This window comes from Schistocerca piceifrons, chromosome 5 (assembly GCF_021461385.2).
Source record: "Schistocerca piceifrons isolate TAMUIC-IGC-003096 chromosome 5, iqSchPice1.1, whole genome shotgun sequence".
In the NCBI taxonomy this organism is placed as follows: Eukaryota; Metazoa; Arthropoda; class Insecta; order Orthoptera; family Acrididae; genus Schistocerca; species Schistocerca piceifrons.
Genome location: NC_060142.1, coordinates 431007704 through 431559535, shown reverse-complemented (window position 1 = coordinate 431559535; position 551832 = coordinate 431007704). Strand labels below are relative to the sequence as shown.

Here is a 551832-nt window from a genome sequence, read left to right as displayed (position 1 = left end):
TTAACTTGTCGTGTACATTGGCCGTTACAGTTCTTTAGTACCTTGTCTCACTGGTTCAATTAGCATGTCTGTGCTCTTCAGATATACTTTATCGCTCTGTAGATCAGATAACCGACATAAAATATCCAGTCCTGAAAACTTAGTACTTTTTGCAATATAATCTTCAAGTCAAACCGAAGTTCCTCCTCTCATCTCCTGGAAAAGTACCGGAATGTCACTTTCCATAACGTGATATAAGCGGCGGTAGAAAGAAGCAAGTTAATCCCGTGTCGGCAATTTCACGGCCGTCGGGTCACATTCTTACGCAGGTTGCAGGTCTCTTTATGGGCTTTTCTCCACTACATCTGTAACAAAAAAACGCTTTTGGTTGTAACTGTATTTATTGTGCTATAGGAATTTCGACTTATCTGCGTCACACCGCACAGCAATACTCCAGAATAGGGCGGACAAGCGGGGTGTAAGCAGTCTCTTTACTAGACCTGTTGCCCCTTCTAAGTGTTCTGCCAATGAATCGCAGTTTTTTGTTTGCTCTACCCACAACATTATGTATGTGATCGTTCCAAATTAGGTTATTTGTAATAGTAATCCCTAAGTATTTATGTGCTATTGTTAAGTATGAGATTGAATGTCAAAATAAAACTTGTGCGAACAAGTTAAAGACCAGACTGAAAAAGGCTCCTCTCAAAGCACAAATGGTGAATGTGTCCTGTGCAGAGCTGGGGATATAAGAGAACGGAACTAACTTTCCGACTTATCTGGCAACTTCAGAGACATTTAAATCAAAATATCGTGACATATTCGCGCTTTTAATCCACCGCTAGAAATTCTATCCACCAAATAATCTCATGTAGTATTGCGAATATGTTCTTCAGTCAGGTGGTATTATATACTGTTTATAATGGGACAGGATGAGGGACTTCAGCCTATAAATTGCAAGATGCATGTGTGCCAACAGCTTGCAGCTAAGAGAGAGCTCACGGTGCTGGAGAGGTAATGTTAACTTGCAAGACAGCACAAATAAGTTAAAATGTTTTGTTTTAAATGTCATTGAAGTTGCCGGATAAGTCGAAAAGCTAGTTCTCTCCTTTTACACCCCTAACTATATCCAGAACATATTCGCCTTTTTGTGCTTTGATAGGAGCATTTTTCATTTTGGTTCCCAAGTTTTACTCAACCATAATTTTGACAGTGGACCGCCGTAGTTTGGCAACCAGTGTAGATTTTTGTTGACTCGGTTGACGACTGGTTAGATATGGGTTTTTATTGTTTGTCGTGCCAGGTTGCTTATATCTTGGCAACGGCTATAGCTTTCACAAAACAACAGAACCACCATGAACTACAATTATTTCTCTACCATATTACAAAATTTCATCCGATTCGCGTAAGTCTGTGGCGTGTGCAAGAAGCTGACAAAACACGTGTTTTTTGCATGTAAAATAGGAATGAGGCCAGATTTCTTACAGCAAGTTTTAAATTTTATCGTAAGAAGGCATTTTTATTTATTTGAATCACTTTAAACCTTTTCCGCTCATTCAGTTCACGTAAGAACGAATTTTACATGCTACATTTAGATTGAGCTTATACTACCGATATCGACAACGGACAAAGATTATTGTATAAAAAAAATTTGTTTTGACTTTATATATATATCTATGTTCGTGCAAAGTTTGAACCGATTCGTACAATTTTGAAGTAAAGAAGTGGCGCAACTCAGAAACTTCTCAGAAAAAAGTGTTTGATGCAGAAAAGCTCCAAACGAAGCAAGATTTTTTCAAACGGTTAAAACTTATCTTAGACCAAGGTCCGAGACACCGTTGGACCAGATTTGAACCATCATGCCGCTCGAGTCCGGAGTTATTTAAGGGTGACTATTCACAAACGGCGCACATAAAAATGGTGCCATTATCTGATCATTAATTTCAGCTCAATCAAAATGTTTTGCAAAAGTAATTAATCGATGTAACATAGCTATACTAAGACAAACGTTGGAAAAATGGCAGCTGGTTCGGGCTAAACCAAAAATTTATTACCTCGTGCTCCTAGCTCAAATAGAAACAGAGCACCAAGACACCAAGACACCCCCCCATCCACCCTCCACCCACAAACCACTATTCTGCGTGCGACATTTCATGCATATATTTTTACGATGAGAACCATCTTGCAAGCCGGTGTCACTCTATATGATAATAGTCAACGGCTGTTATCAATGACACGAGAAACATGATACATTCACTCTTGTTATTTACACGCAGGTTGAAACGAACTTGAGTTTAAACTTAGTCGTGCCGATAATACACTGTAAAGATATTTTCTCTGCCACGTGGCTCTTGAAATAAAGAAATTTTGACACTGCATCTGCCATTAAAGAGACAGGCATATTCATGGCACGAGAATTACATCGCGCTTTACAGGGCGCACTGTTCCGCGAACATTTGGTCTTAATACTTCCGTACACCGGAAGCCAATCTACTGGGAATCTTCTAGAAAGCTCTCGAAGCTCATGTAGGTCTTCCGGTCACTCTGTGACTTCGTGTCCCTTTCTCCTGCGAGAGTGTCCCTCTTACGTCGACGGACTGCTAAGGCTGAATACAAAATTGGCTCCTCGCTCTCTGCTTTGCGTCAGTTGCATATTGCTTGACGCTAAGTCACACACTACTCTCATCGAACACATAAATATGATTACATAAACGGAATTCCTAATATTTTTTGTCCTGTCCAACTCTGAAGGGCACTCTGTTGATTTTAATTGGTTGCTCAGAACACTTTATCCCATTTAAAAAATTTATAATAAAAAACTTAGCCTGTGTTGCTTGTATCTGTGCGCATGTACCGGGCGAAGTCGCAGTTAGCGATCTACTTTGTCTGTACTGTGGGTAATTCTTGTTTTACGTGAGCGTTTACTGTTGCCTTTGGTTACAAAGGCCAGTGAATAAACAAGAACAAAAAGGGACACGCGTGTTCCTGCGAGAGACCCCGAGAGACACTTAGAGACTCGTCTGACAGGTTTGCTATTACGAGCCAGCCCCTGACTTCCAGCACGACGTCCGGTAGCCTCCGGCCAGAGTACCCACAGCGGAGCCGCTAAATCTCCAAGAAAATGTCTGTCTGTTGTGATAAAGCCACTTATAATTTGACACACACGGCAGATTGTACCCTACATTATATTAACACCGAACAAGGCGACTCAGCAGTTGCGTAACACAGTCTCGATTTCGAGCATTTTATATGTAACAATTACCTCTTTTCCCGCGGCCTCAATCTTTTCGTATTGCCACACATACACGCACACACACACACACACACACACACACACACACACACACACAGAGAGAGAGAGAGAGAGAGAGAGAGAGATTCGTTCATATACAGTGCGGATCACCTAAAACTTGCACCGCAAATATTGCGGAAACCGAAAATGCTAGTGATGTGTTGTTTTCACAAGAAGGTTTGGTATCAGGGACTCGTATTGTTAACCGATAAACAGATTGTAATAATACACTACTGGCCATTAAAATTGCTACACCACGAAGATGACGTGCTACAGACGCGAAATTTAACCGACAGGAAGAAGATGCTGTGATATGCAAATGATTAGCTTTTCAGGGCATTCACACAAGGTTGGCGCCGGTCGCACCTACAACGTGTTGATATGAGGAAAGTTTCCAACCGATTTCTCATACTCAAACAGCATTTCACCGGCGTTGCCTGGTGAAAAGTTGTTGTGACACCTCGTGTAAGGAGGAGAATTGCGTACCATCACGTTTCCGACTTTGATAAAGATCGGATTGTAGCCTATCGCGATTGCAGTTTATCGTAACGCGACACTGCTGCTCGCGTTGGTCGAGATCCAATGCCTTTTACCAGAATGTGGAATCGGTGGGTTAAGGAGGGTAATACGGAACGACGTGCTGGATCCCAGCGGCCTCGTATCACTAGCAGTCGAGATGACAGGCATCTTATCCGCATGGCTGTAACGGATCGTGCAGCCACGTCTAGATCCCTGAGTCAACAGATGGGGACGTTTGCAAGACAACAACCATCTGCACGAACAGTTCGACTACGTTTGCAGCATCATGGGATATCAGCTTGGAGACCACGGCTGCGGTTACCCTTGACGCTGTATCACCGACAGGAGCGCCTGCGATGGTGCACTCAACGAAGAACGTGGGTGCACTAATGGCAAAACGTCATTTTTTCGGATAAATCCAGGCTCTGTTTACAGCATCATGATGGTCGCATCCGTGTTTGGCGACATCGCGGTGAACGCAGATTGGAAGCGTGTATTCGTCATCGCCATACTGGCGTATCATCCGGCCTGATGGTATGGGGTGCCATTGGTTACACGTCTCGGTCACCCCTTGTTCGCAGACGGCACTTTGAACAGTGGACGTTACATTTCAGAAGTGTTACGTCCCGTGGCTCTACCCTTCATTCGATCCCAGCGAAACCCTACATTTCAGCTGGATAATGCACGACCGCATGTTGCAGGTCCTGTACGGGCCTTTCTGGATACAGAAAATGTTCGACTGCTGCCCTGGCCCACACATTCTCCAGATCTCTCAACAATTGAAAACGTCTGGTCAATGGTGGCCGAGCAACTGGCTCGTGACAATACGGCAGTCACTACTTTTGATGAACTGTGGTATCGTGTTGAAGCTGCATGGGCAGCTATACCTGTTCACGCCATTCAAGCTCTGTTTGACTCTATCCCCAGGCGTATCAAGGCCGTTATTACGGCCAGAAATGGTTGTTCTGGGTATTGATTTCTCAGGATCTATGCACCCAAATTGCGTGAAAATGTAATCACATGTCAATTCGAGTATAATATATTTGTCCAATGAATACCCATTTATCATCTGCATTTCTTATTGGTATAGCAATTTTAATGGTCAGTAGTGTACTTAGAAAGTGTATTTTTTATGTAAACATACACTTTTTTAAATCGAACGATGCGTATTGACATTAACAAACTACAAGTAGGGTAAATTGTATTAGTTGCAGGATTATAGTGCGAATCGTTCATGAGATATCGTAGTTTGAAAAGTTTCCGTTCGACCTGCGTAATTGCTAGTTACAGCATAGTTATGTTTCTTACTATGTGTTTGTGTGTTCCTTGAGTGAATCTCGCCTTGCTAGTCAGTTAGTGTGTGACAGTCCTAGCAACAGGTCGTGAATGGAAGATGGGATTTGCCAATGTATAAAAAGCCCAATTGCTCAAGACGTATAGAGAATGCACTTAGTTACTGTACGGTGTATGCTGCAAGATATCCCAACAGACTTCAACCGTCTCGACAATTATTTATCAACCTCTTTCAACAGTTACGTGTAGTGTAACACCTAGACAGCATAACAGAAGAGGCAGGAATTAATGTTCTTGCTGCTGTTGCAGCTGATCCTCATGTAGCTTCCTCGCAATCGCACGAAGAAGTGTCATGATTCAAGCAAGTGTCCTGCATATTCTCCATCGACAGAAGTTCCTTCCCTATCACATCTCTCTCATCAAGAGATGCATGGAAACGATTATGAGAATCGTGTTAACTTCTGTTCATGAACATTAACACAGGATACTCCAGTTGTATCATGTATCTTATTCAGTAATGAAGCCACATTTACCAACCATGGCTGGGTAAACAACCGAAACGTGCACTGTCGGTCTGTGGACAATTCCCATTGGCTTCGTCAGGTGGAACATCAGCATCCATGGAGTGTAAACGGGTGGTGTGGGATAGTGAACCAACAGCCCATAGGCCCGCGTTTCGTGGACGGAATACCGAACGCGCGAAGTATCGCAGCTTCCTAACACACCATCTTCCACGAATTCCTCTGGTGGCTAGGAGGAACCTGTGGTACCAACATGATGGCTGTCCAGCCCAAAGAGCACGAAGTACTACAGCATGTCTTCACGAATTGTTTCCAAATTGTTGGACTGGAAGCAGAGGACCTGTACCTTGGCCGATCCATTCCCCGGATTTGACGTTTGTAGGCTTTTTTCTGTGGAGAAAGCTGAAAGATGCCGTCTGCAAGGACATACCAACTACACCAGATTATATGCAACGACTTATTTCTGCAGCCTGGTCCGACATCTCCGCTGAAATGTAGTGAGTAGCTGTCATTTCACACCAAACAGAAAGTGTGTATTGCCACTGCCGGTGGTAATTTTGAACACAACCTGTGATAGTCAATTGTCTCGTTACTGGCAGAAGCCATATGACTAATGTATGCAATCGTGTTGTTCTTTATTAAGTTCTGCCACATGTATCGTACGTGTCGCTGTGGGAACTTTTCAAAATACGATATCTCGTAAACGACTCGCAATAGAATTCAGCAACAAACACCTCATATCTTCTAATTTACGCTACTTTTAGTTTCTTAATGCCAATAGGCACTGTTCGATTTAGAAAGTTTATGTTTGCACAGAAAATAATCTTTCTAAGTTTTATTGAGAGGCAGCCGGTGTTCCCAAGCAGTTGTAGGTGCTACAGTCTGGAACGGCAGATGCGACAGTTCATCGTCCTGTTCAAAAAACCGGTACTGCATGATGCGAGCTGCATAAACAGGAGCCCTGTAGTCTTGGGACACAGCATGGCCATTGCGAAACAAACATTGTACCATGGGATGGACCTGATTTGCTAAACTGGTCACATAATTCGTTTCCAGTAATGCGACCCTGTAGAGTAACCATGAGGTCCATATAATATGGCTTCCCAAAACCATCAACGAACCGCCAGCATGTCTCACTCTAGGAACGTAAAGTTGGACAGAAGTTGGAAACAATGCCCAACAAGATTTATCCGACCGGATGACTTTCATCCATTGCTCCATAGTCCAGATTTTATGGCTTCACCACCTTTACCTGCTAGGGGATTTTGCATCACTGATGAGTGTTTTTGGAATTTCAACTTGCCCAGCAATTTGCAGCTTCTGGAGTGCTCTTCGTGTTGTTTTGGTGCTCTCAGAGTTCGCGAATGCCATCTGTCAGCATGACTCACCATACACGTTCGTCCGCGTTGTGTTTCAGAAACTGATGCTTTTTCCCCGTATGTGGTATGTAAGTTCGATTCGGTGTCTCTTGAAAGACCAAACACTTCGGCTACCTTCGTTACGGCAGCACCTACCATAGGAGAACCTACATTTTGCCCATGTTCAAATTCACTTAGTCCTCTGACCACGACAGGCACTTGCTAGGTATGGAGGATTTTGCACAAGTGCCGTTCGTGGCCAAATACGACCGTGCCATTCGCAGGCTTGGGTAGCTACTTCTTTTACGTTCAAGAACGCATTTCTCGCTGTGTTCCAATATTTTCCAATTTTAACAATAACGTCAATATGAACAAAGAAAAGCAAACGTAAGTATATAAATAAAAGAAAAGCCCTTGAACACATGCGAAATTTTCCAGAATTAACCTTCATCATGCTAGCTCTGACACAAAATGAAGAAACACCAGCTCATATAGATAAAAGAATAGTTTAATAAGCAAATAACTAATACGCAAAACTACAGTAAACGTAACAACTAAAACAGACTTTTAGGACAAAACATGTAACAACGAGTCACCGAACAATGCAATGGTGAAAGCAAAAATTTTGAGATGTCACCAAACGACTGTAGTAACCAGCCACTGCAGGCAGCAGTGGATTTATAAATATTAGATATAAGGACACAGAAACATAACAAAACGCAATGTATCCCTCTCACCAAAACAAAATATACAATAAATTATGACATAAAACAAATACATATAATAAAAAAGTATATGTAAAACTCCTTCGCTGCATAGAACATAAAAACACTCTGAAGCATCCCGGCCATTTCACCTCAGGTACGGGAGTGAAAAAAATTTAAAAAAAGGGCCTTGACTGCCAACTTTAGGTAGCACCTGATGAAGGCAATGAGTCACGTTCTCGAAATATTGTAGAAGGACGACACTAATGTGTGGCGGAACACCTAAACCTGAAGATGTCAACAGATTGCCGGGGAAAGCCTGAAAAATTAAATCTGATTTTTGTTGTTTGATGTATCAACCACATCTCGAGACTGTCCACTGTTGCGAGGCAATAATTTGGTCAGAATGTTTCGAGACCACAGATTACACTTCACACAGATATAGTTAACGTCTTCTCTGGAATCCAATGGTGTAAATCCGTAGAAAAACAGTTTCCCCAGAATTCAGATGAAAGTGCTGGGCGAAAATTGCTACAGATGCAGATGAAATATGTTTAGAAACATCTTTGACGCATATTAAATATACAGGGTGAATCTAAAGTGCTGTTGATGTGCCGTTTTCACAGAATGGATTGATTGTCAGGGTGCCGTATTGTTAGCCAATCAAGAGATCTTAATAATAAATGGTTCAAATAGCTCTGAGCACTATGGGACTTAACATCTGAGGTCATAAGTCCCCTAAAACTTAGAACTACTTAAACCTAACTAACCTAAGGACATCAGACACATCCATGCCCGAGGCAGGATTCGAACCTGAGACCGCCGGCTGGAGTGGCCGCGCGGTTCTAGGCGCTACCGTCTGGAGCCGAGCGACCACTCCGGTCGCAGGTTCGAATACTGCCTCGGGCATGGATGTGTGTGATGTTCTTAGGTTAGTTAAGTTTAATTAGTTCTAAGTTCTAGGCGACTGATGACCTCAGAAATTAAGTCGCATAGTGCTCAGAACCATTTGAACCATTTGAACCGAACCTGTGACCATAGCGGTCGCTCGGTTCCAGACTGTAGCACCTAGAACTGCTTGGGAACACCGGCTGCCTCTCAATAATTATTAGAAAGATTATTTTCTAATTTCAAGGGAAGGGTGCTGGATGGCTATCCACCTCCATCTTCCTACCTGAACTTGACACTGATTTGAAAGGAGTATGATATACGAATCTGTTGCAAACCATACTACGAGAGCAATATTTATCCATTCCGAGACGACTCTAAGCTCTTTTGAATGCCAACGGTTTACCTAAACCGTATTAGACACGCTAATGTATTTTTTTGTTGTTTCCATGTTTTTGTCCATAAACTGAACGTGGCCGAATAATTTTGGAAGTGGGCCATTAGTTGAGTGATTCGTCATGAAGTCTGCTTGTAAGGCGGGGATTAATTGTCTGATTTCTACTTTTTTTCCTTAATCTAGCGGTTATTACACGCTCATATGACTTTCCGCTGGCGATTAGCAGCGTTATAGGTCTGTACCAGTTTGCTTTAATTTTTGGTTTTTCTGGTTGTGCCCATTATTATTGTTGGTGTCATTTGTTTTCCGCGGATTATAAGGTGGTATTTCTCCCAGATGGTTCTCCGGACTGGGTGACCAGATGGGGTGTTTGGGGAGGAGCTTTTGATAATGTAAAGGTTATTGATAGATGATCACTGGCCACTGAATCTCTTACTTCATGCTGAATCGTACTGTCTTACGAACCGTTGCTCAACAGCACGTATCTGTTACTCCCACCACACGTGTGACGCAGTGTGTGATTTATATTGTCTTGTTTTTATGACCGTTCCCGTCGATAAATAAGAATTTTAGTTGGGTGACGGTTTACAGTCACAGCATGAGCAGATGTTAACTGCATGCTGTATCCTTAGACAATAACAGAGGAACGTTTACTGCATTCTCTACGTCGTTCAAATGTTCAAATGTGTGTGAATTCTTAAGGGACCAAACTGCTGAGGTCATCGGTCCCTAAACCTGCACACTACTTAACCTAACTTAAACTAATTTAAGGTAAGGACAACACACACACCCATGCCCGAGGGAGGACTCGAACCTCCGACGGGGGCAGCCGCTTAAGTCGTTCTTAATAGCAAAGAGCTTGTAGTAGAAGAGGAATGGCGAAGATGAACAAGTGCTCATAGCTCTTATGGTACGGATTTTAGAACCCACCTATCAAAATATAGATTTTTTTGTAACACCCTGTATACTCTATGAAGTATACGGCATATATAAAGGTTTCGTCCCGTTCCATTTATGGATTGAACGTTGGAAGCATGACTCGCTTTATGCCTCTGTGTGAGCTGTCATCTGCTTAACTTCACGTGTGCAGTCCCTGCAGCACAGAAAAGTAGTAGCGTGAACGGTAAGCCTATTCGTACGTTTTGTCCTCAAACGCAGTTCGTAAAATTTTCCAAGCAGGTTATCTGGAGCGTCAAGCATCTTTCTTCAGGTGTCAGACAGATAAAATTCTTCACTACGTCTTTGACACCCTCTCGCCAGTCAAGTGTGGTTGTAACCATTCACACGGCTCTTGTTCGTATATGCTCGATTTCCCATGTCAGTCGATCTGATACGGGTCCCATGCACTTGAGCTGTATGTGGGCAGTACAAGTGTTTTGCACAATCTTTTTTGTAGACTTGCTGCAGTTTATCGTACCTTACCAATGAATCTTAGCCTATCATTTCCTTTACTTTATAAATGACCACACACGTCGTTCCCCTTCTTACTTATACACAGTGTTACTTTCAGATATTTGCATGACATGACTGACCATAGCTGAAGACTCATTAATTCAATCATCGAAAAATATGAGGTTCCATGCAGCTTTTTAAATAGATTACAACACTAGAACGTGCTATAGCAATAAACACTTTCGATCATATTTGGAAAGTATTAAATCTTGACCAAAACAGACTTCTTTTCCAGAGGGCTGCCACAACGAAAAGGATTGTTTTTATTAACTTTCTGCAAGTTCGGAAGTTGAGAGGGACAGAGATTCAGTATTGTGCGCATCAAACAACGATAAACCTTCTTGACTTCTCCAAAAACTACCCCAGTTGCTCAATATCTCTGCTGGCAACTAACTCCCAGTGTATCGAACGGTGCCTCACTTTAATATTAAATGACCTTCCAAAATTGATGAAATGAATTACTTTCGGTCCTCAAATCAATCATCAAATAACGACGGCAGTCTAAAAAAATCGTACACATCTTTATCAGCTTCCGACGTATCAACGTTCTTGATTGAAAAACTCTACAACTTTCACAGATATCGATGTATATTTTCGTATCAGAAATCATACACTAACACAGTTTTTTTTAGTATCAAGTTTAAAAAAGACCTGATCTTCAACTTGGTATGTTACCATTTCCAACGTGGCTACCCAGTATTACGAAAACATTTAAACAATTATTTTCCGTCTTTAATATAAGTCAAACGCATTGACACTCGCCGACAGGACATTCTCTCGCCCGACTTCATTCGTGTGGAGCGCAAGAGCGGCCATCACATGGTTCGAAGATGCCTCCGACTCCAAAATGGTTCAAATGGCCCTGAGCACTATGGGAATTAACTTCTGAGGTTATCAGTCCCCTAGAACTTAGAACTACTTAAACCTAACCAACCTAAGGACGTGACACACATCCATGCCCGAGGCAGGATTCGAACCTGCGACCGTAGCGGTCGCACGGTTCCACACTATATCGCCTAGAACCACTCGGTCACTCCAGCCGGCTTTCCGACTGCAAGTTATGGCACCTTTTCTCGTCATTGAACAGTATACATAAAGAACGTTCAACGTACAGTTCAAATATTTTTAGTTGCAACAACAACATTTAACACTAATGCTATTAAACATGTCATCATAATGGTATAATATTGACTCACCTACCAAATGAGCCGTAGTACATGGTGCAGCTGTCTGGACCTTCTTGTCACAACAAAAATATCACACTTTTACGTTTGTTGTAAGTGCACAACTTTGCGTTTCTCCACTTCAAGGGCAAGTTACCAGACTTTGTATCACGCTGATATATTCTCAAACTCTAACTAGTTTTTACTTCACAGATACTTGAATCCTCTACAATAAACCTGAGAGGGTAACTAACTAACGGCATTAACAGCAACGGCCTATTGCACTCACCAAGGCAGACTAGTTATTTATTCAGTGTCAGTAGATGAATCTATCCCCAGGATAAATTACTGCACCATCCCCATCAGGAAATTTTCGATCCAGCTGCAAACTAGGTTTGATATCCCTTAATAACCAACTTTCTTTAACATATGTCGATGTGACAATGAATGAAAAGCTTTTAGAAAGCCTACAAACGCCGAATCGAACTGGTTTCCCCTACATCAACCACTGAGGATATCATGTGCGACGATCATGAGTTGATCTCCGCACTACATCATTTCCAGGGTCCGTACGTATTTCCGCAGAGAAGGTAATTTTGTTTAGGGCAGGCCAAAATGTTTGAATTCCGAATATGTTCTAGTAGTACGAATAAATGATGAGCCAAGACATAATGAGCACTTGCTTAATAGCTTGGTCCATCTTTGGAACTCAACACAACAGTGATCTTGAGTGCTATGGATTGGGAAGTCCTTGGTAGGTTTCGATAGGTATGAGACATCAGATGTCTACCCACAGGTAATATGGGGGAGGGAAAGGATCCACCTTGGCACAACAAACATATTAGGAAGTTGCTGAGAAAACAGAGAATTTTGTACAGTCGTTTTAAACGTAGTCACTGCCCCTCTGACAAACAGAAATTATGCGAATTGAAAGCAGCTATCAAAAGGTCAATGAGAGATTCTTTCAACGAATTTGAAAGCAATATTTTATCTGCAGATTCCAAAAATAAACCCAAAAAAATTTGGTTGTACGTAAAATCTATGAACGCTACAAATAATTCAATAGCTTCTCTTGCTGACAGTACGGGTAATGTACCTGATGATGATAAACAGAAGGGCGAAATTTTAAACCTAGCTTTCAAAAACTCGTTTACGGTAGAGGACTTCTGCACCATTCCCCCTTTCAATTATCGAACAAACGCAAGGATGGCTGACATAGTGTTTAGTGTATCTATGACTCTAGAACAGTTAAGATCCTTAGACGGCAGGAAGGCATCTGGCCCAGACGGTATCTTCTTAAGATTTTGTGTTGACTATGCTACAAATATAGCACCATTCTTATCCATCATCTATCAGAGATAAATGGAACAGTGGAAAGTTCCACGGGATTGGAGGAAGGCCCAGGTCATAGCAATGTATAAAAAGGATAGAAAATCGGATGCAGAGAATTACCGGGCAATTTCACTGACATCGATTTGTTGTAGAATCATGGAACATATTTTGTGTTCAGACGTAATGACCTTTCTAGACTCTGAGAAGCTCATCTGCAGAAACTAGCACGGTTTTAGGAAACAGCGCCCATGCGAGACACATCTTAGAGTATTGTTCGTCTTTATGGGACTCTTACCGGTTGGATCTGATTCAAGAGATCCTGTGCCCAAAACACAACAGAGTTTACATAGTCTCCCGTCATTAACATGCTGTGCAGACAAAATTGCGAGAGAATTCTGAAACAGAGGTTTATTAAGTTTGTTAACTGAGGATCTGAGGGAAAGTACGGTGAGTAGCTTATGAAAAAGCACATCCTCGGTACGAAAAAAACCTATAATGCCTTCACTTATGTTCCAAAACCCGTAGCGTTTCTCGTTTCACCGGCTATCGATGGCCCTTCAAAATTACATTCTTTCATCGAAAAAGTCTGTAGTTAGTGGAATAACATGGTAGATAATGCAGGTATATATAACAAAGATATAGCACAATACTCCTCTTTGTGTGCTATCATTTACCAAAATCTCATTTCGGTATCTCAAACCGTTTAGGAAATATGAGTAATGTTGTAGATATTTCGCTCTGGCTTTATCGCTGACGTAGCGCGATCGCAAGTGGGTGTGCTACGTCAGATAAATTTTCTCGAGATTGGTGATAGATAGATGTCTCTACCCAAAGAAAAATTCAATACGTTAGCTAAATTTCATACGCAACATCGTACTATGTAATATGTACCAAACGCAAAATCATAGAGACCTCTAATTTTCGTTTCAAAGTTTTCCGAATTTCGCGCGGTGTCTTACTTGGACATAAATGTCACAATAACTAGGACCATTAACGAAATAATGGGCACGTCATAATGAATCTGACCTATCAAGTAAAGCGAAAGTGAATGTTTTTTACCGACTACTTCCTGTAAAATCGTTTGAGAAAGATTGCAGGTGGTGCGCCTCGATTCTGTCATCGCTGACTGGCCGAAAGGTGGAAACACTTGTCGACCCCCCCCCCCCCCCTTCTGAACAAACGAGTGAACTTGCCCAACGCTTTGGACGAAAACTGGTCACTGTGCACCGGCCACCGTATCCTGCACGGCCTCAAAAATTGTTCAAATGGCTCTGAGCACTATGGGACTTAACATCTGAGGTCATCAGTCCCCTAGAACTTAGAACTACTTAAACCTAACTAAACTAAGGACATCACACACATCCATGCCCGAGGCAGTATTCGAACCTGCGACCGTAACTGTCGCGTGGTTCCAGACTGAAGCGCCTAGAACCGCTCGGCCACTGCGGCCGGCTCCTGTGCTGCCTATACGTGGTTTATGCGACCACGTGAAACATTTCCACTGACGGACTGCCCAAGCTCGGCAACCCCGTAGCCACTACTCACGGCAGAGTTTGTGACATTTGCACAGAGTGACGCTTGCATGGAGATGGAATGTGTTGACATTACCACAGAGCCCAAGAGACTTTAAGTACTAGTGCCTCGAACAGGCTGTTCTGCCTGTCAGTTGCTGCCTCTACATACAACTGGGAAAGTCCACTTCATGCTCTAAGAGCCCTGTCCACGCGCTAGTTTATTGACGGACTAGAAAGACTGTAGTGCGTGGCTTTCTTCCAGAGTTTAGTACTGTAGTCCATCTTCGACTGGTAAGTAGTGTTGCGGGTTCTTATTGTTCTCGTGATGGAGTTCGCCGAGACCACCAGAGGGAAGGCCCGCCCGGTTAGCCGAGCGGTCTAACGCAGGCTTTCCGGAGTAGGAAGGAGCGCCTGGTCCCCGGCACGAATCCGCCCGGCGGACTTGTGTCGCGGTCCGGTGAGCCGGCCAGTCTGTGGATGGCTTTTAGGCGGTTTTCCATCTGACTCAGTGAATGCAGACTGGTTCCCCTTATTCCATCTCAGCTACACCATGTTGGCGATTGCTGCGCAAACAAGTTCTCCACGTACTCGGACACCACCATTACTCTACCATGCAAACATAGGGGTTACATTCGTCTGCTGTGAGACATTCCCTCGTGGGGTCCACTGGGGACGAACCGCGCAATAACCTTGGGTTCGGTGTGGGGCGGCGGAGGGGTGAAGTGGACTGTGGTAGTCGTCGTGGGGTTGTGGACCACTGCAGCTGCGGCGGGGACGGAGCCTCTCCGTCTTTTCTAGGTCCCCGATTAACATACAATACGATACAATACCAGAAGGAAGCCTATATTGATTCACAGCCGGCCATCAGTATTTTGTGGACTACACCAACAAAGAAGATGTAACATATTACTGTTACGAGTAAGTGCAAAGGAGGACTATCCAGTAAATAAGCCCTGTTGGCTCTTGTAAACTTCGCGGTCGCAAAAGGCTGGTTGCGTTATTCACCAACTGAAAAAAAACAACAAAATTTTAGGCGAAGGTATCCGTGTTTGTATTTCAGATAAAGCAGTAAATGAAGTGCCAAAATTTTCTATTAGTGCAAGAAGGCGTGTGAAAGAGATAGATACTACGATTTCATCAATTTACGCTGAAGAAGGAGGACTGTTATTCAGTTGAGGCTACGAGTTAGGAACGTCGTTATCGGCACATAGAAGTGCGAAACAGTCGCCTCATCGCATTAGATGAAAATATATGGGACCTACACGAGATGCTATCGATGCTGGAGGAATATTCTTTCAAGAAAATAATTTACTTTGGAACGATGGCAGCAAAACTTTACAAATGAAACCAGAGGACCGTATGGCACAATATTGAGGTTTGCCAGAGAAAATGTGGATTGATGTTTATTAAGAGGTAAATCCTTCTTCGTGGACGGAACGTTCAAGAGTCAGAGCAAGCAGTTTGGACAGTTGTTTATACTTCACGTTGCTCTTACGAGTGTTTGGGAGGGAACAAATCCGAGAAACATATATTTGTTTTTTTGAAGCTGTTAAATTCAGTGTGCCTGGATGGAACGCTGCTACTGTCTAATCACCAACAAGTTTGTTTCTAGAAAGAGAGATTGCGGGTTACAGCTCTCACTTTAAACAGAGTTTGCGGAAACAGGAAACAAGTTCGATGTTGAGCCCTTCTTGCTGCCTATAAGGAAAATGATAAGATTCTCTTTTACAAGTCTTCAGGTCTAGAACATCTTCCTCTAGAAACGCTGGATTACCGTCCGGCGGTGTATTTTGGAGAGCAGGCCTAAAATCCAAAAGCTTGAGGACTTCTACGACTATTTTGTGTAGCACTATCTCGATAACAAGCACATGACAAGAAATATGTGGAACTCCAGCTGAAGCCGTCATCGCACTAGCAACGTCTCGGAAGAATGGAACCCAAGAAAACACAAATTAATATCGAAAGTTCATCAAAATGTTTACTCTTTAGTACAAAATCTTCAAGAGGACGCAGGGTACCAGACCTACCACATTGACGGATTAATTTTAAGAGTCGGTGGGAAAACAAGAAAGAAGTCAGCAGTTCAATATGACAAGAGTACTGCAAAGGCTTTAAAAGCACTCATTATTGACAATAACATAAGATCGTTTCTAACTTGTGTGCTGTATGCACATAAATTGCGGTAACCGAAAAATATGTCCAGTCACCGAAAATTATATATATACAGTATATAAGAACTTCATTCACGTTATACCAATTGCCTATATTGTAAATAGAGTGAGTATGTAATTAAATTTAATGGGGGACGAAAAGAGATTATCTCCTCTTGGTATTCCCTGGGAACTATGCAAAGTCGACTCAGTAGTTTGCAATTTGGAAAATACTTTATTTTATCCATGTTAGATTATAAAACTGTTCATGTAATGGGAAATCCCGAAAGCAACAATTTATGCAAAACTGATGTCCCCGTATGTAAATGTCCACATGTAACCGCTATCATGTATTAAAATTAATTTGTAGAAATATGAGTCGTCGACTACAGTACTCACCTGTTACTACCTGAAGAGTGCAAACGTCATTCCATGCAAGTATTGCTCCGTCCAAGTGTTCCATAGTCCCAATTGCAGTTGTAATTGATGGTGTCGTTGGGTCCACAGGGGAACACGTAGGGGTCATCTGCTTCGGAGCTTCATATTCAACACTGTGCGTTGAACGGTACTTGTGCCTACACCAGCATTGTACTCTGTGGTTAGATCTGGCACAGATCTCCTTAAATCTGCCACAGATCACCTGTTTTACGGACTGAGCAAGCCTCCGACCTCTGCGTTCTCTGACGAGGGATGGACGTCAGACACCTCGTTTCCTGCTGTGGTTTCACCTTCCTTCCTCCACTTTCCATAGATGCTCACGACAATTGCGCTCCAACAGCTGATCAGCTTTGCGTCTTTTGAGGTGTTCGTTCCCAGGCGCCGTGCCACAGTACAGTAAGGTCACAAAATACATGGGACACCTCCAAATATCACGTCGGACCTTCTTTTGCCTGGCGTAGTGTAGCAACTCGACGTGCCATGGACTCAACAAGTAGGTGGAAGTCTCCTGCAAAAATATTCCATGCTGCCTCTATAGTAGAGATGGGTCGTTCGGGAACTAACGGGTCTAAAGGAACTGTTCACCAAGGTGAACGGAACGCGCGAGGAACGAATTCTAAGGAACGATCTTTCATAGTTTACTTCGGTCGCGGCTTTCTAATTATAGTTCCCGGGAACGCGAAACGGTCAGTCTCGTTCCCGCAACAGCACTTCGGCCGGTCTCGTTCCAGCCTCGGTCCCGTTCCTGTCTGTCTCGGTCTCGCTCGGCCGGACTCTTCCTTCTTCGCGTGGTCACTCGCCGCAGCTCAACTGCCGACTGCTCATAGTTAGTTCGGTATCGAGTTGTTGTTGTTCGTTTCGTTCGCTTCGTACGCCCATTCTAGATCTGTTTCAAACCTTTTTTGAACTTCGAACACCTGCTTCTTTTCGTATTCTATTCAGCGTCCACGACCGGTAATTAAAATGTATTTTATAATTACGTAAACTACACAAAAATTACGGGGTATGTAATACATACAAATTTTTCGGGCAACAAAACGGCGTATCAGCTTTCTTCACTATTTCGATAAACAGCAGAAGAAAGACTTGTAAAAAGGCAAGATTTTTGTTATTACACATGTAAAGGACATCGGCACGGCACACACGAGTGACCATTTTCCGTCTTTTTTTGATCCAAGGTAAAAGACCATGTTCATTGTTATGCAAGGCAGATCGACTTACAACCGAATGAAGTCCGCGCTTCGTAATCGAGTGTATGGTGTTACGTTTTGTAAAGTGAATATGATAACACCTACAATATTGTTTCAGTGGTACAGGGTGGCGCACGAAAAATCGGCCTCGAGTACTAGACTGCTCATTGTCGCTTACCAATCGTCATCTCTTCAAAAAAATGGCTCTGAGCACTATGGGACTTAACATCCTTGGTCATCAGTCCCCTAGAACTTAGAACTACTTAAACCTAACTAACCTAAGGACATCACATACATCCATGCCCGAGGCAGGATTCGAACCTGCGACCGTAGCAGTCGCGCGGTTCCGGACTGAGCGCCTAGAACCGCTAGACCACCGCGGCCGGCGTCATCTCTTGTTTCGAAGTTGTTTGCATTGTTGTTGTTGTTGTGGTCTTCAGTCCTGAGACTGGTTTGATGCAGCTCTCCATGCTACTCTATCCTGTGCAAGCTTTTTCATCTCCCAGTACCTACTGCAACCTACATCCTTCTGAATCTGCTTAGTGTATTCATCTCTTGGTCTCCCTCTACGATTTTTACCCTCCACGCTGCCCTCCAATACTAAATTGGTGATCCCTTGATGCCTCAGAACATGTCCTACCAACCGATCCCTTCTTCTGGTCAAGTTGTGCCACAAACTTCTCTTCTCCCCAATCCTATTCAATACTTCCTCATTAGTTATGTGATCTACCCATCTAATCTTCAGCATTCTTCTGTAGCACCACATTTCGAAAGCTTCTATTCTCTTCTTGTCCAAACGATTTATCGTCCATGTTTCACTTCCATACATGGCTACACTCCATACGAATACTTTCAGAAATGACTTCCTGACACTTAAATCAATACTCGATGTTAACAAATTTCTCTTCTTCAGAAACGCTTTCCTTGCCATTGCCAGCCTACATTTTATATCCTCTCTACTTCGACCATCATCAGTTATTTTGCTCCCCAAATAGCAAAACTCCTTTACTACTTTAAGTGCCTCATTTCCTAATCTAATTCCCTCAGCATCACCCGACTTAAATAGACTACATTCCATTATCCTTGTTTTGCTTTTGTTGATGTTCATCTTATATCCTCCTTTCAAGACACTGTCCATTCCATTCAACTGCTCTTCCAAGTCCTTTGCTGTCTCTGACAGAATTACAATGTCATCGGCGAACCTCAAAGTTTTTATTTCTTCTCCATGAATTTTAATACCTACTCCGAATTTTTCTTTTGTTTCCTTTACTGCTTGCTCAATATACAGATTGAACAACATCGGGGAGAGGCTACAACCCTGTCTTACTCCCTTCCCAACCACTGCTTCCCTTTCATGTCCCTCGACTCTTATAACTGCCATCTGGTTTCTGTACAAATTGTAAATAGCCTTTCGCTCCCTGTATTTTACCCCTGCCACCTTTAGAATTTGAAAGAGAATATTCCAGTCAACATTGTCAAAAGCTTTCTCTAAGTCTACAAATGCTAGAAACGTAGGTTTGCCTTTCCTTAATCTTTCTTCTAAGATAAGTCGTAAGGTCAGTATTGCCTCACGTGTTCCAGTGTTTCTACGGAATCCAAACTGATCTTCCCCGAGGTTGGCTTCTACTAGTTTTTCCATTCGTCTGTAAAGAATTCGTGTTAGTATTTTGCAGCTGTGACTTATTAAGCTGATAGTTCGGTAATTTTCACATCTGTCAACACCTGCTTTCTTTGGGATTGGAATTATTATATTCTTCTTGAAGTCTGAGGGTATTTCGCCTGTTTCATACATCTTGCTCACCAGATGGTAGAGTTTTGTCAGGACTGGCTCTCCCACGGCCGTCAGTAGTTCCAATGGAATATTGTCTACTCCGGGGGCCTTGTTTCGACTCAGGTCTTTCAGTGCTCTGTCAAACTCTTCACGCAGTATCATATCTCCCATTTCATCTTCATCTACATCCTCTTCCATTTCCATAATATTGTTCTCAAGTACATCGCCCTTGTATAGACCCTCTATATACTCCTTCCACCTTTCTGCTTTCCCTTCTTTGTTTAGAACTGGGTTTCCATCTGAGCTCTTGATATTCATACAAGTTGTTCTCTTATCTCCAAAGGTCTCTTTAATTTTCCTGTAGGCGGTATCTATCTTACCCCTAGTGAGATAGGCTTCTACATCCTTACATTTGTCCTCTAGCCATCCCTGCTTAGCCATTTTGCACTTCCTGTCGATCTTATTTTTGAGACGTTTGTATTCCTTTTTGCCTGTTTCACTTACTGCATTTTTATATTTTCTCCTTTCATCAATTAAATTCAATATTTCTTCTGTTACCCAAGGATTTCTACTAGCCCTCGTCTTTTTACCTACTTGATCCTCTGCTGCCTTCACTACTTCATCCCTCAAAGCTACCCATTCTTCTTCTACTGTATTTATTTCCCCCATTCCTGTCAATTGCTCCCTTATGCTCTCCCTAAATCTCTGTACAATCTCTGGTTCTTTTAGTTTATCCAGGTCCCATCTCCTTAAATTCCCACCTTTTTGCAGTTTCTTCAGTTTTAATCTACAGGTCATAACCAATAGATTGTGGTCAGAGTCCACATCTGCCCCTGGAAATGTCTTACAATTTAAAACCTGGTTCCTAAATCTCTGTCTTACCATTATATAATCTATCTGATACCTTTTAGTATCTCCAGGGTTCTTCCATGTATACAACCTTCTTTCATGATTCTTAAACCAAGTGTTAGTTATGATTATGTTGTGCTCTGTGCAAAATTCTACCAGGCGGCTTCCTCTTTCATTTCTGTCCCCCAATCCATATTCACCTACTATGTTTCCTTCTCTCCCTTTTCCTACACTCGAATTCCAGTCACCCATGACTATTAAATTTTCGTCTCCCTTCACAATCTGAATAATTTCTTTTATTTCATCATACATTTCTTCAATTTCTTCGTCATCTGCAGAGCTAGTTGGCATATAAACTTGTACTACTGTAGTAGGCGTGGGCTTCGTATCTATCTTGGCCACAATAATGCGTTCACTATGCTGTTTGTAGTAGCTTACCCGCATTCCTATTTTCCTATTCATTATTAAACCTACTCCTGCATTACCCCTATTTGATTTAGTGTTTATAACCCTGTAGTCACCTGACCAGAAGTCTTGTTCCTCCTGCCACCGAACTTCACTAATTCCCACTATATCTAACTTCAACCTATCCATTTCCCTTTTTAAATTTTCTAACCTCCCTGCCCGATTAAGGGATCTGACATTCCACGCTCCGATCCGTAGAACGCTAGTTTTCTTTCTCCTGATAACGACATCCTCTTGAGTAGTCCCCGCCCGGAGATCCGAATGGGGGACTATTTTACCTCCGGAATATTTTACCCAAGAGGACGCCATCATCATGTAATCATACAGTAAAGCTGCATGCCCTCGGGAAAAATTACGGCTGTAGTTTCCCCTTGCTTTCAGCCGTTCGCAGTACCAGCACAGCAAGGCCGTTTTGGTTATTGTTACAAGGCCAGATCAGTCAATCATCCAGACTGTTGCCCTTGCAACTACTGAAAAGGCTGCTGCCCCTCTTCAGGAACCACACGTTTGTCTGGCCTCTCAACAGATACCCCTCCGTTGTGGTTGCACCTACGGTACGGCTATCTGTATCGCTGAGGCACGCAAGCCTCCCCACCAACGGCAAGGTCCATGGTTCATTGGGGGGGGTTGTTTGCATTAGCTTGTTATTTCTTCACTTCCTAATTATTACATGCTTATCTATTTTGCTCGTAGCGGTCAACAAATCGTGCGTAATAGGCGAGCTGTCTGTACTCGGGGCCGGTTTCTCGTGCGCCACCTTATATTATTCCAGTGCGATCAGCCACATAACACTACAGTTGGCTAAACGAGATGTTTTGCAGAATCACGAAAATTACAAGTGGGCGAGCATTCTGTTACGAATAAAATTTCTGTACTTCAGAGGGGAGGGAAGTGCCCCCTCTTGGCGCCTTCCATCCTTCACTCACCTATGCTACTAATTTTCAATTATTCATAAGAACCATATACCAAGCACAATGAACGGTGAACAAGTAAAAATGAACGGTTACCAAAAAAGAGCGATCACCAGTGAACTAGTTTCCAAGGATGAACTGCTTTGCCCATCTCTACTCTATAGCCGTCGACAATTGTGAAAGTGTGCCGGAGCAGTATTTTGTGCACGATATGACCTCACGATTATGTCCTATAAATGTTCGATAAGATTCATGTCAGGCAATCTGAGTGTCCAAATCATTCGCTAGAATCGTCCAGAATGTTCTTTAAACAAATCGCGGGAACTATGGACCAGTGACATGGTGCACTTTCATCTATAAAAATTCCATCATTGTCAGGAACATGAAGTTCATGAAACGCTTTTTGATTCAGTTGGACCAGAGAACCCAGTCCTTTCCATGCAAACACAGCCCACAGCATTATGGAGCCACCACCAATTTGCGCAGTGCACTTGTGTTCATGGCTTCATGAAGTTTACGCCACGTTCGAGCCCTACAACGTGCTCTTAATAGCGGAAATCGGGACTTATATGACAAGGCCAAGGGTTTCCAGTCGTCTAGGATCCAACTGCTATGATCGCAAGCCTAAGAGGCGATGTTGTGCTGATGGAAAACTCACTCGCGCCGGTCTTCTCCTGCCATGTGCCACTAACGCCGAATTTCGCAGCTCTATCCTAACAGATTCGTTCGTCGTACGTCCCCCATTGATTTTTGCACTTATTTCTCGTAGTATTGCTTTTCTGTTAGCACTGATATCTCTACCCAAACGCCACTGCTCCCTGTTTTTAAGTGAAGGACGTCAACCACTGCGTTGTCCGTGATGAGAGGTAATTTGGTATTCTCGGCGCATTCTTGACACTATGGATTTCCGAATAATAAATTCCATAACGATTTCCAAATAACATTCCGCGTTCAAAGTCTGTCAGTTCCTTTCCTGCGACCATAATCACATCGGAAACCATTTCACATAAATCGCCTGAGTACAAATGGCAGCTCCTCCAAGGCATTTTTCTTCTCTACTTTGTGTACCCGAAACTACTGCCATCTGTATATGTGCATATCGCTGTCCTGTGACTTTTGTCACGTCATTGTAATCTGTTCTTTATTCAAAGTCGCTTATGCCAGTTGATTTCTCCATTTTCGAGCAGAATCGTCGTTAGAATGACTCCCCATTCGTCTCTGTTCCACTTAAACACTTTCATTACCACGTCACGTGCCCGTAACACCACCAGGATGCATTCTGTTTCGCGGTGTGCATTTTTAACATTTTGTGTGTATTGATTTATATAAGACAGTCGTTCTGTGAATCACACCCTTCTACTTGCTCGTTGATGAATGTGACCTGTGTTTTTTTCCCAGTTACTGGGAACTTATTCTACTCAAAGGATTTGCGGTAAATTATGGCCACAAAGAGAACTAATTCAGTCAAAAATTCTGTAAAGAACTTGACGAGAAACCCATAGCCGTGGGGTCTTATTGAAATTTTATAGTAAGAGCTTCTTTTCAGTGATACTGGTACTGATTATAATATCAGTCATCTTTACAGCGGTACGGTTGTTGAATGATGGCAACGTTCGTTTATTTTATTTTGTTAAGAAACGTTTTAAGAGAACTCCTCGACATTTCTGTCCACGTCTTAATATTTTCTATTTCGTACCCTGTCTCTCCTGAAAGGGGACCCTGTGAGTGCGAGGTCACAAGTTCAGTCTTTAGTCAGGCTCATTTGTTGTGTTAACAATTACGACCGGAAAAATATTAGTTGCTAATGACTCGCCATTTGGATCAGCTGAGCGACAGAAAATGAGTGTTCAGGAGGTGCAGAGATCAACCTTCTATGCGGTGTATGTATTACACTTCTACATCTACATCTACATCTACATGGATACTCTGCAAATTACATTTAACTGCTTGGCAGAGGGTTCATCGAACCACCTTCACAATTCTCTATTATTCCAATCTCGTATAGTGCGCGGAAAGAACGAACACCTATATCTTTCCGTATGGGCTCTGATTTCCCTTATTTTATCTTGGTGATCGTTTCTCCCTATGTAGGTCGGTGTCAACAAAATAGTTTCGCATTCGGAGGAGAAATTGGTGATAGGAATTTCGTGAGAAGATTCCGTTGCAACGAAAAACGCCTTTCTTTTGATGTCCAGCCCAAATCCTGAATCATTTCTTTGAAACTCTCTCCCATATTTCACAATAATACAAAACGTGCTGCCCTTCTTTGAACTTTTCCGATGTACTCCGTCAGTCCTATATGGTAAGGACCCCACTCCGCGCAGCAGTATTCTAAAAGAGGTCGGACAAGCGTAGTGTAGGCAGTCTCCTTAGTAGATCTGTTACATTTTCTAAGTGTCCTGCCAATAAAACGCAGTCTTTGGATAGCCTTCTCAACAACATTTTCTATGTGTTCCTTCCAATTTAAGTTGTTCGTTATTGTAATACCTAGGTATTTAGTTGAATTTACGGCTTTAGATTAGACTAATTTATCGTGTAACCGAAGTTTAACGAATTCCTTTTATGACTCATGTGGATGACCACACGCCGGCTGCGGTGGTCTCGCGGTTCTAGGCGCGCAGTCCGGAACCGTGCGACTGCTACGGTCGCCGGTTCGAATCCTGCCTCGGGCATGGATGTGTGTGATGTCCTTAGGTTAGTTAGGTTTAAGTAGTTCTAAGTTCTGGGGGACTGATGACCACAGCTGTTAAATCCTATAGTGCTCAGAGCCATTTAAACTATTTGGATGACCACACACTTTTAGATATTTAGGGTCAACTACCAATTTTCGCACCATTCAGATATCTTTTCTAAATCGTTTGCCAATTTGTTTTGATATTCTGATGACTTTATTAGTCGATAATCGACAGCGTCATCTGCAAACAACCTAAGACAGCTGCTCAGATTGTCTCTCAAACCGTTTATATAGATAAGGAAGAGCAAAGGGCCTATAACACTACCTTGAGGAACGCCAGAAATCATTCTGTTTTACTCGATGACTTTCCGTCAGTTACTACGAACTGTGACCTCTCTGACAGGAAATCACAAATATGGTCACATAACACTTCATGTAATTGACATCTTCGATATTCAAGAAATATTCGAAACAAACCATTAACTTGTACCATGAGCACCGACTGAAAAATGGCGCGCCACAGTGATCACGAACGTTCGCACCATCAAGATTGAAGGCGAACTCCTTGGGAGTTACAAACAGTGCAGGACTTTCAGTTAGGTATTCTCTCTTAAGGAGTGCATACAGAATAATATTGGTGTACCCGCCAGGGTAGCTGAGCGCGCTAACGCGACGCTTCCGGGACTCGGGTAGGCGCATCGGCTCCAGATCGAATCCGCCCGACGGACTAACGACGAAGGCCGGTGTGCCGGCCAGCCTGGATGTGGTTTTTAGGCGGTTTACCACATTCCGCTAGGTGAATACCGGGCTGGTACCCACGCTCCACTTCAGTCACACGTGTCGCACGTACGCACTATTTCACGATTCACATTAGATGCAGACAGTTGAGGTGCACTGATTCCGTCCTGGGTGGTACGGGGTGGCGGCAGGAAGGGCATCTGGCAATGCCTAACACCAACATTGCCACATCCGTTGTAACAACGCCGTCCCTGCGATGACTGCGGGACTATGGTGTAAGCGAAAGAAAGAAAGATAGAATATTACTGGTGTGATGGGAGTGATCAGAACTGATAGAATGTGATGGCATGCAGCCGGATGCGGAACAGTATGTTGTGGAGCTTATCAAGAAAGTAACTATCTTTTAAGGCGTAACTGCAGGTAGAGCGATAATATGTTTTACACGCACGGAAAAAGCAAACATGTAGAGGCTGAATTTGCCCAGTTGTTTCAGATGGTATGAACTGCAACATCACACATTTTTCAGGAGGGATAGTTTGCTGTAAGGGACCAGGAATCAAGCAAAAGCAAGTTATCTTGACTGGCTATTGGCAAAAAGCTGTGCTGATGCCATAGTCGTAGTTCTCTTATGCCCATTTCCCCACTCTTTCTTGCTCTGACGTAAATATCCCCTACGACCCTTGCGAGATCATACACACGAGAAAGAATCGTAGGGGACAGAGCACCTCCAACTTCTAACAGTACAATAAAAGACTTTCCAGGCAAATAATCATCCAGATTAACAGTCGGCATAATTGTATACGAATGCACTAATGCATTGAAATTAGTTGATCTTGATACATCTTTCTTGGCACCTCTGATTTCCACGGTTTCTTTCATATGCACTTCCTCTTCATATCCCGATTGGCCGAAGCTGAAAACAAATACCTTACTGAACGATGGGATAAATTTGTTTATCTCATCTATAATTTTCTGGTCGATTCAACAGTATGGTGTGCATCTTCAAGCGGACGCTTTGTTTAAAATTCGTTATCTTACGTCTTCTAATTCTGTATCACTCTTTGAAGTTATGCAACCATCCACTGCTTTCCATGACATCACTGTAATCAATCTAGCGCTGAATTTGATGTGCGTAACGTAGTAGGTTTTTATCTAACGTAGTAGGTCTTTATCAATCTCCGTAGTAGGTCTGTTACATTTTCTAAGTGTCCTTCCAATAAAACGCAGCCTTTGGTTAGCCTTCCTCACAACACTTTCTACGTGTTCTTTCCAATTTAAGTTGTTCGTAATTGTAATACGTAGGTATTTAGTTGAATTTACGGCTTTTAGATTAGATTGATTTATCTTGTAACCGAAGTTTAACGAGTTCCTTTTCGCATTCATGTGGATGACCTCAAACTTTTCGTTATTTAGGTTCAACTGCCACTTCTCGTACCATTCAGGTATTTTTTCTAAATCATTTTGCGGTTTGTTTTGATTTTCTGATGATTTTATTAGTCTATAAACGACAGCGTCATCTGCAGACAACCGAAGACGGCTGCTCAGATTGTCTCCCAAATCGTTTACGTAGATAAGGAACAGCAAAGGGTTCAAATGGCTCTGAGCCCTATGGGACTTAGAATCTGAGGTCATCAGTCCCCTGGAACTTATAACTACTTAAACCTAACTAACCTAAGGACATCACACACATCCATGCCCGAGGCAGGATTAGAACCTGCGACCGTAGCAGTCGCGCGGTTGACAGCAAAGGGCCCATAACACTACCTCGGGGAACGTCAGAAATCACTTCTGTTTTACTCGATGACTTTCCGTCAATTACTACGAACTGTGACCTCCCTGACAGAAAATCGCAAATCCAGTCACATAACTGAGACGATATTCCATAAGCTCGCAATTTTACTACCAGCCGCATCTGTGGTACAGTGTCAAAAGCCTTCCGGAGATCCAGGAATACGGAATCGATCTGAAATTCCTTGTCAATAGCACTCAGCACTTCATATGAATGAAGAGCTAGTTGTGTTTCACAGGAAAGATATTTTCTAAACCCATGTTGACTGTGTGTCAATAAACCGTTTCCTTCGAGGTACTTCATAATGTTCGAACACAATAAATGTTCTAAAATCCTGCTGCATACCGACGTTAACGATATGGGCCTGTAATTTAGTGGATTACTTCTACTACCTTTCTTGATTATTGGTGTGACCTGTCCAACTTTCCAGTCTTTGGGTACGGATATTTCGTCGAGCGAACGGTTGTATATGATTGTTAAGTATGGAGCTAACGCATCGGCATACTCCGAAAGGAACATAATTGGTATACAGTCTGGACCAGAAGACTTGTATTTATTAAGTCATTGAGTTGCTTCACTACTCCTAGGACATTTACTTCTTCGTTACTAATGTTGGCAGCTGTTCTCGATTCGAATTCTGGAATATTTACTTCGTCTTCTTTTGTGAAGGCATTTCGGAAGGCTGTGTTTAGTAAATCTGCTTTGGCAGCACTGCCTTCGACAGTATCTCCATTGTTATCGCGCAGAGAAGGCATTGATTGTTTCTTGCCGGTAATATACTTCACATAGGACTAGGATCTCTTTCGATTTTCTGCCAGGTTTCGAGACAAAGTTTCGTTGTGGAAACTGTTATAGGCGTCTCGCATTGAACTCCGCGGTAAGTTTCGAGCTTCTGTAAAGGATCGCCAATCATGAGTATTTTGTGCCTGTTTAAATTTGGCATGTTTGATTCGTTGTTTCTGCACCTGAGATTCGTCAAAACAATACTAGAAAGGCTGGCCGTTTCTATACTCCCAGCCAGCTGTAAGAAGGAACCGAGGAGAACCTCAGAACCTAGGCGACAAAAATCGTTTGTTCCCAGGCGAGCAACAGTCAGCAGATGGTTAAGCCCTGTGCCGTGGGTAGCTGCTGGTATGGCCTCTTTAAAACGTTGAACGCACACTTAGTTCTCAACCTCATCACTGGCCGCCATTTCTCGTAGAAGTTCCAGTGTTCACCGTACGTCTGAATTACCTGACATCCAATAGATCGCTTCACTCTGCACTTGCTTCTACCTCACAGGTGATGTACAGGACTTTTCAGCAGTAGAAATGTAACTTTCAGACAGTTCCTCTTATTTTTGGTAAAGAGGGATGAGTTCTGCAATCTGCCGTCATCCCGTGCACAGTTTCCCCCATACAGTGTATGTGGACCTTCCACTAACACGACACTCACAGTCAAGTACACGGGCATATTACAGACTAGTCTGGTCTGGAGCGGAAGCAAGATCTGGGGAAGTGGGTGAGCACACTGTTACGCAATATTTAAGTTTAAGTAGCACTCCAGTGTTTGTAATCTGATTTGAGTCATTGTCACCGGAGCCTCTCATAAAATAAGTCGCATTACGCCGAAAGTTGTTACGTTTCTACTAACTGCAATGTAGTTTGAATATTGTGAAGAATGGACGGAAATATTTTTCTATAAGTTCACCATATTCGCTAAAAATCGAAAATGTTTGTGAAATGTAAACTTCCAAAGCCGGAGAAGTCACAATTAACAAAATGTTACGGGCTGTTATGCCGTGGTCGTATGGATTTCGCAGTTAAACCCAATGTTTCGTCGCTATCGTTTGGTTTAAATCTGAAATGCATTCGACCACCAAAATATTTCTTCACGGTGCTTACGTGTACGCGAAGATGAATTATTATCAAGATATTTGTGACTGTCAAACTGAGTAACTTCAGTTATATCACTAAACTGAATTGTGTTCCTTGTGCCTAAACGTGTATACTGACAATACGGCTCCAGTACTTATAACTTTTATTTCACTGTTAGGTTGAAAAACTGTTTTGAACATACTCGAACATACACGGGTATTTTTGGTTCTTTTACTTATCGCGGTACTTCATACAAATAAATGTCTATTAAATACTGCAATATCATTTACTTTGTTGAATATTGTGGGCTAGCAAGAGACTTTGAAATAACCCAGTACCACGATAACATACGTACGGACCTCGGCTATTCCGAAAGTACGTATGGAATAATATTTTAAACACGACGCGCGACTCACCGCCATCTAATGGATAGTTCGCGTGAGCGCTGCCATTTTGAAAAGAAAATGTGCGTGCTTTTACGCAACCTGTAATAATTAAATTGGTTCTCAGGGGGTGTTGGTCATTATGTACCAAGCTCGATAAAGTAACTGAGATACTGTTACGCTCGTTGACTGGAATATTTTTCATTATTTATTATTCGTTATTTGCAAGGCAAAACTGGACAGAATCTCATTTGCCGATAAGCGGCCAAACTTAAAACATACTGAACTCATTCAGTATTCTAAATATTAAAAAATGAAACTGATTTTTACTCTTTTAACTCTAAAACCATTGGAAGGTCAAAATAGAAAATCCCTCACATTTACATTTAATATTATGACATTAATTCCTCATCATAAAATACCGTCAGCGTAATGGCCGACCAAATGCTGCTAGGGGAGATGAGCTCCATGCTACACGAAGTTCTGAAAATAAATTTGTTAATTATAATTAATGATTACTATCATGAGAGGTGCCCACTAAATCAATAATACACACTTTCTCATAACAATTATAAGTATATTTTGCTAAATTACAACCAAACTTACATTAAATAGCAGACTGCTATACAATGGCGGTCTTCCGATAGACGAAAAAAATTGGAGAGAGAGTTTAATAAAATAATAGTCTCTGGTCATGTCCATTTTCATTACACAGAGACTACAGACAAAAAATGTTCTTTGTTAATCACATCACTGTTTGTGAGCTTTGGAGGTAATAATTACACTTTTTAATATTTATTATACATCGCTCACACGTACGCAGTCTTTAAATAATTTATAGTTCAAACGTCACACAACCAAAAACTCTTCTCTTTTTTAAAATGTCAATTTATGTGACGTACCGTCACAATCATTCAGTAACTGGTTCTGGCCATGCTCGTACGATTAATAGGTCTCAAGTGTAAAGTTCAGTTAGTAATTTTCATTGAAAGATTTTCAGAATACATGCGAAGTATTTTCGAATTGGTGGTACGTAATTGGAATTCGCCTTGGTACCTACGTAGTCAATACTTTCAGGCACCATGTGTTGCAATGTGGTCAGTGAAGGGTTGCAGACTGCGTCCCGTCAAAAGGTGACTGATATAAACTGTGTCGTGCTGTGGTTGGATGTTAGTGAATATACAAATGCGCTACGCACCTTTTATTTCGTAATGCGCAACGTACACGTCGTATAGGCAACGCGGACGAAATCATAACAGAAGCAATACCCGTATAATACCATAAAGTACTAGAGGCGCTGACGTGGTGAACGTCTTTTTGAACGTGTGTTTTTCTGAAACGAAGTACCGGTAAAGATTTCATTCTCTAGGACCAATACCCTTTAATTAACATTTATCGTAAATAAAAACGAACTTAAATCGTTAGAAGTTATGTGGTATCGTGATAAAGTACCGACCACTACACACAGGGTGTCCCAAGACGAATGGTCAGTAATCAGAGATAGGACAGAAACGTTCGTTTGAAGCAAAAAAGTGCTTATGGATTTATCCCCTATTGCGAACGGTTTCCGCGACAGAATACATTTAATGTACAATTGTTTTTGAGCAAGAGCGGCGCACGTGTGTGTCTCACGAACCCAGTCTCTTTGACATTTTGTTCTACATCAACCTATCTCATTCCCTTCAATCTCTTTTGTGCTTTTGTTTATGGACTCAGGTGAAGCCCGAAGTGTACAGATGAAAGGTGAAAACGCGAGATGCATAGCTGGGTCGCATCATGGACTGTGCTGCCCTCATTAGAGAATGTGCAGGGCTCTCAGACAAGCAACATAACATGTTCTTGTAAGAGTGCACAAATGCACTGTAGTTGACGGTGGGATATTCGAACATTTATTTTGAACTGTGCAACAGTTGCCATGCCATGTGTACGATACTACTTAGAGGTGAATGTGTTAAAAATGAGTATTTTTCAGTCGATTCTTAGTAAAACGCATGTTGTAATGTTTTCTGACTGTTGTACATGCGTATTGAGTAGCACAGAAAATACCCTAAAAAAAGAAGGCGATTCATCACGAAGGAATTAGCCGAATGGGCAGAAATCGGTACATGTTATATACATGTACAGACAAACAAATGATTACAGTTTCAGAAAAATTGGATGACTGATTCAAGAAAAATAGTTTCACAAACTGAGCAAGTTAGTTACGCGTTGGTTCACCTCTTGCCCATATGCAAGCAGTTGTTCAGCTCCACACTGATCGACAGAGTTGTTATATGTCCCCACGAATACAAATCGTCCCAAATTCTGTCCAGTTGGCGCGTTAGATCGTCAAAAGTCCGGGGTATTGGAGGACCCTTTACATGATGCACCAGCGTTCTCAGGTGGCGAGAGATCCGGCGACTTTGCTGTCCAAGGTAGGGTTTGGCAAGCACGAAGACAAGGAGTGGAAGCACTTGCCGTGTGCGGACGGGTATTATCTTGCTGAAATATAAGCGCAGGCTGGCTTTCGTTGAAGGGAAACCAAAACGAGGCGTAAAATATCGCCGACGTACCGCTGTGCCATAAGTGTGCCACGGATCACAACCGAAGCGGTTCCTGACATTAAAAGAAACTAAACTATGACTCCTAGTTATGAGACCGTATGGCGAGCGACAGTCAGTTTGTTAACCATCGCTGTTCGCGGCGTCACCAGACGCGTCTTTGCTTCTACTTGGAGCTAAGTTCCAAACAGGACTGATCACTGAAGACAACTGTGCTCCAAATAACGACTACTCCTGCCGGAGCACCATTTATACGCGGAGCACGGCTACTTTCGACTTCCGCGAACTTTAGCAAAATTGATACTGACAAGTGATCAAGCATTTATGTACGTTGGAGTGTTTTCCTTTGTTGTTACTTGAATCGTCAGTTGCCCTGCATTACGAGTGCGTGATGTTTCTACACAACAAACGGAATGCAGTACTGATGACGGAATTGACATCGTCATTCTGGTACATCAGCATGGCGGACAACTGGACTTCCATGTTAAGTGCCGCTTTGTAATATGCAACGTTTACGTGACTAACTGCCTCTCATGAAAATAGATCACAGTCGTTAACCGAACGGGAACTACAATCTTGCTACATGATTTCATTGGCCTTCTCTTCTCATCAGCTACTGATCAAGTATTTCACTTGTGTTTGCAAATTGTACGTAAGCCTTTCTTGGTAATGCAAGTACATTTTACAGAAGTAATGGTGGTTGTCATTCGCGTTACACGTATTGTGAACCTGCTGTATAAACTGATGGATGCAACTCGACATGTATGTTGTTCTTTTCATGTGTTACTAGTATATTATCAGCGTTAAGCAGTGCTCCCTTTTATGCTACTGACATTGTCTGCAGCCATTTATTTTCTGTGCTTTACATGTAACAACACCGTGTGTCACTAAGGCGTGGATGTGTATTCTGTGAAGCGAGTCACCTATTCAATATCTTTAGTTCATGCTCCATTTTAAGGTGCGTAATAGTATCAAGCAGCGTCAGAAATTCGACAGTGCTGTCACATTGTAAGCAGGATATAGGCTTTGTCCAATTGAAAGTCCTGAAGATATTTTGTCGAATTTGTGTCACCACTACAGACATTATAAGTCTCGTGATAGTGGCTTTAACAATGCGAAACTAAGTATATCCTGATTTGGAGGACATTCATGGTACTTGAAGAAGATCAGGAAACAGTAGATTCACGTATTACTGAACGCTATATCTCTGCCAGTACAAGGGTCCCATGGGAGAATCTTCCCACATTCCGATAATGAATCGTCAAACTAAGATACGCAGAATTCAAGAGAAAGACAATAAACTAGGCATGCTACTTGCATGAATAATCGAAAGTTCTGAAAGTGTCAAAGAGATTTCGGAGAGTATCAAACAGCTTACTGAGAGATTTTTACAATATCCGTGAGTATATTTTTGAGTTTGTGGTACGTATCGCAACTCGACTTGCTAGCTATGTACTTAGTCCTTCCAGGTACAATATGTTGCGGTGAGGACATTGACAGGTTGCAGTCTATTTATCGATGCAAGTGACTGATTTGTATCAACTGTGTCTTGCTGTGGTGCATATGCAAAAGCTCCATGCACGGTTTCTTTCGTAATGCACCATGGACAGGTGCTGGGAACGCTATAAAATTTCATAATAAATGCAATACCAAAATATCCGCTAAAGTATGAGAGGAACTTTCATGCGGACGGTATTTGAGGTAATGTGGTTATCACGTTTGTATGACGGGTGCTTAAAATTAAAGTGCAGCTACTCAAGGAGATCCAGTGTGGGCTGTAGATATCGTATGGCAGAGAAGCTTGGTAAGTATGATAATGCGTTAGTGCGAAATGATTTACACTAGGAAACAAATTAGCTGCAGCTGTGGCGTTCAAGTGCAAATCTGGCGATGTAAAATATTTGTATGACGGCCATTTGACAAGCCATAACGTGAGTGAACACTATGGCTATCGAGAAGAGAGAACGAGCTCTGTCAATAAAAATGTTTTATGCGAACGGTAGCAACTTCAGTGCTGCATTGCGAGAGTATCGCTGGCTGAAAGGTCTTAAGAGTGGCCCGATATTGTTAAATGGGGTAAAGAAGACGATAACTTAATTCGTAAACACGGGTGAGCTTCGTGTGGCACCTGGAAGCAGTGCTATTCCCGTGTAAGTTCTTGACGAGATTGCTGTTGCTGTAATTGACCATGCGGAAGAGTCAAGAAAATTGTCCATTCCATGCCCAACATAACGGAAAGTTATGTGGTCTTTCTTATAGTGGACCCGTATAAGGGCCAAACGATATTGTAACTGAAACCTCTAAATCCGCAGCAACTTCCTGAATTTGCTATCCTGTTTCTGGCACGGATGGAAGTTAATGACATGGACCGGGCACCATTCTATGGAGTGATGAGGCTACAGGTTGACAGACTACAGGGCAGAGACGATACAGAGAACTTCCGGATCTGGGGTGCTGTTAAACCGCGTGTTGTACACAAAGAGCAATTGCGCTCGTTCTATACGACTTGTGATGTGGGTTAAAAAGTATCTTCCTCTTCAAAGAGAATACGCCCAGAGAACCTGTCAGGTTTCCTGCGACGTCTGCTCGTTATCGATACCTCGTGTGATACCTGCTTTGGAAGAGAGAAATTGTTTGGAAACTACCATTTTCATGCAAGAAGGAGCAACACTTCCTGACGCTCGCCCAGTGGAAGATCTGCTTAATGCAGCCTTCCAGGAACGGGTTATTTCCAGAGGTTTCCCAGATTCATGGCCTGCAAGATCATCTGGTCTTAAACCATGTCGCTTTCGGCTTTGGGGATATCTAAAAGAACGCGTTTACTAGGTACACGTTCGACCTCTGTTCTGAAGGCCAGTATCCAGGAACACGTTGCTCAGGTTCCACCGGAACTGCTGCGAGCAGCTGATGATCACTTGGTTTTGCGGATGCAGCACTTCGTCGACGTCTTCACTGCTCATACTGAACAAATTGTGTAAGCGGCGGTTAATAATAAAAATCTCCTTTACACCTTTCTCACTTGTCTGACCGTTTCTGTCAATGTCCCTTTCCTAATCCATTACATACGGAAATATTTCTATACGTCTCTCTCGCATTCACAGCTACAGATTTGCACCTGGTGGCTAAAATTAGAACCAGTTTTTCTCCAGCATCAACGCATTACAATATCTACCAAGTTCTGCTGCCATACGATTATTACAGCCCACACTAAACCTCTGTGCCGGCCGCTGTGGCCGAGCGGTTCTAGACGCTTCAGTCTGAAACCGCTCTGCTGCTACGGTCGCAGGTTCGAATCCTGCCTCGGGCATGGATATGTGTGATGTCTTTAGGTTAGTTGGGTTAAGTAGTTTTAAGTCTAAGGAACTGATGACCTCAGATGTTAAGCCACATAGTGCTCAGAGCCATTTGAACCATTTTTTGAACTAGACCTCTGTGAGTAGCTGCACTATAAATAAAACTACAAGGTGTATAGGCCAGCTCACTCACTTATCAGAGCTTGCGGCCGCTTAGCCTCCCTCCCTTCCCTCCTCGTCCCCTCCTCTCTCCCCTGTGAAAACAATCTCTGTAACTTGTTTCCTCTATTAGCCGTCTTCTACATGGTAGTCTAAATTGAGCATTTGTACACAACATGATCTTCCAGGACAGAAAACAGCTTGTTAGGGTATAATTACCTCATCAGTTGATGCTGAGTTTCAGTTGAGTACCACCTGTTGCTGAACTTTATATAAGGTCAGCGGAGAAAATATTAGTGGCGCTAATAGAACGTAACACCACCTGCAACCATGATAATGGCCTCAATTCGACAAGTTTCTTCGGTTATGCACAATTCAGCTGAAGCCAGTCATTATGTTTAGATGCCGTGGAGCTATAGCATTTAGGAGGTTTTTACTGCTACTTTTCATCTACTATTCCAATTATCCTTACACATTTTATATGAGATTCAGGTTATTTAACGGGACAATCTAAATGTTATAGGTTGCCTGTACGTTCGCCAAACCAAGAACGTTAGCGTAAAGCCCTGTAAACACAGTCATTGTTATCTTGGAAGACGGAAGTATTCACAGTATACTCTTCGTTAAGATTTAGAACGACAACTCTTGATCACGAAGAATGTTATTAAACATCTTGATTCATGTTCTCGGTAAACTGAACGAGAGGGCCCAACTGATATCAAGAAAAGCACCTCATGAACATCACAGAACACCTCTGACTTAGAATACACCGTCTACACATTGCTTTGTTCGTTTATTGCTGCACTCGATGCCTTGCATCATTTGAAGAGAGGGAAATGACGGCCCGTTAAACAACATTACACGCAGTCAGCAACTTCCAGTTTCTGTGTGGTTTATCCGTGAAAGATGGACAGTTTTATGGCCGCTTTGAGCTGTGGCCTTTAGCGATGCATTGGTGAATCGTTTCTTTGTGACATTCCGTCACATCGATTAAAGTCGCTGAACTGATTCTGTACAACTGACAGTCACAAACACACCGTTTCTCACAGCTCACAGAGGAAATACCACTGGATCTGCCGGGGTACTTATAAGATCCTACACAGAATATGCGAAAGAACTTAACCCTTTTCTAGCAGTAGTGTACCATAGGTCTCCTGAAGATCAAAATGGTCCTAATGATTGGAAAAAAGCATAAACCATTCCCGTTCCCAAGAAGGATTGTCGAACAGACGCATAAACCTTTACGCCTAAATCTCTGACGTCGGTCTGTTGTAAAATTTAAGAACTTGTTTTATACTCGCGTATTATGACACTCCTGGTGACCGAAAATCGCCTCTGTAGGAACCAACATGGGTTCCGAAAACAACCCAGCTCACTATGTTGGTCCATGAGGCCCAGAAAGCAGTAGATACAGGCGCCCAGGTGGACGTCATGTTCCTTGATCCCGGAAGGCATTCGATAAAGGTTGCGCACTGCCGCCTAATGAACAAAATATGAGCATACGGAATATCAGGCAAGCTCTGTGACTGGACTGAAGTAAACAGAACACAGCATGTCATTCAGAACGGAGAGAAGTCTTCAGACATAAAAGTAACCTCGGGCATACCCCAGGGGACTGTTGTAGGACCATTACTTTCACAATACATATAAATGATCCAGTAGATAGTGCCGGAAGGTCCATGAGGTTTTTAGCGGATGCTGCTGTTATATACAGGGAAGGGGCGACTCTAGAAAATTGCAGCGAGGGGCAGAAAGACCTGCAGAAGTCTGAGGCTCTTTGCAGGGAGTGGCAACTGGCCGTCAACATAAACAAATGTAAAGAACTGCGAATACGTTGACGGAAGACTCTTTACTTAGAGTTACAGAATTGCAGAACACTCACTGGAAGCAGTTACTTACAAAAATACCTAGAAGTATGTGTATGAGGGATTTGAAGTGGAACGGGCACATAATATTAATAGCGCGCAGAGCACATGCAAGACAGATTCACTGGACGAATCACCAGGAAATGTATTCCATTAAGAAAGGAAATAGCTTACAAAACACTTGTTCCACCATTACTTATATGTTGCTTGTCAATATGGGAACCGTACTAGATAGTATTGTTAGACGAAACAGAGAAGATCTAAAGAAAAGCATCACGTTTCGCTACAGGTTTATTTAGTTCCGATAGCATGCGTTCCTAGAAGAGTCAACCAGCATATCGCTTCCTCCGATGTATATCTTGAGATTAGACCATCAAGATAAAATCGACAGGTTCTAGTCCTCAGGGAGGCAAAGTTTTCTCCACCATACACCGTAAAGTGGGTTGCGGAGTGTAGATGCAGATTTTTCACATGACCGTCTGATACCAATTCCACACCGTCTACAGCACTCCAGAGTGACTGGTGTGCTCTTTGAACGTTGAGACTAATATTTTATCAAATGAAATGAGAAATTCAAAACACCTTCAGATGTCTATAATTTGAATGTAATTTGTTTATGCGACCTGTTTCGGCGTTTCACTACGCCATCTTCAGGCTCCCTGACTAACGTGTAGGAGGAATTCAACCTCATGTGCAACAGAAATAGGGGCCAGCGTGAGTATCTGGTATCCTTAGACTTCTAGTTTTAACAACGCGATCCCTTCGTTCGCGTGTTGAAGAACGATCATCAACTGATACCTTCGTTCCACTATTGAATATCGTTCTTCAGCTTATGAACGAAGGGACTGCATTTTTGACATTAGAACTCTACGGATAACAGTAACTTAATTTCGACTGCACATGAGGTTGCGTAGTGAAACACCGAAACAGGTTGGATAAATAAATTACATTCAAAATACGAACGGCTGTAGGTATTTTAAATTTCACATTTTATACTGAACAGCCGAAGTCTCTCAGCCATCTTGGACTTTACAGAAATATTTCGTCAAGTGAGCTTCTATCTCAAATTGATACGAAATAAGAAGAGCCATACACAAACACCGGCGGGCAAAATCGAAAGTTACGATGTCTATGCGAACTTCAGTCGCACAAGAAGTTCGGATTGTGAATCTGTTCGTCGAACATGTATCAGAAATTCAGGGAGTCAGCCTTACAGGACTACACCCGTCCTTTTAAAAGTTACGCTTACCAAAACCGTTTTACAAATATTTAGTGTTTTTGTGCATTGTTAGGAATCTCTGAGTTATGGACAGAGATTTGGCAATGTTATACTGTTCACTGGGACATAGTGCAGGATATTTTGTAAAGGACACATAGCCCTGACACAGATCCGAGCCAATTTGATTATTTGGTCGGTATCATCAGACGTTAAGTAGACAGAAGACACAGAGATTAAAATCTGTACTCTTAGTCACGTCAGGACTGGAATATCCGGACTGGAGTTACCAGCAACTCGCCTTAGCAGGCACAGCTAAAAGCTGCATTTACATAAGACGTGAATGCAAATACGGAGGCTTAACGCGGTGAACCTGTCATAAGGTGAAAAATACAAGTTGACGGGGAATTATTCAACGTGAACAGCAATATCGCAGATGTTACTTTCTCTGAAAATGCAGCAGAACGTGGATCAGTCAGGAGGCGGGTTGCTGTCTATGCTGTCGGCCTTTTGCTTTCGCCGCTACCGCGTAATAAAAGGAGCAAACTTGCTTGTCTGACCGCAAAAATTGCCATTATTGCATCAGACATTGTTAACTGGGTACAGTTCCTCGTGTATTTGTTAAATACACAGACAAGTTGTACGATCACAGTTACGCAGTGCGAAGGAGAGTCTAGTAGCACTGTGCAGCGTTGTCCTCTGATCATTGCACTGTTGATTCCACTCACTATTCTACAATAATGTTTCTCATTTTCTCCGTCCATCTTCGAAAATAACTTGGGAATTTTCTATGTGTCCATTTTAGAGAACTTGAAATCTGTATGTTTTGCGCTTCTCATTTAGTTGTCTGATGTGCCGATGGCATATTGTATAAATTTCCAGACATGATACAGCATTGTGTGTTGAAATCATCCGCCCCATGTGAAGGGTGAATAACTTGGACAGCGCATATCCTATTTAATGGTTACAAGAAAGAAATCTCTGTTATGACTGTAGGAGATGCTAAGACAAGGTAGGCTAATTAATTGAAGAAATAGACTGAACAACTTATCAGCGCATATATGAATTACTCCTATCTATTATAGCAGTTGATCTATGGCAAAAGGAAGCCCAGGTAAGGAAGTTACCTTGTTCTGTTCTCTAAACCCGTCCTCCATCATCACTAGCGTGTTTATAGGGGACTGTTCCTATTGGACACAGACTGCTCCCCTAAATCAAAGCTGCCACATTGATGGGATCATAACATTCCTAATGATATACTTACATACGACAGATTCAAGCAGATGACCTATCCTGTGATTCTCTCGAAGTCTACAAGAAGGCATCCTCAAATTGCCATAGTCACATTGCCACTCCAAGGCATCTCACAAAGCAATTTAAGGGCGATTTGGGTATTCTGTGGCCTGTACATTGGTTTTGCACAATTGTTCAGTAATTGTTTACGTCACACAGAATTTAAAGATGTTTGCTGTGATGTGTTCACCACATACGTATTTTTTGACATGCTACAGTCTGCATATACTTCTAGTGGTATAACCACACAAATGCTGGATTCTACATTATTTCGATATCATACTAAGGATCATCGCGAACTGAGTTCAGGAAAACCATACCCTCTTCGGGTCACCGACATCGTCACGTTCCCATGATCTAGACGAGCGATAATGTGGTCACAGATAGTTTGTTGGCGATGACGTATGGCTCGTGTATGGAGAGACTGGGCTCAGAGCGACGTGATTCAGGTATCTGATTTACAGGCGAGTACTATTACTGAATACCGCAGAATAACAGACGCACTTGTCGAGCAACCGATCATATTCTGAGAGTCGGTCTTCTCAATAAAATACTGCAATTATTTGTAGGGTGAAGTATAATGAGACCCGCTGTTCTACAAGGAAGTTTTCTCATAAAGACGTTCTAATAGGGATGAATTGTCCCTGTCTGTGCAGTTATTCATTTATCCATATTTGCGTATACTGACTTCCTTTGAGAGTAAGAAAATGTTGAAGCATAATGATTATACGCTCTACATCTCTTGTGTTGGAGGAATCTATGTCAACGTGAGACAGTAGTGTAGTGGAGTGTCACGTATAGCAGATAGTGTTATTAGCAGTAACAAGGCCGATAGTTCGTGTTCTGGGTAATACAGGATTTTTGTATTAGATTTTACGTAACACTACTAATGAATTGTTTTACGTTACTTGAACGTGTAGGAAGAACGCTTTATATCGTGCGACTAAATAAAATGTTATGTGATTAGGGCATCCCGTCGGGTAGACCGTTGGCCGGGTGCAAGTCTTTCGATTTGACGCCTCTTCGGCAACTTGCGCGTCGATAGGGATGAAATGATGATGATTAGGACAACGCAACACCCAGTCCCTGAGCGCAGAAAATCTCCGACCCATCCGGGAATCGAACCTGGGCCCTTATGATTGACAGTCTGTCGCTCTAACCACTTAGCTACCGGGGGGCGGACCATGCGACTCATTTAAATGAAACAAACGACTTTTTTTTACAAGTATGAACATAATGTAATTGTTAATGCATTTGTTTCTCATACTCATAATTTAAGATGATTGTATCCAAACCAGTAACATAAAGCCAGTAATTTTGCAAGTATTGTCTTGAACAACAGCGATTACACTTTTATAAATACTTTTATTAGACAAAAATCGCTATTACTGAATGTATATTACATTAATGTAGTTCTGATACAATACTGTACAGAGTCTGCTGAAAAATATTCGGATACCTTTATGTAATGCGGAAGTGATCACTAGATGTTACGAAAGGCAGATCCACCAGTATAAAAGGACGTGAGGAGTATTGCGTTGACAGTAGTGGACCAGTAACAGGAGCGCAGGTCGGTCGGCAGAACTCAGTAACTTCGAATGTGGGCTAGTTATTGGATGTTAATCGAGTAACAGATCCATCAGGGAAATTTCAACCTCTCTAATGCTGCCCAAGTCGGCTGTTGATGATGCAATGGTCAAGTGGATACGAGAAGGAACAACCACGGCTAAATCAAGACTATGCCAAGCTCAGGTACTAACAGACAGAGATAGTCCATCATCCCGGAGGGTGGTTTTAATACACTGAAGAACCAAAGAAACTGGTACACCTGCTTAATATCGTGTAGGGCTCCAGAGAGCACGCGGAAGTGCCGCAACACAACTTAGTATGGACTTGACTAATATCTGAAGTAGTGCTGCAGGGAACTGACACCATGACTCCTGCAGGGCTGTCCATAAATTCGTAGGAATATTAGGAGGTGGAGATCTCTTCTGAACAGCGCGCTGCAAGGCATTCCAGATATGCTCAATAATGTTCATCTCTGGGAAGCTTGGTGGCTAGCGGAAGTGCTTAAACTCGGAAGAGTGTTCCCGGAGCCACTCTGTAGCAATTCTGGATGTGTGGGGTGTCGCATTGTCCTGCTGGAATTGCCCAAGTCCGTCGGAATGCACAATGAACACGAACGGATGAAGGTCATCAGACATGATGCGTCACCTGTCAAGAGTCGTATCTAGACGTATCATGTCACTCCAACTGCACACGCCCCACACCATTACAGAGCCTCCACCAGCGTGAACAGTCCCCTACTGACATGCGGGGTCCATGGATTAATGAGGTTATCTCCATAACCGTGCATGTCCATCCGCTCGATTCAATTTGAAACGAGACTCGTCCGATCAGTTAACATGTTTCCAAACATCAACATTGCAGTGTGGGTGTTGACGCGCCCAGGTGAGGCGTAAAGCTTTGTACCGTGCAGTCATCAAGGGTACACTAGTGAACCTTCGGCACTGAAAGACCGTATCGATGATGTTTCGTTGAATCGTTCGCACGCTGACTCTTGTTGAAGGCCCAGCATTGAAATCTGCAGCAATTTGCGGAAGGCTTGCACATCTGTCACTTTGAACGATTCTCTTCAGTCGTCCTTGGTTCCGTTCTTGCAGGATCTTTTTACAGCCGCAGCGATGTCGAAAATTTGATGTTTTAGCGAATTCCTGATATTCACGGTACATTCGTAAAATGGTCGTACGGGATAATGGCCATTTCACCTCTATCTCGGAGACGTTGTGTCCCACCGCTCGTGTGCCAATTGTAGCACCACGTTCAAACTCGCTTAAGTCTTGATAACCTGACACTGTAGCAGCAGTAACCGATTTAACAAGTGCAACTAACACTTGTGGTCTTATATAGGCGTTGCCGACCGCAGCGCCGTATCCTGGCTGTTTACATATCTCTGTATTTGAATGCGCGTGCCCTATACCAGTTTCTTTGGTGCTTCAGTGTACATCGTATGAAAAGGGAGGAAACAGTAACTCGTCTTTCAAAGCACTACCATTAGTCCAGACAGCACTGTGTGTAAGGAGTTAAAAAGAATGGGGTACAGTCGTCGAGCAACTCATACGCTACACATTTCTGTGGTCAGTGCTATGCGACGCTTGAGGCGGTATAATGAACGGCACCGTTCTACAGTGAGTGAGTAGAAAAGAGTGACTTAGAGTGATGAATTATACAGTATCCTTTGGCAATCTGTTGTAAGGCTTTGAGTTTGGCGAATGCCTTGAGAACGTCACTGGCCATCCTGTTTGGAGGCAGCAGTGAAGTACTAGGGGGTAGTGTTACGGTATAGAGATGGTTTCCGTGGTTGCAGGGTGGTACCCTTATTGTGCTGAGAAAAAAAAGCTGTGTGCGGAAGGGCATGGACACACTTCATAGCAATGAGTATAGAGTACAGCAGAGAAACAGTTGGGAGACGATGACTGTACGAGCATGACAATGCACCCAGTCATACAGCAGCAGTGAGTACAATAACGTTCCTGAAATGGCCTTGCCTACCCAGAGTTCCAAGCTGAACACAGTGGAGCACCATTGGGGTGAGTTAGAACGTCTACTTTACTCCAGACCCTAGCATCCGACGTCCTACCTTATTTGGCTTCAGCTGTCGAGGAAGAATGAACTGCCATTCCCCCACAGACTTTCAGACACCTCATTGAAAGTGTCCCCAGATGAGCTCGTGCCGTCATAAGGACAAAGGACATGTTAAATGTCCACTAACAGATGTCTGTATACTTTTCATCAGAAAGTGTATGAATTCAGCGAATGTGATCTAGGTTGTTTTTATAAATGTCTTCAGTTTTTTAGTTCAGTTCATTCATTTCAATTACTATAATGATAAAATACTATCATGATCAAACTATGACGTGGACAGTAGTACGAGATTTCCAATTATGTCTTCTATACGTTGTAGTAATCAGGATATACACTCTAAAGCTATCTCACATGAGTAGACTGTTGTGACATCGTCTTTTTCCAGGGAAGACCATCGAGTGCCCCAGTGACAAGGTAGAATAATCGGTAATCCGGACTCGTAATTGACACACTGTATACTTTATTGTGAATAACGTCATTCGGCGTTTGTAGTGATAATTTACGTTTAAACACCCACCTTATGATACGTATATGAGTTAAATATGGCTAGCTCGTCTTTCTGTTACCCCTGTGGAGAAAGATCGTTGGTTTTACCTTTTCAAGCTAACAATAAGTCCAGAAATAAAATGTAACAAGATATTGTAACATTACAGAAATTGAAATTTGACGCGAAGTTCCTCTCCTTTTTTTTTTTATTAAGAACACGACAACACATGCATTTAATCAACACCTCTATAGAAGAGAATAGTCTATTTCCGCGATTATTAAGCAAATCGACGTGTTCTGAAGCCCGAAATCTGCGTTTTTAGAATTTATCCAGCGACCTGTTTTGGCTTCGATCGGAAAGCACTAAGTATCTGCTATACGACTTGTCAGCCTTAGAAGTAAGAAATTGTACACACAAACCTTCCTCGTGAATCAGTATGTCTGTTAGTGAAACCACATCAAAATTCCTATAGTAGCTCTTGAGATTAGCCTTCGCATTTATACAGAAAAACGTGGTATCGGATTTTTATTTAGTAATATGTATGGATTACTAGAGATTAAATGTGGTGTTACATGGCTGATAGTTCACCATGTGTACATTCAACAGCTGTTTACAGGTGCAGTTCAACAAATTACATTGCAATAAAATTGCAATATGAAATACGTAATGAATACAGTAGAACAGATGGGTAAATTAATGATGGCTTCTGGGAGTAGTTGACATGGATTAACAATAACTATGAACTACATTTTATCTGTATGTATTATCTAAATAGCAAATCGAATAGAATACATCATATTTGATTTTGGACTTTTGTTCTTAATCCTAGGTTACTAAACCCTCGTAAAATTTACAATTGCAGCTGTTACCAATTTGTGATCCCCGCCAACCTGATATTGTCAGCATAAGGTGTAAAAAAGGACATTTTGTACTTATTTTGTATGATATGTCATTGGAGATTTAATAATTGCAACTTACTGGTGCACAAACTGTAAATTACTTCCTCTGATAAAATTTGGAGTAATTAAAGTTTTCCCGCTTTAGTGTTCTAGGGTTAATCACTGTTACTCTAGTAAATAGTTAATAAATTGTGAAGTAATGTTGTCTTCTTCGTGACAGAGTGATTGAGTTTCCACTACTCGAATCACCAGAGTTCTTCTGCAGTTGTTGATTTAATGTTTATGTAAAAAAAGAAAAAAGGCTCTCCATCGGCTTGTTCCGTTGTAGTTTCAGTGACACGACCGATTTTGACTCAATTGTAAGTCCGCCTCAAGATCACTTATTAAAACTTGTACGTTCGGACGGTTTGCGCTGTGAGTAAAAGTAGGCATAATTTTTGCTGCAGTTGACAGCGACGCATACTCGTGCTTACAGGATTTATCATATGACCGTATTGTCCTTTGCATAAGCGCTCGTCGCACTTGAAATGACTCGTAGTTGAGCTGCCACCGGTTCTGCGAAGAAAATTACAACGTTATAGGCAACCGGAGCGGCTGATTTCAACAAAGAAACATAAATTAACTTTCATTGTATAACATAGGTCACCGAATTGGAGAGTAATACGAGAACTTACGTAATGTCTATGAGCAGTATGAAGGATAGTAAGTGACTGACGGCAACTAAACTTCGCTCGTTCAAAGGGTCAAATTTCACTCCGAAGCAACGCTAGTCATTCTAGATCAGATGTCGAAAACACAAATGGATTACATGAAACCTCACTATGAACAACGTGGTAAATTACGGTCAACGTATACAGCACGAAGATGGTTCGGCCATTACTAATATTAATGACATTCATACGTTTTTTTAGTAACGAAACGTACGCATTCAACGATTTAGGGAGTTATAAAAATATAAGAAAGCGAACGAAACAAAGATAATGCTGTAATAGTACTGACAGAGAAGAGTATTGAATAAGAAACGGAATAACTTGGGCAATACACGTAACTTCTACTAAATAAGCTTTTCATTAAACTCCGCAACGGCTGCTTGCAGTTTCTTACCGAAATTACTTGCTGGTAAAAATTAATTCACATCACTTGGAAGACTGTAAGCGTAGATATGACCGGCATTAAAAAAAAAGCATGTCATTTGTTACATAACGCTTGTGAGAACAGGAAGACGATGAGATAATGACTTCAATTTGTCCTCGAATGGTATGTAGAGCAACGTACCAACAAAAAACATTTAAGACTGCTGAAAAAGGCGTACATATAGGCCCGGTTGCATTCATCTACATATACATACAGCTCACACTTAAGTCTTTGGTAATGTGTTCGTGGAACCGCTTTCAAACCGTTGCTCGACAGTTCCACTCTCGAATAGCACGTGAGAAAAATTAACATCTAAATATTTCTGAGCGAATTCAGAATTCTCTTGTTTTTGTTACGAGGTTCATTTCCTCTTGTGTGCATGGGAGTCAACAAAATACTTTTTTTCATTCTGAGAAGAGAGAGGGTGATTGAAATTCCATTGAACGATCCCTTTGCAACGAAAACACCTTTGTTTAATGATTGACACTCCAGCTTGCTTATCATATCCCCGACGCTTTTTCTCGTATTTCGTGATAATGCAAAGCGAGTTGACCTTCTTTCAACATTTACTATGTCGTATGTCAAATATTTCTAGTAATGATCCCATATTGTGCAATAATACTCCACAACAGGTAAGCAATATGTGTTACATTTTCTAAGTGTTATGTCAATAAAACATAATCTTTGGTTCGCATACCCCATAACATTTTCTATTTGATGTTGACAATTTAACTTGTTTGTAAACGAAATACCTAATTTTAAAAGATGCATAACACTGTGATGCCTGTAATAACATTATTTTTTTGTTTTGCTACCGGTTTCGGTCCTGACCCGTCATCAACGGCAGGAAAATTATTACAGATATATCACATATCATAGGTGTTTTAATATAAGCTGCCACAGAAAATCATAACTGCCAAGAAACATCATAAATTGTGATAAGCCAGTCAAAAAATATTTTATGACGGAATCCCAGCTACAACAAGTGTATTCAGTGAGCAAGGCATACGGTATGTTGCTGAACTTTCAAAGAACGAAGATAATATCAGCACTTGATAATGGCCTAAGGCCGAAATTGCAATAGTGTAATAAAAACTTATAACAGTCACTGGCGTAAAGATGGTGTCCTCCAAAGAATTTTTCAGTCGTTACATTACGCCTCCATCTATATCCGTTCAAGTTCGCTTGAGCGAACAACAGTAGAAACGACTCACGCCCGGTACTCACAGCTTTACTTCTGCCAGTATCTCGTCTCCTACCTTCCAAACTTTACAGAAGCTCTCCTGCGAACCTTGCAGAACTAGCACTGCTGAAAGAAAGGATACTGCGGAGACATGGCTTAGCCACAGCCTGGGGGATGTTTCCAGAATGAGATTTTCACTCTGCAGCGGAGTGTGCGCTGATACGAAACTTCCTGGCAGATTAAAACTGTGTGCCCGACCGAAACTCGAACTCGGGACCTTTGCCTTTCGCGGGCAAGTGCTCTACATGGTAGAGTTTCATATCAGCGCACACTCCGCTGAAGAGTGAAAATCTCATTCTGGGAACAGTAGAAACCATCCAGCACCGTGGTGCTCAAAAAATGTGGGGAAGGGAACACCTGTAATAGACGTATGTATGGAAAAATGAAATCTCGTAGGAGGCAGGCGACCATGGTTATTTGATAATGTAGTGCTGTACTGGAGCTGAATAAGTCGCTTCAGAAAAATCATACAGCCGGTACAAAATGACTATTTACTCCAGTTAATCACTTGACGCGTTTCGCATCTTTTCTGTCATTGGTTACACAAGTGTACAGAGGTTCACAGGATAACAACAGCGACACATAGTGACTTGGAAGCAATGAGGCCTTGGTAGGTCGCTGGAGGGAGATGGCACCACATCTGCTCACTCATGTCAGCTAATTCCCGTAAATTCCGGGGAGGGGGTGACCAGCTCTGACGCCGGATTCAGTCACATCCAAGAGGTGTTCGGTCGGGTTCAGGTCCGGTGAGTTGAGGGGCCAGCACATCAGCTGTAACTCGCCACTATGTCCCTTGAACGACTCCATCAGACTCCTGGCCTTGTGACGTGGCACATTATATTGTCGAAAAATGCCACTGCCTTCGGTAAACATGATCGTCATGAAGGGGTGTAGGTGATCTGCAACCAGCGTACGATACTCCTTGGCCGTCATGGTGCATTGGACGGGCTCCACTGGATTCACGGATGCCCACGTTAATGTTTCCCAGAGCATAATCGAGCCGCCGTCAGCTTGTCTCCGTCCCGCAGTACCACTGTCAGGGAGCTGTCCCCCTCCTGGAGGACTGCGGATTCGGCCTCCCATCGGCATGATGAAGAAGGTATCGGGATTCATCAGACCATGCAACGCTCTGCCACTATGCCAACCTCCAGTAGCGACGGTCATGTGCCCATTTCAGTCGCAGTTGCCGTTGTTGTGCTGTTAACATTGGCACATGCATGTGTCGTCGGCTGCGGAGGCCCATCGTTGGGAGTGTTCGGTGCACTGTGTGTTCAGCCAGGGTAAGTATTAAAGTCAGATGCTAGTTCCGCTATAGTTCGCCGCTGTCGTGATTTACCAGTCTGCCCAGTCTACGTCCGACATGTGTAATGAGGGCTGGCTGCCCAACCCCACGACGTCTGGACGTGGTTTCACCTTGGTTTCGGCGCTTGTTGAAGACACTCATCACAGCACTCCTCGAATGCCCGACAAGTCGTACAATTTTCGAGATGCTCGTGCCGAGCCTCAGGACCATCACAAAATTCCTTCGGTCATACTTAGATAGATCCCGCGCTATCCCCATTCCATACGCTGCCATCGCCTGGACAGGTTTATGTCGATAGTAGGTCAGTGCTCATAATGTTCTGGCTGACCAATGGATACCCATATGAAACAAAGTGTCAGCGCTCGTATCCTGTGACCCTCAGTTCCCTTGGATATCTGATGTTGAAAAAAAATCCGAAAAGCGTCCGTTAAGCAATCAGAATAATAAAATTAGTTTTACAATGAAATCACTACTACAGGCGTTGATATACGTTAACGGGGACAGTCGAAAATGTTTACCCGGCCGGGACTCGAATCCGGGATCTCCTGCTTGCATGACAGACGCTCTATCCATCTGTGCCACCAAGGACAGATAGAACAGTGCGACTGCAGGGGCTTAATCTCCGGCACGCCTCCCGCGAGACCCATATTCCCAACTTATTGTCCCACACTATATTTATAGTACCCCTGCCCATTATACTCATCACTCGCGGCTTTTTCCCTATTCCCGCAAGACTTCGGGCACTGTTTGTGCATCCGCACAGAAGAAGATGGTCAAATGGCCGGTGAGCTTAACTATATACATATGAAGATGGTGTCTGTTCTTTTTATGATCGTCATAAAAGAGTGAGGAGGCGACCATCTACTAATCCACTTATCGAGTACCATATAAGCATATGACATACACAAGTAGGAGGAAAGGCTAAAAGCAACTATACGGGTCAGTAGGCATAGTCAGCACTTACTTGCATTCCTGCCGTGAACATCATTGCTGCTGAATCATTGTCATTGTTGCTCTCCGATGGTCAACCAATTCTTTTTCTGATAGCAAGTGTAAAGGTGTCGGTATGGATGAAGTAAACAGGTGTCGAGGTGGATGGAATAAGCGATTGCTTCTCTGCTGGAAGCGGGTGGAAAGGCAGACAATGAAGATAGCCAGATATGAAACTTCTCGGAAGGCAACCCGGTGGCGTGCAACCTTGGTTCTCAGCACTTTCCAGCAGCCAGCTATTATGGTGTCAGAATGGCGTGACAGGATCCCGGCGTCGGCTGGCAGGAACGAGGCAAGGTCAGTAGCATAGCCAGTGAACGACAGCTGCGTTGCCCAGGTTGACAAAACCTGGAGCGTTGGCTGGAGAGTGGCGCTGCGTCTATCGGGCCTCAGTGACACAGACAAGGTGGACCTCTGTTCGTACCTTGGTTGTTGAGGCTGCGGCAGGATCACCAGCAGGCGGCCTCGTGGAAATGCCAGCGAAGTAAAGCGACCTGATGTTTAGGAATTGTGCAACATAGTGTGCGTGTTCCTACGTGTGAAAGGTGATTTCTATTCAAATTTCGCGCCAGTCACATAAGAGTGGCGCTAGCAGTGCCATTGTGAGGATGCAAATCAGCTTTTCTTTATACACGCTGTAGTGGTCGTGAGTGTTAGTTACCTTTGAGGCTGGACACGGTGAGTTGACGTTACTCAAGAAAGCCTTTACAGCGACAAACAAGCCGCTATCATTACCTCACTGAGTCTGAAAGAGATCGTGTAATAGGGTTACGAGAAGCAGGATGTTTCTTCTGCGGTACTGCAGAAAGATTGCTGGCAGCAGTGGTCATAGGAAGGTAAGGTCTCAAGAAGACTAGGCTCCGGACGGCCACGTGACACTAGCGAGAGGGAAGATCATTGTGTTCGGCGTATGGCTCTGTCACATCGTACAGCATATGCAGCAACAATTTCAGCAGCAGTTGCCACCATAGTGACATAATGAACTGTTACAAATAGGTTACATCAAGGACAGCTGCGAGCCAGACGCCCTGTATCGGGCATTCACTGAATCCAAGCCACCACCATGTGCGACTTCAGAGGTGTCAAGCGGGAGCTCGTGGAGGACAGGGTGGAGGTTTGTTAGCCGGCCGGGTGGCCGAGCGGTTCTAGGCGCTACAGTCTGGAACCGCGCGACCGCAACGGTCGCCGGTTCGAGTCCTGCCTCAGGCATGGATGTGTGTGATGTCCTTAGGTTAGTTAGGTTTAAGTAGTTCTAAGTTCTAGGGGACTGACTACCTCAGAAGTTAAGGCCCATAGTGCTCAGAGCCATCTGAACCATTTGGAGGTTTGTTGGGTTTCCTGAGTCGGTTCTACTTCGGCTCCTGTAATGGCCGTGTGTTGGTTATAAGGAGGCCAGTTGAGGACCTGGAACCAATCTATCTGCTGTTAGTCACACTGGACTTACACATGAAGTTATGGACTGGGATGCGATTTCGTATGACGGCAAGAGCACTTCCCTTGCTATCCTACGCCGTCTGATTACCACTTTGTACGTCAGTTTGCTGTTTCGCCTTGTTGTGCTGCCATTTATGAACGGCATTGCCGGGGGTGTTTTATAGCAGGATAACCCTCGTCCACGCAGCGCTGTTGTAACCCAACATGCTCTACAGAGTGTCGACATGTTGAACTGGCCTGCTCGTTCACCATATCCGTCTCCAGTGGAGCACATATGGGACGTAATCGAACGACAACTCCAGCGTCATCCACAAACAGCATTAACCGTCCCTGTGCTGACCGACCAAGTGCAAGAGACATGGAATTCCATCAAACAAATTCACATCAGAAGCCTGTACAACACAAGGCATGCACAGTTGCGTGCTTGCATTCAACATTCTGGCGGTTACACCGGCTAATAATGTACCAGCATTTCACATTTGCAAGGGCTTACCTCACGCTTACGTTGACATGTGATCTTGCAATGGTAATCCCTTAAATATGTTTCCTAGAGAAATGTATTCCCAAAATTTCAATACTCTAAAATAATTATTTCTTGGTGTTGCGATTTCTTTTTCGTCGGTGTATATGGCCTTAACGGGGTTTGCTAATGCGGAGGACATGTATTGCCGCATACTTCAAAGCTGTCGAAACTTCCTGAAGGCCGGTCATTGACTGGAGAACTGGGTCACCATCGAGGACGCTCCGTGTATGACGTAATGCTGTGTGAGCTGACTGCGATTCGCGTAATATACTCGGCCCGCACCTCCCGTCTTGGCCCTTGATACTAAATAAGCAGGCAGTCTCAACGTTCAGCAGGGATGTATATCACATTTTGGGCCAGAATCATGTAATCATGGCGGGGCGCTGTGGCCGATCGGTTATAGGCGCTTCAGTCCGTAACCGAGCTGTTGCTATGAACGCAGGTTCAAATCCTGCCTCTGGCATCGATGTATGTGATGGCCTTAGGTTAAGTTACGTTTAAGCGGCTCTAAGTCTAGGGGACTGATGACCTCAGATGTTGAGTCCCATAGTGCTCAGAGCCATGTACGGATGCGACATGTTGTTCATTACTGTCGAGGGTAATTTGTGAGGCGAGCAAGTTAGAGACATGATCGTTCAGCCTATTGTCCAATCCTACTAGCAAGCTTTCGCTATGGGTTTCTCTTTCACGATGACAATGCACAAATGCGCAGCACCCACCTCGTGTACACGTTCCTCGAGAGGTAGAAATTAACGGAATTGAAAGGCCTGCGATATCAGCTGACATGAACTTGATTAGGACCGATTAAAACATGCAGAGCGTTGTTGCAGGAACCCACTTCACACAATGGATGACCTGAGGAGTAGTGATACGACAACCGACTGGTTTTAACAACCAATTCGCTGGTCCACTGTTTTTTTCGTTCAGTCGGTTTTTCTGTCGAAAGAAACAACGAAATAGCACTAACCTTTGTTTCATTGTCAGTTGTATAAATATTCCGTTGAGCCTCGCGGTTTCATTGGCTTCACTTAAAGTGAGGCAACCGATTGACACTTGACAGATGGGCAGTTATATAACTGTTTACACTCAGTCTTCGTGTTTGAATGATTTAGTTTACCGACTTTCTCAGCCTTTTCGATTTATGAACCATGAATAGTGTTGTCAACGTTTTTAGAGACACGAGACGTTTCTTATTTCAAGGAGAGTTGAATAAAAAGCACATTTCACAATTATGTTTGTTTATAAAGTTCTGTTTTTATCTGCTTAAGTGCCAATTTTTAGTGCTTCTAGCAATAAATATGAATTTTTGGTTAGTTTAAAAGGATTAATAACTGGTGCTAATGTATGAATCGATGTTCAAATATATGAACAATTATTTTATATTTAAATTTATTGAACCTTGTTAAGTAAGCTTCCTAGTAAAGTTGAGCTGAGTGCCGAGCCATTGCTGTTACAAAACAAAAAAATTGATAACTTAATACCTATTTCGGCAACTGTACGCAAACGACCACCCCTACGTAGCAAAGGATACATTCGTTGTATACCAGCGAATTTTTTTTTTAATGGGTAAAGTAAACCTGTAAAGTAGAAGAGAATGTTGAGGATCCTGAAATAGAGGTGAAGTCTACCTTTAACAGCAATTTACTTAGTCTTAAGTTCCACCAAGGTTGATCAAAAATTAGTCAAGAACGAGGAGAAATGAATTATGAAATTACGTTAACAAAAGTGATGCTACCGTTGTGGGAGGTACCAAACGATAGGAAGACTGTGCGATGAATGAAGAACCGAGGTATCGTTATCCACGCAGCTCACAAATATAAGATTAGATGAATAAAATACTAATTACGAATAAATGAGCAACTTAGGTTTGCGTGCCTGTATCATTCGAGAAATGGTCTGCTCAGATTATGGTTAGCACTATCACAGATTCCTAAAACATACTTCTCTTCAATATCAGCAAAGTGTGCCAACGGCCTTAGATGGTACTCAGCTGCCAACACGCCCGACGGCCTGTCCCATAATGCTAAAATGTTCCGTCCTCTTCCCCAGCTTCGAGCCTTTCAATAATTCAAGGTGGTAGGGACGACTCCGAGACATAGCCAAAGTGACAGACAAGAAATGTAACAAACGTCCCACTTTTTAAGCACGAGATCCACGTTTGACCGTCATGATGTTGGCACTGGGCAGAAACAGTGTTACGTTGTTTGGTTGGCCACTGCATGACATACCCCAACTGACACGATGCAGTCTTATTTGAAAAATCAAACTTTTAGAGCAAAACGAAACCAGCTTTCCCACACTAGCTGAGTGGCACTGTGGGTTACGAGCGTTTGAAATTAGTGCAGAAAAGCAGAAGTATCGTGCTCAAATTATCCTGAGGGGATGACAGGACGAACTAGGTGTTCACTGTTCACTATGTGGGCAGGTGCCAGCCATTTTCACATAAATGCCGCAGAGTGGGCCATAGCCTAGCTTCCATGAAGGTTACTCAACGTCCCAGTAAGGTATACTTGACGTAGATTCACAGACTGCCATCTGTGGACAAAGAAAATTCCAGACCATAGCGAAACCTACCTCAACTGACGTGAAGCTTGCTTTCCAAGTAAATATTTCCAGTGACCACAAATGTAACAGCAAAATAGTGGCCAAAAAATAAATCGGTATTGCATAGTGGTATGTGACAGTAGTGTAACAAACTCTACCTCTCTTCTCCTGCTTGTCTGGAGCCATTGCCATTAATTTTATTTCAGTGATGTGAACAGAAAGCGTACAGGATGAGTTAGCATCCCCTGCCGATAGGTTTTATGCAACCTACAGCACCTTCAAAAACCACACAACGTACACTCCTGGAAACTGAAATAAGAACACCGTGAATTCATTGTCCCAGGAAGGGGAAACTTTATTGACACATTCCTGGGGTCAGATACATCACATGATCACACTGACAGAACCACAGGCACATAGACACAGGCAACAGAGCATGCACAATGTCGGCACTAGTACAGTGTATATCCACCTTTCGCAGCAATGCAGGCTGCTATTCTCCCATGGAGACGATCTTAGAGATGCTGGATGTAGTCCTGTGGAACGGCTTGCCATGCCATTTCCACCTGGCGCCTCAGTTGGACCAGCGTTCGTGCTGGACGTGCAGACCGCGTGAGACGACGCTTCATCCAGTCCCAAACATGCTCAATGGGGGACAGATCCGGAGATCTTGCTGGCCAGGGTAGTTGACTTACACCTTCTAGAGCACGTTGGGTGGCACGGGATACATGCGGACGTGCATTGTCCTGTTGGAACAGCAAGTTCCCTTGCCGGTCTAGGAATGGTAGAACGATGGGTTCGATGACGGTTTGGATGTACCGTGCACTATTCAGTGTCCCCTCGACGATCACCAGTGGTGTACGGCCAGTGTAGGAGATCGCTCCCCACACCATGATGCCGGGTGTTGGCCCTGTGTGCCTCGGTCGTATGCAGTCCTGATTGTGGCGCTCACCTGCACGGCGCCAAACACGCATACGACCATCATTGGCACCAAGGCAGAAGCGACTCTCATCGCTGAAGACGACACGTCTCCATTCGTCCCTCCATTCACGCCTGTCGTGACACCACTGGAGGCGGGCTGCGCGATGTTGGGGCGTGAGCGGAAGACGGCCTAACGGTGTGCGGGACCGTAGCCCAGCTTCATGGAGACGGTTGCGAATGGTCCTCGCCGATACCCCAGGAGCAACAGTGTCCCTAATTTGCTGGGAAGTGGCGGTGCGGTCCCCTACGGCACTGCGTAGGATCCTACGGTCTTGGCGTGCATCCGTGCGTCGCTGCGGTCCGGTCCCAGGTCGACGGACACGTGCACCTTCCGCCGACCACTGGCGACAACATCGATGTACTGTGGAGACCTCACGCCCCACGTGTTGAGCAATTCGGCGGTACGTCCACCCGGCCTCCCGCATGCCCACTATACGCCCTCGCTCAAAGTCCGTCAACTGCACATACGGTTCACGTCCACGCTGTCGCGGCATGCTACCAGTGTTAAAGACTGCGATGGAGCTCCGTATGCCACGGCAAACTGGCTGACACTGACGGCGGCGGTGCACAAATGCTGCACAGCTAGCGCCATTCGACGGCCAACACCGCGGTTCCTGGTGTGTCCGCTGTGCCGTGCGTGTGATCATTGCTTGTACAGCCCTCTCGCCGTGTCCGGAGCAAGTATGGTGGGTCTGACATACCGGTGTCAATGTGTTCTTTTTTCCATTTCCAGGAGTGTATTTTCATATTTTCGCACTCGCTACTTGCTAACTATTAGTCCTATAGAAAAAACAACAGGACCCTTTGTAGAAAATTTAATGTGGTTAAATTTTGTTCTGGCACTTTTTCATTGGAGGCTACAGTTTATTCAAGAAAAAACATGTTTGAATGTCACTCTTGTATATTTTTCTTGAATAATTCGAAATATACATCCTCTAGCGAGAATGTATCCTAGTACAAAACTTAGCTACATTAAATGTATGGTCCTGCTCATAATTTGTGTGGGACTAACAGTTTGTGTGTAATGAGCAGGAGAATATGAAAATCTTTCATGTGGTATTTGAAGGTGTTGCTGGTTGATTAAAAGTTGTGGGCAGGGGAAGCTGTGTCACCCTGTATAAGATACAATTTTTTAAATAGTTTGTTGACATAATCATTCACTTTTTAAGCATAAACTGTCACTTGTCAGAAGGATTTTCTGTGAGAAGTATTTGTGACCTTTCATTACTTTCCTTTGAGTTTCTCTAACTAATGTAGTTTCATATTACAAATCATTCTTGTAGATACTGTATACTGCACCGAATTCGAGGATCATATTTTATCCACCCATATGATTCCATGCATCCCCGCAGCACTGAGAATTTTGGTGTCCTAATACGGACACAAAGTTTAGTATTAGGAAAACCCCTATTCATAAACATGGACGAAAAACTGAACTAAAAGTTACTGCGTGGCTCTCAAAAGCAAATATCAGATTGAGAATAACAGTGACGAAGACATAACAGATTGCAGTCAACAATAATGGCCAAACGATTGAATGTTTCCACTTAAAACTGCATGTGTCGGGCTGCATCGATTGTTTTCATTCGGTTGCTCTTACAGGCTGGTTTCACTCAAAAGATGGAATCAATAGCCCTATCGATACGTAAAGCTACGACCCACTAAATCGATTGTTTTCTTTTGGTTGCTCCCAGAGACTCGTTTCATTCAAAAGAATGAATAAAAATTAAATCCATACATAAAACTAGAACCGGATTAGCCGAACGTTTCCCAACAACCGACTAATTCAAATGTTTTCTTACGGTTGTTACCATCACTACTCAGGAGCGCCGCGCTTGGGGAGTGGGATAGGACTAAGCTGCAACGTCTTGGCCACCACCAGAGAAAGAAATTCTTAAATGATAAAATATATGATAACATTAAAATAGAGTTCTAGAACTCACTTCTCTACAGTAAAGTAGTGGTCCTATCCTAAAATTAGGAACCGTGAGTTGCTCGACATCCGAAACAGAATGTAGAAAAATTGTCAACGACACGTAGAACATACAACAGAAAGATACATTAGGTGACTCAGAAGGAGGATTATTTACAGCGACAAGGAGAAACATTATTGACAGCGAAATTGAAAATGAAGTGGACTAGGAACTCATACAGATATGAGTAAACGGTGTTGGTGGACTTAGAATAATAGCTGAATATTTCTACTAGTGTCCAGATTCAGAAACACTGGTGTACAATGATTCATATACAGTTTAAACTCTATAGGATATACTGTGACCATGGGTGTCCGCAGAAATTTATCCAAGGAGGGAGGAAGAACAAGATTATTAAATCATCATTTTTGATATAAATGAGTTCGTCACTTTCGATATGTGTCATGCCAAAAGAACAAATTTTTATAGGTGACACAAAAAATATATTACTTTCCAGAATTGATAGTTAATCACTGATTATGAGTTTAGAAGGATACAAGGTGACCAAGACAAAATTCCTAGTCTGTGGGATGAATGGCTGCTTTCTCTAAATGTATGTTAATGCAGATGAGTAGAAAAAACAATCCCGTAACTTACAAATTTGACATTAAGTAGTAGGCTGCTTGACGTAGTCACATCTCGTAGGCAAAAGTTTGGAAAATGGTATGCAATGGAACGAGGACATCAGGACAGTAGTTGGGGAGCCGAATGGTCGACTATGCTTTAATGGGAGAATTTTAGAAAATTATGGCTCCTTTATAGAGGAGACGTACATAACAATAATACGGCCCGTTGTTCAGTACTGTTTGGATGTCTGGGATTCCACCCCCCCGCCCCCATGTCGGATTAAAGGATGACATTGAAGCATTTCGTAAGTGTGGAGCTAGATTTGTTACCAGTGCGTTCCATCAACGGAGATATTTCGTGAACTCCAATGTGAATTGCTGGAGGGAAGACAAAACAGTATTCAGAAGGTTTAGAGAACGATTATTTGAAAGTGACTGGTGAACGATTAGACTGCCGCCAAACATACATTTCGCGTAAGGACCAAGAACACAAGATGATAGAAATTACGGCGTACAGTCACTTTTACCTCGCTGTATTTGCGAGTGGAACAGGAAAGGAAAGACTAGTAGTGCGACAAGGTACCCAGCGATACGCGCCATACTGAGGCTTGCCTAATAGGTTCGAAGTGAAAAAAATCCGGAATATTCGTAATTTCGCGCCGATTGTGTGTTGGAGCGAAATGCAGTTGGCATCCCTGCACATGCCTCTGCTTAGTGTGTAACTTACGGAAGTTTCATTGCGTATGCCTGTTAGTTATTGTTCAGTGCTGTACTGAGTAGAAAGATGTGTCGCACGGTTTGCGAGGATCGAGATGGCAGAATTAGAGGAGCAACAACGTCTGCATTAAATTTTGCCTGAAAGTCAAGAAAACCTTTACAGATACACACCAAATGGTGCAGGAAACCTACGGTGATGAGAGAACTCGTTGTTACGAATGGTTCGCATTGTTTAAAAATAAAAATGGCCCTACGGAAGTTCAAGATGATCTTTGTTCAGGACGCCCTTCGACATCTACCGACCGCCCTCGTGTCAGGAACGTCAGCGAAATTATGCGTGCCAATCGAAGACGACTGTCCGAGAGACTGCGGAAGTATGTAATGTTTCAATTGGATTATGTTACGAAATCTTGACACAACATCTTGGATTGCATCCTGTTACCGCCAAGTTCGTCCCTCGTCTAGATCAGAAAGATCTTCACCTCGCAATCTGTGAAGAGCTTTTGGATCGCGCGAATGAGAAAGAAATGTTCCTTAAGAAAATCATAATTGGTGATGAGACGTGACCGACGGTTATGATGTTGAGACCAAAGTTCAGTCTTCACAGTGGGTCGGGGAAGGTCCTCCAACACCAAAAAATGCTTGTCTGGTCAGGTCAGGTCAAACGTCAAAGCCGATCTGATAGTTTTCTTCGACTTTTGAGGATCAGTTCATCATGATTTTGTACCACAGGGCCAAAATACTAATCGATGGCACTATCGGGACGTGTTGCGCAGTCTGAGAGAAAATGTGAGAAAGAAACGGCGTGAAATGTAGCGAGAGTCAAGATAACGCAGCGGCACATTCATCCCTGTTGGTGCGTGACTATTGCACAAGAAACGAAATCACTGTGCTGCCTCTTCCTCCGTACTCTCCAGACCTGGTCCCTGCGAACTTTTTTTAAGTTTCAAAGTTCAAAACCCCGTTGAAAGGACGAATATTTGTAATGATAGACAAGATAAAAGAAAATTCGCAACGGCGCTTCGCGCGATCCAGCAAGAGACGTACCAAGACTTCTTCCGGAATTGGAAACGGCGTTGGGAGCGGTGTATCAATTGTGGTGGAGACCATGCACGATAAGTAAAATTTAAACGTAGAAAATTTTTTGGACAAAGTTCCAGAAATTTTTAAACTGACCTCGTACTTAGATGTAGGTGCAGAATATACGTTATAGGTACTGTGTACTGCAAATTCCAAGGGGGTGGAGGGGCAAAGTACCCCTTCAAAAATGGCTCTGAGCACTATGGGACTTAACTTCTTTGGACATCAGTCCCCTAGAACTTAGAACTACTTAAACCTAACTAACCTAAGGACATCACACACATCAATGCCCGAGGCAGGTTTCGAACCTGCGACCGTTGCAGTCGCGCGGTTCCAGGCTGTAGCGCCTATAACCGCTCGGCCACTGCTGCCGGCCAAAGTACTCCCTCTTCAGGTCCCCCTCATCCATAACTGAGAGCGCCTATCACTGTGGCCATACGGTACTAGTACTGAGTGACTTTAATTTGCCCAATAGAAACTGGAATAATTACTCAAACATTGTCCGTGATGTGACTTTTCATGCTTTGACTTTTCATGTTTTTCGTTATCCGTGATGTCGCGAGGTATGGCTGAAGGTATTCTCTGACTGCTTGTGTGGCAAACTACACTGCTGGCCACCGTAAATGCAACACCCTGAAGGAAGCATCCGAATCAAGTGAAATTTACACCATGAGTTTGCAGCGATGAGATATGCAACTGATTAGAATTTCAGCGCAGACGCACATCACGCGCGCCTGTGGCGCCACCTCATAGCGCCATTTAAGGCTTGGCGATTTCGACGAGTGTACGTTCGGCACGTGTGTTTACCTTGTGGTTGTTTCACAAGACGATCAGTTATGCCTCGTAGACAACAGTGAACATCTTTTGATCAAGTATCCGAGTTCGACAGAGGAAGGATAGTGGCTTACCGAGATTGTGGATTATCATACAGAGAAATCGCTAGTCGTGTTGGACGAAACCAAACAACTGTAATGCGGATATGTGACCGTTGGATGCAGGAGGGTACGACGGACCGACGTGGTCGATCGCATTCACCTCGGTGCACCACTGCACATGCTGATAGGCAAATTGTACGCATGGCAGTGACGGATCGCTCAGTGACATCCCGAAACATAGCACAGCACATTGCGTCTGTAACGCATCATCCAGTGTCTGCGCGTACCATTCGACGCCGTTTACAGCAGACTGGTCTGTCCGCAAGACGTCCATTGCTTCGTCTACCATTGACGCAGAACCACAGACGTCTCCGTCGCCAATGGTGTGATGACAGACGGATGTGGACGGCAGAATGGAATGACGTGGTCTTTACTGACGAGGTACGCTTCTGTCTGCAGCACCACGATGGTCAGATTCGAGCGTGGAGACACCGTGGAGAGAGGATGCTGGACAGCTGCATTATGCACCGCCACACTGGTCTTGCAACGGGTATTATGGTATGGGGCGGTATTGGATATTACTCTCGCACGCCTCTAGTACGCATTGCCGTTACTTTAAATAGCCGGCGCTACATATCCGAGGTGCTGGAGCCAGTTGTCCTTCCTTACCTTCAGGGCTCGGCCACAGCCATATTTCAACAGGATAATGCGCGACCACACGCGGCACGCATTGTCCAAAGGTTCTTCGTCAATAACCAGATTGAATTGCTTCCCTGGCTGGCTCGCTCTCCGGATCTTTCGCCGATAGAAAACATGTGGTCCATGGTTGCTCAACTAGTGACCCAGATTACATCCCCAGCTGCCACACCAGATGATCTTTGGCAACGTGTGGAAGCTGCTTGGGCTGCTGTACCCCAGAAACACATCCAACGTCTCTTTGACTCAATGCCGAGACGTGTGGCAGCGGTGATCTCCAACAATGGCGGCTACTCTGGCTACTGATTCTGGCAGTAACCACATGTCATAGACGTCTGTAAACGTAATCATTTGATACTTGGTCAACATGTTATCTACAAAATAAATTTTGTTGTGGTACCTCTTGTCTTTCTTGGTGTTGCATTTACGGTGGCCAGCAGTGTACATGCCATGGGAATGTTTCTTACCTCCTGACAACGAATAGACGCGATCTTACTGACAGTGTCTTCAAAGAGACAGCACAAATAATTTACTTGCTAGGGCTGAGTGATATTGAGAAATGATTGTTGGTAAACGGAAGAAAGAGGGAAGCAGGTCAAGTCGAGCTGGCCGAGCTGTTACACCAGGAGCTACCTGATGACTGAGCGAGTACTGTCGTTGAGAAGGCAAGATGGCTACCTCACTTTGTCGTCTAGCACAGGGACCATTGGCGAAACAGCTCTCACACTGGAGAAGAGCAGAGGCATCACAGCTTGGGTTTCCTGATTAATTCACGCCCAAGCCATAGTTCTGTTGTGATTTATATGGTAGAAACGTGCGCTTTAGCAAACCAAGGATGGGCCAGAGACATGTTACGTTAATAATTTCCTGTCGGAGGTATTCCTCCGTGCCGGCGACCTGAACTGAGGGGGGACCTATGACAATCCATGGTTCATGAGACTGAAAGTCTATGCGTCTGTATGAATCTACAAGCCTACACTTCTACATCTACATCCACATTTATACTCCGCAAACCACCCAGCGGTGTGTGGCGGAGGGCACTTTACGTGCCATTGTCATTACCTCCCTTTCCTCTTCCAGTCGCGGATGGTTCGCGGGAAGAACGACTGCCGGAAAGCCTCCGTGAGCGCTCGAATCTCTCTAATTTTACATTCGTTATCTCCTCGGGAGGTATAAGTAGGGGGGAAGCAATATATTCGATACCTCATCCAGGAACGCACCCTCGCGAAACCTGGACAGCAAGCTACACCACGATGCAGAGCGCCACTCTTGAAGAGTCTGCCACTTGAGTTTGCTAAACATCTCCGTAACGCTATCACGCTTACCAAATAACCCTGTGACGAAACGCGCCGCTCTTCTTTGGATCTTCTCTATCTCCTCTGTCAACCCGACCTGATACGGATCCGACACTGATGAGCAATACTCAAGTACAGGCCGAATGAGCGTTTTGTAAGCCACCTCCTTTGTTGATGGACTACATTTTCTAAGGACTCTCCCGGTGAATCTCAGCCTGGTACCCGCCTTACCAACAATTAATTTTATATGATCATTCCACTTCAAATTGTTCCGTACGTATACTCCTAGATATTTTACGGAAGTAACTGCTACCAGTGTTTGTTCTGCTATCATATAATCATACAGTAAATTATCCTTCTTTCTATGTATTCGCAATATATATTACATTTGTCTATGTTAAGGGTTAGCCGGCCGCGGTGGCCGAGCGGTTCTAGGCGCTTCATTCTGGAACCGCACGACTGCTACGGTCGCAGGTTCGAATCCTGCCTCGGGCATGGATGTGTGTGATGTCCTTAGGTTAGTTAGGTTTAAGTAGTTCTAAGTTCTAGGGGACTGATGACCTCAGATGTTAAGTCCCATAGTGCTCAGAGCCATTTGAACCATTGCGGTAGACTCTAGTTGGCTCTTATACCGGCCCCGTTCAGGAACTCAAGTTCGCGTTCTTCACGCTATATTTGTCCCTTCTAATCTGTAGACGTGTCCAGTGATGATGTATCTCGAATGAATGCCTTGATGCATGAACGAACCAAATATTCTTTCCTGTAGTGGAAATTTCAAAGAATTTATCTCTGTCGAAATTTGAAGACTTTATCTCTGTCTCTTGTTGTTGGTTAGACCTGTAACCCATTTTGCTGGTTTTTGCAGTGTAGTCCCCAAGAATCTGACGATGTATGGGCCACAGGAACAGATATTCGCCTCCGTTACCCCGCCAGGAATTCCTACATATCAGAATAGAAAGAATGCAACACAAGAAACAAGAAAAGTATTCAGTGAAGCTATGAAATTAATGTCGTCCTCCGTGTGCCTGCACAAACTAGAATTTTCCTATACATTTGTTCTGTTAATGTGTACTTAATTTCGTCTGTGTTAGACGATTCTTTCACGGATGTGGTACTAAACGGAAAGAGATTAGAATTTAAAATAGTATTTAGTCCTCTATCATAAATATGATGGAGACGTTTCCAAAAACTAGTAAAAGTTAGAATTTAATTAGTGATTCACTACGTTATTTTATAAAATATAGTTACTATTTAACAGCCTTGTATCAGTTTATATAATGTACGACGGCTGTTTGGAAAGTAAGGTCCGATCGGGCGCGATATGGAAACCACAGTGAATATCTGCTGAAGCTTTGCACAGATGCGTTGGGGAGCGCATTTAGTATGCCCGCCGATCGCGTCACGCCATTCTTTCCAGATCTGAGTTCACACCGAACACATATTGATGCCTGTAAAATAGTGCCTCCTGCCAAGTAAGAAGGCCTGCTGTGAGATTTCGCCTGATGTCATGCTATCGGCATAACGTGACTGTCATGCATTTCCTTTGTTATGACAATTCTCTGCCGCACTCTGCAGGGCCAATGAAGATGCTCCTGCAGAGATTTCGATGGGTAGTGTTTGATCACCCACAATACTGCCCACAACTGGCTCCCTCTGAGTTTCATCTCTCCTCAAGTGAACCGTTGGCTAAGAAGACAGCATTTTGGTACAGACAACGAGCTGTAGACCAGCGTAGAGAATTGGCGGGAAGCACAGGCTGCTGCCTTCTATGAGGAGTGTATAGGAAAGTTGATACAACGCTGCGACAAATGTCTAAGACGGAGAAACGACTGTTTAGAGAAGTAGCTGGAAGGTGAAGCTAACTGGTTGTTGCACAGAGAGATGTTGCAGTGTCACAAGCCGCTAACATCTCAAGCGATTTCGAAGACTCGTGGAATGATTAACGATCCTTGTGACATATATTTCTATGATGAGAGTGAGTAGCAGAGAAAGTGGTCAGGTATATGGCTTAGCTGTTAAGTGAAACATGTTTCTCAAAGAATGTTTCAACTTGAATTCTTAACTGTGCTGGCTAAGTTTACTCTGCAAACAGTACCTCTTCTGTAAATCACTTTTCATACCCAAGATAAAAAATAATATGTGCAAAAATATTAAAAATTACTTAGTGATACGTAAATGAAATTATGTTAGACTGTAGCCTTCAAATTGAAGTTAAGATTGAATGACAACTAATGGCCAATGGATTCACGTTGTTAACGAGCTGCGAAATAAGAAAGGCAGCGAAGAAATAATTCTGGTACAGGTAAAAAAACATAAAGTATTACTGGTTACAAAGGGAAAACTGGTTTGTTAACTTAACGTGAAACATAATTCTATGAAAGAGGAGTAAAGCTGTTCGTATCACTGGGGGGGAGAGGATAAAAAAATCGTCATAAGGTCGTAACCAGGGACATAAGAGTTGTGTGCTCGTGACTGTCAGTTCATTTCCACTGTGAAGCAAGTGTTGTCCTTTATGTCCAGCTCATGTAATGAGGCTTGCATCAACTGGCTTAAGTGTGATGAATTGCACTGCAGTAGACAAGATGCTGAATGCATTGCCAACAAATAATAGCACGCAACATGTTGTCTGTAGCCATTTAGTTGCCTCTCAGAAGCTGCTCTGGTAGTTAACAAGCTAATTACGTGCGCTGCTGTGCTAATAAACTGTATCATACGCTACAGTAACGATATAGGAACTACTCAAATAATTGTTAAACGAAACTGACGTAAGATGAATAAAAAACTGTAGAAAGAAGTTTAGTCGTGGAATTCATTGACGCAGAAAATAGAAATTTTTGACGAAAAATACAGTCCTAAAAGTGAGCCCAGAGGTAATAATGTCTAGACATCATCTTTTTAATAATTAACAGTAGAACCTGAGTTGAAATTCGGTGCCTCTGTACATTTCGATACAGTCAGCACGTATTTGTTACTATAATGCTAGTGACATAAAACAGTTGTTTCAACACTATAGATCTATAAGAAAAAGAAATTTGCAGTTTCGGAGTCTACAAGAAAGAAATCTGAGAATTAGTTTACCCTTTATAGCAACAAGTTGAGTCCTATATAATTTCAACCATAAAGAGCCTGAGGCACATGAACAGGATATAGTTAATAGTATCATTGTAATCTCGACATGAAAAATGGATGTTTTCGTTTTTAACACATAAACGATTCCGCCAAACTAAAATACACCCACCTTCTTGCACTTACGAACTTTTGGCACAAAATATGTGAATGTACTATAATACTACTGCGTCGAATCTCTCTGAGGAATGAGCGGGATCATGCCCAACATTCTAATCCGAGTAGGTGTGGTAATATTATCTTACCAGGGATGCTTAATCTGGCTGTCGATGTCTATCAGCAGATTCCTTACTATAAAGGTGTGCACCATCCATTTTATCTTCATACCGCCTATGGTAGTGCGAAGCGGATAAAAGATCTTCCCCCAATATCACGCTTGTTACCCATTGCAGGTTACGGCCCATGGGCTTACCTCATGGTTCGTTTTCTAAAACAGCTCAGTTTTGTCTTCGGATATTGATCAGTTTGCCACAGTTGCTCGCGACCAGCAGTTCCTTCGGACATTGGGCCCAAATATAATGTCCCGAGATCTTCGGCCACTTAACAGCTTCTGCGCTGTTTGGCACATTGCAAATGCTTTCTCTTGTGTGATTTTTAATATTTCTTGTATTATTATAGAAAAAAGTTTGTGGCGACGTCATTTATCCACTGCGCCAAAAACAGCGGGTGAAAGCTGCAGTTGATAGATATTTATCTTTGCCGTAGTCGGCTTGGTTACGAGTTGTTTATTCTTATTAGTTTTTGAACTGTGCTTGGGAAATAAAATGTTTTCTCATCTCATGAAAAAGCTGTTACTTCATAAAATATAAAGGCTCCCATAGTGGTGACCCCGAAAAATCGTAGCAGAAGCATAAAGAAAATATGTATACCGACGAGAATAATGAATTCAGAGACAAAAGCATGGGGCAGTGGAATCAAGATTGAAGACTACAGTCTGTTCGACCAAGGATCGCGGTCCACGCCCTTTGATTCGCCACAAAACGGAACGACAGATGTTAACGCAAAAGGTGGGAGTACCTACGCGCGACACGGAAATGTTAAGCTTTCCGCGTTCTGGCCGACGCGCCCCCAGCTTTGGTTTACGCAGGCTGAATGCATATTTCGGCAGCGTGGGGTGTCTAACAACATTGACAAATTTAATATAGTGGTTTCACATCTAAATTTAGAAGTAATAGAGCAAGTAGAAGAAACCTTGTCTCAACAAAATTACTTTGTGCTAAAGGAAGCTCTCATACAGCATTATACGTTGTCACCAGATTTGCGACTACAAAAAAATTTCGCATACGAAGATTTGGGCGACAAGACTCCGTCACAAGTACTTAAAGCCTTACGTACATTAGCCGGCCCGGAACTCCTACCTGAAGAGTCTTTACGTCTAATATGGCTTCGTAAACTTCCTGCCAACATCCGTGCCGTCATTGCAGCAGAAACAGCTTACCATTGCAAGTCTTAGCAAAATGGCAGACACCATCACCTTAACCGAAGTTTCTGCGTGTTCCGAATTCAACTACAGCCAGGATAGAGGCCCAAGAACGTGTAGTGTGATGGAATCTGACGTCAGTGAGCCAGGAACATGCAATAATACTTCCCAACAGCAGTGCTCATCGACCGAACCCACCGTACAGCAACTGGCAGCACAAGTGGCAAAACTCAACGTGCAAGTAACTTCACATCACCAGCAGCTACGAAGTCGCAGTTGGAAAAGACGAAGAAATGCTATCCAACAGGATTTGACAGATCAATAGTGCTGGTACCACAGACGCTTCGGTAACACTGCCCGTCAATATATTCAACCCTGCAGCTACCCAAACTTATAAGGCGGGCGTTAAAGGGCGCTAACTTTCGTCAACAACAACATAGGCGCCCGAGTCATAGCGTGATTCAAAGAGGTGAAAACTCCACGGTATCTGCAGTCAACCAATCACACCGATTGTTCGTGTTGGACCTCTCTTCAGGTGAGAAGTTTCTGATTGACACAGGTTCAGAAGTCAGTGTTTATCCAAGAAAGAGAGGTGATATACTCACGACAACAACGCAACATGTGCTGACTGCGGCAAACAATTCCAGAATATCTACCTATGGTGAGAAACAGTAGGCATTATATCTGAATTCCAACTTCCATCCAAAATGGACTTTTGTGGTTGCTGATGTGCCGAGTCCTATAATTGGAGCGGACTTTTTACGGAACTACTGACTTATGCCCGACCTGGTTAACCGTCGTTTGGTGACAGTTCCCACAGAAGGGATATTGCCTACTGCGTCTTCCGCGTCGGTTCAAGTGCAGTGTGATGTTCCCGTGTCTTTCCGCACGAAGATTTCCGGCTCCACTACCGCGTCATCCGCGTCGGGATATTGTGATACGATTTCGTACCTGCAACTAAGCGGGGCGCACACGTGTGCGTCACGCAAGAAGACACCCGACAGTCGTAACGATTCGTATACTGTAGGCAATATCAGAGCACTGTCGGAGGAATCACTTTTTCGTAAACTGCTTCAAGACTTTCCAGCACTTACCGAAACCGTCAACGCAACCAGGAAATGCAGATACAATACTCAACACCACATCAGCACGACACAAGGTCAACCCGTTGCCTTCCGCCCGCGGCGTCTGCCTCCAGAGAAGCTGCTCGCGGCGCGAGCTGAGTTCGACAGACTTCTAAAAACAGGTACTGTAAGTAGGTCTGACAGTTCATGGGCATCTCCAATTCACATGGTCCGTAAAAAAGACAATTCATGGAGAGTATGTGGAGACTACAGAGCGCTCAATGCCCGCACAATTCCCGAACCCCCCCCCCCCCCCCCCCCCGCGCTACCCAGTACCCGATGTGACTGATTTTAACAGTACGATTAGCAATGCCAAAATATTTAGCGTGATTGATTGCGCCAAAGCATTTTCCCAGATTCCCATGGCTCCATCTGACATTAAAAAAACAGCAGTTATCACACCATTCGGTTTATTTGAGAACAATTTTATGCCATTTGGCCTCAGAAACGCTGCCCAAATATGGCAAAGATTCATGCATGAGGTGCTTCGAGAATTACCATTCGTATTTTGTTATATGGACGAGATTTTAGTATTCTCTGGTTCTGTATATCAGCATGTCGAACATCTGCGGCAGCTTTTCCGCCGTCTGACAGAGTATGGCATAATTACTAACGAAACAAAGTGCACGTTTGGAAAACGCGAGGTTAAGTTCCTGGGATATTTGGTTTCAGCAGCAGGCCTGTCACCTTTGCCTGAGCGGGTTGAAGCAGTAAAACAGATGCCCCTTCCCACAACTTACAGAGGACTTCGCAGATTTTTAGGCATGCTCAACTATTACAGACGTCACTTACCTAAATTAGCTGCCGCCCAAGAGCCACTCAATACGTTACTTGCAGGTAAAAATACAACAGGAAATCGTAAAATTCCATGGAGTCCAGATGCTGAAGCAGCTTTCCATGACTTAAAGAAATGTCTTTCGCGGGCAACACTACTGGGACTTCCAAGATTGAGTGCTCCTTTAGCGCTCATGGTTGATGCGAGTCAAACAGCAGTGGGTGCAGCGCTACAGCAAGAAGTTGATGGCAGATGGCAGCCGCTCGCATTTTTCTCTAAAATCCTGACTCGACAGCAGCAAAAATGGAGTGCTATTGATCGTGAGTTGCTTGCTATTTACTTAGCCATAAAGCATTTTCGCACGTCTGTCGAAGGGAGGCACTTTGGAATTTTTACCGATCACAAGCCGTTAGTAGCTATATTTCAACGAGACACAGAGCTCAATTCACCAAGTCAGTGCAGGCAAGGCGAGTACATTGCACAGTTCACAACTGACGTGCGTCACATTTCAGGAAAAGACAATCTGGTCGCAGATTGCCTGTCTAGGAATTGTGCCAGTTTAAATTCAATTCGTTGGACCGAGTTAGCGTCTAAACAAAGAGAAGGTCCTTTCTTGCGCCGCCTAATAGAGGAACAGAGAACTGCGCTGCAGCTCAGATGTGTGTCTGTCCCAAATGTTCCAGACGGAATTTGGTGTGATGTAGCAAAAGAAAAGGCGCGACCTTACATACCAGAACAATATCGTCGCGAGATTTATAGTGCACTACATAATCTATCACATCCAGGAGTACAAGCTACAGCCAAGTTAGTTTCCTCCAAAGTAGTGTGGCCTGGAATACAAAAAGATTGTCGTGCATGGGCGCGTGCATGCCTAACATGCCAGCGTAATAAAATCAGCAGACATGCCTTTGCACCTATTGCTGACTTCCCGACGCCATCTGCAAGATTTTCACATATACATGTGGACGTTGTTGGTCCGCTATCATGCTCTTCAGAACAACGCTATTTGCTCACAATCATTGATCGTTTTACCAGGTGGCCAGAAGTAGTTGTAATACAAGACATTTCTGCGGAGTCGGTTGCAAAAGCACTGTTGCATTCATGGTTCTCCAGGTTTGGCGTTCCGCAAAACATAACAACAGATCGCGGAAGGCAGTTTGAAAGCCAACTTTTCAATGAACTTTTACTACTGTGCGGGTGCAACCACCTACGCACCACAAGCTATCATCCATCTAGTAATGGAATGATGGAACGACTACACCGCACGCTCGAAGCTGCATTAATGTGTAGTTCCACTTCATGGCCTGAAGCACTACCGCTGGTCCTACTCGGATTGAGAACGGCCGTAAAGGAGGACTTACAATGCTCTTCCGCAGAATTGGTTTATGGCGAGCAATTGAGGGTTCCTGGAGAATTTATCGTTCCAGCATCTACACAGCCGTTCGCCCCTGAGCTACGCACGCAATTCGCGAGACAACTCAGAATGAGAAACATCAAACCCACTAACCCTGTCAGACATGGAGACCGGAGAGTGTTTGTACATAAAGACCTGCAAGCAACGTCCCACGTGTGGCTTAGGGATGATACGGTGCGCCCGCCGCTTGTTTCGCCTTACTCTGGACCATACAGGGTAATCACAAGAGGAAGCCACAGCTTCACAATCTATAAGGATGGTAAAGAAGAGACAGTCTCAATTGAGCGGCTTAAACCTGCTTACACCGAAGAGGGTGCACTCCTCCCTCGGTCTGCAAAATCACCCTCAAACGTGGAGGCCAAAGAACCAGCAGATAGTCTCGCCGAGCCCTCGGTTTCAGAAGAGGACAACGAAGCAGCAAGTGCAGAACAGGAGCAGCCATTGCCTGCACCAGATGTTTTCACGAGAGCTGGTAGAAAAATCAATTGCAAGTTTCCCCACATACCTGGTGCACCCAGTTTCAAAAGGAGGGGGGCTGATGTGGCGACGTCATTTATCCACTGCGCCAAAAACAGCGGGTGAAAGCTGCAGCTGATAGATATTTATCTTTGCCGTAGTCGGCTTGGTTACGAGTTGTTTATTCTTACTAGTTTTTGATCTGTGGTTGGGAAATAAAATGTTTTCTCATCTCATGAAAAAGCTGTTACTTCATAAAATATAAAGGCTCCCATAAGTTTATTCCATGATTTGAAGTTTATTCCATGATTTGATATTGTTTATGATACATTTTTGTCGTTATTAATGGTCGAGACTATCAAAAGAGCAAATTATTGACCTGCTGTTCAAAACGTGTGTATTTGTAAGTGTAGGGGTCGGCGGAAGATAGTGGAGAACTACAAGAGCGTCATATTTCCTGCCATTTACTCCCGGATGCGTCCTCTGTGACTCTGTGTGGAAGCGTTTTAGTTCCTGAAAGGTGCGTAGATTACGTAGCAAGCCCCGCGGAAACTTTGACGGTGAATAAGGAGTGTATATGTGTTGATAATAATACTTCTGATTTTACTATAATTCTTTATTTTCTTCCTTTAATCCTTACGCGTTTCGGCATTAAGCTATTTTCAGAGGACTTAAATGAAAATGCGTAGCAGACAATGAGAACGGTAAAAGCAACAGACTTGAGTAAAATACACTGAGGGAAAAAAATCGCAGCACAAAGAAGGAGTTGTGCTACATAGTTGGTAGGCGTGTTTGTACATCTGAAAAAAATGAGGTCTGTACAGATATCACGCCAGTCGCTTATCAATGGCGCTAGTAGCGCCACTGTGAGAATGAAAATCAGATTTGCGTTACATACGCGACGAAACGGTCGTGAGCGTTAGTGACGTTTGCATTTGGACGTGGTGAGTTGATGTTAGTCAAGAATGGCTGCAAGGCGATAAAAACGCCATCACCAGTACCTCACTGAGTTTGAACGAGGTCATGCATAGGGCTGCGAGAAGTTGGATGTTCAATCTGCGATATTGCAGAAAGACTGTTAGGAATGTAGCCAGTGTACAAGACTGCTGGCAGCGGTGGACACAGGTATGTACAGGCGCAAGAAGACCAGGCTCCGGACGCCCTCATGTCACTACCGAAAGGGAAGACCATCGTGTTCGGCAGATGGCTCTGGCGCATCGTATTGATGTGCAGCAACAATCTGAACGGCATTCGGCACCAAAGTGACGCAAAGAATAGTTACTTCAGGGTCAGCTCCGAGCCAGACGCCCTTTAGAGTGCATTCCGCTGACCCCAAACCACTGCCATCTGCAACATCAATGGTGTCAAGCGAGAGCTCATTGGAGAACAGGGTTGACGTTTCTTGTGTTTTCTGATGAAAGCTGGCTCTGCCTCGGTGCCAGTGATGGCCATGTGTTTGTTAGAAGGCGGCCAGTTGAGGAACTGCACTTGTCTGCACTGTCTGTGTGCTAGATGCACTGGACCTGCACTTGGAGTAAAGGTCTGGGGTACAATTTCGTATGACAGCAGGAACACGCTTGTAGTTATCACACCCACCTTCATTGAAATTGCGTGACAATCTGGTCATTCGACCAGACATACTACCATTCACGAACAGCTGTTCAACGGATGTTATCCAACTAGACAACACTTGCCCTCGTACCGCTGTTGTAGCCCAACATGCTCTACAGAGTGTTGATATCTTGCCTTGACTTGCTAGATCACCAGATCTGTCTCCAATTGAGCATATATAGGACATCACTGGATGAAAACTCCAGAGTCATGCGCAACCGGGGTAACCATTCCTTTATTCACTGAGCAAGTGCAACAGGCGTGGTACACCATCTGTCATCCACGCCTGTGCAACACAATCCATGCACATTTTCATTCTCGCATTCAACATTTTGGCGGTGACAACGGTTATTAATGTACCAGTGTTTCACATTTGCAATGCCTTATCTCACGCATAAATTAATCTGTGATTTTGTATTGCAGATCACTTTAGTATTGTAAGGTGGCAGAATAAATGAAGGTCAGATTCGCACCTTACATGAGAGCTTTATACATCGCGATGGGAAGATGAATATGACACCTAACTTTATCGGCGCTTATGAGCAAATTTGCCTATCAGTATGTAATGCAAAACAGGGATGACACTCAATCGAAAGTAATTAACACACCGTTCCTATATAATGCATGTCTATAAGCAGTAGGTGCAAAAAGCAGCGAGAGGCTTTTTAGTTTGGAATTTCAGAGGGGTAAGCAGAAGTAATGCCACACTACAGGGGGTACCACGGAAACCACTTAAAGGGGAGTCCCAAGCAGAAAGTCAACGACCGACCAGGTGACTCAGATGGGGGGAGCGAGTATAATGGCCCATCTGAGGGAGCACAGGAAAGAAAGCTTTTAAAAACTGTGTTTCGGAATTCCAAAAGGATGCGAACAAAAGCAGTGACGCATTTTCGATCATGTGTCCAGCGAGTGCTACACATGTGAGAGAATCAATGTACGCACTTAGGCATCTGGAATGGGCACAAAACGTTCGATTGCCAGAAACGTGCTAGTAAGAAGAAAAGAGCCAAAGTTTCGACGCAATTTAATGGTAGAGAGAGTTTCCACAAAATAAGAGGAATGCTCCTATTGGTCGAAAAGAGCCCTGACGTGAAGAATGAAAGAACCCAGGTGGGGAGACAGTTCGGCTATGAGTAAAACAAGACGGAAATTTCTGGGGACTCTTCCGTGAACTAGCGTCAAGTGGAGAACGGAGCGCATAACGCTCTGTAAGACGCAGAGGAGTCATTTGTGTGAAAACTGCGTTCACAGCGGCTGACATACAGCCAGAAATTTGCTGTAGCATCGATTAGCTCCAACTGTGGGGAAACGAACCAGCCAATTAGTTAATAGTTCTTGCGAGAACTGAGAGGGCATTATAATGTGTACACTGCTCCAGCCATGCACGTGTATATCGCCACTTTCTAAGACTAGGGATGAGTACATGTTTTCTCGCATAAAGAGAAACCTATGGAAAGTTTCTGGTGGGAAATTCAGCAAAGGTTTAATTAGTTTTATAGGAATTTCAGCGGAAGAGAGTGGCCTAGCAGACGACAGCTCATTGCAGCTTAAGGTAAATACCGTGTGCAGAGGAGTAAAACGTTTGGTTCACCAGCTTCCGTCCACTGTAAACTCGAGCGACATTGGATAATCTTTTGCTCAATTTGTTGCATCATTAATACCATCCACTGTAGTCTTGATTGTCATCCTGAAAAGAGTACTGAACTTTGAACCGAAATCAGGCGATTTTCGTAGTATTGACCGACATCATAACGTAATTGTAGGAAAAATTTTGTAAAGAAACTTCTAGTTAAACTTTAATATTGTCATGTTTAGGAAAATTTAACCTTCTGAGAGTTAATATTTAATATTGTTATGTTTAGAATTATTTCACTTTTGAATGTTGCTGTGATGTGTTATCCTGACAACTCTATTTTTGTTGTCTCATTGAAAACTATGTAGAAGCATGTATTTTTGTGCTAACATTGCGACATTAAACAAGTCAATACCGCTTACGCAGTTGTATTCAATCCTAGAATAAGTAAACCAAAAAATATTGCTCCTTACAGAATGTTACCTTGACAAATGTATCCCCAAAATATCATTATTCTACATTAATTATTTTTTGGTGTTGCGATTTTTTTTCCTTGTCAATGTATGAAAAAGGATACGCTCAAAAAGATATGAACAACAGGAGACTCGGCTGGTGGCCACCGACTGCAAAACCTAGTGTTTTGGCCAGGTGGTCCAGTGACCCAGCAATGCGGCAAACGGCGGTTTTGCCAGAGTCAAATCCTGGACCGCTGGCTGCAGAGCAGAGCTAAGTGGGAGAACTCAGGTGGCAGCTGGTACCCTTGCAGACGGTCTCGTGGAAATGGTGGCAGACTTCGACCACCTGATGGCTAAGCCGTCAGGTAGTAGTCGTTCTTTCACCGCCTGGCTGCAACGTAGAGAACTGCGTCAGGTGCACAACGACAAACTCGTGGCGGACACTGATACCTGGTAGGCGTTGATGCATGACTCTACGATGCTTATGACGTGTTTGAGCGGCGCAGGTGTATATAAATGGCCAAAGTGCACTTGTCAATGCAGAAATCTAATACTGCCATGTATTTCAGTGTTGTCGAATTTCCTTTAGTGCACTCTTTGGCCGGAGAACTGCATCGCTTCGACGAAGCAGGGGGTATGACGAAAAGCTGCGTTGGCTGGCTGTGACCCACGCTAGTGATACAGCACTGACCTCTTGATTTCGTCCATGTCGTTACATTTAATTAATATGTGTTCAGTTATCAGCACATAGATATGGTTTACCTTTCATACATATTGCCTAGACAAAATCCAGTTCTAAATTAATATTCCCAAGATGAAATACTATTGTTTGATACACATCATTATAACATGCCATTCGATTTCTTACTTTTAGTAGCATGTTAATTTTTTGTGTATATGTTTCTAGCACTATCTTCTTCATATCAGTGCTATAAAGTCGTATAACCATGACTCACATCTCTACAGAACTGACATACTACGAGGAACTCTCATTTAGAAATATGAATCAATAAATCGGACAGTAAACGGGATTATAACCTAAATTGACGATACCGTAATATCACATGGCTCGTTGAACACTTGAACACTTTCAACGTCCATTGAGTAAGAAGAAACCACTTCAGTTGAAGACCACACTGTAGCAACCGCACGTTGAGAACCGGTATGTCCCGAAAATGTTGGATGTGTATCTGTGAGTGTGTTCGTATGACAGGTTTTGTACTGGTCAGTATCATCGGCTTATATTTGGAATTATAAATAAACAGTCATATTATGTAATATTTTTCATTTAATTTATTCTTTGGTAAGAAGACAAAGAAATAATCTGAAAACATGGACCTTTACTTCTAGAAGAGACAGTAAACGTTAAGGTTCAAAAGATAAGTGTATTCATGAGTATAGTGGATTTGTCGATCAACATTGTCTACTAAAATAAGTGAAGTACCCAGAAGCTTTGAGAGGATGTCTGATTTTATATCGGTGATTACAATATCCAGTCAACTTTACAAAGAACTTGGCAGTATGAGCCCAATTATGAGTATGACGTAGCATTCACTCTGGCGTGTATGCATGCACATATTCCGTCGAGGAAGATATCATAAAGCTGTTGTATCCTTTCCTGAGGCCATCTGGAGTATATCTGCTGGTACTGGCCCTTCACGTCCTGGACGTTGGGACGAAGTTGACAACCTCGCTAGTCCCAAATGTGCTCCATTGGGCAGAGATATTGGGATTTTGATGGCTACAGAAGTACGTCAACATCACTAGACATTTCATCGAAACACATGCCACCTGTGGACGTGCGTTGTAGTGCTGAAAACTGGCTCCATGATGACCTGAAGTCATACGCAGTGGCTCCCCATACCATGACACCGGGAATTAAACGGCGGTGCCTCTCCAAAGCACTGGAAAATTTGGACCTCTTTCCAGGTCACGACCGTACTTGCCTAAGATGATCATCTGGGGGAGTGCAGAGCCAGTTTCATCCCTGGACACAAGGGGAGGCCATTCGTCAGCAGTCCATGCTTCTTGATTACCGGACCACTCCAAATGGAGCTGTTTGTAGTGTTAACGGCAAAGTGTGCATGGGAAGATAGTTTCCTAATCTAGCCGCTGCTACTCTCCAACCAATTATACTAGCTGACACAGAATGTTTCAGGGTTTCGTTACTTGTTGCGGGTGGCAGGCGCAGATGTGAGTAGATAAAACATGGTTGGTGCACAATACGGCTATCTTACCAAGGGGCGGTCGGACCTGGTTGACCGAAACCCTGATGACGAGTATATCCACCTTGAAGTTCCCACGCAGTCCATTATCGGACACTGTCTCATCCAAGTGTCCACCAAACCTGGATAGAGCTCAATTAGTTCAGCTGGATGCCCACGATGAGGCCCCTTTCAAATTCTGTCAAGTACTAAGAACGCTGTCTGATGCTGCTAACAACCCTTCTATATCCTACCAGGCCTAGTGACAACACTAAATGATGGCCACCGTACCTGTCAGAGAGAATTGCAACTCTAATTTACACACCTGCCGATGATGTGTACGTGTACAAAGATACATTGCCGTCCGCTCATGTCTTCTAGATGGTCAATTTTTTCTCAGGCAGTGCACGTATTTGCAGTCATTGGAGCTCGAAATACGTGCCAGCCAGGTAGATGGTATCGACTGTTGTCACTCATTGCGGAGAGCGGCTATTTCAGACGACGTCCGACAGCTTGCGCGCCATTAAGAACTTGAGTTGGAGCGAAGAGTTCCTCAAAAGAGGTTTTTGCTAGCTTAAGTGCCGCCGAAAGGTCCAAAATCGAGGAGTTCCGTACGACTGCTGTCCGACTTGATGCAGACTGAGGCCTTTAAGATCAATGACATGGACGCTGTGCGATAGCATCGGCAGATTCTACGATTGTTTCAACTCAAGGTGGGCGGCCAGTATGTGCAGGTTTCTCATATTACGTTCATACAAAAAACTCATGTATATGCTAAAAGGGAAACGAAGTGACTTCAACGAAGCAATTAGTTTTCGTGACCGACTCAGTCTGCTCGGAGGCAACCATAACAGGAAAAGTGATCGCTGCTCATCAAGTGATGTTGCTCGAAACACGTTGCTATTCTGGGTGCACTTCTCAGATGTTATATTAAACAGAACTAATGATTTTTATGATGTGAAGCCCTTGTACAATTGTAAATGATATCTGTACGGTGATCATGCAGTACCAATTGTTTTAATGTGTGATTTATTTAATTTAAAAATGCAACATATTTGCGGAAGACTTGATCTCATTATCAGTTTCTTAAAAGAACTATGCTATTAGGCACAGTGAAAGATATGTAAGCCAGACGGTGTGGCCGAGCGGTTCTAGGCCCTTTAGTCTGGAACCGCGCGACCGCTACGGTCACAGGTTCGAATCCTGTCTCGGGCATGGATGTGTGTGATGTCCTTAGGTTAGTTAGGTTTAAGTGGTTCTAAGTTCTAGGGGACTGATGACCTCAGATGTTAAGTCCCATAGTGCTCAGAGCCATTTTGAACCAAAGATATGTAAACAACAGACGTGCATTGCCAAAGATGTAATACTATTATACCAGGTGGTTATAATAAAAAGGGCAGGTACTCACTAAGCTCCGGTGTGGGCTGTCATTATCGTAAGGCACCGAAACTTTGTAGATGTGGTAATGCATTAATGCAGAACCCATATACGAAGGAAAAAAATTAGTTTAAATTTTCGCCATCAGGTGCCATTTGGCGCTCTACAGCACCTCATCGATGTTTCCTGTGTTCATATTGACCGAATTGTGTCATTGGTGGTTGATAATATAATCAACATTATGCCATTTCATTTGTTGAACCTTTCCTGCCCACGTCCCATCCCTAATACATTGCATATGGAAACATTTCTATACGTCTTTTTTGCATTCACAGCGCCAGATTTACGTCTGGTGACTGAAGTTGGACTATTTCTTTTCCAGCGTAAATCGGTTCCGCATTAACATATTGCAATATCTACTAAATTTCGCTGCCATAGGATAATTACAGCCCACACTAGACATCTTTGGTCGCTGCACTTGAATTATTAGCACCCTTTACACACATGGTATCACGTTCGTAATTACTGGCGGCGTTTAACAAGTGCTCTGTAAACTAACAGAGATTGTGTTAAACGCTACCAGCAATCAAGATTTTTGGCATAATTGGAAGTTTTTCCCAGAGCTTTGTGAGAATGTTATACACCACCAGTAATTACGAATGTCTTACAGTGAAGCGCATAATGGAGAGTCTTAAATATCTGACAATGCATGTTTCCTGCTTGATGATTTTTGACTGTGCCTAATGGTGTAAAACTTTTAAGAACTTGATAATGGGGTAATGTCTGATCGAACCATGTTGTGTTATTACATAAGTCGTGGATTTAGACAACTGGTGTGTTATGATCTCCATAACGCCGCTGAGGGGTTCCGCTGAACAGTGACCTAACAAATCTAATACCTCTTTTTGGTGTTTTGTTGCTATTTCTGCTCTGTGTGTGTCTACAACAACGTTAATTGCTGCTGATATCTCTCATAAATGGTTTAAAATGTTTTCATCCTTTATTGATGGTCCGCAGCTCGTGGTCTAGTGGCTAGCGTTGCTGCCTCTGGCTCACGGAGTCCCGGGCTCGATTCCCGGCCGGGTTGGGGATTTTCTCTGCCCGGGGCTCGGCGTTTATGTTGTCCTCATGATTTCATCTTCATCATCATTCGAGATAGTGGCTAGATTGGACTGTGAAAACAAGTGGTCTGCGTAAAAATTTGGGCTTTGTATGGGCGCCGATGACCGCACAGTTGAGAGCCCCACAAACCTAACACCATCATCATCTAAGGAATAACACTGCCTATTTTTGTTTTCGTATTTCACCAGAGTGCTAATGGCACAAAGTTCCGCATTCGGAGCTTCTTCTTTTAGCATATTACTCTAATTGAAGCATAACAAACGCCCTTCTCCAACCAGCGGCACTCTAGTTATGTCCCACAATTATCCTCCTCATGATGTAACGACCACATTTCTATTCACCTGCCGCAAATTAATCTTGAACATATTCAGAGCCACAATGAGGTAATCTGTTTTACCAATAGTCCGCAGCTCGTGGTCGTGCGGTGGCGTTCTCGCTTCCCGCGCCCGGGTTCCCGGGTTCGATTCCCTGCGCGGTCAGGGATTTTCTCTCCCTCGTGATGACTGGGAGTTGTGTGATGTCCTTAGGTTGGTTAGGTTTAAGTAGTTCTAAGTTCTAGGGGACTGATGACCATAGCTGTTAAGTCTCATAGTGCTCAGAGCCATTTGAACTATTTTTTTTTTTGTTTTACCAATATTTGTAATTTGACGCCGTTTAATGTTTGTTTCCAACAACACCGAATTAAAAAAAGAAAAAGAAAAACTGGTTCGACTGTAGAGCAGTTACATCCATCTGCCAGTAACCATTCTTCCCACCGGTCTTCCCCCTCGCCCTCAGCCCTCTTCATTCGTGCTCAGAACCGGGAGGCTCATCCTGGCTGACATTGTGATAGCTGGACTCTGTAGCTGGCTGCATTGTCTGTACTGAACCTTCATTCCCTTGCAGGAATATAAATTAAGCAAATCTTCTGTTAACTGTGATTAACTTGTTGGCTAATCATTTCTGGTCTTGTCCATCTTTCCTATGATGACAGTTGCCACACCAATCTGCAGCCCAGTGAGCCGTGGAAGGCTAGCGTTGATGCCGCTTGTTCTTTGGCACTTTGTCACAATCGAGTGGGGTCTTATTTCTCCCTGAGTTACTACCATAACGAGTTGCTGACTTGTCTCCGTCAGTGGCAGCTGCAGAGCTTATCGATACTAGTATACTAGTACTGCTGTACCTTCTTTGGTGTGACCGCTATATTTCCATGTGGTGGTGTGTGTGGCAGTCAGTCGGTTGGGACAGAGCAGCGAGGAAGTCTCCGTGGCGCGAGGTCAGGCCGGGACCACTCTCAGCGTGCATGCACGGTGGGATTGTGGGGAGCTACCGGCGAGAGCCACAAAGCACGTTTTCCACTGAACATGGCCACTGAAGTTGAATGATCAATTAACCTGTTATGAAACCTCAACTGCTGTGACATCTCTTCCTTCATTGTCAGTTGCTGCTTCCTGCGCCGTTCCGGCTAGCAGCAACGTATGGTGTGTTGGAGTCGGCGAAATTTTGCAGCCGTCTTCCTGTATGGTCTTTAACTATTAAATTGGTTGTTACTTATCAGTGAATTCCACCAGCGGTGTTTTCTGCCTTGTGGCCGTTAACGCCCCAGTTACCTGCCCTGGTCGTTAGCGTAGTTTTCCGGCAGTGTGCTTTTCCTCGCTGTGTTAATGCTGTCTGGCATGGCGGTTCGACAGCGTCTAATTGTTTGTTCATATTTTTTTCTTACAGTGGTTATTGTGCTTTGGCTGTTTTTAGACACCAGTTTTGACGACGTAGTGCTGCTGGTATCTTCATCCTCGGCTGATACGAGGTGCGGCTAGAAAAAAACCGGACTGATGCTGGAAAAAACATTTACTTACAATTATTTACAATTTCATGTTATCTCCTTCGATGTACTCTCCTCCTCGGTCTCTACACCGCTCCATACGAATTTTCCACTGTTCATAGCAATGCTGCAGATCATTTTCGGTAAGTCCATACATTACTTCCGTCGCTTTTTCTTTTACTGCTTCAACAGTCTCAAATCTAGTTCCTTTCAAAGCTGACTTGACTTTAGGGAAAAGAAAAAAGTCACAGGGGGCCAAATCAGGTGAGTAGGGTGGATGATCTAAGATGGGAATGTTGTGTTTTGCCAAAAACATCTTCACTGACAACGCACTGTGAGCTGGGGCATTGTCTTGGTGAAGGATCCATGACTTTTTTCTCCACAAATCGTTCCGTTTTCTCCGTACTCGCTCACGTAGGGTAGCCAGGACAGCTAATATAGTAATGCTGATTCACTGTTTGTCCCTCTGGTACCCAATCAATGTGCACAATCCCTTTGATGTCAAAAAAAACAATCATCATTGCCTTGAATTTCAATTTTGACATTCGTGCTTTTTTTTGTCGTGGAGAACCATGAGCTTTCCAATGCATCGATTGGCGTTTAGTTTCGGGATCGTAAGTAAAAAACCACGATTCATCGCAAGTAATAACATTTTGTAAGAAGGTGGGATCACTTTCAATGTTTTCCAGGATGTCAGAGCAAATCATTCTTCGGCGTTCCTTCTGTTCAATTGTGAGACACTTTGGAACCGTTTTTGAACACACTTTGTTCATGTTGAAACTTTCATGAAGAATCTGCCTAACACTTTCCTTGTCAACTCCTGTTAAACGGCGATCTTGTCGAACAAGTTTACCGATTTTTTCAATGTTTGCATCAGTTTTTGCTGACAATGGTCTGCCACTGCGAGTGTCATCACTGGTGTCTTCGCGGCCATCTTTAAATCGTTTGAACCACTCAAACACTCGCGATAAACAATCATCGCCGTACACTTGTTGTAACATTACAAACGTTTCACTTGCAGATTTTCCTAGTTTGAAACAAAATTTGATGTTAACACGCTGTTCTTTCTGTACACTCAACATTTTCCGACGCACAGACAAAACGTCAACTACGTAAAACAGACGCCACGGGCAGACTGAGTGCAGGAGGCAGATGAAACTTGAGCAGTAGGCGGAGCGAGAGTCACGTGACAGTCCATGCGACTTTCAGCCTTATTGCATTCGTTTTATTGTTTCACCAGTACTAGTCCGGTTTTTTTCTAGCCACACCTCGTACTTCCCATTGCCGGCCGGTGTGGCCGTGCGGTTCTAAGCGCGTCAGTTTGGAACCGCGTGACCGCTACGGTCATGGATGCGTGTGATGTCCTTAGGTTAGTTAGGTTTAAGCAGTTCTAAGTTCTAGGGGACTGATGACCTCAATAGTTAAGTCCCATAGTGCTCAGAGCCATTTGAACCATTTGAACTTCCCATTGTCGTGACGTTGGTCCGGCGGAAGGGAATTGATTAGGTTGTTAGTCGCTCCTTCAGCCGTCCCTGGATTGGGTTGCCATCCGATTATTTAACCTTGCTCTTGGCTGCCTGTCTCACCTCACCTTACATTAGAGCTACCTCCTCAGGCGAGCTCTTGGAACACTTCTGAGCACCACTGTTCTGTTGGTTTTAGATTGTGATTTTAATTTTAGTCTGAAATACTGTGCGAGGCCTTCAGCCGTCTGTTAATTTAGTTTGTTTTAATTTTAAAATAAGGCCTTCAGCTGACATAAATCAAAATTTGAAGATTGATTTGTTTAAGAGCTTAATTTTGAAAGTTTGTTCTATCTGAAATTCTTTTTATCCAGGCCTTAAGCCCTGAGTTGTTCAATGTCCAGTGTGTGGCCGTCAGTGGAGCTTGTACGTGAAATATTTTTAAGATAAAGCCTTCAGCCACCTTAATTTAAAATTTGAAGATTCATTTGTTTAAAACGAATATTTTTTGAAATTGGCTCTATCTCAAATTTTTGTTGGCAGGCCGTAAGCCCTGAGTTGTTCATTGTCTTGTGTGTAGCCTTTAGCCGAGTATTTACGTGAAATATTTTTTAAGTAAGGCCTTCAGCCGCGTGTATTTTTTAAAGCAACTTTTTTATAATTTATGTTCAGGCCTTCGCCGCGCGGGATTAGCCGAGCGGTCTTAGGCACTGCAGTCATGGAATGTGCGGCTGGTCCCGGCGGAGGTTCGAGTCCTCCCTCGGACGGGGGTGTCTGTGTTTGTCCTTAGGATAATTTAGGTCAAGTACTGTGTAAGCTTAGGGACTGATGACCTTAGCAGTTAAGTCCCATAAGATTTCACAAACATTTGAACATTTGTTCAGGCCTTCAGCCATTCTTGTTTTTGGTGTGGTTTTGGCCCTTCACCCCCTGATGTATCTCAAGTTTTCTTAACTAGGTCTTCAGCCATATTGTTTTATTTTGATCCTTTTAAGGCAATGTGTAATTAAGTGGTTCTTAGGAAAATAAAAGTTTGTTTGTTTTGTGCAACTGACAGTAACTGATTACAGCCCCTTCCACAACCATAATCTGATCCGCTCTGTCCTGCGAAACCAGATTTCACCCAGCTCTCCTTACCGCTGTGTGCGAAGTCGTACACAGTAAGTTTGTTATTAAAACTTCACAAAATGGCAAAAGAGAAACAACTGAAATACAGTACCGGGTACATGTGACTGGCTGGTCGTTAAACTGAAACTGGTTGAGTCACCCACTCTGTAACAAAATAATTGCTCGAAGTGAAAGGTCTGTATGACTATATACAAAAAAATAGAATTAGAAATGCGTTTACAGTCTCAGTTCTTCATATATGTCCGACGCATTGTGTGCAAAATAGTAGAAAGAAACAAGTTGTAGGGCAAATATTGTACACTTCATTTTCCCTAATAGGGCAACGCGTGTGGACTGTGTCTCCTGTTACGATTCTTGGGTGTCGGTCTGGCCAGAGCAGACGGCCTCGAGTAACTGGGAGAGAACTCAAGGCAGAACAGAAGGACGCCGTGCTAAAGCCAGACCTATCTGCTGCTTGCATTGCCAGGTGACTAGGCGGGCGGTTCAGGCGCAGCGATTGGAGGAGACGGTTTTCCTCGTTCGTGCGTGCCTCCTGGCTGGTACCTGGCGCTGGAACTGGAACCGGAACCAGCTTTTACGTTTTGGGAGTCAGTAGTCAGCAACCCACGTGATTTCACGTGCTTTGTTTACTGCCGCAGTTACGTAAGGCCTCCACACTTGCTGGGAGCCAGCAGTGTGGAATACTGTTGCAGTCACGTGCGGCGTGTCGAATAAGTGAAAGCTTTGCAAACCATGTCATATTATCAGTTACATACAATTCACTTCAGTACAGTTTTAATTTTTTATGCGCGTGGTGTTCATCACTAACCCGAAACTTTAGAGGAAGCATTTATACAATTTTAGGTACAATGTCTGTAGGAAGAAGATCGACTGCTCATAATAAAAGGTTTAGTTACAAAAATCGAAGATCGAGTACACGGTCCATTCGACAAACAATCAGAAAAGTGGTATAAAAATAAAAAACCTTGACTTTCTTCTTTTGGGTTGTGTGCTATAACTATTGTCAGATGAGGCTGGCACGCCTGTCTCGCGAACAGGATGCTGGGAATCAGTGAAACATGATGGAGGCGCCGTTGCGCAGGTTTGCACCAACGCGGGGCAGCAGTGTATCATTAGATTTCTGTTAGCTGAAGGGTTGAAACCAATTGCAAATCAACGGTGAATGGCAGTGCAGCGTGGTGAAAGTTGTTTGCGTGGAACACACGTGTACGAATAAGTGTATAAGACCAAATGGGGTGGAACAAGTGTTATAGCTTCTGTCTGTGCAGTCATGGAGAACAACACTGTCATAGTTAATGAGTTGATACAGGAAAACAGGCATATTACGCTGAGTGATACTGCAGAAACTATGAACCTGAGTGTCAGATCAGGCCACCGTACAGTTCATGACGTGCTGATGTTCGAGAAAATGTGTACGAGATGGGTTCCAAAACATTTGATATCAGAAATGAAAGAAAGATGCATCGAAGTGCTCAGTTAAACCTGACGTCCGTTTGCTTGCCCCACTCTCCGTATGCCCCTAATCTGGCTCCATCAGATTATCACATTTTTAACCCCCTGAAAGAAGCCCTTAATGGCTCAAGGTTCGCTGTTGAAGTCCAGACAGCAGCGCGTAACAGGTTACGCATACGCCCCCGAGACGTGGAACTGAAAAGCTTGTCCAGTGCTGGTATTAAGGTAGAAGTTGAGGGGGATTACGAGGAGAAACAATTAAGTCAGGTTACCTTCCATTTGGAAAGCGGTTGCTCTCAGTGACTGTTACATTGACTTGTAAAGTATAGATTGCAGCAGTCAGCCGTCCTTGCTTAAATTTTATTATGCAGATCTAGATTTCAGCTAGAAGCTATCCATTTTCAATGCACTATTATTTTCGCCGAAAGCATGTAAGTCCCTGTTGATCGGCCTTCACTCACAGTTCATTGAATACTACTGTTTGCGGAAGGCAGACTTCGCAATATGTACATTCACTTACGAAATTTGTCATTAATAACCCATCCCAATTCAAAAATAACAGCGAAGCACATAGTCACAACGCTTGAACAAATAATGATCTTCACTCAACTGTGTGTAGCTACATACTTCGCTGCTATTTTTTAATTGGAATGAGTTATTAATGATAAATTTAATAAGTGAATGTATGTATTGCGAGCCTGCCTTCCGCAAACAGTAGTATTCACGGAACTGTAGGTGAAGCACGATCAACAGAAACTTACATGCTCTGAGCGAAAATAATAGTGCATTGAGAATGGCTAGCTTCTAGCTGAAATCTAAATTTGCATAATAATTTTTAAACAAGGACGACTGATTGTGGCAATCTATAATTTACAAAACAATTAAGTGTTGTATTCCATTCTTGTAAAAGAACCTTTAAAAAGTGTTTAAAAAGTGTCCTGTGTTTTATCGAATTATCCTTGTATTTCTGAAGCTCTGCACCTAACGTCCTACCAGTCGAACATTATGAGCAAAGCCCCTCCCTCCCAGGGTTTTATGTGAACCACAAGAGAAGACAGTTTCATTGAATTTAATCAGTTGCAAGTGTTAAGAAATTGCAAAATGGGCTATTTCGAATCAAAGCTGCCAGTCGTTTTGTTTAGCTTTACAAATATATGATAAAGTGAAACGTCATTATTTTACAGCAGAAAGTCATCTGCAAGTAAATGCTGCAGGTACGGACATAGGTAGCGGCAGCGTTCGATCCACCAGTCGTCAATCGTCGAATCGTATCCTGGTGACAGAAGAAATTTTCATTACCACAATGCTGACTGTGTGCCATCAAAAACCTCCAAACAGTTTCTCACGGGTTGGGAGTGCATGAATTTGTAGATGGCGATTCGTCTCTTGTATGGGTTCACTAAGCTTGCTGTGTTTCTTGCTGCTAATATCGAGAAGTGAGCTATGTGCAAACACTAAGTTTTGTTCACTACTTTTCTTTCCAGTGCATTATCGTGCAAAATAAATATAATACTACACTGTTTTAGAAACACTCATCACAGACGTAGTCATCAGTAACTCACACAAATATTAGTCCACAAGGACATTTCGCAATAATAATAATAATAATAATAATGAGAACACAGTGGCCGGCCGGAGTAGCCGAGCGATTCTAGGCGCTGCAGACTGAAACCGCGCGACCACTACGGTCGCAGGTTCGAATCCTGCCTCGGGCGTGGATGTGTGTGATGTCCTTAGGTTAGTTAGGTTTAACTAGTTCTAAGTTCTAGGGGACTGATGACCTCAGCAGTTAAGTCCCATAGTGCTCAGAGACATTTGAACCATTTTTGAGAACACAGTGGGAAATCACCTCCTAGACTAGGTCAGCAATGTGGTTTTTTGTTGGTAAAGAAACACACCGAGCGAGGTGGCGCAGTGGTTAGCACACTGGACTCGCATTCGGGAGGACGACGGTTCAATCCCGTCTCCGGCCATCCTGATTTAGGTTTTCCGTGATTTCCCTAAATCGCTTCAGGCAAATGCCGGGATGGTTCCTCTAAAAGGGCACGGCCGATTTCCTTCTCCATCCTTCCCTCACCCGAGCTTGCGCTCCATCTCTAATGACCTCGTTGTCGACGGGACGTTAAACACTAATATCCTCCTCCTCCTGGTAAAGAAACACGCGGGAATAATAAAGTGAACCAAGTGTATTACACTGTGAGTCACTTTTTATATTTGGAGCAGAATACCTCGACTTAATACTGATTGATCTACTATAAGAAACATCTTTGGAGCCGAGGGAAAAACGATTAGTTGATCGCAAATGTATTTGTCGAACAAACATTTTGCATCTTTATGTACTATGGGACATCCGAAAACATCGGATAAAGAGAATGGAATATGAGAGGCGAAAGGCTTGTACACCGTAAAGCCGCATTAATGTGATCACCACCTATTTTCGACATCAACGTGCAGTAACACTTACAGACGGGGGTGGCAGCACTAGAAGTTGAGGATATATAATTCGCGTCGGGAGGATGCGGGGAACAGTGCAGTCACTGTCGTAATGCGGAAGTGCAGTGATTTATCTGACGTCTAAAATCTACATCTATCTACATCTACATCCATACTCCGCAAGCCAGCTGACGGTGTGTGGCGGAGGGTACTTTGAGTATCTCTATCGGTTCTTCCTGGCGTGGCGTGATCATTGGCGTTCGGTACAAGGGCGGAAGCATTTCTGCAACTGGTGAATTTGTAAACTGTTCGTGTGCCGCCGTAGCTTAAATATACCGTGCATGATTAAATCTGCCCCGAGGCAACTATGGTGCACCACGGGCTATATATGACAGGAGTAAACGACGGCTGCGAAGATTTGTACGAGCGAATAGAAGTGCAAGTGTTGAACAAATGCCCACCCAGATGAACCAAGGGGCTACCAACAGTGCCTCTTGAGTGACCGTTCAGCTGACGTTGCCGCTTTTATGCGCTCCGCAGCAAGCGTATGGTTCATTCATCCATGCTGAACGCTGTTCATCCTCAATGAAGGCTGGTATTTGCACGTCATTACCACAACTGGGGGTTCCACTGGACGGTGACAGGTAGCCTTTTCAGACGAATCCCATTTAAGGACCAGTGGACTGAACCGGAGGTGGGAGCGTTATCGTTTGGGGAATGTTATTATGGTATTCTCTTGGTGATGCCATCATTCTGGAAGGCACAGTGAATCAACACAAGTATGCATCTATCATTGGAGGCTATGTTCACCTCTGCGTGAACGTCATTTTTGCTTGGCGGCATGTTGCACTCTACGAGCAGGTCAATGAAACATGTCACACAGCTCGCCACCAAACTCTCCGGATTTAAACCCAACCGAGAATCTGTGGGATCACTGCAGTCGGGCTGTTCGCTCCATGGATTCTCAGTCGAGAAGTGTAGCGCAGATGCCCACGGCACTGGAGGCGTCATGGCTCGACATACCTGTCGATAAGTTGTGAACCTTAATCGCTATCTGTGCGTCTCGCAGCGGTTCACAATGCAAAAGGAGGCTACCCAGGCTATTGACAGGTTGTCACATTAATGCGACTGGACAATGTAAAATTTTATGCCAGAGTAAGAGAACGTTTTGCCGTTTGTCTTAAATATCACAGGAGGTGAAAATATAGGAAGTTTACCTATAGCGTACACTAAGTTTCAGTAACAAAAAATTTACAAACACTAAGTTTTGCGGTTAACTTATACTTTGCTGTATCCTTTTTCCCTAGTGAGCTGGCCCAGCAAGCTTTGTAGGAAAACGTCCCATACGCTAAGAAAACAGGAGAAGCTGAAATTACTGTGCTGATAAACCTCTACGTTATTTGATTTTCAAATAGCTGAGCACAACTGAACGTGCACAGATATTACTCTCTTTACGTATTCTGATCAACACTAAACTGACAATCAATATTTTAAGCGCAACGCAATCTGACTTTCAATAATTGCAAAAAAAAAGAATGGCCCTGACTAACAATAACCTATACCTTTCATGAATCACTTACCTCACAAAAATCTTCGTTACTCGAACTACTGCAATACAGCGGGCGCCACTACTGCCAGCTAAATAAAAGATTCTAACTACTGAAGGCGCTAACTACTGATAGGCATAGTTAGCAAATGAAAGATTTTGATAGAAAACAAACAATGTATTTACCTTAATAGTGTTCAAAAGTCATAATATATGTATATCAGTTTATGACATCCAGTCTTACAAATTTACTGTCTCTGATGCACACACGTCCAGATCATCCGCTCTCAAAACTCCGCCATCTCTCTCCCCACATCCACCACTGTTGGCGGCTCACCTCCAACTGCGCAACGCTACGCGCTGTTCACATCCAACTGCCGAACACTACAATAGTGAATATTTCAACAATGCCAACCAGCCACAGACTGCACAAAGCACAGCCAGTGATTTTCATACAGAGCGCTACTTGGTGTTACCAACATAAAAACCTAAACAGCCTACTTACAAGGGGCGCTGAGAGAGTTATACTGTAAGGATGGCAACGTTCGTGTGTAAGTACAAGTCTGCATGTATGTATACCTTATCTCTCCAAATACTATTGCTTTATACAAGAAATACACTCACCATTTACGCCATATTGATGAAAAAGTGTATACATTTTTCACGTCTTAGTCAACCCAAAAATTAAAGTTTTTGGAAGTTTGTTTAGCGGAAGAAAAAGAGAAATAATCTTTCTGTCAGTATGTTTACTTAACCCAATCACCAGTATTCTATTTATTTCACTCTTAGAAGATTTTCATCCTCTGGAAAGAAGAAAAAATAGTATTAAATATATCTCCATGTTTTCTATTTAATATACTTCATCCGAATCATGAATTTTATCTTCTTCCCATAATTAATCGTTTCACTTATTGGTATGACAGCTGTGAAAACTAGAACACAAGAGTATTCAGTACCACCATGTGAGCAAGTTTGAAAGGGGATAACAGTTGTTCTCCGAGAAACGGATTTTTCACGCCATTTTCAAGGGCAGTGATGTATGTAAGAAATTAATACGCAGAAAAACTGATGTACAGGTACTGAACTACAAAATGGGTCCATATCATAGTACAGAGCCGTCTGAAACTTGGGGTCGATTCCAAAGCACTGCAACTGATGTGATACTTTTGAAACAGACGTTTCTATTGCATCTGTCGTTTGGCAAATGGGCCACTTATGCCACAGACTTGGATTCCACTGCTAGTTCAGTACATGCATTTCAGAACACAATAAGTCTGCGTTTTCTACGCCATTCAAATATTCAAAGCTAACATCAAACTGATAATTGTTGTAAAAATAATGGACATCTTGTGAACCTACTGTTATTTAAGACATGTAACTTTCTTATTGCAGAGCTCCAAAGAAATGTCAGAAGTTGGCGACGAACCAAAACCACAGTCGGTTCATATATGGTTCTGAGCAGTATGGGATTTAACATCTGAGGTCATCGGTCCCCTAGAACTTAGAACTACTTAACCCTAACTAACCTAAGGACATTACGCACATCCATTCTCGACGCAGGATTCGAACCTGCGACCGTAGCGGTCGCGCGGTTCCAGACTGAAGCGCCTAGAACCGCTCGGCCACACCGGCCGGCCACAGTCAGTTCTTCCTTTACCATAACTCTGCGGTGTCCTCCAGATTTTGACGATATCAGCTTGTCGTGGCTTTAGTTATACGTTCTTTCGTGCCCTCACTCTTAAGTTCTTGGTAAAATACTACACACTGTCTACAGAAACTGCAACATATTACTAACGCAAACGCAATATTGAATTTCGAGTGCCAGGGAAAACTGCTCTGTTTCAGAGCTGACTACAGCTTTTCAAACGTTGATATCCTACTGTCAACACATACTAGTTCTTTTTCTTTAATAAAACATTTAACACTTTAGGGACGCGAGGCCCGTATACTTGGCCCGACGCGGAAGTCGCTATGGGACTCGAGGCCCGTATACGTGGCCCGATTGTCGCATCACACACCCAGCGCTGTATCTTGGGAGAGGAGAGACACCAAAAAGTCATGTGCAGCTTCGAAAGAGTCTCTTCAAGGAGCTTGTGGGCGACGTCAGGGCTCAACCAAGCCCATCGAGGAAGAGGCCACGCTCTGAGCATGGTGACCTACACAGGATGGACGGCCTGTACCATGCTGTCGCAAGAATGGGCACCGGAAAGCAGGGTGACTGTGTCGTTTGCAGTGATCGCTCCAATCCTGGAGGGCGAAAACGGTCCACCTTTTTTTGCGAAACTTGTCCGTCCAGACCTTCTCTTCATGTGACTGAGTGCTTCAGCAGGTATCACAGAGTAGCAAAGTGCCGAAAGCACTTGTAAAATATGATTGCCTATTGAAAAATCGATATGCCAAAGTTGTAAAGTTTGTTTTAAGCAAATGTTATGAAATTTTGTAATTTATTGACATAATCAAATTTTTCATCCCTCAAAATGAGCTTTTTATTTTTCTCCCCACAGACGTCCCATAAGACATAAAATTTTATTTTATATGTCGTTTTAAAGCTAAAACATTAAATAATAAGATACAACTAATTTTAATATGTCTAATTCAATGCATCACCTCTCAACTAAAAACAGTAAAAAATCTAATTTTTCATTTTTTCCCATTTTAACACAACCGCCAAGTCAAAGAGTGCGCGATATGGAATAATGAAAATAGTATGCTAGTAAAGAGCGTATTTTAAGCTTCAATTACAAAAAAAATTACCGATCAGTCTAAAACTGTGGATTTTATACGTGACGCCGGCCGGTGTGGCCGAGAGGTTGTAGGCGCTTCAGTCTGGAACCGCGCTACCACTATGGTCGCAGGTTCGAATCCTGTCTCGGGCATGGATGTGTGTGATGTCCTTAGGTTAGTTGGGTTTAAGTATTTTTTAAGTTTTAGGGGACTGATGACCTCAGATCTGAAGTCCCATAGTGCTCAGAGCCATTTGATCCATTTTTAGAAGCAATGAAAGAAACCTAAGGGAAATGAAAATCGCAAAGCGCCGCCGAATTGCTCCACTGTGGGGAAACGCGCTCCGTCCCGAAAGGGTTAAATTCGGAAAATTATATGACTAACTAGACAAATTTGTGACAATATCGTCATAATTCACTAAATGTGTATTGTCTTGAAATAGCCACAATTCGTTTTATTTTCAATGCAATTTTCTTTATTCCCCTTGTAGTAAAACTGCTTGTAGGGAAAGTTAACTCTTATTTTACAAATTCGGACTTCTGCAAAGTAAAAAATTCATTATATTTATGCACACTTTTGGTACTGTTAACATGTCATCTACAGAGACAGTTATTGACCAAAGCTCAGAAAAATACGTATTGAGTTAGCTATTCAAGCCGATTGGTACTACAAACTACTAGTAATACAAACTACTAGTAATATTTTCCTCCAAATTGTCTCTAGAGTTTTAACGAAATAGCATCTGTCATTTAACATTACATAAATTCCACCGCTAAAATTTTATGAGCATTCTCACATTCCTGTGACTATACAAGGTGTATCATTGTTAATGATGCAAACAAATGAGTTGAAATTACACGATACTAGAAGCAAGAAGTCTCAGTAAACATAGGTCCGTAACCGAACGTTTGCAAGACCTCGCGGTTACCACTCACCTCGTTCTTTGTAAAAGTCGTCTCAGTCACGGATAGTTTGCAACATTGTACAACAATAAGAAAAGCCACTGGAGATGCATTAGTAGAAGTGCAGGTGATTTGTACGATCACAGCAACAGTTAATGACTGTTCTCACACACACTGGACTCGCATTCGGCAGGACGATGGTTCAATCCCGCGTCCGGCCATCCTGATTTAGGTTTCCCGTGATTTCCCTAAATCGGTCCAGGCAAATGCTGGGATGGTTCCTTCGAGAGGTCACGGCCGACTTCCTTCCCCATCCGTCCCTAATCCGATGGGACCGATGACCTCGCTGTCTGGTCTCCTCCTACAAACAAACCAACCAAACCCAACTGTTCTCACAGTTAAAGGAGTTGTGCAAAGTGTCGGGTTTTAACCCATATGCAGGCCTGTACCCGTCTAAGCAATGAGTTTCGGATCTTTTCACACACACCTGGATCATTTAGAAATTCTTGACAAGCACTGACAAGTCTCTGCTCCAATTCGTCATCTGTGGTAACCAGAGTAGCGTACACTACACCCTTAAGGTGGTCACAAACAGAGAAATCCATGGCGATCAGATCGGATGATCTTGGGGGCCACAGTACCGGTCCTCCTTGCCCAGTGAGACGGAGTCTCACTGTAACAGCAAAATGTGCCTATGCTTCATCATGCATGAGCTTCAACCTTGTTCTAAGGGGACAGCCTCAAGCAATCTTGCAAGATGATACCGCTGATAACGAATGTAATTCCGTCCAATGAGTCTGTTTGGTAAGATGTACGACCACCTAGTTCCCACAACCACACACTCAATGAGAAACGTCGCTGATGTAGAGACTCATGAACAGCAAGTGGGTTGAAGACTAGATGACTCCAAACGTGAGAATTGTGATGATTAAATACACCGTCATGAGTGAGCCCTGGTTAATCTGCCAATAAGTTGTTATTGTGAAACATAGTGCTGCCTACAGCTTGTTACTTCATCCTTTGACAGAAAGTTAGTCTAGGACCAAAGTCGATCTCATTAAGACAGTGAACTCGCTGGAGGTGGTATGGGTTTATTGCATTGCGATGCATTATTCTGCAAACACTACTGTGGCTCATTCCAGGAATTTGTGTGCCAGGTCTTCTTATTGAAACTGCAGGACAGTGGTCAAGCACAAGTGAAATTCGTTCAGGCCTGTCCGCTCCCGCAGCTTGTGCAAAGCTCTCAGTTTCCCGGGGGCGTTGACGCAAACTTGTAAGCGTTCGACGATCGGGGCGCCTTCAGGTCTTCGTGCAAGCGTGCAGCCTCCTGTCCCTTTCCGTTAGCCTGCCAAACATGAAATCCAAATCCGCGTACCCCTCGTTACTGTAATTTTGCATGTTACCACCAACACTAGTACAACACAACTCACGCTCGGCAAACCAACTGATGTGAGTGGCACTGTCGTTGTTTACTGTACTGTCGTATCCATTCTGTTTACAACTCCACGTCTCACAGATGTAAGCGAAGAGCACACCACGTACCGACATGTGGTGTTCACGCAGAACAACGTCAGTAGTGACTGGTAACCACAAAGTCGCAATCATATCGCAAACAGTTCGTTGCGGATCTATGTCTACTGCGTGTCGTGTACTTTCTATTCTACCTGTCTACACCGGTAATGGAGGAGGAGATTAGTGTTTAACGTCCCGTCGACAACGAGGTCAGTAGAGACGGAGCGCAAGCTCGGGTGAGGGGAGGATGGGGAAGGAAATCGGCCGTGCCCTTTCGAAGGAACCATCCCGGCATTTGCCTGAAGCGATTTAGGGAAATCACGGAAAGCCTAAATCAGGATGGCCGGAGACGGGATTGGACCGTCGTCCTCCCGAATGCGAGTCCAGTGTGCTAACCACTGCGCCACCTCGCTCGGTATATACCGGTAATTGTGATACACCTTATATACTTCTTTTTGAAAAATAATGCTTACAGCTTCACATCAGTATGAACAGGAGCATTTCCTCATTCTTGTTCACAGGTAGAGTTCATCACTAGTGGCGCTTCGCAAAGCCATTTTACATTACTAGAGGATGTGGTACATATATAGAATACCATTTTGTTTTCGTTCATAAGTATCTCAGTTGTTCACATTATTTTTTTATTTTTTTCTCTCCGTCTTCAGGCCACGAGTGGCCTACCGGGGCCATCCGACCGCCGCGTCATTCTCCGAGGAGGATGCAGTTAGGAGGGGCGTGGGGTCAGCACATTGCTCTCCCAGTCTTTATGATGGTATTCTTGACCGAAGCCGCTACTGTTCGGTCGAGTAGCTCCTCAATTGGCATCAAGAGGCTGAGTGCACCCCGAAAAATGGCAACAGCGCATGGCGGCTAGATGGTCATCCATCCAAGAGCCAGCCACGCCCAACAGCGCTTAACTTCGGCGAGCTCACGGGCACCGGTGTATCCACTGCGGCAAGGCTGTTGCCAGTTGCTCCCATTAGGCAAACAAAATATCTTTACGCATGCTTTCGTATATATTTGAATACTTCCTGTGTTTTCGTATGCATACTACGATAGTAACATTTCTAAATTGAGCTTAACACGAAAATCTAATAATTCATTGTCAAAGAAAACACTATCAAACATAATAACACAATAGGAAAACACACGAAACATGCCATTTTCATGTATTAAATTCCTTACTCTAAGGAATTTCTCTTGTAAAAGTCACAAGCACAAAGTCGTTTATCGTAACCTGCACATTCAGTGTGCGCCCTCGTTTCACACGTTAGAAAACGTCACCCGTTCTTCCCCTGCCTTGTCACCCGAAAGTTTACCTGAGCAAAAGAGACAGTTGCCATCTCCATTAGTGGTCACACTGTTGCTCAGAGAGCTACTGAGGGTGAACGAATCATCTTTCACACTAAAAACATCATCCTCAGAGTCAGATGATTTTTGGTTCCTATGGCCTCTGCTTCTTTGTCTCCGTTATATTTGTTGCTGTTGTCAATACTTCACAAGATCCCTTATATGGAGACAGGGTTAGGACTGCTGAAGGACTTACTTTTCTTCCTCTTGTGTCTGGCCTCTTCTTTATTTCTTTAACGGATGAAATTTGCCAGGGCGTAATTTCAGATATGCAGCAAACGTTCCTTCCTCGATTTCAACAGAAAGAGGGTAAGGTGCTACTGTCGTAACTTGCATAGTTTTTATGAGTGAGTTTTCGCAGAAAAGAATGAAGGTAAAAACATAGTGCCATAATATTTTGTGGAATGATAGATGTTTTGTTATCGTTATTATTATTTATCTGTATTATTTTTTTGCCAAACTCCTGATCTTTGTTATCTAAGTAACCCTTAAGCGTAAAGAACGTCTTGCTAACAAGTACTATTCAACTACCTTTCAAACAAGTTTGTTTTAGCAGTCTCTTTAATCTTTTTTAGCAGATTATCAAATCGTGTTATTCTTTGGCAGAAAGTACTGTGTCATGTTTTACGTTCATTCTTTCCTGGTAAATATAAGTTCACTGTAGGTCTGTTTCCATGGTCGTGGACAGAGCAGTAATTATCAACGTTACTTTTGAAGTGGCCAACTGACTGCTAAATGTACTCACATGGTGTTTTGAACAAATCGGTACATGAGCTCGAGTACTATTTTCGGTCATTATTCTTGAGGCCCTTTTCCGGATTTTCTCCATTTGTTCGCCAGAAAAGAAGGCCATAGCGAAGTATTGTGTGTACGTTTGAACAGCATGTAACTAAAACACACAGGCTTTTATATACTAATGACAAAACTCTAAGGGCACAAGGTGTTGACATTCTATTTTTATCATTGTGTGTTCACAACACTTCATCTGAGAATCAATGTTTATTCCTAGTAATTCTGCATCTTTTACACCATCTATAGCGGTGCCATGTACATTTAATTTAACAATGTGACTTTCGCCTCTCCAAACTGAAATTCATGGAATTAGTTTTCTTTCTGTTTAATGTCATTTTATTGCTTATTGGCCAATCGTAAACTTCCTTGAGGGTTTGATTTGCTTCTGGAACAAGGAGTTCCCATGTTTTCCATAGTCACTTTAATATTGCTCTCATCAGCAAAGAGAATCTTTTCCCTATGGCTACCGTTTCTGGGACTGTCATTGATGTATGTCTGGTACAGTACTAGCTCTAATGTGCTAACCTGCACTCTTGTGTATTAATGAATGTTGACTATGATAAGTGTTTTATTAAAAGTTTAGACGTCGAAATGGCAGATACTGAGATAACCGATCGCAGAATTGAAAAGCAGCTACTATCGCTTAGTAGTGGAAAGGCCTCAGGACCCGGTGAGATACCTGTAAGATTCTATAAAGATTACGCGTAAGAACTTGCTCCCTTTCTAGCACTATTTTATCGTAGATCGCCTGAGCAACGAACGGTGCATAAAGACTGGAAAAAGCGCAGGTCATTCCCGTTTTTAAGACATTCTGTAAGACAGATCCACACAATTATAGACCTACATCGTTGACGTCAGTTTGTTATAGAATTATGGAACATGTTTTATGCTCAAGAATTATGAAGTTTTTGGAAAATGAGCAGTTCCTCTATAAAAATCAACATATATTCCGCAAACAGAGATCCTGCGAAACTCAGCTCTCTCTGTTCCTCCATGAGATCCACGGCGCAGTGACAATCAGCGCTCGGGTTGATGCCGTGTTCCTTGATTTCAGTAGGACATTTGACACCGTCCCGCCTTGACGTTTAATGAAAAAAGTATGAGATTACGGAGTATCGGAGCAGACCTGCCACTGGATTCAAGACTTTCTTGCAGATAGAACTCAGCACGTGGCTCTTAACGGAACTAAATCGACAGGTAATATTCGGAGTACCACAGGGAAGTGTGGTAGGATCGTTGCTGTTCACAATATATATAAATGATCTAGTAGAAAGCCTCGGATGCTCTTTAAGGCTATTCACAGATGGAAATGCCGTGTTACTGGGCCTCCCGTTGGGTAGACCATTCGCCTGGTGCAAGTCTTTCTAGTTCACGCCACTTCGGCGACTTTTGCGCCGATGGGGATGAAATGATGGTGATAAGGACAACACAACACCCAGTCCCTGAGTGGAGAAAATCTCCGACCCAGCCGGCAATCGAACCCGGGCAGTTAGGTATGACATTCCGTCGTGCTGACCACTCAGCTACCAAGGGCGGACATTCGCAGATGATGCAGTTGTTTATACCAAAGTAGCAACGCCAGAGGGAAGTAAGAATTTGCAGAACGACCTGCAGAGAATTAATAAATGATGCACACTCTGGCAGTTGACCCTGAACGTAAATAAACGTTACGTATGCGCATACATAGGAAAAGCAATCCACTACTGTACAGCTACACTATTGATGACAAACAGCTGGAGACAGCATCTGCTGTAAAATAACTAAGAATAACTATACAGTGCAATCCTAAGTGGAATGACCATATAAAAGAGATAGTGGAAAAAGTAGACACGACTCAGATTCATCGGAAGAATCTTAAGGAAATGTAACTCATCCACGAAAGAAGTGCATTATAAGGCGCTTGTTCTCCCGATTCTTGAGTATTGTTCATCTATCTGGAATCTCTATAAGGTAGGACTGATAGAGGAGATAGAAAAGATCCAACGAAGAGCAGCGCGTTTCGTAACAGGATCGTTTATCTGGCGAGAGAGCGTTACGGAGATGCTAAATAAACTCCACTGGCAGACGTTACAAGAGAGGTGTTGTACATCACGGAGAGACTTACTATTGAAACTTCGGGGCAGCACTTTTCAAGAGGAGTCAGGCAACATAATACTTCCACCCACATACATCTCGCGTATTGACCACGAGGAGAAAATTCGAGAAATTAGAGCCAATGCAGAGGCTTACCGACAATCATTCTTCCCATGCACTATTAGTGAGCGGAACATGGTTGGAGGGATCAGATAGTGGTACCGAAAGTACCCTTCGCATTACACCATTAGGTGGCTTTCGGAGATTGATGTAGATGTTGATTTATTTGATGTATATGTCCTTCATACCCTATTTGCTAGTACGATCGGACCTAGTCATTAGCTATCCCCTGTATTCCAAATGCTTCCAGTTTTTTTAGCAGAATAGTAAGCAAAACAGTATGTAGAGCCTAAGAAAGATCTAAAAATATATATGTGGCACACTCATCTCTGTTCTATATTAATATGTTTCATAGACAGCAGTATTATACAATTTAGACATAACAACATAGCAGTATTGTGATTACCCATTAATACGGTATAAGAGAAAGGGCCTAGACTTTGACACAGTGTTTATCGACGGAAATCCAGGAGAGCAGATGTATTTCACTGCTTTACTTATAACCTGGGTAAGACTATAGTAATGACTGTAAGTATTCTGCTACGGATGTGGCACTGTTTTACTTTTTACATGCAGGGAAACTTATTAATTTTTTGACAAATCCTGAAGAGAATGATGCGGGAATAATCTGACTGTCCAAATGGTTCAAATGGCTCTGTGCACTATGGAACTTAACATCTGAGGTCATCAGTCCCCTAGAACTTAGAACTACGTAAACCAAACTAACCCAAGGACATCACACACATCCATGACCGAGGCAGGATTCGAACCTGCGACCGTAGCAGTCGCGCGGTTCCGGACTGAAGCGCCTAGAACTGCTCGTCCACCGCGGTCGGCAATCTGACTGTCGCTTTGTTCATAGAAGAGTACGAAGAGAAATCTAAATGAAGATACATTATCATCCAGAACAGGTATTTTTAGTGTTTGTGATTTGGCATTTTAAGCAGATAATGACGTACGTCTACTGCTCAAGTACTTGACTTACTTTGTAACATAGTGTTACAGAGTAAAAATTTGCTCTAAAGAAGAATCGCTTACAATGTGTAAGCAATACGTTGGTTTCAAAATAAAATTTTGAAAGTCACGAATTTCAGGCGTTCTTACTGAGGAAGGTTAGTAGGTCAGGAAGTAACCTCAGGAAGCACCCACTAGATAACTCATACGTACATTATCCTCAACTCTAAAGCTTTTTCTAATTTTGCAGCTTATAATTCAGAATGATGGAATAATGAAGAATGTAAGTTGTTGATTTCAACGAGGAATCACACTATATGTTTGTAAGTTTCGTTGACGAAATCTGTCTTCTGATTTAGTTTGGTAAAATTAAAATATCCTCTGATTGTATCGCAATAAATTATGGAAATCGCTCATCTGACAGTTGTGATGAAGCGGTATTTCCATCCTGGTGCTTGGTTATGTGACGCCTGTACCAGAGTGGAAAAACGCCTTACAGAAACCTGTTCCGCGCGGTATTATGCCGGAGCGCATCGGATGTTGACTCTGATTGGCTGGCACTAGAAGGAGCTGCCGTTTTCCTGGTAGACAGGCCTTCAACTGAGACTCGTGGAACAAGTGTCAGCGTAACGTATCCGCAGCAGTTGCAGGGGTTATTTCGTACGAATACAAGGACTAATAAGGAAACACTAAATCCAGTATTTTTCTTGCGTTTTCAGCGTGATGATGTTGTAAAATGTAAAACCTATGTTTCCTTCCAAAACAGATCTAGTCACACTTGTCCTGTGAAACACATTCTGTCCTTCGAAAGACACTTCTGTATAGTAATTGCTGCGAGTGTAACTTGGATTATGTAGTTGAACGATGTAAAAGGGAATCAACTAATATTTCGCAAACGCTTCGGAATATTGAAACAAGACATAGATAAAAGAAGGAAGGAAGATTAAGATATTACAGCCCGTCGATAATAAGGCCATTAGAGATGGACCAAGTATTCATGAAAAATCTGGAAGGAAATTGGCCATGTTTCTTTTTTCTTTCAGAGGCGCCACATCGGCATTTTCCTGAAGCAATTTTTGGAAACCATAAAGGTTTTAGACCAATATGCAAGTTGAGATGTATTCTGCTGTATCAGCAATGCTAGGGTATTACATAACAGTTATGCTCAGCCCAGTCACATTTATGTGACCACCTATCAGAAGCCTGAATAACCACCTTTTGCAATGTTTTCGGAGCCACTGAGGTTCCGTTAGGCACCGACATTGATATCTACATCTACATTTATACTCCGCAAGCCACCCACGGTGCGTGGTGGAGGGCACTTTACGTGCCACTGTCATTACCTCCCTTTCCTGTTCCAGTCGCTTATGATTCGCGGGAAGAACGACTGCCGGAAAGCCTCCGTGCGCGCTCCAATCTCTCTAATTTTAAATTCGTGATCTCCTCGGGAGATATAAGTAGGGGGAAGCAATATATTCGATACCTCATCTAGAAACGCACCCTCTCGAAACCTGGACAGCAAGCTACACCGCGATGCAGAGCGCCTCTCTTGGAGAGTCTGCCACTTGAGTTTGCTAAACATCTCCGTAACACTATCACGCTTACCAAATAACCCTGTGACGAAACGCACGGCTCTTCTTTGGATCTCCTCTGTCAACCCGACCTGATACGGATCCCACACTGATGAGCAATACTCAAGTATAGGTCGAACGGGTGTTATGTAAGCCTCCTCCTTTGTTGATGGACTACATTTTCTAACGACTCTCCCAATGAATCTCAACCTGGTACCCGCCTTACCAACATTTAATTTTATATGATCATTCTACTTCAAATCGTTCCGCACGCATACCCCCAGATATTTTACAGAAGTAACTGCTACCAGTGTTTGTTCTGCTATCATATAATCATACAATAAAGGATCCTTCTTTCTATGTATTCGCAATACATTACATTTGTCTATGTTAAGGGTCAGTTGCCACTCCCTGCACCTAGTGCATATCCGCTGCAGATCTTCCTGCATTTCGCTGCAATTTTCTAATGCTGCAACTTCTCTGTATACTACAGCATCATCCGCAAAAAGCCGCATGGAACTTCCGACACTATCTACTAGGTCATTTATATATATTGGGAAAAGCAATGGTCCCATAACACTCCCCTGTGGCATGCCAGAGGGTTCCTTTAACGTCTGTAGACGTCTCTCCATTGAGAACAGCATGCTGTGTTCTGTTTGCTAAAAACTCTTCAATCCAGCCACACAGCTGGTCTGATATTCCGTAGGCTCTTACTTTGTTTATCAGGCGACAGTGCGGAACTGTATCGAACGCCTTCCGGAAGTCAAGGAAAATGGCATCTACCTGGGAGCCTGTATCTAATATTTTCTGGGTCTCATGAACAAATAAAGCGAGTTGGGTCTCACACGATCGCTGTTTCCGGAATCCATGTTGATACCTACAGAGTAGATTCTGGGTTTCCAGAAACGACATGATACGCGAGCAAAAAATCATGTTCTAAAATTGTACAACAGATCGACGTCAGAGATACAGGTCTATAGTTTTGCGCATCTGCTCGACGACCCTTCTTGAAGACTGGGACTACCTATGCTCTTTTCCAACCATTTGGAACCTTCCGTTCCTCTAGAGACTTGCGGTACACGGCTGTTAGAAAGGGGGCGAGCTCTTTCGCCTACTCTGTGTAGAATCGAATTGGTATCCCGTCAGGTCTAGTGGACTTTTCTCTGTTGAGTGATTTCAGTTGCTTTTCTATTCCTTGGACACTTATTTCGATGTCAGCCATTTTTTCGTTCGTGTGAGGATTTAGAGAAGGAACTGCAGTACGGTCTTCCTCTGTGAAACAGCTTTGGAAATAGGTGTTTATTATTTCAGCTTTACGCGAAACAATGACGACCCCAGCGCCGTGGCCAGTGCACCAGGTTTTTCGGTTGAAGATCTGTGGCGCGAACGACCCGATCGAGGTAGTCCCACAAATTCTAGATTGGGTTTCAATTCGGGGAATTAGGTGGCTAAGGGAGTACGGTAAACTGAGCCTGGTACTCTTCGAAGTACGCGCGTACACTGCGAGCAGTGTGACACGTTGCATTGGCCTACTGGTAGATGCCATCGTGGCGAAGAAACACAAACTTCGTGTAGGAATGGACATTGTTCTCAAGGATAGCTGCATACTTGTGTTGATCCATTGTGCCTTACAGAATAACGGAATTGCCCAGGGAATGCCATGAAACATTCTCCCTCCTCTTGATGGACCCTTCCGACGATCGTTGCAGGGTGTTTGCTTTCAGACGTTTCACGCCGTACACGCCAATGGTCATCTGTCCGATGGAGCTTAACACGTGATTCATCTGAAAACGCCGCATGTCGCCATTCGGTGAACGTCTAGTTGTGGTATTGGAGTAGACATTCCGATGAACAGCATTCAGCGTGGGTGCCCGAACGAGGCACCTACTGCGGAGGCCCATACGCATTAACATTCACTGAACGGTCGTTGAGAAGAGCAGTTGGCAGCCTTTTGCTGCCTCGGCGTCAGGATGGATAGTGCCAATTTGCCATGCACGATACAGTGGGACCAAGGCGGCACGCGAACAGCTTACAAACTTAGCTATTTGGAAATGCCTCCACCTTTGACCTGAAACCTAGTGATCGTGCCCATTCGGATGTCAGATAAATCGCTCCGCATCCGCATTACATGAACGACTGCACTGTTTTTCATGTCCATCGACTCGACTTATTTACCTTCCGGTGCTAGTGCGGCCACCTGCCGCCTATGAATGATTGCCGGCTGGAGTGGCCGGGCAGTTCTAGGCGCTACAGTCTGGAACCGCGCGACCGCTAAGGTCGCAGGTTCGATTCCTGCCTCGGGCTTGGATGTGTGTGATGTCCTCACGTTAGTTAGGTTTAAGTAGTTCTAAGTTCTAGGGGACTGATGACCTCAGCAGTTATGTCTCATAGTGCTCAGAGCCATTTGAAGCATTTTTTTATGAATGATTATTGCACGTTGACGTCGAACACAGTCGGTCGCCATGTTAATATGACTGGACCATGTACTTCAAAGGAGACTTATTACCTTCTCAAAGTCTTTCGAAAGTCCTTAAGATGATGGGAGTCAGTAGTGTCTTGATAGCACACCGACGTGCCCGTCCCCGGTAGCTGAATGGTAGCCGGCAGGGTAGCTCAGCGTGTTCGGTCAGAGAGCTGTTTGGTCTCTGAAAATAAAAAAAAACTGAGTCAATGGACCAACAAACGAACTTCAATGGTGTCGTGTGACGTCCGCTACGACCAAATACAACAAACAGTAACGAACAAAAACTAAAAAAAAAAAAAAAAATTGTCAGCGCGACAGGATGTCTATCCTAAGGGCCTGGGGTCCGGGTTCGATACCCCGCTGGGGTGGAGATTTTCTCCGCTCAGGGCCTGGCTGTCGTGTTGTCCTTCATCCCCCTGACGTGCAAGTCGCCTTAGTGGCGTCAAATCGGAATACTTGTACACGGCGAACGGTCGACCCGGCGGGAGGCCCTAGTCACACGACATTTTAGCACACCGGCGTAAACAGAACTTGTTACACCATGAATAGCTGTACGGAAAGCAACCAAACTGATACTGCAGTATTTCCATATCTGGGAGATATGTTGATTAAAATTTTATCCTCATGTGAGCGCCGTTTCTGCATATAATGGCTGACCGGTGTGGCCAAGCGGTTCCAGGCGCTACAGTCTGGAACCGCGTGGCCACTACGGTCGCAGGTTCGAATCCTGCCTTGGGCATGGATATGTGTGATGTCCTTAGGTTAGTTAGGTTTAAGTAGTTCAAAGTTCTAGGGGACTGATGACCTTAGAAGTTAAGTCCCATAGTGCTCAAAGCCATTTGAACCATTTTTTTGCAAATAATGAATAGTGTGAATACATGACGGCTGCGGTATGTAATTAATGTAACTGGGACTTTTGAGGTAGGGATTGCCGTGCAGCATGTCCACAGAACGAGCGGTGCAGTTCATTGTCATCATTCAGGCTTCGAGGAAGCTCGTATCATTGACATGAGTGACAGCTGACTGTAGTGAAAAGACGGCAGAATGAATAGTGACGAATGGACGCAGGTCAACAATGTTGCGAGAGAGCTAGGCATGGGCTCTGCCATAAGGGCTACACAACGAGAAAATCACAAGATTGCGGGATGGGCTCTGGCGGATGACAATGACTGAAATCCGAGGAAAGTTTACAGGCAGAATATCATCACAAATAATGGGGAACATATTAATGGAAACTAGACTGAGATGGGTTTCTATGTATCGTTTTCTGCTGACACCATACTAGAGACAACGGAGACTTGCACAGTGCAGAGACCGAGTCGACAGGGACAGTGGGTCGCATTCCAGTGTTCAGCGACGAGTCTCGCTTCTGTCTATGGCGGTCAGATCGACGTCAACGTGTCTGCAGACGACACGGTGAAAGTTCAATGGTAGAAGCTACTTCAGAGGTGTGTACCTATCTAATTTCTGGAATCATCGTGCCTGGAGCTACTGGATTTCATAACAGGACTGATTTTGTCATTGGTGGATGGAGGCTGAATGCACACCAGTAAGCGATAAGAATGATAAACCCTATTGTCTTACTCTTCATGAGCAGAGTACCAAACAGCGTATCCAGCAGGATAATGCAAAACCCCACATTGCAGTTCAAACCACAAACGCCCTGAGTAATGTACAGATCCTCTTGTGGCTTGTCTGGTTCCGTGATTTGTCATCCACAGAGCATGTCTGGGTCAAAAAGCTCTGAGCACTATGGGACTTAACATCTAAGGTCATCAGTCCCCTAGAACTTTGAACTACTTAAACCTAACTAACCTAAGGACAACACACACATCCATGCCCGAGGCAGGATTCGAACCTACGACCGTAGCAGTCACGCGGTTCCGGACTGAAACGCCTAGAACCGCTCGGCCACAGTGGACGGCTAGCATGTCTGGGATGTGATGACAAGACATATACTTTCATAACAGATTCCAGCCAGTAAACTTCAAGAACTGCCTAAGCATGTTTTCCAGATGTCACAGGATGACGTGGGGCTGTTTGCTTCATGGTACAACGAACAAAAAGGTGTATTCGTGCCGGTAGGGGCACACTTAGTACTGGTACTCAGGACGAATATCAATTAGGAATATAATGTTTCATCATTTAACAGCTGCTTCTGGTAAACATCTGTACAAAATTTGATAAATATCTGATTAGTGCTTCTTGGTGAGACACTTTCCATTACTGTTAGTGCAGAAATTCGCTATGTAACTCTGTAACAAAGTTAAATATGGCATCAAATAGCTCAAACAGCGGAAATCTCCATCCGTTCCCTGATGCATACGTGATAAAGTACGTAAGTTCGCTCCCATGGCTATATTCAACTCATATTGTTAATTTTACTTCTTTTCGTTAGCGTTGTAACAGGTTGAGGAAGTACGTGAACAGGTGACTGAAACTTTTTAGGTCTGAACAGAATGGCATTGCACAAACACATGGAAGTATTAACAAAAGCCAGCTGCTAGGCGTAAACATTACGACACACTACATCACCAAGAGTGTAAGATCAACGTATCTGTCTGTGAGTGCCAGTAAGCTCACTGGAAAAGGTATAGACGAGTGTAGAACAATTTGCCTCCATTACTCTTATAACATTATGTAAGAAGCGCTAAGGAGGACGTAATAACATCCATCAGTCATTTGACAAAGCATTTAAGACCCTGAAACAAAGCGAATGTAGCAGAATGGAAGACCGCTGACAAATCGTAAAGAGCAGAACTGATTCAGTCATGACAGATGGCACCATAAATAAAACAGCTCGCTAGGCTAGTCAGTCAGTCAGTGGGATCTATGTGGGATCTGTAGTTTATAAAGGATTAAGAACGCCCGCTTCCTTAGCGTGTTAGACCTTCACGGCTCTCAGTGGACCGCCCACCATTCTGCTCACATACATATGTCTGGAATGTTTTCTTTCACCTAATTCGTTTTTTGTGCCATTTTGTGCGATGATTCCGTCGAGAAATCTATGAATACATAGCGTATAAATCGGCTTCTGGTGCCACAACTTTTTCTACTACGATCGCCCATAGCAACTTCCTGTCGGCAATATAAACGTCTTCCAAAATCCAAAAATCTGCTACAGTAAAATAACTGATAAAAAACAAAGCACTGTGCAATGTACATTGGCGAGGCACAGTCGCAACTCCTGAAATCGTCGGCTGTGGCCTCTGGCCTATCGAAAATGCACCGAAGTCCTGGGACCGAATATGAAGTACGAAAATCCACTGGTTTATATCAGACACGAAACGACCCGTCCTCCGTGCATTTTTGGCTTACATGAGAAACTAGATCCGACATCTACATCTACATCGTTAGTCTGCAATTCACACGTAAGTGCCTGGCAGAGGGTTCATCGAAAAATTTTCATACTACTCCTCTACCATTCCACTCTCGAACGAGGCGCGGGAAAAAGGAACACCTAAATCAGTACGTTCGAGTCTGATTTCTCTTATTTTATTACACTACTGGCCATTAAAATTGCTACACCAAGAAGAAATGCAGATGATAAACGAGTATACATTGGACAAATATATTATACTAGATCTGACATGTGATTACATTTTCACTCAATTTGGGTGCATAGATCCTCAGAAATCAGTACCCAGAACAACCACCTCTGGCCGTAATAACGGCCTTGATACGGCTGTGCATTGAGTCAAACAGAGCTTGGATGGCGTGTGCAGGTCCAGCTGCCCATGCAGCTTGAACACTACACCACAGTTCATCAAGAGTAGTGACTGGCGTATTGTGACGAGCCAGTTGCTCGGCCACCACTGACCAGACGTTTTCAGTTGGTGAGAGATCTGGTGAATGTGCTGGCCAGGGCAGCAGTCGAACATTTTCTGTATCCCGTACAGGACCTGCAACATGCGGTCGTATATTATCTTGCTGAAATGTAGGGTTTCTCAGGGGACTGAAGGGTAGAGCCACGGGTCGTAAATACATCTGAAATGTAACGTTCACTGTTCAAAGTGTTGTCAATGCGAACAAGAGGTGACCGAGACGTGTAACCAATGGCACCCCATACCATTACGCCGGGTGATACGCCAGTATGGCGATGAGGAATACACGCTTCCAATGTGCGTTCACCGCGATGTCGCCAAACATGGATGCGACTATCATGATGCTGTAAACAGAGCCTGGATTCATCCGAATAAATTACGTTTTGCTATTCGTGCACCCAGGTTCGTCGTTGTGAACACCATCGCAGGCGCTCCTGTCTGTGATGCAGCGTCAAGGGTAACCGCAGCCGTGGTCTCCGACCTGATAGTCCATGCTGCTGAAAACGTCGTCGAACTGTTCGTGCAGATGGTTGTTGTCTTGCAAATGTCCCCATCTGTTGACTCAGAGATCGAGACGAGGCTGCACGATCCGTTACAGCGATGAGGATAAGATGCCTGTCATCTCAACTGCTAGTGATACGAGGCCGTTGGAATCCAGCACGGCCTTCCGTATTACCCTCCTGAAACCACCGATTCCATATTCTGCTAACTGTCATTCGATCTCGACCAACGCGGGCAGCAATGTCGCGATACGATAAACGGCAATCGCGATAGGCTACAATCCGACCTTTGTCAAAGTCGGAAACGTGATGGTACGCATTTCTCCTCCTTACACGACGCAACACAACAACGTTTCACCAGGCAGCGCCGGTCAACTGCTGTTTGTGTATGAGAAATCGGTTTGAAACTTTTCTCATGTCAGCACGTTGTAGGTGTCGCCACTGGCACCACCCTTTGTGAATGCTCTGAAAAGCTAATCATTTGCATATCACAGCATCTTCTTCCTGTCGGTTAAATTTCGCGTCTGTAGCACGCCATCTTCGTGGTGTAGCAATTTTAATGGCCAGTAGTGTATGATGATCATTTCTCCCTACGTAGGTGGGTGTCAACAAAATATTTTGGCATTCGGAAGACAAAGTTGGTGATAGAAATTTTGTAAATAGATCTCGCCGCAAAGAAAACCTCCTTTGTTTCAGTGACTGCTACCCCAACTGGCGTATCATATCAGTGACACCCTCACCCCTATTGCTCGATAATACGAAACGAGCTGCCATTCTTTACACTTTTTCGAAGTCCTCCGCCAATCCTACTCGGTAAGGTTCCCATACCGCGCAGCAATATTCCAGCAGAGGACGGACAAGTGTAATGTAGGCTGTGTCTTTAGTGTGTTTGTCACATCTTCCAAGTGTTCTGCCAACAAAGCCCAGTCTTTGTTTCGCCTTGTCCACAATATTATCTATGTGGTATTTCCAATTTAAGTTGCTCGTAATTGTACAGTGACAACCGGAAAAATCAGTGGAAAACGGCATACGGGAAATCGGCAGGCTGGATCCGTCAAATATATCTGAGGCAACTGAATAGTTTAACCATACTTTCACTCAACGATAGCACCTACGCTGTCCAGTCACATTAATGTGACAAACTGTCAGAAGCCTGAATAACCAACTTTTGCAGGGAGGGCCGCTGCTAGACGTGCTGGAAGAGAGCCAGTGAGGTTCTGGAAGGTACCCACAGGGATGTGGAGTCTTACCGACTCCAATGCCGTCGCCAACTGCGTTAGGTTTCTCGGCTGAGGACCCTTGCCGCGTACCGCCCGATCTAGGTGGTCCCACAGTTTCTAGATTGGGTTTCAATCGGGTGGGTTTGTTGGCCAGGGGAGTACGGTAAACTCATCCTGCTGCTCTTCCAGCCACGCACGTACTCTGCGAGCTGTGTGGCACGTTGCATTGCCCTGCTGGCAGATGTCATCGTGCCGAGGAACAACAAACTAAATGTAGGGATGAACATGGTCCGCAAGGTAGAAGTACACTCGCGTTGATTCATCGTGTCTTCCAGAATGATGAGATCACTCAGGGAATGATACGAAATCATTCCCCAGACCACAACTATCCTTCATCTAGCCTTGACCCTCCTGATGGCTACCGAAGTATGTTTGCTTTCAGATGTGCCAATTCGTACACGCCAACAGCCATCTGTCTGAAGGAGCATAAAACGTTATTCATCTGAGAAGGCCACCTGTCGCCTTTCAGTGGACGTCCAGTTCCGGTACTGGCGTGCAAACTCCAGCCTTCGTCGCCGATGAACGTCAGTCTGCGTGGGTGCATGCGTGAACGTGGCACCCGCTGCGGCTGCTCATACGCAACTACGTTTACTGAACAGTCGTTGAAGAGACATTGTTGGTAGCCCCTTAGTTTATCTTGGCAGACAGCTGCCAACAGTTGCGCTTCTACTCACTCGTACTCATATTCAGAGCAGTAGTTCACTCCTGTCATTATGGACCGTGGTGCGCTACCATTGTCTCGGAGCCGGTTTTGGAAAGCGCCATTTACCCATGTTCGGCATACAGGATGTTTGTAAATGAATATCGTGGTTTTAACGCTTTATAATATTTATTGTATTAAACTTACAGTTATAAATGATATGTCAAATGAAAGAGCAACTCAAGCAGTTTTACCAAAAATCTTATAAATGTTCAGCTGCTACGGTCGCAGGTTCGAATCCTGCCTCGGGCATGGATGTGTGTAATGTCCTTAGGTTACTTAGGTTTAATTAGTTCTAAGTCTAGGGGACTGACGACCTCAGATGTTATGGCCCATAGTGCTTAGAGCCATTTGAACCATGCTGTTTTAGATGACAGGTAAATCCCCTAGTTTCCGCGTAACGACAACAACTGCAGTGTTTCCACGTGTCCCCGACACGCATTATATGCTCTCCGCGGCTAGCGCTTTCACCTGCCGTCTGTGAGTCGTTATTGCGCTTTGGTGCTCACATTAAAGTGACGCGACCTTGTAAAATGGTTATAGTATTTTCTAATAACAATAAACGCTCATTAATTGCAAACACAGGTAGTTAGCAAAACTCTCCAGATCAAATATCTCTTTTTAGTGTAGATTTGAATTAATATTATATCGAATGTTATGTATAATACTATAGAAATCCATATCAGAAGATGTGTTCAATATTTGATGGTCTAATGGGTTTGTTTTATATGTAGGAAAGGCACAAGTCGAATACATGGGCACGGGTTTGGATACGTCTTTTTGTCATTTAAAATACACTGCTGGCCATTAAAATTGCTACACCACGAAGGTGACGTGCTACAGACGCGAAATTTAACCGACAGGAAGAAGATGCTGTGATATGCAAATGATTAGCTTTTCAGTGCATTCACACAAGGTTAGTGCCGGTCGGGACACCTACAACGTGCTCACATGAGAAAAGTTTCCAACCGATTTCTCATACACAAACAGCAGTTGGCCTGCGATGCCTGGTGAAACGTTGTTGTGATGCCTGGTGTAAGGAGGAGAAATTCGTACCATCAAGTTTCACACTTTGATAAAGGTCGGATTGTAACCTATCGCGATTGCTGTTTATCGTATCGCGACACTGCTGCTCGCGTTGGTCGAGATCCAATGACTGTTAGCAGAATATGGAATCGGTGGATTCAGCAGGGTAATACGGAACGCAGTGCTGGAACCAAACGGACTCGTATCACTAGCAGTCGAGATGACAGGCATCTTATGCGCATGGCTGTAACGGATCGTGCTGCCACGTCTGGATCCCTGAGTCAACAGATGGGGACGTTTGCAAGACAACAACCATCTGCACGAACAGTTCGACGACGTTTGCAGCAGCATGGACTATCAGCTCGGAGACCATGGCTGCGGTTACCCTTGACGCTGCATCACAGACAGGAGCGAATGCAATGGTGTACTCAACGACGAACCTGGGTGCACAAATGGCGAAACGTAATTTTTTCGGATGAATCCAGGTTCTGTTTACAGCATCATGATGGTCGCATCCGTGTTTGGCGACATTGCGGTGGAAGCGTGTATTCGCCATCGCCATACTGGCGTATCACCCTGCGTGACGGTATGGGGTGCCATTGGTTACACATCTCGCTCACCTCCTGTTCGCATTGACGGCACATTGACGTTACATTTAAGATGTGTTACGACCCGTGGCTCTACCCTTAATTCGATCCCTGCGAAACCCTACATTTCAGCAGGATAATGCACGACCACATATTGCAGGTCGTGTACGGGCCTTTCTGGAAACAGAAAATGTTCGACTGCTGCCCTTGCCAGCACATTCTCCAGATCTCTCACCAACTGAAAACGTCTGGTCAATGGTGGCCGAGCAACTGGCTCGTCACAATACGCCGGTCACTACTCTTGATGAACTGTGGTATCGTGATGAAGCTGCATGAGTAGCTGTACCTGTACCCGCCATCCAGCCTCTGTTTGACTCAATGCCCAGGCGTATCAAGGCCGTTATTACGGCCAGGGGTGGTTGTTCTGGGTACTGATTTCTCAGGATCTATGCAACCAAATCGTGTAAAAATGTAATCACATGTCAGTTCTAGTATAATATATTTGTCCAATGAATACCCGTTTATCATCTGCATTTCTTCTTGGTGTAGCAATTTTAACGGCCAGTAGTGTAGTTTCAGCGTTTCGTTAGGTTTCTCGCCCCAATTAGCTTCGTATCTGTATTGCACTGAAAATACGGCACAACAATGGAACTGAAGTCGATGTGTGCTGTGTGTGTTGCTTCCATTCGCTACGGTAAAAAAATCGCCCTTCTTGCCTCTTTTCATTCAAGATTCCATTCACTATTATTCGTTTCTGTCTAGGGTCTTCTTCTTCAGCGGTTTTAATAAAAAAAAAAATGGCTCTGAGCACTATGGGACTTTACTGCTCAGGTCATCAGTCCCCTAGAACTTAGAACTACTTAAACCTAACTAACCTAAGGAAATCACACACATCCACGCCCGAGACAGGATTCGAACCTTCGACCGTAGTGGTCGCGCGGTGCCCGACTGTAGCACCTAGAACCGCTCGGCCACTCCAACCGGCTTTTAATTATACTTTAGCATTGATGCACTATCGATGAGTTTACTGAAAAAGACTTAGCCGATATGCACCTCGTGTATGAGCTTGCTGAATGCAACCGAAGAGCGGCACAAGTATGCTAAACTGAACTGCTTCCGCACTTACAACAACCACATTACAATAGTTTTGCGTCCTTGTGTTCTTGCATTACGCTGTTTTGCGCGTTGTACGGTTCGTTTAGTGCATATCGTAGGCTTGTTAACTATGTTGAAGTTATTCTCACGTTACTAAGGTAATTGTCTTAACAAACCGAATAAATAATAATTACGTTATTACTCTGCAACGAGCCATAGGATACCGTGAGTCCTTTATACAAAAATGCTCAGAACGCATCCGTGAACAACGTGTGAAAGTATGTTTTCTGGTTCACGCTATATAGTTCCACACTATGAAAAGGAACGTGATCACAGTGTACTGGTTATGAAGGCAAGAGAAAGGTTTTCTCGGAGAGAGTGAGAGGGCGGTGTTATTGCCTAGACCTAGTAGTAGAACTAGTTTGGCAGCCTTCAATGAAATTGCTATGAGCTGGTGCACTTAGCGGTCTCCACAAGGCCAGCGCCAGCAGATATTCGTTTCCATTCCATCAAGGGCGGTTAGTGGGTTTCTTTCGTACGTTACCTGTTTTATCTGTTTCGTGGGTATATAGTAGTGCTTATAGTAAGTATTTCTGACTCTAGTTAGAGTAAACTAATTACTAACCATCCTGTACGACATTTTGCAAGACATATGACGGTGCTGTAGCAACGTGAAGAGTCAAGCTGATATCATTTGAGAAAAAAAGAAAATATTTTGACACCCAAGAGCATAGAGAAGTTTAGTAGTCACAGGGAGAAGAAGAAATATTGGAAAAATGAAGGTGAATTTGGATCACTTGTGGATTTTCGATGCCAGTGACGTGTCTCGGAGAAGACTTAATCGTTCCGAAGCCGCGAGGAAACTGAATAACTCAAGAAAAAGTCACAACACCAGGGTGATAATTGAAATAAGTCCTTTTAATAGGCGAACCACGGTGGAAACACAGAAACGGGAACATTGCCTGACAGACAGGAAATAAACTTCAAAGAAAAACAGGGTTTTCCATGAATGAAGTGACTTTTAGAAGATTGCTGATAATTTGTTTCCTCATAGGAGTTACCTGAATTTCACATAAAGATTTGGCATTAATTTCGTCTGCGTAATCCAGAAAGATTTTCGGATTTCATGGCTCAAAATTTTCCGTTTTATTCCACACGATTATCAACGATTCAGCAATTGTCACCAAAGTATATTTTTTGATGCTGTAAGTTCAGTTCTATCTTGAAATTCCAGCTCTTCTCTGTCACATACAGTTGGTAGCATATATCGAAGGAACTGACGTAGTTGCTAAGGCACTGAACGCACTTTCAAGAGGTGCGCGGCCCTGATTTAACAACAGTCATCCTGATTTACTTCCTCTACACCGGTAAAAGCGAATGCTGGGTTAATTTTTTGAAATATCCGTAACTAACTTCGAGGTCCACCCTTGCCCTGACAGAGTTAGTGCTAAGTCTTTATTACCATCCGGATTGAATTCTGTACTCTCCAACATGGCACAAACAGAATGTCTCTGGAGTTTGAAACGTAAGAGGGAAATACTGGCAGGCTCTGAACGTGCCTGGTTCGCCATCAGTCGCTAGAGTCCGGATTAGATTTCAAACCCAGAGCACATTTTAATCCGTTAGGCTCTTCCTTATCCCTTTTTTCAGGGCGGAGCTGTACATTACACTAGGGTGACAAAGGTCATGGAATAGCGATATGCACATATACAGAAGTTGGCAGTACTGCGTCTACAAGATATGAAAGGGCAGCGTGTTGGCGGAGCTGTCATTTTTACTCAAGTGATTCATCTGAAAATGTTTCCGACATTATTATGGCCGCACGACGCGAATTACCAGACTTTGAACGCGGAATGGTAACTGGAATTAGACGCGTGGCACATTCCATTTCGGAAATCGTTAAGGAATTCAATATTCCGATGTCCACAGTGTCAAGAACGTGGTGAGAATACTAAATATCAGACATTACCTCTCACCATGGACAACGCGGTGGTCGACATCTTTAACTTAACGACCGAAGACAGCGACATTTGCGTAGAGTTGTCAGTCCTAACAGACAAGCAGCAGTGCGTGAAATAACCGCAGAAATCGATGTGGGGTGTACGACGAACGTATCCGTTAGGACAGTGCAGCGAAATTTGGCATTAATGGTCTATGGCAGCAAATGACCGACGCGAGTGCCTTTGCTAACAGCGCATCACTTTCAGTGCCTCTCTTGGGCTCGTGACCACATCTGTTGGACCCTACACGACTGGAAAACCGGTCCTGATTTGATGAGGCCCGATTTCAGTTGGTAAGAGCTGAAGACAGGATTCGAGTGTGGCACAGACCTCTCAAAGTCATGGAACCAAGTTGTCAAAAGGCACTGTACAAGCTGGGGGTGACTCCATAATGGTGTGCGCTGTGTTTATATGGAATGGACTGGGCCCTCTGGTCCTACTGAACCGATCATTCACTGAAACTGGTTATGTTCGGCTATTTGGAGACCAACTGCAGTCATCCATGGACTTCATATTCCTGAACAACGATGAAAGAGTTCAGATGTTCCCAATCGGTTTGAAGAACATTTTGGACAATGCGAGCGAATGATCTGACCACCCAGATCGCCCGACATGAATACCATCGGACATTTACGGGGCATAATCGAGAGGTCAGTTTGCACTGGCAGCGCTTTCGCATTCATCGATGGCTGTTGAGGCAGCGTGGCTCAACATTTCTGCAGGGGATTTCCAACGTTTTGTTGAGTCCATTCCACGTTTACCTGCTGCACTACGCAGGGCTAAGGCAGGCCCGACACGATATTAGGAGGCATCCAAAGAGTTCTGTCACCTCATGTGTGTGGATAACACAGACTAGCTTCTGATTTAGTACACTAATTTTAGCGTTGGATTGGATTGTTTGGGGGGAAGAGACCAAACAGCGAGGTCATCGGTCTCATCGGATCAGGGAAGGACGGTGAAGGAAGTCGGCCGTGCCCTTTCAAAGGAACCATCCAGGCATTTGCCTGGAGCGATGTAGGGAAATCACGGAAAACCTGAATCAGGATGGCCGGACGCGGGATTGAACCGTCGTCCTCTCGAAGGCGAATCCAGTGTGCTAACCACTGCGCCACCTCGCTCGGTACAAATTTTAGGGCAAGATTTTTATCTTCTCATCATCATCTGACTGGTAACGCAGTTGTTATTTGATATCGGCAATATCAGTCTCCAAATGTATCATGAACCACCTGACAGTATACTTCATAGTCACTTGCTTCACTATACGAGGTGTCCCTCACAAAAGTTATCAGGCGCATTTTTTCTGGTGTTTCAGCAGATATTTGCAATTTCGATTTTGCATTGTGTAGATGGAGGGAGTCCAAACTGCTCATTACGTCTTTCATTCAAATACCAGTATCTACGAACAGCATCGGTTTTTTTCCTGTTACAAAAAAATAAATAAATAAATAAATAAAAAAAGAAACCGTATTTAAAGTGGAATTTTACGTGCCCTTGCCATAGAGCGATTCCCAGATTTGTCGACTGCTATACTTGTTTTATCGATATCTAAAACAGGGACAGTAAAAAACTTGAACAAACAGGATTCAAGCAGCGACTCAATTGCACTGCGTGCCTGGCGGTAGCAGTTACTGCGGGCCAGGCCAGTGCTGTCGCTGCTGGTGTATCGATAATCCTTCGAATTTTACTGTCCATGTTAATACATACAGATAAAACGAATATCTAACAAGGCTAATTTAGGACCGCCCTACGGAATGGGCATTTAAACTTCCATTTTACAGATAAGTTTGTTTGTAATGGGAAACAAACCGTCGCTTTCTGTCGACGCTGGGTGTCGCATGAAAGATGTGATGACCAGTATTTGTTTGGGTTGGCTCCAGTTACGCAGTGTAGATACGAAATTGGAAATATGTGCAGAAACGCCAAATAAAGTGCACCTGACTACTATCAGGAAAGACACAACGTTTGTGGTTACGGTAAAGTCGATGGTCTGAGATTAATTGACAGACTCCTTAGTTATGTCCAATTTCTCCAAACGGCTTGTCCATGTCATTTAGATGCCGAACGTCACATGGTTTGTGACATGTATTTCCCTTTTCCAGACGAGCTCTTGCTTCCGAGTATTTAAGCAGTCTCAGATACAGTACTGATAAATTTTGCAACCACTCTAACTGTTGTCTGATATTCAGGTAGGTACACTTTTTTTTACTTTCAACGTGTACTTTCATACTTACGTGTTTAAGATCATTTACTTTCGATGACGACGGTGTATCATCAGCTTAGTGCAATTTTTCGTGTAAAATATAATAAACAGTTCAGATGTTAAGTCTCATAGTGCTTAGAGCCAATAAACAGTTGCCACTCGGAGTGGTCGTGCGGTTTGAGGCGCCATGTCACGGATTGCGCGGCCCCTCCTGCCGGAGATTCGAGTCCTCCCTCGGGAATGGGTGTGTGTGTTCTTAGCACAAGTTAGTTTAAGTAGCGTGTAAGTCTAGGGACCGATGACCTCAGCAGTTTGGTCCCGTAGAAATTCGCACATATTTGAACATTTTAATAAACATTTGTCATCATTACTCCTTTGTAAACTCCTAAGAACGATAGAGATGAGGTACCATTTACTCGAGAAACTTTTTGGACGTTGAATTATTCATTTCCCCATACTGTGCTGTTACCCTCCACCTTTCATCGTCTCAAAGGACAAATACATTTTTACAGCACTAGCTTCGGGGTCGGGTGCCTATCACACAGTCGTGCTTTAGCTACACGAACTTTGCAGACAAGTGTGGACATTAATCCCTAACATTAATTATCTACATCCGTATTCTCAAAGCGGAGATTACTTTTCCCCACTTCGCTATTCCATTCACAGATGGTACATGGCAAGACACACTGTGGGCAAATCTTCATATGAGCTCTAATTTCTCCGATTTTCTAGTCGTGGCCATTTCGTGGAACGTGTAGGAGGGGAAGTAATAAGTTACTTCTTGGAACACATGCTCTCGGAATTTCAACAGAAAAACTCTCCGTGCACAACGCCTCTCTTGTAGAGTCTACCACTGGAGTTTGTTGAATATCTCCAAAAAAACAGCGCTCTCGCACTAAAAAAAAAAAACAAATAATCCAGTGACGAAATATGCCGCTCTTCTTTAGACCTGTAACTTGTCAATTAAAGTATCCGGTAGGGGTGCTATGCAGATGAGCAATAGGCCTACTAGAGTTTTGTAACTCACTTCTTCGTGGCTGAATTACATTTCCTTAAGTTTCTTCCAGTAAATCTGAACCTGACATTTGCTTTTGAAGTTTTTTTTTTTCTTTTTTGCCTACATTCCAATTTAGGTCACTCCGTTTTCCCTGATTTTTCGCCAATAGTAAAACTGACAGTAATCGATCTCTTCGTCTATTTATACCCAATACATTATATTCGCAAATCCCTGCACTAATCGTCGACTCTTTGCAAGCTTTCCTACATTTTGCTGCAGGATTATACCGTCACAACATTCCTGTAGGTGACGGTATCGTCTGCTTCAGACAGCCACTACATCATTTATATATGTTGTAGATAGTAGCTGATGTATCACACTCCGGAGACACACTACACAAATTACCATCACATGCGTCGCCGCATCAACAATTACTTTTCGACTTCTGTCTGACTACCGTCTGTTACGAATACCTCAGCCTAGTTACAAACACGGCCTGATGCTCGGTAAGCACGTATTTGGATCATTAAATGACAGTGTGGCACTGTATCGGATGTCTTTCAAGGGTCAAGGGGCACAGTATTAACCTGGGCGCGTTGTCTACAGTTATCTGTCTCTCATCGATGTACTGAGCGAATGAATTCTGCTAGATCTCTGTTCGCTGAATCAGTTTTGTTTTATTGTAGAGCAGAATGTATGAGACTGGCGATATGTCATCAGACATTCGGAAAAACGTCTTCCACAGTGTTCCCAACACTGCAAGAGCCGACAAGTGTGAGAGTTACAGCATAGCCACCTTAACAGCTCCTGCACCCAAGTTTCTGACAAAAATAATGTACACAAAAATGGAGAAGAAAATTGAGGATGTGTTAGACGACCATCTGTTTGGCTTTAGGAAAGGTAAAGGCAGCAGAGAGGGAGTTCTGATGTTGCGGTTGATAATTGATGCTAGACTGAAGAAAAATAAAGACTCTTTCATAGGATTTTTGGACCTGGAAAGAGCGTTCAACAGTGCCAAGCGGTGCATGATGTTTGAAATTCTGAGAAAAGTAGGGGTAAGCTATAGGGAAAGACGGATAATATACAGAAACGAACGATAAGAGTTGAAGATCAGGTACGAAGTGCTCGGTTTAAAAACGGTGTAAGAAAGGAATGTAGTGTTTCGCCCCTTCTGTTTAACGTGTACATCGAAAACACAATAATGGAAATAAAAGAAAGATTCAAGAGTGGAATTAAAATTGAAGGTCAAAGGATATAAATGATGACACACTGATGACATTGCTATCCTCAGTGAAAGTGAAGAAAATTACAGGATCTACTGAATAGAATAAACAGTTTAATTAATACAGAATATGGATTGAGAGAAAATCGAAGAAAAACGAAAGCAATGAAAACAGCGAAAAAACATCAGGATTTCTGATCACGAAGTAGATGAAGTTAAGAAAATTGCAGGATCTACTGAATAGAATGAACAGTTTAATGAATATTGAATATGGATTGAGAGTAAATCTAAGAAAGAAGAAAGTAATGAGAACAGAGAGAAAGCATCAGGATTGCTGGTCACGAAGGTCATGAAGTTAGGAAATTCTGCCCCTAGGCAGCAAAATAACCCATAACGGACGGAGCAAGGAGGACACCAACAGCAGACAAGTACTGCAAAAAATGGCGTTCTTGGTCAGGAGAAGTCTACTAGTATCAAACAAAGGCATGAATTTCGGGAAGAAATTTCAGAGAATCTACGTTTGGTACACAGCGTTGTATGGTAGTGAAACATGGACTTTGCGAAAACCGGAGCAGAAGATAATTGAAGCATTTGATAAGTGGTGCTACAGAAGAATGTTGAAAATTAGGTGGTCTGATAAGGTAGGGAATAATGAGGTTCTCTGCAGAATCGGTGAGGAAAGGAACATACGGAAAACATTGGCAAGAAGAAGAGACAGAATGGTAGGACATCTGTTAAGACATCACGGGATGACTTCCATGGTACTAGAGAGAGCTGTAGAGGGTAAAAACTATAGAGAAAGACAAGAACTGGGAGATATCCATCAAATAATTGAGGACGTGGGTTGCCAAGTGCTACTCTGAGGTGAAGAGGATGGCACACGAGAGAAATTCGTGACGGACCGTATCAAGCGAGTCAGAAGACTGATGAATCGAAAAGAGCATACGGGCGCTAAAGACTACACTGTTGAGCGCCCATAACACCATATCCATCCATCCGAAAAGAGATAGAGCAGATTTTACTTCTAAAAAAAATCATACAGCGTAAGCGTTAAGCATTCCACATTTCTACAATATATCGAGGTCAGCGATGTAAGCATATAATTATATGCGTCTGTCTGGCGAGCGTTCTTAAAAACGGGAATACTAAGTTAATATTTTCTCTAATCAGCAACGATGACAGTTTTCCTCCTAGAGTAACGTGACTGATCTTTCTCCGATTATTACGTTTAAATCAACAATAACCTTCTGAACGGGCTCTAACCCAAAATATAGTTGCTCTGATTCGCATTTCCGTTTCAGCAGCATTACCATGTCGCCTCTTGAAGAGCCTTTCTGAATAATAGTTCCGGAATACTCAGCGGGTATAGTTACAGGTCACATTGTGATGTCAACCATAGCAGGAAGAAAAGTAACAAAGGAAATAAAAAGTCAAAACTAGGCTGCATATTTCAATGGCAAAGAACGTGGTATTATTGTAGTATTTGCCGTCATTCGTCCGCAGTTGCTACTTCAGTTATGTTTATCACGCATTTGAGAATAAATCCTTCTTTTGAAGAAACGTTTACTTTGTTTGTAATCAAACATATTTCATCTATTCATACGATCTGTCATCAGTGGTCTGGAATATAAGGAAAATTATTTAAGCATATATATTTGCTTAAGAGATTTTCAGTGTTTCTCAACAGCAAATTTAATTTATATAACTACTGCAATTAGAGGGTAGTGATTTGTGACTTACTTTCATTTTCCTATTCTTTTCATGAGTCCCTTGGTTCTTCTGTGGCAGTTCAGATTTCAAATTCATAATACATAGCAACGTCACACATAACCCTTCCTCTAACACACTACATACAACCTTATTCGTTTGCTGTGGTGTTGACGGAGGGGTCGTAGGTGATATATAGGCTGACAGCGGAGTAGATTTTATGATGGGGAAGAAGCATTTTATGCGTGTCTGTACGTTTAAATTTTATAATTTTTTTTTTATTTTTAAAATAAAAACGAGTTATTCATGGTAGTCACAGCATATCAAATACGGAGACATTTGAGAAAGGATGGATACCATTAACTCACCGTTTACTTCATTACCATAATCGTGTATTTCATACCCTCCCTGCCCCCACTCACGGACTCACAAAAACAAAGACAGATCTAAACATTTAGGTACCATGACATATACAAATATCGAATAATGGCCGGTGAATTAAATGCTAATTTGTCATCATTAACGAAAACTGGACTACATGTTCTAATGGCCGATATTTTGAAGGATAGACAAATGAATCTTAAAATACGATGGCTGAAACGGTTTTATTGTTGGAGTTTTATGTGATTCAGAGTCTCCCATGACACATTTCTTTGTTTCCTGTCTCCCCTATAAAACCACGCATCTCACCATTCGTCGCTGAGTAACTCCCACTTTAGAAAGGTGATTGCATTAAAAGTCCATGGCTCACGGTCACAGTCAAAACTGATAATGATCACTCATTCTAAAGTTTCTCTTTCATACACATCGGAAGCTTTATTTTGAAAGCATGACTTAGCATACAGAAAACACTTCATGTAATTTTTTCTCTAGTTGTACAGTCGTTGAATTCAATTACTCTAAATACCAAAAACTTCCCAACTAATTCTGTTACTTCTTTGTACTTCTCCTTTGTGACATACATTTTGAACATAGTTTTAGTCTCATTTTGATTCTACATGCCAACGTGCTCCATTTTCTTCCATTATTTACTTATTTACCACTAGAGGCAAAATATTAGAATGACGCCAATAATACACAGATATATGAGGTATTTTCCATTAATTTATCTTATGCCTGTTTTCTTACATTGCTATTGTTTTTATTATTTTTGTTGGGGTCTTTAGTCCGAAGATTGGTTTGGTGCAACTTATCACTCTAGTCTATCATGTGCAAGCCTCTTCATCTTCTCACAAATATTGCAACCTAAATCCATTTGAATCTGCTTACTGTATTCATCACTTAGCTCTATTTACAATTTTTATCTCTCGAACTTCCCCTTTTTATCAAATTGACGATTCGTTGATGCCCCATGATTTGTCGTATCGTTCAATCCCTTCTTCTAATCATGTTGTACAAACAATGCTCTTTTTTGCCGCTTTGATTCAGTGTTATCAGAGTTACCCATCTAATTTCTGACTTTTGTCCTATCACTGTATTTGCTAAGCTACTATTTTTTTCTTGTCTAAACTCCTTATTGTCCACATTTTACTTCCATAAAAGGCTACACTACTGACAAAGGCCTTCAGAAAAGATATCTTTACAGGTAAATTTATTTTCGATATTAAGACATTTCTATTTTTCAGAAATGTTTTCCTCGCTACTGCTAATACGCATTTTATGCCCTCTCCATTTTGGCCATCATAAATCATTTTACTGCTCAAATAGTAAAGCTGACATACTACTTTTTGTGTCCCATTTTCTAATATGGTTTAGCGATTTAAAACCGCCATCCAACCTGCTGAGGATAGATTTGATGATATGGTATCTTTTTTTGTGACTCCTGTTCCGTTCATGACTTTCTCATTATCTTGATGGAGTCTTCTGGAAACGTTAGCTTTAACGTATATATTACCCAGTATACTAAGGTACGTTAAATAAGTGCCTTGTTCGTAAGCCTATGTGCATAGTCTTTGTTGAAAGTGAATCAAAAGGTTTCTGGAAATCTATTAATTCCAGACAAAATGTTAATTTATTCTCATTGCCTGTTGTGTAATTTTATTCATGAAATTGAAATGCCCCACTGCACTAACTATGCCATTAAAGCTAGTTTGTTCCTTTCTTGATTAAAATCCAATGCTTTTTCAGTGTGATTCACGGTGATTTTAGTGAATGTCTGGTACATTTTGGAGAGGCTCCTGATAGATTGTTTTTATATTTTGTTTGTTGCCCTTTAAATGAGTTATAGCTGTCAAAGCATTGTTCCAATTTTAGTGGAACTGTTTTCTTTAGCAGAAAGTCTGTGAAAAACTGGGAGATTATCTCTGTATTACTTTTCCTTCCACCTGTGTCGAAACGCCATCAGCATCCGCTGGCGACTTCCTTTACTTTGTGCCTTGAATGGTCCTGTGCACGTTATATAGAATGATTTTCGGAATTTTATTATTACGATGTTAAGTAGCAATCATTCTAACTCATCACATGAATTATAAAAAATTACAAGAATTCTAGTTGTGGTTATAGGGAAGAGTGTTGTCCACTGGGGGTAGTGTAACTATCAACGCATTGTTTCCTGGGCGTTGGTTCAGTATAGCGACTGATTTACGAAGAACATAGAGGAATGCACACTAGAAACAGCTGTAAGCAGTCTGACGTTTCTATTGTTTTTGTAATTATGAGACAAGAGTTTGTGTTTTGTTCAGAGTTTATGCTATATATTTAACTGCTGTATAAAATTTTAATGGTATTTGGAAGATATTATTAATTTTTCATTTAGAGAGTTTTATGGTGGGTAAAATACTGTACATTTTTAAAACAAATTACACAACGTGTAGACGTTTGAGCCATACTTCCTCAGGGGTGCACTGTCTTGTACCATGAAACGAAAGGTCTTTTACTATGGAACACGAGATATTTGCAAAAGAACTGAGTATCTTAAGTATCTTAATAATTTCCCCTGTTTTGAAAATGGAAATTTCAGTCAATTGCCAGTAGCTTCTATTTCAGAATATTTTTATCTTGTAACTGTTCTTTTTATAATACTTATTCTTAACTTGATTCCGCTCACTGATTATTGGTGTCTGGAAGTGTAATAGTGTAATCGTAGACTATTAAATGTAGTGTCATCTCGATTGCAGCACTCTTAAGCTTGAGTAGGATATTTGTTCCCAGGTATATAGTCATGTTGTACCTTGGAACAGTTTTTCACATTTGAAAAAATTTTGCATGTTCGTTATCTCAGAAAAACCTGCTGCACACGTAAGGTGAAATATGAAAACACATTAAATTCATGTTACAGGGACAAGAGTCTAAAAAGTATTCCAAGCTACAACACTTTCCCTACAATTTTCTCTCTACTGTTGCTTACTGTGCCATTTTAAATCTTAAATGATGAATATTAGCTCTGACTCGGCCACGGTAGTTACGTTGTTCTTTCCTGTCACTTCGCAGGATGAACCTAATCAGTAGGTACACGTTTCTTAAACTTTACAATAATTATTCGCGTTTATCACAAGAATGACATATCAAACAGTTCTAGAAAATTATCTTTTCCTCTATGAAACTTAAACATATTTACTCGCCTTTCATGGGCAATACTCTTACCGTCTTAGCTTCCCAGGCATGACTCATGATCCCAGCTTCTCTTCTGTCACTGCCTCTTCCCTGTTCTCAAACTCCACTGAAGCTCTCCTGCATACTCTTCTTGACTAGCACTCCCAGAAGACAGAATATCGTGGACATATGACTTAGCCAAGTGTTGAAAATATCAATGTTGTACTGACTTAATTGAAACTTATTGTGTAGGTTGAAGGTGGAGGATGGAGAAAGGGAAGGGAGGGAACTAATTATGTCAGTTGTATCGGGACTTTATGTGGAATCAACGGCAATGACTGAAAATATATGCCATGTCGGGACTCGAACCCGGCATCTCCTGTTCGCTAGATAGGTGTTTTAACTACAGCGCCATCCACACACAGCAATCATAGCACATGCGCGGCCTGTCTAGGCATGCTCCCCAGCTGAGACACATTGACACCTAGCGCCACCTATCAGCGGTCCCACATAAATAATTAAAACTACGTCGAATCGAGACATACTTGAAGATGGTATCAGTTATTTCAGACATGTCCGAAAGAACAGATACCATCTTTATACATAGTTAAGGCTAACCGACCATTGACCTTCTTCTTCTGAGCGGATGCACACGTATTGCCCGAACTCTTATGGGACTCGGTAAGATTGTCTACCGCGAGTAATGCGGATGGGCACTACGAATGTAGTGTGTGAACATTAAGCTGAGAATATGGATCTCACGGGGAGTGTGCAAGGGATAAGTCCGTGCAGTCGCAATATCCTCTGTGCCCTCAGTGGCTCCGATGGCTAGAACGTCTGCCATGTAAACAGGAGATCCCGGGTTCGAGTCCCAGTCGGGGCACACATTTTCGACTATCCCCGTTGATGTATATCAACGCCTGTCGACAGCGTAGGGTCTTGATTTAATTACCATTTGAATCTAGACATTCCAGTCAGTAGGAGCATTCTACATTCAAGTTCTGGTTCAGGGCACAATTTTAATCTGTCGGGATGCTTCAGAACAGCACACATTCCACTACAGAGTGTAAGTTTATTTCTAAACTCATAGTTAATCACCATGTGCAATAATCTATCGTGAGCCACATAATAACGGGGCATGATGTATTTGCTCCCCTGCATTGTAGCGGTCTGGCGTACTGTACTATGACACCACCTTCAATAGTGTTGCATTTGCGTTGATAGTTATACTGACAGCAGTGTTACATGATGGTAACTTCAGTCCTCAAAATAAACCGTGTGCGGGAACCTGTGGGATGGGATTTCCCAGTACCGTAGAAAGCGTGGCGTCAAGAATTCTTGTTCAACAAAACAGTCTTCATTACAAAACACTTTCATGCAGTACGTCGACGGTTGCAACCTGGCGCTAACCATTGCTAATGGCTGTTAGCGAGTCCGTTGAGGCAGCAGAATGTTGAGATCGTGTAACATCATATGGAAGGGTGCGACCTTGCTGAGACAAAATGGCTGTCGTCTTTGCAGCAGGCACGGTTGGATGGATGTGTGGCGAATACTGGACGTGGCCTATGTAAGATGACGGGGACGCGCATTCGTTTCGGATCCAGCTCAGGACTTTCGGAGACTGGTTAATGTGTCAGGGGGTAGCACCCAGTGGGTGGCGACCCCTCAGTAGTACTGCCTCGAAGCCCGAAACCATCACAGCTAGATGACGGCTGGTAGACCAGCGGCTTCGCCTAGTTGTTGAGGCTGCTCGATGAGGCTGTGGCTGTACGGCTACATATCCGGATGATGACCACAGAGACGGCACTGGACGAGCGCACGAAGCTGATGACAGCTACTGGGAGAGTGGGGAACATTTACACGCGTTCCCGCTGGATATATTATTGCAAGAGGTGGCGTCCCATCACACAGACTGCTGCAGAAGCACAGCGTCGTACTACAGCATGTAGCAGTCTAGTTCACTGCACTACAGAATGGTACAGCAACTTACGTAAGCATCCAGCTGCAGAGTTTGGTGTTATGAATGACAACTGGCTTTAAACGTAGAAAAATGTAAGTGAATACGGATGAGTAGGAAAAAAAAGCCCTTAATGTTCGGATACAGCGTTAGTAGTGCTCTGCGTGACACACAAATGCCAGTTAAATGTGTGGGCGTAACGTTACAAAGCGACATGAAATTGAGCAAGCATATAAGGATTGTAGTAGGAAGGCGAATGGTAGACTTCGGTTTATTGGTAGAAGTTTAGAAAAGTGTGGTACGTATATAGAGGAGATCGCTTAGAGGACGCTAGTGCGGCCTATTCTTGAGTGCCGATTGAGTGGTAGGGATCCGCACCAGGATTAAAGGTAGACATCGAAGCAATTCGGCGGCACACTGCCAGTAGGTTCGAACAACATGCAAACGTTACAGAGATAATACGGGAACTCAAATAGGAATCCATGGAAGAAAGGCGACGTTCTTTTAGAGGAAAATTTAGAAAAGCGGCATTTGAAGCTAATTGCAGCACGGATCTACTACAGCCAACATACACTACTTGCCATTAAAATTGCTACACCACGAAGATAACGTGCTACAGACGCGAAATTTCATCGACACGAAGAAGATGCTGTGATATGTAAATGATTAGCTTTTCAGAGCATTCACACAAAGTTGGCGCCGGTGGTGACACCTACAACGTGCTGACATGAGGAAAGTTTCCAACCGATTTCTCATACACAAACAGCAGTTGACCTGCGATGCCTGGTGAGACGTTGTTGTGATGCCTCGTCTAAGGAGGAGAAATTCGTACCATCAGGTTTCCGACTTTGATAAAGGTCGGATTGTAGCCTATCGCGATTGCGGTTTATCGTATCGCGACATTGCTGCCCGCGTTGGTCGAGATCCAATGACTGTTAGCAGAATATGGAATCGGTGGGTTCAGGAGGGTAATACGGAACGCCGTGCTGGATTCCAACGGCCTCGTATCACTAGCAGTCGAGCTGACAGGCATCTTATCCGCATGGCTGTAACGGATCGTGCAGCCTCGTCTCGATCCCTGAGTCAACAGATGGGGACGTTTGCAAGACAACAACCATTTGCACGAACAGTTCGACGACGTTTGCAGCAGCATGGACTATCAGCTCGGAGACCATGGCTGCGGTTACCCTTGACGCTGCGTCACAGACAGGAGCACCTGCAATGGTGTACTCAACGACGAACCTGGGTGCACGAATGGCAAAACGTCAATTTTTCGGATGAATCCAGGTTCTGTTTACAGCATCGTGATGGTCGCATTCGTGTTTGCAACATCGCGGTGAACGCACATTGGAGGCGTGTATTCGTCATCGCCATACTGGCGTATCATCCGGCGTGATGGTATGGGGTGTCATTGGTTCCACGTTCGCATTGGCGGTACTTTGAACAGTGGACGTTACATTTCAGATGTGTTACGACCCGTGGCTCTACCCTTCAGTCTGATCCCTTACATTTCAGCAAGATAATGTACGACCGCATGTTGCAGGTCCTGTACGGGATACAGAAGATGTTCGACTGCTGCCCTGGCCGGCACATTCTCCAGATCTCTCACCAACTGAAAACGTCTGGTCAATGGTGGCCGAGCAACTGGCTCGTCACAATACGCCAGTCACTACTCTTGATGAACTGTGGTATCGTGTTGAAGCTGCATGGGCAACTGTACCTCCACACGGCATCCAAGATCTGTTTGACTCAATGCACAGGCGTATCAAGGCCGTTATTACGGCCTGAGGAGGTTTTTCTCGGTACTGATTTCTCAGGATCTATGGACCCAAATTGCGTGAAAATGTAATCACATGTCAGTTCTAGTACAATATATTTGTCCAACGAATACCCGTTTATCATCTGCATTTCTTCTTGGTGTAGCATTTTTAATGGCCAGTAGTTTAAGTTTCGGGTAAGGACCACGAAGATACGATACTATAAGATAAGGTAAATTAAGGCTAATGCGGAGGCATACAGATAGTCGTTTTTCCCTCGCTCTATCTGAGAGTGGAACAGCAAAGGAAACGACTACTGGTGGTACAGGGAACCCTTTGCCACGCACCGTGCGTTGCTTTGTGGGGTATCGTATGTATTTAGATGTAGATTATGTAGGTGGTTGGTCAGCCCGTCTCTTGGCGTGTTACGAGGGGCTGCCTCAGGCCGATGATGCAACAGCGCGCAGTGTCAATTAGCTGGACTGTTTAACGCAATCACATGATATAAGTTACAACCGTTTCTGTGGCATCAATTATTTTAATACAACCTTGTATTTAAAAAGAGGCATCCCTAACTAAACCGTTCGTACAGAAATATAATTTGTTTCAATTCTGAGACTGAAGCTCTAGAATTAAGCTTATTATAGTGCTTCTCAGTCGCTATTCTATAAAACTATAAGCAAAAAGCATCAACACCATGGATGTTATGTGTCGGAATCAGCCAGCAAAAACAATGAATTTCTTGGAATGACTAGGTAATCGTAGTGGAGCTTACGTTCAGCCACCAGTCAGAGTTTACATGCTTGTCACATGCGCCTAGATCCATTATTAGCATGATAGGGAAGCGCAAACTTCAAGGAAGCGTATCTCTCTGGTAGGCCTAAGAAAATTCTTCAGAATGACCATTGAAGTCTAGAGTGTACTGTACGAATTAGCAGCCGGTAATCCTGGGTGGAATCTCAGGTATAGACATCAATGGCAGACTAGTTCGTCGAGAGACTATATCAATCGGTATTTTATAACCTGCTGTTGTCCAACAAATCGTCATCAACATGGGATAATGCGACATCGCTAAGGGGCGCGTAGGAACAGTATATATGTTCTGCTGAGCAGCTAGAAACGTTTAATGTAATCACGGTAGATGGTAACCCACTCAAACCAACATGATTGTACCTGTCAGACTCCTGGTAAATAATACTTATTGTTATGTCTTATGTAAATAGTTAACTCGGTAGAGGCGATGTGACAATGTGGGGATGCTTGTGCTGGATTATTGTTTTCTTAAGATGGTTAAATGAATGCAGCTTTTTATAAAACCATAAAGTCATCCAAGTTTGGAATCAGATTTACTACGTATCAAGTGAATATGTAGGACAAGAAATGAGTGTTAGCCGTACCCATTTGAGGAATTGTTCCACATTCATCACCACTACATGTATTTAATGTAGAATTACCTGATAAAACGCCAATTTCTGAGCCTCTAAAATCTCCTTGTAGCTCGGATACTGTTTAATGAACAGGAGGTGCCCAAAATAATCATAGACGGCATTCATCTGCCATGCCGCTCAAGAGTACAGGTTATCAGATTGCGAGGACTACAGTGCAGAAGGAAAGTGTAAACCGAGACTCTGCTAGAACTGGGCATACAGAACAAAATACTACGCTCCACGACACACACGCACCGCGGACTTACACAGTGAATTCCGCGTCTAGACCCTCATTCAGGTATTCAAGAAACTCCCCACCCGGTCGTACAAGAAATCGAAACAATATAATAACCTCTTCATCGTAAATCGGGGAACTACGGCCATAACTGCAGATGAAAGCATAAAAGCCCCCCCCCCCCAAAAAAAAACACTTTTCCTTAGGGGCGATTAACCACCCACGACCTACTTAAGCTAGACGCACACACAGCATAATATTTGTGGACCCTGTACCAGCTCAAATATGCGTGGGAATCCTGTTTCATCCATACAGCGCACAAACCGGTGGTAACAGGAAAGCCAAACACACCTAAAGGCAAACAAAACCTACATAATTTTCTACTCTGAGAGGCCGATTTCATGATCAAATTGATCACGCTGATGACAGCTTGGGAACGTTACAGGTACGCTGACGCTGAAACTGGTCCAGTAGACATAGTCGGTGCCCAAATAAAATTGTAGCCTAGCCTCTAATAACATTTCCTGGCATCCATGCGTGACTGCCGCTACTGGCTGTGTAAACCCGCCAGTACCTCAACTAACCGCCCACACTGTCGCAGAGGTTCTTTCTTCCCACGGCACTTTCCTCCTCTGCCCTAAAAGCGCTACTCTTCAATCGCTTTCTGTTCATTATCTACTAAGTAGAACCGTTTTATTGGGCGATCGCACCCAGACGTACGGAAACATCATCGCCCTGCATTCCGTGACTGCTCGGTAGAATTACTGATCTTTCTTAGAGCTAACAACATAAGGTTTTGTAACTCTCATCAAGCAAGTTGCTGTATTTCTCGTCAAAATTTTTATTACTAAAAGGAACCGATTCATTAAGCGAAGCAGTACATCAGCTGCAGCTTTCGCCTGCCCATTGCAGTTTTAGACGTTTTTGGCTTCTGGAATCCGAAAGTTCAATGCAGGAATGGGACGAAAGAAGGAAGAATTTGTGTTCAGTGTCCCGTCGACAACGAAGCCGTTAGCGTCAGAGTTCACAAGATTGAACGATGACGGGAGAGGATGTTGGCCCTGTCCTTTTCGAGCGAATCTTCGTGGTAGCTTCCGGCAGTAGTTTAGGAAAAATCCAGAAATGTAAATGGGATTTGGAAGCGTTCCTCCTGATAAACAGAGTGATAACGACTGCGTTACCTGACTTGGTGAGGCAATGGGGAATGTGCCACCAATTCAGTCCGCCGCAGATATAGCTAACAAAATGGTCACGATTCACATGGATCCATACACGTTGCACCGCTGTAGCGTCGAACTAAATCTGTGCTGTAATCTATGTAATATTTTACGGTCATTAATCCAAGATGGTGCTCAATGAGCCGTTTTGTGCCTGCGTGGTCTATTTCCTGTGCACGACCCTGCCCCACGCACTAGTTATACACACGCAACACTATGAAGGCAGTATGCCACGTACAATCCAAAATGCTGTTGTGTAACAGAGCTGCATTCTGATGTATGCCCAAACTGAACTCACTCACTCAGGGATACGAACCTCGCTTAGATCTACGATGGGGCTCTTCACTATCTTAACATGACAGTCACTTACCCAGTCACGCACGAGAGATCTCTGCTGTCCTTTGCGTGAGGTATCTCTGTGGAATCTTAATTGCTTTCTGTTGGCACACTGTTCAACGCAGATTTCGAATTAGCAGTAACTGGACCACTCCTTTGGGCAACTGCAGTTTTAACGAACTTCCGAGCAATATACGAGGACGAGTCAATAAATAAATCGCAAACTGGGATAGATACAACAGAGATGCGTGTACCAGCCTATTTTCCATTTCAACATCCTGATTTAGGTTTTCCGTGATTTCCCTAAATACACTACTGGCCATTAAAATTGCTACACCACGAAGATGACGGCCTACAGACGCGAAATTTCACCGACAGGAAGAAGATGCTGTGATATGCAAATGATTAGCTTTTCAGAGCATTCACACACCTACAACCTGCTGACATGAGGCAAGTTTCCAATCGATTTCTCATACACGAACAGCAATTGACCGATGCCTGGTGAAACGTTATTGTGATGCCTCCTGTAAGAAGGAGAAAATCATACCATCACGTTTCGGACTTTGAGAAAGGTCGGATGGTATCCTTTCGCGATTGCGGTTTATCGTATCGCGACATTGCTGCTCGCGTTTGTCGAGATCCAATGGCCGTTAGCAGAATATGGAATCGGTGAGTTCAAGAGGCTGATACGGAACGCCGTACTGGATCTCAACGGTCTCGTATCACTAGAAGTCGAGATGACAGGCATCTTATCCGCATGGCTGTAACGGATCGTGCAGTCACGTCTCGATCCCTGAGTCAACAGATGGGGACGTTTGCAAGACAACAAGCATCTGCACGAACAGTTCGACGTCGTTTGCAGCAGCCTGGACTATCAGCTCGGAGACCATGGCTGCGGTTACCCCTGACGCTGCATCACAGACAGGAGCGCCTGCGATGGTGTACTCAACGACGAACCTGTGATGAATCCAGGTTCTGTTTCCAGCATCATGATGGTCGCTTCCGTGTTTGGCAACATCGCGGTGAACGCACATTGGAAGCGTGTATTCGTCATCGCCATATTGGCGTATCACCCGGCTTGATGGTATGCGGTGCCACTGGTTACACGTCTCAGTCACCTCTTATTCACATGGACGGACGCATGCACGTTACATTTCAGATGTGTTACGACCCGTGGCTCTACCCTTAATTCGATCCCTGCGAAACCCTATATTTCAGCAGAATAATGCACGACTGCATGTTGCAGGTCCTGTACGGGCCTTTCTGGATATTAAAAATGTTCGACTGCTGCCCTTTCGAGCACATTCTCCAGATCTCTCACCAATTGAAAATGTCTGGTCAATGGTGGCCGAGAAACTGACTCTTCACAATACGCCAGTCACTACTCTTGATGAACTGTGGTATTGTGTTGAAGCTCAATGGGTAGCTGTACATGTACACGCCATCCAAGCTCTGTTTGACTTAATGCCCTGGCGTATCAAGGCCGTTATTACGGCCAGAGGTGGTTGTTCTGGGTACTGATTTCTTAGGATCTATGCACCCAAATGGCTTGAAAATGTAATCACATGTCTGTTCTATTATAATATATTTGTCCAATGAATACCCGTTTATCATCTGCATTTCTTCTTGGTGTAGCAATTTTAATGGCCAGTAGTGTAGCTTCAGGCAGGTGCCAGGATGGTTCATTTGAGGCAGCACGGACGACTTCCTTCCCAATCCTTTCACAATCAGATGATATCGATGACCTCGCTGTTTTGCCCCCTCCCCCAAATCAACCAACCAGCCAACCATTTCAACATACTCTCCTGATAATCTGAAACACTTATCCCCTAGCCCGACAAAGCATTAAAAGCCTGCAGTATAGAATTCTTGTGGCAGGTTTCGCATCTAACGAGTGACCTCGCTGGTCACAACAAGTTTATTTGTTTCTTTCACTTGCTTCAACCCAAAAGACCGTCTGACTTCGGTGTAGAGAATACCACTAGGCGGGGAAACAATTTGCCTTCACTGAATAACCAGTAGCGCTAGGACGCTCCTTGCTTGTGACGTTTTCTTGTCCTTTGCTCAGTTTCTGTTACCTGTTGACCAAAAATTTCCATGAACTACAGTTGTAACCATATGCTAGACTAATTTCGCCATGTACGTACTCTGAGGCCCGTTCCTCCTTTCCCAAAAATCGCATTATTCTAGTCGAGTGCACACTCATAGCACATCTGTCATCTTGATCTGGCTGCTGATCATTAATCATTGGCCGCGGAATATTGTGTATCGACTACCTTCAGCGTGACATATGCTGCCACCGTATAGATAAGTAACGGTGCAAATTTTAAAGTGACACACGGCGTTCTGGCGTTTGCACTTATTTGTGGACTCACCTTCTTACATATTCCGGAAAATGTAACAAAAACAGAACGAAAATCGAGATTCTGTAATTAAGTCCTAACGTATTTTTCATTGTATGCCGTTCATGTACGCAATGGAACGTTTTATACAAAATTAGTTTTATGAAGAATACTTGCCACGCCATTTTTCCCATGAGCAACTCAACAACTCCATCATTTTGTACAGCGTGCCGGTATACTCATATGTTTAACGACCTTGTATTATCAGCTCGAGCAAACCACTCAATGTTTAAGAATAATCAATTGTTTTTATGGAATAAACTTTAACATACGGTCTTAGAGATAGAAGGAGTAGGCTGTGGAGACGACAAAAAGAGGGAGATAATTAGTAAAATAAGACACTAATGTGATAGAGAATCGCTTGTATCAGTTCCGCCTAGTACTGACATCAGGTTACGAATGTAATGGTAGAACGCTTATCCCTTTATCCCTCCTCAAGGAGTACCACCACTAGAAAGCGTGAAAGTTGAGCCAGAGACACGGTCATTGGCACCTGCACACATCACCAAATGACACTTGCTGTACCGCAAATACTGCACCGGCGCGTGATCTGCAGTGCACTGCCCGACACTGACGATTCGGCTATACTAATAGCCGACGGACGATTATCCTGGTAACTGTCGGCTATCAGCTGTGTCGACAAGGCTTCTTGAATGTGTAGGGCCATAGCAATGAGAAGACTGTGCGACGGGAGGAAATGACTGAACGTGCGATACAGGCGGTTTGACTCACTAAAATCTGCACTGGAAATTGGTAGCTTCCCGCATTACATTCTGCGATAGATGTGAAACACAAGGTCTGCAACTTCAAATAGCTTACCTGAAATGCTTCCCTAGTTTTCGAATATCAGTCAGGTTTGTGACTCGTTTCTGAATTTCATAAGCAAGACTATTGCATTTAACTGCAATACTTATCGTAGCGCTACACGTTTCGGCAGCCTGATGCCATCATCAGATGCTCAAACATGAGTCTCTAATTTCCTCCAGGTGACCATTTCCCCCCCCCCCCCCCCACATTTTTTCGGTATAAAAGAATGAAACTAATGGGAGTTACAAGAAGTGTATCGGAAACAGTTTCATTAAACAGTTTTTGTTTATGTGTGTTCTGATTCTTTCTTGTTTGAGTATAAGCGAGTACTTAGTCTACATCTTCCAAGCTTGTGCTGACTGAACGTTGTAGTTACCAGAAGCAGCCCTTCGTCTTGACACAGTTTCAGGAAAAACAATAAAAGAAACAGAACCTCTTCAAAGAGCTGCGATCAACCATCAAGCATACAGTCTAAACTTGATTTTAATGATCGAAGTAACCTCTGTATTTCTCTTACTTTAAAATTAACTAATTGTTCTCAACTGCACGTTGTCAACTTCCCGCTCAATCTGTCTTATGGTAGGTACTTCATTTTCATTTTCATTGTATTTCAAACTTCCAAATGACGTGTTATTTTAGAGTATCTGTATCTCCACTGTAGTTGTGTTTTCTTCTCCTTAACTCTTCAGACAAACTTTGTCCATTATTTACTAACAACCACAGACAATTCATTAGCTACAAATTTGAATTAAGTCGTAGCTCAATTTAAACCTATAATTTAGTTTTATTATTCTAATCATAATATTACCATCCTTTATATGTATACTCCGTTAGATTTAATACCGTCTACTTTGTCAGGGTTGAACAAAAGCACAATATGTGATTGTACATTCCTTCCGACGTTGATCGTCAATGTACTTGAATCCAAAATCTATCATTTTGTAAATCTACTTTTTATACGCTTACACGGTATGGATTATTAGATATATTACATGCAAGGAAACTTCTTTAAAAATCATTCATCTCATTCAATGATATTTCGTAATCATTATTCTCTTAACCATCAAATCTCACAAATATTCTTTTGGTGTTCGTTATTGTACTGTTTTACAAAACTAAAAAACCAACTTTGTATACGTCTCCAATCTTGAAAGGAAATCAGTTACTGCATTATCGTATTTATTTGTTTCGTTTAAAAAATACACACTTCAAACTATGTTTCCAGCTATTAATGAAACGATGTTGTTTTATGATCTGACCAGTATCTTTAGAATTTCGAAGTCATTACGAAATATAATGTTGTTGTTTATAATAATGAGCGTTAGCCAATACATTTGTCCCTCCAGTAACACGTAATTTTCTTTTTAAGTTGTGTTTTTCTCTTGAATCTTAATGGAAGCAGTTGTTAGGACTTAGATCACTAAATTTTTCAAGCATTTTAACTACAAACGTGAATTAATCCAATGATATTTTCAGAACTGTGACATAAAAAAGTCCTCAATAAAGACCTAAAAGAAATGGCAAGAAGAAGAAGGCCTGTGTTGCGAAATACGTGCAGTTCTATTGTTTTTCATCGTCGTATTTTCCTCTGTGTCTGGAGCGTGGACATCAAAATAGCGCTGTTTGTTTGTGATTTCCATTTAAGGCACTATTCTTAGATTAGATTTACTTTCATTCAAATTGATCTGTAGTGAGGAGGTGTTCCAGGATGTAGAACATGTCAGAAAAACAATAATACATGGCAAATATTTACAACTGAAACAAATAAGCTAATGTACCCTCCACAGGTCCCAAGGGGAATGATCGTCCTTTTTTTTTAATGAACGCTATACGAAAGGATCGTTTTACAACATTCATTTACTGAGATCGCATTATCTTATCTAGATCTTGCAACGTAATGACTTTAAAATATTTTTTCATCATAAGTGCTGGCACCATGTAAGAGTATAGGCGTATGTATGTTTGTCTGTGAATGTGTGAGTGTTTTTATTCTTACTTCAGCTCGCCGAAGGATAACTCCGAAAGCTAGAAAGTTTCCTACTTTTGTGTGTGCCTATCGGCAACTCAACACTTCTTGTCTTTGGTGAGTACACTGTACGAGAAAATTAGTGTTTTGTATGGCTAGTTAGTGGTTGACAAACAAAAAAATAACTGTTTTAAAATCTCTAATTTTGATCCCCAGGCAGTTTTCTTATTTCATCAGAGATTCACGGCTTTTTGAGAAGAAATACTATACTTCGAGAACCTGGAGAAGATCATACAGTAATCTCAGCACAGGACAGAAAGCAAAAGAATAATAATATACTATATCAATAGCGGATTATCTGGAGCAAAGTTCAAGATGTATGTGGATTCATATTACAAACGATAATCTGAAAGTAAGAGCGTGTACTTTCAGCCTCCATATAATGAAGAGAAGACCATTTTCTATAGTAGTCACCTACCTTCACTTCTTGGCTGTTCTTGCGTTTTATATTTGCAGATGTATGTCATAGATGCCAATCAAGTCTTCTAATAATTTGCAGTGTCTTTAGATTCTCAAGAATATCCCAACAATGCCATGTTTTGTTGCCCTCGCAACTGATTTTTTACGATCGATGAAACGGAGTCACAGCATCTTATCAATCCTGTTATAGCAATATCGACTTGTAAAGATAAATTATCTCACAGCTGATTCTCAACCTCGGATTTTATTCACCATTTAGCTGTGTTTCTGATATTTATTTCTAAATTCATGAACTTTCTGTTTCTTCTTTCCTTTTTCATAATTTTGTTCTAAAAATACTGCTTTTCTTAACAAGTCAGATAATCTGTTTTCTTTATATTTATGCCAGATTTAGGAATAAGTATGTCTCTCAGTCAGTTCAACAAAGTATCCAAATGTTCCCCAGAGTAAAATCCAATAACACTCTCGTCCGCATAATTAGTCTCATTTCACAATTTCTCACTTAGCTTATATTTATTTATATTTAATACTGTAAAGAAAATGTCTGAAAATACAGCAGTTCTTCTTAATCGAATGTTTTGTTAACTGTGATGTCGAAATCATTTAACGGATGTAGTTTTTTTCTGGGAGATGCTATCCCTGTAAGTCCTTGTGTTTGACTATCACGGCACGTGATGTTAGTGATGGCTTTGTGGCAGCCTAGATCTTTCTAATAAGCAGCAAGTGAGCTGAAAAGTATGAAAATTTATTTTCCTGTGATCTCATTACACTTGTCTTATTATAAGCATTAGTTTCATATCATGTCTTGCTCCTGTTTCGCTTATGTTGCACGTCTTTAACGTGGCTGGACAACACCTTCTTCTGAAAGTGAATTCATTTACTTTGTGAGGAGTTTTTAGATGACTGATATTATCTGATACCTCATTTATCCGTTATCTTACAGAATTCGAATGTTTTACTTGTTATAATGTTTTTCTTTTTATTTCTCGATTGTTGTTGGATCGTTATGCGATGTTCATTAGTCTACATCGGAGCAATTTTTGTTTCATTCCTTGAGACTTATTGATTCACTGTTGTCGATCATCAAACGGTATTTTTTTATGTAACAAAGTTGTGATATTTCCGTCGTATAGCTATTTTTATTTATAGTCACCATCTAGTTGCCAATTTTCTGAGAAGAAACATTCAGAAATACTTTCTTTCGTTTCTTTTCCTTTCACGACGGTGAATTACAAATTTGTATAATGCGGTACTTCTACGTCTCAGAGTGTTATATTTGATATACCGTGTACCCGTCACAAATTGGGGAACACTGCCATATTTTATGAATGCCTTTGCCTGTATTATATAAAAAAATTGACACAGTCTTACTTGTTTTAAGGTCATCCGATGCTGTTGTATGTGATACACCATCACAGCCAACTGGTTTTGCTGAATGACACACAGTATATTTACTGGTGACTTCTGATCTCGTAGTGTGATGGATGACACGGTCGTGCATTTCGATTCTTTCTTAGCCGGCACAGTAATGACCTCAGTGACAACTGTGCCGTAGTGGCGGAGCACTGATCCACTGAAGAGCACACATCGGAATTCCTGAGAACTCAGGTAAGGCACACTTTTAAAGGAGAAGACGCAGAAATAAATTTTGAACGGCGTCGGAGCTTTGCCGAGCACTAGGAAATTACACGTCCGCATCAATATCGGATAGGTGGAGCTTAGAAGTGCACAAAAATCTTAAGTAGCAGCCGAGGACCGCCGGAGAATCGTCGGAACTGTTGCGAAAGTTCATTCGAAGCAAGTTCCGAACTGCTGTGCACGAGGCACAGACCTCTACTGGTCATCTCCGTCGATGGAGACTGGAGTAGCAGCTTCCCCCCACCTGTGGCGGCTGGACTTCGTGGTTGGCTGGCGGGCAGCGTCACTCGAGGAGGAAGGGGCAGCTACAGTACTGTAAAACCCCTCAGAACTGCTGCAGCCGGACCACATGCTGAATGTCGTGAGCGAGCAGCGTTGGCAGCAACAAGACGCTTTTAGCAAAGTTGCTGTCTTTCCACAGGTACGTTACCAAGCAGATCTGCCGTTTTACATGTGCATATCGAGAGAACATTACTTTATTCTGCTTCTAAGAAGAATACTAAATTTCCTGACATCGGAAATTCTGTTTTAGAGCCTGCTATATTTGAATATCATCTCGAAACAAATGCCTCCTGTTTCTAGACATACCCAACTAAACTGTAGTTCACACTTAAGTGCCTGGAAGATGGTTCATAGAACCACCTTCAGACTATTTCTCTACCGTTGCATTCCCGAACAGCGTGAGAAGAAAACCAACACTTAATCCTTAAGCACCATTTATTATCCCACGCGTCACTCCGTCACTCCTTTACTTACAATTCCATTCCTATTGCAACCTTGCCACTCCACTTCTGAATAATACACTACTGGACATTAAAATTGCTACACCACGAAGGTGACGTGCTACAGACGCAAAATTTAACCGACAGGCAGAAGATGCTGTGATATGCAAGTTATTAGCTTTTCAGAGCATTCACACAAGGTTGGCGCCGGGGGCGACACCTACAACATGAGGCAAGTTTCCAACCGATTTCTCAAACACAAACAGCAGTTGACCGGCTTTGCCTGGTGAAACGTTGTTGTGATGCCTCGTGTAAGGAGGAGAAATACGTAGCATCACGTTTCCAACTTTGGTAAAGGTAGCCTTTCGCGATTGCGGTTTATCGTATCGCGACATTTCTGCTCGCGTTGGTCGAGATCCAGTGACTGTTAGCAGAATATGGAATCGGTGGGTTCAGGAGGGTAATACGGAACGCCGTGCTGGATCCCAACGGCCTCGTATCACTAGCAGTCGAGATGAGAGGCATCTTCTCCGCATGGCTGTAATAGATCGTGCAGCCACGTCCCGATCCCTGAGTCAACAGATGGAGACGTTTGCAAGACAACAACCATCTACACGAACAGTTCGACGACGTTTGCAGCTGCATAGACTATCAGCTTGGAGACCATGGCTGCGGTTACCCTTTACGCTGCATCACAGACTGGAGCGCCTGCGATGGTGTACTCAACGACGAACCTGGGTGCACAAATGACAAAACGTCATTTTTTCGGATGAATCCAGGTTCTGTTTACAGCATCATGTGGATCGGATCCGTGTTTGGCAACATCGCGGTGAACGCACATTGGAGGCGTGTATTCGTCATCGCCATACTGGCGTATCACCCGGCGTGATGGTATGGGATGCCATTGGTTACACGTCTCGGTCACCTCTCCTTCTCATTGACGGCACTTTGAACAGTGGACGTTACATTTCAGATGTGTTACGACCCGTGTCTCTACCCTTCATTCGATCCCTGCGAAACCTTACATTTCAGTAGGATAATGCACGACCGCATGTTGCAAGTCCTGTACGGGCCTTTCTGGATACAGAAAATGTTCGACTGCTGCCTTGGCCAGCACATTCTCCAGATCTCTCACCAATTGGAAACGTGTGGTCTATGGTGGCCGAGCAACTGGCTCGTCACAATACGCCAGTAACTACTCTTGATGAACTGTGGTATCGTGTTAAAGCTGCTTGGGCAGCTGTACCTGTACACGCCTTCCAAGCTCTGTCTGACTCAATGCCCAGGCGTATCAAGGCCGTTATTGCGGCCAGAGGTGGTTGTTCTGGTTTCTGATTTTTCAGGATCTATGCACCCAAACTGCGTGAAAATGTAATCACATGTCAGTTCTAGTATAAGATATTTGTCCAATGAATACCCGTTTATCATCTGCATTTCTTCTTGGTGTATCAATTTTAATGGCCAGTAGTGTAGTAGTACCTGTTGTTCTTTTGCATTGTGCAGGTGCGTGCTAACCAGCGATCATTATTTCTGTGGGTACATACCTGCAGGAGTCGAAATCTACCCCATGTAGCTATAAACGTCACATTTCTTATTTGTCACGATATTTTCTTGTTTTGTTTTAGACAAAGTAGAGTGAAGTGTGAACAGTGATCAAATCTGGAGTTATTGTTAGGTAATGAAGATTCATACTCTTCGGATATGCCAGATTCTTTCCAAGATAAAGACGAGTTTAGCGACAATGAAACAGAAATATCTGATCATGGAACTGAAAGTGAAGCAGAGGACGATGAAGAGGCAGAAGAAAACACTGTCCACGAAGAAAACCGACATATATTAAGCCGATCTAGCTATTGTTATGAAAAATAAACCGTTGTAAATGGAATGGTGGAGATGTTATAAACCATCTCGGCTTACCATCGATAAAGCAAATATCAAGGAGAGGAAAACGAATTCCAAACAATTTTCTAGGTCCTTCTAACTGTAATGGACAAAATGTTATACAAAAGTTTCGAAAATGAAGACGTGGGTCGACGAATATCCAGTGCAATTCCAAGGAAGACCGAATCAGCCAATGAAGTCGAAGGTGGCCCGATGCAGCATATGTCCACGGCTTAAAGACACAAAAACCACCAAAACATATTCTAAATGTCAAAAATATTGTAAGTTGCAGTTCATTGACCAAAAAGTTGGTCTTGACTGTGACAAATCAAAATAAATGCCATCATTTAGAACAGAATACTTTCAGTTGTTTTACAGTTAAAACAATTGAAAGTATCCTGTTCTAAATGATGATGATGCGTTCATGTAGCTACTGCCAATTTTTTAATTGAAGTTATTCTTTTGAAACTTCCTGGCAGATTATTGTTTGTTTTCTATTTCATAGTTTACTTCTCTGACCATTATTTGATCTCAAAACATGTCCCTGAAAATTTTCTTTGTTTCTAAGTTATCCGGAAATCTCTGATTAAGAGGGCAATGTTAATGTAAGAGACTTAACTGTTTGTACAATCATGTTTCCTTATTTAATAAAGGTTGACTTTACATAAAAATAAGCCTTTCTTTTATTGGTTCTTTACAATAGTTTAGAGGAACACATAAATAAAGAAGTTTCAGATGTTTTTAGTGTTTGGGATAGAAAACTACTCCATAAAGTTGCTAACTTCAACCTAAATAGCGAGAAGTATTTAAGGGTTAAATCAATCCATGCGAGCTCTGATTTCTATTCTTTTATTACGGTAATCATTTCCCCCTACGTAGACGGGCGTTAACAAAACATTTTTGCATTTGTAGGAGAAAGTTGGTAACTAAAATTTCGTGAAAAGGTCCAGCGGCAACGAAAGAGCCCTTGTTTTAATAATCGCCGTGCCAGATCGCATATCATAACCTTGACACCCTCTCTCATATTTCGCTATAAGACAAAACGAGCTGTCCTTCTTTGAACTTTTCCGATGTCCTTCTATCTGGTAATGATACATAACGCGCATCAGTACCTCAGAAGAGGAGGAGCAAGCGTAGTGCAAACAATGTCTTTAGTGATCTCTTCCATCTTCTAAGTATTCAGCCAAGAAAACACAGTCTTTGGTTCACCTTCCCCACAAAAGCCTTTCCGACAACATTTTCTGCCTGATGAATCTATTTTAAGTTGCTCGTAATTTTTATTTCTAAGTGTTTAGGTGAATTGACAGCCTTTAGATCTGTGTGATTTATCGTTAAAACGAAATTTAACAGATCCCTTTTACTACTCTGTTGTGTCTAGACAAGACAGCCTAGACACAGAGGAAGCCGAAAGGCACGCGCTTAAACTCACGCAGGCTGGCGTGAGGTCTGAAACAGGATACGTAATGAATGCTATAAAGAAAAGTACGATGCTATAAAGAAAAGTACGTAGCTTCTGGAATACTTAACTTTTATCCACATTTGTAGAACATCGCTCTTGATGATACATTAATAGAATCTCAATATCAATTGAATACGGCGCCTTGCTAGGTCGTAGCAAATGTAGCTGAAGGCTATGCTAACTATCGTCTCGGGAAATGAGAGCGTATTTGTCAGTGAACCGTTCCTTGCAAAGTCGGCTGTACAACTGAGACGAGTGCTAGTAAGTCTCTCTAGACCTGCCGTGTGGTGGCGCTCGGTCTGCTATCACTGACAGTGGCGACACGCGGGTCCGACGTATACTAATGGACCGCGGCCGATTTAAAGGCTGCCACCTAGCAAGTGTGGTGTCTGGCGGTGACACCACATACTCATGTGAATGACGTCACACTTTTCATTATTGTAAACTGTCACTTTCCACACCATCATGTCTACATTACGCTTCAATTGGTTTTAATCTTCTGATGGCTTTATTAAACGATAAATGACAGCATCATCTACAGACAACCTAAGAGGACTGCTCAGGTGGTCTCCTAAATCATTTATAAAGATTAAGAACGGCAAAGGGCCTCTAACTCTTCCCCAGAGAACGCCAAATATCACTTGTATTTTACTCGACTACTTGCTGTCAGTCAAAGGATACTGTGGCCTTTCTGACAGGAAATCGCGAATCCGTCCCACAACTACGACGGTACTCCACTGGCAGTCAGTTTGATTAGAAGCCGCTTGCGAGGAATGGTGCCAAAAGTCGTCTGGGAATCTATAAATCTGGGAATATTAAATCATTTAGATAGTCCCCGTTGAAAGCACTCATTATTTCGTCTGAATAAAGAGCCAACTGCGTTTCACAAGAGCGTTATTTTCCTAACTAATACATCGTTTCCTTCGAACGAACACAGCATACTGTATGTTGAAAAAAAATTGGTTCAAATGGCTTTGAGCGCTATGAGATTCAACTTCTGAGATTATCAGTCCCCTAGAACTTAGAACTACTTAAACCTAACTAACCTAAGGACATCACACACATCGATGCCCGAGGCAAGATTCGAACCTGCGACCGTAGCGGTCTCGCGGTTCCAGACTGTAGCGCGTAGAACCGCTCTGGCACCCCGGCCGGCAATGTTCCAAAATCCTGCGGAAAGTCGACGTCGGTGATGGGGGTTCTTTAATTCATCGCATTATTTCTATTTCAGAGTAGTCATATGATCGTAACTTTCCAGTCTTTAGGGTCGGATCTTAGGTCGGATCTTACGTCGAGCGAGCGCTTGTATATGACGCCTAAGTATGGGGCTAGTCAGCATAGTCTGGAAGGAAACTAGTTCGTAGGCAGTCTGGACCGAAAGACTTGCCTATATTAAGTGATTTAAGTTGCTTCGCTACACTGAGGTTAGCGACTTCTAAGTAGGCTACGTTTGCTGCTGTTCTTGATTGAAATATTGGACTTTATTTTCGTGTAACCTATAGTAGATGTAGAGTGCGCAATAACACATTTTAATAGAGCAAGAATTCACCTGCTCGCTGTCATTCTACCATTCAGTCACCACCATTTGTTATGCACTTTTACCCAATGATGAACAAGTGCCTGCAAACCGCGCTCGCAAAAGTCTGAACCAGCAGACCCTAGCAGCTGTCTTTGACATCAGCTGTGATAGTATTGTCAGTGTAATCCATCTTCCATTGATGCTAAATCAACACCGTACAGTGGATGACGTAGTACAGTCCAGCCAATTATGGCAACGAGTTACATGGTGGCAAAACTGCAGTGGGGCTTGGCGTTATCATGCTGCAAACGTAAATTTTCGTTGTTCTCTGGCCTGGCTGGAAGTTCAAGCTTTCAACTTATAGTCATCTTGTAGCGTTCCGAATAGACAGATGTTTTAGGCTCCAAAGACATCTAAAGCAACGACACTTTGCATACCACAGAAAAATGTGCAAATTATTCTGCCTAAAGATATCTGTGTCTTCCACTTCTTCTTCGTTGTAGGGTTCACAGTTCCCACTACACGAACTGTCTTGTACATTCCAGCTCGTAATGGTGACACCACACCTCATCCGGTGACCACAGTGCTCAGAAATTTATCACTCGCAGCCTATTTTTTCCCATCCTCATGTAAGCTTCTGTAGGACCCATCTCGCACACATTTTGCGATAATCAGGTTTGCGTAGCATCTTGTCTACAGCTCATAACTGACACTGAACTGGGCACACAATTTCTTGGTCCTAATCCGTCGATAATCGCGGATGAGGTGGGCTAGACATTGTTTATTACGAGGGACCTCGATGAGACACGCTAATTCAGGACCATTAACATGTTTTGGTTCGGACACTAAAATTCAGCGCAGTAAATAGGAAGAATAGACGCTTGTAAACAAACAACCACCGTCGGAACAGGACTCGAAGATCCGTGAATCAATCGTCCTGCAACAGCTCTTGGTGGCCAGGCGACCAAGAGATGTTGCAGGACGATTGATTCACGGATCCAGCTATATAGCTGCTTCCGTGTATAGCGATTTTACGACTACGACGAGTGGGGCCTGAAGATGGCATCAATGTAATGCCGAAACTGGTAGCACATAGAAGTTCATAAAATAAAATAAATTTCTACAATACATACGGCTATTGGTAAATTATTGCATCAAGAAGTTCATGCCAGCCGTCGTCCCACGATCCATAATGGATCAACGAAGATTAAAGAACTCTCTTGGTTTGTCACCACCCAATCGCTTGACCGCTTGATCAATTTCACTTCCATTTCATTTTCATTACAGCCGTAACTACGTTTACCACTCCATTAGATTTCATGGTCCATTGAATTATTTGTTAATTCTAGCAATGAACCATTCCAGGCTTGCCGATCTACCCTTAGTTTTCTAATGGTATCAGCATTCCCCATAACATTTCGATGGAAACAAACACTGGCTGTTAAGTTACCTTCTCATCTGATAACACTATACAATTTACCATAGCAATTCAGATCTTAGTTAGTCTTCTCTTTACTTATTTTTCGTTTCAGTTGTTGTCTACAAGGTCGCAAATGCAAAAATCAGCTGGATCTGAGACGTCATTATTAATTTGTTGCATCTGCTCTTGCATAATTTGTTTACTCGCTTTTTTAAGGGTTTCGTACATAACTTTGTCTTTCATACTGTGAAAAACCATTTTTCTCAGGAACTGGTAGACGGATCAAGCTGAAACTTATGTCACGTACTAGAGTCTGAGGTTCCTTGGAGGTGTATAATGTTGAGCTTCTAAGTCAATGTGACCAAATGATATGGCAATTTATATCAGATATTTTAATACTCATTCAACAAAGCCAATATGGTACTTCCAGATGGACTAGAATCATGAAATTTGATAAAAAGCAAGATTTCAAAGCACAAGTTTACAAATACGAATAAGTACGCTAGTCTTCTGTTGCACAAATTTTACTACAAAATTATGAGAGCGTATCTAAGTTAAATAAATGTGTCAAACATAAGGAATGGGAAGTGAATGAAAGAAGGAATAGTGAGTAGCGACTGTACATGTTGCTGTAAAATAGTTGGGACCGATTACAGGTCTGCTTTATTAAGTCATAAGTAGGTATGATACGAACAGGTAAGTCCACTGCTGTGTAAAAATTAAAGGACAAAAGTAACTTTCGCATGACGTCTCACTGCCGAGTAGGAAAGCTCGATGAAATCCGAAAACAAAGGAAGTAGGTTACAGTACAATTGTTCACCAACTGCTTGAATACTGCTCACCGTTGTGGGATCCGTACCAGATAGGATTGATAGAAGAGATAGAGAAGATCCAACGGAGAGCAGCGCGCTTCGTCACAGGATCATTTAGTAAACGTAAAAGCGTTACGGAGATGATCGATAAACTCCAGTGGAAGACTGTGCGTGAGAGACCCTCAGAAGCTCGGTACGGGCTTGTGTTGAAGTTTCGAGAACATATCTTCACCGAGGAGTCAAGCAGTATATTCCTCCCTCATACGTATATCTCGCGAAAAGACCATGGGGATAAAATCAGAGAGATTAGAGCCCACACAGAGGTATACCGACAATCTTTCTTTCCACGAACAATACGAGACTGGAATAGAAGGGAGAACCGATAGAGGTACTCAAGGTACCCTCCGCCACACACCGTCAGGTGGCTTGCGGAGTGTGGATGTAGCTGTAGATGTAGAACTTGGACCATACATAACTGCTACAGAATACTGCAGAAAGTAACTTAAAGAAATACGCAGCAGTCGAGCAGAAATGACTTTCATTGAAAGGCAATGAGGACATTTAAGTCACCACGATTTATGATGGTATCCTGGAAATCACAAAAGGCGGGACACGGTTCTTTATGAGTGGTGTGATCACCACGGGCAGAAATGCATGCTATGCAAAGGGCTCACACGCTAGCCACGTAGTTGGTGAGGATTTCCTGTACCAGGGCGTCCATTCTTCATTCTTACACCAGCGCAGCTGACAACTGCTCGATGGTCGTTGGTTCATGTGGAAGGGCTTCAACAAGTCTCCTCAACGAATGGCACATGAGCTCGACGGGATTTAAGGCGGGGCCCGGGTAAGCCAGTAAGCCAGTCCATTCGCCGATACCCTCCCGGCACAAGAGCTCCTGCCCATGTTCCCACCTCTCGGCATGTGGGGGGGGGGGGGTACATAATGCACCCAGGAACATTGTCTAAGGTGACTGTTTTGGGGGCAAGGTGTTATGGTGCGGGGAGGCGTAGTATTATGTGGACGCACTGACCTACAAATCTTTGAACATGGTGAATCTATCGGTAAACGTTATTGTAACACTGTGATCCTTCCCCATGTGCCTCTTCTCAGGGCTGCACTAGCCTGCAACTTCATTTTTATGAATTACAATGCGCGATTGCATCAAAGATTCGTGGGGGATGCGGACAGTCAGTCTTGTGAAGTACCTTTGAACATATTTCGAGAAAACTACAAGATGTACAACTTTGCTTCCGTCGGTTGCCGATAGATGGCGACAACGGTAAGTAGCGGTCGAAAGAAACAGATCGCAGACGTCAGGCAGTTAGCTTGCACCACGCTCAACATAACTTCATTCAAACATTAGTCGATTTGTGTCTGCATCATAAAGTTCTTCTTGATTGAAAATGTCTGTTTACGAGCCTAATTCTCGACATTTGCAGTAGGTGTTACTGTTTTGTTTCTATATACAGAAAACAGCGGCTGAGTCTCATCGAATGCTCTCAAGTACGTATGTTAAGCACGCTATTAGTGAAAGGACATGTCGTGAGTGGTTTCAACGCTTCAAGAACGATGATTTTAACGTCGTAGACCGGCATAGTGGTGAAAGAGAGAATGTTTTCAAAGATTCAGAATTGGAGACATTGCTGAGTGAAGACTAGCGTGGAACTCAAGAAGAATTGGCACGATTAGTGGGAGGCAAAGCATCTCAAGGCTATGGGCATCATTCAGAAAGAAGGAACTTGGGTCCCGTGTGAGCTGAAACCAAGAGACGTTGAACGGCGTTTGTGTGTTTGTTAACAGTTGCTTCAGAGGCAAAAACGGAAGGGATTTCTGCATCGCATTGTGACGGGGGACGAAAAATGGATTCATTATGATAACCCTAAACGCAAAAGATCATGGGGATATCCCGGTCATGCTTCCTCGTCGATGGCCAAACCAAATATTCTCGGCTCCAAAACCATGCTCTGCATTTGGTGGGACCAGATCGGTGTCGTGTACTATGAGGTGTTAAAACCAAGTGAAACAATCACAGGTGCTCGTTATCGAACGTAGTTAATGCGTTTGAGCAGAGAATTAAAAGACAAACGGCCGCAATACAGCGAGGGGTACGATAAAGTGATTTTGGAACACGATAACGCTCGACCGCACGTTGCAAAAGAGGTCAAAACGTACTTGGAAGCGTTAAAATGCGAAGTCCTGAACCGCGCGACTGCTACAGTCGCAGGCTCGAATTCTGCCTCGTGCATGGATGTGTGTGATGCCCTTAGGTTAGTTAGCTTTAAGTAGTTCTAAGTTCTAGGGGACTGATGAACTCAGATGTTAAGTCCCATAGTGCTCAAAGCCATTTGAATCATTTTTTTGCGAAGTCCTACCACACCCGCCGTATTCTCCAGACAGTGATCTCTCTATCACCTGTTTAGATAAATGGCGCATGGCCTGGAAGACCAACACTTCCGATCTCATGAAGAATTCACAGATTGGATCGATTCGTGGATCGCTTCAAAAGATAAACAATTTTTTTTGACGCGGGATTCGTACACTGTCCGAAAGATGGGAGAAAGTAGTGGCCAGCGATGGAAAATACTTTGAATGATACATGTGTAACCAATTTGTTTCATTAAAGTCTCAAATGTTGGGGAAAAAACGACGGAAGGAAAGTTGTACACCTTGTATGTTGGACAGATACTTATACAACCCGCACGCAACGGAAATACTTTTTAGATCTTTTTTATACAAACAGGCTTGAGCTTATAGACGGTGTCAGTATAGAGACAGGGAATAGTGATTACGACGTCATCACAGCGACGATGCTTACTTAAGTGTACAAACGGATCAAGAGCCTCGGAGAGTGTTTTTGCCAGAAAGAGCAGATAAGCTGTTTTTAGCAGCCCACTTAGACAATGAATGGACATCACTTCGTTCCAGTATGTAGGACATAGAGAAATTATGGGGAAGTCTAAACGGACTATAAGTCGCACGTGGAGAGGTATGTGCCAAATAAGTGGATTAAGAACGGAAAAGACTCACTACGATTTAACAACAAAATTCGGAAAATGCTGACAACGCGAAGACTGTTTCGTTCTTCTTTGTAAAGAAACCCTACAAATGACGATGGGCAGAAGTAGTAGATATTCGTGCATCAGTAAAACGATCGACCCCAAAGCGTATAATAACTACCAACGTCATACCTTAGCAGAAGATATGGCCCAGAACCCGAGAAAATTCAAGTCCTACGTAAAATCGTTAAGCGCGTCGAAGGTTTATTACCAGTCACTTGTTGGCCAGTCTGGTGTAGTAGTAGAAGATAGAAAAAATGAAAGCTCAAGATTTAAATATCGCGTTTAAGAAATGGTTCACGTAGGAACATCGCACAAACACTCCGTCGTTTGACAACTGCAAGGGTTCCCGTATGGAGGACGTGATAATAGGTGACCCCGGCGTAGAGAAGCAACTGAAAGAGTTGAAAACAAATAAGTTTCCCGTCCTAGATGGAATCACACTTCGGTTTCACGTGAATCTCTTGCCCAGCACAATGTCCCAAGCGACTGGAAAAAAGCGCAGGTGACTGCTGTACGTAAGAAGGGAAACAGAACGGAGCAGCAAAATTACAAGTCTTACGGAATGTAACGAGGATAGAAGGATTGTAGTAGGGAAGGCAGATGATCAACTTCGGTTTATTGGGAGAGTTTTGGGACAGTGCGGATCTTATGTGAAGGAAGCCGTGTGTATAACACCAGTGCGACCCATTCTTGAGTACTGCTCGTATGTTTGTGATCCCCACCAAGTCGGATGAGAGAAAGACGTTGAAGCAGTTTAGAGCCGGGGTATTAGACTTGTTACCGGCAGGTTCGATCAACATGCAAGTCTCATTAAGATGCTTTGGAAACTCAAATGGAAGCCGTGGAGGGAAGGCGACACTTTTTTCGAGCAACGCTACTGAGAAAATTTAGAGAACCGGCTTTTGAAACTGACTGCAGGAAGATTCTACTGCCACCAACGTGCATTTCTAGTAACGGCCATTAAGATAAGGTAAGAAAAATTAGGGCTCGTAAGGAGGTACACAGCCAGTCGTTTTCCCCGTACTCTTTGCGAGTGGAACAGGAAAGGAAATTATTCTTAGTGGTTGAAGTGTGGGGCAGCTCTCGGAACGAGAGTATATTCGGCAAATGGAGTGGCCTTATCCGTTTCCCCGAATAAATCCCGTCGAGCACGTGCGTGATTCGTTGGGAAGACGTATTGCACCAAGTCCACAAGCATCAAGGACTATCAAGTATTTGTGAACCGCGCTCGTGGAGGAATGGAGTGCCATAAAGCGCGAACTTTTTACCATCCTTGTGGCCAGCATAGGAGCATCGTACGCAGCATGCACTGCCATCACACACCATATTAAGACCAGGTCCCGCCTTTTGTAACGTCCAGGGTATCATCATAAATCGCGGCGACTTCAGAACTGTAATTACAATAGTGTTCGTCTGCCTGAGTAGCATTACCTATATTTTCAAAGACATTGATAGAAAAGTAATTATGAAGCAGTTTTTTAAAATCAAGGACTGTCTTTACTGTATACAACGTATCGTTTAAAGGTACTACAGTGCTGTACTACATGCAGCCGTACAGCGTGTAGAATAATAACTGCAGTGAGACACAACAGAATGTGAATTTATATAACACACGACAAGTTTCGGCCATTTGTCCATCTTCTGGTAGTTGATATCAATTTACATGTTGAAGATCACTCTTTAATTGAAAAAATGAACAAATAATGTAATTATGACTTATGTTGGAGATCACTCTTTAATTGAAAAAAAAAAAACCAAATAAGTAATGTAATTATGACTAAACCGACACAACTGAAACAATTGGAAGTGTCTAACTGACATTTGTTGAAAAATATTATAGTATTTACCTTTTGCTGAAGTATGCATCCACGATATGGATACTACAGCAACAGGTAAGTACTATAATTTTTTCAAGACATGTAAATTTGCCACTTTCAATTACTTCGGTTGTGTCTACTAAGTCATTATCACATTATCTGTTTTTTATTTAGACAGTGTCTCCATCACTGAATATGAAAACATGTAAGTGAATGAAAACCACTTGAAAGCGGGAGTGTGTTGAATAAATTCATCTTCTGTTGTGACTGGTAGCAGTTACTATTCTCCAGCATATAAAGGAACAATCACTAAGTACAACAGCATCCATTATGGATAAATACACATGTACCTGAATTGTAATGAAGAAAATGTTAACTGCGTTTACTATTCTGCTAGCTTACATTCTTCACAGGAGGTTGCGTTCCTAACTTCTTTTCTTTGGAGTGCATTATACTGACAAAAACATTCTATTGAAGACGTCTGATTCAACGAGAGATGTGCATTTTCCTTGTTTTTCCATTTATTTACTGTCAGTTCCAGTAAGAACAAAAGTTTACGATTTACCAGGTAACCTCATTGTGTGCTAATACAGGAGCGCCAAAGCCAGTTACGTGTTATGCATTTAATAACGCAGTGTTTACGTGAATGGTACTCTGTGACACGTTTCTGAGGAGCTCTAGGGAGAGAAAGTGTATTATTGAATAAAAGATGCAGGGCGATATTTAAAAAAAGATATACTGCTGCTCATATTTTCGTAACAAGCAAAACTACAAGAAACGCAACCACTCTGGCTAACGTTCCCTGGTAATTAAACAACATCTGAATTATACATTTTTCATTTCGTTTGTAGGCAAAATGATGCCCACCGAAAAATAGCTTATGTCAACTGGCGGCTTAAAAGTTCATGTAGGCGAGTGTAGGGGTTATAAAGAGCTTGTAATTAACATAATGCCCTCATTGTGAACAGAGCCTACATTTCTAACAGTAACTTATGCACATATAGACGATCTGCATTTGGCACGAATCCTTGTAGAGCCGTTGTGGGCGTGTATCTATGGCGGCTTACAAACTTGACTTCAGATCCCTTAGGTATGGAAAACGGTGTTGGTTTGTGACTAAAATGATGCGGTTGAACTGAGACAATAACTTAAACCTTAGAACAGTATCCCTCTTCGCAGTTAATGAAGTTTATCAAACTAATAAGTTCGAATAAAATCAATCAATATTAGTTTTTCACAGGAGAACTTGGAACCACAATGGTACGCCCTCCGACCTTGAGTGCAACTAGAATACCATCGATGCACGCTAGTGAAAAAGATCAACGAACTATTAACACTCGTAAAGGACCCGTGACTATGGACGATAGGTTACTATCGTCATTAGAAAATGGCTCTGAGCACTATGGAACTTAACATCTATGGTCATCAGTCCCCTACTATCGTCATTAGAAACTAAGAGTGGGCAACATTACAGGTTTCGTTTAAGGATACTCCTGCTTCACCCCTTCATAATTAACTACCAACAGTTCTACCAGGAATATTTCTGTCACACAACACGTCTGTGATTGTCGAGTGATTTATCGAAACTAGGAACAAGAGTTATAGTCTGTTCTTGCTCTCTCTTGTAATTCTTCGTGGTCTTGCCCTTGTGAATCGAAATACTGACACATTCTCTTCAAAGGAATGACATTTGGACCGTCGGAGAGGATAAAACTTGGCCTTAGTTGTGTGAGAGAGATGAAAGTGACCATTGAGAGATAGAATTTTGCTGTTGAATATATTCAAACAGGATGCGTCTAACGCGTATTTCGGGGAAACATATAGTCAGACGTAAGGTACTTCATGAAAATAGAAGAACAATGCCCAAGGACCTAATAAGGAACTACCAAAGGCTACACTTGCTCTAAGAAATATCACACGGTTTCTCTACGTTAGCAAAAACAAGCTAATAGTTGTTACTTCCAAGGAAAATAGTTTGTATGGCAGCCGCCAATACGAGGGAAGAAAGAAGAAGCGTTACTTTTCAAACTGAGTCCAGCCGCTCGCCACGTGATGTTTTGTTAGAACGAGTTATGTGCGACATGAGTGAGAGAGAGTCCGGCTTCCAAAAATGAAAATCGATGGATACTCCATCAATCTGGCGGCTGCTACTTGCAAGTCTTCCGTTGGCAAATGCTTAGTTGAAATGACGTTTATTTTATTTTGTTCCTCAACTCGTGAGAGCTGTCCGGGCTATTTTAGGGCTCTGTTATTTTCAGACGGTGCTTTCTTATACATTCATTGGATTTAACTGCAGATCGTTCCTTACTTACCAACGACTAATAGATGCATAAAGCGGTGACTACTACAGACGTAAAAGGTTTCACTGGAGGCTATACCTTATGCCGATGAGATCGCTTTGCTCGCTGAATGTATCTAGCAGCAACTGAATGTAAAGATAGAAATATGCATCCACAACATGTAGTGCTGTTATACAAAATTCTTGATTGAGCAGCACATTCCGATCATTAGAAAAGGCCTATTCGAATACTAAATGGCCACAATGACGTGATTACATCAACAGCAGCTGCTCAAATGGGGGGCTCCTTGTCTACACGGACACGTCATCAGATGTGTGCTAAAATAACGGTGCCAAATTTCTTCATGTTCTCAGAGTTGATCTGTTGAGGTGGTCATTTTCGATTTCGAAACAGTTATATATTACAATAAGGAGACTAAAACAAAAGAAATCTAGACCATCCGATGTAGTAAGATAAACATGAAAAAATAAAAGTAAAATACGTTTATATTTTTACATGAAATATTCACAATATAATGTTTTACTTTGCTACAGACACAAATGCATTAGTCAAAATACCTCTCTATATACATAAATAAATAATATAACTTTTTACATACCTAACCAACAAACATTTTACAATTGTTTCAACATTTTTTTTCTTTCCGCATAGTTTCGCTAAATTTAAAATTCTGTACTGCAGCAAAATTTGTGATTCGCTTGGTAACAATACACATCAGACTGGATGAAGAAGTTAAAAATAAAATGGCCCCAGTGTCAGAAACACACGAGTAGAGAAAGGCTGTGAATATAAAAATGAAAACCTTGTAATGCTTAACACTTATTAAGTTATTTACAAGTGCTATATTCTATGATATACGTGCAACACTTTGCGACTATAGTAGCTCCTGTTTCGCACCTTCACGGTGCCACTGGCGCTACAGTAATTTACAAAACAACATTACCATTTAAACTTTTATCCACTATGGCTGTGGACTGTCATTTTGACGGATGAAGGTCTCCTGAAATAACTGCAACCAATCGCCTTTTGTGATGCTTCAAGTCCTGTTTATCATAACTGGTTTCGTATCACCTAGTGACTCATCATCAGATGGTATACATTTTTTCATTGGGAGGCGATGTGAAATTGCTCATGGTAAATAAAAACTGAAGCATGACAAAAAGAGACTGGTTACATTTATATCTGGAAACCAACGTTACAATTACGTAGTACGTCAATGGCTTCTGTATCAGGATGTCGCATTTTACAGCGCTAGTCTGAGATCGTAAGTGTGTTCACTTCACCCTTGGCACTGCAGCACCCTATAGCGAATGTAGGGTACTGTGGTGAAAACTAATCCGGACGTAAGCTCGATTTATGTATAAGCAGGTTATGTATATGTGACTCCTCCACTGATATCGTCTGGAATACGAGTAGCATTAATACTGTTAACCGAAATTTTGGCGACACCATGATTATACGAAACGTTAGTCACCAAGAGGCCTTCAGCCTGTTCCTGGTAACGGTTTTCGCCGAACATTATTAACTGGTTCAAGTCCTCCAATCGCAGCGTGATCAGCCCCTGGGCTCGTAGCGGAGGTTGAAGCCGTTCTTGGGCGTGATGACCATACCCATCTTGAGATCCTCAAGGTCTTCGCGGGTGGCAGTCGTGGTCACTCTGAAGGCAGGCAGCACCTTTGACAGGACGGCTCGCATCTGCATCTGCGCATACTTGCTGCCGATGCAAGAACGGGGTCCACCGCCGAACGGCAGGTATGCGAAAGGGTGACGCTCCTTGCACGCCTCCGGAAGAAACCTGCAGGCAATAATGTGACTCTAGAATATAGATGCCACTAATGTTGTAGCATTACAGGATCTGGACTCTTTTATCAATGACAGCGAAAGACTTAAGAAAAATAATGTGTCAGTTTGAGAAATATATCATTGCACTGAGCTCAATAAACGACAGGACTATTGTCAAGTGGGCTACATATAGCTCTTCGGACATGGACATGCCTCTATGAATAAAAGCTGAAATTTAAAACAGAAATACCAGTTTCATTTATCTGTATCAGGAATGGAAATCCAAAGAAGTTGTTTCAGTATACAAAGAAAAGTAAGAGAGGTTATCAAAGTGAAAACCTATTCATAAAAGATAAAAATAAAAATATGCTAACACAGCTGGAAGATATCCTCGAAAGATGGAAAGAGTATTTGTCAGAAATGTTAAATTCCACTGATCCGCACATAACTTCCAATTACGCAATGTCTGAGAGTGACAGAATTAATAATGACGAATGTAGAATCACAGAACCGGAAGTGATCCACACCATCCAAAAGCAGAAAAACAATAAGGCAGCAAGCGAGAACCAGATATCAGCAGAGATTTTAAAAGAAGGCAGAAGCAAACTACACAAAGAAATTTATAACCTTATCACAATGATATGGAAAACTGAAACACTGCTTCAAGATTGTAAAACTGCAATAATTTGTCCCCCACACAAGAAAGGAAACAGAATGGCATGTGGAAATTACAGAGGAATCAACTTACTAAACATAACCTACAAAATCCTGTCAATGATCATTCTGGAAAAACTAAAACATTACGCAGAAAACATTAATCAAGATTACCAGGCTCGATTTCGAACAAACCGTTCCACAACTGACAATTTGTTTACTATACGATAGATGTTAGAGAAATACTGGGAATTCAACAAAAACATCCACTGTCTTTTCATTGAATTCCAGTGAGCCTATGACATCATCCACAGAAGTAGCCTCTACATCACGTTACGAGAATTTAGTATACCCAGTAAAATCATTAGGATGGTACAACTGTGCATGGATGGCTCCCAGGCAGCAGTGAAGTTCAGAGGATCCATATCCCCCGCCTTTCCAATTAAAACAGGCTTACGGTAAGGAGATGCTCTTTCATGTGTCCTCTTCAACCTTGTATTAGAGAAAGTGGTTCGGGAGAGTAATTTAGACCTCTACAATGATCTTCGATTCGAGCACAGTCAAACAAAACTCCAGGCTTATGCAGATGATATACTGTGCTGACCAAAAATGGGGGTTTTGATTAACCAGGAGAAAACATAATGGAAATAGGTCGAGTCATAAACCCAAATCCCTACTTTGAAATTGACCAACATTCTAAATTCAGAAAAGTTCTTTAGTTTAAATACCTTGGATCACGTTTCAACAGTAAAAATATCATAACAATGGATATAAGCGAAAGGGAAATGTCTGTACTCATTAAGCAACCCACTGAAAAGTAAAGCTTTGTCAATAACCACAAAGATGAAGATATACAACACTATCATCTGTCCCATAGTACTGTACGGTTCAAAAGCTGGACGCTTACAAAGAATGAAAGAGAAAAACTGAATGTTTTCGAAAGAAAAGTAATGAGACAAAACGGGGGATCTGTGTTGGAGAATGGCGTATGGAGAATTCGAAAGAACAGCTAATGAAGCAACCCACTATCATCCAGAAATTAAAAAGTAGGAGACTGCAATGGGCTGGACATGTGGCTATAATGGAAAACAGCAGAATCACGAAGAAAGCATTTGAAGGAACTCTCCAAGCAACAAGACCTTTGGGCCGACCTCGTACAAGGTGGAAAGATGATACAGAGAAGGGCATCGCAGCATTAGGAATCTCCGCAGGGTGGAGAGATACTGCGAGAGATAGAAGGCGGTGGAAGCAGGTAGTTGATGCAGCGCGTGGTCTACAGGGCCTGTGATTGCTGAGGAGAAGAAGAAAAAGATACTAATAATAAAACTGTAAAATCGACGTATCTGTCTGTACGTCTGTCTGATCATGCTGATCTCCAAAACTGCTAAATGAATTTTCATGCGATTTTCGCAGATAACTTGAGCGTAGGTCGGGACGACATAAAGACTTCATTTAATCGCAGTCGGATCACGGAAAAAAGATTTTGTCATTTGAACTTTTGTCTGAAACCGTAGCGTCTGTCTTTTTGTCTGTTTGAACACACTAATCTGCAAAACCACTAGACGAATTCTTGTGATATTTCCAGAGGTAACTTGACCATTGCTTGGGGTAAAGTATGGGTTTCATTGCATAAAAATTGGATCACGAAAAAAAAGATATCTTAAATTAAAGTTTGATCTAAAATGGTTTGCTCAGTTCAGCAGTTAAAATGTTTAATCATCACGACATAATACACCAAAAGAATCGACATCTGGCGCTATTAGTTTCGCAGTACACCAAAAAAACGAATAGACGGAGCTCTTAATTTTTTTTTTTAACTAAGTGACACACATTACCAGAAGTTTACGTCAGTGACAGAATTAAGCGTCGCAAGCTTATCGTTATGAATACAAACACTGAATTCACTTGGATATGATATACGGATTTACTGATTTCGCTTTGAGTATTAAAAACTTAACGACATTGATTTGTTCGCTTAGATATGTTTTATTTACATTATTTGCAGAGAAAAATCAATTTATTAAGTTTGCTTTGTGGTTTATGTGCCTATCCATTACATATTTATTTCGTTTTGATTACAAATAAATGTACTTTGAAAACGGTTAAGTCTGAAGGGCTCAGATGCTGAGGGCTACGCGGTCTTAGGAATCCAAGGAAGATTGTGAGGTGAGACTTAGTGTGGCTCGGGACCTAAAATGGCTCTGAGCACTGTGGGACTTAACATCTGAGGTCATCAGTTCCCTAGAACTTAGAACTACTTAAACCTAACTAACCTAAGGACATCACACACATCCATGCCCGCAGCACGATTCGAACCTGCGACCGTAGCAGTCGCGCGGTTCCGGACTGAGCGCCTAGAACCGCTAGACCACCGCGGCCGGCGTGGCTCGGGACCAGCAGGCTTCAACACGCTCTCTGGAAACTCATCATCATTTCATCCCTATCCTGAGCGCAGGTCGCCCAATGTGGCGTCGAATGTAATAAGACCTGCACCAAGGCGGCCGGACCTGCCCCGTAACGGCCTCCCGGCAAATGACGCCAAACGCTCATTTGCGTTTTTCCAGTACCAAATTTAAACGTCCAGTCTCTCATTAAACTTAGAAAGATAAAAACAGTAACCTATTTCTTAGGTAAAAAGAGCATCATGATTACAGACGTACAGGAAAACCGGTAAGCGGACAAGGAACTTTTGAATCAAATGATAACAGAATCTGTACGACCAATTTAAACAGCAGGATATTAAATGATTTAATAATTTCTAATAAAATAACTGACTCAGTCCCAATGACGGAAGAACATTTTCTTCAACATGCAAATCCACAAACAACGTCAAAAATCACCTAAAATTGACCTATTCTTAACGAACTGTTTTTCGACCTAAAAGCAAATCAAAATGTAAATAACTTAATTACAGACCACTGATGATGCTTTACTTCAATAAAGCGAAACGCGTCTGGTGAAAAAATCACGCATTTTCGTAGTTGCAGCGACAGAACAAAAATACCCTCAAAAAAGTGCATACCATTTTATAATGTTCATGCTGCAAGTAACGATAAAAACCAGACATAATGTAGACTAATATTCGGTGGAAATGGATAAATAAATGGGTAAAATACCGCCTAAGCACACTATCATGGCATTTGGCGACTTCATCGCATAAATTGAAAAGAGGAAAAATACAGGTAAGTAGTTGGCATATGTTCTGCACACATATGTACCCACAGAAATGGGTAAATACTGAGAGAATTATGTGCTAATCACAACATAGTGCAAAACTCCTCATCATTGAGGAAGCTAACGACATAGGTGTCACCGAATCCAATATGTTGGAAAAAAAACGAGACCATATAGCAATAAGCAGAAGGTTATCAAAACAAATAATAAATGTTATAGTAAGATAGCCCGAAAATCAGACCACTAATTCCTATAGCTAAATTTAAGAGTAGGTATGAAATAATCAAATGATACAGAATTTTGTCGTGGTTGTTAAATTCGGATTTTTTTTCTTTAATAGGTAGAAGTACCAAGGTTTCTGTACCCACATCTTAGTACACAAATGAGTAACCGTGTCTTTTATTAATGATGTACAAAAGGGAGATTGTCAATAGCGCATTGGTCCGTAGTTTTGCGTAGGATTGCTATGTCAGAGCAGATATTATTTTGTGTTGTATCGTTATTTGCTTGAGGTACTCCTCGGCAGTTACGGATCACTAGTAGACGCTTTTCTGATAAGAGGTCGGCCGCTGTGGCCAAGCGGTTCTAGGCGCTTTAGTCCGGAACCGCGCTGCTGCTACGGTCGCAAGTTCGAATCCTGCCTCGGGCATGGATGTGTGTGATGTCCTTAGGTTCGTTAGGTTTCAGTAGTTCTAAGTCTAGGGGACTGATGACCTCAGATGTTAAGTCCCATAGTGCTTAGAGCCATTTGAACATCACTGATAACAAATTGAGAATCTGTTACTTTTGTTAGAATTGTACTGAGATAGCCACACTGAAAATACACTTTTAAAAGCTCATGCAAGAAACACAAATTGTTACACAATTCAGTAGACATTCACTGGATGTAGTTGTTAGGAAAAGATAATTAACTGATTAATATACTGCAACAGAGTAATTTGAAGAATAATTATCTTCATGATTTTGCCAACCAGAAGAACTCTCACATGGCGACCCTGGTGTTAAATACCAATCTACTGTTACGACGACGCTGGATGCGAAAACTAAGAAAGAAGTGGTTTATAAACAGAAGAATAAAACGTTGTTTTCATCTGGAATTCAATCATGCAGCAGGATTTCCTGAAGAATGCTTTGTATGTTACTTGTTATACACCATTAAAGAATAGTTTATTACTTCCAAGTGAAACATGTGTATACAGATCACTGATAGGAGACTCCATCATCACGAGTAACACAGCTGTAAAGCAGTGAACGATGCTAGGCAACTATACAAAATAAAATTAACTACGAACTTTATTAAAATTCAACCGAAAAATACAAACAAAGAATAAACTTAGAGTAAAAGTGAATTAACAGATTAATTGACATTTGATTTGAAAAACTATAAGTGATGCTAATTACATACATTTTACACCACGCAAATCTACTAGATGATAAATGCGCTGTTATACATTATCAATCGACTTGTAGCACCAAATGTCAATTACAACGATGATTTTGAAAACAATGAAACAATTATATGAGTACATAGTTTTCAGGTAGAATTGAATAAAAGAGGCGAAAAAAGCCAACAGCAGAAGATTCACGTGCATTACACATTTATCGAATGTAAATTGAATTTGCGAGACAATTAGTTCGAACAAAAGGACGACGGAATACGCAGTAGCCAGTCTATCAAATTTAACGGGGTTTGGTAGCCTGCAGTTCGCAGTAGTAAACTGCTTCCATTCAATGCGGCCAGATGGCACAGCCATCAGTCGTCACCCAGAAACTACACTACGAGCAACGAATGGGCAACTGGTCGGCAAACAGCAACGGCAGGTAGAGGCGAGTCGGCAGCGCAGACGATGTGCAGCTACTCAGCCGGTGGCAGATATCAGTTCGCAATAGACTTTCCGACAGGGCCCTTTTTATTAATTTCTGGCGGGTTCTGGTCCTCTACAACACAACTCTCAACTGTTTTGTTAACTGTAGTTCATTTTTTCAGTTACTGGAGTGGAATGGTTTTCTAAATACCCAGTTATGACATTAGTATATCAAGTAGGTTTGTTAAAGAGTATGTTGTTGTAGTAGCTCCTTACTTAACAAGCATGTACAGCCGCTGGCTCGACGAAAGGTCCGTAACCAGAGACTGGAATGTTGCACGGATCACACCAGTACTCAAGAGAGGCTATAGGAGTTATCCACTAAATTACAGGCCCATGTTCAAAAATGGTTCAAATGGCTCTGAGCACTACGGAACTTAACTGCTGTGATGATCAGTCCCCTAGAACGTAGGACTACTTAGACGTAACTAACCTAAAAACATAACACACATCCATGCTCGAGGCAGGATTCGAACCTGCGACCGTAGCGGTCGCGCAGCTCCAGACTGTCAGGCCCATGTCTTCAACGTCGATATGCAGCAGGATTTAGATACATATAGTGTGTTCGAACATACTAAAGTACCTGGAAGATATCGCTCTATTGACACACAGTCAGCACGGATTTGGAAAGCAACGTTCTTGTGAAACACAGCCATTACTCACACAAAATGTTGAGTGCTATCGATGACGGATTTCGAACTGATTGCGTATTTCTAGATTTGACACCAAACCCCACAACTGGCTTGTAATTAAAACGCATGCTTACGGAATATCGTCTCAGTTATATGATTGCATTCGTCATTTCCTATCAGAGAGGTCACGGTTCATAGTAACTGTCAGAAAGTCATCGAGTAAAACAGAAGTAACCTCTGGTCTTCTCCAAGGTAATGTTATAGGCCCTCTACTACTCCCTGTTTATGTAAAAGATTTGGGAGACAATCTGAGCAGCCGCAGCGTTAGGTTGTTTGCAGATGACACCGTCGTTTATCGTCTAGTAAAGTCATCAGAAGATCAAAACAAATTGCAAAACTATGTAGAAAGGTCATCTGTATGATGCGATGATTGGCAATTGACCCTACATAATGACAAGTGTGAGGTCGTCCACATAAGTGCTAAACGGAATCCGTTAAACGTCGGTTACGCGATAAATCAGTTAAATCTAAAGGCCGCAAGTTCAACTAAATACTTAGGAATTATAATTACGAACAACTTAAATCGGAAAGAACACACAGAAAATGTTCTACATCTAAATTCATACTCCGCAAACCACCCAACGGTGTGTGGCGGAGGGCACTTTACGTGCCACTGTCATTACCTCCCTTTCCTGTTCCAGTCGCGTATGGTTCGCAGGAAGAACGACTGCCGGAAAGCCTACGTGCGCGCTCGAGTCTCTCTAATATCTCTCTTATTTTACATTCGTGATCTCCTCGGGAGGTATAACTAGGGGGAAGCAATATATTCGATACCTCATCCAGAAACGGACCCTCTCTAAACCTGGACAGCAAGCTACACCGCAATGCAGAGCGCCTCTCTTGCAGAGTCTGCAGCTTGAGTTTGCTAAACATCTCCGTAACGCTATCACGCTTATTAAATAACCCTTTGACGAAACGCGCCGCTCTTCTTTGGATCTTCTCTATCTCGTCTGTCAACCCGACCTGTTACGGATCCCACACTGATGAGCAATAATCAAGATTAGGTCGAACGAGTGTTTTGTAAGCCACCTCCTTTGTTGACGGATAACATTTTCTAAGGATTCTCCCAATAAATCTCAACATGGCACCCGCCTTACCAACAATTAATTTTATATGATCATTCTACTTCAAATCCTTCCGTACGCATACTCCCAGATATTTTACAGAAGTAACTGCTATCAGTGTTGGTTCCGCTATCATATAATCATACAATAAAGGATCCTTTTTTCTATGTATTCGCAGTACACTACATTTGTCTATGTTAAGCGTCAGTTGCCACCCCCTGCACCAAGTGCTATCCGCTGAAGATCTTCCTGCATTTCGCTGCAATTTTCTAATGATGCAACTTCTGTGTATAGTACAGGATCATCCGCGAAAAGCCGCATGGAACTTCCGACACTATCTACTAGGTCATTTATATATATTGTGAAAAGCAATGGTCCCATAACACTCCCCTGTGGTACGCCAGAGGTTACTTTAACATCTGTAGACGTCTCTCCATTGAGAACAACATGCTGTGTTCTGTTTGCTAAAAACTCTTCAATCCAGCCACACAGCTGGTCTGATATTCCGTAGGCTCTTACTTTGTTTATCAGGCGACAGTGCGGAACTGTATCGAACGCCTTCCGGAAGTCAAGGAAAATTGCATCTACCTGGGAGCCTGTATCTAATATTTTCTGGGTCTCATGAACAAATAAAGCGAGTTGGGTCTCACAAGATCTCTGTTTCCGGAATCCATGCTGATTCCTACAGAGTAGATTCTGGGTTTCCAGAAATGACATGATACGCGAGCAAAAAACATGTTCTAAAATTCTACAGCAGATCGATGTCAGAGATATAGGCCTTCTTGAAAATTGGAACTACCTGTGCTCTTTTCCAATCATTTGGAACCTTCCGTTCCTCTAGAGACTTGCGGTACACGGCTGTTAGGAGGAGGGCAAGTTCTTTCGCGTACTCTGTGTAGAACCGAATTGGTATCCCGTCAGGTCCATGGACTTTCCTCTGTTGAGTGATTTCAGTTGCTTTTCTATTCCTTGGACACTTATTTCGATGTCAGCCATTTAGCCGGCCGGTGTGACCGTGCAGTTCTAGGCGCTTCAGTCTGGAACCGCGTGACCGCTACGGTCGCAGGTTCGAATCCTGCCTCGGGCATGGATGTGTGTGATATCCTTAGGTTAGTTAGGTTTACGTAGTTCTAAGTTCTAGGGGACTGACGACCACAGATGTTAAGTCCCATAGTGCGCAGAGCCATTTGAACCATTTGTTAGCCATTTTTTCGTTCGTGCGAGGATTTAGAGAAGGAACTGCAGTGTGGTTTCCTCCGTGAAATCTCTTTGGAAAAAGGTGTTTAGTATTTTAGCTTTACGCGTGTCATCCTCTGTTTCAAAGCCATTATCATCGCGGAGTGTCTGGATATGCTGTTTCGATCCAATTATTGATTTAACGTAAGACCAGAACTTCCTAGGATTTTCTGTCAAGTCGGTACATAGAATCATAATAAAATAACGGAAATCAAAGCTAGGACGGAAAGATATGTGTTTGTTTTCCCAGATGTTGTTCGGGAGAGATATAATAGAGAATATTGTGAAGGTAGCTTGATGGACTCTCTGTCAGACACTTAAAGTGATTTGCAGAGTATCCATGTAGACGTAGATAAGTATCTGACAAACAAAATTCAGTTTCGAAATAAGGCTACGTGAAGAAAATTATTGCGTTACTGATGGATTTAAAAATTATATTACTAACATCTTACAACAGCAATACCGTTATTTCCGCATTATTTTTTGTTACAAAATTGACACAGTGGCTGTAATTGGGGAAATTATTACTTTAGAGACAACTAGTACATGACTGGAAAGAAGTCAACAGAAATTAAAGCAATATTGAATGTCAAACTTTCTCAAATTAATAATACAGAAGAATTAGAAGATCTTTAAGAATAGATATATGAAAGGTTGGAAAACAAAATATAACATTTGCATACTGTTCAGTACGTACAGGATAATTTGGTGAATAGTGTACAAGCAAAAATGTTGGAAACATTGGTAATCCAGTGTACTTCACTGGAATTACAGATTAATTACGGACTAATAATTATCTAAACTTTGAACATGCAAGATGTGACTTTAAGAATAGATATAAGGAAGGCTGGAAAGCAAAATATAACATTTGCATACTGTTCAGTACGTACAGGATAATTTGGTGAATAGTGTACAAGCAAAAATGTTGGAAACATTGGTAATCCAGTGTACTTCACTGGAATTACAGATTAATTATGGACTAATAATTATCTAAACTTTGAACATGCAAGATGTGATATAAGTAAAGAATTAGAATATTTAATAGCCAAATATAAGTCGGATTGACTTCCCTGCTTTATATGGTGAAGGGTTAAAACACAGATTTTCAATTTTTAGTCCAACAGGAGAAAAAGAGCTAGTATTGTTTCTGAAACCATTTATGCACATGTAACTCGATGTTTGGAGGACCAAAACAAAATCGATTTTGTTGTAAGCCATGTAGAAGAGGTTGCAGCACAAGAGAGTATTTCATAATGACAAGATTCTGAGACAGCATTTAAGTCCAAGTACTGGACTAAAGATAAATAAAAGAAGTCGCATTTAGATTTATTTAGTTCAAAATCTTGCAATAATAACTGGAAAGGGTGTAGATGTCTTATTGAATGGCATGTCAATAAATGACACTATTTAGATGATCCTTTGAGAGAACCATTTATAGAAGTGCTTATTACTACGTTACCAAGGAGGGTTAAAGTTATACTGCTTGGTAAGGACTAGGTAAAGGTTTCAACATTGTTAGAATGCACTGGTCTACAAATCTCAGCTTTGTGAAATTTTCGAGCACCAATATAGGTTATCCTTATGTATTTCGACCTGCTGAACACGAATCTGAAATTGGTTCTTCCTCAGCACCTACAGTTTTTTGTATGAATTGTACTAGTCACTATTTAATTGTACTCGTTTCTGTGTTGCTTAAACAATATTATTTCGTCTCTTAATGCTAATTTATCTACACAAAGAACATGAAGTGCTAATGAAATGTGTTTTCATGCACACCTAATTTATTTTTGGACACTGTCTGCACCTCTTATCTGTGGCACTACTGTCTTGCAGTAGTGTCCAACAGTAGTTAGCCATCATACATGTTGCACATTGCCCCTGACAGCGCTGCTCCAATGCAGATACGGTCTGATGAAATCTTTTCCCATGAGACTTGTCCAAGAGCACCAGCTGGAAATAAATCCATGTGTGAGTAAGGAACGTGCAGTTTTATCGACATGTTACAACAGAGATTACAGTAAACTGTGGTAGTTCGTTGACTAACACAACACTATTGTCTGCTCTCTTGTGTCTAAAGAAGTCAGAATACAGTTTTTTGAAAGAATTCTCGCTGCCCAGTTCAAGAGGGCTCAAAGCTGTGACAAAATCATGATCGTTAAGAAACTGTCTAATTTGTGGGCAAACACGCCTGCTTTCACTTTGGCTTCATTCAACGCAGGGAATTTCTAACGTAAGTACATAAAACCAGATCCACCTTTGTCCATTGCAACAACGAATGACTTCGTAAGTGCCAGATTTATGTGAAGTGATGGTATCAAAATGTCTTTCAAATTCAACAACGCAATGTTTGCTACATTCTTCCAACTAGGTTTCATTTACGTACAGGCAGACCAAACCCGACTGTCGTAATGACGCTTCCTATCACAGATATCACATTCACATAGAAAACAGCAATGTTTTCTATATCCAGATTGTAAGCGTGTAAGTATGCCAATTACTCTGAAGTCAACGCAGATTGCCACCTGAGGCTGTTATATTGAATTTTTTCAACAAAAATTTCATACTGCTGTATGTTTCCTTTAAAATAGTGGCATAAGCTACAGGAATAGGAGGATATACATCGATATTGTGAAAGAGTACCACTTTGAGGCTAGTTTCAGTTCCACCGACGAATTGTCCTCCTTCCGCTGATGTATGTTTCATTCCCATACCATTGAGCAGACCATTCACGTCATTGCAGCAACATAGTGAGTCCCCCATATCAAAGAATGGCGCGAAGGCAGGCTGACGATGTCGAAAGAAATGAATCTTTGTCTAGTAAATTCCAATGTTTCAGAGGCGAAACTAAGCGTTCAGGTCCCTAAATAGATCATTCAAATCATTTTGAGTCAGGAGATGTGACATAATTTCTTCGTAATCGACTTGATGGAGGGATAGTTGATCGTCTTTCTATCCTTGCCCTTTACCCCTTCTATTTTTACCGTACAAAAATAGCAATCATCTACATCATTGGTCGGTTCCCTCTATTTCATTGAAACAGCAAAAGGTACTGCAACATTACCCTTCTTCTTCACTCAACCATTAAGAAGAGACGAACAGTTCACACAGACAATATGTGGTAGCCATTTTCGGTCCTGATCATCTAGCTTGCACCCGAAATAAAGTCATATCTTCACTACAGGTGTCACATGTCGTGTGCATGATTTAACAGTGCACTCGTAGTGAAAGTTATTTGGGTGATTTAAACATACCCGTGACACTAATACAAATGCACCCTAAAACAGAACTAGATACTCAGCACAAGGTATGTTTGGATCCCATTACTCACTCTCGTGAATGTACAGCCAAACAAAGGAAGCATTTCCTCATAATTGATAAGAACATGATTTTCAGTAGCAACAGTTAACGAGTCACACGCGCTTTTGCCACATTGTGAAAAATTAATTATAAGAAAACTTTCCGGTAGTCGCTTTATGAGGGTTGCCTTAATAGGTTGCATTTCTTAAGAAATCTACTTATTTGCTTTTTATATCCATTCTTATGTAATGAAGTATTTTTAAAACTGGTGGTGCTACAAAACGCAAATAAGATTTTCATGTTTGGGGGGAGGAGGGGGGTGAAAATACGTAGGAAACACCTGTTTCAATGCAAGGAAATTGTTCATTGCTGACCAGTGTTATCTTGAAGAGACTGACACATTGGAGAAATTATCCGACAAATGGCAAAAGGTAATAGTTGACACAATAAAAGGTCAGATGAAACAAATCAGGATAGATATCATGATACAGAAAGAGCAAAACATGGTCATGGATATAACAACACATGATGAACGAGAATATAACACACAAGATAAGAACATTCAAAAAAGTTATTTTACAACAGCATTAACGACAAAGAGAGATACTCCATAATTTCTAGGGTACAGCTTGGTCCACAGAAGTAGATATAAAAGAGCTGTGTAATACTGAACCTATCTAATTAAGGAGGAAGGATAATTCTAACTAACTAATAGCTACTGGATAGGGAAGAAATAACTAACTCAGATGATAAAACACATGAGCATTTAGATCTCGATGGTCATTTTAATGTAAGGGAAGCAACAGTAGATGCAATGTACCACTAGTAGTTCATTGCAAGATACTACCGTGAATGAAGAAGAACTGTTAGAAAAGAAATTATTGAAAATAGAAGATAATTTGGATCAAGTTATACTTAAGAAGGTGCAGACTGTTACAGGAATTAGAAACGACACGGAACCATCAGAAGATTTACAAGTTATTGTGGAATCTTAGTTTCTCAAAGTGTTCAAATAACTGATGGAAATGCAGCACGATGACGTTGTCGACATCCGTCGACATTTCGACAGGTGCCTACACTGTCATTTTGATGGCAAAACTGTAGAAAGTAAACGCTGCGGAAGGTGGTTTTAAACTCACTTGCACAGCACTTACTTGGTGCAATTTTGCTTTGAAATGATAAGGTGTGCACCTGTTGAAATATCGGTGGTTGTCGATGATGTCACCCAACTGTATTCCCGAAAATTATTTGTATATTGTGGAATCCTCGGTTAGTGAATCGAGTACACGTAATGCAGATTTCGTAGATGGTAACCCACTATCTGTAATTAATACTGGTTTGTTTATAGGTTCAATTGCTACTGACAAATTGTTATTGTCTGTTCCTTCTGAGAAATTACTGTCACCAGTTACTACTTAGCACTTTCTACCTTCTGTTATTATTTATCAAGTGGCATTAAATTTCTCTATTGCAATCTTATAATCAGTGACTTCAGTTCTTACTGATAATTTCTCTTTGCCCTTTATAACTAATAACTTACTGACTGCTATAACTAGGCTAATTCCTATGCTGCTTTATTATAAACAAGTTACTAACGAAGATTTTTTACCTTCTGCTATTACTACTACCTTATGTTACTTACTCGTATGTAAACTGAAGTTTGAATCTTATTACATATCTCTAAGGGTAAGAGATCTACCCCATGTGATCTACATATTACTTCTACTTCAACTTTGATTACGTCAGACTATGAAGTGAGTATGCAGTTAAAGAATTTGTACTTTGGACACAAGAAGTGTGTATGCCACATAGAGAATCATTATTACTTTAAGATTATGTTCAGTATTATAAGGAAACCACACAGAAGATTTTGCATTTTCATATAAAGTGAAATTATTTACTACAAGTGCACATTATATTATGTATTTAATCATACCAGAGGCTCTTTGGAGCTTCTAGGTTGTGGAGCAAGGTGGTCCACTGGCTCCTAGCTAGAGAGAATGACAAGCATTCTCACTGACTTCTTGCATTTGTGCAGTGTACACACACATACCAAGGTGAATTATTACACTAAATGAACACCGATATTGACACCAGATATTAATGAAAGTGAAATATAAATACTTATAAAGGCAATCATAAGAAAGTGGTATCAAGTGAACAATGTTCTGAAAATTTTAAAATTTAGAATACTGCAGTATTTCTAAGATGTTCAAACACTTGTTGCTCGTTTGAGGGAATAAACATTTGCCATTGCAATGATTTAAGGAAACATTTTTAAGACCTTTCATAGATAACAATGTATTTTATTTAACTGAGAGAGACTGTAACACAGTAAGAACAGTCAGTTAAACAATCATAGTGGGAAGAATGTAAATGTTAATAACAGGGAAGTGGGAGTATTTTTATGTATATATGAACTGATATATAACTATTAATGACACTGAATAGTGGTATGACGAACTTTTGGGCCCTGGCTAGGGGGAGAATTTATGTTTAATGTCTCAGATTAAATAATGTGAACATTCATGAGGAGTCATAGGATTAATTGATGTTGTGGTCATGGAACCATTTACTTTTACCCTTGAAGGAATGAGCATATATGTGGTGTACATTGCAGTTATGTGAAAGATTGTGGAGTCGTGTAGATTCTACCAAATTTGCTGTGGTCTTACTTCCCTTTGTTACCTGTGCAGGGAAGAAGGGAAGAAGACCTACTCATTGGTAATTACTGTGGTCTTTAAAAATTTTGTGCCCTGTGCATAGAAACTGTTTCTTTTCCTGTCACAGAGAAATTCCAGTTATCAGTTTAGCATTTGTTGGAAAAGAGGAGACCACTAGAAAATGTTGATGCTTATAGTAGTTGAAATGTTAGAAGAAACAGGACAGTGTTCCACTATGAGGGACATGCTATAATTAAAAGTATCAATCCTGTAACAAGTTTATGTAATATTATTATCTAAATTAATAATTATCTGCCTAAGGACAAATGATGAACGAAAAAAGTATCGAACATAAGTTATTGTATTTTTATGATGGATTTTATATATTTAATTTACTATATGACAAAATCTGGAGGGGTTTGTATCGTTTCATACAGGATAGCAGTAATATTAAGTTGTGTGGGTTTGTACAAAGAAATTTTATAGTGTATCGAATTAATTAAACGCTGTGATTGGGTTTTCACAAAATATTTTTAGAGGAGGTTAACTTAGCTTAGTTTAACAGGAATGTAATTCTAGGGGAAGGAGCAGAAAAAAGGTTACAGGAGAAGGAATGATAGAGGAGAAAGACTAATTGAGTTCTGTAATAAATTTGGGTTGGTAATAGCGAATACTCTCTACAGGAATCACAAGAGGAGGAGGTATACCTGGAAGTGGCTGGGTGATATGGGATCATTTCAATTAGATTACATCATGGTCAGACAGAGATTCTGAAAACAGATACTGGATTGTAAGGGACGCAAGAGCTGATATACACTCAGAACACAATTTAGTAGTGACGAAGAGTAAGCTCAAGTTTAAGAGATTAGTCAAGAAGAATCAATACGCAATGAAGTGGGACACGGAGGTACTAAGAAATGACGAGATACGCTTGAAGTTCTCGAAGGCTATAGATACAGAAATAAGGAATAGCTCAGCACGCAGTATAGTTGAAGAGGAATGGTCATTTCTAAAAGGATCTTTCACAGATGTTGAAAAGAGAAACATAGGTACAAAGAAGGTTGGTTGGTTGGTTGGTTTTTGGGGGAGGAGACCAGACAGCGTGGTCATCGGTCTCATCGGATTAGGGGCGGATGGGGAAGGAAATCGGCCGTGCCCTTTGAAAGGAACCATCCCGGCATTTGCCTGGAGCGATTTAGGGAAATCACGGAAAACCTAAATCAGGATAGCCGGACGCGGGATTGAACCGTCGTCCTCTCGAATGTGAGTCCAGTGTGCTAACCACTGCGCCACCTCGCTCGGTACAAAGAAGGTAACTGCGAAGAAACTATGGATAACAAAAGAAATGATCGATGAAAGAAGGAAGTACAAAAATGATCAGGAAAATTCAGAAATACAAGTCGCTGAGGAATAGAATAAATAGGAAATGCACAGGAGTTAAGATGAAATGGCTGCACGAAAAATGTGAAGATATCGAAAAGAAATTATTGTTGGATGGACTGACTCAACACATAGGAAAGTAAAAACAATAGTCGGTGAATTTAAATGCAAGGGTCGTATCACTAAGTGTGCAACGGGAATTTAACTGTTAAATGCAGAGGAGAGAGCTGATAGGTGGAAAGAGTACGTTGAAGGCCTCTATGAGGGGGAAGATTTGTCTGATGCGATAGAAGAAGAAACAGGCATCGATTTAGAAGAGATAGGGGATCCAGTATTAGGATCAGAATTTAAGAGGGCTTTAGAGGACTTACGATCAAATAAGGTAGAAGGGACTGGCAAGATTCCATCAGAATTTCTTAAATCACTGGGGGAAGTGGCAACAAAACAACTAATCACGTTGGTGTGTAGAATGTATGAGAATGGTGACATACCATCTGACTTTCGGAAAAATATCATCCACACAATTCCGAAGACGGCAAGGGCTGACAAGAATTATCGCACATTCAGCTAAAAATCTCAGTCATCCAAGTTGCTGACAAAAATAATCTACGAAAGAATGGAAAAGAAAACTGAAGATATGTTAGATAACTATCGGTCGGTTTTGAGCTAGGAAAGGTAGAGGCACCAGAGAGGCAATTCTGAAGTTTCGGCTGATAATCGAATCAAGACTAAAGAAAAAAATCAGGACATGTTCACAGGATTTGTCGACCTGGAAAAAGCGTTTGACATGTAAAATGGTGCAAGAGGTTCGAAGTTCTGAAAAAACAAACAAACAAGGATTGACTATATGGAGAGACATGTAGTATACAATATGCACAAGAGCGAAGAGAGAATAATAAGTGTGGACGACCAAGAACGAAGTCCTTGGAGTAAAAAGATGTTGGACAGGGATATAGTCTTTCGCCCCTGCTATTCAAACTGTAAATCGAAGAAGCCATGATGGAAATAAAAGAAAGGTTCAGGAGTGGATTAAAATTCAACGTGAAAGGATATCAGTGATATGATTCGCTGATGACATTGCTGTCCCGAGTGAAAATCAAGAATTACATGCTCTGCTAAATGGGATGAACAAGAGAAGTCTACTAGTATCAGACATAGTCCTTAATTTGAAGAAGAAATTTCTGACAATAGCACAGCGTTGTATGGCAAGGAAACATGGATTTTGGGAAAATCGGAACAGAAGAGAATCGAAGCATTTGAGATGTGGTACTGCAGATGAATATTGAAAATGAGGTGGACTGATAAGGTAAGGAATGAAGAGGTCCTGAGCAAAATCGAAGAGGAAAGAAATATGTGGAAAACACTAACAAGGAGAAGACATCAGGGAACGACTTGCATAGTACTACAGGGAACTGTAGAGGGCAAAAACTGCAAAAGAAGATAGAGATTGGAATACTTCCAGCGAAAGATTGAGGACGTAGGTTGTAAGTGCTACCCTGGGATGATTAGGTTGGCACAGCAGAGGAATTCGTGGTGGGCCCCATCAAACCAGTCAGAAGACGGATGACTCAAAAAGTTACAGGAACATACTTAATCAGCTGTATGCGATGGCATGGGTGAGGGTATAGAACTTTTGTGTAATTAAATTCGGTATTTTTCCCTTAAATGTCAGAAGTACGAAGTTTTCTGTTCTATTATCGTCGTATATAAATGAGTAATCTCGTCTTTTATTAATGTTTTAGGAAAGCTTACGTCTCACAGTCAACACAATCCATATTTTTGCATAATACACTCCTGGAAATTGAAATAAGAACACCGTGAATTCATTGTCCCAAGAAGGGGAAACTTTATTGACACATTCCTGGGGTCAGATACATCACATGATCACACTGACAGAACCACAGGCACATAGACACAGGCAACAGAGCATGCACAATGTCGGCACTAGTACAGTGTATATCCACCTTTCACAGCAATGCAGGCTGCTATTCTCCCATGGAGACGATCGTAGAGATGCTGGATGTAGTCCTGTGGAACGGCTTGCCATGCCATTTCCACCTGGCGCCTCAGTTGGACCAGCGTTCGTGCTGGACGTGCAGACCGCGTGAGACGACGCTTCATCCAGTCCCAAACATGCTCAATGGGGGACAGATCCGGAGATCTTGCTGGCCAGGGTAGTTGACTTACACCTTCTACAGCACGTTGGGTTGCACGGGATACATGCGGACGTGCAATGTCCTGTTGGAACAGCAAGTTCCCTTGCCGGTCTAGGAATGGTAGAACGATGGGTTCGATGACGGTTTGGATGTACCGTGCACTATTCAGTGTCCCCTCGACGATCACCAGTGGTGTACGGCCAGTGTATGAGATCGCTCCCCACACCATGATGCCGGGTGTTGGCCCTGTGTGCCTCGGTCGTATGCAGTCCTGATTGTGGCGCTCACCTGCACGGCGCCAAACACGCATACGACCATCATTGGCACCAAGGCAGAACCGACTCTCATCGCTGAAGACGACACGTCTCCATTCGTCCCTCCATTCACGCATGTCGCGACACCACTGGAGGCGGGCTGCACGATGTTGGGGCGTGAGCGGAAGACGGCCTAACGGTGTGTGGGACCGTAGCCCAGCTGCATGGAGACGGTTGCGAATGGTCCTCGCCGATACCCCAGGAGCAACAGTGTCCCTAATTTGCTGGGAAGTGGCGGTGCGGTCCCCTACGGCACTGCGTAGGATCCTACGGTCTTGGCGTGCATCCGTGCGTCGCTGCGGTCCGGTCCCAGGTCGACGGGCACGTGCACCTTCCGCCGACCACTGGCGACAACATCGATGTACTGTGGAGACCTCACGCCCCACGTGTTGAGCAATTCGGCGGTACGTCCACCCGGCCTCCCGCATGCCCACTATACGCCCTCGCTCAAAGTCCGTCAACTGCACATACGGTTCACGTCCACGCTGTCGCGGCATGCTACCAGTGTTAAAGACTGCGATGGAGCTCCGTATGCCACGGCAAACTGGCTGACACTGACGGTGGCGGTGCACAAATGCTGCGCAGTTAGCGCCATTCGACGGCCAACACCGCGGTTCCTGGTGTGTCCGCTGTGCCGTGCGGGTGATCATTGCTTGTACAGCCCTCTCGCAGTGTCCGGAGCAAGTATGGTGGGTCTGACACACCGGTGTCAATGTGTTCTTTTTTCCATTTCCAGGAGTGTATATGCTATATCAGTGAAAATTTAGTTTGTGATGTATTGTTATTTGTTTGAGATGCTCCTTGGGCGGCGTGTGGTAGTTGGCGTTCGCTAGCAGACGCTTTTATGTCACAGCAAGTACGTCATGCTGTTTTCAACTTTGCGCAGACGATGAAGCAGACCCTCAAGGATGAGGAGATCGGGAAGCGCCATAGAAGATGGTACTTAAAAGAATGATGTACTCTTAAAAAATTGAGAAACTGCTTGAGTTTTTAGAGTTGTAATGAGGTATCCAAACAGACAGTACGCTTGTAAAAGCTCATGCGATATGATAATAGTTAACATATTGTAATGGATTTTACTTAAAGAACAATAATTTTTACGATGTTACCACTCAGAAGAACCCTTAAGAGACAAACAAAGCTCCAGGACCTGTAAACATGGAACTATCTTAAAACGGAATCATCAAAGAAGCAAAAAAAAAAAAAAAAAAAAAAGCACCAACCACTAAACGGAAAAAAAAACAAACATGTAGAATGATTAGTTCGACAAGGTTCTACACTAAATGCGAAGACATGGTAAAACTGGAACGCAAGTAAAAGTCAGAAAAACAGAAACAACCTCCTAGAAAGAAGAACGTAAACTGCTAGAACTATTAAAAGAAAGAGAAAGTTATCCATCTGCAATAAGCCACATCAACTCAATCGAGATTTTAGCCAACTTTAAAGCTTTGAAACTCAAAATCAAATCAGGCGGCTCCATCTAAGCTGGAATACTATGATATAATAGCAAACGTTTTTGGCAGTTTGCATAACTGTCATGAAACTGAATAAAAAATTATCTTTAGTACAAGTTTTAGTGGAAACGACAACTTGACAGCCAAAGCTGAGAAAAAATGTAAAGTAACTATATGATCTTTTAGAAAGAATAAGGGGTGCAGTGATGATGGTATTAAGGCAGAATTATGGTAAGCCCTCTGACATCATTCTTGAACTTAAAACCATAGAAGATAAAATCTGGCAGAAAAAGAAATATCAGAGAACTGGAAAGAGGATATTATAGATCCTCTGCATAAGAAATGCCCAAAAAATCACACAATTACACTCCTGGAAATTGAAATAAGAACACCGTGAATTCATTGTCCCAGGAAGGGGAAACTTTATTGACACATTCCTGGGGTCAGATACATCACATGATCACACTGACAGAACCACAGGCACATAGACACAGGCAACAGAGCATGCACAATGTCGGCACTAGTACAGTGTATATCCACACTTCGCAGCAATGCAGGCTGCTATTCTCCCATGGAGACGATCGTAGAGATGCTGGATGTAGTCCTGTGGAACGGCTTGCCATGCCATTTCCACCTGGCGCCTCAGTTGGACCAGCGTTCGTGCTGGACGTGCAGACCGCGTGAGACGACGCTTCATCCAGTCCCAAACATGCTCAATGGGGGACAGATCCGGAGATCTTGCTGGCCAGGGTAGTTGACTTACACCTTCTAGAGCACGTTGGGTGGCACGGGATACATGCGGACGTGCATTGTCCTGTTGGAACAGCAAGTTCCCTTGCCGGTCTAGGAATGGTAGAACGATGGGTTCGATGACGGTTTGGATGTACCGTGCACTATTCAGTGTCCCCTCGACGATCACCAGTGGTGTACGGCCAGTGTAGGAGATCGCTCCCCACACCATGATGCCGGGTGTTGGCCCTGTGTGCCTCGGTCGTATGCAGTCCTGATTGTGGCGCTCACCTGCACGGCGCCAAACACGCATACGACCATCATTGGCACCAAGGCAGAACCGACTCTCATCGCTGAAGACGACACGTCTCCATTCGTCCCTCCATTCACGCCTGCCGCGACACCACTGGAGGCGGGCTGCACGATGTTGGGGCGTGAGCGGAAGACGGCCTAAAGGTGTGCGGGACCGTAGCCCAGCTTCATGGAGACGGTTGCGAATGGTCCTCGCCGATACCCCAGGAGCAACAGTGTCCCTAATTTGCTGGGAAGTGGCGGTGCGGTCCCCTACGGCACTGCGTAGGATCCTACGGTCTTGGCGTGCATCCGTGCGTCACTGCGGTCCGGTCCCAGGTCGACGGGCACGTGCACCTTCCGCCGACCACTGGCGACAACATCGATGTACTGTGGAGACCTCACGCCCCACGTGTTGAGCAATTCGGCGGTACGTCCACCCGGCCTCCCGCATGCCGACTATACGCCCTCGCTCAAAGTCCGTCAACTGCACATACGGTTCACGTCTACGCTGTCGCGGCATGCTACCAGTGTTAAAGACTGCGATGGAGCTCCGTATGCCACGGCAAACTGGCTGACACTGACGGCGGCGGTGCACAAATGCTGCGCAGCTAGCGCCATTCGACGGCCAACACCGCGGTTCCTGGTGTGTCCGCTGTGGCGTGCGTGTGATCATTGCTTGTACAGACCTCTCGCAGTGTCCGGAGCAAGTATGGTGGGTCTGACACGCCGGTGTCAATGTGTTCTTTTTTCCATTTCCAGGAGTGTAGTTATAGAGGTATATCACTATCACCAGTGACATACAAACTTTTAACTAAGCTCTAATCAATCGTGTAGACTCCCAACTTATACACAGATAGGGACATACAAAGGTGGATTTCAAAAGATTAGATCAGACCGTGAAGAGATCTGGAATCTAAAAAATGTTCTGCAAATGAGACAACTGAGAACCAAAGATGCAATAGTTACATTTTTTACACATCAAGAAAGCATATGATTCCACTGACAGAAGGTCCTTCGTCACTATTATGAATGAACTGGTTTCGATCTAAAAGCTAAAAACATTATCCAAGACACATTAACATACACTTTTTAAGGTCTGGTTCTGTGGAGAATTCTCAAAAACCTTTGAGATAAAAACATGAGTCAGGCAGAGAAATGGAATGTAACCTTTACTTTTCAACTGCGTCCTGGAAAACGTTATTGGAAAACCTAAAAAATAGCATCTATGTGGACTGCATAGCATTCACATATGACACTGCTGTGATAAAAGACATCCCAGAAAATAAAAACATCCAGGGAAAACCCTAGATGCGCAAGCAGGTAAAATCGATTTACAAATTTCCTTCCCAAAGACAGAATTAGTAACATACGTTAAAAATTAACATTGAAATTATACATAAATCGAACCAAAATTTAAAAAATCAGCTCATTCAAATATTAATGGGGGTGGATAAGCTTAAACAATAATAAGAAAGTCATCTTAGTTCATAGAGAAAATAAGATGAACACTGCATTCCACAACACAACTAACATATTCAAGAAAAAGGCTTCATCTTGGGACACCAAACTTGAGTATTACAATACAGAATTGAGGTCTGAGGCTCTATATGGCGCGAAAACACTAAAACTAGTGGGGAAACGGGGTGTAAACAACTTTATGAAAATGTGATCGAACAGTTTGAAGAGTGTGTGCGGTAGGAATCGAGAAACTGATTTAATGTGCTGTGTAAAGGGGCTACTCGAATAAATAATTGAATAAAATTAGAGAACATTATTCCCACAGTGGTGTATCCATCTGTTTTTCTGCTGTCTGAACTGGGCTACGAAGTACTGTTCCACACAATGTTTCAAGAGGGAGATTTACAAGTATGTAAGAATTACACAGCTCCATCAGCTTGGAGAGTGAATAACAGTGGAGTGGATGTTTACGATTACGACAGGCAGAGCAGTTAAGAAAATCGATTTTGAAATACGCCAATGTCCCTTTACCATAAAAGGAGCCGTTGTAAATAGAGACATTTAGTAATTTTGAACGAAGTTTCTGTACTTGAGCGAATTTGGAGGTTCACTAAAAGAAATACATCAGGATTTAACATTGTTCGGATATGTGAATTTAATTGTTTCTTTATATCGAAACTGAAGCAAAACATTTTTATGACAACAGTTTTCGATAACATATTATTAACATGTATTCAGTTACTGCAGGAATTTTTGGTCTAACTTGTGATGGGTTTTATATCATAGATGAATGAGTCCAATTTAAATTACAAGGCTGCTTTTTAATGGTAGGCAAAGTTCTTTCATTAGAAATTATGTTAGTTTTTCCCTTATAGAGTACACATTTAGTTCGTATAACAAACTTTTTTGGCCAATAAAACTATATCACTGATTATAGAATGTTATTTTGGTACAGTTTATTTAATCAGTTTAGTAGTTTTCATTGAATGAACTCAGGAAGTAATAAATTGGTACAGCAATTAAAAGTTGTTGCATATCATCTTAATGCCAACACGAATGATACTGGCATGGTTCCTCTGAAATATCGTTACTGCAATTCAGAAACACAGACTTATAGAGCTGTCATTTCGTACAATTTGGTGTAGGGCAACTGAAAAGAGAAAAATCCAATTGATTTCACAAAACAAGTGAACTGCCATAAAACGTTTACAGAAGGCTGAATCCTTCGTTTCCAGTACTTGCAGTAGTCTTCCAATCATTTGTTATGAGTCGAACAAAGTTGCAATTGGTACTTACAGTGTTACAGGGTCCACGTGTATGAAGAGTCGTATTCTAACAGAAACCCGACGAAACTTACATTCAAAAAACGAAGGACGGACGATACTCTGCTGGGTAAATTTCCGATAGGTAAAATAAAGTACGTGCAGAGATCCGGAAACTTATTTTTAAAATGCGATGTCAGTGTTTTCATGGGCATAAACAAATGAAAGTAATTTTAAAATTTATTTAATTGTTATGGGGAGTATCTGATGAGGTTTAATATATCAAGTAGAGTGGCGCTATCGTTAAGAGAGCAAGTTCGTATCCGGAACAAATGTGACGTAAATTCCCGTCCAAGGTTACTAATTAAGATCACTCCTGCCTTCCCTAAATACGTTGGTGCGAGTGCCAGGTAGATTCCTGAGATACTGGACAAATTCTTTACTCGTCCATTGTTCTCCATTTGAGAGAGTGTGAGATTTCTAATTATCTTGTTGTTAAAGAGGTAAAGCTTCCTGTTAACAAAACTTGGTTATGGTGTGACGTAACAGACGATTTCGGCCACTACATAAAAAATGCTTGAATATCTTCGTCCCTTTCCGTATCGATCTTTTTACTTATTTTGACTTTATCAGCTTTCTCCTGTGCTTCATGTGTTCGTACTTGGTTTATCTTCCAAAATCATCTCTAGCTTTACTGGTATGTATTGGAAGTTAGCACAAACATTATCCGCAATGACATTATAGGTTTCGTTGGGGGATTCATCAACTAATTCTGCAAAGCTTCATAGAACACCACTCGCGCTACTTTTGACATTTATTTATCAAAGTCTTTTGAAGCAGTTGATGTACGTCAGTCGGACCAGGAGGTCAAAATACCTCAATTCTAAGAACTACTTTCGTTTACAAGACGTCGTTTTATTCACTATTAAGAAATTAACACATAACTATCAACTTTTTAAAAGTATTAAGTAACTAAAATATCGATAAAGATGAATCAATAACGTTCGTAAAGCTTTGCCCAAACAAAGTAAAATTTCAGTTTCGTAATCCTCTGATCAAACGGAGTCGTTTGATGTACATCGTAATACCATTTTGTTTGAAATTTTTTAGTGTTTTTCTAGTGATTTCTGGTTTTTTTTAGCCCTTCTGAACCCTTTCGGCCAGGATCTACGACAACATTCTAAAAACAATTTCCATGCGGCCATCAACATAGCTTAAATATACACCATAATTAACTGGTCTCATAAAACGCTTCGTAATTTTGGTGTAAGGCTTGTCTGATGCCTCGCGAATAACTGTCGTAGTCTACGTCGGCAGCATACAGTGTCAACGTATGCGAACACAAAGGCGAAATCAGAAGCGCCAGCTGACGCCGAGGACAAATCCGTATGGAACTCCCCTGCACCCCACAAGGTTCATTTCTATCCTTAGAAATCACTGAGCCTATAGGCCGGCCGGCGCCGACGGACACAGCGCCTGTTCTAGCCACTTTGAGGTTTACAGAAACACGTCTGCATCAGACCTGCTGTGATCACGTGGCTGCTGAGTTGCAATCGTTCGAAATCTTTCCTCAGCGTGACTCCTGTGAGAAATTCTTCGCTGTGGTAGTAGCAACGCTCATCGAGCCTCACGAACGATGTACATGAGAAAACTGTTACTGTTCTTTATACAAAAGAAGGCAAGCAGTCCTCTCTCGCAACCACACACAAAGGGAGACGAGCACACTTCAACTAGTTTCGCGATGCTTTCGGAAACCTGTCACATGTGACTGGCCCACTGCCCCCACCACACCGGAAAGTTGTGAATGGAGATCCTAGACTATGAAACCCATGTTTTCTTGAACAGTTGGTGTCTCGGCGTCAGTCATAAGGGCGCCGCACCCGTAACTGTCGATCTCCGACAAAGAGCCCCCGCCTCGCCTCTGCACAGTTACCAATGGAAGCAACTTTTCCTTTCGGTCTTGAATCTTTTTCTGCAGTTCCTCTGCACCTTCTGTATACTTTTTGTATACTTGCTCAAGGATAGGGAATGAACTTCTATTAAATTTTAGTGTTGGATGCTTTGGATTTATTTTCTCTGAAACTGACATTGATAGCCCAGTCCAATACATGGTTCCTACTGTAGGACACTTAGCCATCTCCGTTTTCAACTTTCACCTTGCAGGAGATGGTTGTTGACCGCTCGCACTCCCTAAAGATGGCGCACAGACCACACCGTCACAACATAACGTCACAAGCCACTGGAATCAAACAGCAGCATTTGCTTAAGGGGGCACGTTTCTGCAGTAGCACTTATATTGTTGGTTGTAGTGTTATTGTAGTTAGAGTCTTGGCGACCGCCTTATTGGAGGACAAATATTCATACGCTTCCAACATGGCGGTGCTTTCTTTTTTGCCTAAGGTAAAGATCCCAACACTGAATCACTGAGGCAGCAGGATACTTTAGTGCTTCGATCTCGTATTAATGTTTATGTACAGAACAGTTGTAAAGCGACGTTATAGTCATTCACAAAGTTCGAAGATCGCCTCAAATATATGCGTGAAGCAGTGGACCTGAAACACGGAATAACAAACGGCTACAAGATAAGTATATCCACGAGAGTTGTGGATTCTAGAATGTATATGACTAGAAGGGGCTTGAATTAACGCCACTTACAATAAAAAATACGTAAAATCGAGTGCAGTAGTGCAGTCGTTAGACGGGCAAATGGTAATTTGTGAATACCGATGAGATTCTGAAGTGGATGTACTGTTGCGGAGTACAGTTTCCACATAGTAACCGAGGCGATTTTTTTTAATGACAGTAACTGTTTGCCTACAGAGTTAGTAACTTTTTCAGCTTTTTAGAAGTAATTAGAAGCACTGGAGAATCAATAGCATTTATTTGTTACTTAGTGTACCACCTCTGCCTACATCATCCCCATCGTCATCATCATCATCATCATCACCATCACCATCACCACCACCACCACCATCACCATCACCACCCCCCCATCATCATCATTAAGAGCCACTGGATATACATCACTGGATAACGAGCTACACTTTGTATTACAAAAAAATAGCTCTGTGCACTATGGGACTTACATCTGATGTGATCAGTCCCCTAGAACTTAGAACTACTTAAATCTAAATAACCTAAGGACAACACACACATCCATGCCCGAGGCAGGATTCGAACCTGCGACCGTAGTGGTCGCGCGGTTCCAGACTGAAGCGTCTAGAACCGCTCGGACACACCAGCCGGCTGTGTATTACAACCTCGTCTCTTGGAATTCAGCAAAGAACAGGATACCGCCAGTCGAAGTAAGTACCTGAAGATGTTCAAGAAACCACATTTTTTGCGCTCTCTGGGGATAACCAAACACCGCCAGATGCTCGTTCGGGTTAGTGAACGCACCGATGACTATTCAGCGCCCACTACACGGGTTGCTATGAGATCTAAACCCAAGACAGCTCGATGTTTATTTGGGTGCTGTATTTTGTTTTCTTTATAGGGATATAAAGCAGGGAGTCCAAATGGAATTACTGACACCCTGTCGCCCACCCCTCTGGGACTGCGTCTATGATCAACACTAGTGAGTCCTACGTCCTCCACCTCTTCGTTTTGAATATTTGTGTAATTTTTATTTCTCAGTTGTAGTGCCAACTTTCATCTTGCCAGATAAACTGTGATATAGATGTAGCATATGTTTCTACTTTATTTTTTCATGCTTTTTGTCTTTTCAGGAATTTCTCTTCCAAATTTCTGTCTAGTTTTTCTTACAATCTCTAAGATCGCCCCTTCCCATTCTTGTGGTATGCTTTTGTACCTGTTGTTTGGTCTCCTGTATATTGCACAACAGATCACGTATGGAGATGCCTTTGATGGCTTATCAGATCAGTCCTGGCATTAAACATGCAACCACATAGATTAGACATAACGGAGGTTGGAAGGCTTGGCTGGTCCTGGCGAAGTTTGCATCTCTGACATTTTCGTTTTCCTGCCTACGAAGCCCCTCTGCAAAATATAAGACAGCAGCGGACGTAGTTGGGCGCCAGCGATTGCTATCTTCTGCTGTTGCGCACCAATTACTCGGGTCAGTGTTAAGCCACTTTACGTTCTTCATGCAGTTGTGCTTACAGCGCTTCAGAGGTGCAGTACGGAGCCTTCTACCTATGTTCACTTCTCTGTACAATATATGTCGAGACAGCATGCTGTTTCTCATCTGCTGACATGAATATCCATCTTAGATGGTAACCAATGACGGTGGCTTCTGTTCTGTACATGTTTAGCTCCTCAAGAACAGTAGTATTTGGTACGAAGTCGTCCGATTTGATGTTCATAATGTATCTAAGCTAAAACGTATTAGTTTCTTACGATTACGGCAATACAGAGTCTAGTTTCGCAAGCATAGAGCAGGGAGAAACAACAACTGCTCGATACACTGTCAGTTTGGTGCATTGTGTCAGAATTTGTACAGAAACATTCAATGTAGGCGGCATCCAAAACAACATGTACGGCATGAATCTTGTTCTCCACGACATTTTCCTGTGAGTAATTAGTTGATAGTATAGTTCCTAGATAGAGCAAGTGATCTACTTGTTCCAACAGTGTGCTGGAAATCCAAAAAGGCAGTTACGGGAGCTGGATGTGCAAGTACTTCAACTTTTTGGATGTTGATCATCGGGCCGAACCTTTTATATGCAGTCCGAAGACGTGGCTGGAATGTGTGAGCTGGAAAAGCACTGTAGTCTGCATAATACAGTTCAGTTACCTGAGTGAGACTTGTGAATCTCTTAGAATGCAGTCTGGACTGATGAAATAGCTCTCCGGCAAATCTATGTTTCAGTTCTTCCGCATTTTTTACAAACTATGTCTTATAGGTACAGAGCAAAATACGTTTGCGCGAGGACACGGCCTTTTTTGAGTCCATTAGTAATAGGTAATTTTTCCGATGTTTCATTCTGGTACAGCATTTGCCCAGTCATGTATTTACGAAACGCTAGAATCAGTCGAACAAAGTGTTCAGGAGAGTCCAGCGTTTTAAGACCTTCGATATAGTTTCTCTGAACACTGTATTAGAGACATTTTTCTAGGTCATTTCACACAGTTAGTAAAGGCTTATGTTGCTCCTTGCACTTATCCTGCAATTGTAGTGCACAGAAGATCATATCAGTAGTTCCTCTGAAGTGTATGGTCACAAATATGTCATCAGAATGAATTAAAAACAAATGTTTACAGACTTTGTGATATGTTGTGTAATTCCGTAACTGATTTGACCATTTAGTTTCAAAATTCGATGCACATATTTTTCAAAAGTACTCTATCAAGCAGTTAGTCTTATACTTTTCTAATAAGGGTTTTGCTTTCTTAAAACGTTTAGGCCGCGCAGGGTAGCCACCCGGTCGAGAGCGCCTTGCAACGATCCGCACGGCCTCCCCCGTCGGAGATTCGAGGCCTCCCTCGGGCATGGATGCGTGTGTTATCCTTAGCTTAAGTCAGTTTAAGTTAGATTAAGTAGTGCATAAGCTTAGAGACCGATGACCTCAGCAGTTTGGTCCCATAAGACCCTATCACACATTTCCAGTTTCCAAAACATTTAGTTCCTTGTGGATTCTGAAACGACAGTGGGATAGTGCGAAGCTAACTATGCAATTCAGGCCTTGGTTGCAAACTTCTGTGGTATAAAATTATTAGAGTAAGAGTTACGTTAAATCATTTTCCTTTTACACCGACGTCAACTTGCATTCTCTAGCAGCTTGTCTGGTTCTTATTATGGTGAACACGGTTTATAACTTTCCCGGTGGTTAACTTCGTTGTGTTGTACGTTGTAATCTTGGTGCAAGAAGATTTGCTATACGACCAGTCCTTTCAACCTCTTCAGTGGCTGTAACTGATAGTGCTGTCATTTCTGCTCCTCGTGTTACTGTCTGGTGTAAAGCTGGTTTCACGGGGCCGGACATGCATGTTTTAGACTTAAATTTAGATGTGGTGCAACTCAGAGTCAGTTAAAAGGTACAACTGGTTTTCGCAATTATTATGTTCGTTTTGAGAACTGTTCTCTTTTAGTTTTTTTTGTAGTTCATAAAAGACTTCTGTAATGCTTTTCCGGCTTGTGCTTCGTCTATGCGGACTATTTAATCTGGGTAACTTATGAAATAGGTTGAATAAATTTTGCTCCCTTTCTCTGTGTGTTAACGGGAGCTGTCATCCTTTCTTGGCTCTGTAAGTTAAGATACTGTAGACTCCACGTATTCTTAATACTAAGAAGCTGGTGGGTGCATCCCGTTTCTTGCTACTGCCTTGCCCTGCAAGTTATTTCGGTTTAATGACCTTCTTAAGGAACTTGACACCTTATTTAACTCAAAACATTAGTTCCAACGGTTCGTTGAGAGCCGGTGCGTTTGTTATTTAGCTTTTGTCTCTAGAGTTTTGATGTAAAGTAATTCAGGCCGAAGCCTCTATTTCAAGTGTGAATGTAACTGTGTTCATTGAAATTACTTGGGTCTGAAATGCATTAATTCTAATGGTTGGTTGGGTGCCGGTGTATCTGTTATTTATCTTCTATCTGTAGAGTTTTGTTTTAAGTTAACTCAGATCGAGGCCTCTATCTCAAATGCTAGCGCATCTGTGTTCATTAAAATTGTTGGGGTTTGAAATCAGTTTTTACTGTGAATTTTATGCATGTGAAACTTGTTAAGTAATTTGAAGCAAGCGTTGTAACCCTTGTTGATCGCACGTACGTACTCCAAATTTTTTACTCAGTTAATCTTTGTGCACATTTAAGCTGCCTACTGAACTGGCTGATAATTGATGAAGGTGTGTAGCTTGCTCGCCGTTTGAGCTCTTGTGTGTAGTAAAAGAATATTTTGGGGTTAATTACAATCAAACATAATTTATGTGTTTTTAAAAGAAATACTCTTGTGATGAATTAGAATGTGTAAAGTTTTAATATGATGTGTTGTTACTGTATGCATTTCAAGGCTGTCTTACGTCGTGTGTTTTAGAAAGAGATGGTGTTTGTGATACTTGACCATTCTAGGATATGAAGCATCTCGATTAACCAGCGATGTCGGAGTTGAAACTTATTCTTTTAGGAACTTCAGATGACTTTTTTTATTGCACTCTTAATTTCTACATTACCAAGGAACTTAGTGATTATGATGACGTGTATTTAAAATCATTTGTGTTATGAATGACGTTCAAGCCCTGTTTGCACAATTCTTCCATACCTTACGCAACCAAGCGGTATGCCGCATTTCAACTAGTAACTCTGTCTCGGTTATGTACAGTTTACAGTGTTACGACATTCATACCGTGTCATTGTAAACCAGCGGTGTGCGTCTTTAATTACTAAAGGAAGATCTAAGCAACTGCCTAGTCTTGTAAAGAAAAAACATCACCAATGGAGGCCGAGGACTTCGGTGTCGGTATTGATAGAAGAAAGTGGAAGGTCGATTGCAGGTTCAGTGCGGCTTTTATCTCGCGGACGGGTTGGGTCCGGAGGGAGGTGGGACGGGGGACTGTATCCAAAGGGGTAAGGACCAGCAATGATCAAGAGCATGGCAGTGTAGAAGGCAATGGAAACCACTGCATTAAAATAACATAGCACGTAATGATTGTCCCATATAATCTAGGGTTAACGGCTTTGACTAGTGCTCCAAACGTGCTGGATCCCCGGTTCGCACTTAGCCACTACTCAAATTTTGACTAAAAATCATCAGCAATGGTGGTTGAAGAATTCCGTCATAAGAAGTCACCCTCGGTCTGCCAACGGCCCGGCCTTGTCCAAGGGAGCGAATAGCGGACAGACTTTCAGGGCGCTCCCTTGCTCTTGAGGTGGGAAACTGTCCCTAAAAGCGTAAGAATCGCCAATTATTAATGGCATGAGAATGCAGAAGGCAATGGAAACCACTGCATTAAAGACACATAATTTGTATCCGTAGGGGATGTGGCCTGTAATTGAAAAAGTGTCGTGATGATCTCTCCATTGGCAAAGTATTACGGACTAGTCCGCCATTCGAATCTCCGGAAGGACTGCCTAGGGGGAGGTGACAATGAGAAAAAGATTGAATGACGAATGGAAGGATAATGTTTTACGAGTCGGATCTGAAAAGTGAAATGCAGAGACCGAATCTAGATGTAGTGGGGGTCAGTGAAGTGAAATGGAAAGAAGGATTCCTGGTCAGAGGAGTGTAGGATAATCTTAACAGCAGCGGAAAATAGTATCAAGGGAGTAGGACTAATAATGAATAGAAAGGTAGGGCAGAGAGTGAGATACTGTGAACAGGTCAGTGATAGCGTCGTACTCATCAGAACTGACAGAATTCCACCCCCAACAACAATAGTTCAGACCAAGCTTGGTGGCGTAGTGGTTACCACACTAGACGCGCATTCGGTAGGACGACGGTTCAAATCCGCGTCGGCCATCCTGACTTAGTTTTTCTGTGATTTCCATAAAATGTTTTAGGCAAATTCCGAGATGGTCACTTTGAAAGGGCACGGCCGACTTCCTTCCCCATCCTTCCATAATCCGATGTGTCCGATGACCTTGCTGTTTGGTCCCTTCCCCAAAATCAATCAGGCTACCAACAACGGTTCAGATATACGTGCTGGCATCGCAAACACAAGATGAAGAGGTAGAGAAAGTATATGAAAATACTGAACGGGTAATTCAGTACGTGAAAGGAGATGAAAATATATTAGCCACGGGGGATTAAAATGCGGTAGGGAAAGGAGTAGAAGAAATGGTTATAAGTCAATGTGTGCTTGGTATTAGGAATGAGAGAGGAGAAAGAACAACTGAGTTCTGCAATAAATTTCAGCAAGAATCACAAGAGAAGGAGTCGTACTTGGAAAACGCAAGATTCCTGAGAATTGTGGTGGAACAAGGCAGAAGGGTGGATGACATTCCCACAAAATTTCTACAATCCCTGGAGGAAAAAGCAAGCAAGTCAATATTCAAGTTAATGGTAGAATCTACGAGACTGGAGATAAACCATCTTACTATCGGAGAATATCACACACACAATCCCACAGAAAAAATAGGCTTAGAAGCGCATGCATCAAAATTGTTGACCAGAATACTATACTGAACAATGGAGAAGAATAGCTGAGGATCGGTCTGATGACGAACAGTCTGGTTTTAGGAAAGGTAAAAGGAGCAGGAATACAGTGCTGACGCCATACTGGATTATGGAATGAAGACACTATCATAGGATTTTTGAGCTACAGAAGATGTTCAATAACGTGAAGTTCGGCGAGTGGTTTTGAAATTTTTAGTAGGATAAGTATATGCCAAAGACTAAGATAAGTATAATGAAACAGTTTTCAGGAACCAAAAGAGAACAATTAAAGATCAAACGAGAAATGCTCTGTTGGCAAAGGACATAAGGTGGCGGTGCGATCATTATTCTCTACTGTTTCGTTACTATATGGAAGATGTAGTGAAGAAAATAAAAGAAATGTTCAGAAGTGAGATAAATAATTCAGTATGCAAGATTCTCTAACTAAGTAGTTATCTTCAGCGAAACGAAGAAAAATTACAGTATTTTTTAAATGGAAAGTAAACGAAAGAAAGACGAAAGTGTTAGGAAGTAGGAAAAATGAGATCTGTAGCAGACTTAATATCAACGCTGGTCACCACTTAATAGTTGAAGTAAAAGTATTTTGCTACGTTGTAGCAAAATAACGCGTGGCAGACGAAGCAAGGAGGACTTAAGAAATAGTCGGTACAGGTAAAGACGGCAGTCCTCGCAAAATGAAGTTCGCTAATATTAAACACAGGCCTTAATATGGTAAAGACGAATTTCCACACTACATTAATAAAATCATTACTTAAATACTCCATGATTATGAGTTGGTCAGTTAGATGACACATTAAACTACGGTACAGTATAGTAACCTACCAATCTCCAAAAATGACTACAGAAAAAGATAGATATTTTGAAAGAAACTACAACAACATCAGAAATAAGCAACCAAAGAACCAAGTTGGCATCAACAACGTCCAAGTGTCAGTATAGGTAAAGCTATAAAATGACGGTATAAATATATGTATATGTTACGTCGAAGTTGTAAAAGGCCGAGGTGAAAACCGTATATTGGCATACTTATGCAATATGCACAAAATGAATGTCTAAGAACGTGTCAGAGGACGAAATGTAGAAAACCATCCAGGTGTCAGAAGACCAAACGTAGAACACCACCCATGTCATACCAAACACGAAATATATATAACCTAAGATAATTTTCCGGATGAACAATATATACGCATCTACATGCAAGCTACGCTTGCAAAGCACAGCATCAACAAAACCTAAATATAGATAAAGCCATCAAAATGACAAAATGACTATATGTATGTCAAAGTTACAAAACGCAAATATGCAGATTGTAGAGGGGCGTACTTACGTCATCTGCATAAAATGGATCTCCAAAACGTGCCAAAAGTCCAAATGTAGAAAACCACCTATTACGTAAGTGAAATGACGAAGTCCCACAGTCTATCAATCAAAAGGATGACAGAAAAACGTCTTACGACCGAGTGTGTTGGGCACGACCACGGCTTCAGCAAATATAAATACGAAAACCTAACTCTCAACCGTTTTCTAGAAAACCGTGTTTGAAAATTTTTGGCGTGCTTATATACTTAGTATGGGTGTCACAGTCCAAGGAGTCTTCAGCCGAGCGGGTAAGCCCTTAGTTTCATAAGCGTGTGGTCTCTGGATCGAATCTCGCTGCCAGTCATTCCTTTTCTTTCGTCTTCTGCGTTCCTATGTAATTCTAACAACAGATATGTGTGGTACGCCACGAAATTGTGAGATGACCGAGAACCATTTGTGAGTGAAAACTAAGTCTGTTTTTGCAATGGACACATTGAAAACACGCACATGCAAAAATTTGGCTATTGTTCTCACTTCACCCACCGGAGTAATAGGTTGTGTTAGTTCAGCCTCTTACCATAGCGCCGCCTGGCTTCATAGTCACCGTTCAGAGGCGTGTGAGCCCTCTTGCTCATCGCATCGCTGTTTATTATCTGGTGTCTGGTGTTTGCGCAACTCTACCTCACGTGGCATTGTCTCATGCTGTGATGTCTAATATACTGCCCATGTCTATTCTATGTGCAGTTATTGTCGGCTTCAGTTTTGATAAATCCACGCAGTGTATACACCTCGGTTGTTTGGAGATACAGGACCGTTTGGTGGACAAGATCAAGATTACTACATACTTAAAAAATGTTTCTTTTTTTTACAAAAATAGAAGAAAAGCGAGTAAGCACTTAATTTCATAAGTGCGAGGTCTCTGGATCGGACTCGCTATCAGAACGTCCTTCCTCGTCATTCTTCTTTCCCGTTCCCACGTAATTCTAACAACATATGTGCATGATACGCCACGAAACTGTGTGTGGACCAGGACCTATTTATGAATGCAAGCCAAGGTTTCGTTTTTTTTCAATAGACACACTGAAACCGCGCAATGCCACAATTCATCATTATTACATGTGCTGTATGTTATAGTCATTTTTGTTTTCCATATTTTTATGATCATTGTCATTCTCATTCGTGCGGTGCTCATTAGTATACTCATTATACGAGGGCTGTACTGATTTAACTGAATTTTCTTGTGCGTCGTCAGCTGTGGATTTTTTGAATACCAAGTACGTATATAAGCAAGCCTAAAATTTTCAACGACTGCTTTTCGAAATAGGTTGAAAGTTGCGTTTTCCTATTTATGCATGATGGATCAAGTCCTAGTCTGCTTTAGACATTCTGTCAACTTGAATCCAATCTGTGACGGGAAGTTCGTATGGTCTCCTTGTGAGTGCAGCCAGGAATGCTCAACCTTGCCAAGTCATCGGTCCCGGTCACGGCCAAGCAACGTCAGGGATGACGCAAAGGGTTTACACGGATCGCTGAGTGAGACACAGCGGAATCCCGCCCAGAGGTGTACACTTTCCGTTTTTAACCTGCCCACGTTTGCCTGTTAGCCAGGTAGGCAAGCTGCTGCTTGTCAGCAGAACGGGCAGGCTGCTTTATTCCCATCCAAGTCAAGCTTCGCCCTACCCAAGCAGGCTTGTCTGCCTGTCCGACTTTCCGCTGCGCTGCAATACGTAGCAATTTATTCTGTATGCTTTCATTGTAGTGGTATGAGTAAGGTTCGGAAGCTGATGAAAAGTTTTTTTTAATTAATTTTTTATTTTTTTACCGCGTATCACAAGACGAAGAGGCTCAATGAAACATATGTTCACTTTCGGTCATTTTTGGCCAGAAAATTTTGGTTTTACTTGTCCTTTTTTTCCTTTTCAGCGTGTTTCGGGCTTATTGATCTATTTCGATATGAACGCTTTTCTCTGCAGCTTCAATGTCTTTCAAATAGTTCTGGCTATTCTCAATGGGAACCACCGTCAGGTCACCTATTTTGCATGTTTTCTGTGGTAAGCAGAACAATCTCTGAAAGTCGATATGTTTTGCACTTAGAGCCTGAAGATGTGTATTGTGGTATAATGCTTATTATAGTGAGGTTCTGAAAGTCTAGTTTCTGTAACCTAAGTGTGTTTCAGGCAAATATGGCCTCAGATATACTAATTTAAATTACGTTTTCTAAAATGTATATAGCGGGTTCCATGAATACATTCCAATGCAAGTGGCCAGAATAGTTCATCCAAAATTCCCCAAATACATTTTATCAACACGAAGGTCAGTTTTCCTATGACGTTAATCTAGAAAGTGCATGGCTGGAAGAAGAAACTTTTCTTTCATACTAAACTTCCTTCGCACTACGTTGCATACCACGGGAATGTTGGTTTTAAAATCCACTGAGCTTTTTTTCCTGGTTCAATTAATGTTTGCCCTAAATTTAGAAAGCGTATATACTTATAAATGGCCTCATGTTCTTAGCACACGTTTCCACACACTCGTCAGCCACCTAATTCTTTGTCTTCTTTCAAAACATTTGTGGGATGAGGAAACCGTTGGTCAAATTTGCAGACTGTCACAACGTACTCGAGGTTCCCGAACGAGTGTTTAGCAACTTTTTACACAATCTGCATTGGTCGACACCTGTAGACTTTTTGAAACTGCCCCATAAACACACAAAAAGTTTTACATTACCCAATTCTTAATTTCTCCTCAAAATGGCTCTGAGCACTATGGGATTTAACTTCTGAGGTCATCAGTCCCCTAGAACTTAGAACTATTTAAACCTAACTAACCTGAGGACGTCATACACATCCATGCCCGAGGCAGGATTCGAACCTGCGACCGTAGCGGTAGCACGGTTGCAGACTAAAGTGCCTAGAACCGCTCGGCCACTTCGGCCGGGTAATTTCTCCTCAGTCGCATTTAAGTTTGGTTTGTTCATTTTTCCCAATATTATGAGAAATGAGTTGCAGTGAAACTACCTACGAAGACGTATACGTGACTGTTCTGTAGTCACGCTGAATTGATAGTGCAACCTGTTAGCAGACGTAACAGGTTGAACCAGTCCCGTGATGCTTGCCAGGCTTACGGAAACCCTGTTTGCCTGCTTTAACCTCTGCGTTTCAGCACACATTTACTCTTGTCTCCGTTGCGGCAGGTTACGCTGCTTTAATGGTTGTGGCGGAGACTGGAGCAGGCAGGCTGAAAGGAGAAATTTTACACCTCTGGTCCCGTCCAGCCGTGTCGTGTGACATGCGCAGACGTCCAGGGACTGGCGGCTGGCCGGTTGCTGGCCAGCTACGACTGATTCTGGCAAGCGTCCCAGTGGCTCAGTGAGTAAGAGGGCCTCGCTTCGGCACTCGGTCTGTCAGGCTACTGGTCGCTGGTCGACCCCCATCGCACGCAGTTTTGTCAGGACGACGGCAGAGCGGCGGCAACCTCCCGGTGGAGACCAACAATGATGGCTAACTAGTCGAAAACTCACTGCTTTGATTCACGCCCAGCCTGACCGGACGCCGGCATGTATTTGCTCCAAAAGGTGTTTGTTGTGGCGCTGTAGGGAATAAGTCACGTATGCCGCATGCCAGTATCCCGCGTTATGGTAAGCGGCCAAATATTGAACGGCAGCACTGTGTCGGAGCATTGCTGTAAGTGGACCGCTTTATGTTGTCGATTCCACCTCCATACGCTCGTATCGTTACAGACTTCCGCAAGGCGTTCGATACAGTTCCCCACAGTCGTTTCATGAACAAAGTAACAGAATACGGACTATCGGACCAATTGTGTGATCGGATTGAAGAGTTTCTAGATAACAGACCGCAGCGTGTCATTCTCAATGGAGAGAAGTCTTCCGAAGTAAGAGTGATTTCAGGTGTGCCGCAGGGGAGTGTCGTAGGACTGTTGCTATTCACAATATATATAAATGACCTTGTGGATAACATCGGAAATTCACTGAGGCATTTGCGGATGATGCTGTAGTATATCGAGAGGTTATAACAATGGAAAATTGTTTTGAAATGCAGGAGGATCTGCTACGAATTGACTCATGGTGCAGGGAATGGCAATTGAAACTCAATGTAGACAAGTGTAATGTGCTGGAATACATAGAAAGAAAGATCCTTTATCATTTAGCTACAATAAAGCAGGTCAGCAACTGGAAGCAGTTAATTCCATAAATTATCTGGGAGTAGGCATAAGAGATCAGACGGAAACCCAGTTCTAAGCAAAGAGGGGAAAGCAGAAAGGTGGAAAGAGTATATAGAGGGTCTATACAAGGGCGATGTACTTGAGGACAATATTATGGAAATGGAAGAGGATGTAGATGAAGATGAAATGGGAGATACGATACTGCGTGAAGAGTTTGACAAAGCACTGAAAGACCTGAGTCGAATCAAGACCCCGGGAGTAGACAACATTCCATTAGAACTACTGACGGCCTTGGGAGAGCCAGTTCTGACAAAACTCTACCATCTGGTGAGCAAGATGTACGAGACAGGCGAAATACCCTCAGACTTCAAGAAGAATATAATAATTCCGATCCCAAAGAAAGCAGGTGTTGACAGATGTGAAAATTACCGAACTATCAGTTTAATAAGCCACAGCTGCAAAATACAAACGCGAATTATTTATAGACGAATGGAAAAACTGGTAGAAGCCGACCTCGGGGAAGATCAGTTTGAATTCCATAGAAATGTTGGAACACGTGAGGAAATACTGACCTTACCACTTACCTTAGAAGAAAGATCAAGGAAAGACAAACCTACGTTTCTAGCATTTGTAGACTTGGAGAAAGCTTTTGACAATGTTGACTGGAATACTCTCTTTCAATTCTAAAGGTGGCAGGGGTAAAATGCAGGGAGCGAAAGGCTATTTACAATTTGAACAGAAATCAGATGGCAGTCATAAGAGTCGAGGGCCATGAAAGGGAAGCAGTGGTTGGGAAGGGAGTGAGACAGGGTTGTAGCATCTCCCCGATGTTATTCAATCTGTATATTGAGCAAGCAGTAAAGGAAACAAAAGAAAAATTTGGAGTAGGTATTAAAATTCAGGGAGAAGAAATAAAAAACTTTGAAGTTCGCCGATGATATTGTAATTCTGTCAGAGACAGCAAAGGACTTGGAAGAGCAGTTGAACGGAATGGACAGTGTCTTGAAAGGAGGATATAAGATGAACATCAACAAAAGCAAAACGAGGATAATGGAATGTAGTCGAATTAAGTCTGGTGATGCTGAGGGAATTAGATTAGGAAATGAGACACTTATAGTAGTAAAGGAGTTTTGCTATTTGGGGAGCAAAATAACTGATGATGGTCGAAGTAGAGAGGATATAAAATGTAGACTGGCAATGGCAAGGAAAGCGTTTCTGAAGAAGAGAAATTTGTTAACATCGAGTATAGATTTAAGTGTCAGGAAGTGGTTTCTGAAAGTATTTGTATGGAGTGTAGCCATGCATGGAAGTGAAACAATGACAATAAATAGTTTGGACAAGAAGAGAATAGAAACTTTCGAAATGTGGTGCTACAGAAGAATGTTGAAGATTAGGTGAGTAGATCACGTAACTAATGAGGGGGTATTGAATAGGATTGGGGAGAAGTTTGTGGCACAACATGACTAGAAGAAGGGATCGGTTGGTAGGACATGTCCTGAGGCATCAAGGGATCACAAATTTAGCATTGGAGGGCAGCGTGGAGGGTAAATATCGTAGAGGGGGACCAAGAGATGAATACACTAAGCAGATTCAGAAGGATGTAGGTTGCAGTAGGTACTGGGAGATGAAGGAGCTTGCACAGGATAGATTAGCATGGAGAGCTGCATCAAACCAGTCTCAGGACTGAAGACCACAACAACAACAACAACAACAACAGGCATCAGGAGTGATTTAAAATGGAATGACCATATAAAATTAGCCGGCCGCTGTAGTCTAGCGGTTCAGGCGCTCAGTCCGGGACCGCGCGACTACTACGGTCCCAGGTTCGAATCCTGCCTCGGGCATGTATGTGTGTAATGTCCTTAGGTTAGTTAGGTTTAAGTAGTTCTAAGTTCTAGGGGACTGATGACCACAGATGTTAAGTCCCATAGTGCTCAGAACCATTTGAACCATATAAAATTAATCGTCGGTAAAGCAGATGCCAGACTGAGTTTCATTGGAAGAATCGTAAGGAAATGCAGTCCGAAAACAAAGGAAGTAGGTTACGATAGACTTGTTCACCCACTGCTTGAATACTGCTCACCGGTGTGGGATCCGTACCAGATATGGCTGACAGAAGAGATAGAGAAGATCCAACGGAGAGCAGCGCGCTTCGTTAATGGATCATTTAGCAATCTCGAAAGCGTTATGGAGATGGTAGATAAACTCCAGTGGAAGATTCTGCAGGAGAGACGCTCAGTAGCTCGGTACGGGTTTTGTTGAAGTTTCGAGAACATTCCTTCACCGAGGAGTCAAGCAGTCTATTGCTCCCTCCTACGCATATCTCGCGAATAGATCGTGAGGATAAAATCAGAGACATTAGAGACCACACAGAGGCATATCGAAAATCTTACTTTCCGCGATCAATACGGGACTGGAACAGAAGGGAGAACCGATAGAGGTACTAAAGGTACCCTCCGCCACATAGCGTCAGGTGGCTTGGGGGGTATGGATGTAGATGTAGATGTAGATGATGGGACATCAGCAAATAACTACCATGAGACTAGAGGCATCAGTAGACGGAAAAATTGTAGAGGAAGACAGAGATCTGAATGCACAAAACAAGTAAATAACGTTGGGTGCAAGTTCAACTGTATACAGGTTGACGCAGGAAATGATATTAGGGCCGGGCACATCCAACCAGTCATTTAAAATGTACAGAGACAGTGTTTCAAGAGAGCCCTCCCTAATGCAAGCGCCACCGCTCACAGGCGCCGCCTGGGATACCTGCCCGCTTGACAGGCCTGTGATATCGCGTGGCCTCAGTTGTAGACGGTCCTTAAAGTGTGCACCTTGTACCTCCTATCAGAAACAACATCAGAATCTTGGTGCCATAGAAAAGACAAACAAAGGCTGTAGCAGTTCATCATGCAGTCTGCATGCCTTGCTGTGCAAGTAAGAAGAAATTAAAATTCGATGCTAGTGCATGGCATTTAAGGAAAACCGTCACACACAGGTCGTTATTTATACTGGGGGATCCCGTGACAATGTGATTCATCTTCAGGTATGATGGAGAAAGATAAAGGTATCAATCCGATATAAGGGCTTCTGGTCCGGAAATGACGGAATGGAAAATTATAAGCGAAAATCGTTCTCCGGCATGGAATACAAATAACGGTACTGTTGTTGCTTAGACTGCAGGTTAGGTAACTTTCAGAGGTTGCTCGATGGACCAAAACAAGAAAAAAATGTTCAGTAAACACGGGTACTAAAATGCATGCTTTAAGAACTATGATCAGTTGTTCAGTAGAAGACATGTGTTTCACAGTACCGAAGATGAGAGCCCGTGTTTACTAGAGGCTTTTTCTTGGATTGTTTCATACTATTGCGTTTGAAAGTTGCGTAGCTTACAGACTTAGCAACTGCAGTACTCGTACACGTATTCCACTGTCAGAGGTATCAGAATGACTGCTGCTTACACTTTTCGAATCGATGATTTCTGGACCAATGACACTTACCCTAAATTGATTCATTTCCCCTTCTCCATCATCGCTGAAATCTTGTATCATCATCAGGGAATCACACTGTTTATGAAATGTGATGTCTACCCATCGAAATTTTCTGTTTTGGTTTCTTCAAAAATTTATTGCTTGAAACAGATTCTCTTACGAAACTTTCGTTGTAGCTTCTTACATCCTTTGAAGACATTGAGGAAACATTTCGTTTAATTCAGAATATTCTATCACATTCCTATTATTGTTTATTTGAAACTCTAGCCCTCATTTCTATAATAAACTTTTTCCATTACTACAATGCTTATTTTTTTTAAAATTCACGCATTCCGTTCATAAAACGCACAGTATAGTGTAACACATTTGATTATCACCCGAAAACGTATCAAGCAAAACCTTCTTTCATCGACTGTTCGCTACCAATACTGAAGTCAGTGTTTAACACTGAAGAAATGAATGTTTACATCAACGGTCAAACGTTGGCTGTTGTGTATTGAATGACTCTGTGGACAGCTTAGGAACTGCTGTTTGCAGCACGAACTCCAGTTTCCGAATTTCACAACTGCTGATCTGCAGAAATGCTGGAAGCAAATTTTTTTTTTCTACCTCAGTTTAATTTACTTCAGTTACGTAAAATTACCACGTACAAAGGTGTTAGGCCATTCTCTGCCTGACCTGACCTTCGATCTAGTGTAGTAAGAAATGTGATTCATCCGACCAGACGCCACGGTTGGTTCGATGTCGATGATTCTGAGCCCACTGAAGTCGCGAATGGCAACGTCTTTGGCTCAATAAGTGAACACCCCGGGATCATCTGCTGTGGAGTCCAATGCTGAGCAATGTGAGTGAATGGTGTGCTTTGTCTCAGATCTGTAACACATCGCCGTTCATCCTGCTATACAAGCTACCAAACCTTCGACCTCGGAATTTTGTGATGAGGTGTGGATATTCAACCCTTAGCCTCCTATTTGTGATTTCACGTTTCATCAACCACTTTCCATAGACATTCACGATAGTAGCACGCGAACAACACCAGCTTCGCCGCCGTTCCCGAGATGCTCACGGTATTTTCTTTCGCCGTTGTCCGTGGATTTCCCATTTGCGGGACATATCGTCGGTATAATATGCTCCCCATTCGTCTTTGTTCCGGTTAAATTCACTCCTTACGGCGTTACGTGCCAGCAATGTCATGAGACTACATTCAGTCGGACTGTGGGGAATGGTCGTAACTGGAGTCCAGATTACCACGCACATGCATGTTGCATGCATGTTTGCATGTTTTGACTATTGCGGGATAAACACCTGTTTCGAAGATATTATTATTGTAACTGCAAAAATTTAGACGTTTATAACGAGTGCTGTATAATTTTTCTGGTCTCAGTGCGTACATTGCAATAATTTTCATAACAGCACATCCTATTGATTTTTTCCATATTAATTACGCCATAAGTGCAGAGCATGAGTAATTTTGCGAATTATCTACAGTCTGTGAACCCTATAATGAGCTCAAGGGCCCTATTTCAGCTCGGTAGATGTCGGTAGAATGTACTTCGAGCCAGAAAATTTAAACGAAACAAAATTGCCAAGTGCGAGTAACACTCGCGCACTGAGGGTCCCGTACAAAATAAATTACACAGATCAAAAAAAGTTTTGCATCACCCCGATTCCCATAACTCCTGAAGATAGGCATTGACTGTGGATATTGTATCACAGACACAGTTCCTTTGACTGTTCAGAGATGTAAACAACCATGCATGAGCAGCGCCTATTAAACGGAGGGGGTCCGACAGTCGATCGGTTCCAGTCATTCCACCAGGAGGGACGTACACGGATCGTGTTGTCTGTAGTTCAGCCATGCTTAGACGGTCAATACCGCGGTTTGATCACGTCCGCTTTGTTACTTCGTGCCAGGAAGGGCTCTCAACAAGGGACGTGTCCAGGCCTCTCGGAGTGAACCAAAGCGTTGTTGTTCGGACATGGAGGAGATACAGAGAGGCAGGAACTGTCGATGACATGCCTCGCTCAGGCCGCCCAACAGCTACTACTGCAGTGGATGACCGCTACCTACGGATTATGGCTCGGAGCAACCCTGGCATCAACGTGACCATGTTGAATAATGCTTTTCGTGCAGCCTCAGGACGTCGTGTTACGACTCAAACTGTGCGCAATAGGCTGCATGATGTGCAACTTCACTCCCGACGTCCATGGCAAGGTCCATCTTTCCAACCACGACACCATGCAGCGCGGTACAGAAGGGATCAACAACATGCCGAATGGACCGCTCAGGATTGGCATCACGTTCTCTTCACCGATGAGTGTCGTATATGCCTTCGACCAGACAATCTTATGAGACGTGTTTTGAGGCAACCCGGTCAGGCTGAACGCCTTAGACACACTGTCCAGAGAGTGGAGCAAGGTGGAGGTTCCCTGCTGTTTTGGGGTGGCATTATGTGGGGCCGACGTACGCGCTGGTGGTCATGGAAGGCACCGTAACGGCTGTACGATAGGTGAATGCCATCCTCCGATCGATAGTGCAACCATCTCGGCAGATTAATGGCGAGGCATTCGTCTTCATGGACGACAATTCACGCCCCCATCGTTCACATCTTGTGTGATTCCTTCAGGATATCGACGTCGCTCGACTAGAGTAGCCAGCATGGTCTCCAGACATGAACCCTATCGAGATTGAAAAGGATTGTTTATGGACGACGTGACCAACAAGCCATTTTGAGGGATCTACGCCGAATCGCTGTTGAGAAGTCGGACAGTTTGGACCAACAATACCTTGATGAACTTTTGGTTGGTATGCCATGACGAACACAGGCATGCATCTATGCAAGAGGACGTGCTACCGGTATGTACAGCAATCTGGACCACTACCTCTGAAGGTCTCGCTGTATGGTGGTACAACATGTAATGTGTAGTTTTCATAAGCTATAAAAAGGGCAGAAATGATGGTTACGTTGATCTCTATTCCAATTTTCTGTACAGTTCGGGAACTTTCGGAACCGAGGTGATGTAAAATTCTTTTTGATATGTGTATGTATGTATATAGTTCATTCATCCTGGGAATCGAGAATCTCAAAGATTTTTGCCAGTTACCGACATAGCTACTGGCAAGATAAAGGTCCCATGAATTCGCAAACCCTGTTAATATGTTTACAGTAATTCCTCACTTTGTCCTGGACATCCAAAAGAAGGGCACTTCAGTTTGACGTAGAGAGAGAAGATTTAATAAAACACTTTTTGTTTACTTACTACAACCTACGTTTTACGTTTGCATGCAGCAATGTTCCTTTAGTATGCTTTTAACGGATATACAATATGTTCAAATAACAAAAGATATTTTTATGTCTTTTCGTTAGAATTTTAAGAAGTTTTAGATTTTTACTTAACTTGTGCTGTGACGCCTTTCTTCTTTCCGAATTTAGTGATTCTAGGTCAATGTGTGAGTTTACGAGTACCGAAAGTATGTGACATATATGAAGGAATCTTTTGATTGTATTGACTCAGAAGCTTGAAGTTTTTACACCAGTAAGAGACCATAGACTTTAGTGTATGACATAAATTTGAACTTGATACGCGAACCTATTCCAGAAAAATGAGTCTTAAAAAGACGGTCGAGAAAGACAGACGGATAAAAAATTACAAAAAGTATTTTTTATTATTATATCATTATAAATTAACAGTTTTGGGATTTTTCTTTACCTGTACCGTGAAACGTTGTTTCTCGCCAAATTTCATGATTGTAGGTGAACGGGAAGCGCATTAGAGGTTCTAATAGGTGAGTTTTAAAGTATTAAAATATTTGTAATAAACGGCCTTATCTTTTGACTGCATTGTCTTAGAAGCTTAAAATTTTTGCACCGCCAAGGGACCGCAGACTTTAGTATGTCATACAAATTTGAACGTGATTCGACAGACTGATGTAGAGTAATAAGGCCTTAACTAACGGACAGACAGACAGACAGAAGAAAATAACAAAAAATATTTTCTAGTGTTACATAATTAAAATTAGCATTTTTCGGATACTTTGTTTTACTTGTACTGTGGAACCTTGCTTCGTACAAAATTTCAAGATACTAGGTGAGCGGGAAGCACCCTATAGATTTCGATGAATGATATTTCGAGTATCAAAATATGTGACATGAATGGCCGTGGCTTTTTATTGCAGTGTTTAAGCGCTTTATACGTATTACACCTCCAGTGGACTATAGAACGTAATATGTGTCATAAATCTGAACTAGATACGTCTCCCCGTTCCCGAGAAAAAGGGTTCTTAACAGTGGGACAGGCAGACAGACGGACAGCAAAACTATAATAAAAGGGTTTTGTTTTTACTGATTGGGACACGGAAATCTAACACGGGTTGCCTTCTCGTTAAGTGATGCTGCTGCGTGTATCATGAAGGTCGGTAAAGTAATTAAAATATTTCATCCTTACCTAAAGCAGGTTACATTTTTCGCCTACGTGGTACATCGTGTACCTGAAAGAGTACGTCTCAAATATGACAATGTGAATACAGTGACATCCTCCACAAATAGACGCACAAAATACAGAGGTTTTATAATAATTCTGACAGAATTAATTAAGTGATATGCTCACTTTTTCCCTAGGTAGGTGTACTTGAAAGTACCTGTCCGCGTTGCCCTATTTAGATACATACTTCCAGTTTTAGCTTTGCCATCACAACCTGGATATACGCTGCCATCTTTTACTGTGATGATTTTGATGAAGTTGGTAAGAGGACGTATAGTCCCTTAAACTGATTTAAGTTAATACCCATCTGCTTCATTCTACTGAAAAGCCTTTAGTGGCTGCTTATTATTGTTTCATCATGTTTTTTGTTTTGGGTCATACACACTTTGGAAGCCACTATTACAGCTTGCATTAAAGACGAAGAAGTAGCATTCAGGGAATCAGATTTGAAGCAAGACCTGCTTTACATAAAATCAAATTCTGTTTATTTCCTGGGGCAATAATGAAGTTGGAAGCCGGATGTAACTGGTGAAATCTCTGATAGTTATTGAAAAGACTGGGAAATCTTTGCAATCAGCGTATCGAGAGTTGTGTGTGACAGCAAAAGATAAGATCAACAAAATTATCGTATTAAATCCTGTATCTTAGTTTATGAAGGTGATAAAAAAATATTTTGTGATGAAAATGTAAAAGACTTTCAGCTCGATTTGACTTTGTCCGAAATTTCTTCTCTTATGGGTATGCACCTGTCACTTCTCATGACGTAGAAAGAACACTTTCGTGTACAGTTATATTCTGGATGGAAAACGTGTAATGACCGAATCATGAAAGGTTGACAAAAAAGAGAAAAAATCTCTAAATATTAATATTGGATGTAAGCCCGGTATCAACGCGGGATTAGCCGAGTGATCTAGGGCGGTACCGTCATACACTGTGCGGCTGGTCCCGGCGGAGGTTCGAGTCCTCCCCAGGGCATGGGTGTGTGTGTTCGTCCTTAGGATAATTTAGGTTAAGTAGTGTGTAAGCTTAGGGACTGATGACCTAAGCAGTTAAGTCCCATAAGATTTCACACACATCTGAACATTTTTTGTAAGCCCTGTAACTTAGGCAAAAGCGTACAGTCCAAACAGCCGTCGTCAGTCCATTAAGAAGTCATACGCATTGAGAAAGGCTGATTTCTCACTGATTGTAAGTCCGAGGTAAAAGATGAAAGTTATGTCCCATCTGTAAGCAAACAGCCCCAAATGCCGTATGTAGAAGCCCTCAGACGCCAAGCAAGGAGAGATCGAGACTTCAACAGTTCAACGATCAGAAGAGTTTCAGCCTACAGCGGATCCCATGCGAGTGAGTATTATCTTCAGTACAGCTTACACTCTAAGAAGAACTTGCAAAGCTTGTCAGTTGTGAAAAACATTCTTGGACTTCCTGCCGCATCAGTTCAGGGTAAAATATCGATTTCCACAATCGTCATCGTCAGGAGCAACGGATGATAATGGTCGTGGAAATCTTCGATAGCGGAAGTTTTACCACGAACTGACGCGGCAAGCAGTCCGAGAATGTTTTATACAACAACACCGTCGCGAAAGACTTCGTTCTCAAATTTTATCTGTACTTATCTCTAGACTGTAGTTATTGATTTCCATCGTACGTTTGCGTACCTGTGTACGTCACTGTCATTGTGAACAGTACTTGAAACCTACGGGTTCAACTACAACAATAGAACCTGGCACTTCCTTGATTTTTGGGAATTAGTACCCTACGTCACTGTGTGCCACGCGAATCTTAACAAAGTCGAAGGGGACGGACGCCATTTGCGCTGATAATTGATTGGAGAATCTAGTAAGCCTCGTCTATGTTTTACATTTACAGTAGCTATAAAATAATGTATGTGTTCTTCTGTATGGTCATTGCAAACACATGAAGAAGCAATGAAAAGCAGACGTGTAAAGCAACCGGAGTCTCATTTCACCATCATCACTGTATCTACTTCCTCATCCTAACATCCAGGTCTTTCTGTGTTGTCTCCAATCGCAAAGACCTGAAAAATCTCAGCTTGACCGCTTCGCCGTTTCGTTCCTGTACACTGCTGCTCGTGTACCAAGAAAAAGATGACCAAATACTCCGCGTCACCTGTGATATAAGTAAGTATTTTGCGATCCAAGTCATATTAGTCTTTTTAAGAAATTGTTGTGTAATGTTTTCGAAGGAAATAGAAATAGATGTACACTGACGGGGAAAAAATCGCAACACCAAGAAGGAGTTGAGCGACATAAACTAAAGTTGGTAGGCGTGTGTCCAAATCTGAAAGATGACGTCTGTTCAAATTTCACGCCAGTCGTATACGAGTGGCCGGTATGAGGATGCAAATCCGGTTTTCTTTAAATACGTGCTATAATTGTCGTAAGAGTTCATTACCATTGAGATAGGATGTGTTGAGTTGATCAAGAATGCCTGTGGGCGCACGGTCGCAAGAATACCAGGTTTCGGACGGCCACGTGGCACTACTGAGAGTGAAGACGATATTGTTCGGTGTATCACGCTGGCGCATCGCACAGCATCAGCAGCAGCAGTTTGAGCATTAATTGTCACCACAGTGACACAACGAACTGTTACAAATCGGTTACTTCAAGGACAGCTGCGAGCCAGACGCCCTATAGCGTGCATTCCACTGATCCCAAACCACCGCCAATTGCGACATCCGTGGTATGGAGCGAGAGCTCATTCGAGGGCAGGGAGGAGTTCTGTTATGTTTTCTGGTGGAAGCTGGTTCTAACTCGATGGGAATGATGGCCCTGTGTTGGTTAGAAGAAGGCCAGTTGAGGACCTGCATCCAACCTGTCTGCCTGCTAGACTCTCTGGACATATAACTGGAGTCATGGTCCGGGGTGCGATTTTGTGTGGCAGCAGGAGCACTCTCGTGGTTATCCCACGCACCCCCACTGCAGATTTGTAAGTCAGATTGGTGATTCGACCTGTTCTGCTGACATTCACGAACAGAATTCCAGGTGGTGCTTTCCAACAGGATAACGCTCGCCCACATACTACTGTTATAACCCATGAAAGGAGGGTATAAGATGAACATCAACAAAAGCAAAACGAGGATAATGGAATGTAGTCGAATTAAGTCTGGTGATGCTGAGGGAATTAGATTAGGAAATGAGACACTTAAAGTAGTAAAGGAGTTTTGCTATTTGGCGAGCAAAATAACTGATGATGGTCGAAGTAGAGAAAATGTAGACTGGCAATGGCAAGGAAAGCGTTTCTGAAGAAGAGAAATTCGTTAACATCGAGTATAGATTTTAAGTGTCAGGAAGTCGTTTCTGAAAGTATTTGTATGGAGTGTAGCCATGTATGGAAGTGAACATGGACAATAAATAGTTTGGACAAGAAGAGAAGAGAAGCTTTCGAAATGTGGTGCTACAGAAGAATGTTGAAGATTAGGTGGGTAGATCACGTAACTAATGAGGAGGTATTGAATAGGATTGGGGAGAAGTTTGTGGCACAACTTGACAAGAAGAAGGGATCGGTTGGTAGGACATGTCCTGAGGCTTCAAGGGATCACAAATGTAGCATTGGAGGGCAGCGTGGAGCGTAAAAATGGTAGAGGAAGACCAAGAGATGAATACACCAAGCAGATTCAGAAGGATGTAGGTTGCAGTAGGTACTGGGAGATGAAGGAGCTTGCACAGGATAGATTAGCATGGAGAGCTACATCAAACCAGTCTCAGGACTGAAGACCACAACAACAACAACCCAAGATGCTCTACAGAGTGTCGAGAAGTTGCCTTGGACTGCCCGGTCATCAAATGGTTCAAATGGCTCTGAGCACTATGAGACGTAACATCTTAGGTCATCAGTCCCCTAGAACTTAGAACTACTTAAGCGTAACAAACCTAAGGACATCACACACATCCATGCCCGAGGCAGAATTCGAACATGCGACCGTAGCAGTCGCGCGTTTCCAGACTGTAGCGCCTAGAACCGCTCGGCCACCGAGGCTGGCGTTCATCAAATCTGCCTCCAATGGAGCACATATGGGACATCATCGAACGACAACTTCAATGTCATCCGCAAATAGCATTAACCGTTCCTGTATTGACCGACCAAGTGCTACAGGCATGAAGCTCCATCCCACAAACTGACATGCGGCACATGTACAACTGAACGCATGCACGTTTGCGTGCTTGCTTCCAACATTAGCAATGACCTACCTCGTACTTACGATCTTGCAATGTTGATCACTTAAATATGTTACTTAAACAAATGTATTCCCGAAATTTTATTTCTTTACATTAAGGAAAGTCCACTGGACCTGACGGGATACCAATTCGATTCTACACAGAGTACGCGAAAGAACTTGCCCCCTTCTAACAGCCGTGTAACGCAAGTCTCTAGAGGAACGGAAGGTTCCAAATGATTGGAAAAGAGAACAGGTACTCCCAATCTTCAAGAAGGGTCGTCGAGCAGATGCGCAAAACTATAGACCTATATCTCTGACGTCGATCTGTTGTAGAATTTTAGAACATGTTTTTTGCTCGCGTATCATGTCGTTTCTGGAAACCCAGAATGTAATCTGTAGGAATCAACATGGGTTCCGGAAACAGCGATCGTGTGAGACCCAACTCGCTTTTTGTTCATGAGGCCTAGAAAATATTAGATACAGGCTCCCAGGTGGATGCCATTTTCCTTGACTTCCGGAAGGCGTTCGATACAGTTCCGCACTGTCGCCTGATAAACAAAGTAAGAGCCTACGGAATATCAGACCAGCTGTGTGGCCGGATTGAAGAGTTTTTAGCAAACAGAACACAACATGTTGTTCTCAATGGATTGACGTCTACAGACGTTAAAGTAACCTCTGGTTTGCCACAGGGGAGTGTTATGGGGCCATTGCTTTTCACAATATATATAAATGACCTAGTAGATAATGTCGGAAGTTCCATGCGGCTTTTCGCGGATGATGCTGTAGTATACAGAGAAGTTGCAGCATTAGAAAATTGCAGCGATATGCAGGAAGATCTGCAGCGGATAGGCACTTGGTGCAGGGAGTGGCAACTGACCCGTAACATAGACAAATGTATTGCGAATACATAGAAAGAAGGATCGTTTATTGTATGATTATATGATAGCGGAACAAACACTGTCAGCTGTTACTTCTGTAAAATATCTGGGAGCATGCGTGCGGAACGATTTGAAGTGGAATGATCATATAAAATTAATTGTTGGTAAGGCGGGTACCAGGTTGAGATTCATTTGGAGAGTCCTTAGAAAATGTAGTCCATCAACAAAGGAGGTGGCTTACAAAACACTCGTTCGACCTATGCTTGAGTATTGCTCATCAATGAGGGATCCGTGCCAGGTCGAGTTGACGGAGGAGATAGAGAAGATCCAAAGAAGAGCTGCGCGTTTCGTCACAGGGTTATTTGGTAAGCGTGATAGCGTTACGGAGATGTTTAGCATGGAGGACTCTGCAAGAGAGGCGCTCTGCATCGCGGTGTAGCTTGCTGTCCAGGTTTCTACATGAGGTATCGAATATATTGCTTCCCCCTGCATATACCTCCCGAGGAGATCACGAGTGTAAAATTAGAGAGATTCGAGCGCGCACGGAGGCTTTCCGGCAGTCGATCTTCACGCGAACCATACGCGACTGGAACAGGAGAGGCAGGTAATGAATGTGGCGCGTTAAGTGCCCTCCGCCACACACCGCTGGATGGCTTGCGGAGTACAAATGTAGATGTAGATTTATTTTTTTTTGCCGTACGACTTTTTTTCCAACTATATAGAACTGAATTTTAATATCGCATATTTTTGTTGTTTTACTACCTAATATTATGAGATTAACAATATGACACTACATGAATGAATGCACGTTTAAAGGTATAATGCTACATGAAAATTCGGGTTCTAATCATAGCGTTTCGGTTCAACAGTGTACGTGAAGCGCGTCTTTTAACCATCGTGGTATTATTGGATGAAAGAAAGATCACCTGTCGGGCCGGAAGGCGTGCGGCTCGTCCCAGATGGCGGGGTCCCTGTGCAGGAAGAGCGCGCAGACGACGGCGGAGCTGCCCGCGGGCAGCACCAGCGGGCCGTGGTCGTCGGTGGCCGGCAGCTGCACATCCGCTGTCAGCTCGCGCGACAGCAGCGGACTGGGCGGGAACAGCCGCAGCGTCTCGCGCACCACGCGCTCCTGCAGCGCCTCATCCCACGCCGCCTCCTCCTGGATCTGGTGGCAGCGCATAGTATTAATACAGAGGTCCCTCAGGGCGGCATAGTAGGACCAATACTGTTCCTGACATACAGGCTGTGTACAAAAATATGATGTATGTATTCACCAAAAACATATTAAATCAGCATCCAGGTGCCTCAGATTCTATACATGTAGGTCCTGTATGGTTTGCAAAGGAATCTTACGCCAGTCTTCCTCCGAAATAGCAGCAAGTTCAGGTAAGGATGACAGAGGTGATGCACAACGACCATGCACCATTCTCTCCAAAGTTCACCACAAACGATTGAGATCTGCTCCCAGAGAAGATGCGAAAATTTACCTACGAGTTCACAAAGCTCTCGTGGAGGATCGACATGCGTCGGCAGGGATTCTGTCGTCTGGGAACACGTCACCACCAACGGCGAACAAACAGCGTACCATGGGATGGGCCTGATGAACCAAAACGGTCATAGAATTCTTAGCAGAAAGGCGACCTTGCTGGGTGACGGTGGGGCCCGTCGAATACTACAATATGGCTGTCCAAATCATCAACGAACCGCCGCCGTGTTTCACTCTTTCGAGACGTAAACTCGGCCAGAAATTGGAAACAAATGTGAAACAAGACTAATTCGACTAAATGACTTTCTTCTATTGCTCCTTACTCCAGGTTTTAAGACTTCTGCACCTGTGACTTAGTGGATGATGTTTTCCCGCTTTACCACGATATGCCACAAATCTTCGATATAGTGCCCTTGAAACATTAAACACTTCTGCTATCTTCGTTATGGAAGCAACCACCATACGAGTGCCAACGATTTGCTCATGTTCAAAGCACTTAGCTCTGATACAATGCACTCACAACTATATAGAACAACGTTCTGAGCACGACTGACCCTTACAACAGTACTGAGGACACTTATACGAATTGTTCACCGTTAAATGCAACGGGACAACCTTCAGACTTCGCTAGCATATGCATTTATGTTGAAGCACACATTTCTCGCGCTGTTTCCCTAATTTTGTACAACTCTTGTACATCAATGACTTTCCCAATAGTGTTAATCATGGGAAAAAATCTCTTTGCAAATCACAGCAGTATTATAGTCACTGAGTGAACAAGTGAATTCCTTGTAGAAGAAGCTAATGAAACCTTCACGGTTATAGTCGGTCAATAAGCAATAAAAGGAGACTAAAAGAAAAGTTCCAGAATTTTCAGTTCGAAGAGAGAAAATGACACTGTTGAATGAAATGTATATGGCATTTCTATAGACTGCATAACAAATGGAAAATTGCTAGAGTTGACTGTCGATTCTCAGTTGAAGTTGTTTGGATACACGAAGATACTTGCAAACAATATCATCAACATGTTACTCTTTCAAAGTCCTATCAACAGCGTGTAACAACCAGCATCATTAGCTACATAATCTTCGTATGTACACTCAGTTCTTAGCTGTGGAATTCTTTTCTGGAGAACAAATGCATAAACTGGAATACAGTTTTCAGAGTGGACGAAAGGGCCGTAACAATAATAACCAAAAATACAATCGAACTGACTATAAAGTTATATAAAGTGCTGAAAATTTCAACTACACCATGCGAGTATATTTACCAAGTAAACATAAAAAATAACATTAATAATTACTGTACAAACAGCTGTGTCTATGTCCCTGCAACAAGATTTAGACTGAATTCACATTTACCAAGATAGAATAAACATAAAACTCAAAACAGCACTTTCTACGAAGACATAAAACTGTTCAGTAAATTGCGTAAGGAGATTAATGAGATTAGTAAACGAAACGTGTTTAAAAATGATATTAAAAAGCACCTATTAAGCAATACATTCTATGCAGTGAAGGATTACCTAGATAAGATGGAGTATAGGTTTGGTATAAAAATATAACACAAATAAATAATAATAATGAAAAACAAGCTGCGACGTAGTAGTGAATTGAACAGTGATCCGAATATAGAATAAATTTCCTTTACTTCACGTCTATGGTCACAAATTTTTTATCATGACCCACTATGGGTCCAGTATATTAGGACATGTTTTTATAAAACAGATCTGAAGATGGTCATTATAGATCGAAACCGGTAGTCTGATGACAAAAAAATACCACAGACGTAAAGTAAAGGAAATTTATAATAATGAAACATTTGTTATATAGCAGAAAATTTCCACACTATTATTTCCTTCTTTATTTTTTTCTGGAATAACGTATTTCAAGAACTTTGCAAGGAATAGTAATACGTTATCCTCTTTCTGAGGTTGACATCTCAAACATAATAGATGGTCGCTGACTCAGATTTTTAGGCTAATAAATGGGAAGTTGGGGCACATAAAAAGGAAATCAACATTGTCTCAATGCTATTGACGTCAGTTGATACTGTGTGCCCCGGCCGGTGTGGCCGAGCGGTTCTAGGTGTTTCAGTCCGGAACCACGCGACCGCTATGGTCGCAGGTTCCAATCCTGCCAATGGCATGGATGTGTGTGCTGTCCTTAGGTTAGTTAGGTTTAAGTAGATCTGAGTTCTAGGGGACTGATGACCGTAGATGTTAAGTCCCATAGTACTCAGAGCTATTTGATACTGTGTGTAGTGTAAAATTATGAAACAATGCGTTTATAGTGTGTATAGTAAGCGTGCAGTGACTGGGAGTGAGAAAAGAATGATCAATGTAGCATCAGCCTCTTAAATTACTAAATAACGTCTTTGTAAGACATTATTGTAGCATAGGGATGAACCTAACGATGTAGCACTGTTCTGAACAGATTGTCCTTATAATCGGATGGGTGTAGCACCAGCCTTCATCCAGTCTTTCTGATTTAGGTTAACCGTGGTTTCCCTAAATTTTTTCATCAAAGGCCTTGACGGTTTCTACTCTAAGGCAACGGTTGACTACCTGCCACAAACTGGTCAAGCTAGATATGTAAATATATAAATACCTATGTATAGGAATTATACTACTTTTGTTGTCCAATATAGTTGTAAAAGTGATTTACACATGAATGAAGATACCACTACTCCTACATACAGTATTTTATAACAGTGCCTGCCAGTGGCAGGGGAAGGATGGACGATTTATAGATGATGCATACCCACCATTGTTTGCTTTCCTGTATTTTGTCTATGGTTATATTTTGGGTACATTATGAATTAACCAGTATGCTCATAACACACTCTGTAATGAATATGAATATCGCGAACTAGTACAACGCAAACGTTTCACCGTAGACAGAACGCAAGTTCAAGATACAGGTGAATGAATGACATTAGCTGCCAGAGGGAGTTGCTTTAAATCAATGGCGAAAGTTCACAATTTGTGCCAGACTGGGATTCAAAACCAGATCTCCTGTTTACTAGGCACATCACTGCACCATCTGGATACAATAGTATTTGCAACTACACGGACTACCCTAGCACGCCTCCTGTCAGACACAAATTCTCAACTTATCCACACAATACTGATTAGTGTCCCTTGCCCATTATCTTCATTACTCGCGGCATTTCGCCAATTCCCGTAAGAGTTCGCGCGTGATGCGCATCGGCACAGAAGTCATCAATTGGTCGTCATCGCCTTGATTATACGTATGGCATCTGTTCTTTCGAATATGTCCGAAAAAAAACAGATATCACATACAGAACGCAAGTTGCCTCATCAACATCATCAGATTCGAAAAGAGGTCATCTCTAGTTCATTCAGACTCTGTTACTGACAACGGCCTATGGCTGAAGAATGGTATAATGGTAGTGTTTCAATCTGGGGCCAACTGCTACACGGCAACTGCCAGACGCCATGCTTCAGTCCACTGTGTAATAAAACAGTTTTTTGTGTCTTCTGAAAAATGTACTTTCTCAAATGTGATCCCTTTTTCAACTCACCGATTCATTTGCGTGTTGTAGTAAGGTATCAAGAAAGAAGCCGTTTCATTATTCATTGTTCTCATGCTTTGTTATAAGATGCAAAGAAACGTTACAATCCACAGAGAGACTGGAAGTAGGAGGATGGCTGGAAGTGCTGACAAAAATGAAAAACCAAAGTCTGTGTGACAATCAAGTACTAGTGATAGCTTGTTTTCTTCATCAGATCAAGAGAGTGAATGTATAATATGTAGTGATTCTATTAGAATATGAGGAAGTCAGGTGGATACTGTTGGCATCAGCAGTGATGCTATAATTCACGAGACCAGTAATGCTGGTGTTGGAACACAAGCAAGTTGCTCCGTATTGTTTACTCCACTAGCACTTGTGAACCTGAAGTTCCCACTGAAACTCTGTTACCTGTGTTACTAGTTGTATTCAAGCTGAACATTAGAATGTAATCCAAGTTCTACAAGTTAGTTCTGATCAGGACATAAATATGATTTTATTTCCACTCTCAGTTCAGATAAACAAACGAGGAGGGACTAGTACAAAGAACAAAAGGCTATCACAGATAGCTTAAGTGAATAAGTGGCGTGCAGGGGGCAAGTACATCAGAATTAAAAGAACAAATGCAAAATTTGGAAGATAAATTTCAATCTGTTGGGAAATATATTTTGGGTAAATTAAAGAAGCTCACAAATAAAATGAGGGGAGAGCTACAATTTGATTACGATGGGATACCCATTACTGTTAAGAACAAACTTGATGTTGTAGGGTAAAGACAGTTTAAGTTAAGGGAAGCAACGGAGGATCAGAATAAGTCATTGGACAGGGATTTAAATTGTTTATGAGAGTAACAGGCGAAAGGCATGACAGAAATTTCAAATAGGTTGGTTCAAATTAAGGAACAGGTAGCTAGTCATGAAACTATTTTACTCAGCCTTGTCGAAGCCTTAAAACTGTATGACAAAACGGAAATTTCAGGGAATAGGGAAGGGGTGCCGAAGGGTTTTACCAAGATTAATGAACATGGACTGCTGTAGTGCAGAGGTCTGTTAATGTTGACTGGAGTTCAGTGCTACCTGGTGCTGGTGATTCTGAGCCAGTTAGATCACTTCCATGCATTAAAGACGTACAGAATGAAAGAAATAGGAGGAGACAGCAATTAGGCCTTGATACAGAACAAAGAGTTTCTAAGACATAAAAACAACTTTTTGACAGTCTCAAGGAATAACTGCTATGTCAGAAAACAGGTGTCCAATGAAGACTATGACAGGTCAAGAAGATGAGCCTAAACCAGAATATAATTATGACACAAAACAGACTCATCATACTAGGAAACAATTTAGACGGGAAATGATGAATGGAGAAGAAATGCCCAGGATTCATTACAACCATTTACTATCAGTACACCAACCGAAGTCTTTCATTTTGTTCTTCCTCCCATTTGGCCTATTGGTCACAAAATTTAACTTCTTAGTGGATATTTAAAGAGTGGTCCTTCTTTGTCCGTGCACATTGGCTAGAAAATGAGATTTGTGTGTAGCATTTGATACTTATTCTTGTGTGTGTATTGGTCTGAAGGAAATCAAGGCCACGTCAAACATGGAGTACTCATGATGCAAAACTTGTCATTCTCATTTTATGAACCCAACACGTTTATTTCAAAATAAGCTTTTTAAAAATCAATTTCTATATAAACCATATAATCCCACTCAGTTGATTCAAATATGATTAATGAAGTTCTCTCATGACTGTAGCTAATTACTCTTGCAAGACATCGCAATAATGATCTCAAGGCATTTAAGAGTTTAGTGCAAGGGCTTGAGAATGGTATTGGGAAGTTATCCAACTGGAGCAGAGAAACAAATCTATTTCAATATCCAAATCCCAAACCGCAGCAGAATCATAATTATGAACATGAGCCTATTGATTCTCACAGAAATAGGCATGAAAATTGCAGTTGGAGGCAGTGAGGAATTTTCTGATCGAGGCAACAACGATAATGTTAGAAGAGGAAGAGGTTACTGGAACCAGAGGAAGTTTGGTAACAGTCATGGTAGTCACAAGAATGATAATGATACTATAGCCGCAGAAGTGTTAAATAATGGATCTGATCAGTTAAATATGCTAAGTTTTGGAGATGTGACGGAAGTATTGTCAAATGAGAAACAAGAAACTTTGAAGTAAGTGGTAAATCATTGGAAAAAGTGTAGAGGTGTAAACGCAAGGAGTGTTGAATTAAAAGTGAAGGACACAAGTTTTCAGCGAACGAAAGCAATCCTGAAACTGGAATTTGCGTCTGTACACCGAACAGTGTTGAACTTGAGTTAGAAGAAATTGAGTTTGATGAACAGAAAATCTGTGATTAAATTGTTATGTTATCAACCTGCAGTGAGTTGAAAGAACTCAAACAGCTGTCTAAAGTTTCTCAACCTAGCTGAGTTGTCACCTGTTCCAGAGTTTCTTAGAAGTGAGAATAATCCTCAAGCAGTTGTACTCGTGAAATGTTAAAAGGGTGTATGCTCTTTGCAAGAAATAGAAAATAAGGTTCGTTGCGTTGAGGAGGCAGATGAAACAGTTACGGAAGACTTACTAAGTGTCCAGAATGAGATTTTCACTCTGCGGTGGAGTGTGCGCTGATATGAAACTTCCTGGCAGATTAAAACTGTGTGCCGGACCGAGACGCGAACTCGGGAGTTCGAGACTTGGTCCGGCACACAGTTTTAATCTGGCAGGAAGTTTCACTTATTAAGTGTGTTGCGATCGCTACGGTCGCAGGTTCGAATCCCGCCTGGGGCGAGGATGTGTGTGATGTCCTTATGTTAGTTAGGTTTAATTAGTTCTATGTTCTAGGCGACTGATGACCTCAAAGTTAAGTCGGATAGTGCTTAGAGCCATTTGAACCATTTTGTGTTGCGATGTCATTCTTCAGTATTTTCGGAACATGTGGGTACTATTAAATGTTTTTCTTGTCAGTTTAAAGTCAAGGAGCATAGAAAATACTTTGGTAAGCCTTGTGCAATACCATCAATTTACAATGACGGAGTGGAAGCAGAAACTTAGATGATATTACAAGAGGCTGTCATAAAAGTGGCTGTTAGTTCGTATAACAATCCAGTATTGGTGGTATCAAACAAAGGTGATTCTTAGGTTTGCACTGGACTTTGAAAATATTAATACTACTTTATTTTTAAGTCATCAGTCTTCTAACTGATTTGATGTGGCCTGTAACGAATTACTCTCCTGTGTCAACCTCTTAATGTCAAAGTAGCACTTGCAACCTATGTCCTCCATTATTTGCTGGATGTATTCCAATCTTTGTCTTGATCTACAGTGTTTACTGTCTACAACTCCCTCCAGTACCATGAAAGATTTTCCCTGAGGACTTAACAGTTGTCTTACCATCATGTCCCTTCTTGTCGGTGTTTTCCATATATTCCTTTACTCGCTGATTCTGTGGAGAACCTTATCGTTCCTTGCCTTATCAGTCCATCTAATTTTCAACATCCTTCCGTATCACTACATCTTAGACACTTCGATCTTCTTCCATTCCGGTTTTCCCACAGCCTATGTTCCACTACAATGCTTTTCTCCAAACGTATATTCTCAGAATTTTCTTGCTCAAATTAAGGCTATGCTTGATACTAGTTCATTTCTCTTGGTCAGGAATGTGTTAATCTATTTTTATGTCCTGCTTGCTCCGTCTGTCATGAATTATTTTACTGCCTGTGTAACACAACATCATAACTTCATCTACTTGGTGATCACCAGTCCTGGTGTTAAGTTTCTCATTTCTACCACTTCTCATTATTTTTGTCTGTCTTCGATTTACTGTACTCATTAGGCTGTTCATTTCATTCAACAGATCCTGCAGTTTCTTAACTACCGCTTGCTAATACTTAATACTAACGTACACCAAACTGGTAGAACTTTAATGTTATATAAAAATTTACAGAAACTTCTGTCACCCACTAACGTTAAAGAAAATTACTGGCAGATTGAATGACACACAGTAACAATGAAAACAGCGTATAATTTGGCACTAGTACCGTGAAGAATACTGCCTTATCGTTGTATTGCTGTTGTTTGGCTAACCTCTGGGTGGAGGGCGAGCAGTTGGAGCGCGAAGCAGATGGCGGTGGCCGTGGTGTCCTGCCCGGCCAGCAGCAGCGTGGCGATCTCCTCCCGCAGCAGGCGCCGGTCTTGCGTCAGCTCCAGCAGCGCCTCCAGCGCCGAGCCCGGCAACCTGCGCAGCGCACCAACGGGCGTCGTGCTACAATAACACTGCGGCGAGTCGGCTCCAATACGGAGACACACTAGCAATTCGAAATATCGACATGAGTCAAGCGGGAGTAATCCGTACTACTATATAAAGACAAATCGTGGTTTAACCCTGTATACCAAAAACCTCGAGAAGTATTTGAGTGATTCACTTGAAATTTTTGCACGATGCACTAATAAACATTCGGACGGACTTAAGTCATATTTTTTATATATATAATAGAGAAGCGTTATTAGAAAAATCTCTCAAATGCGTGCTTGACCATCAGCTGCTTTAATTTTATATATTATTGACCGGGTGTTGATAGTCAACTTCCGAAAGTCTCGAATCTTTTTCACCAGTTTATATCACATTTTTACACTGTACTCCGCTAAACTTTCAGAAGGAAATAGGTTATATATTTTAATACATACAACGCAAGAATATATATGAAAGGGATATGTTCTTAGCAAATATGCTGAAAGGTTGTTGAGCGATTTGCTTCAAATATTTAGACGAGACGCAAGAAACTTTCAGGCGACTATAGACTACACATTTTTTTAACGCCATTGTACATCTTTCCTGTTTAAATCGATTGTGAGGAAGAAAATGTTATGCTGTACTGTGAAAATGTGCAGTTTAGTTTTCTTTCTTGCAACTGGATTTAACTATGATAGCTGGACATGCAAAATACTAGACAAATTGTTTCGCCCATACTCAATCTTCTCTTTCTAGACAATTTTAAGCAAAAACTGTGTAAATAACAGTGAGCTGCTTTGTTTTCTTCCTTGCTGTCGGTTCTACAGAAAACAGGAAAGTTGTATTTATCGGCTTATGAATAGAATACTCGTAAGGAACCTGAATCCTTCGAAACCTTGTAATCGTACCCACTGGCAGATTAAAACATTGTGGAATACTGTCTTTTAAGCTACTATCCTCACAAAACAGTGTAGTAAAATGATCCTATGGCACTGAGGGCCGGGAGTTCCCACATTTGGCCTCCGGTCTTTTCAGCTGAAGCCACATTGGGCTACTTATGTCCCGATGTTGATGATACGTTGATGAGGACTAGGCCACACCGAATCCTAGGCGGAGAAAATCTCCGACCCGGCTGGAAATCAAACCTGGTCCCTCAGCATGGCAGGGAGACGCGGTTACAACTCAGCTAAGACCAGACCACTGTCCTCAAAGATCCAGCAGCCGTCCTCTCTCATACCCCGTGTACCGATCAACCCCGCTGATTTACCCATCCATCTTAGTCGACATCAATCCCAAATCGCCCTTTCATTTGCAATACCTGCGAACAACGTCCAAATTCAGAGTGAGGGGAAAGAGGAGATGGACTTAGGGGGGAGGGGAGGAAACGGTTAGAGAAAGGGTAGAGGAGGTGATGCCCAGGGAAAGGGATGAGAAAGGAGTTTAGGATGCGTATCCAATTCCTGTACATACACTGAAGGGCCAAAGAAACCGGTACACCTACTTAATATCATGCAAGGCCCCCGTGAGCACGCAGAAGTGCCGCAGCACGACTTGGCATGGACTTGGCTAATGTCTGAGGTAATGCTGGAGGGAACTGACACCATGAATCCTGCAGGGCTGTCCATAAATCTGTAAGAGTAGGAAGGGATGGTGACCTCTCCTGAACAGCACGCTGCAAGGGATCCGACATGTGCTTAATAATGGTCATGTCTGAAGAGTTTGGTAGCAACCGGAAGTGTTTAAAATCGGAAGAATGTTCGTGGAGACACTCTGTAGCAATTCTGGATCTGTGCGGTATCGCATTGTTCTGCTGGAGTTGCTCAAATCCGTCGGAATGCACAATGGACATGAATGGATGCAGGTGATCAGACAGGACACTTACGTACGTGTCACCTGTCAGAGTCTGTCTAGACGTATCAGGCCTCCCATATGGCTCCAGGTTCACATATCATTCCAACTGCACACGCGCCACACCATTATAGAGTCTCCACCGCTTGAACAGTCCGCTGCTGGCATGCAGGGTCCATAGAGTCATGAGTTTGTATAGTTACCCATACACGTCCATCCGCTCGGTACAATTTTAAACGAGACTCGTCCGACCAGGCAACATGTTTCCAGTCATCAACAGTCAAATGTACGTGTTGGCGGGCACAGGTGAGGCGTAAAACTTTATGTCGTGTAGTCATCAAAGATACACGAGGGGGCCTTCGGCTCCGAAAGCTCATGTCACTGATGTTTCGTTGAATTTTTCGAATGCTAATACTTGTTGATGGCCCAGCATTGAAATCTGCAACACGTTGAAAGATCCTCTTCGGTCGTCGTTGGTCCCATTCTTGCAGTTTCTTTTTTCGGATGCAACTACGTCGGAGATCTGATGTTTTACCGGAGTCCTGATATTGACGGTACACTCATGAAATGCTCGTACGGGAAAATCCCCACTTCATCGCTGCCTCGGAGATGCTGTGTCCCATCGTTTCTGCACCGACTATAAAATCACGTTTAGAGTCACTTAAACCTTAAAAGCCTGCCATTCTAGCAGCAGTAACCGATCTAATAACTGCGCCAGACACTCGTTGTCTTCTATGGGCGTTACCCTCCGCAGTGCCATATTCTACCTGTTTAAATATCTCTGTATTTGAATACGCATACCTGTACTAGTTGCTTCACTAGTAAAAGTTGAAAAGGAAGCAAAAAAGGCAGGTTCTTGTGAAGAAAGGTATCAAGAAGGTTGTAGCTCGTCACCACTATTACTACGATGAAGGTAGTACAAGAAAACTCCGTAACAAGAAGAAAAATTTGCAGATGATAAGAATCACAGATAACGTAGTCGTTTTGGCGTAAAGAAACGCTTAGAAGTTCTGTTGAAAGAAGACAGTATAATATATGTTACAAAATTTTGTTTAGCAAAAAACAAGTGACGTAATGACTTATACAGAATGTACACGATAGCTTTTTACAACGTACAACAGTGATGTGGGAGAAGCTGTGACAAACAGCTTGATATAAGACACTAGCCGGGACACAACCTCTAATCGGCCTACAGAAGCCACCTGTGCTACAGCACATGCGCTTTTTGCGATATTTTCTACGTCCCCTCGCTCTCTGACGCCTACGGCTTAGTCAGCTATTTCATTAACGTTGTTAATTAAAACCCTGGGAGTAATAAAAGAAAAGAGAGTTTTGTACATGTTATGCGTAAAGTATTTTACAGTTACAATGAGATCAAAACAAACCATACGAGCACAGTAGTTCAGTAATGAGAAAGAGAGACAAACAAAAATATCTAATTTTTAATTTTAAGCTGGTAGCATTCAGAACATTTTGAAGTAAAATCAACACAGGTGTCAGTTTTACTTTTGTAACTGCAAGAACGATGAGTCTTTGAGAATCAAGGAATGATTTTACCCAAAATCTCGCGCAGTGCGCAGGCTCTATAGCTTACGTAACTTTTATGGGTCAATTTGAAGCTCTTTCCCGGTTTGATGGAACCCAAGATACCCACATGATATTCGTCTCGTCTTCAGGTACACTACTGTGATACGTTATAAACAGTTATCGTTTACACCCTGCAAATGTGAACTGAAAGCTACCGACAAAGATGTGTTCCTTAAGAAATAATCTTGATATCACCATATCTTTATAAAGTGATCCAGAGAAATCACAAAAAAACTAAATCTTGAAAATTATACGGGGATTTGAATCTTTCTTCTTCCCGATATGGAAATGATACAGATGTGTAGGATGCTGAGAAGCGTAACATCAAAACTGTAGACGAAATGAGAGCATTCTGCTAAATAATAAGCAAGATTACAAGTAAGGGAAGGCAACAGAATAGGGTTGATGCAAGTGTAAGAAAAATTCTTTTACTAAAGTAGCTAACGGTATTAATTATTGACGTGCAAAAGAGGTAGACGTTTATGAAACAGTACATGTAGAGCACAATCAGGCCCATACGAAAGTGGTAAACAGACAGTGGGAAAATTATGAAAGGTGAAAGATCTTGGGATCTCATGCGCGGTTGTTGATACGTGTTGTGGGCCCAGACTTCGTATATATGAAAGATAATGCTTGACCTTATGCAACACAGGTGACTGCTCGCTCTCTCTATTTGAATCGCATCGAGCATGTCTGGGATGCACTAGGGAGACGGGTTGCATCGCGTCAGCATCCTCCAACCACTCTCCAAGTCTTCTGAGCAGCTCTGCAAGAAAAACGTCAACATGAGATTGATGACATCATTCACAGCATGTCCCGCCGTTGTCAGGCCTGTATTGACGCCAGAGGTGGTCACACCCCATACTGAGTACATTAACTACTTCTCAGAATGCGAGTGCAAAACCGTTAAGTTGGAATAAAACGAAGAACATTTTTATCTACCGTTATGCATGTTACAGTTGATTACTTTGTATATTCTTTACATTGTTTCTACTTTACTATTACCTGTTTATACTGTTTTGTGGCAAAATAAACGGCACCTTGCAAAATTTCCGTTTGTTGCTTTAATTTTGGACTCCGGTGTACATGTATATATTTCAGTACAGTCTGTTCAGTCTCACGCTTTATTCACTTATTGTACAGTAGTAGGCAAATGAAAAGTGTTTAATTCGAGTTCCATGACGAAAATAGGTTTATAGTAACATTCAAGGAATGCTAATCGTTTACTCTCTTTTTGAAAACAGACTACGATACTCTATTTCCAAAATTATGAATTTTGTCCGCTGGTACGCTGGGATAGCTGAGTCCGCTAAAACGCCCTCTTCAAGAAAAACTGGATGTGCGGTGTCCCCGGATCAAATTCGCCCAGCGGATTAAAAATGAGGGATGGACGTGCCGACCAGCCTGGATGTGGGTTTCAGATGGTTTTACACATCTGACGGGGTAGACACGATGCTACTATCCACGTCCTGCCTCCATACAAGACACAGAAGCACTCGGAAAATTTTCTCACACTTGAAAATGAAAGCTACACGCAGACAGATAGAGGGAAGTAGTGGCGTCAGGAATTCTACTCAACGACACACTTCCACTAATGTTGTCAAGTCTGAAATAACATATCGACCACGTGGAGACACCGGAAAAGGCTAGGAAGAGGTATTACTGTAATCCACTGAAGTCAATATTACATTACATAGGAGTCACTGTGACATTAGAACGTTATTAACTGCTGAAGGTAACTACATGAAACGTTAAATAAAACCAACGATTATATGACTGTATCACATTACACACTGAAAAGAAAAATTGTAAGCTGTCTCATGTGAGCATCACACTTTAACACGATGAAATTTCTTTAAATCCAAATGAGGTCCTATTACAGATAGAAACCACATTACAGGCACTTTTAATGTCTCATTCTGCCAATAATGAATAACTTATGTTTAACCAATTTCTGTCAAAGAGCTGCTAAGACCGATTTTAATACAACAGAATAAAAATTTATGGAGTTTTCAACTGTATCAATTCTGTTAAAACAATTTTTCTAGGAGATATGATGAGATTAATAAAATTGCTCATCAGTGATGAAACCAAGTCTCCAAAAACTTTCAAGGATGTTATGTATAATGTATAAACAGAGCAAAAAAAAGTCTCACTAATAAATAGTTTGTATTTCAAAATGGGCAGACAACTAACATGTCAAAATTATCTTGACAAGTGACACACAGAAATAAACTTGAACTATTTCTGTGTTTTCCTCTGTGCTACTGACACTATTACCTATATCATAGATTTCTGCAGTAGTGCCAGGATTTAACTGGGGCAGTACTCCTGGAGTCTCCTTTGTAAAGGAACAATTAAATTTCTATTTTTAAAATTTTTGCTTGATATTGTCATATTTAGTCACTTATATCCTCTCTCTAAGTGAAATACTCTGTTGGTGTTACCTTCTCCAGTCGTTACTAAAAGTATATTTTCTACTTTACCTGACATACGTAATTTATCCCTTCGTAATAATTTTTGCTTCAATATTCTCCCATTCAACATATTTTTATTGCAATCATGCAATGAGACAGAGAATTAGACTCAGTTTTAGTTCTTTAGATATTGTAAGTGCTGCTCTAGAACAAATAAATAAATACAAGCAATGCTGTGTTTCAGTTTTAAAATCCAGTTTTGCTAGTGTGAATATTTTAGATTAATCTACATCTGTTTTATGTGTTATACTTCTGCTTTTATTCCAGCTTCTAGTAATATGCACTTCAATTTTAGATCTATATTTTGTTTTAATTATTATCACGTGAATTATTGGCAGTTTTTTGACAAATGATTCACAGTAAATGATAGTACCTTCCTAATAATTTTACAGTATATGAAATTATCAACGAATACCATTTACTATATTTAAATCACCCCACTTGCTCTCTTTATTTAAACAGGTAGTCATGTTCTTTTACAAACATGAAGTAATGTTGTACTTTCTGTGCTATGGCAATAAATCAGACCTTTTTAATGTTATTGATAATATTTGTTACGTTATTACAATCTTTGCAGTCCCTGGTAATGTTTCTCCTCTGGTCATCTTACACCTTTGTATTAATTAGTTATCCATATGTCAACACATGCGCAACTTTCTCTTTACACTTTCTCATGAGAATGAGCCATTAATCCTACATAAGATTATATACTTCATCTGGTCACTCAAAATTAAAACTGTTCTGCACCACTTACGGCCTTTATTTATTTATTTCTTTATTTTCGTTTCACTTTTCCCACTATCTGTGGTTCACGTCCTATAGTTGTTTATTTCAACGCCAACTTATTTCTGTACTGTAGTCTACAGTTTTAAACCAGTAGTTTCTTTGCGCAAAGAAGGCTACGTTCATTTTGTCCCTCTTGTGTGATTACTGTTTAATAACAGAATTCTTGCACTCCATTAGAGGATATTTAAAATTTTGTATATTTACAAAATATTTTTCCCATTACAGCATTACAAAGCAACAATAGGAAATTTTCTTGCACACAAACGCACTAATAAGAATGGAGAAAGGCTTGTCAACTTCTGAAGACAACTCGATTTAAGACTAAGTCAATCTTCTTCAGAAAATTACTAAGAAGCAAGAAGACCTGAACTCCTAATGCACATTTAGGATCATATCATCTGAATCAAGTGGCAGTAACCAAAAAAAAGGGTAATCACGAACGTACGAGTCAGAAGAGGAGTAAGTAATGATTCGGGTCATTTGTTTAAGAGAAACAAAAACCAAATTTCGATCTAAGAAATCAACCCCAAAATTAAAAAAGTCCACACAATTGATACAAAATTCTGTCAGACAGTAGAAAGGAAGTCGTTATCATGCTTCACACAGTAGAAGACGGGCACTAGGATAAGATCAGAGACACAATGATAGAAACGGGGAGAGAACTAGAACAACCATGAAGAAGAAGGAAACATAAAAGGTGAAACGAGATACGTGACGAAAAAATAAAGCATAAACTAACAGCTTGGTTGAAATGGACCTTCTCCAAAAAGAGAAAAAACTGGAACACATTTACGGAGATCAGAAAACAGAAATCAAACATTTTGTGAACAGAGAAACAGAAGTATGACAAAAAACGATTAGAGGAAATAGATACAGATTTCAGACAGAACAACGCTAGAGGTTTGTACAAAGTTTTCGAAGAAGTAATTACGGAGCAGGAACCGGTGAGCCTTCACTTCAAAGAGTCAACAGGCCAACTGATTGTCAACAAGAAAGAAAAATGGTGCAGATGGCAGTCTCCTAGAACTTAGAACGACTTCAACCTAACTAACCAAGGACATCACACACATCCATGCCCGAGGCAGGATTCGAACCTGCCACCGTAGCGGTCGCGCGGTTCCAGACTGAAGCGCCTAGAACCGCTCGGCCACTCCGGCCAACCAACAAGACAGACAACTGTGAGTTACTAGAAACATGCCCTAAAAATATTCTAACCTGCAAGGAACCAACACAGCGACTAATTTTCAGACGGCCCAAAAGTAAAACCACTCTTCAGGATAACCGTCAATGCATCAAATTGAACTGTACAATGGCCAGATGAAAAACAACAGAGCGCCAGGTGAAGACGGGGTAATAGCTGAGATGTTTGGACTGGGAGGTAACCGGGCAGCTGAAACCAATTATGAGGGTATTATAGGCTGCTGGGATAAAGGAAGTTTACTGGACAACAAGAAACAAGCCACACTCTATCCGCTACATGAGAAGGGAGAGAGGACAGCTACCAATAATTACCGAGGCATTTCTGTACTTGCAGTAAGCTACAGAATTATATCCGAATCTCTACTGAATGAGATGGAAGACCTAGCAGAACACACAGTTGGCGAGTACTAACCATGATTAAGAAAAAGAGATCGACCCAGACCAAACTTTTAACCTGAAAACAATCCTCAGGTTCAGAACAACGTAGGACCTTAATACTGTCGTTACATTCACTGATTTCAAAAAAGTCTACGATTTGTTGACAGACAGACAGTATTCCTAACACTGGAAGAAGCAGGTATCGAGAAATTAGTCGGACAGACACACACAGACACAAGGGCAAAAGTTAAATTCCTAGGAGAACTTTCTGAAACCTTATTTCTGAAACCTTCAGAACTAACACAAGTGTTTGGTGCAACTATGGGATGTCACCTATTCTCTTTTACGTGGTCTTAGACAAGGTAATAAGAGATTTGGATAGAGAACCACAACAGAAAAACATTGAAGAAATCCGTCCAGAAAAAGGAAGAAGAAGATCTGAGGTGAAAGTCTCGCTTTTGCCGATGACATTAGAAAAATTTCTAAGGACAAAAATGATGAAAACATAATGATACAAACACTTCACAAAACTGCAGTTAAAACCCAAATATCGTATAGGAAAACGAAATACACTGAACATAAACAAGGAGAAAAATTCGTAAAAACGCAATATGGAAACAAGTTTAGGTATTTGGGAGAGTGGATACAAACAATTGTATTAGATAACACTACAAGTAAAGAAAGTTCTATGAATGCAATTAGGATAACAACTCCTCCAAAACTGATATAATAAAGTATCTAAGTATCATTCCACGCAAAAATTAAACACTACACAACAGTAATTATACAGGAAGAATACACTGATCTGAGTGTCTAACACTGAATAAAACAAATGAGAAGAAAGGGAATACTCGGAACAAAATTTAGACCACAAAAGAACAAAGAAGAAGAGAAATGCAGATTTATCCATGAACATAAAAGCAGTGAGAAATACAATAAGGCAGAGAAGATTAAATGGCTCTGAGCACTATGGGACTTAACTTCTAAGGTCATCAGTCCCCTAGAACTTAGAACTACTTAAACCTAACTAACCTAAGGACATCACACACATCCATGCCCGAGGCAGGATTCGAACCTGCGACCGTAGCGGTCGCGCGGTTCCAGACTGTAGCACCTAGAACCGCTTGGCCACTGCGGCCGGCCAGAGAAGATTAAAGTTTTACGGACGTATTTACAGTATACACGACAATGTGCTAACTAAAAATCTGATTTTTCATTTCTAAAATAAAAGAAAACACTAAGGGATGACTGGAAAAGGCATGAAAGTGTTTGAGGAAACTTAAAGTTACAGAAGACAGCATGAAGGGAAAATTTCAGGCTACTGATCAGTAATGTAAAATTTCCTATCCAACAACAAAAAGCACGATCCAAGAAGGAGATGCCAGACGAACAGAGGCAGGCCATCAGACAACGCCTGAATAAGTTCTGGGAAGATGTGAAGAAAACGATACTACTGTAGTCTTAGGCTCTAAGCGGTGTACAGTACATCAGCGCACCTGATGATGGTAACGTTGTCAATTGCCGAAATATTGTGTCCTATGCACACTTGTTCACCCATGATTTATTTTGTTAATGTTTGGATCACTTGTTGGCTTCTGTGATAGGGAATTTGTGAACTGTTAACAAATAATCTGAAACAACCAATTAAATGTTGTGCTATATATGCGTGCGTTAAGATTATTCCTGAAGTCAGATTGCGTTGTAAAATTACCTTATGGGTCAGCATGCTTTGAGAAGAAGGAGCAGTTCTTCCTTTGTATGTTCCAAGTTTCATTGACTACATTATTTGGTGGTGACACATTATGCGGAAGCCACTTTCGTTCAAAGATGGTTCAAATGGCTCTAAGAACTCTAGGACTTAACATATGAGGTCATCAGCCCCATAGACTTAGAACTATGTAAAACTAATCCATGCGCGAGGCAGGATTAGAACCTGCGACCGTAGCAGCAGCGCGATTCCGGACTGAAGCGACTAGAACCTCTCGGCCCTAGAAGCCGGCCCACTTTCGTTCTTAAGTTTTGCACACCAGTGTTGTGTGGCCTTCTAATACTACATTCTCTTTTCATTGTGCACAACCACGCAGTGCGTCCGAATTTCCTTAGCGCTTTCCTCTTCTTTGACTACCAGTATCTCGTTACTCCTTAAATGTATTTCTTATGTTATGTAAATTGTTGGTGGCGGGGGGGGGGGGGGGGGGGGGGGAGGGAGGGGGGGGGAGTTGAGAAAGAAAAGAAAAGGGAAGGAGCTAGAGATGTCTGTTGCATCGCGACTTGGTGCTGAATCAGATAATATGTTAGAGACAGAGATTCGAATCCATGATTTCCCGCTTACTGTGCAGTTGCGATAACTGCGCCATACGGAAACAGGGTTCATAGAAATTGCGCGGACTATCTTCGCGCGCCTCCCGGCCGACCACAGTCCCACCCAGCGCCACCTGTTCACGGTGCCTGTCCGTGTCCTCTATGCTCGCTGCTTTCAGATTCCCACAGGAGGTCGAACGTAATTGTGCATCCACACTGAAAGTGGTCGATTCATTGCACATCGAAGCGCATGAGTTACATGAATGCGTGTTGTATGTTCTTTCAGACTCCTATAACTGATTCGCCTCGATAGGCTAAAGATCCGTGACCTTCAGTGCGGATGCACTTTTATGTTCGATCTCTGTGGGAATCTCATAGCAACGAGCATGGAGGACATGGACAGGTATCGTGAATAGATAGCGCTAGGTGGGAATGTGGGACGGCCGGGAGGCGCGCGGAGATACTTAATGCAAGAGCGATAAACGCTCTATTCGATTGACGCAGTGATTGAGGCAACTACACTACTGGCCATTAAAATTACTACATCACGAAGATGACGTGCTACAGACGCGAAATTTAACCGACAGGAAAAAGATGCTGTGATACGCAAATGATTAGCTTTTCAGAGCACTCACACAAGGTTGGCGCCGGTGGCGACACCTACAACGTGCTGACATCAGGAAAGTTTCCAACCGATTTCTCATACACAAACAGTAGTCGACCGGGGTTGCCTGGTGAAACGTTGTTGTGATCCCTCGTATAAGGAGGGGAAATGATTACCATCACGTTTCCGACTTTGATAAAGGTCGGATTGTAGCCTATCGCGATTGCGAGTTATCGTATCGCGACATTGCTGCTCGCGTTGGTCGAGATCCAAAGACTGTTAGCAGAATATGGAATCGATGGGTTCAGGAGGGTGATACGGAACGCCGTGTTGGATGCCAACGGCCTCGTATCACTAGAAGTCGAGATGACAGGCATCTAATCCGCATGGCTGTAACGGATCGTGCAGCCACGTCTCGACCTGAGTCAACAGATAGGGACGTTTACGAGACAACAACCATATGCAAGAACAGTTCGACGACGTTTGCAGCAGTATGGACTATCAGCTCGGAGACCATAGCTGCGGATACCCTTGACGCTGCATCACAGACAGGAGCACCTGCGATAGTGCACTCAACGACGAACCTGGGTGCACGAACGGCAAAACGTCATTTTTTCGGATGAATCCAGGTCCTGTTTACAGCATCATGATGGTCGCATCCGTGTTTGGCGACATCGCGGTGAACGCACATTGGAAGCGTGTATTCGTCATCGCCATACTGGCTCATCACCCGGCGTGATGGTATGAGGTGCCGTTCGTTACACGTCTCGGTCACCTCTTGTTCGCATTGACGGCGCTTTGAACAGTGGACGTTACGTTTCAGATGTGTTACGACCCGTGGCTCTACCATTAATTCAATCCCTGCGAAACCCTACATTTCAGCAGGATAATACACGACCGCATGTTGCAGGTCCTGTACAGGCCTTTCTGGATACAGAAAGTGTTCGACTGCTGCCCTGGACAGCACATTCTCCAGATCTCTCGCCAACTGAAAACGTCTGGTCAATGGTGGCCGAGCAGCTGGCTCGTCACAACACGCCAGTCACTATTCTTGATGCACTGTGGTATCGTGTTGAAGCTACATGGGCAGCTATACCTGTACACGCCATCCAAGCTCTGTTTGACTCAATTCCGTTTGACTCAAGGCCGTTATTAAGGCCAGTGGTGGTTGTTCTGGGTAATGATTTCTCAGGATCTATGCACCCAAATTGCGTGAAAATGTAATCACATGTCGGTTCTAGTATCATATATTTATCCAATGAATACCCGTTTATCATCCGCATTTCTTCTTGGTGTAGCAATTTTAATGGCCAGTAGTGTACATAGTGAACAGGTGATCCCGGATTCGAGTACCAGTCCACCACAGATTTTGCCTCATAGCTGCTGATTTCGTTATAAGTCCAGATGAAATTGACATCAATAGGTCCCTCGATTTCTCTCTCTCCCCCCCCCCCCCCCCCCCCCCCCCCTCAGACCATCAAATTACAAGTATATCACACGTGCGGATTTCGTGCTGAGGCTGTTCTTTCGGACATACCAGAAAGAACAAACAGCACGTGTCCATATAATCAACATATTTCTGTTTACGATCTTCTGTAGATGCAGAGTGGTGTCGGCTGGACTTCTCAGCAAATATTTGTTTAAGAATTAGGGTTCAGCTTCTTTTTATTTCCATCGATTTTGTTAAATAGGAGTTTCATTTATGGCTTCATTAACATCTGTTAGGCATTTATGGGTTTTCATTGATATGATTAAGTTCAGCATGATCTTTATAAGTCTGCTGTACTCCATTCTGAATAGATGATCGAGAAACTACAATCGCCGTTAGCTGACTGTATGTGCGATTTCTTATGTAACTCGACAGATCTCCACTTCTTTTTCAATCAAACTACATTTTCGCATTTTGTTTGTTATTTGAATATTTTTGTTTGAGCTTTAACACTAGCTCTGTTTGTCTGTAATTTGGCTGCACATTACAGAACGTGACTGCAAGTAGAAATGCAATTTAATAAAAACCCGTATAAATTTTGCCGTGTTGTAAGTGTGAAAACCTGAGTTATTATCAACTTAAATAATTTTCCCATGCACATTTAAAGATGTTGTTGTGGTCTTCAGTCCTGAGACTGGTTTGATGCAGCTCTCCATGCTACTCTATCCTGTGCAAGCTTCTTCATCTCCCAGTACCTACTGCACCCTACATCCTTCTGAATCTGCTTAGTGTACTCACCTCTTGGTCTCCCTCTGCGATTTATACACTCCACGCTGCCCTCCAGTACTAAATTGGTGATCCCTTGATGCCTCAGAACATGTCCTAACAACCGATCCCTTCTTCTAGTCAAGCTGTGCCACAAACTCCTCTTCTCCCCAATTCTGTTCAATACCTCCTCATTAGTTATGTGATATACCCATCTAATCTTCTACATTCTTTTGTAGCACCACATTTCGAAAGCTTCTATTGTCGTTTTGTCTAAACTATTTATCGTCCATGTTTCACTTCCATACATGGCTACACTCCATACAAATACTTTCAGAAACGACTTCCTAACACTTAAATCAATACTCGATGTTAACAAACTTCTCTTCTTTATAAACGCTTTCCTTGCCATTGCCAGTCTACATTTTATATCCTCTCTACTTCGACGATCACCAGTTATTTTGCTCCCCAAATAGCAAAACTCCTTTACTACTTTAAGTGTCTCACTTCCAAATCTAATTCCCTCAACATCACCCGACTAAACTCGAACACATTCCATTATCCTTGTTTTCCTTTTGTTGATGTTCATCTTATACGTTCCTTTCAAGACACTGTCCATTCCGTTCAACTGATCTTCCAAATCCTTTGCTGTTTCTGACAGAATTACAATGTCATCGGCGAACCTCAAAGTTTTTATTTCTTCTCCATGGATTTTAATACCTACTCCGATTTTTCCTTTTGTTTCCTTCACTCCTTGCTCAATATACAGATTGAATAGCATCGGGGAGAGGCTACAAACCTGTCTCACTCCCTTCCCAACCACTGCTTCCCTTTCATGTCCCTCGACTTTTATAACTGCCATCTGGTTTCTGTACAAATTGTAAATAGCTTTTCGCTCCCTGTATTTTACCCCTGCCACCTTCAGAATTTGATAGAGACTATTCCAGTCAACATTGTCAAAAGCTTTCTCTAAGTCTACAAATGACGTAGGTTTGCCTTTCCTTAATCTTTCTTCTAAGATAAGTCGTAGGATCAGTATTGTCTAACGTGTCCCAACATTTCCACGTAATCCAAACTGATCTTCCCCGAGGTCGGCTTCTACCAGTTTTTCCATTCGTCTGTAAAGGATTCGTGTTAGTAATTTGCAGCTGTGGCGTATTAAACTGATTGTTCGATAATTTTCACATCTGTCAGCACCTGCTTTCTTTGGGATTCGAATTATTGTATTCTTCTTGAAGTCTGTGGGTATTTCGCCTTTCTCATACATCTTGCTCACCAGGTGATAGAGTTTTGTCAGGGCTGGCTCTCCTAAGGCTATCAGTAGTTCTAAGGGAATGTTGTCTACTCCCGGGGCCTTGTTTCGACTTAGCTGTTTCAGTTCTCTGCCAAACTCTTCACGCAGTATCATATCTCCCATTTCATCTTCATCTACATCCTCTTCCATTTCCATGCTATTGTCCTCAAGAACATCGCCCCTGTATAGACCCTCTATATAGTCCTTCCACCTTTCTGCTTTCCCTTCTTTGCTTAGAACTGGGTTTCCATCTGAGCTCTTGATATTCACGCAAGTGGTTCTCTTTTCTCCAAAGGTCTCTTTAATTTTCCTGTAGGCAGTATCTGTCTTACCCCTCGTGACATAAGCCTCTGCATCCTTACATTTGTCCTCTAGCCATCCCTGCTTAGCTATTTTGCACTTCCTGTCGATCTCATTTTTGAGACGTTTGTATTCCTTTTTGCCTGCCTCACTTACTGAATTTTTGTATTTTCTCCTTTCATCAATTAAATTCAGTATCTCTTCTGTTACCCAAGGATCTCTACTATCCCTCGTCTTTTTACCTACTTGATCCTCTGCTGTCTTCACTGTTTCATTCCTCAAAGCTACCCATTCTTCTTCTACTGTATTTCTTTCCCCCATTCCTGTCAATTGTTCCCTTATGCTCTCCCTGAAACTCTGTACAACCTCTGGTTTTTTTCAGTTTATCCAGGTGCCATCTCCTTAAATTCCCACCTTTTTGCAGTTTCTTCAGTTTTAATCTACAGTTCATAACCAATAGATTGTGGTCAGAGTCCACTTCTGCCCCTGGAAATGTCTTACAATTTAAAACCTGGTTCCTAAATCTCTAACACCGAGGTAAACGTAGTGAGACAAGAGTTCAGTGAAGTCAATGAAGGCCCTCTTTAGGGCTACAAAGCAGTACTTTCTCGTTATCGGTGTCGTAAGTAACATGAGAAAGTTGATGAAAATGAGAGTAATTGTTCTCCTACCCACTCGTAGCCATACTGAATCATGGAGTGGCAAGCAGGCGTCAATTATTCTCTATGTAAAAGATCCAACGCATAAAAGCCTTTGGAATGCCGCGGAACTCTACAGTGCATTCCACGGAAAATCCGTTCAAATTACCCTTATAATATTAAAGTACTTGAAAACTAATTGAAAGGCAAATGTCAGTGCGAACCAGCCACTATACATCCTATCGAACTGCGAGGTGCTGGTAATATAATCATTTGAATTATACTGTTAACGACATACCTTAGCCCATGAGTAGCAAGAAGAAATTGGAAACGAAGGTGTATTGTATAGGACAAGCAAGGATAAAACTCTACGGCGTACCCTCATTTGAATACAACGAAGGGTAGTAGACCATATTCTCTATCGTTAGAGGATAAGTTAATTTGGTATTGGAAGTTACCAATGAGTGACCAAATTTTAGAAGAGGATCTAGAAAACTTAATAAGCTGGAAGAGCAACGATTACAGAAACTAAGGTACTGAACTAGGAAATAGGTAAATGCCTTGTAAATTAACACTTTTGTAGTCTGTTGAAATAATTAACAAGAAAAATTCTTTAGAAGAAAATTTAGAACTTGTCGTACGGCTGAGAAAGCTGTCACTACCGACAAAGCCTTATGTCAGGTGAAGATAAGTGACTGACAGAATCTATTGTTGTCTTACTGAAGATTTTTACCTGCAATTTTTTGTAAGAGCTCTTGAAAGACACGTTTGTCTGCAGTGGAGAAGCAAATTACATCGGTTGACCGTCTCTGCCAACTACACTGCCACAGAGATTATCAGACAAAGCAGAGACTAGTAGCCACGTACGCGTGAATATTATTTGGTTAAGATGGAACCCACAATTTATGTAGTAGCAGCGCCCTGAGGTACCTACCTTCCTCCTGTGCTAGCTTCAGAGTCGCAGCTTTCACTTTCTTCTGATGGTAGTTTCTTCATTTTCTCCACAGAGTGGTCGATGAACTGATGCATGGAATTTGCCAGTTTCGCTTGTTCCCTACCAAGGCTTGATAACTTGAATATTGGTGTCACGAGCAGAAATGGGTTCATAACCTGCAACAAAAAACCATTTACAGTATAGGAATCCGCGTATTATAGCGTTTGCTACTTACTTTACAGCACTTGGAACTAGGACGAGCCCAAAATGTACCTAAAAAAGCAACAGTGGCAACATCAAGAATAGCTTTGTTCCATAATAAAGCAGTTATATTATACATCTGGCTGGTCAAGAAAATTTTTCGAAAGAAGAGAAGAGACTTATAGCCAAAGCTGTGAACTTTTGAACCAACTTGAATGGTGAAATACAAATCGAATAATTAATGAAGTTTTTCAGGGTACTGACTGACTGTCTGTCTCCTACCTATTAGCCGTGCTTATCCATGATACCAAACAACTAAAATAGTATTGGTGGTGAATTTATACTGAAAGGGCAAAATAAGTATAGCATTTTTACGAAATTACATAGTAAACGTAAGACAAATGGCTCAAATGGCTCTGAGCACTATGGGACTTAACTTCTGAGGTCATCAGTCCCCTACAACTTAGAAATACTTAAACCTAACTAACCTAAGGACATCAAACACATCCACGCCCGAGGCAGGATTCGAACCTGCGACAGAAGCGGTCGCGCGGTACCAGACAAAACTTAAGACATTCACAAAGTTTACTTTCAAGTGAAAAGTAACATTTTAATGACTGCTTCTCCTGGGTGGCTCGCTGGCGGAAGGTAGTCACACCGACGGCAGGAATCATTGTTTGTCAGGTGACTTAGGGTAGGTAGCGGAGTTATCCACTACGGAAAAGCTCCGCTGACGTGCTGTCTCTGTCGAGACAACTGATAGTTGCATCTGCTAAACTGCAGTGATGCATATGCAGCTTCGGGCTCTAACGTTGCTGCCACAGCTCCTTATATTAGGCCCTAATCAGCAATGGAGCACTGTGGAATTTCCACACGTTGCGTCAAATATGACATGGAGTCGTTGATAATAATCATCGCCACGAACAACGCAGACTTCAAGCTCTATCAGTCATCTAAGATTAGTCGGTCACCCACTCTTCGTAAACAAGCATACGAGGCAGTCTTGAGAAAGTAATAGGTAATAGACTACTGTCTGTCACTGCTACTAAAATGTACCCGAAAAATGCAAAGAACTTTCAACCTATTAAAAAGTGTTATGCTACGCGTAGTATGTAGTGTAAAAGCCTAACGAACAAGTGTTAAAGGAAATTCAGAGACTATAGGTGAAATCAATGTCTATGGAAAGTCCGTATTCATTTTTATTAAAGAATGAAATGAACTTTCAGGGAAACAGTGACTTCCCCTTCCTGTGAATTACTTTTGTTTTCGCCTTCGGTACAGTCAGAGGTAATGTTGCCGATACCCATGATTTGTACTTTTATGAAATAATAATACTTCCATTCTTAAATATCATGTGCCAGCCACTTATTGCAGACAACCCTTTGATATCGCAATACTGAATAGGTCAATGAATTTGAGTGTTACAGGTGGATGTATAGGGAAATTGTGCTCACGTTTTTAGAAGGCAAAGGGACTGATAGTTCACTCACCACGACGTTTATGTATTTTATTGCCCATAAATGGGCCTACATAACTATTTCTACAAAGTCCGATAGATATTCTTTACCGCCTTTTACGTGGCAATCACAGTAAGTGTTCTACGGTCAAGGAGCCTTCAAACAATGACGATTATCAGTAACCATGAGGGCCTGATACATAGAAGGAATATGAAAGTCGATGGTGCAGAAATCTAAATTAAGAGAGACTGAATATTTTAATGTGTGTGCGTGTGTATGTGTGTGTGTGTGTGTGTGTGTGTGTGTGTTTGTGTGTGTGTGTGTGTGTGTGTGTGTGTGTGTGTGTGTTAAAGTGTTAACCAAATCATGCCATCCTATTTATAATGTGTCTTTGCAGAGCCAAAGTCATATTCATCCATTACGCATTTCTTATACAATTAAGTACTTCTCTCTCTTTTATATACCTCCACGAAAAGAAAAACAGTACACTATACGTAAATACACGCAAAGTTCTTAGTAATTCTTCTTTTCCATCTTGTCATTAGTCGTCCTATATTTCTTTTTTGATGTGGTTTATAATCATTGGTAATCTCCTGTTCTTCAACACGATTACATTTTCTTAATTTGAAGAATGTTTATTTTCCCATTTATTTCAGATATTTCTAATTCTGTTTGTAGCTATTGATCAGAGATTTCGAAGTCTCTTCCTCTAGAAGCAATTGGTCTTCTGTCTTAATAAAAAATTTATAAGATATATCTTGTTGATATATCATGTGGTAGTAATGAAGCACATTGAAAATTATTTTGTCGCTATACTGGCCATAAAATTCACACCATTCATAAGGTTACATTAGCAGTTATCGTGTTGAAGAGCTTGTGAAAAGTTTTCTTGTCTTGACTTGTTGCAGTTCTTGTACATACTCTACAAATTAAAGTTTCTTCGTTATATTTATAACGTTGTCTCTTTTAGTTGTTTCAGTGCTGTCGTGTTACCTGTGCAACTCCTTCTCTTATCTTGGGCACAGTTATCATACCAAGTTCATTGCCTCTAACTCTGAGTAAACTGTGTAACCAATATGTAACATACCAATCCTTCTACAACTGCGAAAAAGACCGATTTTCTGTTCAAATGTTTACAGTACCAAACAATGGTTCCATTCAAATTCAATATATTTTTTCCTTCTGCATGCATTTACGAATCTACCGAATCTCTGTAGAACTGTAAATAGCTCGTATTCTAACATTTCCCCATTTACGTATTGACTTATTGTAGCTTTAGTGTACCAATTGTTTCAAATTTGTCTTCATTCCCGTGATTAATACTTTTACTACTGTTATTTCTTCTTTCAAGCCTGTGTCTGTAAATTCTTAATCTCCTTTAGGTAATACTTCAGAGTATGACTGAAGTCATTGATACTCATGCATCACTTTTACAGCTGCTAGGTGTTCAATTTGGCTATTTCGATGTATTACGATTCTATGTACTGTGCCTTGTAGATCACAAACATCCACTTCTGTATTCTATGTATGCCTTGTTTCTGTGCCTTTACGATTATTTAACATTTTGGGGTAACTGTCGAAAATCAATTGTATGAACTATAGCAGGGGCTTAAAATGATTTCACTGCCATCTCGTTCACCATTCCTATAGGTAGTAGATTCGGTTCCGTAACTGCTGGTCGAGCGCATACCGAATTTCTGACAATAGTCAAAACTGCAAGTCTTCTCTCATTCCTAATCAACACTATCTGACCAAAAGTATCCGGACACCCCAATATAATGAACAATTGTTAACTAGGCAGTATAAAAGGAGGCGGGGAGTATTGCATAGTCGGTACAGAGGCGGTAACAATGGAATGGGTCGGTCAAGAGAGTGGTCACTGGATTTTCACTGAGTAACAAATCCATCAGGAGCATTATAGTCCCGCTAAATGTGCCCATTTCGGCTGTTGGTGAAGTGTTTGTGAATTAGAGAAGCAAAGGAACAACCACAACTATAGTAGAACCGCTCTAATCCGACCTTGGATGGTCCGTCACTCCGGTTAGTCCGACCACGCTCAGGCTAGCGAGCCTGTGCCGACTTATCACTGACTGGACGCCTGTCGGGCCATTGTTGCGGTGTCTATCGCTGCGCATATTGTTATACTGTACGTTATTGTGGAGTTTTATCCTTTCTTGGGATTAAAAATCGTCGTTGTTTGATTTATTCCGTGTTATTCCTGTAGATTCATTGTGTGTACAGTTGTCTGTTTTTCAACATGTCTGGATTCAAACGTAAACACGTAACTCTTTCACTAAATGAAAAATTATCAGTGCTACAAAGACTGGACGAAGGAGAATCGCTCCAAAAAATTGCAAAGGAACTGAATGTAGGTGTTACGACGATTAAGGATTGGAGGAAGAATAGGAAAGACATTGAATCCTATACAGTTACGATTGATGGTGAAAACACTCTGAAGAATCACAAAACATTAAAAAAGCCTAAACTTGAACTGCTTGATAACGCATTGTGGATGATGTTTTGTCAAGAAAGAAGGAAAGGAACTCCAACATCCAGGCCAATTCCCAAAGAAAAAGCGATAGTTTTGCACAAAAAACTGGAAGCCGAAGGTAAATTTGCTGCCAGTGAAGGCTGGATTGATCGATGGAAAACTCGTCATGGTGTTCGATTTGTTTCTATTCCCGGTGAAAAACTATCTGCAGATGCCGCAGCTGTTAAGGAGTTATCTGTTAAGTTTCAAGGAATTGTAGAAGAAAATGAACTGTTACCCTGCCAAGTGTATAACATCGACGAGACAGGGCTAAACTTTAAAATGTTGCCAACAAAAACGCTCGCAGCTTCAAATGAATGCGTGGTAGGAACGAAACATAAAAGACAGAATAACAGTTATTCCTTATCGCAACGCAGATGGTACCCACAAGCTCCCCTTGTTTGTCATTGGCAAATCTAAGAAGCCAAGGGAATTCAAAAATATAAACTTATCATCCTTGCCGGTTTATTACCGCAATCAAAGATCTGCTTCGATGAACTGCAACCTTTTTAAATCCTGGTTTTTCGACGAGTTTGAGCCATCAGTCGAAAAAGACTTGAAGCAAAAATTTTGCCTGCTCGTGCTCTACTGCTGTTGGATAACGCATCATCATATCCATCTGAGGAAGATCAGGTGAAAGGGGACATAAAAGCTCTCTTTCTGCCTCCTAATGTGACCTCACTCATCCAACCAATGGATCAGGGCGTTATCGAATAGCTAAAAAGGCGATATCGCAGAAAGTATATCAGCTCAATCTTGGAAATATCTGAAGAAAGTCATAACTTATTTGAGGCAATGAAATCCCTGAACATCAAAGATGCTATGTACACAGTCGCTGCAGCATGGGATGAACTGAAACCTGACACACTGCGGAAATCGTGGCGTAAGCTTTGGCCACAAGTTATGACTGAAAATGAGCATACCGAAGATGAGCAAAACAACGACGCACTGGAAATCGTTAAAGATCTACAGGCTCTGGAGGCGAACGTCCCTGCCAATGAAATTGAAGAGTGGATCAACGAATGTGACAAAGACTGTGACACTTTTGAAGAGCTCAATGACGATCATATTGTTGCCGCTGTTAGCCAGGAAACTGTGAATGAGGACTCGGACGGCGAAGACTAACCCCTCACCCGAATTTCACACAACGATGCCAAAAAACGCTTTTGACACCGCCCTTCAAAACATCGAGCAGAATCAAACTTCAACTCCAATAGACGTTTTGTGGATAAAAAAAATGGAGGGACGCTGCAGCTAAATCTAGAATAACATCTGCTAAACAAAAATGAATCACTGACTTTTTTTCCAAGTAATTTAAAAACAATACATACAGTATAATCATTTCATAGATTATACATACAGTAGTTTATTTCTTTGTAAAAAAATTCTTTTTATATACGGTGCTATAAATATTTTTAGTTTACAGTATATATAGTTGATACGTTATTAAGTACAGTACAATACTGTAATTCGTTTGTCGTTTTTCGTTTTAAAACCAATACTTATTGTAGTGTGTGTAGACGTTTTTTAATTAATACACTACTGGACATTAAAACTGATACACCAAGAAGAAATGCAGATGATAAACGGGTATTAAAAAAAATAAAAATAATGGTTCAATTGGCTCTGAGCACTATGGAACTAAACATCTTAGGTCGTCAGTCCCCTATAACTTAGAACTACTTAAACTAACTAACCTAAGGACATCACACACATCCATGCCCGAGGCAAGATTCGAACCTGCGACCGTAGCAGTCCCGCGGTTCCGGATTGCAGCGCCTAGAACCGCACGGCCACCGAGAGCGGCGGGTATTCATTGGACGAATATATTATACTAGAACTGACATGTGATTACATTTTCACGTAATTTAGGTGCATAGATCCTGAGAAATCAGTACCCAGAACAACCACCACTGGCCGTAATAACGGCCTTGATACGCCTGGGCATTGAGTCAAACAGAGCTTGGATGGCGTGTACAGGTACAGTTGCCCATGCAGCTTCAACACGATACCACAGTTTATCAAGAGCAGTGACTGGCGTATTGTGACGAGCCAGTTGTTCGGCCACCATTGACAAGACGTTTCCAATTGGTGACAGATCTGGAAAATGTGCTGGCCAGGGCAGCGGTCGAACATTTTCTGTATCCAGAAAGGCCCGTACAGGACCTGCACATGCGGTCGTGCATTATCCTGCTGAAATGTAGGGTTTCGCAGGGGTCGAGATCCAATGACTGTGAGCAGAATATTGAATCGGTGGGTTTAGGAAGGTACTACGGAACGCCGTGCTGGATCCCAACGGCCTCGTATCACTAGCAGTCGAGATGACAGGCATCTCATCCGCATGACTGTAACGGATCGTGCAGCCACGTCTCGGTCCCTGAGTCAACAGATGGCGACGTTTGCAAGACAATAACCATCTGCACGAATAGTTCGACGACGTTTGCAGCAGCGTAGACTATCCGCTCGGAGACCATGGCTGCGGTTACACTTGACGCTGCACCACAGATAGGAGAGCCTGCGATGGTGTACTCAACGACGAATCTGGGTGCACGAATGGCAAAACGTAATTTTTTCGGATGAATCCAGGTTCTGTTTACAGCATCATGAAGGTCGCATCCGTGTTTAGCGAGATGGTGGTGACGCACATTTGGAAGCGTGTATTCGTCGTATCACCCGGCGTGATGGTATGGGGTGCCATTGGTTACACGTCTCGGTCACCTCTTGTTCGTATTGACGGCACTTTGAACAGTGGACGTTACATTTCAGATGTGTTACGACCCGTGGCTCTACTCTTTATTCGATCCCTGTGAAACCCTACATTTCAGCAGGATAATACACAACCGCATGTTGCAGGTCCTGTACGGGCGTTTCTGGACGCAGAAAATGTTCGACTGCTGCCCTGGCCAGCTCATTCTCCAACTCATTCTCACCAACTGAAAACGTCTGGTCAATGGTGGCCGAGCAACTGGCTCGTCACAATACGCCAGTCACTACTCTTGATGAACTGTGGTGTGTTGAAGATGCATGGGCAGCTGTACCTGTACACGCCATCCAAGCTCTGTTTGACTCAATGCCCAGTCGTATCAAGGCCGTTATTACGGCCTGAGGTGGTTGTTCTGGGTACTGATTTCTCAGGATCTATGCACCAAAATTGCGTGAAAATGTAATCACATGTCAGTTCTAGTATAATATATTTATCCAATGAATACCCGTTTATCGTCTGCATTTCTTTTTGGTGTAACAATTTTAATGGCCAGTAGTGTAGCTTGTTGAAAGGTAAGATGATGTCGAAAAATACTAAGAATGCGAACTCTAGGTCTGTCGTACAGTCCGGCGTATCGTTCTTCACTTTGTTTCAAGTATCTACCGACTGAAGACTGAGCACCGGTAGCGTCTCAGGCGGGTAGCGAAGCTTGACGGAGAACCTTCCACGATTTTAACAGCTATATCATAATGTTCTTGCTTCCCTATCACTACATATCCAACGTGCAGTATTACAATTATGCGAATGATTATCTGGAGATGCTGAATGACCAGTTACATAGCAAGACTCTAATTTGAGGAGCGTTTCAATAAGTAACGTAACACTTTTTTTCTGAAAGCGGATTGATTCTATTCAGGATTCCAATAAGCCATATTATTCCCCGCTCTTCTGGCTACAAAAATCCAATTCTTCGATACAATTTTTCTTTAACGCGAAGGGCTTATGCCACCTTACTGAGATTGCCTGTATGGCCGCACGGTTGTGTCCGCCCGGTACCACTTTACGTGTGTACGTCACAGCCAGCGACTTACTGCATCAATAACCTCCCATCATCAGCCTCGTAACGCGCATGTCATTCCGCACAGATAGTCCTTCGTGGCTATTTGTGGTGTTTTGTAAGCGGCGAGAAACCCAACTGGCAAACACCTCTGAGTACCCCAACTGGTGGACGAGTATGTCAACACTACCAAAAGGGACGTTCAGTTGTGACGCAAGGTGTTTGACTGTGATTCGTCGACCACCTAGAATCCTAGAATGAGTGTGCGCACGTTCCAACATTTCAGGAGCCACAGCTGTGTGCCGCTGACCGGCACACTGGAGATCGGACAGGTTTGCGCGACCTTGTTGCGATGGTGACGGGCGCCTCGCCCAACCACTCACCAGTGCTCTTGTTCACTGCCAGGTCTCCTTAGACATTCGATGCTTTGGTTTTCCACCAAAAGAAACTCAATGCGCCAACTAACGCAGCTTCATGAATCTATAGCTGCTGAACGAGGAATATTCCAAGATGTCCCACAGCAAGTTCTGCATTTTTTCAACCAAAACTGACCGAGAAAAAAATGTCTTGCATCACATATTGAACGCGCTTCGTACAAGACTGTATTGGATGTGGAAACAGACTGTAATATGGATGTTGATACTGAAAAGCTATTCACGATACTAAAACACAAATTTCGTCTCGAGCCTGATATCAACCATCCAATGAATAATTGCTATGAACGATAGAATACATCTTCTAGAATGGATCGTTTACTGTGCTGCGAATTGTGCCCTATTTTGAAAGTAACTGGCAGATTAAAACTCTGTACCTGACTTGGACTCAAAATCGCAACCTCGCCTATGCCCCATCATGCAGGGGAACATAAGCGTCAACATAAACACCACTCGGGGATTAGGTATTAGGCTGACTGCTGACTACATGGCGGTACGTGGAGTAATGTATGGTAGTGCGACATGTGATCAGCCTGTCCCAACCGCTCCAACACTATTGCTAGTACGTGAACCCCGGCAATTCCGCTGCTTCTTTATTCAAACAGCCCCTCATTTAGCCTCACAAGCTAGACACCGTTACAGACAAACCGTTCCTCAGAAAACCCCTAAAGAGGTACCGGGAACCAAACCCGAATCCTTCCACACAGAAGGCAGTGACGCCAACCACTTTTCCTTTTTTGCTTCTTAGTTTTTCGTCATTTTCCATCATTAGGTCTGTTCGGCTGCTGTGTGAAACATCTTCAAGTACAACTTCACTCAGTTTTTTATTACGGAGTATAGCCAGAGACCTGAGTGAACATACTGAACCACCGAGCTGCCAACCATTCGACTGTGGACGTAGCTGCAACTTAACATCTGAGGAATATGAAATGTAGGAGAGAGGTACTGGTGGAGTGAAGTTATGACGCTGGATCGTGAGTCCTGCCTCGATAACTCATTCGGCTGTGGAGGTAGTTGCAACACAACATCTGCGAAGTATGTTGTTGTTGTGGTCTTCAGTCCAGAGACTGGTTTGATGCAGCTCTCCATGCTACTCTATCCTGTGCAAGCTTCTTCATCTCCCATTACCTACTGCAACCTACATCCTTCTGAATCTGTTTAGTGTATTCATCTCTTGGTCTCACTCTACGATTTTTACCCTCCCCGCTGCCTTCCGATACTAAATTGGTGATTCCTTGATGCCTCAGAATATGTCCTACCAACCAATCCTTTCTAGTCAAGTTGTGCCACAAATTTCTCTTCTCCCCAATTCTATTCAATAACTCCTCATTATTTATGTGATCTACCCATCTAATTTTCAGCATTCTTCTGTAGCACCACATCTCGAAAACTTCTATTCTCTTCTTGTCCAAACTATTTATCGTCCATGTTTCACATCCATACAAGGCTACACTTGTAACACCTTAACTCTAATACTCCATTGATTTATTTTGCTTTTGTTTCATTTAATGTTACATCGTTGAGCTTCTGTAAATGTTGTTTGATTGAATCGATAACACAAAATGGTATACTCCTTTCTTTGTAAAAACTTTGATATCATGGTTTGATTCTATGAAATGTAGTATATCTGTCATTTAAATGCTTTGTCTCAATTGGAGGGAGACAAAACTTACTGTATACGTTTGAAATTTGGGTGAATATTTTTGTTTAGAACTACTTATATGTGCAAATGATATATTTTGTTTAAAATGATTGTTTGCTGTTATGTAAACTGCTGACCTTCACTTAGAATTCTTAGTTATCTTGTGTGTAAGAGATAGTGTGATTCCCTTCAGGAACGGAACTCAGTAGCCGCGCAAATTGTGGTTGACCTAGGTAGAAAAGGTGGAACAAGAGTAAGTCGGGGACGAGCTACCAAACTGTGCACTGCCCGAGAGAGGCTTTTCCTGCCGCTTACCAACGCCTCGGATGGATGGGTAAATAGCTGGAAGTACTCTGGAATTGATGTCTATCATCACCACCAAGAAATGACTGAGTCCAGCAATTCTACCTGCAAATCCACCTACCAACATGCAGTTGCTACCACATTGCGCAATCACTGTAATGGTGCACTATAGTAATGTACAGTGAAGGATGAGCTCATTGGATGTTTTAGTGTGCACAAATATAACGTAACTTATAACTGAATTCATGTACCTACCTTGATTTTTTCCCTATCACGACACCTCTCAGGTTCCTCTCCATTTGGACTATGATTACCGAGTGTCCTAGTTTGTGGAAAAAATGAAAGCCTCAAAGCCAAATAGTTAATTAAATAATTTTGTTTGATCTTTGGTAAGAAGGGAGTTCAGATTTACTGTGGATTTTGTGAAATTGCGGCAGGTAGTAAATGTAGTTTTGTGAAAGCCTCCCAGTGATGGAAACAGTCCAATTTAAAGTTCTGTTGAGTTTCAAAGTCACCTATTTAATCAATTCCTTGAAAGTAGAAGACTGTGGAAATAAAGACAATTTGCTGTTTCTTTTAAAGATCAAAAGTTCTTAAAACTGAGGCTTATAAAGTTTTTCTTGGTTAATGATCATAGTGCTGCCTGTAGTAAATTTTAAAAGGTGAGTCAGTTTCTTGCAAAGTTGTCAACATTGTGTCTCACTGTAGTAAAAGAGAAAAACTGCAATAAAGGAAAGTTACATACTCAGGCTTACTAAGTACTTGTTTCTTTTGTGTAATAAAAGTGCATATTAATGTTGTAACAGGATTCACAGTTTGTATATTGTGCTCATACTGCATAACGATTAATAGAAAGACAACTATTTATGAAAAAAATAATTTCTTTATTCAAGAGACAGTGAGAAGTAACCTGTTAGTGAATTCCAATCAACTTTCATTTTAAATAGTAAAGTAACCTGTGACCAGTTCATAATTTTGCAGTGAACTACATTTATAATTTTATGTCAACTAGGAAAGTGTTTGAAAAATAATACTTAACATATGTCCAATTTATGATTCTGTAGTGAATATTATTAGAAATGTTATAAAGACCATTCAGTTTGAGTAAGCCCTGAAAGTGATAGTGTGTTTCGTTATCTGTTATATTTTGCAAATAGTTTGTTCCGCTCTGTCAGCTTCCAATCTTACTGTGAACATATGCAGGTGTCAGAGTTCATTGCACTCGCGTGTGGCAAAATATACGTTGTGTTTGTCCGTTACTCATACCAAATTTCTTAACCAAGAATGTTAATCATTCTCTTGCCTAATTAGGCTGGCAACCGTTTTCTTTATTCTTTAAGCAGTGTAGCTAGGTAAAATATTGTTTGTTACTGCTTAAATATTTACGTAATTCTGACTTTCACTTCCGATAAGCCACCTCCGTTAGGTACAACACGGTCAACATAACAAAATTCCTCTCAGAGGATAACACTGCTCTGTTGCTTTATACCATAATTGCTTTAACATGATAGTTCTATTTCACGACCTGCACCCAACTTTTAGGTTATGGTATAGCAGTAGCAGACAGGAGTGTTATACACCCCATACAAATACTTTCAGAAACGACTTCCTGACACTTAAATCTATACTCGATGTTAACAAATTCCTCATCTTCATAAACGCTTTCCTTGCCATTGTCAGTCTGCATTTTAAATCCTCTCTACTTCGACCATCAACTGTTGCTTTCCTCCCCAAATAGCAAAACTCATTTACTACCCTAAGCATCTCGTTTCCTAATCTAATTTCCACGGCATCACCCGATTTAATTCTACTACTTTCCATTATCCTCCTTTTGGTTTTATTGATGTTCATCTTACATCCTCCTTTCAAGACACTGTCCATTCGGTTTAGCTGCCCTTCCAGATCCTTTGCTGTCTCTGATAGAATCACAATGTCATCGGCTATCCTCAAGGTTTTTATTTCTTCACCATGGATTTTAATTCCTTCTCCGAATTTTTCTTTTGCTTCCTTTACTGCTTGCTCAGTGTATAACACTGGCTACAACCCTGTCTCACTCCCTTCCCAACCACTGCTTCCCTTTCATGTCCCTCGACTCTTATAACTGCCATCTGGTTTCTGTACAAATTGTAAATAGCCTTTAGCTCCCTGTATTTGACCCCTGCCACCTTCAGAATTTGAAAGAGAGTATTCCAGTCAACATTGTGAAAAGCTTTATCTAAGTCTACAAATGCTAGAAACGTAGGTTTACCTTTCCTTAATCAATTTTCTAAGGTAAGTCGTAGGGTCAGTATTGCCTCACGTGTTCCTACATTTCTACGGAATCCAAACTGATCTTCCCCGAGGTCGGCTTCTACCAGTTTTTCCATTCGTCTGTAAATAATTCGCCTTAGTATTTTGCAGCTGTGGCTTATTAAACTGATAGTTCGGTAATTTTCACATCTGTCAACACCTGCTTTCTTTGGGATTGGAATTATTATATTCTTCTTGAAGTCTGAGGGTATTTCGCCTGTCTCATACATCTTGCACACCAGGTGATAGAGTTTTGTCAGGGCTGGCTCTCCCAAGGCTATCAGTAGTTCTAATAGAATATTGTCTACTCCCGGGGCCTTGTTTCGACTTGGGTGTTTCATTGCTCTGTCAAACTCTTCACGCAGTATCGTATGTCCCATTTCATCTTCATTACATCCTTTTCCATTTCCATAATAGTTTCCTCAAGAACCTCGCCCTTATATAGACCCTCTATATACTGCTTCCACCTTTCTGCTTTCCTTTCTTTGCTTAGAACTGGGTTTCCATCTGAGCTCTTGATATTCATGCAAGTGGTTCTCTTTCCTCCAAAGGTCTCTTTAATTTTCCTGTAGGCAGTATCTACTTTACCCCTAGTGATATACGTCCCTACATCCTTACACTTGTCCTCTAGCCATCCCTACTTAGCCATTTTGCACTTCCTGTCGATCTCATTTTTGAGATGTTTGTATTCCTTTTTGCCTGCTTCATTTACTGCGTTTTTATATTTTCTCCTTTCATCAATTAAATTCAATATTTCTTCTGTTACCCACGGATTTCTTCTAGCCCTCGTCTTTTTACCTACTTGGTCCTCTGCTGCTTTCACTACTTCATCCCTCAAAGCTATCCATTCTTCTTCTACTGTATTTCTTTCCCCCATTCCTGTCAATTGTTCCCTTATGTTCTCCCTGAAATTCTGTACAACCTCTGGTTTAGTCAGTTAATCCAGGTCCCATCTCCTTAATTTCTCACCTTTTTGCAGTTTCTTCAGTTTTAATCTACAGTTCATAACCAATAGATCGTGGTCAGAGTCCTGGAAATGTCTTACAATTTAAAACCTGGTTCCTAAATCTCTGTCTTGCCATTATATAATCTATCTGATACCTTTTATTATCTCCAGGGTTCTTTCATGTATACAACCTTCTTTTATGATTCTTGAACCAAGTGTTAGCTATGATTAAGTTATGCTCTGTGTAAAATTCTACCAGACATCTTCCTCTTTCATTTCTCACCCCCAAACCATATTCACCCACTATGTTTCCTTCTTTCCCTTTTCCTACTCTTGAATTCCAGTCACCCACGACTATTAAATTTTCGTCTCCCTGCACTTCCTGAATAATTTTTTTTTAATCTCATCATACATTTCATCAATTTCTTCATCATCTGCAACATAACATCTGAGAAATATGAAATGTAGGAGAGAGGTACTGGTGGAGTGAGGCTATGCCGGTGGGTCGTGAGTCCTGCCTCGATAACTCATTCGGCTGTGGAGGTAGTTGCAACACAACATCTGTGAAGTATGAAACGTAGGAAAGAGGTAAGAGTATTTGCCTGGAAAAGGCGAGGTTCCGGGTTCGAGTCCCTGTCCGGCTCACAGTTTTAGCCTGTCAGAACTGTTCCTGCCCTGCAGACGGCAGCCTCCTGCTGGTACGTACCCTGGCGTGCAGCGTCTGGACGGCCCTCATGTAGTCCTTGACGAAGCCGACGCCGTCGGCGCCGCCCGCCAGCAGGCTGCGGCCCACCACTGAGCCGGCCACCTGGTCGAGCGTGCAGGCGGCCAGGTGCCCCAGCGTCTCCTGCTCGGCCCCTGCTGCTGAGGCTTCGTCGCCCCACAGAGGTCGCATCGAGGACACCAGCGTCTCTGCGGCCTTCTGCAGCCACGCGTACTGCTCCTGCAGCCACTGCGTCTTGTACACGCGGCTCAGCAGCCTGCAACCGTCAACTGGCACTGTTAACAGGGGTTGCGGCTACCCTAACAACTAGTAATGAGCTAAACTATTAACTGCAGGTAACAGGTTACACAGTCCCAGCACCAACCAGGTAACACACGGTTCAGCCCCATTAATGTGATCACTGTCTGTGTTCCACATCAAGATGCAACAACCACTCAAGACGGCTGGTGACATCATTAGCAGTGGAGGATATATAAAACGTCTCGGGGGACGTAGAAAACAGTGCAGTAATGCGGAAACAGTGATTAGTGTGAAGTCCGAAAGGGCGTGATCATTGGCCTCCGGGCCAAGGATGGAAGCATTTCCGAAACAGCAAAGTTTGTAAACAATTCGCGTGCCACCGTGATTAAAGTACACCATGCACTGACAGCCCTCATTGAGACAGTAACAGATGAGGTATGGTCATTAACTGTATGTTTATGGACACGGTTGCTCCTGTCAGCCATTTTGTCTGTAGTTCGTGTTCTATTGGCTGGAGGTGCTGCCTCTGGATCAAGGGGTCCCAGGTTCAATTCCCGGCCGAGATGGGGATTTTCTCTGCCTGGGGACTGGGTGTTTGGGTTGTCCTCATTATTTCGTCATCATCATCATCATCATCACCGTCATCATTCGTGACGTGGCTAGATTGGACTGTGTAAAACATCGGAGTGTGTAAAAATTAGGACTTCGTATGGGCGCTGATGACCGAACAACTGAGCGCCCCACGAACCAAACATCATCGTCAGCCATTTTGTCTCCACATCAGCCCATCTTACTTTGCACTGATTCCACACAACCGACTGGCACATACACACAACCTGACTTCCATTTATTAAAGCAGCGGTGGAGTCTTATATGACCGCTCTGCGCTAGTTCTATTCCATCAATAGCGCTCCAGAGTGACTGATAATATGGTCATTCAGCAAGAGTAAAATGGAGGAAGCGAAAGGTATAACTTCTACAGAAACCAGATGGCAGTTATAAGAGTCTAGGGACACGAAAAGGAAGCATTGGTTAAAAAGGGAATGAAACAGCATTGTAGCCTATCCTCGATGCCAGTCAATCTTTACCTTGGACAAGCAGTAAACTAAAGCAAAGAAAATTTGGAGGAAGAACTACAGTTCATGGGAAGAGGTAGAAACTGTAAGTTTCACCGATGGCACTGTAATTCTGTCAGAGACAGCAAAGCACTTGGAAGAGCAATTAAACGGAATGAACAGTGTCTTGTGAAGAGGATATAAGATTAACATCAACGGAAGCAAAATACGGGTAATGGAATGTAGTCTAATTAAATCAGCCGATGCTGAGGGACGTAGATTACCAAATTAGACTTGAAAACTAATAGATGCGCTTGGCTATCGTTTTACAATTTGGGCAGTGAAATAACCGATAATGGCCGAAGTAGAAAGCATATAAAATGTATGCTAAGAAAAGCGTTCCTGCAGAAGAGAAATTTTTTAACATCAAATATATCTTGAAGAGTTCAGAAGTGGTTAAAGTATAACATGCGTGGACAGCCCTCGAATATAGCTTGAAGAGTTCATAAGTCTTCTTAGAAGTTATTTGTCAGGTTTGTTGCCTTGTGTGGAAGTGAAACGTGGACGATAAACAATTCAGACAAGTAGAGAATAGACGTTTCTGAAAAGGGACACTTTATAAGAATGCTGAAGGTTAGATGGGTAGATCATGTAACTACTGAGGAGGTACTGAACAGAACTGGGGAGAAAAGACATTTGTGGCACAGCTTGACTAAAAGAAAGGGTCCGCTGATGGGGTGCATTTTGAGACATGTAGGTATCATCAATTTAAGGAAGTGTGTGTGTGGGGAGGTGGGTGGGAGGGAAGAGGTTCAAATAGGTGTGGGCTGCAGTTGTTATCTGGAGTTGAAGAGGCTTGTACAGGATAGTGTAAGATGGAGAGCTGCATAGAATCAGTCTTCGATCTGAAGACAACAACAGAACACAACAATAGGTTATTTATTACCTGTTATGTATTTTAACTGTACAATACTTTAATCATGGGCGATAGTTTGAATTACTAAGTACGTGGCCGTCCGTGTAAGCTTATTTTTGTGAAATATGCTGTGTAGCCCGCGATTTTGCGCTTCTTCTTTGTTGTACATCCGTGAAGGAATGAAAATCGTTATGTTTTTCCGCAGTGAGCCGATGGATGCTATTAATGTTGCTAAGAATGTGGAAAACCAAATTCTAAGCTCCCTTCGCAATGACGATGAGTTGTTCCTGTCACATCAATGGTGATGTAGTAGGGGTACAATAATTAGGAGTCGGTGTTACGCTCTGTCCACAAGGTGTGACTGGCGTGTGTGGCGGGCAGGTATCCTCCCTTGGCCTGTCGCTACAGACAGCTGCCCTGGCACGCTGCCATACACACTACGCTGGATTCGGATGGAACAACCGGGTTCATATGTTATAGATAAGTGTCGCAGAACTGCAAATTGTGTGTCACTAAACCAATGTTACCAACATAACACTGACAGAGAAGCAAAGGAAGAAAGTAATATCTTGTTTTCAGCACCTCACTTAAACTTCTAATTTACATTGTTCTTTAAATTGTTCTAATGTTTTCAGTGCTATTTGGAACATTGATTATAATTACTAAGTGTCATAATGCTACAGTTTGCCAAAAAAGTAATTTTAGTGTAGTGCTATTCACACTGGTATGCAATACCTGAGGATGGAGATAACTTTCGCATGACGTGTCACTGACAAGAAACATACAGATCAATGATGAAATTTGCGCCATAAATTGAAAGACCCGCTGCAATATAGTTCAAAAAGTAAATGAAGAAGAAGGGAAACGTAATGAGACGAAGAGAAACGACACTTTTATTCAAAGGCAATAATTATGCTGAAGTCAGGGAATTCATGATGTTTCTCTGTACAAGACATCCGTTCATCATGGACAGCGACGCATGCTCTGCCACATGTTTCCTAGCTCGCTGCTAGGTTGCTAAAGAGTCCTTGTGTTACGCCTCTCGCTCTGAGCACTATGGGGCTTAACATCTGAGGTCATCAGTCTCCTAGATGGATCAAATAGCTCTGAGCACTATGGGATAACATCTGAGGTCATCAGTCCCCTAGAACTTAGAACTACTTAAACCTAACTAACCTAAGGACATCAGACGCATCCATGCCCGAGGGAGGATTCGAACCTGCGGCCGTAGCGGTCGCGCTGTTCCAGACTGAAGCGCCTAGAACCGCTCGGCCACAACGGCCGGCTTTCATTCCTCCGTCAGTGCGATTGACAACTGCTCTATGGTCGTTGGTGCGTGTGAATGTACTACAATACGCATCCTAAACACACCCCACACATACTCCATCAGATTTAAGTCGAAAGACGCCGAATATCCTCTCGTTCCAAAAGGTCCTCGACCTGCGCTCATCGAAGCGGGAGCGTATAGACATCCATAAAAATGAAGTGAGAACCAAATTCATACCTGATAAGACTCACATGGAGAAGACTACAGCGTCACAGTAACATTGACAACTGAGTATGTCATGTCCAAAGAAATGGAGGTCAGTATGCCCATGCAACATGATGCCTTCCAACACTACACCGGCTGGAAAACCAAAACACCATTTTCGACAATGTTGGATATCGGGAGGTATAGTGTTGCTTGGACGTCCTGACCACATCTGTGAACACGGTAAACTCAGCAGTCAACGTTATTCTGAAGCTGTATTCATTGCCAATGTTAGTCTTTTTAGAGGTGCATTCCGCCCTGACTTCACTTTTATGGGCGGCAATGCACGACCGCACGGATCAGCGGAGAAGGCACATCATACCTTGGCATGATAGGTTATCCGGTGTACGGACTTTGCTGATCGCCCCCCCCCCCCCCCCCGACTTAAATCCCACGGAGCACGTATGGGACGCGTTGAGGAGACGTACTGCGGCATGGTCACACGCACCAACAACTATCCGCGGCAGTCAACAGCACTGGTGAAGGAATGGAACGTCTCACCACGAAAACTGCTTACTAAGCTTGTGGCCAACAAGCAGGCACTGGCGTTCGTGGTGGTCAGAAACTGTGTTAAGAACAACATCCTGTCTTTTGTAATGTTCAGGGGATAGTGGTAAATAACGCTGACTACATTGTAATTACTGTCTTTGAACAAAAGTATTATCTCTGTTTGTCTCACTGCAAATTAGTTTCAGTTACCTTTTGCACCATACTGTAACAGTTTTTTACAGATATGGCGCACGATTCGTCGAGTTACGTTACTTGCCATTGGTATATCATGTATGAGGGCTATTCTAAAAGTAAGGTCCGATCGGTCGCGAAATGGAAACCACTGTAAAAATCAAAGATGTTTTATTTGCAAGAGTTTGCTACAACTTCCAGGCACTTGTCTACATAGTCGGCGTTCCGACTTAGACATCTGTCGTAGCGTTGTACAAACTTTCCAGTATCATCGTCATAGAAGTCCTGTGCTTCTCGCCAATTCTCTGCGCTGGTCTACAATTCGTTGTCAGTGCCAAAAGGCTGTCTTCATAGCCAGCGGTTCACGTGAGCAGGCATGAACCTCAGGGAGAACTAATTATAGGCTGTATTGTGGGTGATCAGACACGTCCCATCGAAAACGCTGCAGGAGCATCTTCATTTTCCCTGCAGAGTGCGGCCGAGAATTGTCATGTAGAGCGAAATACGTGACAGTTATACAGGGTGATTCAAAAAGAATACCACAACTTTAGGAATTTAAAACTCTGCAACGACAAAAGGCGAATTAAGGGAGCTATAAGGTTTCATTTAGTTGTACATTTGTTCGCCATTTCAGCCAATAAAGTTTTTGGTCCCTTTTTCTTCGAAGGTGCTACTGTAACTGGACTACAGTATCTGGAGATGTTAGAGAATTGGCTGTTCCCTCAGCTCGAACAAGAAGCACAACAATTCATATTTCAGCAGGATGGAGCACCACCACATTGGCACTTATCTGTCCGTAACTACCTGAACGTCAACTACCCGAGGCGATGGATCGACCGCCAGGCAGCCCGTGACAGAGCACGTCATCACTGGCCTCCAAGAAGCCCTGATCTTACCCCTTGCGATTTTTTCTTATGGGGGTATGTTAAGGATATGGTGTTTCGGCCACCTCTCCCAGCCACCATTGATGATTTGAAACGAGAAATAACAGCAGCTATCCAAACTGTTACGCCTGATATGCTACAGAGAGTGTGGAACGAGTTGGAGTACCGGGTTGATATTGCTCGTGTGTCTGGAGGGGGCCATATTGAACATCTCTGAACTTGTTTTTGAGTGAAAAAAAACCTTTTTAAATACTCTTTGTAATGATGTATAACAGAAGGTTATATTATGTTTCTTTCATTAAATACACATTTTTAAAGTTGTGGTATTCTTTTTGAATCACCCTGTATTATGTGGGTTGCATAGGTTCAGGTGAAGTCTTTCGACAGGCCCTCATACTTGATGGTAGACATTATTTTCTAGCCATTTTTACGTTCTCGCTGTGAGCCCAGAACTCAAAAGAGCGACGTGCCGCGATCGACAGGCGTACTAGAGGCACTGGCCAACACATCTGTGCAAAGCTTCGTCAGATTTTCACTGTGGTTTCCATTTCGCGCCCGATCGGATCCTACTTTTGCGAATACCCCTTGTACTTTCGTCCTTAAGTTTTGCACAGTAGTGTAATTTATTGCGATAGAGGGATGGACCGGTTATAAAGGAAGAAATGGAAATATGGACGATGGAAGCACTGAGGGGAAGCTAGGTAAGTAGATGGTGCCGTCAATATATTGCAAGAGCAAGGTAGGGGAAGGGGGAAGGTAAGGCGGAGGGGTGACTGAGTGTGTAGAACATGGAAGGAGACTCCCAAAACATGAAATATTCAAAACAGATTGATAGCAGATTTTGGCTGTTCGTTAACGTGAACCTCCACATGTAATGCCTATCGGTTTGTGATATAACTCCACTCAGTACTCCAACAGTGCAGTTACTTGTAGGACACATGTAATAGACAATTTACTAGTCTTACAGTTACATTGTTGGCCTTTTTAAAATTTTTGTATACAAGTCTATATGTAATTTGAGACATATATGCTACACTATCAGTTTAATAAGCAAAGTACTAACACGAATTCTTTACAGACGAATGGAAAAACTGGTAGAAGCCGGATTCCGTAGAAATTTTGGAACACGTTAGACAATACTGACCCTACGACTTACCTTCGAAGATAACTTAAGGAAAGGCAAACCTACGTTTCTAGCATTTGTAGACTTAGAGAAAACTTTTGACAATGTTGACTGGAATACTCTATTTCAAATTCTGAAGGTGGCAGGGGTAAAATACAGGGAGCGAAAGGCTATTTACAATTTGTACAGAAAGCAGATGGCAGTTATAAAGAGTCGAGGGACATGAAAGGGAAGCAGTGGTTGGGAAGAGAGTGAGACAGTGTTGTAGCCTCTGCCCGATGTTATTAAATCTGTATATTGAGCAAGCAATAAAGGAAAAAAAAGAAAAGTTCGGAGTAGGTATTAAAATCCATGGAGAAGAAATAAAAACTTTGAGGTTCGCCGATGACATTGTAATTCTGTCAGAGACAGCAAAGGACCTGGACGAGTAGCTCAACGAAATGGACAGTGTCTTGAAAGGTGGATATAAGATGAACATCAACAAAAGCAAAACGAGGATAATGGAATGTAGTCGAATTAAATCGGGTGACGCTGAGGGAATTAGATTAAGAAATGAGACACTTAAAGTAGCAAATGAGTTTTGTTATTTGGGGAGCAAAATAACAGACGATGGTCGAAGTAGAGAGGATATAAAATGTCGACTGGCTATGGCAAGGAAAGCGTTTCTGAAGAAGAGAAATTTGTTAACATCGAGTATAGATTTAAGTGTCAGGAAGTGGTTTCTGAAAGTAGTAGTATGGAGTGTATCCATGTATGAATGTGAAACGTGGACGATAAATAATTTGGACAAGAAGAGAATAGAAGCTTTCGAAATGTGGTGCTACAGAAGAATGCTGAAGATTAGATGGGTAGATCACATAACTAAAGAGGAGGTACTGAACAGAATTGGGGAGAAGAGGAGTTTATGGCACAACTTGACTGGAAGAAGGGATCGGTTGGTAGGACATATTCTGAGGCATCAAGGGATCACCAATTTAGTATTGGAGGGCATGGTGAAGGGTAAAAATCGTAGAGGGAGACCAAGAGATGAATACACTAAACAGATTCAGAAGGATGTAGGTTTCAGTAGGTACCGGGAGATGAAGAAGCTTGCACTGGATAGAGTAGCACGGAGAGCTGCATCAAATCAGTCTCAGGATTGAAGACCACAACAACCCCAACATGCTACACTAGCGCCCTCTTCTTAACGACACGTACCATTACGATCACTTTGGACTGGGCTGTGGTTCACTTCAGATGACGAGGGGCATTGTACCCGTAAGTCAGTTTGTAAACAGTATTTTAGCAATTTTTTTTTATATTTTCAAAGTTTGGTTTGCTTTCCCCGTAAACGTTAGCAGATTCATTGTAACATTGATGTACCCATTACAGGTTTATTATAGTGTGTACGTGCTTCTGTATACCCCTTGAAAATTATGTAATATCGAAACGCCTAAAGCAAACTTCATCCAGTAGAGTAGTGTGACAGACAAGTGGAGTTTCAGGTGTATAATGAAAGCGAAATTTCGCAGAAATTGACGCCAGGTGAGTGCCCGGCAAGGCTGACCTGCGTCGGCTGCGCCAGACGTCCCCCCTGGAAGCGAGTAGTCCATTGCCCGTCAGCGGTCGCAGCACTTCCATGATGTAGTCGTCGCGGTCCACGTGCGCACCCGTGCTGAGCACCAGGCGTGCATGCTCCGGGTGTGACAGCAGCACGTACACCCGCGGGCCCACCCACACCCTGCAACAGAACAGATCGTCCAAGTGACCGCCGCCTGTTCCACACCATTCTTTCTGGGGCACTTTAGATGTTCCTATGGGACCAAACTGCTGAGATCATCGGTCCCTAGGTTTACACACTGCTTAATCTAACTGAAACTAACTTACGCTAGGGACAACACACACACCCATGCCCGAGGGAGGACTCGAACGTCCGTCGTGAGGGGGGGGGGGGGGGGGGGAGCCACGCGAATCGTGACGAGGCACCTAAGACCCCACGGCTACCCAGCGCGGCTCGTCCTTGTCGAGTAATGCACCTTGTATGTTACACACAATGAAATATTTCTTTCACCTATACTTCTGAAATTACGTAGCATCGCATGGAGCTTCACTTGCGGCTACGTCCAGGAGTCATACGCTTTTAGGAGTGAGACTGCCTCAAGCCAAATTCTTATTACATAGATTTAGTCGGAGTGTTCACAGGTGGATCCGGAATAGTTCTATGTCTCGCTACGTTATTTAATAAGTCTAAATATTGCCGTCGTCTCACGGGGCGTCAAAACGCACGTCGATGATAAGCTGGTAGCATCACGGCGTGGAATTTCAGGTTCCACCACGCTGCGGAGCATGAAATGAAGAATCTCACATGTCAGATTTTTGCCTAGTGAGGAGGAAGGCTATTAATATCCGACATCCTTTTACGTCACAAGAAGTACTTACGTGCCCCCATATTATATTGAGTTAAACTAAGTATTTTGTGGGTTTTCTTTATCACAGAGTACGTTGTACGAATATAAGTTGTTTCAAAGCATCAGCAAAATGAATCTCTCGAAAACGCGTCATTTTAGCTACGATTTGTTATAATAAAGTGAAACCACATATCGGCAGATAAAGGGTTACTGTTTTCCATGTTTTTACTATTACAACTTGTGTTCCGTGAAAGTATTTCGTTACATTGCTACGCCACAGTGATCTATCATAACCGCGTCGTTTGGATACACTTTTTCGTAGTCAGATATCTAATAATGACATTTGTGTATACAGTCTTTAGACAGTGAATATCATATACCAGGCCTCGCTTGCCATGCGGGAATTGTAACTAAGCTATAGCGTCGTGAGATAGTAAGTGCAAGGTAGCAGAATTCTTTTCGCGTTCTGGGTCATTCTTATTAATTTAATGGAAGTTATATCGTCAGCAGTCGATGTTATTTATTGTGAATAAAGTAGTTTATGCAATATATCCTGCAAATATTAACGATTGGGATGTTTCCCCAGCAATCGGAAATCTGAACTTGGTTTTATGGACTGCCTCGAGTTTATATGTTGTCGGTAAAAATATTTTACAGTTATAACAAGCAACTTTGAAAAAAATCTCATCTTCCATTCAAGCGAGATTATGAAACGAATCTCGAATGTTGAAATCCATGTGATGAAGTACGTTACTTCAGAGTGATGGTAGTCAATGCAACATCGAGAATACGGATATTATGCATGAGCAGAGTGACATAAGAAACTAACTACGAGTATATTCAGTCTGAAACGGAAAATGGGATGAGATTCAAGTGAGTTAACGAATAACTTGTACTAGTATGTATGTTAGCTCGCTGTATAGCGTTATTTGCTGTTCAGGCCATCGAAGACTCCAGAATATTCTTTGCAGTTTTGTCTGCTTTTATTGGGCAGTCGCTAACAGTGTTAACGCGCGTGGTTTTATCATAAAGAACTTGTGTGATTTACTCGCCAGATGCCACAGGAGACCGCTGTGACCACAAATCACGATGGGCAGCACGTTCCGTGATATGTAGCAAGGCGTTACACAACCTGCAGCAACCACGGAGGACACCACGTCTTGCGTGCTTCACGATGAGGAACGCGTTCCGTGTGAGGACAGAATGCAGCACCAGTGCAGCGATGACCCTAATCGACTTCGTCCACAATGCTGCCGTCAATGACCTTAAAACACTCAGACTTTGATCGGCATAAAAAGTATGCATGGAAGATCTGCACATTCTCAGGAATATTAACATTCATCTTCATATAAAAATAGGATACGATACATCAGCAAAAGGTCACTCTTCAACACAAGTCGAAATATTCCGCTAATACTCTTCTGATTTAGAAGCAGGCAAAAATAAATGAGAAATACAATGCTAATTATTCCACGATATGCTTTAATTTCTCTGAAATGAGAATTGCTAACTTGCGGTCAGTGCATAAAGTGGTTGGACAAAAATGTGGAAACATTAAAAATAGAACACATTACACTGCCTAATACGGTGTAATAAAGCCTTTGGCCTTCAGAACAGATTCCGACTGTCCGCCGCTTTACCTGGGTGCTCAGAGCTTCCCACTGCCATGCAGCGGGCCTGGGTTCGATTGCGGGCCGGGTCAGAGGTTTACTCCGCTCAGGGCTTGGGTATTGTGTTGACGTCATCATCATCGACACGCTATTCTCCTAATATAGTGTCACCTGAAATGACTTGCATTTTGGCAGCCGATATTCCCCGTTGGGGACTCATGGCCATTTCATTTAATTTCATTTCCTACACTCTTCTTCTCTCCCTCACCGCAAAGTTTCGAACCTGTAGCCACCATTAACTATTAATTCAGAAAAAAGATTGGACTGTAACACCTTAAGTTGCACATTTCCGTGACAGTGCTATCACTGCAACGCTTCATCAGGCACTAGTGCACCTCTCAGGTACAGAATGACTGAGGTTCAGCAGGGAGCCAAGTCAGTCATGTTTTGAACCTGTGCTATGAACGAATATCGGACACCTGTCAACGCTATCGAGGGTAATTTGTGCACTGTGCTGTATGGGGGTACAATCCTCCGACCACTGTAGTCAAAATTGCGGAGATGTGTTGGCCCTAGAACAGGATTAATTGCGGAGCACTCCGCTACCATTTTGTGAACCGCTTCCTGCACGAAGTAGGTAGAAGCCAAATGGAATGGCCTTTGCTACCTACTCACACGAATTTGATAAAGAATGCTTTGGACAAACTGAAATTTGCAATGTGTCGTTGCAGCGATCCTCCACACACAATGGACAAACACAGGTACTGAATCGTTTAAAAGGGAATCTTATTGCATTATTCCTGCAAAACATTGGCGAAGTCAATGAACGATGAAGGTGGGTGGCTATTGCCCACCATTCTCCTCAAAACAGAGCACAAAGGCTCAATAATATTGTGTTTACTGTGGTGCCCAGGGAAAGACGTGAAATTTTTCCTCGTGTTCACAGAATATCCTGGACAATGCGATCTGTGTGTACAGGGCCCTGTCGTCTTGTAACTCTCCATCACCTCTGAGGAACAAACACTGTAGCATGGGCTGGACCTTATCAGTCAAAATGGTCACAAAATGCTTGCAGGTAATGCGGCCTTGCAGAATCACAATGCGCCGTAAGGAATACCGCGATATGACTGCCCAAAACATCGCCGAACCGCAGCCATGTTTCAGTCTTTGGACGTAAACTCGGCCAGAAGTTGGAACCAGTGTGAAACAAGGCTCATTCGAACGAATTACTTTCTCTATTGTTCCATACTCTAGGTTTTATGGCTTCAGCACCACATTTTCCTGTTGCGGGCATTTACATCACTGCTGACTGATTCTGGTATTCCAGCCCGCAGTGCAATGCACTTCTTATGGAGCTCCATTCGTGTTCTTTTGGTGCTCACAGGGTTTTCGAGTGCGAGATTCAGTGCTGTAGTGACTTTTGCAGCTGTCTTTCTTTTCGTCACAATCCCCTTATGTCACTACCACTCAACACACACCTTAACATAGTGGACGCTGTTTCTCCGCTTTTCCTGGATGCGGTATAAAAGTTCGACACGGTGTCTCTTGAAACACCAAACGCTTCGAATCCTTTGGCTAGGGAATCAACACCATAAGGTCACCAACAATTTTTCATAGTTCAAATTCACTTAGCTCCGATATAGTGCACTCACAACTGCACAGATCTCTGTTCCGATCACGACTGGCACTTGCAAAGTATTGAAGGCATAGCAAAGGCGCCGTTCGCTGTCAAATATAACAGCGCAACCTAAAGGGTTGGCTAGTATGTGCATTTACGTTCCAGCATGCGTTTCTCGCGTCGATTCCATGTGTTCTACACGTTTAAGTTTATTAACTTCAGCACAGTTCTGATAATCTTAATAGGTTACCATGAAACAAGATTAGCCTTCTGATATTAGCAAAACCGTATGACTCCAATTTTTTAACAATTTTCTGAACAATAAGATCGTCGGCGTACAAGCAGCTAGCGGTTAGGTGCAAGGCGCGGCTTGGGCGGCTGAGGCATCGCTTATTCTCTCAGTACTTGGTAGTAACATGAATACTCACCACCACCCTAAATGTAAAATCCAGGATGGAATGTAACAATGTAATGAAAAGGATAGTTGCTACTCACCATATAGCGCAGATAATGAGTAGCAGGAAGGCACAACAAAAGACTGTTGGAAAATTAGTTTTCGGCCAACAAGGTCTTTGTCAGAAATAGATAACATACACACATGCACACACACCCGCAAACGAAAATTACACACACATGACGACAGTCTCTTGCAGTCTGGCTCCAACTGCCATAGACTGTTCTCATGTGTACGTGAGTTGCGTATGCGTGTGTGTGTGTGTGTGTGTGTGTGTGTGTGTTTGTGTGTGTATTGTGTGTGAGTGTGTGTGTGTATGTTGTCAAATTTTGACAAAGGCCTTGTTGGCTGAAAGTTAACTTTCCGAAGGTCTTCTGTTATGCCTTTCTGCGACTCACATCTCCGCTATATGGTAACAACTACCCTTTTCACTATATTGGAACGCCATCCATATGTAGTTACAAAATGGTAAGGATGGTATGTATACTTCAAAACAGATTAAATACTGAAACAACTCTTTGGACATACATTTGGTCGGACGCCGGGTAAAGCGAATGTCGCAAACGATTTGCGGCACTACACTGCTGTCCTTCATGCACACAGACACTTATTAGTGAACTTAAATATGAAGTATGTCACCATTCACGTTTATGACGGCTTGAGCTCTGCTGGGGACACTTCTTATGAGGTGGCTGAATGTCTGTAAGTTAATGGTAGCCCACTCTTCCTCAGCAGCCGAAACCAGAGAAAGAAGTGATATTGAACGCTGGGATCTAGAGCAAAGTCGACGACTTAACTCATCACAAAGGGGTTCTGTTTGGTTTAGGTGGAGACTATGGGCAGGCCAGTCCTTTTCAGGAATGTTGTTGTTCACAAACCATTGTCTCATAGATGCTGACTTAGGCTGATACAACCAACCATTGTGTCCGAACTGCTCCTCTACTGTACGTAGTATACAGTGCTGTAAAATGTATTCATATCATTCCACATGCAGTGTTTTCTTACGATCAATAAGGGGACCACACCCTAACCACCGAAAACATCCCATGACGTAACAGTACCTCCCCTGTACCTCATTGATGGCACTATACATGAGGGAAGCAACGTTGTCCAGGTATTCGACAAAGTGGAACCATTCCATCGGACTGACACAGGATATAGCGTACTTCTTCATTCCAAATCACTTGTTCCCACTCTCTCACTATCACTCACGCTCGCTCTTTACACCATCTCAAGCATCGCTTAGCGCTGACTACAGAAGTTTGTGGTTTAGGTGGAGCTGCTCGACATTTATACTCTATTCTCTTTACTCCATACGCACAGTCTCTGTGGTAGCTGGACTGCTGGTAGCTCTTTGTATTTCATGAGTGATTCCTTCTGCTGATTTCAGTCAAGTTTTCACAACCACACTCCACAACAGTCAGCAGAATCTGTCGGTCACTATATGACGTCTACCTTGCCTTAGGTGTGGTTGTTCATTCACGTTTCGACTTCGCATTCACATCGCCAACAGTCGACGTGGGCAAATTTCGATCTGGTGCACCAATTATTAATGGTCCTAGGAAGTGTTGAGGGAAGAATGTTAAGTTTACTCCAATAAATATAATTGTAAATTGGATTTTTAATCACGTATTATTTATAGTTAATCCTGTAAATAATGGGTATCATTGAATAACACCTCCTATGATTGCAAATACTGCTCCTATGGATAATACATAATGGAAGTGGGCTACTACATAATATGTATCATGTAATACGATGTCAAGTGATGAATTTGCTAATACTAATCCTGTTAGTCCACCAATTGTGAATAGAAAAATAAATCCTAGAGCTCATAATAGCGGTGGATTGAATTTGAATTTAGTTCCATATAGTGTAGCTAATCATCTGAATACCTTAATTCCTGTAGGTACAGCAATAATTATTGTTGCTGATGTAAAGTATGCTCGTGTGTCGACATCTATTCCTACTGTGAATATGTGATGTGCTCATACAATAAATCCTATTAGTCCAATTGATAATATAGCATAAATTATACCTAATGTTCCAAATGATTCAATTTTTCCTCTTTCTTGACATACAATGTGAGAAATAATTCCAAATCCTGGCAGAATTAAAATGTAAACTTCTGGGTGCCCAAAGAATCAAAATAGGTGTTGATATAGAATTGGGTCACCTCCTCCTGCAGGGTCAAAGAATGATGTATTTAAATTTCGATCTGTTAATAGTATAGTAATAGCCCCTGCTAATACTGGAAGCGATGAAAGGAGGAGAAGGGCTGTAATAGCTACAGATCATACAAATAAAGGTGTTTGATCTAGAGTTATACTTTCTGATCGTATATTAATTGCTGTTGTAATGAAGTTTACTGCACCAAGAATAGATGATACACCTGCTAAGTGAAGTGAAAAAACAGCTAGGTCTACAGATGCCCCTCCATGTGCAATAGCTCCTGCAAGAGGAGGGTAAACTGTTCATCCTGTACCAGCACCGTTATCTACTATAGAAGATGTAAGAAGAAGGGTTAGTGAAGGCGGTAGTAATCAAAAACTTATATTATTTATTCGTGGGAATGCTATATCTGGTGCACCAATTATTAATGGTACGAGTCAATTACCAAATCCACCAATTATAATAGGTATTACTATAAAAAAATTATTACTAATGCGTGGGCTGTAATAATAACATTATAAATTTGGTCATCTCCAATTAGAGATCCTGGTTGACCAAGTTCAGCACGAATAAGTATTCTTATTGATGTTCCTACTATTCCTGCTCACGCTCCAAATAAGAAGTATAAAGTACCAATATCCTTATGGTTTGTTGAGAATAATCATTTTTGCGGTAAGATGGCTGAATTTAAGGTGTTAGACTGTAAATCTACTTATGAGATGTTTCTCTCTTACCATGTTTTAGGCCTTATATTCAATTATGATTCTAGACTGCAATTCTAGAGGTGTAAAATTTTACTAAGGCCTAAAAGATTATTCTTTTAATTATAACTTTGAAGGTTATTAGTTTAGTTAACTTAAGTCCTTAGTATAATGAGATTAAGGTTGATGTTGAGATTAATCCTGTTGTTGAAATTATTACTGTTATAGGAAGAATAATTCTTGATTTTTGAGACTTTATTTTTATAGATCATGAATTTTCTGTATATGACATAATTAGAGCTGAGAATCTAATACGTGTACAATAATAAAGTGTAATTGTAGTTAATACAACCATAATGGTTGTAATAGTTGTTATGTTATTTTCTATTAATGATTGTATTACAATTCATTTTGGTAGAAATCCAAGGAATGGTGGTAAACCACCTAGGGATAAAAGAGATAAAAATATTATGAATTTAATTTCAGTTTTTATATTTCTGGCTGAATAAATTTGGTTTATAAAAAATAGATTTATTTGCTTAAATAATAATACCATAATTAATCTTAATAGTGAGTAAATAATAAAGTATAGTTCTCAAATGTTTTCTCTAACTGTTAGGGATCTAATTATTCACCCTAAATGTCTAATTGAGGAATATGCTAGAAGTTGTCGTAGAGATGTTTGATTTAAACCACCTATTGCCCCAATAATAATTCTTAGAATGATAATTGTTCAAATGAAAGTTCTTAGTTGAATACAATAAGATAATACCATTATTGGGCAATTTTTTGTCATGTTATTAGTGTTAAACAGTTATTTCATCTTGAAGCTCCTATTACTTCTGGAAATCAGAAATGAAAGGGTGCAGCCCCGATCTTTAATAATAATCTAGATCTAATTATTATTGATGGAATAAATTCTGTTTCTCATCCTATTGGATACTTTATTTGAATCAGCAAAATTGAAAATAATAGTATTGTCGATGCTATTGCTTGGACAATAAAATATTTAATTGATGATTCATTTATTATTATATTTTTATTTCTTGTTAGGAGCGGAATAAATGAAAGTAAGTTGATCTCAAGTCCTATTCAAACTCCAAATCAGGAGTTTGATGAAATGGACAGGATCGTTCCTATCATTAATGTTGGTAGGAAGAGAAGTTTTGTAGAGTTGTTGGTCATTAAAAAGGAGAGGATTGATACCTCTATAAATGGGGTATGAACCCATTAGCTTGTTTAGCTTACCTTTTTACATTAAGGTGTATGATGCACGTTAGTTTTTGATACTAAAGGAGGTAGTTTAATTCTGTCTTATGTAATTTTTAATGAGGGTAATTTTATTTAGTTGATTTACCCTATCAAGGTAACCCTTTAATCAGGCACTTCATTTATATTTAATATATAAATTAAATTTTTTTTTTTTAAATTTGTTTATGTATTATTTTGGTTATTTCTAATTAATTTATCTCGGTTAGGATAATTTGGGCAAATGTTCCTAATGGATTTGTTATTCAAGTGATACCCAACGACTCGCCCACGTTAGGGGCCACTGAATTCCCCTGACCAACTCACTCTTCTGTTGCTCTCCTATACTGAAGACACAGTACTGCCCGCCTCCTCTTATACTGGCTGGTCCTTTTCATCTGAGGGCTACAGGTGACGGCCGCATTATATAGCGGTGTCCTGGTACTTTTGATCAGATAGTGTATCCTTCTTCGACAATCATCTGGCGTGTGATAAATTCTGCAATCGCGGGTGACAAAATCTGACGCCATTGTTCAGAGGTCCTTTCGATGTGATAGTCGCTCACTTTATTCGTATCGTACAGTGCTCTATTTTTTTCTTATTTCCATTAATCTGTTGTTCGTAATGGACGCCTGGAGGCCACATCACTCGTGTGAACGCGTTTGACTAGTGTGTGAGTCGACGCAGCCCTCCCATTGATAGAGCGTAGTTCTGCTGCAGTCTTCCCCGGACGCCTACGAGCCATAATCTATAGGTACCGGTCAGCAGATGGCGTCGTTGACGACGGGTGGCCTCTGCCATGCAGATGGTTCAAATGGCTCTGAGCACTATGGGACTTAACTTCTGAGGTCATCAGTCCCCTAGAACTTAGAACTACTTAAACCTAACTAACCTAAGGACATCACACACATCCATGCCCGAGGCAGGACTCGAACCTGCGACCGTAGCGGTTGCGCGGTTCCAGACTGAAGTGCCTAGAACTAGAACCGCTCGGCCACTCCGGCCGGAGCCATGCAGATCTTAAATGTTTCGTGTCGCAAGAGAAAGCTCAATGCCTGAATGGCGGCTACAATATTTCGTTGATAACTTTCCATGTTAACAACCCTTCTTGCCGTAAACAGATAATTCGCACTTATTCTGAGACTGAAAGGACATTGCCTGACATAATGCCGTGTTGAACAGCGTACGGAGGCTGCAATTTGCCGTTCTGAACTGAGGGCGTTACGTGCTCTACTGAACTGTATTCGATCAGCTACAAGCCATCTATCGCTATGAAACGACGAACAGCTAAAATTTTTTGAAGGAATGCAGGTGCATGCAGTAGCGATGTAAGTGACATGCTGGGCACTCAGTGAAGTGACTAAAATATCTAAAAACTTGTCGGAAATGTTTAATCGAAAACAAAATAATGAGCTATTAATGTCTCCGTCTTAATTTTAGCACATATTGCATTCAAAGGTGGGAAATGAATATTCCCTGAGTTAAAATGAAACTGGCAATATAAACCACCATTTCTCTTTAATACTGACAGTAATCTTGACAAACGATGACAAAATACACAAAATAATTTACTATTGCGAATACGAGTTACTGTACGTAACACGGAGTTTGAACTGCTGACATCTTTGGAATGAATGGAAGTTCATGCGATGCTGACCTAACTGAGATGTTCGAAACTCAGTAAACTGACTGAAAGACTTTGACATGAAGAGGGAAATTTTAAACGTGAGCGAAATGAACAGAAAATGTTATTTCCTTAACTATCCTATGTAATGTTTTAAAAAGAAATTAAAAGAAAAATATTTAAGTGTATTTCATATCAAAAATTATCTAAATGAGTTAAGTTCCTGCCAGAGGGTTCTTCGAACCACTTTCACACCATTTCTCTACCGATCCGCTCTCTAACAGCACTTGAAAAAACAAAAGCTTTAAATTCTCCGTCCGATTCCGATTTCCCTTATTTTATTGAGATATCCATTTCTCCTCACTTATATAGGAGTCAAAAATATATTTTCGCGTTCGAAGGACAAAGTTGGAGAATAAAATTTTGTGAAAAGATCATGCCTCAACGAATTACGCTTTATTTTAATGTTTGCCACCCGAACTCGCGTATCGTATCCGTGACTCTCTCTCCGTCTCTCTTTCTCTTTCTCTGTCTCCCTCTCTCTCCTATTTCGAGACGGTAAAAAACGACGTGTCCTTGTTTGAAGTTTTTGGATGTCCTCCGTGAAATGTCTCTGGCAAGGAGGGCATATCGCACAGCAATACTCTAGCGGGTACGGGCAAGCGTAGTGGAGGCAGTCTCTTTAGTAGATCTGTTGCATCTTCTACATGTTTTGTAAATTAAACGCAGTCTCTGGTTCGTCTTCCCCACATTATATATGTGATTATTCCAATTTAAATCGTTCATAATTATGATCTCTAAGTATTTAGTTGAATTAAAGGCCTTTACATTTGTGTGAATTTAATGGAATCCTTTTAGTACTCATGAGGATGACCTCACCCTCTTCATTATTTAGAGTCAATTGCCACTTTTTGCACCATACGAATAGCTTGCCTAAGTCATTTTGCAATAGGTACTGATTTTCTGATGACTTTACTGGACGTAAATGACAGCATCGTCGGCACACAATCTAAGAGGGTTGCTCATATTGTATGTTATAAACAGTAGAAGGCCTTCAACACTTCCTTGGGGAACGCCAGATATCAATCCCATTTTACTCGATGACTTCCCTTACTACGGACTGTGTGTGACCTTTCTGACAGGAAATGACAAATCCAGTCGTACAACTGGGGCGATACTTCATAGGCAGGCAATTTGATTAGGTGCCGCATGTGAGGAACGGTATCGAAAGCCTACGGGAAATCCAGAATCATGGAATCAGGATGGCTTTTTCCCCTCAGAATAGTGCGTCAGTTGGATGTCTGTAGAGTACCATGATGAGTGCTATATGTTCGCATCCACAAGAATCTTATAGTTTGAAAGTTAATGTCCGACATTCTTACACAAACTGGTCACCAAGGAACTGTGTCTGTACTCTTGCGTTATAGTATTTCAAAATTTGCGTAGAAATTACATTACCGGTTGACAGTCACAACTGCTTGCACCGTAGTCGACCAGTAGGCAGTTGTGTGACGTCAAGAGTTTCAAGAACACGAGCGTAAAGCGCAAAGGCGAACCGCAGTGCTCCTCAATTACAGGCAGGATGGCGTTGCAGGTAATTGATAGTCTAGAACTACTGCGCGAAGGTCTCGACAAAGTGACCGTGCTATAACGTAACGCGAAGATCCCGTTGTCGCCGACACCTTGAAAGACTTCCCTCGGATGTAAGCTCACTCATTGGATGTGAAATTGATCTCAGGGATGCTTGCTTGATATCCGGACCTGCTATGCCCTGCTTTTGTACTCAGGCCTACCTCACGAGCGCGCCCTTCGATAGTATTTATTCGAATCGGCAAGGTTTGTACACAATATGTGACATGAATGAAATAACTGATCACGAATTTCTGTAACGCAGCAGATAAAAACTTAACAACTGGGCAGGCATACAGCAGTAAGAAGAAGATAACGTCGTGAGCAGTACAAGTAATACGAAGGTTGTTCAGTAAGTAACGCAACACATTTCTTTTCTCGATAAATTTCAGTAGATGAAATGCGGAATTTGTTGTGAGACGTAGTAGAAAACACCCCGCTTCAGACCCTATAGTTTCATGAAGTTCCGACATGTGGCAGCGCTATTCATAGCCTTGAAAATGGCGTCTGTAACGGACGTGTGTTCCAAGCAGGGAGGTGTCATTGAGTTTCTTTTGGTGGCACACCAGAGCGTCAAAGATATTCAGAGGTGCTTGCAGAATGTCTACGGAGACCTGGCAGTGCACAAAAGCGCGTTGAGTCGTTGGGCAAGGAATCTGTCATCACCGGAACAAGGTCGGACAAACCTTCATGATCTCCATCGTACCGGCCGGCGCACAGGGCAGTGATGCGTGCAATGTAGGAACGTGCAGATACTCTCATTCGATATGATCGACGGATGCAAACGAACTTCTTCATCTTCCTGACGACGCAAAGCCCCACACAAATCTGCACTCCCGAGAGGAGCTCACAAAACTTCCTCATCCGCCCAACACCCGGGATCTCGCACCTTCCGACTTCCATCCGTTTGCCCCACAGGAAGCAATACATGGATTATGAGTAGGTTATTGATATAGCAAGACGCTAGCTACGACCTCGATCAGTAGAGCGGTACAGTGCGGGCATAGAGGGCCTTCCCGTAAGGTGACGTAAGGCCGTCGCATTGAACGGAGTTTATATCGAAAAATATGGTTTTGTAGTGAAATGGTGGGGATTAATATGGTGTCTTGGATCCTGAATAAAACCAACCAGCTTTCAGTAAAAAGTGTTGATTGAACGCCCTTCATAGATAGGATATGTGGCGTTGATCTTTCTTTTCCTTGGCAATGCTTTTAGAGCTCATCATTATTATTACTAGTATCTTTTGGAGCATATTACTGGTTATTTTTGCGGGCTGTCTTTTTGTATGGATAGAGAACTGGCCTATTGCATAACCCCCAAACTGGTGGTCCAGGTTTTTTCATGAGGGTTTTCATCCCCTAGAAAGATTGGCTCCAACATGCCTCAGAGTTCTTCCCACCCTTTGACGAAGAAGACGGGAAAGGAATAACGAAGTATAGCAAGAGACTCTGAATAACTTAGTTCATCCATCGGCTCTTGCGGATAAGGAAAGAAGAAGAAAGGAAAGGGAATGACAAGTCGTTACACACACACTTCGTCTGGCTTCTCAGACACAGCGTGTTCGCCAAAGGAGACCCTTGCAGCAGCTGTACTACCACTGATATAGCCCCGAGCTTCATCTGAGCTCGCGAACCTCCTCGCCTGCACCGACGGTGCTGAAGCCTGGGACGATAGCGAAAGAAATTAGAATAAACTGCTTGCCACTGAGATGGATTATTTAAGAAGAGTCTGATGTTGTAATAGAATAAGAAAAGGTGTAATCCGGCAAAGGATGAAAATGCGTTGTGATTTCTGTGACGAAATCCAGCAAAAACGGCTGATGTGGTTTGGCCATGTCAATAAGATGAATGGAGACATGATATCAAATAGGGTACTACGGGGATACAACCCCAGCTGATGAAATTGGAGCGCCCACGACGCAACTGGCAAAATGATGTGGAAGAGGCAATGGAAGCAAGGAATATGAACGTTGAGGAAAGATAAGACAAAAGGAGATGGCGACTGGGCGCAGAGAAGTCGCCAGCCGTAGATAATTCGCAAAAAGAAGAAGACCTTCTGTTGTTTCAAAAAGAAATGAACGAGACGGGGAAGTGGCGATGGAATGTAGGTTGAGTTTACTCGTTTCGAAGTTACTTATTTATACTACTAATGTATTATATCTGCCCGACAAGGTCCTCTAGTATCTCACAAGGACCCCATACAAAATTCAATATGAATTTAGTTAACATTATTCGATACATAGCAATAAAACAGAGAGGTTGTGATATAATCAGGTGCAGCCGTATTTATGAGGGTTTCGGAATTGAAATAGGCCTGTGAGACAGACACATGCACTAGACTTACACGTAGGATATATGTAGCAATTCATCTAAAATAACAGGAATAAACTGAAAATTCGATATACCCTAGAGAGCAGTGCAGAGTACCAGGGAGATGCTCGTCGGCATGTTCGGCGAATTCGTCACCACCATATTCAGAGGTGCTAAAATATAAACGCCATTAATGGCCAGAAACCTTCCATGTGTATGTAACCATCTTGCTCAGTAGCTCTGTATCACTGTATGAGTCGATTAGGATACGGGAGAATGCACATTAATAATTAGTGACATGATGGCTGATGGCCAAAATCTATCAGTTCCGTAAAAATTCTGTTCTATGAAATTATTCAAGGGGATTCAGTGAACTGAAAAAGACGAGATCCGTGCAATTAATATGGGTAAAATGAACTACGTTAAGTTGAGGACACGTCGTAGGTAATGGCCAATATGTATCAGATTCATAAAAATTCTGCTACTCCGAAATTATTACAGTTAGGCACGCGTACAGGGATTCACTTAACTCAGGAAGAGACCTCAAACACAGTTAAAATTAACTAGATTTAAGTTGGAGGATACGTGGTGACTGACGGCCTAAATCAATCAGTTGCGCAATGGGAACACCATCAGAATTTAGTCCAAACGAATAAACGGAATGCAGTTTGCGGATAAAAGGAAAACAGAATGTCTTCACAAGAAATCGCCCTCGTCTTTATATTGCAGTTTCTAGCACAGAGCGTCAGACCTAATAGTCATTTACCCGAACGCATAAATATATACGTAGCTATTTCGGTCACGTAAATTTACTTCAAAATACCGTAGAAACAAGATTCTCAAATACTACGCAATTTTACAATGAACAACCGATATGAACTAATTGAAAAACCTAGTCGATACAAATTTACAAAAAGCTTTGGTTACAAATTCACAGCGAGAGCACCCACCTCTATCCCGAATGGCTGGTGAGGAACAAAGAGGCACTTGTTACCTATACGTGCAACTTATTCTAGAGCGGAGTGTTTACTTCCCGTCACTGAGCTATGTCTCTAGTCCTATCCAAGGTTGTTGAAAAGTCACGCTGGAACTACCCGACAGCGGCACTATGCTACTTTCTGATTATAAGGGAGTGTGCTTCGAAACATTCAAGTGTTACCAGTTACACAAACACATGCACAGGAAAGAGTGGAATGGAAAAGAGACTTCATCAGGGAAAACAATAACCAAACAAACCACAGGCTGTGGTTTACTGGCAGAACACATTGCAAATGTAACATGTCTACTAAAGAGACTGCTTACACTACACTTGTCCGACCTCTTCTGAAGTACTGCTGTGTGGTGTAGGATCCGCATCAGATATGATTGACGGAGGACACTAAAAAGGTAAAAAATTCAAAGAAGGGCATCTCGTTTTTTATTATTGGCAGTCATTAAAGCAGCGCGTTTTTCCTGCGGCAATATCGTCTCATGAAACTTCAATCACCATCGTTGTCTTCAGAATGGGAAAATATTTTTTTGTCACCCACATACATAGAGAGAAATGATCATCATCATAAAATAAGAGAAATCAGACTTAGCATGAAAGATTTAAGTTTTGTTTTTTCCCGCATGCCGATCGAGAGGGGAACGGTAGAGAATAGCTTCAGGGTGATTCGATGAACGCTCTGCCAGGTACTTAATTGTGAAGTGCAGAATAATCATGAAGATGTAGATGCAGATGAAGTATATACAAGTGGATTCTTCTTTGCCAGAGGATAGGGGATTATGGAAGCAGCGAAGTGAAAGAGAAAAATTGAAAAATGGAAGTAACAAGTTGCTGACAACAATTTGTGGCGCAAGTTGCACACAACTTTAATGAAAGTAGGATATATTGTCCGCTTTCAACCATTAGAGACCGAATACCACCTCGGACAGAACAAACATAAAAAAAATCAGCGATCTTCTTCTTTAAGGAGCCATACCAACATTCGCCAACAGTTATTAACGGAAACGCAAGGGAAAGTTAATGGGAACGATCAGACAGGTATTTAACCTCGTTCTTCGCCAGTATGTGTTCACTGTCTGAATCACATAGTCACTCTACCCAGTGTCAATCACAAAAGAGATCAACCAGGGTTGATAGATGGATATTTGAACTCCATTTATAACCAACGCAAGTCTTGTATCCTCAAAATTAACCAGAAGTCTAATCCAATAATAGACTTTGGGCCTCGTGAATACTGAATGCGGGCATTTCATGTAATATATTACGTCGAAATATGTACTTTCTCGTCCGTCCGGTAATACCCTGCTAATACGGAACTTACATCCTGCCTTGATAAGTTCTTCAGAAGCAAAACCTGCCCTGAAGTGATGTGTAATGTTCCGCATCTGCGGAAAGCTGCGAAATATCTAGCTGTACTACACCTGACGACAGGGTGCATGATATTACAACACTCTCAATGCACGGAGGGGCAACTACGAGCCTGAATGGTGAGAGCAGCTGGTGGAGTTGAGGTGAGAGTCCAGGAGGCTCCAGACAAACAAAGGTGCAAATGTAACATGTTATTTATTGAAACATCGGCGCTGCGTGGCACACCAGGTCAGTAACCGGATGGTCCCTGAATTCTGCTGTGCTGGCTGCCTGCACATCTCGTTACTCTGACGTGGAGCCTCCATCAAATACCGGCCCCGTTACTTAAGCTGACCATGCGGTTTCCGTACCCGCAGCATGCATAGTCGACGCTGCTGTATCTACTGTGGGCTGGGCGATGCCTGGCTGCATCACGGTGACGGATACCCAACACGATGGGACTCGTCTCCCTGATGACGAACGATGCTGGTGTGCAAGGGCAACAACTCGCTGCCCCCTGACAGGAGTCGGCTGTACTAATGCAATTAACTTGGGATGACCAGCTGCACCATGGTAGTGAATCTGAAGCGGGACTTAATGCGAAGAGACATTGCTTGCCATGGCCTCGAGTGGTGACATCTACAATAACCAAACAAACCACAGACTGTGGTTTACTGGCAGAACACATTACAAGTGTAACATGTCTACTAAAGAGACTGCTTACACTACACTTGTCCGACCTCTTCTGAAGTACTGCTGTGTGGTGTAGGATCCGCATCAGATATGATTGACGGAGGACACTAAAAAGGTAAAAAATTCAAAGAAGGGCATCTCGTTTTTTATTATTGGCAGTCATTAAAGCAGCGCGTTTTTCCTGCGGCAATATCGTCTCATGAAACTTCAATCACCATCGTTGTCTTCAGAATGGGAAAATATTTTTTTGTCACCCACATACATAGAGAGAAATGATCATCATCATAAAATAAGAGAAATCAGACTTAGCATGAAAGATTTAAGTGTTGATTTTTCCCGCACGCCGATCGAGAGGGGAACGGTAGAGAATAGCTTCAGGGTGATTCGATGAACGCTCTGCCAGGTACTTAATTGTGAAGTGCAGAATAATCATGAAGATGTAGATGCAGATGAAGTATATACAAGTGGATTCTTCTTTGCCAGAGGATAGGGGATTATGGAGGCAGCGAAGTGAAAGAGAAAAATTGAAAAATGGAAGTAACAAGTTGCTGACAACAATTTGTGGCGCAAGTTGCACACAACTTTAATGAAAGTAGGATATATTGTCCGCTTTCAACCATTAGAGACCGAATACCACCTCGGACAGAACAAACATTAAAAAAATCAGCGATCTTCTTCTTTAACCCTTTGTTGCCTGACGGTACTTAAAAGTACCAGTAAGTTTTGACTTTCATTATTTTCTCGTGGTGCAGTTTCGTGATCTGAGAGCCTGTCGGTACGTGACATGTGGCGATCTCGTCCGTCACAGTCCCATCGTCCTGGAAGAGCTGCGAAGCTAAGAATAATTTCCTTGCAAAGATGCCCAGTTCTTGTCGTGAACAGTGGTACACGTGTCGTGCAAATACATCACTACCAGTCACTTATCCTAAAAGATCTCAGCCACAGTCAGTGTGGAAATCTGTTTTGCCCTTCCTCTAGTATAAATAATAATAATTTCATGTAACTCAGTGGCCTGGTGCATGTATTTCTATTGGACGCTTCTCCAGCGAGTTGAGCGTCCCTTACCAATTATCCATCCAGGGAAAGGGGACCGTACAGTTCTAAGTTGAATTCGCACCACGTGCTGTTTCTGGCGATTCCTCAAATTGTGGGCCGACCAGGTTTGGATCCAACACCCTCACCCTTCAGGTACAAGTTTTACCGCTCAACTACCAGCTGCCCTAATCTCAACAGTACCGCTAAGTTCGCTGTTTCAGCAAACTAAACTGCCTTGCAGTGCTGTGTAGGCCTTGTTGAATATTACAGTGGCCACATACCGCACTCGCCTGCCATCAGCACCCGTGCAGTACTACTACGTCGTTGAGGCTCCATTAATATACCCAAATATTATCGGTTCAAAATGGCTCTGAGCACTATGGGACTCAACTTCTGAGGTCATTAGTCCCTTAGAACTTAGAACTAGTTAAACCTAACTAATCTATGGACATCACACACATCCATGCCCGAGGCAGGATTCGAACCTGCGACCGTAGCGGTCTCGCGGTTACAGACTGCAGCGCCTAGAACCGCACGGCCACTTCGGCCGGCTAATATTATCGGTATGCTACGTTACTCTGCTCTGTGAGAAGACCCAGTTCCTCAGGTCGACCTTAAGAACCGTTTCGTATTATATTACCACTATGTGTTCGTACAAAATACAGAGAAATTTTAACCAAAACAACTGGCGGTTTGCCCATATGTGTTAGATACTACATCAAGTCTTACTTACTATGCTGCTTCCTGCTGCTTTTCTTATGACTTCATTTAGCAGACTTGTTTTGCAGTTCTGGCTGTTTAACCTTCACGGCTTGCCTCATTGCTTCCTGTCCTCTTAACACTAAATCTACATTTTTTCGCTTCCAGACTACACGGTTACACACTCACCCTCTCTTGTACTCCAGGGATCCAGTCTACTGGAATTTGGGCTCTTGATGGTTTATGCTGACAATCGCCCCTCTGCCTCAAAAGAATAAAAGCTACGCACAGGAGAGCTAGAGCCATCGTGTAATTGGTATTACTGCACTCAAAATCACCGTCAAGCCTCGTTGTCACCCTCTGAACTGCTCTACATACTGCATTACCTGTTTGGATGAAATGCGACCTTCTTGTGCAGCAATGAATCGATCCAAAGAATGGATTAGGTCAGGTCATAAAGATGATGTAGAAATGTTATATTTGGCGCTGGCAATAATTCCAAAGGTTCATCTGGTCAACACAATTGCGGTTGTAGATTTCCACTTGCCTGATTTGCACATTCGTGGCTGCTAGCTGTAAGGAAGGCCTTGTTATTTCGCATGTGGTCCTATTGTTTAATATCCCACTTCCCTTACGTTAAAACCATGATGCCTTTTTTGAGGTTTCCCTGATCGTAACAACAAGTCAGTTCTACCAAGTCATCATGATCCAATGAGAATCTGCTTGCTGGACATGCAACCTGGGATCCACGACATCTCTTAGACAGTCTGGTCCCTTTTGTCAGACTAAGGGCATGTTCTCAGGCTGGTTTGTGTTACCCCAGTCAGACACACCGTGACCTTCCCCCTTTGAAAATGTTGCGACTCCTCCTCCGCGATGAGCGCACGCTTGCTACCATCTTCCGAAACTAAATCCCGTGGAAACACACCTGCACGAATTTTCCAAGAACTCCCCTCTTCACTGTGGTGTGAATGGCGTAGTACTTAAAACTGTGCGTGATTCCCTGTTACCGGGACTCGAATTACAAAATACGCAATAGTGCTCGGTCAGTTTTCACTTCTAATGATGCTATGTGGTAAGAGGAGAGTAGGTTTTGTAAGATGGGTTCCATGACTAGGCTTAAATCAGGCGGTAGCTCGCTACGTGCTTTCTGTAGCCCCTTTAAATGTTCATCAAGCGACGGAATGCAATACTGCTGTGAAGCATATTCTTTCCACGCTTACCCTCCACGTATCGCAACCTAAGGACAGGGCCAAATACGAGGGCTATTCGGAAAGTAAGGAACGATAGGTCGCGAAATGGAAACCACAGTGAAAATTAGTGTTTTATTTGCGACTGTTCGCTACATCTTCCAACTACTTCTCTACACAGTCGGCGCTCACACTTAGACATCTGTCCTAGCGTTGTACCAACTTTTCAATTCCTTCGTTATAGAAGACAACCGAAAGTGCTTCTCGACAATTTTATTCTCTGGACTGCAGCCCGTTGTCTGTGTCAACATATTATCTTCATAGCCAGCGGTTCATTTGAGCACAGATGACCCTAAGGGTAGCCAATTATGGACTGTATTGTGGGAGATCAAACACTTCCCATCGAAAACGCTGCAGGAGCATCTTCATTGCCTCTGCAGAGTGCGACCTACAATTGTGTAGAACGAACCGCATTATAGTTATGTTATGTGGATTGCATAACTTCAGGCAAAATCTTTCACCAGGCCCTCATATTTGGCGGGAGACGCTACTTTCTAGCCATCTTTACGTTCTCACTGTGAGCTCAGAACTGAAAAGAGCGACATGTTGCGATTGACGGGTGTACTAGACACAATGCCCAACGCATCTGTGCAAAGTTTTATCATATTTTCACTCTATTTTCCATTCCGAAACCGATCGCTGCTTACTTTCCGAATAACCCTCGTATCACCCCACCTCCCTCCTCAGAGAACTAGCACGCCCGTTCACAAACAACAATAAAAATAGAAAAAAATCTTTACACTGACATAACTTATTCACAATAATCCTATAGATACGCAAACGTGTAAACAAAAGAAATCCTTGACGAACACTCCTCGTCTTCTTGAGCTTAACAATGAATGTACTTCATGGTTGAGCTAAACTTCATCTTCTTATCTTTTCCTCTGGTTCCTTCTACCCACGTTCTCTGCCGTTCCACCCTTGAAACTTCTGGAATCGAATTCTGAGTACCCCAAAAATGTTGTAGACGCACAACATGAACCATCGTCGTTGTTATTGACAACTAAAGCTTCACATTGACTGTCGAAGTAAGATCCACCATCCGATAAGATCCTTGACATCATGCGATGAACTTCTTTGTCTTCCCTTTTGGCAAGAAAGGACTGGATAACATTAACCATTGCCCTACTGTGTACTGCGGTAAACGTGCTGCACGTATCGCTTATTCGTTCTGCTCCCCTGCCACCTTCGTATTCACCTTCTGTAGTCGTTTCCATACTTCTTGCAGTGTTTTTGGCAAACGTACATACCGATTCTCCATCTTTACTTTTCTTTGCTTTTATCAAATCGAACGGTGATGGTATTTACCGATAGTTCACCACCTCATACTGGGACAACCCAGTATTCGTGTGTACTTTTGAATTATATGCTGACGCCACGTACACCTATATCTACGTCTACGTGCATACTCAGGCCACAGTACGGTGAGTGGCGGAGGCTACCCCATACCACTACTAATCATTTCCTTTCTTATACAACTCGCAAACAGAGCGAGATCAAAACAGCTGTCTATAAGTTCCGTATGAGCCCAATTTTGTCGTATCTTAGCGTGGTCCTTACGCTAAATGTATACTGGCGACGGTAGAATCGTTCTGCAGTTAGCTTCAAATCCCATTTTCTCTAAATTTTCTCAATAACGTTGCTTCAAAAGAATGCCTCTTTCCTCCAGGGATCCCCATTTGAGTTCTCGAAGCATCTGCTGATAGGTGCTTGTTGTTGGAGCAAAAGGTAACAAGTCTAGCAGCCCGGATCTGAATTACTTCATATCTTCATTGAATCCGACCTGCCCTCGAGCAGTATTAAAGAATGGGTCATACTATTGTCCTATAGGCGGTGAACTCCACTTTCCTAAAATTCTTCCCTACTACGAACTTAACATATGCATCTCACTTCATATGGTTTCGAATGGCTTCAAAAGGTTATGCCTAGGTATTTAACCAATATGACTCTGAGAAGCAGGACGCTACTAATGCTGTGTTCGAACACTTTGAGTTTGTTTTCCCTACTCATCGCATTAAAAATGGCTCTGAGCACTATGGGACTTAACATCTGAGGTCATCAGTCCCCTAGAACTTAGAAATAATTAAACCTAACTAACCTAAGGACATCACAAACATCCATGCCCGAGGCGGGATTAGAACCTGCGACCGTGAACGTCGCACGGTTCCGGACTGAAGCACCTAGAACCGCTTGGCCACCGCGGCCGGCTCATCGCATTAACTTATATTTTTCAACATTTAGAGATGGGTGCCATTAATCACACCAACTGGAAAATTTCTGTAACTTATCTAGTATCCTCCTCAGGTTACTCAAAGACGGCACCTTCCCACATACCACAGCTTCATCAGTAAACAGCCACAGAATGCTGCTCACCTTGTCCACCAGAACACATGTACATGCAAAATAACAGCTGTCCTACCACACTTCCCTGAGGCACTCCAGACGATACCCTTATCTCTGATGAACACCCGCCGTCAAGGACAACGTACTGGTTCTGTTACTTCAGAAGTCTGCAAGCCGCTCATATAACTGGCAATCTATTCCTTACGCTCGTACCTTAGTTAACAGTCTGAACTGCGTAAAATACTTTGAGAAATCTAGGAATATGGAACCTGCCTACTGCCCTTCATAACATGGTTCACAGCATATCGTGTGAGAAAAGGGCAAGCTGAGCTTAGCACAAGCAATGCTTTTGAATCCATGCTGACTTGTGGTCAGATGCTCTTCCGTCTCAAGGAAATTCATCTTATTCAAAATGAGAGCCTGTTAAGAATTGTGCAGCATACCAGTGTTAAAGAAATTGATCTGTAGTTTTGCGGATACGTTCTTTTACCTTTATTACACACAGGAGTCATTTTAACTCATTTCCAGTCTCTTGGGACTTTACTCTGGGCAAGAAATTCGCGATAAATGCAAGTTGAGTAGGCCAATGCAAATAGAGTACTCTTTGTAAAACCGAATAGGGATTCCATACGGATCTTGTGATTCATTTATTTTCAACTCTTTCAGTTCTTTCTCTACGCTCAGAATGCATATTACCATGATCTGCGTTATGGTCAAGCGATGGTATGTTGGTACGATTCTCCCTCATGAACGATTTCTTAATACATTAAGTATATATCTTGTTCACAGTGACGTGCGTTCACAACTTAATATGTTTTTAACTGGTCTTTGTACCTGTTCCTTTCTACCACTGGCCAGAATGAAATTTGTCTTGTAACAATCGTACTTGGCACATGAAACTTCAACAGCCAGTTGTTAACCATTGCTTATGTGACTAGAAATGCCTGCTAATTGGGCATATCAACCTTCTCCACACGTTGAGAAAAGTTATCTATTATTGTTAATACGAATCAGGTTACTAAGAGCCTACGATTGAACATCTGTTCCAAGCATTCCAAAAGGTTTTGATGCTTCTGGTACCTACAGCAATAACACACACTTACAGTAATATCGCTGTGCACAAATTATACCATACTCCAAATGTACTGATCCACATCCGATTTTCTTCCTCTCCACCTGTCTCTCTTGCCTACTCTCCAGATTGTAGAACTGCACCCTCTATGAGGAGCTAACATGAAGAATTTTCTTTGAACACTTTTATTTTTAAAATGACGAAAGAAAAATTGAGTTGTAACATTTGTAGGTGTTTTAATAAACCATGAAGTAATGAATCAGCGAGACAATTAATATTCTTTGTCTATAATAATCTTTTTTTAATGATGAAGAAATTCTTAATGCGTAGAGATTGCTGCCTAGAAGTCCTTCACAGAAAAGAAGGCTAACTACCCACATTGGGGGTAGACACTTGCAAAACATGCTTTCTCTGCACCACTCGTGCTCCTAGTGACACATGCTTCACTGAAACGGTGCACACCCATTTAATATCTACTAAGTTAAAATGCATGCACTGCACTTATTGTTTGTAAATCACTTGATTAATTATTTCCTTACTTTTGAACTGCTAAAAATTGGAAGACCAGGATGCAAATGCTTTTTGTCGGATCACTGCCACTAATAATAATAATTTAATAATAATAATAATGTGTAGGCCCTACAGCAATGTAGTAGCCATTACATTGTTACTGTTGTGTTGTGCTGTTAGTTAGTTTGTGTATCTGTTGCGAAGAGAATAATGAACCAATTTCTGGCCCTACAACTCGGAAAATGAATTTTCATGAGAAACATAAGCGTATGTGACACATATTTCTTAACTTCAATATCACAGATGCATGGTACAAAGAGCAAAGTATGAGTGTAATGTGTGGACTATGTGAGGAAGATGATGTTCATGCATTTGTTTCACTAACTGTAAACTCCAACAAATCGTGACGTGCTTCAATGTTAATATCGAGAAACATGTCGTTACTTGTGTAAACAGTATTACAGTCTTATGAAATAGTGGTAACAGTAATAATATTTTAAAAATAATTTGGTTTCCTAACTGAAACAAAATCTAACCTCTTGTTTTCATCCGTGAGAAAATTTAATTTTACACCTCATGGGATGACTGCCTGCACGTTGGTAATCACTGCTATAGGTAGGTAAGACCGTTTTAGGTGCTTGCGCTATATCAGTTTTAGCTACTGAATAATACTCTAATAGCACTGGCGTTAATCAAAGCCTTGGCAACTTCTAGCTGTGTCAAACACTGTGTACCACAGAAGCTCATTTATCCAGCTTGGTAACTCCCACGATTTGAAAATGTCTGTTATAAAAGCCCCTGCAGAAATACTGATCCATACTGCGGCTACAACCGTCCATAATTCCGAAAGTGCTGCCGGTACAGCATTTTGGGCACCAAGTGACCTTCCCATTATGTTCCATAAATGTTCGATGGGATTCATGTACGGTGATCTGGGTACCTAAATAATTCTCTCGAATTGTCCAGAATGCTCTTCAAACCAATCGCGAACAACTGTGGCTCAGTGAAATGGCGCGCTGTATGTATAATAGTGTCACCGTGTTTTAAGAACACGACGACTATAGTCTCTAATTAGCCGAACGTCACCACTTACAATCAATGATCCATGTAAACATAGGCCACACCAACATGGAGACACCATCAGCTTGCACAGTGCTTTTTTGACAACTTGGCTCTATGGTTTCGTGGAGTCTGCGGCGTGACACTCGAACCGTACCACCTGCTCTTACCGAACTGAAATCTGGATTCGCCTAATCAGACCACGGTTTCCCAGTCGTCTAGCATCCAACCGATATGATAACAAGCCCAGGAAAGGCGCTGCAGGCGATGTCGTGCTGTTTACAAAGGCACTCGCGTAGGTCGTCTGCAGCCTTAACCCATTAACGCCCAATTTCGCCACACTGTCGTAATGGATAAGTTCGTACGTTCTACATTTATATCTGCGTTTATTCAAAGCAGTGTTTCTTGTTTGTTAGCACTGACAACTCCACGCAAACGTTGCTGCTCTCGGTCGTTAAGTGAAGGCGATCGGCCACTGCGTTGTCCATGGTGAGAGCTAATGTCTGCAATTTGATATTCTCGGAACTCTCTTGACACTGTGGATTTCGAAATTTTGAATTCCCTAACGATTTCCAAAATGGAAGGTTCCATATATCTAGATCCAGCTACAATTTCTTGTTCAAAGTTTGATAATCCCTCCCCCCCTCCCGCGCGGCCATAATCACATCGGAATCCTTATCTCATAAATCATCTGATTACAATGGACAGCTCTACCAATGTAATGCCGTTCTGTACGTTGTATACGTGAAACTACCACCGCATGTAAATGTACATATCGTCGTCTCATGACTTGGGGTCACCTCAGTGTAACGTATCAACATGCTGTGGAACTATTCACACATATATCAGGAAGCAAACATTACAAATATTATAACGTTTTTATTTAAATTGTATAGTAATACTGCTAATTTTCCATGTTTTAGAATAAACAGATCCAGTGCTGATTGCGGTATTCCACCAACAATATTTAAGGGAATTAAACAAACATAAAGTGAGAGCATCAAGGCGAACTTCTAGCTGCGATATTGTTTTAGGCAAACACAGGCCAACAAAGCAAGTGTTCCAGTTGCAATGACCGGATAAATGAAGTATGAAATGAAAATATTCAAGAAATAACAAAGGAGGAAAGAGATAATAGACACTCCAGAATGAGATTTTCACTCTGCAGCGGAGTGTGCGCTGATATGAAACTTCCTGGCAGATTAAAACTGTGTGCCCGACCGAGACTCGAACTCGGGACCTTTGCCTTTCGCGGGCAAGTGCTCTACCATCTGAGCTACCGAAGCACGACTCACGCCCGGTACTCACAGCTTTACTTCGGCCAGTATCTCGTCTCCTACCTTCCAAACTTTACAGAAGCTTCTGTAAAGTTTGGAAGGTAGGAGACGAGATACTGGCCGAAGTAAAGCTGTGAGTACCGGGCGTGAGTCGTGCTTCGGTAGCTCAGATGGTAGAGCACTTGCCCGCGAAAGGCAAAGGTCCCGAGTTCGAGTCTCGGTCGGGCACACAGTTTTAATCTGCAAGGAAGTTTGATAATAGACACTGTTTGTTGTAGGTATATGTATGTGCTGAGTGTTTCTCGTATGTATCGAACAAGATCCCTTGTGTTGCTTGAAGGTCAGTCGTGAGCACCGAGTGCAGGAAGCTTGCTTACGCAACGACCTTCGCAAAGTTTCCACAGCTGTCGTGACACCCGCGGCGGAGTTGTTGCAGGAGACCGAGCACACAGCAGTCAAGGATGCATTATAAAAAAGCGACCTCTAGAGGCAGACACTTCTTCTGGTATGTCTTAGTGTTGTGCTTCTACAACAGACGTTCCTCGTCTTCGAATTACCTCCCTGTGCTGGATTCGCTTGTGATACCAATGCAGCCCAGTAACGTTCCTTGACCTCATTCGCTAATTTCGCACTTTGCCGATGCAGATCCGCAAGTAAGAGAGGAGGTGATAGGCAAGTGTGGGGGGGGGGGGGGGGGAGGGGGGAAGAGGTGGACGGCGTTAGTCCAGCTTCGCTACATAAGGAAAGGAAAGGAAAGGAAAGGAAAGGAAGATAAATCTCTTTCTTCTCTTTTTTCTTCGTGCATAACATCACACGGAGCACAAGCTGTGATAGGCCATTTATTTGGAAAGTAAGCGAACGAGTTAGTTTTTTAAGAAACCACCCCGCAACTGGTATTATTTTATAATACACAGAGAGATGACGGACATTTGAGGTGTGACATACAGTCATGTAAGAGGTATGTAATCATTTTATGAAATTTAAATTTTTGTGCGGTTTTTTTTCCTTTTTATTCACTTCATTTATTATTAAAATTTTATTTATTTTAATTATGCACTGTATTATGTTGTTCGCTGTTCGTGAATATATGTAGTAAATAAAGTTTGTCAGTTAGCACCTCTATTCACCTCCTCTTCCCATTCTTAATTTTAGCCATACGTACTGTGTTTCAACAGGTCAGTTTGGTAAATTTTCGGTTTTGTAAAATGTAATTTATGTGTATTTCCTTTCATATGTAGTATGACACGTGACTACTGTGTCACCCATCTATCATTTTTTGTCTCCTCGACCCCTATTGTTTTTGTGGTTATTGTAATTTCTAGTTTCTCATAAATTGTAACGATTAATTTTATGGTCTTCACTGTATTAAGTCCTATTTGGTACGTTCTGTTTTTACGTAATTTTGCGTCTCTGTTGGTTTTGTCGAACATTTTCAGCGCTAACCTGAGCTACTATTCATGCCACCGTGTGGCCACGTTTGTTACTTTGTACGTAACACCATATTTTCTCATTCAACCGTACCCTGTTAATCGTTACCACTGTGCGTATGAAGCTCCCTTACTTCTTTTCATATATGTTCTTCTCAACTTGTGTTAATTTTATATTTGGTAATTCCTTTAAAAAATTATGTTCGACGTACTTTTGTACCCTTTCTGCAGATATTCTGAAGGTAAAATTACTCATACGCATCAATACATTTGCTGAATACCAAGCGCCTAAAATTTTTCTCCAGGGTCCATAACAGCAGTGTATAAAAAATATCATATCATGGAAATCGAAAGTGGGATGGCTGACTGGTGATTTGAGCCCAAATTATCAAAATTGTGAGTGAAGGGCCTTAGCCGCTACAGAAGCTAATACGGTGTTTTGTTACGTGTCGAAAATGGTGTACTCGGAGAGCCGCGCACGTTAGCTCATCGCTTCCGCAATTAGGGGGCACGTCAGAAGCGAATCGAACGTGCTCGGCGGGTCAACGAGGAGGGCCGGTATTCCGGCAAGCCGGGATGGGAAGCGGTGGCGACGGAGAGGGATTGCTAAATCCAATAATTAGTATGCCGATCCAATGAAGATTTGGGCAAAGCCCAGAAATAAGAAGACAATGTGTCGAAGACGCGGTTACGCTGTATACTAACAGATTCTTACTTGGTTCTTTCTGGTAAGGGGTGTGAAAAGAAATGTTTTCGTCAAGATGATTTCCAAAGAAATCTTGCAATCATAACATCTGTAGTCATGATAACCATCACTTATCACCGTAGAAGACATTTTAAGGCAAGTAATTATTGCGCTATTCGTAAAGTAATTGCTGTTAACTCATAAAAAAGCGCCAGTAATTAGAAGCTACGCCATCTTCCAACAGCTGTGACCCTGACCCTTTTTTCGTCTTCAGAAACAATTAAAAATCACTGGGCGACAACATAGGGCTGTACGAAGGATAATCACACAATGCCCAGTTGAAACTTTTTGGTAATGTTTGTTTGAGTACCTAGAAACATTATTAGAACCAAACATGCCACGCCTTTTGTTCAGGAAGGCTCTTCTCAGTCTGTTGACAATACATCAGACAATTTCGGAGTTTGTCGTAGCGCTTCTTTCAGTGAAATCAACAAGGAGTATTCTCTTTCTATCTCAAAAGTCACTTGTCATTAATTTTCGCGTAGAAGATGTTTGGCAACACTTGAAAGGCTTACGTGGCGAGCTAGTGCGGCCCCAATCGATCTATCGGCTCTTTTTCTCCCTGATGATCTACGCAGCCCAGGTTCCATCCCCTATTAAAATGTTACTGAGTAATTCGTCTCCATCTGCATCGTAATTCATCAGAAACGTTAATGCGGTTCCCATACATTCCTTGTTGCGGACATGTCAGCAGCATTGGCGACCGTCGTGCACAAAATTTATGAGGACCAAGCTTACCTCCGGGCATCCAGATTTAGGCTTTCCGTGATTTCCCTGAATCGCTGCAGGCACATGCCGGGAGGTTCTTTGAAAGGGCACGGCCGACTTCCTTCCACATCCTTCCCTAATCCGAAGGAACCGATGACCTAGCTGTTTGGTCCTCTCCCCCGAATCAACCAACCAACCAACCAAGTTTATCAGTCACACATCCGTAAAATCCTTTCCATGGCATCTGGGGCAAAACTGATTAGTAATTCTGTAATTGTGAACCGTCGCTTTCTTTGATTCTGTCATAACCTTTGCAACAAGTTCATTTGTCACTTCAGTTAGTCGTCTATTGTCTTCTTGAACAGGGAAGTACTTTGGACGTTCCCGAATGAAACGGCATCACTTTCTTACAACGCTACGGCTCATACACACTTAGCAAAAACTTCGCCATGAATATCTACAGCTTTGATGTTTTTCGCTCACAGAAAACGAATTACAGTATTTATTTCCCAGGCAGCGGGACTTTCGACGATAACGACCATTTTGATTTAAGGGCCCAAACACGCAATAACCGACCAACAGACAAACTGAACGTGTGTAGGCGCTTTGATCAACCAACCGAGCAGCTTTTTTTGTACGGTGGTCGGTTTGGTAAGACCATCCGACAGCCCACACACTTGAAGCGATCCGATCGACTCCGCCACTTCACACAACAAATTATGCTGTGTGAAGCGCTGTCGTGACACCTGTAAGACAAAAGTTCGTCTTTTGTCACTGCGGCGTTGTAATCGTTGTGTAAAGTCGGTCGGGACGTGTATAGGGTGCATATGAAATTGATATGTCTGTCGGTGGGTTGGTGCGTGTCTAGAGGCCTTTGCAGTTACGGTGAAAACTAAAGTTCTGCCGCCGTTTCGCAGCACAGCCAGATTCTTACCGAGGCGGGCGTTACAGCTAAGCTACAATTACTCCGCTACTTGCACTCCTAAAAGTACAACACAGCACCGGAGGTCAACTTTCCATACAACCTTCGCATTTTATTTTCGACTGTTTACTTGCAAAATATCGGTGCTTTTGTTAGTTGTCGGCAGAGTACATGAAATGTAGGTATGTGCTGACCCCGAAGGTACGCTTAAATCTCGTACCGGATGAGCCGAAGAAATAAATAAATCCGGTATTGTACAAGAACTCGAGCTTTACCTACCAACTTCCTTCACAGATTTCTATCAGAGCTCTATAAAGCTCCTAATATGTCATATGAACTGCATACGATTTCAATAATTTTTAAATCTAATTTAATACCTCTGATAACTTGTAACATGTTCTCCCAATTCCTAATTGAAATAAGGCAAACATCTACGACAGAGAAAGAAAATAATACTCCTACCATTTATTTACAGACAGGTACCTTTTTCTTTTCAGCCTCTAGATATCCATTCCAGACGCAGGCCTCTTCCAGAGATTTCCATGGCCAGCTTTTCTTGGCTGTCTGGATCCAGATTTTTTTCCTCGCATATCGTTGTATGTCATCTCCCCATCTCGCCAGAGGACTTCCGACATTTCTCTTCGACTCCTTTAGACGACTCTGTAGCAGTATTTTGGTTTATTTGAATGTGCGTCTAGCACTGTGTCTTCCTCAACGCCACTTCAGTGTCCGTATCCATCAAATAATGTCACAGCCCCCTCCTTCTTCTCCTTATCTCTTGGTCCTTGATCAAGTCTCTGAGACTCTATCCAAGCATTGCTCTTGCTATTGCCTTTGACAGATCAGAGGCCGATTTGAAGTGTTTTTTCTGCCATTGTTTCGAGCTCGTTTATTGTTATTGGCAGGATGCATGTGTCATAAACTCTCCTCTTTAAATTTATAGAGATAATTGGTTTGCGGAGACTGTAACGAAGTTTCCAGAGTGTTATCCAAGGGACACAAATTAGTCGACTGATCTCTGCTGCCTGGCTGTTTTTCCAAATTGGACTTTATGTCCCAAGTAAATGCATTAATTTACTGATTACAGAGTATGGTTTTCGATGGAAATCGTAACAGCGACAGGGCTCACGACTTTGGTCTTTTGAAGGTTGGTTTTGAGATCTACAGTGTGAAGAGCGTCTGAGTTCTCGGACAGGTATCACTATCGGCTTCTGTCCTTGTTTCCAATCGCTTCACGGAGATGTTAACATCTGTAGTTTTATTCAAAAATTATAAAAAAATTTTTTGTAGAGTCTGTAAGATCACTTACAAGAGTGTCGCCCATCTGATGACTGACTCTTCTTGCAATACGTCCAGTGTCTTCCATAGCTTGCTCTAACTTCAATACAATACAGACCTGCAATCAAGTTTCTTGTTGAGCCCACTGAGGTGTCAGATGTCACCTTGGGAGATAGTGTACGACGCCACTGCCATCTGTAAGCTCTGTTGCTAATGAACATTGCTGACAATGCAGCCTGGATCAGATGCATTTCCATAATGTTCTACACATTACTAGTTGTGGGCGGGTTTCGTGATCGCGCTACCCACGGAAGCCACCTAACGTCTTACAGAGTGCGCGGGTAGGACGAAGAGTGGGTGCACTGACTTAATCCAACTGGACCTGACCTTGGAGAAACAGAAACGCAGTGAGCAGTACGTACCATTTTTCGGTATTCTTTCAACAAAGACCACAGGTGTGGACTCATTATAGGTTATGCCTCCTTACTCCAAGGCTTTTGTATATCACTGCCTGGCACTCAACCATCTCTATGTCGACATCGCACTCGCAAACAACTGTCACTGATACCAAAGCAGAATCTTCCATTTGCTGAACAGAAATGTGCGCTACTATTTCGACTCATCTGCATATTTTGGTAGCCTTTTGGAGCTGACGGTACAGTTTTGAAGTAGAAGAGGAAAATGATACCCTCGTTACAATATTTATGAAAACAGAAATTATTCTTGAGAGCACCGTGATCGTTTGGCCAACAAAAGAATTGTATTGTTCAATACAAATTTTCTTTCTACCGCAAATTTATGCAAGCATGACCAGTTTTGGTTGATCAGACACTCATCTTCAGATGGTCGCATTTTCGCTTACATTATGACAACTGTTACAAGATTACCTGATCAGTGGAATAACTGTCTAGTCGTATGAAGTTGTACTGTTCGTTAGTAGTAGTAGTATACTGCTTTCAGTTTCATTACCAAATCAACTTCCCATCTATCCTCTACAACCGCACCGATTAAAATGTAAGCAAATTAAGCATAACACTTGTTAAGGGTAAGGATTACAGATTTTACTTGACGCTTTATTTATTGACACATTAAGATTGTAGAAGACAGATCTCAAAATGATTTCGTGATAGAACCTAAAGAGGTCAAAAAAATCCCTGATGAACAATAAAATATGTAGATCACATTATTATTGTTACTGTCATTGTTAATGGTCTTACTTCTGGTCTTCCAAGTTTAGGCCACAAAAGGCATGTTCCTCGTTAACGATCTTACCCTCTGTCTTTTCACTGTTTTTCTCTGCACAGATTTATCAGGAAATGGTTGCATTCGGGGCGACTTTAGCACAACATCTTCGCTTCAGTCTCTTCTGCAACTTCATCTGTTACCGATTTCAGGCCTAATTATGCCGTCATATAGTTGCTCCTGATTTCATCGTCTCCACTACAGTGTTTGAAAGATCTGAGGAACATCTGTTGTTCCCAATTGCCTCAGATATTTCTTTCATGAATTGTAATATTTAGCTCTGTATAACAAGATGGAAACTACCATTACTTCACGAAATTAAATTTTTCTCCCTTTCCACACTTTCCTTGCCAGGGTTCTTATGATTGTATCACATATCCACGGAAAGTTACTTTTTTATGATGAAGTCTTCTGGGTGATCAACCGAGTCGAGGCGCCGTTCTACGGCCAAGTTTCGACTAGTTTCCTCCTCTTCATCTTCAGATTAAGCGTCACTTTTATGTTCTTTTCGTATCTTTATAGCCGCTGGACTGAACACTCCTCTGGCTCGTCTCCTACGCCTGAATCAGTCGCGGGCCTCCATAAGGGGTGTAGCAGATGGTGGTGGGGAGGAATATTGGAGTGTTGGAGGATCCTGCCGTTGCATCTTGGTACTGCCTGTCTATTCCATACGCTGCCTTTGCCACTTTCATATCAGAGCGCTGTAGACGTACTCTTGCGAGCTCTACATTCCATTCGGAGCTCAGTTGGAATATCGCTATCCCCGTTGACAAGATCATCCAGAATGACATCACGCAGAGAATGCCACAGACACATCCTCCATACCACAACGCATGCAGGGAGTTTGCTTTCAGGTGTTTCACGCCGTACATCTTAAGAGCCGTCTGTCTGATAGGGCATAAAATGCGATTCTTGGGAAAAGGCCATCTATCGCCCCACAGTGCACGTCCATTTGCGGTATTGGCGTGCAAATTCCAGCCTTTGTCTCCGGTGAGCAACACTGAGCATGTGTGCATTAACAAAGCGCTGCTGCTGAGGCCCATGCACAACAACGTTCGGTGAACATTTGTTGAGGAGACACTGTTGGTAGCCTTTAGATTCATCTGGGCGATCAGCTGCTCACCTGTTGCATGTCTCTTCGCCCGTACAGTAATCTGTGGCCTGTGATGCACCACAGTTGCATCGTCGCCAACTTTGAATACGCCATTTTGCCATCCACAGTATTCTTTAACCACGGTGGCATGCGAATTGATTACAAATTTAGCCGTTTTGGAAATGCTTCCATCCTACTATGCCCTTTTGGGCGTCAGATAAAACGCGCCGTTGATGTCGAACACAGGCTGTAGTCACAATAATGTGTAGTTTTCAGTTTAATGTGATTCAAAGTAAGTGTGGTTAAAATTCTCAATATAATTTCAGTTTGAAACATTTTTTTCGTTTATTTGCCATCTGTCCTATTATACTTCCTCCGATGCTTTGAAAGTATAATTTAACATAACTTTACTGACAGAACTTGCATTACTCTGTATTCAGCTATCTACATTCTAGACGACGTACCAGTCCTTATTAGCAAGCAGCCAAAAGAAATTTTAAGGCTCTCAGCCACACAGCGATTTCTTTGAGGCACATGCAGCTCAACGTTTTGAATCACTCATTAAAGGAGAGAAACGTTTTCCATTAAATTGTAAATGTCGTGTGACTAGGACCTCCCGTCGGGTAGACCGTTCGCCGGGTGCAAGTCTCTCGATTTGACGCCACTTCGGCGACTTGCGAGTCGAGGGGGATGAAATGAAGCAAGCCAGGAATCGAACTCGGGCCCTTAGGATTGACATTCTGTCGTGCTGACCAGGCAGCTACCGGAGGCGGACACGTTTTCCATGGCGTAGATAAGAATCAACTGTAGGGCCAAGACAACCATTGAGAGAAAGAAAAAGGAAACTGTATCCATTTGTACATTTTTCTTATAACCCAGGAATAGCATTTTCTAATAGCGTGTCGGTCTAATATGCGACAGTTGACCATTGCAATTTTTGGTTGTTGATGAGGAGGTTATTCAATATATCGAAGATACTTATACTCTTTACATTCAATTATTAATCATTTAAATAGTTTGCAGAAGGGGGGGGGGATTGGGTTATTTGCGGTAGGAGACCAGACAGCGAGGTCATTGGTCTCATCGGATTGGGGAAGGACGGGGAAGGAAGTCGGCCTTGCCCTTTCAAAGGAAGCATCCTGGCATTTACCTGGAGCGATTTAGGGAAATCACGGAAAACCTAAATCAGTATGGCCGGACGCGGGATTGAACCGTCGTCCTCCCAAATGCGAGTCCAGTGTGCTAGCGACTGCGCTACCTTGCTGGTAAAATAGTTTCTTACTCAGTGTACAGTAATTAAATTTCAAATATTTGATGAAATTTACACACGTAATGTTTATATTCAAAAGAAGTGTAATTATGGCACTTCTAGCTGACGGCGTACTAGCGGCATTCTAATCAGCATTTATGACACTTCCTTCAGCATTCCAAATAGTATCTGAAGTTACATCACGTAGACTGTCACTCAGACAAGAAAACACAAACACAATAAAACTTACACACTGATTATTTGTTGTCTGAATTCTATGGTCAAAATTTCCACAAACGAAATGTAATAGGTACTTGGGTGAAGTAAATCGATACAGCAAATGAGGACACATAAATTATCACAGCCCTGCTTTAGCGACTGCATACTAAGGAAAATGGAGAGCTCTCAGATCACTAACATTTAGAAACTCGGCAATGTTTACTCAGTGATCTATTATTAATGAAATGACGAGACAACGATCAATAGTGCAGACAGCTTGGGGAGCTGTCTCTACAGTCATTGTGAAAAAGGGGATAAAAACATGTAAATCAGCAGCCGGCAAGACATTTCCATGCAAATAGGTAGTCATTTTACTAACGATGACGTACCTTATAATGTGACTGGGCACACAGATCCAGACTGGCGGGATTTGATATACGTATGTAGTAGGCTCAAGGTCCAGATTCACATTATGTCCAATAAATTAAAAAACAGGAAAACTAAAAGAAATATGACCTGTGTACAAGTATTCCTTGGATTTTATGCTTAATGATCTATTATTTGAGCAACATCATTTAATAATAGCAGCTATGTATCTTCCAAGCAGTTACCAGTTGGTTCAAAAATGGCGCAAATGGCTCTGAGTGCTATGGGGCTTAACTTCTGAGGTCATCAGTCCCCTAGAACTTAGAATTACTTAAACCTAACTAACCTAAAGACATCACACACATCCATGCCCGAGGCAGGATTCGAACCTGCGGCCGTAGCGGTAACGCAGTCCCAGACTGTAGCGCCTAGAACCGCTCGGCCACCACGGCCGGCTTACTAGTTGGATGCTACCGCCGGCCACGATGGCCGAGCGGTTGTAGGCGCTTCAGTCTGGAACCGTGCGACTGCTACGGTCGCAGGTTCGAATCCTGCCTCGGGCATGGATGTGTGTGATGTCCTTAGGTTAGTTAGGTTTAAGTAGTTCTAAGTTCTAGGGGACTGATGACCCCAGATGTTAAGTCCCATAGTGCTCAGAGCCATTCGAACCATTTTTTGGATGCTACCCTGCCAGACACAAAGACGCACATATCATGAGGTTCAGAGACCACAGCCCACAAAACATCACTTCGAATGTCAACAAATGAAATCCCAATAGTAACTAAAACGTGAAGAAACGTTTAACATTACAAAACAGAATGACATATCCTTTAGTTCGACCACAAGAACAAAGAATGCCATTAGAAATCCACACAAACATGCAAAATTGAACGAGAAAGTGGAAGTAAAAACGATGGCGAAACACTTGCGTAACCATCGCGACTGGAATAAATGGAAATCAACCGTTAATTTAAACAAGACCAGTACTTGTATTCATGTGCAAGTGGTTGGTTGTTATAAGTGTCCTATACTTATGGAGCCCAGTGCAGAAGTGCTGGAAGGTGCCCTTGTTTGGACCGTTTACACTATGACCAGTAGTGGGGGAGGAATGCCAACGGTGTTACTGCGATGTGCTAGCCTGACGCTCGCTCCACCTGCCAAGTTGTGATGGTAATGCGAACTCACATCTCTATAAACTCTGTCCCTACTGGAGGCATCTCCAAAATACTTCCACGTTCGCGCTCACTCACGCACACAGTTTTACAAGGAAGAGCGGGAATAAAGCGGACTATGCAGAGATAACTAAATAAACGAAACCCCTTCTCCCCCTCCGAGAGGTTACGTGTAGCCGCGGTAGAGTGAAATGTCACGTGGACTAGACTCTACTGGCATGTTAAGACGTCAGAGGCTGAACTGCATCAGTGTACACTTAAAGCAGATCCTTTTAGAATAACATATGCTCATTTCCATAAGATTAAAAGAGGAGGTATGCTTTCAGCATGCAATCCATTTGCAATACCTCCCTTTAAAATTTGAAGGTGAACTGGGGTGCCCAGGACGAGGGACATACGGTAGCCGAAACGAAGCAGAAACGGAGTGAAGTGGCCCAAGTGGGTGGTGCCTGGGTGGAAACGGCACCAGCAGCGAGGGCGCAGGACCCCAAGGTCTTCCACAGGGGGCACTAGGCGGTGCGCGCTGCACTGCGCCACCTTGGAACACATTCACCGAGCTGCCGACCTGCATCAGCTTCTCAGCGGCCTTAGACGATGGCGACGTCATTTCAATTTGCAACTCATTTTCCACAGATACCTTGTCCAGTTCTCATCCGTTACATTTGAAACATACAGTTGTTCGTAAATCGTTATTTGTCGTCCACCTGAAGTTTCTACAGTTACCTTGCATTTGCGCCGTAGATTTTGACATTTTGTTATGCGTATAGTTCAGAAGTTATTGGGAATGAAGGTTGGTTAGCTGTTTCAAGCTGCGCCCCATATGCTACCCTATCGTTTATTCGGTCTTACAGTTTCCTTTAGTGGGTTTAATTGCACGTTGGGATACAAGATGTCCCATGTATCTTGACCACCTAAATACCTTTTTGTTTACTATAAAAATTTTATCAAGCAGATGATGTTTAGCTACCAGAGGGACATTAACCAGCGTTACTACCTCTCTTGTAACTTCGTTCGCTCCAAAGATATCAGCAGCAATACATCTTTTTCAAATAGCTCCTTTCACTTTTTGAATGTTAATCCAGTACCTTTCCTCAAGACCTGTTCAGAAAGTATTGCAATGTATCACTCACATAAAATAGCATTATTGAAAACGTGAGACACAACTGGTGTCGGCTCTCCTGTACTAGCACGTAACTCGTCCGCTTGTTGGAGCTGACAGCAGACAAACAGAAAAACAAAAAAAATGCACGCGTATAATTCAGTCAACTGCCTTCACTTGAAGGTTTGTGTGAGTATACTGTGCAGCAGCGAAGCGAAAGTAGAAATGCTACTAGTCTATGGAGAATATAAGTTAGCAGAACAGTAAATCCAATAATGTTTTGTCATTTTCAATATGGGTACATATGTACTATAGTACTCCTAAGGATATGTTTTCTACAGTAAAGGCAGTCCTTGATTACTTACACAAACCAGCAAACCATCAACTAAAGATGTTTGACTGAATGAACGATGTGCATTTTCGTTGTGTTGTCATTTGTTTATTGTCAAGGCCAACAATAAAATTCCTTTAACACGGATAAACAGAGGGCTATTCAAAATGAATATAGGAATAGCTAAGGGCCACAGCTGTTTAACGCATAGCGATGCGTCTGTCAGAACAACAGAGAATATAAAAGTGAGTTAAATAGAAAGGAGTTAATTTTTTACATACTTTATAGGTGTTCCATATGACTCCCCTTGGTCACACCGACAACATCGAAGCGATAACCCAATTCACGCCTTATGTTCTGAAGCAAATGTGGAACCACCGACTTGAATGCGTTAGAAATGCACATTTTGAGTTCTGGGACTGTTTCCGGCAAAGTAGGAACATACACAAAATCTTCCACATAAAAATATAGATAATAGTAAAAAACACCAAATCATTGGGTGTCAGGACCGGAGACCTAGATGGGAAAAAGCAGAACACGGCGTCGTTATGTCAAATACGACCATTCTAATGGCTCGGAAAACCTCTATGTAAAGGTGTGTTAACCGACATACCCATTCACTGCGCTTGCAGCACAATGATCGAAGCTTTTAATTTATATTCAGTTTCTCTGTAATTCTTATCGATGCTCGCTATGCATTTAATATTTCCGGCCGTTTGTAAGGTCGGGTGGTATCTGACAGCGGAATGCTACGAACAAGAGCTGTTTGCAAACGCTTGCGCTAAAGATGCACGTGTTGCGGCAAGGTAGTCTGAACTACTACAGTCTGACGTAGCAGTCGCGACACTGCGTCTCGTTGTTGTTACCCACAACGATAGCAGCGCCCGAAGCGATACTTCTGAATACAATATCGGATGAGTGCGAGTACTAACGTCAATAATAATTTGCAACGCAGTTCCTACCACAGGGAGTGTACGTAGTGACATAACAATCGACGACAACCAAAATATGACACCACATTTGTTGTTATTTGGTTTCCTAGGAACTGTGGGATTTACGAAATGGTACATTACAGGTCAGTTCATTTACGATTCGCTTGAAATGTACAGACACTTACTGAATAACAACGCTTTCTTTTAATAGCAACATGTTGCAGATAAGCACCAGAAGACCGGACCTTCTGCAGAAAGACGTCGTATATCTACCCAACGAAGCGAAGTTTTGTTCGCTCAACTTTCAGTCAAATCAGTGAATGTGGAACTTAGGAAATCTATATGAAATGTAATACCCACGTTCTTTAACGTGCCAAATAGGTCACAACAACTCTATCCTAAGGGAAGACAACGCAGATGTCACAATCACCAAAAGCAATAAAATTGTCTCCCAATGCAAGAGAAACCAATTGCACAATTGTGTCTAAATCTGAGCTAAAAACATCTTCATCTACATAGATACTCAGCAAGCCACAGTACGGTGCGCAACGGTGGGTACCTTGTACCACATGCCACTTCGTTTCCTGTTCCAGTCGCAAACAGAGCGAGAGAAAAACGATTGACTGTATGCTTTCGTATGAGCCCTAATTTATCGTATTTTATCTTCGTGGTCCTTACGCGCAATGTATGTTGCCGGTAGTACAATCGTTTAACAGTCAGCTTTGCCAGCCGTAGTGGCCGAGCGGTTCTAGGCGCTTCAGTCCGGAACTGCGCGACTGCTACGGTCGCAGGTTCGAATCCTGCCTCGGGCATGGATGTGTGTGATGTCCTTACGTTAGTTAGGTTTAAGTAGTTTTAAGTCTAGGGGACTGATGACCTCTTATGTTAAGTCCCTTAGCGCTCAGAGCCATTTCAACCGTTTTGAACAGTCAGCTTCAAATCCAGATTCTCTAAATTTCACCATAGTGTTTCTCGAAAAGAACGTCGCCTTTCCTTGAGGGATTCGCATTTGAGTTCCCGAAACATCTCCGTAACACCTACGTGTTGTTCGAACCTGCCGTTAACAAACCTAGCAGCCTGCCTCTGAATTGCTTCGATGTCTTCCTTCAATCCAACCTGGTACGGATCCCAAACACTAGAGCAGCACTCAAGAATAGGTCGTACCAGCGTCCTATATGCGGTCTCCTTTACAGGTGAACCACTCTTTTCTAAAATTCTCCCAATAAACGAGAAGAATCGTCAATGCATTCGATTTTGAAGCACAAGTAACTATATTTACAAAATCATTCGTGTATTAGAAAGTCGAGTGAAGTATAAGAAATGGCGAATCATTAGACTACGTACGACACGTTTTACGTGTCAAAGAAAGTGCCCTGATAATAAAACAGACGTGAACAGAGAAATACGCTTCTCATGCAAGAAATTTGTGTTTACGTTCTCTCATTTGCAGCAGAATAAGCTCTAAATATACACGTATTTGTAAGTATTTGTTCATGAATAAGTTGAAGCTTATGTCATTGAATCAGTGCGATTCAGCTGTCTTTACATGTATTTCACTGTGGTTTATTGTCTCTTGGTAATTTACTAACACATGGAACGCAAAAACATGACGATTTCGTTATTGAATTAGAAAATAACTAAAAACAAAACATTGTCCTTCCGACGCATGTGAGTGCCTGCTTTCTCACCTCTTGGAGAACTAGTGCCGCTCCAGCCGTCAAACGGTAACAAATTTTACACCAGAGAGTGCCGTGACTGTATGTATTTGATTGTGGATCTGCGGTGGAACAAGACCAACACGTCATTTTCAATCAGAACATAAATGCTTTCCTGAGTGGTAAGAGGTTATATTTCCAGTGAATTTTTCTTTATGTCAACAAAAGAGTATTATATTTTGATTACAAGTAAGCACTATCATACTATTATTGTCTCTGTAGGTACAACTCCTATTAGTCTGTGACAAACTTCAACCGAATGATTAACAATGGGAATGGCAAAATATCAAAGCGGTACGTTCAAGTTGTGCTGGACAAAGCAATTTCGGACTGTACCGGACAAAACAGATAGCAAAAAAACCTAATCCTTCTTTTCATTAACAGACGAAGAGAGAGAAGTCAGAACATAAATGGGATGAAAATACTGCGAAGGAAGTCGTAGAAGAAACCACACATTGAAATGTCATTCAGAAAAGCGAATGGGAAATAATACATGATAGAATTAAAGCTTTACGGGAAAAGAAAGACGTGATTGTCAAACCTGTTGTAGGAAATAAGTATTTTTCCGAGAACATTCAGTGATGGACAGAGAACAGGAACCTACGACCATGATAGAAATTTACGTAGCCAGTCCATTTCTTTGAGTAAAGACGAGTTCTGAAATCTAATATACAAATGAGCAGAACAACTAAAAATAAAAACAAAGAAATGAAAGCAGATAGAGACTTTTAGTTTACAATGTCCAGGATAACTGACTCGATGTCCTGCAGTGGGCACCACGTTTCAGGAAGGAGCAAGTTGACAGATTCTTTGACAAATTAGGTGACTTGAAGAATAAGTTCAGATTTATAACCATTTACGATCCACTTCAAACTTTTTTACACGTTACAGTTTCAGCTCCAATAAAACCCTATGAAAATTTAAACGACCAAAGTGCAAAGTGTGGAAAACATATTAAAAAAAAAACAACGAACATATATTCTTATGACATCGAGCTTTATAATTCTATTAAACAGACTATTATAGCACTGTTTAGTATGAAGAAAGTTCCAGTACAGCCTGAAGAAAACCTGTAACTTCGGAAAAGCTTATGTGTCTGACACTATCCCGCCTTTCTCTATTCATTTTGAATTGCCCTGTTTCGATCCTCCGTGTTTCGCGTCGATAGTTTCTCATAGTACTTGGCGTGGTCCAGTAGAGATAGTGTTCGTAGATCCACTTGATGGAAAATCCGCACTTAGGCAATGGTGATTAAAAGTCGGCAGGACAAAGACCTAAGGGTCTGAACATAAAAAACAGATAAATTTTCAACCATTAGGTAAGAATTTCTTGTTACTACTAAGTTGTGAACGTGGTTGGCAAAACTGGTGCATCTTCAAAAAAATAGCAAAATATAGGCACTCCTTAGTTTCAAGTTCGGGAAATTGTTAGCATAACCCACTCAAATATCATGAAACTATATTAATTCTTCAGTGTACAACATTGCGAATTTAGAAAGATTTTCAGCTCATGACAACTGTGTTTACACATATTAGCCGAGTGTGAATGTCTTGTGCCTTGTAATTTCTCAAAAAAGGTTCGAATGGCTTTGAGCACTATGGGACTTAACTTCTGAGGTCATCAGTTCTAGGGGTAGAACTTAGAACTACTTAAAGCTAACTAATCTTATGACACCACACACATTCATACCCGAGGCAGGATTCGAACCTGCGACCGTATCGGTCGCGCGGTTCCAGACTGTAGCGCCTAGAACCGCTCCGGCACCCGGCCGGCGTAATTTCTCGCAGAAACAGATGAAACTCGACTATGTCAAGGCTCAACGGCGAATAGTTAGCAGAATTCTTGCTATTTACATGTCTGTGAAAACATAATACGTTAGAAAAAACGCAAGAGCTGCAACGTCAAGACCTTTTACCGTTCTAATTTTTAATATAGCAAGGAAATTCGTTGTTATTTGCGTCTGCGAACACATGAGCAATACATCCGACTAAAACAATCATGCGCATCAGCTGTCGCCGAGCACTGCCTCGATTATAATCATGAAATGAAATACGATGAGATCGGTGTAGCATGGTGCAAACGCCAAGTTTCTGAGGCAGCATAATTAAGATATCTATCGAAATAAAGGTCCGAAAGCCTTATAAACAGGGATGGAGGTTTCACATTAAACAACGCTTGGTGTCCGGTACTATATCGCCGACCATCACATCCACCATGCCTAGAAATCCATGACGGAATTTACGTTTCACAGAGTACGAGTGCGTGCTCTATAAAACAAAAGAACAAAATGGCTCTGAGCACTATGGGACTCAACTGCTGAGGTCATTAGTCCCCTAGAACTTAGAACTAGTTAAACCTAACTAACCTAAGGACATCACAAACATCCATGCCCGAGGCAGGATTCGAACCTGCGACCGTAGCGGCCTTGCGGTTCCAGACTGCAGCGCCTTTAACCGCACGGCCACTTCGGCCGGCAAAACAAAAGAACATCAAAGGGCACAGTGCCCGTCGGCAATCGAACTCCGCTATAAACAGCGGCGTGAGACTAACAATAGCTCACAGTCTGATTGCACCTGCCTCTCGCGTTCCTCATAACAAACGAAAGCAAGAAACGAATAAGTGGGCGGGCGGTAATGCGGTCTCCGCTATGGAATAAAAGTCCTAAGAGAAGTCGAAACGTTTCAGTAAACAAGAGGAGGGACAAGTTGAAATACAGTCGTAGCAGTGGTACTAGTAATACAACACCGGATCGCACGCGTGTGAGTGCTTTCGACACGTAGAGCTCGGGCGTGCGCTGACGAATACCTTTACTTCATTGGCTGATCGCGACCTCGTGGCGCACTGCGTACTTTCCTTGTCACTGCCATCGACGCGTTCAGATTGCCCACTTCGGAACTTTCATGTTGTAGACCGTTTCTTAAGTCAATACGCATTCTATTTAGAATTGTTAGCAATTTACAGAAGTTGAGGCATAAGACGGAGGGAAGTGTGTAACACAATGAAATATTTCAGTGTTTCTCCTCTGGCCACTGTGAAGTGGCCGAGCGGTTAAAGGCGCTACAGCCTGGAACCGCACGACCGCTACGGTCGCAGGTTCGAATCCTGCCTCGGGCATGGATGTGTGTGATGTCCTTAGGTTAGTTAGGTTTAAGTAGTTCTAAGTTCTAGGGGACTTATGACCACAGCAGTTGAGTCCCATAGTGCTCACAGCCATTTTTAGAGCCATCCTCTGGCCAGCCCAGTAATAGAAGTTTAAGATATTTTTATTCCATTTTTAGCTGACAGGATTCGCTTTTTGTTTACTACACTCTTTTTTCCCAACTTAGAGAAATTTCTCGCGAAAATAAGTTTTTGAAAATGTAAGAAAATGCTTCACTTTACTACATAGTCATGTACCTAGAAAGTAATATTTTACTGAAATTTAAGTGCTGCAACGGAGAAAATCTTGCCAGTACTGTATGTAATAACGTACCTCTTACCTTCAATAAAATCTTCCCAGTTTCTAACCCGTGTCTTTTCGAATAAAATATTCGTCCTTTCGCAGCTGTCTCCGCCATCGCAATCAGGAGTTCAAATCACTGATTTCAACTCCTGGTGACTATGGTGGAGACAACTGTCGAAAGCTCGCGTGTTTTATTCGAAATGATGTGGCTTGTAAATAGAGAAGATTCTACTGAAGGATCCCATTGCGAAAGACTCCGAGGACACATATCTATTACATTATTACCGATACGTCACCACAAACCAATAGTAGTAAATGAAATAAAATTAGCAGAAGTATTATCAAAAACCAGTTAAAAGTCAAATACATTTTAAGTAGAAGCTACTGACACCAACAGGAATTTCTACTTTCAAAGTAAAGTTGGTAAGACGTTAGAGAACTTCCCTTCATTTGTAAATATCGCTTGTTCCGCGGTAAAAGACTTTCTTTCGTTTCAAGGTGCAAGATAGCTCAAGGACGATGGCATATGGCTTAACCGTCGTCATGATATATAACTAGTTTTAAAAATATAGGCAATTTTACTTACCATAAAACTCTGTAACTTAAGAAATAACAATATCTTCTGAAAAGGTTTAAATTATTGTTCAGCACTAAAATGTGTAGAGCTCTAAATATTTACAAATGATGCATCAAACACAACTTCATGTCTCACAACAACGAAAACAGTACAAAATTCAGAAAACTGCTTATGGCGGTCACTAGTGTGGATTGACTTATGTGACTCTAAACTCAGTCACCAAACTGGAACACCAACCAGGAACGGGAATGGAAAATGTTCAAAGTGCCAAATCTGTCTTTTTTCAACAGAATGAAAAAAAATGTATTGCTCTTAGTGCATAACTGATTTGTATACAAAAAATTAAGAGGCTATCATGATAGCACAGCATGGAGCTGCTCATTTCATTGACGGATGATAATAATAATAATGAAACGAATTAGAAAATAAATAGTTCATTCAGAATGTGCTAAGTGGGATACCAGAGAAGTAACTGGTTCTAACTGCCAATAAGAAAGATTCTACAAGTTGATTGTTGCAAAGGAGAAAACATTAACCAACCACTATCAATAATGCCATTTTATTTACACAAAAAGCGCCGTGACCTGTTTCTAACTGACAGGTTAGTCTTCAAATGGCTGTTAACGTTTATTTTACATTTGGTGTTATTTACATTAGTTGTTGGCTCTTTTTTTTTCAACAAGAATTCTGAACAACAAGAAATATAATTTACCTTTGCTAAATGCCATTAATACTGAGGCACCATTATTTGTGATAGTACTTGGTGGTTCTAACTGAAGTGTTGCTACTGACAGCTGTCCAGTGTGGACTGTAATTATTGCATGCCAGTGAAACTTAGTAAATAATGTAATGCGTTAATATGGAACCGATTTAATCCGGAAAAAATTAGTTCCAATTTTGGCCACCAGGTGCAAATCCGGTGATGTGAATGCAAGGAAGACATGGAGAAATGTTTTCGTATGTAATGGATAAGGAACGGGACGTGGTCAGGAATGGTTCAAAATGGTTCAAATGGCTCTGAGCACTATGGGACTTAACAACTAATGTCATCAGTCCCCTAGAACTTAGAACTACTTAAACCTAACTAACCTAAGGACATCACACAACACCCAGTCATCACAAGGCAGAGAAGCAGTAAAGGTCAAAGAAGTGAGAAAGGCGTAATGTTGATTGTACTGTTAACTGCTACTTGCACAGTTTGTTGAGTATGAGCATCAGAGAGATCGACAAGATTATGTCCTCTGTCACATTTGCACCTGGTGGCCAAAATTGGAACTAATTTTTTTCCAACGTAAATCGGTTCCATATTTTCGCTTTAGTCTATCAACCAAGTTTTTCTGCCATACGATAATTACAGTCCACACTGGACCTCTAGTGAGTAGCTGCACTTTTAATTATAACCACCCAGAACAAGTACAGAAATACAGCATTAGACATTTTACTAATAGAGCTCTAGTTACCAAAAGAGAGTCGTCCTTTCTTCTAATCATCACAATAACAGAGGGGGGGGGGGGTTACTCTATCCCACCTTTTGAAAATATTGGAATGTAATTAGTTACTTTATAATTTGAATTTTTGAATTTTGGAAAAAAATATTTATTGTTTTTAGTCCATTCTTCTAACACATTTCATATACGTTTCAAACGTTTTCAGTTAAACTAAACCCAAAAATTTAAGTTTCAGCTGCAGATGTAACTTTCCCAGTGAATGTCTGAATGTCTCCAATACTTTCAGGTTTCTTAAAAACTATGTTGAGAATAAAAATCAATAATAATTACCGACATCTGAGTTTTTAAAATTTTCTCTTGTGGTCATAAAGCTAGCCAACGGCCTTGCTGCAATGGTGACATCGGTTCCCGTCATATCACCGAAGTTAAGCGCGGTCGGGCTGGGCTAGCACTTGGATGGGTGACCATCCGGTCTGCCTAGCGCTGTTGGCAAGCTGGGTGCACTCAGCCCTTGTGAGGCAAACTGAGGGGCTACTTGATTGAGAAGTAGCGGCTCCGGTCTTGAAAACTGGTATCTGTCCGTGAGAGCGGTGTGCTGACCATATGCCCTTCCATATCTGCATCCATTTTTTTACAGAACGCATATGATCTGAGGATGACACGGCCGCCGGTCAGTACCGTTGGGCCTTCATGATCTGTTCGGGAGGAGTTTAGTTTTTTAGGTAATAAAGTTGGTAGCACATGATATTGAAAGTGTGTTGATATTACTAAGGGTGTGCTAAAAGGTATTTTCGGTTTCTGGATCTTACACATCTGTAACCATTTAACCCAATGCTGTTAATACAATTCACCAACAACTGACGAATTTCATTTTTTTATTTTTTTAAAGTAGCGATAATGTACAGCGCCTTGACAACGCACTTTAAGGAAAGTGCATGGCACTTCTTGCGTTAAATTTTGGAACTCCAGAGGAGGAAAGTATAGCTTCGCACAAAGACCATGCGCCATCTACTAATACAAGTTTGTAAGAGATTCTCTGTGATTTGGCTCCAGAATCAAATCTAGGGACGTGAAACAGAATACGGAGAACACAATAGCACTAAAATCGCGTTCTGTAAAAAAATGACACAACGTTTTCCAGTTCCGATATTCATACATTCGTAGGTAGACTATCCTCTACGTACGATAGTATCTCTATGTAGGTCCGGTCATGGCACCCCTAAAAATCGGGATACCCCGCGACATCTAGCAACACCAGGAGAACACGGCAAGTGCCATAACGCGACTTCCTAGAAGCTTTGCTGGGTGTAATAGGAGTGAAAATGAGTCTCGTCTTATCCGTAGACACTCGACAGTTTCTGCGAAGACGACGGTCAAAGACGGCGACAGAATTTAGATGCCTTTTAGCGGGCGATACTTTCATCCGAAGTTGTGGCACAGTGGCTCCTCTTTTGTGTCTCGTCCTCGAAACATGATTATTGTCTTCATTTATTTTATTTATTTACTTTTTCACTTATCTATCATGTCAGTTGAGTGTTACTACACGAATGCTTATTATCAGGTTAGGGGATATAAGGACATCATGTTAACTGTAAAATTACGACTGGGTTTCGCAGTAAGTTTCATAAATTTCTTATATAATACATGTTTGTATATGGCAATTTAATGGGTTACAATGTTTTTAAGCTCTCATATTGCATTTTTATATTCCTTCTTATATCATATTACCATGTTCATTCTTCAGGAAGATTTGGTGCATTCCCTTCGATGATATCTATCTTAGAAACTTTCTAAACAGGAATTCCAAACAGCACGAGTATCGCGCGAAGGCAGTTTTGCCGTAGTGGCATTTTGTCGCACGAATCTCACTCTGAAAACAAACATCGTTAACATTGCTGAAGATTTCAGGCGTTGGCAATAATTTCATGGTGAACCACGAGTAATGGATCGTTTTACCGGAAACGGACGCTTGCAGTCGACTATGAAGAACGACTGCCGGAAAGCCTCCGTGCGCTCTCGAATCTCTCTAATTTTACATTCGTGATCTCCTCGGCAAGAATAAGTAGGGGGAAGCAATATATTCGATACCTCATCCAGAAACGCACCCTCTCGAAACCTGGACAGCAAGCTACACCGCGATGCAGAGTGCCTCTCTTGCAGAGACTGCCGCTTGAGTTTGCTAAACATCTCCGCAACGCTATCACGCTTACCAAATAACCCTGTGACGAAACGCGCAGCTCTTCTTCGGATCTTCTCTATCTCCTCCGTCAACCCGACCTGGTACGGATCCCACACTGATGAGCAATACTCAAGTATAGGTCGAACGAGTGTTTTGTAAGCCACCTCCTTTGTTGATGGACTACATTTTCTAAGGACTCTCCCAAGGAATCTCAACCTTGTACCCGCCTTATCAACAATTAATTTCATGTGATCATTCCACTTCAAATCGTTCCGCACGCATACTCCTAGATATTTTACAGAAGTAACTGCTACCAGTGTTTGTTCCGCTATCATATAATCATACAATAAATGATCCTTCTTTCTATTTATTCGCAGTACGTTACATTTGTCTATGTTAAGGGTCAGTTGCCACTCCCTGCACCAAGTGCCTATCCGCTGCAGATCTTCCTACATTTCGCTACAACTTTCTAATGCTGCAACTTCTCTGCATAACTACAGCATCATCCGCGAAAAGCCGCATGGAACTTCCGACACCTTCTACCCCTCTTCCACTGGGAGAAGTTCTACATCTACATCTACATCGATACTCCGCAAGCCACCTGACGGTGTGTGGCGGAGGGTACCTTGAGTACCTCTATCGGTTCTCCCTTCTATTCCAGTCTCGTATTGTTCGTGGAAAGAAGGATTGTCGGTATGCCTCTGTGAGGGCTCTAATCTCTCTGATTTTATCCTCATGTCTCTTCGCGAGATATACGTAGGAGGGAGCAATATACTGCTTGACTCCTCGGTGAAGATATGTTCTCGAAACTTTAACAAAAGCCCGTACCGAGCTACTGAGCGTCTCTAGTGCAGAGTCTCCCACTGGAGTTTATCTATCATCTCCGTAACGCTTCCGCGATTACTAAATAATCCTGTAACGAAGAGCGCTGCTCTCCGTTGGATCTTCTCTATATCTTCTATCAACCCTATCTGGTACGGATCCCACACTGCTTAGCAGTATTCAAGCAGTGGGCGAACAAGCGGACTGTAACCTACTTCCTTTGTTTTCGGATTGCATGTCCTTAGGATTATTCCAACGAATCTCAGTCTGGCATCTGCTTTACCAACGATCAATTTTATATGATAATTCCATTTTAAATCACTCCTAATGCGTACTCCGAGATAATTAATGGAATTTACTGCTTCCAGTTGCTGACCTGCTATTTTGTAGCTAAGTGATAAGGGATCTATCTTTCTATGTATTCGCAGCACATTACACTTGCCTACATTGAGATTCAATTGTCATTCCCTGCACCAGGCGTCAATTCGCTGCAGATCCTCCTGCACATCAGTACAATTTTCCATTGTTACAACCTCTCGATACAGCACAGCATCATCTGCAAAAAGCCTCAGTGAACTTCCGATGTTATCCACAAGGTCATTTATGTACATTGTGAATAGCAACGGTCCTATGACACTCCCCTGCGGCACACATGAAATCACTCTTACTTCGGAAGACTTCTCTCCATTGAGAATGACATGCTGCGTTCTGTTATCTAGGAACTCTTCAATCCAATCACACAATTGGTCTGATAGTGGGATATCCTGGTAAGTAGCGGGAAGTAAGAGACGGTTAGGACGTACCTGCACGGGGTGCCGTGCTTGTGGTAGAGGCGCCGCAGCGCGGTTATGGGCGCTCCCCGGAGGCTGATGCCGTCGCCGCAGATGGGCAGGGTGTCGGTGGGCCCGGGCAGCGCCTTGGCTAGCCGGCGCAGACGCAGCCAGCGCGAGAGCGCCGACGCGCGCGTCGCTGCCGACAGCGCCAGCAGCAGCGCCAGCAGCAGCGCCAGGGCGCTCGCCACGTCGGATGCCTGCAGCGTCCAGTGCGCCATCCCGCCGTTAACTGGCGGCCACGGTGGCGGCAGCGCAGGGGCGCGCGCCGCCCCGGCCGGCCAGTCCTCGGCGAGGCGCACGTGACCGAGCGGCCGCGGCCTGCACGCCCCGCACTCTCCGACGTCGAAGGCAGTCGCGTTTTCCTGCGCCGCGCTGCACCTTATGTCCTTCGTTCCCGACCCGTCTGCAGAGCATTTCCCCGCAGCTAAGCTCGTCCTTTTTTTCCCTCGCAGTTCCGTTCTGTTGCGTGCCCACATCGAGTCTGACATTTCTGCACCGAGCGTTTCCCGTACTGTGGAGCCTAAGGGTCTGCTTCCACTTGTCGTCTTCGTCACCTGCACAGGGAGCAGAAAACGTGAAACATTACACACGAGCATTGCGAACGGAACCCCGTTATATAACTCGCTTCTTTCCTCTTTTTATCGTAACCGCAAGGATGAAATATCTACCTTTTCCTTCATCTATATTTCTGATAACGTCCTTGTATGATGTAGCGGGTACCTTAAGAGACGTTAAGACGTGCTATCTGAAGTCAGTGCTCCGGATTTACGATAGATAGAATTGTACGCTGTAGAAATTATTGCCGCGCGGGATTAGGCGAGCGGTCTAGGGCGCTGCAGTCACAGACTGTGTGGCTGGTCCCGGCGGAGGTTCGAGTCCTCCCTTGGGCATGGGTGTGTGTGTTTGTCCTTAGGATAATTTAGGTTAAGTAGTGTGTAAGCTTAGGGACTGATGACCTTAGCAGTTAAGTCCCATAAGATTTCACACACATTTGAACATTTTTCTAGAAATTCTTCCAGTTCATATGTGCCATAACAGCAAACCAGTGCTTAACAATACTGGTTAAAAACAGTCTCGGTTGCAATTTTAGTATTTTCTTTATTTTTCAAAGACGCGTTTCGCCTTATTTAGGCATCTTCAGATTATCTTTTCTAGATGGACGCGAGAGGCACCAAGATCTGCATAACGCGTTCCCGTTCACAGGAGCGAGTAACATTAAGATGGGGGCTCTGGTAGTAAGCATAATGTGCAACAGCGTCGTGTGCCAGTACTAAAGATAACCTGAAGATGCCTAAATAAGGCGAAATGCGTCGTTGAAAAATAAAATACCTAAAATTGCAAGCAAGACTGTTTTTAACCAATACTGTACGCTGCACTTCCAGCATGCGGGAATAACTGTGGGTCAGCAAAATCCAATAGCCCAGAGTTACAAATTTCACTTTCTAATTCACTTGGTGACTACTTTCGGGCCGGGACCCAGTTTCAAATCATCCTAACATACTCAAAAATGGTATTTCCGAAAGCGTAAAAACCATTTCAAAAATGTGCAAACAAACATTACAGCGCGTGCAGATTATACCAATTCTAGAATGAGATTTTCGCTCTGCAGCGGAGTGTGCGCTGATATGAAACTTCCTGGCAGTTTAATACTGTGTGCCGGACCGAGACTCCAACTCGGGACCTTTGCCTTTCGCGGGCAAGTACTCTACCAGCTGAGCTACCCAAGCACGACTCATGCCCCGTCCTCACCATTTCTGACCATGTTACGATGATTTGAAATTGGGTCCCTGTCCGAAACTAGTCATCGAGTGAGTAAAAAAATGGAAATTTGCAAATCTGGACTATATTGATTAAAAACAGTCTTGGTTGCAATTTTTATTTTTTTTTTATTTTTCAACGACGCTTTCGCCTTATTTAGGCATCTTCAGGTCATCTACATAGAAAACAGAGAACAAATACATCTATTTAAGAATCGCGATCGCGTTGTGCTGACTTGGATAACCTAAAGGTATGTATAAACAGATCAAATACTGAAAGAGCAAATAGCTTAATTTGGTATTCCTTAGAAGGATCCTTTAGTCATTGTAGCCAAAGGGCATCGTCGAATATATCGGGCCAACATCGCCTTCGTTAAACACAGTAAAAACTAGAAATATAAAATAGTAAAATCAGATAAAAATTCACCAGTGATCGAACACTCAGAAATGCAATCATATTGCCGAAGCCTTATGATAAGGCCTTACCTTTTCAGGTGGACGCGAGTGACACCAAGATCTGGATAACGCGCTCCCGTTCACAGGAGCGAGTAACAGAATGAAATGGGGGCTCAGGTAGTAAGAATAATGCAAATCTGGACTAGTTTTTGGTTGTACTGAGTTCGGATATACACTGACAAAGGAAAAGGTAACGTCGTCGAAGAGTCGATCATCTTATTGACAAGTGAGGTGACAGGTAGTCACAGTAAACGGAGCTCAAACTGTAGCATCAATACACAGTATACGCCCGTCTGGCGGCAACGCAAGACCGTTTTCTCGCATTCGAGCGATCATAGAGGTTGGAGATTCGACATGATGAAGACATACGTTATGTACATAACTGTCACAGGTCGTTGCGGTTGTAACATATAAGCTCAGTTCAGCTGTACAACTCAATGTATCTGACTATGGTTTATCTTGACACACGTAATATCAAAGTCATTCATTCAGTAGCTGACGATGTTTTACTAAGTGACCTATTCAGCACTTGTGCAGTACCGTTCCACTTATACAGGTTCGCATATTCCCGTTACGAACTTCTAGGACTTGCAGATGGGAGTGACTACAAATTTTTATGATTAGAAATCCGTACCCGGAAGCGTACTCTGTCCGTTCTACGGCGGTTTCAGTTCAGATGTATAACGCGTCCACGTCTGGTGAAGGAAAGAGATATGTCTCACAGTTCAAATTCAAATGGCTCTGAGCACTATGGGACTCAACTGCTGAGGTCATTAGTCCCCTAGAACTTAGAACTAGTTAAACCTAGCTAACGTAAGGACATCACAAACATCCATGCCCGAGGCAGGATTCGAACCTGCGACCGTAGCGGTCTTGCGGTTCCAGACTGCAGCGCCTTTAACCGCACGGCCACTTCGGCCGGCTGTCTCACAGTTACTTGTCCTTGTGTGCAACAGGGTAGACGGGATGACGTGTCCTACTGATTACGGGGTCGTGTTCAAGGTTTAATTTACGAGACTCCTGTAGAGTCAGAGGGAGCTGGCACGAGTTCTGGTCGCTGCACTAGAAATTAAAGACACACCAGGTGGTACGAACAGCGCGTACCAGAAAACGCTGCATAGCTACAATGTCTGGTAACAATGTCGGTGGTCGCCACATCAAGCCGCTGTTGCCGTACATCAATTCTATACGTGCAGCATGCTAGGTTCCTTTTTGTTTTAGAACAATTGAAACACGTAATGTTTAAGTGTTGATACGAACGAATGTGCTTAAGTGGTAAATGCGTGTTTCGCTATGTTTATTTTCAAATCGTTACCTAATAACTGTACTACGTCTATCCTAATTCAGATCCTGATGCGAAAGTGGGGGGATAAACATCTGAATTGGAACCGTCCAGACGTGGACTCCTATCTAAAATATTATGTACTCACTTCCCTATCCAAGTCCTAGAAGTCTGTAAAGCAAATTTCCTAACACCATGTATAAGTGGAACAGTACTGCACAAATGCTGAATAGGTCCCTTAGTAAGACGTCGTTAGATACTGAGTGAATTAGTTTGATATTACACGTTTCAGGATAATCCATCATCAGATACATTGTGTTGTACAGATAAACTGATGTTATATGGGGCATTCAGAAAGAAACGAGCCGGAGGCAATTATACAGAAACCAGTACCTGTGTACAAGAAGTATTGAGACTGGCTGTTGAGACACTTGTCCTACTCTGGCACAACGCGGTGAATGGCTGACTCATAAAATTCCCGGGACTGCAATGTTAACCACTTCCGCACATACACCTGGACGTCGTCATCCGAGGTGAATCGTTTGTCCTTCAGAGCAGGCTATGCTGACGTTTTTCTTTGGACAAGATGGTCCCCTTCTGATTCACTTCCTGCAGCACAGGACAGCAGTGAATCCCAACAAATCTTGACCACCCTTCGCCAAGCGATCAAATCAAAACGACCAGGCAGTCTCACCCGTGGGGTCATTCTGCTCCACAACAGTGCAAAGCCTCATACGGCCAACACAGTCGCGGCTTTCCTGCAGAAATTCAAATGGGAGGTTCTCGCCCACCCTCTATACAGTCCGAACCTCTCTCCCTGTGATTAAGCAATTTTTGGTCCCCTTGAAAACGTTCTGAGAGGCAAACAATTGCCGGCCGGGGGTGCCGAGCAGTTCTAGGCGCTACAGTCTGGAACCGTGCGACCGCTACGGTCGCAGGTTCGAATCCTGCCTCGGGAATGGGTGTGTGTGATGTCCTTAAGTTAGTTAGGTTTAAGTAATTCCAAGTTCTAGGGGACTGATGACCTCAGAAGTTAAGTCCCATATTGCTCAGAGCCATTTGAACCATTTGGGCAGCCAGCCGGAGTGGCCGAGCGGTTCTAGGCGCTACAGTCTGGAACCGCGCGATCGCTACGGTCGCAGGTTCGAATCCTGCCTCGGGCATGGATGTGTGTGGTGTCCTTAGGTTTAAGTAGTTCTAAGTTCTAGGGGACTGATGACCACAGCAGTTAAGTCCCATATTGCTCAGAGCCATTTGAACCATTTTTGTACCATTTGGGCCAACAATTCACCTCGGAATTCCGCTGTACGTGGAGAACTTGTTAACATCGCAGCCCCGGGAATTTTATGAAATGGCCATTCACCGCCTTGTATCACAGTGGGACAAGTGTCTCAGCAGCCAGAGTAAATACTTCTAACATACAAGTACTTTTTTTTGTAATTATGCCTCCGGCCCATTTCTTTTTGATCGCCTCTTATACATGTCACTTTCGTAACGACCTAACGACCTCTGACAGTTCTGTATGTAACGTATGTCTTCAGTCCAACTGTACAACTCGATGTATCTGATGATCTCTTCAGCATTTGTGCGGTACTGTTCTGATCGTAAGGGTGCCGAATATCATCCTGCGACAGACTGCCGTAAACACCTTGTGACCTTTTTTGCATTTTGGCAATGATTATTGCAGGCCCAGGAGAGAAAGTCCCCGCTTCATCATGTTCCGTAACTCTTCAATTGGGCAGTTGTATACCACAATGAGCGCGTTGCGTCGCAGCAGCCAATTGCGGACGTGCGTTGCCCTACTAACAAGCATATCGACTTCCAGTCGAAGAGGTGATACTAGCGCGTGGATAACAGTCTGTGCAATATACGTAAAAGGCACTGGTTAATTAACTCTGCAGAAACAGCAGATGAGACAGTGTATTTCAACTGATGGCCCCCACACAATGAAGCCTGGGGTGAGAGCTACTGTCGTGGGCGAATGCACTCTGGAATAGGCAGCTCACCAGTTCTGTGTCATGCACGTATACGTCCATCGTTCTCATCAATGAAGACTGCTGAGCACCACTCCACTTTGTAGTTAACGATTTCACGATACTGCAGTAGCCCTCAAAGGTGGGGTTGTAGTGTCAATGGTAATCTGGCCAGAGGCGCAGGTGAATTTAATCCTGCTGCCAGTGGCCCCTGATGATAGCAGATGAAACATATACCCAGATTTCGTCCCTGGGTGACGTTCGGTCGGCCACTGCTGCTCGTGCAGTGTGTCACTCTTGACATACGCCTCTTCTAAGCGGACGTCTAGAACCTTGTCTACAGCCGTCGGACTGTCCCAGAGAACACTCTTGAAAGCAGTGCGCTAATATGTGTAGCAATCCGTCGATATGCCCAACCTGCTTCCCACACGCACACAAAGCAACCCAGTTCAAACCTCTGAAGCTGTTCAGCGTACTCGTCGTTGGGGGATATTTGTACCCTAGAATGAATATTGCAAACACTGTTCACGTTTTAACTCAGCAGTAACTGCCTGCAGACTCAAAACAAAGGGTGCGCAGACAGGCCTCCTGAACGCCGTCTGATTGCCGATAAACGTCACGAATGCATCACTAACACCACAACCCTTCACTGTCCACGCATTATACCATGGTGCCAATGAATGCAGACCTTGAGAATGTCGAATAGTTCATGACGGAGGGAACTTGCTAGTCATTACCTCTACTGTTCCACTCGCAAACGGAGTGGAGAAGAAACGACTATCTGTATTATTCTGCGCCAACGGACTTGCCACAAGGGTAACACCGGTTCCCATCAGATCACCGAAGGTAAGCGCGGTCGGGCTGGGCTAGCACTTGGATGGGTGACCACCCGGTCTGTCGAGTGCTGTTGGCAAGTGGGGTGCAAAAATGGTTCAAATGGCTCTGAGCACTATGGGACTCAACTGCTGAGGTCATTAGTCCCCTAGAACTTAGAACTAGTTAAACCTAACTAACCTAAGGACATCACAAACATCCATGCCCGAGGCAGGATTCGAACCTGCGACCGTAGCGGTCTTGCAGTTCCAGACTGCAGCGCCTTTAACCGCACGGCCACTTCGGCCGGCAAGTGGGGTGCACTCAGCCCTTGTGAGGCAAACTGAAGAGCTACCTGATTAAGATGGTTGAGATGGCTCTAATCACTATGAGTGTTAACATTGGAAGTCATCAGTCCCCTAGACTTAAAACTACTTAAACCTAACTAACCTAAGGACATCACACACATCCACGCCCGAGGCAAGATTCGAACCTGCGACTAGCGGCTCCGGTCTCGTAAACTGACCTACGGCCGGGAGAGCGGTGTGCTGAACACATGTCCCTTCATATCCGCATCCAGTGACACCTGTGGGCTGAGGATGACACGGCGGTCGGTTGGTACCCGTGGGCCTTCCAAGGCGTGTTCGTATTATTCTGCACGAGCTTTGATTTCTCTTGTTTTCACGGTCCTTGTGCGATATGTCTGTTGATGGCCATAGGATCGTCTCTCGCAAGTTCCGGTCCTGCAAAGTTTCTCAGTACTGTATCGCGAAATGAAGATTTTCTCTCCTCCAGGGATTCATAGTTGTATTCACGAAACATCTCCGTAATACTCGTGTCGTGACTGAAACTACTGGTAACAAATCAAGCAGCAAGCTTCAGAATTGCTTCGATGTCTTTTTTTTTTTTTAATCCGAACTGGTGGGGATCTGTTAGATGTTAGGAGAAATCCGAATGGGTTCCACGAGCGTTCTGTGCGCAGTCTTCTTTGCGGAGGAACTACACTGTATGATAAAAAAAAGTGAAGTATTAGAATGGGAGGAGGAAACGGAATGAAACTTCGTGAGTTGAGAGGGTATGTGATATTATTTCATTGATTACAAAAGGAAGCCAAGTTTGTAAAGAACTTGGCTGTATGATTCTACTTAGGGGTATGAAGTTGCAACAGCTCTGGCCCACATACATGCATTTATTCGGTTGGGGAGATTGTAATAAAACCACTGTTTCCGCTCCTGAAGCAATGTGGTTCACAACTGCAGTTACTATTCCGTGGAATTCTTGATCCTTGCAGTGGGACAGATTTGATGCCCGACCTGGTTCCAAACATGTTCTGTGGCGAACAGATCTGGGGATCTTGCTGGCCATGGGACTAACTCAGCATCTCACAGACAGTTCATAGCGAATATACCGCCTGAGGACGATCTTTGTCCTGTTGAAACATGCGTCGCAATACGCAGGCCTGAGAGGGGACACAAGAGAGCGCAGGATGTCCCTGACGTATCGTTGTTCCGCCAGTGTTCCTTCAGCAGTTAACAGACGTGACGTGAGGCCATACCCGGTCACGGTATCCTTACAAGCACAGCCGGCTGTGCTGTGGTGTTAAATGCGGCATACGGACGGGCAGTAATTCCCTACTCCTACTGCTGATAATCTCTGACCAGGGGCGTGAGACGAGACAGAATGTTGCAGAGTCTATTACGTGATCTCTGATGGCAGGTGCAGTTCTGATGTGGTTATAATGTGTTCAGTGCACAATACAGCCTAGTTGACAAGAACCTAGGCGATGTGTGCCTGTTTCCACATTCCCATGTAGTCCAACATCGGACCACTGTCATATTCGAAACACCCAAAAATCTGGATATTAAACGACTCAACCAGCCAGGCAGATACCTTTAAAAGTCGGTGAAATGCTGATAACGCTGTCTCACAGGAGTATGTGACATTTCCGTGTCCTTCAAAGTCATCACTCAACATCTGACACTATTCCCATCCTCTGTATATACTATAAGGCCTGATAACAACTCTAAACGCGAACAATGCTAATGCACTGTGGTGGTTGTTCTACCTGTCTCAGAGAATTGCGTCTCTATTCACTTTTATACCAGCCAATGACGTGTAGATGCACGAAGTTCTACTGATATCCGATCATGTTTTCTGGGGGCTTTAACTTTTTTGTAAGTCTGTGTACACTTTTCTAGCATTCTCCCAACAATTCGCCTTCCACACAGCCGACGTTACGTGCCAATTACATTTCATACTGCTTTATAACACTACGCCTAGATATTTTATCTCGGGATTTTGCAAAGCAGGGCACCACTAACGCTATACTCGAACACTACAGGACTATTTTTTTTCTTTTCTTCTTTAGTACTTTATATTTTCCCAAATTTAAAGCAGGCATCACAGCAAATATGAGTTCTGTCCAAGTCATCTTGCCTCCTCCTATTGTCACTCAACGACGACACTGACCTATATACCTCAGCGTCATCAGCAAACAGTCAGAGGTTGCTGCTCACCTAGCCTGTAAGATCGTTTCTCTATACAAAGAACAAGAGTTACTCTGTCAGACTTTCCAGCAGCAATCCTGACGATGTATTTGTCTCTGATGAACTCTCGCTCTCCGGTACAACGTACTGGGCTTTGTTACTTCGAAAGTGATCCCTATGCACGGAGCTTCGTTAACAGTACGTAGAACAGGCAAACGCTTTCTGGAAGTGTAGGAATGTTGAATCTGAGTGTTGCTCTTCATCCATAGTTCGCAGGATATCGTGGAAGATAAGAGCAAGCTGAGTTTAGCATTATCTGTCCTTTCTAAATTTTTCTTGATCTGTGGGCAGAAGCTTTTCTCTCTCAAGGACCAGCCTTCCTTGTATGTGGTTTTCTCATAATGTCTTGGGCCAATACTGGGTTGATTTCCATATCTACTCCGTAACACACTACACAGACAGTTAACACAGGAAATAATGAATGATTATAATTCAGTCATTTGGCCTACATGAAATTGCTCCCTAAAGATGAAGGATACTATGCAACAGTAGTTGTCTAGTGTCAGTATGAGGTGACCTTGAACTTGAGTATCAGGTTACATACTGAGGCAATTGGAGTAGCTATACCCAAGGACAACAAACAGTTCTCTCCTCGCAGGAAATCATTGTTCTCCCAATACACATGAGGCAATTGTGCAAGTTATATTTAAGCTCATCCCCATTTCCATTCCCTGGAAGTCAGCATCCTGCCCATGTCACCCCTCTTTCCCCTTACCCTTCTTTCCCCTTTGCACCAATAAGATTCAACCCGCTTCCCCCTCGTAATTCTCATCCTCTACAACAAGAGCAGTGGAGTGGATGACGGCAAATTTTTCTGCATAGGACATGGAGAACATCAGGTTTGTCTAGGGTCAGGGAGTAGGTCTTGTTAAAAATAATAACAACAAATTAAATTTATGCACGTTTCATCATTTTAGGATTGGGCTCCATAGCGAGAGGACCAGGTGTGGGTATTTCTTATAAGTACTAGTAATAACAAACAAAACGTATTAGTTTTTGTACTACATGAATTTAGTAATTCAAGGTCGATACACTCTTGAGAGAGGATTACTGTTTGGTTATTTGTTATAAATAAGAAATAAATAGCATTAGTATTAGAGATATGTGTGTTTTGTCCGACTGCTCTTGAAGTCATATAACATCACATCACTGTCTTGTTACATGCAGTCAGCGTTGTGATACATCGACGTCATGATTATTATTAGTTATGTCATGTGCTGTTGCTCGCCATTAGACGTATGTGGACTGCCGTGAGAGGATCAGCGTGTGGGTGTTTGTTATAACTGACAGATAAGTTTTATTATTATTTAAATCACACAAATTTCGTCATTGTACGTGACAGCAGAGACTAGCAACCATTCCAAGCGGATTAAGAAAACATTTCATAAGTAATTGCTGTTTTGAGTTAATTTGCTGCAGTTTTACTGATTTTTTTTTCCAAAATACCAACATCTTTATTGTAAAAATGACTGTAGCTAATCAATGAAGCATATAACTCAACAAGAAATACTCTCATACAAAGGCTTGAAATCTTAAAGAAACACCACAGCGTAAAATATGAACAAATAAACTCTTACTAAGCCATCCATACATTACTAGTGTATCTTTTAAAACGAGTGTGTTCTCCTATTGGAAGAAATACACACGTCATATTCCGCAAAACGTCGTTAACAAAGTTCCCCCAACAATAGTAGAGGTATTTGTATTACTTAAAGAATATAAGTGTAATATTCCCCAAGACGTCAACCTCTTTGCTGACAAAATAGACTCTGATAATAAATCAAGCAATCAGGGAGCGACATCCAGCCCACGTTAATAACAGGAAACTGTTGACAGCCCGCCAGAGCCTGCACATTCGCCAGCGGAAATTTGTAGATACCTTTGCCGACAAGCGTTGCTAACAGTTTACGCGCCAAGTACTCCCCTTCCTCTGTTGCTCTCTGGACCAATGACAAGCAAGTTCCCCCACATATTCGCAACATCTCAGAAGAATATTAACGTAATTTGTGGTGTAATACACCATGACAATGCATTACGTGACTGAATTAATACCTTTACGATGTATCAAGCAAAGTGCGCTATATCTTTACGTAATTTGACAACGCAATGTGTGGCCAAATCACTGACATCACGATATAGTACGGAAAGTGCTGGAAAATGTTAGTCCATCACATCAGTAAGGCTAGCCTGATGGGAACGCTTAACAGTTTTGTTTGAAAAGGAACAGGAGTGGCGTCGTGCAACCTTAGAGACAAATAACATGAAAAATAATCTTCGTACAAGATTAAACAGATACTTAAAGGGATGACAACTTGGGCAGAACCCGTCAGTTTACAGATATGCAGATCATTTTAAGGCTGCCAACTGTTGGATGCCTTGGCAAGTGATGCCTCTCTGCAGTCCCAAATTTCACTGTCGGGAGATAATTGTATGGGTGGGTGGTGCTGGAATTCCCAGACCATCTGTCGGCACAACCCTGGAGCAAACGATACCGGCATAGCTGGCTGTACTCCGCCCAGCTAGATAACTCATATGCATGAGCACCTGGGCAGTGTTGGAGACTTGCACTGATGGAGGCGTGACAGTGCATTAATACTGATTAATGGTACGTCCATATACTTCGTGTGCAGTGTTGCGGCATGTAGAAGGAGAACCTCAGAATGGTTAGTAGTATTAGAGAGAAGTGATCTTCGTCAGTGTGTGCATAGAGAAGGTATTAACAGGGATGTATTTCTTGTTAAATAACACATTGTGGAATTAGTTGTTTAATTTGGGATGTAGGTGCAGTTGTTGAAATATCACACTGTACTAGTTATTTAACGTGGATATCAACGTAATTTGATTCAGTTTCGACGGTTCAGTTTTTTTTAAAGTATGTCTCGTCAGAGAAAATTGGCCAGACTTGTAAATTGCAGTGAGCTGTACGTTGCTAATGCCATTGTTCTATTTTTAAACACTGACAGTACACATTACTAACAGATGATGTGTTAATCATAGCCCTAGTTTATTTGTTGCGGTATGGTACTTGCTTATACCTTTGTTTTTAACATGCTGTGACATGGTTGCATCATAACTGCAGGTATTGATGATGTGCATTTTCCTGTGTATCCATGTATATATATCTTCATAACTGCAGGTATTGATGATGTGCATTTTCCTGTGTATCCATGTATATATCTTTATTCTCAATTTCGCGAATTAAACTAATTTTGTTACTGTGACTACCTGCACAAAACTGGCATATGTGTTTATAAGAGTAAATATTCGTTTCCTTGAACATTATAATTATTATTATTACTATTATTACTGTTATTATTATTGTTATTATTATTATTATTATTATTTTCCATATGTTACATTTGTACATCATCGATCTAAGCTTTGACAACTGCAGTTCATGAGAGTGTTCTGAACATTATTTCTATAATTTATCTTTAGAGTATTAATGCAAATGATTGCAAGCTATAGTTGAACTATATTCTGTGTTGTTAACATAAGAGAGAGGGTAAAATATATCTTACGTGGTAATACAGTGTTAATGCGTAAAAAATAGTAGCCAAATGCTGTAATTAAGATATGGCTAAAGTCAGCATTGCATTTCCACAGCGGTGCTTGTGTTTATCAGTGTACATTGAGTTGGTATTGATAGAATTGTGTTGGATGACATTTCGAAGAAGTACCATTTGTAGATATTGATGTAAGGAGTATACACATTCTTTACATTTAAGAGTCATAACCTGTTATGATTAAGTGATCAAGTTACATGCCTTACATAAATTAACAAAGACATTAAAAAAACCATGGAGAATCTACGAAAGGTGTGAAGAATTACTGATTTCCTATCTGTTTCACAGCTCAGTTTGATAGCTTTTTGCACAAATGTACAAGTAAAACCCCGTCTTGCTCCACACATCTGCAGTAACTCAGGCTTCCATGGAAGAGTGATGTCTGACATATTTTATGTAACACATCATGAAAGTCAGAAATGTGCTATGCACGTAATAGGTAATCATATATTAGATTGACCTGACGGGTAAACAAATGCCTGTGATGGGTTATTATCAGCTGTGTGGTGTCTGTGTTATGGGTGAATCAGCCAGTTGATTTGTATTTATGAGTGAACCGTCTTGTTATATAATCATCCTAATCTTCAAACCCCATTCGCTTTCTGTCTGCTACAATGAAATCATCAGGTTTAAAGTTCTGGACAGCAAGATTTACATGTTTTATGTCTGTAGCATTAGAGCAATAAGAGATCCGACATATGGGTGAAATATGACATTAAGAACTAAACAGGTAATCACTTGACGCTTCTTTCTTTTTAATCGATAGTGTCAATACATATTCAACTTTTGGGAGCTACGACCAGAAGTTTTGACACGACCAAATGACCAGCTGATAAAGCTCTTAATTGGAAATGGTTTAACTCTGACTGACACGTTAAACCCTTTAGATATCTATATCCTTATTATGAAGCAGGCAAAAGGCAATACAAACGTCTCAAAAATGAGATCGACAGGAAGTGTAAAATGGCTAAGCAGGGATGGCTAGAGGACAAATGTAAGGATGTAGAGGCTTATCTCTCTAGGGGTAAGATAGATACAGCCTACAGGAAAATGAAAGCGACCTTTGGAGAAAAGAGAGCCACTTATATGAATATCAAGAGCTCAGATGGAAACCCAGTTCTAAGCAAAGAAGGGAAAGCAGAAAGGTGGAAGGAGTATATAGAGGGTCTATACAAGGGCGATGTACTTGAGGACAATATTATGGAAATGGAAGGGGATGTAGATGAAGATGAAATGGGAGAAATGATACTGCGTGAAGGGTTTGACAGAGCACTGAAAGACCTGAATCGAAACAAGGCCCCGGGAATTGACAGCATTCCATTGGAACTACTGACGGCCTTGGGAGAGCCAGTCCCGATAAACTCTACCATCTGGTGAGCAAGATGTATGAGACAGGCGAAATACCCTCAGACTTCAAGAAGAATATAGTAATTCCAATCCCAAAGAAAGCAGGTGTTGACAGATGTGAAAATTACCGAACTATCAGTTTAATAAGTCACAGCTGCAAAATACTAACGCGAATTCTTTACAGACGAATGGAAAAACTGGTAGAAGCCAACCTCGGTGAAGATCAGTTTGGATTCCGCAGAAATGTTGGAACACGTGAGGCAATACTGACCCTACGACTTATCTTAGAGAATAGATTAAGGAAAGGCAAACCTACATTTCTAGCATTTGTGGACTTAGAGAAAGCTTTTGACAATGTTGACTGGAATACTCTCTTTCAAATTATAAAGGTGGCAAGGGTAAAATACAGGGAGCGATAGGCTATTTACAATTTGTACAGAAACCAGATGGCAGTTATAAGAGTCGCGGGGCATGAAAGGGAAGCAGCGGTTGGGAACGGAGTGAGACAGGGTTGTAGCATGTCCTTGATGTTATTAAATCTGTATACTGAGCAAGCAGTAAAGGAAACAAAAGAAAATTTCGAAGTAGGTATTAAAATCCATGGAGAAGAAATAAAAACTTTGAGGTTCGCCGACGACGTTGTAATTTTGTCAGAGACAGCAAAGGACTTGCCAGAGCAGTTGAACGGAATGGATACTGTCTTGAAAGGAGGATATAAGATGAACATCAACAAAAGCAAAACGAGGATAATGGAATGTAGTCGAATTAAGTCGGGTGATGCTGAGGGAATTAGATTAGGAAATGAGACACATAAAGTAGTAAAGGAGTTTTGCTATTTGGCGAGCAAAATAACTGATGATGGTCGAAGTAGAGAGGATATAAAATGTAGACTGGCAATGGCAAGGAAAGCGTTTCTGAAGAAGAGAAATTTGTTAACATCGAGTATAGATTTAAGTGTCAGGAAGTCCTTTCTGAAAGTATTTGTATGGAGTGCAGCCATGTATGGAAGTGAAACATGGACGATAAATAGTTTGGACAAGAGGAGAATAGAAGCTTTCGAAATGTGGTGCTACAGAAGAATGCTGAAGATTAAATGGGTAGATCACAAAACTAATGAGGAGGTATTGAATAGAATTGGCGAGAAGAGGAGTTTGTGGCACAACTTGACAAGAAGAAGTGACCGGTTGGTAGGACATGTTCTGAGGCATCAAGAGATCACAGCTTTAGTATTGGAGGGCAGCGTGGAGGGTAAAAATCGTAGAGGGAGATCAAGAGCTGAATACACTAAGCAGATTCAGAAGGATGAAGGTTGCAGTAAGTACTGGGAGATGAAGAAGCTTGCACAGGATAGAGTAGCATGGAGAGCTGCATCAAACCAGTCTCAGGACTGAAGACAACAACAACAACAACATCCTTATTATCAAGACAGGAAGGTCTTTCCTTTGTCACAGAGGTGTACGGTTACTCTTTGCATTCTCGGATTTACTGTCAATAGACCTACCCACATTGTTAACAATAGCAGAACTCTCTGGGTACGTGGACCTTTTGTGTTTGTAGAGTTAGAGCAATAAGAGTTCCGACACACAGAGAAATGTTAAGTCATGAACCAGCCAACTAATCACATAACGGGCATTTTTTATCAGTAGTATCAATACATATTCTTATGTTACGAGTCATGACCGGAAATAAAATCATGAAGTGGCGTTATGATCCTGTGACCAACTTATAAACTTTAATAGGTAATGGTTTAACCGTGCTCGACACACTAAATCCTTCAGTGTCTTTCCCTGTGCCAGCAATAGAGGCAGGCATATCCTTTTTTACGGAAAGCTATAGTCGTTCTTTTAAATGTCAGATTCAGTGTCACTAGAATAATTCACATTCTTAACACTAGCAAAAGCCTCTGGGAAGATTGAACTTTTTTCAGCCACAGTTGTGATTGCATAATCGCAAATAATAAACATGTTTCAACATCTTGGTTCTAAAAGAAAATCTACATCATCTAAAAGAAAATCTACATTTTCTAAAAAAAATCTACATCATCCTTACATTACTAGCATGTGAATGTTGTCCTATTGGTAGAAATGCTGCAGCTTTACATTTGGAAAAAATTCCAGTAAGGTGGAAGACTCAAACTAATTCATTACAAAGCATGACATTGTTTATAAATCTGATTCTTGTAAGTTATTAGATATTTTTAAAAGAATGGTGAAAAGTGATAACCATCACAATCCACCATTTCTGCACATATATCTAATAACTCAAAAGAATCATCTCAGTAAGGTTAGCCTGGAGGAAATACCTCACGTTAGGTTAAAATTATCATATTCTCAGAAAAATGGTGGTAATTATTAGTATAAGGTAGCTTGTCATTACAATATCATAGCATATTCTGCAAAAGTGATTCTAGATGTGCAAACAGTCTATATTAACATCCATGAATCTGTGTGCCATAATCCAGACACATTAGCCAAAGAACATGTATTTCTCCAACGGCTCATCTATTGTTGCTTTAACGCAAGCTTCAATTTGTCTCTATACCCTAATCGTTATTTGTATTTTGAGCTTTTAACTCCTTTTCATGTTGATCATCCTCTTTCATGACTTTCTTTGCTAAACATATATGTGTAACGTCATCCCCTCTCCTACATCGAGTTGTTACGTAAAAGACTACAAACCCTCATTAAAAAGTATGGCGATTACAAACTCGGCATAATGGTATTCTTTTTCGGTATATGCATCACATCATCCTCTTCTATACGATTTTATCTAGTGGTTAGTCGGAAAATTTCTACTGTCCCCTACAAATAAATACAGATATCATATATTACCAATTAAAATCCTGATTTTTCCTTGTTTTCCACATTTTTTAATTTTGTCCAATTTTTATCTCTCTTACGCATTTTTCCCGTAATTTTCCACATTTTTCCATATTTTTTAACTTATTGTTCCATATTTTTTGTAGTCTGTACGTAAAGTATTCTTACTGTCTATATTATCTGGTTAGAGATGCTTTGTTTTTACCACGCAGATGGTATGCAGATTCCCCACCCAACTAGAATTACTAAAAATTGTACTTCTTCCAAAAGAATGTCAAGCCACACAATTCTAACTGCCAAAACTATCTCAACATACGTCACAAACGCGCTTTTGGAACTCTTTAAAACTGCTGGACTTTTGCTATGACACCATACACTGCTGCATCTTACATCAGACGTTTTGGTAATTTATACTGCGGTTTTGTAGTCTACACCATGATATAATTATTTCTATCAATAGGATAATGCGCTCATCTTAATACGTACACAAGAGATGGCTTAGCAAGAGTTTATTGGGTTTTTCTTTTTTCTTTTCAGGGTGATTTTTTCCACCGTGTACAAACTCCTGGGACTGATCGATGAGAGGATTTGGAACAAAAACAGTCTAATGAACTTATGTCCGGAAATGCATGGTTTCCATGTTAGAGACCATCTATTCAATCATATATTGTTACAGAGACTGTGGTCTAATAAGCTCTGTACCATGCAGCCATAGTTACAGTATGCAATGAAAATGGTTTCCGTGTGCCTCAACGCATGATTGTACGTGCCACAGCATGTTCTGTCTCACACGTTCATATCCGTCAGGCTGCATCGAAACAGTGTCAAAGGCAGCATGAAATCGCCGATCCAGTGTCTCCACATCTGGATTGGCTCTGCATACACGACGCTTCTGAGATAGCCCCATAACCAGAAATCCCATGGGTTGAGATCTGTTGAACGAGCGGGCCATACGACTGGACCCCTCGTCCTTTCCATTCACCAGGGAAGACACGATTGAGATATTTCTGGATCTTAACGACGAACCGGGCTGGAGCACCATCATGTGGAAGCCGCATAACCCCTCGAATCATCAATGGAACTTCTTCCAGCAGGGGAGGCATTCACCCATAAAAACGCCGATAGTTCTGGCCTGTTAGGCGACATGGAAGGAACACTGGTCCCAAAATATGGTCGCTAATATCGCTACCCACACATTACATTTTCACCGGTGCCGACGATTCGCTGTCACCATACCATGGGGGTTCTGCATACTGTCCCACTGGTGACTATCATGGAAGCTGAAGATAGCATTCTTGACTGCTACGGTCGCAGGTTCGAATCCTGCCTCGGGCATGGATGTGTGTGATGTCCTTAGGTTAGTTAGGTTTAAGTAGTTCTAAGTTCTAGGGGACTGATGACCACAGAAGTTGAGTCCCATAGTGCTCAGAGCCATTTGAACCATTTGAAGATAGCATTCCGTGTAAAGGTGGCCTCATCTGTGAATAGGATGGATGACACAAATTGTGGTTGCCTGATGAAGAAACGAGTGACAAAACTCGTTCCAGTGTGGACACTTTGTCGCTAGTAAGCCCTGCATACGCTGTAAGTGATAAGGGTAGTAACAATTGTTGTGGGGAATGCTCCACACGGTCGTCTAGCTTACCCTGTACTGGCAGGCTAACTGCGTGGTACTGAAATGGTGATCGCCTTCCACAGTAGAAATAACATTTTCCTCCAAGTCTAGCATCTGAACATTTCGGGTACGTCCTTCATGATTTCCTTCTTCCTGAAACGTCACTGTCTCAGACAAACGGCGAAACACTGTGGCAAACATTGAATGCTATGACTGTTGTCAGCAGGGATAGGTCTCCTCATAAACTTTTCCTGCCGCCCATTCCCATTTGTCTTTCTGTAAGTAAACACCATGTCAGCAAGCTCTCGATTCGAATACAGTAGCACTGTGTACAACGCTGTGTCACATCCACTACAAGGTGTGTCAGCGAGAGAAGTGAATTGGACACAACATTACCATGACAGGAGAGGGCGCTAGGGCACGATGTATGAGGAACCACATCATCCTATCGCCCTCTAAGGGGAAACCTTGTATACTGTGACTGTGGCTTCATGGTACAGCGCATATTAGATCGCAGTCTCTGGAACAGTGTATGACTGAATAAATAGTCTTCAGCATGGACGCCATGTGTTTCTGGACATAGTTTCATTAGACCTTTTTGTTCCACATCCTCTCATCAGTCAATCCTTAGAGTTTGTACACGTTGGAAAAATCACCCTGTATATACTGCTATAGTTTTCTTTGAGATTTAAAGTCTTTGCAAGTGGGTTTTTGTTGTTGTATTACACTCTTTGTTAATTTTTTAACGCCGTATTTAGGATAGAACTGTCGTTATTCTGGAAAAGTCAGTGAAAATTGCAGCAAATTAATTCAAAATAGCAGTTAATTGTGAGATTACTTACTTGTCTTCTTTTTGCTGACTGGGGGTGGTGGCTGGTCTCTGCTGGCGCCTCGACTGATGAAATTCACATGGCTACAGTAATAATAAAGTTAATTTGTTAGTTATCGCAAATACTGTCAGCCTAATCCTCTCACAACAGAACACATACTTCAAACGGTGAGCAACAGCACATGACTGTTAAATAGTTCAGATACTTTAAAGCAAATGCTGCATTCTGAGTGGCTGAGGGTGTCATGACATTTATGTAATGCAACTTTCATTGGACGTGATATGACACTGACATAACATGATGTGACTTCAAGTGCAGCAGCATGAAACTTGAGTAACTGGAATAATAATAATATTAATTTATTATTTAAAACAAATAACGGCTCTCTAATCCTCTCAATACATCAACAGACATCCAGTAAAGACATTCATATAATTCTGATGATAATAAAATTGATTTGTTGTTATTATTATTTGTAACATACACCCACACCCTGGTCATCTCCCTGTGGAGCCCAGACCTATAAATGACGAAATGCATGTAATTGACCTAATTAATAATTTTATTTCTTCTTATTATTTATAAGAAATGCCCACATTGTAACACCAAACAAACATGATCCTCTGCTCATGACCTCCAGAACAAGACTCCCATTTCCCACTCATTTGTTGTGGTTATAAAAGATGAAGAGCAGGAAGGGTTAGAATCCGATTGGCCCAAAGGGGGCGGAAGAAGGTGCATGGGCAGGATCGTGATGCCTTGGTGGGAAGGCGGAGAGGAGTCTAGTCTAGAAGTTTGGAGAGGATGGGTATGGATTAACAGTGATTAATATAAATTAACGTAGTATTAATAAAACAGTCTTAATCGAGTTTTTTTATTTATTTAGTGCCGACCGGTTTCAGCCCATCGCAGGGGCCATCTTCAGGGCGAACATATGGTCGACTGCTTGTGGCGTCACGTCTACCATATGTTCGCCCTGAAGATGGCCCCTGCGATGGGCTGAAACCGGTCGCCACTAAATAAATAAAAAAACGCGACTAAGACTGTTTTCTTAATATTAAGATAACTGGTCTAATTGCTACAATCTGTAACCTGTCGCTGGAAGTGTAGCGTGATACTCAAGGTCAATGTCATCTCGTACCAGCATTAGATAACTACTTGCAACGTCAAGAAGGGTATTCCAAAGAGATTTGTGATACAAAATGCGCATTTGGTGGGAATACTGCAGTGAGAGCGGTGTTGCCAGGAAGGAATATTTAAAAAAATACACTCAGTTACTTGTGTCGCTAGTTTCGCGCATTGAGCAATCCATTGGTTTGCATCCAGATGTTATCTTTGCCACCTTCACAAGAAACAGAAATAGAGCAATAGCCATTCTGAACAGAGTCTTATTGTGTAACACGCCTGTCGTCACATAATTCTTTGCTGCTTCTTTTCATGTAGGTACTTCATAGCTAGATGGAGGATTTTTCCGTATCTTTCTTATTTGCTTATGCTGAGCTATGTAATAATTTGATTGTACAATCTAACACAATGATTAAATGACACAGAGGTACCAATGAACAACTATAATCGTGCGCCAAACTGCTAATGGTTGGTACACTACTCGAAACGGGTGGGATGTGGGTTTTAAATTGTTTCTCTGCATGACCGCTAGCGAGAATACCACCTTGGTTTCCACATCTATTTCAGACAGACATCAGTAACAGCAGCTGTAGAAGGTGTATTACACAACATTCCTCGCTTTCTATGAAGGTGCCTTTGCGTCCAGAATCATAAATATTTAACAAATCCACTATAAGCGAAACACGTCAGGTAAAAGGAGAAACTGCAATGAAATTGAAGTGTCGTAAGAAAAAAAAAAAAAAAAAAGCGCGAAGACACGAACGGAATCTGCTCTCTTTCAGCTGTAGGATTTATAATGCCATATGAATTTCTTTCAGCGTACACAGGTTAATTCTGTCATTACTGTGAAGGGAAATGTATCAGATTCAGGTAAGGCACCCTGTTCCAAAAACGACCACGTCGAAAGTTTTGCGAAAATCGTTATGATACCCCCAATAGTGAACCTTTTCTACTGCAAGCTCTTTGCTTTCCATACTGTAGAGGTAAATAATATCGATCAAAACAAGAAAAAATGTCCAGTGAACATGGGCTCGGAAGTGCATGCGTTAAGAGCTATGAAGGCTCGTATATCTTTGTCGTTGTGAAACACATTTATTCAACTGGACAATTGCTCACAACCCATAATGTATGCGCTTTATTGTCCATGTTTACTGGACGATGTTTTGCTGGTTTTTGTCCATAAAATCTCCACCCAAAATATGGAACCCAAAGAGTTTGGAGTAGAAGGCCGTTCTTACTTTCATTTCTGTTTGTTTGTTATTGATGCCAATTGCACGTCGATGTGACTCTTTTAGACAGTCACTCTTCTCAGATTGAGAAACTTTTGCTAAACAATAAATAAATAAAAAGTCTCTGGTGATTCTGTGGTGATTAATTTTTATTTTTTCGCCGAGAGGCCTCCTATTTGACCTTCATTCGTTGTAACAGTACCGATGATCACACATTATGTATGAATCTATTTCATGTTTTCCCTTATACATTTCTTTGTCAAATCAGAGAGTTTTAGTGTAACTGAAAACGGGAAAGCACGTTGTTGGATACCGAGAGGTCATGGGATTCAATCTCAGTCGGACCACGGATTTTTTCAATCTTCGTTTCAACCTAGCTCTTACCACAACGATGTGAGAAATCATGAGAATCAACACATGGTTCGGCTACAACGTTAAACTGTGGGTCCCATTTTCCCCGAGCGAACACTTTCGGCGTCAAGCGGAGAATTTCCATTCCGATACTAACGTAGCGACGCTCTTGGAGTGGTATTGAAATGTGGTACCACATTTACCTTACCAAAACGTATAGATAACGTTGAGTCTAAGATGTAGGTGTTTTATATTCACTGTCACAGTTCAGTAATTATTTTTGTACAAAATTTGTGTTCTGTTGTAGTTGGTCTGGGACAACACAAAGGAGCACAAATTATTTTCCGTAACAGCCAAATATAAAAATTATAGTTCAAGGCTAAAGATAAATAAAATAGTGAGTGTTAAACTTCCTGGCAGATTAAAACTCTGTACCGGACCGAGACTCGAATTCGGGACCTTTGCCTTTCGCGGGCAAGTGCTTTACCATCTGAGCTACCCGAGTTCGAGTCTCGGTCCGACACACAGTTTTAATCTGCCAAGAAGTTTCACATCAGTGCACACTCCGCTGCAGAGTGAAAATCTCATTCTGGAAACATCCCCCAGGCTGTGGCTAAGCCATGTCTCCGCAATATCCTTTCTTTCAGGAGTGCTAGTTGCGCAAGGTTCGCAGGAGAGCTTCTGTAAAATTTGGAAGGTAGGAAACGAGGCACTGGCAGAAGTAAAGCTGTGAGGACGGGGCGTGAGTCGTCCTTGGGTAGCTCAGATGGTAGAGCACTTGCCCGCGAAAGGCTAAGATCCGGAGTTCGAGTCTTGGTCTGACACACAGTTTTAATCTGCCAGGAAGATTCACATCAGCTCACACTCCGCTGCAGAGTGAAAACCTCATTCTAGTGAGTGTTAGTTTGGCTGATGCCTCACAATGGCGAGCTTGTGATTTAAGCAAATTTCGCATTGATGAATAGCTTGCAATATTACTCTTTTTTATGTCTCACTCTGGTCCCATATCATAATGTCAATTGTTCCAAATCTTCCCGAATTAAACGCAAATATCGAATCAAAGAATTAACTTCTCTAATAATCGCAATGATCAATAGACTGCAGTTTCGTAAATGGCAGTTTCGTAACTGTGTATCTCGCACTTTCTCACACTAAGACGTTTTCACAACATCCTGAATAATATTTAGATACACCAGACCTGGACCAAGAACAGTTTGAAATAAGTACAGATCCTTGGAGTTATGTCCCAAGTGTAAGTAGGAGAGCGTGATTGCGAAAACGAAATGGTATATGCGCATGAGCTATTTATTATCAGAAGTTCGCAGCGTCATTTTCTCGCGCATTTCAGCAGTTTACGTGAAACAGTGGAGCCCCGCACACTACGTAGGCGCAACTCCAAACTCACAGCGAGAACGCGGCGAGGGATTTGTGCCTGCCGATCGCCTCGAAGCAACAGTCATAGTAAAGGAATGGGGCAGCAACATTCTGTTGACTCAACGAAGAGGTGAAGAACTACCCTGAAACATGGGACATACACTCCTGGTAATGGAAAAAAGAACACATTGACACCGGTGTGTCAGACCCACCATACTTGCTCCGGACACTGCGAGAGGGCTGTACAAGCAATGATCACACGCACGGCACAGCGGACACACCAGGAACCGCGGTGTTGGCCGTCGAATGGCGCTAGCTGCGCAGCATTTGTGCACCGCCGCCGTCAGTATCAGCCAGTTTGCCGTGGCATACGGAGCTCCATCGCAGTCTTTAACACTGGTAGCATGCCGCGACAGCGTGGACGTGAACCGTATGTGCAGTTGACGGACTTTGAGCGAGGGCGTATAGTGGGCATGCGGGAGGCCGGGTGGACGTACCGCCGAATTGCTCAACACGTGGGGCGTGAGGTCTCCACAGTACATCGATGTTGTCGCCAGTGGTCGGTGGAAGGTGCACGTGCCCGTCGACCTGGGACCGGACCGCAGCGACGCACGGATGCACGCCAAGACCGTAGGATCCTACGCAGTGCCGTAGGGGACCGCACCGCCACTTCCCAGCAAATTAGGGACACTGTTGCTCCTGGGGTATCGGCGAGGACCATTCGCAACCGTCTCCATGAAGCTGGGCTACGGTCCCGCACACCGTTAGGCCGTCTTCCGCTCACGCCCCAACATCGTGCAGCCCGCCTCCAGTGGTGTCGCGACAGGCGTGAATGGAGGGACGAATGGAGACGTGTCGTCTTCAGCGATGAGAGTCGCTTCTGCCTTGGTGCCAATGATGGTCGTATGCGTGTTTGGCGCCGTGCAGGTGAGCGCCACAATCAGGACTGCATACGAACGAGGCACACAGGGCCAACACCCGGCATCATGGTGTGGGGAGCGATCTCCTACACTGGCCGTACACCACTGGTGATCGTCGAGGGGACACTGAATAGTGCACGGTACATCCAAACCGTCATCGAACCCATCGTTCTACCATTCCTAGACCGGCAAGGGAACTTGCTGTTCCAACAGGACAATGCACGTCCGCATGTATCCCGTGCCACCCAACGTGCTCTAGAAGGTGTAAGTCAACTACCCTGGCCAGCAAGATCTCCGGATCTGTCCCCCATTGAGCATGTTAGGGACTGGATGAAGCGTCGTCTCACGCGGTCTGCACGTCCAGCACGAACGCTGGTCCAACTGAGGCGCCAGGTGGAAATGGCATGGCAAGCCGTTCCACAGGACTACATCCAGCATCTCTACGATCGTCTCCATGGGAGAATAGCAGCCTGCATTGCTGCGAAAGGTGGATATACACTGTACTAGTGCCGACATTGTGCATGCTCTGTTGCCTGTGTCTATGTGCCTGTGGTTCTGTCAGTGTGATCATGTGATGTATCTGACCCCAGGAATGTGTCAATAAAGTTTCCCCTTCCTGGGACAATGAATTCACGGTGTTCTTATTTCAATTTCCAGGAGTGTATCTCTCAAGGAGTACCATGATAGGATTAGAACAGGGGTATCCAACCAGCGGCCGCGTGAGGTTTATAACAAAAATCACTGCAACCTAGCAAGTGAGTATCTATCACTCGGCTGGTAGAAAGAGGAAAAAAATTCCATAAAATTCCGTTTATATAAAGTCATAATGAATTGAATATTTTCAATCTGAAACACCCATCACACGATATTATTCTCTCTCTCTATCTCTCTTTTCTTTTAGCTCAGCTGTTAGTGTTAGTAGTGTTAAGTACATTACGTACGGCCCAAAAATACTCCTCTTCCGCCAATCTGGCAAATTGTAAATTTGTGGTAAGGGCTATGGAACCAAACTGCTGAGGTCATCGGTCCCTACGCTTACACACTACTTAATCGACAACACACACACCCATGGCCGAGAGAGGACTCGAACCTCCGACGGGGGGGAAGCCGCGCGAACCGTGACAAAGCGCCCGAGATCGCACGGCTAGCCTGCGAGGCGTCAATCTACCCTAGGTAAACTAAAAGGTGGGGCACTCCTGGATCAGAACGTAGATTCATGTCCCGAAGTGTGTGGATGAGACTTTTTGTGACGGTTTTGCTGCGAAACCAGATCATGAGAAAAATGATATAGGTGTCACTGTGAAACACTATCACAAATAAACTACACTCCTGGAAATGGAAAAAAGAACACATTGACACCGGTGTGTCAGACCCACCATACTTGCTCCGGACACTGCGAGAGGGCTGTACAAGCAATGATCACACGCACGGCACAGCGGACACACCAGGATCCGCGGTGTTGGCCGTCGAATGGCGCTAGCTGCGCAGCATTTGTGCACCGCCGCCGTCAGTGTCAGCCAGTTTGCCGTGGCATACGGAGCTCCATCGCAGTCTTTAACACTGGTAGCATGCCGCGACAGCGTGGACGTGAACCGTGTGTGCAGTTGACGGACTTTGAGCGAGGGCGTATAGTGGGCATGCGGGAGGCCGGGTGGACGTACCGCCGAATTGCTCAACACGTGGGGCGTGAGGTCTCCACAGCACATCGATGTTGTCGCCAGTGGTCAGCGGAAGGTGCACGTGCCCGTCGACCTGGGACCGGACCGCAGCGACGCACGGATGCACGCCAAGACCGTAGGATCCTACGCAGTGCCGTAGGGGACCGCACCGCCACTTCCCAGCAAATTAGCGACACTGTTGCTCCTGGGGTATCGGCGAGGACCATTCGCAACCGTCTCCATGAAGCTGGGCTACGGTCCCGCACACCGTTAGGCCGTCTTCCGCTCACGCCCCAACATCGTGCAGCCCGCCTCCAGTGGTGTCGCGACAGGCGTGAATGGAGGGACGAATGGAGACGTGTCGTCTTCAGCGATGAGAGTCGCTTCTGCCTTGGTGCCAATGATGGTCGTATGCGTGTTTGGCGCCGTGCAGGTGAGCGCCACAATCAGGACTGCATACGACCGAGGCACACAGGGCCAACACCCGGCATCATGGTGTGGGGAGCGATCTCCTACACTGGCCGTACACCACTGGTGATTGTCGAGGGGACACTGAATAGCGCACGGTACATCCAAACCGTCATCGAACCCATCGTTCTACCATTCCTAGACCGGCAAGGAAACTTGATGTTCCAACAGGACAATGCACGTCCGCATGTATCCTGTGCCACCCAACGTGCTCTAGAAGGTGTAAGTCAACTACCCTGGCCAGCAAGATCTCCGCATCTGTCCCCCATTGAGCATGTTTGGGACTGGATGAAGCGTCGTCTCACGCGGTCTGCACGTCCAGCACGAACGCTGGTCCAACTGAGGCGCCAGGTGGAAATGGCATGGCAAGCCGTTCCACAGGACTACATCCAGCATCTCTACGATCGTCTCCATGGGAGAATAGCAGCCTGCATTGCTGCGAAAGGTGGTTATACACTGTACTAGTGCCGACATTGTGCATGCTCTGTTGCCTGTGTCTATGTGCCTGTGGTTCTGTCAGTGTGATCTTGTGATGTATCTGACCCCAGGAATGTGTCAATAAAGTTTCCCCTTCCTGGGACAATGAATTCACGGTGTTCTTATTTCAATTTCCAGGAGTGTATTTTGTGTTTCTGTTCTACATGGCTGTTTCGCTCGAATGTGGCAAATCAAAACTTTCAGCTGAACGAGTAAATCTTCTTTTAATAATACCATTTTAAAATAAATTTCGTTAAAGGCTTCAGTATAATCGATGCTTTATTCTACTGCAGAAACAAAATACATGATTACATATATTTCAACATTTATATAAATCAGTCTTTCACGGTCGGTCGCAGGTTCGAATCCTGCCTCGGGCATGGATGTGTGTGATGTCGTTAGGTTAGTTAGGTTTAAGTAGTTCTAAGTTCTAGGGGACTGATGACCTCAGACGTTAAGTCCCATAGTTTTGTGGACTGGCAAGACAGCCAATCCACTAGGACGGGAGGCCGAAGGGCACGCGTTTAAGCTCACGCAGGCTGGCGTGAGGTCTGGCAAATGACAAGGAATTGAGACTAGCAAAAAAGGTACGTGGCTTCTGTAATACTTATCTTTAATCCATAATTGGTGAACATTGGTCTGACGGTACATGCATCACAAGATAAATAGCAACTGATAATGGCGCCTTGCTAGGTCGTAGCAAATGACGTAGCTGAAAGCTATGCTAACTATCGTCTCGGCAAATGAGAGCGTAATTTGTAAGTGAACCATCGCTAGCAAAGTCGGCTGTACAACTGGGGCGAGTGCTAGGAAGTCTCTCTAGAGCTGCCGTGTGGCGGCGCTCGGTCTGCAATCACTGATAGTGGCGACACGCGGGTCCGACGTATACTAACGGACCGCGGCCGATTTAAAGGCTACCACCTAGCAAGTGTGGTGTCTGGCGGTGACACCACACATAGTGCTCAGAGCAATTTTTTGACTATGATTGTTACCGACAAGATTGGATACATTTGTCTTGCCATGCAATTTGCCAACATTGTATAAAATAACCAGTGAAAATTTTACTTCTACTATTAAATGAAATTCTTCCTTGAATTGATGGAATTTCATTTTCAGATTACACAGGCTATGTGTACAAAAATGGTTAAAAATGGCTCTGAGCACTATGGGACTTAACATCTGAGGTCATCAGTCCCCTAGAAATTAGAACTATTTAAACCTAACTAACGTAAGGGCATCATACACATCCATGCCCGAGCAGGATTAGAACCTGCGACCGTAGCAGTCGCGGGGTTCCGGACTGAAGCGCCTAGAACCGCTCGGCCACCCCGGGCGGCCTATGTGTACATCAAGGCGTTCAAAGTTAAAACCATGTATGAATTGGCACTAGTTGTGAAGAACACAGTAACATCTGATAATACTAACAGTAAATTTCAGCTTCACATTGGTACCTTTGTGAAGTATTCTCCATCGATTCTTTAGAATTCCAAATGCGCTTTCCACTTATCTGTGCTCATGTCTTATACTAAAGACCCGTTTCTTGTAGGAGAGGAAGGAACTGGTGTGTGATCTCATAAGCAAATTAAATTAGATTAGGCGATATTGGAAACCTCATCACCTAGTCTTTGCTTTTGATGGATGATTGCATGTTTGCTGTTAACTCATCAAACTACTGTGCACATTCGAAAATAGTTAAAGAACTGTAATCCTCTCTTAAATCTATAAAAAGCAACACGAACGTTCCTTTCACCAGCCGTGAATTAACAAGTCTGTTAGCCCAAAACCTTGTGTTGTATTCCTTAAAGTATTCATAAACAAAATAAGCAAACACTGCCTGCTTTCTTCTGCCTACGTGTATACTGGCTGGTTTCCAGTCCCAGCACTGCTACGTGATTATCACGCGGTGCTGCCGTGTGTGCAGTGGAATGGTATCTGACGCTGCGGTGTCTCTGCGAGCACGCGCGGCTGTTAGTCGTGTGCATCGATCCCGGTCTTCGGTCCATTCCACACTTGTCCGGCAGCGCTCTAAACGGCACCGCGTACACGGCGTGCTATCGTGTCCGATTGTTGTTGTCCACGACACAGTGCAGTGGCTTCTCTTGTTTTTGTCTTTTACTGTTTCCCAGTAAACAACTGCTAGCGTGGATTTTATTTTATCGTCGCTTAAAAAGAAGGACGCACAGGATACACAGGATTCAGTCAGTTAATTTAGGAAGGGACGAATACTGGCTTTTCGCACCCTACTTCAGGAGATCCGCAGCGATCCTGTAAATTTTTGCAAACCCTCGTCGCCAGTTTTGTAAAGGCCTCGTCGCTACTGCTGATACGACCGAGTTGCCACTGTTGTTACAGTAGGCCGAGTTTGTGAGATTGTGAAACGGCTTGGTGCCGTACACCACTAAGACAATTTCTCCCTGTCACTGTTCCACTGCTGTGACCCACAAAAAATAACATGTGTGTGAAATCTTATAGGACTTAACTGCTAAGATCATCAGTCCCTAAGCTTACACACTACTTAACATAAATTATCCCAAGGACAAACACACACACACACACACACACACACACACACACACCCATGCCCGAGGGAAGACTCGAACCTCCGCCGTGACCAGCCGCACAGTCCATGACTGCAGCGCCTTAGACCGCTAGGCTAATCTCGCGCGGCCTGTGGCCCAGGTTTAGGTAACAGGGCAGGAGAACTAAGGTTCTACAACGCTCCAACAAATTAGTCATAAAGTCACACAAATGAGATAAAAATGGTTTACTTATCTTTGGGACTTGTTGAGTAATGAAGTTTGCAACACTGCTTGTAATATAACACAAAAAAGGCCCTCAATGGCTAAATGCAAATAATCGTAGGTCAACTTCACAGAACATTGCAGATACAATTTACAATTGATATTTTGAACATGGCTGTAATCAGCAACCGTAATTAATTACAATGTCACAAATTTCTAGCCAACCGGTTGCAAATAGAATTTAAAATTCTTTAACTAGTTTTCAACGCCAACTCGGGGCGCCTTCTTCAGAAAAATACTGTTACCTTACCTAACAATATCACAGGAAGATACATTAATAGCAGGTAGGCATTATAACAAACACTTAATTTTTAAAAATTAAATTGCATAAAAATACATGTGGTTAAATGGAAATTCGAGCGACATCACTCTAGTCAAAACATTAAAACCATATTTAAAATGGAAATTCATGACATCGGAATTTTGCACTGTGAAAGAAAAGGTTTTAGGCTAAACATTTTGGAAGAGATACAGATCTTCAAACACTTTTCTCTGAATGATGGCGTCACATTAAATGAACAACTGCAGTCGTGTAATAAATTTTTTTTTAATGGCTTAAAGCCGTTACTTAGAGGTGTCTGATAGCTAATGTTGGCTATCCGCTTCCTTGTTAGGCCCTTAAATACTGTTTTCCTCTCCCTTGCTTTTATGATTTAAATCCTGTTAATTTGTCAATCACTGTTATATTAATTTTTTTAGTGTTGTTAAACCTCTGTAAATTCTGCTACTAGATGCCGCCAGCTAAATCATGTTCACGTTGTCATTTGGTACGGGCCGCTCGAGCAGTCGCTGTTACTCACTCGTGTCCTATACCACTGTAGTGCCCTTAGTGGCTTATTTATATAATGTTTTAAAATTTTGACTGTACCTGTTATGTATTCAGGTGGAAAATGTATTAATTGTGGTTTTAATGTTTTGACTAGAATGATGTCTCTTGAATTACCTTTTAACCACATGTGAGTATTTTTATGCAATTTAATTTGTAAAAATTAAGTGTTTGTTCTAATGCCTACCTGCTATTAATGTACCTTCCTGTGATATTGTTAGGTAAGGTAACAGTTTCTTCTGAAGAAGGCGCCCCTAGTCAGCGTTGAAAACTAGTTAAAAAAATTTAAATTCTATTTGCAACCGGTTGGTGGGAAATTTGTGACATTGGAATTTACAATTGTCTGTTCACTTCTAAGAGTTCACAAACGACGTTCCCTGTCAAAGTCAACCCTGAACAATGATCTATAACCAAGTGGGAGAGAGCTGCTCTTCTATCTTTCGAGTAGGCACCTCCATTGTCGTCGTGTCATTGGCGGATTGTACTCGGCCCGCAGTTTGCCGAAGCAAAGTCCATATCTTCATCCTCAGCGCCGCCCATGGCGCTGGCGGAACTCGTGCAAGTGGTGAGTCTCTAAGGCACCAGCTCGCGTCTTTTCGCCTGTGGTGATTTTACCCTGGCTCTGTCTTATCCGGACGACACAGCAGAAAGTTCTTACAGTACTTTCGAATGAATATATCAACGTTCGAGAACTACATGGGCGACTGAAGGATTCGTAACAGCACAAGAATACGTTCTGCAGGGAACCTATTAACCCTATAACAAATGTTGGCTGTTGCCATCAGTTAAACGAAATAAAAATGATATTTCAACATAACTGTACTGGATACATGATATTTCACTGGATAACTAACTACTGCAGGAACACTGAAATACAGAAATGCCGTTCTTCTTGTCTTCAGTCCTAGGACTAATTAACGTAGCTCTTCACGCTACTCTATCCTGTACAAACTTCTTCATCTCCGAGTAAATGCTGAAATCAAAATCCATTTGACCTTGCTTACTGTACTCGTTTCTTCGTCTCCCTTTGCAAGTTTCAACTCCCACTGTTCCTTCCAATAATTTATGGACGATTCCTTGATATCTCAGAAGGCTCAAAATGGTTCAAATGGCTCTGAGCACTATGCGACTTAACTTCTAAGGTCATCAGTCGCCTAGAACTTAGAACTAATTAAACCTAACTAACCTAAGGACACCACACACATCCATGCCCGAGGCACGATTCGAACCTGCGACCGTAGCTATCTCAGAAGGTCTCCTAGCAACCGACCCCTTCCTTTAGTTAAGGAATGCCACAAAGATCTCTTTTGTTGAATACCGCCTCATTACTTAAACTATCTACCCATCTAATCTTCACCATTCTTCTATAGCATCACATTTCAAAAACTTGTAGCCGGCCGCGGTGGTCTAGCGGTTCTAGGCGCTCAGTCCGGAACCGCGTGACTGCTACGGTCACAGGTTCGAATCCTGCCTCGGGCATGGATGTGTGTGATGTCTTTAGGTTAGTTAAGTGTAAGTAGTTCTAAGTTCTAGGGGACTGATGACCACAGATGTTAAGTCCAATAGTGGTCAGAGCCATTTGAACCATTTGAAAAACTTGTATTTTCTTCATGTCTGAATGCTTATCGTCTACGTTTCGTTTCACTTTCGTACGAGGCTACACTCTTGTCAAATGGCACCATAAAGCCTAATATCTTAATGTAACTGCCATTGTCAGTGAAGAATACTGCACTGTTGGCCTCATAGTTGACTGTACGCGCGGTATGTTTAGCACATTATGTTTTTTGTGTATATATCAGGCATTTCCTTACGCGGATTATTTGATTTGGGCTCCGTTACTTAGACAGGTTCGTTCAAATAATGACGTGTTCAAGTGAAAGAAAAGAAGATCTTCACTTCAGTCAGAACGGGAAACCGATTTCTTTACCCAGGTGAAGGACACTGTGTGTGTTTACTTCGCTATGCAAATGTATCAGTTGGGGGAAAGGGAACGTCTAACGTCACTTCAAAACAGTTCGCTCAGTGCTTGAAAAGTGTTTCCCACTGGATTCTACTCTAAGGAAAGGAAAAGTAAGGCACATAAAATCCGGACTTTATGCTCAACAATAAACTTTTCCAAAACCGTTAGACAAGAATAAAGCAGCAACTGAGGCATCTCTCAGAGTTTAAAAAGTTATTATACTGAATTTCGAAAATCTTGCACCATTTTACATTGTTCGACACTTTTTCCAGGTCTGCAAGTCCTATGACTGTGTCTTAAATTTTCTTCAGTCTTGCTTTCATTACCAAGCCGAACGTGATGACTGCCTGTGTGGTGCCTTTACCTTTTGTAAAGTCAATCTGATAGTCTTCTAACGGTTCATCATTTTAATTTCCATTCCTCTGTATGTTATCTTTGTCAGCAGCTTGGGCGGATGAGCTGTTAGACTGCATGTGCGATAGTTCTCACACTTATCTACACACCAAATTGAATAGGCGTTTCATTGCCAATTCCTCAAAGATTTTAGTTATTCCGATGGAAAGTTATGTGTCCCTCCTGTCTTATTTGACCTCAAAACTTCCTGAGCTTTTTTAAATTTGACTCTAACACTTTATCTCCTACCTCTTCTATATTTACTCCAATTTCTTTTTGTATCACGCTATCAGATAACTCCTCTCCCTCGTAAACACCTTCAATGTACTCTTCTCACCTATCCAGTCTCTCCTCTATTTGTAACATTGGAATATCTGTTGTACTCTTAATGTTGCCACCCTTGCTTTTAATTGAACTTATAAAGTATGTAACTGCAGTCCAAACTGAACTTCAGTTAGATTAGTTAGTAATTAGCTACCATTTTGTGTTACATTCGGTTCAGTGGTTTACATCAGTGCCAAGTCTTCCCATAAAGGAAGAACTGAGCATACTTTGATATTTATTATTTTCATAACTGAATGTTTTAGTTTCTCATGTGTTGATAGAGTTCTTCCGTTTTAGAAATATTGTAATGTGGTATGACCTTAAACGAGCAAGTAGGCCACATTCCTATACCCGTGGAACTCTATAGCTGTGGGTCCGCTTTCTGTTAGAACAAGAAAATGGCGACGAGAAAAGGTATGCCCCAGTACTAGAAGAACAACATAAGCCGCTAATGAGGCTGTACGATTCAAAGCATAATTTTCCTACTTATTAAACTGGCGACAAGAAGATGTGCTGCCAGTATCATAAACTGGCGATAAAGAAAACTCGCCATAACTGGAGGCTGAATGTCAACAATATTTAAGACAAGACTTCTGCCAGTACAACTTGCAGAGAGATTTTATGGTCGAGTACACCTGATATTTTTTATGGCAACACTTTAATTTACACTGAGGTGACAAATAACATAGAATACCTCTTAAGAACTGTAAGTAAGCTGTTTAGGTTTTTATGTTGGTAACGTCACCTAGCGATCTGTATGAAAATCACTGGCTGTGCTGTGTGAAGTCTGTAGCTGGTTTGCATTGTTGGAATTTGCTATTGTAGTGTTGGGAAGTTGGCTGTTAACAGCGCATAGCGTTGCGCAGTTGGAGGTGAGCCGCCAGCAGTGGTGGATGTTGGGAGAGAGATGGCGGAGTTTTGAGAGTGGATGATCTGGACGTGTCTCCATCAGAGACAGTAAATTTGTAAGACTGGATGTCATGAACTGATATACATATTATGACTTTTGAACACTATTAAGGTAAATACTTTGTTTGTTCTTTATCAAAAGCCGGCCACGGTGGTCTAGCGGTTCTAGGCGCTCAGTCCGGAACCGAGCGACTGCTACTGTCGCAGGTTCGAATCCTGCCTCGGGCATGGATGTGTGTGATGTCCTTAGGTTAGTTAGGTTTAAGTAGTTCTAAGTTCTAGGGGACTGATGACCACAGATGTTAAGTCCCATAGTGCTCAGAGCCATTTGAACCATTTCTTTATCAAAATCTCTCATTTGCTAACTATGCCTATCAGTAGTTAGTGCCTTCAGTAGTTAGAATCTTTTATTTAGCTGGCAGTAGTGGCGCTCGCTATATTGCAGTAACTCAAGTTACGAAGATTTTTGTGAGGTAAGTGATTTGTGAAAGGTATAGGTCAATGTTAGTCAGGGCCATTCCTTTGTAGGGATTATTGAAAGTCAGATTGCGTTGCGCTAAAAATATTGTGTGTCAGTTTAGTGTTGATCAGAATAGGTAAAGAGCGAAATGTCTGAGTACGTTTAGTTCTGCTCAGCTGTTTGAAAATCAAATAATGTACTAGGTTTATCAGAACAGTAATTCATTAAGTTTTCTAAGGGTACGTTTCATAACGTGTCTGATCTCCTTTTACCCCGTGTAGTGCAGGAACCCGACGTCGTATGGTCTCAACTAGTCGTTGGAAGTCTCCTGCAGAAATACTGAGGAATGGTGCCTCTATAGCGTCCGCAATTGGGGAAGTTTTCCCGGGACGGGTTTTGTGCTCGAAATGACCTCTCGGTTATGTCTCATAAACGTCCGAGGAAATTCATGACGGGCGATCCAGATGACCAAATCATTCGCTCGAATTGTCCATAAATTTCTTCAAACCAATCGCGAGCAATTGTGGCCCGGTAACACGACGCGTTGTCATCCATAAAAAATTCCATCATTTTTTGGGAACATATAGTCCATGAATGGTCGCAAATGGTCTCCAAGTAGTCGAACAGAACCATTTCCAGTCATGGTCACCCCAGTTGGACTAGAGGGCCCAGTATATTCCTTGTAAACAGAGCCAACACCAGCTTGCACAGTACCTTACAGACAATTTAGGTCCATGGCTTCGCGGGGCTTGCGCCACACTCGAGCCCTACCATACGCTCTTACCAACGGAAACCGGGACTCACCCGTCAAGGACACGATTTTTCAGTTGTCTACAGTCCAACCGATATAGTTACGAGGCCAGGAGAGGCACTGCAGGCAATGTCGTGCTGTTAGCAAAGCCTGTCGTCTGCTGCCGTAGCCCGTTAACTCCATATTTCGAGGTACTGTCCTAGCGGATACGTCCGTCGTACGCTGCACACTAATTTCTGCGGTTATATCACTCAGTGTTGCTTGCCTGTTAGCACTGACTAGTTATGCAAACGACGCTGCTCTTAGTCGATAAGTGTAGGCCGTCGGCCTCTGCGATGTCCGTGGTGAGAGGTAATGCCTGAAATTTGGTATTCTCGTCACACTCTTGACACTGTAGATCACGGAATATTGAATTCACTAAAGATTTCCGAAATGGAATGTCCCGTGCGTGTAGCTCCAGCTACCATTCCACGTTCAAAGTCTATTAATTGCTCTCGTGCGGCCATAATCACGCCAAAAACCTTTTCACAAGAACCACGTGAGTGCAGCTGATTGCTCCCTCAATGCACTGCCATTTCATACCTCGTTTACGTGATAATACCGCCGTCTGTATATGGGCGTATCGCTATCACATGACTGTCGTTACCTCAGTGTAGAGCTTGGCCCTTACATTGATTTGTTACTTTTTGAATCTGTGTGTGGGCACCTAATTCCATTTTCATTGCAAGAAATTTAAGAGACTATCGTATACTGTTCTGAATGGTGTTGTTCAAACACTGCCCAATCAGAAATGCTGCAGCGAATGATACTGATTTTGCAGCATTTATTTAATATGTAAGAGCTGCTTATGACATGTCTGGCCAAACTAGGGGTTGAGAAGCAACGTGGCCAACATTATGAAGATGTCGCCGCCACCATTTCCGGCGTTCAGCCAGAAATGTCCAAATTATGTCTCCCGATGGGAACAACATTTGATCACACATCAAGTCTCAGGTTACGATTAGAGGAAGGCTGTTCTCATTGCTAATGCTGATCCTAATGTATTTCAGTTAATCAGACAATTATCTCGAAAAGTCAATTCAGTGATTCTATCCTACTCAGAAATCCGTACATATTACAAAAATGTATGTATGTATATTAGTATGTTTGTTCGTTTGTTTGTTTGTTGGTATGTCTTTAGGTATTTATGTACGTCTGTCCCAGATGTGCTCCGAAACGACTGGTCTGATTTCAACCAAGGCTAGTACACATTTTGCCGGCCGCGGTGGTCTAGCGGTTCTAGGCGCTTAGTCCGGAACCGCGCGACTGCTACGGTCGCAGGTTCGAATCCTGCCTCGGGCATGGATGTGTGTGATGTCCTTAGGTTAGTTAGGTTTAAGTAGCTCTAAGTTCTAGGGGACTGATGACCACAGATGTTAAGTCCCATAGTGCTCAGAGCCATTTGAACCTAGTACACATTTACTTACTGTATGGAAAGAATCACTGTGGGGTAAGAATCACCTACCTACGAAAAGAGTGTGTGTGAAAAAGAAGTGCAGCCCACTGCGGGTGAATAACCAGATTTTATTCATACAAGCACTTAATGACTTGTAGTGTAATTTAGACATAATTTCAAACATTCTCTCATTGGCAAATCCCCTAAAATTATGAGAGGAATATACTTAATCGTTTACTACATTTTCGCTGTTCATGCAAGAACCTGCTATATCAGGCATGACGTTTTAATTCATTACTTAATTACAACTAACCGTACTCTCTACACATTTGGAAGACAGTGTTCACATATACAAATAAATTTATCTGCAAAACTATATCATTGTACGGCGCACAGTTCACGGGATATGACGTCATAACACTGAGATGCATGAAAACTGCGCATCATTCGTGACATTTAAATTTACTACATTTTTGTTGCTAAATGTACTTGCAACCGATTTCGCAGACAGTATATATATTTCCCGATGAATGTACCTACTAAATTATATCATTTTGTGGTACATAATTCAGGAGATACGACTATGTAAACATTGAGCTGCATTAAAATGAAACTGAGGACGAAATGCGCTAGAGATACAGATGAAACATGTTTATAAATAAGTATCAAATATATTATATGTGTGTGAAATACATGCATACTCGAAGACAGTGTCGGGTAAAGAGCTCTTTATAAACACCTGGACCGATTTCAACCAAATTTGGTGCATGCATTACTTACTGTCTAGAAAGAATTAGTGTGGGGTAGGAACCAGCATCCTCCTTTTGTTGTTGGGGGAGGAAGAAATGGACAGACGGAGAGGGGGAAGGAGGACATGCCTACAGCTATGTGTGGGGGAGGAGGTGATGGACAGATAGATGGGAGTGTTAAATGGATTGAGAAAAGGAAGAGGAGGACATAGACAAAAGAAGGGGGAGGAGAAGATGAACAGAGGCAAAAGAGGAGGAGATGGACAGCGAGATTGAGGGAAGATTACATGGGTTGAGAGAGGAGGAGATGGGCAGAGAGATATGGCGGAAGGAATGGACAGAGGAAGGGAAGAAGAGATGGACAGAAAGCAAAAGGGGGAAGAGGAGATTGGTAGAGAGCGAGGGGGGAGGAAGAGATGGACGAAGAGAAGGAAAGAAGGAGATGGACAGAGAGAGCTGGGAGGAGGAGATGGAGTGAGAGGGAAATATAGGAGGAGGGAAGGGATGTCTCAGAGGAGGAGGAGGAGGAGATATGTAGAGGAGGAAGGAGGAGCTGGACAGACGAGGGAGAAACAGATGGACAGAGTGAGGGAGGAGTAGCACACGGACAAAGAGAGGGACAGAAAGAGATGCAGAGAGTGGGGGTTGGAGAAGGCGAACAGAAAGAGGGGGAGGAGATGATAGACAGGGAGGAGGGTGGAAGAGATGGACAGACAAAAGGTGAAGGCGGTGGACTAATAGAACTGGAATAAATACATTCCTGGGCACGAGTACTCAGCTAATTAAAGATAATTTAGAATCATATTTTGAGGATCAAATACATGTGCAACCCCCAGGCACTAAATTTTTCGGCGTTTTAAGAAACCAACTGAAGGTTACAACGAGTGGCTAGCACAATTACAGAGCTTAATTAGGGAGAGTAAATTTCAATGTGAAATGGCAATGTGGAAAATTTATATGCAGATTCATTTACTAGAGAGATGCTGACAATGCAACCGCTAGATAATGAGCTAAAGAAAGACCTACTTAGACTAACTAATCTACCTTTACCAAATTTTCTATCTTTAATTTGGAAGGAAGGAAGATTGGGGTTAAAGTCCCTTTGACATCGAGTACATAAGAGACGGAGCACAAGCTCGGATTATGTGAAGGTTGGGGAAGGAAATCGGCCGTGCCCTTTCAAAGAATCATTTTCCTGGGACGTGTTAAGGAAATCACGATAAACCTGAAATATGATGGTAGGACTCGTGTTTGAAACGTCGTCCTCTCAAATGGAAAACCACTGTCTTAACCAATGCGCCATCTTGCTCGTATGCGATTAGTGGTGAGGCGAGGGAGGGAGGGGGGTATATGAGCTGTCAAGTAGCTGTTGACGCGCTCCAAAGTGAAGACGGTTTACGTGTTTACGTTGCAAAGGTAGAAGGTGCGGCCACGCACTCAGCACGGCCATTTGGGCACGTCACAGGGCATAAAAGTACCACGTCAGAATTATCATTCCGTAAACAGACTCTCTAGTGCTGAATTAAAGTCTTCTACACGCTGTAGAGTAACCAAAATTGAGGACATTATTCTTTCTTTTTAAACGCTCAGTGCAGTTACGGTAAGAAGTTAGGATATGGATCGGAAATGTATAACACTAAACAACTCATGCAGCGAACTAAAATCCACAGGCATACAAAGTGTTTCAAAGTTAAGTTTCTGATGATGTACGCAACGAATATGTACACTTAAATTACATTTCACCTTCGAAATGTAATGTGCATGCAATCTTTTCGGTGGGTGACAAGGTTCTATCCTGTAACTCTCTGAGTTAGTAAAGTGTCATTACAATTTCAAATTGATACAGGCTTGTCAGTTTCTATAATTAGTCTGCATTAGCACAAGAAATTAAGTTCGCCGATATTAAATGATTTCAGGGTGGGCTACTTAGTTGAGCGAATAAATGATACCGGTCAAAGGTCAATTTATTACGGGTTACAAGCAATTAACCAGACAGGACGAATTAGTAGTTGCCACTTCTCAGAGAGCAACAAATTTGTTGCCCCTTGATCTATTTAATATTCTTGGCTTCACCATTCACGAAGGTTCATACTGACGTTCTCACTGGCAAGTCGCAAAAACTGTTGCAAAACTATAATATTTTTCCGAAGCTATAAGAAGTAGCGTTAGAAATAACTACGCATACATCACATTGAAGCAGAATGCTGTGTTCTATGTGTTAAAGGATTGAGTCAAACAGGAAACCGACTGTCTTGAACATAATAGTATTGCAGCCAGCGGGGAACACCAACTGTGGTAGTGTAGAAACCAAATGTCTCATTACAGATCTGTGGAGATTTAAAAGCGACAGTAAGTGCACAACCTATCAGTGATTTTTATTCAAACCGGAAGAGCCGCTGATTAAACCAGCAGGTGGTATCTACTCTTCATACCTTGATCCAAGAATTCCTATTTACAAATAGTTATGGACGACGACACACAAATTCGTAGCTATTAATCCTCCGTTCACTCCATACCAATACCAGAAGTTAACGTTTGGGATTGACATTGCTTCGAGTTTTTTTTTTTTTTCAGCAAAACGTAATTATCTCGGAAAGCTCCGAACGGTGTGAACTACCTGGACGACGTCTTTATCTCAAGAAAACCTTCAGAAGAAGTTTCACGATGTTTGGAACCAGTCCTCAAAATTTTGCAGATGGCAAATGTAAAATATTCTTTCCACGAAAGATGCAATACATAGGACACATTCTGTCTTTACATGGTATTCGACGCTGCAGCATACTGAAGCAATTAAAAACCTTTCGGCTCCAAAAGACCTCCAGAAACTGTGTACCATATTAGCACAAAATGATTGCAACAGAAAGTTCATCCCTCATGCTGCAACCATAAGCAAGCAGCTTCACAAGTTAGTACGTAAAGGCAAAAACTGAAATTGGACCTGCAGATGCCAACTGGCATTTCACATGTTAAAACAAAGTTTGTTCGATGCTACATGACTCACAACACATGAATCACACAAGATGTTAACAACTGTAGCCAATGTACCAGAATTTAGCTTTAGCGCCGTTTCGTCACGTCAACAATGTGGTTTTGAATGGCCAATAAAGTCTGCGTTGAAAACAGTAAGCTTTGCTTAGAGGAGCTATGGTCAGACTGAGACGGAAGCACTTGCAAAGACTTTTGCTGTCAAAAAGTTATACACATATGCAATATCAACGACTGCAGATCCATTCTTTTCATGGACCACAAGCTTTTGGTGACTATTTTTGGACCAAATAGTACTGTTCCTCCCAGGACAGCTCAACAATTCCAGCGCTGGGCGCTATTTTTGTCCAGTTATGACTATGAAATAATTTTCGGGTCCGCCGCACAAAATGCGAATGCAGATGTACATCTCCAACTGCCTATAGGGCAGAAGAAAATTTTCAATTCAGTAGATGTACCCTGGTGTCCAAAATTAAAGCAACAGACCGCTATTTTTCCATCGTGTGTCTAATTCACGTACAATCATAAAAACTGTCAACAGATGTCTGTGCAGTCGTGTTCTGCACGGAAAATGGCAAACGTCAGTGATGACGTGAGGGCAGTTATTAAAAGGGTGGTGTTTTCCAGGTAGTAACACATTCACAATCGCTGTAGGTACACCCACCAACGGTGCAATATGGCACAAAGAAGTCACCTATCAGACTCATTAGGGCGGCGGACCACAAGAATACTGGAAGCAGACAGTCGCAAATTGATCAGGCCCCATTGCTTAATGTGAATCGTTCTGTTCTTTCTCGAATATGGCAACGATTAATAGAGACCGAAACAATACCACAAAGACCAGACTAGGGTCGATCACGTGTGATTTCAGAAAGAGAGGACCGTTATTTGGATGTAAATGCACGAGAGTTCTGCCTTATAACTGCATGGCACCTGGTATGTGACATCGCAGCATCCACTAGAGGTGTTGTATTGAGACAAACGATTTACAGAAGGCTTCGGCAGAGTGGGCTTCATTGTTGGAGACCTGCTGCGTGTGCACCTCTGATGCGTCTTCACAGAAAGGAACGTCTAGAGTGGAGTCGTCAACATACCACCTGAGCCGTCGGACAGTGGGTCAATGTTCTTTTCACACATGAGTCCGATTTGGTCCGGAGAGCGATTCTCGACGCATTCTTATCTGGAGGGAACGTGGAACACGACTTCGGGTCCCAAATATTATGGAAAGAGACCGATAGCGAGGAGGATCCCTGATATTGTGGACAGGGATTATGACACATGAACACCTCTTCATGAAATTGTGTGGATGAATTGGCGAGGTTTAACTGTTGTCAGGTATCGAGATCTTGGGGCCTCACGTGTGGTTGTTGTGAGGTGGTGCGGGCCCAGACTTCATAATGAATGACTGTAATGACCGTTCTTATAGAGCAAGAGCAGTTGACGGTTCCTTGTAAACGGAAGGTATTGCACGCATGGCGCGACCTGCTCGTTCTCTCGATTTGAATCCCATACAGCACGTATGGGGTGCACTAGGGACATAGATTGCATCATTCAGCATCCTCTCCAAGACTTGCGAGCAGCTCTCCTGGAAGAATGGGAGTTATTGCCTAACATGAGATATCATTCACTGCATGCCCCGTCGTTGTTAGGCCCGTACTGTTGTCAGAGCTGCTTAGACCCCATACTGAACGCATTAACCAGTTGTCGGAATGTGTGTGCAAATCGGTTAAGTTGAAAAGAACGAAAAGCGTTTGCATCTACCGTTAGGCATGTTGCAGTTATTTACGTTCTGTATCCTTTACATTGTTTCTACTTTACTATAGGCTTTTTATACTGTTTTCTCGTAAAATTACCACAACCTTGGAAGTTTTGCATCTGTTGCTTTAATTTTGGACAACAGTGTATATTTTACAATAGACTTATTCAGAGACGATATTATGAAAATTTTCCACCGAATTCGAATTTGATTCCAAAGCTTGTGCCAACAGATCCAGTTTTATCTAAGGTTAAATCGTATATTCAGACGGAGTACCTATTGATAAAAAGTTGCTTAGTCATCCTGTAATTAAATCACATTGGCACATGAGACATGCTATCACAGTTTAAAAACGTGCTACTCTGGTACATTCAGAATCAGTGAAGAACGAGACGTCATTCCGGAAGTGCTGACATCCAAAGTGAAATGCTACGCGAACGGCACTGGGACGATGCCAAACGAGTTGCCAGAAAGCGTTGATGATCAAAAAATGTAAAGACGTTTCAAGGTTGCTGCTTACATGACACTAATGTCAAAGATACCTGTTATTTCCTCCTGTGGCCACAGGTAGCATAACCCTGGTCACATCTACACGTTTTGTAAAGTCATTAGATAACCAAAACGAATTGCAAAATGGTTTAGATAAGATATCTGTATGGTGCAAAAAGTAGCAGTTGACCCTGAATAAAGAAGAGCGTGAAGTTATTCACAAGAGTACTAAGAGAAATCCGCTAAATTTCGATTACGCGATAAGTCACATAAATCTGAAGGCTGTAAATTCAACTAAATACTTCGGGATTACAATTACAAGTACCCTAAATTGGAACGATCACCTAGATAATGTTGTGGGTAGAGCTAACAAAAGACTGCGATTCACTGGCAGAACACTTAGAAGGTGCAATAGGTCTACTAACGGGACTGCTTACATCACGCTTGTCCGCCCTATTCTGGAGTATTGCTGTACAGTGTGGAATCCGCATCAGATGGGACTGACAGATGACATCGAAAAAGTGCAAAGAAGGGCAGCTCGTTCCGTATTATCGTGAAGTAGGGGAGATAGTGCCACAAACATGATACGTGAATTGGAGTGGCAATCATTATAACAAAGGCGCTTTCGTTGCGACAGGATCTTCTCATGAAATTTCAATCACCAGTTTTCTACTTCGATTGCGAAAACATTCTTTTGGCACCCACCTACACAGGGAGAAATGATCATCACGATAAAATAAGAGAGTGGAACGGTAAAGAGACAGCTAGAAGGTGGTTCATTGAACCCTCTGCCAGACACTTTATTGTGAATAGCAGAGTAATCACGTAGACGTAGACGTCGATCTTGGTCACGATTTTTTCTAAGCTACTGGGTCATCGTCATCGATGCCATTTCTAAATTTTCATTTGTCATCCAGGTATCGTCGATTATTTCTGTGATAAAAATTCAGGATTTGTCAGAAGTTTTGACCACTGAAAGAATTCCGGTATAGTTATTAACAATGACACTTAATTTTCATCTGAAGAATTAGGACCTTTTCTGAAACGAATGGCATTTCACAATTTAAAATCACACAATTTCATTCAGGAATCTGAGGCTTTCCAGAGCTATTTGCAAGGACGTTCGAGACACATGTGACATAGATCGCTCAGCAGTATAGTAAGGGTAACGCCAACTAAAATTTCTTTCTCAGTACTGTGCAACCCACCAGATTTAGCCTCTCACTTCAGTGTGGGAGAAACAAGTGGACGTGCAGTGGTAGAGTCGCCTGGTGCACCCGAGCGATAATGTGACATCATTCAATTTACAGTCATTTATAAGCAAGAGTTTTGTATCCACTCTGTCTTCCCAGCGCTGCCCAGTAGCGGCTGTGCTGAGCCGCACTTTACGAAAGTGCAGAGTACCACGTCAGTGCCCGCCGAGGACACAGGAGGCACAGATTCTGGAGTTGTCGGAGGTCAGTGCTGCGGCCCCGTCGTAAGAAGGTCAGGCGGTTTGTGTGTCGCCACAGCCCGGCGCGGTTTTGGATGTAGATGGCCGAATTAGTACAAAGCAATAAATTGGTTGCGCCTTGATCTCTTCAATATTCTTGACTTCACCACTCACGAAGGTTGATACTGGTGTTCTCATGGGCAAGTAGCAAAAACTGTCGCAAAAATATAATATTTTCCCGGAGCTACAAGCAGTAGAATTCACAACATCTATCCACACATCACATTGAAGCAGAATGCTGCGTCCTTTGTGTTAAACGATGAAGTCGAACAGGAAATTGATCACCTTGAACGTGATAGTATCATAGACTCCATTAAAATAGTCAGTGGGAAACACCAACTGTGGTGAAACATTGACCCCAAGAATGCCTATTTACAAATACTTATGGATGACGACACACAGATTCATAGTTAATAACACTCCGTTCGCTCCATACCAATGCAAGAGATTACCATTTGGGACTGCCACTGCTTGGAGTTTTTCCAAGCAAAACGTAAAGCAATGATCTCAAGAAAAACTCCGGAAGTAGTTTCACGAGGTTTGGAAACAGTCCTCAAAGTTTGTCAGATGGCAAATATAAATTGTAATAAGGACAAGTGTATATTCATCCCACGAAAAATGCCATACTTAGGACACATTCTGTCTGCACACGGTATTCGACATACTGAAGCAATTAAAACCATTTCGGCTCCAAAAGACATCCAGAGACTGTGTAGCGTATTAGAACAAAGAATTACTACAGGAAGTTCACCCCACATGCTGCAACAATAAGCGAACTGCTTCATAAATGAGTACGGAAAGGCAAAAAATGGTATTGGAACTGCCAAGCAACATGCATTTGTTTCAATCAAAGTATTTTGCTATGCTAAATGTCTCACAGTATATGAACCACATAAAATGTTGACAATTGCAGCCGATGTGTCAGAATTTGGCTTCAGCACCGTTTCGTCGCATCAACAACGTGGCTTCGAATAGCTAATGACGTTGTGTTGAAAACAGTAGGAGTTGCCCAGAGGAACTGCAGTCACACCAAGAAAAAAGCACTTGCAAGGACTTTCGGTGTCATTAAGTTACACGAATACACGATATTGTCAAATGTAGACTGATTGCCGCGCGTGATTAGCCGAGCGGTCGGAGCCGCTGCAGTCATGGACTGTGCGGCTGGTGCCGGCGGAGTTTCGAGTCGTCCCTCGGGCATGGGTGTGTGTGCCTGTCCTTAGGATAATTTAGGTTAAGTAGTGTGTAAGCTTAGGGACTGATGACCTTAGCAGTTAAGTCCCATAAGATTTCACACACACTTGAACATTTTTTTTTTTTTTTTTTTGTAGATTGATTCTTTTTATTGATCCCAAGCCTTTTATTACTGTTTTTGGACCAAGAAATACTGTTCCTTCCAGGACACATCAACTATTGCAGCACTGGGCGCTACTTTTTCCCAATTATGACTATCAAATAATTTTCAGGGTCGCAGCACAAAATACGAATGCAGATGTATGTTCCCATCTGCCAATAGGGCAAAATAAGATTTTCAGTTCAGTAGCTGTATATTTTGCAATAGATTTATTCAGTGACGACACTGTGAAAATATTCCATTGAATTCTTATTTAACTGCAAAGCTTGTGGCAAAAGATCCAGTTTTATCTAAGCTTAAATAGCACTGTATATTCACACAGAGCGTCCACTGACTGCTTATTCAATCTGCACATGGGACCTACAGTCAGAGTTTACAAACGTGTTATTCTGGTACATTCCGAATTAGCAAAGAATGGAGAAATCATTCCGGAAGCAATCGCATCCAAAGTACTTCCGATTCTACATGAATGACACTGTGTCTTAGTACGATGCTAAACGCATTGCCGGAGAGCATTGGACGTGGAGAAAATGTAAATGCTGGTTAAATGCCACTAATGTCAAAAATACCTGTCACTTCCTCCTCGGAAACATTTACAGTGGCCACAGGTATCAGAGCACTGGTCACATCTACACTTGGATCTTTGTCAACATTTTTTGTAAGCTACTTACGTATCGACATCGATGCTTTTCTAAATTTTTATTTGTGATTTGAATACCATCGATTATGTCTATGATAACAATTCAGGCTTTGTCAAAGGTTTTGTCTACTGAAAAATCGCCGGAAGCTATGGTTACTAACAATTATACTTAATTATATCTCTAGAACTCAGGCTTTTTGTGAAAGAAATTGCGTTTCACACCACACCATTCATTCAGAAATCAACGGCTTTCCCGAAATATTTGCATAGACGTTCAAGTCACACGTGACTAAGCTCGCTCTGCAGTATGGTAAGGATAATGCAAAATTCAGTAGTATAGCAGCGCACCAGATGCGGCCTCCTACGTGAGTGTAGGAGAGACAAGTGGAGCTACGATGGTGGAACCGTGAGGAGCACCGTAGCGCTATGGACACATCATTCAGTTTACAATCATTTATAAGCGAGAGCTTTACATCCACCCCGTCTTCTTCCCAGCGCTGTCTAGCAGCAACGGTCGTGCTGACTTGCATTGCACGAAGGCGCAGAGTAGCACGTCAGTGCCCGGCGAGGACACTGCAAGCGCAGGTTCTGGAGTTGTCGGAGGTCAGTGCTGCGGCCCTGTCGTAAGAGGGTCAGGCGGTTGGTGTCACCACAGCCCGGTATGGCTATGGACGTCTGGCGACGCCCAATGCTCTCGTTAAGTGAATCTGGGATTAGGTTCAGCCCCAGGAATCTGCATGCCCCTGTTGTTGGCTGTCAAGACGGCGTGTAGGCAGAAGACCAAAGAGCAACGACAAGAACAGCCCGAAAGCGGTCCCAGCGTACAGCTGGTAAGGTGGTACTAATACTGCCTAGGAGTGGCGGTATACAGGCCCTGCTTCCAAGTAGGAATGCTCACAGGCGGGCAAATCGGTTCTTCATTCACAGAGGATCAGGCAGCCCTCGTTTTTAGTCAGTCCTGTTGTGACCAACAGGAGTGTACCTAATAGAGGCCAAGTTCCCTTCACAATCTGAGAGCTGAAGATTCGTAGCAGTGGGTCCGCAGCTCGTGGTCTAGTGGCTAGCATTGCTACTTCGGGATCACGGTGCCCGGATTCGATTCCTGACCGGGTTGGCGACTTTGTCTCCCTGGGGACTGGGTGTTTGTGTTGTCCTCATCATGCAGTCATCATTCCTGAAAGTGGCTAGATATTGCTGTGTGCAGATTGGGAATTTTTACAAGCGCTGATGACCGCGCAGTTGAGCGTCCCCCAAACCACACATCACCACCATCATCATCGTAGCAGTGGACTCCAAGGTGGTGGCGGATGTAGACACTTCCTTGTATTCAACATGGCTGGACTGGCACTCCGAAGGACGACGCTCCAGGCAAATTCTGGGATGTATCGTTTGAAAGTGCTCCGCCGATTTCCTTCCACATGTTGCTACATTCCGAGCTTGTGCTCCGTCTCTAATGAACTATATGTCGACGGGACGTTAAACCCCATCTTTCTCCTTCCCTTCTTTTGAAGAGGGTATCCTGCAACTAAGAGATGGCATTCCGTCAGTATCCATGACGCAGGTGGATTGGCCTAACTCTGACAATGAGTGGAATGATGGTGAGGATTTTATAGTAACTTCAGGACTTCAGAGAGTTCCTTTGTGCAAAATTTGCAGCCTTAAAGCGTTCTCGTGCCATCCTTAGGTGGAGAACCGAAGAGCGTTGCGTCTGCTCTTCACCGTTTTCCAAGTGCCAAATCAGCTGTTCCTGACGTCCTCTTTTACACACTATGAGGCAGTCAGTTTCCTGAATGATAATACTTCAATTCGTCCTAGAGCTGACAACGGTTGCTCCTTGGTTCTATCAAAATTTTATTCCTACACTTAATTAATATTCTGCTGTCTCCAGGTAAAAGAGCACATGGGAGAAAACATCGTACCTTAACGTCAACTTTAACGTCACTTGGAGATTCTGAGACCGATCATCAACAACAATCGAGACGAATTTTTTTAACATAAATGATCAGGTGGTCATTACGATGTGTAAGTGCAAGGTGAAGCCATAGAGTAGCTCAGTAACGCCGTTTATAAAACTCAAATTTCTCAGGATGTCACAGCGCTGCTTAGAAGTCAGCTACGACGGCAACGCGCTAATGAACTTATAGGCAGATACCGTAGACTGTTTTCTTTTACAGATTTACGAGACTTCAGTGCAATCGTTCCTCCCATGAAACATGCATTGCTTAGGACACATTCTGCCTGCACACGGTATTCGACGCTCCAACATACGGAAGCTATTAAAAAGATTTCGACTCCAAAAGGCCGGCCGAAGTGGCCGTGCGGTTAAAGGCGCTGCAGTCTGGAACCGCAAGACCGCTACGGTCGCAGGTTCGAATCCTGCCTCGGGGATGGATGTTTGTGATGTCCTTAGGTTAGTTAGGTTTAACTAGTTCTAAGTTCTAGGGGACTAATGACCTCAGCAGTTGAGTCCCATAGTGCTCAGAGCCATTTGAACCATTTTTTTTACTCCAAAAGACCTCCAGAAATATTACCATATTAGGACAAAAAAATTACTACAGGAAGTTCATTCCACATAGTGCAACCTTAAGCAAACTGTTTCGCAAATTGGTACGGAAAGGCAAAAACTGGAATTGGAACTGTGAATGCCAACATGTGTTCTACATATTAAAACAAAATTTGTTCCATGCTAAATGTCTCACAAAATATGACCCACACAAAATGTTATCAATTGCAGCTGATGTATGCGAAATAATTACATGTGAGCCATCTGGAAAGCGTGTGACGACACTGTGTGTGGCACCACGATGAGACTGCTTGTTGGGCGGCGTTCTCTGAAGACTGCGACTGTGCAGAGCGTGTGCCGGATACCGTAGCATCCCTCCGCTGGCGGAGAGCGGGCACGGCGATTCTGATGAACCTGGCTTCGTTAATTTCTTGCTTCCTCGCTTGACGTCTTGAGGTTATGATGGATGCACACATGTTGCTCCCCCTGTTGTTTTCCCCTGGAACCGCGGTAAACCACACCCAAAATTATGGCGAGGGGTGGTGGGTCAACAGTCGGGCACGTCCAGGTCCATAGATTCGTCTTTGTGGTGAGAAGGGACTTCGATTTCTATCTGGTCATCGACTGTTGGCTGCAGCTGGACGTCACTGCTAGGGGCTAAGCTGGGGACAGCTGCCGGCTGTCTGTGTATCTCCCACAGACGACTGATTGCACTGAGGCATCGTAAATCTGAAAACTAAAACCGCCTATGCTATTTACTTATAAATGCATTAGCGCGTTGCGGTCGTAACTGATTTCTAAGGCGCGTTGAGACACCGTGAGGAATTTGGGTTTTATAAATGCCTTGGTTAAGCTACTGTATGACTTTACCTGGCACCTAAGCTATCTTTACATACTTACACATAGTAATGAGCACCTGATCATTTACGTTAAAAAAATTTCGTCTCAATTGTTGTTGATGATCGGGCTCACAATGTCCAAGTGAAGTTAAAGTTGACGCTAAGGTACGATGTTTTCTCCCATGTACTCTTTCACCTGGATACAGAAGAATAGTAAGTAAGTGTAGGAATAAAAATGTGATAGAACCAGGTGGAACCTATACTCTGGGTATGCAACGATGGAGCAACCGTTGTCAACACGAGGAAGATGGTTCAAATGGTTCAAGTGTCTCTGAGCACTATGGAACTTAACATCTGAGATCATCACTCCCCTAGAACTTTGAACTACTTAAACAAACTAACCTAAGGAGATCACAAACATCCATGCTCGAGGCACGATTCGAACCTGCGACCGTATCGGTCGCGCGGTTCCAGAATGAAGCGCCTAGAACCGCTCGGGCACAACGGCCGGACTCGAGGAAGAATGGAAGTATAATCACACAGGGAAGTGACTGTCTCATAGTGTGTAAAAGAGGACGCCAGGAACAGCTGATTCATCATTTGAAAAACAGTGAAGAGCAGACGCTGTTCTCTTCGATTGTCCGCCTAAGGATGACACGAGAACGCTTTAAGGCTCCAAATTTTGCAAGGAGGAACGCTCTGAAGTCGTACAGTTATTCTTTATTCCAGCTCAATTCGCAAAAAGCCGGGTAACGGGGTCATACTGTAACAACAGTATTGGGGGGGGGGGGGGGGGTCACGTCATCAACTGCTATAAAATCCTCACCATCATTCCATTCATTGTCAGAGTTACGCCATTCCAGCTGCATCACGGTTACTGATGGTAGATCAGGTCTACTAGTTACAGGATACCCTGTTCAAAAGAAGGAAAGGAAGGTTATAATGATTAACGTCCCGTCGACATCGCGATCACTGGAGACAGAGTAGAAGCTCGGATAATGGCAAGGTTGGCGAAGCAAATCGGCAATGTAAAGTCAATGGCACCATCCCGGAGTTTTCCTGGAGCCATTTAGGGAAGACACAGAAAACCTAAATCAGCATGGCCGGATGCGTATTTGAATCGCTGTTCTCCCGAATGCGTGTCCCGCCCTGTTGAATGCAACGATCAGTCTATATCTACCGCCGTTTTGGAACCCACTGCTAGAAAACTTCTGGAGTCTGGCTGTGGAGGGAACTTGGTCACAACAGGGACTGATGAAACATGAGAGCTTGGCTGGTCATTCGTGAATGAAGTACCGTACTCTCCGTCTCCGAGCTGTACAACTTGGGAGCGTGGCGCGATGTCGCCGCTCCTAGACAGTACAAGTATCACCTGGTACGCTGGGACAACCTTCCTGGATGCCCTTCTCGTTGCTGTTTGGTCTACCACCTACACAACATCTCCACAACCGACAGGAGGGGTATGCAGATTCCTGGGACTGAACCTAATCCCAGCTTCACGTAACAAGAGCTCTGTGCTTCCGACAGACGTCCACAGCCATACCGGGCTGTGGTGGCCCACCAACCGTCTGACCCTGTAACGACGGGGCCGCAGCACTGACCTCCGACAACTCCAGAACCTGCGCCTGCAGTGTCCTCGCCGCGCTCTGACGTGCTACTCTGCACATTCGTGCAATGTGGGTCAGCACGGCCGCTGCTAGACAGCTCTGACAAGAGGACAGAGTGGATGTAAAATTCTTGTTTATAAATGATTGGAAATTGAGTGATGTCTCCTTAGCGCTTGGGCCCTCAATAGAACTATACCAATGCACTTCCACTTGTCTCTCAAACGGCTCTGAGCACTATGGGGTTTAACATCTGAGGTTATCAGTCCCCTGGAACTTAGAACTACTTATACCTAACTAACCTAAGGACATCATACACATCCTTGCCCGAGGCAGGATTCGAACCTGAGACCGTAGGAGTCGCGCGGATTCGGACTGAAGCGCCTAGAACCGCTTGGCCACAACGGCTGGCCCACTTGTCTCTCTTACTCATATAGGAGGCTAAAGCTGGAGAGCTGCCACAGTATTGAAAAAGAAATATTAATTTTCATTTGTCCTTATTATACTGCTGAGCGAGTTTTGTCACGTGTGACATGTAACTCCATGCAAATAGTTTTGTAACGCCGTTGTTTTCTGAATGAAATGGTGTGGTTTTAAAATGTGAAATGCTATTTGTTCCACAAAATTTCTTGGCCCAAGTTTTTCACTTAAATTAGATTTCAAGAAAAATTTTCAGTCACTGAGTAAATTTATTGAAAAATATACATCTACCGGATTGAAAATATTCTGCCGTATTGGCAGATGGGAATATATATCTGCGTTCGCATTTTGTGCTGCAGAACTGAAAGTTATTTCATAGTCATAACTGGACAAAAGTAACGACCGGAGCTGCAATTGTTCAGCTGTCCTGGAAGGAACAGTATTATTTGGTCCAAAAATAGTAATAAAAGGCGCCATAAAATAAATGGATCTACAGTTGACAGTACTGTGTATTCGTGCGACTTCTTGGCAGCAAAAGTCTTTGCAAGTGCTTCTTTCTCAGTTGTAATTTAGCATCAGATAATCTGTTTACGGAATGTTAATTCCAACGTGGTATTTTTAATCCTATGACTTGCGCAAACGCCCTTGTTGATCGCATGGCTGCACCTTCTACCTGCGCAGCGTAAACACGTAAATCGTCTGTACGCTGGAGCGAGTGAACAGACATCGTGTCGGCTCATACGCCGAAGCTTGTGGTAAATGAGCGACAGATGGCACTGTAGCTCAGCGTGTTCGGTCAGAGGGTTAGTTGCCTTCTCTAATAATAAAACTGAGTGAACGATTCAACGATGAAATTGAACAGGTGTCGTGGGACCCTCGACTCGGAGAAATGCAAGGAACATTAACGAACAAAATGAGATCAGAAAAAAAGCGAGGTGGCGCAGTGGTTAGCACACTGGACTCGGTTTCTGGAGGACGTCGATTCGAACCGGCGTCCTGCCATCCGCTTTTAGGTTTTCTGTGTATTCCCTAACTCACTGCAGGCAAATGCTGGGATGGTCCCTTTGAAAGGGCGCAGACGCTTTCCTTCCCCATCCTTGACATATTTCGAGTTTATGCTTCGTCTCTTGATATTTGTTAACCTTCGTCTTAATATCTCAAAATGGCTCTGAGCACTATGGGACTTAACTTCTGAGGTCATCAGTCCCCTAGGACTTAGAACTACTTAAACCAACTAACCTAATGACATCACACACATCCATGCCCGAGGCAGGATTCGAACCTGCGACCGTAGCGGTCGCGCGGTTCCAGACTGTAGCGCCTAGAACCGCTCGGCCACTCCGGCCGGCCATCTTAATATCTATGTCCTACTGAAAAGTAATATAACATCCAATGTTACTGAAATACGATACTTGCAATATTTTCTCATTTATTACTATTTTCGATCTGACTCAATTTTTCCCTTTGAAACCCTTTATCTTTGTCCAATTCGCAGATGCAGTTGTAGTATATTCCATTTTGGCTCAATCCGTGTAGTGTTCTTTGTAACATATCTTCTATTTCCCGTACAGTTATCAGGTCGTCAGCATATAACAGAATATTTCTTCGTGTACTAGATCCTGTTTTAGCTACTAACTGTATTTCATCTTCCCCCTTCATCGACATACAAATTAAATAGCGTGCGTGGCACACGACGAAGTTGTCGAATACAACTATTTATAAAAATTTCAGTCTTCTTTTCGAAACTGAACGTACAACAATTATCGTATTTACATGTTGATTCTGTATGGCTTTATTTAGGCGTATAGAAGAACATTTTATTTTAAATATTTTCAACAAAAATTATTTGTGGCAATAAACACGGTCTTCAGGAACAGTCCGAAAACCTCGTATGAGCGCAGGGGAGGCTGTGCTGAGAACCAGGTGTTAGGAAATAAATTCGACTTTTTACGCCGTTTCCGAGTAATTAGCATTAAAGTTAGGGAGTTAGATAGCTGCTTGCGCCAATTCAAGCAGCCCGCCAGATACGATTAGTGTCGTTTCGTTTTATAGCGTAGATGATGGGGCACACGACTGCTCAGCCTATGGCACGATTTGGATCCGTACTATCATCCCACGTAAATTTTTTGTATCGCGCTCTTCTTCGGCTTTAGGAAACTAAACGAAGAAATCGTGTGGTAACATCGTCTCTTACGGACAGCTTCAATCTGGGCTCGTAGTGGACTGATTGTCTGTCTTTAATGCTAGTTAACTCGGGGACCAAGCAGCGAATCAAATCTGCTTATTAAAAATTATTTCTCAGGGTAGCCTACCCTGCAACACCGCTACAAGCTATTCAGAATGTTTCTGACGACGCTGTATCTAAAACAGAATAACTGTGGCAGCACACGAGAAACAAGAACAACTATTTATTAAAATAATGTACATCGAAATACATTCAGTTTTTGCTTTGTGATAAGGCACGGCACAGATATGTGTTGTGATCCTAATGTGACTGAACACTGTAGATGACTACTACCTAATCTAATTGAAGTTCAATTTGGACTGCAGCTGCAGAATTAATAAGTTCAGTCTCTCAATGGATATACACGTAGCCTGTTATTCTGTGTAATTTTCGACACTCAGTTTTATCTATCCGACAACTGGAACAACTCAGGTGAAAATTGTACGCAGATTCGGGCAACAGCGCTCTTTGAGGTGTCAGGCGTAAATATTGGCGGGTGGAGGGCATATTTGAGTGCCTTTCTGCTGAAGCACTAAGTAGTTCCCGGAATGTGAGCTATCTAGGAGGCGACTGACGACACTGTGTGTGACCTCACACTGAGACTGCCTGTTGGGCGGCGTTCTCTGAAGACTGTCACTGTGCGAAGCGTCTGGCGGAGTCAAAGCATCATTCCACTTGCGGAAGGGGGCAGGCCGAATCTGTTGAAGTTGGTTCCTTTAATTTCTCACTTTGTCTCTCGGCAGCGTGCGATTATAATAGGTGCACATGTGTTGCTCCACCTGGCGTTTTCCCCCGGAACCGCGGCAAACCACTCCTAAAATCATGGCGAGGTGTGGTCGGTGAAGTATCGGGCAAGACCAGGTCCATAGGCTCGTCTTTGGTATGAGAAGGGACTTCGACTTGTCACTCGTCGTCGCCGACTGGCTATCGCTGGATGCCGCTGCTGGAGGCGAAGCTAGGGATGGCTGCCTGTTGCCTATGTATCTCCCACAGACAACTGGGTGCATTGAGCTCTTGTAAATCTGGAAAAGTCTATGCTAACTGCATATAAATGCGTTAGAGCGTTGCGGCCGTAGCTGATTTCTAAGGCGCGTGGTGACACCACGCGGAATTCAACTTTTATAAATGCCATTGCCGAGCTACTGTACGACTTTGCCTTGCACCCAATCTTTCTTTTCATACATGCAGATTGTAATGAGAGCTGATCATTTATGTTAAAAAAAAATTCGTCTCGATTGTTATTGATGATCAGCTTCAGGAACTTGAATTGGCTTTAAAATTGACGTTAACGTACGGCGTTTTCTCCCATGTAGTATTTCAGCTGGAGATTTTGCATTATGTGGAGTGGCTTTGTACTGTTTCTCAGCAGACTAACAAGTAAGTGTAGGAATAAAATTTTGTTGGAACCAGCTGGAACCCACACACCGGGTACGCAACGATGGCGTAACCGATGTCAACTGTAAGAAGAAATGAAGTACAATCAAACAGGAAGGTGCCTGCGTCATAGCGCGCACCTGATTCAGGACATCGGAAACAGCGCAGAGTACACGCAACGCAACTCTCGTCTGTTGCAAGGGTACGTGTAATAGCTAAACCTGAGCATGACACGAGAAAGTCTTTCAGGCTGCAAATTTTGCATAAAGGATCTCTCTGAGGCCCTGAAGTTATACTTTCTTCAAACTAAAAACTCTGACAGGCTCGGAAAACGGGAGCATATTCCCTCATCCGTATGGGAGATCACGTCATCAACTCCTATAAAGTCCACGCCCTCATTCCACTCATTGTCAAAGTTAGGCCACTCCACCTGCGCTCCCAAATTGAAGCGCCCCGTAAAAGACGATTTCAGCAAACGATTTCCTCGTTTAGTTTCCTAAAGCTTTAGTTTTCTAAAGCTTTTCAAATCTTGGATACTGATGGCAGGTCAGGTGTACTAGTTGCAGGATATCTTGTTCAAAAGTAGGAAAAGAAGAATATAGGGATTAACGTCCCGTAGATATAGAGATCACTCCAGACGGAGCACTAGCTCAGCTAATGGCAAGGTTGTGGAAGGAAGTCGGCAATGTAAAATCAATTGTACCATCCCGGAATTTGTCTGGAGCCATTTAGGGAAACCACAGAAAACCAAAATCAGCATGGCCGGATGCGGATTTGAATCGTCGTCCTTCCGAATGCGAGACCAGTCCCGTTGAATACAACGAAGAGTCCATATCCACCGCCGTCTTGGAACCCACTGCTAGAAAACTTCTGGAGTCTGGCTGTGGAGGGAACTTGGTCACAACAGGGACTGATGAAACATGAGAGCTTGGCTGGTCATCCGTGAATGAAGCACCGTACTCTCCGTCTCCGAGCTGTACAACTTGGGAGCGTGGCGCGATGTCGCCGCTCCTAGACAGTACAAGTATCACCTGGTACGCTGGGACAACCTTCCTGGATGCCCTTCTCGTCGCTGTCTGGTCTACCACCTACACAACATCTCCACAACCGACAAGAGGGGTATGCAGATTCCTGGGACTGAACCTAATCCCAGCTTCACGTAACAAGAGCTCTGTGCCTCCGACAGACATCCACAGCCAACATCCAGTTTTATGTTAGCTTAACAGTACACTATATTCACAGGGAGTGTCTATCAAATTGGCCGAGCGGTTCTAGGCCCTATGGTCTGGAACAGCGCGACCGCTACGGACGCAGGTTCGAATCCTGCCTCGGGCATGGACGTGTGTGGTGTCCTTAGGTTAATTAGGTTTAAGTAGTTCTAAGTTCTAGGGGACTGATGACCTCAGACGTTAAGTCCCATAGTGCTCAGAGCCATTTGAACCATTTTTTGGTGTGTCTATTGATTGCTTAGTCAACCTGCAATTAAATCACATTCGAGCATGAGACATGCTGTCAAGAGTGTTATTCTGATACATTCCGAATCAGCAAAGACAAGAGATATCATTCCGGGAGCGATCGCATCCAAAGTACTTCTGATGCTACACGAATGGCACTGTGTCGTAGTACGATCCCAGAGAGCACTGACAATGGAAAAATGTAAAGACATAGCGAGGATGCTGGATAAATGCCACTAATGTCCAAAATACCTGTCAGTTCCTTTTCGGGAACATTTCCCGTGGCCAGAGGTATCAGACCCCTGGCCACATGTACACGTCGTCCTTGGTGCACCATTTTTTGGAAGTTCATCGCCAATGGTGCATTTTCTAAATTCCATTTGTGATCCAAATATCATCGATTATTTCCATGATAAAGCTTCAGGATTTGTCATAGATTTTCTGCACTGAGAGGTTGCCAGAAGCTATAGTTACTAACAATGACAATTTTCATCTGAAGAATTCAGACTTTTTATGAAAGAAATGGCATTTCACATTTCAAAACCCACCATTTTATTCTGAAATCAACGGCTTTCTCGAACTAGTTGCATGGACGTTCAAGTCACACGTGACAAACACTCTCAGCTGTATAAAAAATGGTTCAAATGGCTCTGAGCACTATGGGACTTAACATCTGTGGTCATCAGTCCCCTAGAACTTAGAACTACTTAAACCTAACTAACCTAAGGACATCACACACATCCATTCCCGAGGCAGGATTCGAACCTGCGACCGTAGCGGTCGCGCGGTGTCAGACTGTAGCGCCTAGAACCACTCTGCCACTCCGGCCGGCTCAGCTGTATATTAAGGACCACCGGATGTGGCCTCCTGCATGAGTGTAGGTTACCAAAATTGAGGTGCGATGGTGGACTTCTATGGAGTGCCGGAGCGCTAATGAGACATTATTCAGTTCGCAGTCATTCATAAGCAAGAGTTTTACGTCCACTCTGTCCACCCGCATTGCAGGAGGGTGCTGAGTAGCACGTCAGTGCCCAGCGAGGACACCGCAGTCGCAAACTCTGGAGTTGTCGGAGGTCAGTATTGCGGCCCCGTCGTTAGAGGGTCAGACGGTTGGCGTGTCGCAATAAGACCGGCGCGGCTGTGGAAGTCTACCGGGGCCCCAGAGATCTCGTTGACTGATGCTGGGCTTAGGCTCAGCCCCAGGAATCTACATGCCCCAGTTGTCGAATGTCGAGATGGCGTGTAGGCGGAAGACCCAACTTCAACAAGAAGGGCAGGCAGAAAGGTGGTACTTGTACTGCCGAGAAGTGGCGGCATGCGCGTCTCGGTCCCAAGTCGAACAGCTCGCAAACGGACGGATAGGTTCTCTAATCATCGATGATCTGCCAGGCCCTCATGGTCAGTCAGTTCCTGTTGTGACCAGCAGGAATGTAGCTCATAGAGTCGTAGTTCCCTCCACAACCAGACTGCTTAAGAACCCTAGTAGTAAACTCCAGGGTCGCGGCGGATATCGACACTTCATTGTATTAAAGAGGGCTGGACTCGGATTCCCGAGGGCGGCGGTTTTGATCCACGTCCGGCCATCCACGATCCGATCTTGTGCTCTGTATCGAATTACCTGCATGTCGACGGAACGTTAAACCCAATCTTATTCCCTCCATTTTTTTCAACAGGGTATCCTGCAACTAGCAGAGCTGACCTGTAATCAGCATCCGTGATGCAGGTGGAATGGCGTAAGACAGTAAGTGGAATGGACGTGGGGATTTTATAGCAGTCGATGACGTGATCCCCTACAAGGATGAGGGAATATGCTCCCGTTTTCCGAGCCTGCCTGCGTTCTTAACTGGCCTTAAGTTTAACTTCAGGGCTTCAGAGCGTTCCTTTATGAAAAATTTGCAGCCTGAAAGGCTTTCTCCAAGTGTTGAATCAGGTGTTTCTGGCGTCCTGTTTTGCACAGTGCAAGGCAATCAGCACCCTTTATGATAGTAATTCATTTCATCCTAGAGTTGACATCAGACACGACACCGTTGCGTAGCCGACGAATGGGTTCCAGCTGGTTCTAGCAAGATTTTATTTCTACGCTAAGCGACCATTCTACTGTAAAACAGTACAAAGCAACTACGCATAATGGGTAATCTCCAGCTGGAAGACTACAAGGGAGGAAATTTCGTGCCTAAACGCCATTTTTAAAGCCATTTCAAGATCCTGATCCCGATCTCCAATAACAATCGAGACAAATTTTTTAACATAAATGATCAGGTACCCAGTACAATCTGTAGATATGACACGAAAGTTTGGGTGCAAGATAAAGTCATGTAGTAGCTTAGCCATACCTTTTATAAAACCCAAATTCCTCATGGTGCCGCAACGGGCCTTAGAAATCAGCTGCGACCGCAACGCGCTAATGCATTTATAAGCAAATAGCATAGGCGCTTTTATTTTCTGATTTACAAGACTTCAGTGCAACTAGTACTCTGTGGGAGATGCAAAGACAACCGCAGCCATCCACCACTTTGTCTCCAGCAACGGCGTCTAGCTGCAGCCAACAGATGACACCCAGATACACCACTGACCATTAAAATTGCTACACCAAGAAGAAATGCAGATGATAAACAGGTATTCATTGGACAAATATATTATACTAGAACTGACATGTGATTACATTTTCACGCAATTTGGGTGCCTAGATCCTGAAAAATCAGTGCCCAGAACAACCTCCTCTGGCCGTTAATAAGGGCCTTGATACGCCTGGGCATTGAGTCAAACAGATCCTGCATGGCGTGCACAGGTACAGCTGCCCATGCAGCTTCAACACGATACCACAGTTCATCAAGAGTAGTGACTGGCGTATTGTGACGAACCAGTTTCTCGGCCACCATTGACCAGACGTTTACAGTTGGTGAGAGATCTGAATAATGTGTTGGCCAGGGCAACAGTCGAATATTTTCTGTATCCAGAACGGCCTGTACATGACCTGCAACATGCGGTCGTGCATTATCCTGCTGAAATGTAGGGTTTCGCAGAGATCGAATGTAGGGGAGAGCCACGGGTCGTAACACACCTGAAATGTAAGGTCCACTGTTCAAAGTGCCGTCAATGCGAACAAGGGGTGACCGAGACGTGTAACCAATGGCACCCCATACCATTACCACGGGTATTACGCCAGTATGGCGATGACGAATACACGCTTCCAATCTGCGTTCACCGCGATGTCGCCAAACACTGATGCGACTATCATGATGCTGTAAACAGAACCTGGATTCATCCGAAAAAATGACGTTTTGCCACTCGTGCACCCAGGTTCGTCGTTGAGTACACCATCGCAGGCGCTCCTATTTGTGATGCAGCGTCAAGGGTGACCGCAGCCATGGTCTCCGAGCTGATAGCCCATGCTGCTGCAAACGTCGTCGAACTGTTCGTGCACATGGTTGTTGTCTTGCAAAACGTCCCCATCTGTTGACTCAGGGATCGAGAATTGGCTGCACGATCCGTTACAGCCACGGGGATAAGATGCCTGTCATCTCGACTGCTAGTGATACGAGGCCGTTGGGATCTAGCACGGCGTTCCGTATTGCCCTCCTAAACCCACCGATTCCATATTCTGCTAACAGTCATTGGATCTCGACCAAGACGAGCAGCGCCTGCGGTTCTAGGCGCTCCAGTCCGGAGCCGCGCTGCTGCTACGGTCGCTGGTTCGAATCCTGCCTCGGGCATGGATGTGTGTGATGTCCTTAGGTTAGTTAGGTTTAATTAGTTCTAAGTTCTAGGGGACTGATGACCACAGCAGTTGAGTCCCATAGTGCTCAGAGCCATTTGAACCATTTTTGAACACGAGCAGCAATTATTTATTTTTATTTAGCGTATGGCTATACATGCAACATTAATACATCAAGTGTTAGACATTAAAATCTTATAACAATCATAAATATAATTTATGTTTATATTGGTCAGTTAAAAGGTTTTATCAAGGTTTGAGATCCATTCTAGCGCCGATGGGAATGCCTCCAGGAAGTCGGACCAGTTCCCTGCATATGCTCGCAAGGCGCATTCACCATGGATGTGTTGGATCGTCTGTCTAGGAGCACTGCAGTCGCATTCTGGTGACATCGCTCTTCCCCATTTGTGTAGTGAATCCGCACACCTGCCATGTCCAGTACGTATTCGATTGAATGCGGACCATGTTTTCCGTGTTAGTTCCATTCCAGAGATGTTGCAGTTATAGCTCTCAAACCAGGTCTGTAGTTGGTCATTTGTCATTTGGTTCCAATCTAGTCTCCATTGTTTCATGTGGTCATATTTATTATTTTGAAGCTGCTCAGCTGTGCGTATGGGTGGCTTTCTTCATTTCAATCGAGTGTGTCGCAGTTGTGAGAATTCTTCTTTAATTGGTAGTTCTGGTTTTGTCTCAATCTTCCTGAATTCGTGCAGTAGGGCCGCTTTTCTACGCAGGTCCGGGGGCAGGATATTACATAGCACCGGTAACCAGTACGTGGGCGTTGATTTAACAGTTCCAGAAATCAACCTCATTGTGTTATTTAATTGCCTGTCAATAAGTTTGGTGTGACAGCTATTAATCCAGACTGGACCGCAGTACTCAGCCACAGAGAACACTAAGGCGATAGATGAGGTGCGTAATGTTTTTGCGTTAGCTCCCCAAGTGGTACCGCTAAGTTTTTGGATGATGTTATTCCGTGTTCCAATTTTTGCAGTGGTGTTCTCCAGATGTTTTCGGTAAGAAAGAGTGCGATCCAATGTTATACCTAAGTACTTTGGAAACTTATTATGTTTGAGGTTGGTGTTTCCGAGTTTTATGTTAATAATTTCATTTGCCATTTTGTTATTAAGATGGAATGTAGATACTTCAGTTTTGTTAGGGTTTGGCTTGAGTCTCCATTTCTTGAAATAATTGTATAGCATTTCAACGTCATTATTAAGGACTTCCTCTGTATTGAAGAGATACTTGTCTCTGGTAGCCAGTGCTATGTCATCCGCATAGCAAAATTTTCTTGACTTTGTGTTTGGGAGATCTGCTATATAGAGGTTAAACAGAAGAGGGGCCAATACGGAGCCTTGCGGAAGCCCGGTGTTAATAAGTTTTGTTTTGCTTGTCTTTCCGTTTAGGGTGACCTGGAAGGTTCTGTTACTCAGCATATTATGTATTAAGGATGTTAGAATCTGGCAAGGAATCACTCTTAAGAGTTTGTAAATTATTCCATCTCTCCAAACAGTATCTTATGCAGATGTTAAGTCTAGAAATACAGCACTTGTTTTCAATTTCTGTTGAAATCCAGCCTCTATGTAGGATGTTAATGCCAGAACTTGGTCACAGCAACTACGGCCAGGTCTGAAGCCTGCCTGTTCTATAGGTAAGTTCTCCATAATAATGCCGCTAATTCGATTATGGACAAGTCGTTCGAGAAGTTTGTATGTACAGCTAAGAAGTGCTATTGGTCTGTAGCTTAGCGGTTGGTCTGCTGGTTTCCCTGGTTTCAGCAAAGCTATTATTCTTGCCTTTTTGAATTCTCTAGGGAGATGGTTTGTAGTCAAAATGTTCGAAAAGAAATTTGCCAGCCATTTGACTACGTTCTTTCCAGCGTAGGTTAGAAATTCTGGATGTATGTTGTCAAAACCTGGGGCTTTGCCCGGTTTCATATCCTTGAGGGCAGTAATGACATCATCCTCAGTGAATGGTCTGGAAAGCTCTGATATATTTGGAGTATTCTTTTTTAGTGTTCTGAGTTCGCGCTTAATCATCCTGGTATGTGGTTTGTCTCTCGGAGCTCTTGACATTTCGACAATGTTATTTGCAATTTTCTCTGGTGTTATGGTTGGATTTTTCTGGGCTGGTCTTGTCGTACCTCCGAGTTTACGTAACAAACTGCATGCCTTCCTACTTGATTGAGTGAAATTCATTCTTTCAGTTGGTTCAGTCCATCGTTGTCTTCTTGCGGAATCTAGATTGTGGAGGAGGTCATCAGCTATTTCTTGGCCACCACTACTAGTAAAATCCTCATATAGCTGATGGCATTTTGCATCCCATCCTGGGATGTATTCTTTTCGAAACCCCCTAGGGATGTGTTTTTTAGCTGTGGTAATTATAGCTTTCCTGAAACGATCGTAGCATTTAGGTAGTGACGGTATAAACCGGATGCATTTATCAAGGTCCGCTGAATACTTCTCCCAGTCAGCTTTTTGGAAATTCCATCTAGGTCGAGGGAAGGACCGTATCAGGGGTATAGTGACACCGATGTCTAAAATAACAGGCCTATGCTGGCTGTGTGGGAAATCTGTGGCAACCCTTCTATGTATAGGCACTGGTTTTCCCTCGTTATCGGTAGTTACAAAGCAGAGGTCCGGATTGTAGTCCCTGCGCCAGGCGGCCGAGTGGAATGTGCCCCTTTCCTTAGCATCGAATATAAGATGTAGATTGTTCTCGTCGGCCCATTCCACCAGCGCTTCTCCATGTTCATTATTTTGGGTGTATCGCCACATTTCATGATGGCTTTTAAAATCACCGGCATATATCGTTGGGTGCTCATGTACGGGTAGTACAATACTTGGCCAGATTTGGTTTGGTGGTTTGTAGACATTTATAAGTCTTATGTTGTCTACTTTTATATCAACAACATGGATGTTGTTTTCTGTGCTTGTGGGCAGCAGGTGTGCATGTTCAATATCGGATCGGGCATATGTGGCGGTGCCATAGGCGTGATGATATGTTGCGGCTATTTGTTGGAAGCCTTGAATACGTCCTCTTCTTTGTAAGTCTTCCTGCGAGTCGGTATGTGTTTCCTGAAGGAGTACCACATCGATGCTATTGTCCAATAGAAACTTTGAAAGATTTTCAGATTTGGATCGACTAATTCCCTCAATATTTAGCTGGCAGATCCGGACTGATGGTCCTAATCTTCTAGTCGGATGGTTCCCAAAGGAATCGTTCGTTTGGTCACTTCGTTGCATGTTTGAATTACCAGGAGATCCCACAGGATAGTCTGGTAGCCAAGTTTGTGGACTATTTAGCCGCGATATAATCACGTTGCCCGGGGTGCACCACGTGGAGACTAGTCTACTACGCAATGTCGCGGTACGATAAACCGCAATCGCGATAGGCAACAATTCGACCATTACCAAAGTCGGAAACGTGATGGTACGCATTTCTCCTCCTTACACGAGGCATCACAACAACGTTTCACCAGGCAACGACGGTCAACTGCTGTTTGTGTATGAGAAATCGGTTGGATACTTTCCTCATGTCAGCACGTTGTAGGTGTCGCCACCGGCGCCATTCTTGTGTGAATGCTCTGAAAAGCTAATCATTTGCATATCACAGCATCTTCTTCTTGTCGGTTAAATTTCGCGTCTGTAGCACGTCATCTTCGTGGTGTAGCAATTTTAATAGCCAGTAGTGTAGAAGTCGAAGTCCCTTCTCGTCCGAAAGACAAACATAAGGACCTGGGCGTGCCAGAAGCTTGACCCACGAACCCTCGCCATGATTTTGGGCATAGTTTATCGCGATTCCATGGTAAAAAGCTAAGGGGAGCAACATGTGTGCACCTATCATAATCACACGACACCGATCGAGGAAGCAAGAAGTTAAAGAAGCTACTTTATTGAGATTCGCCCAGCCCTCCACCGCCAGGAGTTGGATGTTGCCGCTGCCTCAGACGCTTTGCACTGAGGCAGTCTTCTGAGAACGCAGACCAGCAAGCAGTCTCAGCGAGGCACCAAGGCACCACACACAGTGTCGTCAGCCGCTCCCTAGCTAGCCCACATACCAAGTACTACTTAGTCCTTCCTCAACTAGACATTCAGATACGTCTTTCACCTGCCAACATTTACGTCTGCCGCCTCAGAGGGCGATGAAGCCCGAAACTGCCTACAGTTTTCACCTGCAGTCATCAGTTGCTGAGTAGTGCCAGCTGTCGGATATTTAAAATTGAGTGTCGAGGATGAGACAAAATGATAGGGAATGTGTTTACCTTTTAAGAGACTGAACATATAAATTCTCTAACTGCAGTCCAAACTGAACCTCAGTTAGATGAGTTAGCAATCATCTACTGTGTTAAGTCATATAAGGTTCAGAATTTTACATCAGTGCCATGCCTTCTCACAAACAAAAGCTGAGTATATCTGGATGTACCATATTTTAAAAAATAATTGTTCTTGTTTCTCACGTGTTACCACAGTTACTTTGTTTTAGATACTGGGTCTCAAGAAACATTCTGGAAAGCTTTTAACAGCGTTGCAGTGTAGGCTACGCTGAGAAACGATTTTTAGTAAGCAAATTCGATACGCTGCGTTTTTCCCGAGATAATTAGCATTGAAGGTAGACAATCAGGCCGTTGCACGCCCAAATTCAAGTGGCCTGCAGGTGACGGTCTCGCCAAACGTGTGCTTCGCTTAGTTTCCTAAAACGAGAGCGATAAAAAAGTTGGACATGGGACGGTAGTAAGTATCGAACCCGTGCCAAAGGCTGAGTAGTCATGTGCTCTATCATCTACGCTATGAGACAACTGGCACTAATTGTGTCTGGCAGGCTGCTTGAATTTACCCACGCAACTACCTAATTGGCTAACTGCAATGCAAATTAACTCTGAAACGGCGCAGCGTATCAAATTTTTTCTTAACAATTGATTCTGTGCATAGCCTCCCCTTTAACACACACACAAGCTTTCCAGATTGTTTCTGACTTTCCTGTTTGTTATCATAAATTTTTTGAGGATAATATTAAAAATAAAAGGTTTTTATAAACATTTTATTTTTGCTGTACTGAATCTGCGTGTGAATACGTAAATAGTTGTAAATTCATATTCGAGAAGTCGGCTGAAATTTTTATAAATCCAGGTGGGCGACAGGGTGTATTCTATCGCCCATTTTATTTAATTTATATGTTGACGGCCTAGCTACGAAGTGGAAAGATGAAGCATGGTAAGAACCTAAAATAGGATCTAGTACACTATGAAATGCTCTGTTGAATGCTGATGACTGGATAATTATAGAGGAAATAGAAGATAAGTTACAAAGGCCACTACATAAATGGAGCCAAAACGGAATATACTACAGCTATATCTGCGAATTAGACAAGACAAAGGTTTTCAAAGGGAAGAATACAGTCAGATCGAAAATAACAATAAATGATAAAATTGTAGAAGTATCCCAGTCCAGTTATCTCGGATGAGATGTGATATTAGTTTTCACTAGGTCATAGGTACTAAGAAAAAGCTAACAAACATCAAGCTGTTTGATAAACACTTGGAAGAACTTCGGGGAGCGGGCATGGGGGCACAAGAACTGAAACCAAATGAAATTCTATAAAGTTATGTCTGCACCTACTCTTGTACGTGGTTGTGAATCGTGGATAGTAACAAAAATGATAAATCACGTATACAGGCAGCAGAGCTAAAGTTCGTGAGGTATGTGAGGGGCTTTAACAAAATGGATAAAATCAGGAATGTAACAGTAAGATAAGTTTTAAAAATCTGTTCAGTGAATGATAAGATAGGTGAATAGAACAAAAAGGAAGGATCATGTTGACAGAATACTAGCAGATACATTGCCAAAAAAGATGATGAATGATCGGCTGATTGGAAAGAGTGGAATAGATAGACCTCGTAAGAGGTGTATGGATGATAAAGACCGCAACAGGTGACTATAACACCTACTCCTTGGAAGGAGGTGATGATGACGCATGTCCCCATGAGACTGACCGTGGTAAATGTGCAAGCAGGCCACTTTCCTATAGCCACGGAGCTCTAGCTTGAGACTCCGTTCCTGCTACCTCTATGTTGGGTGCCTAAGTTGTTGGTGAATACTACAACAGTATCAGTAGACAAAAAATGAAAGGAAGCGTAATGAAAACCTGACAAGTCGTACTCGTATGCTACCGTTGATACTCTGCTTCTACGTATGCTTTGATTGTTTGAGGAGTATTAAATCGATTGCTGTAGACTCACATACACTTTTTGACGCTGCTTTTTGTTGCTGACCGTGTAAGAACTAATCCGACACGATATCTATACCCCTAAACGGCATCAAAAAATTTTACTTACAGTGTGTTCATGTCCTCAGTGCTGTGCTAGCAAAAACTCCAAAGACCAGAAACAGAAAACTAGCTTTGAAACCAGCAAATCACGCATTCACGTACGGCACTATACACAAACCTTTTACAATTATTACGTTACAGAAAGTAAAAAGGTTCCAAACGCTTTGTATTCTAAAATTACAGTACATGAAACGTATTGGCTGTTGTGAATATGTGCAACCATCATTTGTGTATAATGGAATGACGATAATGAAAATTTTTGCCGCACCGACATTCAAACCTGGATTTCTTGCTTCCCACGAGCGGTCGCGTTACCATTAGGCTATTCGAACATACTTCAGTACCAGACCCGAACTTCCACATGTCGTCAACTGTGTGTCTACAGTCTACGCTCGTACATCCATTATGCATATTCCCAGATAGGAGAAACAATTTAACTGAAACTCGCTTGTCCAGTGTCGGCGGATAAATACAATCACGCATTGCATGTATTGTCCGGAAGTACAATGCAATGTTCCTTCGAGCATTCATGCAAGCCGAAGGAACAGCCACTCCGGCGACTACAAGCATTATGCAGTACATGAAATGCACGAGCGCAGGCTGTACGCAAATAGTTGACGACATATGGAAGTTTCGGTTTGTCCCTGAAGTGTGCTCTGCTAGCCTAATGGTAAGGCGATCACTCGCGATGAGCGGGAAATTCGGGTTCGAGTCCTGGTCCCGCACAAAATTTCACTGTTGTCAGTCCATTATACAGCTAATAGTTGTCCATATTCGCAGCTGTGGAAACGTTTCATGTATTTCATAATGCCTGTGGTAGTTGTCGCAGTGCATGTTCCTTGGGGCATGCATGCATGCATGCATGCCTGAAGGAATGTTGCATCGCAGTTCTGAACAACACAGGCACGGCAATGTCGTAAAATCTTAGTGTCTAGTATGTATAGAAATTTGTTATAGATACAAATATTTCAGGCCAGTGATGATGCCTTTCAGCAAACAAGGCGAAAAGCTTAGGCATTATAAAACTCGTTTCATTCAGTCGCACATAGATGGACGTAGCCTGCAAATTATCAACATTACATGACACGCAGCTGAGGACGATAAGACAATATTAGTTAAAGTCAATTGATTTAAGTGTGACACTTCCCGAGTGTTTCAGATTTAAGTACAGGCACTATTATTAAAGCTTAGCGCGCTGGTTGTTTCATTCACAATTAGATACCAAGTATAAATATTATATCTCAGTAGCAGGGTATTATTTGGAGAACAAATTACATTTCACTTTCCTTAGGGCTATATTCGATAATCCGATATCGAATGCATATCTCATCACTCATCAGTGCCAAGTATAAGTCCACACTTCGTGTGTGTGTGTGTGTGTGTGTGTGTGTGTGTGTGTGTGTGTGTGTGTTTGTGTGATCGTAACTGCGCTGGAATCGTTTCCCTCAAATCTTATGTAATTGACGGTCTGGGCAAAATGGGGTGATATAGTGTATGTATGTGGTAGTTGAAAATGCACTTTTAACATCAGCACACTTGCATAAAAGTGCTCCTACAACGGATGGAAATAATTCTAAAGGCACATAATATACAGGATGGGACCATTTGCGTCTTGGAGACTGTGGACTGCTGTCCTGAATGCACCGACTACAGGCCAGGCCAGAATTTGGAGGCGAGGCACAGCCGTTTCACATCTTATATAACGCATATTTCGGTCTTGGCGGGTGGAAGGTTTTCGCTGTGAATTACGCATACATGCACCTGCTAAACAAGATTTCGTTCAACCTTCTTTTTACCGATATGGCCCGACCAACCTTCTGTCCTGTTTAATGGACATGCCCATTTCAGTTCCCTTTCAGATACTTCGCATACACACCTGTGTTCCGATTCCACGCATTGTACAGACACCCAATAAGAACCCATAGTAAGAAATACCAGCAGTGAAGTTCATGCAGAGAAGTGCAAAATTATCCCATTTCGCTTCAGTACTGAGCCTTCATCTACTTTTAAGAAGTATTTATCGTGTCCCATCTGTTGAGTAATAGTGAAAAAAGGAGGAAACAAAAGGATATTTAAAATTAGGCCGATGTCAGCAATTACGTAAATCAATAACTTGGCTTAAATTTCAATGTTATGTCTTTTTTCGACAGCGCTAGGGTGCGTTATAATTTGCAGCTTTAACTCTCTCTTACTTGAACTCAGAATGTAGCATAAACGAGACAATATTTGTTACAGATTTTTGTCCTTGCTGCATTTGATACATACAGGGATCGGACAAAGTAAACTGATTAGTGTAGTAAACATACCTAATATTCCAAGCTAGACTTTTGGTTCATCTGTGTTGCACTGACTTTGAAGTCTCATTTGTGCTTTTATATCTATAGAAGTGTTATCAGCAGTCATTGTGGCAATCTTGTGTCTTTCCGTTGGCCTACCCTCTCGCAGAATCGCACAGACTTCCAGCAGTGCAAAATTTTTAAGTTTTGGAAATTTTGGAAATTCGTGGTAACATCTGATGGGACGAAACAGCTGAGGTCATCGGTCCCTAAGCTTCCACACTACTTAATCTAACTTACACTAAGGACAACACACACACCTATGCCCGAGGGAGGACTCGAACCTCCGACGGGGGAGGGGAGCCGCGCGGACTGTGACAAGGCGCATCAGACCGCACGGCTACCCCGCGCGGCTAAATTATAAGTTCTTTCTGCGTGTTTGCATCCGCGACAGTAATTATAAATCGCCCAGAAACATTTAGCGGCTCCTTACCAGAGCTCAAGGGACAATATATTTGTTAATGATTGTTATTGCTTTGTCAGAAAAATATAAAATTCCTCTTGTAAGTCTCTTTCCTCCCGTTCGCGTTACAGTATCTGATCAAAAGTAACCGGAAATTTGTTGGTTGACAGTAGTCTGGTGCGTGTGCCCCATTAACCTTCATGATAGATGGAATTCTGCTGCGAACACTAACCATGAGATGTCTGCATGCTTGTCGGATAATCGCAGCCCATTTTTGCTCAGAGAAGGTAGCGATGTTGGACGCTGGAATTTGAGCGTTCTAACTCATCCGAAAGACATTCATCTACATCTACATCATACTCCGCAAGCCACAAAATGGTGTATGGTGGAGAGTATTTTCGGTACCGCTATCTGAACCCTACAATCTTGTTCCACTCGCGAATAGGGCGTGGAAAGAATGATTGTCGATAAGCCTCCATATTGCCTCTAATTTCTCAAGCTTTTCCTCGTGGTCAATACGCGAGATGTATGTGGGAGAAGTAATATGTTGTCCGACTCCTCCTGAAACGTGCTGTCCCGAAATTTCAATAGTCTGTCCGTGATGCACAACGCCTCTCTTGTAACGTATGCCAGTGGCGTTTGTTTAGCACCTCCGAAACGCTCTCTCGGCAGCTAAACGATCCTGTGACGAAACGCGCCGCTCTTAGTAGGACCTTTTCTATCTACTCTATCAGTCCTACCTGATAGGGATCCCAGATAGACGAACAATACTGAAGAATCGGGCGAACAAGCACCTTACACATCACTTCTTTCGTGTATGAGTTACATTTCCTTAAGGTTCTTGCGATGTATCTGAGTCTGGTGTCTGCTATTCCCACGATCTGTTTCGTGTGGTCATTCTACTTAAGGTCGTTCTAGGTAGTTACGCCTAGATGTTTTACGGTAGACGTTGTCTCCAGCTGTTTGTCATGAATAGTGTAGCTGTACAGTAGTGGATTTCTTTTCCTATGTGTGTGCAATATGTTACATTTATTTACGTTCAGGGTCAACAATCAGAGCCTGCACCAATCGTCAATTCTCTTGCAGGTCGTTCTGCAAATTCTTACTACCATCTGGCCTTGCTACTTTGGTACAGACAACTGCATCATCTGTGAATAGCCTTAAAGAGCATCCGACGCTTTCCATTAGATTATTTATATACAGGGTATAAATTTGAAGTTGACAAACCAGAATAACTCGAAAAATTAGCTTCACGCGAAAAAATGTGTAGATTCCAGAGTTGATTCTTATCGAGGGGGACAACTGCTGGTGCTAAAATAAGGCCGCCACCCCAGCCCCCTGGGGTTGGGGCGGGAGGCAACTTTAAAATTTCAAAGGGGAACCCCCTTTTTTTGCAGAATCACAGTCTGCATAAAAAACTACGTACATTTTGTCTTAAACATTTGTTTTGATTCTTGGCAGATGGCGCTGTAATTCAAGAAAATCCATGTTCTCATTTTTGCATGGAAAATGGTTACGGATAAATAAAGGAATACTTATTTACTTCGTAAATTTTGATTCGCTAACACTAAAACTCTAATAATAAATGAAAAGCACCAGTTTGCTTTTGTTCTACAATATTATTTTTATTGCTAACCGGTTTTCGGCTTACAAGGCCATCTTCAGGCATTTACTGAGTATTATCCTCTCTCTGAAACTCCACCCTATGGGGAGAGAGGGAGAGTTTTAGTCTTAGCGAATCAAAATTTACAAAGTAAATAAGTATTTTTTATTTATCCGTAACCATTTTCCACGGATCGCATCTTCCGACTCCATTTGTTTGGGCCAAAGAAGGATACCGTCTTCTCTGCGGGAAGCAGTACGTGGATGATGGGGAGGCTAAAAATAAATGTAATTGTCGTGTGACTTGGGCCTCACGTCGGGTAGACAGTTCGCCGGGTGGAAGCCATTCGATTTGACGCCACTTCGGCGACTTGCGCGTCGATTGGGTTGAAATGATGGTGATTAGGATAACAGAACACCCAGTCTCTGAGGGGAAAAAATTTCCTACCCAGTCGGGAACCGAACCCGCACCCTTAGAATCGACGTTTTCTAGCGCTGACCACTTTTTTTTCTGTTCGCTTTTGTTCGTTGCGTCTGCTCGAGGCGGACGTCGTAAGACATCCGTTTAAGTTCGTTGATGATCGATTAACCCAAAATATTTATTACTGAGGGCGCGTAACCCTCTGACCGAACACGCTGCGCTACCGTGCCGGCTTGGCATACAGGCTCCCCCAGTAAGGTAGCATAAGGCCATCGCAGTGAACAGAGATTATGTTGAGGAATAGGATTTTGTAGCCAAAGAATGTGGAATAATGTGGTGTCTTGGAGTCCTGAATAAAACCAACTGCCTTTAGAAAATAACATATTGGTCTATCCTCATATAACGAATAAAGCATTCAATTACCTATACAGGAAACTCGCATAATCAGTCAATGTGACAGCACTGGAATGAATGGCCAAGCGCGCTTAAACTGTTCAACTTTAACAGGCAGTTGGAGAGGCGTCAGTGCTCAGTCAACAGGAATAAACACACAAGAACACTTTAACTGCACGAGATGTACGACAGAATCAAGACATATAGTTTTACCTGAGCGGGACATGGATGATTTCTCGTTCGGTTTCGGTCGTAACTTGATGTGATAACTGCAGTATTCATTAATGAAGTTGTAGCGACTAGCGAGCAACGAATTGGTTGGCTGTTTCACGGGTCTAAAGATCGGCAACCACCTTTACGGATTTACCACTTAGGAATACTGTACAGCGTGAGTTCTCGGTGCTGGAGTATGTGGCCTGGAAGCTGACTGCAGCTATCACAGAAGTGCGTGTTGACTTGTCCAAGGTGGCCCGAAAAGTGAGTGCCTCTGTTCGCTTCTTCTCTCCAGACCAATAAGGCACTAATATGTGTAGTCAACCCAAATGCGTTTTTCGCAGCGATTCTGGAAGGACCAATGAACAAAATTAAGTACCAGGCAGACACTGGCGCCTTCTAAAGGTCAATTTCACTGTACAGGTGACGGCGTTCAGATTCGAAAAAAGACTTGGTTCTCATGGAGATCGCCATTTTGACGATGATGAGATACCAGGGTAATCCCAAAAGTAAGGTCTCCTATATTTTTGTAAGTACACAGACCTGTTTATTTCTACAATGGTTTACATCAGTTTACAGCTTGAACATTTAGCTATTTTTCCACATAATCACCATTTCTGTCGATGCATTTTTGTAGATGCTGTGGCAGTTTTTGTATGCCCATGTCACGCCAGCTCGCCGCCATGCTGTTCAGAAAGTTATGAACCTCTTCTTTCACCTCGTCGTCGGAGTTGAACCGCTGGGACCACAATTAACGCTGACAGGTACTGTGAGACTCTGAAAAAACTCAAACGGGCAATTGAGAACCGGAGAAGAGGAATGTTAAGCAAGGGTGTACACATTCTCCATGACAACGCGCGCCTACACATCGCTCGGCAAACCGTTGCTCTCCTGCAACAGTTTCAGTGGAATATAATCACCCACCCACGCTATAGTCCTAACTTGGCGTCCTGTGACTATCACCTGTACCCTAGGTTAAAAGAACATTTAGGTGGAAAGCGATTCAGCTCCGACGACGAGGTGAAAGGAGAGGTTCATACCTTTCTGAACAGCATGGTGGCGAGCTGATATGATATTGGCATACAAGAACTGCCACAGCGTCTACAAAAATGCATCGACAGAAATGGTGATTATGTCGAATAAATATCTAAATGTTCAAGCTGTAAACTTATGTAAACCATTGAGGAAATAAACAGGCCTATGTACTTATAAAAAAAATAGGATACCTTACTTTTGGCATTACCCTCGTAGTTTTCCATGTAACTAACTATCGAATCACAGATATCAAGGGAAATAAGCTGTCACCTGTATACGGTCACTATTTTATTTACACTAAAGTGCTAAAGAAACTGCTATAGGCATGCGTAATCAAATAGAGTGATACATAAACAGGCAAAATACGGCGCTGGGGTCGGCAACGCCTATATAAGACAGTTGTCAGATGGGTTTCTGCAGCTAAAACGGCAGGTTATCAAGATTTAAGTGAATTTGAACGTGGTGTTTTAGTCGGCGTACGAGCTATGGGACACAGCAAGTCCGAGGTAGCGATGAAGTGGGGATTTTCCCGTACGACCATTTCACGAGTGTACCGTGAATATCAGAACTCTGGTAAAACATCAAATCGCCGACATCGCTGCGGCCGGGAGAATATCTTGCAAGAACGGCACCAACAACGACTGAAGAGAATCGTTCAGCCTGACGGAAGTGCAACCCTTACAGAAATTGCTGCAGATTTCAATGTTGCACCATCAACAAATGTCATCGTGGGAACCATTCTACGAAACATCGTCGATATGACCTTTCGGAGGCCTACTCGTATACTCTTGATGACTGCAGGACACAAAGCTTTACTCATCGCCTGGGCCCGTCAACACCGAAACTGGAGTGCTGCCGACTGGAAGAACGTTGCCTGGGCGGCCGAGTCTCGTTTCAAATTGTATCGAGCGGACGGACATGTACGGGTATGGAGACAAACTCATGAATCCATGGACCCTACATGTCAACAGGGAACTGTTCACGCTGGTGGAGGCTCTGTAATGGTGTGAGGCGTGAGCAGTTGGAGTGAATGGGACCTCTAATAGGTCTAGATACGACTCTGACAGGTGACACGTAAGTAAGCATCCTATCTGATCATCTGCATCCATTCATGTCCATTGTTCATTCCGACAGAGTGGGGAAATTCCAGCAAAATAGTGAGTGTGACACCCCACACGTCAAGAATTGCTTCAGAGTTGCTCCAGGAACACTCTTCTGAGTTAAAACATTTCCGCTGGCCACCAAACTCCCCAGACATTAACATTATCGCGCGTATCTTGAATGCCTTGCAGCGTACTTTTCAGAAGAGATCTTCACCACCTTGTACTCTTTCGGATTTATAGACAGCCCTGAATGGTGTCAATCCCCTCCAGCACTACTTCAGACATCACTCGGGTCCATGTCACGCTATGTTGTGTCACTTCTGCATGCGCGCGGGGGCCCACTTTGGCTCTTCAGTTTGTTACCTGATATTATTAGGGCCATAATATCCTTTCTTACATCGGACTTTGGTTTCACGCATTCAGCACGATTTTACATCATAATTACCCAAGAATACCAGTTTTAATATGACAAATAGAATTAAAATGATGTGAATGTCTGAGGTGGTAGTGTGAGTAAATTATATTGACTATGCACTAATGAAGTTAATACTGGCAGAAATTGCACTACAACTACTGCTGCCACTAATAGTGATGATAGTAATAACAATAATAATGATAATAATAATAATAACAATAACGATAATGATTGTGGCAGACATAAGAAAAATTTATAGATGTACAAAATAGATATGAAACTTCCTGGCAGATTAAAACTGTGTGCCAGACCGAGACTCGAACTCGGGACCTTTGCCTTTCGCAGGCAAGTGCTCTACCAGCTGAGCTACCGAAGCACGACTCACGCTCGGTACTCACAGCTTTACTTCTGGCAGTACCTCGTCTCCTGCCTTCCAAACTTTGCAGAAGATCTCCTGCGAACCTTGCAGAACTAGCACTCCTGAAAGAAAGGATATTGCGGAGACATGGCTTAGCCACAGCTTGGGGGATGTTTCCAGAATGAGATTTTCACTCTGCAGCGGAGTGTGCGCTGATATGAAACTTCCTGGAACTGTTGCCAACAATTGAGGTTGTTACATGACAGTTTACGCCAAGTCCGTCACGCAACATATTTCTGTTACGTAATACGCAGATCCCAATAGTCAACATAGCCAATGCTTTAACGCTGAATGAAAAGTGCGATAATCTTCAGTACTGCCAATGAATGCACTGCTAATTACTTCTTTTCCCCTTCATTTTAGTACAGTGAGGGAGACCCACTATTTTCTGCAGCGATGGGGGCTTTTTTTAGCTACCTCATGACAAGTAAGTTGACTTAGAGGGACTGTTTGGTGTTGAAAGTCATCTCTATGCAGGTTTAGGGCCGGGAAATAGCAGCCTTCTGTGTCAGCATGTGAGAGGGTGGACAGCGTTATCTGAGACACTAACAAGAATCCTTTTGGCTAGATAAGATCTGGAGGCCAGGCGAAAGACACAGAGCTTAATACCGTGGGACCAGACGTTGGACGCTCCCATGTGGTGCAGCAATGTTCGTAAAGGTCTGAATAAGGGCTCCGTGGTCGCCTCACAAAAATTATTTCCGTAGGAAGAGTGTTTTCCTGCCCGTGCTTGTGTGCAAATTATTTGATTGGCCGGGGCTGAAAATCTCTGAGGTAGTGGGAGAGATTTCCTGCCTTCCTTCCCATGTCATACCATTATTAGTTAACCATTATGAACTCTGTGAGAGTAGGACATTGTTAAACTTGTTTATAAAATTAAGCGCCTAGGACCGCTGGGACACAGCGGCCGGCCGAAAGGCTGAGCAGTCTCGTTCACTGTGATCAACGGTATGAGAACAATGGACACTAATTATAAGTGGCAGGACACTTGAATTTTCGCATGCAACGATCTGATTGGCTAACGTCAATGCTAATTAACTCAGAAACGGCGTAACGTATCGAGTTTTTGTCTCAGCAATTATTTCTCAGCAGAGCTTACGCTGCAACACCCTTACAAGCTTTTCAGACTGTTTCTGATCACCCTGTAAAGAAGATCAACAAGTGTTTTGTTCCGCAGCAGACAGAGTTTCATATAAGACATTAGACAAATAATGATCAAAGTGTCTCTGGATGTTGTGAAAGTGCACAGTTTTGTTGTTGCATAATGGGGTGTGAGATGCAGATTCAGTCTCCTGCGGGAATCCAGTGCACAGAGATCAGTCCTGTAATGCTGTTCCCAACCTCCTCCTTCACTTCTCTGCCGTGTTGTACAAAGCATACACTCAATACTCTCCATACAGCAGGGACAACAACATCAGCAGGAATTAATAAAATGCCAAGGTCGCCAGTGAGTACTAAACAGGAATAAATGAAGCTACATCAAGATAAAACTGGATTTTATTACGACAATCATGCCCTATTTACAAGACAGTGTTTATTTGTTTTTAGAACGCATAACGCCACTCGAGCAAGGTGATCTTACCAGAGTTGTAAATCACTATTCATACCGATCGATGACGACGTTCTGTGCGCCCATCGCTCGTGAGAGCCCAGGAACAATTACTCTTTTTCCTGCGGTACCGTCTCCATACTGGCTCACAAAGAGTGTCTGCGTCGGCCAATCAGGACCTGGCGCCTCCCTCCATTCTACTTGTAATGTTATTGGGCTTTGCGTCGTATGAAAGCCGTGAGTACCCTTGGAAAGGTATTCACCTAGTTGTGTATTAAAAGATCAACTTATGAGATGAGACCTATTCTTTGAAAGACATTTGTTTTATAAAATTTACGTAACTGTAAAGACGCGTATCTAGTGGGAATGCTAATACATCGATTGCGCAGTCAAAGAAACATTTTACATTTTACCAGAAGCTGAACTAAGCGTTCCGCTTCTATCTACAGAAATATGACGGTAAAAATCTTTGTGCCGGTCGGTGTGGCCGTGCGGTTCTAGGCGCTTCAGTCTGGAACCGCGTGACCGCTACGGTCGCAGGTTTGAATCCTGCCTCGGGCATGGATGTGTGTCATGTCCTTAGGTTAGTTAGGTTTAATTAGTTCTAAGTTCTAGGGGACTGACGACCACCGATGTTAAGTCCCATAGAGCTCAGAGCCATTTGAACCATTTTGAAAAACCTTTGTGGATCTTCAGATTTATCTTACTTCTTCTTGTAATGTGAAAGCGTAAAATAGGTCGTCTTTAAGCCATAAAAGTGAGCGGTCTTGCCAGCGCGCAGACAACAGTTATTAATTAATATAATTCAAGTAATCTATGTTCTATACTGTAAGTCGGCGCCGGCAGGGTTGGTCGAGCGGTTCTAGGCGCTACAGTCTGGAACAGCCCGACCGCTACGGTCGCAGGTTCGAATCCTGCCTCCGGTATGGTTGTGTGTGATGTCCTTAGGTTAGTTAGGTCTAAGCAGTTCTAAGTTCTAGGCGACTGATGACCTCAAACCGTTAAGTCCTATAGTGCTCAGAGCCATTTGAACCATTTTTGTAAATCGGCAAGTTATTGTTATGAAGGTGTTGAACGGTGCAAGAATTGTCTCGAAGGAAGGAGATAAGTAATAACTGTAATTTGTGACAAAAAACTGAACCAAGAAGATAGCAGAGGACAGGCTGAAATCTGATCGCACCCTACAGTCAGAAAATTACTTATGTAAGTAAGCCCTAATTGCTTGTGAGAACTATTTGAATATATTTAGTGTTTTCCAGTATATTTAGTCTTTTCCTTTATTTTTTTTACCTCCGTGTCATATTACTTTTACAAATGTCAAACAGCCTTTACTACATCAGCGAATACTGCGGCATCCTGGTCGTAGACACAAGGCCGCTCCTTGTTTTCTATACAACTCGTAGCCGCCCCATTATTGAATGACTTCATTTGCAAATGCATTTTTTATTGTTTATTGTTATGGTCCCTTAGGTAATTATAAAAATCATACTGATTACGTAAAGGAATCCGGGTTGTTCTTTTCCAAGTAATAGAAACCTTTGCGTAATCAAAAACTAGCCTCCTTCCGACAACGAGCAGGAGCCGATCAGAAGACGGACGTCTTCGACCTCTTTCGTGTTTCCTGTGGCAAAGCTGTCCCAAACTGGGAACACGACATTCTAGTATGAAACACAATACATATATAATTATCAGATTAAAATTGAAAAAATTGAAATACATTTAATTTATTTTTTTCTTTTATCACACTAGATACTTCAGGTTTAAATACTATATTATTTGTATAACATTTGTGGGTTTGAAAATTAAATTAATCTACCCACATGACCTAGTGGGAGACAGATCCTCTTTGGATCCATGTCTTGAATTTTTTATTTGTCGAAAATTCGTGGTAGATAAACTCTGTGTGGCAGGCGGGGACTCGAACCAGGGACCTTTGCGTTTTGTGGGCAAGCCGAGCATTAATCCAAACCCGTTCTCACACCTTTACTTCCGCCAATACCTTGTCTCCCACCTTCCAAGCTTTCTATTTGTTATCTGACAGGACATACACAGTTCGCACGCAGGGCTCGATAGGCTGATTTCCATTTCTGGCGGTTCCCATTATCTCCACGTGCGACGCTGATTACACCGTCGCACGTGGCACCAGGGCGGTCCCGACGCCAGCCTGTCGGAGGAGTTTCGCCGTAGCACATCCCTCAATCTTTTTGCAAATGGATCTTGTGACTTCCTGTCGCCCTCGCGGAGCCTGGCGAACCGCTTTCTCACGGTCTCAGCTCGCAGGCTGATTCCCGACACTCTCACAGCATTCAACTGCCAGTCTCATTTATTCGTTCCGTTCCGCGACAAGGCTGAAGATAATGCTAACTTCCTACTTATGGAAATGGGGTGCAACGAGATGGAGTGACGGTTAGCTGCTTAACAGTTGTAAAGTGAAATTCATATTGACCACAGATATAGCACGTAGAAGTGCCTCCATAGTTCGCCTTGTATAGCACAGCGTGAACAAATACCATGAAAGCTTCAGAGCGTGCCAAAAATGTTCCCGGCTTTTAGGTACCTCATTCTTTAATGTATGCTAAGTATATTTTTAAGATATACATTTAAGTGCCAAGGAAACTCGTACACATTCCCAATATCGTGTAGATCCCCCGAGAGCTCGCAGAAATGTCAGAACACGACCTGGCATGGATACGACTAATGTCTGAAGTAGTCCTGGAGGGAACTGGCACCACGAACCCTGCAGGGCTGTCCATAGATCCGCAGCAGTACGAGGGGCTGGAGTTCTCTTCTGGACAGCAGGTTGCTAGGCGTCCCAGATATTCTCAACAATGTTCATGTCTGGGGAGTCCAGCGGCCAGCAGAAGTGTTAAAACTCACAAGAGTGCCACAAGCTGCGACATCGTCGCGAATTGAATAGTGATCCGAAACAGAAAAAATTTCCTTTACTTTACGTCTATGGTCACAAATTTTTTGTCGTTAGACTACCGGTTTCAGACTACAATGACCATCTTCAGATCTTTTTTATAAAAGCATTTTCCTGGATCCAGTCTGTAGCGATCCTGGACGTGTAAGGAGTCGTATTGTCTTGCTGGAACTGCGCAAGTCTGTCAGAATTCACAACGTACATGAATGGATGCAGGTGATCAGAAGGAATGCTTACTTACGTGTCACCTCTCAGAGTCGTATCTAGAGATCCCATATCACTCCAACTGCACACGCCTCACACCATTACAGAGCCTCCACCAGCTTGAATGGTCCCCTGCTGACATGCAGGCTCCATGGATTCATGAGGTTGTCTCCATACCCATAAACGTCCATCATCTCGATAAAATTTGAAACGAGACTCGTCCGGTCAGGCAACTTGATTCCAGACATCAACAGCCCAGTGTCAGTGTTGACAGGCCCAGGCGAGGCTTTTGTGTCGTGCAGTAATCAAGAGTATACGAGTGGGCCTTCGGCTCTTAGAGGCCATATCGATGATGTTTCGTTGAATGGTTCGCACCCTGACACTTTTTGATCGCCCAGCATTGAAATCTACAGCAATTTGCGAAAGGGTTGCACTTCTGTCACGTTGAACGATTCTCTTCAATCATCGTTGGTCCCGCTCTTGCAGGATCTTTCTCCGGCTGCAGCGATGTTGGAGATTTGATGTTTTACCGGATTCCTGATATTCACAGTTCACTCGTGAAATGGTCGTACGGGAAAACCCTCACTTCATCGGCACCTCGGAGATGCTGCGTCCCGTCGCTCGTTTGCTGAGTACAGCACCACGTTCAGATGTATTTAAATCTTGATAACCTGCCATTGTAGCAGCGGTAACCGATCTGACAACTGTCTTATATAGGCGTTGCCGACAACAGCGCCCCATTCTGATAGTAGCTGAAAAGTTTATGGGACAAATGCATCCTTACCTCTTTGGGCTCTCTAATTCTTTCTAGCTCGCTTACCCCCCCCCCCCCACCCGCCCCCGCTCAATATCCACCTTTTTCCTCGGATGAAGAAACCTTTGTGTGGCAGGCATTTCAAGAATATCGACAAAGTAATCTTCGAATCCGCGTATCCGAACGTTTTCTCAACAGCCAAAATATAGATTTGCAAAATCGTGGTCTCCTGAAAGTCATTTCGTTCGGTAATGGGTCACATTTAAGGATGAATATGTAAAAGACTAGTATTACCCTCTAGTTGAACGAACTGTAGCAGCAGACAGTCAATAAGATTTCATACAACAACTGTACAAATGATATTCGATCATTTGAAAAACACGTAAATCATCTGGGACTGGTCGACAACCCTCTTGGTACTTGGAGAGAGGGTTTCGTACAAACGTAATTAGCTATATGTACTGTCACCTCACATTAATGTCACTACCAGTCAAAAGTTTGAATATTGCATTTTTCAGTGCGTTCGGCTGCAAGAAGTGTAGGAAGAGAGCCGATGAAGTACTGGAAGATACCGACAAGGATGTGGAGCCATGCCGACTGCAATGTTGATGCCAACTGCGCTAGGTTTCTCGGCACAGAGTGGGCAGCCCAATAGATGTGGTCGCACAGATTCTCGGCTGGGTTTGAATCCAGTCTGGTGGCAACCTCAACCTGTTGCTCTTCCAACCATGGATGTACACTGCGAGTTGTGTGACACGTAGCATTGCCCTGCTGGTAGATTGCACCCTGCCGAGGGAAAGCAAATGGCATGTAGCGGTGGACATGCATAATTCTGTTTCTTCATTGTACCTTCCAGAATGACGAGATCACCCAGGGAACGCCACGGAAACGTTTTCAAGATCATAACACATGCAGAGTGTTCGTTTTCAGATGTTTCATGCCAACAGCCATCTGTTCGATGGAGCATAAAAAGTGATTTATCAGAAAAGACCACCTCTCGCTGTTCAGTGCACGTATAGTTGTGGTACTGGCGTGCAAATTTCAGCCTTCGTCGCCGATGGCCAGCAGTCAGCATGGTTGCATGAACCAGGTGCCTTCTACAGAGGCGAAACCCAGTTATCATGCCCTTTCGAACGTCAGATAATCGCTTCGTTAACACGTTACGAGAATGAGCGCACATTTTTCCGCGTCCCTCAAACACGCTTTATACGGGATGTCCCAAAAAAACACCAACAAACTTTAGGGACAGATTTCTTACGCCAGAAGAAAAAGGGTCTGGTAAACATGGACTCTAAAATGCATAACTTAGAGCTATGAGCAGTTGTTCATCTTTTCTATTGTGAAACACATCTGTTCTACTGAAAAAATTGCTCATAGCTCTTAAGTCGTGCATTTTAGAGACCATGTGTACCTGACGTTATTTTGTTGTTTTGATCCACAGTACTTCTTCCAGAAATATGGAAAGCAAAGAGCTTGAAGTAGAAGAGATGTGTTTCATGGTAATGAAGTTGAAGGGGTGCTTATAGCTTTTAGGGTACGCACTTAGAGCCCTTATTTACTAGATATTTTTTCTTGTAGAGTAAGGAACCTGTCCCTAAAGCTTGTCGGTATATTCTCGGGACGCCCAGTATACCCATCACTGCTAGTCCTACCACCTGCCTTCTGTGAACGTGTATTCAAATTGGTTCAAATGGCTCTGAGCGCTATGGGACTTAACATCTGTGGTCATCAGTCCCCTAGAACTTAGAACTACTTAAACCTAACTAACCTAAGCACAGCACACACATCCATGCCCAGGCAGGATTCGAACCTGCGACCGTAGCGGTCACGCGGTTCCAGGCTGAAGCGCCTAGAACCGCACGGCTACACCGGCCGGCGAACGTTTATTGGACGTTGACATCGAATGCAGGCGGTGGTCATATTAATGTGACTGGGCCATGTAGATAGTTCAGCTACATGTTTTGATGGGTGAGTTTGCGAGTATCAAAATATGTGACACAAATGTCCGTATGTTCTGACTGCATTGAGGTATAAGCTTAAATTTATTACACCGCCAAGGAACCATAGCATTAGCATTTATCATAAATTTCGGTTTGATACCTCTACCCACTCCTGAGAGAAAGAAATCTTAACAGATGGACAGCAAAGTGACTCTATAAGGGTTCCGTTTTAACCGATTGAAGTACGGAGACCTAAAAATAAAAACAAGTAGTAAACCTGTTCATAGATATTTATAGCTCCTAATGGTTACTGCGTCCTAAATTCTTGGCTGCTACCAGAAAATGCCGCGCCTGTGTTTTCCCTTTCATCGTAAACAGGCCAGAAAGTCGCCCACCGTTCCTGACCTGCGCACTGCGGAGCGATAGTCATGCACCAACAGCCTTAAGCAGGCGAGAAACGTGAGGCGAGGCCGTTTCACGGCATTGCCTTGGGCGGCGGCCTAATTTCCGCCGAGAACAGGTTCCGGCGCGGCCCGCGAGGCACTGTACAGTTTTCCTCTACGGCAGCCAACGGGAGGCCGTGATGGAAACTGCCCCGCGCTTCTCCCCACTCCCGATGCAATTGGAGCCACAGACCCTCACCTTCAAGCTTGAAAGTTGGTGGTTCACGGCTCGAGTCGTTTCTTACATCGCAAGCTCACGTGACAGGATTGCAGAGTACTGGTTGCAATGTGGAGCGTGTTCTTCTCTGGGGTCGAGTAAGAAAGATACTTGGCTGATAATTTCTACCCCCAATCCTCTCTTCCACGCTGTTGTTAGGTAACTGGCTAAGGTGGAATACATCGTAATCTGTTGGCATTATTAGCGAAAACCGTTACTGTGAAGCCCGAAAGTTGATAGAGACAATAATACATTTTCTGCAGATTGTTTGCCAGTATACGAGCCTTCAGCGTGTACATTGAGGTGCTCTCGTGTAAGTGATGAAATATAACGTTTGTAAGGCAACATTTAAGTCTATCAATGGGCATCTTGTATCATATCTGTATACCCTGGTACGCAACGATGCAACTATACGTTCCTTTTGCACAAGTATGCTCTTTCGAACGGTACTGTGCATTTTAAAAGTGCTGGTGTGTGCAATGTGGGCTTGGTGATCGGAATCTTCGAAATGGGACTCTTTCACTATACGGCTCATTTCCTAGCTGCATGATGTGCATATACGTATATTCCTACGTACATTGGAGAAAACAAAGGAACGTGCGATTCCGTTTCGTGTTTGTGGATGGCGGAAAAACGAGTTTTTGCAGTATCTAGAGGAAAATTAATTCCTTCTGATACCATTCTCTGCAGGAAGGAGTTTTAGTGGTTTATCGGTATACTGCACGTCTGCTGCAGTGAGCTTTGATACAAAATATTTATCTCTATTGCTGTATGAAGACAAGACGTTGTTTAACAGTTACCAATTTCGAAAAGTTCTCCGCCGATTTATTCCAAATTTCTACACAATATTCCAAAGATTCCAAACATTTGGACAGACAACAGGTTTTCTGTTAAAACCGACTGCAAGAAAGAAAATGATGTCCTCTACTGTGAGGATACGCGGTTTCCTTTTGTTTTTCGCAGTCTGTTTTATCTGCGGTAGCAGGGCACTTAAGTCATCAGAAAACTTGTTTTCTATATCCATTCCTTTTCTTTACATATAACTGTAACAAAAACTGTGTACAAAACATTGTGTTGTTGTCTGTTCCGTAGTCGGGTTTAGCTGAATTCAGGAAAGTTGTATTTATGGCATATCGGGTTTTGAGTACAGCCTCTGAATCGCCAAAAACTTTATAATCCTACGTGTTGGCAGATTAAAACTGTGTGAAATACTGTCACTGAAGCTACTACCATCACACACCCAGCAACTGGGGAGTTTTCTCGCATCCCATACACCAACGATCCCAAACGATTTACCCATTCATTTTAAGCGGCTTTGATTTGCACTCGAGGTTTTGTTTGCAATATCAATTAACAAGACTCAAGGTGAAGGAGAGAGGGGAAGAGACGGAGAGGTGGAGGAGTAAATGGACACAGGGAGGGGAAGTAGCAGAAGGACAGACAGGGATGGAAGAGATGGAGTGTGAGAGGGGAAGGAGGTGAGGATCAGAAAAAGCGGAGGAGGGGGAGATGGACAAGTAGAAGGAGAAGGACGATCTTAGGATATATGTACAATTTCTATAGCCATTTATCAATTGTGAAGCATTGATAGGTTTGTATTAACAGTAGGCACCATTGGAACGTGTACTTTATGGGTTTTATGTTCCCCTCTCAGTCTCAGAGCGGTGGTATTATTATAATGTACGACTTTCCTATCGTTTTGTGGATAGGAAATTGTATTTATTAACTATATTCTGATATTAGTTTGGAATTCTACTGATGGATCTTGTTTAAGCTTAATCGTGCCATTACTGTCATTGAGCTCAATGTTTACGCTGTTACAAGTTTTCCCTCTTCATGAACTGCTCTGTGGGTTTCTTTTCTGTTACTTGAATTTTTCTGAGTGATTTGATTTGTGTTGTTTGCTAAAACAGTGTGTTCAGAGCTAATTAGCTAAGTAACCTGCTGTTGAGGTGTGTCTGACGATTCTTTTTGCGTTACTGTTGCATAATCTGTATTTTAAATTCTGTTTTAGTTCTTTCCTGAATACATGTAGTTCTTTTCGTAAAACTGTACTGCATTAGATTGTTGGTTTTCTTTGTGCTAATGAAGTTTTTGTTATAGGGCTTCTTCTGCAGCCTGTGTGTGATTTTAGTTTGCATTTGGTCTACAATACATTCAAGATATTCTTCAGCATATTTTAGTTCTAATCGGTGTAGAGTATTAGCTAATTTTAAATATGTGTCATGACAACACATAATTTATTCTGTTTTCTTCTACTGAGAGTTTAATACTGATCTGATCCATTCTTCCACAGTATCCCATTTTTCTTGTTGGTCCTGTGGACTGCAGGAGACTTGATTTGATCTGCTCTTTGACATAAATAGGACGAAAATCCCAGACTAGGCATTATTTGGTGAGTTTGGTATTAGCAATGGCTTTCATAAGTTTTATTTTGTAGTTTTTGTATGCATATACTTCTTTCACTGCCTCGCTGGTTAAATTAAATCTAATTTTATGCACATTTTGCAGCAGTGAAGAGTGACTCTGCTCAATACGCAGGAAATGTAAACAAAAACGTCTTCATTCACGATTTGTTAATATTAAATTTAATTACCCAATGAGTTGGATCCTGTATGTTCACCATCAGGTGGAACTCGTCTTAATGCAAAATCAAATGATGAATTTACGGTCGCGAACGGAATGTATCACTTACTGTCTGGGATCTGAGTATTAACTAAACTGAAGTACGCAAGATATAAATTTAAATCATAACAAACTAAACTGAAGTACGCAAGATATAAATTTAAATCATAACAAAACAGTTGAGAAATAGCGAAAACTTGTAACAGCATAAACATGAAACTCAACAATGAAAATACCATGATTGAGAAAGCCGAAAAAAGAAATTCTATACTGACTCCCTTTTGTGAAAGCAACATAACTGAACTTCAACAAGATTCAAAAGTAAAATTCGGAAGCAAAATCAGAAAGATGGTTAATATGAGGACGTGCCTATGAATTTTTATGTTATTCTCAATAGCAGTTGAGGAATTACATGCCATGCATATTACTTAGTCGACTTTCCAATTTTACTAACGAAATTTGCAATCCTCTGAATTGTAACGTGTTACATGGTGGCGTGTAACATAACCATGTTAGTGCATCGGTAACAGCGTCCTATAAGCGTGTTTCTAACCGCAGAAAATATACCTTCAATCAAATTTCATGGAAGGGTAAAAGCTGTGTATGGGGATAACTATATCGACGTCAGTAAAGTGCGACGTTGGGCTCTTCGTGCTCATATTGAAGGGAACAGTGGTGCGAACCTCAGCGTGTGACAGAGCTCGGAGTAGTCGGCCACATACAGTAACCGGAGTGAAGACCATCATTGCAAAATTGCAGCAAAAACACTGTCTGCACGCTGGTTGCCTCGAATTGTCACTCCTGACATGAAATAGACACGATTGGGAGTCCGTCAACAATATCTTTTGCATTTTGAGGTTGACTTTGATGGGTTCCTTAAAAACATTGCAACACATGATGAAAGCTGGGTAAACCATTTTGACCCCAAAGACAAGGGAGATTCCACAAACGATTACCAACGCCAAAAAGTTGAAGACAATGGTATCAATCGACAGAGTCAAACTCGTAATGTTTTGGGATGTTCAAGGTGTGGTGCAATTGGAATTCATGCCTGTAAGGAACTGCCATAAACTCTGCAAAATGCTGTGATACCCTCATAAAACTGAAAGCATGAATTCAAAGAGTTTGCTCGTACATGGAGCGCCCTCTCCTTCACCCTGACAATGCCAGACCACACAATAGCACTGCCACGTATGCAACAATCCAACACTATGGGTTCACTGCCCTAGGTATCCTCCATTCGGTCCAGACTTGGCCCCCTCCGAATATCATCTGTTTCCAAAACTCAAAGAAGTCCTTCCTGGACTTCATATTGATAGTGATGAAGCGGAGCAAGCAGAAGTGAGGACGTGGCTCCATCAACGAAGTCAAACATATTACATTGACGGTATTAACAAACTGGTGTCTCATTGGGAGAAATGTGTTCATCACCAGTGTGACTACATTGATAAATGTATTCGAACAATAAAGATGTAGAATGCTAGTAAAGTTGGTTTTATTTAAAAAGCTTTAAGAGATTCCAATAAAAAATTTTGAAGCACTACATTTCAGCATGCCCTCATAAATGCAATTCCCCATTCACAGAGCAATAGCAAGGCACACATTACAATGAATCCACTGGTGGGATCTACTGTTAATTCTAAAAATACAATTTCTCCTAAAATTTCCGTAACTAATGGATAAAATTTCGAAGCAGTATTATGCTTATGAAGAATCACACTTAATTAAAAGCATGGGCAGTTAGGAACTAACATGAAAGAAACAGAAATTCCAGCACCTCGTGTGTTTGCTTCTTTCAGTGTAACTAAACTAATTATAAATGTACCAATTGAAGAACAATATACATAATCTATAAAAGCTTAGTAAAACACAAAGAGTTGTCAATTTCAAAAATTCGGAAGTCACTGCCATGTTGCAACTAGCACTGACACATAATAACTGTACTTTTAATGGGAAAGCTTACCAAGAGAAAGAGAGTCTTGCCATGGGCAGAAGGTGATCAAGTCTTCTGGCAGACGTATTTCTCAATCAACTGGAAAACAATTTACAAAAATACGAAAAACAATACCCTCAAAAGTAAAGTAGTATACTACTGGAGGTACGTTAACGGTAATTTGCTGCTATATGGTGGCACAAAATAGGGGAATGGAGAACTATTTGCATTATTCAGTTCTTTCTACAAAAACATAATATTAACAGTAGAACAAGAGGAAAAGAAAATTATAAATTTCCTGTATCTTAGAATCCCCAACCTCCAATAAATGCATAAGTTAAGCACACACGAGAAACACATATACACAGTCATAAAAATAGGTAACTCTTCATGCCCTCCTACTTCACACAAACATACTGCATTTAGGTCCACACTATACAGAGCACACTCGGTTTAGTTACGAGAAAACAGCCTTATGACAGAACTGGATAAAATAAAATGTATTGCCACAAACAATACCGACACAGCGAAAACAGTTGATAATTTAGACTTTCAAATACGTAAAAATAAGACAATGAACTGCCACATTAAGAAATATGAGAAAGTATTTGCTAGCATCTCATACCTGGGCCCAACATCACAAAACATTGATAACTTATTTAGAAAAAGAAACAATATAGCTTCATTCTTCGCTAATAATAAAATATGACACTTACTAATCTGCAACGTAAAAACAGAAATCACACAATTCAAGAGCAGTGGAGTGTGTCATGCCCTTGTTCTCCTGCCTACTATCTAGGGAAAACAGGCAGAAATTTCAAAACCCATTTCCAAGACAAGATGGCGTGAAAAGGTTAAAATGTTCTTCGTTGATTGTTTGGCAAGGTTTTTACTGTTTCTCACCATGTTTCCCGTAGCTGAATCACGAAATACAGATCCTAAAATATAACGTTCTCATAACAAGAACATTCACTTCACCATGGTCAGGATCAGAACAAAAGTATGTATTAGGCGACTTACACCTAAAGATGGATCTATAAGATCCGAAATAAATGGTGTAATGAAAAAATTGTGACTGAAGGCATTTTTCCTTATACTCTCTGTGTACTGAGTACAGTCGGTTTAACATATGCAGAATATGGATAAAATCAATAATATTGGTATGATATACTCTCCACATGCACTGTGCCGTGGCTTCTGAAGTATATATCTAGATGTTGAGGTAGAAGATGATTCGATTTCCACTCTGTGTATTATCGTTTCACATCCAATATCTACCCCATACAAAAGAATTATGTTTACTAGTGAATGTAGCAGTTGTTTGCACGGTCGAGTGCTCCTTCACAACATTAACTTCTACTTTTCTGCTTCCATTGCGTTTCTCATTCTTGCATCTGAATGCATCACATCATTAATCTGGATATCTACATATTATACTACTTTTGTTACCTTTTCCTCTTCTAATTTTTCTTCTGTCTTTTTTTTCTTTTTAATTGTCGCTATGGCTTGGGAGACCACATGCGTCATCTACATTCTTTGCCCAATTGTTTCTTTCCCTCGCTTTCATTAGCCTTTCTCCTTTTCTTAGGTCCATCAACTCAATATCGTTCCATTTTGTCCGGGGCCTTCTTCAGCCACTTCTGCACTTCATTGATCTCCAGAATGCTTCTGACAGTAGTCTCTCCTCTTCCATTCTAAGCTGGTGCCCTGGCAACATGAATCTCCTTTTCTTCATTCTTCGGTCAGTATCGACTGGTGATCATACCTTTGCTAGTTTCTGATGTGGCCCTGAGTGTGACCTCTATCATGGTGGAGAAAATAGCTCTGCGAATGTCGGGAAGTAATACCGCCTCCTTTGCTAGAACATGAGTTGAGAGCAGTGGTGGTGGCGGCTGGAAGTGAGCGGTGGACCGCTAGTAATACATCCCTGACTGACTTAGACTTTTATTCAAGTCATGTACAGGGGTGTGCTCTTCACTGGAAGGAAAGCCATTGACTTTGGGATGACGTAGTGAGATGGAGAGTTCATCAGTCTGTCGTCATCAGGTCCGCCTGGGCAGTGGCGTGCAGAAGCTGTATCACCTGCTGAGGGCAACTGATGGAGACACCGGTGGTTGGCATCATGTACACACCTAAATACAGTCAAGTACAGAGATTTCGGCGAGCATCTGGAACTTCTGAGAATGAGGGTCTGATTTTAGAGGGTGTTTATGAGAGTCTACTAGTCAGTACTTCTCCAACAGTAGTACCACCATCCTAGAAAACCACCATGAAAATCATTGGAGACGGTACGTCCTACTGAACCAGTTATTAGGGTTTTTTCCTGTTCGATTTACGTAAGGAATGCAGGAAGAATGATTCTTTGATTGTCTCTGCGCAAGCTGTAATTATTGTAATCTTGTCTTCATGATACTTCTGTGAGCGCTGAGAAGGGGGTTGTAGTATATCCCTAGGGTCATAAGTTATAGCCATTTTTAATACACTTTCTTAGGATAGCTTATGTCTGTCTCCAAGACTCCGGTTATTCTATTTCTGCACCATCTCTGTGACACTCTCCCTTGGGTCAAACCAACCTGTGACCATTTTCGCTGTCCTCTGTATACATTCAATATGCCCTGTTAGTCCTGTTTGGTATAGCCAATGGGTCATAATAGCTGGGCATCTCCATTGGGTGGTTATGACGTCATTATTTTTTGTTCTCCTCTTCTTGTTTAGTCAGCTCCTGAAGACGCTTAACTAGTCAGAGGCCTGGATAGTGTCTTCCACTTGTCACCTTCCTGTACCCTGAATACATCTTCTTACTTTATTGTGCGTAATCACCTCTCTTCCTGCTTCGTTGTTCTGCTGCGTTGGAACCAGGTAGTTCAATTCTCCAGACTAGGTACTTGCAGAAAACCAGCTTTTTGGTATACTCAAGTCCTGTTACTGCAAGTCCCTCTTGGTGTCGAATACTAACCTTTATTTAATTCTCTCCAAAAATAGCAGTTTTTACTGATCTGCTTTCCTTCATGAAAATGTTTCAGAACCATGTAGACCTTTCAGGAGAATTACACTCTCGTACCTTCTGATTTTAAAACATCTCGGAAGGACTCTACTGCACAGCACGTCCCTTAAGCCCAAATAAGCTCTATTTGCAACTGCGATCGTTGCCGTAATCTCAGTTTCGATTCTATTCTGTTTAGTAAAGATGTTTTCCAAATGTTTAAAATTGTCCACTCTGCAAAACTGAATTCATTAACCGTTAGTGGGGTACCATCATTGGACCCCTTGCTCGCGAACATGTACTCTTCTTTTTTCCTCACTGATTTATAATCCTGATTTTCTTCTAATATTTCTATAAGAACGTGTCATGAGCTGCAACTCCTCTTTACTGTCACTTAATGGAACCCAATTTATTGTGGTATTACACAGTCTTATTCCAGCTGGGCTTAAATTTTTGTGTCCTCTGCTTATCTTTTCTAAAATTAAATTAAAAAGTACTGGAGATAGTGTGTCTCATTGTGTGGGACCAATTCTAGTCTCAAAATCCTCTGAGATTCTTTTATTTATCTGTACTCTACGATAGATATAAACACCTTTGTGCTAGATGTATTCACTTATGTGGAAACTGAAACTCTTTCAAAAGTTAGTAATTGTGCCCCTATGCGTGCTGCCATAAGCTTTCCTGAAATCAACAAAAACCATGTCTGAGTTTAAAAAGCTGATCTATAATCAATCTTTGCGTACTAAAACCCCACCGATAGTATCCTGTAATTCATTCTGCAGTTGGGATCATTCTCTTCAGTACACATTGAGACAGACTTTTGATACATCTATTTTGTTTGGAATAACGTCATAGTTCTGAGTATTAATTGTAGTTTTTCTTCTGAAAATCAGATCACTTGCATACAAATGATTATTTCGCTAATACACGTAAATAAAAATGCTTTTTCTTGGTCATTAACAGAGAACCCCATGTTTTACTTTTAAGCTTTGGTGAATTCAGTAAATACAAGGAAACAAAATGTTATATGAGCTGAAAGGTGTCAAAACTATATTAGCTTCCATGTTCATTTTTAATCAGTAGCTTTTGCAGCAGGAGCCATTTTAGGGTTCGAAAGCATTCGCTCTCTGTCTCCAACCAACATCAGAAGCGACCTTCAAATAAAGTGAGTGACCTGCCAACGGAGCATATCTGGTCTGTGTGACTTACCATTTTAGCATATCTCATGAACAGTATCAAGAATAGCTCATTAATAGATAAAGTTCACATAAGAAGTTATTAGAAACCTTGATGCCTTTCTGGTTAGTATAGTAGTGGGGTTTGCTTGGCTAAGTGAAGCGGGCTTGGTAAAGCAACTTAACGAAGTAAGAAAAAAAAATTATCGTGCCCACTTACGTTAAAGATACCACATTTCCGAAATAATGATGTATTTCGCTGTTTCTTGGGCATTTAGCAAATATGAATCTCCACAAAAGCTTAAAAAATTGAACAAAATGTTAAACTAAGAAAAGAGATAGGAGAGGTTTTTCAGAAATACGTCCATTGTGGGCTTCGCATTTACCATTCCTTTGGTCTGACGGAATTATACAAGAATAATAATAAGTGACTCCACTGTAAGATAGTTTACAAATACATCTTTGTAAATTTCAAGCTGTCAAACCAAGAGGACATCATTTGTGAAGGAAAATGTAAACAAAACACAAATTAAATCGGCTGACATTTCGTTATGTAAGACGAGGTCTTCTACTGCACAACCGCAAAACCACCTGAGAATGGCCTAGAAGACTGAAATTAGTGAAAAAATAAAATCGATACAGCAAAAGTGGAAAATGCAACCATCTTTCGATGAATTCATCCCTGGGGTACCCAATATGGAAAAAAAAAATTTCTTAGTGAATTCTCGTTTTTGTATGACCATCTATAGAATCTGACATAGAATGACATTAATTGTAACTAAATTCAATATATTAATTTTATATGTACAAACTGAAGAATTTAAACGTATTTTAATTTTATAATTGTTTAAAATTGTGAAGAATAATATAAAATGAACAAAAAATGCTGGTAACTACAGGAATCGAGCCTGTGCCTACGATGAATCATTCAGTTAACATCACATACACTCATGGGGCCACTTCAGCAGCTGATCCTCTAAAACCCAACATACTGTACATTTGCACAATACGTTACACGCAGTTTCAGAGAAAAAACACCGACATGGTGCTGTGAGCAACGTAGTGCCCGTAGTGCCTGTAGGTACGACGTGACGTCAGAGCAGTCGAAAAAAAGAGAGCCGCGTCCCTTCTCTATCACAATGTGACTGGTGATCATTTCAGCACTAGACACTGGTTTCTAACAGTCTTGGTGAGAGCGGTACAATACATGTCGTCGTCAATTTTATTTGCACTACAGCCTGCATTCGAAGAGAAAAGGCATAATTTTAGTGCGATATTTGCAGTGTGCTGCATCACATTAGAACATGTTAACGAACCGCCACTGGATTCGACTGTATTGAAGTACCCTCGCTATATTTATGTGAAGTAGTACAAACGAATTTTCATGCAATGTAACAGAATAAATTCAATATACTGATGTAATCTGAATGCTTGTAATTATGATAAAATGTAATAAAAATGCTACGAAACGTAGTTACTATCTGAAAATGTGCAAAAAATGCAAACAAACGTTACAACTTGCATTTACAAATTCATACACAGATACCTGATTGAAATTATTGTTCATCTGAATGTAAAGACTCAGGATTCATGGTAGCACCAAAATAAAAAGAGCATTTAAAAAGTTTTTAAGATTTTCAAATAAAATACCATTTAGAGAGGTATATCACGGAATTTGGCATTGGTAACGGTATTATATCGGCATGTTAATTACTAAGGACAGATTGTAACAAATATCAAACCAAAATTCGGTAACTTTTTTTAAATAACCGACCAACTTTTAATTCTAAGCATTAAAACTACAGTTTGAAACAATGAATGCTTTCATACTTCGATTCTTAAAACATATAAGGACTAGTGGCAACAGCATTTGTATAGCTAGTATTGTCTTAGATCTTTTAGGGTCAATGTTACGTCATCTTTATGGTTCAAAAATGAAAACAATTTATGTAATACTTTTCCATTTCGACCATATCATTTACTAGATTTCATTAACCTGACATGCCGATCCTGAGATTACCAAGGACCCAGACTTTCTTTTAGGTGGAGACATCTTGCAGCAATGAGATACACGTCTCAAATTACATCAACAAGAACAGCAAGTTAAGGATCCACTTTGGAAACCTTGAAAGGTGGTTACGTTTTAAACAATACTCTAGAATTGGCCGTAGTAGCGTCTTACATGTGATTTCCTTTATTGATGCACTGTTTTCTCAGAACACTTCCAACCAATCAAAGTTTTGCATTTGCTTCTCGTGAAACTGATTTGATGTGATCGTTCAGTTTCGTGCTACTTCTTAGTGTTATCCCCAAATACAATGAAGGAGCCGGCCGGGGTGGCCAAGCGGTTCTAGGCGCTTCTGTCTGGAACCGCGTGACTGCTACGATCACAGGTTCGAATCCTGCCTCGGGCATGGATGTGTGTGATGTCCTTAAGTTAGTTTGGTTTAAGTAGTTCTACGTTCTAGGGAACTGATGACCTTAGATGTTAAGTCCCATAGTGCTCAGAGCCACAATGAAGGAAAAAAAAAACGCAACAGCAAGAAGTGGTGCGACATAAACAAAAGTCGGCAGGCGGGTTTCTACGTCTCAAAGATGGTGTCTATTAAAGTTTCGGGCCAGTCGCGTGAGAGTGGCACTAGTACTACCACCATGAGGATGAAAATCAGGTTTCCTTTAAATATACGCTGTAACGGTGGTGAACACTAGCTACCTCTGAGATTGGACGTGCTGAGTTGATTTTAATGAAGAATGTCTTTAATACTACAAAAGCGTCATTATCAACACCTCACTGAGGTAGAACGAGGTCGTGTAATAGAGCTATGAGAAGCTGGATGTACCTTGTGCGGTATGGGACAAAGTCTTGGCAGAAATGTAGCCACTGTTCTTGACTGTCGGCAGCGGTGATCACGAAAATGTGCGGTCGCAAGAAGACGAGGCTCCGGACAGCCAAGTGGCACTACCGACAGGGAAGACCATCGTGTTCGGCATATAGCTCTGGCGCATCGAACTACATCTACAGCAGCATCGTGAGCAGCAGTTGGCACCACAATGACCCGATGGACTGTAGCAAATCGGTTACTTCAACTCCAAGCCAGACGCCCTATAGCATGCACTGACTCCCAAACCATCGACATTTGCGACTTCAGTGGTGTGAAGCGAGAGCTCATTGGAGGGCAGGATGGAGATCTGTTGTGTTTTCTGGTGAAAGTTGGTTCAGCCTCTGTGACAGAGATAGTCGCGTGTTGGTTAGGAGGTGGGCAGCTGATGGCCTGCAATCAACTTGTCTGCGTGGTAAACACACTGGCCCTACACCTAGAGTTATGGACTAGGATGGGATTTTGTGTGATAGCAGGAGCACTCTCATGGTAATTTCAAGCACCCTGACTTCACATTCGTACGCCAAAAGCTGGTGATTCGACCTGTTGTGCTGTCACTCATGAACAGCATTCCAGGTGTTGTTTTCCAACAGGATAACGCTCCCCCACACACCGCTGTTGTAACCTAGCATGCTGCATACTCTGTAGTGTGTCTACACGTTGCCTTGCCCTGCGCTATCACCAAATATGTCTCTGGTCCAGTACACAAGGAACAAGGTGGGACAGTAACCCTAGCGTCATCAACAAACAGCATTAACCGCCCCTGTACTGTCTGACCAAGTGCAGTGGGCATGGAACTCCCTCCCACGAAGTGACATACAGCACCTTAACAACACATTGCATACACCTTTACATCCTTACATTCAACATTCTGTCGGTTACACCGGTTAAGAATGTACCATCATTTCACATTTGCAATGGCTTATCTCGCGCTTACATTAACATGTGATCTTGCAATGTTACGTAGACAAATAAATTTCCAATATATCATTATTTTGCATTAATTTCCTTTTGGTCCTGAAAGTTTTGTTCCGTCGGTGTAGTTAGACGACCTTAATTGCTCAAGATCCTGACCACTAATCTTGTAAGTGCATATTATAGCGTCGTTTCTCTTTGTTTCTCGGCTGAAATAAATTGTACGCGCAGCCCAAATACGTTTCGACAGGAAAAGAAAATGCAGTCAGGCATAGAAAGTCACATATAGTGTCACTGTATGCTCGGCTCTTACATCCTATCCCGGGGTACACTCATAATATGTTTACGACGTCAGCAAAAGAAGCAGAGCACCGTGCTATTGGACGTATGAGAGGGCTTCAGAATGTAAGTTATACATTAAGATAAATTTCTTTTATTTCTGTCTATGATTGCAATCTTTTTGTCCTTCGGTCAGCGATGATCATCTTTAGATTCGCAGCAAAACATGGGAAAACCAAATAGAACTAGTGGACAACACACATCTTAACATAATAAAATAAGTCATAATGAAAGGTATTGGTTCAATGCATGTGGTAGACAGACGCATTAAATAAGACGAGACACACCTGTTTTAAAAGATGCCCTAATACACTCCTGGAAATTGAAATAAGAACACCGTGAATTCATTGTCCCAGGAAGGGGAAACTTTATTGACACATTCCTGGGGTCAGATACATCACATGATCACACTGACAGAACCACAGGCACATAGACACAGGCAACAGAGCATGCACAATGTCGGCACTAGTACAGTGTATATCCACCTTTCGCAGCAATGCAGGCTGCTATTCTCCCATGGAGACGATCGTAGAGATGCTGGATGTAGTCCTGTGGAACGGCTTGCCACGCCATTTCCACCTGGCGCCTCAGTTAGACCTGCGTTCGTGCTGGACGTGCAGACCGCGTGAGACGACGCTTCATCCAGTCCCAAACATGCTCAATGGGGGACAGATCCGGAGATCTTGCTGGCCAGGGTAGTTGACTTACACCTTCTAGAGCACGTTGGGTGGCACGGGATACATGCGGACGTGCATTGTCCTGTTGGAACAGCAAGTTCCCTTGCCGGTCTAGGAATGGTAGAACGATGGGTTCGATGACGGTTTGGATGTACCGTGCACTATTCAGTGTCCCCTCGACGATCACCAGTGGTGTACGGCCAGTGTAGGAGATCGCTCCCCACACCATGATGCCGGGTGTTGGCCCTGTGTGCCTTGGTCGTATGCAGTCCTGATTGTGGCGCTCACCTGCACGGCGCCAAACATGCATACGACCATCATTGGCACCAAGGCAGAAGCGACTCTCATCGCTGAAGACGACACGTCTCCATTCGTCCCTCCATTCACGCCTGTCGCGACACCACTGGAGGCGGGCTGCACGATGTTGGGGCGTGAGCAGAAGACGGCCTAACGGTGTGCGGGACCGTAGCCCAGCTTCATGGAGACGGTTGCGAATGGTCCTCGCCGATACCCCAGGAGCAACAGTGTCCCTAATTTGCTGGGAAGTGGCGGTGCGGTCCCCTACGGCACTGCGTAGGATCCTACGGTCTTGGCGTGCATCCGTGCGTCGCTGCGGTCCGGTCCCAGGTCGACGGGCACGTGCACCTTCCGCCGACCACTGGCGACAACATCGATGTACTGTGGAGACCTCACGCCCCACGTGTTGAGCAATTCGGCGGTACGTCCACCCGGCCTCCCGCATGCCCACTATACGCCCTCGCTCAAAGTCCGTCAACTGCACATACGGTTCACGTCCACGCTGTCGCGGCATGCTACCAGTGTTAAAGACTGCGATGGAGCTCCGTATGCCGCGGCAAACTGGCTGACACTGACGGCGGCGGTGCACAAATGCTGCGCAGCTAGCGCCATTCGACGGCCAACACCGCGGTTCCTGGTGTGTCCGCTGTGCCGTGCGTGTGATCATTGCTTGTACAGCCCTCTCGCAGTGTCCGGAGCAGGTATGGTGGGTCTGACACACCGGTGTCAATGTGTTCTTTTTTCCATTTCCAGGAGTGTATAATGAAGCTAAGGTGGGGTATCGTCAAAACAATACAAAATCAGCTAATCATTGTCTCACATATTTAAAAATGGAAATTTGTGGTAAGGACTATGGAACCAAACTAAGGCCATCGGTCCCTAGGCTTACACATTACTTAATCTAACTTAAATTAAGTTACACTAAGGACAACACACACACCATGCCCGATGGAGGACTCGAACCTCCGCGGTGGGGAGGAGGTGGGGCAAGGGGCATGAACCGTGATGGCAAGACACCCTAGACCGCACGGCTAACCCGTGCGGCACATATTACATATTTAAAATATGGGTAAAATAGGCAACAGTGCCGATGGAGACATACTGCTAACAGCCCTACTGTTAACAAACGGTAAACCAGCCACAGAATATGTTTGTGTCGTATGTCCTTTAGATGTCGCATCTGTAAGTATACTCATATTCAGGAATTATAAAATTGTACAGAATGCAATAGAATGAAGAATACAATAGGAAAAATCTCTTGCGGGCTTATCCAGTGTACAAGTTATTACAGTCATAAAATTTAATAAATTAAAAAATGAATAAGATTAAATTTAAAAATGTTAAAAAAGAAATGATTAAGTGACAACATGCGACTCTGAGACCCTCTAGTGGTTATTATTGATAAAAATAATAACATACATAAGAACAAGTTTAAAGAACCAACAAACTAATATAAAACTGATAAATTAACTACGGAAAGAAGCCAAATGGATGAAATGAGAGACTGGAGTAAGTTCAGTGCTCTTTGTTGGCGTAGCCGCCAGAATGCCACATAGGCGAGAAGTGGGAGTAACTTAATCGCTAGAGTGTCTCTCGTACCCTCCGACGGTCCGTTCCAAGAGAGGAATAATAAAAAATTGCACCAGTCACTTAATAAAAGGACCTCGTTAATAAATTGTAGTACATAAACAGAGTAGGGACAAACAACCACGAGAGTAATACGATCAACGTATAAAAATTAAGCAAATATGTAATGCACTCTATACTAGATAAAGACAAGGCAACATATACCTAAGAGAGACGTTATGTGATTTATGTAGAACACTGTCAAAGAAAGAAAAGTAGGCATTAGGTACAGCGTTGTTTTAGGATTATTCTGTCCATTTGTTGTATTTGGTTTTCCCGTATTTCGCTGCAGATGTGAAGTTGGCCATCGTTGACCGAAACGGGTAGTCTAAGGACCAAAAGACTGATCAAAGGCGGAAACAGAAGAAATTTAGCCTACACTTTCTGGATCACTATTAGCGACTATCTTCCACATTGTTAAACATTATTGTAGCTAGCCGACTATCTTGTATTTTGTTCTGTCTTACACTTCAATGTGGCACATGCATGTCACTATTTTTCATTATGGTCACTAAGTGTCTGTAAACAGCAGTCGGAACGTTCTACCAGTCGTTAAATTCCTCGACGATAGAAATACACTCCTTGAGAAGGTACTATTCGAGAACAGCTCTGCGAACGTCCTCATCGCTGAAAAATTTCTTTCCCCCAGATGTTCTTCAAGTTTGCCGTGAATATGGGAAACGCATCACGCAAACTCGACTTCCCCATCAGAATCACCCACGTCAGGGCCGCCTTGTCAAACTGTTGATACCTTTCCACTACGGCTGGACGTGACATCTCACTTGGTTCATATATCGATATAGCTGCGCGAGGTAGACGCGTGGTCTCAGGCGCCTTGCCACGGTTCGCCTGGCTCCCCTCGTTGGATGTTCGAGTCCTCCCTCGGGGATGGGTGCGTGTGTTGTCCTTAGCAGAAGTTGGTTTAACTTATATTAAGTAGTATGTAAGCCTGTGGGCCAATGACCTCAGCAGTTTGGTCCCACAGGAACTTACCATCACCATACATCGATATAATTTCACAGTGAGGGTGTGTGCAATTTAGATGTTTTCAACACAAGCATCGTACGAGATGCGTCCATAAGCTAAGTTTCCCACTGTTAGCGAACCATACACTGAAGTGACAGAAGTTTGGGATAGCGATAGATACTTAACCAGAGGGCAGTAGTGCCGCGTATGCACACTACTGGCCATTAAAATTGCTACACCACGAAGATGACGTGCTACTGACGCGAAGTTTAACCGATAGGAAGAAGAAGCTGTGATACGCAAACGATTAGCTTTTCAGAGCATTCACACAAGGTTGGCGCCCGTGGCGACACCTACACCGTGCTGACATCAGGAAAGTTTCTTACCGATTTCTCATACACAAACAGTAGTTGACTAGCGTTGCCTGGTGAAACGTTGTTGTGATGCCTCGTGTAAGGAGGAGGAGTGCGTACCATCACGTTTCCAACTTTCATAAAGGTCGGATTGTAGCCTATCGCGATTGCTGTTTATCGTATCGCGAGATTGCTACTCACGTTGGTCGAGATCCAATGCCTGTTAGCAGAATATGGAGTCGGTGGGTTCGGGAGGGTAAAATGGAACGCCGTGCTGGATCCCAACGGCCTCGTATCAGTAGCAGTCGAGATGACAGGCATCTTATCCACATGGCTGTAACGGATCGTGTAGCCACGTCTCGATCCCTGAGTCAACAGATGGGGACGTTTGCAAGACAACAACCACCTGCACGAACAGTTCGACGACCTTTGCAGCAGCATGGGCTATCAGTTCGGAGACCATGGCTGCGGTTACCCTTGACGCTGCATCACAGACAGAAGTGTCTGCGATGGTGTACTCAACGACGAACCTGGGTGCACGAATGGCAAAACGTCATTTTTTCGGATGAATCCAGGTTCTGTTTACAGCATCATGATGGTCGCATCCGTGTTTGGCGACATCGTGGTGAACGCACATTGGAGGCGTGTATTCGTCATCGCCATTCTGACGTATCGCCCGGCCTGATGGTATGGGGTGCCATTGGTTACACGTCTCGATCACCTCTTGTTCGCATTGACGGAACTTTGAACAGTGGACGCTACATTTCAGAAGTGTTACGACCAGTGGCTCTACCCTTCATTCGATCCCTGCGAAACCCTACATTTCAGCAGGATAATGCACGACCGCATGTTGCAGGTCCTCTTCATGCCTTTCTGGATACGGAAAATGTTCGACTGCTGCCCTAGCCAGCACATTCTCCAGATCTCACACCAACTGAAAACGTCTGGTCAATGGTGGACGAGAAACTGGCTCGTCACAATACGCCAGTCACTACTCTTGATGAGCTCTGGTATCATATTGAAGCTGCATGGGCAGCTGTACCTGTACACGCCATCCAAGCTCTGTTTGACTCAATGCCCAGGCGTATCAAGGCCGTTATTATGACCAGAGGTGGTTGTTCTGGGTGCTGATTTCTCAGGATCTATGCATCCAAATTGAGTGAACATGTAATCACATGTCAGTTCTAGTATAATATATTTGTCGAATGAATACCCGTTTATCATCTGCATTTCTTCTTGGTGTAGAGATTTTAATGGCCAGCAGTATATAAATGGGCAGTGCATCGGTGGAACTCTCCATTTTACTCAGGTGATCCATGTGAAGAGGTTTCCGACGTGAGTATGGTAGCACGTCGGGAATTAACAGACTTTGAGTGCCGACTGGTAGTTGGTGCTACACGCATGAGACATTCGGCAATGTCAAGAGTGTGCCGATAATGCCACATTCCAGGTATTACCTGTCATTAAGGACAATGCAGTTACCAACGGCCTTCACTTAACGACAGAGAACATCGGCGTTTGCGTAAAGTTGTCAGTGCTAACAAACAACACTGCGTGAAGAAACTCCAGAAATCAATGTGGGACTTACTGGGTGGCGAAATTTGGGATTAATAGCTATGGCACCAGACAACCGAAGCGAGTGCCTTTTGCTAATGGCATGACATCATCTGCAACGCCTCTCGTGGGCTCGTAACCATATCGTTTGGATCATAGACTACTGGAAAACCGTGGTCAGGTCAGATGGGCCCCTACTTCAGTTGGTAAGAGCTCATGAGAAGGTTCGAGACTGGGACAGACGCTACGAAGCCATGGACGCAAGTGGAAGCTGGTAGTGGCTTCATAATGATGTGGGATGCGCTTAGATGAAATCGACTGGGTTTTCTGGACGTTCGGCGACTTGGAGACCATTATTAGCCGTTCATGAACATCATATTCCCAAACAACGATAGAATTTTTATGGATGACAGTGTACCACGTCACTGTGTCGCAGTTGTTCGCCATTGGTTTGAAGAACATTCTGGACAGTTCGAGCGAATGGCATGGCCACGCATATAGCCTGACATGAATAATCGAGAGGTCAGTTTTAGTGTAAAATCCTGCAACGGCAACACTTTCGCAATTACGTGGGACTATAGAGGCAGAATGGTTCAATATTTCTGCAGGAGACTTGCAACTACTTGTTGAGTCCATGACAGGTCGAGTTTCTCTGCTACGCCGGGCAACATGATATCCGACACTTCATTAGGAGGTGTCCCATGACTTACGTCATCTCAGTGTATATTGCGCGAAGCGACTGCTTGAACGTGAGAGAGTAATGACAGGGCAGGTCTCACGCTGTAACTGAACTTCCCGATGGTCCACAGTAGCCTTGTAACAGCGGTTGAATTTTTTTTTTCTTTTTTATCTATCGCCATGTGTGAAGTGAGGTCGATGAATATTTTTGAATCCAAAGAAGATAACGCCGATTGAAATTCATCGTCATCGGTGCCGGTTCTATGGCCTAACGCCATGAGTGAATAGATTGGACTTTTCAGCAAGTCGCCAAAATATTCATTAAGAGGGACGCAGCAAGAGGTCATCAAGCGCTGCAGGCAACCTTGTGGAGCTTATGGAGGAACACATTGCAGAGAATCGTCGCTTCACAATAACGAACTGAGTTGTCAGTTCCTTGAGATGAGTCGGTCCTCGTTGTATGAAACCGTCACGGAGCACCTGTCGTTTCGGAAATTGTGTGGCAGGTGCGTGCAGAAGCAACTGACTTCAAAACACAAAGCGCACGGGGGGCAGCTTTGATTTCTCTGCAGCTGTGTCATGATGACTGCCACGAGTTTGTGGGCCGGATCATCAAAGGTTATGAAATGTGGGTTGCACACAGTACCCTTGAAACCGAGCAGCAGTCGAATGCCGTCACAGAGGCTCTCAGTGCAAGACGAAAAACACTGTGCCGGCGTGGAAGATGCCGTATTCAGTGATGGCATAAACGGTGAGTTCTTCTTCTCCTATTTCTAACCAGAGATGAGACGTTGATTGCTGAACCTTACTGCAAAACGATGTGAAAATTGTGACAGGCCCTACAGAACAGGCAGCACTGAATGCATAGTGCCGATGTTGTCTTGCTGACACTCACTGCTCGACACACAGAGCCGACCTTCTGCAATCGTTCGGAGATGTTTAATTATCCAACCTACAGCTCAGAACTCGCTCCCAGCGATTCCTACCCTATCTGGAGTGTAAATGGTGGTGGTGGTGGTGGTTAGTGTTTAACGTCCCGTCGACAACGAGGTCATTAGAGACGGAGCGCAAGCTCGGGTTAGGGAAGGATTGGGAAGGAAATCGGCCGTGCCCATTCAAAGGAACCATCCCGGCATTTGCCTGAAACGATTTTGGGAAATCACGGAAAACCTAAATCAGGATGGCCGGAGACGGGATTGAACCGTCGCTGGAGTGTAAATAAATTAGTGTCCGGTTATATTCTGCGTTTTCACACTGACAGAGGGGCAGAGATGGTTGTAGCACAGCGCTTCCAGTCCCAGGCGGCAGACTTTATTCAAGCAGGGATTCAAACGTTGGTCCCACAGTATGGCATATGACTGAATTCTTTTGGCGAATATGTTGAAATATAGCTCAACAGTTCCTGTATGTTTTTCAATAATTATTTAAATTGTGTTTTGTACCTTCCACGATGCCAAGCAATCTTACTTTATAGATGCGCCTCTTCAACTCGGGAGTGCATCTACAGTTGCCGACACTTTGCACTTCCACCTTCTGATGCACTTGTTAACTGCACTTGTTAGAACTGTCTGCAGCCAGTACGGAGCGTGTACCCTCTTTTAACAATCCTTCGGTCTTTTTTCGCAAGGATCTTTGTGCAGGACGACATGCGTGACTTACGAGGGTGTTCAATAAGAAATGCAACACATATTTTTTTTCTAAAATCATGTTGGCTTTACTCAGGATTATAGTACATCGTATTATTTCCCACTCTTTTGGCTACGTAACACTGTTTTTCAACATAATCACCGTTCAATGTAACGGCCATACGCCATCTTACCGGGAGAACCTGTATGCCCGCATTGTACCACTTTACTGGTCGACGTTGGAGTCAACATCTTGCTGCATCACTAACCTCTCTATCATCCATGTACTGCCACCCGCCGAGCCCATCCTTCAGTGGGCCAAACAGATGGAACTCGGCAGATGCCAGTACCAGGCTGTAGTGTGGACGAGGAAGAACATACCAGTTAAATTTGTGACACCTCTCGAATGCACAGACTTTTGTGAGGCCTGCGTTCTCATGGAAAAGGAGAAGTTCGATTACATATTTGCGGCAACGAACACGCGGGAGTCGTCTCTTCAGATTGTTGAGGGTACTGTAGTGTTGGCAGAAGAGCCAACACTGTGTTTCTAGAGGAGGCCGAAATGCAAGCGTTTAATTACACGCTGACTGGCGTGAGGTCTGGAACAGGACAATATCTTGAGAATTGCAAATAAAGTACGTAGATGATGTAATACTTAACTTTAATCCACCATTGTAGAACATCGCTCTTGATGATACATGCTTCACATAATAAATATCAATTGAATACGGCGCCTTGCTAGGTCGTAGCAAATGACGTAGCTGAAGGCTATGCTAACTATCGTCTCGGCAAATGAGAGCGTAGTTGTCAGTGAACCTTCCCTTGCAAAGTCGGCTGTACAACTGGGGCGAGTGCTAGTACGTCTCTCTAGACCTGCCGTATGGTGGCGCTCGGTCTGCGATCACTGACAGTGGCGACACGCGGGTCCGACGTATACTAATGGACCGCGGCCAATTTAATGGCTACCACCTAGCAAGTGTGGTGTCTGGCGGTGACACCACAGGTACCACGATAGGCTTCGGAGTTGACCGTTATACCATGGTGAATGGCATCAAACGGAATAATCCCTTCAGAGTCGCAGAAGACCGTCGCTCGGATTTTACCGACTGAGGATGCGGCTTTGAACCTTTTCTTCGCAGGAGAAGTGCAGTGACGCACTCCATGGATTGCCATTTTGTTTTCGGTTCGGAGTGATTACCCCATGTTTTATCGCCCGTTACGATGTTCGACAAAAACTATCACGACCAGTTTCGTAACGCACAAACTGTTCTACACAGATGGTCTATCGTTGCTCTTTATGGTCTTCTGTTAGACGGCGAGGTATCCGGGTGGTTACACACCTTTCAGTGCCCCCAACTGCTAGACAATTGTGTCAGCACTATCAACAGAGACGTCCAGTTGTGCAGCGAGGTGTTTTATTGTGATCCATAAACCACCCCGACTGAGTGTGTCCGCACATTCCAACATCGCAGGAGTCACAGCCGTGTGCGGCAGACCGGCACGCGAGAGATGGGACAGATTTGCGAGATCTTGTTGCGATGATAACAGACGCTTCGCCCAACGACTCACCGTGCTTTTGTTCAAAACCAGGTTGTCGTATATATTCTACAAGTTCCTATGGATATCTGCGATGCTCTGGTGTTACGCCAAAAGAAACTCAATGATAGCTCTCTGCTTGCAGCGCACCCTTATTATAGCCGCCATTTTGAAGGCTACGTGTAGCACCACCTTCTGTCTGGACTTCATGAAACTATATGGGGCTGAAGCGGGAATATTACACGATGTGGGAATATTCCACTATGTACCACAACAGATTCCGCATTTTTTCAACCCAAACTGGCCAAGAAAAAGATTTGTTGCATTACTTACTGAACGCCCTTCGTACTCTCTAAAGTTTCTACTACACTATCTAATTTATACCATCCTGTGTAAAGCAGAATTGACCACTAGATGTCACAAGACAGGACCCGCCAGTATATAAGGAGGTGGAGAGTACTGTGTTGTCAGTACAAAAGTAATAACAGCAGAATAGGTCAGTCAGGAGAGCCCATTGACTTGGGACGGGGACTAGTCAAGGGATGTCGCCTGAGTCATTTCAAGCCTCCTAAGACTCTAAGTCGACTGTTGGCGATGTGACTGAATTGGAAAAAGGCAGGAACAACCACAGTTAAACGAAGGCCCGGCAGACCACTTATACTTAGAGAAAGGAGCGATCGACATCGCGGAGGTTAGTGGTAATAGAACTTATGAAACCAGGTAAAGGAATCACGCGTGAGGTCCAAAGTGCTACCAACAGTCCATCTATTACGACTGCTGCGATAAGGGAGAGAAAAAAAAAATGCGACAGAATGATCGAGCAGCTCCTCACAAGACACACATCTCCGTAGTCAATAATAAGCTGCAATTGAGGTGGTGTGAAGTTCGTGGCTGGACAGCAGCTGACTGGAAACAAGGGATTTGTAGTATGTCAAATGCGTCTGAAATCTTATGGGGCTTAACTGCTAAGGTCATCAGCCCCTAAGCTTACACACTACTTAACCTAAATTATCCTAAAGACAAACACACACACCCATGCCCGAGGGAGGACTCGAACCTCCGCCGGGACCGATTTGGAGTATGGAGCACGATAAAACGTGTGGAACGTCGATGGAAAGGTTTGGGTTTGGCTAAGGAGAACGTTACCTTTTATTATGTGCATTGCGTTTTTCGTGGTTGTGGTGTGGTCGCCCTTTTGCTCTTAAGGAAAATGTAAATGTGGAAGGGTAGGAACACATTTTACAGCATTGTGTACTGCATACAACAGAGGAACAGTTGGAGAGGATGACTGTATCAGCATGACAGTGTGCCTTGTCATAACGCAGGTTCTGTGAGCCATTGATTTGTGGACAATATATAACATTCTGGAAACGTACTGGCCTGTCCAGAGTTACGAACTGAACCCAATGTAATGTCTTTGGGATGGATTAGAACATCGACTTCGCTCTAAACCCGAGCGTCCGACAGCACTACCTTATCCGTTTCGGCTGTTGAGGAAGCCAGGGCTGCCATTCCTTCATAGCCGTTCTGAAACCTCACTGAAAGTCCAAGACTTCATAAAAGCGAATGCTGGCCATGCCCCGTTAATAGAGGCCCACATATTTTTGTTCAGTCACTGTTCGTACGATAGAGTAATCAGCTAATTTTCTCATTTTGAGGGCGATCTGTTTGATTGTTAAAAACTATTCAACAGCCAGTATTTCATAAAATATTTTTAATTAAGACACTCAGTTTCAACAGATTATGCTGTCACCTTCAGGTTTTAAAATATTTTGTTGTGAAACATGATTTTTAACGGTAATCAGTAGACACATCAGCACAGGATGCACTCATGTGGTACAGACTTGGATGACGAATTAATTGTTCACTTTAAGAAAATTCTTGAGCAGTGGCTGGCGGGAGTTACTGTTCCGAGAATAGTCAGAAATAGGTAAACGATTTCGGATCGACATTCCGTTTTTTTCTGATTCACACTCCTATGTACTAGTACACTGACATCACTGTGACCCAGTCTTTCTTCGCAGTTGGCCAGTAGTGGAAAATAAGCAATAATTGCAGTCCAAGGCAGGGATGGAAATCATTACAGTAACATCCTTTATGAGCACGTAGATGCAGTGGACGCAGTGTCGTCTGTTGGCTAAGATTGATCTGACTAGGCTGCGCCGAAAACGTTGTCAGCACCTATCGAACCAATTAGATTTCAATCGACACAGCCATTCCTGTAAGACACCATTGCAAGAGTCATCTTATAGTGAATGATGATTAAATGCTATACAAGTGTAAACCTACGCTCACGGATATAATGTATTGTGGATGATCGTGCCTGGCTGAAATCAGCTAAACAAGTACGAAAATGTTTTTAAGAGACCGCTACAATAACATTTTTGTTGATTTCCTTACATTATTAATAGCAAGAACATGTTGCATTATTAGAGACAGTAAGTAAGTCAACAAAAATGTTGTGACTTGTAGAGGCCTCTGAAAACCCTTTGATATTTTTGAAACAGCCGCGGTTAGCTAAATGGCAATATGGCTTTAAATAGCAACGGAACTGCAGTTTACTAGCAACTTGCTGAGACCTACAACACCTCTTTTGTAAGTTATATAAAACTGTACTCTAACCAGCAGCAGAAATATTCAGGTAGTCTCTGCAGAGCCCTGTACGTGCGGCTAGTCCGTCGATAGACCCTGGTTTGATGCAACTCTTTTCGCTAGTCTGTCCTGTGCAAATATCTCCTTGGTGTTGCTCTCGTATGTTAACCTCATCCTCCACCCCCTCACTTCCGTTACCGAAGTGCCAATTCACTGATGCATCAGGACGCGTCCCCTACTTTTAGTCAGTTTGTAACAGAAATTTCTTTTGTCTTCAGTTTGATTCAGTACCTCCTTATTAGTTATCCGATCTACCAATTAATCGCCAGCATTCCTATAGTACCACATTTCATAAACCACTACTCACTCCTTGTTGTCGTCCAAGTTTCACTTCCATTCCAGGCTACCTGATGCAAGTTCTATGGAACGAGTACGGAATATCGTATAGGAGGGGAAAAAAATCCCGTTTGTCAATAGGGTAAAAAAAAATGGTTCAAATGGCTCTGAGCACTATGGGACTTAACATCTGAGGTCGTCGGTCCCCTCAATAGGGTAAGGTGGTACAATTTCGATATGGGTACAATTGCCACTTTCTGCTACGGAGATATAATTTTTATTTCCTTTTAAGAGATAAGTGAAGCTACTTAGTCTAACGCGCCTTATAAAGTTTCTAGTTTCCACGCGCTTGCAAATTCTGTATTAGTGAGGTTAAAAACTTGTTTTCCGTTCTGGCGTGTTCTGAGGCACCTGCAGAGAAAGCCTCTGTGACATGTGCTGCCATCTCTTCACACAATTCACTACTATTTACTCGTGATTTTACTCACGCCAATAGTACATTTTCCATCAGAAAAAAGGTACAATTTCGATACCCTAGTACAATTTCGATTAATGCAGTTTTCTAGTTTATACCGTCATGATTGGTTACCATAGACATATTATACACAATTATTGCAATTCCTACGCGATTTTTTTAAAGCCACCTCATATTTTCTAGATGCCACGAAAATGAGCAGGAAAGATAATCTACAATAAATCGAGTCCAGCTGCATTAGATGAGGCAATAAAGAGTGTGGTGAGTGGACATTGGAGCCTTCGAGCTGCTTCAGAATTATATGACACTCCTTTCAGCACTTTACATGGTAAAGTGCAAATTAAAATTAAAATGCAACCTGGATTATCTCCAACTAGTCCTATAGAAAAAAGAATTGGTCATCCAACGGAACTCAGTTCTGAAATGGAAGATGCTTTGGTCCAGAGAGCTTCATTTCTCGAACAGCGAGTATTGGGTCTGCCGCCATTCCAGATTAAAAAAGCTGCATTTCGGTTAGCTGAGAAAAATAATTTGAAACATCCATGGAACTTAGAAAGCAAAGCTGCTGGAATCGACTGGTTTATAGAATTCGTTAAGAGACACACTCACCTTAGCCTGAGAAGCCCGAAGGTCTTTCACGAGCTAGAGCTGAAGACTTAAATAAAGCACAAGTAAGTAAATATTTTCAGAATTTAGAAGATATCTTAAAGGAATATGATTTGTTCGTCAAACGAGAGTGTATTTATAAAATGGATGAATCCGGCTTTCCTCTTAACAACAGACCCACAAAAATAGTAAGTCGTAAAAGAAAGCGAGAAGTTGATTCACTAACAAACGTGGAAAGAGGACAAAATATGACTGTTGCTGCATAGTGAATGCAAGTGGTTCGTATTTACCACCAATGGTAAACGCCCTGAATTCCAAGATGGCTTACCTCCAGGTTCCATTACGTAGATCAGTGAATCAGGGTACATTAATGAAGAATTGTTCATGGTCTGGCTTCGACACTTCAAGAAATACAAAACAATGGTTAGCCCTATTACACTTCTTATTATGGACAACCATGGCAGCCATACCAGCTTAGATGCAGTAGAATATTGTCGGGAAAATGGGATAGAACTTTTGGGATTGCCTCCGCACAGTACACATGTACTGCAACCATTAGATAGAACTTTCTTCAAGTCCCTAAGGGCTCAGTATCACAGAAATGCAACTGACTGGATTCAGCGCAATCCCAACGAAAACATTACAAAACAACGATTCTTTACTATTTTTTGTGATGCCAGGAGCAAAACTGCGACCGTTGGGTGCGCAGTCAAAGGGTTCCAATGTACAGGAGTAATGCCCTTTTGCAAAGACATTGTTCCCGAGGAGAAATTTGTACCTTCAACGTCATTCGAGGCTCCTGTTCCTTCGATCTCCACCAGTCAAGCTGCTAACAGCATTATGGCAGAAGAACCCTTATCTTCAAAAGTCGTAACTGAAAAACAAGGCAAATCCGTAACGCCAGACTCCAGTACCATTTCTCAGCACGATGCTGTCAAGGACATTTTGCCAAGTCCAGAGAAAAAATTATCTTCTCGGAAGAGGAAAACACAGACATCAGTTAGACTCACTTCAGATGAAAATCTGGAAAACTCTTCTCCATGACGATCACCCCTTCCCTGACACCCTTGGTAAGGCCAATCACTTTGCCTCCTACCTCTCCGATGTGTTTTCCGTCCCCGATGATCCCCAGTTCGATTACTCTCTCTTCCCGGATGTCCGCGATCGAACTGACACCTCTATCCCTCCCCTCGCACCTGGTTTCCAGAATTTGGACAACATTGCACACACAGAACTCAATGCCCCTATCACTACACAGGATCTCATTGCTACCCTCCGCACAAAACGCAACACCATTCCTGGTCACGATCGTGTCACCTACCGTCACCTTCGTGAAGCTCCTGTCTCTTTCCTCTCCACTCTGGCCAGGCTCTACACTAGTCCTGTCCACTGGTTACTACCCCGACCTGTGGAAACCCTCCCGTATCCTGATGTTCCTTAAACCTGGCAAACCGCCGTCCGCCATCTCCTCCTACCGTCCCGTCAGCCTTACCTCGGTCTTCAGCAAGGTCTTGAAATCTATCCTCACCCGACGCATCTACCAGCATCTCCGCCAGCACCACCTCCTTCCCGTCTCGAACAGCTTAATTCCCGTCGCTCCGCAATCTTCGTCTCCCTGGACCTCGAACGTGCTTATGACTGCGTATGGCATTCCAGTCTCCTCTTCAAGCTCCAAACCTTCACCCTTCCCATTAACTACGTCCGTCTGATCGGTTCCTTTCTCTCCCACCGTCCTTCCTACGTCACCATCCATAACACGGATTCCTACACCTTTTTCCCCTCCGCCAGTGTGCCCCAAGGCTCCGTCCTCTCCCCCCTTCTGTACCTTTTGTACACGGCGGACATGCCGCCGCCGTCACCCCCCGTCCACCTTCTCCAGTTTGCCGATGACACCGCCTTCCTTGCCCTTGCCCCCATACTGCAGCGCTCCCATCAACTTCTCCAGTCCCATCTTGACCGGTTCACCGCTTGGTGCAACCAGTGGTTGCTCAAGGTCAATCCCTCCAAAACCAGGTGATCATTGTAGGCAAAACCACCCCTTCCTTCCGCCTCCTTGATTTCTATCTCACCATCTATGGCCGTCCTATCGCCCTCACTCCCACCCTTAAGTACCTTGGCGTCACCCTCGACCGTCGCCTCTCCTGGACTCCCCATCTCCAGACAAACCAAGCCAAGGCATGCTCCCGACTCCATCTCCTCAAGCTCCTTTCCGGCCGTACGTGGGGTCTGGACCCCTCCACCATCCTCCACACCTATAAATCCCTCATCAGCCCTATCCTTTGTTACGCCCATTCGGCCTAGGTCTCTGCCCCCCTACCTTCTATAAATCCCTACAAATCCTTGAACGCCATGCTCTCCGCCTCACCTATCGCATCCGTTTCCCCTCCCCCACGCGGATCCTGTATGATCTCATCCCCTTCCCCACCTCCTCCTTTTCCTTGAGAGGATATGGATCCTGTACACCCACAAACTCGATACTCCTCATCTGCTTGTCTCACCCATCTTCTCCCACCCCCGCCCGCTGCCGCGTCACACCCGGTCTCCATATCTCCTATCTCCTTACCTTCTCCCAAGGTGGCTTCCGCCAGCTCCCCCTCCCTGATGATGTCCTCCTCCCCTCCATCTACCCCTCCCATCAACTTTGATCCTGCCCCACCCCACTTCCCGTGTGCTTTCCTTCAGGCACCCTCCCTCCCTTCTCTTCCCTTCTCTTTCCTTTTCCCCCATCCCCTCCCTCCACCCCTCTTCCCCCAGGCTTCTCCTCCCCCCTCCTCCCTCCCCCCATCTCCCCTGCCCTTGGCATCCCTGCTCTCCCCTCTCCCACTCCCCTTCCCCCTCCTCCTCTCCTGGCAGGTCCCCGGACTCGCACACGTTCAGTGAACATTCGCGCGGCAGTGATCATCGCCATCAGTGTCTCGTGTGTGTGTGCCTTCATTTGTGTTTAGTGTTTGTTCGCCGTCATGCCACCACTGTTCACGTGTACCGTCGCCATCGTCCGTGTTATGTGCGCCGTGTCAACTAGTGTTAGTGATGTTTCTCGTCCAGTGTGAACGGCTCCATGTTTTTTGTTTTTCAGTGTCTACATTTTTTGCCCGCCGTTTTGATTGTATTCTCTGTGCCACCTCTATGTTTTACTTATTGTAAAACTAAAGGTTGAAGAGCGGCATATTCTGCTGCTGACAGCCCACCTTGTGTAAGGTGATCAAAATCACAATAAAGAAAAAAAAATCTGGAAAACCTCCGCAGCAAGAGAAAACTTTTTCAACGGGGCATAAGGAAAGCAATGAACAAATGCAACAAGCACAATAAAAGCAAATGTACGTCTGTGAGGAGTAATGAAAGAAGTGTACCAAGCTTCAAATCGCCAGAAAACAATGAGAATAATTGTGGATTTTATTTATTGAATTATTATGGTGCAGAATCAGTAGCGAAGGGTGACTGGATTTGCTGCCAAAAATGCAATTTTTGGTACCACGAAGTGTGCGTTGGTGCCCAACGGAAAAAGTGCTTTTAATGTGGAAGATGTCAGTGATCAAAATTGTACCAGGAAGTGATCACAATTGTACCTTAGTGTGGTTCATTTTCGATCGATTTTCTCAATTCTGTAACCTTTTTTTGTATTTATACCAACATTTGTAATTGTCTAATATATGTGTCACATATTCATTAAAATCCAAGAACAAGTGCCATAATTAAAATTATTTCTTTTCTCAATATATTTCTGGTTATAATAACATTTGTCCGAAATGATCGCAATTTTACCACCTTACCCTACTCATGAACTATAATTTACCTCGAGCGGCTATGAATCGCAACTGTCATAACGAAGAAAATAAAATGGCCTGTTGCGAGCAGGATTCGCGCCCTGAAGGCTCCATACCAACTTAATTACGTATATACATAGTTTATCCATCCCAATAATTGAGAATTTCGACGATTTCTTCTTGTTATTGACATTGATACTGGCAATTTATCAGTCCTGGGAATTTCAAGAGATTCGAGAATGTTTTAACTGGAAGTCAAATGAGAGAAGAGATACTTTTCGGAGTGATACTATTACTAATAACGAACTGTCTGTGTTTTCTCTTCACTCGTAGTTTGAAATCTTGCTTCTTGCCAAATTTCATGATTCTAGTTCAACGGGAAGTACCCTATAAGTTTTGATGAGTGAGTTTCGATCAAAATATGTGACAAAAATTGCTGTATCTTGACTGCAATGGCTTAGAAGCTTACGTTTTCTACTCCGCAAGCATAAATTTCAATCTGATGTGTCTATCCATTCCTGACAAAAGGACTTTCTAAGGTCCGACAGGCAGACAGAGAGACGAACGGTCAACAAAAGTTATCCTACAAGGGTTCCGTTTTTATCGGTTGTGATTGGGAGTCCTAAACAAGTGGCAGTATGTACATACCACCAAAAACTGTTTATATTCCACTTACTGCAGGATACAGAATTAAAAATTTCATTTCCTGTCACAGTGCCACACCCTACGCAAGGCAACACGTCTTTCATTAAACCACTTAGATAATTATAACATACTTGCATATTTTGGAATGCGGTGAGGAAGCCTTATAAATACTTTCATACATTCCTTCTCTCAGAGTTGTTAATCCGGTAAGATAAGAGAGATCTATTGTACAAATGTTGTAACGTGGGAGTCATGAACTAGATACGGCAGTCGGAAATACAATTACCTACGAAACAAAGGATGGGACCTCAGTTTTCCATATGGGTCAGATGTGTACTCTATCAGGATATGTCACGACAGACTACACTTTACAACAACGTGAGTGGTTCCAAAAGTAAACTGTTAGTCAGATAAATATGCAACGTTGAACATTGAAGAAGAAATCGAGCCGCGCTGCGTAGCAGCGGGGTCTAGGGAGCCTTCCCATGGTTCGTGTGGCTGCCCCCGTCGGAGGTTCGAGTCCTCCCTCGGGCATGGGTGTTGTGTTGTCCTTAGAGTAAGTTAATCTAAGTTAGTTTAAGTACTGTGTAAGACTAGGGACAGATGACCTTAGCAGTTTGGTCCCTTAGCAATTCACACACATTTGAACATTTTGAAGACCTTGAAGACTGCACTAACTTTATTTCATTTAATCGCTATAAATCGCATCAGCGATAGTTTAACTACACTGATGGCCAGTTAAATTCCAACACCATGGAAGCGACGTAGAGACAAACAGAGAGGGCGGGAGGGAGGGAGGCAGGGAGGGGGGGGGGGTAGAGAGAGAGAGAGAGAGAGAGAGAGAGAGAGAGAGAGAGAGAGAGAGAGAGAGAGGAATTAGTGTTTCTCCACAACTGCACAAAATACACTAACGGAAAAAAATCTCAGCACCAAAAAATGATTAACATAGAGTTATGAAATATCGGTAATAGGTAACATATTTAAATGATTAACATTGCAGGATCATACGTTAATGTAAGTGAGAGATTAAAGATTTTTTCCCCGTCAGTGTATTTTCATAGATCTACTGATTACATTAATAACCAGTGTAGCCGCCAGAAATTTGAATGCAAGCATGCAAACGTGCTTGCATTGCGTTGTACAGATGCCGGATGTTAGTTTCGGGATGCAATTCCATGACTTCTGCACTTGCTCGGTCAGTACAGGGACTGTCAATGCTGTTTGTGGATGACGCTGGGGTTGCTGTGCGATGATGGCCCTTGATGTTCGATGGAGACATGTCTGGTGATCGAGCAGGCCAAGGCAACATGTCGACACTCTGTAGAGCGTGATGGTGTACAACAGTGGTACGTGGCTATGTGTTGAAAATCACCCCCTGGCATGCTGTTCACGAATGGCAGCACAACAGGACGAATCACCCGAGTGACTTACCAGTTTGCAGTCAGGGTACGTGGATAAATACGAGAGTGTCCCTGCTGTCATAAGACATCGCATTCCAGACCATAACTCCACGTGGTGGGCCATTGTATCTAGCGCACAGACAGGTTGGTTGCAGGCGTTATACTGATCTTCTAACCAACACGTGGCCATCACTGGCACCGACGCAGAACCAACTTACATCAGAAAACACAACAGTCCTCCAACCTGACTTCCAGTCAGCTCTCTGTTGTCCCCACTGAAGTCACAAATGGTGGAGGTTTGGGGTCAGTTGAATGCTCGATACAGAACGTCTGGCTAGGAGCTATCCTCGAAGTAACCGATTTGTAATAGTTCGTTGTGTCATTGTGGTGCCAACAGGTGTTAGAATTGTTGCTGCAGATGCAGTACGATGCGCCAGAGTCATACGCCGAACACGATGGTCCTCCTTGTCGGTCATGCCACGTGTCTGTCCGCTGCTCAGTCTTCTTGCGACTGTACATTCCCGTGACCACTGCTGCCAGGAATCATGTACAGTGACTACATTCCTGACAAATCTTTCTGAAACAAGGTAGAAGGAACATTTAGCTTCTCGTAGCCCTATTACACGACTTCACGACCTCGTTCAAACTCAGTGCGGTGTTGATAATGGCGCTTTCGTCGTAAGATATTATTGGCTAACATCAGCTCACCACGTTCAGTCTCAAAGGTAAGTACCGCTCACGACCGTTACAGAGTGTACCTAAAGCAAACCTGACTTGCACCCTCCTATTGGCGCTACTAGCGCCACGCTTATGCGACTGGCGTGAAATTTGGACAGGCGTCATCTTTCAAATGTAGAACACGCCTACCACCTTTCGTTTACAGCCCAAAACTCCTTGGTGTTGCGATTTTTTCCCCGTCAGGGTATATTCTTAGAACTATGCTGTACTCGCACGATAAGTAAAGTTTTGTTGTTTGGTATCTTTCCTCGTGTTACAATCTCATTGGCCAGCAATGTAATTCTGGAAAGAAGTGCCTATCCTAAGTTATTGTGAATAGTCATTTGCAGTTACTCACTGTCGGCGTTATTTCTCAATGCAATGTCCCCGCTTCATGGATTCTGCTCATCGTGTATACGCCCTTTCTGGTGCTTATCATAGCCACTACTAGAATGAATGCTATGTGCGTAATTGTGTAAACTCTGTTGTATGTGTTTTATCGTTTCTGCTGTTCTATTTCTGAGAGACAGGATGAGAAACTAGCCCTTAACTACTATAGACCGTGTGAACTATCACCTAAATAGTCATGTTCAGGCTTGTAGCGGACTCTCGTCGAGGGTCGTTAGTCGAGCTTATGGCTTACGTAAGGGCTGTCAACACCTTCCTGCCAACAGAGCTGCGTAGTACAATGGGAAAAAAGTGTCTTCTACGGTAAATGTGCTCATAGAAATCTAAAATCTACTTATTAACTTGACATCAGCATGTTCTCACGATTCGTGAGGGAATTAAAACTGTAGTATTAAACTCTTGGACGGCTGCGGTGGCCGAGCGGTTCTAGGCGCTACAGTCCGAAACCGCGCGACCGCTCAACCACGCGACCGCGCGACCGCTCCTGCCTCGGGCATGGATGTGTGTGATGTCCTTAGGTTAGTTAGGTTTAAGTAGTTCTAAGTTCTAGGGGATTGATGACCTCAGAAGTTAAGTCCCATAGTGCTCAGAGTCATTTGAACCATTAAGCTCTTGTTCTTACTCAGGTCAGAAACTGTGAGGATAAATAGAAACCGAGATGCAGCTCATGACAATTCCACAAACATTTATATAGGGTGAAACAGAATTACGCCTACAAACTAACAGGGAAACCTTGTCGTAAAAGACCCACGATTTCTGATGTCTCGTTATAGAGTAATAATGTGATTATGATTTATTCTGTTTGTTACTGTCGCAACCCTTGTTTTTTGCGAAAATACCTCCACGATAGTGCAGACGCCTGTAATATGCAATAACAAAAACGTTCAACTCACAACAGAACTCAGAGCAGTGCAATAAAAGTCATATGAAGCGTGCATGCTTTCAACGCAATGCGTTCAGTGTGTTCTTCAGAGTACAGTATAACACGTACCAAATGCAAAACTGTTCCCTTACAGGTTGTACGCAGTTCACTTTAAGGCCTCTGGTCCTACGTTAGTACATTTACGTTTTCAGAATGTAGTGAAAGAGGAATCACTGTCCTCCCTTGTTTCCACTCACAATAATTAGACTGAAGACAATCTTTTTAATACATAAATACTTTTTTTCCCTTTATTGTTATTTTAATACCTAAACAAACAGGTAGGCTGTCAGCAGCATGCTACGCCGCTCTTCAGGCATAGTGTTGACAATAACAGAACACAGAATGGAGAATCAGAATGAACATAGTGACGGGCAAAAGATAGTGGTCACAGATACACAAAAAACACGGAGCCGTTCGCACTCGACGATAACGACACTGAAAACACGTTGACACGGCGCACGTAACACTGATGAATCCGACGGCACAAGTGAACGTAGAAGCGTGACGGCGGCCACTAAAAACACAAAACGACGTCACACGCACGTGAAACTGATGGCTATGATCTCCGGTGCGCGAAAGTCCACAGATCGTGTACGAGTCTGGGACCTGCCAATGCGGAGGGAGAGGGGTGAGCAAGAATGCCAACGGCGGAGGAGACGGAGGAAAAACGGAGGAAGGGCTGGAGGGGAAGCCTGGGGAAGGAGTGGAGAGAAATGGAGGAGGGAGGGAAGAGGGAGAGAAGGGAGGGAGGGTGCCCAAAGGAGCAAACACAGGAAGAGGGAGGGAGGAACAAAGTTGGTAGGAGGGGTAGATGGAGGGGGGGAGGGCATCATCAGGGAGAGGGAGCTGGCGGAAGCCACCTTGGGAGAGGGTAAGGAGGGTGGAGAGATGGAGACTGGGTGGGACGCGGGAATACAGGTGCGGCAGCGGGCGGGGGTGTGAGCGGATGGGCAAGACAAGTGGGTGAGGTGGATCGAGTTTGCGGGAGGTGTACAGGATCTGTATCCATTCAAGGAAAAGGAGGAGGTGGGGGAACGGAATGAGATCGTACAGGATCCGTGTGGGGGAGGGGAGACGGATGCGATAGGCGAGGTGAAGAGCATGGTGTTCAAGGATTTGAAGGGATTTATAAAAGGTAGGAGGGGCGGAGATCCAGGCCGGATGGACATAACAAAGGATAGACCGGATGAGGGATTTATAGATGTGGAGTATGGTGGAGGCGTCCAGACCCCACGTACGGCCGGAAAGGAGCTTGAGGAGACGGAGTCGGGAGCGTGCCTTGGCTTGGATTGTCCGGAGATGGGGGGTCCAGAAGAGTCGACGGTCGAGGGTGACGCCAAGGTACTTAAGGGTGGGGGTGAGGGCGATAGGACGGCCATAGATGGTGAGATAGAAATCAAGGAGGCAGAAGGAAGGGGTGGTGTTGCGTACAATGATCGCCTGGGTTTTGGAGGGATTGACCTTGAGCAACCACTGGTTGCACCAACTGGTGAACTGGTCAAGATGGGATTGGAGAAGGTGTTGGGAGCGCTGCAGGGTCGGGGCAAGGGCGAGGAAGGCGGTGTCATCGGCAAACTGGAGAAGGTGGACGGGGGGTGACGGCGGCGGCATGTGCGCCGTATATAAAAGGTACAGAAGGGGGGAGAGGACGGAGCCTTGGGGCACACCGGCGGAGGGAAAAAAGTGTAGGAATCCGTGTTATGGATGGTGACGTAGGAAGGACGGTGGGAGAGAAAGGAGCCGAACAGACGGACGTAGTTAATGGGAAGGGCGAAGGTTTGGAGCTTAAAGAGGAGATCGGAATGCCATACGCGGTCATAAGCACGTTCGAGGTCCAGGGAGAGGAAGATTGCGGAGCGACGGGTACATAAATACTTCGTTCCACATTACTTTACAGGTGGTATTTAGCAATATCTAACAAGCGCAGCTCTTGGCTGGACGAGACATACGTCTGCTCGCTGCAGAGTCTCCGGGCTACCTGCTGGCCGCTTAAAACACCGACCAACTTACCTACATGCGCAAAGGACCTGAGAATTCCATTTCCGTACACACAGTTACAATGTTTCCCAAATGGGAGCAGATTATACCAGCCAGTCTGACCTGCCCAGTTTTCAGACTGCCGCTAGATGGCTCTTACAGTGCAAGTGAGTTATGGAACTCAACATACTCCCAATCTAAAATGAGTCCTCATTTTTCAAATAGACATAAATTTAACAAATAAGGTTAAAAACAAGGAAAGCAACAAAAATAAAGTAAGACAAAATCAGGCCACATAAATATGAAATTCACTAATTCTGGATTGCACAAAGCAACAAATGTAACTGTCGCGCTGACGAGAGACATGACAGGTACTAACATTAATCACAAAGCAAGTATAGATGAAAAAGCGTGTCTGAAACCGTAGTCCACTGCGGCAACAGAGCTTCGCTTTCATAGGAGACAAGGCCTATCTACGCAGCAGCTGGCTGTACCTTCTCCACTGACGATCGTGGAAATCACTCGCCTTCACTGAGTAAGAAACAACATTGCGAGACGTCCCGCCTACGGTCCGTCATCGTACAGAGTCACGTTTTCTGCAGGAAGCGTGGCCTAGCGGCAGTTGCCTGTCCCTTTAACTGCCACGCTGTGTAGTACCGCTGGTTGACGTTTCCACACACGGATTTCTATCCTCAGTTTGTTGCTCACGACATCCTGTACAAGACAGCGAAGTTTCTCAGTATCGTATTGTAACAGCCCTGTAGATACAAAACTAATGGGGCAAGAAGCTAAACGAAATGCTGTAACTCCGTAACGAGCTGGCGAGTATGATGCGTCCCTTGTCCCGAAATAGTCAGAAGGTGTTCATGAGCAACATCTGAAAGTTTGCCGCCGGTCGTTGTGACCGAGCGGTTCTGGGCGCTTCATTCTGGAACAGCGCGACCGCTACGGTCGCAGGTTCGACTCCTGCCTCGCACATGGATGTGTGAGATGTCCTTAGGTTAGTTAGGTTTAAGTAGTTCTAAGTTCTAGGGGACTGAGGACCTAAGATGTTAAGTCCCATAGTGCTCAGAGCCATTTGAACTATTTGAAAGTTTGCCAGTGGAATTCTGGTTCACTCTGTGTAAATAATAAACTCTGTTCTAATGTAGCGTGTTTTCATCTGACAGAATTAAAGAACTTTCGTTGTCGTATGGACCATTCGTTGCAGTTTGCGACACACTGCCATTTCAACTCGCCAACGACTACCTTCCAGACTGGTCACAGCTAGAGGATGCAAGCTGTGGCCGAGCGGTTCTATGCGCTTCAGTCCGGAACCACGCGGCTGCTACGGTCGCACTTTCGAATCCTGCCTCGGACATGAATGTGTGTGATGTCCTTAGGTTAGTTAGGTTTAAGTAGTTCTAAGTTCTAGGGGATTGATGGCCTCAGAAGTTAAGTCCCATAGTGCTCAGAGCCATTTGAACCATTTTAACTTCAGATGTTAAATCGCATAGTGCTTAGAGCCATTTTTACCATTTAGAGGAAGCAACAAGGGAGCTTGTACTCAGCTAAAAAGTATCACTTATGTGTTAGTGGCACGCTGAGAAGCAGAATCTACTGCTGTAAGCCCATATAAAATAGAAAACGAGTTGATTGACAGAATCAGAAACGGGTCTCTGTCCTGTAACCCTGCGACCATGAAGAGCGCTCGTGTGTCACAGCAGTCGCTAACGACAGCCCCTTTGTCCCGGTTACTCTGTCTCGTAAACCTGTGGGCACGAAGGATGCTCGTCTGTCACGGGTGACACTAACTATCTTGTAAGCTTGCAGCGACGAAGAGTACTCGTCGATCACAGTTGACGCAAAGTATTGTCCCTCATTTCCACTTACATGTACTTCTTGTCCCTGAACGTAAGAGATTACTGGAGCGTTTAGAGTTGTTTCGTTTCCTCGTTTACATTCATCAATTCGTCGAGGCCAAAGCTAATGAACTAGTGGAAGTCTGCTTTGGTTTTGTTACCGCCACTCATAGTTGACGCTAAATTCTATTCCGCTTTTACGCAACCGTACAATCAACACAAGCATGAGGAAGCTAGTATACCTTCTCGACTCTGAGCATAAAACGACACTGAATCCCTACAGTTAACATTAAGAATTATTTAGTTTCCTCGCTTAGCCTGAAATCCATAAATTTAGCTTTTTTATACGAGGGTTGGAACTTTAATAGTGGCAGCTATTTATTTACAGCTCGTATAAAATAGATACATGTTTCAAAGTTTTGCTGACCTTCAAAGTAGTCACCAGAATTGTGTATGACCCGTTGCCAGCGATGTGGAAGTCGTAGGATACTCTTAGCAGTGCCAGTTGTGTTCACAGGTCGAGCGACGCCGTCTATTGCCTGACGAATTTGTAGCAGTTCTGAAGCGAATGCCGTGAAGTATTTCCTTCAGTTTAGAAATCGAGTTGAACTTATGAGACCTTAACTCAGGGGAGTGCAGTAGGTGGTATAGCACTTACAGCTTGCACTGTACGTGCTTGAGCATTGTCCTGCAAAATGATGGTGCACAAAGTGTCATCGTTTTTGTCTCTATGTTGTTCATTTTTGGAACGCAACCTACGACCAGCTTAGAGACAGAATTGATGAGACTTTCTGCAGGACCTGACTATCATTTTGCAGGACAATGATCAAGCACGTACAGTGCAAGCAGATCTGTTTGACTGATGGGGCTGGTAAGTGCTATACACCTACTGGACTCCACTGACTTAAGCCCTCGTGAGTCCAACTGGATTTCTAAACTGAAGGAAACACTTCAAGGCATTCGCTTCAGAACTGCTACAGATTTCTTGGACAATAGACCGCGCCGCTCGGAGTGTCAACACAACTGTCACTGCTAAGAGTATCCCACGACTTCCACATCGCTGGCAACGGGTTATGCACAATGCTGGTGACTACTTTGAAGGTGAATAAAACTTTGAAACACGTACCTATTTTGTACGAGCTGTAGTTGCCACAACTAAAGTTCCAACCCTCGTATGTGGGGACCAAGGCTAATGCACTATGGGAAATCTTGTAGATCTTAGCAAATCTTCTTAATCACAACAAACTTTGCATATGTAATACCCGACTGTGTTGGGTGTTCGGGTGGCCTGTTGTTGTTACGTTCTACTGAAAAAAGTGCTCCTGGCGCTGGTTCTGGTAAGTGCTGACAGCGATGTGGAGCTGGTCCAGTGGAGTTGCCAGACGTGCCAGGTTTCTCGGTAAATGGAAATGAGCGTTTGGCGTCATTGGCTCATTGGTCGGGAGGCCCCTTGCGGGGCAGGTCCGGCCGCCTTGTTGCAAGTTTTATTACATTCGACACCACATTGTCCGACCTGCGCGCTGGATGGGTATGAAATGACGATGAAGACAGCACAAAACCCAGTCCCTGAGCGGAGAAAATCCCCGACCCAGCCCGGAATTGAACCCGGGCCCGTAGGGCGGCAGTCAGTCACGCTGACCACTCAGCTATCGGGGCGGACGGTTTCTCAGTTGAAGATACCGATATAGGTGGTCCCATGGATTCTCGCTTCGGTTTAAATCCGAGGGGCTTGGTGGCCAGGGTACGATAAGCTCATTCTGGTGCTCTTCGAACAATGCGTGTACACTGCGAGCTGTGCATTGTCCTGCTGATAGATTCCATCGTGATGAAGGACAACGAACTGCATATAGTATTGGCCATGTCCCCAAGGAAAGATACATATTTATGTTGATCCATTGTGCCTTTCAGAATGACGAGATCAACCAGTGAATGCCACGAAAACATTCCCCAGACCGGAACGCTTCCTCCTCCAACCTGAACCCTTCCGACGATTGTTATAATGTGTTTGAATAGAACGTTATTCATATGAAATGGCCACTTGTCGCCCCTCAGTGGACGTCCAGTTGTGGCACTGACGTGGAAAGTCCATCCTTCGTCGTCAATGGACAGCAGTCAGCATGAGTGCATGAAACGTAGGCATTCTGTGGAGTCCATAAACAGCATCGTACGCTAAACGGTCATTGAGGAGACAATATTGGTAGCCCTTTGGTTCATCCGAGCCGTCAGTGCTCAACAGTTGCACGTCTATTCCTTCTTACATATCTCTACAGTCGTCGTTCATCTCTGTCATCTATAGCCCATTGTGCACAACAGTTGCCTCCACACCAGTTTTGGTTAGCGACATTTTGCCATGTGCGGTTTACTTTACCCTCTATGGGACATAACATCTGGGGTTATCTGTACCCTAGACTTAGAAGTACTTAAACCTAACTAACCTAAGGACATCACACACATCCGCGACCGTAGCAGCAGCGCGGTTCCAGATTGAAGCGCCTAAAACCGCTCGGTTACAGCGGCCTGCGCATAATTTATTATTGTTAGTAACATGACGAGACATTAACTTACAATTTTTGCTTTCCAGCCTTCGAGGGGTCTAGTGAATGCGCTCTCTCTCCTTCATACGCTTGAAAATCCGCTGTCACTTGGTGGAGGCAAACATCCACCTTATCATCAAGAAATTGTGAATAAATTCAGACGTTCTGCAATGTTTAACATATGTGGTAATACAGAAGCTACAATCATTTCGCCTTGTGTCCTTCACTCTTTTTAGTGCCTAATGGTAAAGGTCCGAATTTAGCTTTCGATTACATATCAACCCACTGAATTTTATTGCTTTTCTTAGGCATACTGGACGGCTATAAATTGTCAGGTAAAGATCTTGCAGACGCAATGTGCAATTGGTTTTTCCTATAGTTATTGGCTGGATTTTTGCAGGTGTGATGGGGAGCTACCATTAGTTACACGAGAAAATGAATTTGTTGAGGTTGAGTTGAAGACATCATTGGGATTGATATAGGGAAGGGTGCACGGATACGACGGTGACGACAATATGAAAAATTCTTCGCATTTTTTTCTAAGGTCTTCGGTTGTGTACAGCCCGCATCAGTGCGATGCACAATGCTAACAGCGGCAGCACTACATGGCACACATTTTCGGCAGTGTATTTGTTCCCTTCTTACTTTAACGATTTTACTTGCACACATTTTTGATTTTCTTGACTGCGTGTAATTACCAGATATTTTTTTACGCATATTGTACGTTGTAACAGTTACTTTTATCTGTTTGAAACAATGAGATGCTTCTGTCTCAAATAAAAATTTGTATAGCTACGTGGTAGCCACATGGCAGCATTTGAGGCTCTGGAATTCTACTGAAAAATTAGGGCTCGCGTCCCCACAATACAATTCATTTTTACATTGTATTGTTTGCTCGTGCGTTAGAAGTGTAACATTAGTATCGCCGAGGTATGCCGAACAAGATAACACGCTGCGCCACAGACGGGTATATGACAAACATATTTACTGCAAGGACGTCTCAGCATTTACAAGCCAGAGTGTCCTGGCACCCGTCCATTATGACGGTTTCAGAATGTGTGAAGCGGCAGGAAGGTGTGGCCTTCAGCGTCGCTGTGCCCAGAAGTGGATAAAGCGGTCGGTCTTAAGAAAGGGAAGACAACGTCTTGACACCAGTATAGAACATCTGTATTTAAACACAGTCCAATTCTAGAACGAGACCAATTTCCACCGATGCTCGGAAACTGTTTACAGTCTCTTATGGGACGCTGGCCTCATAGCTCGGCCGACGGAGTGGCCGTGCGGTTCTAGGCGCTACAGTCTGGAGCCGAGCGACCGCTACGGTAGCAGGTTCGAATCCTGCCTCGGGCATGGATGTGTGTGATGTCCTTAGGTTAGTTAGTTCTAAGTTCTAGGCGACTGATGACCTCAGAAGTTGAATCGCATAGTGCTCAGAGCCATTTTGAGCCTTATAGCTCATTGGGTTGCTAATAAAGAGACCCTCTTTAATCATCACAAACGTTATAGGCTTACCTTCACTAAATTAAGTGTAAACCATGACTGGCACCATACCATATTCTCAGGTGAGTCAATATTTAGGTCAGTGAATGACGGTCCAGTGATGGCGGCCAGGCCACGGTGAGCACATTACGACCCACAGTAAGTGGTACAAGATTCGTGTGTCGGCTGAGTCACAGCCTCGTGCATGGATTGGATGACATCAGATGGGGCAACGATATTTTATGGAATTTGCAGTCATGGCTGTGGATCAGTAAGTGTACATCATGAAACATACGATGGTGCCGAGTGTAAGGATGCGTTAACCCAACGGAGTGGTGCAATTTCAGCAGGAGATCTCACCGTTTCACATAGGTTGAGTCGATCAGCAATTGTTTTTGCAACAGGCGGACGTCGGCCTGATCGACTGGCCAGTTCAAGCACTGGACTTTAATCCCATCGAAAATTTGTGAGCCAAAATGAAGCCTCACATGAACTTACACTGGCCGCCACTGACCCCACGCACACCTGACCAAGTGTGGGACACAGTGTTGGACACATGGGACAATTGCGGACGATGAGACATACAGGTATTTCTAGAGACTGACAGCCTCCATGCCTCGTCAGAAGAGACAGGTAACTTTCAACAAGGTTCGGTAGATCTCAGTAGGTTGACTGAGACCATTCTGGTGCATAATAAGTCACCGATGACGTCATCAGACTTCGCCCCTCCTCCCCCCAACTCCTCATCTGGCAAAGTTCAAATACCATATGCATAAAATGACAGGAAACTAGCCGGCCGTGGAGGCCGTGCAGTTCTAGGCGCTGCAGTCTGGAACCGCAGGACTGCTATGGTCGCAGGTTCGAATCCTGCCTCGGGCATGGATGTGTGTGATGTCCTTAGGTTAGTTAGGTTTAAGTAGTTCTAAGTTCTAGGGGACTGATGACCTAAGATGTTAAGTCCCATAGTGCTCAGAGACATTTTTGACAAGAAACTCAAAACAAGAAATTCAGAAGTAATCAAGGTTTTCCTTCCACTCTTAAGATGTCGCTGGGGAATAGAGCTGTTGCCTCGAGTCTGAATTGGTGACAAACTCAAAAATACAAGATTGTGCTTGGTCATGCTGATGGAAGTAGATCACTAGTGCTAAGTGCAAGATAGCTAGTGTTAGTGCAAGATGGCTGACGTGGAATACTGGCGCAGCCCTACGCCTTCAGAATCCAAGATGCTAGGACAAATGTGCCTGCTAGAAAGCACACAGTAATGTAGAGAAATGAAGGACAATTCACAGCAGTCAGGACGCTTATTACGACTGAGGAATATCATATTCCCAGTCCTAAATTAAGCAGTTCCCGTCTGATGTCAACATTTAACCAACTGTCACCCTAAGTGCTAGTTCGATGGGAAGTTTAAGACAAAGTGCGGAATAGAAGTTCCGATTCCCCGATTTCCATCACTTGTACACTATTTGTGGTGACGTTACAGCCATACCACATGGGACCGAAGATAAAATGTAAGTGAAATTATAAAATGAAAGCATCACACATATGCTTTAACCCATACTAAAAACTGTGGGTCAACTTAAAATTCAAAATGAGCTGTAGCCCACACATAGATACAATCTACAGGTAAATTCTAAAATCGAATGATGCCTTTTTTCCTCTCCGAAAACTAGTACTATGGCTTTGAAGCCGAAAAATTAGGTCCAGGTTCTACGCTTGTTAAATACGTCACAAAAAATTGATGTGCGGGAAGCGCGAGAGCTTTGATGGAAGTTTTAGCCACAGCCTGCCACCGAAGTTCTGTTATTAACTCCGCTTTCTTACATGTAACATCCGTGTATCGAGCACATTTGAGAATCAGACGCACTTACATTTATTTACGAGTTGAATCGTAACGTAAAAAAACGCAGTAAATATCGACAACAGGAAAACTTCTTGCGAGATTCATGGTCCGTATCGTTATCCGTGTCATTCCCAAATAGAAAACTCTCACCAGTATTGGGCGCTGGACCACAGAGCATCTGTCTATGTGGTCCGGAGAGTTCAGGTGAATAGAGATCCCAGTCATCCATCTAACGGAGGGTGATGCTATCAGCTTAGTGAGGCTACGAATCACGTAGTACGGTTGATTGTCGACAGCGGCGCCTTACGGAAGCAGTAGTAAGTGGTATGTCACCACAGTGAGACGCAATGCTGTTCCAATAGTGAAATATTAATTCAAAAGCTTACAGAACATGCAGCTACAACAGGCAGCAGAACGATTCATGTCCAGACGAAAATTTTCCCTGTTGAATCCCACATATATGAGGGTTATTCTGAAAGTAAGGAACGATCGGTCGCCAAATGGAAAATGCAGTGAAAATCTGATGAAGCTTTGCACAGATGCGTTGGGCACTATGTCTAGTATGCCCATCGATCGTATCATGTCGCTCTTTTCAGTTCTGAGCTCACAGACAGAACACAGAGATGGGCAGAAATTAGCATCTCCCATCAAGTACGAGGGCCTGGCGAAAGATTTTGCCTGAAGCTATGCAATCCGCATAACATAACTGTCATGCAGTTCGTTCTACACGACAATTCTGGGCTGCACTCTGCAGGGGAAATGAAGATGCTCCTGCAGCGTTTTCGATGGGAAGTGTTTGATCACCCACAATACAGCCCGTAATTGATTACCCCTGAGGTTCATCTCTGCTCAAATGAACCGTTGGCCATAAAGACAATATTGTGACACAGACAACGAGCTGCAGTCCAGAGTAGAAAATTGTTGAAAAGCACAGGAGGCTGTCTTCTATAATGAGGAAATTGAAAAGTTGGTACAACGCCACGACAGATGTCAAAGTCTGAGCGGCAACTGTGTAGAGAAGTAGCTGGAAGGTGTAGCTAATTGTTGCAAATAAAACAGTTTTGATTTTCACTGTGGTTTCACTGTGCGGCTGGTCCCGGCGGAGGTTCGAGTCCTCCCTCGGGCATGGGTGTATGTGTTTGTCCTTAGGATAATTTAGGTTAAGTAGTGTGTAAGCTTAGGGACTGATGACCTTAGCAGTTAAGTCCCGTAAGATTTCACACACACACACTGTGGTTTCCATTTCGCGACCGATCGTTCCTTACTTTCCGAATAGCCCTCGTACAACGTGAACATTAATAAAACCGGCAAACCATAGGGACGGATTCCTGATTGGAAATGGGGGGAAGAAGGGTGCTAAGAACATGAGCTTAGAAATAAATTATAACCAACGTAGATGGACGTGACGAATGAAAGTTGCTCCGACCACATGCCGTATGTTTCTTTTGTGTTGCAGGCTGTGTATTCCGCACTGCGTACTGTATGCAGCAGATGGTCTGGTATTCATGTCGGAAAAAAGCCGAGATAGTGTGTGTACGGTCAGACAGATGGAAACCATCAAACGGCAGCACGGCTGTACCAAAACAAATTACCTTAAAAGGCACCAACCAAATCACACAATATTTCATGCTCTTTTTGGGCGTCTGTGTGATCATGGGTCCTTTCAGGCCGAAGAACGTGCAGTAAGGCCGCGGAATGTGTGTACACATATTTGGAAGACCGGGTTCTACAGGACATTAGAGCGCACGCTAGTGCAAGCTCCAGGCAAGTAGTCCGCCAAAATAGTGCAAGCCAAAAAATACGATTATGTGTATCCTGCATGAAAATCCATGATGCGACCTGCGAATGTGTGCATTGCATCCCATGGAAGCCACTTTGAACATATGTTGTAACATGGATACGATGAAGCTCTGTACCGTACTGCGGAACGATGTTTTGTCGTTACACGCAAATTATCCATTTCCGGTCACATATTCAAACGACCATTCTTTCCTCGCTGTCCAGTGACGAAACCGTTCCTGCTGTTTGACGCTTTTATTAATGTTCACCCTATATCGCCAGCCGTGGTGGCCGAGCGGATCTAGGCGCTACAGTCTGGAACTGCGCGACCGCTACGGTCGCAGGTTCGAATCCTGCCTCGGGCATGGATGTGTGTGTGATGTCCTTAGGTTAGTTAGGTTTAAGTAGTTCTAAGTTCTAGGGGACTGATGCCCTCAGAAGTTAAGTCCCATAGTGCTGTATACACAATAAGAGAATACAGAATTCACAATTGGAATGAACTGATAATTTAACACGATCCAGCACACTGTTGTTATTATGGTCTTCAGTCCAGAGACTGGTTTGGTGTAGCTCTCCATGCAAGTTTCTTCATCTCCAAGTACCTACTGTAATCTACATCCTTCTGAATCTGCTTAGTGTATTCATCTCTTTGTCTCCCTCTGTATTCTTCTGTAGCACAACATTTCGAAAGCTCCTTTTCTCTTCTTGTCTTTACTATTTATCGTCCATATTTCACTACCATACATGGCTACACTCCATACCGATAGTTTCGCAAAAGACTTCCTGACAAACCTACACTCCACATTAACAAGTTTCTCTTCTTCAGAAACGCTTTCCTTGCCATTGCCAGTCTTCACTTTATATCCTCTCTACTTCGACCACTATAAGTTATTTTTCTCCCCAAATAGCAAAACTAATTTACTACTTTTTAGTGTCTCATTTCCTAATCTAATTCCCTCGGCATCACCTGATTTAATTCGACTACATTCTGTTATCCTCGTTTTGCTTTTGTTGATGTTCATCTTGTATCCTCCGTTCAAGACACTGTTCAGCACACTATACGTTTATATTTTAAGGTAAAATCAGCCGTACAATACTACAATGATCTGCTGGACACGAACATGTAACTGTATGAATACCAGACATTTCCTCACAACATAGATCAGATAATTTATGGAAGCACATAATCTTCTCCCATCGCTCCATCTGCTAGTGAAATGGGAAAGGGTACTACTAGCAGCGTTATACGATATGCTCCATGTGAGCTACGTAAAGGCTTGCTGAGTATGCATAGTAACTTCTCTAAAGCAGAAGCAGAAGCAACGTTAAAGTCATGAGCTCGGAATAACAAAACAATTTCATATATTCCTCACACTCACTGATTTTCGCTGTAGATATGTCTTGGTGTGATGGAAATTTGATATCGTTGTAGACAAAACAATACATCAACCAGGGTCGTGAACAAACAAAGTTTTTCACCGTTAAGAACATCATGCTATTTGCTAGGAACTCTTTAATTCAGTCATTAACCCCGAGTGACATCCCATATTTTGCTTACGTGATAACATCTCATTAATGTGTTGAATACTGAGCAGAAGCTATGGACACAGAGTATATCACCATCTGATCTCGTTCGAACAGCCAATCAATGTTTAATGGAATGTACCTTGTTATTCCTTCTCCAGAAATGGCGTAAGACGCGTTCCAATATTGGGTAGACGACTGGCGCTAGCGATATAGACGTTTAGTTGAGTGCATCAACTCAATAGCAGTTCTCGAAAAATGGGAATGTCTACTTAACTAGCGCGTTGCTCCACTTTTTTTTCGCAACCAACACAGCGTCCAGATTCTTTTTCACAAGGTCACAGTGCCATGCTACATGGATTGGATAAGCTCTTGATAGGTTGAAAATGACAGAAATGAGAAATTTTTGAATCTATAGACCATTTTTCGTCTTTCTTCGGTAAAATATATTTAGATGAAAATGCTTCTTACTGAATCAGACAGCTGCACTCAAGGTGAGAGAGCAGAACACAAAATGCGAACGTGCTGATGGTTTAGCGCTATCCAGCAGTCATTAGATCCAGATGTTAAAGTAAAGCCAGTAAAGCAGTACTGCATTTGTTTGTAGGGCACACAAAAATCCAGTCATTTCTCATATACTGGAGTCTGATACAGTTTTCCACAGTAGAACATTCCCTGCAATTCAGAGAACACAGCTCGTTATACAGGACTGCAAATGTCCCAGATATGAATACATATAAATGACAGGCACCGACATAAAGCATTTCTGACAGATTTCTAAATCATTTCTGACACCGTCTAAGATGACGGATATGTAGCTTGACAGATGAAATATGAAACCCTTGTACAAACACAAGTACTGCGAATAGCACTAGATTCGTTGATGATGTATCTCTCAGATCACTGTATACCTTTTGATTATTAAACAGAGTATTTGCTGTTACCGTCTGACATTTACTGCAGAGCTCAATTAGTATTTCTCCCCTCCCATTCATATTATCAAGCCTATACTTTTCCGTCATTCTTTCTTCTATTCCTTCCTCCATGACTTACATTTTCATCTTGCTTTACATTCTGAATTACCTCTTCAGTTTATTTATATATTTTCTCTATCTTTTTATCTGCTGCTTGCGACGTCGACATTTATATCTGAATTATCCTTTTCGGAGTCGGTTTGCTATAGAATCTGTCGGTTTTGTCCAGTTAAGAGCGACGTGTTGAGTTCTATCTGCAGGAAAGTCTTGAATCCAATCGCAAGTCTGCTCCGATACTCCGTAAGGTCGTATTTTTTCATTAAAGGGCAACGATGGATGTTGTCAAATGCCTTACTGAAATCGAGGAACATGGCATCAACCTGAGTGCCGTTTTCCACTGCGCTGCGGATCTCATGGAGGAACAGAGCGAGCTTAGTTTCGCAAGATCTCTGTCTGCGAAATCCTTGTTGATTTATATAGAGCAGATGTTCATTTTCCAAAAACGTCATAATTTTTGAACATAAAACATGTTCCATATTTCTACAACAGATTGAAGTCAACGATATAGCTCTATAATTGTGTGGATCTGTCTTGGGCCTTTCATAAAAACGGGAATGAGCTGCGCTTTTTTCCAGTCGTTAGGTACCTTTCTTTTCTCAAGGGATCTACGATTAATTACTGCAAGAAGGGGAGCAAGTTCTTTCCCGTAATCTTTATAAAATCTTATAGGTATCTAATCTGGTCCTGATGCCTTTCCACTACTTAGCGGTTGTAGCTGCCTATCAATTCCTCGTGCCTTCCTCTACGTTATCTGATTCGATAAGTTCAGGTCTATTTGTTGCCAGGAGGTCTAAGACGTTACCCTCACGAGTTGGTTCTCTAACTATCTGCTCAAGGTAGTTTTCGGACAAGACATCCAGAACAATTCCACCAGTTTTGATGGCATAACACTCCCAAACTATACCTGGCAAGTTGAAGTTACCCTCTATTACAAAAGCATGATCAGGAAAATTACCAATGATATTCTGCAAGTTCTGTCTGAGAATCTCTACCACTACAGGTTCTGACCCCACTTGTCTATAAAAGCATTCGATCACCATTTTTGGCCGTTCTTTGATACTCACTTTCACCCAGATTAATTCAGATTCGGAATCCGTGATAATCTCGCTAGATTTTATCGAATTTTTTACTGCAATATACACGCCGCCACCATTGGCGACCAACGTATACTTACGATAAACATTCCAATCTGAACTCAGGATTTCGTTGTCATTGACGTCTGGTTTTAACCAGCGTTCTGTTCCCAAAGCTATCAGTGCATTATGACCTTCAGTAAGCGATAATAACTCTGGGACCTTTCCTTGGATGCTCCTGCAGTTAATTAAAATCATCTTAATCTGTTGTACTTCTGATCTTCGAGGATCAAGATTGTCTGTTGTCACTGTGGCTGATTTAAGAGGCAAGTCGTCTTTGATCCCATATGCACACCACACATACTCCGCTACTCTAGTAGCCACTGTCTGCGTTAAGTTGAACCCTACAATTATGTACCCGATAGCAGAGGTCGAGAAATTCGCATCCGATACCGTCACAGAGTCGTCTGACAATGGTTTAGACCCACCACTCTGCTCCAAACCGGACTACCGCGATCAACCCTGGGTACGATGCTACAAATAGACAGCTTAGCCTGCACCCCGCGGGCGTTGCTAGTTGCCTTCACCGACTCAGCCAGCCTCCGAAAGAAGCCGAGGAAGGCCTCAGAACCCAAGCGGCAGGCGTCATGTGCCACTACATGCAGCCAGTTGCACCCAGTGCGCTCACCGGCCGCCGGCAGAGCCTGCTCCAGATCACGGATGAGATCTCCTGGCAAACATACCGAATGCCCACTGGAATTCTTTTCCACCTTGCCTGCTATCTCCCTGAGGGCCTGCTACAACCGCCTTACATCAGAGCTCTCAATGACAAACACACTCACCCTCTGTTCTTGTTCGGACTGGGCAGGAAAATCGACCGCTGGCCCAACAGGAGAGGCATCCCGTACTGGCTCAGAGTTATCATCAACACTGAGTAGCACCTCGTACCTGTTGCTAAGACGTAGGGAGGCAGTCACACTGCCTGCTCCCTCTTTCGCCTTCCGCCCAGTGACACGCGAACCCTCCACTGCCTGCCACCCACTCTGAAGTGAGGACGGGCCGGTCAGACGTTGCGTATCAGATGTCGCAGCGACGTCCAGGTCACCAGGGAATTCCAGTGGCACCTTTGGTGTCGCAGCTCTCGTCACTGGCGCCCCGACATCACCGCAACTTTGAGCATTAGCCAGAAGTTTGTCGACGGAAGCCAACGCAGCTTCCAGCTCTTTATGGACAGCAGCCAGCTCTGCTTGTGTCCGCTAGCAACAAACACAGTCCATAGCTATACAGTACTGCGTATAAAATAGATGGTTCAAAAGGCTCTAAGCACTATGGGACTTAACATCTGAGGTCATCTGTCCCCAAGACTTAGAACTAATTAAACCTAACTAACCTAAGGACATCACACACATCCATGCCCGAGAAAGGATTCGAGCCTGCGACCGTAGCCGTCGCGCGGTTCCCGACAGAAGCTCCTAGAACCGCTCGACCACAGCGGCTGGTTATAAAATACACCACTGGCCATTAAAATTGCTACACCACCAAGATGACGCGCTACAGACGCGAAATTTAACCGACAGGAAGAAGATACTGTGATATGCAAATGATTAGCTTTTCAGAGCATGCACACAAGGTTGGCGCCGGTGGCGACACCTACACCGTGCTGACATGAGGAAAGTTTCCAAACGATTTCTCATACAGACACAGCAGTTGACCGGCAGTTGACCGTGTAAGTAGGAGAAATGCGTACCATCACGTTTCCGACTTTGATAAAGGTCGGATTGTAGCTTATCGCGATTGCGGTTTGTCATATCACGACATTGCTGCCCGCGTTAGTCGAGATCCAATGACTTTTAGCAGAATATGGAATCGGTGGGTTCAGGAGGGTAACACGGAACGCCGTGCTGGATCCCAACGGCCTCGTATCTCTAGCAGTTGAGATGACAGGCATCTTACCCACATGGCTGTAACGGATCGTGCAGCCACGTCTCGATCCCTGAGTCAACAGATGGGGACGTTTGCAAGACAACAACCATCTGCACGAACAGTTCGATGACGTTTGTAGCAGCATGGACTATCAGCTCGGAGACCATGGCTGCGGTTACCCTTGACGCTGCATCACAGACAGGAGCGCCTGCGATGGTGTACTCAACGACGAACCTGGGTACAGGAATGGCAAAACGTCATTTTTTCGTATGAATCCAGGTTCTGTTTACAGCATCATGATGATCGCATCCATGTTTGGAGACATCGTGGTGAACGCACATTGGAGGCGTGTATTCGTCATCGCCATACTGGCGTATGACCCGGTGTGATGGTATGAGGTGCCATTGGTTACACGTCTCGGTCACCTCTTGTTCGCATTTACGGCACTTTGAACAGTAGACGTTACATTTCAGATGTGTTACGACCCGTGGCTCTACCCTTCATTCGATCCCTGCGAAACCCTACATTTCAGCAGGATAATGCACGACTCATGTTACAGGTCCTGTACAGGCCTTTCTGGATACAGAATATGTTCGACTGCTGCCCTGGCCACCACATTCTCCAGATCTCTCACCAATTGAACACGTCTGGTCAATGGTGGCCGAGCAACTGGCTCGTCACAATACGCCAGTCACTACTCTTGATTAACTGTGATATCGTGTTGAAGCTGCACGGGCAGCTGTTCCTGTACAAGCCATCCAAGCTCTGTTTGACTCAATGCCCAGGCGTATCAAGGCCCTTATTACGGCCAGAGGTGGTTGTTCTGGGTACCGATTTCTCAGGATCTATGCACCCAAATTGCTTGAAAATGTAATCACATGTCATTTCTAGTATAATATATTTGTCCAATGAATACCCGTTTATCATCTAGATTTCTTTTTGGTGTAGCAATTTTAATGGCCAGTAGTGTAGATATAAGGTCTCAAATGGCACTACTGAGTTTGAAATGTGTATAAAATATACCAAAGGGGAATAAAGTAACACTAAAAACTGCTGTGCAGATTTTTACTGTACGCTGAGACCACAAGCTATTAAACAGAAATAAATTTCTCTACTGAAGTTTATGTATTTAGAGACACCTGTTATTAGAAACGCTGTTTACCGAAAAGCTACTGCACGAGATAAATATTGAACCGAGAACGCACTGATCTAAACTGCATGCTGTCTACTAGCACAAAATTAAAACTTAGTAGCGTGACGGAGTTTCTGGCGACGGGAAAATTTACACTAGGAAGCTGCCGTATACAACGATATTCACAAGACTTACGCATAAACAAAAACTACTATTAACTTTCTAACCACTAGTCTGCACAGTAAAATACACACGTATAGTGCACTTCTTTGCAGACGCTCGTGAAAAAAAAACAAAGACTAAATTAATTTACTGTTTATCAGACATGTGCTGCTCATGCCGGCGGCACTGCTGCCCGCCGTCATCTCGGCTCGGTGGCTGCCGCTACACCCTCCTTCCCCTTTGCTAGCTTGCTCCTTATATCCTCGTTGCTTCGTCCCCATTTTCGATTTTGTTTTTCACTTATCTTGTTTCTGCTAGTGAACATTATTTTCGTCTTTATTTGGTTTACTGTCGTTCCTTGCTTTATACTTCCTCATTTCATTCAACTGGTCCCGTACATTTTCTTCATTTTCACTGCTGATGACAACGTCACCAGTGAATATTATCTTCGGTATCTTTTCATCCTGAATTTTAACCGTGCTCCTGAATTTCTCTGCTATTCCATGATCAGATTTACGTCTTGCACATTGGAGGTCTTTCTATATGCCTTATATCTATTTTTTCTGTATATTTCAGAGATTTTCACTACTTTGCGTTGCCAGATAGGTTTTTCTAGGTCGACAAATCCTATGAACTCGTCTGAATTCTGACTTTTCATGATTATCAAGTACACCGTAGTAAAGGCGTTCCTGGTACTTTTACATTTCATAAAGCTAAACTCGTCAGGTCCTCTTCCATTCATATTGTCAGTAGTCTGAACACATGAGCTTAAAGGTGATTGTGCTATAGTTCTCGTATTCTTCTGCTTTTGGTATCGAACACATTAAATGGAGGGTATTCTTCCAAAGTTTGATGATTCGTTCGCACCCTCATGATTTCAGTATACTAACTTATCATTTTCTTAGAGATAAAGTTAGTGAACTGCTTATAGATAGCCGGCTGTTGTGGCCGAGCTGTTATAGGAGCTTCAGTCCGGAACCGCGCTGCTACTACGGTCGCATGTTCGGATCCTGCCTCGGCCATGAATGTGTGTGATGTCCTTAGGTTAGTTAGGTTTAAGTGGTTCTAAGTCTAAAGGACTGATGACCTCAGATGTTAAGTCCTATAGTGCTCAGAGCCATTTGATCCATTTGCTTATAGATGTTGACTCAAATAATATTGGTATGTCGGAGCACCACTTTAATATTTTGACAATTCAGAGGATTCCTTTACGAGGATGCAGATTGGATGGCTGTTTTCCAAGGAGTTCCTTGCTGGGTGAGGGAGTGACCATGTATGTAAAAAACAGTATTTCATTTGAGTCGATAGATGTATCATGACACTGCACTGAACAGATATTTAATCTTGTGCAGAGGCAGTAGAACTTAGTGAAACGAAAATTCTAATTGTTGTTGTTTATAGGTCCCCTAACTCTTATTGCAGAGCATTTCTGCTGAAGCTAGAGAGGGTTCTTGATTCACTTTGTAGGAAGTACTAGAAATTTGTTATATGTGGTGACTTCAGTATAAATTTTGTATATGATGGTGCGAGAAAAAGGATGTTGGTAGATCTCCTAAATTCATATTATCTGATGTAGACTGTTTTTTTCCAACTAGGATGTAGGGGAACAGTAGCACAGCCATAGAAAATATTATGATTCATTCTTCATTACTAGATGGCCATTCTGTTAGTAAAAGGGTGAGCGGCCTTTCAGACCATGAGGCACAAATTTTAACACTAAAACGCTTATGTATTCAAACAAATATCAAATATAATTACAAATTATGTAAGAAAGTTAATCCAGCAGCAATAGAGAGTTACTTAAACCTGGTCAAGGAACAAGACTGGCAGGATGTTTATAGTGCCGTTAACATAAATGATAAATAAAATGCTTTCCTTAACACATTTCTCTTGCTTTTTGAGAGTTGCTTTCCATTAGAACGTTCTAAATGGGATACTAGCAGTAATAGGCATCCCAGGTCGCTGACTAGTGGACTAAGTATATCAAGTAGAACAAAGTGGGATTTATATCAAAATGTTAGAAGTAGTCACAATCAAGCTACAGTAGCCCATTACAAACAGTATTTTAAGGTGCTTAGAAGTGTTATTAGCAAGGCAAAGAGTATGTAGTACACAAATATAATAGCTAATTCACAGTATAAAATTAAAACCATATGGTCAGTTATGAAGGCAGTTCCTGGTCAGCAGCACAATGTCGACGATATCAAATCAGTTCGCAGTCAAAATATTTCTGTTACTGATAAATTAGATATATGTACAGTATTTAACAATCACTTTCTGAGCATTTCTGGTGAATTAACTAAAAGTTTAGTTTCTAGTGAATGTATGGTGGACTGGTAACATAAAAAAGAGGAGTTTCCTCGCAGAATCGATGAGGGAAGGAATATGACTAGAAGATGATAGTAAATGCGTTAAGAAATCACGGGATAACTTGTATGGTAGTAAAGAGAGCCACAGCAAGCAAAGTCTGTTGGTAAATTTTGAGACAAATATATCTAACAAATCACTGAGTATGTGAGAATAGCTCTGAGATGAAGAAGTTCGCACAGGAAAGGATGTCTTGGCTGACTGCATAAAACCTGTCAGAAAACTGACGTCGAAAATCAATCAGAAAATCTCTTTGTTCTCCACACAATTTCTGTTCATTCATTTCTTTCCTGAAAAGTGTTAATATTACAGGAAATGTATTCCTATTTGAGGATGGTAGATGTATGTATAGTGTTACGTGGCAGCTATAACGCAACATGTTTCATGATATTATACGCTCATTCCCTTGGTTAGTGTAGTCTTGCGCTGCATCATAACTGCAGACTATATTAAGAACTAACTGTGACTGCCCAGTTAACTGCTTCTTCTCTTCCTTTTCTTTATTGCAATGCAGATCTTGTTATTTTTCCGGCGTCATGATCGAACACACCTTGATGGAGCTGTGAGGCGAATCAATGTGGGGCTAGGGATGGCTCTGAGGACAGCCAAATTTGCTCATATTTCTCTGCTGCCTGTCGGGACTATCAACATATGGGGCTTCACTAAGCATAACCTACACGTGAACAGGACTGGGAAGGGAAGTTTGGTACAGCTGATTCATGAAATTATAGGGGGTGGATCTCGGGCCACACATAGTCAAATACCCGTTGTCATAGATAGGAAAAGTAGATCTTTTTTGCGATAAATCCAGACAACAGGTTCCCCTGTCTAAAGACTATCTCCAGCAGTTTAAAAATACTGAAACAATCACTCACAAGACAGATTTTAACACTTCAAATATCAGACATACCAGATGTCACAAAGAAAAACAATCCATTGGAAAGAATAACATGGGGCATTTCACAGACTTAACAATCCTCCATCATAACCTGCAATCAATAAAAAATAAAATACAACTATTAGAAGATGAGCTCCAATCTTTGAACTGCACAGTAGTTTGTATTACTGAGCACCGGTGTAGAGACACAGAAATCAAACATATAGTATTATCATTGTATGAAAGGACACACTTTTACTGCAGAACTACTTTAAGGGGTGGAGGATCATGCATTTACATCAGAAAAGGAACACAGTTTAAATCAAGACATGACCTCACTACAGCTATTGAATTAACAGCGCTTGATATCACCAAGAAATTAATCGTTTTTGTGTGTGGGGACATTAATATCAACACTAATATCATAAATGAATCCAGCAGCACCTTCATAAACATCCTTCAAAGTTTTGGCATCTCCCTATTGGCCAATAGTGCAACAAGGGTTAGTAGAATGACTGCAACAATAATTGACCATATGGCCACAAATATGGACAGGGAAAAATTTGATGTAGCTGTAAAAGATCTCGGACTATCAGACCATATCTGTCAAATAACAACAATAAAATCAGGCATCGAATCACTCCCTAAACTACAAGCCTACAAACGAAATCAATCAGAAATCAAAATAAAAGATTTTTCAAAAGAACTAGAGAAACGAAGCTTGGATGAAGTGTATAAGGAAACCAATGTGAATAAGAAATTCTCTAAATTCACCACATTGTTTAAATTGAACTTTGAAAAGTCATTTCCAAAAGTATGCATGTCTGTGTCGACTTCTCACAAAAATAGATGGATAACAACAGGTATTAAGAAGTCCTCCCTAACATTTAAACACCTGAGTTCCATGAAAAAGATTCGCAATGATCCAGAATTCTTAAATTTCTATCACAGTTACAAAAAGATCTATAGGAAGGTTCTGATTGCTGCAAAGAAGTCATTTCATGAAAAAATAAAAGCAAAGCCATCTGGGATGTTGTAAAAATGGTTCAAATGGCTCTGAGCACTATGGGACTAAACATCTGTGGTCATCAGTCCCCTAGAACTTAGAACTACTTAAACCTAACTAACCTAAGGACATCACACACATCCATGCCCGAGGCAGGATTCGAACCTGCGACCGTAGCAGTCACGCGGTTAGGGACTGAGCGCCTAGAACCGCTAGACCACCGCGGCCGGCCGATGTTATAAAAAATGAAACGGGGAGAGGCAGACAAATGCAGAATAACATACTGCTAAGGGAGGGGCATAATGTTATAAATGATCTACAACACATAGCAAACTATGTAAATGAGCATTTTTCAAGTATTGCAGAGAATTTACAGCAAGAATTCACCAAAACAAATATAATATCTGTAAATAACGTTGCACTAAATACAATGATGTTACTTCCGACTATACTAAAAAATAAAAAGTTAGTAGGCTTAAATGAAGTACCAATGTGTGTAGGCCTACTGAAACAATGCATAGGGATTACACAAGACCCCTTAATAAACGTAATAAATGAATCCTTTACATCAGGAACATTTCCAGAGCAGTTAAAACAGGCAAGTGTTGTAACTTTGCTTAAGAAAGGTAATCCTGAAGACATAGAAAATTACCAGACCATTTAGCTGCTGTCACCATTCTTAAAAAGAATAGAAGCAATTATGAAAGACAGGATAATGAATTACCTGATGAATACAATCTTTCAAGCAAATCACAGTTTGGTTTCCGAAGTGGCAAAAATACGCAGTCAGTCATAGTAGAATTCACAAAAGTTGTACTTGATGCTCTTGATAAAGATGAGTGTGCCACAGGCATATTTTTGGATCTTTCTAAGGCGTTGATACAGTCGGCCACAAGATTCTATTAAATAAATTAGAAGCATTAGGAATGAGCTAGGTAGCTAGTGACTAGTTTCGATCGTACTTAGCAGATGGGGTACAAAGAGTAAAGATAGCACATACTTCAAACATATCTACATATTTAGTAAAATACTTATCAGAACCAAAATACATTAATATAGGGGTTCTGCTAGGTAGCATATTAGGACCAATACTATTCCTGATATACATCAATGACTTTCCCAGTAGTGTTACTCATGGTGAAAAAATTCTCTTCGCTGATGACAGCAATATTATAATCACTGAGAAAACAAGAGAACTCCTTGCGAGAAAGCAAATGAAACTCTCAAGGAAGTTTATGACTGGTCAATAAGCAATAAAGTGACAATGAACATAAAGAAAACTAATGTCATGCATTTCAGTTTGAAGAGGAAAAATGACAGTGTTAAATTAAATGTAGATGGTACCTTATAGACTGTGTAACAAATGCAAAATTTCTAGGAATGAATATTGATCCTCAGTTGCAGTAATGTGAACACACAGAGATACTTGCAAACAGAATGTCATCAGCATGTTATGCTCTTAGAATCCTATGATCAGTGTATAACATGCAGTGTCTTTTAGTTACATATTATTCATATGTACACTCAGTTCTTGGCTATGGCATTCTTTTTTGGGGAAAAACGCACAAAATATGAACACAACTTTCAAACTCCAGAAAAGAGCCATAAGGATAATAACCAAAAATACTAGTCGAACTCATCGTAAAGATCTGTTCAAAACACGGGGGATTTCAACTGCTCCATGTGAATACATTTGCCAGTCTGTTGTACACATCAAAAATAACATTGGTAACTACTGCACAAACAGCTCTGTCCATGACCATGCAACAAGAGATAGACTCAACTTACTTTTTCCAAGAAAAAATAATCATAAAACTCAAAACAGCATTTTCTACCAAGGAATAAAACTGTACACTAACTTACCCAAAGTGAGTAAAGAAATTGCAAAAATGCACTTATTTAAAAAGTACCTGTTATCCAATACATTTTATACATTGAAAGATTACTTAGATAAAACGGAGTACAGATTTGATAAAAAATGTTTTACAAATAAAGAATAATAATAATGATTATAAAACATCCATCATTTCACATAACACCTTCACTTTATGTTTTTTTCCTTCTTTTTTCCTTTCTATAAATACTTACCCACAAGCTATGCGTAGCTCAGTACTAACACCTCTTCCTCTTTCTGAACTCAACATCTCACTCATTATGGAGGGATGACGACTCAGTTTTTCAGGATAGGAAATGGGAAGTTGCGGTGAAGAAAATGGCCGAGAGATCATCTGTGTGTGTGTGTGTTGTGTGTGTGTGTGTGTGTGTGTGTGTGTAGTGAGTGAAGTGTTATGAAACAATATGTGTATAGTGTGTGCAGTGACTGATAGTGAGATATGAGTGAACAGTGTGACATTGCATTATTTAATAAGTTGTTTGTAAACAAAGTATTGTATACCAGGAGTAAATCTAATGATTGTCTCTAACATACTGTTCGAGACATGGAGAAGAATCTTTTTGGATAAGATAAAAACCTAAGCCAAGTGCAGCGTTTTGGGACGCTGCAGAAGGAGAACCGCCATTTACCCCGGCAGCCAAGCCATGGTAAGACATTTATTTCAAATTCCTGTAACAGGCTTTATGACTGGTTCAAAATATTTATATATTTAGAAAGTTATTAGTGGACAGAACTCTTAATATCTACTACTATTGCCAGGTAAAATTCTGCGCTTTCAGAAAGATCAAAGTTTCAGAGGCCAACGAGTGAAGAGTAAACACTTGCTGCCAGGCGAGACCTCGTGTTGTATTGAACGTGTCTCCATTTTAGAGCTGCCTACAGAGGCCAAACTAGGCTCAGAATCTCCAGCCACTTCTGCTGCGACTCCCACCTTCACACTGTATGAGCGTGGTAAGACTGCTTCGGCCTTGCAGTCATCGATTCGGTAGGGATGTGAAGTTAGTTTACTTCCGTAAGGAGGTAATTGAGCAGTTTTAACGTTTTGCAGTTAGCTAGTTGCTTTCCATCGTGCACTTTACTTTTTACTTTTTTCTTGTTCTTTCTCCAATCCGCTAACCACTCTTACAGTCATTGGCCATATTCACAAATTAGGCTGCTTATTATGCTTTTATCATACTCATAAATCTGTGCCGAAAATGTATTTCACAAATGTAAACCCTCATCCAATTACCAAATGTTCATTTGATTATCTCAGTGAGTAATTCATGCCTTGACGCGTTACAGTAATAAACCTGATAGTTATAGTGTCCAGCTGTTTCTGTTATAGATAGATGATGCCCCTCTGTTTAATATATCCGTACGTGGTGTGGTACCCATATTTCCATGCTTGATTGGGCAACTGTCAGGAAAGAATCGCTGTCGGCGTAAGAGCTACCACGCCTTGAACAATGTGGGGCTGCGGTGAAGTAGAGTCGTAGATAGCGAGAATATGTTCATTCAGTATTTGAGAATGAAAGCACTTAACGACTTGCAACAAATTTTACACGTAATTTCTAACCTTCACGAGACTTTGTCTTGCTGACAACGTGCACGAAACGATGGAAGGAAAAATGCTTATTGCTTAACACATTTTCGTTGTTTGCGAAGTAAAATTGTCACATCAGACATTACGATATAATTTAATACTTCGTAACTATTAACTCTCTCAGCAACACAATTTACAGACAAAATTGCCAAATACCACAGAGTGTATCTCCAAAAATTTATGATTATGTGACACATAGTTCAGAAAATATAACATTATAAACACTGAGACGCGTAAAAAATTGCGGCGTCATGCATGACGTTTTAATTTATTACTTCTTTACTACTAACTTTATTCTCAACACAGTATCCACATATACCACTGGATGTACCTGAAAAAGTATATCATTTTTTGACACATAGTTCAACAGATATGAGATTATAAACAACGAGATGTGTGAAAACAAAACCAAATGGCGAAATTCACTAGAGATACCGGTGAAGTAAGTGCAAAAATGTGAGTGAAATATGTTAAATATGTTTGAAGCACATGAGAGAAGACCGTTTGTGGGCAAAGCCGTGGATAAAACGCTACTTATAAACACCTGGATCGGTTTCAAACAAACTTGGTATGCATATTACTTACTGCTACTAATACTGCTAGGGCAAGAAACAGGCTTCTATTGGTAGGGGGGGTGATAATTTGGTGAGAAGGGGGAAGAGGAGATGGACAGACAGGGAGGGTGGATTAAGAGATGGACACAGATAGGGAGTGGAGGAGATGGCCACAGTGAGGGGTAGGGAGAAACAGAGAATAGGAAGAAGAGAAGATGGACAGAGAAAGAAATGAGGAGGAGACAGACAGATGTAGGGGACATAGAAGACAGACAGAGATAGGAGGAGGAAGAGGTGAACAGAGAGAAAGGGAGGAATAGATGGACAGTGAGAGGGGGAGGAGGTGTTGTTGGCAGACAAAGCAAGAGGGGAGAAGATGGACAGAGAGAGGGGAAGGCAGAAACAGAGGGGGAGGAGGAAACGGAGAGAGAAAGGAAAGAGGAGGAGGGAGAGGGAGGAATAAATATACAGAGAGAGGCGGAGAAGGGAGACGACAGAGGAAGGAGATGGACTTAGAGCGGTGAGGAGGAGATAGAGGGGGGATGAAGAGATAGACAGAGGGTGAAGCAGCACATGGCAAGAGAGAGGGAGATGAGTTGATGTTGATGTGTTGAGAGAGGGATAAGAGCAGATGGACAGAGAGAGGGGCAGCAGAAGATGCACAGATAGGGTAGAGGAAGGGGACAGACAGACAGAGGGGGTGAATGAGATAGAGCGAGGGAAAAGAGATGGGCAGAGAGAGCAGGAAGGAGGAGATGCACTAACAGAATATTGGAACAAATACATGCTCGGCAAATATCGGGTAGTTAGATAGTTCACTTCTTTAGTGCAGCAGTTATGCTCTGTGACAGGCCCTAAAGCGTTTTATTTGCACCACAAATTGTATGCTGCATGCAGTCGGTTGTGATAATGATATATGATCCTCTGTTAGATGTTTGAAAAATGATAAAAAGTCATGTGTCTGACAGAGTGCAGTGGACAACAAAACTGAATCGCCTTTCCAAAACGAGCGATATGGTGCAGTGGTTAGCACACTGGACTCCCATTCCGGAGGACGACGGTTTAAATCCATGTCCAAGCATCGTGACTTCGGATTTCCGCGATACCCCTCAACCGCTCCAGGCAAATGCTGGGAGGGTTCCTTTTAAAGGGCACAACTGATTTCCTTCCCCATTGTTGAAACAATCCAAGCTTGTGCTCCGTCTCTAACGATCTCGCTGTCGACAGGACGTTAAACCCTAGTCTTTCTTTCCTTCTTTTTTGAGTTTTTAAATACTTCTCTGAACAGAAATAAATTTGTGCTCAAGTTGGGGAGGGAGTTAGCTAGATTTGGTACAAGATGACTCCAGCCGAAAAAGTGTGCGATCGTACATTTCTTCGTTGTAAAATCAGTGCAGCGCCTGCATCTGCAGAGTGTCATTTCACGCACTAATGCAGACATTGACACAAAGTATTTTGACATGACACGATATTCAGACAAGAGGCTTAATCATGCGATAAAGCATCACAGACAACTTAGACGTACAAATTCAGTCTATTTAAATACTTTCACGAGTTTCAGAACAGCTCAGTCGTGCTGCCACGTTTTCTCTATAACGCTACGGCATTTTGCTACAAATGTCGGTCACGGCAGTATACCTACTACTCGGCGATTGCAGCCTTCACACAGCTGCATCTATTAGGGTAACGGTATTCCGTGCCAACTCAGCTCTTACACCAAAAAATAACCCTTTCATTTAATAACACAACTAAATTATCTGATTTTACCATATTAAAGTAAACTGTACCTTTCACTTTAGCCTGAAGCAGACACCCAAGTTGCACGTCGTGAAGAAAAAGCTAGAACTCGGTGGTGACGGAGAAGCTGAAAAATGGAGCACGAAGAACTACACAAAGTCAATGAGGTGTAACGCCTTTCGGTACTAAAGAAAGTCTCCTGGTGTATGATATTTGTAGATTTTGAAACATCGAGTCAGTACGTGTGGCCTGAAGACTTTCTGATAATTGTCGACAGTTTACAGTACCTGTCGTCGTTACACAATTCAGTGATTGTTTGGTAAAATTTTCTTGGTACGACTGATTTATTGAGTCACCGGTACAAAAACCCCTGTTACACTTTGGAGGACAATACCAGTCCATTTTGAAAACTTTTCATACTTAGATACAATCATGAAAAGGGCCAAGAATTTCTAAGATTTATTCACATCAGTTGCTCTGCTCACTACAACCATGTTTAAATGGGTGCTAAGCGATATCACCAAAATATTAGAACTCAATACTAAGCAAATACCATCCACTACACAGACTATGCTAGAGTGCTCGATTACTGCATACAAGATATTTAGTTCTCATATGTAGCGTTATACAGATACATTTTTTTAATACCATTTTGGTTCAGTAGTAAGAGTAAGGCAGACGACTTAAATGCCTTATTGTCTCACTTGCTTTGCTCCAATTCAAAGCGGTAAAGTTAATTCTTTGAACCAATTCACTCACTTAATTGCGACAGGAAACAAGACATGTAGTTGAAAGACAATTTAAATATTTCATGAATTTTACCATTGAGGTATGGAAGACCTGCCGAATGTGAGACAAAATATTTGGACTATCTAGTTATCGAGACATATGATTTTGATTTATTATCCGTACTTAACCAGATTGGGTAAAAACCTTCGGTAGATCATAGAAGTAGCGCACAGTGATGTTTGTACTGCATGGACGTAAGACGCTGCTCTCAGAGCATGTAACTTGGGCGTGTCTAAAGGTTCCTGTCATCTGCATGGTTCGCCATCTTGTAGTTAGGCAAAAACATTTCCATCGGTCTGTACATGATAAAGAATCATCTATTTATTTCGGGCTTTGAACTTTGTATCGACATGCGACGTAAAAAGGCTGATGTGGGAGCAGAATCGAATAGTACTTTCATTTTGCGGTGTCATGAGATTTCGTGGCAGCCATATTGTGATTAGCCAAGAAACGAAATATTACATCTTTGGCCAGGACCATCAGACAGTTGCAATTCGACATCCAGATAGCATAGAAATCAATGGTCGCTCGCATATCAATTATTGATCGCAATTTCTCTTTGAAGCTATAAACTTAAAAGGCAAATGGAAATAATTTTACTTCCATAAGCATTAAAATGTTTTAAAAAGTGCCGAAAAATTACTGATTTAGCAAAAAAAAAAAAAAAAAAGAAAAAAAAGAAAGAAAGAAAGAAAGGAAGGAAGAAAGAAAGAGTAAGTACTGGAAATCAACGTATATCATTTATAACGAACTACTAGTGTTGAAGAGGGGCCACGTATGTGTAGATGAGATCAAAGACGGACCTTATATTTGTCAACGACAAGGTATTGCAGGATCCCATAATATGTATTTTCTTTCAGAAATGTGTTCCTCTACCTAATAGAGACGGACGAAATCACGAACATAAAGAATGCTAGGTTATGAGAAGTTCACTTGCATTCTGTCTGAGTTACGTAATATGATAACGTATCCTGGATATCAACCAAGGAGTAAGATGTCAGGCTGCGCACTGTTTAGGCTAGCTTAACCAGGACAACGAATGCTGTAGAAACGTGGATGTTGGTGCTAGAAAAGCATAAATTGGTGAGGCAGCAGCTCTGATCAGCGGTAAATGTTGCAGAGACGAATTGCAGATCAGCTATAGACGAGAAATGCCATCGCATCTGATGTCCATAGGCGGATTCGTGCTGCCAGAAGCATTTCGTTCTAATGAATGGCTGCAACACCTGGAAATCTGTTCATGGTACTTTACAGATTTTTCACGTACGAATACACAGGGAAGAGTAATTCATCCTGACTATGTAATCTACTCATTTTCTGCTTAGAAAACAAAATTTACTCTGCGTCTTAACATGATGCAGGCCTTCTGATCTATGGCACATTGTCAGTTTCATTTCTGGTTCAGTCAGCCGTGCTAGGCTGGACTACCACCGTCCGGTCCCTCTCGTTCCAGTAAAATCGTAAGCGATCACGCGTAAATGTAACTGGGTCAGTGATCAATAGCTCTGCACATTACTCAACTGTGTTTATAATCCTATAGACGGGGCGCGTATTAATTAACATTGCTGTAAGTATAGAAGCGATATTCGAAGTATGTATTTTGTCTTTTCACTTAGGATCTTTTTAATACGCAGGGTGATTCAGCTGTCATTACCGATGTCGTTTCATTCAATCCGGACTGTTATGCCTGGTCTTCAAAAATCAAACGTGAGATTTTCACGTTCTCCCGCTCGCAACGCCCGAACTATGAGTCCTGCAGAAAAAAATGAACATGACCTTTTCGTAGGAAATGTAATGTAAAATTTTGCACTGGGGTATGTTTCCGCTGCAGGCCACGGTTTTCGAGTTATTCTACAGAAACGTACAAAAATGACATTCAAACGCCCTTCCACCCCATACTCATCCCTCACCAATGATGGTTTCTAGTACTTTGTTCGCGGCACTCCTTCCTACCACTGTACAAAAATTTCAGACTACACGAACTGTTCCCGATATTCGACCGTTTTTTGTCTGTATTGATTGAGCTAGTACGCCACCAGCATAGTCGGCTACTTCGTTAACATTGGTAATTTAAACGTGCCGGTGAGTATACTGAAATAGAAACGACTTTAGTAAACTTTTCGCTAAAGCTAATTATGTTGGCAGCTCGATCCAAATTAAACCCTTACAAGCATAGTAGTTTCGTAGTCAAAAGGCCTGACGAATTGTTTATTTTACGCTGTTAAAATATACAAAATTCTTAGGCAAAATTTTAAGAAACATCAGTACTTGTAAGTACTCTACTAAGTCCGGGGCGTAATTAGACCAGTCAATGAAGACCAAAACATGTCGAATATGGGGAATACTTCATGTAGTTGCAAATTTTTGTATAATGGTAGGACGGAGTGCCATGAACAACGTACTAGGAATCCTGACTTATTGTTGGGGGGGGGGGGGAGGAGGGGTAGGGGGCATGGTTAGTGTGGGAGTGGGGGCGCTTTTTGAAGGTCACTTTCATATGTTTTTCTCGAATAAATCGAAAACTACGATCTGCAGTGCAAACATACGTCAGTACAAAAGTTAGCTACATTTAATTTCCTATTAGAAAGGCCTGTTCATTTTCTTTCTGTAGAACGAACAGTTTTGTACTGAGTCGGCAGTTTCCCACAGAACTTACCGGAGACGACTTACAACATACGCAGCACTTGCGCAACACAAAGGATGTCCCTTCACGTGCAAATGTTTGCGCACCGAGCAATTTATGTGGACACGTAGATAGCAAGAGCACGTACCTGTGTCGGGCGGACCTGGGGCTAGTCGGGCCCGCTGCAGATTTGTGACTGGCAGAGCCCCTCAGCGGGCGGCCGCGAAGGAAGCGGCTCCCCACAGCAGGTGTCCAAGGACGACCGGCTGCCGACTGCCTTACAGCGGGTTCCCCACGGCGGGCTCGCCGACCTCAGAGGCTGTCGGGCCACTTCTGACGCAACAGTCGCACTTCGCTCGCCCATTTCTTCGCGGCGAAGAAGGGGAGCTTAAACGCGTCGCCGAAACTGTGATCGTTAGGGATGAAATACCAGCGCAGCTGCAAAACGATTGGTAAGGGAATCATTCGCGTCTTGTCGAAGAGGTGTGCGGACATTTCCCACGTCGGACATTTGCCACGGTTTTACCTTCTCTGAAGGGTTGGGTCCCTTGTCTCCCCCTCCTCCTCCTCATCGCTGTCGCGCAGTAAAGGTACTTACTGAGCCTTTCCATTGTTTCAATTAACATAGAACCAGAACTTGGATTTTCCGCTAGATTTCTAGAGAAACCTTCGTTGTGGAAACTATTAAATGCATCTCGCATTGAAATCCGCTCCAAATTTCAAGCCTCAGTAACACTTCGCCAATCTTGGAGATTTTGCGATCGTCTAAATTATACGTGCCTTTTTCGGCGCTCCTGCAGCAACTTTCTGTCGTGTTTTGTGTACCATAAGGGATCAGTTTCGTCTCTTATTAATTTATTTGGTAGGAATCTCTCGAGTGCTGTTGATGCTATTTCTTTGAACCGAAGCCACATATGGTCTTCACTTACATAGTTTGGAAGTATTGGAGACTGTCTCTTAGAAAGACGGCAAACGAATTTTTAGCTGCTTTTATAAATAGATATGTTTCACGTTTAGTTTTGGTGAATTTCTTTGTTATGGAATTGAGCCTCGCTACGATAGTGTGTTCGCTAATCCCTGTATCCGTCGTGACGCTCAGGAATATTTGTGGCTAAGAAGTGTGTTTTCGTAAACACTTACAATTTGAATGCTCTCGTGAACTAAATGTTCAAAATAATTTTAAGAAAAGCATTTAGAACAATTACTGTGGCTAAGAAGTCAAGTGTGTTTTCGTAAACACTTACAATTTGAATGGTCTCGTGAACTAATTGTTCAAAATAATTTTAAGAAAAGCATTTAGAACAATTACTGAAGTTGTTTTCTATCAACAGTAGGGTCAGAAGATGTATTTTTGTTAACATACAGAAGGTAGATTGAAGTCACTACCAACTATAATTGTATGAGTAGCGTACCTATTTGCGATGAGACTCAAGTTTTCTTTGAACTGTTCAGCAACTGTTTGATCTGAGACCAGGGGTCGGTAAAAGGAGCCAGTTATTAATGTAGTCCGGTTGTCGAATATAACCTCTGCCCATACTATGTCACAGGAACTATCTGTTTCAATGTCACTTATGAGCTGAAACACACATTACATTATTTTTCCTTGAGTTGTGCTTCTTGTTTCTGTTGTAGTGCAGATCATTACAATTACGGCTTTTCCCTCCAAAACCTAGCATGCTTTCTCTATGACCCTGTAAATACCGAGCTAAACAATGTAGAATAACAACGTACGTTACAAGCATAGCATTCTGTATTACTTCATTTCCTTATTTCTAACATTTTAAAATTGTATGTCGACTTTAGATGACATGTCAATCATAAATGTTCTTATCTCTATTTAGTGAACGTATTTTCAGTCATGTTTTGAACACTGTCCCGCTACACTTTATTAACTAATGTTTCGCCGCAAGGGATATCGGATTTTAGAGAGTAAATTAATATGGAGTATGTCGTTCTTCTTTTCAAACATTCATATTCCCACTTCTTCTTCCATTATTGACTTTTGGGTATGCAGTTGTAGTAACTAAAGTAGGCACAAATGCAGTGATCAAAAAGAAATGATTAGCGTACATTCGCATTCTCTTTACAACGTTCCTTTCTTGTTGCTCCCCTGCCGATGGACTGTTTCTATCGCGATCATTAAGCGTGAAAGGAAGCTACCATACAGAGAGAAGGACCTTTATTTACACTTGACAGAACTAATTACATACGGACATAATCGTTGGTATTGCTTTCGTTTCCCAAAAGTTATAAATATTTCGATTTCGGAAAAGAAGGTCTGTATTTCGCCAAGATGTCGAAGAAGGTCCCTTGCGTACTAATCGCATCGAGTAAGATGTGGAGACGGCGGTTTGAAAGCGGACAGAAGTAGTATGAGGAAGGGCGTCCCTTACCTGAGGGATCGCTACCTGGCGAAGGGGCAAGTGTGGCAAATGTCCGGTGTGGCAAATATCCGGCGTGGCAAATGTCTTGCATTCGTCGAAGAAACCAGTTCGGTATTTAACTTGAGAGGTTTTTGGGAACCACGGAAAACCCAACACTGTTTGCCTGCACAGAGATCTGAAGCCCGATTCTCCAGAATTTGAGACTAATGCATCAGTGGCTACGACGCTTTGCACGGTTACGAAGTTTATGGCGGTAGCCAGTGGCGGACCTCTTATATCCTTCGGTTGCGTGCTATTCTTGGGAGGATGTGGTTTCACGATGAACTGGTCCGCAGGAACATTGGCGCACCGACTCGAAGTCATCGGCTGAAGGACAAGCCACACGAATATGAGGCCTGAATAATTATCCCAGTAATATTTGCTACTTGTTGTACTGAGTCGGCAGTTGTAACCTCTCCCCGATGCTATTCAATCTGTATATTGAGCAAGCAGTGAAGGAAACAAAAGAAAAGTTCGTAGTAGGAATTAAAATCCATGGAGAAGAAATAAAAACTTTGATGTTCGCCGATGACATTGTAATTCTGTCAGAGACAGCAAAGGACTTGGAAGAACATTTGAACGGAATGGATAGTGTCTTGAAGGGAGGATATAACATGAACATCAACAAAAGCAAAACGAGGATAATGGAATGTAGTCGAATTAAGTCGGGTGATGCCGAGGGAATTAGGTTAGGAAATGGGACACTTAAAGTAGTAAAGGAGTTTTGCTGTTTGGGGAGCAAAATAACTCATGATGGTCGAAGTAGAGAGGATATAAAATGTAGACTGGCAATGGTAAGGAAAGCGTTTCTGAAGAAGAGAAATTTGTTAACATCGAGTATAGATTTAAGTGTCAGGAAGTCGTTTCTGAAAGTATTTGTATGGAGTGTAGCCATGTATGGAAGTGAAACATGGACGATAAATAGTTTAGACAAGAAGAGAATAGAAGCTTTTCAAATGTGGTGCTACAGAAGAATGCTGAAGATTAGATGGGTAGATCACACAACTAATGAGGAGGTATTGAATAGGATTGGGGAGAAGATAAGTTTGTGCCACAACTTGACTAGAAGAAGGAATCGGTTGGTAGGACATGTTTTGAAGCATCAAGGGATTACCAATTTAGTATTTGAGGGCGGCGTGGAGGGTAAAAATCGTAGAGGGAGACCAAGAGATGAATACACTAAGCAGATTCAGAAGAATGTAGGTTGCAGTAGGTACTGGGAGATGAAGAAGCTTGCACAGGATAGAGTAGCATGGAGAGCTGCATCAAACCAGTGTTAGGACTGAAGACCACAACAACAACAACATTTGCTACTTCCCAGTAGTAATCAAGCCGTGATTTAATAACTATGCTTGACTGCTTAGAAACTGGCCAGGGTGAACGGAACTGTTACGAGCCTTCAGCAAAAATCACCACTTTCTAAGAGTAACTCACTTAGACGGTGCAAAGTGTCGTAGCCACTGATGTACTAGTCGCCCATTGTGCAGTATCGGGCTTCAAATCTCCGTCCAGGCAAAAAGCGCTGGGTTTTGCTCGATTTCCGTAAACCTCTCAAGTTAAATACCGAGATGATTTCTGTGGCAAGACACAGCTGCCTCCATACAAATCGTAACTGTCCCTATAAGGACAATTATACTAAATCGTCATATCAATCCATCAGAACTTCACTAAAGCCTCTACTACAGATCACAGTTATCATAAATGAATATCAACACAAATACATTCTTTTGGTTACACTGAAGCGCCAAAGAAACTGGTATAGTCATGCATATTCAAATACAGGCAAAATACGGCGCTGCCGTTGACAACGCCTATATAAGACAACAAGTGTCTGGCGCAATTGTTAAATCGGTTACTACTGCTATAATGGCAGGTTATCAAGATTTAAGTGAGTTTGAACGCGGTGTTATAGGCTGCGCACCAGCGACGGGACACTGCATCACAGTTGCGAAGTGGGGATTTTCCCATACGACCATTTCACGAGTGTACCGTGAGTATCAGGAAACCGGTAAAACATCAAGTCTCCGCAATCGCTGCGGCCGGAGAAAGATCCTGCAAGAATGGGACCAACGACGACTAAACAGAATCGTTGAAAGTGACAGAAGTGCAGCCCTTCCGCAAATTGCTGCAGATTTCAGTGGTGGGCCATCAAGTGTCAGCGTGCAAACCATTCAACGAAACGTTATCGATATGGCCTTTCGAAGCCGAAGTCCCAATTATGTGAACTTGATGACTGCACGACACAAAGTTTAACGCCTCGCCTGGACCCATCAACACCGACATTGGACTGTTGATGATTGGAAACACGTTGCCTGGTCGGACGAGTCACGTTTCTAATTTTATCGAGCGGATAAGCGTGTACGGCTATAGAGACAACCCCATGAATCCATGGATCTGCATTTAAGCAAGGGATGGTTCAAGCTGATGGAGGCTCTGTAATGGTATGGGAAGTGTGCTGTTGGAGTTATATGGGACCTCTGATTCGTCTAGATATGACTCTGACAGGTGACACCTACGTAAGCATCCTGTCTGATTACCTGCATCCATTCATGTCCATTGTGCATTCCGATGGACTTAGCAATTCAGTGAGGACAATGCGGCACACCACACGTCCAGAAATGCTATAGAGTTGCACCAGGGACACTCTTCTGAGTTTAAACACGTCCGCTGGCCACCAAACTCCCCAGACATGAACGTTATTGAGCATATCTGGGCAGCCTTGCAACGTGCTGTTCAAAAGAGATCTCCATCCCCTCGTAGTACTACGTATTTATGGACAGCCCTGCGGGATTCATGGTGTCAAATCCCTCCAGAACTACTTCAGACATTACTCGAGTCCACGCCACGTCGTGTTGCGGTACTTCTGCGAGCTCTCGGGGGTCCTACTAGATATTAGGCAAGTGTATCGGTTTCTTTGGCTCTTTAGTGTGTTTACCAACACTATGGCCAGCATCCGAGCACCTTACAATGCATGCATTGCCGTCCGTGGTCATCACACACAGAAGAATCATGTCTGGCCTTTTGAAACGCCCAGGGGACAATCCTAAATAGCGTTGATTTCAGTGTAATTATTATCTTTGAATAAAAGACTCATTTCTGATCATGTCAAAGTGTATTTCGTTCAGTCACCTTCTTTACAATACTGTAGGACTTCTTTGTATGTACGGGCCAAGTTTCATAGAGCTATGCTACTTGACAGTGACACATCATACGTCCTTAAGTTTTGCGACCAGTGCGGTTTACAACTCGGCAATAGGTCAACGTAGAAGCTCTTTGTATGAGGTAATACTCGACATAGACTAAGCAGCAGTTGTTGATCGAAAATTAAGTTACAGAAACGGTCAGCAAACAGTATAAAATATTGCAGTAACTATGTCATACTATAACAAAAGTGCAATTTACTGTCCAGTCCACAACCTGATCAGCGAGAAGAAGTTAATGTTCTATAATAATGTGAGAAGAAAGTCGCAGAGGAGAAATCAATAAGGCCTCCACTTGAAAGCATTAATTGGAATGCTGGGAATCTTAAAAGTGGGCGATCTAGCCATATTTAAAACAGAAACCTTGTCAAAAGCGGGTTTCCTTCGGATTGTCTAAATTGTTATACTCAAGGTTAAAATACCGAGGGTTTCCTTCGGATTGTCTAAATTTTTATACTCAAGGTTAAATACCGAGAGTACCAATTAAGCCCGCCATCACAAGGACGTTTCATTTGACTTGTATAGTCGGCCTTCACATTTTCGTTTCAACTGCGGTGGCAATCGGAAGCTCGCCATTTTCATGCAGCACTTGTTACATGCTCATAATTACTACGCTTACGCAATCAGCTAACGATCTCTGTTATTTAGATTACGAATTAAATAACCGTAACATTGTGCTGGATTGGCCATTTCCTTATTCATCTGACAAGTACTAAGAGTATCGGCTGTTATGTGAATCATTTTCCTTAATCATGTGAAAACAGCATACCTATGACGAGGCTTTTGACTAACACGGTGAGCTGCCTAGTTCTGCCAAGACTATAGCCATCAATCTGTTAACGACGACAAAGAAAAATCTCTGTTGATCCATCATGGACAGGGGACATCAGTTGGTTAAGTAACTGTCAAATCAATTAAATTCGCCAACAGTCGTTATTTTATTTTCTTTTACCAACAACAGTAGTCAGTTGCTATCAAGTATTCGAGTGCAGCACTTGTGAAACGGTTTGAATTTACGACATCCAGGGATATATGGCACTGTATGACAATATTGTTTATTTTGAGAGATGCATATGGGGCCTGAAGATGGCATAGTAGAATGCCGAAACTGGTAGTCAAAATAAAATAACATCTCAGTTACACGGCTGTCGGTGAATTCCATTGATATTGACAGAACGAAAAATGGTTTATGGCTCCCGCAGGCCAATGTTACCACCACAACTATTATCATGCGTTGCAAAAGTTACGTTTAACGATTCTACAAGGACTCTTACTAACACCACAGTGTCGCCTTAGTCTAAGTGAAAGGAATTTTCGTACGACATCTGTCACAGTTTGTGATAATTTTACTTGTAGAAAAGTATCCGCTACCAGTCACAAAAAGAGGTTGTTTATTAGCCACACGACCGGTTTCGGGCTTGCGCCAATCTTCAGGTGTTTATACATTCATTTACATGTTTGTACTGTTGGATATCACTATATAAATACAAAAAAATTATTTGTTGGTGACTACACAAATACAAGTGGGACAATTGTAAGCGGTAAGGCAGCATTTGAGGAAACTATATCTGTACTTACAAAAAGATGATGCACCATTATTACAGTTATGCTTTGATGATAGTTTTGCTACTTAGTTACACACTTATGGTCAATTTCACGTCCATATATCAGGTATAGCTCCATATTACACTATTATGATGTGCACTCGTGAAATACACTATGTTTACATACAAATATGTGGGCTGTGGTCAAAGAACTTAGATGTAGGAGATATAAAGATGTTACACAGAAACTCGTAGGTTCTGGTCAAAGAACTTAGCCACGGGAAGTGCAAAGGTGTTGCATATCTAGAAATTTAAAATGCTATTATAGACTGCGACGTTTCTTGACACACATTATGAAATTTTTTGGTTCACATTTTTGACGGAAAACTTAGATCAAGGAAGTACAATGTTGTTATATATATGAAATTACTCAAAGCTATTACAAATTAAAAAATTAAAAAATGACAGCTACAGTGTTCACTGTAGAACAGCAAGTAGATAAAGGCATCAATTTTCTTGACCTTACAATATCTAATGTAAACAACAAACATGCCTTCCAGATTTACAGAAAACCTACCACTAGTGACGTTGTCATTAACAACTCCTTATGTCATCCAGCACAACACAAAATGGCATTCTTCAGATCCACTCTTAATCGTATACATAAAATCCCACTCAGCGTCCATGATGAACAAAGAGAAATTAACATTATCAAAGAAATTGCATGGAGAAATGGATACAACCCAGATGTAATTGATAAACTTAACGACAAAATCAAAAAGAAACAATCCACACCTACTAAATCAGATTCACAAGAAGGAAAAAAACACATTCGCCTGCATGCAATTTATAGGTAAAATTTCATACCAAATTGCCAACTTCTTCCGGAAAACTGGTATTCAAATTTCTTTCAGCACTAACAACAAGCTACAGCAGCACATCATTCACAACAGTAAGACAAACAACCAATGCCACCACAAATCAGGTATTTACAAACCATTACGTAACAATTGTCCACAGTTCTACTTAGGCCAAACTGGAAGGAGTTTCACTATAAGATACCGTGAGCATACGGATGCCTTCTGGCTAAATAATTTTGATAAATCCACCTTTGCAATGCACCTAAAAGACTATGGTCACTCAGCCACAGCCTTTACAGAAAACCTACAAATACTACACCTGGGAACAAAGGAAAGAAAATGAATCTGCTTGAAGAAATAGAAATTTATATCCACAGCTCTAACTCACCAGGCATTGTTCTGAACGAACAAGTGGAACTTGCAAATAAATCCTATCTTCACATATTTCATGAAATATTCAAAAACAGGAAATAATTATCCTCTGATATAATAGCAAAGTAATATTCTATGGAAATTCGATGTAGCAGTCATACAACAGTCCAAGGGTCATTATCATAATTTGTAATAGTCATATTGTAAACACAAGCTGTAACTGGCATTCTAAAATGTGTAATAGCTTTCAAAAATTTCATATATGTAACATTATTGTACCTCTGAGATCTAATTTCTCTGACAACACTGTGGCTCAAAAACAGTTCTAGCTGTCATTTTTTAATTTTTTAATTTTCAATAGCTTTGTACTTCCTAGATCTAAGTTTTCCGTCAAAAATGTGAACCAAAAAATTTCATAATGTGTGTCAAGAAACGTCGCAGTCTATAATAGCATTTTAAATTTCTAAATATGCAACACCTTTGCACTTCCTGTGGCTAAGTTCTTTGACCAGAATCTACGAGTTTCTGTGTGAGCAACATCTTTACATCTGCTACATCTAAGTTCTTTGACCACAGTCCACATGTTTGTGTGTAAACATAGTGTATTTCACGAGTGCACATCATAATAGTGTAATATGGAGCTATACCTGATATATGGACGTGAAATTGACCATAAGTGTGTAACTAAGTGGCAAAACTATCATCACAGCATAACTGTAATAATGGTGCTTCATCTTTTTGTAAGTACAGATATATTTTCGTCAAATGCTGCCTTACCACTTACAATTGTCCCACTTGTATTTGTGTAGTCAACAGCAAATAATTTTTTTTGTATTTATACAGCGATATACAATAGTAAAATCATGTAAATGAATGTATAAACACCTGAAGATGAGCGCAAGCCCGAAACCGGTCGTGTGACGAATAAACAACCTCTTTTTGTGACTGGTAGTGGATTTTTTCTACAATCCCATAGGAACAGTCACGGATTTCGACAGCATCCACTATGGATAAAATGCAGATAATTTTAGTACCTATTCGCCTTATTCACAATAGATGGCCGGTTTCAGTTATATATCACATACGGTAGTAGCTGTAAGTACGTTAGGTTTCTTAGCAAAAGACTGGGAAGGAATCCTGCGTTCTGATAGATAGGTACAAAAAAAAAATACTTATACAAAGTGTTAGTACCGCAGCTATTATACTATGCTCGAGTTAACTTCAGCTCTGACTCGTTGTGCCTCTCTGGAAAGCTAGCAGTTTATTATTTACACCATACGAGCAAATTAATCTTTTAATTACGTATCAACTATGGTTTATATAATAAATATTGCAATAGCAGCTTAATTTTAGGTAAAGCGGTAATGGGAAATAATAACCCGAATACGCGTTCATACGAGCATTCCAAAATGCAGAATAGTCCGTGTCACCAACTGTACTTGAAGTGACGCTGGTGGCTTTGTAAGCTTGAAAAGTGATTAATGTATTGTTTTCTTAGCTTCTTGCAATAAGAATAGCGTTTCTCATGCGGAAGTAAAAAGACGAGGTAAGAGACGCACAAATACGGATTATTTTAAACCGTTCAGAAGAACCATAAAAATCAGTATGTGATTCAATATCACAAATTTACTCTGAAATTTGTAAACGTGAAGTGAGTCTACTACTCTGCCGATTTGATATAAAGTGTGAGCTATTCTAGTGATTTTATCTGGTCGGAGTATCTTATATGAAAGTTTGTCTTCAGTCTACCAGAACGGTTAAAAACATTGTACATACATCAAATAACATTCCAGTCAAACGAGGCATATGTATGTTACATAGCCAAGAGGGACTTCTGAAATTATGATTGTCTTATTTAATATATTAATTCCTATGACTGAAAACGAAAATTTATAAGTGAAGGATACGTAACGGCTTCGAACAATGGGACAGTATGTAGGAGGGCGAGCTGAAAAGAAATGCCTCCGAATTTTTTATTCCCCTCTCAGGATCGGTTGAGGTATTACATATGTATATTACTCAGCAGAACAGTTTCCTACACATGGAGCACCCTTTCCTGCAGACCAAATACGAGTACTGCGACATCTACAACAATCCGACGTGTCGGGTTCACTGTCATCAATCATCTTCCATACAGTCCCGAATCGCGCCAACCGATTTTCATCTGTTCCGAAACGTAAAGAACACCATCGAGGACGTGACTTTGACGGTGATGATACGGTGCAAGCAGAAGTGTGGCTCGGTCAACAATGTCAGACATTCTACACTGACTGTATCAACAAACTTGTTTCTCGTTGGGAGGAATATGTTCGCCATCAGAGTGACTACGTTGAGAAATAATTATGTAGACATGGTGAGTAAAGATGTAGAATGATGAAGTTACCTTTAGTTCAGAAGTCTTAAGAGATTTCACATAGAAAATTCGGAGGCATTACTTTTCAGTACACCCTCGTATTTAAACTTCTGAGAGCCATAGTACAATGGATGGATCACAAAAAACTGAAATTTTAGTGTGCAAAATTTGTTTCCTCCTACTGAGGCTCAAGTGTCGACTAGGACTTCTATCTCCTAGAATGTAGAATGTGAATAAAAGGTTGCAGACTCTGTACAAAATATAAGTTCGTAGGCTTCGATGGACATCGTCAATTTGAATAAAATAGTTTTGGGTATTTATTTGTTTTATTGTTTCATGAATACGTGGCCTAGTACCCAAAATGGTGCTATTAAACTTGACACTGTCCATGGGAGACTACGAAGCGACCGGCACGGACAGGAAGTTTATGCTCAAGTTTGAACAGATGAGGAAGAGAAAGGAGTAACAACTGAACGATCTCGCTTTGCTTCATACATTCTGGGGACCATGACATTGCATCCAAGTTTCTTTGACTGCAACCACATTTCGGGATTAGAAAAGCAAGTAATGCGTTCGAACGTGCAAGCCTTTCACTACTGAGGGAAAGAATCCATTCAATATTTAATTCTAATAGGTCGGTACTCGGAAAAAATCTGTGGCTAGCATTCTCGTTATCGATAACTGACTGTCACAACGTCGACAAAATAAGGTACATGCAAACCTGCACGACGAGTGAAGCAGAAAAGAGCTTCCACCAGAGGAAATTTATGGAGCTCTCAAAGGTGAAAATAGCCGGCCGCGGTGGACAAGTGATTCTAGGCGCTTCAGTCTGGAACCACGCGACCGCTACGGTCGAAGGTTCGAATCCTGCCTCGGACATGGATGTGTGTGATGTCCTTAGGTTAGTTAGGTTTAAGTAGTTCTAAGTTCTAGGAGACTGATGACCTCCGATGTTAAGCCCCATAGTGCTAAAAAAAAAGAAAAGAAAAAAAAGAAAAAAAAACGAAAATAAGTAATCAGCTAACACTGAATGCATCACCTAATGGTGAATTTCAACGTGTGCAATCAGCAAGGCAACTAAAGATGTGCTGTCCATGGGTTTCAATATTTCCACAACGGTAAAAACTTTCTAATGCCATGATCACACAAACATTTATTTATTTATAAACGACCGGTTTCGACAGACTTTGCTGTTATCTTCAAGTCTTCAAAAATTTATGTTGCAAAATGTGTTAATTTTGAGTAGGACCTCACGCCTTGTTACCATGCAGATAAAAAGTAGCACTAATATAAAGGTTTGTGATAAACAAAACATCTAAAATTAATAGGCAGCTCGCGCACATGGCCATGTCCATGCAAGCAGCGCTACAGCGCTCCCAGATCATTGTTACGTCATTGTGCACTGTGTTTTTATGACATGGTCGTGTACACAAAATGAGTCTTGATTTTAAATGTTTTGTTTGTAACAAACCCTCACATTATGTGCTACTTTTTATCTATATGGCAACGTGACGTCAGCCCCAACTCAAAATGAACACATCTTATAATATTAATTTTTGAGGACAAGAAGATAGTAGCAAAGTTTGATGAAACCAGCTGTTTGTAAATAAAGAAATATTTATGCGAGCTTGGCATTAGAAAGTTTTTACGAAGTAAAACAGGTCGTTGCTACTAATTTTTCAGCACGAGGAAATTTAATCAAGTTCTGTAACGGCCCGGAGCTCACCAGAAGAGGGCATTATACAGTCCGTCGATGTGTCGCTCCGAAAACTATCGAAAATGGAAGCAGATGACATCCGGCAAGAAACAGAGCCCAGCAGCATGCAAAGACTCCAAAGCCGGATATTTCACTTGAAGAAAGATTCCCTTAGTGAACTTCAGAACAACTGAGATGTTATAACTTCACAGGCAGGTAATAGGAAAGCCACAGTATTAATGGAGACTATCGTATGCATCCAAAATGAGCGAATTTCTTAACGGTCCCATAGACAAAGACTTAAAAGTGACCCCACAGTGAAGATTGTTAGACAGACGCAAACTCTAATAAAGAATTGTAGGTTCAATATTGATGCAGTTGAGGGGCTCATATCCGAAGTTCCAGTGCCGCCAAGAATATATAGGATACCAAAGATACACAAGGATGGATGCCTTCTAAGATTGATCATCAATGGAATCAACTCTCCCATATATGTATGACATGGCGAAACATCTGGCTCACAAATTACTCCGCTTGTTGACCACACGGAGTCTTAGGTAAACCATTCCACATATTTCACCCAGCTCTTAGTGGATTACTAAATATTAGCTGCTTATGTAATGGCCAGATTACACAAAATCTCTGTTTACTAACGTGCCCATATCTGAAACCATTAACATCCCACAGGATTAAGTACCTCCAGATATCTATGACTAGGTGCAATTGTGCTTGTCTTCAACATATTTTAGTCAGCAGGGCAACACGCAGTCTGCCTTTGGCAGTGACACAGTGCTGACCGTGTTGCCTGCCGGCCGCGCTGTGGTGCGCGCGCCTGTTTGTTTACGCCGGAGCAGCTTCGCGTGTGCGGTGTTATGAGACTAGAACGAGATGGCACACTCGTACAGAAAAACGACTTTGAAGTTCAGTTTTGCGAACGACTATACACGACAAAAGGCACACGAGATTGAACGTTTCTTAAGAGAAGAGGTAAAAATCGATCCACAGGAAATCGTGGGAATCAATTTATCGATCGTTTCAAGTGTCGTCTAGGTCAAGCTTGTTGACGAGGCTGCTTGCAAAAGACTTCTACCGCGATCACCGAACGGGTATCGTTTCTGTCATGCCGACGGGAATGTTGGTGTGGTTACAGTCGATCACGCGGGAATGGGGATCCGCACTATACGAGTCTTTGAACTTCCGTTTGAAGTCCCGTCTGAACTTGTTATCGAAGCCTTTCGACCATACGGTACAGTTCTATCGCGTGTGGCCGAAAAATGGACGAGTTTTACCACGTACCCCGTTTTAAATGTGGTGAGACAAATACGGATAGAACTGCGAAAGCACGTCCCCTCTTATTTGTACATAGGAGGTTGTCGAGCGATTATAATCTATGATGGTCAACCTAGCACTTGCTCGGGGTGCGGGAAAGAAGGTCACGTCCGCTCGGAATGCCTCCAGCGACGTTTAGTGCAAACTCCACGGGATGACGTTCCGGCGCCACAAGAGATGACTGTCTTACCGTTGACCTTTGGGGAAGCCCTGAGAGGCGACGTGAGGCAGATTTCCGATGGGCACCAGCAGCTGCCCCCAATAGAGAACACGGACACCAACGGACTGGAAATCCGACCACCGGTTCCACCACAACAGACACAGGACACCACACAAGAGATGCAGCTGACGGCCGCTCCAGGCTCATCCTTGGTGGCTGCCAGTGCTTCCACCGAGAGCGTGATAGGCCAGGCCCAAGACGGAGGATACGCAACCCAAACAGCCGAAGCGGAAGCAAGGCAACGGAAACAGCGTTCGCCGAAGAGAAGAAAGAAGCGTCGACTGACTTTTGCTGACGATACCCATAGTCCCGAAGGGACAGTGGACGACGACAGTATCGACCTGAGACCAGAGGATTCAACAGAGACCGAGATGACGATGAAGGAATTGCACAGCGGCGATAACTTGAACTCTCCTTCTGGCGACCGGAAGGCAGAAGTGGAGATGACAAGTGTCCAACATCAGAGCGGTGACAACGTTGCCTCCCATCCTTCGACCAGTTCCGGAAATATGCTGGGGGACTGGGCACAAGAAATGGACCAACAGGAACGGAATGAAAATACGAACGCGACGATTGAGGATAGTGCTGGCCAGAGGCCGGGAGGGGTCGGGAAATGTTGAACAACTTGGTGTGGTGAGGAGCGCCGGGGGTGCAGATAGACGTTTAATGACACCGCCCTACAACTGATGAACACACGCCAGGCGTACCGCATTGCAACGATAAACATTGATGGCATTCGGACACCGCTTAAAATTCAAATGCTGAAAGATATGTTACGCGCTGCGGACGTGGATATTGTACTCCTACAAGAAGTGCGTTTCACATCGCCGCCAGAGTTCTACGGCTACGAGGCACTTTATTCAGTGCACGATGAAAGTGGATGCGGTGTGGCGATTCTCACCAGAGAAGGAATAGGACTGGAGGACGTCATGTCTCTCCCTTCGAACATGGCATAGCGATCACTGTCGACGGCGTTCGTTTCATCAATTTATACGCGCCATCTGGCTCCACAAAACCAAGAGAAAGGGCGACCTTTTACACCGAAGAGATAGCACCGTTGTTCGCTGGACGCTATGATAACTATATAGTGGGCGGCGAATTTAATTGTGTCGTCGACAAAAAGGACCAAGTACCTCATTATGTGCCATGCATGGAACTGCGTGCGTTGATTACCGAAATGGCGCTTCTGGATACCTGGGAACTGCAGCATGGCGACAGACCGGGTTATACGTTTGTAACGGGACACTCGGCGAGTAGACTTGATAGAGTGTATGTGACACGAGCTCTACGGACGGCGATACTGGATGCCGAAATCTGGCCAGCGGCTTTTACGGATCATATGGCGTACGTCTGTACGATTTCACTAACGCGTCAGAAGATATGGCGGAGTAGGGGTCACTGGAAATTGAATTGTGCACTTTTACGTGACACTGCGTGTCGCCGGTCGATAGAGGCGGTCTGGGAGATCTGCGTTCGCCGCAAATGAGCATGCACCTCGGTTCTCCAGTGGTGGATCAAATGCGCAAAACCAACGTTACGGAGAACGTTGATACGGTACGGGCAGGACAAATCGCAGTGGAACCGCACGACGGCTGATTTTTATTTTACAGCCCTGAGGGAGCTGATGACCCAACAACCATCGCCAGAAAGGCACACGGCCATGCGCAGGATAAAAGCCAAGTTATTACAGCTGACGAGACTAAGAATGGAAGGTATAATGGTCCGAGCGAGATTGGCGGACACAGTTGCTGCCGAAACCCCCACCATGCACCACGTAGTACGTGAACGCCAACGACGACGAAGGACATTGATCAGGGAACTAATCTCTGAAACTGGCCAGCAAGTTGTGAACCAGCGTGATATTGCGCATGTGTTTACTGACTATTTCCGCCAGTTATATGGACCTGTACAAGTGAACCACGAGACACTACATGATGTCATCTCGGAAATGCCAGATAGAGGACCACCACTGGATGCAGAGACTTTCATCACAGCGATAACAGAGGACGAGCTGACAGATGGAATTGCCAAAGGGGCTCCAAACAAGTCCCTAGGGCAGGACGGCTTCCCAATTGAATTTTACCGCGCATTTGCGTACCTCATGGGACGGACCTGGATTCAGATGTACAACGAACTCCTGTTACCGCACACTGAGATACCTGCCGAATTCACGGAGGGTATCATCATTCCAATACCCAAATCACGCGGTGGCAGAAGGCCAGGAGATTATAGACCACTCACTCTCTTCAACAGCGACTATAAGATTTTCGCGCGCATCTTTGGGGCTCGCCTGCGGTCTTCAATTTCTGATAGACTCCTCATAGATCAAACTTGCCTCGGCGGTAAGAGTAACGTACATACGGCGCTCGGTGACTACCGAGATATCATCGCATTAGCAGCGGCATGTCGAGTGCGTGGGGCAATCGTCGCTATTGACTTCGATCATGCATTCGACAGAGTGGATCATACCTTTTGACATGCGGTGATGGGCAGATTGGGAATCCCACAGGCCTTCATTCTAGTGATCATGTGACTGTTACACGGCGTGCGATCAAAGGTCTCGGTTAATGGGCGGGGCACTGACTACATTGTTATTTCAAGGTCAGTTCGTCAAGGTTGCCCCCTTTCGATATTTTTGTATGCAATGGCTTTGGAACCCTGTCTATATGGTCTCCGAAGACGGTTGGAAGGAGTGCCGTTGCCACAACTGACCTTTCATTGCCGCGCTTATGCTGACGATGTGATGCTGGTGGCAAGGACAGGCGACGAAGTACGTACGGCGTTGGCATGGATACAGCGATACGGGATGGCGGCAGCAAGCGTGCTTAATCTACAGAAATCACGCTGCATGAATGTCGGTCTAGGATTACAACCGGGGGAGGAAGGGCCGCTCATGTTAGTTAAGACCATAAAATGTCTAGGTGTTACGTTCCACACGGATGTGCAGCGGACAGCAGCGGATAACTACCGACGCATATTGAAGCTGATGCGGACAATGGTGCTGTTACAGAAATTAAGAGCGTTGGATATGATTCAGAGGGTGACCTATGTTAACGTATACCTAGCACCGAGACTCACTCACGTAGCGCATGTTCTGCCTTTAACGCGCACAATGGCATCACGTATATGAAAAGGCACGGGCGTTATACGTCAGTACGATTTTCCGACACTGGCGCGGTCAATTCCGCAATATCTCGGGTGCGTTGGCCGATGTACTAGCGCCCACTTCAATGCTGCCCCCAGTCAATGTGGGCCATATTTCACCGAAGCTGTCACATTTCAAGTCTTTTTTTTGGAGCTTAGCTATGTCAGAGATTCCTTCCCAACAACACGACTACCGACGACGCGAGATGTATACCAACTCTTACTGCGCCGGTGCCCAAGGAATACCCTGGAAAAGAAGTACCCAGACAAGAACTGGCGACAGATACGGCGCTTTATACGGAACGTTTACCTCCCAACGTCGGTACGTTCAACATGGTATGTGGTGGTAAATAGGAAGTTCGCAACGAATCAACGGCGACACGCGATTCATTTCGCAGACACTCCACTATGTTTAGGCTGCGCAACAGTGGACACTGATGAACATCGTTTAGCATGTAGTGGGACGGCTCCAGTGTGGCACTTGGCACAACAGATATTGGCGTTCCTTTTAAGCTCCGCCCCTCACACAATTTCATCAGACACGCTTTTTTTCCCCCAAGAATCTTATTTTCCGGTCCCAAAAACCAATGCATTGACATGGGTACGGGGAATGGTGGTGGGCTACGTGTTTAACGAATGAGAAAAGGACAAAATTGATTTTTGGCATTTTCTCCTGGATGGACACACGAAGCTGCAACAGCATAAGAAATATGGGCAAGACTTCGCTAATTACTTGCGACTTACATTTACCGACCCGCCGGCCAGATGGGGTGTGACGGGTGAGAGATGAGATAGACGAAGAAGCCGAGATAGACATCGATCACACTTACGGACCATTAGTTAATTTCGAGAAGACGACCCAGTCTTACACCAACGTCTGGAGAACGAGTCGATAGATGGCTCTCTTGCTCTATCCAACGTCGGGTCGTGAGCAGGTGTCGCCCCCGACACGAATTTCATTTCATTGCTACAGGAGCATGTTTCTTTTGTATTTGTACTATCCGCAATGTCTTCATGTCTTTCATTTGGGCATTTTCAGTTTGATTCATTTCCTTAATTAATTAATTTTCTAATTAGCCACTATTTGTCAACATAATATGGACATTGTAGATACAATTTATGCGGTAGTACAACAAAATGTATGTCAGCAAAGGTGGTAAGCCTGACATTGGGGAAAAAAAGGCGCTGGTTTTAGGTTAAAAAAAAACAATGTTGGCTGAGGTATGTGGACGGCACGTTTGTCATGTGGCCGCATGGGAAAGCAGAACTACGCAGATTTCATCCGCACCTCAACAGCTTACTTAAGGACATACAGTTCATGCTAGAAATAGAAAACAATGGAGCGATTCGTTTTCTGGATGTAGAAGTCCGCAGAAATTCTAGTAGCAAAGTAGAAGACAAATTCTACAGCATGTACACCACATTTTGAATCAAACTACCGTCCAGCACAAAGGACTACTGTACCACGTATGCTGACATCTCGAGCACACCGAAGTAGGCCGGCTGGGGTGGCCGAGCGGTTCTAGGCTCTACAGTCTGGAACCGCGCGACCGCAACGGTCGCAGGTTCGAATCCTGCCTCGGGCATGGATGTGTGTGATGTCCTTAGGTTAGTTAGGTTTAAGTAGTTCTAAGTTGTAGGGGACTGATGACCTCAGAAGTAAAGTCCCATAGTGCTCAGAGCCATTTTGAACCACACCGAAGTAGCGACGCTGACAACCTCCAACATGAACCGAACGAGCTCCGGACAACATACCATATGAATAGTACTAGCAACAAGAACATAAACAAGCTATATGTTACAGTGATGATAAAACAGGCAAAGGAAGAGAAAAATCTCTTCCTATTCCCGTTTGCCTTATGTGAGAGGCATTAACGACCGTGTAGGTAAGGTGCTACAAGTTAACATCGGTCTTGTTGCCAACGATCCTACCACATCGGGCTGCGTGTGCTCATCTTCCAGCAATCCCACATACCCCAGCTCAACAGTGTAAACAAGCAACCACAAGAGAACTGCCATGCCATATCAACATCTCTGTGCAGGGAACTTCTCCCTCCTCCCCTCCCCCACCCGCCTTCTCGGCGGCGTCAGGGATTTACACCTGCCTTCAGTTGACTGGGTGTTTGTGTTGTCCTCATCATTTCATCATCATTCCATACAGTGGCGAGATTGGACTGAGCAAGGGTTGGGAATTTGTAGGGGCGCTGATAACCGCGCAGTTGAGCGCGCCCCCAAACCAAACATCATCATCATCATCATCATCATCATCATCCCCCCCCCCCCACCTCCCTCATGCGTTCGAAGAGCCGACTCGCTGTTGCCTAACAATCACATACTGGAGTAGCAGAGGCAACAGACTACCGTACAGACACCTCTCCAAAGCAATTTCGAAATTGGCTCTTGGCATCCGAGAATGTGATGTCGGTTAGCCACCTCACAACCGAAATAGACAGTATGTAGGGGGAGACCTTAATTAGAATCCAGCACTAAAACTACTAACTGACTGCACCTGGGGATAACACACTGCCACTATTCTCCACATACAAAACCGTGATCTAGTCTATCCTCCCCTATGCTAATGTTGCATTGATATATGCTCCACCAAAGTTCTACAAATCCCTCAAAATCCTTGATGTCGTGCGTTCTAAGTCACATTATGCGCTCGTTTTCCTTCCCCTCTTTAAGTCCTCTACTATTTGATCAAATTCCTACCCTTTTCTCGCCCACGTCAGACACCTCTGCACATCCTACACTACCTGCAACGTAGTTTGCAATAATCCTAATCTTTCCTTTCTAATCAGCCGTCAGGTATACTGCTGCACCTTTACAAAAACATCCCGCCATCCCTATACCTCCATCTTCTATCCCAATGCTAGTTCAACCGACTCCCTCACCCAGACCACGAGATCCGCGCCGAAACTGATCTGTCCTACCAACTATTACTCTTACCCAACTATTACACTAGCCGTCAGGGCTACCCTCTCCTCTTCCCTCTCCATCGCTCCTCATCTCTTTCCTCTTGATTCCACTACTCTACCCACACATCAAACCACCCCTTATCTCCTGTCTTCCTACTTTGCACACCAGCACCCATCTACCTTCATATTCATAGTTTCGTGCCAAACAGGTCTCTTTTGTTTTCCTATCCATACCTTATCATGCCTATAGAACATATTCTCTTTTCCCCATATCCTTCCCTCTTATTTTATATCCTTCGATTTCAAGTTAGAGTGCAGTGCTTTTTTTAGAACAATGTCATCTTTCTGTGATGAGTTTCTAATATTTATATATATTTGTGTTTTAGATTCTAGCCCCATGATTGAAAATTTAAAAAAAAATGTGTAGTAAAATGTAATACCTACAGCCGTCCTTGTGTTATTTTTTATATGGCTACCAGTTTCGGGGCTTCAGTTCAGCATCATAAGACCTTAACTGACACTGAGGGGATTAGCTCCAATCGTGTACACGATTCATCACCTTTAACAATTATGATGTATCTCCAACATCGTCTCTTCATCTGTTTTGTTCGCTGTTGGAATTCGCTCTGATGACGACAGTTACGATCGCCACCTCAATTGTTGCGACTTTTTTCATCGTGAGCTTTGTTTTTTTTTATCCTTATTTGTTTTATACTACGCAGATTAATGAAGACAATAGCGAAAATGAGCAACAAAATGGTAGCCTACTTCCAGTATGCAAAGCGAACTTTGAACTTCAGATTAATGTAAAACGTACAAAAAATTTAGCGCTGAATTGCACAGCTTTTGTTTCCACCGCTATAGTCACCGTGTGAATAAAAGCTAACTGCGAACATCGCCCTTACCGTGTATACCCGTCAACAATCTTATTATTCTGATCCAGGTGTAGTAGATATCCGTTACATGCTCATCCTTCAATCAAACTGATACTAACCTGGTACGACTGTCCGTGTTCAGGGGACTGGAAGCGAGTTCGATTTAAGAAGATGGTTTTTTATACTTAATCGGGTGGGGGGAGGAGGGAGAAGGAGGGGGAAGGGCAGAAGGCGGGGGGGGGGGGGGGAGGAGGAGGAAGAGCCGTTACCCCACGTTCCTCTAGGCTGGGTACGCTCATCTGTTACTAAATCGCTATCTGGGAAGCCAAGTTCTGTTGCAGGTTGCCTAACTAACGGCTTTTAGGGGTCACAAAATTTGACTTAGAATATTTTGCGTAATTATTGACCGAATTTAAAAGTTTGTGATGTTGTCATAATCTACTAATTAAGAGGTGTAATCTTATGTTAGAAAGTTAACATAATATTATAAATATTAAAGTCACAAACTTCTCTTAAGGCAGCGAACGCAAACACCCGGTCTACATTCATCCCGTGTTTGAGAAGTAGAGCACTTAGCTACTTCCAACAAACTTGACACAAAATTTCAAACTCCTACGAAACTTTCTGCCGCTGGCACCCATACAAAATAAGCAAAGGAAGCACTTTATCGCTTACTGCATATTTGCTGTTCAAGCAGACAAACTTCAGCATGAGACATGGCGTTTTAATTTATTATATTTATACCAGCGACTCTAGTCGAAACAAGGCCCCCGGAGTAGACAATATTCCATTGGAACTACTGACGGCCGTGGGAGAGCCAGTCCTGACAAAACTCTACCATCTGGTGAGCAAGATGTATGAAACAGGCGAAATACCCTCAGACTTCAAGAAGAATATAATAATTCCAATCCCAAAGAAAGCAGGTGTTGACAGATGTGAAAATTACCGAACTATCAGCTTAATAAGTCACAGCTGCAAAATACTAACACGAATTCTTTACAGACGAATGGAAAAACTAGTAGAAGCCAACCTCGGGGAAGATCAGTTTGGATTCCGTAGAAACACTGGAACACGTGAGGCAATACTAACCTTACGACTTATCTTAGAAGAAAGATTAAGGAAAGGCAAACCTACGTTTCTAGCATTTGTAGACTTAGAGAAAGCTTTTGACAATGTTGACTGGAATACTCTCTTTCAAATTCTAAAGGTGGCAGGGATAAAATACAGGGAGCGAAAGGCTATTTACAATTTGTACAGAAACCAGATGGCAGTTATAAGAGTCGAGGGACATGAAAGGGAAGCAGTGGTTGGGAAGGGAGTAAGACAGGGTTGTAGCCTCTCCCCGATGTTGTTCAATCTGTATATTGAGCAAGCAGTAAAGGAAACAAAAGAAAAATTCGGGGTAGGTATTAAAATTCATGGAGAAGAAATAAAAACTTTGAGGTTCGCCGATGACATTGTAATTCTGTCAGAGACAGCAAAGGACTTGGAAGAGCAGTTGAATGGAATGGACAGTGTCTTGAAAGGAGGATATAAGATGAACATCAACAAAAGCAAAACAAGGATAATGGAATGTAGTCTAATTAAGTCCGGTGATGCTGAGGGAATTAGATTAGGAAATGAGGCACTTAAAGTAGTAAAGGAGTTTTGCTATTTGGGGAGCAAAATAACTGATGATGGTCGAAGTAGAGAGGATATAAAATGTAGACTGGCAATGGCAAGGAAAGCGTTTCTGAAGAAGAGAAATTTGTTAACATCCAGTATTGATTTAAGTGTCAGGAAGTCATTTCTGAAAGTATTCGTATGGAGTGTAGCCATGTATGGAAGTGAAACATGGACGATAAATAGTTTGGACAAGAAGAGAATAGAAGCTTTCGAAATGTGGTGCTACAGAAGAATGCTGAAGATTAGATGGGTAGATCACATAACTAATGAGGAGGTATTGAATAGGATTGGGGAGGAGAGAAGTTTGTGGCACAACTTGACCAGAAGAAGGGATCGGTTGGTAGGACATGTTCTGAGGCATCAAGGGATCACCAATTTAGTATTGGAGGGCAGCGTGGAGGGTAAAAATCGTAGAGGGAGACCAAGAGATGAATACACTAAGCAGATTCAGAAGGATGTAGGTTGCAGTAGGTACTGGGAGATGAAAAAGCTTGCACAGGATAGAGTAGCATGGAGAGCTGCATCAAACCAGTCTCAGGACTGAGGACCACAACAACAACAACCAGCGACTCTATTCTCAACGCAATTTGCAGACCGTATCCACATATATAAATGAAAGTACCTGCAAAATTATATCATTGCACAACACATAAATTTGGAGCTATGACATCAGGAACGTTGAGATGGATAGAAAACTAGCTTTTGCTTAAAATGGAGTGCAAATTATCCACAGTATATTCATCCAGTATTTCATAATGAGAGGACTTAGCGACTTTAAAAAAAAATTGAACTTAATTTCAAACCATTTCTAAAATTTTTCTCACTTACATGGTTAAAGACAAATATTTAACACATTAACTCATGTCTAAAGTAATCAAATTTGTGAAGGTGTTTTGCATATGGTCGTTCGATTGTTTAACGAAACGTGGCTTCAGTGGTGAGTGTGCCAATATCCAGATAAACGGAGAAGACAAGTCAACAAATAAGACGCACAGTCAAGGAGCTCAAAAGACAAAAACATGACCTGATGATCTGAACGCTCCATGTCTAGCGTCGAAGACATCAACCATGGCAGGTGTAAGTGGTTAGTACTACCACTAACGTAGCCGGCAGGTTTTATATAGCCTGCCCTAACAACGACATGTCAGAAGGACGCTGTGGTAAGATTCTCCTTTATTATAAGACTTATTACCGCCTATTGTTCGTCGTACAGCCGTAACTTGGGCAGTTGTAAGACAGTATCTGCTAGCACATCCACAGCAGAGATGCACCGTGTCTTGTAACAGGAAAAATTGGCCATTCACCACACTACCGTAACGGCGTTTTCGCTTCAATGTAACAGACGATGATATTGGGTACACTACTGCATCGTTCTACATTAAAACACGTGAAAAGCGTGCTATGAGGCACTTCTGATATTTCACTGTATTCTGCAGTAAACTGAACTGAAAGTTACCTCCAACGCTGCTTTACGGAACTGTAAGCTACCGTGTGTATTTTAACGATTTGGCATGGACACTACGTAATTTACGAGTGCCTTATGCATCATTACTTCGCATCAGCAGGTGGATGTTCCGCAGTCGCATATTACAAAATTATTCGAATATGGTGTCGACCAATTGCACGTGTCGCATGCATGTCATATGACATGCGTCACCCAGTACAAGTGTTCATTCATCGCAGTCATCTACTGTGTAAGTTCATTCATCGCAGCAGTTGGCACAATACTTCAGCTGACCATTATGATTTAAGACTACTTCAGTATAAAGTAAAACACTTCCAAAATCGGACGACGTGCTTTTGAATACACTGGCTAAATTATTTTCCGCTGTGTAGGTACTTTAGTTGTTCGAAATGATTCCTGTAATGAACGATACCTTTCTGAAGGAGACATCGATCTTACGATTCACAAACTGTACCGCAAAATAAAAATTTGAAACTATTTAACGAACTAAAGTAATTTATTAAAATTGTATAACCATTCATTAAAAACAATTAATCCTATATACCTCCAATAATTTAACAGTTATGTAGATAGTATATTGTAGTTACATCACATCCAACAATATTAGTACATGGAATGGGTTCCGGAATGCATGAATGATTTCTTGGAGTCTTGGAGGTCTCATCAGTGAGACGCATACGTGGACACTTAACTAAAACTTCTAATGGTCGTTTCGAAAACGCAACTACTGCAGTTAGTCTGATGAACTTACAAGAAACAAACAGCTAAAAATAATTCTTATCGTTCTACTGGTCTTTTGTGGAGGCCACTATTACTTTTTCTGAATACTGTCCGATAACGTAGCTCACTAAAAAATATTCAGAATCATGAGACTATTAAGACGGCAATAAAGAATGCGAACCATACGTAATTATTTTTCTCTATAAATATTTCTCATTTCCCTGCTCTGCAGGCACTACGAACACGAGGGTACCCTCGTTAATAACGGAGATACGGTCGAATAATTTCTAGTTAGGTGCTGCTAAATGTAGAAGTAACCGGTTTTCCTCGCCTTAAACTGAATGGCTAGCACTTCATCTATAATCTGTAATCCTGATAAAACGCCATCTATTGAATTATTAAGGTATATTCTAAGAAAATGTGAACATGCCTCTGATTTTATTTCTTGTTTTTTTTCAACAGAGTTTATTGCAATATGCAAAGAAAGTATAGACCTCGCTGCTTTATAGCCACTTCACTGGAGTCTATTTCAAGCAATATTTTTTTTTAATCATGTCTTTTGACATTTCATGGCGGATTAAAAATGCGTGCCAGCCCGGAACTCGAAACAGGTACCTTCGCCTTTAGCGAGAAAGTGCTCTACCGACTGAGCTATCCAAGGACGACTCCCGAACCGTCTTCACAGCTTGGCTGTCACCATTTGCAATCATAAAAGTTTGGAAGGTAGGAAAGATACTTGCGGAAGCAAAGCTGTGGGGACGGGTCTTGATAGCACAGTTGGCAGCTTATTCAAAATTCAAATGGTTCTGAGCACTATGGGACTTAACATCTGAGGTCATCAGTCCCCTAGAACTTAGAACTAGTTAAACCTAACTAACCTAAGGACATCATACACATCCATGCCCGAGGCAGGATTCGAACCTGCGAACATAGCGGTCTCGCAGTTCCAGACTGAAGCGCCTAGAACCACTCGGCCACAACGGCCGGCTGGAACAAAACACCTGCTGATCTTTTTACAGGGTGGCCAGAAACAGTCTGAAAAGCTTGTACGGGTGTTGCAGGGTAAGGTCTGCTGAGAAATAATTGCTAAGACAAAAATTGCGCCGACCACTCTGTCCGGACGGCAGCTTATTGCACATTCTCTAGCTTACATCTACTTACAAGAGGAAGAAATTAAATATCTTAAAGAGACAAACATTTTGTTTAGTGGCGAAGAAGCCAGGCCAGTGAAGGCAACAACGGCGAACGCAAGGGCGTGGTAGAATGGGTGAATGGGAGGGGGGGGGGGGAGGAGGGGGGAGGGAGGGTAGAAGGAAAAGTCGGTAGCGCTCTCACCCGTGAAAGGCAAAGGTCTGACATTGAATCCCCGTCCAGCACACTCTTTTAATTTGCCAGGAAGTTTCAACTCAGTGCACACTCCACTGCAAAGTCAAAATTCATTCTAGATACTGCTTTTGCTGATCTACGCGCTGCTTCCTGGACTCGGGTAGGCGCGCCGGCCGGGATCGAATCCGCCCAGCGGATTAACGACGAGGGACGGTGCGCCAGCCAGCCTGGATGTGGTTTTTAGGCGGTTTTCCACATACCGCTAGGTGAATACGGGCTGGTCCTCACATTCCACGTCAGTTACACGCGTCGCAGACATTTGAAACACGTTCGAACTATTTCACGATTTACACTAAAACTAACCTTGCTAAATCCGTTCTAGCCACACCGACCCTGCGAAAGAAAGAAGATACTGCTTTTGCTGATCTGTGTAATTCACTTACTGGTACAGCATGGGGTCTTTATGGCTGCGTTTATTATCAGTCCAAAGTGCAACTCACGTCAAAAGACTGTGACTTTGTACTCCCACAGTGCAACTCACGTCGAAGGACTGACTTCGTGCTCTATGACACCACCCTCCTACCAACCCCCCCCCCCCCCCCCAACGACCTTGTTATGAAGCATTTTCAATGGACCATCTGCTGTCTTCGAAACGCTGGAAGTTACACTGTAATACATGCGTTCTTATAGTTCGTTGTCTTTTATTTATAAACACTGAAAAACACTTCCAGCTTTACGAAATTCTTTCGGTGCTATCATGTGGTATTGTTCCTGCATAAAATCTGGCCAGATAGATGATAATATTAGACATGATATCAACGATTATGAAAGGAAGTTTAACTACTCCTTAATCCTCACTCATTAGTCTTCAAATGTGTGACATTCTCTTATTGTGCACTTCAATAAAGTTGGGAACACTGCACCTGCGTGATATGTATGATTTCTGCTGTCATAAATACTTATATAAATAACAGATTGTAAGCTACTTTTAAATGTTGTTGTTATAAATACAACAGGAAGGGAAGAGTTTTGCTGTTAGGTAGCAGTCATGGGAAAGTTGTAGGTCAGCAGATACAAGAAAATTTAAGTGTGGAATACCTGATCTCAAGTTTTGTGGAATCAAGTGCTAGTTTTTGTCCGGATACAAGTGTGTAAGGATGTTAACAGAGCTTATCACTTGTTTTAGTTGGGGGAGTTGAAAACAAAATGGTTTAAATCGATAAATGTAGAATTTGGGTAATGTGGACAAAACAGAAGCAACTACTGAGCGCGAAAATGTGGGTTTTGTCGAGGTTATGTGGCACCACGACCAGCCCTGGTTTAACTCTCTTGTTAAGCGAGTAAACATGGACCTCATGGGACTCCTACAGATGGATCCTAAATCTCATATCGGTGCTGTTTCAGTAGTTGCTGTGGAGAGCCTATGGCCTATACCTAATAAGGGGGGCCTAAGGGCAAATCGGCACCTCTATTAGCAGAAAACACAAGAGGGTCCAACAGCCCATAAACGAAAATCCCTGCATTACTAGGGTCAGGTAAAACACCGACTTCAGTTTCTAGTCATTCAGACACAATTAAAGGAAATTAAACTGACAGAGACTCGTAGTTCATATTTGATAATCGAAGGAAGGGTGAAATTAAGTTTCTTCACCACAGTATTAAGGGGGTAAAAAATAAAGTAAACAGGTTGTTAATTTGACTGGATCTTAGCACCTAGAAAAGAAATTTGGTGTTATTTGTACGTCTGAATACTTCATAAAACCATACGGATAGAAAAGCTTAATGTAAGGGATTTGAAAAATGCCTGACACGGAGATGTATTGTATTCATTTATTGTTACTACCAGTTTCTGTTATAAACCATTATCTCAGTATGATAGTAGGAACAATACTACTCACATTTCACACAAAATTGAGATATGGAAATTCATTTACTTATATATTCATTAAAGTTGCGCACATCTACCAAAGCGAAATTTTGGAAATATGAAGCTGAGGACCACTCAGCAGCAACATAGTAACAGTCACCAAAGAAACCAGCAGTAATAATAAATGAATAGAAAAGGAGCATAAATACAAAAATGAACAGGTAAGTAAATTCTGTATAGATAAACTTATTTAAGCGTGTGCTTGTGTATCAGTCCTGGGAAATGTAACACTTGTGACTGTTACAGTATAGAAGTCTCCTCTGGATAGTTGGAAAGTTTTCATGAAAGTTTTCAATGTTTTAATGTGCTTTTCGTAAGACAGAAAGAAGAGATTCTTAATTTGTAGTAACGTATATAAATAAAAATCTGTTGCTGCTTGTATGAAGAATCATCACGTGAAAACGCCTTGACAAATTTGATTAATTTTTCTTGTGTTCGTTATCGTCAGGACAATGTTTGTACGAGAAAAAATTTTTGGAAGTCCATGAGAAAAGTAGGAAATTAAAATCAATTGTGAAAGATCACTTGAAAACCTCTTTATATTTTTGTGTTTGTGGATGGTAATGGTATTTTTGATATGAAAAAGAAAACAAAAATGTTTACATTCAGTTTGACAGTTCTGCAGTCACAGATTTTCAAAACAAGAAAATCAGTTTGACAGTTACCTATAAAAATGTAAATACATATGTGATATTTAATGGGGAAACACTGTTACCGAAAATCTCGAAAAGTTGTTGACCAACGTACTATAGATTTTTACACGACAGTCTACTGAACGTTCACATTTTTGTAAGATATGTAACATAAAAATATTTATGTAATACATAAAGTGGGAGTGTAGTTACCATAAACCTCTAAAAGTTTCTGACCCATTTACTTCCAATTTTTACATTTCACTTTAATGAACATTTCGGTAAATATAGGCTATATATTTATGTAGCATATTATGTATGAATCATACATGTAATATGTGGTGTCACCGCCAGACACCACACTTGCTAGGTGGTAGCCTTTAAATCGGCAGCGGACCGTTAATATACGTCGGACCCGCGTGTCGCCACTATCAGTGATCGCAGACCGAACGCCGCTACACGCAGGTCTAGAGAGACTCCCTAGCACTCGCCCCAGTTGTAAAGCCGTCTTTTCTAGCGATGGTTCACTGTCTACATACGCTCTCATTAGCAGAGACGACAGTTTAGCGTAGCCTTCAGCTACGTCATTTGCTACGACCTAGCAAGGCGCCATATTCAGTTACTACAAGAACTGTCTTCAAGAATGTATTCTGAACAGATAATATGATGAATCATGTACCGTCAAGAGCGATGTTCATCATTAATGGATTAAAGTTAAGCATCAAACTAATTACGTCCGCTTTCTGAATTCTAATTCCTTGTCATGTTCCAGACCTCACGTCAGTATAGTTATTCCCTCCTCATGCCAGCCTGCGTGAGCTAAAACGCATGCATTTCGGCCTCCTCTAGTAACACGGTGTTGGCTCTTCTGCCAATACAACATAATACATAAAGAGGAAACATTGTTGCCCAAAATCTCGAAAGGAACTTGATGGATTTACTTAAAATTTTTGATGACGCTCTACTGAACTTTCAAACGAAAATGGACAGGATAGAGAGAGGGGGCAAGAAGTTTAGCACAGAGAGAGCGAAAGAGAAGGAAATATAAGGAGCTACTGAACATTCAGACAGAAGCTGACAGAGAGAGATGGAGGAGAGAGGGGGCGGAGGAAATGGACGGAGAGAGGAATGAGGAGGTTATGGACAGGGAAATGGGGGAAGGAGGAGATGTACAGAAAGAGTGGTGGGATGAGATCATAGGCAGAGGGTGGGGGGGGCAAGGAATTTAGGATCATATACAATTCCCAAATATACTTGGCAATTGCGAAGCGTTGCCGGGTTCCCTGCTACGGTATAAATTTCTTGAAGGAATCTGTCAGGAAAAGTGAGTCACAGGTGCTGATAATCATCTACAATTAAGTGTCAAATTACCCAAGGCTCTCAAAATAGTAATGCCGTTTTTATACAGGGTGTTACAAAAAGGTACGGCCAAACTTTCAGGAAACATTCCTCACACGCAAAGAAAGAAAATATGTTATGTGGACATGTGTCCGGAAACGCTTACTTTCCATGTTAGAGCCCATTTTATTACTTCTCTTCTAATCACATTAATCATGGAATGGAAACACAGCAACAGAACGTACCAGCGTGACTTCAAACACTTTCTTACAGGAAATGTTCAAAATGTCCTCCGTTAGCAAGGATACATGCATCCACCCTCCGTCGCATGGAATCCCTGATGCGCTGATAAAGCCCTGGAGAATGGCGTATTGTATCACAGCCGCCCACAATACGAGCACGAAGAGTCTCTACATTTGGTACCGGGGTTGCGTAGACAAGAGCTTTCAAATGCCCCCATAAATGAAAGTCAAGAGGGCTGAGGTCAGGAGAGCTTGGAGGCCATGGAATTGGTCCGCCTCTACCAATCTATCGGACACCGAATCTGTTGTTGAGAAGCGTACGAACACTCCGACTGAAATGTGCAGGAGCTCCATCGTGCTTGAACCACATGTTGTGTCGTACTTGTAAAGGCACATGTTCTAGCAGCACAGGTAGAGTATCCCGAATGAAATCATGATAACGTGTTCCATTGAGCGTAGGTCAAAGAACATGGGGCCCGATCAAGACATCACCAACAATGCCTGCCCAAACGATCACAGAAAATCTGTGTTGATGACGTGATTGCACAATTGCGTGCGGATTCTCGTCAGCCCACACGTGTTGATTGTGAAAATTTACAATTTGATTACATAGGAATGAAGCCTCATCCGTAAAGAGAATATTTGCACTGAAATGAGGATTGACGCATTGTTGGATGAAGCATTCGCAGAAGTGTACCCGTGGAGGCCAATCAGCTGCTGATAGTGCCTGCACACGCTGTACATGGTACGGAAACAACTGGTTCTCCCGTAGCATTCTCCATACAGTGACGTGGTCAACGTTACCTTGTACAGCAGCAACTTCTCTGACGCTGACATTAGGGTTGTCGTCAACTGCACGAAGAATTGCCTCGTCCATAGACTGTCAAGGACTATCGCTATTACTTATACGTAAGTATCTTAATAGCAACCGCACGCAACTAGAAACTAAATATGGTATGCAGCAGCAGCTGTGTCAAGGATCAACAGAGAAATATGAAATAGACTTTCGTCAACTCCGATCACTACCAAGTTCTTGTAGGATGTTGTTGAATATGCGCCGTGAAACAAGTCACCAAGGAATCTGAGGCTCGCTTATTGATAGAGTTTTATGCCAGAAGAAGGACACACTAATACCACTAAGGAATTGTTACAATGCGGTCAAATGCCAGCGCAGTTCATAGAAGCAATTACACGTCAGTGTCAAATCTAAGACCAGTAACACTACCAGACGCAGCTTCAAGATCGTAACGCGCTCCATTTGAGGTCACACGATGATTATATATCTTAGGTTTGAAAAGCCGTACGACAGGACTGAACACGGAAACTTCTCAACAGTCAAGTGGGGAAACGACCTCAGATTTGTCTGCAAAAGCCACTTAAGTTGTAGCTAGGATTTCAGTATCTTCTGGCTCTCTTCGCGCCAACTATTACCCCTGAATGAAAATGAATGCATCCTCTTTTTGTAGGAAATTGAATGTAGTTTAATTTTGTACTGTGAAACATTTTCACCACAGGGCTCGTTTTTGAAGTTACTCAAAAAGAACGTACAAACCTGACCTTCAAACACATCCCGATTCATACACTCATCCCGCACCTGTCAGTATTATTAGTATGTTGTTCATGGCACACACTCGTATCTCTGTTCAAGAACTTGCGGCTACACAAATTATTTCCTATATTCGACCCTGTTGTCTTCATTGACTAGGCTATTACGCCACCGGCTTAATTGGCTATTTCGTTAACTTCACTAATGTAGACTTTCGTATGAGGATAAAGAAAGAAAAAACTTTTGTATACGTTATGCGCAAAGTAAATACGTTTTCGATTCGATCCATACTTAACCCTTAGAAGCACAGGAGCCTGTTAATAAGTGGAACAGACATACAAAACGATTTAATTGTTAATTTTATGCTGTTAAAATTCACAAAACAGTGAGCCAAAATTTGCATAAACGTCAATTTTAAGATTTGCAAGTGCACGATTAAACACAGCCAATTCAGTCCAAAAGACGTCGACTATAAGAAATAATTCAGATAGCAGCACTTTTGTACTTTTATCTTGAATAGCTCAATAACAGCGTCCTGTAGCAAGTATCCCAGTTCAAAGGTGAACTACATTACACTTGCTACAGAGGAAGTCACTTACTACAAAGGAAGTCCTACTTTTTTTTCTATATCTAATAGTGTGCGGAAAGAGAGCTAGAAATACTGAAGACCTCGAGCGACGGTTCAAATGGTTCAAATGGCTCTGAGCACTATGCGACTTAACTTCTGAGGTCATCAGTCGCCTAGAACAGAACTAATTAAACTTAGCTAACCTAAGGACATCACACACATCCAAGCTCGAGCAGGATTCGAACCTGCGACCGTAGCGGTTGCTCGGCGACAGACTGTAGCGCCTAGAACCGAACGGCTACTCCGGCCGGCTCGAGCGACGGGCATGCCCTGTAGCTTAGGTGGTTGTTGCACGGCAATTTGAGTCAGTTTTCCCTCTTGACAGACAACGAGTGAAACGTATGAAATTCTTCGTCTCGACCTGCTCTACGCCAAGTGTGAATAACTGGAGGCCTGCGATTGAATTCAGTCAGGCCTGTGGAAGAAATTCGTGGGAGAAGGAGCGAGGTGCTCACATTTAACACAGCCCGGGACACATTTTCGAATATTAGATCGGACGCTCGGCTTCCTGTAGGGCACAGCTTTCTTATTGGCCGTGCAGCCCGTAGAAGATTTAGGAACCCTACTGTCATGGGTTAGAACAGTTTTGGCCATTTCATACAGTGCTAACAACATACACTCATGCTCATAAATTAAGGATAATGCTGATACACGGTGAAACAACCCTCTGGTGGGCGGTTTGCGGGTTTAAATCACATCGGGGTATGACCATGCGGTGCATTTGACCTGCGATCGTCGCAGGTGCAGCGAGTAAGTGTGCAGACGTTTTCAGACGTGCTAATGGTGGCTGTGTGTTGAAAATGGCTCAAAGAACACATATTGATGACGTTATGAGGGGTAGAATACCAGGGCGACTGGAGGCTGGTCAAACACAGCAAGTCGTAGCACGGGCCCTCCGTGTGCCACAAAGTGTGATCTCAAGATTATGCCAACGATTCCAGCAGACAGGAAACGTGTCCAGGTGCTACAGTACGGGACGTCCACAGTGTACAACACCGCAAGAAGACCGATGTCTCACCACTAGTGCCCGCAAACGGCCACGGAGTACTGCCGGCAGCCTTTCGCGCGACCTTGCCGCAGCCACTCGAATAGTTGTCTCCAGACACACAGTCTACAGACGACTGAACAGACATGGTTTATTTGCCTGGAGACCTGCAAGGTGCATTCCACTGACCCCTGGTCACAGAAGAGCCCGTAAAGGTGTCAAGAACACGGTACATGTTCATTGTAATAGTGGTCCCAGGTTATGTTCACGGACGAGTCCAGGTATAGTCTGAACAGTGATTCTCACCGGGTTTTCATCTCAGGGGTGCAGTGGGTCCCACCTTCCTCCTGAGCTGCCATCGTGCAGGAGTACCTTGAAACAGAATATATCAGGCGAATGGAGTGACCTGCCTGTTCTTCAGACCTAAACCCCATAGAGCACGTCTGGGATGCTCTCGGTCGACATATCGGTGCACGTCTTCAAACCCCTACGACACTTTAGGAGCTCCGACAGGCACTGGTTCAAGAATGGGAGGCTACATGCTAGCAGCTGCTCGACCACCTGATCCAGAGTATGCCAACCCGTTGTGCGGTCCGTGCACGCGTGCATGGTGATCATATCCCATATTGATATCGGGGTACATGCGCAGGAAACAGTGTCGTTTTGTAGCACATGTGTTTCTGGACGGTTTCCTCAACTTATCATCAATACCGTGGACTTACAGATGTGTGTCGTGTGTGTTCCCTATGTGCCTATGCTATTAGAGTCAGTTTTGTGTAGTGCCTCGTTGTGTGGCACCACATTCTGCAATTATCCTTAATTTGTGAGCGTGAGTGTATGATTCGTGCCTGTCATTCCTAGTGGTAGTATTGCACACGGAAATTAAGGGATCCCTACACCTTCAATATTATTGTCAATACGTCAAAATAGTGACCGTCTTAGGGAGACTATTGTCGTATTGTCATTACTAGAAATATTGTCGACCAGTATTGACTCCTATCAAAATATTTTCCCTATTACCAATATGTACTGAGCTTGTGATAGCGAGGATATCCGTTTAACATTTTGCCATTTTGATTTTAGGATTTCTGCAGTTTCGCCTTTGTATAATACAGCTGGTATGTGCTACGTTCAAGCGATTTCGACGTTCAGACCCTTTCAAATGAACAAAGAATTGTCGACTTCACTTATTACAGAAGGAACCTATAGCTATGCTATCAGTAATCAAGAACGTTTTAGGATGAATGATTGAAAAATGCTTGCTAATAATGTTTGCAGGTGTTAACACACTAAATTTCAAACACTAGAATGACCTTCCGTTTGCAGAAACCGTATAGATACTCTTCATTGCTTGTCGACTGGGACTGCTTATCTCATTGCGCTACTGTGTTTACTATTCTTTCTCGTATTATCATGAATAAGTAATTCTTATAGTCTGTCGTGGGCGTATTAGAACGCTCCAGCTGTTGGAACTGAAGGTAACTTATAATGGATTAGCTGCAACCAGTTGCCTTTATGGCCGTTTATTTTTCTATGATGACGTTTTAAGATGCCTGGCATCCCGTTTCAGATGTTCACATTTATTTACGTGTCGTGAGAATTATTTCTTTAGTAGCAGCGTTGTAGAATTTTACAACGTAAGTTTTTAAGACAGCTACTGTAATTAAACAATGTTCACGATGCGTAAATAAATGTGGACATCTGAAGATGGGGTGAACGTAAAATGATTGTGCTCTGGTAACGCGTGCTTTGAGGCATAATTTCTTGGCACGGTGTGTCGGGAAACTGCTACCATTCATATCGGTTTGCTACCCCATACGCAGTTAAAGTCACGATCACTATAGATTGAACTTTATGTGCTAGGAGTGCTCAATAGGGTCTCGTGACGAGGCCGCCCGAAATCTTAAGCAAGTATGTGAAGGGTCACCAGAGATTGCCCCTGTTTCCTCTATACACTGTGGTACGTTGTAAAAGATTATCCTTTACACCCTGCACAACGTCAGTAGCACATGCTATGGGACCCGCGTTCTACGGGGCTCCAGAGCCTCACTTCTGTTTTCGAGGGAAATTTTACCATTAGCGATTGCAAATTGAAAAAAAATTGTTCAAATGGCTCTGAGCACTATGGGACTCAACATCTGAGGTCCTTAATCCCCTAGAACTTAGAACTACTTAAACCTAACTAACCTAAGGACATCACACACATACATGCCCGAGGCAGGATTCGAACCTGCAACCGTAGCGGTCACGCGGTTCCAAACTGAAGTGCCTAGAACCGCACGGCCACACTGGCTGGCTGCAAATTGAAAACGTTACTGCTAATTAGAATTACGTGCAAATAATTTTACAGTATTTTTAAAAACACTTGACGTAATAAAAGATTGACAAAAATTGTGTACATATATATCGGAATTCTACTTTATGAAATCACATTTTACGTTCTGCAAATTGGCAAGCGAGTTTTGTTGACAATTTCTTTTCTAATCCGGTCTGCACTGTGTTATTACGGACACAAGCAAAGTTATCAACGACAGAGATCTTTTAGTTTCTATTGCTAACAATGCTCGTCCAAAAATTAGTTATTGTTTTCCACACGAACAAAATTACGCATATTCCCAAAGGCTGACAGCTATTTGTTTGAATTAAGGTTAGTGATACTCTAGCTCACTTACGTTCTTCGCACTAATATTAAGTTCAAACATTCTGAGACTCTGTAGCACGCTTCTTAAAAACGCTTCAAAGCATTTCTGTTTACTATATGCGGATGATAACATCCAGTCAAACAACGCCGAGGATGCGCGAACAGAAGTGGAAGTAGTTTCCTTTGCCAGAAAAACAGTGGCGCTGCCCTCTTCACATACCTTGCGAACAACGGGGACAGTAGCTACAACAAATCGCCATGTCGAGTTCAAACATTCAATACTCACTTTAACTAAAAATTACAAAAATAAAAAACAACTTTATTTGACCGCTGTGAGTATAGGTAGGTTTGTGGCGTAGGAAAGGTGCTGGGAAATGTTTAAATGCAACTACATTCATTTACATATTTATCGAAAATTAAACACCCAGACCGTGGAACATTGTTTGACTTTATTCTGTAAAACTCCTTCCATAACAATTCATTGCAACAATATTTAATATCGAGCAAGTTGGCGCATTAGTTAGCACACTGGGCTCGCACTCGGGAGCACAGCGGTTCAACCCAGCGTCCGGCCATCCTGATTTAGGTTTTCCATGGTTTTCCTAAATCGCTTCAGGCAAATATCGCGCTGATTCCTTTGAAAGGGCGCTTTCTCTCCTATCCTTCCGTCATCCGATGGGACCGATGACCTCACTGTTTGGTCCCCTCCCGCAAATCAACCAATCAGTCCTGCGTGAGGTCGGATGACTCGAGCGCAGGCGGGAGCTCGCAGTTCCTCAGTCGCTTGTGCGGTGCACTTGATGCTGGCCCGTCCGTCGTCGGCGCGCCATAAGCCACGGAGTCTCTTACCAGGCGTATCGATTCTAGGTCGGGCGTAACGGCGACAGGCCTCACGTGGGGGAATGATGAGTCTTAAAAAGCCTCTCCTTCCCAAGTGGCTCCTTCCGCCTTCCCGTGGTGCCAGACGTTAAGCTCGGCATTTCCCGAGCCCGCCCAGATGTTGCCATGCGTCAGAAGGGAGATCTGCGACCCAACCCGATGCGAAAGCGAATGGTGCGTGGCACAAAGGGAGCTGTGTCCAAGGAACCGAAGATCGGTCCCTTGGGGAGGAGTCGGTGGGAGGGTTGAGCAGCTGCTAGGCTGGAGGGTGTTGCTCACCTGTGCGACTTCTCTACGCTGGGAGGCTACTGTTCGCCTCCCTCCCTGTGCAGAGCACAAAACACCAGATGCTCTGCATAGCAGCGGCCTCGTTTGTCGGCGTAGGATCTCGGCGCGAGTCGGCAAGGATGCTTCGCCGCGCCCGTGCGTAACCGGGGCGTGTTGTGCCTAACCCAGGAAGTGGTGACATAGCCTGGGCCTGGTTAGCTGGGTCCAGACCGCTGATTGACTGGGTGACCGACCCACCACCTGAGTAGGAGTGGGTCCTTGGCCCAGAGATGGAAGCTCAGGCTAGAAGGCGGTGAAGGATGAGAGGTACATCCGCATCTCCAGAGTGCGGGATGTAATTGCCGAGGAGCGCTGAGTGAAATCGCGTGACGGGCCATCAAGGGCGACCAGTATGTTGGCGACAGCGTGCTGAACCCGGCAACTCAGGAGTGCGCTAGTCCCCCACCACGCCAGAGGAGCCGGTCAAGATCAAGAGACGGGCCCCCAATCTTTTTCACTTCTCTAATTTCAGCATGGCTGACGAAGAGACAAGCTTTCGTATACGCCTGGATGGGCTTCTATGCTTTCTCCTCCTTCCCAATGTGAGGGAACGGGCGAGTAGTGGAGCCCTAAAAATATTCCAAGTTCGGAGGAAGCAGTGGACGCCCGGGCCGCTCGGCCAGCTGGGGCCCGGCAGCAAACACATGGTGCCGAACGTTAGTAGGACGGGAGGGGTAGCCCCAGCGCGTGGTCCATCGAGCACGTGGCTGCGAATTCCTTGGTGACGCTGTGCGCCAGGAGGGCCAAAGATGGCGGACTTTGTGAAACCTTAATGGCAGACATTTCACAGTTCGTATAGAAATTAATAGTAGCCAGATGAATCATGATAGCTCAAAAAGAAACAAGTACATTACTATTATTTGCACGACGATTATGATGATGTAATCAGATTTTCAATGTATTTATTAGTTTAAAGTTTAGTATCTGACGATAAATTATACAAGTAACACCCAGCAACGAATTTCCAAAATCTAAACGGTTCATCCGATTTCATCGATCTACGTGTCTTTGGAAAGCTATTAGTGTAAACCAAAATTGGTATGAAGTACGGGCATGTAAGTGAAATAGTACATGACTTAATCGAGGTCGAAGTGGCCGATTACCATCGATCGCGTCAGGCCATAAGTACTCCACAGTCACAGGAAAAAAACAGTAGCAGCATGTTTATAAATCTATTTATTCATGTATGTCTTTCTTTATATCCGATATATACCATTCATGAAGAAACTGGTTAAATATTTACTGTGTTTTAGAAAGCACAGAGACATTAGGCTACTGGCCTACCTTTTGTTCTATTCCTTTGATATATGTTTATTTAATTTGTTTATGTATGTAATAATGTATGTTAGAGCATGTTTATGGTCCAGTCGTAGGAATATTTATTTAATTTCAAGTATTTAAATGCAAAATCAATATTTCGAAAGTGTTTTATGTTTGTGAGTGTATGTTAGCTAAGAGGCGTGGAGGGAGCGCTCTGGCCAATCACAGCACTCGTGAATGGGGAGACTGGATGGCAGTGGGAGAAGAGCGCCGTTTCGAGAGAGGACAGGGGGAGTTCGGAACAGGCAGTGTGACAGGGAGTACGGCAGAAGACACGGGAAGTGCTGGACGCGACGGCGCGACGGACGCGGAGTCGGCGGGAGGACTTGGGGAGTGGAGCGGTTTGTGCGTAGTCGCGTGAGATAAAAATACTTCGGAGTGCCGACTTGTGAAGTTGCGAGTTTTCCGTGGTTTCTACACTGAAGACGTAGTACGCGTTTGGAAGTGAATATCTCGTGAGCTATGTTGTTCATAACAAATTACGTGAAGTAGGGATCTATTGTTTCCCCGTCATTCAACTTATATTTTATTTAATTGCTGGACCATCGACACCAATAAGTGTTTTGCAGAAATATACCGCATTCTCAGAAGCACTTCTACTATCGTACTCATCATGAAAGTCGTTAAGATACTACCTGCAGATTTTATTTAATTGCAATCTTTCATTTATAAATTTATATGTTACATTCATAATTCGCAATTGCTGAGTGATAGAAACCTTCGACCAATCGATTCATGTGTGTATTCTTATCGTATACTGTACACTCAGCAGTATTTGGCTTGTGAAGCGCGAACTACGTATCCCAGCCCCTAGACAACGAAACCAGCCAAAACGTTTAATATTGCAACCCTGAGTCGGAGGGTACGTAGTTGAGGGCCACCTCGCATCCTTTCGTCACTGTATTTGAAAGCCCGCACCCACAAAGGGAATTTGGGAAGACAGAGGAAAGCGTTACTGAGAGACATGCCAGGATAACACAGTACCTGGAGTCCAATGCAAAAAAGGCTAAGACAAGCCAGGCTGCGATCCTGGCTATAAAAAATGAGCTTGCTTCTTGGGCTATTGCTCACGCAAAGATTGAGGTGCGAGTAGAGGAGCTCGAGAAAGAAAATGAAAGGCTGTGCAAGCAGCCAGTCAGATCATGGGCAGGTGTGGCCGCTCAGGCGGCACCCAAACCTCAAACGACCAGAGAAACTGTAGTCTAGGTGTCACGGAGACTCGACATGGCTGTCTTCTGGAAACCCTTGCCTGGTCAGGACACCAAAAAGGTGCAGGAAATCTTTACGACATTGATAAACCCAGCTAAGGAAAATATAAGGGTCAATCAAGCTAAAGCAACAAAAAATGTTGTTATAGTAGACGTTGCAATAGAAGAAGATAAAAATAAAATATTAAATAACCTGCCGGCCGGAGTGGCCGTGCGGTTCTAGGCGCTACAGTCTGGAACCGAGCGACTGCTACGGTCGCAGGTTCGAATCCTGCCTCGGGCATGGATGTGTGTGATGTCCTTAGGTTAGTTAGGTTTAATTAGTTCTAAGTTCTAGGCTACTGATGACCTCAGAAGTTAAGTCGCATAGTGCTCAGAGCCATTTAAACCATTTTATTAAATAACCAAAAACTTTGCAAGGCTGTTAAGTGCCAACCACCGTAAAAGAAGAATCCACTTGCAATAATGTATGATATTTCAGTCACCTTGGACCAAAATGACATACGTGAAACTATAAGGCCACAAAATTTTACGATATGAGCACCGGAGATTTTAGGAATGCATTCAAGTTAAGGTTCAAAACTGCACCTAGAGAGCGAGTCATGGTACACAATGTCCCAAAGTTTTAGGAAAAATGTAGAGAAACTTTAGGGCTTTGGGCAAATTGTACCTTGGATTCCATGTCATAAATGTGCTAGACTATTTGGTGGTACCTCGCTGCTATAATTATGGAGACCTAGCTCACATACACAAGTACTGTGATCTGAAGCCATCTTGCTCCAGGTATGAAGCGGAAGACCACATAAAGAAAAACTGTACCAAACCTGGAATTTGCATTCCCTGAACGAAGAGGGGCAAGAAGCCATGCAACGCCACTGGAAGGAACTGCCCCAAGTACAGGATGTTGCAGCAGAGGTTAGTATCTAGAACTGATTATGGCTGAGGTCACAACACCACACAAGATGCCAAAGAGAAAATCCCCGTGTAAAAGGAGAAGGGATACGGAATGGGCTGTAAGATTTAAGCAATTTTTGAGAATGGTTGCAGAAGGCCGGACACGAAGAGTGGAAATGGTGGACGCTTGCGTTCAGACTGACCCTTGTGAACGAGAGGCCGCTCCCTCTCCCTACTGCCGGGGCTACAGATTGCCAGAAGATCGGGCAAGGAAGGACAGGCGTCTTGTTGTAGAGAGCAGACCGGTGTTTGTGCAGGAGAACGTTGTACCAGAACTACATGTACAGGTCAGTGGTGTTAGTAGCACGAATGTCGACACAACAGCAAGTCAGCCAGCAGTTAGGAGATTAGAAGTAGATCCCGTCATAATTTGCCCTAATGTCGAATACTCTATGCAGTTATCCCGCCTGGAGGAGCCGGCTATCCTGACCACAGCACTAAGACATGTGGTGCTTGTAGGACACACGTATGGGCGTAAAGTCACCTCGGCCGTGGTGGCTGTTGACAGGATACAGTTGAAGACAACGAATCTCCCCATTGACATCGGTGCCCTGCTTGACGTGGTGAAGAAGGTTTCGAGAGACGTAACGAATCATTTGATCTAGATGAAATTTATAATCAGTCAGTCCTCTCTAATGGAAGAATAGCATTTGATTGGAGAAAAAAACTTTCCAGAATCTTATTTTCCATGACAATAGGAATACAGGCAGGACAGCTAAACACATACTACAGTAGGATCGTCATGCAGGAGCTTCGGAGGATGGTGGAGGATACGAGCGTTGATGTGCTCTGTCTTCAGGAACCTTACTTTCTTGTGGGGAAGACAGTATTTGCTGCCATTAATTGGCAAGTGGTAAGCTTCGGGGATGACCAGAAAACCACCATCTTGGTAGTAAATAGAGCTGTGAGAATTACCATGTTATTACAGTTTCAGATCTTTACAACGTCGTGGAGCTCCAGTCTCCAGTACGGATGACATCTACTCAACATGTACTTTCAGTATGGAACAGACATAGACGTATACCTTGATCAACTGGTACAGGTAACCACGGCGCTGAGGGGGCACAAGATTGTTGTGGTGGCTGATGTAAACGCTGAAACCCCCCTATGGTACAGTGGCACTCGGGATGAAAGAGACGGGAAAATTGAGGATACTATCATGGCCTTACAGCTCCTCATCGCTAACAGGCCAGGAACCCCCCCCCCCCCCCCCCACCACCACCACCACCTAAACTGGCAGAGGGGGTGAGGGCACCAACATTAACATAACGTTAATGTCACCAAATATAGTGGAAATGTTAAAAATTGGGTTGTTAATGACACAGTCACCACAAGCGACCATAATTTAATCACTTTCACGCTTTTTGACAGAGAGTGCCGCTGGGACATAGGGTGGGAAGTGCAACTAAATTACGATAAAACTGACTGGGATCGCCTAGCAAAAGAGTTTGATGCCCCGACATGGCCAGAAGGTGATGGAGACGTCGACAGGCACGCTGAAGAACTGGTGAGTGCACTTACTATGTCAGTGAGGGTAGCCGTACCAACCAGGAGGAGAACCGTTGCGGCCCCTCCGTCGCCACGGTCTGCAGATGAGGGCATATGCGTCAGCCTGTCAGGAGGGTGAGGAGATATTACCAGCAATGTGCTATCTGCGAAGAAAAACAGCGAGGGTTAGAAATATACCGGGAAGCTAAGGAGCAGTTCCAAAAGGAGATGAGGATAGTTAGGCTCCAAAGCTGGGGGATGTGTGTGTTGAGCCAATTGGCTATCGGTCCCTGGGGCGTCCCTTACAAGCTTCTGAGGGAGAAAATCCGATCACCTATGGTGGTGTCCACCGTCAGGGATGGGAACCAGATGACGGGATCCTGGCAGGACACTGCCGAAGTCCTCCTCCCATCCCTGCTTCCTGACAACAACTAGCATGAGGACATAGAGGAGCAACGCCTAATCAGGCATACAGATCAGAGACAATATGCAAACGACGCCATGGTGCACCCGTTGTCTGAGGAAGAGATTGCTGCTGACACAAAATCTTTAAAGAGACGCAAGGCCCCAGGACCAGACGGCATTGTAGCGGAGGTGGTGCAATACCTCGCTCTTCAACTAGTAACATCTGTAACATAGATATATAATGAGGCATTACTATCCAGAATGTTTCCCTCCATCTGGAAGCAGGCCAATGTTGTCATTATCAAGAAGAGCCATGATAAGGACCCTAAGGAAGTTAAATCTTACAGGCGGATTTGTCTTTTGGACCTGCTGGGTAAATTGCTAGAGCGGATGCTGGCTGACGGACTGACAGCGCATTGAGTACTGGGTTGGATGAGCAGCATGCAGTTCGGCTTTGATCGGGGTAATCTGCGTCTGACGCAATTGCCCTAGCAGGTGAGGTCTGGGAGTCATCCCCACACATAAATGCCAGTACATCATGGCAGACATCAGTGACGCCTTTGACAACCTTTGGTGGCCTTCGCTTTACTCCTGCTCGCGGGAGAAAGAGTGTCCAAGGCCGCTATATTGCTGCCTTACTAGATATTGTATGGGAAAGGAGGTCTGGCTATCCTCACCTAGCGGGAGTGTTGGTAAAAGGATGACGAAGGGGTGTCCACAGGGCTAGGTCGTGGGGCCACTCTTTTGGGATGTAAACATGGAGCCTCTCCTGGACAGCTTGGAGAGCAGTGCAGATGCGCTACAGGCGATAGCCTATGTGGACGACCTCCTCCAGCTGGTAGGCGGCCGCAGCCACGAATACCTAGAACCCAAGGTAGCGAGGGCAATGACTATCTTCACACAATGGTGCCAAAAAACCAAAATGGGGGTAGTACCCAACAAGTCAGCCTACTGGTTATTAAAGGGTCAGATAGCCAGGAATCCAACAGTCCGAATCTAGGGCTCACCAGTCATTCGGCGACAAGAGGCCTGATACTTGGGTGTTGTCATTGATGAAAAATGGAGATTCACCCAGCATATCGACACAGTGACCCAAAGGTCGTTGGAAGTACTAAATAACTTAACAGCGATTTCGCATAAGAGGTTCTACCTACCTGCATAGTTAATTAAGTTGTACCACAACACCATTCTAACCTTCAAAGTGGGTCTATGAGTTATGTCACACAGGCTTACGAGTGTCATGCCTGCCATGGCCACGAGGAGGGTGCAGCGTAACATGCTCTTGCGTTCAGCTGGGGCTTACAGAATATTTCCTGGGTGGGCATTGCTGGTGCTTACGGGCTTTGTCCCTTGGACATAAAAATAAGGGAACAGGCAGCATGGTACGGGGTTAAGAAAGGCAAATTCGACAAGACTGAACAAATTTTGGGGGTTCACGTAGGGGACCAGTTTGCGATCAAGAGAACGGGGGAAGAACTTTAGTAAGAATACTGAGACAACAAAGACACTGGACGAAGGACTCATCAGCTGCTGCCTAATATCAGAAAACGATTACAACTTCAATATTTCAAACCAAGTAAAGGGCTACTGCACTTCCTCACGAGACATGGACCGGTTCGGGAAGCGGGCTATCAGCTCGTGTGACTGTGGCGCTGAGGAAGGCACTCCATAACACGTGGTCTATGAATGTCACCTGTTTGACGATGTGGCCGCCGGATTCAGACGAGTATTACCGAACAATGACACTTACCACCTGATCAGAGACCAGATTAACTTTAGAATTATCGATAGTTTCGCCAGAGAGGTCTCAACAAAGGTCCTGCGAGAATACAGAGCGAAGAACCAGTAATTGGTAGAAGATAGCGTATCATTCCCCGCACCTATTTCATTCCACCGGGGCACGGACTGGACGATCGCCGTGACGGTCGGGAAAGGCCACGTCCATGAGTAGAGTGGAAGGTGCGACACAAAACCGGACTTGACAATGCATACCGATTATGACTTGTAATAGTTTAGTATAAATAGGGTGTAGTTTTTCTGCAATATCAGTAGTAGTACCTGCAGCGATTCAAGTTCACAGCCAGCCTATGCCACGGGCACGCCCACTGGGATTAGTTCGGTGGGCATGGCCAGAAAAAAGTAAGCTTTTGTATCTTCTGGCACACCTGTAACGCTGCAGGAGAGTAGCTTTGTAGGGCAGTTAGTACAGTAAACCTAGTAGTAAAAATGCTGTTGCCCATAAAGTAGCTTGTACTTCCTGTAGCAGGAGAGAAGCTAACACTTGTAAGAGTAATACACTGCTAACAATTGTACTTTAAAAATACGACCCATTAACGTATTAGGTGGTGGGTTAATGTAGTATTGATAATTTTGTTGTTGGAAGAAAAATTATAGAAAATAAATAAATCGATCAACCAACCAATCTTTCATTTTAAAACACTTTCAAAATGTTAACCGGCTAAAATTCTGAAGAAAATTTCGTATCGTCTCTAAATGGCATTTAATTCTTATACTGTTTTGAACGGCATAAAGTTCTCAAGATTTCTTATAAGCTTTAAGAACATAAATGCCATAATAGAATGGTATGCAAAAGTCATTTCACTTCTCAAAAAAATTCTTGTACGAATATTTCTTACAAGTTTCCAAAATGCACATGCTATAATACACTGATGTACAAACGACTTCAACGGACAACATATTTTAAATCTTCGGCAGGAATATAAGCTGAAGGACTTAAATGCGGCTCACCTGCTTACTAGGAAGATGTGCTGACCACTCCATCACTATGGCATTAATCAGGAGACCCGGGTCGAAGTCCCGGCTCCCGGCTGTGGCACAAATTTTAATTCATTTCTTCAGCTTCTATCCGTATCAAAGAAAAAGAACATTAAATTGAGACCTGTAAGTCTCCAGTTAAATGTAATTCCATCAGATAAATGTTTTACATTACCTAAACAAATAGGATCAGTGCCCTGCGTCCGCAACTCGTGGTCGTGCGGTAGCGTTCTCGCTTCCCACGCCCGGGTTCCCGGGTTCGATTCCCGGCGGGGTCAGGGATTTTCTCTGCCTCGTGAGGACTGGGTGTTGTGTGATGTCCTTAGGTTAGTTAGGTTTAAGTAGTTCTAAGTTCTAGGGGACTGATGACTATAGCTGTTAAGTCCCATAGTGCTCAGAGCCAGCCAGTGCCCTGCGACCGAGAGACTATACTTTGCACGTGAAAGACCGATAAGATTGCCATCCAGCACAACCACCAAGTAGTCACGTCTCTGCATGGCAACAGGCCGCATATCATATAATCAAAAAGAAATCATAAAAATACAGCAAGAAGGCCTGCAACATATAAAAGTACTGCTACATAAAAAAAACTGACGAATCAAAATTCCTCTGCTAGATTTTAAAATTTTATTGCAAAAGGCACGATGATAAGTTTTACTACTAACAAACACGGGAGGATCCCCAAGATTAATTATTATTATTTAGGATGTCCGGAATGGCATAAGCAACTGGGCTGTAGGCGCATTTCCGAAAATACAACTGTCGCAGCAAAACAAGCCGTATTTTAATAATCACCATTTGACAACTCTTAACGGCAAGTTTTTACCAGTATCCTAACTTCCAATGGCAGCCAGTTCTGGCCGTACAATTATAAAAAATCTGCTATGTACTAGTACACTCCTTGGACTCCAACTCCACTAACAGCAATTACCCAAAACAATTGTATTTTAAACAAACACGTTGCAGTTCGTTCTCTGCCTTAAATGACATGAGTGTGATCTTTCAAATAAACCACTCCACACACAGTTTCACTATAAGTCATATAATTATCAGACAGAAATCAATCACTGGAAACGAGGGTGGTGGAGAACAACTGTTTTACACATACTGACCGAGTCTATTACTTCATGCTTGACGCCGGCTGTTGTGGCCGTGGGGTTCTAGGCGCTTCAGTCCGGAACCACGCTGCTGCTACGGTCGCAGGTTCGAATCCTGCCTCGGGCATGGATGGGTGTGATGTCCTTAGTTTAGTTAGGTTTAAGTAGTTCTAAGTCTAGGGGACTGATGACATCAGATGTTAAGTCCCATAGTGCTCAGAGTCATTTTTCTTGCTTGACCACTAAAACGTAAGTGCTCACCAGATCAAATAAATCCGTTTCCAAGCATTCGAAACCTACAGCGAAATCAGAGTAGGATATAATACAGGTTCCCATCCAAGGAACAGCAACCACTACTCCCAAGGCGCCACATTCGAGTCTATACAGTGACCTACTTATAGAAGCAAACCCCCTTGGTACGTTCCTGCTTTCTTCAGGGATCCGGAATCAGATCCCCTCAACCAGCCGACAAACTCCGCACTCCTCGCTGAGCCATAAACAACTTTCTTCTCTCTATCTCTCTCTCCCTGCAGTAGCAGCAACACTTCCTTATACTCGCTCTTCGGCACCGAGCCAACTGCCACACACACACCTGGCTATGCGACTACTGCGCACTGCAGTTCGCTTCCTTGTCTGCGCTACCGTGGAAAGTTGGCGCGCCCACTACGTACCCACGCGAGACTCACTTACTGTCTCGACGGCTGCGACATTACCTTGTCACTCAGTGATCAAAGATTATCTTAATAACTTCCGAATCGACAGCCGGCCGCTGTGGCCGAGCAGTTATATGCACTTCAGTCCGAAGCCGCGCTGCTGCTAAGGTCGCAGGTTCGAATCCTGCCTCGGACATGGTAGTGTGTGATTTCCTTAGGTTAGTTAGGTTTCAGATGACCTCATATGTTAAGTCCCATAGTGCTTAGAGCCATTTGAACCATTTGAACTAGTGCAACAAGGCGTGTACCGTATTCAGAGAGTAACACAACACAGTCTGTAGCGGCTTCAGAAGGCCTTTTATATTAAGCTTTATATGCTCTAGAAAATGAACCGTATAGTGAAGAGCCAGAACATTATGACTACCTGATTAATACCGTTTTGGTCCGCCTTTGGAACTTAATACAGCAATGGATCTGAGTATTATGGATTTGAGAAGACGTTGGCACGTTTTCAGATGTATGTGGTATCAGATATCTATGCACAGATCATATAGTTCCCATAAATTAGCGGCCGCTGATTTGCTGGAGCGTGCAGGCCCCCGATAGCATCCCCAATGTGCTATATTGGGTTCCGATCAGGCGTATTTGGCGCTCAAGACACTAATTGTAGTTCACAATCGTGCTCCTCAAATCACTGCAGCACGATTGTGGCCTTGTGACAAGGGCAGTTAGCCAGCTGGAACATGCCATCAGCTTCGGGAAAGACATCAAGCTTGAAGAGGTAGTCAGCAATAATGCTCATACAGTCCACAGCTTCAAATGGCTCTAAGCACTTTGAGACTTAACATCTGAGGTCATCAGTCCCATAGACTTAGAACTACTTAAACCTAGGGCATCACACACATCCATGCCCGAGGCAGGATTCGAACCTGCGACCGTAGCAGCCGTGTGGTTCCGAACTGAAGTGCCTAGAACCGTACGGCCACTGCGGCTGGCACTCCACAGCTATCATGCTACTTTCATTTACCAGTACAGGTCTCATGTAAGCCAGGTGAATGTTCCCCATAGCACAATACTGCCTGTTTCCGTGACTTGGTGCGTGATTCGAAAAGCTAATTGCCTGGATGACGGCGTAACTCGCCACAACCAGATCCCAAGTGTACGAATAAGATTAGCGTAACTTATGCGACCAGGTGACACGTTCCACTGATCCACGGTCTCTATGATCCTGTAGCCACTGCATTCGTAACTGATACCCATTGTGAACCATGGGAACATGTAGCGGTTGTCTGCTGCTGTGCAGCTTGTTCAGAAATGTGGTCTGAACGGTGTACTCCGAAGCACTTTAGACTGCATCACCATTGTTCTCTGTCGTCAGATTCATCACAGATCGCTGCCTGTACTGCGTTATAGATGGAGACATGGGGAGGTTGAGGGAGTGAGGAGGTTGGAGGGGTGGGGGGGGGGGTGGGGGGGGGGGGGGTAGGAAGGGATACCGATCTCCACGATCTGTGATAAAGCGTGGGCGTCCAACAACTCGTCGTCTACTCGTGAACAATCCTTTAGCCACTATATATAGATGCTCAGAAGGGTATGACTCACACAGTCGATCAACTACGCCGTTTCCGAGCTGCTTTTTATCAGGCGCCAGGTCATAACAGTTTGCTCTTTGTGCAAGTCGGTTATCTCAGAGGGTTTCCCCATTTGCAGTCTCTGCTGCACTTATACAATTTTCGTAATGCGTCACGTTCCCGTAATGTCACCACGCGACATTCTCTCTGCTGGTGGGCAGTGGTCATAATGGTGTTCATCATTGTGCACTGAGGTCGCAAAAGTCATGGGATACCTCCTAATATCGTGTCGGATATCCTTTTGTCCCGTGTAGTGCAGCACTCGACGTCGCATGGACTCAACAAGTCGTTGGAAGTCCCCTGTAGAAATATTGAGCCATGCTGCCTCTACAGCCGTCCATAATTTTGAAAGTGTTGCCGGTGCACGATATTGTGCACCAACTGACCTCTCATAAATGTTCGATGGGATTCATGTCGGATTATCTGGGTGGCCAAATCACTCGCTCGAAATGTCCAGAGAATTCTTCAAATCAATCGTGAACAATTGTGGCCTGGTGACATGGTGCATTTTCAAAAAATGGCTCTGAGCACTATGGAACTTAACATCTGATGTCATCAGTCCCCTAGACTTAAAACTACTTAAACCTAACTAACCTAAGGACATCACATACATCCATGCCCGAGGCAGGATTCGAACCTGCGACCGTAGCGGTTGCGCGGTTCCAGACTGAAGCACCTAGAACCGTTCGGCCACACCGGCCGGCGGTACATTGTCATCCATAAAAAGTCATTCATAAGAAGTCCACAAATGGCTGCAAATGGTGCCCAAGTATGCGAACATCTCGATTTCCACTCAATGACATGTTCAAGTGGACCAGAGCACCCAGTCCATTTCATGTGAACACAGCCCACACTATTATGAAGCCACCACCAACTTGCACAGTGCCTTATTGACAAATTGGGTCCATGGCTTCGTGGGATCTGCGCAATTCTCGTAGTCTACCATCGTCTCTTATCAGCTGAGATCGGGACCCAACATTTAACCAGGCCACGTTTCTCCAATCGTCTAGCGTCCAACTGGTATGATCACGGGCCAGGAGAGGCGCTGCAGGCGATGTCATGCTGTTACCAACGGCACACGCGTCAGTCGTTTGCTGCCGTAACCTATTAACGGCATATTTCACCGCACTGTCCTAACTGATACGTTATTCGTACGTTCAATACTGATTTATGTTGTTATTTCACCCAGGGTTGCTTGTCAGTTAGCTCTGACAATTCTACGCAAAGCCGCCGCGCCTCGATCGTTGAGGGGCAATTCCTGAGATCTGGTTTTCTCGACACACTCTTGACACTGTGGATCTGGTTATGCTGAATTCCCTAACAATGTCCGAAACGAAATGTCCCATGCGTCTTGCTCCAAAGGGCATTGCGCGTTTGGTATCTGTTAATTCCCCTTCGTGTGGAAACGTTTTCACTTGAATCACCTGGATACAAATGACAGCTCCACCAGTGCACCGCACTTTTAAACCTGGTCTATGCGATACTACCGCCATCTGTATACAGGCATATCGCTGTCCCATGACTTTTATCACCTCTGTGTATACCAGCTTTACTGCCAAGGCCCAGGCACTTTTCATGACCTGTTTCATGGAACGTATGCACCCCAGATATCTTTAAGATCCCTTTTACCAACACGGCCTCAATATTCACTAGGGAACTGGGTCCGTACAGCATAACACTCTATTTCAGGCAAACGTAAAAGAGTTTAAATCTCGAAAAAGATACAATTTCCAAACCTATTTCTTCTTTTCCTTCAGCGTACTAACACCAGCCACTGATAACTGTTACTCTCATGAAAATCTGCCCAAATGAAATGGATGAAAACTACCTAGACATAAACTTCGTTGATGAAAAAATTCTCAAATCTTCAAAAACATTAGGGAAGGGGGGAGGTTTAGGAAGTGATAATCATGAGAGTTCACAGAGACCAGAAATACGTAAAGTAACTACAGATATCTTGGACACAACTCTGGAAATTTCGTCAGGCCTTGGTATTGGTTACAGATCTCTGTCTCTTCTGATATGAGGTAATCTCGTAAACACTACCAACAACTGATATGAAATTTAAAACTAATATTAATACCGAGTCGATTGTGTAATTCATTGTAACCACGCAGACAATATTGCTCAATACTTTCCGTGTGCTAACCTAAACGCAGTTGGAGGTAGGGAAGGAGGAAGTTAGACTAATAATGTCATTACCCTGTGTTGAGTGGTACTTAAGTAAATAAATTAGTGAAACCCTAGTGAAGTGGAAATTACAATATAAATGAAAAACTTGGTTTAGTTTAGAGAGTTACATACTGGCAAACATCGGGCAGAACAGCAGAGCAGAAGAGACAATGACCATGAAGTCAGCAAGTTCCACATAAGCAGACGCTGTCGATTCAGCCGTCAGGGCATCGCCCGACCGGCTCACGTGTTTCTCAGTTGTCACATGTGAGCAAAGGCCCTCGCCTATATTCCAAGGGCCAATGACCGTCGTTAAGAAGATTCTTCGAGAAGCTTTTCAACGTGACAGAAGAGGCAATGACCGTGAAGTCGTTCACCACCAGTAAACTGAAGTGAATAAATACGCGAGACGCAGTGGGCCCGACAGACGAGAGACGAAGGAAGAAGAGAAGAGTAGCAGTAGTTTTCAGTCAGTTTCGGTGCTGAAGACCGTCATGCAAGAAGAGAATACATCATGCACAGACGCACCAAGTCCGCCGCTGTAATGGAATAGCAAGCAGCAGCCTCGGCGGCAGAAGACAGAAGTTAAAAGGTATTTGAAGTCTGATTTTTACGTACCCGGGTGATTCGTGAGGACGGGAAGGAGACGGCCTCACATCAGCAGTCATCTGTGAGCTGGGATGAAGATCTGACGGCCGAAGACTGGCAAGCGGGAGTCCGTTGTTCGAAACCGGGACACTGGCCTTCCCCCGCCGCGCCGCTCCGCTGGCCGACGCACAACACACGCGGCCGCTTAGAGAAGAGAAACACTGGGACGCCACATCCAAGGTATCACCATCCGATACACGACTTCGCTCTCAATAATTAAACGGGCCACAGCGCGATGCGCGTCTCCAGTCAGCTGGGCGAGACGACGACACGAGATACACACTGCCAGGCGTAATCAGACGCCACCGCTGCCGTGGCAGAAGGCTTCGCAAACGACACAGCTGCCGCTCTCCGAACCAGAATATCCAGTAAGATACAGTTGTACGAAACTTTCAATAAAAGTTATCTTATGTAAAAATGCTGTTTCATTCTACCTCATACCCGAGCCAAGGAAGAACCCACCCTACCCACATGTTGTTAAGAGAGAAAAATTGATTAATTTAATATTTTCACCCTGACAGAATGCTTTAGAATGCTCACCCTGACAACTGACAGCATCAAAAGAGAAAACCCAGTTACATTTAGTATCAGAAGTGCTACAATTACTACCAGAACTGTTACACCTGTTACGATAAGAATGGTATTATTTCCTACAGCAAAACATCACAACTACATTCTTCTAATGTTACGTTTACTACACGCTGAAGACTATACACTCCAACGTACAGGAGTATGAGGACATCATGAATATTAGGTACTGAACAGTCAGTTTCATGAGAAACTACCAAACGAATAACAAAGACTGCATATTGATTTTATCACTGTAATTTTTTAATTGCCAGCAATAGGAGATGTTTCAGGTTGTCCAGAGAGTAATGAACCGCTTTTTTTTCTCAGGCGAAAATAATGCTACGAATGCGAAACATTATGTACCCTGTATGTATTATTTGAGTGTCTCCTGAGTGAGCGCGCCAAGTTTCCGTCACTTTCGACAGATAGCTTATAGCTGCCGGAAAGTTTCAGAATGGCGTCTGTAGGTGATGTACGTTACAAGCAACGTGCCGTCGTTGAATTTCTCACTGCAAAGAAAGAAACTGTGGGGAACATTCACAAACGCTTGTGCAAAGTCTGTGGAGCATCTGTTGTCGACAGAAGTGCAGTTAGTCAAAAATGGCTCTGAGCACTATGGGACTTAACATCTGAGGTCATCAGTCCCCTAGAACTTAGAACTACTTAAACCTAACTAACCTAAGTACATCACACACATCCATGCCCGAGGCAGGATTCGAACCTGCGACCGTAGCGGTCACGCGGTTCCAGACTGAAGCGCCTAGAACCGCACGGCCACACCGGCCGGCTACAGTTAGTCGCTGGGCCCGAAGGGTGAAGCCATCAGAAGGCGATCTGGCGGAGCTCCACTATTTGCAGCGGTCGGGGAGACTATCCAGGCTATCACACCTGACCCAGTCCCCTCTGACTTCCACTTGTTTGGGCCATTAAAGGATGCAATTCGTGGTAGACATTTTGAGGAAGATGAGGAGGTGACTCACACAGTGAAACACTGGCTCCGCCACCAAGACAAGGGTTAGTACCGACAGGGCATACACGCCCCTGTTTTGCGCTGGAGGAAAGCCATAGAACAGGATAGAGATTATGTGGAAAAATAGGGTATATAGATAAAACACCACTCACTCGTGTGTGTGATTTTCATTACGTTCAACAAAGAACTGTTGAAGAAAAAAATGCGGTGCATTACTTTCTGCGCAACTCTCGTTCATTATTTATTTTTCTTTAATTGAAAAGTTGGTGCACTGTTTATTGTTACTTGTTATATTTCATCACTGTTAGCTATCCTTATTCCTATTGTCTAGGAAAACGCGTGTATAAGTATAGTCTATTATCCTCTCCATAGAAGAAGAGCATCTTGGTTCCAATTTACATTGTTGTTGTTGTTGTTGTGGTCTTCAGTCCTGAGACTGGTTTGATGCAGCTCTCCATGCTACTCTATCCTGTGCAAGACTCTTCATCTCTCAGTACCTACTGCAGCCTACATCCTTCTGAATCTGCTTAGTGTATTCATCTCTTGGTCTCTCTCTACGATTTTTAACCTCCATGCTGCCCTCCAAAACTAAATTGGTGATCCCTTGATGCCTCAGAACATGTCCTTCCAACCGATCCCTTCTTCTAGTCAAGTAGTGCCACAAGCTCTTCTTTTCCCCAGTTCTATTCAATACCTCCTCATTAGTTATGTGATCTACCCATCTAATTATCAGCATTCTTCTGTAGCACCGCATTTCGAAAGCTTCTATTCTCTTCTTGCCTAAACTATTTGTCGTCCATGTTTCACTTCCGTACATAGCTACACTCCATACAAATACTTTCAGAAACGACTTCCTGACACTTAAATCTATACTCGATGTTAACAAATTTCTCTTCTTCAGAAACTCTTTCCTTCCCATTGCCAGTCTACATTTTATATCCTCTCTACTTCGACCGTCATCAGTTATTTTTCACCCCAAATAGCAAAATGCCTTTACTACTTTAAGTGTCTCATTTCCTAATCTAATTCCCGCAGCATCACCCGACTTAATTCGACCACATTCCATTATCCCCGTTTTGTTTTTGTTAACGTTCATCTTATACCCTCCTTTCAAGACACTGTCCATTCCGTTCAACTGCTCTTCCAAGTCCTTTGCTGTCTCTGACAGAATTACAATGTCATCGGCGAACCTCAAAGTTTTTATTTCTTCTCCATGGATTTTAATACCTACTCCGAATTTTTGTTTCCTTTACTGCTTGCTCAATATACAGATTGAATAACATCGGGGAGAGGCTACAACACTGTCTCACTCCCTTCCCAACCACTGCTTCCCTTTCATGTCCCTCGACTCTTATAACTGCCATCTGCTTTCTGTACAAATTGTAAATAGCCTTTCGCTCCCTGTATTTTACCCGTGCCACCTTCAGAATTTGAAAGAGAATATTCCAGAAAACATTGTCAAAAGCTTTCTCTACGTCTACAAATGCTAGAAATGCAGGTTTGCCTTTCGTTAATCTTTCTTCTAAGATAAGTCGTAGGGTGAGTATTGCCTCACGTGTTCCAACAATTCCACTGAATCCAAACTGATCTTCCCCTAGGTCGGCTTCTACCAGTTTTTCCATTCGTCTGTAAAGAATTCACGTTAATATTTTGCAGCTGTGACTTATTAAACTGATAGTTCGGTGATTTTCATATCTGTCAACATCTGCTTTCTTTGGGATTGGAATTATTATATTCTCCTTAAGTTTGAGGGAATTTCGCCTGTGTCATACATCTTGCTCACCAGATGAAGGAGTTTTGTGAGAACTGGCTCTCCCAAGGCTGTCAGTAGTTCTAATGGAATGTTGTCTACACACGGGGCCTTGTTTCGACTTAGGTCTTTCAGTGCTCTGTCATACTCTTCACGCAGTATCATACCTCCCATTTCATCTTCATCTACATCTTCTTCCATTTCCATGCTATTGTCCTTTAAGAGCATCGCCCCTGTATAGACTCGCTATATACTCCTTCCGCCTGTCTGCTTTCCCTCCTTTGCTTAGAACTGGGTTTCCACCTGAGCTGTTGATATTTATGCAAGTGGTTCTCTTTTATCCAAAGGTCTCTTTAATTTTCCTGTAGGCAGTATCTATTTTACCCCTCACCAGATAAGCCTCTACATCCTTACATTTGTCCTCTAGCCATCCCTGCTTAGCCATTTTGCACTTCCTGTCGATCTCATTTTTGAGACGTTTGTATTCCTTTTTGTCTGCTTCACTTGCTGCATTTTTGTATTTTCTCCTTTCATCAATTAAATTCAGTATCTCTTCTGTTACCCAAGGATTTCTACTATCCCTCGTCTTTTTACGTACTTGATCCTCTGCTGCCTTCACCGTTTCATTCCTCAAAGCTACCCATTCTTCTTCTACTGTATTTCTTCCCCCCATTCCTGTCAATTGTTCCCATATGCTCTCCCTGAAACTCTGCACAACCTCTGGTTCTTTCGGTTTATCCAGGTTCCACCTCCTTAAATTCCCACCTTTTTGCAGTTTCTTCAGTTTTAATCTACAGTTCATAACCAGTAGATTGTGGTCAGGGTCCACATCTGCCCCTGGAAATGTCTTTCAATTTAAAATCTGAAACCTTTTAGTATCACCAGGGTTCTTCCATGTATACAACCTTCTTTCATTATTCTTGAACCAAGTGTTAGCTGTGATTAAGTTATGCTCTGTGCAAAATTCTACCAGGCGGCTTCCTCTTTCATTTCTTAGCCCCAATCCATATTCGCCTACTACATTTCCTTCTCTTCCTTTCCCTACTGTCGAATTCCAGTCACCCATGACTATTAAAGTTTCGTCTCCCTTCACTACCCGAATAATTTCTTTCATCTCATCATACATTTCATCAACTTCTTCATCATCTGCAGAGCTAGTTGGCATATAAACTTGTACTACTGTAGTAGGCGTGCGCTTCGTGTCTATCTTGGCCACAATAATGCATTCACTACGCTGTTTGTAGTAGCTTACCCGCACTCATATTTTTTTATTCATTATTAAACCTACTCCTGCATTACCCCTATTTGATTTTGTATTTATTGCCCTGTATTCACTTAACCAAAAGTCTTGTTCCTCCTGCCACCGAACTTCACTAATTCCCACGATATCTAACTTTAACCTATCCATTTATCTTTTTAAATTTTCTGACCTACCTGCCCGATTAAGGGATCTGACATTCCACGCTCCGATTCGTAGAACGCCAGTTTTCTTTCTCCTGATAACGATGTCCTCTTGAGTAGTCCCCGCCCGGAGATCCGAATGGGGGACTATTTTACCTCCGGAATGTTTTACCCAAGAGGACGCCATCATCATTTAATCATACAGTAAAGCAGCATGCCATCGGGAAAAATTACGGCTGTAGTTTCCCCTTGCTTTCAGCCGTTTGCAGTACCAAAACAGCAAGGCCGTTTTGGTTAGTGTTACAGGACCAGATCAGTCAATCATCCAGACTGTTGCCCCTGCAACTACTGAAAAGCTGATGCCCCTCTTCAGGAACCACACGTTTGTCTGGCCTCTCAACAGATACTCCTCCGTTGTGTTTGCACCTACGTACGGTACGTCTATCTGTATCGTTGAGGCACGCAAGCCTCCCCACCAACGGCAAGGACCATGGTTCATGGGGGGCCAATTTACAATATAAATCCTTATAGAGAAGAGAATTTGTGTCCAGATTGAATAGAATACGGAAGAAAGCGACAGTGGTGAGCGTAAGTTATGGCTGAAGCATAGGTAGGCATTAAAAAATAAAAAATGGACCTGTGAACCTCCAGACGAATAGAAAAAGGAATTTAGCAGCGCAAAAGAAATACATACTCCAGCGTCGATCATATACGTCACGAAATGATAGTTGAAGTTCGGGGTCACCAATTGACATGAATAGTCGCAACACACTATTTGCATGTGCATAAAGAGATAAAGAGACACAATCCAGTCTAGTAAGGTCAGCTGAGTTCTATTAGCGGTCATTCACCTACGCTACCACTGCCCACTGCCTTATGGACGACGATTCTACCTGGATGGCGGTGTGCATGTCACTGGTGTCAGACTCGCGTCCTACAACTATTTATCTTCCTAGATTTGGAATTTCTGGAAAATTATGGGACTGATTTATGTACCGAGAGTTGGAATTTACAAGAAAATTGTTTGTGTGCGTAAATAGGACAACTTTCTGCTGAGATAGTGTAATGATTGCTACCTCTTCCCAACTGATTAATTATAATGAGATATGGAATGTTCCTGTCGTAACATATTACTCCGTCGGTCATACTAACAGCGCAAATTGCTACATGTGGAGGGCTACGTTGAGTAATTCGTGAGGAAATCTCCTCCGCCCCCCCCCCCCCCTCCCCGATATTTTTCCGAATCGTCTCGTAACATGAGTCGGGAAAGGTATGTTGTTGTATAGCTGTCTCGTTTTTTCCACCGGATTTCTTCTCCGTCAGCCGCAAGTTCTAACTTGTACTCATTATTCAGAGAACCTTTGGAGTAGAGTGTGTGAATATTTAACACTAAAATAATTAAAGTTTAAAGTACTGAGGTGCCACATGAATTTTATTACCTTTTATCTCAAAATCAGGAAACCAGATAAACTGATTATTTTTTAAGAGGCAAGCTAGCATCAAAAAAATACCGGAGTATAATTATTAATTATCGAGCACAATAATAAGACGTCACAACTCTCATCACTCGAGTCTGTCAGTGCGGAGAAACCACACAAGAACGTTCCTGAGGCAGCTGGAATTAACTGTTGACTTTTGTGCTGCATAATACACCATCCTACGCACACAAGTGTTGCCCTTGGAATAACTAGCCGCAGACTGTGTTTGCAAACGTGTTTCGAGACTGGTTCTTAGATCTAGTATGCTTTAAAGTACAGGATACTAAGACTTGCAACGCCACATGCTATCAGCCTGAAAGCTAGTCACGAACTGTGTGATGAACTATATTCTCTGCACACACGTATTGCCTATCTGAAAGCGTGTACTAGAATTCGGGAGTGAGTATACCTGCAGTTTCATGAAAGCCCGCTCAGGGCGCGCCCTTGATTGGTCTTTTCAGTCCACCAATGATAAACAAGACTAAATAAAACCTTTAATTAACTGTGAAGTATGAAATTAGACTTGTTGAAATCGTAATTACGAGGGTCACTCGAAAAGAAATGCACACTATTTTTGTAAAAATACAGTTTTCATTCTGCATGTGTAAAAATCTTACAGTGTGTAGATACGTCCTTCCCCCTTGTTTTCAAACTTAGTTCAACCTGTTCCCGTGAGTGGTGTCGTCACAGCATGTCTTCAAGATGGCTGCTACACTTGACGTTCATCAAAGCAAAGTGCTGTCATAGAATTCCTGTATTGTGAAAACGAGACAGTGGGAAACATCCACAAGAGGTTGAAAAAGGTGTATGGAGATGCTGCTGTCGATCGCAGTACAGTTAGTCGGTGGGCAAGCAGGTTACGTGATGAAAGCGGGCACGGCAATATTGAGGATTGTCCTCGCAGCGGCAGGCCTCGTACTGCACACACTACAGACAACGTGCAGAGAGTTAACGAATTGGTGACTGCTGACAGATGCATCACAGTGAACCAATTGTCACGCTACGTTGGGATAGGGGAAGGAAGTGTTTGCAGAATACTGAAAATATTGGCGTTAAAAACGTTTGTGCCAGGTGGGTATCCATGATGTTGACAGGTGTTCACAAAGAAACAAGGAAACCGGTATGCAGCGAACTTTTGGAACAGTACAAGAATGGTGGAGATGAATTTCTTGGAAGAATTGTGACAGGTGATGAAACATGGCTCCATCATTTTTCACCAGAGACGAAGAGGCGATCAATGGAGTGGCATAATGCAAATTCACCCAAGAAAAAAAAAAAAATTCAAAACCACACCTTCTGCTGGAAAAGTTATGGCTACGGTGTTTTACGATTTCGAAGTACTCCTGCTTGTGGACATCATGCCAAGTGGAACCACCATAAGTTCTGATGCATATGTGACGACACTGAAGAAACTTCAAGCTCGACTGAATCGTGTTCGACCACTTCGGCAAAAGCAGGATGTTTTGATGTTGTACGACATGTCAGTCAAAAAACCATGGAAGCGATCACATGGACAACACTGAAACACTCGCCTTACAGTCCTGACCTGGCTCAATGTGACTATCATCTCTTTCGGAAACTGAAAGACTCTCTTCGTGGAACAAGGTTTGAATATGATGACTCCCTTGTGCACGCTGCCAAATAGTGGCCCCAATAGGTTGGTCCAGAATTTTACCGTGCGGGTATACAGGCGCTGGTTCCAAGATGGCGTAAGGCAGTTGAGAGGGATGGAAATCATGTGGAGAAATGAAAATATTGTTCCTAAAGGATGTATCTACACACTGTAAAACTTCCAAACACGTAGAATAAAAGATGGATTTAAAAAAAAGTGTGCATTTCTTTTGGAGTGACCCCTGTAGAAAGCCAGTAGTGTGAAAAAGATCATCGTCCCAGTAGGCACTCTACTCAAACATAAAAAAGTAAGTAACGCCCTTGGTGCGAATTCTAACAGGTGAGTCACATCTTCCGTTGTGTACGCTTCACCACAACTCGTCCTCATTCTCATGCCATCTGCTGTTTGTGGGATAGGATAATCTACTGACTGATCTTGCCTGAATGCACTGAATGATAAAATGTACCAAGATGTGTGTCGAAATGGGACAATAATGCCATAACAGACTGCTCAGCTCCGTCTGTAGCTCTGTTGACGACCATGCTAAGCTAAACAAAACCTGATGCCGGAAGGAAGTTTAACGTCCCGTCGACGACCAAGAAACTTAAGCTCAGATGTGATAGCAATTATAAAGCATTGACACACAGTCAACACGAATTTAGAAAACAACGTTCTTGTGAAACACAACTAGTTGTTTACCCACACGAAGTGTTGAGTGCTGCTGACACGGGATTTCAAATTGATTCCGTATTTCTAGATTTCCGGGAAACTTTTCAAATTGTACCTCGCAAGCGGCTTGTCGTCAAATTCTGTGGCGTTCCCCAAGGTAGTGTTATTGGACCTTTTCTGTTCCTTATGTATATAAACGATTTAGGAGACAGCCTGAGCAGCCGTCTTAGGTTGTTTGCAGATCATCTTGTCGTTCGTCGGCCAGTAAAGTCATCAGAAGATCAAAACAAAATGCAAAACGGTATAGAAAAAATATCTGTATGGTGCGAAAATTGGCAATTGACCCTAAATAATGAAAAGTGTAGGGCTACACGATAAATCAGTCATATGTAAAGGTCGTAAATCAACTAAATGCCTAGGAATTACAATTACGAACTGCTTAAATTGGAAAGAACACACAGAAAATGTTGTGGGACAGCGGAACCAAAGATTGCGTTTTATTGGTAGAACAGTTAGAAAATGCAGCGGATCTACTAAAGAAACCGTCTACACTAAGCTCGTCCGTCCTCTTTTGAAGTACCGCTGCACGGTCTTGGGTTCTTACCAGAGAGGACAAAATGAGTACATCGAGAAACTTCAAAGAAGAGCAGCACGTTTTGTATTATTGAGAAATAGGGGAGGAAGTGTCACTGACATGGTACAGGATTTGGGGTGGGCATCTTTAAAACAAAGGCGTTTTTCGTTGCGGAGGAATCTTCTCACGAAATTTCAGTCACCAACTTTCTGCCCCGAATGCGAAAATATTTCTTTGACACCTACGTACGTAGGAAGAAACGATCGTCATAATAAAATAATGGAAATCAGAGCTCTAACGTAAAGATATAGCTTTTAGATTTTTCCACTCACAATTCTATAGAGAATTGTGAAGGTGGTTTGGTGAACACTTTGTCAGGCACTTAAATGTTTTTCGCAGAGTATCCATGCAGATGTAGATATATATGAAGAAAACTACAGTAAAAGACTGAAGAAGCAATTAAAAAAAACAAGAGAAGATATTTATTTGCTCTGTGTATCATAATTTTTTTATACGATGTAACCCAGATTTTTTATACGTGACTCTACATAAAAACATAACAGATTCGAAACCTTAGGGAAATTCGAAAATACGTCGACAAAACAGTGGCTTTGTGTAGTGGATTGCAGTTTATCTTAATAATAAATAAGTACATGATAATGTTCGTGATGGTACAAATGTCCGAAGCTTTCGACTACGGCACTTGTAGTGTTCTTCCGGGCTATACCATGCGCTTAAATTTCGAGGCCTAACATTACAAAAGTATATGAAATTGAAGTGGTTGTAAATAAATCGATTTAGTGGTAGAATTTTAGGAAAGTGCAGAAGGGCACACAAGGCTACAACTCGTAAGCTTGCAATCTGCAACAGCTAGTTCGTAAGGCAAATTCGATGAAAATCAAAGTCTTCCGGTAGTAGTTGTAATAGTCTCGTTCTGACTGTACGAAAATTTTACAGACATCTCATTGAAGTTAGATGGGGATCGTTGGAAGCAAGTGTCGTTCTTCCCTTTAAAGGCTGTTGAATTGGCTTGACGCATTTTTTAGTGCGACAAGCTTTAAAACTACTCTGTCAAAAATTTCACATAATGACCATCAAGACAGGATAAAGGTATTCGTAGCACATACGTTGACACGTACCTTACCAAATGGAACTGGTTAGACAAAAATGATAATGCTAAGACATGGACCAATAGAATGGACAGCTTTCACGGAGAATGCTGAACCAGGGGTGTAGCTTGTGGGAAGTTGAACTTGAGAGACTCGATCGGGTACTGCAACTGGAAGGAATTTGTATAAAGCGGCAAGTTACATTCCGGCAGCAAGTTTTAACTGGTGTGATTGCGGTTCAGTCATAGTGAGCTTGAACCAAGATGTGAGGGTAGTATATTTACACTGAGAGAAGATCACAGAAATATGCTTTTCTTGTAAAGTGGTTTCGAAGAACACACAAACCGCGGGTTTTCATGGCCCGTAATCTGCAAAACAGTCTATACTCATACTAACTGTCTTAGATTTCTTACAGTCCTGCATTACGGTCTAGAATAGCACGGTTTCGTCAGCTTGTTAGTAATTTTGACTAGTGGGATAATCTCAGTTACTAGTAAGATAAGAGTTAGGGTACAAATATTTCGCTATGGCGTCCGCAAAAGGAACACAAGTAACTCTAAATCTGTCGAATGGTACTTTGAAAAGAGCAAAGAACAGGAATGAGCAAGAACAAAAATATTTTCTCTATTGACGTCGAAGATGAGTGTGACAGTGAAGATATCTGGTCGCGTATAACAGGTGTAGGTGAAACCAAGTTAATTGTTGGATGTTTCTGCTTAACGACGATATTTGGAATATGCTGAGGGGCAGAGGCTTTGAACTTTCGGTTCAAAAGAGAACGCACAAATGATGACACGTGAAGGTTAGTAGAGATTCTTCTTCTGTAGAAAGATGTATGCGCGAAGCATACAACCGTCACACCGTAGCAAATGACATGACAGAGAACATGAGCAAATTCTGGTCTTATGTAATAGCGTTAAGCGAGTATAAGGGTTTCATTCAGCCTCTTGTTGACCAGTCTAGTGTAGCAGTTGAAGATAGCAAAACGAAAACCGAATTTTTAAATTTCACCTTTAAGACATCGTTCACACAGAAGAATCGTGCAAACATACCGTCAGTTGACCACCGGACACACTCTTGTGTTGACAATATAGTAATAAACATCCCTGGCGCAGAGAACTGAAAGATTTGAAGGCAGATAAATTACCAGGCCCGCATGGAATCCCATTTCCGTTTTACAAAGAGTGCCCTGTGGCATTATCCTCTTACCTAGCCTGCATTTGTCGTGAATCTCTCGCCCAGCACTAAAGTCTCGACTGCCGAAAAAAAAGCGCAGCTGACTCCAGTATACAACAAGGGAAAAAGAAAAGACATGCAAAATTACGGACCAATATCCCTAACTTTGGTTTGCTGCAGAATCCTTAAACATATTCTCATTTAGATTATATTAAACTACCTTTAGACCAAGAAGCTTATGTCCACGGCTCAGTGTGGTTTCAGAAAGACTCGCTCGTGAGAAACTCAGTTTGCCCTTTCCTCACGTGATATACTGCGAATTAGGGATGAAGGTCAACATGCAGATTCCATATTTTTAGATATCCAGAAAGCATTTGACACGGTGCCCCACTGCAGAATATTAACGAAGGTAAGAGCATATGGAATAAATTCACCGATATGTGAGCGGCTGGATGACTTCTTAAGTAATAGAACCCAGTACTTTGTCCTCGACGGCGAGTGTTCATCAGAGACGAAGGTATCGTCAGGAGTGCACCGTGGAAGTGCGTTAGGACCGCTATTGTTCTCTATATACATAAATGACTTCTCGAATATGGTCGACAACAATCTGCCGTTGTTTGCTGATGATGCTGTAGTGTACGGTAAGGTGTCGAAACTGAGTGACTGTAGGGAGATACAAGACGACGTAAACAAAATTTCTAGTTGGTGTGATGAATGGCAACTAGCTCTAAATGTGGAATAATGTAAGTTAATGCGGATGAGCAGGAATAACAGACCTGTAATGTTCGAATACAGTACTACTATTGTTCTGCTTGATACAGTCGAGTCGTTTAAATATCTGGGCGTAATGCTGCAAAGCGATATGAAATGGAACGAGCATGTGAGGTTTGTGATAGGCAGGGCGAATGGTCGATTTCGGTATATTGGGAGAATTTTAGGAAAGGAGACCTGTAAAGGAGAACTTGTGAGACCTATTCTTGAGTACTATTCGAATGCATGGAATCCGTAATAGAACCGAGCGAGGTGGCGCTGTGACGAGCACACTGGACTCGCATTCGGGAGGACGACGGTTCAATCCCGCGTCCGGCCATCCTGATTTTGGTTTCCCGTGATTTCCCTAAATCGCTCCAGGCAAATGCCGGGATGGTTCCTTTGAAAGGGCACGCCCTGTCCTTCCCTAATCCAATGAGACCGATGACCTCGCTGCCTGGTCTCCTTCCCCAAAACAACCCACCCCCAATCCGTACCAGGTCAGATTGAAGGAAGATATCGAAGCAATTCAGAGGCGGGATGCTAAATTTGTTACCAGCAGGTTCGGACAACACTGAAACGTTACGGACGTGCTTCGGGAACTCAAATGGGAATCCGCGGAAGGAAGGCGACGTTCTTTTCGAGAGACATTGTTGAGGAAATTTAGAGAATCGGCATTTGATTCTGACTGCCGAACGATCCTCCTGCCACGAACATACATCGCGCGTAAAGACCGCGAAGATTAGTTTCGATAAATTTTGGCTCATACGGAGGCATACAGAAAGTCGTTTTACCCTCGCTCTATTTGCCAGTAGAATAGGAAAGGAAATGACTGGTCCGAGCAAATGGGTTCAGTGGTACGTGGATGTAGATGGGATTGGAAATAGCTACATTAACAACAAAATATTCATATTGCAGCATTCTCTACGGAGTACACTAGGCCCGAGGGCATCGGAGTATGGTTTTTCACGCTTTAGCTTCGTTATGAAGAGGAAAGGGATTAACAGAATGTATTATTATAACCAATACAGTGATTTAATTATTCTGCTCAGGACTGAAATCAAATCAACGCCTAGCGCTATTGTGGAAGACTGAGAAGTATGAAATAATGAGATGTCGGAAATAAAACTTGTGAGCAGATATTAGGCGAAGAAGAAATATTTGCAGATACAGATAATGCGAGTTATGAACCATGGACCCTGCCGTTGGTGGGGAGGCTTGCGTCCCTCAGCCATACAGATGGCCGTACCGTGGGAGCAACCACAACGGAGAAGTATGTGTTGAGAGGCCAGACAAACGTGTGGTTCCTGAAGAGGGGCAGCAGCCTTTTCGGTAGTTGCAGGGGCAAAAGTCTGCATGATTGACTGATCTGGCCTTGTAACACTAACCAAAACGGCCTTGCTGTGCTAGTACTGCGAACGGCTGAAAGCAAGGGGAAACTAAAGCCGTAATTTTTCCCGAGGGCACGCAGCTTTACTGTACGATTAAATGATGATGGCGTCCTCTTGGGAAAAATATTCCAGAGGTAAAATAGTCACCCATTCGGATCTCCGGGCGGGGACTACTCAAGAGGACGTCGTTATCAGGAGAAAGGAAACTGACGTTCTACGGATCGGATCGTGGAATGTCAGATCCCTTAATCGGCCAGGTATGATGGAAAATTTAAAAAGTTCGGTGGCAGGAGGAACAAGATTTATGGTCAGGTGAATACAGGGTTATAAATACAAAATCAATAGGGGTAATGCAGGAGTAGGTTTAATAATGAGTAAAAAAATATGTGTGCGGGTAAGCTACTACAAACAGCATAGTGAACGCATTATTGCGGCCAAGATAGACACGAAGCTCACGCCTACCACAGTGGTACAAGTTTATATGCCAACTAGCTCTGCAGATGATGAAGAAATTGATGAAATGTATGATGAGATAAAAGAAATTATTCAGGTAGTGAAGGGAGACGAAAATTTAATAGTCATGGGTGACTGGAATTCGAGAGTAGGGAAAGGGAGAGATGGAAACATAGTAGGTGAATATGGATTAGGGGTAAGAAATGAAAGGTGAAGCCGTCTGGTAGAATTTTGCACAGAGCATAACTTAATCATAGCTAACACTTGGTTCAATTATCATAAAAGAGGGTTGTATAGATGAAAGAATCCTGGAGATATTAGAAGGTATCAGATAGATTATATAATGGTAAGGCAGAGATTTAGGAACTAGGTTTTAAATTGTAAGACATTTCCAGGGGCAGATGTGGACTCTGACCACAATCTGTTGGTTATGAACTGTAGATTAAAACTGAAGAAACTGCAAAAAGGTGGCAATTTAAGGAGATGGGACCTGTATAAACTGACTAAACCAGTGGTTGTACAGAGTTTCAGGGAGAGCATAAGGGAACAATTGACAGAAATGGGGGAAAGAAGTACAGTAGAAGAAGAATGGAACGCTCTGAGGGATGAAGTAGTGAAGGCAGCAGAGGATCGAGTAGACAAAAAGACAATGGCTAGTAGAAATCCTTGGCTAACAGAAGAAATATTGAATTTAATAGATGAGAGGAGAAAATATAAAAATGCAGTAAATGAAGCAGGCATAAAGGAATACAAACGTCTCAAAAATGAGATCGACAGGAAGTGCAAAATGGCTAAGCAGGGATGGCTAGAGGGCAATTGTAAAGATGTAGAGGCTTACCTCACTGGGGGTAAGATAGATACTGCCTACAGGAAAATTAAAGAGACCTTTGGAGAGAAGAGAACCATTTGTACGAATATCAAGAGCTCAGATGGAAACCCAGTTCTAAGCAAAGAAGGGAAAGCAGAAAGGTGGAAGGAGTATATAGAGGGTCTATACAGGGACGATGTACTAGAGGCCAATATTATGGAAATGGAAGAGGATGTAGATGAAGATGAAATGGGAAATATGATACTGCGTGAAGAGTTTGACAGAGCACTGAATGACCTGAGCCGAAACAAGGCCCCGGGAGTAGACAACATTCCATTAGAACTACTGCCGGCCTTGGGAGAGCCAGTCCTGACAAAAGTCTACCATCTGGTGAGCAAGATGTATGAGACAGGCGAAATACCCTCAGACTTCAAGAAGAATATAATAATTCCAATCCCAAAGAAAGCAGGTGTTGACAGATGTGAAAATTACCGAACTATCAGTTTAATAAATCACAGCTGCAAAATACTAAAACGAATTCTTTACAGACGAATGGAAAAACTGGTAGAAGCCGACCTAGTGGAAGATCAGTTTGGATTCCGCAGCAATATTTGAACTCGTGAGGCAATACTGATTTCACGGCTAATCTTAGAAGAATGATTAAGGAAAGGCAAACCTACGTTTCTAGCATTTATAGACTTAGAGAAAGCTTTTGACAATGTTGACTGACTCTATTTCAAATTCTAACGGTGGCAAGGATAAAATACAGCGAGCGATGCCTATTTACAATTTGTACAGAAAGCAGATGGCAGTTATAAGAGTCGGGGGGCATGAAAGGGAAGCAGGGGGTGGGAAGGGAGTGAGACAGTGTTGTAGCCTCTCCCCGATTTTATTCAATCTGTATATTGAGCAAGCAGTAAAGGAAACAAAAATTCGGAGTAGGTATTAAAATCCATGGAGAAGAAATAAAAACTTTGAGGTTCGCCGATGACATTGTAATTCTGTCAGAGACAGCAAAGGACATGGAAGAGCAGTTGAACGGAATGGACAGTGTCTTGAAAGGAGGATATAAGATGAACATCAACAAAAACAAAACGACGATAATGGAATGTAGTCGAATTATGTCAGGTGACGCTGAGGGATTTAGATTAGGAAATGAGACACTTAAAGTAGTAAAGGTGGTTTTCTATTTGGGGAGCAAAATAACTGATAATGGTCGAAGTACAGAGGATATAAAATTTAGACTGGCAATGGCAAGGAAAGCGTTTCTGAAGAAGAGAAATTTGTTAACATCGAGTATAGATTTAAGTGTCAGGAAGTCGTTTCTGAAAGTATTTGTATGGAGTGTAGCCATGTATGGAAGTGAAACATGGACGATAAATAGTTTGGACAAGAAGAGAATAGAAGCTTTCGAAATGTGGTGCTATATAAGAATGCTGAAGATTAGATGGGTAGATCACATAACTAATGAGGAGGTATTGAATAGAATTGGGGAGAAGAGGAGTTTGTGGTACAACTTGATAAGATGAAGGGACCGGTTGGTAGGACATGTTCTAAGGCATCAAGGGATAACAAATTTAGCATTGGAGGGCAGTGTGGAGGTTAAAAATCGCGGAGGGAGACCAAGAGATGAATACACTAAGCCGATTCAGAAGGATGCAGGTTGCAGTAAGTACTGAGAGATGAAGAAGCTTGCACAGAATAGGGTAGCATGGAGAGCTGCATCAAACCAGTCTCAGGACTGAAGACCACAACAACAACAACATCGAAGATACGGGGTTTATGAGATGTGTAGCGATAAAATAATTAAAACATGATAGGGAGAGTTGAAGAACATACAAAGTTATTCGAATCATAACTACGTCGAAGATACAAATGAAAAATCATTGTTAATTAAGGTCGTAGTAATAATTACCTTAATAATTTCAATACCCATAACAGCTGTTGTAGATCCCAATAGTCTTACTTCCTCTTCTTACTAAGGACAGTGCTGCGTGACACTAAATTCGTATTTCATTACCGTGGCTAACAATGGTTATGGAAAAAGTACTGCAGGGCAAACATATTCGAAACCCGCTCGTTGCCGCCGATTCCGCGTAATGTCTCGCTGCAGTGACAGCGGTGATCCCCTTCAGCTTAGATGTAATGCCTCACGGCTGCTGATTCTGCGTAGTGTCTGTCTTTCCTTTAAGGTAGAATCAAACACAAACCTATCTGTAGATCGCTATTCTGATGGTTATTTGCTTTTTGAGAACTGACTGCACCGCGATTCTCTGTTGACATACACACGACAGATGTCCATTCTTTGCCCACTCACAAGCTTAGGTTCCGTTGCCTGTGAAAGCAACGGGGGAATCCAGCATGTTTCGTTTTCTTCGTGCAGTAGTTCATCCACGAGCCGCTCTTCCTCTCTGCTCCGTCATGACAAGAACAATCCTTTGCTTGCGTTGACAGGAACTTCCTACTTTCCTTAAGTCAGCCATATTGTATATGTCAGCATGGATTTTCTTTTTGATTTTCTTTTAAACTGCACAAAAAACTTATGAACATATTTCGAAATTTATAGTATGTCACTAACAAAAAAATCTCTTCTTGTGCAGTGGAGAATATTAAAATATCTGTAAAAAAAACAGTACATTAGCGCAGGTTCGAGTCCTCCCTCGGGCATGGGTGTGTGTTTGACCTTAGGATAATTTAGGTTAAGTAGTGTGTAAGTTTAGGGGTTGATGACCTTAGCAGTAAAGTCCCATAAGATTTCACACACATTTGAACAATTTTTTGTACATTAGCTGCCTCAAAAATGACCTGATCTGTAACGATATTTCTTGTGGAATATAAGGTATAACTATAGCACTCTTACAAGTTTCCGTGATGTTCTTCAAACATTATACAAAACGAAACAAATCAGAAGTAAAATCAAGAAGAAGAAACTTGAACTATTATTAACGAAAGAAACAACAGGGGAAAAGGAACATACGAAAGGAAGAAAAAAGATAATGAATTAATGAAGAAGTTTTGGGAAGGAAAGACAGTGAAACTCTCTCTTAGAGCGGAACATTCTCGAATAATAACATATACGAGGGTTGGAACTTATCTAGTGGCAACTATTTATTCACAACCGATACAAAAGAGTTACATGTTTGCACCTGTTACTGTCCTTCAAAGTAGTCATCAGCATTGTGTAGAACCCGTTACCAGCGATGTGGAAGGCGTAGTATACCGTTAGCATCGCCTGTTCTGTTGATGGTGCGAATGAAGCGGTCTGCTGCCTGTCGAATCTCTGGAACAGTTCTGAAGTGAATGTTACGAAGTAGTTCCTTCATCTTCGGAATCAAATCAAAGTCACAAAGACTTAAGTCCGGAGAGTATGGTGGATGGTACAGTGCTTCCCAGTCCCATCGACCGAACAGAGCAGCCACAGCTTGCGCTGTATGCGCCCGTGCATTGTCTTGCGAAATGATGGGTGGCTTGCGCAGAAAGTGTCGCCGGTTCTTTCGCAATGCTGGTCGCAGGTGATGCTTCAAAAACGAACAATAATACTGTGCATTGACGGTCTTATTGACTTATGTTCGAAACAGGCTTATTTATGTTGAAGTTATTTTATTGATCTTCACGCAGCCGCTGGGCTAAGACATTTTTCATTTATTAGTGTGTATGTAAGAAATTAGTTACCACTTATGTAATTTTGAAGTTTATGTGTAGATTGTATTACTGGTCTACATGTTATTTTGATAACTTTTTAGGATTTCTGAAGAAAGCTATATTATTATAGCAGAAACCATGGTCAAGGTTTAAAATAAACATAATTTAGTGCAACTGTGGGCTGTGTTTCATTCTCGCGTTGTAAGTTTATCATGTCAACCGACGACCATACATTGCAACGAGAGGACTCAAGATATACCACATCTCCTGCGGCGATTATGATCTCATTGTGGTATATATGAATCCATGACGTATTCATTATGTCTTTGCCATTGTCGAATAAAGTGCATTTCGTGGAAATGAGTATAGACAGCTTTTTACGTCGCCTACCTCTGAAAATTATTAGTGGAAAACCACTAGCAAAATGTTTCATGAAAAATAAGTAACATTAGTTACATTATGCCTACCATCACCAATGAAGAAGATTTCTTACCAACTGCGGCTTTTATGAAATTTTTATTAACTGGTTGGATGTATATGAAGTAGTCATTCAATTTTGAGAAGTGCTGTAAGACAGAAGAATATTTTTAGGTTTGTAACAATTCGAAGACGCAAATTTACAAAACTGTATTTTGGTTTTTCAAGGATAGGGGAGAGATGGAAACGGTATATTGATGAAAAGTAAGACGTCCGGTTACCTGGCAAGTAATCCTTTGGTATATTAATGCTGAAAATTATCAGTTTCAAACGTAGTAGCTAGAACACACAAACGATTCGCTTATTTCATTGTCTGGTTAAACAGCGTCGCTTGTTGTCTGACAAGTGAGCAACGAAACAAATCAAAAACTGAGTGTCACAATTTCTAAATGTGACCATCCAAAGGAATTTTCGTTTTTGTTTTTTTTTTTCGTTCTTTAATAAGGAGAACCTGCGGATATTCAAGAATTTTACAACATACAGTAAATTACATCAAATATCAGACGATGTTGTGGTGTAGAGGGGGCACTACACGGGCCTACAATCACAATTATATTCATTATCAAAGTTTCGTATTCAATAGATCCGTTTCGCTACACATAGCAAAAATGTCCTTGCCACCAGTTTTTAATCTGTGCAGCTGTTTCTGCTGCTGTTGATCTAGAAACCCTTCGCAGTCGTTTTTGTCGCAATACCGGTCGGTAATCTGCGCCGCTAAAAGAACTACTTTCTTGTTGGTACAGTCAAGGTCTACAGGCCGGCACCTCAGATTATAAGTCTCAGGCACGAGTCCCTGTCCGGACGTACGCAATGCAGCACGGATGCTTTACTACCGAGCACCATAAATCTCGAAGGATACACTGTGCTTGTTGATTGGTCGAGTGTAACATTGGCGCGACTGGAAATGAAAGAAGAGCCGTTTATTTCAAAAGTGTCATAAAGTTTTCGTTATATCCCAGTTGTTTTGGCTCTATTCCTCCGACGCGACGTGAGTGCCGGAAGTAAATCATCTACATCTACATCTACATTGATACTCCGCAAGCCACCCAACGGTGTGTGGCGGAGGGCACTTTACGTGCCACTGTCATTACCTCCCTTTCCTGTTCCAGTCGCGTATGGTTCGCGGGAAGAACGACTGTCTGAAAGCCTCCGTGCGCGCTCTAATCTCTCTAATTTTACATTCGTGATCTCCTCGGGAAGTATAAGTAGGGGGAAGCAATATATTCGATACCTCATCCAGAAACGCACCCTCTCGAAACCTGGCGAGCAAGCTACACCGCGATGCAGAGCGCCTCTCTCGCAGAGTCTGCCACTTGAGTTTATTAAACATCTCCGTAACGCTATCACGGTTACCAAATAACCCAGTGACGAAACGCGCCGCTCTTCTTTGGATCTTCTCTATCTCCTCCGTCAACCCGACCTGGTACGGATCCCACACTGATGAGCAATACTCAAGTATAGGTCGAACGAGTGTTTTGTAAGCCACCTCCTTTGTTGATGGACTACATTTTCTAAGCACTCTCCCAATGAATCTCAACCTGGTACCCGCTTTACCAACAATTAGTTTTATATGATCATTCCACTTCAAATCGTTCCGTACGCATACTCCCAGATATTTTACAGAAGTAACTGCTACCAGTGTTTGTTCCGCTATCATATAATCATACAATAAAGGATCCTTCTTTCTATGTATTCGCAATACATTACTTTTGTCTATGTTAAGGGTCAGTTGCCACTCCCTGCACCAAGTGCCTATCCGCTGCAGATCTTCCTGTATTTCGCTACAATTTTCTAATGCAGCAACTTCTCTGTATACTACAGCATCATCCGCGAAAAGCCGCATGGAACTTCCGACACTATCTACTAAGTCATTTATATATATTGTGAAAAGCAATGGTCCCATAACACTCCCCTGTGGCACGCCAGAGGTTACTTTAACGTCTGTAGACGTCTCTCCATTGATAACAACATGCTGTGTTCTGTTTGCTAAAAACTCTTCAATCCAGCCACACAGCTGGTCTGATATTCCGTAGGCTCTTACTTTGTTTATCAGGCGACAGTGCGGAACTGTATCGAACGCCTTCCGGAAGTCAAGAAAAATAGCATCTACCTGGGAGCCTGTATCTAATATTTTCTGGGTCTCGTGAACAAATAAGGCGAGTTGGGTCTCACACGATCGCTGTTTCCGGAATCCATGTTGATTCCTACATAGTAGATTCTGGGTTTCCAGAAATGACATGATACGCGAGCAAAAAACATGTTCTAAAATTCTACAAGAGATCGACGTAAATCAAACGATTTGCAAAGTGCATTTTTGGTATTTTAAGCTAAATAATGAAAACTCTCCTCACTTTGTCAGCCTTATTGTAGTGTCAGTTTAGTAACAATCAGAAAACGGCATAATATAATTAAGTAGCTAGATGGTTTTAGAGTAAAGGAACATAAGCCTGAAGAACAGTTTAATTATGTAAATGTGGTTTTCATCTGCAACCGAAATTTATACAACTTTTAGAAACACTATGTCAGTTCCAAAACTGAATTTTACATTCATGTCATCAATCAATTTTCAAAGAAATTAATGACAGTTATTCAGTGGGCGCTGCTCTTGCATCCAGTCGGCTGATGAATGACAATGCTGTGCAAAATAAATGTCGACGAACAGATGCCGAGCACGTTCTTGTGTGGGCATGATTAATTAAGACCTAAAAAACAAAAAAAAGGTAGAAAAATACTGGTGGATTTATGACAGGTTAAACAGGCAGCCATAAAACCCCAAAAACGGTAACTATGGCGAAACTGCAATATGAAAAGATATGAATCAAAACGTGTTAGTGAGGAAAGTAACCGACTCATTTTTGTTGTTATTTAGTAGTTCAGACGAGGAAATATTTATTACTTTTTCCGTTTCATATAACTTTGATGTTTTCAATGCCTTCTAGAGAGGATTATAAATATCGACTTTCTGTTAAGGTGGTTGTAAGCGCGTTATCAAATACGCAAATAAAACTTTTATAGCTACTACTTTACGAGCAATGGCACTTGGTTTATTTGAGAAGGGGGTCCCAGACATTTCTGTGGGTCAGGCTGTGGACTAGGTATCAATTTTAATTTAAATATCCATTCAGAAATTGGTAATGTTTCCGTGACTGCAGATGCCACATGGTTCTCAAGGTTGTAGTCATCAACGAAGCATTAGTGCCTGTCTAGACTTTAGTCCAAAATGTGCTTCGACATTTGACGGATATGAAGTGCAGGGAGTAACCACTATTAAGGCTTGATAAGTTTCAATTCAGAAACCAGGGAACACAAAACTTAACTGACAAAATATTACCAGCTGGTATCTTCCGTGACTTGTCAAAAGCATTTAACTTTGCAGTTCACACGATTCTCCTAATGAATATCAACTGTTATGGTATCAGAGACCTTGCTGGTTAGTGGTTATAACTGACAGGGTGTAATGTGTTGCATTAAGGACATCAGGGAATTTACACAAAGAAAAACCATCTTCGGAATGTAGAAAACTGCAACAGCTATACCATAAGGATCAGTATTGAGCCACTCTTCCTTTTGTTATATGTGAATGATGTTCCATTACATATCCAAGACGTAAAAAAATTCTTGAAAATTAGTGAATGGTACTCTGCAAACGGATTTTAACTGACTTCACATGAAACACAAAACATGCAATCCAGAACTGCACAAAGACAGATAACACCATTATAAATAATCCCTGAGAGTAAATCAGTTATAATATTTTGAATTTATGAAACTTTATACTGACAAGAATGTGACTTCTGAGTCACATATTCCAAATCTTCGTAACAACTCTGAGCTCTGCATATGATGCATTGCACATAATATTAGATTTTTGAGATGAAATGTAGAATCGTTGACTTACTTTACCAGTTTTCATTCACTGATGTCTCATTGCATCATGTTTTGCTGTAACTCATCACTGAGGAAGGAGTGTTCGTTTCCTAAAAGCGTGCACAGAGTATAATGTGTAATGTCACTCTAGAAAACTCTTGCAGTCAGCTCTTCAAACAATTGCGCATACTGACAATAGCCTCACAGTATGGTACATTTACGCCCATATGACGTTTGTTGTCAACAATCAACCTCAGTTGGCAAACAACGGTAGCATTCATAGTTAATATAATAATACATGGTTGCGCAGATAAAATTAGCCTATGTAAGTACAAAGGAACGCAGTGAAATTACAGAAACGAAGAGCTGAAATGGGCTTACCATTTATTTACAATGAAAAGTACAGTGAAAAATACGTTTATGGAAGATGCTGAAAGTGAACTCCTGCTGCATCAATACACAGCTGTGCACGTCTAACTCGTCTAAGCATATTCAGAGACACCCGGCGATAAGTTTGGATATCGATGATGGCAACTTCATGGCTGATGTTGTCATTCAGTTCCTGTATTGTGCATGGATTTGTTTCAAAGACCTTACTCTTCAAGTGCCCCACAGGAAAAAAATCACTGGCTAACGTGATGGCTAAAAATGTTTGCTGATAGTTCGTTCCTCAGTGAAGATATCATGGATTCGTTACAGGGATACCTTATACGCATGGCATGTTGCCCCATCGTATTGGAAGAAGCAGTATTGTCTTCCATATTCAGTGAGTTGAGCACAAAATGTATCAAATATTTCCATACATGCAAACGTGTTAAGTGTAGTGTCAAAAAATATCGGTCGAATGATGCGCGTTCCTGTTGCACCCCACCAAACGCCGATTTTTTCATCATGGAGTGGTTGTTAATAAGCAATGTTAGGATTCTCCACTAACCAGTACCTCGTGTTCTGCGAAGTTCAAAATCCACGTGCAGTAATCTACACGTTTATGACTGTCATCCTCCCGTTATTACTGCACAACGGCCACACGATGTGGCTTCACATTAAGACTTTTCAATACCCTCTGGCTGCTCCTCCTACTTTCGTGCGTCTGTTGGGCCTGTTTACGTGTAGACTTCTTTTGTTTCTGAATAATTCTTCAGCGAAATGTCTGCAATAACTTGTGATGTGCGAACTGAGGGAATTCTTTGTCGTTTTACATTTTGCGCAGATCCGTAGGTGTGCCAATTTTTATACAAACTCTGTATTGCTCTCGTACTGGCAGTCCTCTACCAGGGTACTTGATCACGAAAATTTCCCGAGTTTCCTTAATCGAACTTGTTTCACACACGCTTCCACAATTTCAATTCGTTCTTTTATCGACGAAGTCATTTTGCATACCGCAAAGACAAACGTCTAACTTAATTGATGAGATAAATTGAAATACTGACAGAAAAATGCTAATAATCGTTTGTTGCATAAAACGGTCAACTATTGTAGCTATTTACCCTGTTTCAGAGGTCGAAATATTGCTTTCGCATTCAGAGGGGAGGTGGGCGACTTTCAAGCGTTCCACGCTGTAGAAGGGGAGATGATTTACGCTATCCATCACTTACAATCAGCCATAGTGTGCCACAGAAAGGAGTGAGGTATTCAGTAATAAAAATCTTTGACCAATGATTTACAGAATGTAATCGATAATAAAATTAACGTCAAACACAAAATGAAACCATATCTGCTTGACAAATCCTGCTGCTCCATATAAGAATTTCTGAATGTGTAATTATATTCGTGTGTGTGTGTGTGTGTGTGTGTGTGTGTGTGTGTGTGTGTGTTTTAAGGAGCACTGCGTGCCGTCGTGCCTGTTTGATAAGGACTCCAAACACCAGCAAAATAAGTGCACTGCACTGCACTTTCCCAGAAACCTCCAAAAAACCTACACGACTTAATGTGGGGGAGAGTATTGCACCTTATCAGACTTTCCCATCTACCCAGCCCTTCGATACAAATTTAATGCAGTTTATTATTACATTTTTTTAAATGAATGCATTCACTTTTTATAGGCTGCAGACTTTCTCAAAAGTTACTCCCAAAAATTATCGTTTTTCCAAATGCGAAACCTGTTTCCAAGGTACGGCATGATAATGTACCTGGGAACAAATACGCCATTGAAATCTGAAAGCGTTGTAATTGAAAGAATCTTGTCAATACTGTATTTACTTGTCCATCTGTTACATTAGTACTCTACTAGACACCAATAATCAGTAAACGAACTCAAATTTAGGAGAAGCATTATCAAGAACCAATTCCGTTTTAAATACATTTTTACACGGAAGCTATTGGAAAATAACACAAATTTGCATTTCCAAGACTGGTAAAATTGTTAATACGTTAAAGAAACACAGTTCATTTTCAGATATTACGTGTTCTATAGCAAAAACATCTTACATTTCAAGGTACAAAGCGGTGTATGAACGACAAAGTACGGCTTAATCGCCCACGTTAAATGAATAGTTTTAAAAAATTGTAGTGTTTCACTCAACATAAAACTCTGCTCCTGAAGAATTAGCAATGTATTCCAAGTGGCTTTAATATATTATACTGCATTTAAATGTGTAGAACGCGGAACATCAACAAATACTGCACGAAACACAAATTACGTGTTATGACAACAAAACCTATAGAGAGCAGCAGAAACAGTTTGTCTCTAGTGCGCATTCCTTCGTGTGGTTCTAAAGTCGGGTATTAGGCTCAAGTACCGACCAAAAAGCACACGTTCGTAGTTACACCGTTTTCTAGGAACAATACTTTAACCTACTCCAGATATCGCCACTAATCTTGAAACCGAATTATAGCGGGTTCTTTGTCTTTTTATAGGCATTGCATTGGTTTTAACCAAATTGAAAGAGGTGTTATTCATTACAGTAATTATTTCTGCACTTCCTTTAGCGTCGTCCAATTACAAGACATTCCTATGGATTGGGCATCGCCAGTGAACATTCTAATAGTGCTGCTGACGCTATCTGACAAATTGTTCACGTACGAGGCTTATCCAGAAAGTAAGTTCCGATCGGTCGCGAAATGGTAACTGAAGTGAAAACCAGAAACGTTTTATTTACACCAGTTAGGTACACCTTCCACCTACTTCTGTGCATAGTCACCGCTCCTACTTCGAGTGATGTCATAGTGTTGTATCAACTTTCCAATATCCTCGTCATAGAAAGCAGCCGCCTGGGTTTTCGGCCAGTTATCTGCACAGGTCTACAGATCGTTTTCTGTGGAAAAATTTGTCTTCATAGCCAGCAGAGATGAGACTAAGGGGGTGCCAATTACGGACTGTATTGACGGTGATCAAACGCTTCTAATCGGAAACGGTGAAGGAGCGTCTTCATTACCCCTGCAGTGTGCGACCGAGAATTGACATGAAGAATGACATGCTCGACAGTTGTGTTATTATGTGGGCTGCATGACACAGGCGAAATCTCTAGCCAGGCCCTCATACATCGCGGGAGACGCTATTCCCTACGAATCTGTACGTGCTCACTGTGCACTCAAAACTGAAAAGAGCGACGGACATACCAGAGACACTGCTCAGAACATCTGTGCAAAGCTTTACCGGATTATATTAACAGAATCTTCCGTCGGTTGTTGGCAGAACAACATTATAATAAATGAAAAGCACCAGTTTGCTTTTGTTCTACAATATTGTAGAGCAAAAGCAAACTGGTGCTTTTCATTCTTTACCGGAGTTTTCCAGTGGTTTCCATTTCACGACCGATCGGAACTTACTTTCTGGATAACCCTCGTATATTCAGGACATAACACTTCCTAACACACATCCTTTCGACGCATATGTTATTTTCATTTCTGTCGAACATTCGCCATTCTGATGTAAGTTTTCTAATTTATACTTTCTAAGTATTTGGATGTCTAAGTGAAAGTTTTCAAACAGAGTTTATAGGTTAGCTTCTCACAAAGGAAACTCCACAATGCACCCCGCTCAGATTTAGTGGTAGGATTGTCCAGTGGATAGCCTGTCAAAAACTGAACACAGAACGGGCATGACACCAGTAGGATTTACTGAATTGTGAAAAAAAGCAATGCAGAAACACTGAACGGTGCAGGCTTAAGATGTGCAATATTGAGGGATGCTGCACAGCCGCGGTGTCGTGGTTAAGTGGTTGCGGTGTTGGACTGTAATGCCAACAAGCCGTCTTCAGAACTCACTCGTCTTTTTTTCCCGACATTGTGAACTGTCCGTCCGGTCATTGAAATATTTGTTCTCTTTCTGTTGTCTTGGCAGTTTTCATACTATACATTGTTTATACAACATGGGTCATGTGGTAAGAATACGTTACTGTCGCAAGTAAACGTGATGAATAGTGAGAGCAGGTGAGATACCACATAGAGGCCTCAAAGAAATGAAAACAACAGATAAAAGGGTGTGAACTGTGTTATGACAAAGGCATTCTGTGGTGTCACCGCCAGACACCACACTTGCTAGGTGGTATCCTTTAAATCGGCCGCGGTCCGTTAGTATACGTCGGACCCGCGTGTCGCCACTATCAGTGATTGCAGACCGAGCGCCGCCACACGGCAGGTCTAGAGAGTCTTCCTAGCACTCGCCCCAGTGGTACAGCCGACTTTGCTAGCGATGGTTCACTGACAAATTACACGCTCATTTGCCGAGACGATAGTCAGCATAGCTTTCAGCTACGTCATTTGCTACGACCTAGCAAGGTGCCATTATCAGTTACTATTGATATTGTAAATAATGTACAGACAAGAACTACGTTCAACATTAATGGATTAAAGTTAAGTATTCTACCAGTTACCTCCTTTTTTCTAAGTTCTAATTACCTTGTCCTGTTCCAGACCTCACGCCAGCCTGCGTGAGCTTAAACGCGCGCCTTTCGGCTTCCTCTCAATTTAGTGGATTGGTCTCCTGCCAATCCACAACACATTCAACAGTTAAAACTTCCAAAACGGAAGGCAACTTCAAAAACGTTAAAATATATGTTCTGACAGAGCACAGAGATACTGTGTGATTGTGAAACAGTTGCGTTCATTTGTTGCAGCTTATGTGTCAAACTATTATGTTTTCACTATTTCCTTGGGAGTGATCTCAATCACATTCATGCGAACACCTAAATCGGGCAAGGAGGCATATGTTACATTACCGGACCTACGAATTAGGTGCGTTGGTAACACATTCCTATCATATGACACTAATGCCGTGAATGACACACCAGACATGTTTTCTGGTGGTGGTTTTGGATGACTTGTCGCCTTGTCGTCAAACATTTGTGGTTCCAATTCGAAACCCACATTCTTTCAGCTGCTAGAGTAGACGTACAGAACAGCGAAAAAAAGTATTTACTCAGAGGAGGTTTGAACACTGCTGCCCAGCTTGGTAGTCCAAAACCTTGACCACTTAACCACGACGCCGCTGTGCTTACAGCCTGCTCTATGCTGCACTTCTTTTCCTTGGACCATTCACTGCCTCTGTTTTGCTTTTTTCAGTTCAGTACACCTTCGTACTGCTTTCATGCTTGTGTGCGATGGGTAGTTTCAGTTTTCAGTGAGATATTTCGACTTCAGCCTGACTGTGTACGTGATGCAACTTTATTCTGACTAGTGGTGTATGTAAACTTTAATTGTATTGAGGATAAAACGCCTATGTTTAAAGTATCTACGAGCATAATTACGCAGCTGTATGCAATCCTTACGAACAATACGCATGTGACCTACCACATATGATAACTACATTGCAGTGTGAACTTTATACGAAATTTCAGTACGTAGGTTTCCGATGAAAAACACAAAGCTACTGAACTAATTAAAATCAAAAAATATTTCAAAACAGTTACTGTTTCACTTAATGTAATGTGAATTAGTAGATGATCACTGTTCCATAATCATACAAATCAGTCTCCACTTTTGGCCAAAATAAGTGACAATGCACTTATGCAGCTTGTTTTAAGTTGTGACGAGGCCTAATGGCATAAAAAGTTTATTACGGTAGGGTATAACTCAGAAAGCCTGTAACCATTGTATGTCTGCTAATATAACGATTGTTTCATTGTTTTTAGCACTTGAAAATGGGATAATGTTCCGAAACATGTCATGGCAATAATCACACGATTGACAACTGGGCTGAAATCCTCAGTATTGCCATAATAATCACTTTGACTAACCAGTTATAAATATAATTTATATATATATATATATATATATATATATATATATATATATATATATATATATATACACTCCTGGAAATTGAAATAAGAACACCGTGAATTCATTGTCCCAGGAAGGGGAAACTTTATTGACACATTCCTGGGGTCAGATACATCACATGATCACACTGACAGAACCACAGGCACATAGACACATGCAACAGAGCATGCACAATGTCGGCACTAGTACAGTGTATATCCACCTTTCGCAGCAATGCAGGCTGCTATTCTCCCATGGAGACGATCGTAGAGATGCTAGATGTAGTCCTGTGGAACGGCTTGCCATGCCATTTCCACCTGGCGCCTCAGTTGGACCAGCGTTCGTGCTGGACGTGCAGACCGCGTGAGACGACGCTTCATCCAGTCCCAAACATGCTCAATGGGGGACAGATCCGGAGATCTTGCTGGCCAGGGTAGTTGACTTACACCTTCTAGAGCACGTTGGGTGGCACGGGATACATGCGGACGTGCATTGTCCTGTTGGAACAGCAAGTTCCCTTGCCGGTCTAGGAATGGTAGAACGATGGGTTCGATGACGGTTTGGATGTACCGTGCACTATTCAGTGTCCCCTCGACGATCACCAGTGGTGTACGGCCAGTGTAGGAGATCGCTCCCCACACCATGATGCCGGGTGTTGGCCCTGTGTGCGTCTGTCGTATGCAGTCCTGATTGTGGCGCTCACCTGCACGGCGCCAAACACGCATACGACCATCATTGGCACCAAGGCAGAAGCGACTCTCATCGCTGAAGACGACACGTATCCATTCGTCCCTCCATTCACGCCTGTCGCGACACCACTGGAGGTGGGCTGCACGATGTTGGGGCGTGAGCGGAAGGCGGCCTAACGGTGTGCGGGACCGTAGCCCAGCTTCATGGAGACGGTTGCGAATGGTCCTCGCCGATACCCCAGGAGCAACAGTGTCCCTAATTTGCTGGGAAGTGGCGGTGCGGTCCCCTACGGCACTGCGTAGGATCCTACGGTCTTGGCGTGCATCCGTGCGTCGCTGCGGTCCGGTCCCAGGTCGACGGGCACGTGCACCTTCCGCCGACCACTGGCGACAACATCGATGTACTGTGGAGACCTGACGCCCCACGTGTTGAGCAATTCGGCGGTACGTCTACCCGGCCTCCCGCATGCCCACTATACGCCCTCGCTCAAAGTCCGTCAACTGCACATACGGTTCACGTCCACGCTGTCGCGGCATGCTACCAGTGTTAAAGACTGCGATGGAGCTCCGTATGCCACGGCAAACTGGCTGACACTGACGGCGGCAGTGCACAAATGCTGCGCAGCTAGCGCCATTCGACGGCCAACATCGCGGTTCCTGGTGTGTCCGCTGTGCCGTGCGTGTGATCATTGCTTGTACAGCCCTCTCGCAGTGTCCGGAGCAAGTATGGTGGGTCTGACACACCGGTGTCAATGTGTTCTTTTTTCCATTTCCAGGAGTATATATATGTATATATATATATATATATATATATATATATATATATATATATATATATATATATATATATATATATATTGGTCTTTTTCGTATCTGAACTTTACATACACAGAAGAGAGAGAGATAACAGTACGTAATATTATGTTTGATATTTTACATACTTTCCTTTTTTATGTGCTTGGGCAAGGCATCTTTGTCCGTTATGTTAATTATGACAGCGCTCTTGCAGCTTCACCTTTTATATATCGGACTTCGTATTTGAGATTAGCACCCGAAGACGTCGATGGTTCGTGCTGGACGACTATCTTTTCAATTTACGGATCCTTTCTTTGCCAAGCCAAGACATCCAACACGCTTACAAATAACTAGTGACACAAAATAAAACATACATGCATTAGTAATAATTATATTCTGATACAGAAACATAGTTTAAAAATACACTTACATCATGTGATTACGAGTGCCGATGATTGCAACTCGTGAATAAAATATTGAAATAATATAATGCTAATGGCGGTGTACCACACACGTCCGATCTGTACAGGACCTATCCAACAGAATGTAACCTATACTATCGTCATCTGACGATCGTAATTCTTCCTCTGTTTTCCAGCGGCTGTGGGCAATGCTTGCACAGCCGTGGATTTCATCTGTGGTTTTTTTCATATATCTTTGTTTTTCAACTTATAACTACGACTGTTTCCTAAATAACCGCTCAGCGTGCAAATGTTCCTTTAAACAGTGTGACAACAGATAGCTAGACTATGCCTCGCAACAGCACTCCGCTATTGCGAGCTGAAATTCATCGCGCTGCTTTTCCATTACTTAAATAAATCTTTCCACGTGAGATGCTTGAGTGTCACGCGCCGGCCTGATACACTTTTAGCTATCGGACATCACGAGCTGCAATGTGAGTCCGGATTAGACTGTTTTAAAACTTTTAAATACCAAGTGAGATGTGGAGGCTCACTGTCGAATAATCTCAAATCCAATTGCACTTCAATCTTGTATTCATTAGCAGAAGGTAAGTATATGGATATATCCACGTTATTAGACATTGTTATTAACGAACAGTTGAGAATTGGAACTGAATGGAAAATCTACAAAGTTAATCTTTTAGACAAAACTTTTATGAAAAGTAGTTCATTAACGAAATTTTCATTCAGCATTTGGGAAAGGAAAGGCGCAACTGACCGCTGGTTTGTGTACGCGCTGTGGACGCCCGATAGCGAGCTCGGTGGGTTCTGTAGGATTTACATGAGGTGAATTTGGTCGCCTGTGCAAGCACAGAAGAATATCTCCCATAGAGGAATACTGCTCCCTCCAACCTGCATTCGTGGCGTACTGCGCGTTTCAAGCGTCCGTCCACCTCGATGACGGCGTTCGTGGAGACGACCATTGATTTAGTGTAGCAAAAATGTGATTCATCCGATGAGCCGAGCGTTTTCCATCGATCGACGGTCGAATCCTGATGGTCCCGTGCCCACTGCAATCGTAACTGACCATGTCGTTGGGTCAACAAATGAACACATGTGGTCTGCTGCGGAGCTCCATGTTCAACAATGTACGATGAACGGTGTGCTCCGAAACACTTGTCTATGCACCAGCATTGTGCGCTTTCGGCAGAGATGCTACAGATTACCATTAATCCTACTTCACAGAGCAGACAAACACCCGAATTCTTCGCTCTGTGAAGAGTAGTGGACGTCCAACTATTTAGGGCTAAGTGGTACTGTCACTGTCCTCCTACCTCTTTCTGTAGATGGCCACGACTGCACCACGAGCAAATGCGACCACCTTCGCTGTTTTCAAGATACTAGCTCACAGGTTATGCGTAATAATAACTTTCGCTTTGTCAAATTCGCTTATCTCAATGGATTTCCCCATTTTCAGCCAATATCTTCGCCAGGGTGGACCCCGTCTGTGTCTATTTCGCTTACATTCTTCTGTTACCGCGTCACGTGCCCGAAACGCTGCCAGACTACATCCAACGTGGCGGTGGCCAGTTGTCATAATGTTATGGTCCATTAGTGTATGTAACTAAGCGATTAACAACGGAATCCACAAATCCACACAAGATCAACCTTTTCTCCTCTTCCTTTACGACGTTATATATCCCGCCAGCTTTCGGCAGTGACGTGTGACAACGCTTCGTGCATCAGTTCGTGCATCAGCTTAACTGTCTTGTTATTTCCCGCGACAAATCACTGAACTTGGTTCTAGATTAGTTCTGTTGGCTTCATATTGCAAGGATACAGTAGCTACTGCGGAAATTCAGCAATTTTATGGCGTGCTTGATGCTGTAAAAATTATTGTTTTTCATGTTTCTAAGACGCCTTCATTCCGGCTCGTGTGGTATAAAACAATGGACATAAACCAAATAAAGAGTAACTGATTCTTCAGTTTTGTCCCAAAATGTAATTTGTTATGCTTTCTTTATTAAAAAATGTTTTATAATTAGGTTTTATAAAAGATCGATAATTAAGAATCTATATTAGCCATGAAATCTGGAATTTTGCATGCGATATGTAATTAGAAACATGAAGACGTACATATTCCAAAAAAATGATGACTAGATGAGAGTTAATTAGCACATATTCCTCGGATTTTATATTTAAATGATCCAAGTATTCAAACTGAGGGGAAAAAATGATAACAGCGGCATTTGTACCAGCACTGAATAACCGACTACCAATCACCAAGGCTACTGATTACTCCGAGGTGGCAACTCATGGAAGAGCTGTATGTTCATATACTGATGGCGGTAATATCGCATACACGAGGTATAAAAGGGCAGTTCAATGTCATTTGTACTCAGATGGTTTATGTGAAATCGTTTCCAACTTAACATATGTTTTTGAGTGGGGTCCGCCTACATCAAAACACGATTTTGTTTTTTGTCCCAGACATGTTTCACTGCAGTTGCAGCATCATCAGTGTTATTTTTATTGTTGTGGCTGCTAAACAATAGGAATGTTCTTTACTGTTTAAATATATACAAATATTAGTTTCTAAATCGTAATTACAGGTTTTTGAGAAGCACATAAAATTGTGTATTCATACCTTCTTATCAAATGATGTGGTTTTCCTGCTGTATTACGTTTATATAGTGTCTGTTTTTCTTTACAGTTTTTCGTTACAGTTCGTCACCTGCAACTATATACAACTTAATGTAGGCAAAATATTTACGAAAAAATTACGATTTCCAATCTCTTGTGGCTATCCTTGAGATCAATAATTTATATGAAAGGTTGTTTGTGTGTGTGTGTGTGTGTGTATCTATTTACATTATATGTTTCACTTACGGTTTCTGTTTTCGTCATCTTCTTCATTGTCAAGTTCAGTGTTTTGAGTTGTCACTGTCACTGTCACTGGTTTTTAACTTGGTCATGGCCGCGCGGGTATCATTAACAGACTTTGAAAGCGGAATGGTAGTTGGACCCAGACGTACGGAACATTCCATTTCGTAAATCATTATGGAATTCAGTATTCTGAGACACATAGTGTCAAGAGTGTGCCCAGAGTACGAAATTTCAGGCATAAGATCTCACAACGGATAACACAGTTGCCGACGAACTTCACATAACGACCGGGAGCAGCGGCGTTTGCGTACAGTTGTCAGTGCTAAAAGACATGCAAGACTGCGTTAATTAACCGTGAAAATAAATGTGGGACGTACGACGAACTTATCTGTTGTGAGAGTGCCGTGAAATTTGGCGTTAATTGGCTATGGCAGCAGACGACCGACGCGTGTGCCTTTGCTGACAGCACGACGTCGCCTGCAGCGCCTCTCCTGGGCTCGTGACCATACCAGTTGGAAAACAGTAGCCTGGTCAGATGAGTCCCGATTTCAGTAAGTAAGAGCTGATGGTAAGGTTCGAGTGCGTCGTAGACACCACGAAGCCATGGACCTAAGTTGTGAGTAAGACACTGTGCAAGCTGGTGGCGGCTCCATAATGGTGTGGCTGCATTTACATTTAGTGGACTGAGTCCTCTGGTCCAACTGAGCTGATCATTGACAGGAAACGGTTATTTTCGGCTACTTGGAGACTATCTGCAGCCATTCATAGTCTTCATGTCCCGAAACAGCGCTGGAATTTTTATGGATGACAATGTGCCATGTCACTGGCCCACAGTTGTTCGCGATTCCTTTGAAGAATATTCTGAACAGTTCGAGCGAGTGATTTGGCTACCCAGACAGGCTGACACTAATACCATGGAACATTTGCGGATCACGATCGAGAAGTCAGTCCGTACATAAAATTCTGCACCGGAACATTTTCGCAATTGTAAAGGTTGCAGACACAGCATGGCTCAATATTTCTACAGAGAACTTCCAGCGATTCGTTGAGTACATGTCACGTCCAGTTGCTACACTACGCCGGGAAAAAGGGGGTTAAACAAGGGATTAGGAGGTACCCCATGGCTTTTGTCACTTCTTCTGTAACCCATGCATATCTTTTACTGAAGGGCTTAACTTCAGTACAATTTCTCGAGAAACTTCAAAGCCGATTTTCTCTGTAATCTTGTAAAAAATCATTAAGAACAAGTCGTTTCTCGCCCTTTAGAGACAGCGCTGTACACAATTTTTGAAATAAAAAGTACGTAGCTAAAGCGTGTCAATGAAAACGTTGGTGCCCATTAATTCACTACAATATGTTAAAGTCTCATTTACAGTAAGACAATAGTAAAGAAACTAATATATAAGCAGGGCGTACTTTCAAGAGCGTAACAACACCAGTACACGTGCGCTAAGGTTGGAGAACAATCATCGCGTTTGTATCTGTTTACATCGGGTTTATCTTTATGACAAACGAGGTATAGTATGGCATTACTCAGCCCTTCCTCTGTAACGACACTTCCTTACGGTTTTCACCCTTGAATATTTTCCATGCTTCTTTTACCTTTTTCATAAGCCTATTGGCAGTTGATGTATCCCCCCTGTCCCCTATCGCAACACTCCAGTGCTAATGTATATGACGAACATTGCTTGAGGGTATAGGTCATGAGAATAAAATCACTTACTCAATTTCTCCACATCAGTTTGATACCATTTGCATATTTGGACGACTTCGTGTTCAAAAGTAATTTAGCGTCACAAAAAAAATCTTAGCAAGAATTGAGTACTACGAATATTTTCATGCTCTTATTTGTAGCTTCGCAAAGGAGTGAATGATTTTTAAAATCTTGCAGCTACTTTTAGGCAGAATTTTATGCTATGGAACATTCATGAATGACAAATTTCATTTAGAGTAGCCGTGTTTGAGTTAAAGGCATGGACAATCAGCATAACTAACGTTGCGCCAAATTTACGATCTTTTACGATAGATCGTAGCTAAAATGCTGAACAAGTTTAAACTTTTGAGTCATTCTACGCAAAATAATATGTTGTTTCACTTTGGTATTTTGGAAATTTTATGAAGCATGTACCGTTCTCGATTTATAATCGAGGAACTGAGAAAACTCTAAAAGTTTCGTGTTTTTTCGGCCTCAGAAGTTTAACTCAAGCCAGATACCGTCGCAAACTCATTTAACTCTTACGTGGAATGCCTGACGTCGGTTGAAATTATTTCCAGTTGTTGCATATTTATTGGCCAGCGCGACCTTTCTTCAGGCAAATTTTCCTGCTCTACCGGCAGTGCTGGGAGTAAAAACCAGTTCCTCAGCGCGGTGGTGAGCCGCGCCGATCGCACAGCTGCGGAGGCGGACGCATTCCACATAAAGTACCTGTTGTTGTTACGGTCTTCAGTCCAGAGACTGGTTTGATGCAGCTCTCCATGCTACTCTATCCTGTGCAAGCTTCTACATCTCCTAGTACCTACTGCAACCTACATCCTTCTGAATCTGCTTATTGTATTCATATCTTGGTCTCCCTCTACGATTTTTAACCTCCACGCTGCCCTCCAATACTAAATTGGTGATCCCTTGATGCCTCAGAATATGCCCTACCAACCGATCCCTTCTTTTAGTCAAGTTGTGCCACAAATTTCTCTTCTTTCCAATTCTATTCAATACCTCCTCATTAGTTATGTGATCTACCTATTTAATCTTCAGCATTCTTCTGTAGCACCATATTTCGAAAGCTTCTATTCTCTTCTTGTCTAAACTATTTATCGTCCATGTTTCACTTCCATACATGGCTACACTCCATACAAACGCTTTCAGAAACGACTTTCTGATACTTAAATCTATACTCGATGTTAATAAATATCTCTTCTTCAGAAACGCTTTCCTTGCCATTGCCTGTCCACATTTTATATCCTCTCTACTTCGACCATCATCAGTTATTTTGCTCCCCAAGTAGCAAAACTCCTTTACTACTTTAAGTGTCTCATTTCCTAATCTAATTCCCTCAGCATCTCCCGACTTAATTCGACTACATTCCATTATCTTCGTTTTGCTTTTGTTGATGTTCGTCTTATATCCTCCTTTCAAGACACTGTCCATTCCGTTCAGCTGCTTTTCCAGGTCCTTTGCTGTCTCTGACAGAATTACAATGTCATCGGCAAACCTCAAAGTTTTTATTTCTCTCCATGGATTTTAATTCCTACTCCTAATTTTTCTTTTGTTTCCTTTAGTGCTTGCTCAATATACAGATTGAATAACATCGGGGATGGGCTACAATCCTGTCTCACTCTCTTCCCAACCACTGATTCCCTTTCACGCCCCTCGACTCCTGTAATTATCATCTGGTTTCCGTAAAAATTGTAAATAGCCTTTCGCTCCCTGTATTTTACCCCTGCCACCTTCAGAATTTGAAAGAGAGTATTCCAGTCAACGTTGTCAAAAGCTTTCCCTAAATCTACAAATGCCAGAAACGTAGGTTTGCCTTGCCTTAATCTATTTTATAAGATAAGCCCTAGGGTCAGTATTGCCTCACGTGTTCCAACATTTCTACGGAATCGAAACTGATCTTCCCCGAGGTCGGCTTCTACCAGTTTTTCCATTCGTCTGTAAAGAATTCGTGTTAGTGTCTTGCAACCGTGGCTTATTAATCTGATAGTTCGGTAATTTTCACATCTGTCAACACCTGCTTTCTTTATGATTGGAATTATTATATTCTTCCTGAAGTCTGAGGGTATTTCGCTTGTCTCATGCATCCTACTCACTAGATGGTAGAGTTTTGTTAGGCCTGGCTCTCCCAAGGCTGTAAGTAGTTCTAATGGAATGTTGTCTACTCCCGGGGCCTTGTTTCGACTTCGGACTTTCAGTGCTCTGTCAAACTCATCACACAGTATCAAATCTCCTATTTCATCTTCATCTACATTTTCTTCCATTTCTATAATATTGTCTCAAGAACATCGACCTTGCATAGATCCTCTATATACTCCTTCCACCTTTCTGCTTTCCTTTCTTTCCTTAGAACTGGGTTTCTATCTCAGCTTTTGATATTAATGCAAGTGGTTCCCTTTTTTCCAAAGGTCTCTTTAATTTTCCTGTAGGCACTATCTATCTTACCCCTAGTGATGTGGGCCTCTACATCCTTACATTTGTCCTCTAGCCATCGCTGCTTAGCCATTTTGCACATCCTGTCGATCTCAATTTTGAGACGTTTGTATTCGTTTTTGCCTGTTTCATTTACTGCATTTTTATATTTTCTCCTTCTGTCAATTAAATTAAATATCTCTTTTGTTACCCAAGGATTTCTATTAGCCGTCGTCTTTTTATCTACTTGATCCTCTGCCGCCTTCACTATTTCATCTCTCAAAGCTACCCATTCTTCTTCTACTGTATTTCTTTCCCCCATTCTAGTCAATTGTTCTCGAATGTTCTCTCTGTAGCTCTGTACAACATCTGGTTCTTTCAGCTTATCGAGGTCCCATCTCCTCAAATCCCCACCTTTTTGCAGTTTCTTCATTTTTAATCTACAGTTCATAACCAATATATTGTGGTCAGAGTCCACATCTGCCCCTGGAAATGTCTTACAGTTTAAAACGTGGTTCCTGAATCTCTGTCTTACCATTATATAATCTATCTGAGACCTTCCAGAATCTCCAGGGTTATTTTGTGTGTACAACCTTGTTTTATGATTCTTGAACCAAGTGTTAGCTATGATTAAGTTATACTCTGTGCAAAATTTTACAAGGTGGCTTCTTCTTTCATTCCTTACTCCCATTCCATATTCACCTACTACGTTTCCTTCTCTTCCTTTTCCTACTGTCGAGTTCCAGTCAACCATGACTATTAAAGTTTCGTCTCCCGTCACTATTTGAATAATTTATTTTATCTCATCATACATTTCATCCATGTCTTCGTTATCTGCGGAGCTAGTTGGCATATAAACTTGTGCTACTGTGGTAGGCGTGGGCTTCTATCGAGCTTGGCCACAATAATGCGTTCACTATGCTGTTTATACTAGCCTTCCCGCATTCCTATTTTCCTATTCATTATGAAACCTTCTCCTGCATTACCCCTATTTGATTTTGTGTTTATAACTCTGTATTCACCTGACCAGAAGTCTTGTTCCTCCTGTCACCGAACTTCACTAATTCCCATTATACCTAACTTTAACCTGTCCATTTCCCTTTTTAAATTTTCTAACATACCTGCCCAGTTAAGGGATCTGACATTCCACGCTCCGATCCGTAGAACGCCAGTTTTTCCTTTCTCCTGATAACAATGTCCTCCTGAGTAGTCCCCGCCCGTAGATCTGAATGGCGGACAATTTTACCTCCGGAATATTTAACCCAAGAGGATGCCATCATCATTTAACCATACAGTAAAGCTGCATGCCCTCGGGAATAATTATGGCTGTAGTTTCCCTTACTTTCAGCTGTTCGCAGTACCAGCACAGCAAGGCCGTTTTGGTTAGTGTTACAAGGCCAGATCAGTCAATCATCCAGACTGTTGCCCCTGCAACTACTGAAAAGGCTGCTACCGCTCTTCAGGAACCACACGTTTGTCTGGCCTCTCAACAGATACCCCTCCGTTGTGGTTGCACCTACGGTACGCCTATCTCTGTATCGCTGAGGCACGCGAGCCTTCCCACCAACGTCAAGGTCCATGGATTAATGGGGAGGGGGGTAAATTACCTAATAAGTATAAAGTCAGAGCATTGTCGCTTATTCGGATCGAAGTTCTCAATGTCGAGGGCGTGTAAACCAATACTTTTGGTTTATGAGTAGGCGCGGCGGTCAGAGGTTGACATGCCCGCATCGTCTTTTAAATGCGGAATATAATATTTTGGATTTCTCCCCATTGTCTAGAATTTTGCCGCGAGCGTGATCAACAATAAGTCGTTTCCTTTTGCAGGTGCGTGACAGCAGATTATCACAGATGCTCACGTTTCCTTTGCGGAGAAATAAACCTGTAGATTATCATGTGAAACTGTAATTGCGCAGTCTCGACTTCCCAATAAGTCCCTCTACACAAGTAATTGTCTCACGTCCCTTTTACTTAATGTTTAGACGCACTCCAAACGCTTCTACATTTACTCTTCATTGTCCTTTCCTCCTCCTACTTCACTTGTTTCTTTTCTTTTTCTTGTAAATTGTCCCTTTGCGTTAGTATTATGAGAATGATAACAATACGGTAATAGTAATAATAATAATAGTAGTAATATAGTATTACTATGAGTATTAATGTAACTGTATGATTGCCTACGTTGTAAAAAGAAAAATTTCTTATCTGAATTATTTTCTCTATTCACCAAGCACCGGTACACTCTTCCCCTATTTCTACGATTCTGTCATCAGATACAAGCTCCAGTTTAGATATTCCCCATCCATCTCCCAGGAAGCTCATGCAAGCTTCTTAACATACGTCCTTCATCGAATTATAAAACAACCCCGAAAATTCCCGCTAGGTTAATCTAAGCAAGTAATGTATGAGTGATATAGTTAGAGGATGTCAAATAGATTGAATATTTTCATATTTCCAGAAGACCTTTGGAATCATCCCTCACAAGCGACTTCTGATCAAATTACGTATCAATGGAGTATTTTTACGACTGGATTCGTGATTTCTTGTCAGAAAAGTCACAGTTCGTAGTAACTGACGGAAAGTCATCGAGTGAAACAGAAATAATATCTGGCGATCCCCAAGGGAGTGTTACGGACCCTATGCTGTTCCTGAGCTGATATAGGTGACAGTACGAGCAGCCCTCTTACACTATTTGCAGATCATGCTACCATCTACCGTCTAATAAAGTCATCAGATTATCAAAGCCAGTTGCAAAACGATTTAGACAACATATCTACATGGGACGAAAATTGGCAACTGGCTCTAAATAATGAAAAGTGTGAAGTCACGCACAAGAGTACTAACAGTAATCCGATAAATTTCGCTTACGCGATAAATCAGACAAATCTGAAGACAATGATTTCAACTAATTATTTAAGGGTTTCAGTTACAAATGACTTAAATTGGTATTGTCGCATAGGTAATACTGTGGGGAAAGCAAACCAAAGACCGATTTATTGGCAAAACTCTTAGAAATTACAAAAAGGCTACTAAAGAGACTGCTTACACTACACTAGTCCGTCATCTTCTGGAGTATTGCTATGTAGTGTGAGATCCCCATCAGATAGTACGGACAGAGGACATCGAAAAAATTGCTTGTCTTTTACTATTTAAAAATAAGGAAGTGAGCAATGGGTATAATATGTGAGTTGCGGTAGCAATAATTTAAAGAAAGGCGTTTTGCGCTGGGGCACGTTCCTCTTACGAAATTTCGATCACCAACTTTCTGCTCGGAGTGCGAAAATATTTCGTTGACGCCGTCCTGCGTATTGAGCAATGATCCTCATAATAAAAAAAAGAGATATAGGAGCTCGGAGGGATAGACTTATGTGTTGGTTTTTCCAGCACGATATTGGAAAGTGGAACGGTAGAGTAACAGTTCGAAGGTTGTTAGATGAACCTTCTACCGGGCACTTAATTCTGAATTGCAGCGTAATCCCCTAAGTGTAGATACAGATGTGTACCGGACCGTGGCACGAAACTAGGGCGTTTTCCATTCGCCGGCAGCTGCTCAGACTGAGCTGTCCACGGTCTGCCCTCAGAGATACACTTCTTCCGCTGCCTCACATACTTCACAGTTCTCCTACCTACCCTGAGGGTATCCTTTCTTCGAGGTACGCAGGAGAACTTCTGTGAAGTCTGGAGGGTAAGAGAAGAGGTACTGGCAGAAATGAAGCTGTGAGGGCAGGTCAAACCCTGGTCTTACTGTGTCAGAATCGCGTTCGCACTCAAACAAAAGAAATTATGCTTCGTAAATGGGATCAGTTTTACAGCAAAAGGACTTGTTCCTGAGTCGAGTCATAGTCTAGCACACAGTTTTAACCTATTATGAAGTTCCAGTTTTGAAAAAGTGAATGAAATGGGTATCAAATAAACTGGAATCACTGTTAGAATTATTGTCTTCTACATTCCGTAGAAGTAATATGTCATACACTTAAGAGCCAAAGAAACTAGTATACGTGCGTAATATCGTGTAGGGCACCGCGATCACGTAGAAGTGCCACAACACGACGTGGCATGGACTCGACTAATGTCTAAAGTAGTGCTGTAGGGAACTGACACCATGAAACCTGCAGATGTGTCCATAAATCCGTAAGAGTACGAAGGGATGGAGATCTCTTCTGAACAGCACGTTGCAAGGCATCCCACATATGGTGAATAATGTTCATGTAGGAGTACGAAGGGACGGAGATCTTTTCTGATCAGCACGTTGCAAGGCATCCCACATATGGTGAATAATATTCATGTTCATGTTCAGTTTGGTGCCCAGCGTAAGTGTTTAAACTCATAAGAGTGTTCCTTGAGCCACTCTGTAGCAATTGTGGACGTGTGGGGTGTCGAATTGTCCTGCTGGAATTTCTCAAGTCTGCCGGAATTCACAATTGACATGAATGGATACATGTGAACAGACAGGATGCTTACGTACGTGTTACCTGCCGGAGTCCTATCTGACGTATCAAGGGTCCCATGTCACTCCAGCTGCACAAGACCCTCACCATTACAGAGCCTCCGCCAGCTTGAACAGTCCTCTGCCGACATGCAGGATCCGTGGATTCATGAGGTTGTCTCCATACCTGTATATGACCATCCGCTTGATACAATCCGAAACGAGACTCGTCCGACCAGGCAACATATTTCCAGAGTCGATGTTGACGAGCCCAGGCGGGGTGTAAAGCTTTGTTTCGTACAGTCATCAAGGACACACGAGCGGATCTTCGAAAACCCATATCGATGATGTTTCGTTGAATGGTTCGCATGCTGACATTTGTTGATGGCCCAGCATTGAAATCTGCAACAATTTTCTGAAGATTTGAACGATTCTCTTCCGTCGTCGTTGGTCCCGATCCGTCAGGATCTTCTTCCGGCTGCAGCGATGTCGGAGATTTGAAGTTTTACTGGATTCCTGACGTTGACGGTACACTCGTGAAATAATCGTACGGCAGAGTCTGCACTTCATCGCTACCTCAGAGATGCCGTGTCCCATCGCTCGTGCGCCAACTGTAGCACTACGTACAGATTCACTTAAATCTTGATAACCTGCCACTGTAGCAACTGCGCTTATATAAACGTAACTCCCTATTCGAATACGCATACCTATACCGGTTTCTTTGGCGATTCAGTGAACATCCTTTTTATTTTCGGCACCAGATTTTAAAATAACATGTTCGTGCACTGAAGGTTTTGAACCTTACCCAGCCAGGCACAGCAACTTGATACGTTCCACTGGGAGCTCGTATGTTGCGAATCGGCTGAATAGTCTTAGCGATGAAACACAGTTCACAACAGAAGATGGCCTGCTCTCTTTAAGTCAAGACATTTATCTTTTCTCCATTTGGCGAGACAATATCCCTGATATGAAACTTCCTGGCAAATTAAAACTGTGTGCCCGACCGAGACTCGAGCTCGGGACCTTTGCCTTTCGCGGGCAAGTGCTCTACCATCTGAGCTACCGAAGCACGACTCACGCCCGGTCCTCACAACCTTACTTCTGCCAGTATCTCGCCTCCTACAGTGCCTACCATCTGAGCTACCGAAGCACGACTCACTCCCGGTCCTCACAGCCTTACTTCTGCCAGTATCTCATCTCCTACCGTAGGAGACGAGCTTAGATCTCGTCTCCTACCGTAGGAGACGAGATACTGGCAGAAGTAAGGCTGTGAGGACCGGGCGTGAGTCGTGCTTCGGTAGCTCAGATGGTAGAGCACTTGCCCGCGAAAGGCAAAGGTCCCGAGTTCGAGTCTCGGTCCGGCACACAGTTTTAATCTGCCAGGAAGTTTTATATCAGCGCACACTCCTCTGCAGAGTGAAAAACTCATTCTGAAATATCCCTAGTAGCTGTTACCAGCTTTCAACGGCGAAATTCAAAAGGGCTGTTGCAGCACATAGTATAAGCTATTGCTGCCTAGAACTGCCCAACACTGAAGCATTACCATAGAAACGTAAACAAAAAAGCGCAGCGCTATTGATCGTGACAGACGCGTGAAACGACACCGCCAAGTAGGGCTTCGTCAAGTCGCGCATCTCCTCTGAATGTGAGCTTACTGTCCGCTTCCGCAGCAGTGTCGGCGTATCCGCCGTCGTGCACGAAACGCCGCGTGTGGGACGCGTCGTCGGCCGCGTGCCGCTGCAGTTTGAGTACAACTTTACCACTCAGCTACAGAAGCTTAGATCGGTAGCTCTACGTTAAAAATTTCGTTACCTGTACGTTGTGTCTAGGAATCATGCATACTCGGTTCGCTAGACAAACAACGCGTATTAATGAATTTTATTACAAGACAAGTACAAATACTTAACTTTGATCTGAGAATACTTGTAGTCGTTTATACATATTCATCCATAAGTGCAATTACACAGATGTGTCGCAAGCAAAGCACGATGTACAAAATAATCAGTCTTCTTTAGAACAGACAAACAAAAGTAACACTTCTGGTCCTAGAGACCGCTACTGACAAAGGTCCGTCAACTGAACTGCAGTGACTACTGGTCGCTAACTGTGCTATATAGAGATTGGTAATGAAGAGGCTATGATGCATCGGCTAACGAAGTGGCTAACATTGAAGCTGGCATAAAAGTGGGATGCAACCAGTCGAGCACGGTGCTTATGTCATCTTCACCTAGGGGCCACTGCTGTCGCGTTGTCGTCCTGGAGGGAGGTCGGTCAGCATACGATTGGCTGACCTATTCTCACAGCCTTTTCTTATCTGTCGTTCCCGACCAACGTGCCGACGCTGACGTTACGTCGTAACATTTTTCTCCCCCCCCCCCCCTCCCCGGCCACTGGCCCCCAAAGTTACAGACAGTCGTCGTAAATAGAGCACGAAAATTGGAAAATTGGGGGGGGGGGGGCTGGGGGTAGGCAGGAGTGTGGACGCTCTGATCGACTGGAAGCTGGGGTTGCAGGGTCTAACAACCCTACCACAACAAAGGTCAGCATTTAATAACGATTGTGGTGTTGCTGACGCTGCTAAATACTGCATTTTCGGACAACGTCAGTCATTTTATGTGGCAGGTCTCATTATAGCACAGTTAATAGTCATTTCATGTAATAATGAAAAAACTAGGCACCCATCTTTTTGTGTTTCCCACGCTGGTCTCGTCGTAAAATCATGGCTCAATCGTTGAAAATCTAGGTGGTTATGATTCCAAGCTCGGATGCAAAGGGGCCTAGGTTTTATTCTGCTATATTCAAAAGTTTTGTAGATGCGCTTCTCAAACCATTCTTGGATATTACACTTTTGCTGCACAATGGTAATGTAAAAAAAATAATCAGCACTCCGAAATTAAGTTACACTTCCTTTTAATTGCTTTTATTGCAATATCACGTGACACGCTAAACATCACTTCACAATACAAAACATAATTGAAAACATCTTCCTCACAGTCACTGTTAAAGTTTACATTTTATAAGCTGACGACAATATTCGTCTTTCCAACATGACGTCCACGACTTGACTTTCTCAAGGTCCGACTCTCTAACAAGTTAACAACTAACTTCACTAATAATCGCTTACGCGCCCAAAAATCAGAGTTACAAGTACGTCAAAGATCATAGTGACAAAAGAAAGAATACACATAAGAATAATATGATTGCAATATAAACATATCGATGTATCAAAAGTGAAATCAAATCTGAATGTTGTCTCAGAAATATGTTAAGTAGTTAACAGAAATACATTAGAATATTACTGATATCGAGAGGTTCAGGTGAGGTACCATAATGGTTACGTAATTCAAGTACCATTACAAGGGGACGTCAGACTTCCAGTCGTACTCGCCGTCTGGCCTACGCTCTGGCGGAAATGTCCTCCGGAAGACGCCGAGAAGGGTACGTGTTCACCTTCTGAGGCCCATACCAAGATATAGAACACGTCGGCCACTGTGGCGTGGGCGGGTCCAGCTCCAACAGTAGGACGAGAGAGGTCGGATGAGGTGAAGTCTCCGTCTCCACGGGATCGTCCCACAGTGTCGTGATGACACCCTCTGGCGGCTGCTGTGGACGCGCTGTCCTCTGGATCCGTGAATCTGGGGGAAAAAATACAGAAGGATCACCATTCACATGACAGTGGCGAATTTGATTGTAATATCGGCGCTGCAACCCGTCTGGGCCTAAAATGAGACACATGCATACGCCAAGTCGACGAAGGATCTCGCCTCGCGTCCACTGTCTGCTGCCACTAAAAATCCTGAAAAACACAAAATCATGCGGCGCAAAGTGAACTTGTGGTCTTCCTTCGGCGTCGGATACTGAGGAGGGCGGAGCAGATAGAACAGTGTCCGATGGCAACGGCCGTGAAGCAGTTCCGCCGGCGATGGTCCATCTCGTGGTTGCGACCAATAGGAGGCGAGAAACGGTTGCAATGCTTCATCCATGGTGTCTGTGGTGCGAAGATTGGCCATCTGCTACTTGAAGGTTCTGACGAAACGTTCTGCTTCGCCGTTTGATTGTGGATGGAACGGTGTACTAGTTAGATGTCATATGCCATTGTGTTCACAGAATGTTTCAAATTCATTTGATGTGAACTGAGGCCGTTGTCCGACACTATGACTTAAGTCAAACCTTCAGGGCAAAAAATAGAAAACAACGCCTGAACCATGATACGTGACGTTGTCGAGTTAATTGGCACAGCAAAAGGAAATGTGCTATAAGAGTCTACCACAATCAACCAACGAATGCTCCACAAAGGTCCCGCAAAGTCAATGTGCACACGTTGCCATGGTGATTGAGACTTAGTCCAAGCAGAGAACTTTTGTGGCGGAGCGGACTGATTTTCCGCACATGCGTGACACTGTGACATCTGTTCTATTTGGATCTCCATACCCTGCTTTCGTATGAACAATCCCCCAGTGTCCTCAGTGAAGTAACTCCAACACTTCTTTTTGCAAAGCTTTGTGGATCAACACACGTGACAGACCACTGTCATTTTGAACAGGAATCAAACCTTGCTGCATATGACGTGCAAAGTATCGGCGGACTACAGAGTGCTTTATGCTGATCAATGAGCAAGGCCCAGATGTGCGAATGTATTTTAGCAAAATTTTCAAATCTGAGTCAACTTCTGTGGCCTGTGAAATTTTCCTATAGTTCAGAGGAGAGGATTGAAGCAATTCAGAATCCTGAGCATCGATGTGACAACGAGATGCAGCAGAAGGGTCAAAGACTGTGAGGGCCAATTGGAAGACGTGAAAAAGCGTCGCCATTGTCACGTTCAGCTGTTTGACGATACACAATCGCGTACTGGCATTCAGACAACGACAAAGCCCATCTTTGCTATTTTTGGGCTGATCATATAGGAACCG

At 42.8% G+C, this 551832-nt stretch overlaps 2 protein-coding genes across 2 annotated transcripts; both read right to left on the bottom strand.

The window, feature by feature from the left end:
• Positions 1-153735: 153735 nt before the first annotated feature.
• LOC124799061 (cytochrome P450 4C1-like) lies at positions 153736-304804 on the bottom strand. Its single transcript, XM_047262599.1, has 7 exons — positions 304557-304804; positions 254309-254482; positions 246315-246588; positions 232046-232221; positions 215360-215510; positions 207174-207412; positions 153736-154991 (listed from the first exon to the last, which is right to left on the bottom strand). The coding sequence occupies exons 1-7, from the start codon at positions 304802-304804 to the stop codon at positions 154751-154753; spliced, it is 1503 nt and encodes a 500-aa protein (XP_047118555.1). The 3' UTR covers positions 153736-154750.
• A 7-nt stretch (positions 304805-304811) lies between these two features.
• LOC124799060 lies at positions 304812-466291 on the bottom strand. Its single transcript, XM_047262598.1, has 4 exons — positions 466247-466291; positions 453250-453374; positions 323603-323673; positions 304812-305140 (listed from the first exon to the last, which is right to left on the bottom strand). Exons 1-4 carry the CDS (start codon positions 466289-466291, stop codon positions 304812-304814), a joined length of 570 nt encoding a protein of 189 aa, XP_047118554.1.
• Positions 466292-551832: the final 85541 nt, after the last annotated feature.

Bases quoted from the DNA above. Each gene is read 5' to 3' on its own strand.
- LOC124799061 (XM_047262599.1), bottom strand. From the start codon at position 304,804: ATGGCGCACTGGACGCTGCAGGCATCCGACGTGGCGAGCGCCCTGGCG. The intron at 254,483-304,556 runs GTACGTCCTAAC...GTTCTGTTGCAG, and splicing joins AAGCACGGCACCCCGTGCAG to GGTGTGGGTGGGCCCGCGGG. The intron at 215,511-232,045 runs GTAGGTACCTCA...TGCGCTGCGCAG, and splicing joins GAAGCTAGCACAGGAGGAAG to GTTGCCGGGCTCGGCGCTGG.
- LOC124799060 (XM_047262598.1), bottom strand. From the start codon at position 466,291: ATGTTGAAGACAAGCACAATTGCACCTAGTCATAGATATCTGGAG. The intron at 453,375-466,246 runs GTACTTAATCCT...GCTGTAAGGCAG, and splicing joins CTAGTCATAGATATCTGGAG to TCGGCAGCCGGTCGTCCTTG. The intron at 323,674-453,249 runs GTACGTGCTCTT...TTATTACTGTAG, and splicing joins CCCAGGTCCGCCCGACACAG to CCATGTGAATTTCATCAGTC.